This window comes from Ceratotherium simum, chromosome 19 (genome assembly GCF_057802395.1).
Source record: "Ceratotherium simum simum isolate JZ-2026a chromosome 19, ASM5780239v1, whole genome shotgun sequence".
Classification (NCBI taxonomy): Eukaryota; Metazoa; Chordata; class Mammalia; order Perissodactyla; family Rhinocerotidae; genus Ceratotherium; species Ceratotherium simum.
Window position 1 is genome coordinate 2249991 of NC_141918.1, and position 576716 is coordinate 2826706.

Below are 576716 nucleotides of genomic sequence, written 5' to 3' on the forward strand. Positions count from 1 at the left end.
GAACCTAGCAGAAAGGCTGGTAATACAGAAGTTCCCTGTGAGGTGGCACTCATGATGTTACAGTGGAACCAGTCTCCTCTGTTGGGTGACTTTCTTCAATGATGCTTACCTTCCTGTGTCCCAACAGGAAAGTTGGGTAATAGGGTTTACTCAGGGTGAGGGTTTTAGGACAGAGGAGCAGGGAAAGGACCCAGATGCAAGGGAGTTAAGCACATAATCAAGAAAGAATAAATGAAATAATGTATCCAAGAATCTCAACTAGGTGGGGAGAGAAGTAAAGATAAGAGAAAAATGGAGGAGTCAAGGTTTAGGGATCACAATGAGATTGAAAATAGTCATAGTGGTTGTGGTTGTAGATGGGATGTTTGAATTACTGAGTTTGGAAGAGAAGTAGGTCCAGGGTTCAACCTTGGGAGTAGGTGACCAGAGCAAGTGAGTAAAAAAGACATTGGGGAAGATACGGCATTAGAGTCAGAATTTTGGGTGGCAAGACTCTGTTTTGTTTTGCTTTTCTTTTTTTCCCAAATTTCCTTTAATGGAATAATTAGAAAAAATAGTTTATTATATCCACTGTAATTACCCATCCATTCAAATCTAAAGTAGTCTAACTTTTCTACATTATATTTATCTTTTATGCCAGAATTAAATTGTGTTTAATATGACAACTAAGCTGACATCTGAAAGGAATTTGCTCAATTTAAACAATAAAGACATGCTAGACTTTTTGTAAAAATTGAATGTATAACTCAAAGAATTGGTTTTGTAATTAGTCATATTTCTAATATTCAAAGGCATTCTCAGTAACATTCTTGAGCTTCAAATATATATATAAAGGGGCAGGCCCAGTGTCGTAGTGGTTAAGTTCATGCGCTCCTCTTTGGTAGCCTGGGGCTTGCAGGTTCAGATCCCATGGGCAGACCTACTGGCTCCTTATCAAGTGGCAGGCATCTCACATATAAAGTAGAGGAGGTTGGGCATGGATGTTAGCCCAGGGCCAATCTTCCTCAGCAAAAAGAGGAGGATTGGCAATAGATGTTCTAATCTTCCTCACCGAAAAAAAAAAAAATTACATATAAAGTGCTACTAATTGAGTATTTGTAAATATACTAAATACATATTTGTATATACACTATATAAATCTAAGTTTCAGGGACATGTCCTAAATCTGAAGTTTTCTAGGCCCTGAATCCTGGATAAATGGATACATGATACTATCAATTTTTAGTTGATCATATTCATATGAAGAACAGTGATTGCTGAAAATATCTTTAATCTTATACTTGAATATGCAAACTGATATTTCACTTGTAATTGCAGACTCATAGAATAAGAATAATTGAACTGGAAAGGAATTTAGAGATTGTTTAATCTAGTGGTTTTCATAGCGTGGGCCTCTGATCAGTAGCATCTGTATCACCTGGGAACTCTAAAAATGCAAATTCTCAGGCTGACTCCAGACCCACTGAATCAGAAATTCTAGGGGTGGGGTACAGCGATCCGTTTTAACGAGACTTTCCAGGTGATTTTATGCATGCTAAAGTTTGAGAACCATTGGTTTAATCCATAATTCTCTTTTAAAGTTGGGATTATGGAGTCCCATAGAGATTAGCTGAAATTAATAACACTTAAAAATAAAACAAGGGACTTTGTCTGAAAGATCCTAACTCAGATTGCTTAAAAGATATCTTTTATTTAACTGCACCTTGTTTCCCATTCCATGTGTATTAGTTCTCTATGGCTGCTGTAACAAATTACCATTAACTTAGCAATTTAACAAAGATTTATTATCTTACAGGTCTGTAAGGTCAAAATCTGTCTCATTGGGCTAAAATCAAGATGTCAGCTTTGCTTTCTAGAAGCTCTGGGGGAGAATCACTCTCCTTGCCTTTTCCAGCTTCCGCAGGCCACTCACATGCCTTGACTTCTGGCACCTTCTTTCATTTTCAAAGTCAGCATGTATGTATTTTAAAATCAGAGACTGTGTTTTAAAACTACATTTTGGAGTAGACTGTGTTTTAAAACTACATTTTGGAGTCTGTGCATGTGAGTCCAGTCACTCCCGCCTGCCTGTTATCTACACAGCTCAGCATTATACTGTCATTGGCACAGACCCTATGTCAGAGAGCATCACAATAGATCATTCAATATCCTCAAGCAACAAAAATGACAAACTGTAATAGATTATATTCATTATACTACTCTTACTAAATCAGGAAAGATTCCTGGTTCATTTTAGGAAAAAATGTTAAAAGAAGTTTTAAACAAAAAGGTTTTCTGCTTATGTCTAGGTAATAAAGCACACTAGTTAGAACAGTTCATTCCCCAAAGATTGCACTTAATCATAGTTTTTCTGCATCATTTTAATTGCTGTTGAATTTTCATTGATATATAGCATAGATTTTCGTTTTTTAAAGAGGGGTAGTGAGGAATTTAAGAAAAATGTTCCATTACAGGTCTACACACCTAAAAGTTGAATTTCGGTGGTGGGAGTCTGCATAGCTTCTTTCCTTTTCTGTATTTTCCAAATTTTCATTAGTGAACATGTCTTACTTTTATAATTTTAAAAAATGAAATGAAAGAGAAAGGAAAAGAAAAACGAACATGACCTAGTCACCTGCAATTATAAGGCCTGACTTGCAAGGCAGGGTATGGTCTTTGAAGTCTCGGGCACGGAAATGATTTTTTGTTTTACACTGTCATCCAAAGTGTACTGTAGAATCTTCCCTGATAAATTACTTTGAAAACTTCTTTCAAAATGAATGAAGGCCACAAATCATTTTCTAAACATGTGACTGCACTACCTCACTCTACCTTTTCTCTTCAGCTGGCTAGGGTTTAAATTCCAAGGCCGCCTAAAGAAAGGACCTGAGCATTTCTCAGGCCAGCGCGGTGCCCGGCGCCGGGAGTGGTGGCCGGCCCGCCGGAGGAGCGCTCGGGCCGGGTCCGCATGGGGCCGCGGGCGCCCCGGGGGCTGGACGACACCCGTGGAGGCCGAGCCGGCGCCGCCGAGGGCCGGCCCTCCGCGAGCCCGGGCTGCGGGCGCCACGCGGCGGGTCCGGCGGGCGCCGCGGCCCGCTCCGCCCGCGAGCCGAGCCCGGGCTCCTGAGGGCAGCCGCGCGGGGGGCGGGGGCGGGCGCCCGGCGGCAGCTCCGGCGCCCGTGGGGGAGGAGCGGCGGCGGCGGGGGCTGCTGTGGCGACGGACGCGAGGCGGCGGCGAGCAGACCCACCCAGTCCGCATGGACAGCCGCAGCGGCCTCCGCTGATGCATTCGCGCCGGCGCGGGGTGCGCGGGCGGCCGTAGCGGCGGCGCTGCACAGGGAGCGGAGGGCCCGGGGGCGCCTGACGGTCGCGGAGACTCGCCGCCCGGCGCGGCCATTTTACGGCCCGGGACGGAGGGAGGCGCGCTCGTGTGCTCTCCTCCAGCCTCTCTTCCGGGGGCCCGCGGGGGGAAGCTTCTCGACGGCCTGGGTGGGCGGTGGATGGGGAGTCGTGGGCCGAGAGGAGCCGGGCCCGGGAAGCGCCGCCGCCGCCGCCGCCGCTCGCGTTCCCCCGGAGGCGCCTGAGGAGAGGCCGGCCGCGGGCCTCGCCGCCCGCAAGCCCGCGGACAGGCCCGCGGACAGGCCCGGCAGCGCCCGGCCCGCTTTGTGTCGGCCCGTCCGGACGCGGGGCGCCGCCGCCTGACAGCCGAGGCCCCGACCCGCAGCCCTGCGGCGGCCCCCCGCGGGCGGCGCGGCCCCTCTTCCTGGCGAGCGCGGCGGCCGAGCGGGCCATGGATTAAGGAGGCGGCGGCGTGGGAGGAGGAAGATGGCGGCCGGCAAGAGCGGCGGCGGCGCCGGGGAGATTACTTTTCTGGAAGGTACATGTCTCTCAGCCCTTGCGAGGGGGTGGGGAGGCACCGGAGAATGTGGCCGGCCGACCCCCGGATACTCGGGCTTTCGCGCTGGGTGGGTTTGGGGGGCGGGGGATGGCGGGGAGGGAGTGCGACGAGCGCGCCGGGTTCGAGTCCGCCGGCGAGGGCCTGCGGGCGCGGGGCCGAGGGCGCCGGGGTCGGGCTGCGGGCCGGCGTCGGGGCGGCCTTGGGGAGTGCGCGCGCGCGCCTGTGACCTTTTTTATCTTTGTTGATGGCCTGGGGATGAGAGCCGATTGCATTCAGGTCTTCTTTGGTGTTCGTGGAAAGTTAAGGTTGGGTGAAATTGGGGGCCAGTCTAAGCAGGGAGGGGAGGAGTGGTTTTACTGAGTGTGTTTTATACTCCTCTGCTCTTGCTGTTTCGCGGAGCTTCAGACTTTCTTTTGCAGCCAGTATTCAGATTAGTCCTGGCCTTGTCCGATATTCTTACCAAATGTGTTTTGCTAAAGTATTTTAAAAAATAATTTATCCGAAAACAGAACGGTATTCACAACGGCAGTTTGGGGACAGTCACCACAGCTAGTAGACAAAGTTTGGGTGGTTCCATTTTTAATCACTCGTGAGGGAAAGTTAAACATTTGCTGTAGGTGGCTTAAGCAAGTCTTAGGAAAAAGCTATATGTTATTGTTGGGGATGGTGGTAATGGGTAACAACCTGGGCTCTTTGCCCATATACATAAGGATCGCCCTCCACACCTCGCCCCCAGCTAAATTCATTGTAGTGTGGACCAGGAACTTTAATGTTAGCATTGCTTAATCTGACTATGGGTTCAGTGATTATAGTGGTAATTGAGTTTACAAATACGATGTTTAGGAAAATGAGTCTATGTAATGTGCTATGATTGTTAAAAAGGATTAACTACTTTTTGGATAATTTTGCAAAGAAGATGATTTTCATATGCAGTATAAACAATACCTTTTAAAAATAACCAATTTGAAACATTTCTGAATTAAGAAAGTACAATTTAACTATGGTAACGTGTTCTGTGGAGGTTGTTGAGGGAATGGTATATTCCCTCATCTTGTTTACGGTTTTATTAACAGCGCCTAGAAGACAGTAGTACTCACTATTAGACTAATGAACGAATAAGGACTAACAGAGGGGAGTGGGAAAAGAAATCTTCATTTTCTTAATTAAGCTTTTAAATTTAGTTTCTTAAGTTTTTCTGGGTTCATTTCATATTACTTCCATTCCAGTTTGTGCAGAATAGGTACCTGTCAGAGGCTGAGTGGTGCAGCTTGTGTTACAGGTGGTGCTATGTGGGTTATTTTTTATTTTGATATTGGAACCTCAAAAGATGGCTTACTGATGCTTATTATATTCAATATGCATATGATTATATTTTTGTGCTGTGGTTTTAGGCTTCTATAGGCTTCTGATTCAGTTCAAGTTCTGACTAGATGAACATAGGAAGGATAGAAAGAGCATAAATAAAGCCAATAGATACAGGATTGATGTGAATTTCAAAACGGTTGCTTTTAGTTTATTCTGACTTAAGGGTCTATGAATATACTTCAGGTGTGATAAATTTGAATTTCACCATATCTCTTTCAGTCTTCTCATAAAGAATGCAAATGAGAACTTGTTTAGAATATGAGCATAAGGGAAAGCAAGGCTTTCAGTTTCTCATATCTGATTTTCATATACTGTTGTACTGAATCTTTCTAAATAAATGGAATCATTTAGTACTACTTGTATTTTTTGTGTTTAATTCTTTTGGTTCTTTACACTTTTAAGAATAAAAGAGGGCTGGCCCCCGTGGCTTAGCGGTTAAGTGCGCATGCTCCGCTGCTGGCGGCCTGGGTTCGGAACCCCTGGCGCGCACCCACGCACCGCTTCTCTGGCCATCCCACATACAGCAACTAGAAGGATGTGCAGCTATGACATACAACTATCTGCTGGGGCTTTGGGGGAAAAATAAATAAATAAAATTATAAGAATAAAATACTCCACTATAACTTGTCATACATTTAGTATTACCATGTTTATATGTTTTCAAAATGTTTCCCTGTAGGCCCTTAGGATTTACTATTTGAACATCTATATAGTGTACTTTCCTTCCTCTTCAGTAGAAAAACTGAAGTAGGTTTTCATTTACTCATCAGGTATTTGTAGCAACCTACTCTGTGCTAGGCACTGTACCAACGTGAGTATAGCAGTACATATGATAAAGTCCTTGGCTTCATAGAACTTATAGTTTAGTGGGAGGGACTTATGATAAATAAGTAAAAATTAATCCATTTGAAACAGTTGTACCCCATGTTTTCACACAGTTCCTTTCTTCACTTTATTCAGGTCTGCTCAGACCTGACAACCTATTTAAAATGTCATACTGCCACACACATGTACAAACACACGATATTCCCTTTTACTGTTTTATTTTTCATAATAGCCCTTATCACATGATAAATTTATGTTTTCATGTTTTTCAGTCCTCAGTTTTCCAGCTTAAAATATAGGGTCCATGAAAGCAATGGCTTAGTCTTTTCATCATCATATTCTTGCACCTGAGACATATTTGTTCTTAATGAAATAAACAAGATGGTAAAAGTAGGATAAAGGTGGAAGGAATATACAGAGCAGTGAAAGAATAGGAAAGCCATTTTATATAGTGTTAAAGTCAGGAAAGGCCTTCCTGAGGAGGTGACACCTGAGTTAGGGTAACACCTTATCTATGGGACACATCAGAGTGTGGCAGAAAGGATGAGGCCTGTAAAGTTTCAGAGATGATACGTAGTTCCATTTGTTAAACAAAAAGGGGGTCATTATGCCTGAAATGTAACGAGCAAGGGAGAGAGTGATATAAGAGAGAGGCAGCAGATCTATCATGCAAGATCGTGAATTTTTATTTCGTTCTGAGAAGTGGGAAGTCATGAAGAGTTTGAGGCAAAGGAGTGTCCTGATATGATTTATCTTTTTAAAAAATCACTAACTTCTGTGTGTGGAATGAATTAGAGAAGAGCAAGAGTAAAAGCAGGAACATGAGTTAGGAGAAATTTATCATGTGATGAGGGCCATTATGAAAAATAAAACAGTAAAAGGGAATACTGTGTGTACATTTTACTTTTTATTTATTTATTTTTTTGTGAGGAAGATCAGCCCTGAGCTAACATCCATGCCAGTCTTCCTCTTTTTTTTTTTTTCTGAGGAAGACGGGCCCTGGGCTAACATCTGTGCCGTTCTTCCTCCACTTTACGTGGGACGCCACCACAGCATGGCCTGACAAGCGGTGCGTCGGTGCGTGCCCGGGATCCGAACCCGCACTTAACCGCTACGCCACGGGGTCGGCCCCTGTGTGTTTGTACATTTTAAATAGGTTGTCAGGTCTGAGCAGACCTGACTATGGTAGTAGTCTAAAATAGAGGGTCTTGGATTAGAATGGTGGCAGTGGAGATTGGGGACGAGGGGTGGATAGGTTGAAGATATGTTTGGATGTAGAGTTTACAGGACTTGTTGATGGATTGTATATTGAGGCTCCGAGTAAGGGAGGAATTGAGGATGACATCTAGAGTTTTGGTTTGAGGTGTTGGGAGGGGGAATTCCATTTACTGACATGGAGTAAACTGGTGGAGGAACGAGAAGTAAGTTAATAGCTCTGCTTTCCTCAAATTAAGTTTGAGATGTCTGTTTGTCATCCGTGTTGTAAATTATGTTTTACATCCTTATAACTACTAAGTAAAATGCTAATTCCGTTTCCTTTTCTGGCTTCCTTAGGGAAAAGGAGATTTACTGGCTACTATTAAACTTTCTTTACTTCGTTCGTATATTATCACACTAAAATAGCTTGAATTTAATTAGGCCACAGCTTATATTGAATTGTTTTCTTTCTCCTCTTTGACTTGTTTCTTTCTTTTCTTTACTTTTCTTTTTGTGAGGAAGATCAGCCCTGAGCTAACATCCATGCTAATCCTCCTCTTTTTGCTGAGGAAGACCGGCTCTGAGCTATTGCCAGTCCTCCTCCTTTTTTTCCCCCAAAGCCCTAGTAGATAGTTGTATGTCATAGCTGCACATCCTTCTAGTTGCTGTATGTGGGACGCGGCCTCAGCATGGCCGGAGAAGTGGTGTGTCGGCCCGGGATCGGAACCCGGGCCGCCAGTAGCGGAGCACGTGCACTTAACTGCTAAGCCACGGGGCTGGCCCCGTTTCTTTCTTTTCTGTTCACTTAAGGTTGTCTTATACCCCTTTTCTACTTGTGATGGATAGTTTGGCAGGTTTCTCTTTGTTCGTTCATACATTCAACGGATATGTATCAAGCAACTGCAATGTTGGCACTGTGCTGAGAGGCACAGTGAGGAGGGGGAGTAAATGGTTTCTCTGTGGAGTTTCCAGTTCAGTGAGGAGAGTCAGTAATCAAATAATCACACTTGTAATATAGAAGTACAACTGTCAAGTGTAATAAAAGGGGATTATTCATAATAATGAGAATTTGATCTAACCAGCTCAGTTTGAAAGGTGAATAGGAAAAGGAAAGGTGGGGAGACAGAGCTTTCCAGGCAGAGGGAATAAAATAGAGGGAGCATGGTGTGTTCAGGGAACTAAAAGGAAGACAGTGTGGTGCTAGCGAGGAGAGTGGTACAAGATGACACTGGAGGTAACATCATCAGATTTGTTTCCAGAAAGGTCATTGGCCAGCAAACGGAGAAAGCTTTAGAGAGGGGCAGAAGATCGTCAGTGAGATCAGTTAGGTGTCTTTTGCAGTGCAGGGCAAAGATGGTGGTAACTAGCTTTTTATTGTAACCTTTCTTTTGATAGTCTCCCCTTTCTGTTCTCCTCCGTGGAACCTCTGAGAAGTCTATTTCCTCTCTCCTTTTTCTTTGTTATACTGCACTTGCTCATATCTAGTCTTTTTATCTAGCCTTTGCCTTTTTTCTTCTACCAAATAATTGCCTCACCAATATTTTCTCCCATTTTTTTCTGCCTTCCCTTTCATATATATATATATATATATATATGAAATATATATATATATGAAATATATATATATGAAATATATATATATATGAAATATATATATATGAAATATATATATATATGAAATATATATATATGAAATATATATATATGAAATATATATATATGAAATATATATATGAATATATATATATATATTACTACTTTGGTTTCCTTTTCATTCTGTGCACATCTCCCTTTGCGGACTTTGTCCACCAGATTGCAGACTGATGCTAAGCTATTGCAGTGTTGTCCTCTATACCAGCAAAATTGCTTATGTCTCCAGATGAAAAGTGTTTTCCATTTCCCCTTAGCCATACTTTTGTTGCACATAGAGATGCAGATCAGAGCCCAATCAGTTTGTTTCTTTTACTGGAGACAGTAAATACTTTGCAATACCTCTTGAACTTTATAAAGCACAATTTCTCCTAAGTGATTGGCATTCTGTGAAGATGAGCAGGTCTGTAGTTTCAGCCTGCTTGGGGGAACACAGCACAAAGTTCTTCATTTCTCCCTGCTCCTTTTTCTTTTGGATTGCACTGCTTTTAGAAACTACTTCATGGTGTCATTCCTTCCTTAAGTATATTTATTGTCTGATTTCATCCCAGTTGACTTGATAAATTCTACTTATCACTTGACTTCATGTATTCACGTGGAATAGTAGTATAGAACCTCACCTGGAATGGAAGCGATTTTCATTAGAAATGCGTTGAGAGTATGAACTCAGAAACCAGAATGCTGCGGTTCAGCATCTGACTCTACTACTTACTAGCTGTTTGACCTTGGGTAGATTACTTAACCTCTTTCTTTTTTGTATCTGTAAAACAAGGGTAATTGTAGTTACCTCATAAGGTTGCCGTGAAGGTTAAATGTATTAATATATATTAAATTCTTAGAACAATCCAATTCCAAGCACTGTGTGTTAATTGGTATTATTATATATTTTGTCTTAGCAGGTAGAGAAGAGAAAAAGAACTTCCTTTTCTTGCTTTCCTGCTCTTTCATCTTTCCTTCTCTTTTGTTTGAATTCTATTCTTATTGGTTTTTTTTCGCTTACTACCTTTCTTTTTCTACGTATTAGCTGATTGTTCTTGATATTCTAGGTTGACTGGTGTAGTGAGAGAGGAAAGAGAGAATGAATTATGTATTTCATATGTCTAGACCTCCATAAGTTGTTCCTGTTGCCATTACAAAAGTATGTTGAATGTTTGAGGAAATCAAGAAGTATATAGGGGTTGTGTGACCTAGAGCAAGTTAATGGGGAAATCAGAACTAAAGCTTGGAACTTGCCTTATTATAACCTTAACCTCCTTCAGTATGTCTTTCCTTCTTTCCTCCTTCCCTCCCGTCTTTATCCCTTTGTTTCCTCATTCTTCCTCTTACCTGCTTTCCTTTTGGGATGGAGGGCTGGACAAGAGAAGGAAAAATAATAGGGAATTATCATTTATTGATGAAGCAGCATTCTTAATAGGGCAAAAGCAGAAGCCACAGATCTCTTAAGGCTCAACTTCAGAAATTACAGTGTCACTTCTGCCATATTCTATTGGCGAAAAGGTCACAGAACCAGCCCAGTTTCAAGGGCAGGGGAAGTAGGCCCCACCATTCAGTGGGCAGAGTGGCAAAGAATTTGCAGCTATCGTTACTTTATGCAGCCGTCTTTGCTCTCCCATACCTACCTGTTTTGTTTTTTTTAATTCTTTCAACAAAGTCATAGTATTTCTTACACTAGGAAGTGACAGTTCTTATGAGATCCAAAAGTTTCTAATTTCTGGACAGTTTAGGAAGCTAAAGAAAGACAGAACAAAGTAGGCCACAATTTTTAATTTGTTTCAAAGATATGAATAGCAACATAAACAGTCATTGCTTTGACTTTTCTTTGATCAGACTGGAGAATTTCTGAAACCAGGCGGGCGTAAGTAAGAGGAAAAGAAGAAGAATGTTCGAAACTTTTCTTTCCTTTTTTCTTTCACTCATTAATGTCTGGGTTATGCTGCAGTTGTTAGTGTAATTTTCTCATTTCATTACCTAAACTCTTAGAAAACATGGTCACACTATTTACAATATTAAAAATTAACACTATCTCAATACAAAACACAACAGTTAAACTACAAAGTTAAAAACAGACTGTTAATGATCACAATTACAACCCACTTAAGTTGTACACTTAAGTCACATTACTTGGAGTGATGTAACAGTGGGTGATGATTCATTGTGAACTGCAAGTTATGGTTGCCAACATCGGCTAAAAAACAAGATAGTGAGTGCAGAAGGTGGATAATCTGTGCAGTATCCATTTGACACTAAAAATGGTGTTGCTTTCAGCCCCTGTTTTTTGGGCTACGTTAGGGTTTTATACTTCCCAGAACCTTCTGCATCTACCACCAAAAATTAGGACCTCTTGTCTCCTGAGGATACAGACTTTCAGTGCTAAAATTGGGACAGTCCTAGGCAAACTGGGGTATTTAGACGCTCTGCTTTGTCCGAAAGTTAACAGCAGCTACCTTGACGCCATCTGAAACTACAGGCTTGAGTAGTAAGACAAGAAGCCATATTCTTATCTTGCTTTTGGAGGTGTTTTTGCTATTCCAGATACATTTCGTGCTTGGTTTGAAATATGGAGGGTTTTTTTCTCCCAGTTTAACTTCATTACAATCTTTGAAATAGAGCAGGGAGAAAAAACAAACAGTGCTGGTGTCCAGTGTGTATGGTAAATTTGCTTTTCATTTTTACAAAGATTGAAGCCGTTTTTCAGGACACGAAGAGCTAGAAATTCCCTGAGACTTGTTTGTAGACCATGTAGTAACCTTGCTGTCTTTCCTATATTCAAAAATCTGCAAACTTTCTGCCATACAACCTCCTATGTATGAATCTGCCACTAAATCCTGGAGACATGGTGAAGACACTACCTCTTAACCTCTGTTGACTCTGCCTGCGTGGAAACCAGTATCTTCTCTGCCTCCGTAACTCCTATGGCCATGGTTTGGATGAAGTGGTATTCCAAATGTTTTGGCATTTAATATTCTTTCTTCAGTCCAGGTTGGTCTCCATTCTCTATTATCATCACAGGAAATATTACCAAAGAATGATTTATTTTTGTCATAATAGCAGTTAAGTCTGAGAATCTTCACCAGCATATCCTTCATGAGTTTGAGTATCAACTCTTGAGTCTCCTTTATCTTCATCATTTACAGGCTTTACCTCTTTCTCAAGTTTATCTTCTTTTAATTTAAATTTATTATGAAACTCTTGTCACTTTTCTCCTTGTTGAATTACCCATTTGCGCTTTCAGGATTTAAGTGTTTCCTTGGTCCATCTCACTGAATACTGAATTCCTCTGCCATCTTGATGGTCCTCTCCCCTTTCCTTGGAGCAGAAGGAACATTTAGAGCCACTTGTCTCTTGCAGCCATTTCTGAGTTGTTCATTTTCTGGTCTGGGAACTTGGTGTGCATCAGCTTTAGATAACTGTATTTTTAGAGATTGTGTATTCTGCATAAAGATAGAACTGACTGCGTTATTTTGGGATGAGGTACTACCACTTGATATTTCTGTTCCATATCAGACAGAGGAGTTTCTAGCTACGCTAACAGCACCAAACTGCTGCCTGATAATGGCCTTGGAGAGAACTAACTATATGCTGGCATCCTGCGAATAGGTCCATAGAAACCCACTGAATGGAATGAAGAAGTATGTAAACCCAGAGAACACTGAACAATAGCTGGATCCTGAGTCGAAGAATATTGTGGTTTTGATGGCTCACAGAAAAGTCTAATTTAATATTACTCCCAAGAATGTAATATATTCAGACTTCATCTTGAGGTAGTATTGGACAGTCAGTCTATTGGTCTGTCTTCTGTACCAAAGGATAAAGGTTAGGAATTTGAGGAAATCACCTTAGCTGGGTAATTTCGTTGCTTCCTGTAGCATCTGTGGGAGTTATTAGGTGGTGGCTTGGCTGGTCGGAGGTTCGCACATGGCTTCATTCAGATGTCTGACTCTGGCAGGTGTGGGTAGTTGGACCCTTCCCCCTGCATGAAGTCTGAAGGCCTCTTCACGTGGTGTCTGCAGCAGGGTATTCAGACTTCTAACGTGGTGGCCCAGGGCTCCAAGAGATGCCTTTGGAGAATCTTGACAGGTTCTTGAGAAAGATGGGCTGTAGCACTACAGAGCCACTTAAAATTGCTTTATTGATATTTCCTGATGTTTGCATTTAATTCTCTGTTTTCTTTTACTGCTTTGATGTTTCTAAGTTTCCGAAGTTAACTTCTGTCTCTGATCCTTTTTAAAAATTTTATCCCATTTCACATTATTGTAAAACGTTACCAATGATACTTTTAAAAATTACTAGGAAGTATTTCACATCTATGTGAAATATAAAGAGTAATATCAAAAACTTATGTTCTACTTCCTAGCCTAAAGAAAACATTTCCGATTCAGTTGAAGCTGGGGTGAACCCTTTTCTTTTTGCATGCTCCTACCTCCTCTCCACGGTTACCACCATCCTTAAGTTGGTAATTACCATTCCCATGCATTTCTTTGTACTTTACTCTTTATGTATGTGTTTCTGAACCATATGTGTGTGTGCATATAAATTGTTTTGTATGTTTTAAAATATTTTATAAATCATTTCATACCGTGTATGTTCTTCTCCAACTTGCCTTTCATTCTTATAGCATTGTTTGAGAGATTAATGTTGATAAGAATAGCTCTAGTGCTTTCATTTTCATTGTCATTTAGTATTTCATAGTATGAATATACTACAGTTTATCCATTCCCATTTGTGGAAATTTAGGTTGTATCCAACTTTTTACTTTTATATACATTGTTACTTTGAGTATCTTCCTATGTCTCATATTGCTACTACGAGCTTTTTAAAAATGTACATTTCCTTGTGCACATGTGTGTGTTTCTCTAGGGCAGAGATCAGCAAACGTTTTCTGTAAAGGGCCAGAAAGTAAATATCTTACACTTTGCAGTCCAAACAGTCCCTGCCAAAAGTATTCAGTGCTGCCATTTTAGCGAGAAGGTGGTCGTAGATAATGCATAAGCAAATGAGTGTGGCTGCGTGCCGGTAAAATTTTATGGACACTGAAATTTCAATTTCATATACTTTTCATGTGTCATGAAACCTTCTTCTTCTTTTGAGTTTTTCCCCAACCATTTAAAAATGTAAAAGCCATTCTTAGCTCATGTGCCTTATAAAAACAGGCCACAGGCCAGATTTGGTTGGGCCATTCTTTGCTGACACCTGATCCAGTGTATCCCTTGGCAATGGAATTATTGGATCATGTGCAATTTCAGCTTCACGTAGGTATTGCCAATTAGATCTCCAAAGTGTGTTCACTAGCAGTTTTTAAGTTTTCCTGTTTATACACATCATCACTCACTTGGTAATATCTGATGTTTTAGTTTTTGCCAGTCTGATGGAGTTATCAGATGGTGGTTTGAATTTATAATACTCTGGTTTATAGTGAGGTTGAGTATCTTTATTGCTGCATTTAAAAAATTATTCATTGTTTATTCAACAACAGAATTTTTAATGTAGTCATTTGTTGTTTTTATCTTAATGTCTTATGCTTTTTGTGATAGAAGAAATCCTTTGGTCTCAGTGGTCCATTGTATTATAACTTTACTTTTTTTGTTTTATTAATTACTGTTCATTTCTGTAGTTTTTGTAACAGCAGGAGAGTGCCAGTCAGCTTTACAGGCTGGGGTAACAGAATTTGAAAATCTATTTGTAGTGTATATTCCTTATGTTTTCTTTACATTAAAAAGATAATATTTGGGGCTGGCCCAGTGGCATAGTGGTTAGGTTGACTCACTCTGCTTCAGCGGCCCGGGGTTCGCAGGTTCAGATCCTGGGCGCGGACCCATGCACCACTTATCAAGCCATGCTGGGGCAGGCATCCCACATATAAAGTAGAGGAAGATGGGCACACATGTTGGTCCTGGGCCAGTCTTCCTCAGCAAAAAGAGGAGGATTGGCAACAGATGTTAGCTCAAGGCTGATCTTCCTCACCAAAAAAAATAATAATAATATTTTAAAGACTTTATTAAATATTTGCAAACCATCTATCTGATAAGGGGTTAATATCCAGAATGTATAAAGAACTTATACAACTCAATAGCAAAAAAATATCCGGTTAAAAAATGGGCAAAGGACCTGAATAGACTTTTTTTTTTAATTATTTTATTGAGGTCATATTGGCTTATAACATTGTGTAAATCAGGTGTACATTGTTATATATCAGTTTCTGTATAGACTGCCTTGTGTTCACCTCTAATAGTCTAGTCGGAATAGACATTTTTACAGAGAAGACATACAAATGGCCAACAGGTACATGAAAAGGTACTCAACATCGCTAATCATCAGGGAAATGCAAATCAAAACTACAATGAGATATCACTTCAGGCCTGTTAGAATACTATCATCAAAAAGACAAGAGATAACAAATGCTGGTGAGAATGTGGAGAAAGGGGAACCCTTGTGCACCGTTGGTGGGATTGTAAATTAGTACAGCCACTATGGAAAACAGTATGGAGGTTTCTCAAGAAATGAAAACTAGAACTACCATATGATCCAGCAATTCCACTTCTGGGAATACAACCAAAGGAAACAAAAGCACCATGTCAAGAGATATCTGCACCCTCATATTCATAGCAACATTATTTACAATGGCCAAGACATGGAAACAACCAAATTGTCCATCAGTGGATCAATGGATAAAGCAGTTGTGGTATATGTATAATGAAATATTATTCATATGAAGAAGGAAGGAAATCCTGCCATTTGCGACAACATGATGGATCTTGAGGGGATTATGCTAAATGAAATAAGTCAGGCAGAGAAGGACGAATACCGTATGATCTCACTTATATGTGGAATCTTAATAAACAAAAACGCAAAGACTCAGAAAAAGAGATCAGATTTGTGGTTACAGGAGGCAGGGGGTAGGGAGTGAGAGACTTGGATGAAGATGGTCAAAAGGTACCAACTTCAGTTATAAGATAAATAAGTACTGGGTATGTAATGTACAAAATGACTATAGTTAACATTCCGTATAGTATATTTGAAAGTTGTTAAGACAGTAAATCCTATGAGTTTTGATCACAAGGAAGAAACATGTAAAAAAAATTTTTTTTAATCTATATGAGATGATGGATGTTAACTGAACTTATTGTGGTAATCATTTCACAATACATGTAAGTCGTTATGTTGTATACCTTGAACTTATACAGTGCTGTATGTCAGTTGTATCTCAATAAAACTGGGGAACAAAGACTGTTTTTTTCCTAGCCGTGCAAAAGATTTTCTTATTTTTTTGAAGACTTTTCTTTTAAGAGCAGTTTTAGGTTCACAGCAAAGTTGAGAGGAATGTACAGAGATTTCCCATATACCTCCTACCCCACACATGGGTAGCCTCCACCATTAGCATCCCCCAACAGAGTGGTACATTTGTTATATTTTATATGCCTACATTGACACATCATAATCACCCAAAGTCCGTAGTTTACATTATGGTTCACTCTTGGTTTTGTATAGGCTGTGGGTTTGGACAACTGTATAATGACATGTATCCATCATTGTAGTATCATACAGAGTATTTTCACTGCAATAAAAATCTGTGCTCTACCTATTCATCCCTCAGCTCCCCCACCCCCACTCATCACTAGCAACTACTCATCTTTTTACTGTCTTCATAGTTTTGCCTTTTCCAGAATGTCAGATGGTTGAAATCAAACTGTATGTAGCCTTTTCAGATTGGCTTCTTTCACTTAGTAATATGCATTTAAGGTTCCTCCACATCTTTTCATGGCTTGCATAGCTCATTTCTTTTTAGTGCCAAATAATATTCCATTGTCTGGATGTACCACAATTTATTTATTCATTCACCTACTGAAAGACATCTTGGTTGCTTCTAAGTTTTAGCCATTATGAACAAAGCTGCTGTAAATATCTGTATGCAGGTTTCAATGTGGACATGTTTTTAACTCCATTGGGTAAATACCAAGGAGTGCTGTTGCTGGATAATGTGGTAACAGTATGTTTTAGTTTTGTAAGGAACTGGTAAACTGTACTATTTCGTATTCCCCTGAGCAGTGAATGTGAGTTCTTGTTGCTCCACATCCTGACCAGCATTCGATATTGTGCATTGTTCCAGATTTGGGCTTTTTAAATAGATGTGTAGTGGTATCTCATTGTTTTAATTTGCATTTCCCTAATGATATATGATGTGGAGCATCTTTTCATATGCTTATTTGCTGTCTCTGTATCTTTGGTGAGGTGTGTTAAGGTCTTTGGCCCATTTTTTAACTGGGTTGTTTGTTTTTTTATTATTGAGTTTCAAGAATTCTTGGTATATTTTGGATCAAGTCCCTAATCAGATGTGTCTTTTGCAAGTATTTTCTCCCAGTCTCTGGCTTGTTTTCTAACTTTCTTGACATTGTCTTTCACAGAAGTTTTTAATTTTAATAAAGGCAAGCTTATCAATTCTTGCTTTCATACTTCCAGTGCCTTGGGTGTTGTATCTAAAAAGTCATCGCCATACCCAAGGTCATCTAGGTTTTCTCCTCTCTTGTCTTCTAGGGGTTTTATAGTTTTGTGTTTTACGTTTAGGTTCTGTGATCCATTTTGAATTACTTTTTGTGAAGGGTGTGACGTCTGTGTCTAGGTTCATTTTTTTTTTTTTTTTTTTGCATGTTGGATGTCTAGTTGTTCCAGTACCATTTTTTGAGAAGACTGTCTTTTGCTCCATTGTATTGCCTTTGATCCTTTGTCAACAATCAGTTGACTGTCTTTATGTGGCTCTATTCTAGCCTCTGTATTCATCTTCAAGTCGGGTAGTGTCTGTCCTCCAAATTTGTTCTTCTCTTTAAATATTGTGTTGGCTATTCTGAGTCTTTGCCTCTCCATATAAACTTTAGAATCAGTTTCTCAGTATCCACAAAATAACTTCCTGAGATTTTAATTGCGATTGCATTGAATCTATAGATAAAGTTGGGAAGAACTGACATCTTGACAATATTGAGTCTTCCTATCCATGAACATGGAATATCTCTCCATTTATTTAGTTCTTTGATTTCATTCATCAGAGTTTTGTAGTTTTTCTCATATAGATCTTGTACATATTTTGTTAGCCTTAATGCTAAGTATTTTGTTTTAGGAGATGCTAATGTAAGTGGTATTGCATTTTTAATTTCAAATTCTGCTTGTTAATTATTGGTATATAGGAAAGCAATAGACCTTTTTGTATTAACTTTGTATCCTGCAGCCTTGCTATAGTTGCTTATTAGTTTCAGGAGGTTTTTTTGTTTTTGTTTTTGTGAGGAAGATCAGCCCTGTGCTAACATCTGCCAATCCTCCTCTTTTTTTGCTGAAGAAGATTGGCCCTGGGCTAACATCCATGCCCAACTTCCTCCACTTTATATGGGATGCTGCCACAGCATGGCTTGCCAAGCCGTGCGTCGGTGCGCACCTGGGATCCGAACCAGCGAACCCTGGGCCGCCACAGCAGAGTGTGCGCACCGAACCGCTTGCGCCACTGGGCCGGCCCCTGTTTTTGTTTTTCGATTGTTTAGGGTGTTCTGTGTAGACGATCATGACATTTGCGAACAAAGACAGTTTTATTTCTTCCTTCCCAATCTGTATCCCTCTTATTTCCTTTTCTTGTTTTATTGAATTAGCCAGAACTTCCAGTACAGTGCTGAAAAGGAGTAATGAGACGGGTCATTCCTGCCTCATACCTGATCTTAGTGGAAAAGTTCCAATTCCCCCCCCTTATGTATGATTTGGCTATAGGTTTTTGTAGATATTCTTTATTAAGTTAAGGAAGTTCCCTTGTATTCCTAGTTACTGAGTATTTTTTATCATGAATAGTAGTTGAATTTTATCAAGTGCTTTTTCTACATCTATTGGTATGATCATATGATTTTTCTTTTTTAGTCTATTGATGTAATGGATTACATTAACTGATTTTTGAATGTTGAGCCAGCCTTGCATAGCTGGGGACAATCTCACTTGGTCGTGTTGTGTAATACTTATACTTTGTTGGATTCAATTTGCTAATATTTTGTTGAGAATTTTTGCATCTGTGTTCATGAGAGATATTGGTCTGTAGTTTTCTTGTAATGTCTTTGTCTGATTTTGATATTAGGTTAACATTGGCCTCATAGAATGAGTTAGGAAGTATTTCATCTGCTTCTGTCTTCTGAAAGAGATTGTAGAGAATTTCTTCCTTAAAGGTTTGGTAGAATTCACCAGTGAACCCATCTGGGCCTGGTGCTTTCTGTTTTGGAAAGTAATTAATTATTGATTCATTTCTTTAATAGATATAGGCCTATTTAGATCGTTTCTCTTTCTGTGAGTTTTGGCAGCTTATATCTTTCAAGGAATTGGTCCATTTCATCTAGGTTATCAAATTTGAGCATAGAGTCATTCATAATATTCTTTTATTCTTTTAATGTCTGTGGGATCTATAGTCATGTCCCCTCTTCCATTTCTGATATTAGTAATTTGTGTCCTCCCCTTTTTTTTTCCTTAGCCTGGCTAGATAGAGGCTTATTGATTTTTTTCAGTCTTTTCAAAGATCCAGCTTTTGGTTTCGTTGATTTTTGTCTATTGATTTCCTGTTCATTGTCATTGATTTCCACTCTAATTTTTAGTATTTCTTTTCTTGTGCTTACTTTGGATTTAAATTGCTCTTTTTCTAGTTTTGTACAATAGAAGCTTAGATGATTTATTTTAGATCGTTTTTCTCTTCTAATATATGCATTCAATGCTGTAAATTTCCCTCTAAGCACTGCTTTCACATCTCACAAATCTGGTAAGTTGTATTTTCATTTAATTCAAAATATTTTTAATTTTACCTTGAGATTATTTCATTGACCCATTTGTGGTTTAGAAGTATGTTGTTTCACTTCCACGTATTTTGAGATTTTTCCGGTTAATCTTTCTGTTATTGATTTCTAGTTTAATTCTTTTATGGTCTGAGAGCAGACATTGTATGATTTCTGTTCCTATAAATTTGTTAAAGTGTGTTTTATGGCCCAGAATGTGGTCTGTTTTAGTGAATGTTCCATGTGAGCTTGAGAAAATGTGGATTCTTCTGTTGGATGAAGTAGTCTACACATGTCACTTATCTCCAGTTGATTGATGGTGTTATTGAGTTCACCTGTATCCTTAGTGATTTTCTGCCTGCTGGATCAGTCCATTTCTGATACAGGAGTGTTACAGTCTCCATCTATGATAGTGGATTCATCTGTTTCTCCTTGCAGTTCTATGTAGTTTGACACTGTTGTTAATTAAGTATATACATGTTAAGGATTGTTGTGTGTTCTTGGAGAATTGACTCCTTCAACATTATGTAATGCCCTTCTTTATTCCTAATACGTTTCCTTGCTTTGACATCTGCTTTGTCTGAAATTAATATAACTACTCGTGCTTTCTTTTGATTATTGTTAGCATGGCAGCTCTCCATTTCTGTACTTGTAATTCATATGTGTCTTTTTATTTAGAGTGGGTTTTGTGTGGACAGCTTATAGTTGGGTTTTGTTGTTCAAGCCACTCTGACAATCTCTGTCTTTTAATTGGTGTGTTTAGACCATTGACATTCAAAGTGATTATTGATATAGTTGAATTAATGTTTACGCTGTTATTATTTTTTATTTGTTGCCTTTCTTCCTGTTTTTTTTGGTGAGGAAAATTAGCCCTGAGCTAACGTCTGTTGCCAATCCTCCCCTTTTTGCGGAGGAAGATTGGCCCAGGACCGACATCCGTGCCCATCTTCCTCTACTTGCTACATGGGACACCTGCTACAGCATGGCTTGATAAACGGCGCATAGGTCTGCACCCGGGATCCAAACCTGTGTTCCCCGGGGCGCCAAAGCAGAGCATGGGAACTTAACCACTAGGCCACCAGGCCGGCCCCTGCCTTTTGTAGATTTAACTGAGTGTTTTATATTTTCCATTTTCTGTCCTTTTGTTGCAATTTCTGTTATATTTCATTTAAAAAAAGGTTTTAGGGGCCGGCCTGGTGGCGCTAGCGGTTAAGTGTGCGTGCTCCGCTGCGGCGGCCTGGCGTTCACCGGTTCGGATCCCGGGCGCACATTGATGCACCGCTTGGCAAGCCATGCTGTGGCGGCGTCCCATATAAAGTGGAGGAAGATGGGCACAGATGTTAGCCCAGGGCCAGTCTTCCTCAGCGAAAAGAGGAGGATTGGCAGATGTTAGCACAGGGCTGATCTCCTCACAATAAATAAATAAATAAATAAATTTTTTAGTGGTTCCCTTAGAGTTTGCAATATGTCTTTACAGCTAATCCAAATCCACTTTTAAATGACACAGTACCTCTTCATGAGTAGTATGAGAACCTTACAGTAACAAAATAATCCTAATTCCTCCCTCCTGTCCCTTGTATCATTGCTGTCATTCATTTCACTTTTATTTAAGCATGCATAATAAACATATATATACACACACAAGATATATACATAAGCATACATAATTGAATACATTGTTGCTGTTATTCTGAACAAACTCTTATCTGTTACTTTAAGAAGAAGAAAAATAATATGAAAAATAAAGGTTTTATTTTACCTTTATTTATTCCTTCTCTGAGGCTCTTTTCTTTATGTACATCCGAGTTTCTGACCTACACCGTTTTCCTTCTCAACATTTTTTGCAAGACAGGTCTGCTAGCAACAAATTCTCTCAATTTTTGTTTGTCTAAGAAAGTCTTATAATTTTGCAGGGTATAGAATTCCAGGGGTTTTTTTTCCCTCTTCAATTCTTTAAGTATTTCACTTCACTCTCCTTGCTTGCGTGATTTCTGAGAAGTCAGATGTAATTCTTGTCTTTGTTCCTTTATAGGTAAGTTGTTTTTTTTGTCTGGCTTCTTTCAGTATTCTTTTTACTTTTGATTTTCTGTAGTTTGAAAATGATATGCCTAGGTGTAGTTTTTTAGATTTATTCTGCTGGTGGTCTCTGAGCAGTCCTGGATCTGATCTTTGGTGTTTGACATTAATTTGGGGAAATTCTCAGTTGTTATTATTTCAAATATTTCATCTGTTCCTTTCTCTATTTTTCTGGTATTCCTATTATGCGTATGTTACAAGTTTTGTTATTTTCCCACAGTTCTTGGATATTCTTTCATTTTTTTCAGTCTTTGTTCTCTTTGCTGTTCAGTTTTGAAGGTTTCTATTGATAAATACTCAAGCGCAGAGATTCCTTAGCTGTGTCCAATCTAAGAAGTTCATCAAAAGCATTCTTCATTTCTGTTAGTGTTTTTGATCTCTAGCATTTATTTTTAGTTCTTGGAGGATTTTTATCTCTGTACTTACATGCCCATCTGTTCTTGCATGCTGTTTACTTTATCCATTAGAGCTCATAGAGTAATCACAGTTGTTCTGAATTCTCAGTCTGGTAATTCCATGCCATGTCTGGTTCTGATGCTTGCTTTGTCTCATCAAATTGTGTTTTTTGCCTTTTAGTGTGCCTTGTAGTTTTTTCTTGATAGCTAGAAATGATACACCAGGTAAAGGAACTGCTGTAAATAGGCTTTTAATCATGTGGTGGTAGGTGTGGGGGAGGGGAAGCATTCTGTAGTCCCGCGATCAGCTCTCAGTCTTTCAGTGAGCCTGTGCCTCTGAACTGTGAACTTCACAAGTGTTTCTCAGTATTCTTCTCTTCCCTTAGGTGGGACAGGATGGCTAGAATGGGCTGGAGTTAAATATTTCTTTTCTCCCACATGTAAGGCTAGAGCCAGCTGGAGTTGGGTATTTCCCTTCCCCCAGGTAGGGTTTGATAAAATTCCATTGGGTTATGCCCTGGTTAACTGCTTTCCCCAGAGGGCAGGCCTTGTTAAGAATGGAGTGCTGTGGTGTATTTCAAAATGATTCCTTTTTCCCTCTCCCTGATGGAAGCACGAGGGGATTTTTCTCCAGTGTTCACTGTGAGAACCTGGTCAAGCTCCCAAAGGTAAACCTCAAAAAAGTGAGGGGTTCCCTCCAATGACTGAGTCACCCTGGAGTTTTTAACTCTCAGACTTGTCTACGCTGAATCTCCAGCAATTCGTCAGTTTATAGTGTAGGTTTTCCTACCCCAGCACTGGATCTTATGGTAGTTTCCACTCATGAATCTCTGCTCCAATAAGCTGTGATTCTTTAAAGTTTTTACTTTTTATTTTGAAATAATTTTACATATAAGGAAGTTGTAAGACTAGTACAAAGAATTCCCGTATGCTCTTCACTTATATCACCAAATGTTAACATTTACCACAATTGCTTTATCATATTCTCTCTAACTGTATATATTTATATGCACATACACGTATTGTTTTTTTTCTGAACTGTTTGAAAGTAAATTTCAGGCATGCTGCCCATTTACCCCTAAATACTTCATTGTCCTACCTCCCCGTTTTTTTCCCATTTTATTGAGGTCATAATGGTTTATAACATTGTGTAATTTCAGGTGTACATTATTATTTATCAGTTTCTGTGTACGCTGCATCGTGCTCACTACCAGTAGTCTAGTTTTTATCCATCACCACATACCTTTACCCCTTTTGCCCACTCCCTCACTCCCTTCCCTTCTGGTAACCACTAATCTGTTCTCTTTATCTGTGTGTTTATCTTCCACATATGAGTGAAATCATGTGGTATTTGTCTTTCTCTGTCTGGCTTGTTTCGCTTAAGATCATACCCTAAAAGTCCATCCACGTTGTTGCAAATGGCACAATTTTGTCTTTTTTTATGGCTGAGTGCTATTCCACTGTGTATATATATATATATATATATATATACCACATCTTCTTTATCCATTCATCCGTTGGTGGGCACTTTGGGTTGCTTCTACATCTGGGCAAGTGTGAATAATGCTGCAATGAAAATAGGGGTGTATGAGTCTCTTTAATTGTTGATTTCAAGTTCTTTGGATAAATACCCAGTAGTGGGATAGCTGGGTCATATGGTTATTTCTATTTTTAATTTTTTGAGAAATCTCCATACTGTTTTCCATAGTGGCTGCACCAGTTTGCATTCCCATCAGCAGTGTGTGAGGGTTCCCTTTTCTCCACATCCTCTCCAACCTTTGTTATTTTTTTGTCTTGTTCATTAGAGCCATTCTGACAGGTATAAGGTGGTATCTCTTTGTACTTTTGAGTTGCATTTCCCTAATAATTAGTGATGTTGAACAACTTTTCATGTGCCTGTTGGCCATCTGTATATCTTCTTTGGAAAAATGTTGTTCATATCCTCTGCCCATTTTTTGATTGGGTTGTTTGTTTTTTTGTTGTTGAGTTGTGTGAGTTCCTTATATATTTTGGAAGTTAACGTCTTGGATATATGATTTGCAAATATTTTCTCCAGTTGGTGGATTGTCTTTTCATTTTGTTCGTGGTTTCCTTTGCCTTGCAGAAGCTTTTTAGTCTGATGTAGTCCCATTTGTTTTTTTCTTTTGTTTCCCTTGCCTGAGGAGACATGGTATTCGAAAAGATGCTGCTAAGACTGATGTCAAAGAGTGTACTGCCTATATTTTCTTCTAGGAGTTTTATGGTTTCAGGTCTCACATTCATGCCTTTAATCCATTTTGAGTTAATTTTTGTGTATGGTGTAAGATAATGGTCTGCTTTCATTCTTTTGCGTGTTGCTTTCCAGTTTTCCCAGCACCATTTACTGAAGAGACTTTCCTTTCTCCATCGTTTGTTCTTGGCTCCTTTGTCAAAGATTAGCTGTCCATAGATGTGTGGGTTTATTTCTGGGCTTTCAGTTCTGTTCCATTGATCTGTGTGTCTGTTTTTGTACCAGTACCATGCTGTTTTGGTTACTATAGCTTTGTAGTATATTTTGACGTCAGGGATTGTGATACCTCCAGCTTTGTTCTTTTTTCTCAGGATTGCTTTGGCTATTCGGGGTCTTTTGTTGTTCCATATAAATTTTAGGATTCTTTGTTCTGTTTCTGTGAAGAAGATCATTGGCATTCTGATTGGGATTGCATTGAATCTGTAGATTGCTTTAGGTAGTATGGACATTTTAACTGTGTTTATTCTTGCAGTCCATGAGCATGGAGTGTCTTTCTATTTCCTTATGTCTTCTTCGATTTCTTTCAATAATGTCTTATAGATTTCATTGTATAGATCTTTCACCTCCTTGGTTAAATTTATTCATAGATATTTTATTCTTTTTGTTGCGATTGTAAATGGGATTGTATTCTTGACTTCTCTTTCTGCTAGTTTGTTATTAGTGTGTAGAAATGCAGCTGATTTTTGTAAGTTGATTTTGTACCCTGCGACTTTGCTATAGTTGTTGATTATTTCTAATAGTTTCCTGGTGAATTCTTTAGGGTTTCCTTTTTTTTTTTTTAATTTTTTGTTTATTGCAGTAACATTGGTTTATAACATTGTATAGTAGGGTTTTCTATACATAGAATTATGTCATCTGCAAACAGCGAGAGTTTCACTTCTTCCTTTCCAATCTGGATACCTTTTATTCCTTTTTCTTGCCTAATTGCTGTGGCCAAAAGCTCCAGTACTTTGTTGAATAGGAGTGGCGAGAGTGGGCACCATTTTCTTGTTCCTGTTATCGGAGGGATGGCTTTCAGTTTTTCACCATTAAGTATAGTTATGGCTGTGGGTTTGTCATATATGGCCTATTATGTTGAGGTACTTGCCTTCTATCCCCATTTTATTGAGAGTTTTTATCATAAGTGGATGTTGGATCTTGTCAGATGCTTTCTCTGCATGTGTTAAGATGATCATGTGATTTTTATTCCTCATTTTTTTTAATGTGGTATATCAGATTGATTGATTTGAGGATGTTGTACCTGCATCCTTGGTATAAATCCCACTTGATCATGGTGTATGATCCTTTGAATGTATTGCTGTATTAAGTTTGCCAATATTTTGATCAGGATTTTTGTATGTATGTTCAGCAATATTGGCCTGTAGTTTTGCTTCTTTGTGTTGTCCTTGCCTGGTTTTGGGATCAGGGTAATGTTGGCCCCATAGAATGAGTTAGGAAGCATTCCGTCTTCTTCAATTTTTTGGAGTAGTTTGAGAAGGATAGGTATTAAATCTTCTTTGAATGTTTGGTAAAATTCTCCAGAGAAGCTGTCTGGTCCTGGACTTTTGTTTTTTGGAAGGTTTTTGATTACTGTTTCCATCTCTTTACTTGTGATTGGTCTATTCAGATTCTCTGTTTTCTCTTGATTCAGTTTTGGGAAGTTGTATGAGTCTAAGAATTTATCCATTTCTTTTAGCTTATCCAATTTGTTGGCATCTACTTCCTCTTTTTTTTAAGAAAGTATACATTCTCTTAAATTACTACAGTGCAGTATCAAAATCAGAAAGTTAACATTGGTATAATACTATTATCTAACCTATAGACTTTTTTTCAGTTTTTCCCAGTTGACCTGAAAATGTTCTTTATAGCAAAAGGAAAAAAAAATTCTGGTTCAGGGTCCAATCTAGGATCATTTATTAGTCATGTCTCATCTCCTTTGATCTGGAACAGTTTTTCAGTCTTTTTCTTTACCTTGACATCTTTGAAATATAGTGGACAGTTATTTTATAGTTTGAGTGTATGTGATGTTTCCTCATGATTAGATTCAGGTTATGCATTTTTATAAGGAATGCTGTAGAAGTGGTCTTTTGTCCCATTACTGGTGAAATTAATCTTTGGTCACTTAGTTAAGATGCTATTTGCCAGGTTTCTTCACTGAAAGGTACTATTTTTTCCCCTTGTAAATAATAAATATTTTGTGGGGAAATACTTTGAGACCATGTAAATATCCTATTTCTCATCAGATTTCACCCATTAGTTTTAGCTTCTCCTGTTTATTTATTAGATTTAGCTTTTGTTAATGATGCATGCCTGAATCAGTTATTACTGTAATGGTTCCCAAATGATGATTTTTCAATTTTATCCTTCCTTACACATTTATTAGTTCCATTCTACTAATATATATTCCTTTAAAAAACCGGTTTTCCTTCTTTGCTTCAGATATACCTAGTGCCCCTATGTTTGAGCCTTTCTAGGGTTCTGTACATAAGTTTGCTCTTGTTTGCTTTCCTCGCCCCTCATAGGCATTTTCTCTGCTTGCCTTACTATACCAGCTAGGACCTTCCACTGTATAATTGAATGGAACTATTTTTATAGCTTATTGCTGGGGAAAGTTATGATCTTTGCTGAAGGTTTTTTTAGTTACTCTTTTTTGGATTAAGGAAGTTCCCTTCTGTTCCTAGTTTGCTAAGAGTTTTTGTTTGTTTTGTGAATTACTCTCATAATTTTCAAGTGTTAACTCTTGCTTATGGAGTAAACCCTACTTGATTGTAATATATTATTCTTTATCACAGGGTTTGATTTGCTAATATTTTAGTTAGGATTTTATATCTGTTTTCATGAGAGAGTGGTAATTTTTCTTTCTTGAATGTCATTGTCAGGTTTGGGATCAGGTATTCTGACTTTATAAAATGGCTGCAAAGCGTTCCTTCTTTTTTCACTTGCTAGTAGAGTTTAGGTAAATTTGTTGCTATTTCGTAAAAGTTTGAAAGAAATTACTGGACAAGCTTTCTGGGTCTGAGTTTTTCTTTATGGAAAGATTTGTAATAATTCAATTTCTTTTATTGATACAGCAGTGTTCAAATCTTCTTTTTCTTGTGTCAATTTGGTAATATTTGTGCCCTCATAGACATTTAGGTTTGCTTTCTCTTAGTCAACTAAATCACTTCCTACCCATCCATCAAATTTTCATCTTTCTTCGATTTAGTTATCTTTCTCATCTTCCTTTATCTCCTTTCTGGGTTCTTTTTGTTCTTATGGGTTTCTACTTTTTCCCTTCCTTCCATTACTGTCATTTAAGTGGAGGTTATGGAGAAAAATGCATGTATTTAATTTGTGATACTTAACTGAGACCTCTCCTTAGCCTCTATCTTTCCTTCCTCTCAATTTTTTTTTTTTTTTGTGAGGAAGATCAGCCCTGAGCTAACATCCATGCTAATCCTCCTCTTTTTGTTGAGGAAGACCGGCTCTGAGCTAACATTTATTGCCAATCCTCCTCCTTTTTTTTCCCCAAAGCCCCAGTAGATAGTTGTATGTCATAGTTGCACGTCCTTCTAGTTGCTGTACGTGGGACGCGGCCTCAGCATGGCTGGAGAAGCGGGGCGTCGGTGTGCACCCAGGATCCGAACCTGGGCCACCAGTAGCAGAGCGCGCGCGCTTAATTGCTAAGCCACGGGGCCAGCCCCCTTCCTCTCAATTTTCTTAGTGGAGTATAGTGGACTTAATTTTCATTATTACGAATGTCAGCCATAGCAGGATATTGAAATGTGGTGATACTTGCAATGACTTTTGAAGATTTTAAGTTTTTGTCTGTATTCCAGGTTGCCTTAAACTTATGTTTTTAAAATTTGTTTGCATTTTAGAATTGATGTTTTCTCATTGGCAGTTGTTACTTTCATGAGGTTACTGTTCTTTCACTTATTAATTCATAGGTTCTAATCTGTTGTCAATTAGAAAATCACATGATTAGATTTGTTAGAATTGTGTGTACAGAGCTTCAGTTCCTTTAGTGCATAAATATAACATCTGTTGGCTTTTTATTGCTTAGTGGCCTTTTTGGTTAACTTGCCTAACTCTCAGTTGATAAATACTAGTTGCTGGATAAAGAGTTTTATTAGCCTAATAATCGTTGTAGTTTATTACCTTTTCTTTCTGGTGACATAACTTTCACCTAACCCTGTCTTTTTTTTAAACACAGGTTCATTTTACCTTCAGTTTTTAAAAACATTTTTGGGGGAATAATTTTAGATGTATAGAGAAATTTCAAAGATGTTATAGAGAGTTTCTATATACCATTTACTTATCTTCCTCTAATGTTACCACCTCATATAGTCATAGTACCTTTGTCAAAAACTAGGAAATTAACATGTGTATAATACTATTACCTAAACTACATACTTTATTTGAATTTCACTAGTTATTTCACTAATGTCCTTTTTCTGTTCAATTCAGGTACCCCATTGCATTTCGTTGTCATGTCTCCTTAGTCTCCTCTGATCTGCGAGTTTCTTAATCTCTCCTTGTTTTTCATAATCTTGACAGTTTTAAAGCATACTGGTCAGGTATTTTGTAGAATGTTCCTCAGTTTGAGTTTATTTGATGTTTTCTCATGATTAAACCGGGATTATGGGTTTTTGGGAACAAGACCACAGAGCTGAAGTGGCATTTTTATTACATCGTATTAACCAGTATATGCTATGAATATGACATCACTGTTGATGTTACCCTTGATCACTTGGCTGAGATAGTGCCTGTGAGGTTTCTCACTGTCAATTCACTTTTTTCCCCTTTCTATAGTCAGCTCTTTGGAAGTGAGTTACCAAGTCCAGCGTATACTGAAGGGAAGGGGAATTAAGGAAGGAGGGGAGAGTTTGTCATACAGCATTTGGAATTCTTCTGTAAGGAAGATGTGTCTCTTCTCCCTATTTATTTATTTATTTATTTAATCATTTATATTGGTATAGACTCATGAAAATTTATTTTATTTGGGAGGTTATAATCCAGTACTATTTTTATTTATTTTTGCTAAAATTGTTCCACCTTTGTTTGGCTATTGGGAGGTTCTTGCTCCTGTAACCTTTTGACATGCCCTTATCTTTTTTTTGAAAAAGCCACCCCCTGCTTTCTGGCACTACAAAATACTCCAGGCTTATCTTGTGTTTTTCCTACCTCATCCCTAGAATCAGTCATTTCTTCTAGGAGCCGTGGCTCCTTTTATTGGAGAAAGGTATTTAGAAATCAAGATCTGGTTGTGGGTATGCTTGTGGCGAATGGGTGTCACTGCTTCTAGACCTTCTCACAGGACAGAGCCTTAGCTCTGTATACTAACCCACGGTCCAGCACATATCTGTATTTGTTTCTGTATCTATCCATCAGTATATGTATTAAATAAATACGAGTTCGTACTGGTATCTCTTACTCTAATCTAACACTACTAGAATGGACAGAGTTCATTCTAGCTTTCCTCTCTTGCTTATTTGTAACTTCTTTCTCTGATAGGGAGAAACCTTGCTCCCATTATCTACTGTTTATTTACTTATTTGTCCAACGTGTAAGGTACATGTATAAAAAAGTTTCAGATTTGCTCATGATGACTTGTTTTCTCCTGTTTCATGATATTTTTGGTTGTGAACTCACATTCTTTGAAACTCATTTGAGGCTTGCATTGAAATTTTGTATTTTTTTAGAGAGAGGATTTATATGTGATTCTGTTAGTCGTTTAGAGGCTTTTTTTTTTTGCCTTCACAAACCGTTTTTTATTGTGGTAAGATATGCATAACATAAAATTTACCATTTTAACCATTTTTAAATGCACAGTTGTGGATTGGCATTAAGTGCGTTCATAATGTTGTGCAACCATCACCACTATCCGTTTCTAGAACTTTTTCATCATCCCGAACAAAAACTCTGTACCCATTAAACAATAACTCTCCATTCTCCTCTCCCTTCAGCCCCAGGTAACCTCCATTTTACTTTCTCTCTCTCTAAATTTGTCTATCCTAGGTACCTCATATAAGTGAAATCATACAATATTTATCCTTCTGTGTCTGGCTTATTTCACTCAGTGTCATGTTTTCAAGGTTCATCTGTGTTGTAGCGTGTATCAGAATTTCATTCCTGGGCCGGCCCCGTGGCTTAGCGGTTAAGTGTGCGAGCTCCGCTACTGGCGGCCCGGGTTCGGATCCCGGGCGCGCACCGACGCACCGATTCTCCGGCCATGCTGAGGCCACGTCCCACGTACAGCAACTAGAAGGATGTGCAGTTATGACATACAACTATCTACTGGGGCTTTGGCGGGGGGGGAAGGAGGAGGATTGGGAATAGATGTTAGCTCAGAGCCGGTCTTCCTCAGCAAAAAGAGGAGGATTAGCATGGATGTTAGCTCAGGGCTGATCTTCCTCACAAAAAAAAAAAAAAGAAAGGAAACAAAAGAATTTCATTCCTTTATGGCTGAATAATGTGTGTGTGTGTGTGCGCTCGTGTATATGCAGCACATTTCGTTTATCCATTCAACAAATGGATATTTGTTGATGGATATTTGGGTTGTTTCCACCTTTTGGCCATTGCCAATAATGCTGCTGTGAACATTGGTGTACAAGTATGAGAGTCCATCTCTCAGTTATTTTGGGTATATACCTAGAAGTGGGATTGCTGTATCATAGAGTAATTCTATGTTTAACTTTTTGAGGAACTGCCAAACTTTTTCCACAGTGGCTGCACCATTTTACATTCCCACCAGTGTTCCACTTTTTTCACATGCTTGCCAACACTTCTTATTTTCCACTTTTAGAAAAATAATAGCAATCTTAATGGGTGTGACGTAGGATCTCATTATAGTTTTGATTTGCGTTTCCCTGATGTCTAGTGATATTGAGCATCTTTTCTTGTGAGACTATTTTAATTATGGGCTTTTCCAGGCCATGTTGGTTATGAAAATTCTGGTCCTAAATCTGAGCAATTGTGAGCTTATGGTTAGGAATTCCCTAGCCATGGGGTGGATACACTTTATTTTTCTTCGGTTCAACCCAAAAACCCAGAGCCAAGCGCAAGACATCATCATTATTCCCACTGTCTCTTTCTTTAGTGAGTTTCTTTTTTTTTCCCTAGTTTACCCAGTTGGAGTCAACTGTCAGGTTTTCTGGTCTTCAATCTGACCTCTCATCTTAATGAGGCCCCAAACTTGATCTTCTTAAAGCACAGGCTCTAGGCCATCAGGTTTTTGTCATATGGCTCCAAGACAAATGGCAGCTTCAGAACTGCATTTGTCTCTCTGGGTTCCCACTTTCTAGTTGTTTATGGCTTCAGGGGATTTCAGCCATGCACTTATAGAATTTTTTTTAACTCGTAATTAGCACGTTTGGTGTTCTGATCTAGAGTTTTTTTTGACAGTAAGTTCACCATATTGCCAACACAGAAAACCTTGATTTGTTTTTCTTCTGTTAAAAGACAGAGATGATTGAGGTAAAGAAAATGCTAGCGGTCTGGATATGGTTCTCATAAATAAGGAAAGCAAACTAACAGGTACTAATTTCTAGAGCCAGTGATCAAATATGGATATACAGGGTTGATTTTTTATATATTTCATCCATCTTCATACAGTGTGCCCCCCCCCATTTTTATTATGTCTTAATAATTTGAGCTTCTTTCTGTAGCAGACTTACACATATGGATGACTATAAATTAACAAAAACAGATTGTAATGTGTTCTTTGTCTCTTTATAGGAAATAAGATGTTTATAAGGAATAGTCAAAAGGCAAGCAACTTAAAAGAAAATCTAGACTAAGCAAAGAGCTTGGGAAATGCTCAATTTTATTTTATATTGAATAGTTCTATTAATGAATACTTATCTCAGTTTGTTTTTATTTCAGCTTTGGCTAGATCGGAATCTAAGAAAGATGGAGGTTATAAAAATAATTGGAGCTTTGATCATGGAGAAGAAAGTGAAGGAGATACAGATAAAGAGTAAGAACTTTTTTTTTCCCCTCAGATATTTTATAAGAATGAAAGTTCCATTAGAAAAACAATTTATATTCCGTGGAAATATTTTTAAGAGTATGATATTCTTTACTTAAAATGTTGAACTCTTTTATAGTAGCATTAAGGAAAGGAAAAGCAATTCTTTATTGGTAAATAATTTTGCTGTTGTATTTCTCCACTTTTTGAAATGTATATATATATGCATATAATACATGTAACCTTACAATTAAAAATCAACCATACTACAGAGGATTTCCAATTAAAGAAATTGTTTTTTTTTTTTTTTTTCTTGTGAGGAAGATAGCTCTGAGCTAACATCCATGCCAATCCTCCTCTTTTTGCTGAGGAAGACCGGCCCTGAGCTAACATCTATTACCAATCCTCCTCCTTTTTTTTTTCCCTTTTTCTCCCCAAAGCCCCAGTAGGTAGTTGTATGTCATAGTTGCACATCCTTCTAGTTGCCGTATGTGGGACCTGCCTCAGCATGGCCGGGCAAGGGGTGTGTCGGTGCACGCCCAGGATCTGAACCCAGGCTTCCAGTAGCGGAGCGCACGCACTTAACCACTAAGCCACAGGGCTGGCCCCAGAAATTGTTCTTTTTTGAAAAAAAAATATGGCGTTCTGTTCAGACAGTGATTTGAAAAGCCACCGTTACCACGAGTAAGTGAACCTAGATTAAGACCCCTGAATTCTGTGTGAAAGTTTCAAGTCCTTTTCCCAGTTAACCCCCACCCATGCTACATCCATGTTAGATCATACTCCCACCAGAGAAAGCAGAAACGTGATAAATGATAAATACAGGTGTTGACCCAGACAGGAGTTAGGCAGAGTGTTCATTACACTTTGTTAATGTACTTGGAATGACTGCTGTGTAAAATTTTAAATAATGGTTTTAACAGAACCTTTTGCATGTTGTGAAATTTGTATTACAAATTCAGCGTAGCTATTAGTTTCTTGGTTTATTGATCTGGTTTTCTACTGGCCAGAAAAAACAGCAAATTCAGACACACACAAATATATACTCTAAGTTATACCAAAACTATGAATATTTTTAGAAATTTTATACAAGAAGTCATTCAGAGTATATTGGCTAAGTATTGTAGGTGCTTCCCTTCTGTCTGGGCAACAGCTCCATTCATCATTACCACTTTATGTGCCTTCACCTATGAGATGTTGAACTGAAGTGAAGTTTTATTTGAAGAAGAGCCTTGAACTGGTAAGTTTCTCATGTAAGATTGGTATTTTATGGTTTTCTTTCTTTCATTTCTTTTTTCTTTTTATTTCTGATTATTTTTTAATTTAAAACAATTTTTTGTTACAGATGTTTAGTATTTATGTAGTTTTGAAAAACTGGAATTAAATCTGAAATTTAGTTAGAAAGTATACCACACTTGAAACATTTTTATAAAATATTTGGAAGGAGAGAATTTTTAGCATTAAAAAAGTTGGGATGTATATAAACAGTAATAAAAAACATTACATTTTTATTATAAATAGCTAGGATCTTACTAAAAACAGCTTAGCAGAGTTGTCTTCAGAAGGGTGTATTTTGACTTTCTTTGTTAGAAGATTTGTCATGGTTATGTAAAAAATTTGTCATTTAAGATGTTAACCTGTCCTGTGTGTTTCATTTTTGAATTGTACTCTTGAGCTCATCATAAATGGATCCTCAGGGGCTTCAGCTTTTTGAACATGTTGAGATTAACATGAACTGTAAATGGATATATGAGTCTGGTCTTTTAGAATCTCAGGCCAGCGATTCTCAAGGAAGGGTTGATATTTCGAAGAGTGGTAGAGGTATAACTATTTTATTTGTGGTAATACTGTTGGGATTATTTTCTTTTCATTAGCTAAGATTTTCTTACCAGTTTGTTTCTTCTATTTTGTTTCTCTGTCCTTTTTTCCTAATTTTAAATTCAAAACAGAAAAGAAAAATGAGTGATTTTATGTATGAAATCCATAGTTAAGAAAACAAAAATTATGTATTCGTTTATGGCAGGGGTCAGTGAACGATGGTCCATGGATCCAGTTTGGCCCACTGTTGGTTTTATTAGTAGTTATATTGGAACACAGTCACACGTATAGTCTATGGCTGTTTCCATACTACAGTGGCAAAAATGATTAGTTGCTATAGAGACCATATGGCCTGCAAAGCCTAAAGTATTTACGCTCTGGGGCTTTAACAGAAAAAGCTTGCTGACCCCTGAATTAGGTGAGCAAAGAGGTTAAAACTTCTGAATTTAATGTATGGGTTGTAATTGTCACTTAAGGTTTTTTCCCTTTATTTTCTATGTAGTGAGGCAAATCTACTCAGTGTAGATGAAGATGAGGATACTGAAATCTCAAAAGGAAAAAAGGCAAGTGTTGCTTTTGTAAATTCTTTTTTAATTTTTAAGTTATACACCCGAAACTAATACTTTAAAAGAAGATTTTTATATTTTTTAATTGTAAGTCTCAACCAACCACTTCCCCATGCCAGAGGCAAATGGTGTTCCCAGTTTCTTGTTTATCCCATCAGAGATATTTTATGCATTACAAAGAAAATATATATTCTTGCCCCACCCCCTTATACTTACAAAGTTGGTAGCATACTGTACACACTCCTTCTAATCTTACTTTTAAAAATTAATATATCTTAGAGACCATCCATAAGAGGTCATTAAAAGCATTCTCACTCTTTTCATTTTTATTATGCAAGGGGAACATAATATTCCATTGTATGATGTACCATTTATATTATCCAGTACAACCATATTGAAGGATGTTTATGGCATTATCAACCTTTTTTCCCATTAAAATAATGTTGAATAAATTAGCCTTCTGTGTGGGTTATTTTGCACACATACAAGCATAAATGTAGGATGAATCCCTAGAGGTAGGGCTGCTATATCAGGACAGGTACATTTCTGATTTTGTTATACCTGATTTGCACTTCTTCCAGCAGTGTCTGAGCATGCCTGTTTCCCTACACTTTTGTCACGGTGTTATCAACCTTTTGATTTTTGCCAGTAAAAAATAGTATCTCGGTGTAGTCTTAATTTGCATTTCTTTTACTATGAATGAGGTTGAACCAGCCTTTTCATAACGTGTAGTCCATTTATTTCCTTTTTGGTAATTGTCAGTTAATATCCTTTGCCCATTTTTCTCTTTGGTCTTTAGAATATTATTGATTCATAAGAATTCTTTTTATATTGAGTCTGACACATTTTTTCACATTTTGACATCTCTGAAATCTATCTAGATACATCTTATAGTGATGACATGACATGGTTTAATTAAAAAATTTTTTGCACCTTATACATAACAATAATGATGCATCTTATAATGGTTTCTTAGGTTTAATGAAACTGGCTCATTGCCGTGATACTGGTTGCTAATATTTTAAGCCGGTTTTTTTCACTAGTCTCCTGTCTTCACTTTTGGTGGTTTTATTGCCTTGGAGAAAATGTATTTTCTTATGTTGTCAAATATATCAGTTTTTCTGTTTTTTAATGGCTTTTGGATTTAGTGTCTTGGTTCCTACTGATGTTAACTTACTTATTTGCTCTGTCCTATTAGATAGATTAAATAGTTTCACAATACTATACAGTAAAAATTTTTTCGTTCTGTTTTTGGTGTTTGGTGGCACCACCAGGTATATTCCACTAGGAATGTATATTTAAATCACTGTGCTTTAAAGTCACTTGAAATTATTTATTCCTGGTTGGTAATTTTACCAGCTGGATGAATTAAGTTTATTTATTTAAGTTTTTTTGCATAATTATAAAACAAATCAAATTTTTTTAAAAAAAGCATTTCCTCAAAATAACAAATATTTACGTGGTTCCAAAGTCAAACCTACAAAGAAGTTTTATTCAGAAAAATGTAGCTTTTGTCCTGATTCCCTCTATCCCTCTCTCCTTCACCTACAGGCAACCTCTTTTGAAAATTATATGGTTTGGCCTTCCATTGTTATTTTTTTTCCTGATATAAGAATATACTGCCCTTCTTGGGGAAACCATCCACACTGTTTGGCACCTTGATTTTTTTTTACTTAACAGTATAGTCTATAGATCACTCCACAGCAAAGTGTTTGAGATCTTTATCATCTGTTTTATTGCCACACAGTACTCCAGTGAATGGAGGTACTGTAGATATTCAGTTGATCCCCTCGTGATGAGCACGTTTTTCCCAGTCTTTTGCTATCATAAGTAGTGCTTTAATAAAGCCTTGTGCTTATATCTTTATAATATATTTGTGGAATAGATTCCTAGAATTGCAGTTGCTATTTCAGAGGGTAGATTTACATGTAATTTTGTCAGATATTGCCAAATGCCTCATTCATGGGAGTTAGCATTTGCTAATAATATGTGAGAGTTCCTATTTCCTTCGGGAGTATGGGGTCAGACTTGAATTTTTGCCGGTCTGACATAGGACTCTCTTCACGTATTTTCTGTAATTATAGTTGAATGGTATTTTAGAGACTTTTAAATTTACTTTTTTTTTTAAGATTTTATTTATTTATTTATTTTCCCCCCAAAGCCCCAGTAGATAGTTGTCTGTCATAGCTGCACATCCTTCTAGTTGATGTATGTGGGATGTGGCCTCAGCATGGCCGGAGAAGCGGTGCGTCGGTTTGCGCCCAGGATCCGAAGCCAGGCCGCCAGCAGCGGAGCGCGCGCACTTAACTGCTAAGCCACGGGGCCGGCCCTAAATTTACTTTTTTTCCTCTATCTTTGTGGATTTTTTTCCTTCCACAGCATCTCCATTTTGTCTTCATTTAGGGAATTTATAGAATTTAAAGTTTTTGTCTTAGTACTCTAAAGTTTTGTTTATAAAGTTACTCACACTGAAAAACTATAAGGTTTTTAACATTGCGGTTTTCTCTAGCTTTTATTTAACATCTCATTTCCTTAGAGTGCTGCAGTTATAGATGTACTGTAGGTCGATAAATAGTGAACTTTGTAGGGAAAAATAAAAAGTGTTTTCTGTCACTAACTTCTATGACATTGAAATTCAATTTTTGTGGGTTTTTTTTTTTTTTTGCTTGCACATGCCCCTAATTTTTAAAAAAATAAATGCCTTATTGCACGTGTTTTTCCTTGTTTTGCTGAGGAAGATTGGCCCTGAGCTAACATCGGCTGCCAATCTTCCTCTTTTTGCTGAGGAAGACTGGCCCTGGGCTAATATCTGTGCCCATCTTCCTCCAGTTTATATGGGACGCTGCCACAGCATGGCTTGACAAGCAGTGTGTTGGTGCGCACCCGGGATCCGAACCTGAGCTGCCAGCAGCGGAGCGTGCGCAGTTAACAGCTACGTCACGGGGCTGGCCCCCACCCTGTGCCTTTTAATGGCAGCCTTTAGTCCGTTGACTTTTAAAGTAGCAATTGACAAGTATGTACTTACTGCCATTTTTAAATTTTTTTTTCTCGGTGTTTTAGTAGTAGTTCTCTGTTCTTTTCTTCTTCTCGTGCTCTCTTCCCTTGTGGTTTGATGGCTTTCTTTAGTATTATGTTTGGGTTCCTTTCTCTTAGTTTTTTGTGTATTTATTATAGGTTTTGTGTATTATTATAGGTTTGTGATTACCGTGTGGTTCATATACAGTAACCTACATGTATAGCAATCTATATTAAGTTGATAGTCTCTTTAGTTTGACCTCTCTCTGAAAGCTCTACTCTTTAACTTCCCTCCTCCCACACTTTTTGTTTTTGATATCATATCTAACCTCTTTTTTGTGCGTTTGTATCCATTACCCTCTTATGTTGGAAGTAGATAATTTTTCCTATTTGTGGTCTTCTCTTTCCCCCTTAAAGAAGTCCCTTTAGCATTTCTTGTAGTACTAGTTTTCTTTCTTTCTTTTTTTTTTTGTGAAGAAGATCGGCCCTTAGCTAACATCTGCCAATCCTCCTTTTTTTTTTTTTTTTGCTGAGGAAGACTGGCCCTGGGCTAACATCCATGCCCATCTTCCTCTACTTTATATGGGACACTGCCACAGCATGGCTTGACAAGTGGTGCATCGGTGCGTGCCTGGGATCCGAACCAGTGAACCCTGGGCCGCTGCAACGGAGCGCGCACACTTAACCACTTGCGCCACCAGGCCGGCCCCAGTACTAGTTTCTTGGTAACAAACTCCTTTAAGTTTTGCATGTCTGGGAAACTTTTTATCTCTCCTTTCATTTTGAATGATAACCTTGCCGGGTAGAGTACTCCTGGCTGTAGGTTTTTTCCTTTTAGCACTTTAAATATATCATGCCACTCTCTTCTAGCCTGTGAGGCTTCTGCTGAGACGTCAGCTGATAGCCTTATGGGGTTTCCTTTGTACGTAACTTCTCTTTCTCTTGCGGCTTTTAGGATTCTTTCTTATATAATTCTGGACATTTTAATTATGGTGTGTCTTGGTGTGGGCCTCTTTGGGTTTATCTTGTTTGGTGCTCTCTGTGCTTCCTGTACCTGGATGTCTGTTTCCTTCCTTAGGTTAGGGAAGTTTTCAGCTATTATTTCTTCAAATAGATTCTCTGCCCCTTTGTCTCGCTCTTCTCCTTCTGGGACACCTATAACATGGATGTTAGTGCACTTGATGTTATCCCAGAGGTCCCTTAGACTGTCCTCACTCTTTTTAATTCTTTTTTTCTTTTATCTGTTCAACTTGGGTGATTTCCTGTAGTCTTTCGTCCAGTTTGCTGATCTGTTCTTCTGTATCCTCTACCCTGCTTTTGAGTCCCTCTAGTGAATTTTTCATTTCCAGTATTGTATTCTTCATTTCTGATTGGTTCTTTTTTATATCTTCCATTTCTTTGTTGACATTCTCACTGAGTTCATCTATTCTTCTCCCCAGATCAGTGAGCATCCTTAACACTCTTTGTTTGAATTCTCTGTCGGGTAGGTTGCTCATTTCTGTTTCACTTAGTTCCTTTTCTGGGGTTTTGCCGTGTTCCCTTACTTGGAATGTATTCCTTTGCCTCCTCATTTTGCCTCTTTCCCTGTGTTTGTGTATATGTATTAGGTAGGTCAGCTATGTCTCCTGATCTTGGGGAGGTGACCTCATATAAGTGATGCCTTATGAAGCCCAGCAGTGTGCTTCCCTCTTGCCACCAGTTCCAAATGTTCCAGGAGTGACCCCTGTGTGGGCTATGTGTGTCCTTCTGTTGTGGCAGGGTTCCTCTTCCTGTAGGTGCCCAGGGAGGCTGAGCTATGCCCCTGGCCAGCTGTTGTAATGCTCAGCTGCTTGTAGTTGTTGTGGGCCCTTCAGTCTCTTTATCAGGTGTTGGGAGCCACAGCGCAGTTGGCTGTAAAGTCTAATAGCACATTCCTGTTGCAGTATTGGTGTTAAGTGAGTATGCCCCCAGTGTGGCTGGTTGTTAGGCTCAGGGGCTTACAGTTGCTGTAAGCCCCTGGCCTTTAAGTCTCTTGTCAGCTCTCTGAGGATTGCAGCTGGGTGGGGCTGGCCTCAGCCACAGGAGCACCTAATTGTTTCAGGCTTTGGAAGGTGGGGCCAGACCCTTATGTGGCTCTGTGAGAAGCACAAATCTTCTACAGCTGACAAGCGCCACCACCCACAGGTCCACACACACAGTCAACACAGTCCTGCCCCGTGTGCGTGCCCCAACCTCCTGAAGTGGACCCAGTCTCTCCAAGGCAGGAGCACCACACAGTCCACCAACGCCCCACACTCTCCACCCGCTCCTTGCACACGCCCTGCCCTGCAGAGGTGGACCCACCCCCAGGCTGCAGAGAATCCAAGCAGTTCACTTAGCAGGCCCACAAGTTGCCCAAGGGCTTGTTGGTGGGTGGGGTCAGTCCCTAGGGTGGGCTGCCTTCCTCGGCTGAGCGGGATTAAATCAGCTCTAGTTAAAATTAAAGGGCTCTAGTGGGTGGGGCAGACCCTGGGCTAGCAAGCCAGGGGAAGAACTCCAGTGGCGTCTGTCAGTGTCTGTGTCAGCGCGCCCACACCAGGCCACAACAATGGCCACCGCCAATGTCCCAGTCCCTGGAGAGGTCTCACCTCTCACCAAGATGCACTCAGAGCCTGTCATGTGAGTCTCTTCACCAAAGCACTGTGCACCTTTCTTTCTGGTGATTTGCAGGTTGCTTTCTGAAACGGGTGAATTTGTGCATGGGCCCTTTAAGAGTTGGCTTTAATTTCTTTGTGGACCACCTCTTCTGGGGATGTTCCCCAATGTTATTAGTAGCAAGCAAAGTCAGATATTATGCGACTCGTCTCAGTTGTGCTGGGTCCAAAAAATGCCCAAGGTGGGAGCGCTCCCCAGCTCAGGGGCCCTGCTCCTCCAGGGAGGGCTGTGGACCTTTGGACTGCTCCTGGGCAGCCATGAAGTGTTGTGGCTTGTGAAGGTGGCGTTTTCCCTCTCCAGAAGGGAGTTTCTGCCTCTTCACCTCAGTTAGGATTGTCGTTTGTTGCAGGGGTTTCTCTTATCCCGTTTTCGGTTCTCTCTCAGGGGTAATTTTTCCAAGGATAGTTGTAAATTGGCTGTGTCCATAGGAGGAGGTGAGTTGAGAGTCTGCCTTTGCTGCCATCTTGACTTCTCTTTTTTTTTTTTTTTAAACTTTTGCTTTCTTTGAATTATTCTCACTTGATTTTCTCCTTGCAGTGCTTTTCTTGATAGTAATTGGAGTAGAAAATACAAAGTCATTAAATGCAAATTTTCATCACTTTTGCTTTTCCATTTTGCAATATATCTGAATTAAGAAAATCCTACTTTAGTTCACCTTTAATGGAAATATATGTAAAACAGGGAAAGATATGAGGCCCTACTTTTATATCATATGCCAAAAGAGATTCCAGATACCCATATTTCAAGTTGGTCCTTTCAGGAGGACTTTAGACTCTAATACAATAGGTGAGATTTATGTCTTTTGTAAAGTGGAAAAAGGTCTGTTGTGAAAGGGGAGATGAGAAAAAAGATATTATATGATGCCTTTTCTACAGGTGTGTTTTAAAGTAAATCATTTGTAAGAAAGAGTAAAAATGTGATTGAAGGTTCACGAGTTGATTTCCTTAAAACTATCCATGCCTGTTTGTCGTTTAGAAAGTCTGTGTAATCCAAGGGTTTACATATCCCTGGATTTTTAATGGCTTGTGGGTAATGTATAGGTCCATATAGATCATTGGTTTAAACTAATGTAGCCCCTTTTTTCCTTTTGAAAACGAGCATGGAATTAGGGGAAAGCCTTTATTTTGGTTCAGAGTGTCTTGGTATTCTTCCCCTTCTCTTTCACAGAATAATCTCTTTGCCTTGGAGCTTCTGCAGTTTCATTTATACCTCTTTAGATAAAGGATACATGTCTTTCATTAGTTCTGAAAAAATTGTAGCCATTATCTCTGGATATTGCCTTTCCACATTATTCTTTATGGAACTTTTATTAGATACAATAATATCATCATTTTTTTCATATCTTTTAAGTTTATATTTTATATATAAAAGAAAAAAAGAAAGAATAAAGGGCAAAGAAAAAATTCATCCCTGTACCATATCGTAAGTAATTTCCTCAGCTCTGTCTTCCAGTTCACTAAATTTTATCTTCAGCTGTCTCTAATCTGCTATTTAATCCATCTATTTTTTCTTTTTTAAAAAAATTTAAATGACATTTATCATTTGTAGAACTTCTCTTGATTCTCTTTCAAAATTTTGTGTTTTTTCCATAGTGTCTAGTTCTTTCTTTACTGTTTCTATTTCTGTTGTTTTTAAGAGTTTAAATACCTTTAATGTACATTTTCAATGTCTCTAATCATTTAATAGATTCTTTCAGTTTATTTTATTATCTGAAGTTCTTACGTGCTAGATTTCCTGAATACTTGTTTTTTAATTAAATTGACTATGTGACATGTGGTAAGTTTGGGTGGAAGATACCACATATTGATAATTTTTGTGCATTTAGCAGTCCCAATGAAATATTCATTCATGCAGCAAATATCTATTGAACAGTGTTTTAAATACTAGGGAGCAAAACAGACAAGTTTCTTGTTCCTGTGGAGCTTAAATTCTAATAACTGGCTTTGCTCATTAGTTCTTTCATGATTGATGTTATAACACAGGGGTTGGCAAACCAAGGCTCACAAGCCAAATCCAGCCCGCAACCTATGGTCTATGAACTAGAGCAGTTTTCACATTTTTTAAATGGTTGAAAGAAAAATCAATCATGACGTGAAAAGTATATGAAATTCAAGTTTGTTTCTGTAAATAAAGTTTTATTGGAAAACAGCTGTGCTCATTTGTTTGTGTATTGTCTGTGACCGCTTTCGTGCTACAACAGCAGATTTGAGTTATTTGGACAGAGTTGAATAGTTGCAGCAGAAACTGTATGACCCACAAAGGCTAAAATATTGCTATCAGTCCCTTCGCAGAAGAAGTTTGCTGATCCTTGTACTGTTGTTTATACTGTGTAAATGTGTTCTATATAGATTGATTCTGATTGAGAGAAACATATAGCTCTTTTGGATGGGTGGTATGTTAGAGTAGTTAATCAGCCCGAATATCAGATTCTAGGCCTGCTGATAACTGTCCACTTTATAGGATGGTTGTGAGAATTATGAGACTATGTAAGTGCATCACACTAGCAAGTCTTCCATAAATAGCTACATTATCATTATTAAATACAATGTTACTGAGCTTTTGTAAACTGGTTTTCCTTTGCAAATAATGATGTTTATAGTTGCTTATTTCACATCAGTAGGGCTCATGTTTATAGTTGGTTGTGTAATCATTTGATTGTTTTGTGTCCACAGTAGTTCTCCTGATGTGTTTGCATTAGCTAGAAAACTGTCTTAGGCTGCTAAATAGAGGGCAGAGGGGAAGAAAAATCAAAGTTTTTCAGGGACCTCCAGACTGAATATATCATCTTGACTTTAGTAATAGTATTGCTCTAATCTGTGAGGTAGTCTGCCATAAATGGCTCAATTTTTACTTATTTGCACCTTATTCCCCCCATTAATTTGATGTATGTATATTATCAGGTTAAGAGCACAAATAGGGGGCTGGCCCCGTGGCTTAGTGGTTAAGTGCGCGCGTTCTGCTACTGGCGGCCCCAGGTTCGGATCCTGGGCGCGCACCGACGCACTGCTTCTCTGGCCATGCTGAGGCCGCGTCTCACATACAGCAACTAGAAGGATGTGCAACTATGACATACAACTATCTACTGGGGCTTAGGTGGGGGAAAAAAAAAAAAAGAGCACAAATAGGGCTGGTCTGGTGGCACAAGCGGTTAAGTGTGCGTGCTCCGCAGCTGGCGGCCCGGGTTCGGATCCTGGGCGCGCACCGATGCACCACTTGTCAAGCCATGCTGTGGCGGCGTCCCATATAAAGTGGAGGAAGATGGGCATGGATGTTAGCCCAGGGCCAGTCTTCCTCAGCAAAAAAAGAGGAGCATTGGCAGATGTTAGCACAGGGCTGATCTCCTCACAAAAAAAAAAAAAAAACACAAATAAAATGAGGGAAAATAAAAATTATTAATTAGGCAGAGAGAAGTAGATGTGTCAGACATCTAAAATAATTTATATGTTGTATTTTAATTCAACAGTTATCTCTAAATTTTCTGGCAGCTGGAATTGTGTCCTGTAGGTTTGGAATTGTGTGATAAGAGAATCTTTTAGAAATCTTTTATGGGCCGGCCCCGTGGCTTGAAGGTTAAGTGCGTGCACTCCGCTGCTGGCGGCCCGGGTTCGGATCCTGGGCGCGCACCGACGCACCGCTTCTCCGGCCATGCTGAAGCCGCATCCCACATACAGCAACTAGAAGGATGTGCCACTGTGACATACAACTATCTACTGGGGCTTTGGGGGGAAAAATAAATAAAATAAAATCTTAAAAAAAAAAAAAAGAAATCTTTTACAACTTTATATCCTATGATTCTCCTATGGAGTGATTTTTTTTTTTTTTTTTCCTGGATCTACCTTCTAAATATAACAGATGGTAGGGAACCTTTCCTAAGGGAATTTGGCAATACAATGAATGTTTTTCATGAGAAAGCTAGAAGTACTGGTTGTCTTGTTGCTGACTGAAGTGTATATAGCTTTTGATAGTAACCTATAGGCAACAGAATTGGGAAATTTCAGAATTTGGCTTATATAGATCCTCTTGCTTTAATGATGGGCTTTGGATTGTCTCTTCCTATGCCCAAATGCTTTCTCAGAAAGAAAATTTGAAAATGTATAAGCGCTTAATCAGAAATATGAAGGAATAACTTCCTACATTTAAAGGAATTGTTAGTACAATTTTTTTGATTTTGAGATGTTCTGTATCCTAATGATTTTGAGTCTTTTTTGGAATAACATTGTTTGTATCTCTTTTTGTTAAGAATCAATGTTTATATTTGTACAAATTACACTATAAAAAGTCCTCATGCTGGGGCCGGCCTGGTGGTGCAAGCGGTTAAGTGCGTGCGCTCTGCTGCGGCGGCCCGGGGTTCACTGGTTTGGATCCCGGGCATGCACCGAGTCACCAGTTGTTAAGCCATGCTGTGGTGGCGTCCCATATAAAGTAGAGGAAGATGGGCACGGATGTTAGCTCAGGGCCAGTCTTCCTCAGCAAAAAAGAGGAGGATTGGTATTGGATGTTAGCTCAGGGCTGGTCTTTCTCACAAAAAAAAAAAAAAATTCATCATGCAGTGTAGTGTGGGAAGGCATAGGCTTTGGAATCAGACCACTCTTTATTCAAATCCATTTAACTAGTTTGGACAAGTTACTTTGCTTTTTAAGTTCAGTGATCTTTATAACATAGGGATAGAGTTTCAATAACATTTAAATGACATATAGTGGAGAGATTTTGTTGAAGAAAGAGAACTGAAGTGCGAAATTTGAGTGTATTAATCCTGTGTGTCAAGTAATTGGCCTGATGTTTTGGGTGCAATTGTTGAGTCCCAGTCTAAAGAACTACTGAAATGTATAAAATACAGAGATTAAATGAGATATTGAATATAAAGTAATTAGCATAATGCCCATTCATAGTTAGCATTCAGTAAATGTTAGTTGTTATAAATATCTATATGTAGAGGAATGAAATTATATGATCAATCTTTAATGGAAACTTTGCTTCTAAGATTCTTAATAGGGTATGTATCAAAATCACCTAGAGCAGTGGCTCTTCGTTAATGTGCATCAGAATCACCTGGAAGGTTGAGTAAACCAGATTGCTGGACCCCATTTCTAGGGTTTCTGATTTAGGAGATCTGGAGTGGGGCCTGATAATTTGCATTTTAAAGTGTTCCCATGTGATGCTCATGCTGCTGATCTAGTGACCACACTGAGAACCATCGATTTGGCATTTTTTTCAAAATAACATGACAACAGGTCTCAGTCACAGTGACTGGATAGGCATAATTTTTCTCAGCTGAATGCAGCTTAATGACAAATTATTTATCATAAAATAATTTATGGGCTTTCATATTGAAGATATCTGGGTTTCTAATTGAGTGGGAACTAATAGTTTTTGAATTCGTATCTATCTGCCCATTGTAGGGCTAGGCAATTTGTGTATATCTTTGTTACTGCATGAAATAACTCCATGATTACAAGGAAGGTTACCTGGCTAGAAGGAGAAAATAGGTCTATTTCATTCCTAAATTGTGATCTTTCCACAGTAACACTATATTTTCTGTGAAGAGGGTCACCAAATGCAGAAGTGATTGTATTCTCGTATTAACAGAAATGAGAGTGTGATAATCCCATTTTCTTTATCTCCTATAGTTCTGTTTGTTATCAATTGTTTCTCTTCGTTTTGATCACATTGTCTTATTTCTTTATGAGCCTGCTTATGAATGGTAGATATTGCATATGAAAAATCATAGAGATAAATTCATGCCTAGGATAATATTATCTTCCTCTAGAGGGGAGATACGTTTACTTCTGGCTGGTGACTAGGAGTATTAGCAATTGGAGATCTCCTTAATCCAACGGTTCTCCAAATGGTGGTCCTCTGATCAGCAGTATCAGCATCACCTGGGGACTTGTCAGAAATGCAAATTCTCAGGCCCACCCCAGACCTACTGAATCAAAATAAACTGTAAGGGTCAGACACAGCAGTTTGTTTTAACAAACCATCCAGGTAATTCTTATTTACTCTAAACTTTGAGAACTACCTCAGTTGAACTGGAGGTTGAAATGATTGGAAGCTGGATTTCAATCTATGTAAAATCAAACTATGTAAATTTATAGTTCTAATTCACTCTTATTCATAGGCTACGATCCTAATCCAAAGTGTGAGGTACTTACGAGGCTGTCCATACTTGGTGGATCTTGAGCCCCACTCCTTGTCTCCCCAGCTCGCTGGATCTGTTGAAGTTCAGCTTAGCTTCTCAGCCTCACAGGTGCCATCTTCTGGAGTCAACAGGGGCCTCAGGGAAATGCAAATCTGGGCTCAGATCTCTGAGTTTCTTGTTCCCGATCTTAATTCTTCACTGCCTTGGTAGCTCTCAAATGCTTCAAACAGATTTTTTTTTTTTTTTAATTTATATTTTGTCTGGCTTTTCTAGTTGTTTTCAGAGAGTAGAGGGAAGATTGATCTGTATTACCTAATTGGCCGTTATCAGAAGTGGACAAGTCTGAAGTACATGGCTGTAAAAGATGAGGAAGTAAAGAAATATCTCAAGGAGAAGAAAGTGATAAGCAGTTGTGTCAAAAATAAGTCTTTTTGGAACTTTGTAATGTAGATGTGTCTAAAGACAAGAATGGTGCTGGCACAATGAAGTATCTCCTCAGGAGGACATTTTTGTGGGCGATAATTTTTTAGGAAACTATTAGGTTTTGTAGAGATAATTGTGGGGAAAAAGCCAAGTTGCTATCTTCTTATGACTATATTTTCTTGTAAAAGTAAAAAAGAAAATAAAGTAATTAAACTGTTGTTTCAAAAATAAAGTTAAAGTAGATAAGAATGTTGTTTAAAATGTTTTGGGGAAATTATCACTAAGAACTGAGGACTTTTGTCTTGACGAGTCTGAAAGCAGCTTTTAAATGTTTTGTGCAATGAATGTAATGAAAGTGGGTTTCTTGGTTGAGAAGAGCATCCCAAGAAATGGGCCATCCTGTTGTCATACTGTGATCTCCCCAAAATGATTGTTATTGATATGTTTATGTTATCGTTTGCAACTATGAAAGTATGGAAACATTATTTCGGTTTTCTGAGTTTATATAGAAACTTTGATGCTAAAGACAAAGTCCTTATACAAATTGAAATGAAGACTTATTGCCATATTTAGCTGTACTGTCCTATGGACAGCAGCAAGGTCTGCTAAGCAGGGGAAATTTTTATTTTTTACTCTTGGGAAAGAGCTACCCTAAGATCCTCTACCCTCATGCCTTCTGCTTTTCTCTTTTAATTTTCTCAAATATCTTTGGAGATATTTAAATGAAAAAATATATGTCATAAACACCCATGTTTCTACATATTTGTGCTGTCCTTAGGGGAAAAAAATATTACAGTTGAATTACTCTTAGATTCGTGCCACTGCCGTCCCTCCCCTCCATTCCCAATAGCTGGTACATTTTCACTGCTTTTTAAATAAATTGGTTTTCAAATAGTTGTTATCATGGTGTTTATTGACGCTAACATTTATGGATCTTTTTACAGTTAAATCGTCAATCTGAAATTGTTGCTACTAGTTCTGTTGATCCGTGGAAGACATGTGCAAGACGAAACAAGACTGAAAGTTTAAAACCTTTGAAAGGCAACCCAATTGGACTTAACATGTTGAGCAACAATAAGAAATTGAGGTATAGGCACTTCACCAAACATTCCTACAGAAAAGATAAAGTGTTTGCCACCAAAAACTACCTCCCTCTGTGGCCAATTGGCCCAACCTATACCTTTTCTTTTCACTTTGTCAGTAGGGCCAAGAGGTAGAGTGGTCCCAGTATGTGAATTCTTTGCTTTGAATCTTGGGAGTTGAGTTGATTGCAGTGATTTCTTGGTTCTGAATAAAAATACTGCAAGAAAAATTTCAGTAGACTAGAATTTCCTAAGATGAGCTTGCTTTCATACAGTTGGTAAATTCTTGGTCATAATATTAGAAGTAGAAGGCACTATAGGGTGGGGTGGTCATGTCTCCTTTAGGGAATGCTTATCAGGATTATCTTAATAAGGGACTTTTTTTTTTTTTTTTTAAGATTTCTTATTCCTCTTCTTTATAGATATAACCCCTCTTTCCTAGTGGTTGTCACAGTGAACCACTGTTACTGATAAGATTGGGCTGTTATATCTCCCAGAAATAGGGTTAAAAATCACTGTTTCATTTCTCCTTTGTCAGTTTATAGATAAACAACTGAGGTACCTAAAGGCTAAGTAACTTTTGAGTCAGTGGCAGAATCAGAAGTAGGATTTAGGACTTCTGGGTTTTTTTATTTACAATTAATATATTTTATTTTTATTTTAGCATGTGAGAAAACTTGATGATACTCATAGTTTAAAAGCTTTTTTTATGGATAATCCCTGAATAGAGCATAAGGAGAGAAAATATATCTGAATTAATTTATAGGAAATCCTATAGTGCAAAACATTCTTTTAGGATCTTCCTGATTTCTGTTCTAGTGTTCTTCTGCTCTTTATCTTCTTTCATGAACTGGATTGGAAACATTTCAGAGACAAATTCAGAAAGTGGAAAACTCCTAATGGACAATTTAACATGGCCAATTGGGTTTATCTATAAATACATATATTTTTTAAAGTGGTGAAGGTTTTTTGTGCATGTGCTCAGATTTTAAAGGATTTATTTTGCATATGTGTATGTAATTTTCCCCCGTTCAAATTATTCTTTGTTTCTTGAATCTGCAGTGAAAATACACAAAATGCATCATTATGTTCTGGAACTGTAGTTCATGGTAGACGTTTTCAGCATGCTAATGCACAGAAATCAGTAGTAAAAACAGCAGCCCAAAGGTAAGGATTCTGATTGTCTTCGTTTAGTATATACATACCATCCTCTTTAATAGGAGTTTTTCACTTAAAAAAAATTTTTTTTTTTACTTTGTGGAACTTGACTGTGTTTCCATTGTCTATAAAGATATTCATGTCTCTGAAATAATTCATGTCCTAGAATTTTATTATTTTATATCTGCTTTTGAATAAATCACATTCTGTAAATAGAGACTTTTTAAACAAAAGCCATTCTATTTTGTTATAGTCCAGCTAAATTAAGCTGATTTTACAACATTGATCTTACAACATTTGACAGAGAGCTCTTCAGCTGGTAGTTTAGCTGAGGATTAAAACTACAGTCTATTACCTTACTTTCTTTTATAAGGTTTATTGGATTTCATAGTATCAAAATAAATCACATTATGAGTTTTAAATATTTGAGAAAATTTTGATTTGGTAGATTTGGATGTTCTCATTGATGGTAAAAGTACTGCTTGAACCTTCAAATAACAAAAGTAACAGTGGGGAAAGCTTGGTGTTTTAAATACTTTGACGTTTTTTTATAAACACTTTTGGATGGTTATGAAATTTCAATTAGATTTTAGTTCTGAGTCCGTTTCAGTTAACTTAAGAAATTCTTAGGCTCCAACAATTAAATAAATAATCTCTTTATTTCTTGTGTTATGGTTAGTTGTATAAAATTTTTTTATAGCTAGTAAAATGTGCTAGATGCTGTTCTTCATTTTTTAAAAATGTCATTCTAGACTGCTATTCATTCAGAAAATGTGTCCTGACTCTTAGAAACCCTTGCTGTATTTGATATTTACATAGATTTGCTATAACATAGATTTTGACTTATGAACATTAAATCTTTCTCATATTTTAGGATAATAAGAAAACCTTTCTTTTACTTAAATACATTATTTTATCATAGTTTTCACATAAGATATTTGAGAAATTCAACTAAAAAGACAGAAAGAGAAATTACTGCACATACCAAAAAATTGGCTTGCCTTACTGTAAAGTACACAAACAAATCAAGCCCTCTGACCTACATGTGGCACAAACATGAGGATAAATAATAAAAGGATAGTAATTGGAGTGAGGGAAGAAGGAGAGACACATAGTTTCTCACACACTGATCACATTGATAGAATTCATCCCTGATAAAGATCTGTCTTGATATTCTGAAACTGTGGTCTAAGTTGAAATACAAATTTATAATCAAGTGATACATTCTACAACCACAATTATTGCTTTTGAAGTTATCTATCAGTTTGGAATTATTTGCACTGTGACCTGTTCTCCCTGTCCCTCCTTTCCTCTTCGGTAATGTTGAAAAGCTGGTTCTGGTCTGGAAATTGGTTCGTGTTTTGTTTTATTCTAGGTCTTGGCACCTATTATACCTTGTGTGTGTATCACTGCACATCTGCATAAAAGATCAGATTCTATTAATAGCAAGTGGTATTTACTAGTAAAATAGTGTTTCTTTAAAAAAAAATACCTGAAGTCATTTGTACTTAAAGAAACAATCCTGAGTGAAAATACTTCACAAGAACAACTAAGAGCAGGAAGGAAAACCGTGAAGAGTCGAGTCCGCAGGACAGATTCTGTTTATGTTTCTCTTATTTGCAGAATAAACATTTCTTATTCCTATCGCAGCCTAACTGTCATTAAAAAGATTTTTAAGTTTGAAGACAGGTCATTGAGAGTTTTTCCAATTTTCCTCCTTCAAAACATTGTGATTTTATATTACGTACCAGGCATAGATGAGGTCGAGTAGTCAAAGGTGATTATGAGAGTCCCTGCCTTGAAGCTTAAGTTTGATTCGGGTAGAGGACAGAAAGAAGTCAACGAATGATTATGTGGGAAGTGCAGTAGTAGAGCTGTGCAAAGTATGTGTCATACTATTTACCGAGAAGGGAGCAGTGAAGAACTCACAGAGGAAGTATTAAAGAAGCTTTTGAAGAGAACATTCCATGCAGTAAGACCCACATCTTCAAAGGCATGAAGAAAGCCTTCACCTAAGGCTTTAGGTTGCTACCAAAGCTTTGGTTTGAATTAGTCTAGTATTGGCACAGTTGTCATGCCTCAGATGAGGGTAAGCACACTGGCTTTTACAGCCTCTCCTGATTTTTCTGATTTTCTCAACTCTTGATTTGAAATTAAAGGAAACACCACCAGTTGGTAATTCACACACACAAACTGTTCTTCTTGGGGTGAGTGATAAAACTTGTCTTATAAAAGCATTTTGAAAGATTTGTAGTTCTTTAGTAAGATATGGGAACAAGTATGTTATACCTTTTTAATCTAAAAGAAGTGAATGAAGATTGTTAATATATTATTAGCTGCTATTTGAGAGAATATTATGGTTCCAATCTATTTGTTACTGCTATTCCAAATGTTATTTTAACTCATATTTAAAAATAGAGTGTTTATATGCTAATAGTGGTGGAGAATGATAGTGTTAGTATGGAAAAAATGAAACACAGAAATTTAAAAATATATATAACCCTATGCCATCTCCACCCCTAACTTCAATCAGACTTGCTAAAAGAGTATACTTACTGCTTTATGTTTCATTTACATTATCACTTATTTTTGTTTTTTATTAAGGATAGGTGAAAAGATTTATAAGGATCATAGGGGAAAATGAATGTCTGCAAAAGCATTTATAATCCATAAATGGGAAAATGGGCTGCTGGAATAAGCAAGATTTAATTGTTAATTAAAAGCACCCCTTTGAAAGAATTTTTTAAGTCCTAAATCAGGTCATGGATACCAGAATCAATCAGTCAGTCTGTCTTTTTTCCTTCCTTTTTTTTTAAATTTTAAGAGCACTAGTACAGCACTAGTTCAAGAGTGAAATAGTCCAACAAGAATGTAAGTTGACAGTTTTACAAAGTCCTACATTACTAATAATGGCTCCCCTTCCCCATTTTTTTAAAAACTGCTTTTTTTTTTTGATATGTAAACTCCTCTAGGACAGGGCTTGATAATAAACACATATTGAGGAATCTTGTGGAAATGCCATGACTTATAAATTAGATATCATATCATAATAAATGCGTTTTTCTCAAGGATAAGAGAAATGAGCATGGGTGTATATGTATATATTTGTTTTGTTTTGTGTTTTGTGTTTTGTTTTCTTCTTAACTCCCTTGGTTTATTGGAAAGAACCAAACCTGTCTCTTCCACTGCTACTCTGTCTTCTACCTCTTTCCTTTACCGTGTACAGGTGAGTCTAAAAACAGAACAAAACAAGAGAGTGCTAACTCTTCTCACTTCTTGGGCACAATAGTATAGAGTTGGAAATGGCTAGATTACATAGTAATGCCTAACTTGTGGTTTTCATTTTACCTTTCCTGGAAACAAGACTCCATAAGAAATAAATGTGTAAGACTATATTTAAATTTTTATGTTTATATAAGTTTCACTTACTTTAATAGGGTATGATAAAATTCCCTTATTTTTCTGTCATTTATCCAACATAAATTTATTTTATACAGATTATCCTGTTTTTTTAATAGCAAAGGTAGAATTTCAAATATGGTATTCATGTAAGTTTATAATAATTCTTTTCCACATTACTGAAAATTTTTTTAAAAAATAAGCGTTTCTTCTCAGTTTATGTAAAACTAAGTCACTATATTTCTTTTTTCTTAATTTGCTAGGATTAAATTGATATTTTACTTGTGTGCTCCATACAAGAGTTAATATGGGGACTTGGGGATTTTGTAAACTGTGTTTTGCTTAGTGTTGTTTCTAAATATTTAGATCCTTTTATAATAAAGAAGAATAATTCTGGGATGTGAATCTTATTCTAAATTGAGAGGTTTTGTAATTTTACTCTTGAGTAATTGATGTTGATAGCTTTTTAGATTTTCCATGAACTGTGGAGAAGGGTGGACCTTTTATACATTGGACTTTTGATTAGAGGCCATGATTTTAAATCTCAGGCCTTTCCTTGTGTCCCAAACCATATACTGTATTTAAGCTAAGGCTTTTGTGCAAGAGTTTCAACCTTAAAAAATTTTTTTATTATTCAGAAGTAAATAATCATATCTGGCAACAGGATTGCAACAACTAAAACTTTTATAACTTTCAGGAAATTGTATTGTTCCTTGAAGACTATTTACATAACTACTCTAAAATAACATGTATACTCAAATGTTTGATGGTTATATAAAGCTCTTTCAAGAATTTTTCATATATTTGTACATCCTTTTTTATTCCTTAAATATTTTAGATATCTTATTTTCTGTATTGGCAAAATTTGAAAAACAATTTACGTATCTGACAAGATTCAAAACATGTGACATATGTAATGTGTTTAAAACAAATTAATCACATTAGAGTTTTGCCTTATTGACTGCAGTTGCTAAGACTACAATGATATATCAAAAATGAGGTCTTGCCTCTTACATTTTTTTTCTTTTTCATGTTTTAAGCAGTCTGGACCAAAAGGAAAGGTAAGCTTAATGTTGATGAAATTAGAGCATGGATATAACAGTAAAATATCAGATTGTTTATATGTTTTGAAAAATAGTCATTGAATTAAAAGCTTATTTATTATTTTAATAAAAGGAAACATTAATAGCACAACATGACATGTGACATATGTGGATAGTGTTTCCCCATAATTCTCAATACACATTTTTCCATGAATGATTATTATTTATTTATACTGATGGATGACTACTTTTCTTTTAAAAATAGAATTTTTCAATGCCTTAGTAGTAAAGTTGTTCAGTTACATCATTAAAATCTTTCTTGTTTTATTTTAGTGGTAATACTTTTGCTTTCACACTTCAGAAGAGTATGGGGGGAAATGGAATTAGAATACCTTAAGCTTGGAGTCAAAACTCTAAACATCAAATGTATATCTATTTTGACCCAAAAGTTTGTAATAGAATTTAATGTTCCATTTGTAGTAACACTGGCAGACACATCGTCCTTTAGCAGAAATGTTGAATGATGTAAATAACTTGGAAACAAGTTTTTAAGAACTCATTTCTTTGACTAGTGAAGTGATTATCATTGTTCTAAAGCAAGTGTCCATAAGAATAGCTTCTCTCCTCGTGTATGTATGTAGAATTTTTTGTGCATGTGCATAGCTTTTTTTCTTCCTTCTGTGAGAGTCTCAAAAGCCTTTTATGAACCCTCCCCACCAAAAAAACAGGTTAATGCCCTTGTATTAAACCAGTACTTTCATGTAATTGGTGAAGGTCAAAACAAGGGACATTCTATAATTTTGTTTAATTACATAAATTTAACTGTAATTTTGTTTAAAGCTGTAGAGGAGGCAAAGAAGACAACTTTGCAGCATTTTATAAAATGCATATATTTCATCTTCATGAACACCAAGTTTCTGAAATATAAATTTAAAGATGATCCTGTCGGCAAAAGGTTTAGGCATATTTTATAATTCTGAAATACTTCACAATTCCTACATGTTTTAAGTGAATGGGTTGTACAAATATTTTGCTACCTATCTCCTGAGAAAGAAAAATTATTTTTACATTGTGTCTATTTTTCTTTTTGAGTAAATCACTATTTCTTGTCAGATATAAATGAGTCATTTTATATCTTTTAAATTTTTAACTTGTAAGTGACTGTATATTTTTTGGGAGGCCATTAATAAGATGTTTTTAATAAAATTGCTAAAGGACATACATTAAATAACTCACATATATGAAACAGACTCTTGTTCTATAGGAATAAATTCTTTCCTGTATGCTATAGTAGGTAAAATATAGGTACTGTTATGTTATCAGAATAATATAAAGATCTTAGATTATTCTTTTTTTCACAGTACACCCTTGGAGAGTTTATACTGATTTCTTTCCCACTGTTTTGGCTTCTTATGCATATTTCTGTAGTGGAAATTTATTAATTGATACATCAAGCAAATATTTCAATGACTCTATGTGCCAGGCACTCTTCTAGGGGCAGACAGAAATCCCTCCCCTTTTGGAGCTTACATTCTTGTTGGAATAATACTAGACTAGTGGTCAGAAGATGTAGAATTAAGTAACCAGCTTTACCAGTAGGCACATAACTTACTCTAAAATGGGGACAATAATATTTGCCCAATTTTAAAAGAAATTTGTGAGGAACAGATGAGATAATTATTTAAAACTGACTTACACATTGTAAAATTAGAAAAATCTAATGGTCATAAATATTGAAAGTCTTTCAGTCTTTTGTACTGAGGTTACTACCGGAGACTAGATATGAAACAGCAACTGTTTATAAAATACCTTATCATGAATACACCTGAGTGCTTTCCTCAGCAACTTATTAGTGGTAGGTTGAATTTAGCCCATTAATCTTTACCTAAAATTATCTTGTATTATTCTTTGTCAAAGATAAACTGAGAAGAACTTTTGCGTCAGTAGATTTTACTTTGTAAATCTTTTCACATAAGCCTTCCCCCCCAACCTTCTTGTGAACACTAAGCCACATCTTTTTTTCTGATTTTTGAAGAGTAATAGAAGATTCTTTATTTTTATCCCTTAACACATGAGGCTATAAATCTCTAAACTAAATGATTGTTTATAAGAATGGTTTATCTAATGAACAAAAGTTAGGTGGTTGTGGAAGGTTAATCTTTTCCAGGTTTTTTCCACTTGTACTATATACTGGGTACAATGACATGTGTTTTAAAGTTAAAGCCAAGCTGGAATAAATATATATAAATAATAGTGTTAAGATCCAGAGCTTGCAAACTTAAAAAATTTGCTGCCATTTTTCTTTGTTGTGGGTGACTGACTCTATTTCCTTTCTGACTCATGGACAGATAGGTTGTGAATACATTGTATGTGGTAGCAGCAGCAATCTAGAATACTTATCTGGTATTAGAACTTGTTTTTTTTCCCCCTCCCTAGATAAAGAATCTGTTGACCCATTATGAAACTGAAACACATAGTGATGTTCAAATTTAAATTTTTTAAAAAGTATTTATTATTTTTTATTATAAAAGTTTATGTGTATTGTAGACAGTTTTGAAACAACAAAAAGGTACAAAAGTGAACAGAATACAATAAAAGAACCTATGTGAAATATTAGAAATGTTTACTTAAAGAGTGTGTTTGAAAAAATATTGTAATTAGAGATTTTATAATTTTTTTAAAAGCTCTCAAAATAGAAAATTACATTATTAGGATCTTGGAGCCATTCTTTCCAATTTTTTTTTTCTCTGCACTTTTTAATGTACCTAACTCATGTGGAGTCATAATAAAAATACAGCTGCATATTCTGAAGTGTCACCTAACAGTATGTCCTAGCATTTTCTTCTGTCATTAAGTTGGCTTCTAAAAATGATTTTTAATGATGGCATAATAGCTTGTCCTGCAGATATACATAATTTAATTACCCATTAGCTCATTTCTGGTTGTTTTTCACCGTTATATATGACACATTGATGAACAATTTTGTATATAAATCTCTAAATACATCTCTTAAGATAAATATCTGGGAAAGGATTCTATGGGCTAGGTTACAAATGTTTTTAATGCTCTTGATAAGTACTGTGAAATTGTTTTGCAGAGAGGGCAGTACCAATTTATGGTAGCATTATAAATTGCTCTCAAGTTACTTGAAAATAGAATTATATACAGATGATTCCTCTGTTCCTTAGAATTATAGGGGAGTCATTTGAAACCTTAGAAATAATAAAAGAGTTGAGCAAAATCATAGGCTACAAGACTAATAGTATTAATAATTGTTTCCTTCATTCACCTCTGATTGATAGAAGTATATATTGGAAAGACCAAAATTTCATTCATAGTAGCAACTAAAACTAAATATCCAGTGCTAGAATTAATGATGTGTAAATCTTCTATAAATGTATCTAAAGAACCTAATCAGGGGGATGGCCCCATGGCATAGTGGGTAAGTTTGGCTCGCTCTGTGTCAGTGGCCTGGGCTCACAGGTTTGTATCCTGGGTGTGGACCTACCCCACTCATCAGCCATGCTGTGGCAGTGACCCACATACAAAATGGAGGAAGATTAGCACAGATGTTAGCTCAGGGCTAATCCTTCTCAAGCCAAAAAAAAAAAGGCGAAGATTGGCAACAGATGTTCACTCAGGGCGAATTTTCCTCAACAACAACAAAAAAACCCTAATCTGAAACATATTGTATTCCTGGTTGATTATTTGGTACCAGTGCTTCTTAAAGTAAGTTTAATGCAATTTTAGTCAAAATCTCAGTGACTTTGTTGTTATTTTAAAAAATTTGACCAGTTGATTTTAAAGTTCATTTACAAGAGTAAATATTTGAGAAGAGTGACAGACTTTTTTATTTGTTTATTTATGTACATATGTATGTATGTAGTGTGTGTGTGAGAGAGGAAGATCAGCCCTGAGCTAACATCCATGCCAATCCTCTTCTTCCTGCTGAGGAAGACCGGCCCTGGGCTAACATCCGTGCCCATCTTCCTCTGCTTTATATGGGACATCGCCACAGCATGGCCTGGCAAGCGGTGCATGAGTGCGTGCCCGGAATCTGAACCTGGGCTGCCAGCAGCAGAGCGCGAGCGCACTTAACTGCTATACCACGGTGCCGGCTCCCAGACTTTTTTTTAAAAGAAGAATAATGAGGGAAAAGAAGAATGACTTGCTGCATGATAAAACATACTGTGAAGAGAACAGTGATTGAATATGGTAACACTAGAAAAAGACTAGGAAGTAAGACAGTAAACAAGTCCAGGTATGTTCAGTTTCCAACCAACCTGTCCAATCAATAAGTATAAACAAGTTTACAGTGCCCTTCAAATGCTTGAAGTATGATATTTGTACTTTGGCTCACAATTAATATTTTTAATTACTATATGGTAGCCAGTGATTCAGTTTTGACAACATTACCATCCTTGTACAGCAATATTTGTACAATTATTTGACCTGATAAATACAAATTTTAATTACATACTGCCTTTTAGTTATGCACATTGATTCATTCCAAGTATTCATCAAGTGCCTGCTATGTTCTAGGCATAGGATACATTGATGAACAAAACAGATAAGATCCCTGCACTCCTGTAGTTTACATTTTGATGGGCAAAGAGTGATAATGAACAAGTAAAACATGAATTAAGTTCTGTAAAGAAGTACAATTGGATGATGTGATAGAGAGTGACAGTATTGTTTCTTTAGATTGTGTGTTCAGAGAAACTCTGCTAGGAAGCTAACATTTAACCAAGGACTAGATGAACAGTTGGCCATGTCATGATCACAGAAATGGCTTTTCCAGATAGGGAAGATGTGGTGCTTCGATATTAATACAGGAATGAGTTTGGGATGTTCAAAGAACAGAAAGAAGAGCCACTATGGCTGGAGCTTGAGGAGCAAAGGCGAAAATGTTCTAAGGTGAATTTGGCGAGGTCACCTAGGCCCTAGATCAGAAAACGCTTGTAAGATGATCTAAATTTGGATTTTATATTAGTGCACTCACAAGAAGATTTCAGGGCATTTTAGGTAGGGAAGTGTTATTACCTGATAAATCTTTGAGATTAAAAAAAAATCTTTTGTATGTAATTTATAATTTGGCACAATTAAAAACTTAAGTCAGTGGCATTCAGTTAAGGCTAAGGATGTTCCAGTTTGCAAATAGAGATGTGCCACAAAGGAAAATCAATAATAATCTGTGACTAAATGTTCAAAACTATTTCAGCAAAATCTAGGAGTTGGGGAGGTAGAAAGGGAGAAGTAAAAAGAATCTTAAGGCCTTTTTGGGGGAGGGAGTTTGAGAGAGATAGGGTGAGGAAGTAAAAGGATTTTAAAGATCTCATCCCATTGGGGATGCACTAGAACATCTTCCTTGAGAAAATAGTTAGAATCTTGATAATGTGTTAATGAACAGAAATATGCAATTGGAATAAGGGTTGAGAGAAGGAAGGTAACTATTCATTTGTTAAATTAACTGGGGGTTGGGGGGTAACAAATGGAGGAAAAGAGGAAACAAAGTAAAATAACAAATACAGGTATAAACAACAAACAGCTAATGAAGTAAGATGAAAGGAAAATATGAAGTCTGCCAGCTGTTAAAACAGTTGTGATCAGGTTGAATATATTTAATAAAAGAAACTCGTTGGATTAAACCCAGCTATACGATGTTGTGTACAAGAATCAGACATTTTATAAAGTAACAGTTTGTCGGGCCGGCCCTGTGGCTTAGCGGTTAAGTGCGTGCTCTCTGATGCTGGCGGCCCGGTTTCGGATCCCGGGCGCACACCGACGCACCGCTTCTCCGGCCACGCTGAGGTCGCGTCCCGCATACGGCAACTAGAAAGCTGTGCAACTATGACATACAACTATCTACTGGGGCTTTGGGGCGAAAATAAATAAATAAATCTTTAAAAAAAAAATAAAGTAACAGTTTGTAAGTAGAGGAGTATTTCGAGTCACAAGAGATGCAAACAAAAAGAAAGCATGAGGCCGGCCCCCTGGCTTAGCGGTTAACTGCGCGCGCTCTGCTGCTGGCGGCCCGGGTTCGGATCCCAGGCGTTCACCGACGCACCGCTTCTCCGGCCATGCTGAGGCCGCGTCCCACGTACGGCAGCTAGAAGGATGTGCAGCTATGACATACAACTATCTACTGGGGCTTTGGGGGAAAAATAAATAAATAAATAAAATTATAAAAAACAAAAAACAAAAAAGAAAGCATGAGTAGAATTTTAGTAACAAATGAGATGGAATTAAAGGTTAGAGGCACTGAATAGAATAAAGGAGTACATCTTATAATGGGCACACTCTATAAGAGTGTAACAACTAAATGTATAAAACTCCTCTGAAATATTTAAAATGCAACAACTTCTTGGTTAGAGTACAACTGTGGGAGATTTTAATACAGCTCTTTGAAAATAGACTGATTTATGAGTTTAGAATAATGGATTTGAACTGTAAAATGAATACATTTGATTTATTTTATGGAAACTTACAGTTTTTGAGATCAGTTAAGAGCACTGGAAAGATTAGTAAAATGAGCTATCATCAAAACCAAACCAAAAAGAAGCCCAGTGTACCCAGGTCCTTGTTTGTAATACCACTTTCTAAAAAAAGGAGCATGGAGAAATGGCTGATTCTAGGGATGGGTTGGGGAGAAAACATAATGGGCGTGGAGCATCTTGTAGTGTTAGAAACCAAGCAAGTACTCAGAAAACAAAAGGATGCTTGCTTCAACAGCACATATACTAAAATTGGAACAATACAGAGACTTCCATGGCCCCTGTACAAGGACGACATGCAGATTATCGAAGCGTTCCATATTTTTGTAAATTTTATGTGTATTTTACTAGAATTAAAAAAGAAAAAAGGATGAGATTGCATCGAAGGGACACAGGAGCCATCTGAAAGAGCTCCCAGGAGCCAAAACTGAAACAATTGGATTATAGTCTGACGTATAAAATAAATATCCATGTGTCATACTGATATAAATGATTGAATAAATAAATCATTTGTTTATTGAACTATCCTAGGATTTTACAAGCTGCATAAAATGAATTGGGGGAAATGGATAGCTGTTTATTACAAAAGAATTCCGAATAATATGTATAGATAACTCCCCTTTTCAGGAAGTGGAGTTTAGCTACACCCCCCCCCCCATTTTGTGGGCTTGATTGACTGACTTGCTTCCAAATAGAGTGTGGAAAGGGAAAAATAGTAACTTTAGAGTGGAGAAACCTGGCAAACACTACCTTAGCCAAATAAGTTAACATCACTTGTTAAGTGATAAATCATATTGATAGCATGTACTCTCTGATGTGATACGATGAGAAGGGCTCTTCATCTCTGTGATATTCTTTACCCAGACCCACAACCTCAGTCTAATCATGAGGAAAACATCAGACAGACCCAGATTGAGGGGCATTCTACGAAATGACTGACCAGTTTGCTTCCAAAATGTCAAGGTCCTGAAAAACAATATAAGATTGGGAAACAGGAGATTAAGAAGACAGGACAACTAAATGCAGTGGATCCTGGATTGAGTTCTGGAGCAAAAAAAAAGGATATTATTGGAATAGCTGGTGAAATTCAGATGAAATCTAGCGTTTAGTTAATAGTAGTGTACCAGTGTTGGTTTCTTTTTTGACACGTGTATGATGGTAATGAAGGTGTTAACATGAGGAGAAACTGGGTGAGGATTATAAGGGAATTCTGAATGGTCTTTTCAGCTCTTCTACAAATCTAAAATTATTCCAGAATTAAGTTTATTTGAAAAAAAAGACTTTGACGGCTGAGGACTGTCTAACCTTGAATGAGCAGAGCATTCTGGTGTTATTGAAACACTGCACAGAGGGGAAAAAAACCTCTGCAATTCATTTTATGCAGCTTGAAAAGTGTTGAGTCCATGAGGTAAGGTTTTCTCTAAAATTTCTACAAAACACAAACCCTCAGAAGCAAGAACATCCTCCCACCTTGTAGACCACAGATGACAGGAGCTTCTCTGCTTCTGCTTGACTTGAGGTGGGAAAGGAATACCCACTGAGAAAGGAAATCCTAGACTTGAGCGTCACACCAGTTTGGAGTGTGAAATTTCAGTGTCTGTAGAGTGATGGAACTCTCAACCAAGATATTAACATAAAATTTGATTTTTGATCACCTAACAAAATTTTTTTAAAAACTAAACTAAATTTTAAAGAACACAAGATAGTTTACGGCTGGCAAGTTCTTTTAATTCTCTTGTCAAACTAATAATACCTTTATCCTGAAATTCTTGTATTCTTGTATTCAAGTATGCTTTAATTTCTGTAATTTATTCATTATAATAAATTTTTTAAAACAAAATTTAATTTGGCCTGTTTGTGTAGGGAAGCATGTAGCAAATATTGGGTACGGAGTGGCTGTAAGGTCTGGAAATGTTGGCAAATATACATAATTGTTATTACGTTACAGTACATGATAAGGTCATAGGCATTATATGATATGTTCAGTGTTGTGTTTGTTCCTCATTGTTAGCAATGCGTGGTTCAGTGCACTGTGTCAAATTGCAGAGAACACAGTGCCTTAATGCACTGTTTTCACCAATCCCTGCACATCTATATTTGTTGTCTCAGATGATTTATGTCAGTTATTACTGAATAAACCCGTGCTTATAGCGTACCCCAGAATAAGTAATCAAGCAGGTACAAACTGATAAAAATTCAAAATACCCGTGTTTCTGGATTTTGTGGCCACTTTCTGTCAGATAATTATTTTCCTTGCTGGTAATCCTTAGTTTTGAGACTATCTATTTGTGTTGTCTACTATTTTGAAAATATACAACTCACAGAGTTTTTGGAGTTTATCATAGTAGTATCATCGTATTTTGCTTCAGATTCATTGCCTCTGTTGCGTTTTAAAGTTGGTATCTTTATTTTTCCGAAGTGTAGAGTTATGAAAATTAGAAATTAAAAAATCAGGGCTAGCCCGGTGGCATAGCGGTTAAGTGCGTGCGCTTGGCTTTGGCGGCCCCAGGTCCGCACATTCGGATCCCAGGTGTGCACCGATGCACCGCTCCTCAAGCCATGCTGTGGCGGCATCCCATATAAAGTAGAGGAAGATGGGCACAAATGTTAGCCCAGGGCCAGTCTTCCTCAGCAAAAAGAGGAGGATTGGCAGATGTTAGCTCAGGGCTGATCTTCCTCTCTCTCTCTCTCTCTCTCACACACACACACACACACACACACACAAATCAATTATTTGATTTAAAGATAAGACTATTTAATGTGAAAGTGTATGGAGTATAAAAACGTGCTATTTTATTTTAAGGTTAATATAGTGAAATTAGGAGCTGAAAACCCACCTTTTTTTTTTTTTTTTCTTTGTGAGGAGGACTAGCCCCGAGCTAACATCTGATGCCAATCCTCCCTGAGCTAACAGCCGTGCACATCTTCCTCTACTTTATATGAGACGCGGCCACAGCATGGCTTGGCAAGTGGTGCGTGGGTGCGTGCCCAGGATCCGAACCCGAGAACCCTGGGCCGCTGAAGCGGAGTACGGGCACCCAACTGCTGCGCCACCGGGCCGGCCCATCACCTTCTTTTTTGTAGTGCTAGTACTACTATCTCTGAGGCAAATTCTGATCTTCACAACTCGTATCCTCACGAATCTTAAAATTTTGGCAGGGTAGAAGTTGCCCAGTTGTACCAAATGCTGCTCGACAATAATGAAGAAGACACCATTACTCATTAATATGGATGCAATTTGCAAAGATTCATATTCTGGCGTTGCTATTTAATTGTGTGTGATGTTAGTTGTGTGACCATGGGCAAGTTAATTAACCTCGTTGTGCCTCAGTTTTCTCATCTATAAAGTGCTAATAATAGTATATATTTTATAAAGTTATTGTGAGGATTAAAGGGATTAATACATACAGAGCACTTAGAACAGTACCTGGCACATGATGCTCACTGTTTGCTAACTGCTATTACAAGTACACTGCTATCACTGCTCTTACTGCTTTCTTCTTGTTCTTATATCATTTTCATATTTTGTTTTCAATTTAGGTACTCTGACTTTTCTAGTGTAAGAATATGAAATCCTAACAGGAAAATTCCTTTAGGATTTTTGTTTAGTTAATTTAATTACCTTACTTTGAAAGGTATCAGTCACTAATGTGAATGGATTTACAAATAATAGAATGACCTCTTATATTTTTAGTGCCCTGGTTAAATAAAATGGGAATATTTTTAGAAGCTTTTATTTTGGGAAAAGTGTCTAGTTATTGTAGCTCCCTGGTCTACTGCACTTTTTGCAAATCTCCTTGAATGCTTGTATCCCACAATTAGCTATCAGTTTTTTACTTTTCCCCCAAATTACCATATATTTGGACTTATATGGTATTTTAGGGTCCTTATTTACTAAGGATTATGTTCAAAATTCTTAAAATTGATATTGTGTATGAAGTCTGATGATGTAATTTAATATATTTTTTTAAAGTGTAATTATATTCCCTTAATATAGTCATATTACAAGACTAAAATATTGTTCCATGATTGCTGGTTTTGTGCGTAACAATTTTTGTACTGATTTTGGAATTATCCTTAAGTCCAATATCATATTCACCACTTATTCCTTTATTCATTGATTTGTTTTTAAAGAACTAAAAACATTTACAGCAAAATTGGGCAAATTGAGTATTATTGAGTGATTTTTTTTTTAATTCAAAAAATGTGTGACAATGAAGTATTATGAGTTTTTTTAAATGTGGTTTTTATAAACTGATTATGAAGGCAGTTCCAAAAGGAAAATTCTAAAGTTTTGTGCATTTGGAGAATAAATATATAACTTTCCAAAGTGACTACTTTGAAGAACAGTAATTTGGATTCATTTATTAAATATTTATTTGAAAGTCTGCCTGCTGTGAGCTCTGGTAGATGGACAGTCTAAATAAAATATAGTCACTGCCCTTAGGGATCTTATCATGTATTAAGCTTTAGTATATTTGTGTAATATAGTTTTATTATTTTATAGTACCACTTTTTATGTTGTAAAGAAGCTTTGATTTGCTTTTAATCATTCTGTAAATATTCCTTAAACTTTTCCATTTTGAAAAGTATTTTTTATGTTAGCATAAAACTATGTAAATTTCTTTTTCTAGGAAAGAATACCCACCTCATGTCCAAAAATTTGAAAATAATCCTATAAGATTAAGTCGGCCCCAAGGTGTTGGTAAGTGTGCAGTTTTATTGGTTACACCTGTTAAGGGTTTTGAGCAGTTGTATGAAAGGTAGAAATAGAGACATGGCACTGGCTTTACAGTATTCCCAGGTATTGCGGAAATATGTGGAAAACCATTTTTTATAACTGATTTGAGAATTGATTTAATTGTGACCTGAAAACATCAGGGAACGATTGCACATTCGACTGACTACAGCTTGAAATCTTTTTGATTATATTAGCATTTTTGTTAAATTCAAGATCCAAATATTGGCTGTAAAATGGGTTATAGCTTCAAAATTGTGTTTTGTTGAACTGTTATAATCTTGTATTATATAGATGTCTTGATTTAAATGGTTTTGCTCCTAAAATTTAAAATATATTATGCAACCATTCAGTTAAATAGACCATACCTGACACAACTGTGTTAATAATAGATATTGGAAAATAATTGTGAGTAGAAATTCATATTTTCATTGAAATAATTTTTAATATACTGATATTTTATTAATGTGAAAATAAAATGAGGGCAAATAACATTTTGAAAAATGTTTCACCACCAAATTGGTTTTCATTATTTAGAATAGTGATCCTTTTTTTTTTTTTTTGGTGAGGAAAATCAGCCCTGAGCTAACATCCATGCTAATCCTCCTCTTTTTGCTGAGGAAGACCGGCTCTGAGCTAACATGTATTACCAATTCTCCTCCTTTTTTTCCCCAAAGCCCCAGTAGATAGTTGTATGTCGTAGTTTCACATCCTTCTAGTTGCTGTATGCGGGACGCGGCCTCAGCATGGCCAGAGAAGCGGTGCGTCGGTGCGCGCCCGGGATCCGAACCCGGGCCGCCAGTAGCGGAGTGCGCGCACTTAACCGCTAAGCTACGGGGCTGGCCCAGAATAGTGATTCTTAATCTATGTGTCCATCTTATTTGTCCCAGCCTTTGCTTGTTTAAATAGCACTAGTGGCTCTTATCCAAAATCAAATGATTTTAAACAGCTAGGTTTTCCTCATAGCTAAGGGTTTGTTTTTTAAAGCATCTATATTCTTTTTCTACTTTAGATGAAAATCTTTGATACATATATTGAACATATCCCTATTTTATAAAGAGCATGTTACAAACTTAGCTTCATCCTTAGTAACTTTGTAGTTATTATGAGTATGAATTATTATACTTTGCAATGCATAGTTATACTGACTAAGTCCATGACTGCCCTCTTCAACATTCATATTGTTATACCTTAAATCTTTATGGAACTCTTACTGGTACTAGATGCTGAGTTACCTGCTTTACGTTCATTATTTACTTTTATCCTGGTTCCCTATCCAAGATCTCTGTAGGCTAAATTCAACTTGACCTACATTTTGTACAGAAGAGGAAACTGAGGCACAGAGGGATTACACAGCTTGCTCAAGGGCACAGAGCTGGTATTGGAATCCAGCTCTGTTTGATGACAAAGCCCATTGCTCTTAACCACTGTGCTCTACTATTTTCTTGCTAGCTCAGAAAGAAAGTTATTTCTCATCCTCTATTGTGAACTGCACAACAGGTATTATCATTCTCATTATACAAATACATTTGAGTAAGTTAAGTGATTTGACCCATTCATATGGTTTTAGATAGCAGTCAGCCCCAGGCTTGTCACAAATCATTTTTAATGTTTATTGAACAACATTCATTAAGTAGATAAGAATAATCTTTTTTTTTAACTTTTTATTTTGAAATCATTTTAGACTTAGAGAAAAGTAAATGTAGTAGAGAGAGTACCTATTTACTCTTTACCCAGCTTCCCTTAATGTTAACATCTTCCAGTCACAGTACGTTTATGAAAACTAAGAAATTGGCATTGTTATAAGATTCTTAACTAAGCTATAGACTTTGGTCGTTTTTCACCAATTTTTCACCGATATCCTTTTTCTGTTCCAAGATTTGGTTGCGGATCCCACATTGCATTTATTTTTCATGTCTCCTAAGTTTCCTTGACATTTTTGAAGAGTAATGGTTAGGTACTTCATAGAATGCCTCTCAGTTTGGGTTTGTATGATGTTGTCTTATGATTAGGTTGAGGCTGTGCATTTTTGGCAAAACTTCTAGAAAACTGATGTTGTGTCTTTTTCAACACATCATATCGGGTTATACGAAGTTGATATGTCTTACTACTGGTGATGTTAACTGTGATCTCTTGGTTAGGTAGTTTCTGCTGTGTTTCTCCACTGTAAAATAATTTTTTTTCCTTTTGTACTTAATAAAGATCTTGGGAGAGATACTGTGAGACTATGCAAGTGTCCTGTTTTTCCTCAAACTTTCACTCACTGGTTTTAGCGTCCATTGGTGGATCTTGCTGGCAACAGTCATTACTTGTGTTTATCTAATGGTAATTTTCTGTTTTCTTCATTTCTTTTACATTTATTAATTGGAATTCTTCTATAGGGAAGAGCTGTACCTTCTCTCTTATTTATTTATTCAATTATTTATATCTGTGGGCTCAGAGATAGTAAATGAAGTGTATTTATACACACATACACACATATACACATATATGGTTCATTTGAGCAAGTAATATTTGTAAACTTCAGGAGAGGGATATTGGTATATCTAACTTGTAAACTTGGTGCTTTTTTTGTGTTAGGTGGGTGCATGTATATTTGGGTATAGGATGAATAACAATGCTATAATAGTATTGCATATATTGTTACATAAAGGTTGCATTTTATTTTAGAATTTCCTTTGGAGATAGTTTTTAAAACATAGAGATTTCAAACCCCAAGATCACTAGTTATTGGCATAGCACCTGGAATAATTTTCTCCTAAAAAGGAATCATTGTCTTTTTATAGTTCTTAACACCTAAGGTGATTACCTTTTCCCCTTTTATTTTGCATTTGAGACACTTAATATAAATTTTGATAAGTTATAGTCATATATCAGCACTTATTAACATTGATAAGCAGTTCTCTAGGATAAAATTAAAGCTTGTAAACCATTAAGTATAGTTTTTGGTCAGATCACATATCCTGTTATTTTTTGTTTGCTGTTCTTTTTATATATTTTTTTAAACATGTAGAATAACAACTATATAACTATAAATTAAGATCTCTCATTTTTTCCCCTGCCTATTTTTTCCTTTATTTCTTAAACTTCTTTTTTGTTTTCCAACTTGTTCTTTGTATTGTTGTCAAAGAGAATTAATAGACTTATGCTGTCTTTGAATGAACATTTAATTACATTTTTAATGTCATTACATTATGATTACAATTTAAATCACCAGGTTTAGCACTGTTTAACTCATATACAGAAGAAAAATATCCACTTACTCTTAACCAGTCAGAATAGCATCGTAATAGATAAATACCCAGACTTTTTCTATGCATATATACCAATTTTTTTTTTTTTATAATTTATTTGTTTTTTCCCCCAAAGCCCCGGTAGATAGTTGTATGTCATAGCTGCACATCCCTCTAGTTGCTGTATGTGGGACACGGCCTCAGCATGGCCGGAGAAGTGGTGCATCGGTGCACGCCCGGGATCTGAACCTGGGCCACCAGCAGTGGAGCGCTTGCACTTAACCGCTAAGCCACGGGGCCGGCCCGACCCGTTTTTTTTTAATGCATTCATACTATGTATACTGTTCTGTAACTTGCTTTTTGACTTGGTTGTGATAGTATCTGTTTTCTATACTCGCATTAAAAGATGCAGGAGGGGCCGGCCCCATGGCCCAGTGGATAAGTTCAGTGCGCTGTGCTTCAGCGGCCCGGGTTCGGTTCCTGGGCAGGGACCTACACCACTAGTCGGCGGCCATGCTGTCTGGTGACCCACATACAAACTAGAGGAAGATTGGCACAGATGTTAGTTCAGGGGGAATCTTCCTCAGCAAAAAACAAAAAAAGATGCTGGAATATCAGAGGAAAACCAGCATGGAAAGCACAATTAGAGGAAGTATAAGAATCAAATGAATGAATTTATCTATGATGGACTTCTTTACAAGTTAATATATCTAAGTCTCTGTAGTCATTTTTTAATGAATGCATAGTGACCCGCTATAATTTGTTATTTTCAGTGTTTTGATATTATATATATGATGATTAGTAATCTAGTACATACATTTTGTGTATTTGATCTATTATTTCCTTAGATCAAATCCCTAGAAATAAAATTACAGGAACCAAGTTTATGCATATTTTAAAGACTTTTGATATATTACTGCCAAAATGCCTTCTGTAAAGCGTATCAGCTCTGAACAAACAGTATTTGAGTATGCCTGTTTTCTCATGCTCTTCAGCAATATTAGATATTATTCTTTTAGGCTTTGCCAGCCTGGCATGGAAATAGTATTTGTTTTTGCACTTTCTTCATTACTGTTCAGGCAGTTTATATGTTCAGTGGCCATTTGAATTTCTTCTTTTATTCATGTCTGCCTATATATCACTTATTTAGCATAGCCAAAAGTGATTTTTAAGGAGGCTCATTTTTTAAGGAGTTCTCATCTTTTTTTTTTTTTTTGTAAGGAGGACCAGCCCTAAGCTAACATCCATGCCAATCCTCGTCTTTTGCTGAGGAAGACTGGCCCTGGGCTAACATCCGTGCCCATCTTCCTCTACTTTATGTGGGACGCCGCCACAGCATGGCTTAACAAGCGGTGCGTTGGTGTGCGTCCGGGATCCGAACCGGCGAACCCCGGGCCGCGGCAGCGGATCGCGCGCGCTTAACCGCTTGCGCCACCGGGCCGGCCCCCAGGAGTTCTTCTTTTTAATGAGAACCTGACACATAACTTTAGTTTTATTTTATGTTGAAAATCAGTCATAGTAGTAGTTACATCATGGAGAAAACTGGTTTTCTAGTTTGTCTTTCTCTTTTGAAAGACTCTAAAAATAATTTAAAAGCAAATACATAACCAGAATAAAGGTAGTTGGTTGTGTTCTGTCACTGTTCTTAGAGTATGTGTGTTCTAGCGTATTAGTAATATCACAACTGAATTCTCAAACAAGAAAGCTAAGGGCCTTCCTTGCCTCAGCCCACCTCCAACTTCTAGTATGAAAATTTTCAAACATGCAGAAAAGTTGAAAGACTTTTACAGTAAATACACATATATCTACCACGTCTATTCTACAATTAACACTTTTCTGTACTTGCTTTATCACATACCTGTGTATTGACTCATCTATATATGAATTCGCCTTTTTTTTTCCTTGATGCATTTCAGAATAAATTATAGGCACTGGTACATTTTACTCCTAAACACTTCAGCAGGCATATCATTATCTAGAGTTTAATATTTGTTTATAGTTTTCTTTTTCTCTTTTGAAGTAAAATTTATATAGAATGAAATAGACCTTAAGGGTACTGTTGAATACATTTTGACAAGTACACACACCTTTCTAACCCAAACCCTTGGGAAGACATAGTACAAATAGTATCATCACCTCAGGAAATTCCCTCTTGTTCCTTCCCAGTTAGTCCTTACCCTTGCTCCATCAAAGGTAACCATTGTTGTAATTTTTTTCCAACATGGATTAATTTTACCTATTCTAGGATTTCATATAAGTGGAATAATACAATATGTACTCTTTTATGTAAGGCTTCTTTTCATTCAGGATAATTTTTTTTATATTCATCCATCTTGCATGCATTAGTAGTTTGATGTACCAGTTTGTTTGTCCATTCTGATGACGGACACGTGGGTTGTTTCCAGTTTTTGACTAGCGTGAAGAAAGCTGCTATGAACATTCCTTTTATGGAGGACCTTTTTTTTAAAACTTGGATTTTAAAATTTATTCTATATATCCAACCTGTTAATCACTTTTACTTATCTCAAAGTATCTTCCATATTCTCACCTGTTCTGCATATATGGAAATAATGTGGTATTAAAAAAACATTGAGCTAGAAAATCCAGCAAGGAAATATCCTAATCTTGATGTTCGTACTGTGTGGTCTTGGATGAACACCGTGTTCTCCTTCTCATTCCTAGAAGAGGAGTTCAGTGAGAGCAAGAATGTCACATACATTTCATCCCAGGTACTTCCTTGGAGTACTCTGTTGAGGCTGTCACAGCTTAGCAAAAGTGACTTCCTTGAGCAGTTAGCTAGTAAAACGTCCATGAGCACTTAAAGCATTTGTTGTTCCTGGACCAGTCATGTTTTGTCTTTTGCCATTTTATGTTTCTGGCTATAATTTGAGATTAGTTAATTTTCGCTTTAATTATCCTAATCTTCTCAAATGTTTTTCCCTTCTTTCCATGGAAGATAGAATCCTAAAGAAATTTCTTAATCTTGATATTAACTTTTTTGTGCTTATTATTTGCCTCCTTATAGATCTATTGTGGTTTCCTATGCACCGTCAGTCATTTGCCATACCTCCACATCACCTTAGTTTCAAAAGTTTCATCTTAAAATTCCTAATTTTGTCCTTTTTTGTCTTTTCTGTCTCTTCCCTTCAGAACCTTGTAGATAACCTTGATTTAGGGATCAAGATTTTAAAATCATGTTTCTTTTGTCTATTATGAATAAAAATCTTCAATTTCTCTCAAAGCTTGAGCCACTTGTTTCCCCCTTTATTAATTATGATAGGAGGTAGAGAAAATGTGATATAGACATCACGAGATAACTATGGTGGAGGGAAGAATGTGATTATATGATCAGGAATGAAGTGATAATGGTTTTTAAAATGTCAGTCTCTAAGTGGATTCTGGCAGAAGAGCAATATAGATACATGTTTCAGCAAAATGATGTGCAAAGATACTGTGGGCATTACAAAAATTTGTAAAACTGTGTTATAAGGAAAAAGCTCTCTTGTGTACATAAAAAATTTAATTAGGCCAAAAAAACATGGAGGGAAAAAAAACACATTTTAACACAGCTCTCTCTGTAAATTAAATTATGCCAATAATTGGTTGTATATTCCAGACAACTGTGTGTTTATGTTTTCTGAATTCCAAATCTTGTCTGCCTCTTTTTTTACTTAGTGCCACATTCTAGTTCTTTAATACTCACTTGTATAGAAACTGCTTTTTATATGTAACCAGTCTAACAAAGTAAGCTAGCTCTCATAGGAATAATAACTAAGACCTGGATCTCTGGACTGGCGTGGCTTCTCTGTAACTTCAGTGGCAGTTCTTGAAGCAGCTTTCAGTTCCTCTCCTTGTCTGGAGGCTGAGTCCTTATGTGTCTAGATCTGTGAGTGAATCAGTATCTCTGTTTGGCAAAGTTAAGCCATTTTCAGAGATGATCTAGTAGCAGCATCCCTTCCTTCTGCCCATGTAATTTCATCTTTTTTTAATGTGTCACATAGTTTTATCTTTTGTAATGTAATTCATTAATCTAGTAAATACTTTTCGAGCCCTTCCTTGTGCAGTTTCTAGACGCTGGGAAAATATGTTACTAAAACATGATTTCTTCTCTTTCAGAGCTGACAATATAATGGGAGGAAACAGATCAGTACAAATAATTACAATAAAATAAAATGAGTGCTAATAGAAGTATGTATAAAGTGCTGTGGAAACTCCGAGGACTGCTTAGTAGGGGACAGAGGCAGCTTCTTAACAAAGAATGGTTTGAATTTATTTTAAATAGGGAGAGCTTTGCTTGTGAAGAAAATGCCATATGTAAGAGAGTGAAAGAGAAAACACCTGGAGAAATGTACCTCTTTGGGGTACGGTTTGATTGGAAGTAAGACTGGAACATCAACACAAATTTTGGCTTGCCAAGGGGGGTTAGAATTTTTTCCTTAACTACTAGAATCTGAAAGATTTTAAACATTAGAATGATAGAGTCTCATTTTTGTGTTAGAAAGATCACTTTGGCAGTACTGGGGAAGGAACTGAAATAAGCAGAATTGGAGTGAAGGAAATCAATTTGGGCAAAAGATAAGCATCTGAAATGTAGTGAGTTTGAGAGGAAGGAGTGAATTTAAGAGCTATTAGTGGAATTCCCTTGAATGTGAGGAAGGAGGCACAAGGAGAAGTCTACAATTACTTAGATTTCTAGTTTTGGTGTCCAGGAAAAAAAAGGTGTTTGAACTGTGCAAAGACTGAGAAGGTGGAAATCACTTAGTAAAACTCGGTGATTACACTAAACAGGAGTAGTTATATTGGTTTCTTAAGAGAGTATTGTATATCAAACTCATAAGATTAGATAATGTTGATTTTTATGTGTAGGTAACTCCTTATTTAAAAAAATCAAAAGATAAGATATTAAAGATAGGAAAATGGAAGTATTTAACAAACTTGGGATTATGCAGGTAGAGCATTTTGGTTTGTAGATTCATTAACTTTTGTCTTTGGACCATGTGTTTGTTCTTGCATACTTAAATCTTTGCTGATGAAGTTGCATTGTAGTAAATTTTAATAATTTTATTTATTTATTTTTCCCCCAAAGTCCCAGTAGATAGTTGTATGTCATAGTTGCACATCCTTCTAGTTGCTGTATGTGGGACGCAGCCTCAGCATGGCCGGAGAAGCGGTGCATCGGTGCACGCCTGGGATCCGAACCCGGGCCACCAGCAGCGGAGCGTGCGCACCTAACCGCTAAGCCACAGGGCCGGCCCACGTAGTAAATTTTAAATTGTCCTGTTTTGGAGCTCATTAAATCATTTAAAAATTCTAATTATATCCTTAATGAAAATTATTACATTTACTTCAGAAATAACGAGGAAAATTCCCTTTTGTATTTCTTAAACTTAAAAAACCATTAGGTTGAGGATTAGTTTAGTTTGCTTTATCTAAACAGTTGTACCTAATGTTGGAATTCAGATTTTTCTCATTACTATTACAAGAAGAGTAACTAACTTAGAAAAGTGGGGGATGGGGGTTGTATTATGTGTGTGATTCAGTGCGGGAAGTGCTTCTGTTGCATTAGTAGCACAGAATAAGCTAAAGAGAATATTGGTACACTTGATTTAAGTGGCCCACAGTGTGGAGACCCTGGTGAAGAGTGAAAAGTACACAAGAGCAGCCAGGCGACGACTCCTGGCTCTGACTTAACAAAGTTCTGGTTATTCTTTATTGCATTACATGTTAAAGCATTAGTTTATTTTAACTAAAACATAATAATTTGATAATATAAATTAGTATTTTTTCATCGCAAAGATCATGAAGAATTTATAAAATTTAATTTCAGTACTTTTGTTTTTTTCCCGCTTCCTTCAGATCGTATAATGAAGAAAACAGAAGAGTCTGAATCGCACCTGGAATCTGAAATTAAAAGGAAAGTACCACAGAAACGTCACAGTAGTACCTATCACTGTACTCCTTCTCCTCTGTCTCCTGCTTCAAAAAAATGTTTAACTGATTTAGAGGTGGGTAGAGAAGTTATTCTTTGTTGCTAATCATATGGTATTTTTATTAATATTATTTTTAGTACTTATTAAATTCTAGGTGACCTTTTTTCATAAGACTAGAAGAGACCCAGGAAAGTTATGTAAGCAAACGTTTTTGTCTTCGTTAGATCATTTTTTAACTACGCAAAGTCTAGAATGTATCTTCTTCTGAAAAGGATATATCAGTGCCTCCCTGCAGCATACTGCAAGCAATTGCTCTCAACCAGAAATTTTTAAAAATAATTTTAAATTTACAGAAAAGTTGAAAAAATCGTTGAAAGGCTATCCACATATTCTGTCAGATTCCCCAGTTTTCCAGATTTGTTTTATTGTTCTCCCTCCCTCTGCCTTCCTTCCACTTTCCCCCCTCTATGTACTAGTGTGTGTGTAGTTTTCTGCACCATTTGAGTATAAATAACACGCATGATACCCATTTACCACTTAATACTTTCATGTGTGTTTGCTTTTAAAAAAAAAAGCAAAGGACATTCTCCTGTATAACCAGAATACAACTATCAAAATTAAAAAACTAACATAGATCCAAAATTACCATCTAATCCACAAACTTCATTCAAATTTCAACTAACTATGGGCCGGCCCCATGGCTTAACGGGGGTTCGGATCCCGGGCACGCACCGACGTGCCGCTTCTCTGGCCATGCTGAGGCCGCGTCCCACATACAGCAACTAGAAGGATGTGCAGCTATGACATACAACTATCTACTGGGGCTTTGGGGGGAAAAATAAATAAATAAAATCTTTTAAAAAAAAAATTTCAACTAAGTAATGTTCTTTATGGGTACAGGATCCAATTCAGAATCATATATTACATTTAACTGTCATGATCTTTAGTCTTCTTTAATCTGGAATAATTTGTTAGTCTTCCCTTGTCTTTTATAACCTTGATTTTTTTGAGAAGTGTAGGCCCCTTGCTTTGTACCTCAAGTTGGGTTTGTCTGATGTTTCTTTGTAGTTTATACATTTTTCAGGAATCCTCAGAAGTGATGCTGTAATCTTATTGCATCATATCAGGAGGCATATGATGTTCATTTTCACATTACTGATGATTTGAATTTTTCTAGATTTGTCCACTGTAAAGTTAATTAATAGATACATACTCATTTATTAATAAGCCTTTCACTGTAAGGTAGAGCTTTTCCTTATCTCACATTTACTTATGTATTCCTTTATTTACATCAGCATAGACATGTAGATTCTTTTTTTTTTTTTTTTTTTTAAAGATTTTATTTATTTTATTTTTTTCCCCCCAAAGCCCCAGTGGATAGTTGTATGTTGTAGCTGCACATCCTTCTAGTTGCTGTATGCGGGACTCGGCCTCAGGATGAACGGAGAAGTGGTGCCTCGATGCGCACCCGGGATCCGAACCCGGGCCACCAGCATCGCAGCGCGCGCACTTAACCACCAAGCCACAGGGCCGGCCCTAGACATGTAGATTCTTATTTTACTCAAAAAGGTTATACTCTATAAATATCATTATTTATTTTGATGCTCAAATTGTCCCAGACTTGGCCCATGGGAAGTTCTTCAGGCTGGCTCCTCTTTGTTTTTGACATATCCCTATCATTCTTTGAGTACTTTCTTACTTTTTGGTATAACCAGGTGATCTAGACTTGTTTGCACTTTGTCTGTCTCATCTGTAGTCATGCATTTCTCCAAAGAGCCATTGTTCCTTTAAGTGGAGGGAAGATATATGGGGACTAGTTATGCTTATTGCTACTGAGTGTCATCGGTGTAGGCCCTCTCAGTGCACAAAGCTAGGAAATATATGTGTGTGTATGTGTTAATATTTAATACGTATTAAAATCCATGAGTTCACACTGATAATTCCAATTCTAGTTCAAGATCACAGTGTTCTTCTTAGCCTTTCCCACTTTGCGTGTTTGTAATTCCCTTCTCTGACAGTGAGAAACCTGACTCCTGTCACCCTCAGTGCATTTACTTATTTGTTCAGTTACCTTTTATGGGACCAGTCTCCTGGTATGCCAGCCTAAGCTTGTTATAGGCCATACTGGCATCCCCCACTGCTTGGCACACTGTTTGACCCAGGTAAAGGCAAAGGAGAAAAGAGGAAATCTCCTTCCCAAACACACCATCCTTCCTCTAGTGGGCATGCCAATTGACAACCTCAAACATTTTTTTAATATCTAAGATAAATCTTCCTTCTTTTACTCTTTACTCCCATGCCAATTGTTCTTATTCTTAGTGGAGATAAAGAATAGATTATAGACACCGTCTGTGTAGTTATTAATTCTTGAACAAGATTAGTTGTTTTTCTTTTAGTGTGTCGTCTATGAAATTCCACACTGTGTACTGCTTGTCAGAAAACAAGGTCTTTGATGTTTAATGAGGTTATACATCTTTACGATGTTTACCAAAAATCACATTGTCTCATTCAAGACAGGCTTATTCTTAAGTATAATTGGTTATTATTTATGTGTAGAGACTGGCAGATAATATGTGATTTGGATTTATTTTATTTTGTAAAAGTCTTCCACTGACCAAAAGGGGGAAAATGAGACTTCAATTAATCTTTATTTTCCAAAAGAAATTATACTTAACATAAAATTGTTATGAAAATTTACTACTTTACACATACTTTACTAACAGTAATTGATCGATATTGAGATTTCTAGTTTTTAGATTTCTAGGTTTATAAAATTCTTAATCTTCAGTTTTTTAGCAAGAAATATTTAATATCATATTTGGTTCAGCTGGTCTGCATTTTGTTCCTAATTGTTGCAGACAATTCCATGATATGTTTCTTAGCTGATAGAAGGCATATGATAATAGCTCACAATATATTTCCTTCTATGTTTTAATACTGGAAATTTTAATAGTAGGGATATGCTTTTTCTGTTTCAGTATCAATTTTATGAAAGGAAACATATGGAAGTACCTCTTTTTCATGGAGTTCTTTTCATTGAAATAGGTCCTACTTATCTTTATTATAAACAAAAAAATTTTGGAGCCAGTCATTACCCAGCTTGATCATATCCTCAGATTCTTAAAAGACAGAGTTAGCTTATATATAGCTGACTCCCACTGTGGCACACAGGGCTCTATCTCCCACATAAATGAACATCTTTCAACTTCTTTGGGTGCATTAAACCTAGCTAGAGGTGAAAATATGTCTTTGTTCATCATGAAAATAGTGGGGTTTAGATTTTTCCTAGAGAATTAGATATTTCATCACAGAGTAGTATGTAGGTAGGGACTACTCCTTTGTTTGTAGGTTTCCCTTTCGGGTGCAATGGGGCATGGCCAACATTCACATTGTTTGTGTTTCATTTAAATTACTATTATTTCCTTTTCTTTTTGGCAATAGGCTAAAATATGAGAGTCAGATAATCTGTCCCATATTTGTATGTAACTAATTGTTTGCATAGTTACCTGTTACCTATTCTAAATACAAAGGGCCGTATTGAAAGTGCTGTGAGAAAAATAATTTCCTTTTATCTAGACTCCATGAATAGCATAACTGAATTCTCCTGTGTACTAGCAGAGAAAGAGACATGCTGTTTTTTTTATAATCCACATAGGCTCAGATAGTGAGCTGATGTTCTACCAAGGTCAGTTTTGCCCTGGTTAAAGCTTGGTTTTCATTCCTTTTTGTTTTCTGGGGTAGATCCTTGAATAGGTAACATGGTATAATAGAAGGGGTTTGTTATTTGTCATGTTGGGCAAGGTAAACAATTTGTCATTTTTTTCATCTTTAAAACGAGCTAAGACTAGAGCAATAGTCTTTAGACTTTTTTTGCTTTTATAAGTTCTACATATTTTTGAGTTATAAATTTACATGGAATAAAATGTATAGAACTTAAGCATTCAGTTAAATGAATTTTGAAATTTGTGTGTACACATCTAATCGTATATAACTGCCACCTACCAGTCTGTCCTCCTGCAGCCACTTGATGACTTCTGTCACCTAAAAGACCTCAAAGAATTGTAAACAACTAGGTATTCTCTTATGTTTTTCTACGTTAACATTGAACATTTTTCACCCAAGTTTAAGTGATCTCACAGGATGTAATAGTTGACACAGTGAAAGGAGTAATATTTTTAAATAGAATGGTTAAATCTCTCTCCTCATGTATAGATCTGGTAGTATCCACATACCATAGCAAATGATAATTACCATCTCATTCTGTGATTTCATGATCACAACAAATGCTTGTCCACTTATTTCCTGTGGTATAAGGCTCAAAGTGTTACAGAAATTTTCTTTTAGATTGAATTATTGGGCCGGCCCGGTGGCTTAGCAGTTAAGTGTGCACGCTCCGCTGCTGGCGGCCGGGGTTCGGATCCCAGGCGCGCACTGACGTACCGCTTCTTCGGCCATGCCGAGGCCACGTCCCACATACGGCAACTAGAAGGATGTGTAACTATGACATACGACTATCTACTGAGGCTTTGGGGGGAAAAATAAATAAATAAAAATTAAAAAAAAAAAATAGATTGAATTATTTCAGTTATTAGTAGTGCAGTATTGATTAAAACTATGTATTGTTACAAAGTTTGATAAATATTTGATATAAAAAGTAAAATTATTAGAAATACATCTTTTATTTTTTTTGCTGAGGAAGGTTCGCCCTGGGCTAACATCCGTGCCCATCTTCCTCTACTTTGTATGGGATGCCGCCCCAGCATGGCTTGACAAGCGGTGTGTTGGTGCACCCGGGATCCAGGCCCGCGAACCCCGGGCTGCTGCAGTGGAATGCGTGCACTTAACCTCTCGAGCCACTGGGCCAGCCCCCGGAAATACATCTTTTAAGTAAACATTGACTGTTTTTCTCAATTAGTTCATGTGTCCACTGATAGATATTATGTTACATACTGAGACAAAATTCAACATGTGTTCATATTTTTCCTTCTTATAGACGTAAGCGCTGAACAACCTTGTTCACGTAAATAAGTACATGAATATGGAAAGAGTTCTATTATAGTGATATCACTTAATACCTTGAACTCCTTCTAAGGTATATGCCCAAAGTCACATGATACTCTACTGTCAAAAAACATTTTTTAATGATCTCGCAAGTTGTGGTATTCTTTTTCCTAAGGATTTGCAAAGAAACTCAGATTAGGCCTTCCTTAAAATGTTTTTGAAGCACTGTCTTAGAAATCAGTTGTCTTGCAAAAGTTTTTGTTAACCAGTACTTAGAATCTGTTCATTTTTCCGACGTTTTAAAATGATCCTTTTGTTTAGTTTGTGGTTTTTATACCCCAAGGCAATGCACCATTGTAATACTTCAAATGGAAGGCAGGTTTAGTATTCTTTTTTTTTTCTGTAGGAGAAGAGCAGTTGAGGCAGGAGATGTCTTGACATCAAAAGTGTAATCAAATCAGTTTTGGGAAAGATTATATGGAAATTGAGGATCTAGATATTGATTCCTTTAAGATTATTTATGCCCTGGATGCCTTAGAAAATGTTTACATAGCCCTTGAGGAGTATACATCGTCCAATTTGAAGACTTGCTGGACTAGATGGTCTCAAAAATTCCTTCCAGCATTCTGATGGTAACTCCCAAGTGACATGATGTATTCAGGATTTTGGTACCCGTGCTGCTGGTGATGGGGAGGGAGCCTTAATTTTGAGATTTTTGTTATTGTTGTTTCATGATGTTGAAATAAAATGCCAAAATCTTTTGTCTCTTTTATTCTTTTGGGACTTAAGTTTTCTGAACAGTGTGATTATTGTCCAAAATGTGGGGAAAATAAAGAAAATCAGACCAAATGCCAAACTTGTGGTATTCTTTTTCCTAAGGATTTGCAAAGAAATTGCAGACAAGCTGTAACTTTGAATGAACCTACTGGACCGTTATTAAGAACGTCAATTCATCAGAATTCTGGAGGACAAAAATCACAAAACACAGCAGTACCCCCCAAGAAGTTTTATGGCAACAGTGTGGGAAAGATTCCAATGGATATTATTTTGAATTGTGATGATAATAGACAGAATTTACAGACTAACGGGAAAGTCATTTTATCTAGGTCAAAAGGAGTCAAAATCACAAGCCTGAAAGAAAGGAAAACAAGCCTGTCAGACCTAAATGATCCAAGTAAGTATTTGCTCCCTTTAGTATTGCCTATATCAATCCAGTATTTTTCACATATATTTTTAATTGTGAGTATGAGCATATTTGAGAAGTGTGGCATCCTCTTATGTCAGTTGTGTAACATGTTTTTTGGGTAGATGATTAAAACTATCCATGCAGTTGGAAAATAATAACTGACTTTATTCTCATCCTTTCCATCTTAAATAGTAAAAGCACAGACCGTGGCCCCAGACTTAGGTCAAATGCCAGTTGTCCCCAGCCTTCTAACTTTGGCCCAGTTAATTTAATCACTCTGAACTGTAAATGGGTATATTTCCTGCCCGATAATGTTTTTGAGGGAGTAAATAAAATAACATATAAAGTGCCTAGCATAGCCTACTGAAATATTTGACACATAGAAAGGGCTTAGTGAAAATTAATTCCCTTGCCACTTTTGTTTCTCCCCTTAGTCTTTTTCCTACGTTTAGACTCATGTGCATAGGTGTGTGTATATGGAATGTGGTCCTATTTATAATATATAGCAAAAGATTGGAAAGAATCAGGGACTAGTTGAATAAACTATAGCATATGTAGCTATAAGAGGGGAGAAAGAGCTGATTTAATATTGTGTAGAGTGATTTCCAAGGTCTTTAACCAACTGAATAAAACAAGGTGCAGATCAGAGTGTATAGTATGGTACCCTTTATTTATGAAGGATGGGAGAATGAATATAGGTTTTTTTAAAAAATGGAAATAAATACCAAAAACTGATTTAGAAAAGGTAGTTAGTTGGAAGGAGAAGAAAACAGTATAGGAGTTAGGGATAGATGCTCAATTTCTCCAAGTATATCTTGTTTTATGGATTTGACTTTAGAATCATGATTGCATAATTTGGGGCATTTTACATGATTATAAAACAAAATTAAATCAGAAATTTAAAAAACAAAAACAAAATGAAATAAGCCTCATTATATATCTAGTTAATGGCTTGAACACATAGAAAATTATTTCAAATGAATTTAAATTAAAATAACATTGTGCTGTACATCCCTAATGTGATATATTTTAAGGTCAAACAAACGGAAAGAAATCCTAAGTGTATTCAGTAATATTATTATTGATAATATTAGTATTGTTATTTTGGGGGCCAGCCCTGTGGTGTAGTGGTTAAGTTCACGCACTCTGCTTCGGCAGCCTGGGGTTTGCAGGTTCAGATCCTGGGCACAGACCAACGCACCGCTTGTCAAGCCGTGCTGTAGCAGCGTCCCATATAAAGTAGAGGAAGATGGGCACGATGTTAGTCCAGGGCTGATCTTCCTCAGAAAAAGAGGAGGATTGGCAACAGATGTTAGCTCAGGGCTAATCTTCCTCACACACAAATATATATATATATATATATATATATATTCTAAAAATAATAATATTAGTATTATTTTTAAACACATATATTGATAAAGCAAATAAGCAATTAGAGTCTCCAGAAACCAAGATTCTCAGTGTTAGAGAAAAAGAATACAAAAGTAAAATCAAAGAAGTAAAAATCCTGTAACTTTAAATTTGAACTAGAGATAATAGTTGAGCTTATTATATATTTTCTCTTAAATGGAAACTAAGTATTTTGTACCTTTAGCCACAGAAGATGTCTAGAAACAGTAAGCAACCCTAGTATAGAAGTGAACAAACCTAGTCCCCGTATTGGTGTTTTTGAATACTATTTCCCTAAAAGTAACTGGAGCTCCTCAGTGAAATGGCTGGCTCCTGGTCCGGAGCACAAATGTGTGAGATAAATCTAGATCATGTAGTCATGTCAGGAAGCATGGAAGCAATCAAAAACTATTATGGACATGTCAAAAGAACACAGGAGCTAAAATAAAAGGGCTCCCACTGACCAATGATGGGACTACCTGGGTCACAAAAGGAATCATAACTACTATTTATTGAAATATATCGAATATATTAAAATCAATTAGTTCATAATGATATCCTCATACTGCCCCCAAAAGAAAAAAGCTCTCCATTAGTTACCTTTCGAGTAGAGTTCCAAGAGTTCCAAATCATTACTCTGAAAAGTGGTAAATAAAGGGGATAAGATTAAAAATTTTTTTTAACCTTAGATATATGTCAAGTCCTGTTTTACTCAGTTCAGTATAAAAACCTTCACCTGTACCAGTACATTAGCTTATTTCTCAGAAATAACTCAGTTAAAAAAAAAGATAGCTATTGAGTCAACACTCTGTTAGGATGTTATGATGATACTGATATTTGATGAATATTTTATGATACATTAGTGTTACACCAATGCATATTAAATATTGTTAATATCATTCGAATCTTTCCTAATGGTGAGGTTTTTATACTTTAATTGTAAGATGAAGAAAACTTTCACTTATTAGGCAGTTACTGGGTATTATTACTGAGCCAAACTTTATATGGAAACTTAACATCCTGAGAAGGTTTGCAGGATGAGGGGAACTAGAAGTTAATAAGGCTAAGTCGATACATAAAAAAACAAAATAAATACCATGTCTACATCAACCATGTAGGTTGATAATATAAGGAAATAAGTTCATGTGGTTCTGAAGTACCTTAAGCAGTTTACTATTCAGAGCTTAACCTAGGATCATATCAGCCATGAATTAAAACCGTAAAGCATATATTTGTTCCCCTGCCCTGCTCAAAACAAAAAAAAATTAAAGACTAAGTATTTCCTGTTAAAGTATATGGAAAAATATGTTCTATTTTAAGAACATTTCAGATTAGTAATAAAGATACCATTTATTGCATGCTGTGTACCGTTTATGTGATAAAACTTTATACACTAACCAATTTAACTTAGTTTCACAATCATGCGAGGTAGGTACTTATACACTCCATTTTTATAAGTGAGGCAACCTAGGCTTAAGGAGATTGAGTAGCTTCTCAATATTATATACATACGGACTATTGGAGTTTAGATTTAAAAAAAGCAAATTTTTCTGGTTCCAAAGTCTCTTTTCTTTATATACTTAATCATTCTTAAATTTGTCTTCCTATTAAAATAGTTTATCATCATGAAGCTTTTATTCTGTCATGGGTAGCCAAATAATAAATAACATGTACAGTGTCTCAAGTAGTGATAATTTTATGTAGAAAAATGTATCAGGTCCAGGGAGTAGAGAGTGACGGTTGTCAGGTGCCAAGATGAGGAAGGGTGCTGTTTTAAATAGGGGGTGGAATAGGCACCTTTGGTAAAGTAACTTTGAACAGAGTCCAGAATGAAGTGGGGAAGAAAACATGCTGGTGTCTGTGGAAACAAGTTTGGAATGTAGGTACAAAGACCCTGTGTTAGTCTGCTCAGGCCGCCATAACAGAATACTACAGACTGAGTAGCTTAAACAGCAGAAATTTATTTTCTCACAGTTCTGGAGGCTGGAAGTCCAAGATTGAGGTGCCATCAAGATGCTGAGGGCTCTCTTCTTGGCTTGCAGATGGCTGCCTTTTCACTGTGTCCTCATCTGGCCTTCCTTCTGTGTGTGCACAGAGGAAGAGGGAGAGATCTCTGGCCTTCCTTCTGTGTGTGCACAGAGCAAGAGGGAGAGATCTCTGGCCTTCCTTCTGTGTGTGCACAGAGAAAGAGGGAGAGATCTCTGGCCTTCCTTCTGTGTGTGCACAGAGAAAGAGGGAGAGATCTCTGGCATCTTCTCTTCTTATGAGGTCACCAGTCCTATCAGATTCAAGTCTCACCTTTATGACCTCATTTAACCTTTATTACCTCCTTATGGGCCCTATCTCCAAATATAGTCACATTGGGTTTTAGGGGTTCGACATATGAATTTGGAGGGAACACGTTTCAGTCCATAGCAGGCCCTGATGCAGAATCTTAGATATTTATGTAGAATATAGTCTATATTTTATGTAGAATTAAAGCAGCTATGAGAACAGCTTTTTAACTGTATAATATCATCTTCGCACACTCTCCCCATTTGCTTTGCAATTATGGTGAAACTGAGCACAACCATCATTTATTTTAAGTTAATAAAATAACTACAATTCTACCTGTTGCAGCCTTGGTGCTTTATAGTAAGGTTTTGATATAGTAGCTGTAGAAGTTTTCATGTCTCTGAAGCAGCATAAAAATAATTGTAGTTAGAACACTAGGCTTCCCTTTTAGTATATATTTCTGTAGTTTTTCATCAACATAAACAGTTTGTGACCTTCTTTTAAAGCTTATGTATGTCAGGCACTGTGCTAAACCTTTTACATATTAAATCATGTTTTTGTGACTGTCTTTTGAAATAGATATCATTATTGTCCTCAGTTTCACAGACAGGAGAAATTGAGGCAGACAGCTAGTAAGTGGCAAAACCCTAACTTTCAAATATGTGTAAATCTGCTTAGGTCTTGTAATCTGGCCTGTTAGATTGTGTATTCATAAAATACCAGTTCTGAAAAAGGGCCGACTTGAGCATTTGCTCTTGAGACTAGGTAGCAAAATAAAAAAGACAAATGGAGTGATGCTGCGGATGCTGCCTTTCTGTGACATGTATATTACTCAAAAAATATTAACTAATGGCTGGCCTGGTGGCGCAGCAGTTGGGTGCGTGCACTCTGCTTTCGTGGCCGGGGGTTCGCAGGTTCAGATCCCCAGCGCACACCGACGCACCACTTGTCAAAGCCATGCCGTGGCAGCGCCCCATATGAAGTGGAGGAAGATGGGCACAGATGTTAGCCCAGGGGCAATCTTCCTCAGCAAAAAAGAGGAGGATTGGCATCGGATGTTGGCTCAGAGCTGGTCTTCCTCACACACACACAAAAATATATATTAACTAAGCATTTATGTGTGGGATACTAAAATAGAAAATTGCTCCTACAAGTTTATACATTCTTCAACACATGATTTTTGAATGCTTTTTCTGTGCCAGGCACTATTTTAGACTCTGGGAATATAGCAGTGAAACAGGCAGTGTCCTTGTTCTCTTATAGTTTATATCTAGTGGGAAAAGACAAGTAAACATGCACAACATGCACAACAGAAAATTTAAATCAGTTGATGTGAATAAGCGAGTACTTATGTGCTTACTTTAGATTGGGTAGTCAATCAAAAAGTAATATTTAAGCTAAAAATTGATGACAAAAATGCAAAGTGTTAGGGGAATTGCTGTCTAAACAGGAACAAGCTTGTTGTGTTTGAGGAACAAAATAAATGGCTAGTGTGCCTGGAGCATAAAGAGGGAAAAGTGGAGTAGTATGAGAAAGGTGGAGAAGTAGGCAAGGGCCAGATTGTGTACATTCATAAATCAGAGGAAGGAGTTAGGATTTGACTCAAGTGCAATGTGGGTGGCTCTGGGGAATTGTGATATAGAGGTAGGTTTGGCAAGATTTAATAGAGTACAAAGTATAAGAGCAAATTACCTTCATAATGCCTTTCCTTGCCCACTTTCATTTACTCAATAAGATTTATTGAGCATTAGGTCCAGGTTCTCCCAAGGACCGATTATGATTTTAGTGCTTTCCTGTGTGAGATAAAATTATTTGGTCACATGGAGTTTTGCACGCATTTAAAATGCATGCTATTTTGTGAACTATTTGTATGCAGATTATCTTCATACTTTACATTTTTTGGAACTCTGAAATAGACCTACTGATAAACCTGTAATTTTTGCTGTAACTTTTGTATGTTTCTGTGTGGGTGATGGTGATGGACTATGGAATCAATTTCATATTTGTATATTGTAAAAAAAAAAAGGAATATCAGTTCTTAGGCTTTCTTCATTTTTAATTGTTCTCTAAATTTAACTTTTTATCAGGCAGAATGAATTGTATCTTCACTTGTTTTTGTTAAGCTCAGATCTGGAGGAGATCCAAAGCAAATTTGGTATATTTCCCACTTTGGTAATCTATTTACGTTTTTAACTGACAGAAGTGAAATTCCTGAAGTATTTAACCTTTTCTTCATAGTCATTTTGTCCAGTGATGATGATGATGACGACAATGACAGGACTAACAGAAGAGAGAGCATATCTCCTCAACCTGCTGATTCAGCATGTTCTTCCCCAGCACCATCCACTGGAAAAGTAGAAGCAGCACTAAATGAAAATACCTGTAGAGTAGAGCATGAACCAAGAAGCATTCCAGCAGATTCAGAGTTAAATACAGTTACATTGCCAAGAAAAGCAAGAATGAAAGACCAGGTACTTTCCACATTTATTTACATTTATTTAGAGTAAGTCTCCTGTTTGGGATGTAAATTTTTTTTTTGGAGGGTAATTTGGCAGTGTCAATAGGAGAAAAAGATGGTTATTCATTAAGTGGGACTTAAAATACCACTTGGAAGATTATTTGGAAGAACATTAAAACACAAAAATAAATTTCAAATTAAAGGCTTAAAGCGTAAAAAATTCAACAAGAAGAAACAATATCAACTTTGCAGCGAAATATAAGTGTAAATAAGTATACTTGTATAATCTAGTGGACAGAGAGAAGTCATTTTAACTTGGGTAGATTTTACTGTAATATTGTTGTTTTACCATATAAAAAATTTCAAAATGTTCAGATGGCCGGCCCTGTGGCTTGGTGGTTAAGTGCGCGCGCTGCGATGCTGGTGGCCCGGGTTCGGATCCCGGGTGCGCATCGAGGCACCGCTTCTCCGTTCATCCTGAGGCCGAGTCCCACATACAGCAACTAGAAGGATGTGCAGCTACGACATACAACTATCCACTGGGGCTTTGGGGGGAAAAAAATAAAATAAATAAAATCTTTAAAAAAAAAAAAAAAAAAAAAAAACAAAATGTTCAGATGGCAAAAGATAAAAATTATATCAATAAACAATAGAGCTAGAGAGGAATGTTTGTAATGCGTATTACATATATTACTTTAATATCTATAATAGACTAAGAACTCTTAAAAGTTGGAGGGAAAAAAGATAGGAATAGTCAAAGGAGAAAATTCAGATAATAAACTACTACATGAAAAGTGCAAATTACTAAGGAAGTGCAAATTAAAGAAAATGAAATATAACTGTATACTTAACAGACTTTCAAAATTAATACAAGATCAATTAATATGTACTGCTGGCAAGAATCCAAGGGAAAAGTTACTTTCCTAAATTGCTGATGGAAGAGAAAGTTATGACCTTTTGGGAAAGCAATGTAAAAACATTTATTAAAAATTTTTAAATGGGGGCTGGCCTGGTGGCACAGCAGTGAAGTGTGCACGCTCCGCTTTGGCGGCCCAGGGTTCGCAGGTTCGGATTCCGGGTGCACACCGACACACTGCTTGTCAAGCCATGCTGTGGTGGCATCTCATATAAAGTAGAGGAAGATGGGCACGGATGTTAGCCCAGGGCCAGTCTTCCTCAGCAAAAAAGAGGAGGATTGGCATTGGATGTTAGCTCAAGGCTGATCTTCCTCACCAAAAAAAAAAAAAAAAAAAAAAATTTTTTTTAAATGTATACCAAATGACCAAATAATTCATTCCCTAGACTCAATCTCAAAGGCATCCCCCCCCCCCCAGTATGTAAGACTGTATGTATAAACATGATTACTGGCAAACAACTCCAAACAAAATCATTGCCCATTGGTATGGAAATGGTTGAAGAAATTACAGTATATCTGTACCATGGACTATTATACAGCTACTGACAATAAAAATTAGAGCTATATCAATGACTTTCAGCATTTCTACATGGTACTGTTGAATGGGAATACCAAGAGGCAGAAATAGGTGCATATTGTCTTATTTTTGTAAAAAGAACATTTGGGTTTTTTTTGACTGAGGAAGATTTGCCCTGAGCTAACATCTGTGCCAGTTTTCCTCTGTTTTGTATGTGGGTCGCCATGACAGCGTGGCCACTGAGGATTAGTGTGGGTCTGTGCCCAGGAACCAAACCCAGGCTGCTGAAGTGGAGCACATTGAACTTAACCACTAGGCCACAGGGCTGGCCCTAAAAGAACTTTTTTTAAAATAAAAAACTTGTGTTAAAAAATTGTGTGTGTGTGTGTGTACATATATATGACAGAGATTATAGGACTAATAAAAATATAGAAACATATGTACTTGGTTGCTCAGATGGGAACCATAACAAATAAAAAACAAAAAGTAACTATAAAGATAATAGAAAAAATATGGATTGATATTTTTAATATAATCTTGGGGAATGCCTTTCCAAAATTTCAGCACAGACAAAAATAGTAAATGAAACGATGAATAGATTTGATTAAATGAAAAGTATAGAACAGTGTACCAAAACATCATAAACAGAATTTGATATGTAAATGCAAATAGGGAAAAAATAGTGAACTGTATGACAAAATGTGAATTGGTCCTTTATATATTTGTAATTTCTTGAAAATCGAGAAATAGAAGTAAACCATAGAAAAATGAGTAAAGGAAATGAATAGAGTTCAAAAAAGGTAGTGAAGTACTGAAAATGAAGTTAAAAGGGGCCGGCCTGGTGGCATAGTGGTTAAGTTCGAGCACTCCACTTTGGCAGCCCAGGGTTCACCGGTTTGGATCCCGGGTGTGGACGTACACACCGCTCATCAAGCCATGCTGTGGTGGCGTCCCACATACAAAATGGAGGAAGATTGGCACTGATGTGAGCTCAGCAACAAAAAAAAGAGGAAGATTAGCAACAGGTGTTAGCTCAGGGCCAGTCTTCCTCACACACACACACAAAATACATTTTGTTAACTGTCATATTGCTGAAAATTTTTGAAGTATAATAGTATTTCATGTTGACTAGTGTTTGGAGAAATGGAATGTTGGGTGTGTAAATTGGTATAACTATGCTGGGGAGCATTTTGGCAATGGTTATATATACCAGGATTTAGCTGCAGAAATGCTTATTGGAGGATAGTGTGTTATGGGAAAAGGTCAGAAAGAACTCAGATGTCCAGCATAAGAGGGTTAGGTTAAATAATGGATTTCCATATGATGGAATTTGTGGGTGAGCAGTTTTCAAACTGGCACAGTGAACAGTAAGATTCTCCAGTGCTCTTTTAGAGTCTCCTGGGGAGAATGTGGACCACCCAGATTCTGGACTCAGTCCCTCTACTGGATTCAGCTCGACCAGCTCTTCAATTATCTATTTTATTTTTGAGCTAAATAGCATCTCATTTGAAGAGAGAATTCTAAAGCTGAAAAAAGTTTTTAAACGTCTCTGTTAGCTTTCTGTTATAATCTGGGAAAATACTCATGATAAATTCGTTGATAAGCCTGAAAAAGCAGTTTGCAGAAATACATATATATATGTTTATATATAATTTATATATATATAAATCACGTTCTGTTTTAATACGTATTTTTTCTGATGACATAGATCACAGAAATGTCTCTAGAAGGATAATGGGAATAGTGCCTGTCTCTGTGCAGTGGACAATTTTTTCCTCTTGTTTTCTGTCAAGATCATGTTTTATTCTTATGATAATAAAGTTTATAATGTGATAACTTTAATTACTTTTAGTTTAAATTATACATATAAAATACTGTGATTAATTTGCATTTGGAAGTGACTGTGAAATGTTAATTTAACAGATCAAGTACAGTCATGTGTCACTTAATGATGGGGATACATTCTGGGAAATGCACAGTTAGGTGATTTTGTCATTGTGCAAACATCAGAGTGTACCTACACGAACCTAGATGGTATAGCCTACTACACACCTAGGCTAGATGGTACTAATCTTATGAGACCACCGTTGTACATACAGTCCGTTGCACCATCGTTGACTGAAACGTTATGCGACGCATGACTAGTTTAAAATTGTTAAATATATAAAGAAGCGTCCTTTTGTAATGCAAATAACCATTCCCCTAAATTACCTGTTTCCTAACGAATTGCTGATGTAGTCCAAGTACAGTCATGTGCCACATAATGACATTTCAGTCAGCATTGGAACAGGTATGACAGTGGTCCCATAAGATTAGTACCATATAGCCTAGGTGTCTAGTAGGCTATACCATCAAGGTTTGTGTAAGCACACTCCATGATATTCGCACAATGGTAAAATCACCTAATGATGCGTTTCTCAGAACTGTTCCCCTCCTTACGCTACACGTGACTGTACTACAACCACTGTTACTAGCTAACTTTTATCCAACATTTTAGTGTGCATGAAGCATTGTGCTAACCTGCTTATATGCGTTAGCTTATTTGAATAGATATTCTGCATATTTTATAGTTTAGAAAACGAAAACTTAAGGAGTTATTAAGTTTTACAAGATCAGATCTGTAAAAGGTGATATAGCTGTGATTTGAACCCAGGCAGTCTGATTCCCAGAGTGCCATTCCTCATTGCCTGTGCTATTACTTGAATTTCAGGAAATAACTAGATAAAGTGTCAGCTAGATAAAATAGAAGGGGTTTACTATTATATAAAATCAATGTTTTTACTTCATCTAACACTGTTGAAGTAAAATCAATCTTACGTTTTGATAATTATATTTCTTATATTGGCTCTTCTTTGCATATGTGTACTTAGTTTGCAGCCTTGTTTTAGTAACTTATTAAGTGAAAATTTTCTTTTTCAGTTTGGTAATTCTATTATCAACACACCTCTAAAACGTCGCAAAGTGATTTCTCAAGAAACTTTAGTTGATCCTGTCTCTTTAAGCTGCCAAAGTTCTTTTGACAGTGTCATTTTAAACTGTCGAAGTATACGAGTAGGAACACTCTTCCGGCTTTTAATAGAGCCTGTTATTGTAAGTACATTCTTAATCACTTTACTGTATGTACCACATTATAAGATTCGAAATTACGTGGCTAAGACTAATATGTAATATTTTAAAATTTGTATGATAAAGTATTTAATAGAATATTAAATTATTTTAAGATTTCATATTGCTTTAAGAGTATATAAACAATTATAAATAGCTCCTCACCTTAAAAATCAGTGGATAAAAAATTTATTGTAATGTAATATTCAAGATAGGGACATATTCATCATAGGAAGATACTTAATATTCTCACTGAGTTAGAAAACCCTCCAATATGTTACTGTTTTATTCTCATGCCAGCTCAATGCATGAAAAGAGTATTTTAAAGAACTATAATGGGAGAAAGAAGAATGCAAAAACTTTGGGGTCAGCAGAAAAATGTTTTGCATCAAGATGCCTAGAAGTGGGTTTTTGGACTACAGTTGCCACCCAAGACACATTGTGCTTTTGGACTAGTTCAGTGTCCACCAAGTCCAAAGGACTTTCTATAGTCCCTTTATCTTCTCTGTCATTCCTGTCTACTTATTGTTCCCCTGCCACCAATCCCATTCAAATGTGTCTTTTCTATTTGAAATTTTAATGTAATCTCTTTAACCAGCCTTCTTAGTCGTCGTATTTCTTCTTTCTAATGTGTTTTACACATTGTTGGTAGCTTAATCTTCCTATAGCACTGCACTTATTTTGTAAGCCTTTATTTTTTAATGCCTTAACTTGTCCCTGACTGTTTTCCACTATTCTTTCAAACTCTGCCAGTGTTGTCTTTTATACATAAAGCAGTATTTTAAGAAAATACATTATATCACATCAAGAAAGTTAAAATATAGTTTTATTATTTAAATTATGGTGAATAATAACTATTTATTTTCTAGGATATAATATGATCAAAAGGAAAAAAAAAACGTTATAGGTTAGTTTATAGGAGAAAATGAAGTGTGGACCTGATTTCTTACCAGAGCAAAGGTGTATGGGAAACTAGCATTTTTTTCTTTTTCATCAAAAAACTCCAGTTTCTCACAATATAAAAACTTTAAGTACTCCAGAGATTTAAAGCAAATTATATATAGACTATCTATCCATTATTGCCCAATAACATTGTAACAATACGTCAAGGTTTTCGGGGATTTATTAAACTTCTGTTTTGTTACAAGCCTTCATAGTACAGATTATCTTTCCTGGTTTCTGTCAGTTAACTTAAAATGTGATTCTATGTCACTATACCTCAGAAATTTCCAGGTGTACCCTTTAGGTATTATGGCTTTCCCCTACATTAACACCATTATTCAGAACTTTTCAGTATGATTAAGGTTTTGCTGGTAATTTAGACATTTAGTTGGAAGTTGCATGTTTAGTCCCAAGGCTATCTAGCAAGAATTACATTAAAATTTGAATGAAATTTCTTTTACATGAAAGTTACAGGTTAGAATATATCTGATCTGGTGAAGAAAAAGTAACTTTGTGAGTTTACTTTAAGAAATAAAAGGCAGTATGTGTAATGTAAAATGTGTTGATACAGGTTTTCTTTAATTAAAATGCTTGGGCCAGCCCCGTGGCTTAGCGGTTAAGTGCGTGCTCTGCTACTGGCAGCCCGGGTTCGGATCCCGGGCACACACCGACGCACTGCTTCTCCGGCCATGCTGAGGCCGCGTCCCACGTACAGCAACTAGAAGGATGTGCAGCTATGACATACAACTATCTACTGGGGCTTTGGGGGAAAAATAAATAAATAAAATAAAAATAAAATAAAATGCTAAATGAAATATTTCAGCCAAAAAGTAGTTGTGCTTATAATGTGGTGAAAGTTTGCAGTCTCTGGTATTAACCTTCCTTGTGCCATGGGATTTTCCCAAAAAATGTCCTTTGATGAAGTATAGTGGATCTGTAATTTCTTTTCTTTTTTTTTTTTTTTTTATGATTTTATTTATTTATTTTTTTCCTCCAAAGCCCCAGTAGATAGTTGTATGTCATAGCTGCACATCCTTCTAGTTGGTATATGTGGGACGCGGCCTCAGCATGGCCGGAGAAGCGGTGCGTCTGTGCACGCCCAGGATCCGAACCCAGGCCGCCAATAGCGGAGCGCACGCACTTAACCGCTAAGCCACGGGGCCGGCCCTGTAATTTCTTTAGATAGTGTAGTAAAAAGACAATTTGACATTTTCTTCTTGAACATAACTTCCTTATGTTTTATAGTGAAATGGTTTATCTGCCATGTCATTATTAATCTAAGAAACAGATTTTAAATGTTTTCTCAAATTTCATAGTCATTTATTTAATTATTTTAAATTCACTCAGTGTTAGAATTGGCACTATCTAGAAGTGCCAATTTTATTTAACTGTAAATACTTTTATTTAAATATTTTATTTAAGGAAAATGGCTCACATTATTAGGAATACCATATATGTCCAAATATAGTGCAGTCCCTCATTTTTCCAGTGAAAAAATTGAGAAGATAGGAAGTAAAGGATTTTCGGCCAACTTAAATTTAGAAACTCTTGGGGATGTAGGTCAAATAGCCCAATGTCTACTTGCAATATTAATATTTGTGAGTAATTTACTTGCACACAAATTTTTGAATGACAAATATTTAGACATGCTTCTTTTTATTCCTACTTCTCATGCAACAGTTTTATTCAGATGCTTATGCATTAGTGTTTGTGATAGTTATTTACACTTTTTTTCTGACATACTTTTCTAAAGCATATAACTTCAGCTTCTGTGTATGTTGAAATGTTTCCCACGCTACAAGTACCCATTCTTGATCCCCAATTAATGTGTTACTTTCTAGTAAAACCAATTAACGTATTCCTTTGCAATACAATCTTTAGAAGGTGTGTTTAGTGACATTCTAGACTTTGCTATTGTTGTGGTAATTACTAAATTTATTTTGTATTTTCTTGCTTCCTTTTTTTACATTGTGAAAATTTTCAAATAGAAGAGTTGGAAGAATTTTACAGTGAACAATCATAAAACTCACAGCTAGCTTCTGCCATTAGCATTTTACTAAACTTGCTTTTCATGTATCTAGTCGTCCCTCTATATATCGATGCAACTTATTTTTTAATGCATTTTAAAGTTCTTGTCTCCCTTTTTGATTCTCTTAATTTACATAAACACACGTGATTATTAAGTCAGGGTGTTATCAGGCTTAATATGTCTTCTCCACATTAAAATACTTAGTTGGAAAATCACCTTTTTATAACCACCAGTAATAACCAATTCAGGCAGAAACCATTGGGAGAAAGGTTATTAGGGAACAGGATAGTCAGAAGCTTTCAGGTATCTCTCCACAGATTACTATTTAATTACAAAGGGAAAAATATATTTTTACAGTGGAAAAACCTCACACACTGCCTGCACCACGCTTGTATCAACAGTGGGACAGCCTGACATCAAGTGCCTTCTGTTGTGATGTAGTGGGAGGTATAAAACATCCCCTCTGTGCTGTGTTTGCTGGAAATGTGTGGCCTGAATTTAAAAAGGAGGGAATTCAAGTCCAGGATGTTGTTGGATTCTTCCAAGTCCATGTCAAGAAGAATAGAGAGAGGCAGGTTTCTGGTCTAGACAGGAGTAGACAGAAGAGACAAGTGTAATGTAACCGTGGCAGAATCATGGACAGGAAAAAGTTAAAACAGCAATAATGGACAATTTTGAACAGTTGAGGAAATTTGAGTATGAACTTATGTTGAATGAAGTTAATCTTGATTTTTTTAGATGAGGTAATGATGTTTTGGTTGTATAGGAAGATGCCCTAGTTCTTGGGAGATATATGCTGAAGGGCTTAGCGATTGAATGTCGTGATTTTCTCAGCCTGCTTTAAACCTGCTCAGCTGGTTTATCAAAAGAGAAGGGTGTATATACATAAAAAGAGTGACGGAGGTAGGTGTGGCAAGATGTTAATAGTTAGTGAATCCAGGTAAGGAGTATTTGGGTGTTCATTGTAGTATTCTGTCAACTTCTCTTTGAAGTTATAAGAAATAGGTCAGTAATATAAGAAATGTTCTAAGTACTTGAATAGAAAAAGTGAAGGCTGCCTTTCTGAGAGATAATTTGGGGGTGGAGTGGATATCTCATCTCATATTTAAGCACGTGATAGATGGTTCAGTTTTTCTGCCTTCTATAGTCTAGGTCCCAAATATGTCGTTCATGGTGTTTGTAGCAAAATCTTCAAAAATCTACGATTGGTACTAATTTATCTTATTTTTCAGTTTTGTTTAGATTTTATCAAGATACAGCTAGAAGGTAAGCTGTTTTATGTTTTTTTATTCACTAAGGCTTTGTTTACACTAAGCACTTTACAGGAATAAAAGACTAAATGATATTCATGGAATTCATTAAAGATGATTAGTTATTACATATATGTCCTTAACAAAGGGCATATATCTTGATGGTGTAATTTCATTCTGTAACATCACAAAACCTATCTTTAATTTTATAAATACACTTCATTAGAACCCTCTTTTCATAGGAAAAAAAATGTAGAAGCTTCTTTAAGATAGTTATAAAGATTTTTCTTCATTTCCCACTAGAGTTACTGTTTACAGAGCATAATAAATATATGTTTAACTTGAAACTTGTGTTTCCTCACAATTTTCTCCATTCATGCTTTTGCCCTCTTAGAATTGATTCCTTTTCCGTTTCCATTTGCTTTCCTCCAGAACCAGAAAACGATCCTGTAGGGATTACTTTAAATACCTCTGATCTAACTAAATGTGAATGGTGTAATGTCCGAAAATTACCAGTAGTGTTTCTTCAGACGATACCAGCAGTTTATCAAAAGCTGAGCATGCAACTGCAAATGAATATGGAGGATAAAGCTTGGAGTGATTGTAAAGGAATAAATAAGTTAACAAGTAAGTTATGTAGAACAGATTATAATAATACATACAACTCATTGAATAGCAGAAGGTGGGTGCACTCTGATAGAGGCCTTAGATGTATATTATCTATAGTCTTTACAGCGACCTTGTAAGATAGATATTACTTCCTCCATTTTACAGATGAGGAGAAACCCACAGAAAGTAGAAGGTCTGAAGATAAAACCTAGGTTTACCCATTTAGAAAGTTTTCAAAATGAGTTAAAACTCAAAAGATCTGCGTTCTTTATTTTAATACTACATTATCTGAGTAAAATGAATTTTCTTAATGCACTGATAGGTGCTAAGTGTAGATCAACCATATAAATGTGGAATCTTTGAAACTTAGCCTGAATAGGAAGCTTGCAAGTTCATGGAAGGTGCCTTCATCCTCCCCAGTAAATAGATGTGGTTCTCTAGGGTTTCCCTTCCATTCTACCACTTATGGCGTGGTGTGACTAGTTGTGAAATACATAGTTTTCAGCAATAATTGCTGCCTCAGCTTCATGTTGAGTAAATGATAGCTGCTGTTAAAGCTGCCAGAGCTGGCACATAAGTGAATAGCAGTGTTTGCAGTTAAATAAAACTCGAGAGGTAACAGCAGTTCACTTGGCAATTTCTTATTTGTGTTTGACAAAAATGTTGATTGTTATATATTTAAAACTATAAAAATATTTGGATCCTATTAGGTGAAGTAAATTAGTTACATCCATGAATAGATTTGTTCTTGAGCTGCTGCTAGAGTAATTTGTTCTAGTTCCTTTCTCTTAATAACTTAGGTGACATTGTCAGGTAACACTGTCACTGGTTTTATTTCAGTATTTATTGTATATCCACTGTATGCCAAACATTGTTTTGAACATTTATACCAAGATTTCTTGTGATATTCTTGGGAATAATTAGTTGTTACTCTTTTTCTAATATCTATTTACTTATTTTTTTCTTTTAGACTTATAGTTATATTGATTTCTTTTCAGATTTGGAAGAACAATATATAATTTTAATCTTTCAAAATGGCCTTGATCCTCAAGCAAATATGGTATTTGAAAATATCATTACTGACATTGGTATAAAGAATAAGGTGTCTAATTTTTTTGCGAAAATTCCCTTTGAAGAAGCCAATAGCAGACTTGTTGCCTGTACAAGAACCTATGAAGAGAACATCAAAGGAAGTTGTGTGCAAAAAGAAAACAAAATTAAAAATGTAATTATGTTTTTTACTTTTTTATTTATTTATTTATTTTTTAAATAATTTTATTTATTTATTTCCCCCAAAGCTCCAGTAGATAGTTGTATGTCATAGCTGCACATCCTTCTAGTTGCTGTATGTGGGATCCGAACCCCGGGCCGCCAGCAGTGGAGCGCATGCACTTAACCGCTAAGCCACGGGGCCAGCCCCATACTTTTTTAAATATAATTTTAAAATAATGGGTAGCTTTAAAGGGAAATATGTTTCATTATCATAATGTTTATTTCGAAGTTAGATCTTTTGAATTCCGTTTCAGAATTATTTGCTGTTATATATGATTTGTAAGCTGTCTTGTGTTAAAACATTAATGGTGGGTAAGTGACTTGTGACACAAATAGTTCTTGGTACAGGTCTCAGAAGCATTTTTAGTTCCTTTCCATACTCTATTCTTGTCTTTACTTTTTGTCTCCTTTTTTTTTTTCTTTCATCTTTTCTTCTTTTTCTCCCACCCTCAACATAGATACACTGCTACATTCAAATTGATTGTTACCTGGTTTCTTAAATTTGCTGGTGGTTCCCAGTGATGCCATTGGCTTCAATACAAATAAAGGAATTTTGTCCCTGATGTACGTTTAAATGTAAAATGTGCATACATGGTTGAAAACTTGGGAAGTGAAGAATACATACCATTTTATCCTGACTGTCAACATATGTATCCAATTCTAGAATAACTAATGATGTAGTAGGTAATTCTGAAGCCACCTGAACCAAAGGCCACAGTACTACTGTAACACAGTATAATGTTAAATAATACAAATGTAACTTAAATACTCTAAATTTGTCCCCTACCGCAGCAACTGAATTTTTCTGACTTAGTTTATTGGGAATACTTAAAATCTTTCAGCCTGGCTATAGCCTTGGAAATAGGGCCATCCAAGGCGCAATCTTGGTGAAGTTGAGCAAGGTCTCACCAGAGAAGAGCTATTCACACAGTTAGTGGGTTGAGGAAAAGAACAGAAGAAGGAAGGGGAATCATTCCCCTTCTTTTGCAGGATTGGCTATAGGAGATAATTCCAGAGGAAGAAAAGAGCAGCTGGAGCCTTAAGGCAGCTGTAATGGACTCAAATTTCAATGGAAGACTCTTCCTTTAAGGACTCCGTGATTCTAGAGGCCTCAAGCTCATTGGACTGTGTTCCCTGAGCCTCTGCTCCCATGTCCCGTGGATTGCCTAGCCACTGAACTTAGGTAGGCCTCCACTGCTAGAATGAAAAAATCACTATGTCTATTCTTTGGATTTTACTAACATAATCTAATTTACTAGGATAGTAGAGATCTTAGAGACAAGATACCAGAAAAACCGTTGTTACAAAAATGGGAAGAGTTTCACCGTGCTAGAAGCTACAAATAAAGTGGACCCTAGTTTGCCTGTTTATTTTATTTATTTGTTTTTTATTTTTTGCTGAGGAAGATTCGCCCTGAGCTAACACCTGTGCCAGTCTTCCTCTATTTTGTGTGTGGGTCGCCTCCACAGCATGGCCGTCGACGAGTGGTATAGGTCCACACCCGGGAACCAAACCTGGGCTGCCGAAGCAGAGCAGTCCACTAGGCCAGGGGGCTGGCCCTCGTCTTTATCTTTAATTGTTAAAAATTATGCATACTTTTTAGATTCATATTTTTAATTCTTTTTAATTAAAAAGCACTTTTGCCTTGTGCTTGCTCTTTTTATTGAAAATTTTACCAATTGACTTCGAAAATTTATAATTTTCCTTACCAGGTGTCCCTTGAATCTAAAATACAACTTAAAAACAAACAAGAATTCCAGTTTTTTGATGATGAGGAAGAAACTGGAGAGAGTCACACCATCTTCATGGGCCCTGTAGAAAAGTGAGAAAATTCCTTTACATTTGAAACAGTCTTAAATTTCTTCTTTGTTTTATTGCACTTCAATTATATATATATGTATGTATTTGTTTATTTGCTTGGTTTTTTATTTTGTTACAGATTGATAGTATATCCACCACCTCCAGCTAAGGGAGGCATCTCCGTTACTAATGAGGACCTGCACTGTCTAAGTGAAGGAGAATTTTTAAATGATGTTATTATAGACTTCTATTTGAAGTAAGTTGATTTTCTACTAACCTTTTAGCAAATCTTCAACATTTTATAATGTATGTCTTTGCTTTCTAGAGTCAAAATTGTTTGGGTTTTGAATTCCATCACTGCCACTTATTGTGTGACATTTGGAAAGTTATTTAATGTCTGTACTTTGTTTCCTCATTTTAAAAATGAGAAGAAGAATAATATCTAAAAGGGTTGTGAAAATTAAATAAGATAATACATGTCAAGTGCTAGGAAAAATACCTGACACATGCAAAGTGTTCATAAATGATAACTTATTATGTTGTTATTGTTATAGTGTCTTAAGCCTTTAAAAAATCGTTACTGCCCTAAGTTAGGTAATAATTTGTTGAGCAAGCACAGAAGTACGGTTTCACTCATTTCCTTCAATAAATGCTCACCAAGTGCCAGCTTTGTGCCAAGTACTATGTTAGAAGTTTATGGTCTTGTAGGGAACACAAATATGAGATTAAAGCAGAAGATGCAGAAAAAGAATGCTTCATTCTCTGTGGGGGCTTGGAAATATGAGGGACCAAGAAGCTTTCCTGGAAGAGCTTGCATCATGACCCAGTATACACATGCATATACATGTATGTGCAGTGTGTTTATACATGTATAAATTTGTATGTGTTTACTGGTTTGTGATATAAAATGGTTGTGTATATGAAACAAAACAACTATCAGTGTGATTAGTGCATTCCAATATTTTCTAGTTGTTCAAATATATTTTCTAGTTATTCAAATGTATTTTCTTAAACAATTTTTAAAAAAATCTGATTGTTGAAAGCTGCTGAATTGATTGTATAGCCTGCTAATGGTTGCAACCCACAGTTTGGGAAAGGAAAACATTGTTATAAAGAATGATAGGTTTTGGGGCCTGCCCCATGGCATTGTGGTTAAGTTCGCGTGCTCTGCTTCAGCGGCCAGGGTTCGCAGGTTCGGATCCTTGGCCCGGACCTGCACACCACTCATCAAGCCGTGCTGTGGCAGCGTCCCACATATAAAGTGGAGGAAAATTGGCACAGACGTGAGCTCAGGGACAATCTTCCTCACCAAAAAAAAAGAAAAGTTTTGATCAGAGCAGTGATATCATAATTGAGTTTCCTTAAGATCATTTGGCTAGCATGTTCATTGTGGATGTCTAGATGAGAGATGGTTTAAGAAAAGGTGATACAAGAAGCCTACTTAAGGCATTTTAGTTGGAGTGAATAGGAAATAATGAAATGTTTTAAGAGGTAGAATTGTTTAGCACGACTCCGGGACTGATTGAATGGATATTAAGAAGGAGAGAAATGGGTGCCAGTTAACTCCTACTGTTCTGACTATTTGAGACCTGCTAAATGATTTTGCCACTAACTGAAGCGATGAATGCAAAACAAGTTTGGGTGGGGGAGGGGAAGAGTTCCCTTTTAGATGTCTGTGATATAGCAAAAGGGACAGTACTAGTAAACAGTAAAATTTATGGTTCTGGTGGTCAGTTGAGTTCTGGCCTGGAGATATAGGAGGCTTTACTTTGAAAGTGGTAGTTTAATTGTGAGAATGGATGAAATTGCTTAGATAGGGATATAGAATGAGAAAAAGAGCTATGGCCGAACCTGGAGAGTAGATTTTGATAGGGAGGAAAGAGACTCCCATGAATAAATTCTTTTTTTTTTTTTTTTTTTTTTTAAATAAATTCTGAAAGTATTTGAGAGGTAAGGGAAGAAATCCAGAAAGAGTGATATCATGAAATTGAAGAGAGGTGAAAGCTTTAAAGAAAGATACATTCAGTGGTATCAATACAGCAGAGGTTAAGGCAAATAAGAGCTAAGAATAACAATTGGTTATTGTTATTGGTTAGGGTCACAGTGACCCTAAGCTAATTATGGTCGAGTATAGAGCCCGACTTGCACCCTGTTTCTTGGAGGATAATGAGGGAGCCTTCCACCTCTGTCTGTTGGTAACATGGAGCTCCCCCATGTTGATAGTGGCCTAGTAGAGAAGCTGAACTTCTGCCCCCACCTGACAGTAATGAGGGTAGCACCCATGTCACCCACTGGAGTGTGGTGCCAGAGGAGGCCTGCTAAAACACAAGAATTAAATAAGATCTGGAGTCTTATAACATAATACTCAAAATTTCCAGATTTCTGTTGGTAGTTACTTGTCTCACTAAGAACCAGAGAGATCTCAAACAGAATGAGAAAAAACAATCAGACAGTCAACACAGAGATGGCACAGATATTAGAATTATCTGACAAAGATTTTAAAGCATCCATCATAAAAATTCTTTAATGAACAGTTATGAACACATGAAATTTATGAAAAAACAGATATAAAGAAAGAAATGGAAATTTTAGAACTAAAACTACAGTAACAAAAGCAATGAGTAAGCTCTACAGTAGAATGGAGAGGACAGAGGAAAGAATTAGTGAACTAGAAGATAGAACATATTATTAACTACATTCAGTTCATATGCACTAAATATATCAATTAAAAGGCCAAGATTGGCAGAGTGGATTACACTATGTCCTGTCTACAAAAAACTTACTTCAGAGATAATGATATATGTAAGCTGAAAAGGATAAAAAAAGATATACCATGCAAATATTAGAAGAAAGCAGGAGTTACTGTATTAATATTAGATAAAGTAAACTTAAGAGCAAAAACAATTACCAGGGCTAGAGAGGACAATGATAAAGGAGTGAATCCACCAAGAAGACTTGGCAATCCTAAATGAGTATGTACCATACAACAGACCTACAAAATATGTGAAGCAGAAACTGATAGATCTAAAAGAAGAAACAGAAAAATCCACAAATATAGCTGGAGACTTCAATTCCCCTCTCTCAACAATTGAAAGAACTGAACAAAATCAGCAAGGATACAGAAGAACTCAACAACACCATCAACCAACAGGATCTACTTAATGTCGGGGTAATATTATATGCCTATTTATGTTAACTATACCACCTTTTCAAAGACACTGTTTTTCTATTTGAGGATTTAATGGTAATGGAATATGTTTCACTAAGTTATAAATGTGTCATAGATTTGCTGGCAAGAGAAACTGCCCTAGATTTTAGATGGCTGGCTTTGCAGATGTAGACCACTTTGAGACCTAACAGACACATTCAAGGACAAGTTCAAACAAAGTTCTTGATAGCTACATCAAAAGATGCTATCTCATACAAATGGCCAACAAGCTTATGCAAAGATCCTGGACATTATTAATCAGCAGAGAAATACAAATCAAAACCACAATGAGATATCACCTCATATGCATTAGGATGGCTACTATTAAAAAAAAAAGAAAGAAAGAAAGAAAATAACAAGTGTTGGTAAGAACGTAGACAAATTGGAACCGTTGTACACTGCAGGGTGGGTGTATAAAGTGGTACAGCTGATAGAGAAAACAGTATGGTAGTTCCTCAAAAAATTGAAAGTCGAGCTACCATATATAGGGTAATCCCACTTCTGAGTGTATATGCAAAAGAATTGAAAGTAGGGTCCCAAAGAGATATTTGCACACCATGTTCATAGTAGCATGATTCATAATAGCCAAGAGGTGGAAGCAACCCAGGTGTCCATTGGTGGATACATGGATAACCAAATGTGGTGTATACATAAATTAAATATTATTCACCTTGTAAAAAGAAGGAAACCTGTCACATGCTACAACATGGCTGAATCTGGAAGACATTATGCAAAGTGAAATAAGCCAGTCACAAAAAGACAAATACTGTATGATTCCAGTTATATGAGGTATCTGAAGTAGTCAGATTCATAGAAAAAGAAAGTAAATGGTGGTTACCAGGAGCTGAGGGGCAGGGGAAAAGAGATTGTTGTTTAATGGATATAGAGTTGCAGTTTTGCAAGATAAAAAAGTTCTGGATATCTGTTTCACAACAATGTGAATATACTTAACACTGCTGACTGAACTATACACTTAAAGGTGGTTAAGTTATAGATTTTATGTTATTCATTTTTTCCATAATTTTTTTAAAAAGATGTTATCTCTTAATCCTAATGCATGCTGCCTTAACAAACCAAGCTACTGAAAAGTCTTAAGTGAATGTGTAGAACAACACTGCTGTTGTTGGGTGAAGTGTTCTGTGAATGTCAATTAGGTCAAGTTGTTTGATAGTGCTGTTCAGGTCATCTCTTTCCTTACTGATTTTCTACCTACTTGTTTTGATCACTTATTTAGAAGGCTGTTGATCTCCAGCTATAATTATAGGTTTGTCTATTTCTCTTTTCAAATCTGTCAGTTTTTGCCTCATGTATTTTGAAGCTCTGTTGTTAGGCACATACATGTTTATGTCTTCTTGGAGAATTGACCCCTTTATTGTAATGTAATGTCCCTTTTTATCCTGGGTAATCTTCCTTGTTCTTAAGCCTACTTTGTTCAAAATGAATATAACTACTCTAGCTTTCTTTTGGTTTGTGTTTTCTTGGTATGTATTTTTTTACCCCTTTACTTTTAACCTATTTAAGTCTTTGTATTTAAAATGGTTTTTTGTTTGAAAGCATATAAGTGGATCTAAAAAATAAGTTGAACTGCCATATTTTCTTTACATTTTAGTTCATTCTATTTCATACTTAATCTGCACTTTTTACATTATAATAGAGATTTTATGGTCATTTGTTTATATTCTTGAAATGCTTTATATTTTCAGGAGGCCACTTGAGATTTTTTTTTTTTTTTTTGTGAGGAAGATCAGCCCTGAGCTAACATCCATGCTACTCCTCCTCTTTTTGCTGAGGAAGACCGGCTCTGAGCTAACATCTATTGCCAATCCTTCTCCTTTTTTTTCCCCAAAGCCCCAATAGATAGTTGTATGTCATAGTTGTACATCCTTCTAGCTGCTGTATGTGGGACGCGGCCTCAGCATGGCCGGAGAAGTGGTGCGTCGGTGCGTGCCTGGGATCCAAGCCCTGGGCCGCCAGTAGCGGAGTGCGTGCGCTTAACCGCTAAGCCATGGGGCTGGCCCCCACTTGAGATTTTATAGTTACACTTTAAATTCCCCCCCCGCAAAGCCCCAGTAGATAGTTGTATGTCATAGTTGCACATCCTTCTAGTTGCCGTATGTGGGACGTGGCCTCAGCATAGCCGGAGAAGCGGTGTGTCAGTGCAAGCCTGGGATCCGAACCCGGGCCGCCAGCAGCAGAGCATGCGCACTTAACCGCCAAGCCATGGGGCCGGCCCTATAGTTACACTTTAACACAAATTTCATACAGTAAACTTACATTATCTACAAGTTCTTCCCTTTCTGATGCAAATCAGTATTCCAAATAAAAAAGAGAACCTGACAAAATCCATGATTTTTTAGAAATCTGTGTTTATATTTGTCTAGTTGTCTCATGACATTCTTAGAAGTGAATTAAATAGAGGAGACTTTTTTTTAAACTTCACTATTAAAATAAGTAATTTGGCTGCTACCAGAGCTGCTCATTCTTTTCCATTTCTGACTCTTACAAATCAGAAACAAAGTTTGCCAGTATTACAAGAAGTAGAAGGGCATTGCATCTAGAGAATGTTAATCAAGTGCAGAGAAGAAAGGAATTATGTTAATAAAAGTTACTTCCAAAGTCACATAGAGTTGCAGATTAACCTTAGAATCATTTTTTAACTTCATCCTACCATTACAGAAGTCATGATGTGATTGGTAAATTGTCCATTTTATGAAATAGCAAGTGAACAGCTTCACCATGACGTTCGATATTTAAAGTTTTACGCTGAAAGAAAAAAATGCACCCAAGTGAAAGAAATTCCCACAAGTTTTTTGTAATAAACTTAAAGTTTCCCTTTAATTCTAAAATAAGAGACATGGCTGTTCTAACTAAAATTAATAGTTCTAAGACACATACATAAAAAAACTCAAAAATATGTAGTCACAGAAATTCTTTTGGATGTATATCAGATCAGAAAGACAAAACTGGTTACTTTAAAATGCACGGATTTGGGGCCGGCCCCGTGGCTTAGTGGTTAAGCGCAAGCGCTCTGCTGCTGGCGGCCTGGGTTCGGATCCCGGGCGCGCACCGATGCACCACTTCTCGGGCCATGCTGAGGCCGTGTCCCACATACAGCAACTAAAAGGATGTGCAGCTATGACATAAAACTATCTACTGGGGCTTTGGGGGGAAAAATAAATAAATAAATAAAATCTTTAAAAAAAAACAATGCATGGATTTGTTTACATATGAAGTAAAGAGTCAGTTTTCTTAAATAACAAATAACTTTTCTTTTTTAAGTTGAATTATCCCTTTGTTTATTCATTTCAGTTTTACAAAGTAGCCATTGTAATTTGGGCTGGTAAAAGCTGCATGGTTCACCCAGTATGGTATAGCCCCCAAACTCAAATATAGTTCACTTCATGCTCTGTTTTGAGTTTATTATTGTAGAATTCAGCAATTGATTTAAACTGTCATGAGCTAATTCACTGCCTTATAATATCTTTTGTAGGGGCACACTGAGTTGCCCTAAAGCAAGAAATTTGTTATGTCCTTTTCATCAGAATTTGAGCTTTAGAAATATCAAATATTGGGCCGGCACTGTGGCTTGGCGGTTAAGTGAGCGCACTCCGCTGCTGGTGGCCCGGGTTTGGATCCCTGGTGTGCACCAAGGCACCGCTTCTCTGGCCATGCTGAGGCCGAGTCCCACATACAGCAACTAGAAGGATGTGCAGCTATGACATACAACTATCTACTGGGGCTTTGGGGGGAAAAAAATAAATAAATAAAATCTTTAAAAAAAAAAAAAAAAAAGAAATATGAAATATTATGATAAAAGTGACAGGTCACAAAATGTGCTCTCTGGTACATTTTCTGTTTCTGTGTAAGATTTCACAAGGCTTTCAGACTATCCTCATTTTAATAAAATAAATATGGTCATAAGCTTGAATTTGCATAGCTTCTTTGAGGGATTTTGGAACCTAAACAATTAAATTTAATATATCATCATTTCCCTTTGTGATATAAAGGAACCATTGCTATTTCTTTTGATACAGACCTATAGAAAAAACAACTAAGGCAAGGAAAAATTAGAACCGATATAAGATCACTGTAAAGAGTTATTGTTACAACCTCACCACTGTACAGGTTCTTTCTATTTCTTTTCTGTTTTTATAAAAAGGAGTGTATGGCTGGGTCTTCATGGTTTATTAACGGAACTGTTTAAAACAAAATAAACAGTACGTAAAGATGATAGCTTTATTGAGATACAATGCACATACCATACAATTCACTCAAAGTGTACATTTCAGGGCTTTTAGTATATTCAGACAGTTGTGCAACCATCACCACAATCAATATTAGAACATTTTCATCCCCCAGAAGAACCCAAGTACCCATTAGCAGTGACTCCTCTTTTCTCTCCAACCCCACTCCCAGCTCTAGGCAATCATCATTCTCTTCTCTGTCCCTATGGATTTGCATTTTCTGAACATTTCATATACATGGAATCATAAAATAAGTGCTCCTTTGTGACTAGCTTCTTTCATTTAGCATAATGTTTCCAAGGTTCTTCTATGTTACTGTATCAGTACTTCATTTCTTTTTATTGCTGAATAATATTCCATTGTGTGAATATATCACATTTTATTTTTCCATTCATCGGTTGATGAGTATTTCTGTCATTTCCACTTTGTGGCTATTATAAATAATGTTACTGTGAACATTTGTGAATGTAACTTTAAAATATTAGATCTTTCAAATCAGTTTTACCTTTAATTATCCCTTTTCATTACTTGAGAATAATCTGGTAGTAATTGTCTAGAATATGAAGTAAACTTTGCTAATAACTTCTTTCAGTTGTAAGGAATAGTGATGGTGGCTAAGTAGATGGTTGATCACTGCTTGACTGTTTTTAGTATAAACTGTTAAATTCATTACATTGGAATTATTTTTTATAAAATAGATATTTGGTGCTTGAAAAACTGAAGAAAGAGGAAGCTGACCGGATTCATATATTCAGTTCTTTTTTCTATAAACGCCTTAATCAGAGAGAGAGGAGAAATCTTCATGAAACATCTAATCTATCGTAAGTCAAGCTCTTTGAAAATATGTAACAGATGTAGTAAGCCACTCATATTTAACTTAGTAAAAGATTTCTTATTTGTGTTGAGGAAACATCATTTAATTCTATTATCAATTAGCAAAATCAATATAGTCCATAATATTATAAAGCCTCCAGAATACCTGTAATTCATAAAGGTTTTAGGTGTAATATCTATCTAGATCAGTAGATATATGCCTGATAGTTAAAAAAAAAATTACTTGGTTACTTGTTAAATACAGATTGCTCTGTTTTACCCTAGATGTTCCATCCATAATATCTAAGAGAGGAACCTGTGAATCTGTACTTTTAATAAGTTCTTTGGATGATTCTTCTCAGACAAGTTAAGGAAGTACTGTTCTACATATTAGGCCTGAGTTATTTTGTTTATAATTCTTCTCCACATAGTGATGGCATTCAGCTCTAATACTTGCTGATAATTGGTCAGAAGATACACACAAAGAGTTGGTACATTTTTTGTCATAAGTGCTATTAAATGTCTTGAATTAATGGCTGCCGTGCATAGTATAAATAATGTTTTCTACTATTTCAGTGATTCCTAATTTTGCATATTAGAGTTGATGATAGTGATTGGTTTTGACCAAGGCTCATAGTCTGTCCTGCTTCATCTACTATTAGATAATGCTCGCTTTTCTTGCTCTCTTCTCCTCAGTTATCGTAGGTCATGGTGTGATACACTTCTCAATATAGCTGTTAGGACCAGTTCTGCAATAATAAAAATAGTAGTACTGGTCCACCTTACTATGTAGTAGCAGAAATTAAATATCTCTTCCTTCCAGATTCAATGATGGGCAGTTTCATGCCTTGCTAGCTCCATCTCAGATGTTCTGTTTTCTTTCTCCAACTTGTTAAATTATCTTATACAACTGTTTGATCTGTTAACATCTTAATCTTCATAATTTATATTGCTGCATATAAGCCAAAGCCCTAGAAACATTTCAGAAGCTTGATAGTTTATCTCTTGTCTTTCAGAATACAGCAGAAGCGACATGGGAGAGTAAAAACATGGACCCGGCATGTAGATATTTTTGAAAAGGATTTTATTTTTGTACCCCTTAATGAAGCGTGAGTAAAAATTTCCTTTATGTAAATATGATGGCAATTTTTAGAAAATGTGTTTATGATGATGAATTCATCCATTTTTAAACTTTTTCCTGAAATTTGTTGGATATATCTATAATTATACTACTTATTTTATGAAAATTCAGTTTTTCAGTGAATCATGTAAGATGAATTTTACGAGCACTAGACAAGAGATCCTTCTAATTTCATTGTATTGATAATTGTGGAGTTATGTCATTTTACAAAAATGATGCTTGTGGTCTAGCAGACATCCTATAGAAAATCATCTTTCATCCTACGGAAAGATGATTAGGTCACATAGAAGAATTTGAATCTTTAGTTTAAAACACACTTTGGCTCTTGACCAAAAAGAAGACAAGACGGCTGGATTTATGCCATTTGTTCAAATTGACAAGCATGCTGACTACTTGAAGCTATTTTCTGAGTAAATGAGGGTGGTGAAACATTTTGTGTTATTCTCTCCCCCAATGACTAGAGACGCGTTGATGTATAGGATAGCATTATTATACAATTTAGACACGAGAGTTTTTGTATTTCATTTTTTTCGTTGATGTCATAATACTTTATAACATTGTGAAATTTTAGTTGTACATTATTGTTTGTCAGTCACCATATAAATGTGTCCCTTCGCCTCTTGTGCCCACCGCCCCAACGCCGTTCCCCCTAGTAACCACCAAACTGTTCTCTCTGTCCTTGTGTTAGTTTATCTTCCACATATGAGTGAAGTCACGTGGTGTTTGTCTTTCTCTGTCTGGCTTATTTCACTTAGCATAATACCCTTCTGGTCCATCCCTTGTTGTTGCAAATGGGACGATTTTCTCTTTTTTTATGGCGGAGTAGTATTCCATTGTATATATATACCACATCTTGTTTATCTAATCATCAGTGGATGGACACTCGTGTTGCTTCCATGTCTTGGCTGTAGTGAATAATGCTGCAATGAACATAGGGTACATAAGCCTCTTTGGATTGTTTATTTCAAGTTCTTTGGATAAATACCCAGAAGTGGGATGGCTGGATCATAAGGTACTTCTATTTTTAATTTTTTGAGGAATCTCCATACTGTTTTCCATAGAGGCTGCACCAGTTCGCATTCCCACTAGCACTGAATTAGGATTCCCGTTTCTGCACAACCTCTCCAACATTTGTTATTTTTTCCTTTGGTGATTATAGCCATTCTAACGGGTGTAAGGTGATATCTCAGTGTAGTTTTGCTTTGCATTTCCCTGATGATTAGTCATGTTGAACATCTTTTCATGTGCCCATTGGCCATCTGTATATCTTCCTTGGAAAAATGTCTGTTCATATCCTCTGCCCATTTTTTGATCGGGTTGTTTTTTTGTTGTTCGGTTGTGTGAGTTCTTTATATATTATGGAGATTAATCCCTTGTTGGATATATGTTTTGCAAATATGTTCTCCCAGCTGGTGGGTTGTCTTTTCATTTTGATCCTGGTTTCATTTGCCTTGTAGAAGCTCTTTAGTCTAATGAGGTCCTATTTGTTTATTTTTTCTTTTGTTTCCCTCGTCTGAGTAGACATGGAATTTGAAAAGATACCTCTATGACTGATGTCAGAGACTGTTTTCTATGTTTTCTTCCAGGAGTTTTATAATTTCTTACGTTCAAGTTGTTGATCCATTTTGAGTTAATTTTTGTGTATGGCAAAAGGTAATGGTCTACTTTCATCCTTTTGCATGTGGCTGTCCAGTTTTCCCAGCACGATTTACTGAAGAGACTTTCCTTTCCGCATTTTATGTTCTTGGCTCCTTTGTCAAAGATCAACTGTCCGTAGATGTATGGTTTTATTTTTGGGCTTTCAGTTTTGTACCATTGATCTGTGTGTCTGTTTTTGTGCCAGTACCATGCTATTTTGGTTACTGTAGCTTTGTAGTGTATTTTTGAAGTCAGGGATTGTGATGCCTCCAGCTTTGTTCTTTTTCCTCAGGATTGCTTTAGCTCTTTGGAGTCTTTTGTTGCCCCATATAAATTTTAGTATTCTTTGTTCTATTTCTGTGAAGAATGTCGTTGGGATTCTGATTGAGATTGTATTGAATCTGTAGATTGCTTTGGGTAATATGGACATTTTAACTATGTTTATTCTTCCAATCCATGTGCGTGGGATATCTTTCCATTTCTTTATGTCATCATCGATTTCTTTCAATAATGTCTTATAGTTTTCCTTGTATAGTTCTTTCACCTCCTTGGTTAAATTTGTTTGTAGATATTTTATTCTTTTTGTTGCGATTATGTAAATAGGATTGTCTTCTTGAGTTCTCTTTCTGTTAGTTCGTTATTAGAGTATAGAAATACAACTGATTTTTGTAAGTTGATTTTCTACCCTGCAACTTTGCTGTAGTTGTTGATTATTTCTAATAGTTTTCCAATGGATTCTTTAAGGTTTTCTATGTATAAAATCATGTTGGGGGCTGGCCCTGGGGTGTAGCGGTTAAGTGCGAGTGCTCCACTGCTGGCAGCCCAGTTTCAGATCCCGGGCGCGCACCAATGCACCACTTGTCAAGCCATGCTGTGGCAGCGTCCCATATAAAGTGGAGGAAGATGGGCATGGATGTTAGCTCAGGACTGATCTTCCTCACAAAAAAAATAAATAAATAAAAAATAAAATTATGTCGTCTGCAAACAGTGAGAGTTGCACGTCTTCATTGCCTATTTGGATTCCTTTTATTCCTTTTTCTTGCCTAATTGCTCTGGCCAAAACCTCCAGTACTATGTTGAATAAGAATGGTGAGAGTGGGCACCTTTGTCTTGTCCCTGTTCTCAGAGGAATGGCTTTCAGTTTTTCCCCGTTGAGTGTGATTTTGACTGTGGGTTTGTCATATATAGCCTTTCTTATGTTGAGGTACTTTCCTTCTGTACCCGTTTTGTTGAGAATTTTGGTCATAAATGGATGTTGGACCTTGTCAAATGCTTTCTCCAATAATGTGCTTTTTATTCCTCGTTCTGTTAATGTGGTGTATCACATTGATTTGCAGATGTTGAACCATCCCTGCTTCCCTGGTATGAATCCCACTTGATCATGGTGTATGATCCTTTCAATGTATTGCTGTATTCAGTTTGCTAGTATTTTGTTGAGGATTTTTGCATCTATGTTTGTCAGTGATGTTGCCTTGTAATTTTTCTTCTTTGTGTTGTCTTTGTCTGGTTTTGGGATCAGGGTAATGTTGGCCTCATAGAGTGAATTAGGAAGCGTTTGGTCTTCTTCAGTTTTTTGGATTAGTTTGAGAAGGATGGGTATTAAATCTTCTTTGAATGTTTGGTAGAATTCTCCAGAGAAGCCATCCGGTCCTGGACTTTTTTTTGAGGGGAGGTTTTTGATTACTGTTTCAATCTCTTTACTTGTGTTTCGTCTATTCAGATTCTCTTATTTTTTCTTGATTTGGTTTTGGGAGGTTGTATGAATCTAAGAATTTATCCATTTCTTCTAGATTGTCCAGTTTGTTGGCATGTAGTTTTTCATAGTATTCTCTTATAATCCTTTGCATTTCTGTGGTATCCATTGTTATTTCTCCTCTTTCATTTCTAATTTTGTTTATTTGAGCCTTCTCTTTTTCTTAGTGAGTCTGGCTAGGAGTTTGTCAGTTATGTTTATCTTCTCAAAGAACCAGCTCTTTGTTTCACTGATCCTTTCTACTGTTTTTTTGGTTTCATTTTCATGTATTTCTGCCCTAATTTTTATTATTTCCCTCCTTCTGCTGACTTTGGACTTCGTTTGTTCTTCTATTTCTATTTCTATTTCTATTAAGTGTAGTTTAAGGTTGCTTATTTGGGATTTTTCTTGTTTGTTAAGGTGGGCCTGTATTGCTATGAGTTTCCCTCTTGGGACTGCTTTTGCTGCATCCCATGTGAGTTGGTATGGTGTATTTTCATTTTCATTTGTCTCTAGATATTTTTTGATTTCTCCTTTAATTTCTTTGGTGATCCATTGGTTGTTCAGTAGCATATTGCTTAGTCTTCACATCTTTGTCACTTTCCCAGTTTTTTTCTTGTAGTTGATTTCTAGTTGCGTAGCATTATGGTTGGAAAAGATACTTGTTATGATTTCAATCTTCTTAAATTTATAGAGGCTTGCGTTGTTTCCCAACATATGGTCTATCCTTGAGAATGTTCCATGCATGCTTGAGAAGAATGTGTAATCTGCAGTGTTTGGATGGAGTGCTCTCTCTATATATATGAAGCCCATCTTGTCTAGTTTTTCGTTAAAGTCCACTATTTCTGGGCCAGCCCGGTGGCTTGGAGGTTAAGTGCGTGCGCTCCGCTGCTGGCGGCCCGGGTTCGGATCCCGGGTGCGCGCCGACGCGCCGCTTCTCCGGCCATGCTGGGGCCGGGTCCCACATGCAGCGGCTGGAAGGATGTGCAGCTGTGACATACAGCTATCTACTGGGGCTTTGGGGGGAAAATAAATAAATAAAATCTTTAAAAAAAAAAAAAAAAGTCCACTATTTCCTTGTTGACTTTCTGTCTGGATGATCTATCCATTGATGTAAGTGGAGTGTTAAGATCCCCTACTATTGTTGTGTTGTTGTTAATGTCTCCTTTTAGGTTTGTTAATAGTTGCTTTATGTACTTTGGTGCTCCTGTGTTGGGTGCATATGTATTTATAAGTGATATGTCTTCTTGGTGAAGTGTCCCTTTTATCATTATATATTGCCCCTCTTTGTCTTTCATTACGTGTTTTATCTTGAAGTCAACTTTGTCAGATATATGGCAGCACCTGCTTTCTTCCTTGAAGTCAACTTTGTCTGAAGTATGGCAACACCTGCTTTCTTTTGTTTGCCGTTAACTTAGAGTATTGTCTTCCATCCTTTCACTCTGAGCCTGTCTTTGTCGTTAGAGCTGAGATGTGTTTCCTGGAGGTAGCGTGTTGTTGGATCTTGTTTTTTAATTCATCCCGACACTCTGTGTCTTTTGATTGGAGAATTCAGTCCATTCACATTTAGGGTGATTATTGATATATGACGGCTTAATGTTGCTATTTTATTGCTCATTTTCCGGTTCTTCTGCATTTCCTTTTTTTCTCATCCCATGTGTTTCAGACTACTAATTCAGTTTGGTAGTTCTGTTTGATGGTTTTCTTAGTTTTCTCTTTATTTATTGCATGTGTCTCTCTGTTCTGATTATTTGTTTAGTGGTTACCATGAGATTTGTATTAAAAATCTCGTATATGAGATAGTCCATTTTCTTATGGCCTCTTAGACTAAGTCCATTCCTTTCCTCTTTCCTCTTCCCCCTTTTAAGTTATTATTAGTCACAACTTATTCCATCTTGTGTTGTGAGTTTGTGTTTAAAGTGATGAGGTTATATTTATTTTTAGTGTTTTCTTTCCCTTAATCTTTGGTGTTATAATTAAGTGTTTGCTAACCTATTCTGATAGCTGCAATTTTTCTGATTTTGTTTACCTGTTTTTCTCCTTGCTCAAAGCTTTGTATCCGCTTTCACTCTCTTTTGTTTTTTCAGGCATGAGGGCCTTCTTGAGTATTTCTTGTAGTGGAGATCTTGTGGCAGTGAACTTCCCTTAGCTTTTGTTTATTTGGGATAGTTATTATTTCTCCATCATATCTGAGGGATATTTTCACTGGATAGAGTATTCTTGGCTGAAAGTTTTAATCTTTCAGAATTTTGAGTATATCATTCCACTCTCCTAGCCTATAAAGTTTCTGCTGAGAAATCGGCTGAGAGCCCGATAGAAATTCCTTTATACATTATTTTTTTTTTGTCTTGCTGACTTTAATATTTTTTCTTTATCATTGACTTTTGCCAGCTTTACTACTGTATGCCTTGTTATATTTAGGAGATCTATTGATTTCATTTACTTGTAATTCCAGGTCCTTCTCCAGGTTTGGGAAGTTCTCAGCTATTATTTCTTTGAACAAGTTCTTTGCTCCTTTTTCCCACTCTTCTCCCTCTGGAAGAAGGAGGGAATATAATCCTTATGTTGCATTTCCTAATTGAGTTGGATATTTCTTGGAGAATTTATTTCTTGTTAGTCTTAGTTCTCTCTTCTCCTTCTGGAGCATTTCTGCATTCCTATCCTCAATATTGCTAATTCTTTCCTCCATATTGTCAGCTCTGTTCTTTGAAGATTCCATATTTTTATCTCCTCCATTGTGTTTTTCATCTCAAACCTTTCTGATTGGTTTTTCTTTATATGGTTTTCCTTTTTCAGTCTCTCGTGAAGAATTTCCTGAGTTCGTTGAATTGTCTATCTGTATTTTCTTGTAGTTCCTTGAGCTTTTTTATGATAGCTATTTTGAATTCTGTGTCATTCAGGTTATAATTTCTGTGCCTTCAGGATTGATTTCTAGGTGCTTGTCATTTTCCTTCTGGAAGTTTCCATCTGGAGATTTAATATATTTTTGCATACTGCTTGAGGACATGGATTTATTTTTCCTCATTCTGGAAATAACTGGTTGCAGCTTCCACCTGCCACCACTTGGTGGGGGTCAAGAGCTGTGTATTCTGAGCCCACTGTGCTGCACAGGCGCTCTGGCCGACTGGCTGTGCTGGTGCTCTGGGCTAGGGCAGGGGCTTTTTCTTTCACCTACTGGATGCTGGGGACTTCTCCCTCCTTGCTTGCTATCTGCTCTCCTGGGGTGCTACCTTGATGAAGGCATCCCCGCAACAGTTCAGTGCCCTCTGTATCGGAATTTCCCACAGGCTGTGAGAGAACTTGGAGAGTGATGGTTTTCTCGTGAATGGCTGCCCCTCCCCCCTTTCTCTCTGAGGGCCGCGTGGTCCCAGAGTGAGGGTCCTCTTTCTTCCCCTGCCCGATCTCAGGGGCTTCTCATTCTTCCCTTGCTGTGTGCTCTCCTGGGGTGCTAGCTTGATGAAGGCACCCCTGCAACAGTTCAGTCCCCTCTGTATGGGAATTTCCCACAGGCTGTGAGAGAACTTGGAGAGAGACGGTTTTCCTGCAGAGGGCCACCCCTCCCGCCCCCCCTCAGAGAACCATGCAGTCCCAGTCCCAGGGTCACTGTCATTGGGGAAGGAGAGGAGTTCTCCTTACCTCCTTCCACTTTCTCCAGGGGTACCACACCTCCACCTTCAGACGTATGGCTGCATGGGTCTCTCAGACGTCTTTTGTGTTGTGTGAATGTCCTCTGTTGGTATATGAATGTCCGTTTTTTTTTTTTGGTGAGGAAGATCAACCCTGAGCTAACATCTATGCCAGTCCTCCTCTCTTTGGTGAGGAAGACTGGCCCTGGGCTAACATCTGTGCCCATCTTCCTCTACTTTATATGGAATGCCGCCACAACACATCGGTGTGCACCCGGGATCTGAACCCGGCCCACCAGCAGCGGAGCACCATGCGGCCGGCCCTGGAGTGTCCTTTTTGTTGTATCTTAGGGTTGGAGAGTCTAAGGGGGAGAGCTCATTCTGCCATGGTGCTGACATCACTCCTGTATTTCATTTTTTTTGTTTTCCTATGCCCTCCAGCCAAAGACCCCCAGGAATACACCTGTAGTTGGACAACTTGGGTTTGTTACTTGCATCAAGGGAGAATACGTACCATGGGCAACCATGGAGCCTCTCAGTAAAAGTGTGTTTGAAAGAGCCTATAACAGAATTTGGGCTTTGGTTTGGTGATTTGTGGGAAGGTCTAAGGAAGCTGTGGTTTGTTTGGGTAAAGTAGCGTTCCCTCGTTTAGCGAAAAAGGGGGGTGTTGGGTATTTTTTGGGTTGCATTGTGACCTTATGTTTGTGTCTGCTTAGACAAATTATGAAATGGCCTTGCTTTGTCTCATATAATCATGGTTGCAGAGTAACCTTGTCTGAGGTTGGTATTCTGTCAGATTCTTTATGTCTAATAAACCTAGCTGTGCCAGGCTAGTTTCTGATTGTGTTCTTTTTTTTCCTCTCCCTATGGAAAACAAATTCATTCTATACTATAATCCAACTCTATTTATTTAAAATCATGCTTTAATCATAAGACCTATACTCTCTAATTAGCCCAGCCAAAGATAGGTAGGCTAGGTCAAAACATTGGTTATGGCTATAAAGCCCAACTTCTTCAAAGCTGTGTAATTTTTTAAATCAAATATGGTATCATCATAAAATTTTTAAAACTAATCTTTAATTTCTTAATTCTCCTCAAAATAAGGTGTTTATTAGTGTTTCTTAACACTAATTTGTCGTATACACTAACGTGTTAGCTGCCTACTAGGTGAAAGGGAGGATATACATAGAAAGCCATTTGTTAGAAATGAATTATAAAAATGTAAAATAGAAATATAATTTGAGGTACACAGAATTCAGCAATGGAGGCACATCCCTCTTAGTCACTGTGTCTGATGTGGTTGGAAGCTCTGATCAGTGCTTCCAGCCATCTTGGTAAATGGTAGAGAATGAGCAAAGACATGGAATCAGTGAAGGATTCTGCAGGAGTACTATGCCTTTGTAGACGGAAGAATTGCCTCCACATCACGAGGGCTCTTTTGTTTTTGAGTAGGTAAATTCACAAATATTTATATACACTATGTTAGGCTGCTATATATTTATCATCTATTTTAATTTTTCTGATGGTGTTAATTTCTTTAAACTTAAAAATTTATAAGCTACTCGTTAAAAATTGTCACAGTAAGTGATAAGGAGCAGAAATTTGATATGTGTATCTAATCCAATTTAAGATAAGTGAAATTACCTATTTTAGCCTTTTCCCCTACTGGTGATTTAAGGTTAATGTAGCTGGTATTAAAAGGGATCATAACAGCAAAACTCTGGGTCTTAGAGGTGGAAAGTGACCTCTGGTGTATGTGATTCAGCTTTCTCCTTTCAACTAGGTGAAGAAAGAATTTTTCCTAGTTTTTAGATGAGGCAGTAGAAAATTTATGACTTATCCATATTGTCATAACTAAGAAATGTTAAAAACTGTGATAGAGTTAGTTCATAGCTTTAGATTGAGAATCACTGTATTATACCATATTTAATCAATTTTAAAGCACATTTTTTCAGGGTCCGGCCCCGTGGCTTAGTGGTTAAGTGCGCACGCTCCGCTGCTGGCGGCCCGGGTTCGGATCCCGGGCGCGCACCAAGGCACTGCTTCTCCGGCCATGCTGAGGCCGCGTCCCACATACAGCAACTAGAAGGATGTGCAACTATGACATACAACTATCTACTGGGGCTTTGGGGCGGGGGACAAAAGGAGGAGGATTGGCAATAGATGTTAGCTCAGAGCCTGTCTTCCTCAGCAAAAAGAGGAGGATTAGCATGGATGTTAGCTCAGGGCTGATCTTCCTCACAAAAAAAAAAAAAAATCATTTTTTCAGATTTTAACATTTCTAAAGTTGAGATGTGACTTACTTAAAATCCACTGTCTTAGAGTTGATGAAGTGAGGAAGTTGGTGTACTGCTCTTTCTACTACCCTAGCCTCACCCAAGTCCGTAGGGTACTGAGAATTAATAATTAAGAACAGGAGAGAAGCATTTCTCCATCTGACCTTTACAATACTGAGGATGACCAGGACCAGTACAATACCAGACTCTGTGACCTTTCTACTAATGCTGTCCGATGAAGAGAGAGTGCTGTTTCTTAGTATTACCTTAGGGTAATTTAACATTTTGCAGAAATGAGAATGTAGAATAACTTTTATCCATGTCAAGATATTCATTATTTCATTCAGCAAATATCTGTTGAATACCATACTATATGACAAATATTATGCTTAGCTAATAAATTCTCTGACATGTATAGCCTGTTCATTGCATCCCAGCACATAATGCTGTGCCTAGCAAATAGTAAGCGCTTAATAAAATTCTTCATTGGATTAATGAATATTAGCCAATATTAGCTATACAGCTTCTTACTCATAGCTTATATCCTACAGTCGGGAACTGGGATACCTGAATTCAGCTATATCATGAGCACCCACTTGAGAGCTGGAACTCTACTAATACTTGAAGTTTTGTAATAATGGTTAGATTAGATATGTTATTTCATTTTAGTGTATTTACATTTCAATATAGCATGAGACAAAGGATTATTTAATATTTTCAATATTAAGCAGTTCCTACCTTATTAATAAGAAAAACACAAACATAGTAAAAGTTTGTAAAAAGCTGTATATGTACAACATTTAGAAAATGTTTGAAATTATACAGTCTTAATTAGACTTCTGACAACATTTTAATCTTGAGGCTAGATAGTTTTCTGTCCTTTGACATAAGTAGGGCAAAGGGAAGGTAAATGGGAATGATGAATTGCAGTGATGCAATTAACATTTTGTTAAATTGCCTGAAAAAACAATGACTTTTTCATTCCACAAGCAAGAAAAGGTTCAAAGGATTGTTTGCGAAAGTGAATGCAGGCTATGTAATTCTAACAAAAATTGTTATTTTTGAATAGACATTGTATTCTGTTAGTGAATCAATGATCATATAAACATGTGGATTCGAGAATGGGAATTCTTAATAAATTTGTTCACAAAAGCTTTAGATAAAAACATTTCAATTGATATTTATTGCCAAATATAATAAACTTTTCTAATATATTCAGTAGTTTCATTTGTTTTTTACAGTGCACACTGGTTTTTGGCTGTTGTTTGTTTCCCTGGTTTGGAAAAACCAAAGTATGAACCTAATCCTCATTACCATGAAAATACAGTCATGCAAAAATGTTCAACTATAGAGGACAGTTGTATTTCTTCTCCTTCAGCCAGTGAAATGGACAGTTGTTCACAAAACTCTTCTGCCAAGCCTGTAATTAAGAAGATGCTAAACAAAAAGCATTGTGTAGCTGTAATTGACCCAAGTGCTGAACAGGAGGAAAGTGAGCCTCGTTGTCGGAGAAACATATGCAGTGTGAAATGTAGCCTGAAAAAAATAAATCATACTGCAAGTGAAAATGAAGAATCGAATAAAGGAGAATCTGCATGCCAGAAAGTTGTTGATAGGACTAAAAGTGAGAATGGCCTACAGAATGAATATTTAAGTTCTGTGCACCATACAGGTATGTCTCTTAATGTTTTGAAAGAATCGAGGAATTCAGAATAAATTGAATTTTTTATAAACAGGATTAAGATTTCAGGACGCACTTTTTTTTTTTTTTTTTTAAGTCAGGCTTATTCAGGTAAAATTTACTTACAATAACATTCACTTATTTTATAAGTTTGGCTCATTGAGCTTTGATAAATATATACGTCATGTAATCACTACAATAATCACAGTTTAGAACCTTCCCATCACTCCAAAAAATTCCTTTGTGCCCCCTTTGCAGTCATCTCCTTCCCTCACTCCTACAGAGAGTGCAGTTTTAAAATGGAGTACGAGGTCGACAGTTTCCATTTATAGGAACTTGGATTTATTTTTATTTCATAGAAAATTTACTGTATTCAGCATAAACAGAAGTTGCACAGTCTTAAATCTGTCAGGCCAATTTGTTCAGTTTTCTCAGCTTACAGATGGGCTTGAGATCAAGTGGCCAGCGGCAGAAATTAAAGCTTTCTCCTCCAAAATACTTGTTGATGTTCAAATTAAAGGTTAGTTCCTTATTCGTCACTCTCCTTCATTGTTTTCAATGGGAAGAAGGGCGTTGGTCCCGCCTCTTTTTATTTCTCTTCATTTCTAATAAATTCGTTTTTTTCCTTCAACCAGTTCCGTATTTCTAGCACTTGTTATAGAAATCTCAGGTTTCTGTTCAAATCCTTAAATTTCATATCAAATCAATTGTATAATTTCCTCTCAAACCCAAAAGTAAAATAGTCTGCTCCATAACATGCTATAGTTGTACCTCGCAAATGTACTTAACAGTGACTAGATCTAATACATTTTCTTTGGTGGAAAAAAGTCAATATAAAGCATAGAAGAAATTATGTGAATTCAGAAAGAATATATCAGAAATTGTGAATGCTGAACATACTCTTGGTACTCTACCAGCGTATATTATTTTACTGAGTCAGAAAGCTGTTGCTGAGTTCTTATAAAAATATTTTTTATTTGTTTTATCACAGAGCTGCATAAAGCTGACATTAGCCCTAGAATGTGCCCTTGGAAGGTATAAAATAAGAGGCAGAAAGGGGAAATTTAGCAGATATAGTAAAATAGTACTTCAAAAGCCTAGCAGATAAATACTGCCTTTTCTAGCTCACTGTCCAGTGTCTTTCATCAGGCAGGAAATGGAATGAAGAGAGGCAAAGTAGGTAACCACCAAGTACTGCCTGTAGTTTCTTTTCAGTTTTAGTATTTTAATATTTGTGTAGAGGGGCCGGCCCAGTGGCGCAAGTGGTTAAGTGCGTGCGCTCTGCTGCGGCGGCCTGGGGTTCACCGGTTCGGATCCTGGGCGCATACTGACGCACCGCTTGTCAAGCCATGCTGTGGCGGCATCCCATATAAAGTAGAGGAAGATCAGCATGGATGTTAGCCCAGGGCCAGTCTTCCTCAGGAAAAAGAGGAAGGTTGGCAGATGTTAGCTCAGGGCCGATCTTCCTCAAAAAAAAAAAAAAAATTTGCATAGAAAAAAATTAAAAGAGGCAGTGAATAGCCACATTGGAGATTAATTACCACTTTGGGTACTCTAAAGACTAAGCCTTCAAGGCAGTGTGCACTGTTTCTGATTCCCTTTAAAATAAAGTCCTGCCAGTCAGCACATGAGAAGATGCTGGACATCATTGATCATAAAGGAAATGTACATCAAAACCACAATGAGGGGCTGGCCCCGTGGCTTAGCGGTTAAGTGTGTGTGCTCTGCTATTGGCAGCCCAGGTTCGGATCCCAGGCGCACACTGACGCACCGCTTGTCCAGCCATGCTGAGGCTGCGTCCCACATACAGCAGCTAGAAGGATGTGCAACTATGACATACAACTATCGACTGGGGCTTTGGGGAGAAAAGGGAAAAAGAGGAGGAAAATTGGCAATAGATGTTAGCTCAGGGCCGGTCTTCCTCAGCAAAAAGAGGAGGATTGGCATGGATGTTAGCTCAGGGCTGATCTTCCTCACAAAAAAAAAAAAAAAAAAAACCACAATGAGATACCTTTTCATACCACACTAGCATGGCCAGAATCAAAAGTCAGATACTAACAAGTGTTAGCGAGGCTATGGAGAAATCAGAACCCTCAGATATTATTAGTGGGATGTAAAATGGTGCAGCTACTTTGGAACACAGTTTGACAGTTCCTTGAAAAGTTAAATATAGAGTTACCATAAGACCCAGCAATTCCACTGCTATATATATACCCAAGAAAACATGTCCACACAAAAACTTGGACATGAATGTTTATAGCATCATTATTCGTAATGGCCAAAAGGTAAAAACAACCCAAATGTTCATCAGCTGACAAATGGATAATCAAAGTGTGGTATATCCATCCAATGGAATATTATTAAGCCATAAAAAGAAATGAAGTACTGATACATGTACAACATAGATGAACCGTGAAAATATTATGCTAAGTGAAAGTAGTCACGAAAGACCACATATTATATGATTCCATTTGTATGAAATCTCCCAAACAGGAAAATCTGTAGAATTGATTAGTGGCTGCTTAGCCACTATGATAGGAGGACAGGAACATGGGGAGAGGGGTGATAGCTGAAGGGTACAGGGTTTCTTTTTGAAGTTTAAAACTTCTTTCAAAATGTTTTAAAATTGACTCTAGTGATGGTTGCACACGTGTAAATATACTAAAATCCACTGAATTGTACACTTTAAATGGATGAATTGTATGCTATGTGAATTATATCTCCATAGAACTATTTTTTTTTAAGTTCCCTTTATCTGTAATCGCATACACTTGAACTCAAATGAATTAAAGTGCATGATTTAAAACACAGCAATGGGACAAAGCCTGGGGCTTCATATACACAAACCCCAGAAATTCCTAGTGGCTCTCTCTTACAAATTAGTGTTCTAGTCAAGTAGTAGCCTGTTAAATTTGGGTAAATATCCTCACAAATCCCAGTGGAGGCCAAAGTAAAGAATAACCTGTTTCATGTAGTTTGCCTTTCTAATATCTATTTATTCTATTTATTCTTTTTTATTATAGTGTTGCTTTTGTTTTGTTTTTACTATGTGTGTAACCATATCACCCGCATCTTCCTTAAAGGAAGTTAATTTACCTTGACTCTGTGATGCACTATTTCCTGTTCTTTTTAATGCTCATCTTAATCCAAGGATGATAGTGTCCCATGGTTTAAAGAATGGTGCTCTATGGCAGGTCTGTGCATTGTTCAGGAATGAGGTCCCATAGCTTTCATCACGTGTTTCCCAGGGATCATTCACCCAAAATGACAGTAAAGAAGAGTGCTGTGTAGGAGTGCCTCCGCTACCTCAGAAAGGATCATCAAGCAGTCTATCCCATAGAAAATGATGGCATTAAAAACCAGGATAAGAAGAGCTTGTAGAAATTTTTGTGATATGATTAATATCTCAGTAATTGATTTCTGTTTGGTCTAGGACTATAGTTGACAGGATTTAAATGAAGCATTTTAGACAGTTTTAACATAATTTTTACCATCGAACACTTACAGTCACATGTTGACTACTGAGGGCAGATAACATGCTGTGGTAAATAAGGGGAATTGTATCTTATCACAGGGATTAGGTTTTTAAGGTCAACTGTAGGAAAATAACAATGTGTGGTATCACTGCTTCATTTGCTGCTTTTTCAGTTGGGCACCATATGAAATAGTTCTCTTGTATGGAGCGTGAAAACGTGTATGTTTAAGCTCTAGAATTACCCTCAGCATGTTCAGATGAGCTCACTGTAGGAAAAGCTCTCAAGAACTGGCACTAATTAAGCAAACAGCTGATTGAGTTATCAACTCAGTTTACACCTGGGCATTTGTTTACTGAATGAAATAATTGAAGGAATTGACTACACTATTTAAATTATTTTTCTCCAGTTTTGAAATGCACATACAGTTTAACTTGTATAAGCTTCATATTGATATGACACAGTTTCGGTAGATAGGAATAATTTGCTGCTAGAATAACTTGATTGTTATTGACTAATTCTGAATTGCCTAAGGATTTAAACAAATTTCATTCAAATATAGATGTTTTAGCTGCAAGCATAAAAATATAGATTTTTGAAAAAGATAAATAGAAAGGTTATTGTTTGCATCACAAAAGGATTTACCGTAGTGCTTTATTAGTTATTTTAAATAGTATGTTTCTGATCACAACATTTAGATTTATATATGTCTTTTAAGGAGCACATTTTATTTTTCTGTCTTCTCATCCCATCTTGCTTATATTAATATCCTTAATTCTTTTTTAATAACTTATGCCAAATAAATTTTATCCTGTCTAAAAATACCTTAAAGTCATGCTTTTTAAAACTTGGAAATGGTATGCTCTATAGTAAACAATATTAGCATATTTGGTATTGAAGTCCTTGACTCAGTTTTCATTATTTTCATGGAAATCTTCTGTGTCTTTGAAACATTTTATGTGATTTGCTTCTTTCAGCTAATAAATCAATTGAAAATAATTGATTTTTAAGGATTTAGATTTTTGAAACAGACCTTTAAAAGTATCCATTTCGAATTTTTCTTATGAGTCATTTATTTTCATCCTACCAGGACCTACATTTGGCTTGTGTTGTTTTATTTTATTGAAAAGTCTATGAACATAACCAAACGTGAAGGAAAAACATGCAGAGTTGGGGAACTCCTCCATAACTACTCTCCTAACATGATGATTACTGTACAACTTCCCATATGTTCACAGTTTTAATTTTTAAGATGTACAATAGTTTATGTTCTACAGTTTGCTAACTGTTCCTGTTATTGGACATTTAAGTTATTTTCAGACTATGTAGCTTCTGTTATTAAGGATATCTGGCATATCTAGCACAAATACATTTATTTATATACATACATATATGTATTTAAATATACATATATTTAATCAGATAATTAATACCTCATTTTTAAATTTTAATGAATTTTAGGGCCTGAGTAGTAGAAACAACTCTGTAATTGACATGTCATTCCAGGGTTATTAAAAGTAATTTATTTTATATTTGTGATACTACATGCTAAGGCAGATTTTGTATCTTTAATCACTACATCATTAATTGACTACTGGCATAACATCATATACTATAAGTTATATGCATGTTCTTTTTTTATTATATAATGTTTCTTATCAATACAGATGGCTTAAGCAAAATCAGACTAAACTATAGTGATGAGTCAGCTGAAGGTAGTAAAATGCTTGAAGATGAACTCATCGACTTCTCAGAAGATCAGGATAACCAGGTGAAACTTAATACTTAGCAAAAAGTTCTAATGTTTTATCTAATTAAAAATTTTTCTTTGGAGTCCTGTAGGCATTCCTTCAACCAGAACTCATGCCTTCTGGATCTGGGTCTGATCTCAAAACGTAAATTTAGTTTTCAGTTCAGAAGTTGCCAGGGTAAACGTATTAGGGCTGTCCTATTTTCTTTTCTATTTTTTTCATTGTGAACTAATATTACCCACATCAGAAAGCTTTAATATAAAATTAATTCTTCCACCCCAACCCAGCCACCACCCCTACCACTCCTTTCTCTTCCTCTTTTAAAGCATTTATGGGCTATACTTAACCTTTGTCTAACTTAAGATTTAAGAGGCAAATATTTAAATTTTCAATTATGTAGTGCATGAGCACAGCAAAATTATATTATTTTTCCACTTTTCCAATGATTCTTTTCTTTTGTCGAATTTAATGTATATGTATCATGGTAGGAGCAGATAATATTTAGTTAAAACTAATATAGGGGGCCAGCCCGGTGGCTTAGTGGTTAAGTGCGCGCACTCCGCTACTGGCAGCCTGGGTTCAGATCCCGGGCGCGCACCGACGCGCCGCTTGTCGGGCCATGCTGAGGCCGCGTCCCACATGCAGCAACTAGAAGGATGTGCAGCTATGACATACAACTATCCACTGGGGCTTTGGGGAAGGAAAAAAAAGGAGGAGGATTGGCAATAGATATTAGCTCAGAGCCTGTCTTCCTCAGCAAAAAGAGGAGGATTAGCACAGATGTTAGCTCAGGGCTGATCTCCCTCACAAAAAACAAAAAGATAAAAAAAAAAAAAAAAAAAAAACTGATATAGGTTAGGGCTGGCCTGGTGGTGTAGTGGTTAAGTTCGAGTGCTCCGCTTCGGCAGCCCGGGGTTTGCTGGTTCGGATCCTGGGCTTGGACCTACACACTGTTTGTCAAGCCATGCTGTGGCAGTGACCCACCTACAAAATAGAGGAAGATTGGCACAGATGTTAGCTCAGGGCCAATCTTTCTCACAAAAAAAAAAAAACCAAACCCTTATATAGGTCAATTCTAATGTTTTCTTAGTGTCTCTCTTGCTCTACTAAACCTTACTAACACCAAGAATAAAGTCTATTTTTGAAAATATTTTGTAACTTCAGTTAAAGAGGACCTTATATTGAGAGAAAAGTTTGTAAGAATCCTACAGCATACCATTTCTTTAATTCTCTGACCTTCTTTTAGTTGTTAGGACGAACTTGGAGTTTATCTAGTAGTGAAGATAGCTTTGTGCTGCACCGTTTTTCATTCTTGCTTAATCTTCTTGCGAACAAAAGCCGTTTTTTGTGATGTCCTTTGGTCTGCAATGTGTAGCTATGAAATACAGTTTTTCTCTCCAACATTTACAGACACAAATGTGGATTACATCCCAGGTTTATAACGAGCACTTATTCTTATATTTCTTTAGTCATAGCAGTTGTGTGAACTAGCCAATCTAACTGTGTCATATTACTATTATTATTATTCCTGCTATTAATTACTTCATTCATAATGTTGCCAGAAGCTTTCTCAAAGCACAAAAATAAACTTGTTTGTTTTACATTCAGGATGATCTACAGAATAAGACGCAATGTCATTATGCTGTCTTCTCTCAAGTGAAGTGGATATATGGTTTTATCAAGGAAAACAGTGTTTCCAGAAACCCTTTAAATATTTCTGATTTGAAAAAATTATGTATGAAAAAGAATAATAAAATAAGTCTTTTGTGTTCTGTTGTGAAAAGTGAATAACTTATCTTAGCCAACAAACTAAATGTTTGTAAAAATACCTAAAATCAGAGCAGTAGTATTTGACTGGAGAAGAATCAGTCATAATATATTCAGTCTTTAAAAATTTATTCTAGGCTGAAAAATAGCCATAACAATTTTTTGTAGACCTCTGATTGATAGTTTCTTTTCATTAAAATGTTCGTGTTGTAGCATTAGGTAATTCGACTCAAGTGACATACCGCATTTTCTAGTATCTGATCACCTATTAGAAAAAAACTTTTTTACATATTTGTTCCTCAATAGTGCTGTTTTGTCGGGTTATTAGTTATTTAGATTGTATATTTTCAATACTAACAGTAAGCTGTGTTTTATAGGATGATAGCAGTGACGATGGATTCCTTGCCGATGACAATTGCAATTCAGAAATAGGACAGTGGCATTTAAAGCCTACTATCTGTAAACAGTAAGCATTGACTGTATATCTTGCAAACTATATGATAATTTTTATTTACATACTTTCATAGAATAAAACACGACTAGACAGTTTTTATTTAAACAAGGGCTTAGGCAAAAGTCACAAAGGCTATCAGGGTCAGTGAGGAAAACTGGGTGTCATGCTCAATGTCCAGGGATAAGGTTGGGGAGAAAGGATAATCTTTTCAGTCCTCTGTTTGCCCATTTTCCATGTTTGTGTGTGCACATACATTTCCATAGAGAGCCACTATTCCTTTTGGATATATAGTGATTTGCAGCAGAAAAGGACAAAGAACTATCCTTGAGATCAGTAACATTTGAATTGGCATTTACACTGGTTCCATAGTTACTATGTGAAGACTGTGGAGTGACTGAAGGCAGTCCCCAGGAACATGTACCAGATGGGAACCCCAGATGAGAAGGAGTCTGTTTTGCTTCTCAGCAGTACAGGTTCTGAGGTCTTTCCAGGGGCTCCAAACTTCTTAGGTGATGAAGTATTTATTACCTAGTTCTAGATTTCACCTCTTTTGACTTTTTTGTAGAAAATGTTGGCTGCAACTCCCATTAACAGCTTTGAAAAGCAAACTTCGTTAAAAGAAAATATAGAGACCTAGAGCAGTTAAGAGATCTGCGCCAAATCCCATAAAATTGCAGCCAGGAAGAACTTAAATTTTTAACATTCCAAGACTTTTGCACTACGTTAGACTTCCTCACTTACTTGAGTTTACAACAAAATTTTCAAGGTTGAGTGTTATTTATGTTGAGTGTTCTCAAGTGGAATCTTGCAAAAAACACTGAATTTTAAACTAATTCTTGGACTGGCCCGGTGGTGTAGCAGTTAAGTGTGCACGCTCCACTTTGGTGTTCTGGGGTTTGCAGGCTCAAATCCCAGGCATGGACCTACACACCACTCATCAAGCCATGCTCTGGTGGCGTCCCACATAGAAAAAATAGAGGAAGATTGGCACAGATGTTAGCTCAGGGCCAATCCTCCTCACCAAAAAAAAAAATATATATTTAAAAAATAATAAACTAATTCTTGGGGCCAGCCTGGTGGCGCAAGCGGTTGGGTGCGTGCGTTCTGCGGTGGCCCGGGGTTCGCCAGTTCGGATCCTGGGCGCACTGATGCACTGCTTGGCAAGCCATGCTGTGGCAGTATCCCATATAAAGTGGAGGAAGATGGGCACAGATGTTAGCCCAGGGCCAGTCTTCCTCAACAAAAAAAAGAGGAGGATTGGCAGATATTAGCACAGGGCTGATCTCCTCACAGAAATTAATTAATTAATTAATTAAAAAGGAATAAAGTTAAAAAAATTAATTCTTTTACGTGATGATAACCTGTTCTGTTAACTGGTAATAATAGTAAGTTTTAGTTAAAAATGGGATTATTTTCTTCTACTTTTGCATGGTCTCACCTTTGGTTATTTTGGAATATAGGGATGTTCCAATTTTCAGTATTGTTTTGAATTTTTACTAAATTTTGAAGTATTTTTAGGAACCAACTATGGAACTTAAGTGAAATATATTCATAACTAAGATATGGTTAAATTAATATTCTATAATTCAGTATTTAATATACCCATAGATACTTAAGTGTTATTAGGATGTATGTGCCTATAACGTTTATTTTTTCCCCCTAAGTTTTACTGAGGCATATAAAGGGAATTTTGAAGGGTTTAAATTTTATTGTTAATATGCATCTTTTTATGCCTTTTTAACATTATAAAGTGTTAACATTCGGTCATTTCTACCCTGCAGACCTTGTATCCTACTGATGGACTCACTCAGAGGCCCTTCTCGGTCAAATGTTGTAAAAATTCTAAGAGAGTAAGTTCAAAACTTTGTACCTTGTACTTTGTATTCTGGTGCAAATGAGGGACTATGTATATGTATATTCTCACTATGTATGCATTATTGCAGGTATTTAGAGGTGGAATGGGAAGTTAAAAAAGGAAGCAAAAGAAGTTTTTCCAAAGATGTTATGAAAGGCTCTAATCCAAAAGTACCCCAGCAAAACAACTTCAGTGATTGTGGTGTGTACATATTGCAGTATGTAGAGAGTTTTTTTGAGGTGAGTTTCAGTTTGTTGGATCTGATATAATAAATAATAAAATACTGTATATGACCTTACATTAGTGTAAAAAGCACAATAAGCAAATATTTTAAAGAGTTTGAAAACTATCCTTTCAAAAATTATTTCAGGGAGCAAAAACTCCCAAATTGGAGAATTTTTAAGGGATAAAATGACTATTTATACTTCATCAAACCTAAGGCTTGTTGACTTCATTCCTCGTCGCTGATCAACTCTGCCTCTCCGCTGGCTTTCTCCATCTTAAGAAATCTCTCCCATGAACTCGGACCACCTCTTTTACTCTCTTTTCTCACCTTCACAGATATATTTCTGGAGAAGTATTTATATTCACTGTCTCCATTTCCACAAATCCTACCTGCTTCTCAAATCTCTATAATGTGGCTTCGTCTCACCCTTATGTTGAAATTGTTTCTGACCTCTCAGCATCACTTGACACCGCTGACCATTCCTTCCTCATAACACTCTCTGCCTTTGACTTCAGAGGTACAGTACCATGCATACCTCTCTTGGATATTCTTTACAGTTATCTTGACTCCTTCCTCTTCATCCACCATCCAGTGTACCACTAAGTCCTGTGAATTCTGTCACTTCCTGTCAGGTGTGTTCACTTCTTTATCCCGGCTGCCACTTTCTAAGTCCAGTACGCTAGCATTACTATTCTAAAGTGCTGCACCAATCTCTAACTAGGCCTCCTGCCTTCTATTTTTCACAGGTATTTTCCCAAAACCCAAATCGAACCATGTTACTTCCCTGCTTTAAATTTTATAGTAGCTTCCTGTTGCTGTTGGCTTAAAGACAGAAATCCTTCCCATGATCTGCATGATCCAGCTGCAGTCCAGGCTTCCAGCCTCATTTCCTCCCTTTCTCACCGCAGCGTTTTGTATACCAGCCACCTGAGTGTCATTCTGTTTCTCGTATTGTGTCATGTTCTTTCTTGTCTCTAGGCCTTCATACATATTTCCATACCTAGAATACTCTTCCCTGTTGCTTCTCCCATTTTTTTATTTAGCTAACTTCTACGTATTCTTCAGGTCTTAGCTTAAATATCACTTCTTCTTGGAATTGTGTTAAGCCCCCAGATATGTATTCTCATAGGACCCTGTGCTTCTCTGTCATAATACTTGTCATATTCATTGATTTAATTGTTGAGTTGTCTGTCTAGACCAAGGTCAGCAAACCTTTTTATAAAGGGCCAGATAGGAAATATTTTAGGCTTTGCGGCTATACGGTCTTTGTTCCTGTTCTCGGTTCTGCTTTTGTGGCATGAAAGCATCCACAGATAATATGTAAATGAGTTAGTGTGGCTGGTTCCAATAAGGCTTTACTTACAAAAACAGGCAGTAGGCAGAAGTTGGGCCACTAGCCACAGTTTGCTGACCCCTGATGTAGACTATAAGATCTGTAGGCAGAAACTGTCATAGCTTCAGTGCCTCACATAGTGCCTGGCATGTAACAGATAATTAGTAAATACATATTAAATGAGTTATTGATTTTTCATTTTTAACTCTCGAATGCTTTTGTGATTGGAACTAAAATATTATTTATTATAATTTTCTAATATGTATTTTAATATTTTTATTTTCAGAATCCAATTCTCAATTTTGAACTTCCTATGAATTTGGCAAACTGGTTCCCTCCCCCAAGAATGAGAACAAAAAGAGAAGAAATCCGAAACATAATTCTGAAGCTGCAGGAAGATCAGAGCAAAGAGAAGAAGAAGCATAAGGACACTTATTCGACAGAAACATCTTTAGGCGAAGGAACAGAACACTGTGTCAACAGCGTCTCAGATTGACCGTTTCTGACTTTCCCCTTTGGGTATAGACAGTAAAGAACTGAAGTACTCTCTACTCAGAGTGATTGGGAAATGTTAATGCTTGTATAAATGTCATATAATTAATTTCCAATGGAGTATGTATTAAGTAAAAGTCTGTAAATATGTTAATGAGGCCAATTTTTCCAGCATTTATAATTATTTTTTTCACTTGTTAGGAAGCTTTTGTTATGTATTTTCTGTTAATAGTACTTAAAACTGCAACTTCTAAACACAAAATAAATAAAAAGAAAATATTTATAGGAGGAAATGATTAATTTGATATTCTTTGTGAACTTGTATTAAATCCTCAGGGGGTGTGATATATTTCATGGGAATATTTGAATATCTATGATAATCTTTTGACCTTTTGCATTTGTTCTAAAATAACTTGAAATATGGAAATAAGATTAAATCTAAAGCATTTTGAACAAGAAAGACATCTTCATATGCTTGTATACCAGGAAAAAACAACAGCTTTTTAATTCAGACACTCCCTTGTGTTCCGAGAACCCCAAAAATGTAATAAATATTTATATTTTACACAAATATTTAAGAAGCAGTATTAAAAGCAATTCAAAGAAAAATAACCTAGAATTATACTACTAAATAACTATCCTTTATCATATATTATTGTCAAGAATATTTATGAAGACATCAGAGGCTCCAGTTAAAACTATTTTGGGAAGTGCAGCTTGAATTTCAAATATCCCTTGTTACTTTTCTATGTTAGAGCTTAAAGTATGCTACAATCTGTGTGATATAGTGAATTGAAAAACACTTTTAATCTGTGAGAACACAGGAATTTAAATAGGAGTTTACTATTTTTTATAATGGCTTTTGCTATTTTTTCATTGCTCATTTTGTTCTTGTTATTTTGATAAAGTATCAGACTTTCTGTGCTTGAGTTTCTTAGTGTAAATTTTTACATGTAAAAGTACTGTCTTTAATCACTTGCATGGTGCTGAAAAACTCTACCTTGAATTCCCCTTTAAAAATACTAAAGTGTGGTGTTTTTGATGACATTTACAGCTCATGTAGGGATCTTGCATATATCTGCTGAAACTATTATTTTCAGATGAAATGTTATACATTTCTTTCAAATTAACTGAGACTTGAAATATATATTTTAAAAGTCATTTTTTGTTAAATAATGAATTTTAAAATGCACATATAACAAAAGTAGTTGAAAACAAAAGTAGTTGAAAATAAAAGGTAGGCCATTTTTGTCATTAGCAGTTATGTTATTTTTAATCTAGCCATCTCTGACATTGCGACCAACATTTTAGGCTATTTTCTTAAATTTAACAAAGTCCTTAGGTGTGTTTTGGGTGGATGGGGGTGTTGTTAACAATAACAACAACAAAAAAATTGATTGAGACACACTCATTAAGGGAAACATTAAAATGTAAGCTTAAGGAAGATCACTATTAGTATCAATTACAGATTTGTTACTTGGAACTATCAGCATTTTTTATTTCTGATTACATTATTTTTTTAGGAATACTCTAGAGCTATAAGCTCCAATATGAAAAAACAAGAGTTTCATTTTATTATTTACTGAATATGGACAGAAAATGGAAATTGTTTTTTTAAAAAAGCTAATAGAAGTAAGCAAAATTGGCATATTTAATTTTTTTTAATGTACTGTGTTTTGTCAGAATTTGAAGGTACTGAAAAAACCATTTTTTTTTTTAAAGATTTTTATTTATTTATTTTTCCCCCCCAAAGCCCCAGTAGATAGTTGTATGTCATAGCTGCACATCCTTCTAGTTGCTGTATGTGGGACGCAGCCTCAGCATGGCCAGAGAAGCATTGCGTTGGTGCGCACCCGGGATCCGAACCCGGGCTGCCAGCAGCAGAGCACGCGCACTTAACTGCTAAGCCACGGGGCCGGCCCTGAAAAAACCATTCTAAAATGCTTATTTGTTTTTAATTCCTAATGGTTTTTTTTTTTTTTTCGTGAGGAGGACTAGCCCTGAGCTAACATCCAATGCCAATCCTCCTCTTTTTTGCTGAGGAAGATTGGCCCTGGGCTAACATCCCTGCCCGTCTTCCTCACTTTATATGGGACACCGCCACAGTATGGCTTAACAAGCAGTGCTTCGGTGTGCGCTGGGGATCCGAACCTGCGAACCCTGGGCCGCAAGAGCACCTAACCGCTTGCATCACCGGGCCAGCCCCCCTAATGGTTTCATTTTGCACTCTTAATATTTGGTAAGATAAAAAGATAATTTGTTCTTTGGGCCAACTCAAGTCAATCACGTTTTGACATGAAAAATATAGATTGATGTCTGTCAACTTTCTAGAGGTAGAGTATCCAGATATTTGATATTTCATTCACCCCATGTAAAATTCTATTTCTTAAAGTAATGCTAATGACTCAGATATATATATATAAAATCAATCTTTGGAGACTCAGGTTGAGCTCCAAAACTAGACTTGAGAATCTTCGGTATGTATGCACATTTACTTGGTAATTGTGTACACTGGTACTTCTATGTGTACTTTAAAGTGGATATCAACCTTTTACAGTGTGTTATTAGTACTTAGAAGTTGTGAAACAGAATTTTAAAGTTTAGAGGTTTGTTACTAGATACTGAAACTGCATGACGAGTATCTGGTGTCTTAACTAATTAGATAGATCTCTTGTATTTGTTTTCTTGTTGGATAGAATAACAGTTAATCATTTTTAGAAGAGTTTTAGATTACTTACCATAAAATTTGTATGTGTCTTAGCTCTTGGTAGTTTAGGAGCAAAGGTGGCATTTAGCTAGTCCTTTCCCTTTGATGTTGCTAAGACAGCTGAAAACAATGGTATTATTTCAAGTTCACATAAACCTAAATCAGTTAAGCATAGTAACCTGTGCTTAAACTATTAGTCAATTAATTGTAGGAGGTTTTATTTGAAAAGATAAAATAATTACCTAAATTATATCTTGTTTTAAATCACCAAAATGAATTCAGTAGTTTTTTCTTTAAAAAACTATGATCTCTGAAGACTGTAAGATATAAAAAGAATAATAGTTTTAATTTCCCAGAAATCAAAAATTGTACTTAAAGTCTCAGACAAGTCACTGACCAGGAATAATAATAAATATACTGTAATATATAAATATACGAGTAAGGTTGGTGGAGTAAAGCTGCTGGGATATAATGAGAGAAAGGATAACTTGGTTAGACAGAGAAGGCTCGGGAGATGAGGTAGTGCTGTGCTGCGTCTCTGGGGGAGTCACATAACCAGGGTGCTCTGCAGACCAGAGGCCACAAGGAGAGGGAGGGGCTTCTGGTGGGGGACGCTCAGACCGTCGGGCCAGGTGAAGAGGATAGTTCACCCGTAAGACAACCACCGCACAGAGGCAAGACCAGACTGTATCGGGAAATGTAAACTACTAAAGAATGTGCTGGAATACTCCAGCAGGACTTCCTGGTACGTTTGTTGTTTTCCTACTCCCAGGAAGAAGAAAAAGTGTTAGGAAAACTGCTCTTTGAAACTTAAATTTAACCACAGAGGAAGAATTGGTTGATCAAGTGGAAAAAATGTGTACCTTGGGAAAAAGTAGTCCTCTCATCTTAATTATGATAAGCCAGATCAAGGAATAATGGTAGAGTACCCTAAACTACTCTTAAGGAAGTGAAGTGCAGTATACTCAGGAGAATACCGGGCCTGAAGCAGTTAAAAGCTTAGAGGTCCTGACTGTTGATTGCAGACAACAGTTAAATTGTCCTTACTGCAGATGGTTACGGGGAGGAACGTGTTATTCCAAACAAGGAATTTTGACTAGAAATGTGCATCAAAATCACTTGGGGAGCTTTTCAAAATAATTTCTCAAGTAATTGTGGTATACGTCTCCTGTGTCAAGCCGCTGATTTGAAAAGATCAGTATGTTGCCAGACAGCTTTCAAGTTGCTGGTCGCAAAGGTCATAAGGTTCATCCGCTTCTCTTCTCAGATGCCTCAAGATACCACTTAAACCCCGTCTGCCCCAATGCTCATTACGAACTTGATAGACAAGGTTATTAAATTGCTTTTACTAAAGCCTTGAGGAATTATGAAAGAAATTATTAAGGTTTTCAAAGGTTAGAGACTGGCAGATATCCTGTTCTTCAGAAGGAAGGAAGGAGATTTTGCAAATTACAAGTTAGAACACACAAACTCTTGGTAAGATGCTAAACTGAATTATTAAATGGACGGTTTGTGAACTCTTAATGGGAACTCCTAGAACACCAGGAGTTATGGGACCACTACAATCAAGGTGGTTTTATACTTTTAATAGAATTCTGGACCAGTCCATCTGTAGAATGCAGCCAGACTAGCCGTTCCTCAAGTGCACTTGATAACTAGTTTTGAGGGATATTTATAAGTTACTTGGTCAAATAAGCTTGGAAAACATTTAAACCAAGTTAAGCACGTTATTTGGAGCTTTTAACATGCTAGCATGCAGAATGATTAAATGAGGAAAATATAGAACACAGCATGCTAGATATAGAATTTGGCCATATCCGGGCCGGCCCCGTGCCTTAGCGGTTAAGTGCGCACTCCACTGCTGGCGGTCCGGGTTCAGATCCCGGGCGCGCACCGATGCACCGCTTCTCCAGACATGCTGAGGCCACGTCCCACATACAGCAACTAGAAGGATGTGCAACTATGACATACAACTATCTACTGGGGCTTTGGGGGGAAAAAACAAAAAAGGAGGAGGATTGGCAATAGATGTTAGCTCAGAGCCTGTCTTTCTCAGCAAAAAGAGGAGGATTAGCATGGATGTTAGCTCAGGGCTGATCTTCCTCACAAAAAAAAAAAAAAAAAGAATTGGGCCATATCCTCTTTCTCCCCTTGATGAGTTCTCTAAACTTCCTTATAAATACTACCCATCAGAAGACAGATTAACTATTTGGAGGTATTTGTGAACTGAACTTTAAGAGAAGATGCTTTTGCAGCTTATCTGAGGTTGGTTGGTTTATTGCATTTTATTATACTAATAGTTGGGTATATGATTTGGAAACTTGAAAATAAGTGACTAATGTCTTGGAAATGAACTTTCAAAGAAGGATTTTTTTCTATAACTACTGTAATGAAAAATTATAAGTCTAATTCTTGTACACAGGTGGATTCTTCTAGAAAAAGAGCAGATTTGATAATACTGATCTTTTGTAAGGTCAAATCCCCTAAACTCATACGCAAGTAGAAATGGTGTAAAAATACGAAAGTGGGGGATGCTCAGCTCAGATCGTCGGGCCAGGTGAATAGGATAGGAAAGATTACCTGGAGGCTTTCCCTCTGTTTATATCTGAACCACTTAACTGCTAGTGTACACCTCTCTCGACTCCACTCCATCCTTGACTTTAGAATTAAACTGGAACAGACAAACTTTATGCCTAGAAGCATTTTTTCTTCTGAAGAAATCTGTGCAAAAAAACATTCTTTATTAACTTAATATACTTTAAATATTTTTAACCCTTCAAATAACTGAAAACAAGTTGTTTAAGCCTGTTATAAAACTTATTGTATTTATCATGATTAGCTTTATACACATTGACAGCAGAGGATTTCATCCAAAACAAATTAGATGAAAAGAAATTGATCTTCAAATATTGAATAAATGTTTTGAGTACCTACTTTGTACTAGGTAATTGGTATTTAAAACAGCGAGCTAAACATATCATCTTCTCCCCTCATGGAGCTTCCTTATAGTGTAATGGGAAGGACATCTATTAATCAGCCTCACAAGTTAATAATTTCAAATAAGTACCATGCAGGAAAAGCATAAAGTGTGTTAAGACCATATATAGCCTAATCTGGGAAGGCTGGGGACGTCTTCCCTGAAGATGTAACATTTGGATTATGGTAGACATACTGAACAGTCTGAGAGGGTAAAAGAATAGTGCTTGTAGGCTGTGCAAAGGCCCTGAGGTAAGGAGATGTGTGGCTTGTCCTAAATGATAATGGCCTAATTTATTAAGCATGTACTATATGCCAGACACTGTTATAAGCTTTTCAAATGTATGAATTCATTTATTCTTCACAATGACTGTATGTGATATGTACTATTATTACTCCCAATTTACAGAAGGACAAACTGAGGTTCACAGAAATAGTTTCTCCAGCAAGGCTGGGCTTTGAATGCACCATCTTACCCCAGAAGGTTAACCTGGCTAGATAAAAAATGAAAATAAATAAGATGTCCATATTTGTTTAGAGATGCAATATGGCCAAATCTTGATTATTATGGAAACTGGTTGTATGGGAGTTTGTTGAACTATGTTATCTTTTACTATGTTTAAATATTTTCATAATTTTTAAAATAAAAGAAGGCCTGTGTAACTGGAGCTCAGAGTAAGCTGGAAAGGTAGGCTGGGACCTGATCATGCAGGGCCTTGAAGCCATGTTCAAGATTCTGGTGTTACCCCACAAAGTCACTGAAGCTTTTCCCGTGGAGCAATAACACGATCGACTATGAATGTTGAAAAGATCACGATGGCAGTAATGAAAGCATTAGAGGGGACAAGTGTGAGTGCAAGCCGGTGCTGTAGTAATCACACTAACTAGGAATTACTACAGCTCGGGGGAAGGATACCGGGTGCCTGTGATCACAGGAATGCTGAAATAATAAGACAATGTGGATATTTCATTTGAAGTGTTCCTTTTAGAAACATGCAACGAGAACAGGAAAGAGTGTTCCTTTGTCCCAGTCAGCGCTTTGTTTTTTTTCTTCCTGAACAAACGATTATCAAAGATACTTGAATATACATGAAATATACAGCTGAAAAATAAACAGAAAATGATTAACGGAAGACATTGACAGAAAATTGATTTTAAAAACAAAAGTATTTATAAAGCATGTGAAACTACCAAAGCAAAAGCATTAAAATGTTTTAAACACGAAAGTGTTACATTTTTAAGATATAAACATAATAAAAAGTATAAAATTAGCATAAAATATCAACATTCCATTGTCTTCAGGGGAAAAGTACTTTATCAATGTAAAATGAAAACAATTATACTAGGTCAACTGTTGCCTGACCTTCCCAAACCCCCTGCCCGTTTGGGAAACGCCCCATAGCCCCTGTGACCGAGGGTCCTGTTTTGCGTCACTTCCTCTCTCCTGCCCGGTCGCCTCCTGTCAGCTAATTGGATTGAGGGTGGACAGCGGAGCTCAAGGCAAGTTTGTTTGTAGTGATATGACCTGGCAGATAAAAAATAAAGCCCATCAAATCTGACCATTGGAAATTTATATTGAAAGTAAGAAAAGAATTTGCAAATGGGAAGTAGCAGAGAGAGGACAGTGTGTTAAAATAAAATGACAGTCTAATAAGTTACCTTATTTCTAAGATGGGCTTTTTTTTGACATTTTAATCTCTGAATTAAGGCTATATCTTATCAAGTAAGGAACGAGTTTGCATCAGAATCACCTGAAAGACTTGATAAAATGTATTGCTGGCCCCTTCCTAGTTTCTGATTCAGGACTGTCTTCAGCGGGGCCTGCAAATTTGCATTTCTAACAAGTTCCCAAGGAAGGCCACACTTTGGGAATCACTGATGTATTTCTTCTTAATAGCATTTTCAGCCAGGTGTGTGAAAATCTCTTGATGCAGGGAAGACTAAGAAAGCACCAAGCATCAAAACATCTTGGATTCAATGACATACTGCATGAAATTATTTGATCGTATCTACTCAATATTTTATTTCTAATTACAATTAAACGTGAATAACTCTGAGGCATGTGATCACACCACACAGCTTTGCTTTTTTTTTTTTTAATTGTTATAGTCTGGATTTATCTTTCCTTTATGATCTTAACAACTTTATGTATTCTTTCATATGTTTCCCATATTTATATAATCTCTCTATATAGTAATATATGTATAAAGATGGGTTAATTTTTTTTCTCATAAAAACTGAGATAATATATAAACATTTTTCAGCATCTTTCTCTTGTCTCTCAGCAATATCTTGTGAAAATCAATCCAAGCCATTTGGTGTAATCAAAGTCAAAGTCAGTTATATGATGGACCATAATTTATTTAGCCATTCCCTACTCTATCAGTCTTGACAAGCTTGGTTGTGCTATAGTAACAATTCCAAAGTCTCAGCGGCTTACCCTCTCAAAAAAGTTTTCTTTCTTTGGCCATGCTACACGTCCAAAAGAGGAAGGCTTTTGGTTCTTCAGCTACCCAGACTGATGAAGCTCCAGGTTGATCCAAGCTTCCACAGCCACTGCAGAGTGGGAAGGGAACCTGGCATGTTGACTCTGGAAGCTACAAGCCAGAAGAGGCACATGGCTCCCACTCACACTGCACTGGCCCAAGCCTGTTAGGCGACACACCTCATTTCAAAAGGAACAAATAAATGCACTCTTACCATATTTTCAGGAGAGGAATTCTTTTAGCAGCTTAACTGACTACCGCGCTACTAATGGGCATTCACTTTGCTTCCAGTTTTTTGCAACCATGAGGATGTAATATAGTTTCCTGTTTGTATTTCTTTATACACTTGTAGTTTTATTTCTTTGGAATAGGTTCCCAGCTATTGCTGGATCAAAAATCATATGTATTTTTAATTTTTACAGATATTATCAGCTTGTTTTCCAAAAGGATGTAAGAATTTATATTTCTTCCAGGAATTTATTAAAATACAATTTTTCCTGCATTCCCAGCAGCAATAGCTATTATAGCTCTTTTTAATTTTGCAAGTCTTGAGCACATTAAGCTATTTTCATTGTTACTTTGATTTGAGCATTCTTTTTGTGATGGCTTTGCCTATCATATGTCCATTTTTCCATTGGATTAGTAGTTGTCTTTTTTTTTCTATTAATATTTAAGCCTTCTGCATATAACATTATCATTTATGTTATAAATGTATCTTTTCATAATCTATTATTTGTCTGTAGACTTTGTTTATAGTATATTTTCCATACAAAAATTTTTATTTTTATGTATTTTCTTAGTTTTCAATCTTGGTTAAGAAGCTCCTTCTTGACTCATGATAGTACATATAGTAACATTTCTTGCAAGATTTCTTTTCTAATTTAAGTAATAAAATTGTGTGGAATTTATTTCTGTGTATGGCAAAAGATATGAGTGTTATATTCTTAAGAATTTTATATTCTTCAAGATAGTCATTTGTGCCAACATCATTTATTAAAAATCCTTTTTGACATTAAAATGACTTTCCATCTTTGTCATATATTAAATGATTATGTTACTAATATTTATTTCTGAAATTTCAATTTGTTTTTTTTTTTGAGGAAGATCAGCCCTGAGCTAACATCTGCCAATCATCCTCTTTTTGCTAAGGAAGACTGGCCCTGGGCTAACATCCATGCCCATCTTCCTCTACTTTATATGGGACATCACCACAGCATGGCTTGACGAGCAGTGCATCAGTGCATGCCTGGGATCCGAACCCGGGCTGCTGCAGCAGAGCGCACACACTTAACCACTACACCACTGGGCTGGCCCCTCAATTTGTTTCTTTAATTGGTCTACGCATTACTTCATTATATCTGATAACTATAAGACATGGTGAAAGCTGTACTCAAAGGAAGTTTATAGACTTTAACACCTTCATTATTAAACCCAAAATGAAAAACAAAGGAATTAAAACCTCATTTTAAAAAATTAGGAACAGAACAATAAAATACATTTTTTTTTCAAAAAACTAGGAAGAGGAAATTAAGGAAGATAAACATTAATGAACTAAAACTTACTCTATCACATTACCCTACCCTGTCACAAAAAAACACACAAATCTGTTTTTTTTTTTTTGAAAACATAAACAAATCAGATAAACTCTTGAGCCTGATCAAGGAAAAAAGAGAAAAAGTAAAAAGGAAAATAACAGGGAGAAAGGAGACATCACAGATACAGAAAGGCTTTAAAAAGAGACTAACATTCAACCATTCCCAGCCATAAAAATGGGTGAAAATCTCACAGTTCATTTATAAGGCCAGCATACTGAAAAGAGATTTTCACATATTGAGCTATATGGGGTAGCTATTCTGGTTCAAAACCGATTTGGCTTGACCTAAAGAAGCCTGACTTATGGCCTATCAAACACACATAGTACATCTTCTTTAACCATTAAAGTAAAGAATGCATTAAACATTATCTCAAAGTAAAAGAATGCACTCCTCACGATAAGAATGCAGAGTCCCCTCAGACGCCCACCAGTATCAGGAATGCCTCTGTCAGCACTACTGAAGATGAGCTCCCTTTCCCGACATCAGGGTCATGTGGACCTGCTAATTTGCAACTGAATACATCTTTGAAACTTTGATGAATATGTGTCTTGGGCGTGTTTGATGTATGTTCTTTGTTCTAAAAATGTATAAAACTGTACTGAAAACCATGCTTCTCCAGAATGCTTTCTTCCTTTGAGGAAATTGCCTTCCCGGGTTATAATTCTCAGCTTGGATCAAGTAAAACTCACCTTATCTCTCTTATCTATAGAATGGTTATTGGTTATTTTGCATCAACAATACCTTTAATTAAAAAGTCTAGTAAATATGGTGTCAAAAAGGAAAACTAGGGGACCAGCCCCATGGCCTAGTGGTTACATTTGGCATGCTCCACTTCAGTGGCCCAGGTTTGGTTCCCAGGCACAGACATATACCACTTGTCGGTAGCAATGCTGTGGTGGAGACCCACATACAAAATAGAGGGAAATTGGCAACAGATGTTAGCTCAGGGTGAATCTTCCTCAGCAAAAAAATAAAATAAAATAATAAAAAAAAGGAAGACTAAGGTTATGTAATTTATGCTTCAAGACTGACAAAATCTAAATAAAATATTGGCAATTAGAATCCAGTAATAGCAAATAAATGATGCCCTATGATCAAGTTCAAGGGTGTTCAATATCAGAAACTATATCAACTTGTTATGTCAAAGATTAAATAAACATTCAATTATTCATAACACAATCTTTAAATGAGAATAGAGGACTCTGTTAAAATATAATGTAGACTATAACTTCCTAGTAACAAATAATACATTAAATGGCGAAATACTTAAAACCAGTTAAATTAATATCAAGAACTAGATGTTACAGAACCAGGTTTGTTTTGCCCGCTGCACGATTATGCCACTCACTGAGATGACGTATTTGCAGCAGAGAAACGATTCAATCACAAGGAAGCCAAGCAAGGAGACAGGAGAACCAATCTCAAATCCATCTCCCTAAAAAATGGGGATTAGGGATACTTATGGGATAAGGGCATAGGGTGGTCTGAACTGTGGGAATAGATGGAGGTGAGAAGAAGTGAGGTAATTGATGATCTGCACAAGTGTAGTCAAGCTTCATGGCTCTTCAGAGGACACATGTTCACAAAATGGCAGTTACCATGATCTGAGGGTGTTGTTTTTGGCTCCTTGACATCAAATGGTCACCTATCTGTCGTCCGAACAAGCCCAGTTGATGAGTCAGTGGTCTTAACCAGCCTGAACTGGATAAGGACTAGATTCTCAGTTCCTGAAAAAGTTAAGCACCTGTTACCATGGTGACCCAAGCATCAGAGATGTTATCTGTAGGGCGGGCTTTAGTAATGCATTATCAACTACTTTTGCAAACAGACAACTAAGTGAGTATAGTTAAAATTTGGCCCCCAGATTCATAGACAGGCTCACGTACTATTCAATATTGTTTTTGTACTCACAGCAGATGTACAAAGACAAGAAAATGAAATAACTAGTATAAACTTTGGGAAATAAGAGATAAAAGGAATTTTTTTGTTGAGTAGATGATTATATAACTAGAAAACTTAGGAAACTTGTTCTTTTTTAAAAAAAAGAAAATTTGGTACATTGTCTGGATACACAATGAGACTCTAGAAAAGAAATTGGGGGAAAAATTATTCACAAAAATGACCAAGTACTATAAAATACTTAGCAAGAAATTTAACAAGAAAAGGTCATTTAACAAATGACTTGAATGAGAAAACTACACAGTTTCATTGATGACCATAGAATAAGATCTGCAGGGGTCTGGCCCAGTGGCATAGTGGTTGGGTTCTCATGCTCTGCTTCAGCAGCCTGGGGTTTACAGGTTCGGATCCTGGGCATGGACCTACACACTGCTCGTCAAGCCATGCTGTGGCAGCCACCCGCATACAAAATAGAGGAAGACTGGCATAGATGTTAGCTCAGGGCCAGTCTTCCTCACATACACAAAAAAGATCTGCAGGAATGGCAAACCTAGATAATCATGTGCTTAGATGGGAAGGCATAATACTGTAAAAACGTCAATTCCTTCCTAATATTATACAACAGTAATTCAATTTTATACAATACCATTAGTGTTGTTTTAGATTAAACCATCTAAAAGCACATATAAAAGGAAAAATGGCTGAGAGGAGCCAGGAAAAGAGATATCAGAATGTATGAAAAAGCCATTGTAAACAAAACAATATGGAATCTGGGGAGGAAGACAGAACAAAAAATGAGGTGAGACAGAAGGACCACATGCAGAAGAGAAGCCAACAATGCAACAAGGGTGAGAACACAGGGAACCCTGAAGTCAGCCAGAATTCCAACTGTTCTTTGTTGTCACCCTCTACCTGCCGTGCATCTAGGTTGTGGGCTTTAGAATAAATTGCTGCTTGTCATCAGCAGTATTTGAAGTACTAATTAGCATACTATAATAACAGTCCATCAGTCGTTTTTATCCTTAAATCATTAAAGACTTGGCTCTAAATAGGATAAACACAGGGCTCCTGGGGAGAAATTGTTCTCTAGACACAACACTGGTCATGATTTCCTCAAGTTGCCAAGTAACCTAAAAGGCCCAGGGCAAGACTAGGTCAGGGACTGGAGACTCCACCCTTTCTGCAACAGGCAATGCCTGTCAGACTTTTCCCTTTTTTGTCAGTCTTTTGTTTTTGTTTGTTTGTTTTGTGAGGAAGATTAGCTCTGAGCTATCTTCTGTTGCCAATCCTCCTCTTTTTGCTGAGGAAGACTGGCCCTGGGCTAACATCCGTGCCCATCTTCCCATTTTATATGGGACACTGCCACAGCATGGCTTAATAAGCAGTGCGAAGGTCCCCGCTGGGGATCCAAACCTGCGAACCTCGGGCCACCCAAGTGGAGCGCACGAACCTAACCGCTACGCCACTGGGCAGGCCCCTCTTTGTCAGGCATTTTGACAGTGACATCACTGATAAATATATTTTAGATTTTGCCACTATCTAAAATCCAGTTCTCTATACAGCCTCCTCCCTCTCTATCTGCCCCTCCCTGCTTTCTCTTTCCCTCACACACACAACTGAAAAGATTCAGGAAACAGTTCTTACACTTTCCAAAGAGATGCATTCTGATAATTTCTGTTTTATTCTTTTTAAGGCACGCTTCTTAAAATCCACAACAATGACATTATCATCCACAGTTTGAATAACACTAAGGTTTTAATCTTACATGCTTCAAAACATTTAAATACACAGGAGTAAAATTTTATCTAATGACAACTTGGTTACATTGATATCCATGTTGCATAAATTATGAAAATTATTTTATTTATTTATTTATTTTGTGTGAGGAAGATCAGCCCTGAGCTAACATCCGCCAATCCTCCTCTTTTTGCTGAGGAAGACTGGCCCTGGGCTAACATCCATGCCCATCTTCCTCTACTTTATATGGGACGCCACCACAGCATGGCTTGACAAGCGGTGCCACGGTGCGTGCCCAGGATCCGAACCAGCGAACCCCGGACCACCGCAGTGGAGCGCGCGCACTTAACTGCTTGCGCCACCAGGCTGGCCCCATGAAAATTACTTTTAAAATTCTCAATTTTTGGTTAAAAAATGTATTACACCTATGTGAAGATAATATTGAACTTTGGAAACTTTGGGTGGTATATATTGAGCCAGATTGTTTTCTAATTCTGTTTATTGTGATTGTTACTGGCATGATCAATACATTTCTCTACAAACATTTGTTTTAAAATATCCAAAAGCAAAATTAAAAGTTTTGGTTGTACCCAGAAATGACCTTAGACATTTTTATGAATTTTCTTGAATTAATTAACTTAGCCTGGTTATCTTCATATTATTAATTAGTATGCAAATATAATATTTCATCTCAGGAATACATGTTATTTCTTTGGAAAGACACAAATTTTCTCACAGCAATTTCTTTTTTTTTTTTGTGAGGAAGATCAGCCCTGAGCTATTATCTATTGCCAATCCTCCTCCTTTTTTTCCCCAAAGCCCCAGTAGATAGTTGTATGTCATAGCTGCACATCCTTCTAGTTGCTGTATGTGGGACGCGGCCTCAGCATGGCCGGACAAGCGGTGCATTGGTGCGCGCCCAGGATCCGAACCCCGGGCCACCAGTAGCGGAGCGCGTGCACTTAACCGCTAAGCCAGAGGGCCGGCCCCAGAATGGTTTTTTTAAATAAAAGCTTCTATTTGAAGTATAACATACTTACAGGAAAAGTACACAGATCATGAATGATCATATAGCTCAATGATTCATCGCCAAGTGAACCTGCCTGTGTAACCACCGCCCAGGTAAAAAACAGAACGTTACCAGCATCTCAGAAGCCTTCCATGTGCCTCTTTTTAACCTGCCAACTCTTTTTAATATATTGTTTTGAATAACTAATAAGTGTGATAGATTAGATTATTTAGATTATTAGATGATCATTCAGCAAACGTTCACTCCTACAAATCCATGATAAGACTCTTCATCCTGCTGCACTGATGCTGGGCTAGGTCATCTGACTTGCTTTGACCAGTTGCAGGTGGACAGAAGTAGCAGTGTGCCCATTCTGAGCCTAGGCTTTAAGAGACAGCATGTTTCTGACCTCTGACACAAGGAGAAGAGACCCCAGGTAGCCGCTGGGCCTTCATCTTGAACCCCACAATAAGACACATAGAACAGGCCTGAATTTACCAGCAGCCTGAATTAGAGTTGCCCCAGGTGACCTATATTCTTGCTAGGGAGAAAAATGAAACACTTTTGCTATTATACTATTGAGATTTTGCTGGCTACACAGCAAAGGCTGACTAATAATCATTTGGTAAATCTCAATACAGCTTAAGTGAGTGAACTCAGGTTATTACTCTATGAGTAAGAATGCTTTGTTCACTTCAAATTTATGTTTATTATTAACTGTGGATAATATTTAACTCTGACACATTTAATTAGACACTTCCTGGTCATGATTACTTGATACTTCCTTGATCTATTTCAAGGTACTACCATTTTTAAGGCAAGGAATTCAGCCGCTACCAATCTTTTCATTTGTTTAACAAACATTTTTTCAAAGAATATTGTATACCACTGATTTGTTTAAATAGTACTCTCTACACCCAGTCTTTTTTTGTTTTTTAATATAATATACATAGTAATTTTTTTGTATTACATAGTATCGACTTTGAATATTTCATTCATAACCTTGAGAGAAGGTACAATTTATTTTCATTTTTATATTTTTTATAAGATAACAACATTACAGAATGTTTAACACACATGAAACTGAAGGATAATTGGTGAAAATAAAAATTAGAAGTATTGTAAAAAAATAAAAACAAAAATAAAATTATAAGTATTGTGAAAATTCATTTTTTAGAAAAATGAGATAAATATATATATATAAATTCTTTATAAATATTGAAGCACCTGTGGAATAGTGATTTAAATTTAAATTCCATGTTCTCATGGAGAATTGGGCAAAGCCCCTTCTCTTCTATAACAGAGTTCTAAAATGTTCTAGAAAAGTTCATCTCTGAAGGACCACCACTGTCAAGAGGAGGGACCTGCCAGAGCTCCAGTTCATTCAGCTCAGGTCCATCCCACAAAGGTGTGCTGGGTGCAGGCCTTCGCAGCCCCAGTGGGCTCTGGATGTCCAAAGACAGGTTAGATCTCAGGGAGCTCACATGTACATAAAACACTCACTCTAATAGGAAGTGAGCTGCACAGGATATTTCCTGTGGGCATTAAATCCTACCCGAGGGTTGAGTCATATTTATGATATTAATATCTAAATAAAGATCAACCAATCACTGAAAATGATTAATTTGTAATCAATTGGGGAATTTAAGTTATAAAAATATAATTTTGCAGATTTTACACACCAATAATTTTTTGGTTATTTTCTGGACTGTTTATGTAGCCTGTGGAGAAATGACCTTTCCAAACTGTGTTACTGAATTTTTTATGTTGGGCCAGCCCCGTGGCTTAGCAGTTAAGTGTGAGAGCTCCCATACTGGCAGCCCGGGTTCGGATCCCGGGCATGCACTGACGCACAGCTTCTCTGGCCATGCTGAGGCCACATCACACATACAGCAACTAGAAGGATGTGCAACTATGACATACAACTATCTACTGGGGCTTTGGGGAAAATAAAGGAGGAGGATTGGCAATAGATGTTAGCTCAGAGCTGGTCTTCCTCAGCAAAAAGAGGAGGATTAGCATGGATGTTAGCTCAGGGCTGATCTTCCTCACAAACAACAACAACAACAACAATTCTTTATGCAGATTATCTATTTATAGCAAATATACATTTATGGTTTCCTTTCTCAAAACTTACTTCAAGCTTGTATATCTACTTTCTCAAAGCTTCTTTAAACTGTACATTTTATTTTAAAAATTAAATAATATCCATAAATTCAACTGTAATCATTTATTCATAAAAATGTGATGGAAACAGATATTCAACGACTTTTCTCATTATATGCCTGCAAATGGTATACTATAGCAGAAAGGCTTCTCTAGACTAGGAAACATTTTTAGAAGTTGTATATTTTATATAAATTTCTATACATTTTTTAACATTCAGATTGCATCAAAACTGCACATAAAAGTAAATTCTATAATTGACTTCTTGTTTTAATCTCTATGTTTAAAACAAAGCTAATTTCAAGTAAGTTTTAGCACTGCTTTTATTTTTAAAGATTTACTTTTTCTTGCTCAAACATATTTACAAACTTTTCTATCTTTTTTTTTTTTTTTAAAGATTTTATTTATTTATTTATTTTTTTTTTTTAAAGATTTTATTTATTTATTTTTCCCCCCAAAGCCCCAGTAGATAGTTGTGTGTCATAGCTGCACATCCTTCTAGTTGCTGTATGTGGGACGCGGCCTCAGCATGGCCGGACAAGCAGCGCGTCGGTGCGCGCCCGGGATCCGAACCCGGGCCGCCAGCAGTGGAGCGCGCTCACTTAACCACCAAGCCACGGGGCCGGCCCACAAACTTTTCTAGCATGTGACAAGTTCAAGATTATATGTGAATGTATTCTTTTAAATGTATTTATTATTTGTTTACATTATCTATATATGGGACTGATAACATGCTGTTTATAGACCTCTTTTGAATTTGCAAAATGTTTTCATTTTTGCATTATCTTATTTAATCCTTTCCCTGTGGAGGAAGTAATGTTATCATGGCTATTTTATTGATGAGTAAATTGAGTCTCAGCGAGATTAGGTGATTTATACAGGTCACAGGCTTGGACAGCCAGACCTGGAAACTGGTTCCTTCTCACACTATTCACTTCATGTTAAATAAATTTTAATATAATTTTGCACCGTCACTCATTTGCTTTCTTTTAATTTCTACAACTTGGTTAGGTTACATTTGACCCATTTAAGTCTGAAAAAAATAATCAACTCTTCTCTGCTCTTCTTTAAATTACTACCTTTGAGCTGAAGATCACAGGATATAGCAAATTAGATGAAAGATTATTTTTAAGACATTTGACAGTTCAATTAAAGTGTCTGAGGTGATGATCTTTGGTTACACTTGTGCTATTGTTTCAGTTTTAATCATAATGCTGCTAGAACAATTCAGGAAAACCTAGCTGGGGGTTTAACAGAAACTGTAGTTCTAAAAATTTCCAGAAGCTAGAATGATAAGATGTGTGGTAATCTGGTTAAGGAATTTTTTTTAAAGTATCTATTGATAAGTGACATGTCAGCTTTAATTTTAGTCCTTTATATTAAAAATATTTCTAAAATATATTAGCCTACTTTCTTTCTAGAGTAAGTTCAGGTGGGTAAACATCATTCAATCTTTTTAAAGAAACGATTTAGGATTTTACAATGATTACATTAAATACTTTTTCATGATAAAGTACAGGAGATGCAGATGTTGATGGTGTATGAGGATGGGCTAAGATACACCATAAGGAAAAAATCATAAGACTATCTCTTTAGGAACCTGCTTATTTCCTGTAATTTATTTCCCTATAAATTCCAGACGATTACCACTAGCACAAACTTGCTAATAACTGAGGCAATGATCAACACTTCTTTTAGAAATTATAATGTTGTAAATATCTCATTTATTTATTCATTAAATAAACACTTGAGTACCTACTCATCCCTCTTTTGTAAGGTGGGGATAATGATAGAACTTCTCTGTATCAATTGGGGTGCTTCGCTGAAGGCAAAAGAAACAAACTCTGCCTAACTTATCCAGAGAAAGAATGTATATAGTGGAAGAATATCATGTAGCTCACAGAATCACTAGGGATGGTGCAGAACTAGGTGTGTAAAATGTGCAGGGCCGTCCATTTAGGATGTCTTTGTTGGCACTGTCATGACCAGACTCTGGTTGCCACAATACCTACCCCACTGTGAACTCTCTCTCCATCTCTGCATCTTTGCCTCACTTTGTCCAGATTCCAAGTTTCAGTGAGAGCATCCAATTCACTTAACCTAGGTCCCATGCCATTCCTATGCCCTAGTTGCCAGATAACGGGGAGAAGGACTTTGGCCAAACTCAGTTTCCTAATTATGAGGTAGTCCTTGCAATCCCCAAGATTCAAAATTAAGGATTCTCCACAAATAGGATGGGAGTTCAGAAGCTAGGCAGGCAAAAAGCTAATGCTCACCATATTACCTCCTAGGGCTGTGAAGATTTAATGGGATGGTCTATGTAAACTGCTCAGCACAGTGTTGGCACATAGTAAGCATTCAATAGATTTCAGCATTGTCATTATTATTAATTCAGTGAGGCAAGCAATGAGCTTGTCTCTAGGGATAAAAAAATAATAGGGTGGATTTTCTAATTAAAAAGCTCAATATTTTGGAGAGTTGTTACGGGGGAAACAAATATAGAAATATTATCATAAAACCACCTAATAAGTGCTACAATACAGATATACAGTGGGTGCCCTGGAAAACAGGGAAAAGAAAAACTAATTCTGCCAGGGTCAGGGCAGAGAAAATGATGGACTGAGTTTTGAAGATTGGAAGGAGCATCGTGAAAGGGCTTGGCACATTAGAACTCCGATGACAGGGCAGGTTCAGGATTGTTAAGGGCTCTGTACACCATGTAAATGGGTGTTAATGGATCTGAACGTCACCAGGAGTCGGTACAGGGGGTGACAGAATCGGATTGGGGGAGGGGTAACTCTCTAGGAGTGGTGAGAGAACAGACTGGAATGAGCAGAGGGAATGTCAAGAGTGCAGATGAAAGAAGATGATGGCTTGCACTAAGGGAAGATGGAGACAAAGACATCAACTTACAAGGAATTTATGACATAGAATGAACTGAATTCAGTTGACTCCAAAACCAGGGGTGAGGAAGGGAAGGAGTCCTGTGTAACTTAAAATCCACAACTTTTTGAGACCAGTGGCTGGTAGTATCATAATTATAATAGGGTCTATTGGCAAAGGAATCATTTGAGGCAGTGGGAGTGGAAAGAGACTGAGTTTCTGTGGGGTGTTCAGTCTGCCTTACCTTAGGAGTTGCAACACTGATGCAGTTGAAGCTGTCAAAGTGGATATCAGCCAGGGACGGTGCAGAGCCTCTTTAAACACCTAAGACGTTGATTCCCATAGAAATGAAGGAACAAAATCACAAAATCTTGCATATTGTTTCAGAGGCAGTACTTTGAGCCTCCATCTACGATAGCGGATCCATGGATCTCAGTTTGGGAATCTCTGAAGTAGCACAAGGAGACTTGGGGAAGAGTCTTACAAATATTTAATGGTGAGAGCAAAGTTGAAACACTTAACAAACATAAATATGGAATAAATTGTTAAGATGAGTTTTGGCAGCAAATATGACACAGTTTCTTCCACCGTGCTTAATGACAGTATACACAATTTCCTAGGATTGTCAACTGCCTTGCTGTTTGTTCTTCCATCTGTCCCAGTTATTCAACAACAATAATAATGAGGGGGCCGGCCGGTGGTGCAAGTGGTTAAGTGTGCGTGCTCGGCTGCGGCGGTCCAGGGTTCACGGGTTCGATCCCGGGTGCGCACCGACACATCGCTTGTTGGGCCATGCTGTGGCGGCGTCCCATATAAAGTGGAGGAAGATGGGCATGGGTGTTAGCCCAGGGCCAGTCTTCCTCAGAAAAAAGAGGAGGATTGGCAATGGATGTTAGCTCAGGGCTGATCTTCCTCACATAACAAAACAAAACAAAACAATAATAATGATAGGCACTGTTTAATGAGTAGCTACCATGTAAAAGCCACCAGGCTCCACACTAGGGACACGAAGGCAAACAAGGGCCCTTTTCTGCCCTCAAGGAGTTTACAGTCCGGTTGGGGAAGACAGGTAAGTAAATGAAAGTAGCGATAGTAAAACGAGTGTTGGAAGAGAGATGTGCAATAGGTGCTGAGAGAGACGGGAAAGAGCACCAAATTGCACCTGGGTTTTGGAATAAGGGGGTTAGCAAAAACTTGGAGGGTACAAATACGCTTTATTCTGAAGGATTAATTAGATTTAGGCTGGCCACACTCCAGTGTAATAAATAGCATAGCTGTCTGTTCTGGACACCAAGCACTTCAGAACTGCTTGAACATAAAGTGAAGAAATGGAGAAAGGCAATGGATAGAAATGAGACTGGACAGGTAAGCCGGGCTAGGACAGTGGTCCTAAATGGTTAAGTGATTCCAAAGACAGGCAGGAAACATTGTGTGAAGAAGCCTGGTTTAACAGAGCTTTATGGGGTTTAAGTCAGTGATGAACTGGGGAACAATGAGGAGGCATTCAAATTCAATTAAATGAAAAAATGAAAGAGATCTCCACTGTGCTAGACAAACAGACACAGTCCAAGGATCATAGAAGACATTTTAAGGAGTGTGGATTTTATACTAAGAGTAGTCAGGGCCACTACAGGAGTCTTAAAAGGGGAGTACATAATCAGACTTTTATTTTATACAATATAAACCTGGTAGCATCGCAGACACTGGATTAGAAGGGAGAAGATGCCACCTGGGAAACTGGTTCGGTGGCTAAAGCAGTACGCAAGACCTGAAATGACGGTGGCCTGAAGCAAGATGACGGCAGTGGCTCTGAAGAGGAATTCGATACACTGGAGAGATATGGAGCTAGAATCTAAGGGACTCAGGAATGACCTGGAAGTGGGGGCAGAGGAGAGAGAGAAAAACCACAAGTCCTCACTCACAATAAACTGTACTGGCTTCTATCGTTCTGCCAAAGCCTTTCAATCTTAAATCCAAAAAGAAGTCAAAGTCGTGAACTGAAATCATCCTCTTCTTCTCGCTCTTTTTTTTTTTTTGCAATTCCTTTTGAAATCTAGTTTTATATACTTAAGGTTTACCTCTGGGCAATCTGGAATTAAATTTCTGAGATTGCTGTAAATTAGTTCCTTTCTTGGTTTCTCTTCCTCTTTCTTACTTCCCTGTTTTATTCTTAATATTTTATTGTTTTAGTTGTATGCTAAAATATCTCATCATAACTTAGCTTTTCCACCAAAAGAACTGTGGAACATCTGAATATCTGAAACTTGTCTCCCATCAGAATCTTCTAGATTTCCTGAAGTTTCCTAGTTGCACTCAGAAATGTTGCGGGGAAAAAGTGTAATTCTCAGGTATAGGTACTTGAACTTTTTTTGGCGGAGACGTTGAGCATCATAGTCAATCACCATTTCATTTTCTTAAAAGAAGCTTCTTTTCTTCGTAAAGGCAATGTTTGTTTTTATCACATAATTCAATTTTGCATAGCTTCTTCACATTTAATTTTCTTTTTTTTTTTTTAAAGATTTTATTTATTTTTTTCCTCCCAAAGCCCCAGTAGATAGTTGTATGTCATAGCTGCACATCCTTCTAGTTGCTGTATGTGGGACGCGGCCTCAGCATGGCCGGACAAGCAGCGCGTCGGTGCGAGCCCGGGATCCGAACCCGGGCCGCCAGCAGTGGAGCGCGCTCACTTAACCACCAAGCCACGGGGTCGGCCCGAACATTTAATTTTCAAATATGACTCACAGGTATGTCACTTATAAAAACACTAAAATATAAACAACAGAGAGGATCGGGGCTCTGACGAGTAAAGGCGGCGGCAGGGCGGAGGCCAAAGAAATGCAAAACTCCCATCTCAGACCCTTGCTCCCAAAGCAGACTGGCAGGTTTGTCGCGCAGGAGGTCACTCCCTTCGGAGGGCAGCCCGGCAGCCGCCGCGCCCGGGGCCGTGGTTCTTCCCTGCCCAGCCCCTGCCGGGGCCCTGCCCGCCCTCGGAACACGCGCGGTCCGCGCCCCTCCCCGGACCACCCTCCCTCCGTGAGCCGAGTCTCGCTGGAGCCGGACTGCAGTCACCGCACCCAGGCCGGAGAGAACCGGCTCCCAGGGGTGCAAACCACAACAGCCGCCCAACACGCCGCTTCGCAGGGGCGGGAACGAGGAGGGAGCTCCGCGCCGCGCGCTGGCCGGGGGAGCCGCGGCAGCGACCGCGGGCCCAGACGCGGAGCGTCCCCCACCCGCCGCGCCCCTCTCCCTTCTCCGCCCGGTATCCCCGCCCCTCTCCTCCTCAGGCCAGTCGCCCCGTCCCGCCCTCCCCTCCCTCGCCACGCCCTCCCTCCCTCGCCACGCCCTCCCTCCCTCGCCACGCCCTCCCTCCCTCCATCGCCCCGCCCCTCTCCCTTCTCCGCCCGGTATCCCCGCCCCTCTCCTCCTCAGGCCAGTCGCCCCGTCCCGCCCTCCCCTCCCTCGCCACGCCCTCCCTCCCTCGCCACGCCCTCCCTCCCTCGCCACGCCCTCCCTCCCTCGCCACGCCCCCTCCCTCCATCGCCCCGCCCCTCTCCCGCCTCCGCCCGATCGCCCCGCCCCCCGCGCCCCGCCCCCTCAGGCGCTCCGTAGCCGTGACGTGCGCGGGCCCGGGGACTCCGCGGGGCGCCGGCCGGCGGGCGGAGACGGACCCGGCGACTGTCCGAGCAGGAAGCGAGCTCTGCCTGGTCCGTGCCGCCGCCCGTCCCTGTGCGCGTCCGCGTCGTCGCCCTCTGCGCGCACGCTCGTCACCTCCTGCCCCGCCCTCCAGTCTCACCGGCGACAGGTAGCCCTCCGCCGCACACCTGCCTTCGTGGTCCGCCCGGTGAGTGTCCGGAGCCCCGCGGGGGGCGTCGGCGCCGGCCTCGTTCCCCGCCGCCCGCCCTGCGTCGGGGGCTCCTCGGCCGCCCGGCCGGGGCGCGGGGCTCCTCCGAGGACGCGGGTGGGGAGCAGGTGAGGGCGGCGGCGGCGCCGGGCTGCTGCTCGTTTCCGCAGGACAATGGGCGTCCGCGTCCAGGGGCTTGTCATCTCCGGGATACCTTTGTGTCTGCGCTGGCTCCCGGGTGGAAGCAGGGCGCTCTGGTGTCCGCTCTGTCCGGGCCACTCCGTGGTGGCTTTATTTTCTCTTTCGTAAACAAGCTTCAAATCCAGCGCAGCAGTAGTGCCGTTTGTTCTGGGATGTGCGGATCACACATTAACCTAGTAGTTTAATCATGTAGGGGACCAGGTTGGGACTACCTAAAGCTCCATTTGTCGTCTTTAGATGGTCCAGTACTTTGAGTATGCTAATTTATATATCTGCTACTGAACAACAGGTTTTATGTTTGTTAATTTCCAAAAACTCTTTAAAACGATTAAAAGCTCCAATTCTAGGACTTTAATTAGGAAATAATTTGATAGGGTTATTATAAAACATGGGTGTCAGAAATACTTTCATACAGTTTCAGAAAACACATTGCATTTTATCTGACATGATGTTTGCGGTGGAGGAATGCTTAAATCCTAATCTACAGATATTAGTGAGAAACTGGGAAGACTGCCCCAAACTTAATAGACTGCTGTACGTGCTAAATAAAAGGTTCATTTGCACTTGTGCTCTGGTGGTGTAGATGCAGTGTATCTAAATGTAGTCAGGGTTTGAGAGTTTTAAAAAAATATTCTTAAGATTTAGCTCATGCTGTTAACACCATAAAATGTGACTCTTGAACTTGGGCTGGCAGTGGTCATGGTACAAAGGCTGGCAGCAAAATGGCATTTCTGTACAAATTAACTCCACTTCGTAGATGTCTTGGGCTGTGGTTTTCCTGTTGGAAATTGTTTAGTGAAAAAATTACCTTGGTGTCTTTTATCGTTAATTTTAGAAACAGCACAAATTGGGCTATAGCCAGATCTTGAAACAATGCAACTGTTCAGAATAACTCATTGACTTTTAAATATCCAGCTCATTTTGAGTATTTTGAGTTGGGCAGGAATTACATGCACATTTTAGTTGTAGGCAGATTTGCCCGTCGCATTTGTGTGTTCTGTGTGACATGCTATTGTTCTCCCAGCTTTTTGTTATATTTTTGATTTCAAAAACTAATTTTAAAAGGCAGTAACAGAAGTGATAAACAACTTTAAGATCATCATGATTAAAAACTAAATATGTAATATATAAAACTATATATAATATACGTATATTCTTCATTAGTACCCGGAAACATGAGCAAGAAAAATGTAATGAGCTATTGCACTATTTAATGTAAATTAATGCAAGGTATAAAAAACAGAGATCATAAATCATAACGCATGGGGCTTATCTGAAATAGGTTTTTTCCTCTGTTTATGTTTATGTGATCAGGTTTTAAAATAACAGTGGCCAGGAAATCTGAGAGAGGCTGAAGGCTCTTTTCTCATCCTGTTGTGACTTTGTCTGGAGACTGTGGTGTATCATGTAGCCCATTGTTTAGATAACTGGCCTGTCTCTGGGTTCTAAAATACAGCTTTCTTTAGAAAGTTTAAAAATTTTGACCATGTGAGGTTTGAAGAAATATAAACACCCTAAACATTTTTTTAAAAAAATGAAGCAATTTTCATTGTCTGTTGATTATTGAAGCTCCATCTTTGATATGTAAAATGTCAGTTTTAAAAAGATTTCTTTAAACTTTTTTTTTTTGGTGAGGAGGATCAGCCCTGAGCTAACATCCATGCTAATCCTTCTCTTTTTGCTGAGGAAGACCGGCTCTGAGCTAACATCTATTATCAATCCTCCTCCTTTTTTCTCCCCATAGCCCCAGTAGATAGTTGTATGTCATAGTTGCACATCCTTCTAGTTGCTGTATGTGGGATGCGGCCTCAGCATGGCTGGAGAAGCGGTGCGTCGGTGCGCGCCCGGGATCTGAACCCGGGCAGCCAGTAGCGGAGTGTGCGCACTTAACCGCTAAGCCACGGGGCCGGCCCTAAAAAGATTTCTAACCTCTGTGAAATTTTCATTTCTACATATTAAAATATTTTGAGTAAAAGATTGAAAAAAATATTACAACTTTAATGAATCTCATACAGTTTAATTGTGAGCCCCATAGGAAGAGACTTCGTAATAATTTGTGAACTGGCCCTTTAGTATTATAAGATTGTCACCCATTTATCAGGCATCTGCCATAATCAGAACACTAACTGAGGGACTTGATCAACAAAATATTATCAAAGCTGGTGGTCTTGTCTTTTTACACATGAGGAAATTTAGGCTCTGAGAATTAAATATTTGCTCAAGGTCATGTAGCTCCAGAGGGACAAAGTCTGGATTCACACCCAAGTCATCTGACCACGAGACCCCGTCCTTTCCACCAGACCAGGGTGCCTTGATCTCAGTTCATTTAGTAGACTGTTCAGTAAACCTGCAGAACTGGTATTGTGTTCCAGAATGTAACTTGAGGTTTGAAGAAGGCACACAGGAGTGAGGATAAGATAGGCCGTGAATATGGTTCTGGAATGAATTTTGATTTCTCTGTCTTTTTTCATTCTTTTTTTTTTTTTAAAGATTTTATTTATTTATTTATTTTCCCCCAAAGCCCCAGTAGATAGTTGTATGTCATAGCTGCACATCCTTCCAGTTGCTGTATGTGGGACACGGCCTCAGCATGGCCAGAGAAGCGGTGCGTCAGTGTGCACCCGGGATCCGAACCCGGGCCACCAGCAGCAGAGCGCGCGCACTTAACCGCTAAGCCACGGGGCCGGCCCATCTTTTTTCATTTTTAAGTTGACAGCCTTGAATGGTGATATGATGTTGCTTTATCATTTCTGGTGTAAATTCTAGAATGTTATACATATTGTGCACTGTTTAATTTAATAGGTTTATAGGAACTAGAATTAGGCTGTAACACTGGTTTTCATTGTAGCTAAAATGAATAGTATAATCTTTCTAGTTAGGATAAAACTTTAAAATTTTCCTCAAATGAGATAGGTTGTTGCCCATAAATGCACTAGTTGTCTTTTAGATATTACATAATTAACTCTGAAATCCTGGGGTGGGGGACTTGTTTTTAGATTATGATTAAATTGTCATCTCTACTTTTAGGACAATTTTTTTTTATGGCCTCTGTTTATTTCAGGAATATCCCTTGAGCTGTAATAGATATAAAGGACAAAAATGAGCACACAAAGTCCATCCTTTGTAACAAAGTAGGAGTCATTTCAGCAGTAGAATGTAGTTGGGTAAATGAGCAGAAAATGATAGGAAGGCTGAGTTGGGTGACTGCTTTTACAGGTGTTTCGGTATTTGATTTGATCTATTAGGAATTTTGCATCTCAAGGATACTCATATTCAACTGTAAACACAAAACCATCATCCAAGGGCTTAATATAAATTGTTAATGGATGATCTGTAACACATCTGCTTTTGTGTATGTAGATAATCAAGAACTAAGTTAAATAAGCTTAAATTTTATTTTTGAGGCATTATATAATGTTCAGAGGAACTAGGATGTTTTGCATTTAAAACAGTTATGCTTTTATATGACAAATTTAGTGGACTGCTAATAATCTTAAAATATAAGTATTAGAATCTTTTTATTTATGGTTTTCAAAAATAAACTTGTTTTCCTATTTAGTAGAATAAGAATGACATAATGGTTTGAGAAATGACCAGAAATTCACCAGAAGTGCTCCTTGTGAGTACTGAAGCATAGGAAGTAAAACCGGAAGCGAATCTGGCATCTTTAGAAACCTTGCTAGTATTAAAGGGAGAGGAAGTCCTTTTCTATGCAGAAAGAATGTCTCCAGTGAAACCAGAATACGGAAGCACATTCCTTGGGTGATACTCACATAGGTGAAGATTCAGGTCCACGCTGAGTAATGTGCACAAAGGAAGACGGTGTTCCTGGCGAAACCACAGGCATCTTTAATGAACGTTACGTCACTTGTTTTTTTATTTGGAAGTAACCTCCTGTTTAACCTTACGAGGTAAGGTATTGCATATAGCAGAATTTTAAAATTTCTGTTATATGTGGATGAGCATCTTTTTCAACAATATTTACTGAGGGCCTACTGTGTTTGAAATGTGACTATAGATGGGGAGTGGTGCTTCCCTGTCCTGGCAGATCTTTGGATCTAGGAAATAGGAAGAGTGGCAGAGATGTAAAAAGAAAGATAAGTAGAAACATCCCTTTAAAATCTGAAGATGTTGATGTCAAAAGTTAACATCTTGCATTTGTATGGCAATTGTTTTGGAAATCACTTTATGTACATTTGGTCCTTAAAATAACTTGATAAAGTAGACGTGATACTTATTCTTATTCCAAAGATGAGAAAATGGAGACAAAAAAATTAAGTGCCTTGTTCAGGATTGCATATGTGGCTGCTTAGAATCATAGCTGAGAATAAAACTTCTGTTCGTGTATTCCCTTAGTAGATCTGCCTCCCCAGTTCTCTATCTGCTAGATGTTAGAGTTAACGTCTTAGCTGTGACTTGTTTCATTTTATGGCTTTAATTTTGATGGTTAAGGAAATTCTGAAAAGTCAGGGTCACTAAAGTGATAATTGTTAAATAGTTACAAGTTTTTTTTTTTCTTCTGAGGAAGATCGCCCTGTGCTAACATCTGTTGCCAGTCCTCCTCCTTTTGCTGAGAAAGATTGGCTCTGAGCTAACATCTGTGCCTATCTTCCTCTATTTTGTATGGGGGACACCGCCACAGCATGGCTTGAGCGGTGTGTTGGTCCATGCCCGGGATTTGAACCTGTGAACCCCAGGCCTCTGAAGTGGAGCACGTGAACTTAACCACTATGCTGCTGGGCTGGCCCTACAAGTTTTTTTTTTTTTAATGTAAGGTGGAAGATGAGCGTGATGCATTACTATTGAACTACTTGAAGATTTTTAATAGATTAAGGGAACCGAGGTTGGTAATTAACTTTTCTAGTTGGAGAGTTTTTAAAGAAAAGCCAACAATTAATTAAAGAAAGGAGAAAAATATTCTGGGGGAATTCTAGAAAGAAATTTTTTTGTGTGTGTGAGGAAGACTGGCTCTGAGCTAACATCTGATGCCAATCCTCCTCTTTTCACTGAGGAATATTGGCCCTGAGCTAACATCTGTGCCCATCTTCCTCTGTTTTGTATATTGGACGCTGCCACAGCATGGCTTGATGAGCAGTGCATAGGTCTGCGCCCAGATCTGAACCTGTGAACCCCGGGCCGCCAAAGCGGAGCATTCGAACTTAACCACTACGCCACCCGGCCAGCCCCTGAAAATAACTTTTATTACTTGGCACATTGGTATTGATCTGATGATTATACCTGTTTTTGTAAAGGCTACTCATGAGCTAAGGTGTGTCTGTGTTGATACCTTTATGCCTTCATTCATTTAACAATTATTTGAGTGTCTACCATGGGCGAGGCACTAAGTGCTGACGATTCAGTGATAAATTAAGACCAAGTTGCTGTACTGACATTTTATTGTTGTTTTGAATTGAGTTAATTATAGGCTCCTCATACTAGTATGTTATCAACAGGGCTGACCCTAAAGTTGGGAAATAGTTGTCAAAGTGGTGTAATTTGAGGGCTACTGAAAGACTCATTTGCTGTAAAATATTCTACCCCTGGCCTTCAGTCCACTGAGGTACAGTGCTGTACCTGCTCCTGATAAATAAGAGTATGTTCTATCATTCATCACAGTCTTGGGAAACATGGCTGAGAGAAAATAAATGGGCCCTGGGACTGATAACGTCGAATTTTCTGAGAGAAGTGGTTGGCAAAGTATAATTTTGATAGCAGCTATTGTTTATTGAGCTCTGCTCTGTGTCAGGTACTGCGTCAAGGGAGTACTTTATGTACATCAGCTCAGTTAATCACGAGGTCACTTTGGTGCGCTTGGCATTATGACCCGCATTTGACAGATTAGGAACCCGAGGCACAGAGAGGTTCGGTTTGCTCGCGCTTGCAGCCAGTACGTGGGGGAGCTGGAATTTGGATCCCTATAGTACTTAGCGTAGAGGAGGTACTCATGTGGAAACAGTGCTGATACACATACAGACTTGTGACTGCACCAGTGTGTGATGGCACACCATGGAGGAGGAAGGCCTTGGTGAGTGAGCGATGGGTGGGGAGAGTCTAGAGAGCTTGTGAGATGAGTGGTGGGGGTAGGGGAGGGAGAGGACAGGGGCCTTATTGCCTGCCTAATTGCTTGGCCCTCAGGCTTAACCCTCCTTGTGACAGCCCCAGGCTCCTGAGTTGGCATTTATGCACAAGTGCTTGTTTGTCCAGCTCCTGGGTAAGAGGTCAGGTGACCTGAGGCCATCCTGATTTTGCCACTCATTACCTTGGTCACATTCCTTAGTTTCCCTGGGCTTCAGTTTTCCAGTCTGTAAAATGGAGGCAACAATATTTCCTACCTGGTGTGGTTCTTGTGGGGACGGAGTCAGACAGTAAGACTTGCAAAGCACACATCACACTGGCGCATAGTTAGTGTGCATTGTGATTGTTACTATATTGGGTTTTTTAATGGGAGGGGGGCGTGTTTAATGTGGAATGTTCATCCAAAAGCAAAAAGGCAATGTATTGGAGATTTGGGTGGAATCTTGAAGTTACCAGTTTTAAGTAGTTCTGAAATTTAGGTGTGCATGAGAATTATCTGGGGAACTAGTTAGTAAAAACAGATGTCAGGGAGGTATGGGTGGGGTCTGGGCATTAGCATTTTAAGGAGCTTCTGGGTTGATTTACTTGCACACCAAAATTTGAGGACCACTGATTTAAACCTTTTCTTTAGCCTATGCTTAGGGAGGGCTTCAACAATAACAACAAAACACTGCTTGGATTAACCAGGCAGTATATAGTAGAAGGAAGTGAAATATTGGTTACAAGAATCTCTGCATTGATTTTTTTTTTTCCTTTTAAGCTTATTTGGGGCTTATAGCATTTATCTTGAGAGATCAATGAGGGGTTAAATTTCACACTTAAGTTTAATTGTAATGAGTATTTCAGCTTGTTAACTAGCTTCATTTGGAAGTGAGCTAGTTATATTTAATTTTTAAACAATTATACAAATAGAAAAAATATATAAATAATGCTCGTATAGATCTTAAGATCTTTTTAAACTTTGTAATTGGATTTCTTTAGATATTGTACTGTTTTTGAATAACCAGACTTGGTGTTGTTAGCTGTATCAGGCAAGGTCCCAGCAGAAAAGAGATTTCATCCTTGATGAAGAGACTACAGAGCTTAGGGAACAAACAAGGGGTGGTGAATCACCCAGGGAATAGCAACAGCGAGGAGCCCTTCATTCTTCAGAGATTACCAGAGCAGAGACCTGGCGTTGCGGAGGCTCGCCCATGGGAGCTGTGGCTTTGAGGCAGGTGGGCAGGGAGAGGATGTTCCCTGACCTCTCCTCCCTCTGTCTTCAGGTCTCCACCAGTGACTTCCATTGCTAGAACCCAGTGGGAAGCCTCGGTGATGATCTATGCAGGCCCCCCCTCCCCGGGCAGGAGCAGAGCAGAGAAGGGATTGGGGGTGCAGTGGAGCAAGTGGAAGAGAACTAGTGCGTTGATTAGAACCTTTGGGACTTTGTAGCATTTCCTTGGTGCATTTTATTTATTTATTTATTTATTTATTTATTTATTTATTTATTTATCCCCCCAAAGCCCCAGTAGATAGTTGTATGTCATAGTTGCACATCCTTCTAGTTGCTGTATGTGAGACGTGGCCTCAGCATGGCCGGAGAAGCTGTGCGTCAGTGTGCGCCCGGGATCCGAACCTGGGCCGCCAGCAGCGGAGCGCGAGCACCTAACCGCTAAGCTGCGGGGCCGGCCCCCTTGGTGCATTTTAAATAACTTTTAGCATTGTGATACATCTGCAAAATGCTTGAGACTACTTGTTTTATACATGCTTTTAGAAAATGGTTTATTCACGTTCTCATTTAATCGAACAATTATTGTAGGAACTTTTGGTGATCCATATAACCCAATGAGAAACGTAATCTAGATCTGTTAACATAAAGCACTTTTATTAATATATTGTTATGCCTTAATGAGGTTTTCTGAAATTTTCTTCATTAGGTAGTCTTGGTTTGATAGAAGAAATGTTTTTCATTACAAAATTTTTTTAATAACTAAGTTTAGAAAATTTTGACAAGAAAAGTCCTTTGCTTCCTGGAATTGATACTTCTTACTCACCAGGACTCTTGATAGAAAAAAACACCAGAATACAGGCTTGGTGTAGTAACAGTTCATAGAAGTAAGACTGTTAATGAAATAATTGTTCTTCCTCCCCAAGTCCTTTTAAAGACACATTAGGGCCGGCCCTGTGGCGCAAGCGGTTAAGTGCGTGAGCTCCGCTACTGGTGGCCCGGGTTCGGACTCCCGGCGTGCACTGACGCACCGCTTCTCCGGACACGCTGAGGCCGCGTCCCACATACAGCAACTAGAAGGATGTGCAACTATGACATACAACTATCTACTGGGGCTTTGGGGGAAAAGAGGAGGAGGATTGGCAATAGATGTTAGCTCAGAGCCGGTCTTCCTCAGCAAAAAGAGGAGGATTAGCACGGATGTTAGCTCAGGGCTGATCTTCCTCACAAAAAAAAAAAAAAATAAATAAATGTTAAAAAAAAAAAACGACATTAAATTTCTGTATAAGTCTGTAGCAATTTGCTGTTTTTCAGTTGTCTTCTGCTAATGCTAATTTTACCTGGTTAATCTGAATTCTCGCTAAAAGTCTAAATCCTTCCTCTTTATTTTGGACAGATTCCTGAGGATTACTAAAGAAAGGCGTTTCTCTCTTTATAGAAATGGTATGAAGGTGCTAGTATATGAGCAGTACTCCCCCTAAAACAGTTAGATTATAGTTTATATTTTGTTTCTTCTCTTGAGGGTTCCAGGGAAAAAGAAGTATAAGATTTTACTCAGATTAAGCAGTAGCTAGACAGGATCTTATTCACAGCTTCCAGAAAAGGAAGAACCGTATTGCCTAGGGCTGAGCAATTAAATCAAATAACACACACTTGACTATGAGACTTTCACATAGAAGTAAAGGAGACTTCTGGATGTAAATATTATAACTGGGTCATTTTTTTTTTTTTGAACAAATTTGTTTCTCAGTTTGTCTTTAAAAGAGTACAGTGAAAAAAAAGAAACAGATTTGAAGTAAACCAAATAGCACTTGTTCTGGAAATCATACATTTAGATATTTTCTCTGTGAGTAGGCTTTTTTCTAAAAGAGAGATTTCAAACTTTTGTGAGATCTTCTAAAAACGTATTTATTTTGATTTGACACTGATCGAATTAGCATCCCACAGGGGAGAATTGGGGCTGTTGGTTTTTCCATGTTCTGCTCTTTGAATTTCCCTGATTTGAGGATTGAGTTGCTCCAGAGAGAACTTTTCTTTGGTTCTTTGTTATTTTTTTTCTAAAATTAGATGAAACAGCTGTGTTTTGGTTTGTGGGCATGATTTGCTGTGTGTTATCCTTTTGGTATTTTGGGAAAGAACAAAGTATGCATGTGTATGTGTTTTGAAGAGGAGTGTATTCGTTTCTCTACTTGTCCTGTCCGTCACAGAGTTGAAGATGAGAAGAGCAAGATGATGTATGTGTCTGTTGTTCTCGTGCTAGAGGTTTCAGACAAAACTATGGCTTGTGTCGGCCATTGAGGGGATGGAGAAAACAGATGAGTGGAAAGTGTAAAAGTAGTCATCATGTATTAATGGCTAATTGAGGAGGTTGATGTTAGTTTAAGAAAGATTTTCTGTCAGGTGTGGTGGGGAGGGGAGAGGAGGAAGGAGATTGGAGGAACTTGAATGTGTGACCAGATTTCATTACAAATGTTTTAGAAACCAGAAAAATATGTCTGTTTCAGTCAGAATTTTGTTTTTCATAGAGATACAACTACTGATAAGTTTGCTTTTTTGAAGGGGGGAAGGGTACAGCATAAATTAGGAATTTATAAACCTGTTGTTTAATTTGGTGATTTTAGTGAGTTATTAGCAAAAATGGAGATAGCCTGACGGCTGCATACAGAAATGTTAGTGTGTCAGAAAATGGGATATTACTAAAGGTGTGCTTCTGGAACTGGTCCGAAATCTCATGGACTTTGGTCCTGTTCTTGAGGATCCTGCTGTTTGGCTTACAACACTGACATAGATTAGTATTTTCAGGACATAGAGACAGCTGAGTAGGTCAGCGTGGTTGAATGGTGAAAGGTTTATGTCATGGGTTGTGAGGTGGCAGTGAAGCCGGGTATCTGAGGGGCACTGTAGATATTAAACCAATTTGCTGTTTTTCCTGTTTAACTTGAGGAGTGACTCAGGGGTCTCAAGGATTTGTGAGCCTGTTTTGCAGGAGAAAGAGAATGCCTTTGGGGAGGCTGTGGTCACCGGATGGCCGGCCCTCAGCAGCTGTTGAAGCCCAGAAGTCAGATTGCCCAGAGGCTTACTGGGAGTGACCCCTTTGCCTGAAGCCCCTCCTGCCAAGCCCCTTAGCTCTATAAAACCCTCCTGCTTTCTGTTCTAGGGGAGGTGGATTTGAGCGAACCCAGGCTCCCGCCTACTCGTTTTGTCCAATTCGAATCAATCTTTCTCATCTCCAAGCACAGATGTCTCAGTGTTTGGCTTGCTGAGCATTGGGCACACGAATTTGAGATTAAGAGGCTCCGTATCAGCAGTATTTTATAATGATAGATTCAATGAGTGATCCAAAATGGCCCTGGAACAGAACAAGTCTAATAATTCTTGAGGGCCAATAATATGCCACCACTTTGAGTGTTTTATCGTCGTTTTCTTATTTAATTCTAATGACCCTATCAGGTGGCTCTTCTTATCCCATTTTACAGCAGAGCGAGCTGAGGTCTAAGTAACTTGCTAAGGTGATACAAGTAGTGAGGGGCAGAGCTAAGAGATGTCTTCAGGTGGTCTGGAACCAGAGCCTCTGCCCCATTTAGAATTCTAAGTTACCTTTTTCTGTGTGTTCTTTTAAAGACTCAGAGCTTTGAAAACTCCTTCAGGACTGGTCTCTTCTGTCTTTCTGTATCTAAACAAGGGATGGTAACATGATGATATTGATTGCAGCTATTGCCTCTCTCACGCCGGAGGTGATAGCTCCTCTGTGACACCACTTTGTCCTCACCTCAGATTCTTGCTCTGCATGGTGTTCCTGGTTCCCCTGCCAGCTGATGAGAAAGGGGAGACCTGGACAGGCAGAGTCTGAACCATTCCTTATGGTTTTTTTTTTTTTTTTTTTTGTGAGGAAGATCAGCCCTGAGCTAACATCCATGCTAATCCTCCTCTTTTTGCTGAGGAAGACTGGCTCTGAGCTAACATCTATTGCCAATCCTCCTCCTTTTTTCCCCCAAAGCCCCAGTAGATAGTTGTATGTCATAGCTGCACATCCTTCTAGTTGCTGTATGTGGGACGCGGCCTCAGCATGGCTGGAGAAGTGGTGTGTCGGTGCGCGCCCGGGATCCGAACCCGGGCCACCAGCAGCAGAGCGTGCGCACTTAACTGCTAAGCCACGGGGCTGGCCCCATCCTTATGGTTTTTAAACCCCTTAACAACTGCCCATTTTACTTACATCATGAGTTTGCTTTAAACAAATGTGTTCCTGTAAAGTTTTATGTAAATTAAATAAAGAATTAAATTGTAATTTTTTATTATCCTGGGAAAGCTTATTTATTTAAAGGATCCCCATAGTGATTTCTTTTGTAATGGGAGGAGTCTTTCTGTAAAAGAAATGATTGTGGTCTAGATTATACTAATAAATATGGATCTTTCACATTATTACCTTTGCATAAATATAGATATGACCATATACACATTTCATATAAATATACCTAAATTAATTTTGGTCTCATATTGTACTTGATATTACTAATAAAAAGGGATTGCATAATAGGTTTTTTTTCTTAAATAAATACTATTTGTTGGATTTGCACTAAAACATACTTTAGTTAGGCTTATCTACACTAATAAATATTCTTTTAAGCAGTAGGTTGAGGTTCAATATACATATAGCACAATAGTAAATTCTTTCTGCATCATAAAATTTATTACGTAAATGCTAGTGTTCTGTGTTTAAATGCTAAATTCGGTGTTTTACGTGACTCTGAAATTAATTTTCTGAAAGTAACATAGATTTTAGAGAGTTTCATTAAAAGTTTTGTTGTTGAAAAGCAGAAAGCTATTGTTTGAAAAATATGTTTTCATGTAGCCCTGGGTAAAATATTTATTTCCTCTACCTAATACTATGCTAATGAAGCCGTGAAGCCGGATTCCCTGTGGTCTGTGTTCTGTCTTAAAACGCTCCACAGAGACTCCTCCGTAACCTCCTATAACTGGCCTCATTTAGATCGTTTTTCTTTTCCAGCCTCTTCAGCTATTGACCAACTAGCCCTTTTGAGCTCGTCCCTCTCAGCTTCTGTGGTCTTGCGCCCTCGCAGGTCTCTGACTTTTCCTATCTTGTTTTTACTGATAATTGTCTCTGCCCATGCCTTTACTGTTCATGTCTCATAAAACCCTGTACCTTGACACTTTGCTCTACTCACTCTGTTCTTATTTTTGTTAATTATATCAGCTCCATGGTTCCAACTCTTATTTTTGTGCAGATTTTACCCAAAATTTCTTTCTGTATCATCTTGACCAGCATTTTCAAACTGATGCTCTACAGATATCTTAAAATTTCACATTTCCCCATCAAGTCCACCTCCTTTCAAAAACTTGTACCTTCTCTTTCCCTCACGATACCCCGATTACCCCCCTTGTTCATGCTCAGAACTTTCACTCACTTTTTCCCTCTTCACTTTCATATTGTCGGTTGCCAAACCGTGTTCTGCTTCTGGAAGGTCGGACTTCACTTTCTACCCTCTCTGAGTCAGACCTCATTACCTTTCCTTCCAGACACATCTCCCTGTATTTGTCCCTTTTCCTGCATGTGTGGTCTATCCTGTGCATTGCCATTAGGTATGTTATATTTCTTTTTTTTTTTTTTTAGATTTTATTTATTTATTTTTTTCCTCCCAAAGCCCCAGTAGATAGTTGTATGTCATAGCTGCACATGCTTCTAGTTGCTGTATGTGGGACACGGCCTCAGCATGGCCGGAGAAGCAGTGCGTCGGTGCGTGGCCGGGATCCGAACCCGGGCCGCCAGCAGCGGAGCGCACGTACCTAACTGCTAAGCCACGGGGCTGGCCCAGGTATGTTATATTTCAAAGTAGAAATCTGATTGTAATATTCTGCTCAATAAGAATCCCTATTAGCTCTTCATGAATACATTTTAGAGTCCCAACTTTTATTGTGGTATTTGAAACCCTTTGTGGTCTTGTCTCTTGGCCCACTTTTCCACCTCAGCACTCGTCACACTTCTGCCACTGTCCCGTGCTCTAGCCCCATTGACCTGTTCCCCAAACATGGCCCCATTCTCCCATCTGCCTACTTTGTTCAGAGACTTTGTCTGGAATGCACTTTGCTTTAGTCAGTGTTATCCGTCTTTCAGGACCTGCTTGAATTAAATCTTTCATAGTAGCTTTCCCTGATTTACTATTTGGAATTACACCTGTATTATAATATTCAGCAAAGGTTATGTAATATATGTGATCTTCTTTCATTCTCCCCTACTCTCACCAGGTTGTGAATGACTAGAGAGTGTGCACTGCCCAGCAAAAGATGTGGTAAGATTGTATGTAGATCAGCGGGTCTCAGGTCTTTAACACTCCTTTACACTCTTTTTTTTTTTTTTTTTTTTTTGTGAGGAAGATCAGCCCTGAGCTAACATCCATGCCAATCCTCCTCTTTTTGCTGAGGAAGACCGGCCCTGAGCTAACATCTATTGCCAATCCTCCTCCTTTTTTTTTCCCCTCAAAGCCCCAGTAGATAGTTGTATGTCATAGTTGCACATCCTTCTAGTTCCTGTATGTGGGATGCGGCCTCAGCATGGCTGGACAAGCGGTGAGTCGGTGCGCGCCCGGATCCGAACCCGGGCCGCCAGTAGCGGAGCGTGCGCACTTAACCGCTAAGCCACGGGGCCGGCCCCCCTTTACACTCTTGGTTATTGAGGACTCTGTAAAGATTTTGTTCATCTGTTTGGTTATATCTAATCAATATTTACTGTATTAGAAATTAAAATCTAGAAACTTAAAAATTAATCCATTTAAAATAACAGTAATAAATAAATGCATGTTAACAGAAATGACATATGTTATGAAAAAATAACTATTTTCCAAAACAAAACTTAGTGAAAAGAGTGGCACTATTTTACATTTTTGTAAATTTCATTAATGTCTAACTTAATAGAAGACAGCTGGGGGGTCATACCTGCCTATGCCTTCAGTTTGTTGCATTATGCTGTTTTGGTTGAACTGTATGTGAAGAAAATCTGGCCTCACACAGACAGATCATTGAGAAAGGAAGTATTAATTTAAACTTTTCAGGTAGTTGTGTATATTCTTCTTTGATCCCTCACCAAAGCTCAGCAAATGGTAATTTCTTAGAGTTCCAAAGTGGGATCTTAAACTGTATCAGTGAACTTTTCGTACTTTGTTACCTTACAATCCATCGGTCTGTTTTGCACTTTGAATGGATCTTTTACCCATGCATGAATTTATAACATGATGCAGTAGTCATTTGGAGCATACTATTTCACTGAGTTATGCAGATACTTGGAATTTATTGTAATATCAAACAAAAATCATATTTTTATCTCATCAGAAAAGTCTTTTAAGTATTTAAACTTAAACAGCATAAGCTATTATGCTCAAGGTGGTAGATACAAGTTTTCCCAGGTTCTCCTTTTCATCTGCATTTTATCATTGTCAGTAAATACTGTCAGTTGCTTTCCTTGAGGTGACAGTCTTCACTCAAAAAACAAACAAAAAAACCCAAGTCGGCCAAAAACCCAAGTTTGAATAACCAAAGTTTGTTAGTCATTCTTTCCAGTAAAAATGGTGTTTCAGGGAAAAAAAGGTCAGTTCCTGAAGATCGCAACTCAGACACTCACACAGCTTTTCCCTGAGGCGCCGCCATTCTCTGTTTTACAACAGAAGTGCTCTGTACCATTCCTGTTCATCATATCGAATATTACAAAGATGTGTATTTGGGGATCAACATGTAATAAAATGAATACATTTTACTGCTTCATCAAAGGTATTCTGAAGTAAAACGGCATGGCATTCTTTTTACTGTGGGTGCAGTGACCACTCGTACAGTTTGGTGCCACTGCCTTGATTCTGGCTAACGTGGTAGAAGTTTTACCCATCATTGGTTCTGCATTATTAGGGCAAATGTACCTGCAGTGAAAAAGGCAAGTGTCTTAGTAATGTTATGAAACTCATTTGATCTTGTTGGCCCTCTGAAAGGGTCTCAGGGATCTCCAGGGCTCCACTGACCACACTTGGAGAACTGCTGGTCTAGATAGGGGTCTGCTTGAGTTGTGAATGTGCACAGGTTTCCTGTAGAACAGACGTGTAGAATCCTAGAGAGTTAGAATTGGACATTACACCGGAGTTAATTTAATTCCACTTCCTTACTAAGAAGTTGAGGAAACTGAGGTTTAGAGAGGTTAAGAGACTTGATGAAAGTCATATCGCTAAATTAATGGCAGAACTGAAAAGATAATTCATATTGCTCTTAATTCAGAGTTCATTTTTTTCTATCAATATTGTGCAGTTAAAAAACGTAGAGATCGGGCCGGCCCGTGGCTTAGCAGTTAAGTGCGCGTGCTCCGCTACTCGCGGCCCGGGTTCGGATCCCGGGCGCGCACTGACGCACCGCTTCTCTGGCTATGCTGCGGCTGTGTCCCACATACAGCAACTAGAAGGATGTGCAACTACGACATACAGCTATCTAGTGGGGCTTTGGGGAAATAAAGGAGGAGGATTGGCAATAGATGTTAGCTCAGAGCCGGTCTTCCTCAGCAAAAAAAAAAAAAATGTAGAGATAATTTCAGACAGTTTTCATATAAAGATATGACTAGAAAATAAGCATTCTTTTTATGCTATAATATGGATACTGTCAAATAGAATTCTATAGGAGATAGATTTTTAAACTCTGTGACCCAGAACTATAGGATCAGCTTTCATCTATTTTTTTCACCTCTTTTTTTCATCTAGTTGAATATGAAATTGCTTGGTCAGATGGAAGATTAAGTGAGAAATTGAGATAATTCAGCAATTAATGTACAATCATTGCTAAGAAAAACCTCGTAATACACCCTGGTAAAAATCAGTATCATCAGTTTGGCATTTAAGAGAGCAGAGTATGATTACACATAAAAGTAAAAAATAATTGAACATCTTTTAGAGAGTATTTCTTTTAAAAATCATTTTATTGTGGAAAGTTTTAAGCATATTCAGAAAAGAAGAGAAGAGCGTATGAACCAGTTAGTTACCTATCAGCCAGATTCAACAGTTAGCAACTCATGGCTAACTTATTTTACCTTTTTTTTATAATTATTCCTTGTCTTCCTGCACTACTTTGAGTCAAATGCCAGATATCATATAATTTCATCATCTGTAAACATTTCAGTTTGTAGGCGAGAGTATTTCTTAAACTTGTAATTGGGCATTATAATGAAGTCAGGATTTAATATTTAAAATAAAATTGAAATTAACTTCTCAGAAGTCTTTTCTAGCCTAGCCAACACAAAACAGAAACAAATGAATAGCTCCTCCTTTTGATCCTGCTGCCCTCCTTGTTCTTTGGCCTTATTTCTCTTTCCCTTACTCCAAACTTCTTGAAAGAGAAGGCTCTATTAGCTGTTTTTATTTTTTCTCAGTTCACTCTTACTGCAGTGTAATTTCTGCCTCCACTACTCTCTTGAAACTGTTCAGAGATTACTAGTGCCCCTCCCGTTTTCAAATCTTTTATTGGCTCATTTTCAGTTGTTATCAGCCTCTTCTGAACCGTTTGATGATATTGACAATCCCTTCTGTTGAGACTTCTTTCTCCTTTGGCATAGTACTCTCTCCCAAGGTACTTTCTACTTTTCTGTCTATTTTTTCTCCATTGTTCCTCATTCTTCCTTTAATATGTTTGGTTTCTGGCTTCAGTTCTATTCTCTTTTACTGTTTTTTTTTCTTTTTTTTTAGTAGTATAATTGACATACAACATTATATTAGTTTCAAGTGTACAACATAATGATTTGATATTTGTATATATTGCAAAATAATCACAATAAGTCTAGTTGACATCCGTCACCATACATAGTTACAGAATTTTTTGTTATAATTTACTTTTTTTGAGGTCATATTGGTTTATACCATTGTGTAAATTTCAAATGTACATTATAATATTTCAGCTTCTGTATAGACTGCATCATGTTCACCATCAGTAGTCTAGTTTTCGTCCATCACCATACATACGTACCCTTTTACCCCTTTCGCTGTCGCGCACTCCCTTCCCCTCTGGTAACCACCAATCTGTTCTCCTTATTTATATGTTTGTTTACCTTCCACATATGAGTGAAATTGTGTGGTATTTGTCTTTTTCTGGCTGACTTATTTTGCTTAACATAATGCTCTCAAGGTTCATCTATGTTGTAGCAAATGGCATGATTTTGTGTTTTTTAATGGCTAAGTAGTATTCCATTGTATGTATATATACCACATTTTCTTTATCCATTCATCTGTTGATGGGCGCTTGGGTTGCTTCCAAATCTTGGCCATTGTGAATAATGCTGTGATTAACATAGGAGTCTGTATATCTTTTTGAATTACTGTTTTCATGTTTGTTGGATAAATGCCCAGAAGTGGAATAGCTAGATCATATTGTATTTCTATTTTTAATTATTTGAGAAATCTCCGTACTGTTTTCCATAGTGGCTGCACCAGTTTGCATTCCCACCAGCAGTCTATAGAGGTTCCCTTTTCACCACATCCTCTCCAACTCTTTTTATTTCTTGTTAATTATAGCCATTCTGACAGGTGTGAGGTGATAGCTCATTGTAGTTTTGATTTGCATTTCCCTAATCATTAGTGATGTTTAACATCTTTTCTCGTGTCTGTTGACCATCTGTATATCTTTGGAAAAATGTGTGTTCATATCGTCTGCCCGTTTTTTGATCAGGTTGTTTGTTTTTTTGTTGTTGAGTTGTGTGAGTTCTTTATATATTATGGAGATTAACCCCTTCTCGGATATATGATTTGCAAATGATTTGCGGAGTAGCATTGCTTTGGCTATTGGGGGTCTTTTGTTGTTCCGTATAAATTTTATGATTCTTTGTTCTACTTCCATGAAGAGTGTCCTTGGGATTTTGATTGAGATTGCATTGAATTTGTAGATTGCTTTAGGTAATATGGACATTTTAACTGTGTTTAGTCTTCCAATCTGTGAACGTGGAGTATCTTTCTATTTCTTTATGTCTTCTTCAATTTCTTTCAATAATGTTTTATAGTTTTCAGTGGATAGGTCTTTTACCTCCTTGGTTAAATTTATTCATAGATGTTTTATTCTTTTTATTGTGATTGTAAATGGGATTGTGTTCTTGCCTTCTTTTTCTGCTCGTTTGCTATTAGTGTATAGAAATGCAACTGATTTTTTTGTGTGTGTGTGTGAGGAAGACTGGCTCTGAGCTAACATCTGATGCCAATCCTCCTCTTTGCTGAGGAAGATTAGCCCTGAGCTAACATCTGTGCCCATCTTCCTCAATTTTGCATATGGGATGCCGCCACGCATGACTTCAGAAGCAGTGTGTAGGTCTGTGCCCGAGATTTGAACCTATGCTGAAGCGGAGTGTGTAAACCTAACCACTACGCCACTGGGCCAGCCCCTGAAGTGCGACTGAGTTGTGTAAGTTGATTTTATACCCTACAACTTTGCTGTAGGTGTTGATTATTTCTAATAGCTTTCTGGTGGATTCTTTAAGGTTTTCTATATATAAAATCATGTTGTCCACAAACAGTGAGAGTTTCACTTCTTACTTTCCAATTTGAATACCTTTGATTTCTTTTTTTTTGCGTAATTGCTCTGGTCAAAATCTCCAGTTCTGTGTTGAATAGAAGTGGCAAGGGTGGGCGCCCTTGTCTTGTTCCAGTTCTCAGAGGGATGGCTTTCAGTTTTTCACCATTAAGTATGATGTTGGCTGTGGGTTTGTCATCTATGGTCTTTATTATGTTGAGGTACTTTCCTTCTATCCCCATTTTATTGAGAGTTTTTATCATAAATGGGTGTTGGATCTCGTCAGATCCTTTCTCTGTGTCTATTGGGATGATCATGTGGTTTTTATTCTTCATTTTATTAATGTGGTATATCACATTGATTGATTTGCAGATGTTGAGCCATCCTTGCTTCCCTGGTATAAATCCCACTTGATCATGGTACATGATCTTTTTAATCTATTTGGTTTGCCAGTATTTTGTTGAGGATTTTTGCATCTATATTTGTCATTGATATTGGCCTGTAATTGTCCTTCTTTGTGTTGTCCTTGTCTGGTTTTGGGATCAGGGTGACATTGGCCTCATAGAATGAATTAGGAAGTGTTTGGTTTTCAATTTTTTGGATTAGTTTAAGAAGGATGGGTATTAAATCTTCTTTGAATGTTTGGTAGAATTCTCCAGAGAAACCATCTGGTCCTGGACTGTTTTTTGAGGGGAGGTTTTTGATTGCTGTTTCAATCTCTTTACTTGTGATTGGTCTATTCAGATTCTCTCTTTCTTTTTGATTCAGTTTTAGGAGGTTGTATGAGTCTAAGAATTTATCCATTTCTTCTAGATTGTCCAATTTGTTGGCATGCAGTTTTTCATAGTATTCTCTTACAATTCTTTGTATTTCTGTGGTATCCGTTGTTATTTCTTCTCTTTCATTTCTAATTTTATTTATTTGAGCCTTCTCTCTTTTTTTCTTAGTGAGTCTGGCCAAGAGTTTGTCAATTTTGTTTATCTCTTCAGAGAACCAACTCGTAGTTTCATTGATCCTTTCTATTTTTTTTCAGTATGTATTTCATTTATTTGTTCTCTAATTTCCCTCCCTCCACTGACTTTGCTCTTTTTTGTGAGGAAGATCAGCTCTGAGCTAACATCCATGCCAATTCTCCTCTTTTTGCTGAGGAAGACTGGTCCTGGGCTAACATCTGTGCCCATCTTCCTCCACTTTATATGGGACGCTGCCACAGCATGACCTGACAAGCGGTGCATCGGTGTGTGCCCGGGGTCCGAACCCGGGCCGTCAGCAACGGAGCGTGCGCACTTAACCACTATGCCACGGGGCCGGCCCTGACTTTGCGCTTTGTGTGTTCATCTTTTTCTAGTTCTCTTAGGTGTAGTTTAAGATTACTTATTTGGGAATTTTCTTCTTTGTTGAGGTAGGCGTGTATTGCTCTGAATTTCCCTCTTGGGACCGCTTTTGCTGCATCCCATAAGAGTTGGTATGATATATTTTCATTTTCATCTGTCTCCAGGTATTTTTTGATTTCCTTTGATTTCTTCATTGATCCAGTGATTGTTCAGCATGTTGTTTAGTCGCCACATATTTGTGACTTTCCCAGCCTTTTTCTTGTAGTTGACTTCTAGTTTCGTATTGTGGTCAGAAAAGATGCTTGATATGATTTCAGTCTTCTTCAGTTTATTGAGGCTTGTCTTGTTTCCCAGCATATGGTGTATCTTTGAGAATGTTCCGTGTGCACTTGAGAAGAATGTGTATTCTGCTATTTTTGGATGGAATGTTCTCTATATAGCTATTAAGTCCATCTGGTCTAGTGTTTCATTTAAGGCCACTGTTTCCTTGTTGACTTTCTGTCAGGATGATCTATCCATTGACGTAATTGGGGTGTTGAGGACCCCTACTTTATTGTGTTGCTGTCAATTTCTGCCTTTAGGTCTTTTACGGTTGGTGCTTCTGTGTTAGGTGCATATATATACATAAGTTTTATGTCTTCCTGGTGGAATGTACCTTTTATTATTATATATTGCTTCTCTGTGTCTCTCATTGTCTTTTTTTTTTTTTTTTTGGTGAGGAATATTAACTCTGAGCTAACATCTGTTGCCAATCTTCTCTTTTGCTGAGGAAGATTGGCCCTGAGCTAACATCTGTGCCCATCTTCCTCTACTTTCTATGTTGGCTGCTTGCCACAGCATGTCTTGATAAGTGGTGCATGGGTCTACGCCTGAGATCCGAATCTGCAAACCCTGGGCTGCTGAAGCGCAGCACATGAACTTAACCACAGCACCACTAGGCTAGCCTCTCTCTCACATTCTTTTTTATCTTGAAGTCTGCTTTGTCTGATATAAGTATGGCAACACCTGTTTTCTTTTGCTTGCTGTTTGCTTGGAGTATTGTCTTCAATCCCTTCACTCTGACCCTGTGTTTTTCTTTAGAGCTGAGACGTGTTTCCTGGAGGCAGTATGTTGTTGGGTCTTGTCTTTTAATGAATCCAGGTACTCTTTGTTTTTTGATTGGAGAATTCATTCCGTTTCCATTTAGAGTAATTATTGATATATGAGGACTTAATACTGCCATATTATCTCGTGTTTTCTGGTTGTTCTATATTTCCATTGTTTCTTTTCCCTTATATTTCTGTCTGCCATTTCAGTTTGGTGGTTTTCTGTGATGGTTTTCTCACTTTTCTCTTTTTTTACTATTTGAGGCTCTGCTCTGATTTTTTGTTCAGTGGTTACCATGAGGTTTGTAGAAAAGATCTCATAGATGAGATAGTCCTTTTTCTGATAGCCTCTTATCTCCATTACCCTAAGCAGATTCCATCATTTTCCTCTTCCCCTTCTGAGTTGTTATTGTCACGAATTATTCTTTTCTGTGTTGTGACTTTGTGACTAAATTGAAGTGTTTATATTTATTTGGGGGCTTTCCTTCCCTTTGTCTTTTATGCTATAATTGTTTACTGACCTGTTATGATATAGAGCTGCAATTTTCTGATTTTGTCTGTCTGTTTATTTCCTTGCTCAAGGTTTTGTGAACCTTTGCCTTTTTGTTACAGGTAGGAGGACTTCTTTCATCATTTCTTGTAAGGGAGGTCTAGTGGTGATGAACTCCCTCAGCTTTTGTTTATCTGAGAAAGCTTTTATTTCTTCATCGTTTCTGAACGATAGTTTTCCTGGATAGAGTATTCTTGGCTGCAAGTTTTTTTCTTTCAGTATTTTGAGTATATCACTCCATTCTCTCCTAGCCTGTAAGGTTTCTGCTGAGAAATCCACTGAAAGCGTGATAGAGTTTCCCTTGTATGTTATTTTGTTCTGCCTTGCTGCCCTTAGTATTTTTTCTTTGTCATTGACTTTTGCCAGTTTTAATAGTATATGCCTTGGAGAAGGTCTTTTGGCATTCATGTAATTAGGAGTTCTGTTGGCTTCATGTACTTGTAAGTCCAATTCCTTCCCCAGGTCTGGGAATTTCTCAGCTATTATTTCTTTGAACATGCTCTCTGCTCCTTTCTCTTTCTTCTCCCTCTGGAATACCTATAATCAGTATGTTGCTTTTCCTAATCGAGTCAGATGTTTCTTGAAGAATTTCTTCAGTTTTAAAAAATCTTTGTTCTCTCTCCTACTCCACCTGAAGCATTTCTATATTTGTATCCTCTAAACCACTAATTTTGTTCTCCATAACGTCAACTGTATATTTTTTTAAGGATTCTAGATTATTTTTTATCTCATTGTGTTCTTCATATCCAGAATTTGTTTTTTTTAGAGTTTCAGTCTCTTCTGTGAAGTAGTCCTTCTGCTTGTTTATTTTATTCCTGAGCTGATTGAACTGTGTTTCTGAGTTTTCTTGTAGCTCGTTGTTTCATTTTTTTTTTTCCTTTAGTGAGGAAGATTAGCCTTGAGCTAACATCCAATGCCAATCCTCCTCTTTTTGCTGAGGAAGATTGGCCCTGGGCTAACATCCATGCCTGTCCCATATGTGGGACGCCTGCCACAGCATGGCTTGATAAGTGGTGCGTAGGTCTGCGCCTGGGATCTAAACCTGTGAACCCCAGGCCTCCAAAACGGAGCATGTGAACTTAACCACTATGCCACTGGGCCGGCCCTTTGTTGAGTTTCTTTATGATAACTGTTTTGAATTCTTTGTCATTTAGATTATAGATTTCTGGGAGTTCAGGATTGGTTGCTGGAGTCTTGTCATTTTATTTTTGCTCTTTAGTGTTGATGTAGTTTTTCATGGTTTTTGATGAAGTGATCCCTTGCCAGCGCATTTGTGGTAGTATCAGGTCACACATTCCACTTGCCACTGCCGGACTGGAGCAGGATCTGTGTTTTCTGATCCTGCCCCGTCTGCTGGATGTTGTGCTGGCAGGGCTTCTCTGCGTTTGTGCGCTGGCCGCAGCCACTTGTCAGGTTACTCATGCATGCGCATGCGGGGCTTCTATGCTCTGCTGGCGGGTCACTCTGGTGCAGGACCACTGCGACTGGGACTGGGGACTAGCCGAGCTTGTGCGCTAGGTGGGATGAGAGGGGTGCCTTCTTTTGTGCATGTGGGCCAGCTTTGTGCTCGTGGGCAGCTCAGCTGAGCTGCACTTGGTGGGGGCTCCTTTGTGAGGGCTGAGCTGTGTCGCTTAGTAGGCGCTCCCATGGGCCAGGCTACAACTTTGTTTTTTTTTTTGTGTGTGTGTGTGTGTGAGGAAGATCAGCCCTGAGCTAACATCCGTGCTAATCCTCCTCCTTTTGCTGAGGAAGACTGGCTCTGAGCTAACATCTATTGCCAATCCTCCTCCTTTTTTCTTCCCCAAAGCTCCAGTAGATAGTTGTATGTCACAGTTGCACATCCTTCTAGTTGCTGTATGTGGGACGTGGCCTCAGCATGGCCGGAGAAGCGGTGTGTCGGTGTGCGCCCGGGATCAGAACCCGGGCCGCCAGTAGCGGAGTGCGCGCACTTAACCGCTAAGCCATGGGGCCGGCCCTTGGGCTACAACTTTGAAAGTGTTTGCTCGGGTGGGCTGCCCCCGCCTCCTCTTACACTCATGCTGGCTGCTGTGTGACGACCTGTGACCTAGATTGCTGCTACCGGGGGGTGTGCCCAGCTAGTTCCACTGCCTCCTGGAGATCCAGGCCACCCACTTTCAGATGCACAGCTGTGTGGATCTCGCAGATGTCTTTTGTGCTGTGCAGGGAATGAATCCTGTGCTGGTTAATGAGTATCCATTTAGTTGTAAGTTAAAGGAGAGAGACAAAGGGAACAATTCATTCTGCTATGGTGCCGATGTCACTGTCTTGGTTACAGTTATGTTTGATGCTTTCTTTCCTTTTATTCTTTATGTTATAATGAAGTGTTTACTAACCTATTCTGAAATAGAGGTGCAGTTTTCTGATTCTATCACCTGACTCAAAGCTTTGTAAACTTTTGCCTTTTTGTTTCAGGTAGGAGGGCTCCTTTCAACATTTCTTGTAAGGCAGGGCTAGTGGAGATGAACTCTCTAAGCTTTTGTTTGTCTGGGAAAGCTTTTATTTCTCCTTTATATCTGAAGAGTAATTTTGCTACATAGAGTATTCTTGGCCAATAGTTTTTGTCTTTCAGTGTTTTGAATGTATCATTACACTTTCTCCTAGCCTGTGGGGTTTCTGCTGAGAAATCTGCTGAAAGTCTGCTGGGGATTCTTTTGTAGGTCATTTTCTTCTGACTTGTGGTTAATATTTTTTCCTTGTCATTGAGTTTTGACAGTTTTAACATTATATGCCTTGGAGAAGGTCTTTTTGCATTGAGATAATTAGGAGTTCTGTTAACTTTGTGTACTTGTATATCCAGTTCCTTCCCCAGGTTTGGGAAGTTCTCAGTTATTACTTCTTTGCGTAAGCTCTCTGCTTCTTTCTTCCCCTTTTCTGCTTCTGGGTTTCCTGTTATCTTTATGTTACTTTTCCTAATTGATCAGATATTTCTTGAAAAATTTCTTCACTTTTAAGAAAGTCTTAGTTGTCTCTCCTCCTCCACCTGAATCATTTCTAGATTTCTGTCTTTGAGCTCAGTAATTCTCTTTTTCATATGGTCTGCTCTATTTTTAATGCTTTCTACTTTATGTTTTATGTTAATTGTGTTCATTTCCAGTATTTCTGTTTGGGTTTTTTGTTTTCTTTTTTTTACGGTTTCATTCTCTTTGATGAAGTAGTGCTTCTGTTTATTAACTTTATTCCTGAGCTCAGTGAACTGCCTTTTTGAGTTTTCTTGTAACTCACTGAATTTCTTCATGACAGCTATTTTGAATTCTCTGTCAGTTAGATGGTAATCTTCTGTGATTTCAATTTTCGTTTGTGGAGAGTTTTCATTCTTCTTTTGTTCCGCTGTCTTACTGTAGTTCTTCATGGTGTTTGATGAAGTGATTCTCTGAGGGCACATTTGTAGTGGTAACCACCTTCTTATTTGGTTAAGCCTTTGATTACTTCGGTTCTGAGCTGCTTCTGGTTGTATTTGAGAGTCTGCGCTTTCCACCCTCCACTGCCTCTTCCAGAGGTATTGTCATTCCCTGCTTGTACTGCTTGTGCCTCTGGGGTTGCTGGTGCCTTGCTGCGTGTGATGTTGCTGCACTTTCAGGTGTCCCCACCAGAGTCACCAGGCTTTGAGCGCTTCTGCTGCTTCCAGGGTCACCTGGGTCTCGTGTTCCTCCACTGGCTCTCCATGGGCTTGGATGCTGCTGCCCCATGCACAACCTGCACTGCTTCTTCTGGGTTGTCTGGGGGTGTTGGCTGCACTGCTGCCAGGGGCACTGGGTTCATGGATGTCGCTGTCACTGCTGGGGGCCCAGGGACCTGAGGACTTGTATGCATCCCCTGCTGCTGGTAGAGCTAGTGTTGGGGGTGCCACCACTGGGAGCTGGGTTACCAGTTCTGCTGTGGTTCCTGAAGCCTCTGGTTGCAGGTTCCACCCACCACTCCTGGGGGCGGGGGCAGACAGGGCTAAGCAGGAAGAGATTGTTGCTGCTTGCTCGTGCAGCCTCTAGTTTCTTACACTAGCTGGTGCGTTTTGAAAACTCAGGTCAGGGCCCTCTGCCCCAGTCAGGAAAATCCAAGTTTTGTATATTGTTCCCGCTGTTGGAAAGACCTGGCCACTGCTGGGGGAAGTGGGGGACTGGATCACCAGCTCCACTTTGTGTCCTGAATTCTTGGAGTGTGTGTGCCACCGACCAGTGCTGTGTCAGGGGGACAGCAACTAAGCTGCACCTGCCATTTCTGCCCCAGCAGCCTTTGTTCACAGGCCTGCACACCAGATCTGCTGGGGGGCAGGCAGAGCCTAAGCCATTTCTGCCCCTGCAGCCTTTGTTCACAGGCCTGCACACCAGATCCGCTGGGGGACGGGCAGAGCCTAAGCCATTTCTGCCCCCGCAGCTTTTGTTCACAGGCCTGCACACCAGATCCGCTGGGGGACGGGCAGAGCCTAAGCCATTTCTGCCCCTGCAGCCTTTGTTCACAGGCCTGCACACCAGATCCGCTGGGGGACGGGCAGAGCCTAAGCCATTTCTGCCCCGCAGCCTTTGTTCACAGGCACATGTTCTGGTGTGAGGATCTGTGCCTCGGATTGCCACTGCTGGGGGAGCCCGTGGGGGCTGCTCCCCTAGTTCACTGCCTCCTGGGGGTCCAGTCCACCCTCCTTCAGATGTATAGATGCATGGGTCTCTTAGGCATCCTGTCGTGCTGTGTTGGGAGTCCTTTTTAGTCCATGGATGTCCGATTGGTTGTAACTTAGAGCAGAGAACAAAGGGAACAGCTCACTCCGCCGTGATGCTGCTGTCACTCCTCTTTTACTCTTAAACCAGTAATTCTGTTTTATGTCAGACTTGGTGCTTCTTTTCAAAACAATTGTTTTGTAACACTCCATTTACTATACTGAAATGAAATTAATGGACAGTATAATCTACACGTACGTGTGTGCGTATATAACACTAAAAGTTAATATAGTGACCTAACATAAAAGCAAGTAATTATTAAATTATGTAATTTATTACAGTGATTAAATATAATATTTGTATTAATAAAATTAATGTAATGTTTATAAGTATACCAATTTACTTATATTATTATATATATGCATTTCAGTATGTGAATTACATATTAGTATATGTATGTCAGTATGTGAAGGCTTAGGTACTCCTGTGCTATAAGACAGAGTAAAGTAATCAGATACTCATATCCGTATGTAGTGAACACAGCTGCTTAAGTTAAACTAGCGTATAGAAATTGGGAACTCAAATACCATGATCAGCAGTGCTCTGTAATATGATATTTTCCAGAATGATGAACACTTTTTGGTAAAGTTCCTGATAAAGGATAGTCTTCTTTCAGTTTATGTGGTATTGTATATCTGGAAAGCTCAGTGTATATTAAAACAGAGGAAAAATATTTTTGAATATATGTATACATATATTGGATTAGATTGTGAGCTCACCTGTCGTCTCCTCTGATTTGCTATTTATTTACCTTCTATATATCAGTAATAGCATCAGAGTAATTTGAGATAAGACGTAAAAAGCTTTTATGCCCCTTCCCACAGGAGCTGTATCAATTTGGACTGTCTTTCTAGACATTTGTTTTGGCTGCAATGGTTTTATTGAGTCGTCTTCTTCAGTTCATTCTTGAGTATTGTAGGACTGTATTCAAATGAGACACTGAAGCTTTTCATTTCTGAGTAGAAAAGACAAAGAATTAGTGAAATAATAAAACTATTTAACTGATGTAAATTAGAAACTATAATAGTTATAAATAGTATATAGTTCTTTTCTTAAATAACGCATGATTCACAGATTCCACTCAAACAATTAAATTAATGGCAATTCATTGCATTTTTTAATGAATTCACTACAGAAATCATATTTTACCTCCCCAAACATTTTACTCTCAGCATTTTTAAGGCCATATCTGTTGCAGAATACATAAATATCTTTTTTACCTGTAGTTTCGGAATATCAAGGTGCCAATAATCTGGTCTATTTTCGATCTGAATTTAAACACAAGAATTTTTTTTCATTTTACAAGAGAGACTTTTGCCCTGGAGGTAGATGATCTATTTTTTACCTTCAAAGGGATTCTAAGTGAGAATGAACAAAGGTTAGAAGTAAATTATTACCATAAAATAATTATTAATTTAAAGAGATACCATGGAGAGGTTGCCATAAAGGTACATAAAGAGGTTCTGTAAAGAGATACCTATTTGAAAACGTGGCCAGAAATAATTTTCTTGTATTGTTTATTAGTCTAGAGTTAAGTATCTGTTGTTCTTTATTTAGTATTTGAACTTCTAAACTACTCCCCTTTATACCTTTAGTTTTATACATGTTTTCCAATGACTATTGTGTAATTGAAAGCTAGATGTCTTTTAATTGATTTATCTTTCCTGACTTTCTTTGATGTCAAATTGACAATTTAGCTGAACCTTGGTGGATAACAATATAATTAAAGAATCTTAATGTTGTCAACAAGGATAGTGTTGATGGCTGTGCCCAAGAAATATATAAAAATGTAAACTTATAAGACACATATATAGTTATCAGTCTTTTCCTTACAAAAATTTCCTTTGTGAAAGGATTCAGCAAAGGACCCTTTTACTGGCCCTTGCTAAAGTGTGTCTATATCTCCAAGAAATTGATTAATGGACAAAACTGAAAGAAATGAATTAATGTATGTTTTAACTCAAGATACATTTATCTATATTTGTTCCTCGTCAGAGCTGCAGTATTTATATTTGGACACCAGATGCTAAATGTATTTCTGTGTAAATAAAATTTAAGGGAAAGAAAATCAGCTAATCCAAGTTTCAACCTGAGCATTAAAAACTCCCACAAGTTGTATAAGACAATACGAAATCTTTCCCTTATTCCTCTCTGCAATCTAAATGAGAATTTGGGGTGACTTTCCAAATAATTACTGTATCAACATGAAAAGTGATTGAATTTCCAGTTGTTACTATTAGAAGTGAAAGAATAAATTCTGCGATTGTTCTTAAAATCCTGATGCCTAGGCCACAGCCTAGACCCATCAAATTCCAGGTCTTGGAGGATGAGACCAAGAGGAGAGTACTTTTTCAGAGGTCCCCAGGTGATTCCAGTGTGCAATTCAGTTGGTTCTCTTTTTTTAATATTAAATCTGTTTAAATAAAACTTTCTGTCAAATACTGAGGAAACTTGTGACCAAAATGTTTTAAAAATTCAGTTTTGTACACTAATTATTAAAATGTTCAGTGTCTCATGGAGGAGTTAAAAAATAGATCACATTCTATGGTGGAGATTTAAGAATTATTGAAAATTATTAAAATGGGATACTCGTGGCTCGTTAGAAAATTTGGAAGTAGAAGTTAATTTTATTGAATTTAGATTTTTGTTTCCTGGCAGACCATATTTAAACTACTCAAGATAGGTCATTCCCTGTTTTATCTTTATCTTAAAGAGCTCCCGAGATGAAGTTTCTGTAACTTCTTTTTGTCTCCTGTTCATCATGAAAATTCATGTCTGACCTAAACTCTGCTCTATCTTATACTTTACCTTCTGGAGATCTAGGCGATTTGATCATTGGTGCATGTGTGTATATACACATACTCCTATGTAAACACATTTTTAATCCATATCATTCACATACTTGAAGACTGAAATTATTATTTCTTTTAGTCTAAATAGCCTAAATTAGGTAAATTTTCTTCGTAGTTCAATTAGAAAATTCTCCGTTTTGGGCTGGCCAGGTCGCTTAGTGATTAAGTGGGTGCGCTCTGCTTCGGTGGCCTGGGGTTCGCAGGTTCAGATCCCAGGTGTACCCTGACACACCGCTTGTCAAGCCAAGCTGTAGTGGCATCCCATATAAAGTAGAGGAAGATGGGCACGGATATTAGCCCAGGGCCTATCTTCCTCTGTAAAGAGAGGAGGATTGGCAATGGATGTTAGCTCAGGGCTGATGTTCCTCACCAAAAAAAAAAAAAAGAAAAGAAAATTCTCCGTTTTGACTGCTATCTTAGCTCTTAATATAAAGGGAACATTTTACATTAGGAATCATTATTTTATTAGTCTTGCTGATACAGAGAAGATAGTGGTGAGAAAATGACTAAAACCGGTTCAGAGACAGCATGGAGCACCCACAGTCAGGGAGGGCTGGGACAGCTGGTATCTAGAGCACAGGTGGAATGATCAGCTCTGAAACGAGCTGGGGCGTGTTCAGGTGTGGGTAAAGTTACAGATGTGTTTCCAGTTGGAGAGGCACAATATTGAGGGATTTTATACCTTATTGCGTTTATTTTTATGTCACGTAGACAGGAAAAATTTTTACGGGATGGAGGTAATATTGGGGCTTTACTGGAGTGCTCAAGTTTGGAGACAATATATGAACTGTGTTAATGATCTTGGAATTTTAGTAAATAGACTGATTATTAAAGTAAATTGTTCACTTACCCTGTTCAAAGATTTGGATTTTAAATATATTTACTTGCCTTTTCAGAAGACATTTAGATTGATTCTGTGAGGTAGAAAAGCAACTATAAGTTTATCTATATGTGTTTTTGATAGTCACTTAAAAACAGATTAAGTAATTGTCATAATTATGGCATAGAATCTGTAAGAAGTGAAGTGATACAGTTGGTGCAAAGACTATGCTAATGATAATGGTGAATGGTGAAAATGAAACAGTCTTAGCAACTTGAAATTTCATAGTCTTGGAGGGCAGGCTGTTTACATATAAGGGTGTTGTAAATACTTGATTAAATTTGTCCAAATTTTATATAAAATTATGAATATTCCTCTAATTATAATAAGTAGTAAATAAGAATTGGAATGTTTAGCTTAATACTGAACTTCACAACTGAACTGTTGTGGAGATACTAGGCTTCAGAATAAGAGCCACATAGTTGGAGAAAATTTTAGGGAACTGGAATTGATTAAATTGAAACAAAAAACAACACTAATGAGGTGATTCTGACATGTTTTTGAATACAGAAAGTAGTGATCATATATTGATTAGCCTTTTTTAGTGGAAACATAGGAAAACTTGATCTTTAGCTGCATTCTGAGGTATTTAGACCAGTTTGTTCATTCATTCCTTTAAAACCATTTGCCTACTCTGTAGAGGCACTCTGTCAAGTTCTAGAGATGCATTTGTGATCCGTACAGACATGGTCCCACCATCATCAAACATGCACTAGCGGGGAGTCAGACATTACACAACTGTTTGTCATATGGCTGTACTTCATAGAAGTTCCATGGGTGCCGTGAGAACGTGTGACAAGGAAAGACGTGAGGAGGAAGAGAGTAAGGTGGTGGTAGAACATTGGGATGGTCATGGAATACCTTTGTGGACTAATCAATCCTCCCTCCCCTACAAAATCAACTCATCATTTGTTCATTGTGGAAAACCTACATAACCAAAATGAAGTGATCAAAATATTTGATATTTTTATTACATAGAGATAATCAGTATAGTTGGCATTTTGGTGGATGATATTTTACTATTTTGTGTGTGTGTGTATGTGTGTGCCTATATGTTTTTCACAAAAATGAAATTAAAGTAAAATAACTCCTCCCCTTTTTTGAAGGCCCTAAAAATTAAATGCATTTTCATCTTTGTAAGGCGATTTGGGAAATTTAGTTGTTTTTTTTTTTTTTTTTTTTTTTTTTTGTGAGGAAGATCAGCCCTGAGCTAACATCTGCCAATCCTCCTCTTTTTTGCTGAGGAAGACTGGCCCTGGGCTCACATCCGTGCCCATCTTCCTCCACTTTATATGGGACGCCGCCACAGCATGGCTTAGCAAGCGGTGCGTCGGCGTGCGCCCGGGATCCAAACCGGCGAACCCTGGGCTGCTGCAGCAGAGCGCGCGCACTTAACCACTTGCACCACTGGGCCAGCCCCGGGAAATTTCATTTCTACACCTGGAATGTATGATGCTTGGTTCTCTGACAATTGCTGCTGTATAAAGAAAAGTAATTATCCTTAGATACTGCCATAACACTTTGCTATAGCCCACCTTAGTAACTGCTTCATGACTTACGTAGATGAATGTCCGTTTATAGTCCAAAGCAAATATGTTTTTATTGAGGTGTTGTATATAACATAAATACTTTTGTTTTTAAAATTTTTGTATAATAAAATTGTTATGAATTATGTATTTATTTTCTAAGAATATTATTTAAAAGCATGATATTCAGTATTTTTCACCAAATATGATTAATGAATTTATATTATAGCTTTATACAAATTTAAAGGATTGATGTATTCCTCTCCCATAACCCAATAGTTTGAATAAACATTTATTTTTGACGTGTTCTTTTTGTTATGTTCGTGTGTCTTTCTATCACTAAGTTGCTTGTATCCCTTTGTATTCTGTTTGATCTTTTTGCCACTGTTAGACAATGAATGTAATTTAGTGTTTGGTGTGACTGTCGGGATCTTTAAACATTGAAACATACTGAAGCAACATGGATAGTTTTACTTTTCATGTAACAGCTATCTTCTACCTTTTTAAAAATGGCTTCTTGGGGCCAGCCCCGTGGCTTAGCGGTTAAGTGCCCACAGTCTGCTACTGGCAGCCCGGGTTCTGATCCTGGGCGCGCACCGATGCACCGCTTCTCCGGCCATGCTGAGGCCGCGTCCCACATACAGCAACTAGAAGGATGTGCAGCTATGACATACAACTATCTACTGGGGCTTTGGGGGGAAAAAAAAAGGAGGAGGATTGGCGATAGATGTTAGCTTAGAGCCGGTCTTCCTCAGCAAAAAGAGGAGGATTAGCACGGATGTTAGCTCAGGGCTGATCTTCCTCACACACACAAAAAAATGGCTTCTTCAGTAATAGTTACAATTTTATGGTGTGTTTCTTTTTTTTTTTTTTTAATTTTATTTATTTATTTTTCCCCCCAAAGCCCCAGTAGATAGTTGTATGTCATAGCTGCACATCCTTCCAGTTGCTGTATGTGGGACGCGGCCCCAGCGTGGCCGGAGAAGCGGTGTGCGCCCGGGATCCGAACCCGGGCTGCCAGCAGCAGAGTGCGTGCACTTAACCGCTAAGCCATGGGGCCGGCCCTATGGTGTGTTTCTTTTTTTTTTTTTTTCAAAGCCCCAGCAGATAGTTGTATGTCATAGGTTCACATCCTTCTAGTTGCTGTATGTGGGACTCGGCCTCGCGCTGGACGGAGAAGTGGTGCCTCGGGGCGCACCCGGGATCCGAACCCGGGCCGCCAGCATCAGAGCGCGCGCACTTAACCGCTAAGCCACAGAGCCGGCCCTATGGTGTGTTTCTTAGAGATTTTTTTTTAGTGAGGAAAATCAAGGAAACTGAGTTTTCCCCTTAGCTTTTAATTCTCCCCTTCTCCGACTTTAGTGAGGTGGTGCCTAAAAACTTGGGTAGTTTAGATGGGGGATTATTTTATTGTGATGTAGCAAGATTATGCTTTGATTTTCTCGTTTATACATTGTAATGAAGGTGCTGTTTTTGCAATACTTAGTTATGTCGCACTAGACCAATGTGCTCTGTCCAGTAAGTATGATCCTCCTATGACTTGGAATTTGCAGTTGCTGCATTACCAGTGGTAAGGTTAGAGTCTGCGTAGTAACTGGGCTGAGCAAATTCTTGTTCGGCTATTAGCAGGTGTGGAAGAACGTGTGCAGGTCACCTCTGGGTCAGGAATACGTACAGAAGGTACTGTTGTCTTGGCTCTTGGCATGGGGGCTGGGCTGACCCTGGCCCCGGATACTGTGAATGAGACGTGTTGGCAGCTGTCCAGATTGGAAATATACCTTCTCAGGTTCCAGGCCTACGTTGGCTCATCTGAGGGCAGTGTATGGGTGTAGCATCACCCCAGGTAGACACCTGGCTTTGCCAAAGATCAGCCTCTTACCTTGAGAGCTCTGCTGCTTATCTGTTGGCAGCCTGGGAGCAGATTGCCAGATACAGGTCAGGAGGTGTATGTGACGTTTAGTAAAAGAGTCTTCTCCTTTTCCATTTAGTCTGTTCAAGGCTTGAGCTTTATTTTGTTGTTATTTGTTTAATGTTGTTTTGTTATTAGTTACCAATTTTGATGTCTGGTCAAAGTTTAGTAATACATTTGTTTGAGGGAATATGGTCTGTGTCAGAAATTCATAGTGCTACTACCCTTGTAAGGGGGTGGAAAGTGGCTTGTCAATGGAGTTGACTAATGCATTCGTAGTAACAGTAATTAGTAACATTTACAAGGTAGTGTGAATCCTGATATGTAGAGCACATCGGTGTTTTGTTTTGTTTTCCTGGAAGGTATAGCATCTCACTGCTTTAAGATTTCATTCTACTCATCTTTTTAATGCTCCGTTCAAAACAGATCTCCTTTGTCCTGGTCCTTGTCCCTCACTGCTCCCTTCCCCCTCAGTCCCCATGCCTGTGAAAACTTTGTGTCAGCACTTTTAAGTGTGGCTCAACAACACAGTTTACTTGTCTTTCTGCTTCAGTGAGTTGTAAGCACTCTGGTTTTATTCTTGTGTGTTCTTCTTGCTCTCTTATTATAGATGTTCAGTAAGTGTCTATTCAGTGAATAATTTTGTCGATTATTTGAACTGTGGATATATTGTCTGTCTTTTAAAAAATATTTTCTCCAAATATAAATTCTAGGTCATCTCATCAACATAAAATGTCTCAGAGGTGATGAGATCAGGATAGTCAAAGCTTAATGAGTCTGGGTACCTAGGATATTGCTAAAAAAATTCCCTAAAACTAGTAGCAACGGTGACAAAGAATTTTTTAGGGAAGATGAAACTGTAGCTGAAAGTATTTCTCTTAAGAACCCTTTCTTTAATAATTTGGGAAGACATAGTATAGCATACATAGCTGAGACGAGGTCATTCCTGCATGTGAAAAAAATTTAAGCTCTGCTTCTTTGCGTAACTGTTAGGGTTAGATCAATCATTTTGAAAAGTTAGAAAGTCAAATTTAGTAATTTGTGCACATTCCCCTTTTTTAACCTCCATCCTGAGGTTTTCTGTACTATTTTTTCGGGCCTTAGGGTTGAACAAATCTGTGTAAGAAAGACTGTTACACTTGCAAACACGTATACACTTGTAGCACCAATTTGAGTTTTCATAGAATTTATTATATTTTTGAAGGAAAGTAACTTTAAACATAACACTTTATTTTCTGATTATAAAAGCAATAGCTAGCCTTTGGAAAATTTGAAAAACATAAAATGTGTAAAGGAGAAAAGAAAAATCATTTGTAATGCCACTGCTTAGAAATAATATGTTAATATTTTTATATATCCTTTGTTTTTACAAACTTATTAATTCTTATGCCAAATCAGATAAATATTATGCTCTCCTTTCTTCAAGGTTTTTTCTTTTTTCCTAATTAACTGTAATTTACCTGGAATTTATTTTGGAGCATGTTGGAAAGTTATTTTAAAATTGTAATTTTTAATTACTTTTCTTTTACAACTGAGAAAGAAAAATCTGATATTTTGGTTTGTTATTAGAGAAATTTTTTTTTAATCCTTCATATTCCTTTTTTTTAAAATTTTTATTTATTTATTTATTTTTTTTCCCCAAAGCCCCAGTAGATAGTTGTATGTCATAGCTGCACATCCTTCTAGTTGCTGTACGTGGGACGCGGCCTCAGCATGGCCGGAGAAGCGGTGCGTCGGTGCGCGCCCAGGATCCGAACCTGGGCCGCCAGCAGCGGAGCTCGAGCACTTAACTACTAAGCCACGGGGCCGGCCCCCTTCATATTCTTTATTAAAGCCCCATACAGTTTTTTTCAGTAATATCTTTTACATTGTGTTCACTGTGAATTAATCACCTAATAAGTGAATGTGTTCTTTTGCCAACAGCAAATCAAAACAATGCAGAGAGAGTTGACATTCTCCAGACTACCACCTGGGTTATTCTCTCCATCTAGAAACCAAGCACTGTTTTCATTTTGGTGTGAATACTTCTGTATCTTTCACTGTTATTTACAGTTTTAGGCTTGTAGAAATATGTAGTTTTGTGTGTTTTTGGACATGAGAGTACTCTACAAAATGTTTTGCAACTTCATTTTTTCGTGTAACAACAGGCCTAGACTTCCGTGTTGAAAGGTAAAGATCCACTTTACTGCTTTTAATTGCTGCATGGCTTTCTGTAGTCCAGATATTACATAGTTTATTAAACCTATAAAATCAGTTTTCTTTACTGATAGACATTTATATTGTTTGCAGTTTTTCTTTTTTACAGTGCTACGGTAAATATCCTTGGTGTGTACTCAGTCTATAGTCTCACTAACAGAACAACTTGATGTTATCAGTTTTTAATTTTTATCACTGTGGTGGGTGAAAACAGTATCTCATTGTTTTAATTATATAACTAATATCTTTCTTAAGGGGAAAGATCAGAATTTAATGATGAAGATGGATAAAATATGGTTTTCTGGCATAATTCTTTACAGAGACATGGTCGGCGGTTTCAAACAGATTTTGTATTTAAAAGGTAAAAAAAAAAAGTTGAATTTGTGATTTTATAGAAAGAAGACAACTCTCTCCTGGCAAATCATTTTAGCTGGTTTAGTTTTCATTTGACTCGAGCTGTAACACAGGGAAAAAAGTATTCTTTGCTTTTCATTTTCTAGACTCAGATGTTTTAAAGTCTAAGACCTTGGGAAACATTCTCAAACTTGAGAAAACATAGTTTTTTAAATAAAATATGGAACCAAGATACCTTATTATATTCTGATTTAGTGGAATGGAGAAATAAAAATAAATTTTAAAGTGTTTTGGGAAATAGGCAAGTAATGGATTAATTAGAATTCAAATATTATACTTAAGAGTAGCTTTTGCAGTGTTAAATTTATGTATTTTGTATATGCATCAATGGTTTTTGGTTAGTAGTGGCATGGTCTGTATGATAAACAAACTGAAACAAATAAGAGTATGGTATTAAAAGGAAATGATCGTAAAATACTCAGCTAAGGTTGTAAATAGTTCCCTCTGACATAAATTTTGCTTTTGTTAGTTCTTTCCTATCTCCGTTGTGATTATAAGTTACTTATAATGTTCAAAGTCTAAAGCAGCTGACAAATGTTGTACAATGTAGTATATTTTCTTCTGTATTTTATGGTTTCTTGAGAATTGAGCAGCAAATGAACAGTTTTGTTGAATTGTTTTTATAGTATTTAGTTTTATATGTCTTATGTTGGTATAGTGAAAGTAAGTAATAGGAATAGCTCTGCCTTCACTTTTCTTATTTCCTGGAGGGGAAAAAACTGCTTTAAAAGTGAACCAGAATATAAGATAATCATTCCCCTAACTCTCCCTATTGCCATGTAACTTTGTTAATTAAATTCTTAATAAAAAATGCTTTTTTATGCAAAAATTATATTTTTAAGACAGTATATTTAAATGTTTTAATTCACAAAGTAGCCTTTCATTTGTGATACTTTATTGTAATGTGTCAGTTTTACTTTAGGAACTATGTGTTGTGTTTATTAACATTTTTGGGCAATGGGAAAAATCATCGTTAAAATAGGACACTTTAGATATGTGATGTTAAAATTCTACTTAAGCATATAATGAATTTTTCTTCTTTAGAGACAAGGTAAAGTATGTGCTGGATTTGAAATTTTGTAGAGATGAACTAATAATGGTATGCATCTGCTTCCTTGGAAACTTTATTAGCATCTGACACTATGTTATTTGTACAGGTTCTAACGTACAGCAGGTTCTAAACCTAACCTGTACAGCCTTGTTTAGCCATTTGGGTTGAAGAATGCCTTCGTTACACATCTGTTCAGTCAACAGATATTGGTAGTGTATGGATAAGCAGGACATAATTGTTCTTAAACTCTAAGGAGAGATTAAGATTTAACAACAAAGTACAACACAAAGCAGAGAGAAACTAATGCTATATGAAGTTAAAATCAGGAGTAGAGGAAGGAGCACCTCATTCTGAGAAGGGTTATGGCAGGAGACTTGAGGGAGGGGAGGTTTGCTTACTGTTTGAAGCAGTGAGTAGAAATGCAGTAAGTGAAGAATAGGGGAGAAGCCTTTCTGGCAGGAGGAGTGCAAATTGTGTGTGTAATGGTGACTCTTCAGTGTGCTTGGGGCACAGAATGCGTGCTAAGTGCAGAAGATACCCTTGGAGAAATTGACCCATTCAGTCTAGTGAGAGGGATACTGTCTGAGTGCCTCCATGTCCAAAATGGAGTTGACATGTTGATCTGCGCTGGGTGATAACTCAACTTTCCAGGTTTTAAAGATTGCATGTGTTTCCTCTAGTGTCACTTGGAGAAACTGTTTCTATTCAAAACAAGATAAGACGAAGGGACGAGAGGAGTTCGGTATCACCTAAACCGCATGTGGACAGATGAGGAGCTGTGCTGGGGTTCAGAGCGAGACTAATTATCCTGAGTGACCTTACTCCAAATATTGAAGTGAGGCTAGTCTTGTAAAGTGCAGGCAGGATAATGAAGAGAACTTTGGAAGGGGTTTCACAGTTCTTTGGCTTGATGGAATTTTCACAAACACATTTCCTTTGCATGTTGAATCTGAATTTGTGCTGGGCCTTTTGTTGGAAGTTTGTGATAGGTTGAAATGTAATTAATATTCATTAATTACCTTAATTCATATCAGTTTAAAATAGCTTTATGTTGTGGATTTATCTTGGTTTCTGTTCCTTTTTTACCCTTTATATTCAAGATTATGGTATCTTATTGCTGCTGCTTCCACAGAATCTTGCTTTTTATCTTTTCTCTAGAGCTGGTTAAAGAGAAAATTGGAAAGAAGACTTATGATTTAGTCATTTAATATGATGATAATTCTAAATCTTTCATTTCCCCTTTGCCTTTTCATTTAGTTTGATGTGCTAAATGAGTGCTGTTTTCTTAGCCAGTTTGTTGCTGGGATTGGTACACTTCCCATCCTTGCTCTGACATCCCATCCCTAGATTCATTCATGTTTCCTTGCTCTTCATTCCCTTTTCTCTTTCAAGCCTGTTTTCCATCTTTCCTTGTTTCCTTGCCCCATATCTATTATTTTTGTGCTTACTGTCTCTTAAACTGAAAACAGATTCTCTGTTTGTCTGCCCAACGATTCTGGCTGTTTTCATGAACCTCTTTCAAATCTACTTGTTGCAAATTGAGCTTTTCACAAAAGAACAAGCGATAGTCTTGGATAGCCCTAGATAGCTTTTTAGTCTCTCTTTCCTCAAAGTACCTCTAGTTTTCTCCCAAAGCTTTAGTTTTCTCTGTCCTTTGTGAGATAGCCTTCTGGCATAAGGTCCTGTTTTGATTTCGAATGAGAAATGTTGCATGGATTACATGGTTGGGTTTACTGAACCGGTAACCCCACTTCTGAAATTAGGATATCAAAATAGCCTTGTTAAATGGGCTTTCAGCACTCCTCCCTTGGTCTCATCCTGTATCTTGGTGACAGTGCACAGGGTAGAGCTCTGTTTTAATAATGGAATATTTTACAGAGGAGGTAGTTTCCACCTCTGAGATGGCATTTGATTTCTCATTTGTTATTGCCATTTTCAATGTCCTACTTGCCTCGGTAATAGACACATGCCAAAATTAGACAAGGCCTTGGGCTGTGGCAAGAGGTCAATAAAATTGATTATTTTGACAATAATGGCAAGGCTCTTCTACTAACATCTAGGATCCACCTGTCTGTGGTCATTTTTATTATCATTTAGTGTTTGCTAGCAGTTTTGAAAGAGTTGGAAATTTATCATCTAGCTTGAAACACAGTTACATGAACTTTACTTATATTTGTGAATATTCTGAGTCAGGGAGAGCAAAAAAAGCATGCTGTGTTTTAGGGAGAGGTCAGATTTCTGCCTTAAGGTGAAGGGATGGAGGGGAAAAGATGGAATGTAGTTCTTGTTCATCAGAGTGTGCCATCAGTAGGACCATGGTGGAAGGACCTTTTGTAGGAGTGGATTAAGAGATCCTGAATGGGGATGACTTTATTTGAGGGGCTGGGGGTTGAGAGGGAAGTTTGAAAGCACAGATTGGGCACAGAGAATGGAGGTGAATTTGAAAGCCAGAATTAGGAGTGTAATAAAATCAGGCTGGGGAAAACTAGCAGACTGTAGGATGTGGCAGTAAGGAGCAGAGCAGAGTGGAGGGAAGTTTCTACTTCAAAGAGACAAAGAAAAAGAGGAGATGGAGCAAGAGGAATCAAGTACCAACCTGCTTGAGATGGACGAGTGTTGCTGTGGTTTGAAACTGTTACAGAAAAACTGAAAGCTGTTTGTTGTTTGATTTGTTAATCCTTGGAACTGGTAGAGGAGGCACAGTGTAATGATGTAAGGAGTTGCTTTGTAATTCGTTATTAGTATTCAGTGCATACCTTTATTCTTCAAATATGGATTTGTCATATATATAACATTTTTCATTAAGTAAATGTAAACTTTCGTTTATTTATCTAGTCACTTATTCTGTGACTATTTTATTGAGTGCCAACTATATGCCAGGCTATTATAGCTCAGGAAAAGGGAGAGAGAAATGTGAATAAGTATAATCTATTCTGTGGCTGGGTAAAAAAAGGAATGAGTTCAGTATAATGTGGAAGTTGCATTGGTTCATATGCAATTTTTCCGAACAAGTTAATTGTTTAAAGCACAGAGTAGCTGGGCTGGCCCTGTGGCTTAGCAGTTAAGTACACGCACTCCGCTGCTGGCGGCCCGGGTTCGGATCCTGGGCACACAGCGACGCACCACTTCTCCAGCCATGGTGAGGCCGCATCCCACATACAGCAACTAGAAGGATGTGCAGCTATGACATACAACTATCTACTGGGGCTTTGGGGGAAAAAATAAATAAATAAAATTAAAAAAAAAAAAAAGCACAGAGTAGCAACCTTTCTCATATTGAGGAAGAAAGACATAGCAACGTGTAAGCCATAGGAAAAGTTGAAAATTCTGCTAAATTGCCTTCTTTGGGGGAAGTAGTATAGTGTAGTAATTAAGAACACAAATTCTTAGTCAGATTTATGCATCTTTTTCTTTGTGGTTAATTTTTTTCCCTGTTTTAAGTTCTTCCATGTTCTGAGGACGTGAGGATAATTCTTCCGTGTGAACTTTTAAAAGCTTTAATTAGTTTTCCTTTCACATGTAGATTTATAACCCACCTGTGTATAATTTTTGTGCATGATGTGAGGTAAGTCTCGAATTTCTTTTTTTCCCCAAATGTTGGTCCAGTTTTCCTAGTGGCATTTATTGAAAAGTTAATCTTTCCATTGCATTGTTATTTTTATTCTGTATTGCTACTTTTGTTGTAAATCAGGTGTTCATATATATTTCATATATGTATGAATCTTTGTTCCATTTCATTTGTCTATTTGTCAACTCATGCACCATTACCACACTGTCATATTGTAGCTTTATGGTAAATCTTATCTTCTCATGTAGTTCTTCTTTGAGAATGTCTTGGCTATTCTTGGCCCTTACATTTCTGTATAAATTTTAGAATCAGTTTGTAGAGTTCTAAAAAAAATCTGTTGGAATTTTGAGATTGTATTGAACCTAGAGATCACTTTTGGAGAGACTACTGTGTACAGTATTGAGTCTTCTTATCTAGGATCATAGTGTATTGCTTAATTTATTAGGTCTTTGTAAATTTCTCCTAACAATTGTTTCATGGTTTTCTCTGTAGTAGTCTTACATATTTTTTTCTTTTTTTAACTTTGCTCTAATTTCAGACTTTCAGAAAAGTTGCAAGAACAGTACTCTACTAAAATTGCTGCATACATTTCACCTAGATTCCTTAAATGAACACCTTAGCACATCTTCATCCTTTTCTCTCTTTATATATATATATATATACACACACACACACACACACACACCTCACACTTAGAATTTTTTGAATATAAGTTGCAAACTTAAACCTGCTCCTTTACTCCTAAACACTTCAGTGTATATTTACTAATAACAAAATCATGCTCCTACATGACCACAAGTAATGCTTATCAATACTGTGATTTAAAATCTGCAGACCTTTTTCAGAATTCATGAATTGTCCCAAATATGTCACTCATAGCAAAAGTAAATCCCAGATGTGTGTTACATTTAGTCGTTGTGTTGCTTTAGTCTCCTGTCATCTGGAACAATTCCTCATCTTCCTTTGTGTTTCATGACCTTGAAATTTTTGAGTAATTCAAGCTAGTTATTTTGTATAAAGCCACTTAATTTGCATTTGTCTGATAGTTCCTCATGATGAGATTTAGGTTATACGTTTTTGGCTGAAATACGACAGAAGTGGTATGATGGACTGAGCAGAACTAGGATCATTTGGTTAAGACGGTGTCTGCCACCTTAAATATAAAGTTAGTATTTTCTCCTTTCTAATTAAGTATCTTTGGGGAGATGCACATATTTAAATTAGACTTATTCCTAGGTATTTGATGTTGTTTGATGCTATTGTAAATGATATCCTTTAAAAACTTTATTTTTTAGCTCTTTATTGTTGGTATACAGAAAAGCAATTCATTTCTGTACATTGATCTTGTATTCTACAAATTTGCTCAACTCACCTATTATTACTATAATTTATCTGTAGATTTAAAAAATGTTTTCTTTGTGTACAATCACATCTGCAAATAAGACAGTTTTGTTACTTCCTTTCCAATCCGTGTATCTTTTTCTGCTTTCTCTTGCCTCACTGTACCGACTACGACCTCATGTAGAATGTTGAATAGAAGTGGTGGTAGCAGGCAACCTCACCTAGTTCCTGTTTTTAAAGGAGAAGTTTTCTGTGCTTTATCGATAAGTATGATTTTTCATATTTCCATAGACATTTAAATCAGATTAAGGAATTTACCTTTTCTTCCTAGTTTTCTGAGAGTCTTTTCTTAAAAATCACAATTGGCTGTTGAATGTTATCAGACATTTGTACTGTTAATGTTGTGAATTCTAATGATTGATTTTTTTTTAAAGCCAGGTTTATGGAAGCATAATTTACATACAATAAAATTCACTTTTTTAGGAGTACAGTTCGAGATTTAGAATAGTTCCATTTTCCCCAAAAGTTCCCTTGTTTCTCTTTGTAGTCAGTTTCACTCCCCCTTCTCAGCTCCTGACCACCCTTATCTGATTTCTCTTATTTTAGATTAGTTTTGCATGTTTTCACATTTCGTATAAATGGAATCTTGCACTATATATTCCTGGTGTCTTGTGTCCTTCCCTTAACATAATGCTTTGGAGATTTATCCATGTTGTGGCTGTCAGTAGTTCAGTCCTGTTTATTGCTGAGTAGTTTTCCATTGTACGGATATTTATTCTATCTGTTCATCTGTTGATGGATATTGGAATTGTTTCCAGTTTGGGGCAGTTATGAAGAAAGCTGCTATAAACATTTGGATATAGGTCTTTGTGTGGATATTTCTGTTGGGTAAATAACTAGGAGTAGAAATTCAGGTGGTATGGTAAGCAATATGTGAGAGACGCAGTTGTTCTGCATCCTTGCTAACATTTGGTATTGTCAGTTTTTTAAATTTTAGCCTTTCTAGTAGATGTGTAGTGGCATCTCATTGTTGTTTTAATGTGCATTTCTCTAATGATTATATTGTCAAGCATCTTTTCCTGTGCTTCTTTGCCATCCATAATAACTTCGAGGATCTTTTTCACTGATTTTTTTTGAATGTTAAAACAAAATTGCATTCCTGGAGTAAACCAAATAGATTGTGGTATATTGTACTTTTTATTTATTACTAGATTTGGTTTGTTAATATTTTGTTTAGGATTTTTGTATCTATATTTATGAATTTTATTACCAAGGTTACTCTGCCCTCAGGATGAGTTGTGGAATTCTTTGCAAGAGGGCTGTGTAAGTTATATGTCACATTAATTCCTTGACCATTTTCTTTTGAGAAGTTATTGGGTAAATGAAATATACAAGAAAAGTTGAACTATGTTCATATTTTGTGGTATAAAGATTTAGGACTAAAAATGTGTGTCTGATGCCTATTTGAATATTTTTGGAGTTTCTAGGATACAGTTAGTTCTGCAGGTTGTCTGTGGTGCACCTTAAACCACTCCCCGTATGCAGCGTTTATGCAAGGTTTATTATGTCCTTGACTTGAGGATACATATGTGAATCAGATGTGATCTCCATCATCAGGGTGCTTCAGTTTAGTGGGAAGAACATAAATAAATACTAGTAATAACATTTTCTCATGCTCTGTTGGAAGAGTATATGTGGGATAAAGTGGGAACAAAGATGAGAAAGAGTGGTGGAAAGAGACTGGGCTGAAGCAGGAGAAGCCTCGGAGAAAGGTGATGCCAAAACTTGGTTCTGGAATGATTTTGTCAGAGGAAGCCGTTTGAGCAAATCTGTGGAGATCCGATCAGCCTGGAGTCCTTGGGGAACCTGGAGTAGTTGAGAATTGCTGGAGAGTGTGGACCTGAAAAAGGAGGTGAGAGAAAGTAGTTACCTAAAGAAGTAAGCATTTGCCATGCTGTTAAACAAATGAAATAAAATAAAGGCAACATGATATTCCTTCCTATGCTGTGTACACTTTAACTAAAAACAATAATGAGAGTGACTCTGTATGTTACAAGTATGTACAACTGATGAACTGAGGGAAGATGCTGCGAGGTCTAGAAACTCACTTGCTACCTAGATGTCTAGTTTCAGGTCACTAATCTCAAAGTATAGTATGCCTTTCAAATTTGTACTAGGCTCTTCAATCCATTACCAGGTTTCATTGATTCTAAATTCTCTTCTAGTAACCATCAATTCAAAGGTGCAGAATTATTTTATGTACTGCTGAAAAAGGAAAAAAACACTGCCAATTAAGTAACGACACACCATTAGTTGCTAAATGCATCTTAGTTTTAAACATGTTAGCACATGAAAAAAGTGCATATTAAAATTGAGATATATGGTGTTTCATTTAATCCTCACAATAACAGTTTTAGGTAGGTATTGCCCCCTTATAAATCACTACGTATATGTCAAGACTTTGCAGAGTAGCTCTTATTGAATAATCAAACCTGTGGTTGTTGACTCCTCAAATGTTGAATTACACCGTACAACCTCTGAGTGATTAAAATCTAGACCAACTAGTCAAAATGCTACATCACTTATTGATCCAAATAGTATACTCTGATTTAGTACTATAAATTAGTTACCCTTTATTATTAACCATTTAGCTTAATTCCAAGTTTTTTTGTTTGTTTTCTTCTCCTTCTCTTTCTTTTCCTTCTTCCTCTCTTTTTTTTTGTAAGTACCACTTCAGAGAATATCTTTATAGATAAACTTCTGATTATTTTCTTAAGTATAGATGCCTAGAAATAAGAATACTAAATCAAAAAGTCTAAACATTCTTAAGACCCTTGATATTTGCAAATAGCCATTTTGCTTTTCAAAACTATAGTACAGGGGCTGGCCTGGTGGTGTAGCGGTTAAGTTCGAGTGTTTCGTTTTGGTGGCCCGGCGTTCACCGGTTTGGATCCTGGGCACAGACCTACTCACTGCTCATCAAGCCGTGCTGAGGCAATGTCCCACATAGAGGAACTAGAAGGACCTACAACTTGGATACACAACTATGAACTGGGGCTTTGGGCAGAAAAAAGAAAAAGAGGAAGATTGGCAATAGATGTTAGCGCAGGGCCAATCTTCCTCAAAGAAAGAAAAAAGAAACAGAAGAAACTTTAAAAAAAAAACAAACAAGAAACTATAGTACACACCAGTTTACATTTTTCACAGCAATGCTTAATTAAAGATGTAAGTTCCACTGTAACTTCTTTAGCATTGGTTGCTACGATAAAGATTTTTTTCTAATTCTGTAGGCAAAAATGGTATCTCATTTTAATTTGCATTTTTTGGATTACTAGATTGAATACTTGATCACATTAATTTTTTAGGAGCTTATTTTTGGTATATAAGTTTCAGGCATTTTTTTGTGGTTATAAGTAAATTATAAATTAAGTAAAGATATAATTATACAGCTGTCATGACATTTTTAATTACTAGATTTATTTTTTCACTACAGTAGCATAATAGCTAGATTTTTAATTGTAAAAATAATTGATGCAATTAGAAAATTTTGGAGTCCTGTTGAATTTCTTATTTTGATCTGTTGCTCAGTTGTGGATTTTCTACGTCAGAGTTCATGTTTTAAAGAGTTAATGAACTTAATACGTATAATGTTAATGACGCTGTTAATGCTGAGATAAAATTGTAATTGCTGTGAAACCTGAATTTATCTGAAAATTATTGAAATTATAATAGTATATGCTTAAAATGTAATAAGATCTGCTATATACTAAGTGGTAAAAAGAAAAAATTGGGACTTAAGTGACAAAGCAAAGATCCTGCTACCGTCCTTTCCTCTTGAGTTTATTCCATTAGTAGAAAGTGCTTCATCAAGGAGATTTTGATTTTTCTCTGATTTAAGAATGAATAAACAATTATTCCACCCTGAGTTTTTATAAGGATCTGTTCGAATACTTGTGAAGCAGAAGCATTTGGGTTGAACATTTAAAAGATTTCTTTTGAACCACACTAACTGCTAACTGTTTCTAAATGGCTTTCAGCAATATCTATTGCAGTGCATACTTGAATCCTTTTCTTTTGGACCAAAAAGTTGGATGTTAAGTAATATATATTAAAATGCAGAATTTTCCTGTGGCAAAATATTTCTACCAGTGGGCTCTGATAGAAACTGTTTTTTGAAAGGAAGTGAAGGGCTTGGCACAGTTTTAATTGAAAGCAAATGGATGGACAAAGGGGATCCTTGTCCTAGTGCCCTGTCTATGTTGTGACTATGGATGAGTCACTTAACTTTTCTCTGCCTTTGTTTTTGTGTTTGGAAATGAACACAATAATGTGGGTCATTGATTGTTCATATTGTAAAAACAGTCGAATTCTGATATTCTGCTGAAGAACTGGTGTATCAGTCACTGTGGTTGTTTGGTTTTAAGTTTTTAAATTTTGGGTTAAGCACGTTTTAAATGATTTTGCTTTATTGATATTAATGAGGTATCCTAGATGATGATATGGATTATCAGTATCTTGTTAACAAAAGAAGCTGTTAGATTATTCTTTAGAAGATAGGTTGGACTGTATAATTATTTTCTACAAAGTTAAAAAAGAATTTGTGCCATAGACATTAAGATCCCAAACATGTATTTTTGTCATTATGCCGAAAAATAACGAGTGTTTTCTCTCAAGCTTATTCAGAGTGGTGAAGCTTCTTGGAAGTTTCTCGAATATTTCTACATCTGTTTTTATCCAGCTGTAGACTCTTCATTTAGAATGTAGCATTTGAGAATATTGAAATAAAGCAAAAATACTAAAGTCGTAGGCCTTTTGTGGGATTGCTACCATGTGGTGGGTGCAACATGTGAAGAATGATGAGCAATTATAATGGTTCTGCTAGTTTTGGGTACTTATATTTTTCCTTTATTGTGCTTTTTCATTGGGTAGAGGAATGTTATCTGACTTGTAAGTGCAGGAATCCATATTCTAAGTTCTTGCTGCAGGGAAAACCAACAAGAAGGGATCAGATCAAACTGAAGAATACCTGAAAGGCTTGGGGTTGGAGGTTTTAGTTACTACAGAAGGTGAGGGTGAAGACAGGGTGGAAGACAGCGGAGTTGTTTGAAAGGCTGGATGTGAAGAGGTCACTCCTGCCTGTCCTTAACTGTCTCGCTAGAGACCAGAGGCCTTATTCTCTGGAAAACTGAACTTCACTAGAGGAACATGAGCAGATACTAACAATGGGAACATCCCCACAAAAAAATTGAGTACTGCCCGCTTAAAATGAAGTCTACCAGGTGATAGTCTCAGTCTTTTTAGAGATTAGAGGACTTCTTCTTCTAAGAAGATTGAGACTGTCACCTGGTAGACTTCATTCTTCACATGTTGCACCCACCACATGGTAGCATGATTGTAGAAATAAAATTTTCTGTAGAAGAATTAGCAAGTCAAGTGGAGACATTTCCAAGAAGGTGGAATAAAGAAAGAAAGAAATGGATAATAGAAAAGAGGAGAAAATGAGAGAAGCAATCTCATAGAGGTACAACGTCAAATTATAGAACTTTCAGAAAGAACAGAAAACAAGGGAAGACATTTTGAAAGAAACAGAAATAATATCAGAACATTGCTCAGCTCTGTATGACTTGTGCCTTCAGACTGAATGTGTCCTCACAGTGTGTAGTGCCTGAATTCAAGCCATGTCAGCATAGAAGTGTAGAGTACCCATTACTGAAAGATCCTTTAAGTTGCAGCTTAGGGGGAAGAAACAAAGAGGAGTATAAAATGATTAGGAACCTGAAAGACATGGCAGTTTTGGATGCTAAAAATACTTGTTATACCTTTAAAATCCTGAAGAAAAATGACTTTCAGCCTAGAATTCAATTGTGTGTGTGCATGTTTTCAATCTGTCATTTAAGTATGAAGGTAGAATACAGACCTTTTTGGACATGAGAGAACTCCAATATATACCTAGGAGAGAGCAGGGTAGAGAAGGGCCAGATGACAGCTGGGCAGCAGGCCTAGGGAGCACCCATGGGGGGGTGAAGGTGCAGGGGAAGGCAGAGCCTTGTCATCGGTTATATAAGCCTTTTTAAATGTTGTAGTTGGCTTGAAAAAAATCCTGCTTTTTTTTTATCACTTTAATAAAAAATTTAATATAAAAATATGTCTTCATGAAGCATTGTCAGTACTGAATGGGACTTGTGAGAAGATTGTGATTAATACGACTTTAATGTGAACAACTAAACTGAAGGAGAAAAGCAGGCTCAAACCATGAATGTGAAGAAATTCTTCGTTCATGGAGTACTCAGTAGTTCTAATGGATTCTATTCTAGGATGGAGATTCTTGTGAATTGAGACATTATGTAGCTGAGTTGAATTTTAATTGTTGAATAATTAATCACTGTTTAATTAAGTCCAGAAAATGAATGAGATTATAAAAATAGTAACTAAGTACTTGAACTACTCTGTCTTAAAGTTTTTGGACTCAATTGACCTTAATAACTAGGGACTTTATAAAGTTCGTAGTGTAAAAACTCAGGTTTGGGTGTTGGTGTGAGTGGAAGGCAGCAGCTTTGAAGGAAACCATTCACAGCTAGCTTGGTGGTTAGGAGTGAAGGGCAGGAGTGAAGGCAAAATGCCCGAAGTGCAGTAGAGGAGAGGTTTTCACTGTGAGATCTACTTAAACAACAAAACAAAACCGTTTGCTTACTTTTAACTCTGTTCAGGGAAACTGAAGCCCTTTAACCCACCCTATAAATAGGACTCCTTTGAGATGTTGTCATGTTTTATGAATTGGGAAGATATATGAAGGTTTGGATCGTACAATCACTGTCTTACATTTTTGAGTAATTATTTTTGTTTGTGAAAAGTTAACTATTTGATTAACTTCTTAAGTGCCTTGAAGAAGTGCATTGTGGTTTCATAAAACACTTTTTATGAGGGATCATAATAACACATAAATTGTGTATGTCTCAATTCTTGCTCTGAAAAAATCAAAAGTCCAGGCAGATTTTTCTACTCGGAGAAATCACCATTATAGTGTTTGATTTGTTTGGCTATTTGTAAATCTACCTTTTACTGAAATCTACTTTAAAAAAATCTAACTCTCGGGGCTGGCCCAGTGGCACAAGCAGCGGTTAAGTGCGCACGCTCCACTGCGGTGGCCCGGGGTTTGCCGGTTCGGATCCTGGGCACGCACCGACGCACTGCTTGGCAAGCCATGCTGTGGCGGCGTCCAGTATAAAGTAGAGGAAGATGGGCACGGATGTTAGCCCAGGGCCAGTCTTCCTCAGCAAAAAAAAAAAAAAAAAAAAAAAATGAGGGGTATTGGCAGATGTTAGCACAGGGCTGATCTCCTCACCAAAAAAAAAAAAAAAAAAAGAATAAAACAATCTAACTCTCACCTAAAAGTTTGGCAACTGTTTGGTAAAACTTTGTTTTTATCCACGTTTAGAGAATGTATTACGTTACTCTATTTCCTTAATTTTGTTTATCCCACACATTTGTGTGAAATGCTAAATTGGATGACAAGCAATGAATATGTCTGATTTGAGGGACATTTACAGTCCACCAGACTGTAACAGTCAGAAAAATCTAGTTGCTGAACAAGATGATGGCCATATTGAATTTGCTATATATTGGATTTATGAGACAAAATCATAAAATTAATGAGCAATTAACAATCTTTATACATAAGGGATTGCATTTCTCATATAGTGTCAATTTTTCTTTTAATTTTGTTTGAAATGCCCACTCAGTTACAGATGTATTCAGCTTGTTTGTTTGTTTGTTCATGCATTCACTAATTATCTGCTGCTATCTGGGATCTATCCCATTCTGTCATTCTGTCTGATACTGCCCTAATTTTGATGTGTTGTGTTTTTCCTCATCATATTGGATTGTTACAGACAATCTCTTCTACCAGAACACGGTGATCTTTCGAATGTGCACACCCGATTAGATGGCTCTCCGCTGCCTGTGGAATAATTAGAGTGAAGGCCCTTTGCACTTTGGCATGGATCTGCCTTTCCAACTTCGTCTTCCACTGAGCTTCTTTTTTCTTCTTCTTCTTCTCAGTACACCGTCCAGTTTCAGTTTCACATTTTTTAATTTCTGCTTTTGATGTTTCCTTTGTCTAGAATATACCCCTACCCTGCCCTAATTCTCTGTTAAAATCCTTGGGCCTTCAGGATCAGCTTAAATTGCTCTAATGCCTGGGTCGCCCTCGGTTGACTTTAATCAGGCAATCAAAGTAATCCTGTCTTTTTTTTTTTTTTTTTTGGTGAGGAAGATTAGCCCTGAGCTAACATCTGTGCCCATCTTCCTCTGTTTTGTATATAGGACACCACCACAGCATGGCTTGATGAGCGGTGCTTAGGTCTGTACCTGGGATCTGAACCTGCAGCCCCCTGGCTGCTGCAGCAGAGCATGCGAACTTAACCACTACGCCGCCGGGCCAGCCCCAAAGTAGTCCTGTCTTGAAGCTCCCATGAGAGTATTTTACTTTGGGCCGTTATCCTCGTGGAACACTCTGGCCAGGGAAGAACAGGTGTTTGTAGGTGAGAGAGGGACAAGGACGCTAGGTCAGGAAAAAGCAATGTGAACATAGTGGATATCGTCAGTGTTTGAAATTTTCAAGTTAATATTTTAAAAAAGTATTAGCCCTAGAGAGTTAATAAGGCAAGCAAGTGTAGACTTGCTTATAAAGCAAGAAAACATTTGCTCTGTTTTCCTCCAACTTTACTTAACCAGTAGGTAAGGTTTGTGTAGCTTGGCATTTGAATCTTTATCTTAAGGAATTAAGATAACCCTTATGTATTGATTTTTGCCTGTTTTTTGGGCCTAAGTTAGTGTTCTCAGATGGGGAAAAGACAGGAAGGAGAAGGTGGTGTCGACTAACTTCACCCAATTTACAGTGCTTAGGGACAGTGGCACAGCAGTGGTTTTCTAACTGCTCCCTGCCGCTGCCCCTAAAGTAAAATTATCACTTTAGTTATTTCCTCCTCCCTTTCCTCCCTGATATAGTTTGAATTCTTTTAATGGCAATGGGAGATAACTTTGTAATTTTAGGAGTTTTTAGGATCTTATTTCTACATGTGCTTTTCTTTTTTTAAAAAATGTGCTTTTTTTTTTGTTTAGGATGAGAAATACTAATTTTTTTTTTTCTGTTGCGGTGCCTGACATGTAATAGGAATTCAATAAATGTTTGTAGAATGCATTGGTAATAATGCTACTTCGTGATTCAAAGCCCCCTTCAGACTCCACTCTCCCCAAACAGTCCCCCCATAAGTGTGTGTTGTTTAGTACTGAAAAGATTAAAAATATGTCTTCCACAAAATGTAAAGTACTTAGAGTCTCATCATCCTATTGCTACTTGAAATAGTTCTTAATATTTACAATCACAAGATAAGTGTAGTTCCTCCAATTATACAAGTGAGAAGAAATGAAATTACGTGAATCACTCAATATTTTCTATAGGATCTATTTCAGAATGGATTTGTCTTAGCATTTTCATGAAACTTATGTTAAGAGACTTAACATTTTCATGCTCTGATAGTTGCCTGGCCTGCTGGTGGTTGGTAGTTGAGAAAGAAAAATTGTTCCTCAAGTCCATAAATATTTTCCAGTTTGTCCTTCCAAAGCTAGTGAAATTACTGGTACCCACAGAGGTTGGGAATATTATTAAACAATATATGGTTGACTCTTAGGACACTTGGTTGGGAAAAAGATTTGTTGATTCTCTTACACTTGCTTTGTTTTTAAACTCAAGTGTCTGGAGGAATCAAGTACAATATTTATTCTATGGCTTTAATTACCAGTTAAAAACAAAATTTATGCCTTGTTGAAAAACTGCTTCCTGAACGTCTCTCTAGTTATTAAGAACTTTGTATCAGAGATCTACCTCAGTAAGTAATGAGCTTTTGGAGAGTTCTCCTGTGAAGTGGAATGCCTCGCTAACAATGAACATTTACCTTCTTTTTCTTGAATTCTTGTTTGCTTTATATTGAGTCATGTGAGACATATGACATCAGCCGTTACTTGAACCAAAGAAAATTCAGAACTGGTATAAGGCTGAACAAATGTGAATGGATCAGCACTACTGTTCAAAAACACATACCATGAGGTTTGTTCCCTAACAAAATCAAGAGGAGCCAGAACCTAGGAGCTACTGAAAAGTACTGAGGTTCCCATCTCAAGGGCCTTCAGGTACAAATGGATCTCCTTAATCTATTTTCAGTATTTCAGAAAGCCTGATGGAAGGTTTATATTTGCTGTGATGGAGCTGGAGTAGGCTGACTAAAGTGTCAAGTTTCTTTACTTTTGGTTTCTTATCTCACTGCAGTAACACTAGCTGTTTTATAGTTGACAGGACTATAAAATTAATTTGTCAATTTAACAGATACCTATTTTTTGCCAAGCACTGTTCTGGGCTTCTAGATTCTTAGCCATAAATAAAACAAAGTCCCTGGATTGAAGAAGCTTATATTCTAAATAAGTAAAATGGGGCTTTCTCTAGAATGGTCTACACTTTGGCCAGGTAATCTTAGTATAGATTGTCTACATATATTATTTGAAGTATGTCTAAATTCACATCTGTTTTGTGATAGTAATTTATGCTGGAGTTTATATTTGAAATATAGTTTATGATTTCTTCTCTGAAAATGTGTAAGAAAATCATACAACCAATTCTCACAATTCAGGTTGTATATATTTGTAGTAATTTGCATGGTAGTATCAGTTTCCAAATCATGTTATATTTTTAAATATTTAATAACCACATAATAAACTTATTAATAAAATATTTGCTTTTATTTTTTACCCTTTTTTTTGTTAGCAAGTTAATCTTAGCTATTCCAGTTAAGTTGGACTTAGCCTTGGTGTTCTGAGGCTATTTTAAGAATCGAGTGGTAATGGACTTAGCTTTAAAACGTTGATGATACATTGGGCTTTCTGAGCTTTTGTTTGGAAGTACCGTATAACGTTTGTAAAAATGGTCAGTCATCAGGACCATGGCTCTGGTCAGCTGGACCTTCTACTGTTAAAATCAGAAGGCGAGCCATGGCTGGCCTACACATTTCTCTTTTTTGATGTCTCAGACTGAAAAATATTAGAGCTCTATTTTCTCATCATTATCTAAGCCTGAAGCAGTGGCTGGTACGTAGTAGGTACTCAATAAATATTAAGTGAAAAAACTGAGTGAGTGGATATCGAAATTGCTTCTTAATTAAATTAAGGTAGTCAATTTTTAGATCTTGTTATCTTGAGATGTTTTCTTATTTTGTTTCTTTGTCATGAGTTTGGACTTAGTGGTAGGTATTTTCTCCATATTCTTTTTTTTTTGCTGAGGAAGATTCGCCCTGAGCTAACATCTGCTGCCAGTCTTCCTCTTTTTTTTTTGTATGTAAGCTGCCAGCATAGCATGGCAACTGACAGACAAGTGTGTAGGTCCACGCTCGGGAACTGAAACAGAGTGTGTGAACTTAACCACTAGGCCACTGGGGCTGGCCCTTCTCCCTATTCTTTTTTTTTTGTGAGGAAGATCAGCCCTGAGCTAGCATCCATGCTAATCCTCCTCTTTTTGCTGAGGAAGACCGGCTCTGAGCTAACATCTATTGCCAATCCTGCTCTTCCCCCCCGCCCCAAAGCCCCAGTAGATAGTTGTATGTCATAGTTGCACATCCCTCTAGTTGCTGTATGTGGGATGCTGCCTCAGCATGGCCAGAGAAGCAGTGCATCGGTGCGTGCCTGGGATCCAAACCCAGGCTGCCAGTAGCGGAGCATGCACACTTAACCGCTGAGCCACGGGGCCGGCCCCTCTCCCTATTCTTAAAAACGTTTATTGCTGATAAAACCAAGCTATTCACAATAAATTTAAATTTCAATACTAATGTTTAATGAATGCATAATACAACATTATAGCAATTAAATAATTCACATACTTTGTCCAACTAGCTAAACAAGATTAACTTGGAAATGTTTTCTAGGAAGGCCTCACAAGGGTAATTTAGTGACTAAAGGGAACCCTGCTAAAATATTTTTGAGAATTTTGATGTACAAATAAGTTCTTATGGAACTGAAATCCTCAGTAAATGATTGTGCAGGGTACACACAAAACGCATCAGCCCTGGCTTGCTGTTACCTGGTGCCCTGTTTCTCACAGTATCTGCACAGCAGGGAAGCTAATAGCCTCAGGATATGCTGATACAGATGGGAGAAGGTGCCAGTTTAAATCTTGTGTGCCACAGGTGCACAGAACATTCTTTTGATCAGCAAGGCCGGGGCCTGGCCAGGTGAAAGAGTAGTCTTTTAAAAGATGAATTTGATACTTCTGCACTACCCCCAACTAGAATTTAAGATCCTGGAGGGCAGGGATTTTTGCCAGTTTGTTTACTGCTTTATTCCGGGTGATTGTTTTCCTTTTAGAAAGCTACGTGAGGCCAGAGCATGTCTGTTTTTGCTCATCCTGTCCCCGGCACCTAGCAGTATGTGGTACACGATAGGTGGCTGAAGTGAAGAATAGCAGAATGAATGTGGGAAGCAGTCTTGTAAGCGTTCTGCTTACTCAGTTTAGTGCTTCTTTCTTCCTTTTTGGTATCTTATTCCAGCTCTTTCAACCCAACTCTAAATTACCCTTAACTAGTGCTCAATGTCTAATACCTTAGCTAATAAAAATAAAATATGAAATAAAATATAAAGTTGTTATATATCACATCTATAATTCTTAAAGTGTAATCTTTGAAGGTCGTGGTGATGTAGCAGGTGATGGCTCATGTTTTGTGGTAAGGATCTACCTGTTCTTCTCGTGGCACGTGGTCGTTATTGGGATCATCACTGGAGTTGCAGAGAAAAAAGAATATGGATATGTATGTATTTGTCGCTCTAGCCTCCAATACGTTTGCTTCCCGGGGAGCCTCCTTATGTATGCTTTGTACCTTCCAACAAAGAGTAAATGAAAAGTTAGCATAGTACCTCTGAAAAGCTACAGATTACCTTCTATAGATTACTTAGTGCTTCTATAGATTACTTCTGTAGATTACTGTAGTGCTTACTTTAAAAATATCAGTTGTCAATTAAGTACTAAAACTGAGATAATTTTTAGTTGATGATGGGATATTGTAGAGCATTGCCTGTCTTCTTGAATAACATAGGGAATATCAAGAATTTTAAATTTGCTTCACTAAATCCAGTGATTCCTACAGTTTTTCACTTTGTATTCCTGCAGTGCATATGTACTCAGCCTTTAATATGTGTAAAGTTTCCAGTATAGTAGCACTGGGAATTGAGACTGTCTTTTTTTTTTTTTTTTTGGTGAGGAAGATTAGCCCTGAGCTAACATCCATTGCCAGTCCTCCTCTTTTTCTGAGGAAGATTGGCCCTGAGCTAACATCTGTGCCCATCGTCCTCTACTTTATATGTGGGATGCCTACCACATCATGGCTTGATAAGCGGTGTGTAGGTCCCTGCCTGTGGATCTGAACCTGTGAACCCTGGGCCGCCGAAGCGGAGTGCATGAACTTAACCACTACGCCACTGGACCAGCCCCAAGCCTGTCTTTTTTAAATTCCCTTCGCAGTGTCTTTTTAAGTGCTCTTCATATGCAAACATGCTTAGTAAGTATGAATGTTGATTGCATGGGTTTTCTGAATGATTTTCTGGGAACAAATAGTCACATGTCTAAAAGAATTTTGTCAGATGAATAAATCAGACTTCATTAATGAAGGATAATTTATGTTAAAAATATTTAGGATTCCAAAAACAATTAAATGAATCCTTATTAAAAAAGAGGTGTATCCTAGTGAAAGTCTTGGCACTCGGTAGAAAATAATATGTAATTTAGTAGAGGAGGGAGTGAGTGTCCAGGCTTGGCCAGGCACAAGTACGTCATCAGCACAGAGTTGGAGTAAGACGAGTTCAGATGAGAATCTGGGCAGGAGTCACCTGGGCTGAGGGCAGTGACATCTTGAATGGTAGCGCTCACCGTGGCTGTCTCTTGCGTCGTGCTGCTCCAGTTTGGACTGGTGGTTTGCCTGAGTGTGGAGTTCTGGGTTGGTGGAAATCCTTTTCCTTCAAGTGTTAAAGGCGTTGCTTTATTGACTTCCCACTTTCGGTGTTGTGGAGGCAATTTTGATTCATGATCCTTTGGATGTGACCTGTGTTTTTTTCTCTCATTTCTCTGGAAATGTATAGCATCTTCTCTTTGTCTCTAGTGTTCTGAAATTTGACATGGTGTCCTTTTGTGTTTGTGCCTTTTTTCCAGTTACTGTGTTGAGGACTTAATGGGCATTTTGGCTAGACTCTAGAAAATATGCCTTTCAGTTGTGGTGAATTTTCTTGGTATATTTCTAAGCTTACTCCTCTCTATTTTTGGGGAGAGGCAAGATGTCTATCTTTCCTGGCATTTTGATGCTGAATCTTTTTACTTCATTTTCATATCTTTTTTTTTCCTTCTACTTTCTCTTCTTCTTACTTTCTATTTTTCTTTTTTCTTGGCTTTCTGAAAAATTGCCTCAACTTTATCTTCTGTACCTTCTAGTGAATATTTCATGTCTGCTGTTATGTCGTTAAAGAAAACTTATTCTGACACATATTAAAACAACAAGGAAGACTTTATTCAGGATTGTTGCAGTAGGGGTGTATCAGTCTGCTTGGGCTGCCGTAGCAAAAGACTGTAGACTGGGCGCTTAGACAACAGAAGTTTATTTCCTCACAGTTCTGGAGGCTGGAAGTCTGAGCTCAGGGTGCCAGCATGGCCGGGTTCTGGTGAGGATTCTCTTTCTGACTCTCAGATGGCATACAGCTGCCTTGCTGTATGCGCATAGGGCCTTTCCTTAGTATGTATGTGGGGGATGGGGAGCAGGTAGATAGATTTCTCTCTCTTTTTTTGGAAGGCTACCAATCCTATTGGATTAGGACCACACCCTTATGAACTCATTTAACCTTAGTTACTTCCTAAAAGCCCTATCTCCAAATATAGTCAGAATTGGGGGTTAGGCCTGCAACATATGAATTTTTAGGGGGACAAAATTCAGTCCATAGCAGACACATAAATTCAGTCTATAACAAAGGATATTACAATAGGGGAGAGAGATCAGGCTCAACTTCAAATACAGAAAAGACAGCTGGGGATTTATAGCCAACGAGCAGAGTGAGGGGTTTGGTGGATGCACAGTTATTACTAGGAGGAAACAGCAAGGGTGGGGGATTCTTGCTGAAGGCAGGTCAAGGATTTATACATCAAAAGCGCGGGATGAAGAACTCCATCAAATGTCAAGGGTGAGGGAATTTTTCAAAGCTAACATAGCAGGATTCTTGCTAAAACTGGCCTCTACAGGCTCAGTAAGGACAGAACATACATGGAAGGCCTGGTCTTGAGGCCTAGTCAAGAAGAGGGCACAGAGGAGCCTAACTAAACTTGGGTCAAAGAGAGAGTCTCTGTCAGCATGTGGCAATTTTTGTATGCATACCCTTAATTGTTCCTAGCCTTTTTCATTCCAGAGACCCTCTCCCTTCCCTTGAGAATAACCTCTAGGCTTCTCTCGGGGGTGGTATGGGAGTTGGGAGGCATTTCCCAGCAATAAGGACTGTGTGTGTGGTTGGTGTTAGGAAATCTCTTCTTCAAACAACTTCACCTCATCTTCTTTATTTTAGACCCCTTCTTTTCACCCTTGGTTTTAGAAGTATCTTGCACTATAGTTCTTATGTCTTTTGAGATTGAGTGGTATAATTTGGGTTGTTTTGATCTTTCCCTCTTCCTTACTTGGGATTTGGCTCTCTCGGTGTGGCTGAGTCAGTTGCTTCTCAACCATTTGCTCTCCAGCTTCCAAGTGTTGTTGCCGTTGTCTCTTTGGTTCTTCTCTTCCATGTAAACTGATGTCTTTTCACAGAATCCCTTTCTGGTAGATTTAGGGGTTTGATGAAGGAGCAACATTAGATGTGTGCCTTTAAATCTATTATCTTAACTGGGAAGCTGCAGCAGAGGGTTCAAAGTGGAAAAGAAATTTGACTAGTTCAAGGGAATTTGCCATTCTGTTTTTGACTTCGGGGGTTTTGCTTTGCTGTGTTTTTTTTTTTTTCCAGATACTTAATTATTCCTAAATGATCCCTCATGACTAGGCTGTAATATCTCTTTATGTTTAGAACTATCACAAGACCATTTTCTTGAAATTTACTGGTGGCTTCAAACAAGGGGTATGGGGGGAAGAGGTGTTACTGGCATCTATTGGGTGCCAGTAGAATGCTAATCTCAATTTTATGTCACTTAATTCTCATAGCAATTCTGTAAGGTAAGTGATGTTATCATTTATATGTAAGGATAAAGGTAATCATCAGAGAGGTTAAGTAACTTGCTTAAGAGCTAGTCAGACGGTGGTGGAGCTTAGTTTCAAGCCTAGGTTTTAAGACCTTTCAACTCTTTCTAGTCTGCCATCTCCTTTTACTCTTCCCAAATTGCGTGAACATTTCATTCGTTCACTCAGTGAATATTGAGTTGCCTGCTCTGTGCTAGGCCTTGGGGACACCGAGAGGACTAGTCCATGCCTTTATGGAACAGGAATCACGTGACCAGATTTACTTTCCAATAGAATTTCTGGTGATCTGTGCAGAGTGGCAAGAGTAGGAGTAGGCAGCTAGGTTAATTATAGAAGTCCTGGTAAAAGGCCATGTTGGTTTTGACTAGGATGGCAGAGGAGATACAGAGAAGTGGGAGGATTTGGAATACCTTTTGGAGGTAAAGCTGACAGGATTAGGGAGGTGATATGGATTTGGAAGGAGCTGGAGGAATTGAGGATGACTCCAGGTTTGATTTGAACTGAATGTTGTTGGTGCCTTACTGATATGAAGAAGAACAGGCTGGGGTGATGGAACGGAGTAATACTATAATAACAACACTGTTACATCTATTAGATATATCCATGAGGGGTTGTCCAGCAGGCAAGTAAACATCTGGGAACTCAGTGAGGTTCTGGCCTGGAGAAATAAATTTGGGCATCCCTCACATATAGATGGTATTTAAAGCCATGGGAATAGATATGATTATCTAGGCAAAATGTGTAGATGTAGGTTTGGTACTGTAAGCCTGAAGCAGTATGATTGACTTCTATGGAGAATCGTCATTTAATTTCTTAACTCAGAATAACACTTAAACCTAATAGCATTTGCTAGATTGGGAAAGCAAATCCTACCGCGTAGGCAGTGCGTGGAAGACATTAACCAACAAGCCATTGCAAACATGCCAATAGTTAGCAGCTTTTTGATTGAACTGTGTACTAAACATCCTTGACTTTCACGAGAGTCTAGTCCTGAGAGCATCCACGTGGGGAATGCCACACTTGAGAACGCCGCATGAGAGGTGCGTTACGGCGCGTGCGTCATCTCTTCAAGTGTACATAAGTCGTGAAAATGAGTTCCCACTGAGATGCTGAAACTAGAACATCTGAGATCATGCACTAGCTGATTCACTATTACCCATTGGTCTCATAGCATCCACATTCATTAAAATTCAATTTTTTACATGTCTCGGACCTTTTGGGATATTCTCAATAGACGGAACTGTAAATGTTAAATCTGAGAATGCTATGTGTGAAAGAAGCTTTATAGGAACACTTGAAAAATTGGATTAGAATTCACAGTAGGCAAAAACTAGACAGAATCCAGATGTCCCTCAGCAGGACTACAGGTAAACAATTGTGGTATAGTCATTCAGTGGGCCTAGTATACACAACAACTTGACTATCAGAAACATTTTGTTGACTGAAAGAAGCCAGACACAAAAGCATACATACTGTGATTTCATTTATGTAAAGTTAAACTGCAGGCAGGAACTAATCTATGATGATAAAAACCAGAACAGGGGATGCCTGTGGGGGATAGGGATTGACAAGAGGAGGCACGAGGGTACTTGCTGGGTGATGGAAATGTTCTATATATTGATTGGGGTGTTTGTTAAATGGGTATATCTATTTGTTGAAACTCATCAACTGTGTACTTAGGATTTCACTGTATATGTGTTTTACCTCAATAAAAAAAAAACCCAACAAAAACAGTATGCTGCTTGCTTCTGTGAGAATGTATATCGGGAGCACATGGTGAGGTGTCCCTGTAGCCTGGGATTGTCAGGGAAAAAAGTTTCCCAGAGGAAGTAATCGCTCACATTTCTCACCTTTATCCCTGGAGGTCTAAAATGACTTACTGTTCAACTCTTAGCCAACTCCACACAATAACATCTATTTCTAGGACGACTGTTTAATTTACTGTGCAAACCAAATACTTTAAGTAGTAAAAGGGAGTGCTGTCGTAAATTACTCTGGGACAACAGGTACGAACTGTGACCGTTTCTCTCTGTTTCTGTACTGCTCACAATGTCTCGACTGCGTTCACAACTGAAGGGTGGCAGTGGCAGAGCAAGTGTTACCTGAGGGTGGGGCAGCTTCTGTTTGGTCCTTATCTAAAGGTGGGTAAAGGGTGGCAGGGTGCAGCAGGATGGGAGGGGGTGGGGATTACCTGTAGTGGGGGTAGATGTGTTTCTATGAGTTGTGATTTACATGTTAACTTTAAAAAAAATGTTCTTTTTTATTTCCAAAGTTATTCATGTTGCTTTATTTGTTCCTTTGGAACAGGAGATAGTGGATAACTCCCTTCAAAAATGGAGGATGGAAAGCCCGTTTGGGCTCCACACCCTACAGATGGATTTCAGATGGGCAATATTGTGGATATTGGCCCTGATAGCTTAACAATTGAACCCTTGAACCAAAAAGGCAAGGTGAGTTGCTCCGAAAGATTTCAGAGTTGGATTTTTTTTCCTATAGATGTCTCCCTTCTTAATAAACTAGATATTCCTAACACAGTATAGGGGAAAGCAATTTTCTGGTAAGTGAATCTTCGTTTTCTACTGAGTTATTATTTGGTTAAATCAGAAGTACATACCCTAGGAAAAAATGGTGTTCTGTGATAAAATCAAACAGAAATTTAGTGAGCCTTTCATTATCACATTCTTAAGAAGAACAACTATATGATAAAATGTAAACAATAACAACATTTTTATTCTTTATAGAATATTACTAAAGTTACTAGTATACCTGTGATGTACTCAGCATGTTACAAAGTAAGAACATTTATGTTATCAAATTTCGCTTTAGCTTTTAGGTAATTTTTTAAGCTTTTTATTTACTTAAATGTATTAGCATAGGATTAGAGTATGTATTGGAAATATATTTCTATTAAGTAAAGGTAACTTAAGTCTTAAACATACCCATCTATTATTATTTTTGTTATAATGATAGTTTTTAAAACATAAAAGCATACTTTAATTCTGTAGACATGCTGTTTCTTTTTATGCTTAGACATAGACTAGACAGTATTACAAAATGGGAGTTTGGGGAAAAAGTGACCTGGAGTCTCTTTCAGTCTTCATGGGAACTGTAGGGTCTGTTTTTGTGGAAGAGCTTCATAATTTTCAGTTTAATAAATATTCCTGTTAAACAGGTTTTCTGACTAAATTAAATTTGTTAGTATTGTTTCTGTTTACTTTAGGCTCTCCTAATGTTCATGAATAATTTATATTCTACTGATACATGGTTAACTAATGCCATATGACTGCCATCCTTCTGGGAACCTTAGAAAAACAAAGTGGATCTCTCATGAGGTCTTTTCACAGAGAAAACTATTCTGTTACTGTAAACAACCCGGGAGCCCAAATGCATAATATATAATGTGCCATGTTAGAGGAGGCCAATTAAAGATACCCTCAGGAAAGGAAAGGCAAAGTGTTTCTTGTTTTTCCTCTTATTAACAAGTACCTATTTATACTTAAAATGCAGTACATTTTAAAAAATGAAAGAATTAAAAAAAATAAGCTCAATTATTTTTATATATTTGAAGTTGTAGAGGAGGAAAAATTGTACCCTACCATTTTGGGTCTCTGGCTGGACCTGAGAATTAAACTGTGACATAAGACAGATTCACAGTAGAAAAGCATACAAGTTTTACTAAATTTTTACATGTACATGGGAACCTTCACAAGAGAATGAAGACACGAAGAAGTGACCAAAGCAGAAAGCCTTTCTATCTTTTAGACAAAGAAACAATTCATTTGTGAAGAATGATAAAACAAAGGGGTTTGGGCTAGGGGCAGTGGAGAAGTGAGTAGGAAGATAAGGGTGCATTGAACAAGGTTCGTCTGTACAGATTTCTCGGCCTCGACTCCCCGTCTCTGGTGATAAGAGTGTCTTCCTTCCTCTGGCACAGGGAGGGCACCTTTCGTAGGGGACTTGCATCTCCTGCTTTCAGATATAAAAAGGAGGGTCAGAGTGCCCTTCTTGTGTCTGCTGTTTCTCAAGTGCCTTTAACTCAAAATAATCAATGTGCTAAAGGAGCACATTTTGGGATGACATGCTCTGAACTCCTTCAAAGTCTGTTTTCATTTTTGTTTAACTTATAAGTGCAGTAAATCAAAAGGCCAAAATGAAATGAAAAATATATTTCCTAGGTGTATTTGGTTATATCCACAGATGACAAAATAATTCACTTCAAGCACAGAAGAAACTTGATTTATGGGTGTGTACTTTTAATATTTTAAATATTTTGGTATGCTTTCAACTGTGCCTTGTTAGTATTAATCAGGTACACACATAGAACCAATAAAAAGACTTAAAATTTAAATTGTGAAGTCATGAAAATTTTATGGATCTGTAGATAATTCTATAAACTAAAGTTAAAATGTCTTTTCACAAATATCTTTTTTTGAGAGTTAACAAATTCTCAAGGATTATTTTTTAGTTTTTCCTCCACTTTTCTCATCGGAGTCTTAATAAATTTGTAGTGTCATAATAACCATATGATTAAAAAGATCCATAAGAGAAGCAGTCTTTTGCCTAGATAATTCATGATCTGGAGATCCCCAGCTTTTAAATATTCAGGAGTTAAGTTCATAAGGTGGTGGGTGGGTCAAGTAGACCTGTATGCTGATACAGTTGAAGCACAGAAGAGGGAATGATTAGCTCTGGTGAGGAACATGCCTTTGATGATAGCAGGGGCTTTTAAAGTTTTTAGATTGTGACCTATAGTAAGAAATAGATTTTCCATTGCATTAGGTATGTGTATTGTGCATGTGTGTGTGTGTGTATTCATAAATGAAACAGAGTTGGTCAAATGAGACATCCTTACTACATGCTATGCATTTGAATATTTTCTGATATCTTTTATTCTGCTAAAAATGCTGTCTTGAACCTCCAGATTGATTTCACATTCCATATTTGCAGCAGACTGGCCTTCAGGCTTAAGCCCTAAATATAGCAAACAAGGGTCTACGTTTTCTTTTCCCCATCTGCTTTACTTATCTTTTATCACCTGGCAGTCTTCCCTCATACTCTTGCCAATGCTTGTTCTTGTCTGTTTCTCCTTCTCCCATCCTTCCCTTCCAGTGTTTATTAAGCCCACACCATGAGTCAGGTCGTGTTGGGTGCTTTGCCTCGTTGCTCACAGTACTCCTTTTACCTGGAATGCCACTCTCCATAGCCCTTTGCTTAGCAAATCTTTCTCTCTCAAGACTCTGATTGAGGTCACCTTCTTTATGAAGTTTTTCCACAGATACCCAATCTCTCCCTCCTCCTCCCAGGCAATAGAATTTACTGTTGATTACTCCTTCTTTCGAGGGTGGTATAAATACTTAAGTCTCCTGAAATGCTTTATTGGGGATGTTTATGTTTCTCTCCCCCTGTCTACTAGACTGTAATCTTCTCAAGTGCAGGGACTATTTTATTTGTTTGTTTTGTCACTGGAGCTTGATGTGCTGTGTTTGCTGTGTGGTAGATGTTTACTGCTGGTGATCAACGTGTGCTTTGTGATGTGATCTTTTGATAGGAGAAAAAGCCTCCTCCCTCTAGGAGAAGACAGTTGCCTTAATGAAACAAATTTTCTCTTTCTCGTTGAGCAGGTGGTAAGGCAGAGAAGAAGATGGGGGCTGGTGATCATTTGGGGGATGAAGAAGGAGGGAGAGAAACTATCTTTTAGGACTCATTACTGGCTTTTCAGCGTAGCTCTTAACCTTCCCTTTCTAGGAACTGTTTGTCCTCCACCTCTCCCTGTTTTCTGACCTCCTGGAGCCTCTGATGTCACATGGCTTTCACCAAGATAGACCCGGCCCCTGGGGTCTGGGGAGTCTTGCCCCTCTTGCCACGGCTGTGAAAGTGGGCATCTCGTCTAGGATGTCCATAGTTACTCTGAAGGCATTTCCCTATAGAATCACTATTATAGATTATGGATTGGTTCACATTACCATTAATATACTTAATGTACATCATGGATTCATTCCGATTTTGTAATCTGTCCTCTAAACCTTTCCACATTTGTAACTGTAAGAACATGTGTACTAGGTCCCAAATAATTAACTTGCAGAGTTTTTAGGGCATAAGTTTTCTGTGTCGGCTGTGACTTTGAATTGAGGTAGTGCCAGCAGGCTGGAGTTTACTCTGTGAATTATAGCAGTAGCCTTGTCTTATACTCTTGCATATATATGCATATACAGACCTGCGAATAGTATTTTAAAATAATTGAACAGTGTTTCCTTAGATTTTTTAATATGGATGGAAACTTTAACCACAAGAGTAATTGTAATTGTTTGGGAAGTATAAATTTATAGATAACTGTTAGAATGACATGGATAAAATTTAATTCTCTTTAAATGTAGTTGGATATCATTTCTTTCTTACAAGATACTATCTTAATTCTAGAGTTTCTACCATAGCATTTAAGTGATATAATAAATACAAACTTAGTCATGATACCTGTTATTTTATGGACCAAATGGCTTTGGGTACTGTTTGTATTTCTGACACATTTCTGTACAAGAATTTGTGTCTAATATGTTTTACTCAAACAGTAGCATTAATTACATAATAGTCTGTTCTGTTGGTATATATGATTGATTGAATGTTACTTTCGCTGTATGTATAACATTAAAATTTCTATTTTTTAATAAGTTGTTAAATAGCATACCTATGTAAGTTTAATATACTTCTTGTTTTGTCCCATTCTCGGTGTTAGAGCATATAATGTTTTTTTATTGATTTCCATTATTGATTTCATGTTCATGGTGATAGTGAATAATATATTTGAGTAAAATTATTATCCTGTTTTTGGGTTAGTGACTCGTTAAATAGTGGGATCTTGTATTATATTTTAATGAAGAGCATATTGTGCCATTATTACAATGTGTGCAACCAATTAGGCTCCTTTATTTTTCTTACTATTTATAAATAAGCCTCTAGTTTAATGAGCTTTTGTTTTGCTTGTTAGACATTTTTGGCTCTCATAAACCAAGTGTTCCCTGCAGAAGAGGACAATAAAAAAGATGTGGAAGATAACTGTAAGTATCAAGTTAAAAAACAGTTCTCAGCGCAGAAAAGGAAACTGTTCCTCCAAAAAATAAATTAGCAGTTACATTACTAGGTACACTATACTGGTTCAGAAGAAGTGTAGCCTTTTGACATGAAGGTTCATGTGAATGGAGGAGCTCAAAGTCCTAAATTCATTATTATCTCACATTTGCACTTTGGTGAAAGAGTCCATTGAATGTCCTCTTAATGTTTTCTCAGCTGTGTAAATGTGGGGAATGATAATAATTTACTATGAAGCCTGAACTAAAGATCTCCTGCTGACAGTTTTGAAAGAGTTATCTTTAAGAGTCTCATCTAGAATCAGGTGATTTTGACAGCAGTATTATATGGTTCAGTAATTTGGAAGTTGAGTCAAGAGGAGCCATTTAATATCACTGTTTGAAGGAAACAAACATAAAAAACCTACTTTGTAATAAGTACTAATTGAAAGATTGATTTCAGGACATTATATTACAGTGGAATATTAATTAATGCTATCTTAGCATGTATGGTGAAAAAAGACTTTATCCAGTGAATAGGCCATGTTTATTCTGACATTTTCAAGATTAAGTGGTAATCGTATTTCCTTTTTTATTTGGCAATATTTAAGAATCATGTCCATTTGTCATGGGTTTCATGACGTTAAAAACTCTCCATTTAAAGAAAAAAGGTAAGAGAAAGGAATATATTTGTCCTTGTTGATTTTCTCTGGAGTTTATATTTGAGTCAGCCTGTAAGATCCCCGTTGGTAAATGGGGGCAGCGTGGAATAGTGGAGTAATGGGAGAGCTGTGGGCTCAGGGAGAGCCTGAGTTCAGATTCTGACTGTGCTGTTAGGAAGCTGTGTGCCTGTGGGCAGTTTGTGTCTCCTCTTTGGGCTTCTAATCTGTAAAGTGGGAGTAATGTGTGTGTTAACATGCTTAGAGATGATATATTCAAAATGCTTGCCGTAGTGCCTGACCTCTAACTCTCTTTCAATAAATGGTAGCTGTTATTAGTAGGTGTAGAGAGATATAGAGATTGAGAAATTCCTTTCCAAAATTGCTGGAGAATTTGTCTGATGGGATAATATTTTTCTGAACGGTAATCAGAACAGAATTAAAAAAAAAACCAAAGGAATGAAATTCTACCATATCCAAAATAAGAGAGAGAAATGTTTTCTGTGAAAACTTGCTAGGGTATTCAGAACTAGGAATTAATCCTTTCCATATACTAAAATAACGTTTTATGGTTTGTATATCTACATGTAGCTAAACAAAATAAATTATTTTAAATTATTTTTAATCCATTTCTTAAATTAATATTTTAAAATGTTATCCCTCTGGTTGTTTCATCTTGATATACTTGTCCGACCTTTCAGTTTTCCTAGGCTTCGTGTGGATTTGCCGCCTCTTGCAGGTGTCTTCTTTGGTGATGCCAGACAGCAGAAATGTTAACCTGGGGATGTTAACCATCCTCATCATACAGTAGCGCAGCCTACTTGAAGTCTCTTTTCTGAAACTACATCATTAACACAGCTTTGGTTGTTGAATTTAGAATGTAGGTTTTCCAGCTAAACCGGTTCCATCACTTATTAGTTCTTTTGCATGAGGCTTCCCACCGTACCACTGTGATCTGCCAGATGACACATAGGCATTGTTTCTTAGGGACTCGCGTGCATATTTTGAAAATCCCTTCCTCTTCTCTATTTCGTGGTAATAATGTGATGGTTGAAAGCCTGATGTCTCTAGAACATTCTGAACTCCGTGATAAAGGTTCTGTTGAAACAGAGACATGAGTTGTCTTTTGATGGTGCCCTAAAAAATATAGCAAACCTATTTGTAGCTGTAGGTTTTCTCTGTGAATGGTTTTATGTGTGGAGATTAGTATATTAATTTTGCCTTTTTACTTGGCTCTTGGGTATTAATACCAGAATAGGAAAAAAATTCAAGGATATGAAGTCAGTAGTTAAAATACCAGCATTGTTTCGTGCTGATTTTAAGCTACTGTTACTTACACAGCGTATAATATTCTGCATGAATTATCACCGTTAGAAGTCGAGAATAGTATAGACTACAATACTGGAAAGAATCCCCAAAGTTGCCTGCTTCTGTCTCTTTTTCAGTAATGGGACCTCTCCAACAATATAATTGTAGAATTGACTGACTTCTTCTACTGTGTTGAAGTTGTTTCTGGGTTCCTGTTTTTCTTTTGGTGAATTAGAACTGTAATGAATAAGCAAGATCTTAAATGCTCAGATAACTCCCAAGTCAGATCCCTAAATTTAATAATTAAGTCATACCCAGTCTTCATTAGAAAATTTTAGTATGTTTGGTATATATTTATTACACCAAAATGCTGCTTAGGTAGTTTATAAAGAAACAAATGTGTTTATTCTTTTATTCTATATCTTGTTTTTAACATTTTAATATTGAGTATAGTTAAATCTATGAATAATTAGGCATAAAAGGCAAACAGTTTACATGAAGGCCTGCATTGTAAGTAGTCAAACCAAGTAGTCTTAGAGCTGGCTGCTAGGAGAGGGGAGCAGGAGGGAATTAGGTGGAGCAAGAAGTTATTTCTGAGACCGTTGTGAACATCCCTAGGTCGTACCTTTAGGGATGCGTAAGCAATTGGGACGTACCGTTTCCCATTCTGGCATACTGAGAATTGTGAATATTTTCCTCTGTCTTTCCCTTTCCATGTCTTCATGAAAATAGGATAGCCTGAGTAGCATGATTGAGGAGGAAGACCCTCCTGTCCATATTGTCCATATTTTTATTGTCACTGGCAGATATTTCACCAGTTAGGGATTTATTTGGTTTAGTTAACAGATATCGCTGAGAAGGTAGGTGGTAAGTGTGGAAGGAGGTAAAGAAATGAGAGCAAGCAGTCATTCACACGTCAGTATAGGTTTATATGATTAACTTTTCCAGGGGAACTGTATTGTGGGATTAGGAATCTTACTTAAGGGAAGCGGAGAGAAGATCATGCAACCAGCTAGTTCAGAGGAAGGGGAGAGATGAGGGAGTGGTTATCATTGTGCTTTGGATAAGAAAAGGCAGCATGTAGACCAGGTTCCTGGTGGATGAGGGTGGAAGAAGAGCCAGGGATATAGAAAGATGGCGACCCCAAACCCAAACTAGATATCCCTCTGCTTCCTACCCTCTCCAAATCTTTCCTCAATTCAAAGGATAGCTGCCATTCAACTTTTAGGATGCTCTACCTACTTCTTACTCTGTTTTATTCTGCTGTAAGTGACATTGAAAACCAGTGAGGCGTGTGTCCTTGGAATGTGAAGTGGCTGCATTATATGAGTGTAGAAGCATGGCAGTCTTTGTTGAGATCAGTATAGCCAGAGGCTTTTGTCTGACAGAATTGGTTAGATGTCAAATTGTATGTTAGACATACATACGGTGTAGGTGTGTACATTCACAACTTCAATAAGAGATCAAGCAAATGAATCAAGCAGGGTCCTGCCCTCAAGGATCTGGTTTAGTAGCCAAAACCAAATATACAAAATTCTAATCACAATACTGGTTGTCTATGGTAAGCTCCATAAAGAACGTACAAAGAAGAAAGTTCTAGTGGTGGTGGTGGTGGTGGTGAGAATGAGGAAGTAGCACCTGTGAGATCATCTTTGAGCTGACCTTAAAGGATGGGTAGCTTTTTGACACTAGAGTTGTAGAGGGGGTTGCTAATGCATGAATGATATTTGGATTTAACAAATAGTTCAGTCTGCCTGAAAGTTTAGATCATATTAAAGGGAGTTGTGAAAAATTATATGAAGTAGCCAGCTGAATGCAGGTTTAATAAGGGCCTTGAATATCAGACTTGAATATGGACTTTAGTAGTTGATGGAGACCCTCTAATATTTTTTGAGGAGGAGAGAGATTTCTTTAGGGCTCTATTTTAGCTAAATTTTAATGTGCTGAGCAGTCTGGATTAGAGAAGAGAGAGATTGAGGGTGATAGACAATGACTATGATTACAAAAGAAGTAATGAGACCTAAATTGGGATGGGGTAGTAGAGATGGGAAGAAAAGAGAGACATTTCAGAGATTCAGATTATGGTAATTTTTTAGTGCGTGCGATGAGTCTGGTACTGTGCTATACTTTATTACATGGTATAAAGACTTGGAAACTGGTTTAGAGCAAGGAGAAAGAGAGAAGATGGTCCTAGTATCCACTAAGGTTTGCAGTCTGGAGGACTGAAAAAATGGTGGTGCTAATGACAGGAACAAAGTGGTTGGGAAGAGGAGTAGTTTTGTCTACTCTAGCGTTTGGTGGAAGTGTGGAAATGGAGCTCAGGAGACTGGGGGCTGGGACAATAGAGTATGTCAGAGTGTGATGTATACTCTGACATATTAGAGCAGACGTTGGAGAGACAGGATGTCTACCCTGATCCTGCCATCACTCAGCTGCATGTCCTGGGTTAAGACAGATATAATTTCTTCTTCTTGAATCGTATCAGTTGTGAGGCACTGACTGAATGATCTCATGGTCCTTTCCCATTCTAAAATTTTATCTTTAGTTTTTTTTTTTATAAAATTCTGAGAGACTAGATTAGTGTCATCACTTTGTTGTGTCAAAAGTGTGTTAAGATCAGCACTATCTAAAGTAGTACTTTCTGGGCCGTCCCCGTGGCTTAGCGGTTAAGTGCGCGCGCTCCACTGCTGGCGGCCCAGGTTCGGATCTCGGGCGTGCACCGACGCACCGCTTCTCCGGCCATGCTGAGGCCGTGTCCCACATACAGCAACTAGAAGGATGTGCAAGTGTGACATACAACTATCTACTGGGGCTTTGGGGGGAAAAAAGGAGGAGGATTGGCAATAGATGTTAGTTCAGGGCCGGTCTTCCTCAGCAAAAAGAGGAGGATTAGCATGGATGTTAGCTCAGGGCTGATCTTCCTCACACACACACACACAAAAAAGTAGTACTTTCTTTCTGTTTGAATTGTACTTGACTTGTTAACCAACCTTCATCAGAATGTGCTCACCTGGTACTCACCTGGTTGGAAATTCATTGTTTAAAAATATCACTGTAACACATATGTTAACTAGATATATTTTAAATGGGCCTTTGGGGTTTACATATAAATAAATCTAACCTAAGTGGTGAGTTTTAGTTTGGATCAAAGTGATTCCGATTAAGACAATATTGTTTTACTTTACTTTTTTACTTCAAATATCTAATGACTTATAAATTTTATGTCTCAGGTTCACTAATGTATTTAAATGAAGCCACGCTCCTCCATAATATCAAAGTTCGATACAGTAAAGACAGAATTTATGTAAGTATTTTACCTATGGTTTACGTTTTTGTAGGGATAATTATTTTACATGCTGCTGTTGGATTTGGTCGAGCTTGAAATTTTCTACCAGGAAATCATACTTGATCTGAGCCTATTGAATAGAGTGTGAGCTCCATGAGGATAAGAGTTGTTTTCTTGGGGCTGGCCTCGTGGCTTAGTGGTTGGGTGTGCGTGCTCCACTACTGGCGGCCTGGGTTCGGGTCCCGGGCGCGCACCGATGCAGTGCTTGTCGGGCCATGCTGGGGCGGCATCCCACATACAGCAACTAGAAGGATGTGCAACTATGACGTACAACTATCTGCTGGGGCTTTGGGGAGATAAAGGGGAAAAAAAAAAAGGAGGAGGATTGGCAATAAATGTTAGCTCAGGGCCGGTCTTCCTCAGCAAAAAGAGGAGGATTGGCATGGATGTTAGCTCAGGCCTGATCTTCCTCACAAAAAAAAGAACTTTTTTCTAATTTTCAGCTCTAACTCCAGGGCTTAGAACATACATGGTGTATAGTAGGCACTTAATAAATATTTGTGGAATGAAACAATGAATTCAGAGCATCGTCTGATATTTTTCAGACTTAAAAATGTCCAATTTGACTATTTAAAAAAAACACTGTTTTGGGTTTTGATTTCTTATTTTTGCTATATGTCTGCAGATCTGTTTAATTAATTCACTTTCCACATTGTTCTGCAAAGAGTTTAAGGCAGCCTATAAGGAATATATATTGAAATTAAGAACTTGGATGAGAAAAAAGTTGAATTAGGATAGAGGACAGTATCTGAGGAAGTATCAAGAGCACCGAAACGCTGACCGTCACGCGTAAAGAGCTGCAGTACTGCATTAAGCCCTAGACTGATACCTGCCTTAAAAGCCAGAATATTAAAGAATGAAAGACAATGCTTTTAATGTAAATAGGGTTTGCACCAAATCATTCAGATGGACATGCACGTACGAGGTTTTATTCTAATATGACCTACTTGTAGATTCCTTGTTGGCTGGAGATAAATTACCCTACTGTAGTTCTCCTGTAATAAAGATGGGACTGTTCATTATTTTTGAACGAAGAAAACACATGGCTTCTTTGACACTTCCTAGATCAGATGACAGTCTTAATCTTTTATATCACTATCAGTTTGCCTAATTGTACTTACTGGATTCTGACTAAATTACCTTTAGTCTTTGCCATCTGTCTAAGTAGTGACAGCTGGGAAATAGAACTGGTCTTTTCCAAAAGAGGTCACTTGCCATCTTTTGGTTCTATACAGTATTAAGTCTTACTTTCCTCCTTGATTTTTTTCAAAATCAACTAAATAAAGAGTATATTTAGGTTGAAATAGTGCTCTTCTTGATTAGAAATATATTTAGAAGCAAAATTCTCTCAGTCAGCAGGATTGAGCATTTGATATGTGCTAAATGCTGTTTTAGGTACTGAAATAATACAAATTTTAAAAATTGGTTTGTTAAAGCAGTTTAACTTGTAATAAGTCAATAAAAGTTGATTTGGATATAACCAGGAAACATCATCTTTCAAGTAGAACTGGCCACTATTTTTTCTTTATGTGTCTTGTATCTCTTGGTAGTGGTGGAACAATCTTATTTAATTGATCAAATTTAATATCTTTTGTTTTTGTGAGGAAGATCAGCCCTGAGCTAACATCCATGCTAATCCTCCTTTTTTTTGCTGAGGAAGACCGGCTCTGAGCTAACATCTATTGCCAATCCTCCTCCTCTTTTTCCCCAAAGCCCCAGTAGATAGTTGTATTTCATAGGTGCATATCCTTCTAGTTGCTGTATGTGGGACGCGGCCTCAGCACGGCTGGAGAAGCAGTGCGTCGGTGCACGCCCAGGATCCGAACCTGGGCCGCCAGTAGTGGAGCGCGCGCACTTAACCGCTAAGCCACGGGGCCAGCCCCTAATATCTTTTTCTTGAAGTTTGTCAAGTAATGAAAAATTTTCGGAGTAATCATACTTTTAAAAAATTGAGGTACTTTGTTTTTATTTGGGATGTTTATACAAAAGCTTGACACCCATGGGATTGTCATGGTCTTTTAATACTTGCTATGTTACAGTGGTGCTACACTTGACAGCTACACTTGACAACTGGCTATTAATAACGGCAAGTTTACAAGCAGTGTTCATTGTACTTTCAAAAAAATTAGTTGTCTTTGTTTTTCACATTGAGTTTGGTTGACCTTTAAGTCTTTGCTAAATTGCATGATTGATAGAAAAAAGTGAAATTTAAGCTTTTGTTTCCCATGTATACTGTGTACATCACTCTGGAAAATTGAGTGCTTAGGGTTATTCCTAGCTTTTTTGATCCTTCTTTTCCTAAGGTATGTATGCAGTTGGGCAAATGACCTCTGTTAGATAGTGGCTGTTTGGCATCGTCAGCTCCTGTTTGGAGAACCAGTATTTTCAAAGTTAACTGAAGCCATGATTGGTATGTTTTTTCCTAGCCAATTATGCCTTTTACTTATAAAACCATTAAAAATCAGCAATACGTAAATGGTGTCATTATTATTATAATATATGTAAGAGAGGGAAGCAATTTGGAATAAGAGTTTAAATTTGATATTTTTATATTTCTCACCTACCAGAACTATCTGTTCTCCCTTAGATTTGAGTAGAACAATAGCTAACTCACATTTAGCATTCTTTGGTTACTAAAATCTGTTACTTTTTTTTTGTCTCCCATAGAAAGATTGTTATCTGGAAATTCTTATTTTTTACCCCACTCCAGGAAACATTTTTGGGAGCTTTCCCTGAATTTTAGATTAGTAGTCTGAGAGTTTAGGGTTTCCACATCATTTCCCTTCCACAACTAGAAGCAGAAAAGAGAAAAATATGGTCCTGCATGCCCTAGTTTGGCCAGTAAACCACAACTAATTGCTAAACCACAACTCTCTTTCTGCCCACAAGGAATTTTGTAAATCCTGTTGGTGCATTTTCCTGATCTTTGAAAGCCACAGTTAAATTCCAAATTTAAAAGCAAGCTTCAGTTGCTCGTTGAACATTTAACCTGTCAATATTCTTGGCAATGGTTAGCATATTTTATTTGCAAAATCTGGGACCAAGTGGTCATTACAGAGCTAAATTAATCCTTGGCATTCAATGATGGGGATAGGCTTGAAGGATATTAGGCGCTTTGTTCAACTCTTCGGTAGCAGGGTGAATAAAGTAGTCTAGGCGAGGAATAAAAATAACCAAAACTTGGGTGGTAGGAATAGAACTAGGAGAGTAGATTGCTTAAGTAGAGTCCACAGAGAGCCAGCCGATTGAGATAGAGGCTTAGAGACTCAGCTCTCTGCAATGATTTGGTGGTGATGCCATGAACATGGGAGAGCATATGGGAGGAGAATATTTCCTTTGAGGCAGTGGGTGGTCAAGAGAGATAATCTTGACTTTGAACATGGTGAGTTTGAGATGCCTATGGGATGAGAAGATATAAATATTTATTAAGGGCTGGAAAAATGTGGGTCCTGTAGAGCAGGGAATGTTTCGGGCAGAAATGCAGATTTAGGAGTGCTAGTTATATAGAGAATCAAAGGTATCTATTTGCTATATTTTATTTCTCCTATGAGCCTTGTTTTAAATGAAAACAGTAATTGGAAAATTTTATGTTTATGCTTTTCCTATTTAGACATATGTCGCCAACATTCTGATTGCAGTGAACCCATACTTTGACATACCTAAAATATATTCTTCAGAAACAATCAAGTCGTATCAAGGAAAATCTCTTGGGACGATGCCACCTCATGTCTTTGCAATTGGTAAGTAATTTAATTGTATCTTAATTTTTGTTTTCCTTATATTGTACAAATTTAGTCAGTTTTCTTTTGGATTAATAAAAGATACCAGGAATTGAATATATATTTTGGTACGTTTGAATGCATTTTGAACGTGTCACCATTGTTAGGAGCGTGTATCTTACACAGGATGGGGAAGAATACTTTTGCAGCCAACTCAGAGGGCAGTTGTACATCATTATCTTTGTTAAATGCCTGTGTCCTTTTAAGTGTGTCTACCCAGTTGAATATAGGACATAATAAAAGCCAACTTAATGATTCTTTTTAACTCCTCAACACAAATCAACTCCATCTTAAAAGTGTCCTCCTTCATAGCTTTGAGGCCCAGGCCTTGCGCTAGAACCAAGTCATCACTTGGGAGTGTGTTACTTGGGCTAGAGATGAGCTGTAAGAGCAGACTTCTTCTGTGCCTTATTTTGCATCAGGGCTTTATAAAATTTAAAGGATTGAAAATGGTGTATACTTCACATCTCTGGGGAATCTGTGTGGGCAGACAACAGTATCTGTCTTTGCCTTTCTCAGACTGTCTCTCATCTTGAAGCAGTCTAGCTCTGAGGAACAGAGAGATGGAGTTCTTTGGCACACATCCTTGGTGACTGCAAGTACAGAGATGTTAGCTAACTCATTGGTTCCAGACATAACCAGCAGTTAAATGATGACATGTTTTGCTGCTGGTTCTTAGGTGCAGTCTGTTTCTCTTTGGGCTTTCTCTTCATGCCTATGTTTTGGCCTGACCAGGCTTCCCTTCTGGATTTGGCTGACTTGTATACTGTGTACTACTAGGCAGAGTAAATATGTCAGCCAAGTCCAATGCAACAGCAGACTGACTTTTGGGTTTTTTTTTTTTTTTTGAGGAAGATTGGCCCTATGCTAACATCTGTTGCCAATCTGCCTCTTTTTCTTTCTTCTCCTCAAAGCCCCAGTACATAGTTGTGTGTCATAGTTGTAGAGTTGTAGCTTTTCTATGTGGGACGCCACCCACATGGCTTGATGAGCAATGAGTAGGTCTGTGCCTAGGACCTGAACCGATGAACCCTGGGCCGCCGAAGTGGAATGCGTGAACTTAACTACTATGCCACCAGGCTGGCCCCTGACTTTTGGTTTAAGATGCTCTGATGGGCCTTGGTGTATTTTCTATCAGCTGGCAAAATGTTGCAGAATGCTTAGAACCTGAATGTGAGCAAGCTCTCCACTAGGGAGAAGTTACCTTTAAATAAATTAATATTTGTTTATGTAAATTGGCTTTTATTTTTCGTTGTTTACCGCCAAAAAAGTGTTTACAATGGTTCCACAAAAGTAGGTGGAACAGGTTGCTGATAAATTGGTCAAGTGGATGGGTGTACTATTACATGTGGTTTGCATTTGGTTCTTAGAGTAAAAGCCGTTTGTAAAGCCTTTTCCATTGGTATGGTGGTACATGTCTGAGGTGAGAAATATTTTTGTCGTATAGGGCCAAATTGGTCAGAACCTAATTTTGAATTAAAATTGTTTTAATTCGACACCTCTTTAACAGCATTAAATTGTGTTCAGCTTGTCTGTGTAGTCTTAAAGTTTAAGACACTTTGTAGCCTAAATTGTTGGAGTATAATGAAGATAGTTAAAAATCATATATGTAAACAATCACAAATCTAAAAAATTTAAAGCAGTTGATTCTATCTTTGAAATGCTGATAAATTCTACAAGATGTTTAAATTTAATAGTAGTACTGCAGGAAAAAATACACAGATTTATTTTGCAGTTATGTATTTTTTTTTTCCAGCAGAATTTTTGGTTGCCAGATTTCTTAATTGGTAGCTCATTACTTATTGCTTTTCTTTGGGGACTTCATTAGTTATACATAGTGAGCATTTTTTGTACCTCTGCAGATCTGCTCTGGTGTTATTAGGAAGAGCTGAGCCACAGCTCATAACACGGAGACATTCCAGTACAAACATAAGAATTGTTTATTTGGATTTCATATTACTTAGCTGTCAGGATTATAGAACATTTAAAGTAAATACTTTTAGAGATGTTTTGAACACTTTTGAATGATTTTATTTTTAAAGTTTGCTAACTATTAACAAACATTTATAATTTCTTTAGGAGCAAGTGCTCTTTGGTAGTAAATGAACTTTGGACATTTAATGAATTTGTATTTAATACATTGTTCATTGTCAATGTGTTATTTTGACCCTAGCTGATAAGGCTTTTCGAGACATGAAGGTGCTCAAGATGAGTCAGTCTATCATTGTATCTGGAGAGTCAGGAGCTGGCAAAACGGAAAATACAAAATTTGTTCTAAGGTGAGGAGTATTTAGCTAACCCGGACTGTTTTGAACAGGTTGTTTTTTTTTTTTTTTTGGTAGTAAAAAATGTATAACATAAAATTAGCCATCTTAACCATTTCTAAGTGTACTTTTCAGTAACGTTAAGTATATTCACATTGTTGTTCAACCAATCTGCAGAACTTTTCATTTTGTAAAACTGAAACTCCACACTCATTAAACAACTCCCCTACCCCAGCCCCTGGTAACCCCCATTCTGCTTTCTGCTTCTATGGTTTTGACGACTAAATATTTCATATAAGTGAATCATACAGTATTTGTCTTCCTGTTACTGACTTATTTCACTTAGTATAATGTCCTCAAGTTTCTTCTGTGTTGTAGCTTGTGTTAGCCTTCCTTTCTAAGGATGAATAATATTCCGTTGTATCTGTTCACCATATTTTGTTTACCTATTCATTTGTCATTGGGCACTTGCCCAAAGAGGTGGGTTGCTTCCACCTCTAGGCTATTGTGAATAGTGCTGCTGTGAACGAAGAGATGCAAATATCTCTTTGAGATTTGAATACGTGGACTTAGAATACTTTTGCATGCTTTATGACCTAGTTTGAAATTGTGAACTCTATCCCTTTTAAAAAACAGAGCCTTCTGTGGAAGCTAAGCTGTAGATTGTTGGAAGCCAGCTCTGACACGTTATTCTCATGAGGATCCTGGAGGAGACCAGTGCTGATTAGGCAAAGGGATATCTAGGAGTGTTCCTCCAAAATCTAGCCTTTACATTCTGGTCTCAAAATTCCTGCTATTAAAGCCATTTTTTATCTTAAGCTTATGACAGTTGGCTTTATTTCTGCCTCTCCACAGCCTTCCTCCTAATGTATCCCCTTTGCTGCCATCAGATTAAACTGTACACTTTGTTTAGAATATGGAAGGAGCGTTTAAATATGGAAGCAACCGTAGTACTCATTGTAGTTAGTTCTTTCAATTTACATAGCCAGTGATGTTAAATCTAGTCGTGTAGCTACTGCTAGGACCAACACATTCTGAATTCTCACCAGTATTGTTCCCACTGTATTGTCGTTCTTAGTTGGTTGCTGCGTGGTGGGTCCCATTTTGAAATTTTGCTCTTGTTATGCAAATGTATATGCTATTTAGAGTTATTTGTATAAAACCAATTTAGGAGTTTGTTATTGGCTATTATATATATATATGCAATTCTGCTTAAATGAGTACTTCCCAATACTCTTGGAATTCTAAGTGGTTCAATTTCTTATTCTTTCTCTCCTGTATGTAATAGTCATATGATGAGTCTATGGTTAATATACACCTTTGAAAATGAACAAATAATAAAGAAACTGTAAACTTATAAATTAAAGATAACTCTTTGTTTTGAAATGTGCTAGGCAAATAGTTGTTGCATCATGTTGTATCTTTCACCGTAGCAACTTGAAGAGCGGGAACTTCCTAGTTGTTCATTGGCAGATTACCTTATTTTCTTTAGCCATAAAGATTGAATTAATAGGTATTGCAGAAGACTTTGGAATCTCATGTAGAATATGAATATTCCTGTGTGAAATGTGTGGCATATTTAAAACCAAATAATTGGTTACAGTCAGATTATTCCTGAAAACAATTTTAAAAAATAATGCTGATTTAGGGGCCGGCCCAGTGGCGTAACGGTTAAGATTGTGTGCTCCGCTTCAGCGGCCCCGGGTTCGCAGGTTTGGATCCTGGGCGAGGACTGATGCACTGCTTGTCAAGCCATGCTGTGGCGGTGTCCCATATAAAGTAGAGGAAGATCGGCACAGATGTTAGCCCAGGGCCAATTTTCCTCGGCAAAAAGAAGAGGATTGGCATCGGATGTTAGCTAAGGGCTGATCCTTCTCACACACACACAAAAAATAATACTGATTTAGATGTTAAAGGCAATCTAAATAGAATTTTAAATGTTTAAAAAGCTACAACAGAATAGTTACATTTAAACATAAATTTGTAATTTTTTAATAAACAGTTATAATGATGATCCAGGTTTAAGTTTTACATGTATTAAATAATATTAAAATTATCAATATATGTAGTATTGTCATCTAAATATTTTTTTTCCAATATTTTAAACAGGTATCTGACTGAATCCTATGGAACAGGTCAAGATATTGATGATAGAATTGTTGAAGGTATTGTTAATTTTTAAAATTCTTATTTTGTATATTGTTAAGTATGTATTGAAATTAATTTGCAAGAATTCTCTCAGTGGTCTGGACAACTCTTCCAGAATTCTCAAAGACTCTTCCCATCTCCTACAAATCTTTGCTTGGCTACCGTCTTCTCACTTACTTAATGTCTGTTGTCTTCCCCCTACCCCATGTAAGTGCTAAGAGGGCAGAGATTTTTATATGTTCCAAACCCCTGGAATAGTGCCTGATAAATAGCATATGCTCCATAAATATCTGTTGGATGAATGACAGAAATATAGGAAGCTCTCTGGCCTCCTGTTTGTTTTGTTGACCTTGTTTTTTGTAAAGGAGGGAGGGAGGGTATTATTGGAATTGAGGTGCTTTTTTGGGGAAATCACAAACGAGAGAGTACACTTGGAAAGCCAGAGTCCATAAGTTGATTTCCTTAAGCTGTCAATGCTTGCATACCCTTAGATAGTCATCTTGTACCCGGTTTGGAGACGATTGGTCAAGGCTACCATCATGTTAAATCTGCACCATCCGCCTGCACCATAGATTCCTCTCTGTTCTTCCCACTTATATGCTTACTTCCCTTTAATCCATTCTCTATGTGGGAGTTGGAACGATCTCTTTTGCTTTAAACCCTTTAACAGTCTCATATTGCTCTCAGATAAAGCCTCAGATCTGTAATGTAACATCACCTCCAGTGCTCTGTGTGGTCTGGCCTCTGCCTGCTCGGGTCTGATCTTGAGTCATGTTTCCTCTGTCTCCTTATGCGTTAGTCGTGTTGGTCTCCTTGTAGTTCTTTGAGGTATTTTAGGCCTCTCTGGACACTCTTTCTCTATCCCCCTTCCTCACTTTCCCCTACTAGGCACTCAGTAAGTGTTTTAATAATAATGGTAATATCAACATATGTGGGGTGTATTTTGCTTTGTCTGATTTGCTTAAAATCTGTTACTAATTTAAATCCTCACTAAATCCGCCTAAATGAGGTAGGTACTATATTACAGATACTGAGATAAAAAGAGTTTAAATAACTTGCCGAAGAGTGTATCGGTTCCATCAGTTGTGGAAGTGGCATGTAAACCTAGGCATCTTAACTGTATGCTATATTAAGTACGTATTTTAACACTCTTGACATTTTAAAGAAATTGAACAAAAATTTATTAGGGGCCTTCTATGTTTATGCATTTTGCTAGATCGTAGCTAGCAAATGTTAGGTACTTTTTTCACAATTACGTAAAATGTGCATGTAGATGAATCTAAATACAGCTCTAATAAACATTTTTAAAGTTGTGCATCAATAAAGTTTTTTATGTTTCTTGAGGTAAAATTTTCTAATTTTACTTACAGTTCTCACTGTGATATTATGACACACTCAGGTGTAAAGATCTCATAAGTAATGCTTTATTCACAGTACAGTACCTTACTTTAGTGAGGGAATCACTCTATAAAATTGAATGAATAGATAGTTAATTCAATAAAAGACTGATTAGTATTCTAATTTGTTTACTTGAGGTGCACACTCACTTGAGAACTGGATATAAGCCCAGTTTCTTCCATAAGAATGTGCTATGCATATATAGTATGTTATAGTCGAGGAAAGTTGGAAAGTATTATCCAGATCTTTCTCGATCCCCTTACTGGAGAACAGTAGATGTTAACGGGCAGAATGTAGAAATCTTTTGATGCCATCCATGATCGAAGATTGGTTGTTGGTTTTGGAATGAGTTTATCGTTAATAGCATTTATATAATTTTCTGATACAGAGGCTCTTATTCTATTTTGTGATATTTTATTTAATATATTGAATTCTTCAGCAAAAACTAATAGATCATCAGTGATCCACAGGTCAGTTGAACTTGTTGGGCCTCAGTTTTCTTTCTTTCTTTCTTTTTTTTTTTTTTTGTTAGTACTTATTCTTATTTCAAGAATAGTGTTTTTATTTTTAAAGTAATACATGCACAACATAAAAATTGTTCCCCCCCCAAATACAAAAGCGTAAATTTACACTAAAAAATAAGTCTCTCTGCCACCTTGCCCCAAGCCCCAAATGTCCCTGCTTAGAGGCAACTACAGCTAGGTTCTTGTGGATCCTTCCAAAGAGAATCTTTGCATTTACAATCAGTGCACAACTTGAAGATGAGAATTGGGTCCTTTTCCTGTATCACGGCCTCAGTTTTCTTGCCCATCTGAAGACGACATATAAATGCTGACATTTCTTTTAGTTTTAAAACTTTCTTATTTTGGAAAGTGAAACTACTGGGGAGTGATCTTTAAAGGGTTTGGGGACTAGTTACGTTTTCTTCTGTGGATAGAATAAGAGAAATGGACTTTAAAAGACTTCATAAGAAATATTCTAGCAGTAAACATTGTGAAGCAATTTATAAGGGTGTTGATGGAGAAGATGTGAGTAAGAATGACACTAATCTGCTGTTTATAGTTGAGACTCTAGCGAGTACAAGAATAGACCCTAGTAACCCCTTTCCAGTCATGTGATGTGTGTGTGTGTGTGTGTGTGTGTGTGTGTGGTTATAAAATAACAACAATGAAAATTTTACATTTGTTCATTGGGATTTTAAAAACTCTTATTCTGAGAACCTTTCTTAGGTACTTCTATAAGCTCTTAATTTGTTAGATGTTGTTGAATGCGCATGTGAAAATGTTAAATCTGGAGGTTATGTTACTATATAAAATATTTTAGAAACGTAAGTCAACTAATAACTTTCTTGCCTGTATTTTGTCACAAGAGATTTGCTGTTTTATGTATTATAATCACTATTCTTCTAGGGCTGACGTACTTGTGAAAACCTTAAATTTCTTAGGGAGTAATTTTTAAACTTGAGTTATCAATTTTATAACCTAGTGGCTTTTTAAAATTTAGCCTGTCCCATAACATTTACATTTTCTTTTTATATATTTTGAGTAATTTTTCCATCTCCTGCATTTTAATAGGGCCTGAACATAGTGGTAGTCAATAAATATTTGTGGGATTTGACATTATATGTGAATTTCTTCCTGTTATATTTTTGAAGATTTTTTCTAGCATGTGTATTTATTAATAAATGGAAACATACTATGCATACTATTTTGTGATTTTCCTTCATGCTAATTTTTTGATGGAATATTTTCATTTCTTTTTCAATAGCTAACCCACTCTTAGAAGCCTTTGGAAATGCAAAGACTGTTCGCAACAATAATAGCAGTCGATTTGGAAAATTTGTAGAAATACATTTCAATGAGAAGGTAAATGAGAGTGAGTTTTGGGATGATATGGTTGGGGAGTGTTTCTGAAAAACACAGGAGTCTTGATAGAATTGGTGCTGTACTTGAACTCATGGTAAATCCATTTAAATTTCTCTGTGTCACTTTAGATATTTGGGAGAATATATATGTTCACTGTAACCTCTGTGTATATTCTAGCTTACAATTAGTTATCTGTTTTTTTCCCTTTATTTGATAAATATTACAACCTCTTTGATAGACAGATGTTTATTAGAAAAGATAAATAATGTAACATACTGGTAAATTATACGTTAATTGCAAAAAAAAAAAAAAAAAAAATTTTTTTTCTCTCTGTTTTGTTTTTTAGAGTTCAGTTGTTGGAGGATTTGTTTCACATTATCTTCTAGAGAAATCTAGGATCTGTGTTCAAGGCAAAGAGGAAAGGAATTATCATATCTTTTATAGGTTGTGTGCTGGTGCTTCTGAAGATATTAGGGGAAAACTTCATTTGAGCTCCCCAGATAATTTTCGGGTAGGTTGGATGAAAAGAAATTTCATGTGATTTTTGCAAATTAAATTGCCTTCAATTCTAAAACTTACTTCGGTGGATTTTGGTATTAAGCTGAATGTAGCTTACGTTGAACTCAGTGTAATGTGATAGAAGGACTTCTGTACTAAGTAGATCTCTATTCAGGTTTATTGCTGAGTTTATAAAATAATACTATATGACGGAGTACATAATGGGATAGGTACAAAGGTAGATGTTAAACCCCGTATCAATTTAAACTTAGTAAGAAATTGATAATGGTTCTATACTGCCAACTTTAAAGTTACCTTTCACTTATTTGTAAAAAAAAATTTTGACCACTGAATTAATAAAGGACCCATGATTGTCTTCCTTAATTCAGTTCAACAACCAATATTTATTGCTTGTCCATTGGGTGCTGGGCATTGTGCCAGGTTTAAAAAGATAGATGAGACACAGGTCCTGCTCTTGAGCGCCTTAGAATCTGATGGGAAGCACATACACAGTCTGACTGGTATGTTGAATGATAAGAGAGAGATATGCAAAGGATGCTGTGGCAGCCTGGGGATTTTGGAAAGGCTTACTGGAAAAGTTGATGCTTGAGTAGAAACCTGAGTGATTTTCAAGAGTTAGCTAGAGGAAGAAAAATGCAAAGGATATTCCTGGTAGATGCAAAAAGATGAAGAAACAAAGACAAGAAACAGCTTAAAGGGTAAGGCAGGAAGGGGTGGAGGTGAGGCTAGAGAGTTTGGTCTTACTTCCATAGTTGATAAGGGGCTATTGAAAGGCTTTAAGTAGAAAGTTAGATATCAGGTCTATACTTACCTCTGACTTCAATACGGAGGATGGCTTTAAGGGGTTAGAAGAGGGGATGGATAGAAATTGAAACCATGGGTAGATTAGTTGGCAACTGAAGTAAGAGTTACTCAGTGCCTGAATTTGGTTTAGCAATGGCAGTGTTAGAGAGAAGGGGATATGTGAAACATTAGGAGGTAAAATTGATAGGACTTGGAAAGAGAAGGAGGAGTCTGGAATAATTTTCCAAAACATGACTAGGGTACCTGGGTGGATATGTAAATACCATTATTGGGGCCAGATGGAAAGTTTATGGCGTATAGAATGAGTTCAGTTTTGGAGCCTATGGAACATCTAAGTGGAAGACAGGTACACTAAGCTGAAGATCAGTGCTAGAGTGACAGGTTTGGGAGATGTCAGTATTCTGGTGGTGGTTAAAACTATAACAATGAGTAGATGAGATTGTCCAGGGAGATTGCATAATATAGAGAAGCATGTGCCAGGGTCCAGCCTCTGGAGGAGAAGGGATGAGCAGATGAAGAGTTGCACAAGAGAGAAAGCACCAGTGAAGTTGTGAGAGAAGTACAAGGAACATCAGGAGCGCATGAATCACAAGCCAGTGGAGTTTCAAGAAGTGGTGACTGGGGAAGGTTAGCATAATTTACAGATTCTCAGCTAGAAAATAGTGTCCCTGTGTGGGATGTATGGGAATTATGAGATGGGGGTAAGGAATGTAGTTTGTTTGAAGTTCTGCAGGTGATCCTTTTTTTTTTTTGTGAGGGGGATCAGCCCTGAGCTAATATCCGTGCTAATCCTCCTCTTTTTTTGCTGAGGAAGACCGGCTTTGAGCTAACATCTATTGCCAATCCTCCTCCTTTTTTTTTTTTTCTTCCCCAAAGCCCCAGTAGATAGTTGTATGTCATAGCTGCACATCCTTCTAGTTGCTGTATGTGGGACGCGGCCTCAGCATGGCCGGAGAAGCGGTGCGTCGGTGTGCGCCCGGGATCCGAGCCCGGGCCGCCAGTAGCGGAGCGCGCGCACTTAACCGCTGAGCCACCGGGCCGGCCCTCTGCAGGTGATTCTAATAGTCCTCTTTGGGCAGGAGTCCTTCTTTGGGAATCATGACATACATATTCTATTTAATTATTGTTCTCTGTATGTGTGTGTGTATGTGTTATTTAGTTTTTGCAGCCCAGCTTCTCTTATTACTTCAAGCAGTTTCTTTTAATGTATATTTGGAAATTTTAAAACTTTGTTTTAAAATGCTTCATAACTGTATCTATTTATATACTTCTAAAATGTCCAGCCTTCTCTAGAACTCACCAAATTAATTGGAATTTGAAGTTAGTTGCCCACATTATCTTCATGAAAGTAGAAGAGACATTTCTGTACAATGATTTTTCAAAAAGGAATGTAAATTACTATGCATCGTATGAAATTTAACAATGGTAATGTGGCTTTGTCAACACTGAGTTAATAAGTGATGTGACTATTCTTGTCTTAATCGAGCATTTCTTTCTGCTTGGAGGTTTGGGAGCATGGTTTTATGTGTCTCAGAATGTATATCCTTTTCTGGCACAGTGGCAGGCATCCTAAGAGGGCAGCTACTGAAACTCTTTAGTAGGTTGTAGAGTTTCCTGCTTCTACAGTGTGAACTGGGAGGCATGATTTCTTCTCTTACAAGAGAGTCCTTTTGGTGGTAGGAGGAGAGGAGGGGAACAGCATTACCTTTCACCCAGATACATCTGCCGTCTTGGATCTTCCTCTCACACATGCATACACACACTGCTATATCCCTTCCCCCACACGAGTCTGCCTGTAAGTGATTTGAAAGTGTGTTTGTAATTTCATCGGGTTTTTCTGTGATTTGGTGTAGGCCTCCAGTTATAACTCATGGATAAGGTTGTAAAGACAAGCGAGAACCCTACAGTAGGGTGAACACTTCCAAAAATTTAGTATGTAAAGAATAGTAGAGATGCACCTGTTCGAAAACATTTATATTAACTACGCATGAATTTTAGAAGATAGAGGTTTAAGATCTTGCATTATTCAAATTTTCAAATATTTTTACACGTTTTATGAAAGCATTCGTTATAGTCATGCAAAAATCCTTGAATATACATAAAGCTTGGATAGAATGAGAATGGATGGCAAGAATAGTTATAGCTTTCTATTAGAAAAGTTGGAAGAAACAAGTATTTTTCCAAGATTTTACTGTTAAATCCATCTGTCCAAACGTCAAGTGTTTAATGAAACAGTTGGAGTGGGAGGGTAAGCCTCTTGCTAGCAAAGAAAACATTTGTTTTGGTTCTATATGTTTAAGCTACTAGTGTCTTACTAAATAAAAGAACTCTTTTTTTAAATAGTCAGTTGAAAATGCTTACCAGTATTATCCTCCTCCCTTCTGTTTTATTTTTTTTCCCCAAAGATTCTAGGGTAGAAAGAAAAACTCACTGCATGTCATTTTTTGGTTTTAACTAATGGAGGGGGAAAGACAGATGCATTGATCATCTAAAATATTAATTTATGCCCAAATCATTCAGAGTTTACTATAAATATTTTCTTGAAATCTATATGGTGTGGTGTATTTAATCTTGGAATTCATGCCATGATACAGTGGAATCATAGTGACTTGATTTAATAGAAGATGAGATGTTTTAAAAATTTTCCCATCCTGTTCCCTGTGTTCTTCCTTCCTGACCCCTTTCCCCCTTAAATGTGGGTAACTGATTCTCTTTGAAACCAGTATATTATTTGCTTCTCAACTGCTTCTGTGTTCTGTTTGGAAAGCACTTAGTCTTTAAAAGGCTTCTGGGCAGCAAAGTAAAGCATTGAGACAAAAGCTGAAATTGTTACTTGAATACCTATGAAGGCCTCGTAAAGCAAGTATTATAATTTATGTATAAGCGGTGTTAACTTTCAGTAAATATGAAACGGAGGTTTTGAAGAACTGACTCTAAAAATCAGAAATTAAGAAACTCAAGGATAATATTTGTTAATTATTCAGAATTTAAAATATTACTTAACATATTAAACCACAATGTGTGGGTCCTTATTTGAGACTCTTTACGTATTTTGTAGGGAGATGATTTTCATTATTATCTGTAGTACTTATCTTATGAACTATATTTTTAATAAGATATTTAACACTGAGAAGATTTAAAATTGCTGCCCTTAAAAAATAGGAAAGCTTTATAATATTGATTTTTATATTAATCAGTTAATTTAATCTGCTTTCAGGAATTAGGATTTTCAGTATCCCTAGATAGTATTACTAGTCTGATGATTAGTAAGAGTGACATGTTTGTAATTTTATAGAAGGATCGATTTTTTTTTTTTTGCTGAGGAAGACTGACTCTGAGCTAATATCTATTGCCAATCCTCTTCCTTTTTTTCCCCAAAGCCCTAGTAGATAGTTGTATGTCATAGTTGCACATCCTTCTAGTTGCTGTATGTGGGACACAGCCTCAGCATGGCCGGACAAGCGGTGCATTGGTGCACGCCCAGGATCCGACCCTGGGCCACCAGTAGCGGAGCACATGCACTTAACCGCTAAGCCACGGGGCCGGCCTGAGAAGGATCGATTTTAATTGAGAGATTAAATGATACTCTGGTTATGTTTAGAAATTCTTTTTTTTTTTTAAATTTTGTTTATTTTTCCCCCAAAGCCCCAGTAGATAGTTGTATGTCATAGTTGCACATCCTTCTAGTTGCTGTATGTGGGACACGGCCTCAGCATGGCCAGAGAAGCGGTGAGTCGGTGCGCGCCTGGGTTCCGAACCCGGGCCGCCAGCAGCGGAGTGTGCGCACTTAACCGCTAAGCCACGGGGCCGGCCCGAGAAGGATCGATTTTAATTGAGAGATTAAATGATACTCTGGTTATGTTTAGAAATTCTTTATGACTCACAGTATTTGATAAGTTGTGTTGTCTTCTGTATTATTTTCCTATGAATCATATTTGTTAATTTTATTTTAAATTTCTTTGTCATAGTATTTAAACCGAGGCTGCACTAGATACTTTGCTAACAAAGAAACTGACAAACAGATTTTACAGAACCGAAAAAGTCCTGAGGTATAGTAGACTATTTTTTTAAATTAAAATCTTTAATACGAAAAAATCATGCTGAAAGATATTTTTTATTTTGGAGCTCAAATAAGATTTCTTACTTTTAGGCTTATACTTTAAAAACTAAATCCTCATCCGTCTCTCTCTCACAGTGCAATGCTTCATGCCTCTGTTGTTCCTCTTGGGTAGGCCTCAACCTGCTGCTCTCCTCTTGTTCTTTTTCCCAGCATGAGGGTATTAAACTGCGTGAAAATTATCCTTTGCTAACATTTTAGAAACTCACTCTCATATTATCCACTTGAGATTAAGTATGAAATATATTCTTTATAATTTATTGTCTACTTCAAGGCTGAAATAAGCATTGAAGTAGACAGTAGACAGTAAATCAGTAAGCATTCTTGTGAACTAATGCTTGTATATTATTGTATTTCTCTTTAAAACATCGTATTTCTGTAATGTATTACAAGAAGTTTTATATATAGGTCTTACTAAATTATTATATTTCTTTTTCTTTTATTTGTGAGGAAGATCAGCCCTGAGCTAACATCTATTGCCAATCCTCCTCCTTTTTATTTTTCACCCCCGAAGCCCCAGTAGATAGTTGTGTCATAGCTGCACATCCTTCTAGTTGCTGTATATGGGACGCGGCCTCAGCATGGCCGGAGAAGTGGTGTGTTGGTGCGTACCTGGGATCCGAACCCTGGCCGCCAGTAGCGGAGTGCGCACTTAACCGCTAAGCCCTGGGGCCGGCCCCTAAATTATTATATTTCTAAGAGTAATTATATATAATTATACCAGTAAGTATTATTTTAAAAACATTAAATCCTTAATCTAAAAATCCCTTATAAATTTTAATATGCATTGTTTAAGTAATAAGTGGTATTAAGTTATATCTGCTCAAGGAGCTTAAATTATGAAATAGTAAGTCAAGATTATAGGTACTAGTTCATATTGTCTTTATTAATTTTATTAAAAGATTTGTATTGAGTATTTAATTGAACAAGTTTTTATTATACTCAGTCTTAATGCTCCTGTATTTGTGAGTCAAATATTTTTGACTCCTTTCAAAATGAGTGAGATGCATTATATCTTTAATATATTCATAGAAAAGAACAGAAAGCAAATAAAAATTCCCATTATTTCAAATTCTAAGCAGATGAGTCTGCAATTAAGTTTTGTTTAAGTTGACATGTTATTTATTATCATAGACACAGATGTCTGAATTATAAATCATAAACTTTAGTTAATGTTACAACCATGGTTGGAACTTTAAGAACTGACATTAGTATTTATTGTGGTATCTTCTTTTGTCATAATAGCCTATATTTTTATAAGGCATCATCAAAATACAGAAATTGTGTTTTTCCACTAAGGTAATGGAGACATTTCCTAGTGGGACATAGCAGCTATTTTTCTTAAAGGAAAAAAAAAAAGAAAAAAAAATATATATATATATAAAAATTTGATCTTTTGGCATGGAAAAAACTGAGTAGAAAGGAAAGAAAATTGGATTTTACTTTCCAAAGAGTAACATGTGCTCTTTGTTCTCTTCTAAGAAAAAAATATCCTCTTTCGTATTCTAGAGTAAGCATACTTTGTCAGGAATCTTATTCATGTTATTGAGTGTATATATAAAAATATATAAGTGAGCAATGGATTAATATATTTACTTTTTATGTCTTCTTTATCAGGAGGATGAGGTGATCATTTTGACTAATTAGAATCCTTTGCCTAGTTCCATTTGAGTGTCTTTAAGCTGTGTGCAATTTTTAAGAGAATGCAGTATTTTTAGTCTGCCATAATAGCAATATGTTCATTAAAGTTTATTTGGAAACAGTTATTAAATGAAATAACCATTTAATTGCAAGACTAAAAATTCTGCATATGTGTTTTCTGTTAACTTTGGCTGCATGTGATTGTTTCCTTTGCTTCTTTTAAGAATAAAATTACATTTCTTTATCTAGACATTTTCCAGAAATTTCACACAAGCATAATTAAACATTTTAAAGAATTTTATGGAAAGACAATTACAACTTTAGCTGGGAAGCAATTGGCAACTGGGAGGGAAAAAACATCTCCTAGAGGTATCTTTAATGGCCAGCTAATTCTGATGCTGTTACCTAATGTCTAATTTTACTTATTAATTCTCAAGTTCTGGAAAATTCCTAGTCCAGTCTTAATGTGTCCAGTAAGTTTTATTTTTCTCCTTCTAGTTTCTGCAGGCCTGACTTTCTTCATCCCTTTTTCTGAGTTTTTTTTAGGTTCTAACAAATGAATACTTGAGATGCAAATTCTTTTAGGAAAGAAACCAAATTTTGTCTTCATTTTTTCTGAAATGTTTTCAGTCATTGCATAAATTCTTAGAGTAAGCATAATGCTTACTAATACACTTTACTCATATATATTTATATAGAAAGGTTTAAAAAATAATTCTCAGGCCACAAAAATTGTTATTAGCCTGTCCACTGTTTACTGCTGTTGAGTGTTGGTGCAGTTGATGGCAGTTGACATGAAAGAGTATAATGCTTTAAATTTAAATTTTTATTACATATTTAAACTTTTATTACAGTTTTTTACCTTAGTTCTTTTTGATCTATCGATTCATTTCAACCACTGATATTCCCCTTTTTCACTCAATTTATATTTTTATCTAATATCCTAGTATTATAATGCTTTAGAGTTAAAATTGTAATTTAATTGGAAAACATCTCATTCCATTTTTGATGGAAATTTTTTTTTTTTGTGAGGAAGATCAGCCCTGAGCTAACATCCATGCCAATCCTCCTCTTTTTGCTGAGGAAGACCCGCCCTGAGCTAACATCTATTGCCAGTCCTCCTCCTTTTTTGCCCCTTTTTCTCCCCAAAGCCCCAGTAGATAGTTGTATGTCATAGTTGCACATCCTTCTAGTTGGTGTATGTGGGACGTGGCCTCAGCATGGCCGGACAAGTGGTGCGTTGGTGTGCGCCCGGGATCCGAACCCGGGCCACCAGTAGCGGAGCACGTGCACTTAACCGCTAAGCCACGATTGAAATTTTTATTGAGATAATTGTAGATTCATATGCAGTTGAGAGAAATAATACAGAGAGACCCTGTTGTGCACTTTACCCATTCAGTTTTTGAATATGTTAGAATACTAAAGTTTTTCCATTGATACATTTTATTTTGCATGTTATATAATGCATTAATAGACCTTGTGCAGTTGGTTTAGTATACTTAAGTAATATAAAGAGCAGTTTATTGATGTCTTATTGTTTTGTAGTATCTTAAGGCAGGTTCCTTGAAAGACCCTCTGTTAGATGACCATGGAGACTTTATTAGAATGTGCACGGCCATGAAGAAGATTGGTCTGGGTGATGAAGAAAAGCTGGATCTGTTCCGGGTGGTAGCTGGTGTCCTGCACCTTGGAAATATTGATTTTGAGGAAGCCGGCAGCACTTCAGGTTTTTTTGTTTATGGTTTTTTGCTTTGTTTTGTTTTTTTTAAAGAGGAGTAACATTAGAAGTTCTGTGATTTCTTTGTCATAAGTAAGTTGAATCTGTTTTTGTGCAGGTTTGTTAATACCCTGAAATTTCTAGAATATACTGTGTTACATGGTGAATCTTGCAAATGAAGGATGCTGCATTATTAGTCATTATGAGCTCGGTTTTGAACAAATCAGTGATACTGATGAGGAATAAACTTCTCATTTTATGAAGAATAAGTATCTCTGACTACCGGGGTCATATTTAGTTAAATTTTTCAACTGATATTATACTTTTCTAAATAAGTGAACAGAATAATTCTCTGCTATCTATTAAGGTATTTTGACAGTTTTCTGGTTCATTGATCTAAAGTTGGATCAGTTAATTAGGGCAATTGAATACATAAAAGCCCATATACTTTATTACTGGGAAATGAAAATAAGTTAACTTTATGCAAATTGGAAAGAGCATTTAAATGCTTGGATGATAGTAACTTTTCAACCCTCGTGTTTCAGTCTCTGCGTAAACAGTAAGGCTTTTTGTATAATCTTAAGTTTGATCCATGAATACAGGGTTGGCAGACTGTGGCCCATGGCCAAATCTGACCAGCTGCCTGTTTTTGTAAGTATCACAGCACACCTATTCTTTCATGTCTTGTCTATGCCATCTTTCATGCTCAGTGGCAGAGTTGAGTAGTTGTGACAGAGACTGTACAGCCCGCAAAGCCTAAAATCTGACACTTTAGAGAAAAACATGTTGACTCCTGCATAAATAAGTTATTTAAAAATTTTATATCAAGAATGAGTTAAAAAAAAATTGAAAATACCATTTAATATCACAGTCAATAACATGGGCTTTAGTATCAGATTCGAGAAGCTCTCTGAGTGTTGTTTTTTTCATTTGTAGAATAATGAAAAAATTATCCATGTGAAGTGCTTTTAAAGTATAGTACTTAGCTGTAGTATGCATAGAGGGAAAGGGCACAAGAAGAAGGAAAAAGAACATTTAAAAAAAATGTCTGCTATGTACTAGATTCTTCATATACTGTATTTCATCGTAAACAGCGTAATCATAATCTAAACTTCATGAAGATGATGAGGTAGAGGGTGTTATCTCCATTTTACAGAAGTGGAGCCTGTGCAGAAGTGAAGTGATATGGTTATTAATGAAGTTGTAGATGTGGGAGGCGGGTTCTACCCATTTCCAGCTGTCTCAGGTACTTGTGATAATTGGCCCTCACTGCCCCTGTCACTGCACAGTCCCAAGCTGTGAGTGAGCAGACTGAAATAGACCGTCTTAATGACGTTCAGCTTCAGCGTCTTGTGATGCTGTGAAGTCAGCAACCTCAGAGGCAACCTAGTGTAGTATTTAAGAGCACGTGCTCTTGAGCCAGACTGTTGACTCCGTATGACCTGCCTGTGTGACCTTGGGCCAGGACTTGACCTCTCCATGTCTCAGTTTCTTCACCTGTATACTAGAGATAATCACAGTCCCTACTTCATGTTTTAAAGAGGAATAAATGAGTTAAATATTTGTAAAATGATGCAAATACTTATGTCTGGCACATACTGTAAGTGTTTTAATGAATAAGTAAAATAAAAATAAAGATTACTCCCAGTTTAAAATAAAAAGAAAACCAAGCAAAATCAGGTATGTTCTTAATATGCATTAAAATTTTTTATTAGTTTTTTTGAGGGATTTGAAAATTTGTTTTGAAAATCTGATGTATGTTAGAATATGTTTCATTTGCTCTGTAGCGTTGTTATGCCTGGCAGCACGTGGGAGTTCTAAGTAATACAAAAAAGTTCAAAATAATTAATGCACACTTTGGAAGTGTTGTTAGAAGAGATAGTGGCATTTTCCTGCCTCATATTATTACCCTGTGTTAGAACTTGCAGGTATACAGAGGATCATAAACATGGCATGTTCTAGTTAGTTGAAAAGCACTTAAACAGTCAAAAGGCACATAGCACATATTTACGTTATCTTTTATTTTTCTTCTCAAACTTCTTTCGGTTGAAGGGAAAATAAACAGAAAGCAGAGAAGACTGGCATGAGGCAATCATCAGGAGAATTAATAAACTAGGTTATTTTTATTTTAATAACTAAGATTTTATTATATTAATCTTCATTCTTCCTATGACCCGTCCTATAGATCCAAATGGTTTAGAATTGATTTTTTCCCCCTAGAGAGCTCGATTTTGTCATGTCCTCACAATTTGAAAAAGCTCTAGATATTTTTGTAACTATTTTATCAGAAAATTTATTCTCCAATAAATGTTTAGAAGACACTTACTATTATTAAGAATTTTTTCATGATGGAAATGTGAAAAATACCTATTGGGACTTCCTATTTTTTAAATTCCACATAGCAAAAATATACATATAAGAACAAATTTTAAAAATGTTTAAATAAGTTCTTTTTTGGAAAGGAAGTGACATGAAACCCTTGAATTATTTTACAGTACTTTGTTTAAAACTTTAAAATCAATTTTTTCTTATGTAAGCATTACATAATTCCTGGAAATGTGTGAGAAACTTTGCAAAATTGTAAGAAAGAAGTATTTAAATGAATTAATGAATTATTGGTGGTCAATTTTTTGAGAATTATATGATTTTAGATAATGTGTATGTGTGTAGAAACTAGAAATTAGTAGTAAGCTTACTTTCATAGAATTAAAGGTTTAATATATCTTCTAAGTATTCTTCTCCCCTTATTTTTTTTGGTAACAGCTTTGTTGAAATATAATTCATATACCATACAACTCACTCATTTAAAGTGTACAACTCAGGGGTTTTTAGTATATTTAGAGTTGTGCAACCATCACCACAATCAGTATTAGAACATTTTCATCACCCCAAAAAGAAACACCATACCTGTCAGCAGTCACCCCTTGTTCCCTCCCAAATCTCTCAGCCTTAGGCAATCACTATTCTACTTTCTCTCTCTATAAATTTGCCTATTATTGGCATTTCATATACATGGAATCATACAATATGTGGTCTTTTGTGACTGGCTTCTTTAGCATAATGTTTTCAAGGTTCATCCATGTTGTAGCATGTATCAAAACTTCATTTCTTTTTATTGTTGAGTAATAGTCCATTTTATGGATATACCACATATTGTTTGTCTGTTCGTCATCTGATGAACATTTGGGTTGTTTCCATCTTTGGCTATTATAAATAATGCTGCTATAAACATTCGTGTAAAAGTTTTTGTGTGGACATGTGTTTTCATTTCTCTTGGGTATATTCCTAGGAGTGGAATTGCTGAGTCATGTAGTAACTCTTTGTTTAACTCTTTGAGAAACTGTCGGACCATTTTCCAAAGTAGGTGTACCATTTTGCTTTCTCATCAACAGTGTATGAAGGTTCCTGTTTCTCCACGTACTCACCAACACTGTCTGTCTGTCTGATTATAGCCATCCTAGTGCATGTGAAGTGATATCTCACTGTGGTTTTTATTTGCATTTCCCTGATGGCTCATGACATTGAGCATCTTTTCATGTCTTTATTGGCCATTTGTATATCTTTTTTGGTGAAATGTCTGTTCATATCCATTGCCCATTCATTAATTGGATTGTCTTTTTATTATCAAGTTGTAAGTTTTTTTATATATTCTAGATACAAGTTTCTTATTAGATATATAATTTACAAATATTTTCTCTCATTCTGTGGGTTATTTTCTCAATTTTTGAATAGTGTTCTTTGAAACACAAAAGTTTTTCATTTTTATGAAGCCCGATTTGTCTATTTTTTCCTTTTTTGTGCTTTTGGTGCCATATCTAAGAAACCATGACCTACTCCAAGATCACGAAGATTTATGTTTGTGTATTCTTCTAAGAGTTTAATAGTTTTAGCTCTTACATTTAGGTCTTTGATTAATTTTGAGTTAATTTCTGTGTATGGTGTGAAGTAGGGGTCCAACTTCATTATTTTGCATGTGGATATCCAGTTGTCTCAGAGCCATTTGTTGAAAAAGCTGTTCTTTCCCCAATAAATTGTCTTGACAACCCCTTATTCGTATAAGGTCTCATGTCTGTTTCTCCTCAGATGAGTCTATTAAATACTTTATTAATTTGTCATGATAGAATGATTTTTACACATTCTTTGTAGTTTTGAAATTAGTCTTGAAATGAATCATTTATAATTAAACCTTAAAAATATTAGTAAAATGTTTATTTTTAATATTAGTAGTAATAATAAAGATAATAATAGTCAACCTTTATATAGTGCTTACTCTGCCCTAGGCACTATTCCAGGCACTTCACGTGTCACCTTATTATTCTTCATAACAACCTTATTAGGTAAGTACAGTTATTGTCCTCATTCTATGGATAAGGAAAAGGCACAGAGAGAATAAGCAACTTGTTCAAGGTCACATAGCTAATAAGTTATAGAGCCATATTAGCCCAGAGTCTAAAGCACTGTAGTATACTGTCTTTCTATATAATACTTTTTAAAACAGCCTCCATGGATAGAAATCTCTAGATATGATATACAGGTAATAGCTGTTCCCTCCTCACCCGCTTCCTCTGTCCTCAAGTAACATGAGCATGTGCAAATGAACACACACACACACACACACACACACACACACACAGACACCCACATTGACCTACTAAAGTGCCTTACAACATTTGCCTCTAAAATTGCTCTTGGAAGTTTTCTGGAGTCATATGAGTTTTAATGTTAAGGCACTATATTTCTTCAGAGATTTAATATATTAACGAGGATTGTAATCCATCATTAATATATTTCACTTGCAGGGTCATAAAAAAATGAAACAGTGGCAGGTTAATATTGATGGGCTGAAAGGATTTATCATGGGCTCCCTCAGGTGAGGGTCTCCTGTTGACCTTGGCAGTATGAGTGTCTGACAAGGGTGGTGAAAAAGTGGAGTGAAATTAAAAGTCACAAATAAGCCTTCTCTATTCCATAGTTTTATGTAAGTCAAGTGTACTTCTAAGAAGTGGATCTTGGAAATCTGGTTTACATAATGTTTGTTAATTTTAAAATATATTTTCGTTAGGTGGTTGTAATCTGAAGAATAAATCTACTCAGTCATTGGAATGTTGTGCTGAATTACTGGGTTTGGATCAAGATGATCTTCGTGTAAGTCTAACTACAAGAGTCATGCTAACAACAGCAGGGGGCACCAAAGGGACAGTTATAAAGTAAGTTCCTTAACTCATTACTTGGTAAAAATCCTGCCTTGAGGTTTGTCAAGGCAGAATCATTTTTTGAGAACACTGAGATTTAAAGTTGATCTTTATGCGTGATTCATTCTTTTCATTATAATGTTCTAAAACGTGCTTGATACCTCAAACTTCCGTGCATCTCAGTGCAGTAATCCACCATGTAAATGCACACTGACTTCCATAGCTCTTCAAGTGATTCCTTACACACGTGCTGCAGGGCACAGATTTGGAGTTGATAAGGTAAGAGAGAGGTTTACTTTTGTATAACTACAAAAATAGTTGATTATGTTAATCATTATTTGACTTTTAGGTAACATTTTTTTTTCTTCAATTTTTCAGAATAGTGTATTTTTTTGAGATATAATTCAGTTAAAAAAAAGTGTACCATTTAGTGGTTTATAGTATATTTATGAGGTTGTGCAACATTACCATTATTTAGTTTCAGAAGGTGACAGATTTTACTTTAAAAGTGATTTTCCTTGCAAATGGCTTGTACTAAAATTTGTAAGTAGAACTCACTTGAGTAAAACACTCAGCAAATAGAATTTCTCCTTACCTTTAAGATTCTTCATTTGGAGGAAATTGCAGATGGTAAGACAAAAGGAGCCTAGCCAAGATTTTTTAGATCAGTAACAAGTACCTGTAGGTGGTGTCTGGGTCTGTGTACACTCTTGGCTCAGTCTTGTATGTTTTATGCATTTTTGTTTCTGGTACTGTAAAAATTGAAGTTCAGTCATCATTTTGAGGCACTGTAAGATCTTCATTTGTGGGGGAAAAAGTCAGATCCTCTGTCCCTTGCTAAGTAAGGCAGGCAGTGAGTTCTAGTGACATATTTCAGAAAAATTTTCAACAAATTAAAACAAAAAGGATTAAAAAAAAAACCAAACTTTTAGCCACTCAGAAAATTTGGTAGCTCTTACGCTTTGCGACATATGAGCAAGGTTTGCTTAGCCTGATTCTTTGCTAAGCTAATTCCAAATTATTCTTATTATAAAGAAAACCTTGGTGAGGAGGATGTATAGTAGTGCCTTTTGGCCACTTGGTTCCTTGGAGAGATTTCTGAGGCCCAAGAAGAGGCCAGTAGAAGCACAGGTGGGTGGTCCTCAGGTGTCATCTCTGTTTCCCCTTTATCCTACAGCAGTTCTTTCATGTGTTTTATGTATGGAGTATTCACATAAGATTCTCTTTAGGAAAGGGTTCCATTGCAGGAAATAGAAGTTGGAAAACCACTGTTTCGAAGGGATTCAGGTATCAGTCTGATCTGAATGACTTTTAATGTTACTTCCAAATTGGTTATTTTTTTCTGGTGCTCCCATGGTTCCCCGTGCCTACATTTATGACAGCATTTAGCATGGTGTTTGGAAATTCTCTTTTATGGCAATCTCTCTTCATCAGACTGTAATTTTCTTGAGGGCATGGGTTGTGTGTCTGTGTCTGTAACATCTAATACCGTGTAGTTACTTATATTAAATAATAGAGTTGGGCACTTCTAATTTTAAGATGTAAACATTTTTTCCTACACAATGTTAAACAAGTTACTGAACTTGAAAGTTATCCTGAATTAAACACAATTTCTTTTGCATTTAAGGAAAGTCAAAAGGAAGATTATTCCTCTGAACAGTTTTTTATATATTTGGCATGTACAGTGAAGTATAAATTAAGGTTAAAAAGATGTTTTGAGCCTGAAGCTCTTTTACTCAATAGTAGATTTTTTTTTTTGTGAGGAAGATTAGCCCTGACATAACATCCGATGCCAATCCTCCTCTTTTTGCTGAGGAAGATTGGCCCTGGGCTAACATCCGTGCCCATCCTCCTCTACTTTATATGGGACGCCACCACAGCATGGCTTGACAAGTGGTGCGTAGGTCTGCGCCCGGGATCCGAACCTGCGAACCCGGGGCCACCGAAGCAGAGCACGCGAACTTAACTGCTGCTGAGGCCGGCCCCTCAATAATAAATTTTTAATCTAATTCTAAGTAATTCCTTTAGTTCTTCTCTTGTAGTGTTATACTTAGCCCCATTTGTCTGTGGCCATTCACAAAGGACCTTTTGTAACTGTTTATTTTGTTCTTCACAGTGCAGATGCTTAGATGTCCTTTGATCTTGGGTATCTGGCATTGTTTTCACAATATGTTACTGTCAAGGATTTTCATTGGTATAGTCTTCTTTTATAGAGTACCCCTGAAAGTGGAGCAGGCAAACAACGCTCGAGATGCCTTGGCAAAGACTGTCTACAGCCATCTTTTTGATCATGTGGTAAACAGAGTAAATGAATGTTTTCCTTTTGAAACATCATCCTATTTTATTGGAGTCCTAGATATTGCTGGTTTTGGTAAGTATAATTTTGTTTGTGAGTTTGATATTTTTCATTCAGGTTTTCACACATTTAAAACAAAAAAAAATAACCTTTTTTCCCTTGTAATACCTTTCACTTGATGAATTTTCAGTCATATGTCCCTACCTACGTTTCATAATATGATTTAAATAGGAAGTTGATGCTTCCAAAAAAAAAAAAAAAGAATGACTCATGGGTTATGGTCACACTAATGCTAAAGTTAAAACATGTTGATTGAAACCACTGTAGTTAGGAGATGTCTCTATACTCTTAAATGAATGCAGCTAAGTAAAGGTAAGTCTTGAGTGCTACTGATAGAGAGAATTAAGTTATTAAAACCATTGACTGCAGTGTAGAGCTGGGGTACAGAATGACCTAGCATATGGGCCATACTTGTTACTATGTGTAAAAATTCTTTATTAGTGTTAACTGTCAACAGATAGCTATTTCCAGTTAATTTCCACTAAATGAATAAAATATCAAGATAAATATTTGAGAACAACTGCAGATATGAATCTGCAATCAGATATGAAATGAGTCACCAACATCTAAATGCCACTTTGGTCTGAAGGACCGTGTTGTAAACATCTGAGTAAATCTGACCGTTTTTATATTGGGCTTTTATCAGTGTGGGCATACCTTCTGGCTGTGTTGGATGGAGTCTTCTTCCTTTGTAGTTTGTTAGCCTTTGCCAAGGGAAAGTATGACTGTTTACATTTTGGGAAAGGCAGAGTTTTTTTTTTTAAAGAATGCCCTTCTATTTTATTTATTTACTTATTTTTTTGCTGAGGAAAATTCATCCTGAGCTAACATCTGCTGCCATTCTTCCTCTTTTTGTATGTGAGCCGCCACCACAGCATGGCCACTGACTGATGAGTGGTGTAGGTCCCTGCCCAGGAACTGAACCCAGGCCGCCCAAGCAGATTGCACCGAACTTAACCACTAGGTCACTAGGGCTGGCCCAGAGATTTTTGTTTTTTAAATTTTATTATTATTATTATTATTTTTTGGTGAGGAATATTGTCCCTGAGCTAACATCTGTGCTCATCTTCCTCTGTTTTTTATGTGGGATGCTGCCACAGCATGGCTTGATGAGCGGTGTGTAGGGCCGCACCCAGGATCGGAACCCGCAAACCCCAGGCCACCGAAGTGAAGCTCGTGAACTTAACCTTTAGGCCACCAGGCCCGCCCCTGAGTTTTGTTTTTGATGTGATATATATTTTAAAACTTATAACAAATCATTACCTTTTGTTCAAAAGTAGAGAAACACTCATCACTGTTTTAAGATTTCATGGTCTTCAGACATCGCTTCCTGGTCTGCACCAGTTTTAGCATCACACATGCATACATAGAATCATAACACAGCTGCGGGGATCTTAGAGAGCATATAATACAGTCTCTCAGTTTTAGAAATGAGTTAGTATCCATCACATTTCTTAATAACTGTAATTGTACAGGTGAAACAGGAAAATCTGAAGCACTTGCATTTTAAGCCATTTTTGTTCTTTAGTTTAGATTGCTTTATTACCTGTGCTTAAAAAATTCTGTTGAAAGTGGCTTATGTTTTGTATCTTTACTATATGAGATTTATCTTATCTGACAAACACCTTTTTTTGTCAAGTGAAGCAAGGTATTTTTAATACTTAATTTTAAAGCCTAACAAAATTTAAGTCTTGAACTAAGTGCACTTGGGGAATATAGAACAATTATATATATTTTTTTACCTAATATTAAATTAAGCATTGATACAATAAAATTTTATCATAAGATAAACTTATTAATATGAAGTTGATATAATGATGACTCTTGATTCTGGTTTTATGTTTTCAGAGTACTTTGAACATAACAGTTTTGAACAGTTTTGCATCAACTATTGCAATGAAAAACTTCAACAATTTTTTAATGAAAGGATTCTGAAGGAGGTAATTGCCATTACAATTTAAATTTAAGAACTGCATGAAGCTATTTTAAATTTCAAGGAACAGAGACATGCCACAGTCACCCTGGTTGGTGAGGTGTCATGTACGGTGGCCCAGGGAATCAAAGATGCCCCGTGTAGCCCCCTGTGGCTCAGTTGTTATTCAGGCACATCAGAAGTTCTAACGGTGCAGTCGAAGCTTAGAGACCCGATGGAAACTAACAGACACCTCCTCAGAAGTGAACAGCTACTGCTTCTTACTAGTGGCTCACTAGACTTGAAATTCTGCTTATTTCTTTTCTGCTTCTGTTGTCTCTGCTCCAGCCACAGCCAAACAATTCTCTTCCTCTCATCCCCGACGTTGGCATCGCCCACCCTTCCTCTGGGTCTGTCTTCTTCTTCGCACTCTGCTACATGCTCGTCTTCTCTCTGTGTGGCAGGAAAGCCACCAAGTCAGGAGATTCAATGAGTGCATGGGCCTGGAGTGCCTGGGCAGTGCTTTCCCTGCCATGCTCCCCTGTGCACCGCCAGTCGCCTGCGAAGAGCGGACACCACCTCTGGTCCAGTGAGCAATTTCCGCCACTGCCCTTGGTGAATAACTGTGGGCGTGGCTGACACTCACAGTCCCAAGTCTAGGAAGGTTGCTTTGTAGTTCTTTAGAGTGCAGAGCAAGTAAAGGTAGCTTTGGATCTGTTGATTTGTGTTTCGCTCACCATTTTGAATTCCCTTGTATTTGAATTCTCCAGTATTTTCTTACCAATACTCTTGACTTTCCCTCCTTTGTGCTACTTGAGATACATTTTACTGAATGAAGATAGTGGAGTGAAAGGGAACTCAGAAGTAATGTAGTTCCGCCCTTTATTTTACAGATGAAGAAAATAATTCCCAGAGTAGTCCAGTGACTCCTGCAGGTCTGAATCCGCCTTCCTGGCGGCTGCCCCACAGCACTGTGTTCTCTTCACGTTAGCACTGCTGGTTTCTAAGTTCCATCCTCCACTGTATCTGGGCTTGAAATGGGAAATACTTGCTTTCCTCTTCCCACCCCATCCATCTTTTCCCACATTTTTAATTATGTTTTTGTCTTTGAGTTTCCCAGCACATTCTTCCTTTTGTACATTTTACTTATATACTATAGTTAAACCAATTCTGGCATAAATAAACAGGTGAAACAAGTACTTATCAGTTAAGATAGTTTCTCTGAAAATATTTTATCCAGCTACATTAGTTCCTCCATTACTATGTGAAGTTTTACATGTATGCTTATCACTTAACATACCCTAATTCTTCCCTTCCCCTCACTTTAAAATTGCTAAAAAATATTTCAAAGCCCTGATCTTTCCTTGGGTTTGAATGGTTATAAACAAATCTCTATTTGTGCATAGCTGCTCTGTGTATTTCAAGAACAGTGTCCTTAATCTGCAGGAGGGAACATTTCCACATATGAATCTTCTGTTGGCCATTTGGTTTTTGATTTCACATTGCTTTAGTGGCAAGGATTTTTCTTCCCTAATGTTTTGTAAGACTCCTCGGCCCCTGAACTAGTTGTTATGAACCTTTGTACTTGACTAATCAATAAATGTTATAATCAGAAATGGCACAGAACATTCAATCCATTTTATATCGTACAGTATTTCTCCATCTAGGATTATGATTATTTCATTTTAGGAACAAGAACTCTATCAAAAAGAAGGTTTAGGTGTTAATGAAGTACCTTATGTGGATAATCAGGACTGTATAGGTATGTATATTTTTTGCTCCACTTTTGGGAAATGTGGGAAGATAGAGTGAATGCTTTTACTAGTAATTTTCTATGCTCTGTGATTGATATTACTGGTTATGAGACTTGAAACTGTGGTATTTGAGAGAGGTTTTACTTCTCTAGTATTTTAGGAAGTTATTTTTCCTACCAAGGCATCAAATTCAGCTATGTCGAGAGTTTTCCTAAAATTTCTTCTATTTACTGTGATGAGTATTTTCTTACTTAAACAACTAACATGTGAATAAGGTAAGAAAGTAACTAAGTTGCTTAAGCAGTGGAGGGATTTATCATCTCACGTGAGGAAGTCCATAGTTTAGCCCGGCTCCAGGGAGGTTGGTCAGGGTTTGATTTGGCCCTGTGGTTCTGTGCTTCTCCTGCTTCTCTTCTCCTCTGGGCGTCGGCAGCCCCCTCTGGCCGGTTGCAGATTGGCTTCGGAAGTTCCACGTGTAATATCTGGATAATTGCAGCAGCAGAACAGGATCTCTGTTTTTCTTGTTCATTATTATCACTAAAGAAACCTTTCCTGTGGCCACCTAGCTAGTGCTCAGTGTTCTTTTTCTTTCCCATCTCATCTCTAAAATCGACTGTTGGGCAAGCCTTGTTTTGAAATCCAATTTGACAATCAAGTCAGTAACTCATGTGCTAGATTTGGACAAGATACTATTATATGACATTAGTATAACTTTTCATTAGTATGACTTTACATTAGCATAACTTTTCAAAGCACTTGCACATCCTACCTGGTCCACTCAGCATTCCCTTCGCACACCATATCCTTTCTCAGTCCCGTGTGCCATAGCCTGTATGGTTTGATATCTTGGTTGGCTGGAACTTCTCCCCTTCCATTTATCTTTCAGCCAACTTCCACATACTTCTACACCTTTCAGAATACTCTCATTTATAGCTTAGTTCAGCATGCCCGCCCCTTTACTGCCACTAATTGCCCAAGAAGCATCATTCTCTGACCAATGCAGTCAGAATCTTGATGTCTCTTCATATGTCCTGTGACTTTTAGAGTCTGTCCCATTTAACAGTTCTTATATATTGTATTTAAGCAGCTTACATTTTACAGTTATTTTGTAAAGGCAGGAAATTTGAACAACATGAATGGAAGGAGCATAAAAATGTGCTATTACTGAAAGGTTTTGGTGGAAAACACGTAAATTGATATCTATAAGTGGTATTAAAAAGCAGTGCATACAAAAGCTTCTGTAGTTTTACTTCATTTTGAATATAGATATCATCTGGAAGAGGAGGAATTTCTTTTCCCTTAGCCTCTTATCCTGGCTTACAATTGGAATGGTTTATATTAGTCACTTTCTTTATGGAGTTTTCTAAAACCTATATTAAATGTATTACTTCCTAATAAATTACCAGATTTGAAATAAAATCCATCTGTTCTCTATAGCTTTTGAGAGAATACTTATAGAATCATCTGTTATGTTGTTTCTGGGCAGTCCTTGAAATTTATGATCAGTAAATTGTTCACATATCTTCAAGATGTTCTATTTTTTACCCTATAGTATTTTGATTTTTTGAAATAGATTTAATTGAAGCAAAATTGGTGGGAATACTGGATATTCTGGATGAAGAAAATCGCCTTCCTCAGCCGAGTGATCAGCACTTCACATCTGCAGTTCACCAGAAGCACAAAGACCACTTCCGCCTCACTGTGAGTTTGCCATTCCGAATTGAGACCCTGGTGGAAGAGAGACCTTGAAGAAGATGCATTAGGTGTTAGATACTAGATAATTAGAAATTAGAATCATAAGTTATGTAGGGATTAGAGAAACTATAATTTATCAAGCCATCATCTTCTGTAGATGGGCATTTAATTTTATATATATATAATTTATATATATATATTTTTTTTATGATGATCTGTCTAATCAAGGCTCTTTTAGCTGGATAGAAAGTACATTTCAGCTATCTAAAATGTAGAGAAAGATTTACCTCCTGTTTTTATGTTCTCCCTTCTGAGCAAAGTGGCCATCGGTTGCTTTGTTTGTTTTATGTAAGCTTGTTCACATTCCGGGTTAGCACCTGGAGTCACAAGCAGCCGTCTGTCTGTGCATTGTAAGAGCAGCACTGAAGGCTATGGCCTGACTGGTGGAAGCAGCCCATATTAGATGGTGATCAGCCAGTTCATTTTGATGCCCTTTCCTAAGGTTTTTTAAATGAAGAATACACTAAGAGGGACATAGAAGCTGAAACAATGGAAGAATTAGCTAAAGGGAAAAACAGACACAAAGAGCAGTAGAAATAAATAAGTGCACTTCTCAAGAGGCCAGAAGACATGTTTCCCTGAACTGCCGTTGGGTCATAGAGCTGTGCTTGATCCTTGCAGTGATGAACAGTAGAGCCATTCTCCAGGAGGCTGGACTGTGCGGCTGTTGAGATGTTTCTTGTGTTCACCTAATTCTGTTTATCTTTACATGCAACCGTCATCACCTGAGTAACACAAGCACAGCTCCGACCTTGTCCCCAGAGAGAGCCTGACTAGCACAGAGAAATATGGGTGTTAATTTCATCCATGAAAATAAGTACTGCCTCATCCTACAGAGAACAACAAAGGAAGGAAGAAGGAAGAAGGAAAAGAAAAGAAAAGCTGCTTAGAGTTGCAAGTGCCTCGCATTCTTTTTATGTTTTGAGATTTTAGTGTAGTGTAACAGTTGTTGCTTTGATGGATCCAGGAGCTTAAGTTAATGACAAGTGTTCTTGTTTCCATACATCGTTAACGAAATCAAGAATATTCCTGAAAAGCTGATGTAATTTTGTTAACTCTCTCTGGGGACTGGATCCCACAAACACCTGCTCCATTGACTTGGCGTTCCTCTGTATCCCTAAATATTTCTTGTAATGTGGAGCCTGTTTCTCATACTTCAGTGGAGATAGAAGTAAAACAATACGTGTCCTCAACAAAACTTTTGCTAAGACTGCTAAGTCCTATTTATTTGCTGCTCATCGGTCTTTGTTATGACCAGCCTGTGGATGCCTGGTTACCTTTTCCATGAGTACTGATTGCTAGTGAACAAAATTGTGACCAGGGTCTCAGAGACCTGTAAGTCTAAGGACAGCAAAATAAAGCATCAGGAATGGGCTTCGGTTGCTTTTCTCAAGGAGAACAAGAGCAAAACACTAAATCCTAATTTGTATAGACCATAACTTTTCTTGTATTTCTTTGGAAATAAAACAGATAATCTTTATTGAACACTTAGCATGTACCAGGCACTGTTGTAAGGTTTTTAATTGAATTGTTTTATTTAATCCTCACAACAGTCCTCTGGGGGTAGATCGTATTAGTATCCCCATGCCAGAAATGAGGAAACATGCATGGAGAGGTTCAGTGACCTGCTGTGTATAGCACAGTAAGGAAGAGGTGGCTTTGGGGATCAGGCCAGGCAGTCAGACCCCAGGCGCTCACTCTGCTTCATGCTGGTCGTTGCCTCTCATAGAGAAGAGGCTTTGTGGTGTGCTCACTCTCTGGTCTGGAGACAGCCTGGTAAGGGTCCCGAGTCTTAGCTTTTTCATTTCATTTCACTTTTAAATTTTGAGTGGATTCTTTTTTTTTTTTTTTTAAAGATTTTATTTATTTATTTTTCCCCCCAAAGCCCCAGTAGATAGTTGTATGTCATAGCTGCACATCCTTCTAGTTGCTGTATGTGGGACTCGGCCTCAGGATGGACGGAGAAGTGGTGCCTCGGTGCGCGTCCGGGATCCGAACCCGGGCCACCAGCATCAGAGCACGCGCACTTAACCACCAAGCCACGGGGCCGGCCCGTTGAGTGGATTCTTAACCTTAGGTTATTTTGAGGGTCAGATGTGATCTTTTACGTGAAAGTATTTTGGAAACTTTTAAATATGATATAAATATGAGATATTATAATTAGATAGTGCAACCCTAAAATGATTTAGTTTCCTTCAGATGGATTCAGGCTCATGTGTCAACATGTTAGGATGTATGGTTTAAAACGGTGGGAGAGTCCTATGCTGATGCCAGGTGTGTTTTTAGAACAATGCTTCTCAACCTTGGCTGCACCTAGGAATCACCTGATGTAAATGGTCTGGGCTTTGGGAGGTTTACAAGTTCTCCAGGTGATTCTAATAGAGCAGCCAAGGTCGAGAACCAGTACTTCAGGTGTAGGCAGTTAACTATAACATGCCCACTATGTTTTGCATGTGCTTCTAAATAGTATTATTTTTTTTGTCTTACTCCTTTTTTCTTTCCTAAGAGATTATAACCAAATATTTGCTTGATTTCACTGGCGCTTTAAGGCTCACTAGATGTTTAAAGAGCACCATGATTTTGAAAAATGTGAAAATTTCCTTTATAATTTTAAGTAATTTACATCCCAAATGTTTTCTAAAGGAAATTATGTAATATTTTTCTGATACTTTATTAACTGATGTTTGTATTATTTTTCAGATTCCTAGAAAATCTAAGCTGGCAGTTCATAGGAACATCAGAGATGATGAAGGCTTCATTATTAGGCATTTTGCAGGGGCAGTGTGCTATGAAACAGTGAGTATAACTTTTACCAGGAGAAAACCAGTTGATTAAAGCTGTGCTGTACAATATGGTAACCTATAGCCATGTCTGACTATTTAAATGTATATTAAATAAAATTTAAAATTCAGTGCCTCAGTGCACTAGCCGCACTTCACTGTATGGTACTGACCGTCCACCTTGGCTGGTGGTGCCTGTGTTGGACAGCAGTGTTAAGGGATATTATCATGAGATGGACCGAATCATTCCTGTTTGCTTTATTTTTCAGACCCAGTTTGTGGAGAAGAATAATGATGCTTTACATATGTCTCTTGAATCCTTAATATGTGAATCCAGGGATAAGTTTGTGCGGGAATTATTTGAATCATCCACAAATAACAACAAAGATACTAAACAAAAAGCAGGAAAACTTAGCTTCATCAGTGTGGGGAACAAGTTTAAGGTATTTGTGTTAAATATATTACTTGAATTTTTTTTTACTGCATTTTAAAATAGAATATATTGCTTTATACTCTACAGTGGATAATGCAGATCACTGTCAGAAATCCCATGAGCTCATGAGTGAGGTTCAAGAGCAGACCCTGCATTGTTGATAGTTGTATGCAGAAATAACATAAAATAGACATAGAATTAAACATACAGAAGTTCTTGTAATTTTATGACTGTGTTATTTCCTGATGCTTAACATATCTGATTGCTTCTCCTAATGTTCTTGCTTCTGGCTTACTGTCTGGTTGACCTTCAGACCTTCTCTTTCCCACATGTTTTCTGTTTCCTTCCTCATTCAGCAGTTTTGTTTTAGCTGGAGTAGTCCAGCTCGGGATGGCTAGAGAGGACTAGTTGAGTTGAGAGAGGAAAAGCAGGCACAGCCAGGGGCTTCAGGTAAATGATCACCTTCGTGGACTCCTATTTATAGCTTGGCTGCCATGTTAAAAAGAGCCTGTCTCAAGTTAATGATTCAGTTTGTAATTCATTTTCAACGTGTTTTCTCTCACAGTGCATTATGGATGTGCATATTACACTAAAATTTGGTTAAAGCTTTTAATTACTTCTGCAAAAGATAAGTGCTCTGTGTGGCAGATCCTTCAAATTGCTTATTTAACATTGAAGAACATTTCATTTATTTTATTAATTTTGGATCATAAATTTATTCTTTGAGGTCTGACAAGGAATTGTCACTTGATGTGTCTTAGAAATGGAACACTACTAATTGATTCTTATTGTTGAGTGTTTAGCATAGAGAAAGATAATTTAAAAACTTATGTCACAAGTTTAAGGAATACAAAGTTATAATAAATAGAATTAATTTCTCTCTTACACATTTCCACAAAACGTTGTTGTTGTACTTACAAGAAAACTCTACTTATACTTTTCATTATATATACTTTAAATATTAAAAAAGATGTAATTAGAAACAATATTTAAGTATCATAATACTATGATACTAATAATATAAGCCTTTTGAAATCCCTTGTGGATTGAAATGGGCTCTAAATAACTAACTTGATAAAATCATGTTTATAAAGCTAGGTTTTTAAATTAAATTAAATTTAATTTTATATTTATCTATTTATTTATTTATTTATTTTTGTGTGTGAGGAAGGTCAGCCCTGAGCTAACACCTGCCAATCCTTTTCTTTTTGCTGAGGAAGACTGGCCCTGAGCTAACATCCGTGCCCATCTTCCTCCACTTTATGTGGGACGCTGCCACAGCATGGCCCAACAAGTGGTGCGTCAGTGCACGCCTGGGATCCGAACCCGGGCCGCCAGCAGTGGAGTGCGCGCACTTAACCGCTACGCCACGGGGCTGGCCCCCAGCTAGATTTTTTTAAAGCTTAAACATAAATATAGGAGAAAGCTTATACGACATTTTCAGGTAACTGAATAGAAAGGCTTTAACTTTGTTATAAGTTATATTCATTAATTGAGTTCCTAATTCTCTTGAGCAATATTTTTTCTCTTATTTGGATAGTCTTAAATTCCTGGATAGACATGATAACAGATTGGTTTAAAATAGTACGATAGCCTCTATGAAATGGATATCAGTCATTAATTTTCCTGCTGCAATATTAGAGTAGTATTGCTGGCAAGAACGTACTTGAAATGTTAGACAATATAAATAACAACAAAAACATTCTTTGGGGCGGGCCAGGTGGCATAGTGGTTAAGTTTTCACGCTCTGCTTTGGCGGCCCGGGGTTTGCCGGTTCAGATCCTGGGACCTATGCATCGTTCATCAAGCCATGCTGAGGCAACGTGCCACATAGAGCAACTAGAAGGATGTACAACTGTGACATACAACTATATACTGGGGCTTTGGGGAGAAAAAGGGAAAAAAGGAGGCAGGTTGGCAACAGATGTTAGCTCAGGGCCAATCTTGTTAAAAAAAAAATTCTTAAAATTCTTTGAATCAAAGTATTCTTTTATATTGAGACTTGAAATGTCTTAAAATTGCTTATATGCAATAAGATGTGTTTTGCACATTAAACTACTGAAAGCTATAACTGAGTGACATTATTAATAAAATTGCAAATATGTTTTTTATGAGATACTTTGAAATGAAATATTAACAGTAATTCTTAATTTTAAATATAGTAGAATAGTTCGTTAAATTCAATTCAGGTCATGTGAAGCAATAAAACAAAGCAGGCTAGCATTTACAATGATACTTCAACTATCCAGCATCACTGAGAACCAGGGGTTTTCTACTGAAGAGTGACATTTTTCAGGTTATTGAAACATAACCCGTTTACTGTTAGTGTTTTAGAAAAAGTAATCCTTTTTGATGAGAATCTTTTCTGTCATTATCTACCTGAATATTTGTATGCTTTGAAATAAACATAAAGTACACATACAGTGAGTCGCCAAGGCTGTTTGCCCGTGGGCCTTATGGTCCTTGACTGCTGCTCGTTGATAACTGACATTCTTCCTGGGTCTCTCGGATGCTGTTAGTTCATTTTTGCTGCTTCTACTTTTCTGACTTACTTTATCTCCATTTTTTTGGAGAATACTGTGCTTAGTCTGTGGATTAAGAAGCATGGACTTTGTGACAGTTTTCTTTCCAAATTAGTAGCTCTTCTACTTACTTTTCATTTGTGTGGTGGTCCAGATTGATTAAGGTTGTCAGAACTCTGTCAACTAGATAAGTGGGTATGACTGTATTTTTTTAATCCAATGACAAATTCGCTTCGTCTTTGTCACTTAAGCCTATGATGTCTGAAGTATGCTGCAGTATCGCGAGTGAAAGAGTGAAGTTTGGTGTTAGGCCTGTGTTGGAATCTTGGCTTTGCCATTACTGGCTCCATGATCTTGGGCAAGTAATGTTTCTCTTTGGGCCTCAATGCTTTCAATTGTAAAATGAGGCTAATAATGTATCTTTAGTTAGAATTGTTGTGTGGATTAAACATGATAATGCCCTTGAAAAGTTTTGAGCAGTGCCTGACTCACAGAAAGCATTCAGTGAAGTATACCAATTACTAGTATTATTAAATATAGCTATGATTAATCTAATATGTTAATTTAAGAATTAACACCCTAATTTATCTTTTGTAAGTAGTACAATAACTATCGTAGTATAAAATTGGTATAAGCATTTTACATAATTTACTTTGCAGAGAACTAAAACAAATGCATGATTTTAATATACTGAACCAGAGTAAATGATAGTAACTTAATATTATTAAAAACAGGAAAAGCATAGTAACTTGTAATGTTCATTGTCAAATTCTTTTTGAGAAAATTTTCCAAGCTTTTAAAAATAATTGAAACATTTTAAAATAGTAAAGGAGGTTTCTACAGCTAGGCAGGACAATTTCGTTTATGATAAGTGTTATATAAAACAATCCTAATATATACCACTAGTGTATATTTTAAACATGTCTTCATTCTTAATGGAGTGTGACACAAACTACACCCAGCTTGCCACATACTCAAATACTGCTCCGTTGATCTCTCATTGATGCATCCCCTGCATTTTCATTTACTTCCTTCATTGCCTGTACCTTTTTTCCCTCATTCACCCCACCTGCAAGTGTGCATGTATGTTTTTTAGTATCGCTAATTTTCAGTCTTTTAATTAGGTAAGTTCTATATAAGTAAAATAAGTTATTGTCCTTGGCATTATATTAGCCATACGTTTTGCATGTTATTGTCTGTTAAAAGAGTTTGTGGACTAGAAGTTGTTAAATTGTAATGTGTTATGTGTGGATGTTATTGAATGTTATTTTATTCTAATATTGGAGAGCTAATAGTAACTTATGACATTGTGTACTTTTGCTTTTTGAAATAATAAAGTGATTTCCTTTCTTCTACAGACACAGTTAAATTTGCTTCTGGATAAACTTCGAAGTACTGTGAGTATACTTTAAAAAAAAACACCCGAGTTTTTAAATGGTCCTCTTAAACTATTACTAGTAATCATTCAAATAAGCAGGGTAAACCTGGAATAATTCGAAATTCATTTGAAACCAAATTCCTTCATTGAAAAAAATTAGTTTTTAAAATGGTTGTTGTTTTGGTTAGGTTTATTCTGAAGAAAGGTCAAATTTTCTGTGAAGTCCAATTATTTTATAAATGTATAGCATTCTCTGAATGTTATTAAATTAAGATTATCCTGTGGTTTCAGGAAAGTGAAAGTAATTAATTATTATGGAGAAGGAAAATGTATTTTTTTAAGATTAAAGATATGTGTGTAATTTATTTTCATTTTATTACTCTAGTAGTAACATTGTCCAACATGTTACTACTATCAACAATGTTGATATGGGAAAAATGGACATAATATTTTTATGCCTTGTTATAGAAGCAGTATTTCCAAAGAGACTTTTCCTTAACTGGACATTTTAGTGATTCACTCTGTTATTTAATGAAAAATTTACCATAGAAAGAAATTTGATATGAGGGTTGTATAAATAGGGCATGATTCCAGGATGAGACTTATTCTTTAAAAAAACCACAGAACTTAACTGAGTACTCTTCTTTTTCAACTAGTCATTTTGAAAAGCCAAATATTTAATCTGTTGGTGCTATTATTGCTTAATTTATCGTTAGACTTACTTTTGGAACCATTAAGAAATTCTTTTAAATATCCTCATTGTTTACAAATATTTTTCTCTTAAGGACCAAACATCTTTTAAAACCAAGTCTGATGAGGAACGTATTTTATTTTTATCATCCAAATGTATCTTTACTGTAAAATGATGAGATTACTTTCGTGATTTAAAAAAAGAAGGCATTTCTAAAAAGTGTTCTAGAAGTGTTTGCATGAGCATCATTGCTGAACTGAGTATTCAGTTTTGCAAGGTGACTGCTGTGAAGGAAACAATTATTTGGATGTGTATTAGCTCCTAGTACATCAGCGTCAGTACCCAGCAGTTTCATTGTATACGTATCAGTGTTCTTCCTGCCTCATTCAACATAATCTGAGAACTGATTCCAAATGACTGCCTTTAAGCTTTTTAAAACATTGTTTAACAAACAAAACTTTAAAATGTGCAGTGGTGCAGCTTAGGGACTTACTGTATATCTTGAAAGTAGTATGATGAAAAAGGTTGATTTTTTTTTTTTTTTTTTTTTTTACACTTTGGCCTAAATTTTAAGAGGTATAGTTTTATTTAGTCCTCTTGTCATAGGGCAATTTTCTTATCACAAAAACATAGCATATAAATACACTTAAATGTAGAATAAAATCATATGTATGTTAGCCTGCAAAATGTGTTGTTTAAATATATTAAAATATTTTACATTTAAAGACTTTTCTTTTTATAATAACACTATTTTGGGCACTCAAATCTAAAATGTAGTGTTTTTCTAATACTATTAGTATATAATGCAGAAATTCATTCCCAGCTTTAAATTATAAAAGTATGCTAAGAAAGTTTTAAAGTTCCGTAGTGTTTATATTTTACAAGAGGTTCACATGTTAATGGCAATATTTTCTGAAAGTTGCTGGTTTTTGTAGAAATAAGAATGCTCTATGTATTGTCTTTAAAAGTACCTTTATTCCCCTAGGGAGCAAGCTTTATTCGTTGTATCAAACCTAATTTAAAGATGACAAGCCACAACTTTGAAGGTGCTCAAATTTTGTCTCAACTTCAATGTTCAGGTATTTCCATATTTTTATAATCTGTATCAGTGTGTGTCAGGAGTCTTAGCTCATCTACAATTTAATATGTACAGTGTTTTCAAATAATTCACAATTATCTTGATTATTATTTTTTTAAGAGAGATTGTATTTATTTATTTATTTATTTTTTGCTCGAGGAAGATTCGCCCTGAGCTAACATCTGCGCCAGTCTTCCTCTATTTTGTATGTGGGTTGCTGCCACAGCACGGCCGCTGACAAGTGGTGTAGATCTGCGCCTGGAAATCGAACCCGGGCTCCTGAAGGGGAGTGCACCGAACTTAACCATTAGGCCACAGGGCCGGCCCCTATCTTGATTGTTTTTTTTTCTTTTTTTGTGAGGAATATCAGCCCTGAGCTAACGTCTGCCAATCCTCTTTTTGCTGAGGAAGACTGGCCTTGGGCTAACATCTGTGCCCATCTTCCTCCACTTTATATGGCACGCTGCCACAGCATGTCTTGACAAGCGGTGCGTCAGTGCGCGCCCGGGATCCGAACCGGCGAACCCCGGGCTGCTGCAGCGGAGCGCGCGCACTTAACCACTTGCGCCACCCGGCTGGCCCCTATCTTGATTATTTTTAAGTGCAATAAGATTTTTATCTTATATTTTCTTTAATTATAAGAAAAGCGTGGCTGGCAAGTTATTTGAGCAATATTGGGGTATAGTACATCATCAAAATAAAATTTATAAAAACCCCAGCTGCAAACCCAGGTCTCCCTTAAGTGGAGTGCTTTCCTATGGCCTGCTCAGTCCAGCAGTTCATTTCTCATTCCCCACATAACTGGGTCATGAGGTAGGTTCTGGTGTCCTTGCTTCCCACTCCACCACTTGTGAAAAATGAAAACAGCACAATGCCCTCGGCTTCTGTGGACCTCTCATGCGTTTGGTTAAACTGTCACTTCCTGCCTCTCAGCCTGCCACCTTCCAGCCTTGCTCAGTCACAGAAGTCTTCGGCACCAGGCTCTCTGTTTTCCCTTTCCTCCACTCCTGCCCATACTACCCCTCCTTCTCTCAGGGCTTCAGTCCTCTCGCCTCTTGATCTAGCTGAGGCGTGTGACACTTTACCTTAAATTCTCCTGCCTCTCTGACTTCTTACTTTGCTCCTCTCAGAGGTGGATTTATTATAAAGCTAAGGTCGCTGAAGCTTCAGGGTCCCTCATTTAAACAAGCTGCTTCCAAAGCTCTGCTCCTGATTTTGTCTTCTTTTGTAATTTTGTACTTTTTTTCTTAAGGAGCCCTCCCCCAATTATATAAGCTTCAGACCCCCGCTTCTAAATCTGGATCTACCCTTGACCCCTCTCACAAAACTTTAGCTGTTGATGAATCTAATTCTGTCCTTTCTCCTCATCTGCACAGATAAGGTAGGTGAGACAGATTGGCCCCTTATAAATTTAGAATCACTAACCTTTAAGGGCTCTCCGACCAGCCCTGCCAGGTTTCCCCGGTCAGCGTGTGCTGTTTCTCCACGGAGACCAGTCAGACTCACCCTGCTCTCCTCAGATCTCCCAGCCTCTGCCAGCAGACAGCCTCACCTCTTTACTGAAAAACCAAAAGCTTCACCTGTCTGCTGCCAAACACTTCTGCCTACTGGCCCAAGCTTCCCTGCCATGAAGAAAGTGGGAGGCGCCTCTCTTACTAGTGGAGACTCTAGTTCTTTGGAATCCATCTGTTCCTGCCTTCTCATGAATCTTCAGTATTGATTATGTATATTGAACCATTCCCGTTGAAATGGCTCTCTCCCATTACTATTTAAACATGCTAAAACCTTGTCTTAATTCCCTCCGACCCACCTGACCCACATTCCCTTCCAGCTTACCTCCCCCTCTTGCCTCACTTTTTGTTCTCCAGTTTTTCCTTTTCTGTCCAGGAACAGTCTATTCTTGCTTTTTCAGTTTCCTGCCTTCCACTTGCTCTTTAACCCAAGAGACTTCAGCTTCCATCTTGATCAGTCCAACAAAATAATTCTTGATAAGGTCACCAGGGATTTCCTGGATCCTAAATCAGCGTTCCTTTTGCAGTGCTTATCTTAGTGGACTTCAGAGCGCATTTGACTCTGACCAGTCCCTTCAACATGTCTTTTCCTTGGCTCCTGAAACAGCATATGTCCCTGCTTTTCCTTTGAATTCTCTGGCCATTCCTGACTCCTCTACGGGGTCTTCTTCTTCTACCTGGATATTATTTGTTAGAGTTTTTCAGGTTTTAGGTTAGGCCTATTTTCCTTCTCATTCTTTATCAATGCTGTCCAATATAACTTTCCATGGTGATGGAAATATTCTGTATCTGTGTTGTCCAATATGGTAGCCACTGGATTCTTGTGGCTTTTGAGCACCTGAAATGTGGCTGGTATGTCTTAGGTACTGAATTTTAAATTTTATTTAAATTTTTTAAAATTTAAATTTAAATAATCACATGTGGCAAGTGCAACTACAGAGCATGTGGCTAGTGGCTGCCATATTGGACAGCATAGCTATATGTTCTATATCTAAGTCTCCCCAAGTCCCTTTGATGTGACCTCCTAAACAGTGTATCTTACCCCAGATTTATTGAGATATAATTGACATATAATGTTGTGTAAGTGCAAGGTGTACAATGTGTTGGTTTGATACACTTATATATATTGCAGAATAATTACCACCGTAGCATTAGCTAACACTCCCATCAGGTCACATAGTTACCATTTCTTTTTTGTGGTAAGAATATTTAAGATTTACTCTCTTAGCAAACAGTGAGTTTTAGTACTCCCTAATTGAAGCTGTCGCCATCTTTCACCTGGCTTTTTGCTGTAGCTTCCTAAGTATTCTCCTTGCATCTGCTCAGTCTGTTCTTCACATACACCCAGAATTATTGCTTTACCACTCAGATCTGATCATGGCCTTTTACTGCTTAAAATGCTGTAATGGCTTCTGATTATTATTAGGGTAAAGAGCAAAATCCTAGTAGCTTATGAGGCCCCTCATAGGCCGGCCCCACGTGTCCCTGGCCCTGTCTCTTCCCACTCCCCCTTCTATCTGTGCCCCAGCCACACTGGCCTTTGTTTAGTTCTTTAAACGCTCCATATTCTCTCCTATCCCAGGGCCTGTGCACATGCTGCTTCCTCTGTTTGAGAAGCGCTTGCCTCACCTTTGTCTTCATCTTTCACATCTCAGCTTGGTTGTCATTTCCTTATGAAAGCCTTTATTTGATATCCCTAAACAGGAAGGGGGCTTGAGTAAAGGGTGCCGAGCATCTTCATTTCACAGTCATATATTTTATATATATTTGTATAATTATTTAATTTTTCCTTCCTCTAATCTGTAAACCTCTTTTTTTTTTTTTTTTAATTTTTTGTTTATTGCAGTAACATTGGTTTATAACATTGTAAAAATTTCAGGTGTACATCATTATACTTCTATTTCTGCATAGATTACATCATGTTCACCACCAAAATACTAATTACAACCCATCACCACACATATGTACCGAATTATCCCTTTCACCCTCCTCCCTCCCCCCTTCCCCTCTGGTAACCACCAATCCAATCTCTGTCCCTATGTGTTTGTTTATTGTTGTTATTATCTACTACTTAATGAAGGAAATCATACGGTATTTGACCTTCTCCCTCTGACTTATTTCACTTTGCATTATACCCTCAATGTCCATCCACGTTGTCACAAATGGCTGGATTTCATCGTTTCTTATGGCTGAGTAGTATTCCATTGTGTATATATACCACATCTTCTTTATCCATTCGTCCCTTGATGGGCACTTAGGTTGCTTCCAAGTCTTGGCTATTGTGAATAACGCTGCAATGAACACAGGGGTGCATGTACCTTTGCAAATTGGTGTTTTCAAGTTCTTTGGATAAATACCCAACAGTGGAATAGCTGGATCATATGGTAGTTCTATCCTTGGTTTTGAGGACTCCCCATACTGTTTTCCATAGTGGCTGCACCAGTTTGCACTCCCACCAGCAGTGTATGAGAGTTCCCTTCTCTCTACATCCTCTCCAACACATGTTGTTTCCTGTCTTGTTAATTATAGCCATTCTGACGGGGGTGAGGTGATATCTCATTGTAGTTTTGATTTGCATTTCCCTGATAGTTAGTGATTTTGAACATCTTTTCATGTGTCTGTTGGCCATCTGTATATCTTCTTTGGAGAAATGTCTGTTCAGGTCTTTTGCCCATTTTTTAATTGGGTTGTTAGTTTTGTTGTTGTTGAGATGCATGAGTTCTTTATATATTTTGGAGATTAAGCCCTTATCAGATGTATGGTTTGCAAATATCTTCTCCCAATTGTTAGGTTGTCTTTTCGTTTTGTTGATGGTTTCCTTTGCTGTGCAGAAGCTTTTTAGTTTGATGTAGTCCCATTTGTTTATTTTTTCTATTGTTTCTCTTGCCCGGTCAGATGTGGTGTTTGAAAAGATGTTGCTAAGACCGATGTCGAAGAGCGTACTACCTATGTTTTCTTCTAGAAGTTTCATAGTTTCAGGTCTTACATTCAAGTCTTTAATCCATTTGGAGTTAATTTTTGTGTATGGTGTAAGGTAAGGGTCTACTTTCATTTTTTTGCATGTGGCTATCCAGTTTTCCCAACACCATTTGTTGAAGAGACTTTCTTTTCCCCATTGTATGTTCTTGGCTCTTTTGTCAAAGTTTAGCTGTCCATAGATGTGTGGGTTTATTTCTGGGCTTTCGATTCTATTCCATTGATCTGTCTGTCTGTTTTTGTGCCAGTACCATGCTGTTTTGGTTACTATAGCTTTGTAGTATATTTTGAAATCAGGGAGTGTGATACCTCCAGCTTTGTTCTTTTTTCTCAGGATTCCTTTAGCTATTTGGGGTCTTTTGTTGTTCCCTATAAATTTTAGGATTCTTTGTTCTATTTCTGTGAAAAATGTTGTTGGAACTTTGATAGGGATTGCATTGAATCTATAGATGGCTTTAGGAAGTATGGACATCTTAACTATGTCAATTCTTCCAATCCAAGAGCACGGAATATCTTTCCATTTCTTTGTGTCTTCTTCAATTTCTTTCAGAAATGTTTTATAGTTTTCGGTGTACAGATCTTTCACCTCTTTGGTTAAGTTTATTCCTAGGTATTTTATTCTTTTTGTTGCAATTGTAAATGGGATGGTATTCTTAATTTCTCTTTCTTCTACTTCGTTGTTAGCGTACAGAAATGCAACTGATTTCTGTATGTTGATTTTGTATCCTGCAACTTTACCATATTCGTTTATTACTTCTAAAAGTTTTCTGGTGGATTCTTTAGGGTTTTCTATATATGAAATCATGTCATCTGCAAATAGTGACAGTTTCACTTCTTCCTTTCCAATTTGGATCCCTTTTATTTCTTTCTCTTGCCTGATTGCTCTGGCTAGGACTTCCAATACTATGTTAAATAGGAGTGGTGACAGTGGGCATCCTTGTCTGGTTCCTGTTCTTAGAGGGATACTGTTCAGTTTTTCACCATTGAGGATGATATTAGCTGTGGGTTTCTCATATATGGTCTTTATTATGTTGAGGTACTTTCCTTCTATACCCATTTTATTCAGAGTTTTTATCATAAATGGATGCTGGATCTTGTCAAATGCTTTCTCTGCATCTATTGAGATGATCATGTGATTTTTGTTCTTCATTTTATTAATGTGGTGTATTACGTTGATTGATTTGCGAATGTTAAACCATCCCTGCATCCCTGGAATAAATCCCACTTTATCATGGTGTATAATCTTTTAACGTATTGTTGTATGCGATTTGCTAGTATTTTGTTGAGGATTTTCGCATCGATGTTCATCAGTGATATTGGCCTGTACTTTTCTTTTTTTGTTTTGTCCTTGTCTGGTTTTGGTATCAGGGTAATGTCAGCTTCGTAGAATGAGTTAGGAGCTTCCCCTCCTCAATTTTTGGAAGAGTTTGAGAAGGATAGGTATTAAGTCTTCTTTGAATGTTTGGTAGAATTCACCAGGGAAGCCGTCTGGTCCTGGACTTTTATTTTTGGGGAGGTTTTTGATTACTGTTTCGATCTCCTTACTGGTGATTGGTCTATTCAAATTCTCTACTTCTTCTTGATCCAGTTTTGGAAGGTTGTATGATTCTAAGAATTTATCCATTTCTTCCAGATTGTCGAATTGGTTGGCATATAGCTTTTCATAGTATTGTCTTATAATCTTTTGTATTTCTGAGGTGTCTGTTGTAACCTCTCCTCTTTCATTTCTGATTTTACTTATTTGTGCCTTCTCTCTTTTTTTCTTGGTGAGTCTAGCTAGTTTGTCAATTTTGTTGATCTTTTCAAAGAACCAGCTCTTGGTTTTATTAATTTTTTCTATTGTTTTTTTGGTCTCTATTTCATTAATTTCGGCTCTGATTTTTATTATTTCCCTTCTTCTACTGATTTTGGGCTTTGTTTGTTCTTCTTTTTCCAGTTCCTTTAGGTGCATTGTTAGATTGTTTATTTGAGATTTTTCTTTTTTGTTGAGATAGGCCTGTATCGCTATAAACTTCCCTCTTAGAACCGCTTTTGCTGTATCCCATAAATTCTGGCATGTCGTATTTTCATTTTCATTTGTCTCCAGGTATTTTTTGATTTCTTCTTTGATTTCTTCGTTAACCCAGTCGTTGTTCAGTAGCCTTTTGTTTAATCTCCATGTATTTGTGGCTTTTCTGATTTTCTTCCTATAGTTGATTTCTAGTTTCATACCTTTGTGGTCAGAAAAGATGCTTGGTATTATTTCAATCTTCTTAAATTTATGGAGACTTGTTTTGTGGCCTAATATGTGATCAATCCTGGAGAATGTTCCATGTGCATTTGAAAAGAACGTGTATTCTTCGGTTTTTGGATGGAATGCTCTGTATATATCTACTAGGTCCATCTGTTCTAGTGTGTCGTTTAAGGCCAATGTTTCCTTATTGATGTTCTGTTGGAATGATCTATCCGTTGGTGTAAGTGGAGTGTTAAAGTCCCCTACTATTATTGTTACTGTCTATTTCTGTTTTTATGTCTGTTAATAATTGCTGTATATATTTAGGTGCACCTACATTGGGTGCGTAGATATTTACAAGTGTTATATCCTCTTGTTGGATTGTTCCCTTGATCATTATTTAATGCCCTTCTTTGTCTCTTTTTACAGTTTTTGTTTTAAAGTCTATTTTGTCTGATATGAGTACTGCTACCCCAGCTTTCTTTTCATTGCCATTTGCGTGGAGTATCTTTTTCCATCCCTTCACTTTCAGTTTGTGAGTGTCTTTAGGTCTGAAGTGTGTCTCTTGTATGCAGCATATATATGGGTCTTGTTTTTTTATCCAGTCAGCCACCCTTTGCCTTTTAATTGGAGCATTTAGTCCATTGACATTTAAAGTAGCTATTGATAGGTATGTACTTACTGCCATTTTTTAACTTTTTTTTTTTTTTTCCCTCAGTGTTGTAGTAGTCCTTCTCTGTTCCTTACTTCTTCTATACAGAATTGATGGTCACTTTAGTTTGACCTCTGTCTGAAAGCTGTACTCTTTAACTCCCCTCCTCCCTCCTTTTATGTTTTTGATATCATATCTAACCTCTTTTTTGTGCATTTGTATCCATTTCCCTCTTATCATGGAAATAGATAATTTTTCCTATTTGTGGTCTTCTCTTTTCCCCTTAAATCAGTCCCTTTAACATTTCTTGTAGCACTGGTTTCTTGGTGACAAACTCCTTTAATTTTTGCTTATCTGGGAAAATTTTGATCTCTCCTTCCATTTTGAATGATAACCTTGCTGGGTAGAGTATTCTTGGCTGTAAGTTTTTTTCTTTTAGCACTTTAAATATATCGTGCCATTCTCTTCTAGCCTGTAAGGTTTCTGCTGAGAAGTCAGCTGATAGCCTTATGGGGTTTCCTTTGTATGTAACTTGACATTCTCTTGCGGCTTTTAGGATTCTCTCTTTATCTTTAATTCTGGACATTTTGATTATGATGTGTCTTGGTGTGGGCCTCTTTGGGTTTATCTTGTTTGGGGCTCTCTGTGCCTCCTGTACCTGGATGTCTGTTTCCTTCCTTAGGTTAGGGAAGTTTTCATCTATTATTTCTTGAAATAGATTCTCTGCCCCCTTGTCTCGCTCTTCTCCTTCCGGGACACCTATAACACGGATGTTAGTGCGCTTGATGTTGTCCCAGAGGTCCCTTAGACTGTCCTCACTCTTTTGAATTCTTTTCTCTTTTACCTGTTCACCTTGGGTAATTTCTTCTAGTCTTTCTTCCAGCTCACAGATCCGTTCTTCTGTATCCTCTACTCTGCTTTTGAGTCCCTCTAATGAATTTTTCATTTCCAGTATTGTATTCTTCATTTCTGATTGGTTCTTTTTATATCTTCCATTTCTTTGTTGACATTCTCACTGAGTTCATCTATTCTTCTCCCCAGATCAGTGAGCATCCTTAACACTCTTAGTTTGAACTCTCTGTCAGGTAGGTTGCTCATTTCTGTTTCACTTAGTTCCTTTTCTGGGGTTTTGTCCTGTTCCCTTACTTGGAATGTATTCTTTTGCCTCCTCATTTTGCCTCTTTCCCTGTGCTTGTGTCTACGTATTAGGTAGGTCAGCTACGTCTCCTGCTCTTGGATAGGTGACCTTATGTAAGTGATGCCTTAGGAGGTTTCCAGTGTGCTTCTCTCAGTTCTCAATGTTCCAGGGGTGACCCCTACGTGGGCTACATGTGTCCTTCTATTGTGGCCTGTTAGCTCTCCCTATAGGCGCCCAGGGAGGCTGAGTTATGCTCCTGGCCAGCTGTTGTAATGCTCAGCTGTTTGTAGTTGTTGTGGGCCCTTCAGTCTCTTTATCAGGTGTGGGGAGCCCCAGCACAGTTGGCTGTAAGTTCTAATACCACATTTGTGTTGCAGTATTTCTTTTAAGTGAGTAGGCCCCCAGCGTGGCAGGTTGTTAGGCTCAGGACCTTACAATTGCTGTAAGCCTCTAGCCTATTAGGTCTCTTGTCAGCTCTCTGAGGATTGCAGCTGGGTGGGGCTGGCCTCAGGCACGGGAGCACCCAATTGTTTCAGGCTTTGGAAGGTGGGGCAAACCTCCTATGTGGGTCTTTGAGAAGCACAAGTCTTCTGCAGCTGACAAGCCCTGTTGCCCACAGGTCCACACACACAGTCAACACAGTCCTGCCCCGTGTGAGCGCCCCGACCCCCAAGCGGACCCAGTCTCTCCACGGCGGGAGCCCCACACACCCCGCCACCACCCCACACTCTCCGCCCGCTCCTTGTGCACACCGTGCCCCACTCAAGTCGGCTCAGTTGCCAGGCTGCAGAGAATCCAGTCACCAATCTATGCAGGCCCACACGTTGCCTGAGGGCTTGTTGTTGGGTGGGGCCAGTCTCTAGGGTGGGCTGCCTGCCCTGGCTGAGCTGGATTAAATCGGTGCTCTAGTGGGTGGAGCAGACCCTGGGCCAGCAGGCCTCAGGGAGAACTCCAATGGCGTCTGTGTCAGCACGCTCACACCAGGCCACAACAATGGCCGCTGCCAATGTCCCAGTCCCTGGAGAGGTCTCACCCCTCACCGAGATGCACTCAGGGCCTATTAGGTGAGTCTCTTTTCACCCCAGCACTGTACACCTTTCTTTCTGGTGATTTTAGGATGCTTTCTGGAATGGGTGAGTTTGTGCGCGGGCCCTTTAAGAGCCAGTTTTAGTTTCTTTGTGAACCGGGTTTTCTGGGGGTGCTACCCAATGCTTTAGTAGCAGGCAAAGTCAGATATTATGCCACTGGTGTCGATTGTGCTGGGTCCACAAAATGCCCACAGCGAGGGCGCTCCCGGCTCAGGGCCCCGCGCCTCCAGGGAGGCTGCGTACCTGTGAGCTGCTCCCGGTGGCCGTGAAGCTGGCGGCTTGTGAAGGCGGCGTTTTTCCTCTCCGGAAGGGAGTCTCTGCCTCTTCCACCCCAGTTAGGATTGTCCGTTGTCGCAGGAGTTCCTCTTATCCAGTTTTCAGTTCTGTCTCAGGGGTAATTTTTCCACGAGTAGTTGTAAATTGGCTGTGTCCGCGGGAGGAGGTGAGTTCAGAGTCTGCCTACGCCGCCATCTTGACTCCTGATTCCTAATCTGTAAACCTCTTGAGGGCAGACACTGGGTCTGCACATATATCCCTGCACCCTAGCAGTGCAAGGCGTATACTAGACTCAGTAAATATTTGTTGAATGACGTGCACAGTCTAGCAAATCGGAAGATTTGTTTGTGAGTAATTTTAACAAATACTGGAAAGTTAGATAATTCATGTCTGCTGTATTCCTACATACAGTATAGATGTATTTTTATAATATTTTCTTCAGATTGCTTTTACTTCATGTTACTTTGTCTTTTTTTTTTCTTTTAAATTTCTCTTTAGGATTTGTTTAGCCTAATAGAACAGAGCATTTGTTTCCTAAGTGAGCGTTTAGTGTCCTGGAAAGCCAGGCATGTGCTGGTTAAGCTGTGCGCACTGTTAGAGTAGCGGGTACGGGCTTCCTGACGCTTCAGCCAGGACTCCCCTTTAGGTGAGCAGTGCACTTCAGCATGTAAGATGCATTGGCACTTTAATAGATGAAACTGATGCATAACAGTTTGATTCTTCTTAAGTACTAATGATAGTGAAGTGGTATAGAATTGGTTCTAGTCTTGTGGCTAGGTAATAAGAAAAAGCAGAAAATACCAATAACTGGTAGAAATAAAAATATTTATGAAGGGCCGGCCCCGTGGCTTAGCGGTTAAGTGAGCGCGCGCCACTGCTGGTGGCCCGGGTTCGGTCCTGGGTGCGCACCCACACACCACTTCTCCGGTCGTGCTGAGGCCGCGTCCCACGTACAGCAACTAGAAGGATGTGCAGCTATGACATACAACTATCTACTGGGGCTTTGGGGGGAAAAATATTTATGAAGCTTTCTAAAATAAAGACAATTAAGATTTCAATTCTACTTTGCCTGTCCATTTCCATTATTTTTTTCCAGTTTAAGGAGAATTAATTAATTTAGGACATCTTTTACTAAAATTACTATCTTCTGATCAGCCAACACCAGGGTAAAGTAGTGGAAGGTGAAAGAAGGCAGGTCTTCTTCCTCTTTGACCTTGGGGCTGGCTGCCTGTCTGGTAGCAAAGAGGGATTCTGGCTATAACCAGCCAGGACTGCACCACGAAGCCCCTCACCAAACTCCCAGAGGCAGAGCCAGGTCATGGGAATTTCTAGAAGGAAGAGTGCTGGGTTTGGTGATTTTTATTTTTTAGCCATCAAAAGATCTTGAGAGTAAATGAGCTTCAAGAGCTGAGAAAGCAGCCATAGACTTGGTAATTTGTAAAGCTTTATGAAATTATTAATGAACTTCTGGGAGCCAGTTCAAATGTTGTGTTCAGCTACAGGGCAAGCAAGGGCCTCAGAAGGGGCCAATGCATATATTTCCAAGGGTACTTTATTTGATATAAATGGGCAAAAATTGTGCTAGTACCAACCAGACCTTACTTTTAACTTCTCCAAGCAGAGCCTAGAACTAAATATAGTTCTGGAGATTCTTTCTGTAGGAACAATTACCTTTATGTGTTTCATTAATTAGTATTAAAAATTATAATAGTTATATATGTTCACTGTAACAAAAATGAAATAGTACAGAATAATATAAATAAAAAGTCTCACTCACTTTTCAAGGGTGACCGCTTAACTCTATGTCTTGGATATACTTTTTATACTGGTTAGATAAAGCTCTGTACTATTCTTTTAAATTAAAACATCATATTCTGTCATATGGCTGTAACGTAATTAATTGATATTTAAGTTACGTCGGGTTTTTTCCTATTCTAAACAATAACTCAGTGGACATATGGATGTTCTCTATGCATATCTTTGCCCACATGTGTGACAGGTTGTGGGATGGATTCATAGAAGTAGAAAGTACTGAGTCAAAGGGATAAATATTTCTAAGTTGCCATCCAAACTTGCCGCACTGGTTTACTCTCCCACTAAGAGTAGATATGTGTGTTTTCCTGTACTGTCATCAAGCTTGAGGACTATTGGTGTTTTACACCTTAGCCAGTTAGATAGGTTAAAATTCAATCTGACTGCCCAGAAAGACTATCTTTCCTATGAGATTATTTTAAAATAAAAATCCACTCAGTTTTTTATATTTTAGAGTTTCATATTGCTAATTTAAATTTTTGACTAGCAGGAATTTATTTTGGTATAAGGAGTGATGTAAGGATCCAATGTTATTTTTGTTTTCTAAGTGGCTAACCATTTGTCCTGACACTTTTTATTGAATAATCTTATTTTCTCTGTTGATCTGAATAGTGCGAGAGACTGCAATCCAGGTCTTTTGTAAACAAAAGTTCTGGCATTTTTATAGTTACTGAGCCTTTCCCTGACTATTTTACACTTTTCCTGATGTGAAAATCTCACATTGACTCAAGGCTCAAGTTAACCACTTTGTAATAATGAGTTATACTGAAGTTGGATGTTCATCCTATAGACTCTACCCCAGTAGACTAATTTCTTTGAGAGGTAGATGAAAAGGGGATCTTCATAGTGAAATAGTGAGCTCTCCTTTATTTTCCAATTGCTTTGTTAATCACTGGTGAGAACTTGGGAATGTGTTTGACTACTTCTTGGGGACTCTGTCAGGAATCTTACTCTAAAATTAACTTCAGGACTTGGAAAGTGGCCTCCTGCAGGCCTTTGCCTTATATACTGTGATTGTCACACAGAGGTTTCAAGCAGAAAAAAAGACACAAACTAGATTTGAACTTTCTAGAGACCGGTAGTTTGTCTCTAGAAAATGGTTAGTCAAACTAGGTTTAGATGAAGTTTGGCCACAGTAGTTTTGGGGGGTGGTGGCGGTTAAGTTGGGACATATTGAATATAAATATGATATTTCCTGTGTAATATTTCATTGCTGATGATTTCTGTACATGAACTTGTAAAGTTGTTTGATCATTTGCGAGTTCCTTTTGGGCTCTGCAGTGACTGCAGTAACGTGTGTTTTTGTGCATCCAGGCATGGTGTCTGTCTTGGACCTGATGCAGGGTGGTTTTCCGTCACGAGCTTCCTTTCATGAACTCTATAACATGTATAAGAAGTATATGCCAGACAAACTTGCAAGATTAGATCCAAGGCTATTTTGTAAGGTACAAATACCACCTAAGTAGAAATTTCTCAACAATAAACTGTCTTTCTTATTAATTACTAGTTGGCATTTAACTTTTTAACTTTTATTTTTCAGGCTCTTTTTAAAGCCTTGGGCTTAAATGAAATTGACTACAAGTTTGGGTTAACAAAAGTATTTTTTAGACCTGGCAAGGTAAATACGTTTTTGTTTTAAACTTGAACATGATAGTTATGAATAATTGGGGTCAGTGAATATTTTTAAGTGTTTAGTGATTTGTATTATTCTTCAATTATATGATCACTGACAGCATGCATGTATGTGTGTGTGTGTGCATGTGCACACACAGTTTCCCCACTTGTGAGAAGTTTGCCATGTGTAATGCTCTATACAGTTTTTACATTTTTTTTCAACTTTGGAAGTATTGGAATCAGACCATTGTTTAATTGGATTTTTTTGCTTAAATAAGGGTTAAATAGAAAAATACTTCTGTTTTAAAAAAGTTGAAAGCTTTTCTAAAACACATTAATTCAGTCTTAAATAATTAAAAATTTCATAGTGCTTTTGAGTCTTCGTGGTGAGAACAAGTTCAATTAGAGTATGATAGATGTGTAAGGTATAGGAAATTGGACTGGGGTTCGTGCTGACTTCTGTTAAACCCTAGAATGAATAAATGTATAAATACTTTTGTATGTAACATAATTTTCTTAGGCTAACCCCTAGGTTAGTATTTACAGGTTCTTTTACTAGGTTCTTGTACAAGACTGAGTTATAGAATATTTCATAACTAAATATATACAATACAGAAATACCTATATGCTAGTTACAATCTGTTTGTAATATTTTCACCATTCCTAACTTCTTTAATATTGATTGAATAATTAATTGCATCTTCATAATTTTAAACACAATTGTTATTATATAATACCAACCGTACTTGTTTGATTTAGCAAAATCATTAATAAATATCTCTAGTGCCTTGAATTCTAAGTTAATCATAATAAATGGATCTGATTTCACATTTTGTGGCATGAGATGAAATCTATGTAATGCGTTACTGATGTATGCACTTCCCTGTGAATATTTTTACTGCAGAGGACCCATATCTATAAAAGAAAAAAAACTAAGAGAAAATGAATATATAAATATTCATAATTGGCTTAGCTGTAATCATACATGTCTATCATAAACTCGACATTTATTTCACAACTATAGTAATTATTCTAGAATTAATAGCCTGATAGAGAAAGCACTTGGTCTTCTTTGCCTCCAGAAAAATTAATCAGAAGGATATGTTGAAAGCACAAGACAGATTATCTTTAATCTCATTGTTACCTTTAATTTAATTTTTATTATAAGAGGCCGTTATGTTGGTAGGTGTGTGACATCCTCAATATGTTGTAGTGAGATATTTGTAAAGGAGAGAAATCATTATGTAATTTGGTGGTAGATTGTGAAAATAATGCATTTTATTCATTAATAACCTAATAGCTCTTTTATTTGTTACCTGCCTCTTAGTAGCAATTTTTGATCTCTGACCAAAATAGGGATGGGGATTGGGAGAGACAGATAGTTTTGGTGGTACCTGATAGTATATTGCTGCCCTTCACTTGTCAGGAGACACACACAGCCATCTGAGAATGTGATTGAGCCAATTTAGAGATGTATTAGCCCTTTTTTCATTCTTTTTTCAATAAAACCTTTTTTGGCTAACCATCTGTAATTGTCAGTTAAGATTTCTTTTCTACTTTTATTATTGAATCTGCTAACTAGCAATGAGTAACCCACCCCCGTAACCCTCCAAAAGAGATCCTGAAGGAAGGAAGAGAAAGGCAGCAAAATGTATTCCCTGCTGGGACATGTTTGTGTAATTGGCTTATGACCGTTTCCAGAAAGTTCGATTTCGGATTTGAGTTCTAGTTATTTTGTATCTGTCTGTGTGTTTCTACGCATTTATCTTTTGATACTGATATTAAATTATTTTATTTCCTAGTTTGCAGAATTTGATCAGATTATGAAGTCTGACCCTGACCATTTAGCAGAGTTGGTTAAAAGAGTCAATCACTGGCTTGTCTGCAGTCGATGGAAGAAAGTTCAGTGGTGCTCACTCTCAGTCATCAAATGTAGGTGTTTTCTTTCACACCATGATCTGTAGTTATTTTGGAAATGAGCTGGTTTGTGGAGTGTTCTAAAGTCTGTCTCAGTGCTGAGTGCTGAGCAACAGGGCCTATGTCTGGTTTCTCAACACCTCACATGTAGTATGTGATAAATTAGTATTTGTGGACTTTTAAAATTCTTTTGAATGTATAATACTTATCTTCTTTATCTGAATGTGTTCTAGGAGAGTTAATTTCATCATGTCCTAAACGAAACAGAACTCACTTTCTTGATTCTTTCCTCTCTCTCTCCTCCATTGCCCATGCCATCCCCCGATCTCAGACTTAAGCCAGAACTTTTCTCTTTTCCCTGCATGACGTCACTAGTACACATGTGAAAAATTTCAAGATTGTGTTTGTCTCTCCTTTCTTGTCCCTTCAAATGTTGTCGGTTGGCAAACCCTGTTGGTTCCTCCTCCAGATTACTGCACACTCTTTCCTCTTTATCGCCAGAGCTTAGTGGAGCCCCTCTTCTTAATTGACGTAGTAGCTTCAGTCGCTCCCAAATGGCTTTTCCTGGCCTTTCAGAGCTGTCTTCCCAGAGTTTTCTCTCTAAACTAAGAGGCTTCTATTAAGGCTGTCCTTTAATAAGGGCGAAGTCTGAAGTCTAAGAATGTCTTTCAAGACCCCGTGGAGTGGGGTTTCAGCTTCCCTTTCCAGCCTTTTCTCCTGCCACTGCTGTTTTACACCCTGTTCTCTGACACACTAGGGTGAGCTCTTTTGTGTGTGTTTCTGCCAGGTTGTAGCAACTACTTATCTCTGACCCAGAACAGGGGTGAGGGGCAGAATATTTTTGGGTTACCTGAGGGTCTATGGCAAACCTTTAATTGTAGGGAACTATTGTCAGTAACTTGATTAAATTTATAATCCACCCCCCCCATACTCTCCAGAATACCTGGAGCAGTGAAGGACATGAAGAGGATTCAGTAAATTGTTCCTTATTAATATAAAAATAAAATTTCGTTGACCTAATGAAAAGGAACCATACAAACAAAGATTATTATTGAGATCTTTTGTTAGACCACTGTGACTATGGATAAAAAGAAAACTATAATAAAGAAAAAAAGATAGCAGAAGCTCATTTTCCCAGTAAAATATACACGTATTTGTCACCGTAGTTCAGTTCTTTCAGCTTTATACCTTGCGTTATGATAGAAAACACGTTATATTAAAATTATACTGTACCACTCGTTTGTGCGCTGTGCTGTGCCGTGCTGAAGTCAGTAACCAGACAGGATCTTTGCAGGGTGTTAGTAGGGAAGCTCTGAAAACAGTGTCTCGAGGTTGGATCAGTCTAGGACATTCTGGATAACTGAAGTTAAATAGGTTCCTTTACTGTAGGATTCTCAGAGGCCTTCCTCAGTATGTTCATTGTGAATCTCCTAGAGGAGGTACAGCATATAGCATTTCCTAAATTCATTTGACAGGTGGATCTTCTTTTCAAGACACACCTGTTAACATTTCATAGACCAGTATTGCCTAGGGCAGTTTGGGAAGCAGTAGTGTAGCATAATAAGGAAATAATACATTTAAAATGTAAACCTAGCCATATACGTAATCTGCTTTTTATTTTAAGAAGTGTAAGGAATTAAAGAAATGTTAAACTTAGTGATTTTGATGTCTGGTATAATATGTTCATCAAGATTTCATGTTTCTTGAAAATTGCTTTGTGGAAATGAATGGTTTTTAAAAATATTATATGTCTGATTTAACCGAATAATTTTCTGTTATTCTCCTCTTACACATAGTGAAAAACAAAATAAAATATCGAGCTGCAGCCTGCATTAAAATGCAAAAAACTATTCGAATGTGGCTTTGCAAAAGGAGACACAAACCTCGGTAAGATGAATAGTGCCTAAAGAATCCTACAAAGCCTATTGCCCTTATTGTGCAATGGCTTTGAAGTCATAATGAAGAGCACTTTGCATATTCACAGAGTTTTCTGTTTTCTTTTGTAAAAAGATATGTTAGTCTGTTATTTGTAATATTTATTTGAAATTAATTAATTACTTGCCTCATTCTAAAAAAGAAATTGAAGTAGCTTACAAAAATGTAAATGCTATAAAAAGTTGAAATAAGCTCTTTTGTTCTGATTATTTTCATGACTTGAGTTTCTTGATAAGTGTCAAATTAACATTGTTTTTAAAAACATCTCAATAATATTTTCACGATTATCTGTAGGGATTATATTGTCTCACTGTAAATTTAGTCTTTATTTCTTGTTTCAGTCTTTTATTATTAATTTAGACTCTTTAAACTGGGAGGTCTAAGTAATTGTTAATCCTTAACATCTTTTCAAAGAAATTAGATGACTTTGTTTTCCATTTATTTTATTGAGGTCATATTGGTTTATAACATTGTGTGATTTCAGATGTACATTATTATGTATCAGTTTCTGTGTAGACTGCATCGTGCTCAATAGTCTAATTTTCATCCATCACCATGCATATGTGCCCTTTACCCCTTTCGCACCCCCCCCCACCTCTGGTAACCACTAATCTGTTCTCTTTGTCCATGTATTTGCTTATCTTCCACATATGAATGAAATCATATGGTATTTGTCTTTCTCTGTCTGGCTTATTTCGCTTAACATAATACCCTCAAGGTCCATCCATGTTGTTGCAAATAGCTCGAATTTGTCCTTTTTTTTTTTTTTTTTGTGAGGAGATCAGCCCTGTGCTAACATCTGCCAATCCTCCTCTTTTTTTGCTGAGGAAGACGGCCCTGGGCTAACATCTGTGCCCATCTTCCTCCACTTTATATGGGACGCCGCCACAGCATGGCCTGCCAAGCAGTGTGTTGGTGCGCGCCCGGGATCCGAACCAGCGAACCCCGGGCCGCCGCAGCGGAGCGCGCACACTTAACCGCTTGCGCCACTGGGCCGGCCCCTCGAATTTGTCCTTTTTAATGACTGAATACTATTCCATTGTATATATACCACATCTTCTTTATCCATTCATCAGTTGATGGGCCTTGGGTTGCTTCCACATCTGGGCTATTGTGAATAATGCTGCAATGAACATAGGGGTGCATAAATCTCTTTAATCGTTGATTTCATATTCTTTGGATAAATACCCAGCATTGGGATAGCTGGATCATACGGTATTTCTATTTTCAATTTTTTGTGAAGTCTCCATACTGTTTTCCATAGTGGCTGCACCAGATGGCACTTCCACCAGCAGAGTATAAGGGCTCCCTTTTCTCCACATCCTCTCCAACATTTGTTATTTTTTGTCGTGGTGATTATAGCCATTCTGACAGGTGTAAGGTGATATCTCATTATAGTTTTGATTTGCAGTTTCCTAATAATTAGTGATGTTGAACATCTTTTCATGTGCCTGTTGGCCATCTGTATATCTTCTTTGGAAAAATGTCTGTTCATATCCTCTGCCCATTTTTTGATCGGGTTATTTGTTTTTTTGTTGTTGTATGAGTTCTTTATATATTTTGGAAATTAACCCCTTGTCGGATATGTGATTTGCAAATATTTTCTCTCAGTTAGTGGGTTGTCTTTTTCTTTTGTTCATGGTTTCCTTTGCCTTGCAGAAGCTTTTTAGTCTGATGTAATCCCATTTGTTTATTTTTTGTTTTGTTTCCCTTAACTGAGGAGACATGGTATTCAAAAAGATGCTGCTAAGACTGATGTCAAAGACTGTACTACCTATATTTTCTTCTAGGAGTCTTATGGTTTCAGGTCTCACATTCAAGTCTTTAATCCATTTTGAGTTAATTTTTGTGTATGGTGTAACATAACGGTCTACTTTCATTCTTTTGCACGTGGCAGTCCGGTTTTCCCAGCACCATTTATTGAAGAGACTTTCCTTTCTCCACTGTATGTTCTTGGCTCCTTTGTCAAAGATTAGCTGTCCATAGATGTGTGGTTTTATTTCTGGGCTTTCCATTCTGTTCCATTGATCTGTGTGTCTGTTTTTGTGTCAGTACCATGCTGTTTTGATTACTATAGCTTTGTAGTATATTTTGAAGTGAGAGATTGTAATACCTCCAGCTTTGTTCTTTTTTCTCAGGATTGCTTTAGCTGTTTGGGGTTTTTTCTTGTTCCATATAAATTTTAGGATTCTTTGTTCTGTTTCCGTGAAGAATGTCATTGGGATTTTGATTGAGATTGCATTGAATCTGTAGATTGGTTTAGGTAATATGGACATTTTAACCATGTTTATTTTTCCAATCCGTGAGCATGGACTATCTTTCCATTTCTTTATGTCATCTTTGATTTCTTTCAATAATGTGTTATAGTTTTCAGTGTATAGATCTTTCACCTCTTTGGTTAAATTTATTCCTAGATATTTTATTCTTTTTGTTGCAATTGTAAATGGGATTGTATTCTTGAGTTCTCTTTCTGTTAGTTTGTTATTAGTGTATAGAAATGCAACTGATTTTTATAAGTTTATTTTGTACCCTGCAACTTTGCTGTAGTTGTTGATTATTTCTAGTAGTTTTCTGGTGGATTCTTTAGAATTTTCTATGTGTAGAATCATGTCATCCGCAAACAGCAAGAGTTTCACTTCTTCCTTTCCAATTTGGATCCCTTTTATTTCTTTTTCTTGCCTAATTGCTCTGGCCAAAACCTCCAGTACTGTGTTGAAAAGGAATGGTGAGAGTGGGCACCCTTGTCTTGTCCCTGTTCTCAGAGGGATGGCTTTCAGTTTTTCACTGTTAGGTATGATGTTGGCTGTGGGTTTGTCATATATGACCTCTGTTATGTTGAGGTACTTTCCTTCTATACCCATTTTGTTGAAAGTTATTATCATAAATGGGTGTTGGATCTTGTCAAATGCTCTCTCTGCATCTATTGAGATGATCATGTGATTTTTATCATTCATTTTGTTGATGTGGTGTATCACATTGATTAATTTATGGATGTTGAACCATCCCTGCATCCCTGGTATAAATCCCTCTTGATCATGGTGTATGATCCTTTAACTGTACTGCTGTATTCAGTTTGCCAATATTTTGTTGAGGATTTTTGCATCTATGTTCATCAGTGGTATTGGCCTGTAATTTTGTGTGTGTGTGTTATCCTTGTCTGGTTTTGGTATCAGGGTAATGTTGGCCTCATAGAATGAGTTAGGAAGTGTTCTGCCTTCTTCAGTTTTTTGGAATAGTTTGAGAAGGACAGGAATTAAATCTGCTTTGAATGTTTGGTTGAAATCTCCAGAGAAGCCATCTGGTCCTGGACTTTTGTTTTTTTGGGAAGTTTTTGATTACTGTTTCAATCTCTTTACTTGTGATTAGTCTGTACAGATTCTCTATTTCTTCTTGATTCAGTGTTGGGAGGTTGTATGAGTCTAAGAATTTATCCATTTCTTCTAGGTTATCCAATGTGTTGGCATATAATTTTTCATAATATTTTCTTATAATCCTTTGTATTTCTGTGGTGCCTGTTGTAATTTCTCCCCTTTCATTTTTAATTTTATGCATTTGAGGCTTCTGTCTTTTTTTCTTAATCTGGCTAAGAGTTTGTCAGTTTTGTTTATCTTCTCAGAGAACCAGCTCTTAGTTTCATTGATCCTTTCTATTGTTTTTTTTAGTCTCTATTTCATTTATTTCTGCTCTAATTTTTATTGTTTCCCTTCTTCTACTGACTTGAGGCTTTGTTTGTTCTTCTTTTTCTAGTTCTGTTAGGTGTAGTTTAAGATTACTTATTTGAGATTTTTCTTTGTTGAGGTGGACCTGTATTGCTATAAATTTCCCTCTTAGCACTGCTTTTGCTGCATCCCATAAGAGTCGGTATGTTGTGTTTTCATTTTCATTTGTCTCCAGGTATTTTTTGATTTCTCCTTTGATTTCTTCATTGATCCAGTGGTTATTCAGTAGTTTGTTGTTTAGTCTCCATTTTCGTGACTTTCCCAGCTTTTTTCTTGTTTATTTCTAGTTTCATAGCATTGTGATTGGAAAAGATACTTGATATGATTTCAGTCTTCTTAAATTTATTGAGGCTTGCCTTGTTTCCCAGCATATGGTCTATTTTTGAGAATGTTCCATGTGCACTTGAGAAGAATGTGTATTCTGCTGTTTTTGGATGGAATGTTCTATGTATATTTGTTAAGTCCATCTCGTCCAGTGTTTCATTTAAGGCCACTGTTTCCTTGTTGACTTTCTGTCTGGATGATCTATCCATTGAAATAAGTGGGGTGTTGAGGTCCCCTACTATTATTGTGTTGCTGTCGATTTCTCACTTTACGTCTGTTAATAGTTGTTTTATATACTTTGGTGCGACTGTGTTAGGTACATATGTATTTATAAGTGTTATGTCCTCTTGGTGGAATTATATGCTGCCCGTCCTTGTAGGTGACATCTTTTAAGTTCTTCTTTACTTTGAATTTTCAGTGTAAATATAGAAGTCTTAAATCCTATTGACATTAATGTTGTTATCACTCATATTTGATTATTTGTTACCTTCAACAAGAGATCTAAAAAGAGAATACTGAATAATATGAAAACAGAAGTGAAATATCCTTTTAGCATATATTTTAGCTAAACATAATATGTTTAGCATTTTATTAAAATGAAAAATCTATAGCATTAAACGGTGAAATTAAGTTCTGATGGAGCATTATTTTTGCAGCATTGATGGCCTGGTTAAGGTGGGCACACTGAAAAAACGACTTGATAAATTTAACGAAGTAGTAAGTGCACTGAAAGATGGAAAACCAGAGATGAATAAACAGATCAAGGACCTTGAAATTTCTATTGATGCTTTAATGGCCAAAATTAAGGTATGTAATTTTAACCCTAAGGACTTGGACATGTTTTATAATTTAATATCTTTTATTATTGGTATTGAAATTGCATAGAAAAATGTCCTTTTTTTTTTTTTTTTTTTGGTGAGCTAACATCCTAAGCCAATCCTCCTCTTTTTGCTGAGGATGATTGGCCCTGGGCTAACATCCTTGCCCATCTTCCTCTACTTTATATGTGGGACGGGACGCCACCACAGCACAGCTTGAGGAGTGGTGCATAGGTCTGCGCTTGGGGTCCAAACCTGCAAATCCGGGGCCGCCAAGGTGGAGCGTGGACTTAACCACTGTGCCTCTGGGCTGGCCCCCTGTCCTTATTTAAAATGTTACAAATGTTGAGTTTCAGTGATGGCAAGTGATGCTCCTTATATTATTCTCTCTCTGTTTGGAAATTTTAATAGCAAAAAAGTAAAAAAGATAATTTTTATTCAATTTCATCTGTTACTAGGAAGAGAAGATCCCCCCCCCCCAAATATTGACTAAAAGACTATACTCTATTAGTAAGGTTTTGCATAATCACTACTGAGAGAGGATTAATGCAAGTTATTTTAATTTGTTTCCTTTTTTCTACTTTCAGAAACCAATTTTTAAATTATGAAAGTGGTATTATTGAAAATTTGGAGAAAACCACCAAAAACCCTTAACCCCCCACACTGACATGTTCAACTACTATACTATTGCATATTCCCCTTCAAGTCTTACTTTATATGCATGTCTTTTTGGCATGGTGCTTACAATGTACATGTAATTTTGTATCCCCATTATATTGTATGCCTTGTCCCTTTTATTGCATTGTTTTTGCATTGTCTTCATATAGCTTTATCATAAATTACTTAACTGTTATGAAAATAGCAATTAATTTCCCCCAAATTTTGTAGGAAAAGAAATAGAGCCTCTTTTTTTTTTGTCTTGATTTTTCATTTATTTGATTACCACTGGAATTGAAATTTTTTTCTATATGCTTGTTTGTTAGTTATATTTTATCTATCTATTCATACCCTTTCTGTTAAAATTTAGAATCTTAATGTTTTTCTCATCTGGTTTCATAAGTCAGTGTAATTATGTGAGATATAATACCTTCAAGTGAGCCTTTTATCATATTTTCTGCAGATATTTTTTGTAGACAGTGTTAAATCTTGGTGCTAGAATGGAGAAAGAAGATCAAGAATGAGAGTGTTTTGGATAAACTTAGCTGATTTTGTAAATCTGTCAAGAGCCATCTCTGTTTATGTGGTATTATCAGTTAACATCAACCCAGCTGTGTTTTTTGAAGACTCAGGAAAATAATCCAACAATTTTGGATGTATTTAATAATTTCTTAAATATTCCTTTTGTACTATTTCACATTATTGTTAAAGAGTAGTAAACTCTGGCAAAATCATTCCTTAAAAAATAATTTTTAACTACAATATGTAACTTTGCCCACACCCTTGGATGTTTGATTACTTGATTGATAGGACATAGACTCAAATATCTGCGTGCAGAGATAACTTTTAAAATTTTTTGAATTTTATTTAATGTACAAACAATATAACAAAGATAACGGGCTTATTGCTTGCATGCTTTCCAGTCTTTGCTGTATATGTGCATATTAGTTTTTATTTATTTATTTATTTATTTATTTATTTTTGTGAGGAAGATCAGCTCTGAGCTAACATCCGTGCTCATCCTCCTCTTTTTGTTGAGGAAGACCCGCCCTGAGCCAACATCTATTGCCAATCTTCCTCCTCCCCCCCCGCCCCCAAAGCCCCAGTAGATAGCTGTACGTCATAGTTGCACATCCTTCTAGTTGCTGTATGTGGGACGCGGCCTCAGCATGGCCGGAGAAGCGGTGCGTCAGTGCACACCTGGGATCCGAACCCAGGCCGCCAGTAGCAGAGCGTGCACCCTTAACCGCTAAGCCACGGGCCGGCCCAATATTAGTATTTTTTTATTGTGGTAAAAGCACATAACATTAAATTTACCATCTCAACCATTTTTAAATGTACAGTTCAGTAGTGTTTGGTATACTCACATTGTTGGGCAACAAAAGTTAACTTTTTAAGTACATGTTTATCATTTTGTTTTTTAAGTCCACTATGATGACAAGGGAACAAATACAGAAAGAATATGATGCACTGGTTAAAAGCTCAGAGGAACTCCTCAGTGCATTACAGAAAAAAAAAAAGCAAGAAGAAGAAGCAGAAAGGCTGAGGCGTATTCAAGAAGAAATGGAAAAAGAAAGGAAAAGACGTGAAGAAGATGAACGACGTCGAAGAAAGGAAGAGGAGGAAAGGCGGATGTGAGGCGTTTATGTTGTTTTGAATTAGAAGCTAACAGAGTAGTGACTTCTTGGTACTGATGGTGGTTAATGACTATTGTTTTTTTTTAAGGTCATATTCTTATTTTAAAATACTAATTTTAGAATAAACTTGAAAATGGAGAAAATAAGCTCATTTTGTAATAACATGAAATGATTTTAACTATAATCTGAATTTTGGTTAGACTCTTACACCTGAGGATTTCTTAATTTCTTTTTAAAGCTATGACTTGCATATTATTTTATAAGCTGGAAAAAAGGCACTTCTAGTTTTCTGCAGTTTTAAAACTGATAGCATTTTGGAAGATTGCCGTAATAGGGTAGACAGAAGGAAGATAAGAGTTGTTTATTGGAGGGGTAGAGGGAAGCACATGTAGCCAGGACCTTACAACTATAACCAAGTTAGTCTATTAAATTTTATAACCAAGTTAATCTAGAGATGTTAAAGGTTATAGAATATAATCGTATTTGTTTTGTTGTAGAAGAATTACTGTTGGTAGAGTTAGATTTTATTTTTTTCAAAATAAGTTGATAATGTATATGGCCAGGAGGTTAATTTGAGTTCCCATTCTGTAACCTTTCTTTATGAATAATTAAATTGTCTTCTGAAAGATTCATTCTTTTTTATTAAATTTTTGAAGAGTTTTCTATTTTTTTGTTAGGAAACTTGAGATGGAAGCCAAGAGAAAACAAGAAGAAGAAGAGCGAAAGAAAAGGGAAGATGATGAAAAACGGATTCATGTATGTACTTATTAGACAAACTGAATTTCTATGAAAATAGAATCTACAAAATTACAAAACAAAAGAAATGAGAACAAGATCTTGATTTCTCGATAAGGTGTCAGTGGTTTATTCCAGAGATAAAAGGCAGTGTCTGAAGCGAGTATGGGAAAGGGACTTTGGATCTGGGGAAATGAGTTCAAGTCCAAGCTCTGTCACGGACAGAAATCGTGACCTTGCACAGGTCACTCTGAATGACTGTGGCTGCAGTTTTCTCTCTGTGGAATGGGGATAAGTAATAGCTGTGAGCATTAAACGAGTTAACGCCTGTTAAAGCATTTAGAACAGGGCCCAGTTCAATAAGTGTTAGTTTGTTGTTATTGTTATTATTAGACCTAGGGGAAAGTCAGATGAACATTCACTTAAAACATTATAGTGTTTTAAAATACTATTTTATACCCTTGTAGATATTAGTATTAGTAGGTTAGGATTAAGATACTCTCCCCACCCCCATTTTTTAAAAAGTCCGTGTCTGAGAATAGTTGATCATGAATTTGAGGTTCAGTTTGTCTTGGCTTTCGTAATTTATCCTGAGCACAGCCAGCACTCTCAGTTCCTGGCATCTGCTGTCTGGGTGTTGGTGTTAACGTGATACCTGGGATGCTCTGGTGATGTGTGGCTGCTCATACTGTAGTGATAGAATGGTGGAACTGTGGTTCCTCTGCTTCTCTTGGATTGGGAAAGAGAGGAAGCATTAATCAGAATACAGAAGAGAGGAGAGACTGAAGAGATTTCTGCTTAAACAATATATATTCCTTAGTAAAGAGCTTGTGTGGGAGAATTTTAAGTAGTACTGGAAACAATCAAGTGAACAACTGGGGAGACCTTGTTGAAGTGGCCTTCTGTCTGTGGCAGGCTGAAGTGGAGGCACAGCTGGCCCGACAGCGCGAGGAGGAGTCCCAGCAGCAGGCGGTCCTGGAGCAGGAGCGCCGCGACCGGGAGCTGGCCCTGCGGATCGCCCGGAGTGAAGCGGAACTCATCAGCGACGAGGCCCAGGCTGACCTTGCGCTCCGGAGGTACTGGGCTCGGGATGGGGCGGGGCGAGGCACTGTCTCCACTGTCTTTCCTCTTCTACTTCTCATTCAGTGTGAAGGGAATAGGAGGAAGTCATGTTCCTTAGGTCCTGATACATTTTTTTTTTTGAATTTTTTATTTATTTTTTATTCCCCCAGAGCCCCAGTAGGTAGTTGTATGTCATAGTTGCACATCCTTCTAGTTGCTGTATGTGGGACGCGGCCTCAGCATGGCTGGAGAAGCAGTGCGTCGGTGCGCACCCGGGATCCAAACCTGGGCCGCCAGCAGCGGAGCGCGCGCACTTAACCGCTAAGCCATGGGGCTGGCCCTGATCCTGATACATTTTAACTAAAATCATTTTAAAATTATTTGTATCCACTTTTATACCCAAGTGAATGAAACATTTGATTTCATCAAATTGTTCAACTTTTGAAAAATAAAACTCATATTTCAGTTCATGAGTACTTTGTTAAGAAAACATCTCAAGTTTTACTCTGAAATTGTCTAGAGTATTGTATAAAAGGTAGACATCTAATTTCTAAATACCTGCCATTAAATACCGGCGTAGAAATCAGTGCATATATTATAATCCAGTTTAATATATTTGAGGTTGGGATTTATTATTTTCCTAATGCAGTTTTTTTTTTCAGTATATCGTACCCCTAACACTTGGAATGAGGAGAAATTTTACACATCACTCCCCACCCCGAGCACCCTGTGTTTTAGAATAAATAGATTTTCTCTTTCCAAGAAAGAAAGTTAATCACATTGAAATATTTTGGCTCCTCGGGTTTCTGGATTGTCTCTAAATACTTTATTTTATTGGAGTGTGGAGGAATATGGAAGTTCTCATTAAAAGTTCAGGAAGGTTTTAATATAACAGATTCATTTTTTAGCAATTTAGGGGCCGGCCCAGTGGCGCAGCGGTTAAGTGCACGCTCCACTTCAGCAGCCTGGGGTTCGCAGGTTTGGATCCTGGCGTGCACCGATGCACTGCTTTTCAAGCCATGCTCTGGCGGCGTCCCATATAAAGTAGTGGAAGATGGGCATGGATGTTAGCCCAGGGCCAATCTTCCTCATCAAAAAAGAGGAAGATTGGCATCGGCTGTTAGCTCAGGGCTGATCTTCCTTGCAAAAAAAAAAAAAAAATTGAGAATGCAAACATTTGTTATTTTGAGTATTTTTAAAAAGAAAGCAAAACTAGTCTGTGGGGTTCCTTTTTTGTAGGTAAATATGTGGTATGTGTATTGAGAGGCATATAGATATACATAACCATGCTTTTCAGAATGTCAGAGCACTGTTTGTGACAAAATATAATTAAAACACAACCACTAGATGTTGCTATTTCCTTGTGAAAGGAAAAGAGTGAGTTCAAATTGCAAGGCAGTGATTAGATTTTATTTAGCTGAAAACAAAGATAGGGAAGGAAAAGGGTGTGTTAAGTTGCCTTCACACTTTTTCATGTAAGTAATTAGGGGAGGTCTGGGGTCTGAATCATATATGAAAGTATATTATATTAAAATAAATGAAATAGGCCTATCAAACACAAAGTATTATAATAATTGTTAAGCTTTTGGCTTTGAATCCTATATTTGGGCCTTTTGTTGACTTTTCACTATAATTAGAATATTTTCGCCTGGCTGTGGCTTTTGTAACTGCAGACTCAGCTCAGCTGCAGCTGTCCGTCCCTTCCACCTGCATTACGTTGGGACGACTGGGAGCCTTTATGCATGGCCGACTAGTGGCTGGGCCAGGCTCCTGAGCGAACAGGCTCTTAGAGCTGCTGTCCCTGATGTATGTGAAGAAGTACTGTAGTGGACAGAGCTGGCTTGATTATGGCTGAAGTTCATTTCTAAGGGACTCATTAATGGAGTCATTATTGGTATTCATGGCCAAGGTTTATGTTTAAGCATTGGAAATACCAAGCTATATCCAGTGTCATTCTGTATAATATGTGTAAGATACTGGCTCATATATGGACTCTTTCCTGTCCTTAGAAATGTGCACTTCCAAGGTGAGTGGACCATTTTAGGACTTTCAACATAAATGACAAGTTACCTGTGATTTTAAGTTAAGCAGAATTAAGTAGGTAATAGGACCACTACTGAGTAATTAGGAGATATTCAAGCACTTATGACTTGAAAGGCAGAGAGTTGGTTTTAGTTCTCCTGTGGGACATCCCTAGGGTGATGTCCCCTTCTCTGGAATGCCCCTTTAAGTCCTGTCTGTCAGCTGTCTTCCGGGACCCTCAGGTCCTTGAGAGCTCCTTCCCTTCTGAACCTCCTGGTTATTTTACACTCTGTACTATAAGCATTAGCACTTCACTGTGGATGATGTTCTATATAGATTTTCCATGTTTGATAATTTTATCTTACTCCATGGGCTGTAACTAAATGTTTTTGAATGTTTATTTTACCTTTGTTAGCGCTGAATTCTTGCTAACAAATTTATGAGTAAGAACTCTCTAAGTAACCCTGTTCTTAATATATAAGCATGAAAATGTTGTTTTTGGGTTCTGTGATGCATTAAAAATATGTGTAGATGGATTCTGCTGCAATAAACAATTTCAAGTCACTTTTCCAGCTTGGATTCCCATCCAGTAACTTCTAAGTAAGAATTGTTTTTCTACATATGTAGTATATTTTAAAATATGATCTCAATCAATTACACATATGATCCTTGATGCAAAGTGGTGATTTCACATTACCTAAAATTATAAAATAATATCCAAATTCTATTAAAAACCAGCAAATCTCACAATATATGAGTTTTCTAATCTAGATGTAATATATTTGCTCTTTAACTTTCATTGAATGCCTTTAATTTATTCTTTTCTAATTATTTTTAATAAAGATTTAAAAACATTAAAATTCTGAGTGATCTTATACATCGATTAAATAAAGATAATGGAGTTTTTTAAATCAATGAATAAAATCATTGAAACACAGATTTGGCACAATCCAGATTTTCACAATTCAGAATTGGTTATGATATTAATTAGAATATATTTTTTTCACAGCATTGATGGAGCAAGACCCAAAATGACACCGTATGTCATTTCCCATTTTAGAACTTGATTTCGTTATGTGACCTTTTTAAACATAGCTTGTGGATACTTTTGGGAGAAGTAGTTTCCTCATTGAAGCAAACTTTACATTATTTCCTTTTATTAGAAAGAATGAGATAACTCATTCTTTTTTCTTTCTTTTTTTTTGCCCGGGAAAAATGTTTAGTGCTCCTCTTTGGCACTTGATCACAGTGGTTTGATTTGGTTTTCTTCTTTGTGTTTTCTAACTTTGTTTCAACTTTAACTCCGATTTTGTTTTATGTAGTTTTAATTATCTCTTACTTATGTCTTTATAGAAGCAGATGTATAAATAAGATATTTAAAGTATTTGAGTCGTAGCAGATAGCTTAGTTTTCAGTATATATGATAGTTCATTCTACTAATAGCTAAAATAGCTCATAATCTGAGGTTATAGATGTAATGCTAATTTTGGAGCTACTGTATCTTTTTATTATGAAAACCTCTCCACAGAGAAATAATCTAAGTAACATTTGGGTATACATATAAAATATATTTGTATGTATATATACAATTATTTTATATATATAGTATACATATATATATAGTATACATATAAAGTATATGTATAGAGTACCAATATGTATACTTTATATATATTCAATTTTGGAATATATATAAAATCTGAATTTTAGCAGCTTTTAGGACCCAAACTATAACCTTTATAGTAATGGTTCTCAACTCTGTCCAACTCTAGTACCAATAACAAACGTTTTATAAATGATGCAATCTACATAAATAATTCTCTCCAAACAATACATGTAAAAGAAATAAAAGGACAATAATTTATAATAAAATACTATTTATTTTAATATGAAAGTGCTTGCTCACAACTATAGGAAAATATAATCAAGTACTTAGATGTTTTACTTGTACGTAGAATCACCGTTGAATGCGACAGCTACAAATGCAAATTGGTATAAGCATGTTATATCAGTCAGTTAAATATGCAATTGTGAACAGTATCTTGTAAAGTTCTCAACAGAGCTAAGTACAGTCTCCTCTCAAATATACAGTAGTTGGTATTCCTAGAAAAATTCTGTGAATATGGAAACCGTGCATAAAAAAAGTTGTTTTACATGTACACAAAGTTACATGTAAAACATCTCTGTATATGTGCATCTCACCTCTGTGTGTCTGGTGGACATGTTAAAGTCACGTGGGGCCTGGGGGAAGTTCTTCCTTGTGCAGGATGTCTGCACCCCTGACCCCTCACCTCGTCAAGTGCCATCAATGCACTCTTACAACATCGTTGTCACCACAATGCACCAAAAAATCTGAAAATGTCTCTGACCGGGAGCTATTGCCCTCCATTAGAACAGCTGCCTTATGGTTACCATTTGAGCTTGAATTTAAATAAGCCCTTCCACCTATGTCTAAGGTGAAATTGTGAGAATTTGCATATAGTTTGGGAAAATTAGAGGGAAAAAAGTACCTGGATGCAGGCACTATTTCTATTCAGTATGTTTGGTGTAGGTCCTGGAGCAGTAACATGGGGTCAGGTGGGATACTGAGTCAGTAGGGATTGACGGCCAGGATAGTGGCGGGGCATACAGAGAAATGTCTATATGATCAACAGACCATGTAGTAAAGAGCTTTGAAAGGCCGTGAATTCCCTTGAAGCCTACTGTGGGGAGAAGAAATGGAGGAAGCTTTAGGAGAAAGAGATGGTAATAGAAGTTTGAGGTAGGGTGATAATACAATTAAAAATATTTATCAAAATCATGCTGAGTTTGAAAGTTGGAAAATTCTGACTAGCCTAAAGAGAGATTGATAAATGTATTGCTCAAAAGATAATTTTTATTAGATTATATTTGTGGTTTTTACTTTGTGTTTATTGTCCTTGATCATCAGTTTTGAAAGATGACTTTTTCTCTGACTGTCTTGCCGGGCGGGACTCTGTCAGTATGGAATCTCAGCCCGTGTTCATCACGAGAGAAATGCAGGAGTCCTCTGCTCCTTCATCATCAGGGCCCCAGCTCTTGGCAAGCATCCAGGAAACTGTGCCCTGAAGCAAATATACCCATCTTCTCTTCCTATGATTTTTACTGATTTGTAAGATTTTGAGGTTACCAGAGTCTGATGAATAGAATGAGTGAGAAAATGATTAATTATGAAGGAAGAGAGCAAAGGACAGGAAAATAAAATAATGAAATTAACTAAGTGTTGATGAATACGATGAAATGTCCATCCCATTTCACAGAATTAAACAAATATTGAGAAAAGTTACACTCTCCTGGGTAATAAAAGAAATCTAAGTTTTTGCTTTTGGGAGATGTTTACCCTTGGAAGGTCACAACACTTCTGATCTTTAATTTAACAAGTACTTGGTGTATTTCAATTCTTTTTTTTTAAAGCATGCTCCGATTTAGACTTTTAGAGCTTCGAATACATCAGACTCTTATTCAAACTCTGACGCTGTAAAATAGATGAGCTTGGTTTACCACCATTATGCCTTATCTAATTAATATTTACTAAGCAACCCCAGTGCAAAAATCTTTGTATAGGTCTATATCCTGCCAAGTTTCCTTTATGTATTTAAAACATGCTGATTATGTTCTATACATGAAAAAATACCACAGAAGCATGGCTCTGATGAGATTTTATCTAAATTTTCTGCTGCAAAAATGGAGATGGTTTCACATAACTTGAACTGGATTTAAACAAAAATTTTGATGTATTTTATGGCTATGTATGTTGAAAAGTGTATCATAGACTTTTATAAAGATAGTGAATTATTAATAAATCAATAATATTATTGAAAATAGAAGTTTTTAATTATACTTTCAGATCTTTTAAGTAATTTATATAGTTGTCTTTTATATAACTATGTTGTGTTATCGTTTTTCTTGTAGGGAACAAATGGCGAAAGAAATTTCAGAATTTTTGAGTAGGTTAGTGTGGTGTAATTTTGGGAAATGTCACCTCAAAATCATATTTTTAAATTACTTTTCATTATTTGGACCAGAACCTGTTATGGGAATAGCCTACTCTTTGCATGTAAATTTTCTGTATAGGAAATGTCACTTAGCCCTCACGCCACTCTAACATAGAAAAAGATGAAAAACAGTGTTCCTCTAAATTGGTGTTTCTTCCCGGGGATACCGTTGCCATTTTTGATGTGACTTTTCCTTGCTGGTAGTACTGCCCTTCTTATCACTGGCCTCCACCAACTCGGTCTCAGTAGGGGAGCCTTGCCTCTCATTGTGACAAAATAATATTTTGAAACTCCTCCTGGGGGTGATGTTGCCTCCTGGTGGAGCCACTGTATCTGGTGGAAGGGGAGGTAGAGGAAGAGTGTGGCTCCTGAGCTCCTCGCACCATAGCACCATATAGAAACCACTGATGTAAAGATTGAGCCACCAGAGAATATAACTTTCAGCAGGATCTGGTCCATTACCTTCATAAGTGAATATGCATCAGTAGTATTTTATCTGTCAATTTCGAAGTTACAGAGTTAATTGAAAGTGTTAAAATTAATGTATTTTTTAAAATCAAAAGTCATATTTGCTACTGCCTTACTGTATTGTTTACGTGATTGTCTTTATAACAAGTCTAAATAATCAGTACATCACACCTTTATTTTACCATTTTAATAATTCCAGAGTTGGAGGGAAAAAGCATTTAAATGCATTTCAATTGTGTACTACTTAGGACGCTGAATATGTTTTTTAGCAGGTGTATTTTTGTTTAAGGTAATATGAATGAAAAGTTAGTGATATTAAAACCATATTTTAAGCAATAATAATTTGAATTCAGTGGTGTTATTTTGTAAAAGTATCAAAACACACCTTATGTATGTTGACACTTCATGTATATTCTGACAATCTGTGAAACTGTATGTTATGTCAATTCACTTTGTCTTTCAAAAAGAAAAGAAAACAACAGAAAACCCATAAGAATTTTGGGCTACTCTCCTAGAAAAGACTCTTAGAAGAGCTAGGAAAAAAGACCTTTTTTCTTTGGTTTATTGAATGGTAGTTTAGGGATGTAGAAAAGAAAAAAGGAATATTTGAATAAATGCTAAAACATAATATATTGTTAAGGGCAGTAGATGAGACCTTGCTGACACACAGCTGGCTCTTTCTGAGCAAAGCAGTTAAGGAGAAAAAGCTACATGGAAAATTGCCACTCACACAGCTTATGAAAAGTATAGATTCTGCAATAAACCTGTAAAAGATTTTAGCCATAAAAACGCAGGAAGGACCAAATGGCCACACATTATTCTTTAGCCAGGCTTATTTGTGATTAACAGTCATCCTGTCTCACAGTTTTTAAGTATGTAGGGTAGTATTTTTTATTCTTTAAAATGAAAGCATAGACAGGCCTTTACAGAGGCAGAAGTACCTTGTTTATTTCATTGTTCCACTTAATGTTGAAGGAATAACTTCTCTTGTTTCAGGAAGAAGGATGCGTGTTTTCACACATCATTTGTCAGTAACGTCAGTCTCATTAAGTGTTTGTGTCTTGACTGTTTGCTGAGATTGCTTTTACCCTTCAGAATATAAAACGATGAGAAAATAAGAGCTCATTTTCGGGTATTATACCTTGATTGTCCCTCTTGGAAATATTTCCCAAGTAGTGGATGATAAGGCAAAATTCCTTGTATGATACTTGAGAAGCCATGTTTTAGTTCTTTTGTATTTAGTTCTTCTAAGATGTGCACTGTTTTCTTTTCATGTCTTGAGATGTGATGTGTTTAAATTCTTCCTTTGTTACATTGAGCTTACAAGTCCACTTGCAGCTTATTCTGGGTGTCTGCTATGTGGCAGGTGTAACCTTTCACCGAAAAAATAATGTTCATTATTACAGAAAATAAATTGTTCCCATATTTTCTGAATAATTATTTCAAATTATGTGTATAGAAACAGGTCTTAAGCCCTGAGTAGCACTGCTATGAAAAAGTTGAATTTATCCTATTTTATTATTTATTATTTTATTTTTTATATTTTATATATATATATTTTAATTTTTATTTCTTTCCTCTTTCCCCACTCAAATGTTCCTACTACAATGGGCCAGATACAGCATTGTGCCTTTTGAAATCTCTGTTATCTGCCTCATGACCTAAAACCTCTTCGTTTAATTTACTGGTTGTCATATTATTGCTCACTAAATATGAAGGCGTGATTTTGTCTGGTTATAGAACTTTTCTAGGTGTTCTTTAACAGTGAGCTAGATAGTCCCAGGAGCTTTCAGGCTCCAGCAGCTCTTCTAGCCTGCCCTTACTGTTTGTTGTGGTGTGTTACGTTGGCCACTCACTTGTGGACCCTGTAAACGTCCAGATGCCCAGGAGATTCTGAGCCATAGGTATGGCTAGGGGTGGCCATCTGTAGTTTCCAGTAGTCTGCAGCTGATTGCACTGTGCAGCTAATGGCTCATAAACAAACCCTTAGTGTGCTTCTGATGATCTTTCAAGTATGTTGAAGATTTCTTTTTTGATTTTGAGGAATATATATCAATGAATTTTTTAACTTTAGTTGTTCATCTATCTGTCAGTTAGAACATTTAAACTGAAGTCAAGGAAAAGTCTGTGGTACCAGAATATTGGAATCAGAAGTTCTGATTGAAAACCTAATATAGCTATCAAATGGCACACTAAAAAATTTTGATTTACCTGGGCATCCTATACTACACCATTCTTAATCTCATCTGTCAAAGATACAAAAATTATTACATACGTTTTTCTATTAGTTGTTTCCAGTTCTCAAACTTATGCTCACCTTTTTGCCTGTTTAGTCAACATTTCGTTCATGTTTCTAGTTTAAATATGCAAAAATATGTAATAATTACAGAGGTCCTGCTGTACAAGCCACCAAGGCAGCTGCTGGTACCAAGAAGCATGATCTTAGTAAATGGAAATATGCAGAACTGCGTGACACCATCAATACGTCTTGCGGTGAGTGTGTGGAGAGAATGAGAAATAGGAGGGCTCCATAGCTGACAGGTAATAAAGTAAACACCTAGGCTGGGATGGGATTTTTTTTGCATATAAATTAGTTTAAGCCATTCTCTTTGTTACTCTCACCTTACAATGAAGACCTAGTTTACTCACAAAAGTAAAAGAAAAACACACTTAATAAATTAAATTCATTTAGCCTATCTCTTATCTAGGTCGGAGAGAAAAAACAGAGAGAAATTATGCTTTGGAGTATGTTAATGACTGACGCCTCTAATGTTATTCATAAGAGTTAAATACTTATATATCAGAATCTTCTGGTCCATGAATGTAAAGTAAAAAATGGCAGTGCAGTCCTTTTTTAAAGCTATTTTTATTCCAACAGAACAGAGTAAAATACTATACCCAGAGGATCCAGAGTTGTGTTTTTGTTTACACTACAGTGTTTGAATTCAGGACACTGTGACCAGGAACTATATTGTCATAATTCTATAAAACTCCTCACCGTGTTCTTTGCCTCCCCAGTGAGCTTTATCTGCATATCACAAACAAAAAATGTGTTGCATGTAAATCTAGCTTGCATCTGAACACAGTGACTTTTGATTCTATTGTTGTGGCCTGTGACAAGTGACTTAACCTCTCTGATTCAAGTTCTTAATCTATAAAAAACCTATTTAGTCCAGGGGTCTTGTGTGGAGAAAATGATATAAGATACTAATAGTGCATAAGAAAATGCTCTGTCAATATAAAAGATAATATTACCATAACATGCTCATCTTTTAATGATTATCTTACTTTTGATTTTGTACTATTAATTTAACAATGAAAACTTTATGTATATAAATATATATATGTTTATGCCATAGAATCATTATGTTAGATAACTAAATTAGGGATGTTAATTTTTTTTTCTTTTTTGGGTCTTTCTATATAATCGATAGATATTGAGCTCCTGGCAGCTTGCAGAGAAGAATTTCATCGGCGACTTAAAGTGTATCATGCTTGGAAATCCAAGAACAAGAAGAGAAATACTGAAACAGAGCAGCGTGCCCCCAAGTCTGTTACTGATTATGGTAAAAACCAATCTGTACTTTTGAATGTTCTGAAGTATATGTTTATGAATACATGTAACTATACATAAGACATTTGGGTAAAATGTCCAGTATAAATTTTCTCCTACTGTGGAACTGTGATCCACTGAACCTAACACAACCATGGTAGCTTGTGTTTCCTAGCATTATTTCCATTAAATACATCTTTAAAGTCATATTTGTTAAGATGTATTGAATTTACTTGTTAAGATAAATTCTAGAGGTAAGAATATTCTTGTCTATACTGAAGAGGTTGTGCAATAAGGTTATAAAGACGTATTTGTTCCACATACCGCCATGCATTGTTTAATGATGGGAATACGTTCTAGAAATGTGTTGTTAGGTGATTTCATCGTTGTGTGAACATCGTAGAGTGTACTTACACAAACCTAGATGGCAGAGCCTACTTCACACCTAGGCTATGTGGTACTAATCTGTGGGACCACCATCATATATATTGTCCACTGTTGACCTAAATGGCCTCATGCAGCACAGGACTGTACACATACACACACATACATAAAGATTACGTGTAGAAATGTCAAGAGTACTATGAAAAAAAAGAAGAATGTTTACTGCAAACATTATTTTACAATACTATGAAAATAGAAGATGAGAATTAGTACCTTGGTTTAGACCAGAGTTTTACCTAGACCAGGATTTGATTTTTTTGACTGAGACCCTAAAAATGAATTTTGTTATGCAAAAGGCAAAGTTGTATGCTTGAAATTGGAAAAATAAAGCAGGATAGATGTAACCTAGTAAAAAGCATATACTGGCTTTAACATTAATTGAGAATACCTGTGATATAGGAGTTGTAATTTCAGTCTTAAAAGCAATAATTAGAATTTCATTTGTTCAATTTGCTGCTTTTGAACTGGCACACTTCGTTAGCTGAATTCTGGTTAACGTCACGGTGACAGCTTATTTAATGTCTTTCTTTTTTCCGCAACACTTGATAGTATATTTAGCAATGCATGACCCAAGTTGACTTAGAAAATTTTTGAGCTCTTGGTTACATTTTGCCTCCCTCACCACCTTCCTAGCAAATAAAAGCAATGTTTGATTCAGGTCAGTTAAATGGTGGAATTTTAGTGTTTCTACGTTGTTGCAAAGAATAGATTGAGTGAGGGAAGTATTATTAGTAAGGGAGATGTTAGTGCTAATGATTGCTCCAGGGGTGCTGTCAGTTAGGATCTGACTCTGGAATGGCAGTGAGAGATCACCCGGAACTAAGAAATGGCTGGTCGAAGGCCTTCTAAACATCGTTCTTCTTGTGGCCACCACTGTCTTCTCTAGCTTACAAATTAGTCTTTGGGAATTGAAGATGACAGGATGATTCCATCATCTGCTGTTCCCTGTCTGTGCCAAGTGTCTAACCACAGTTACCTTTGTTTTGTAAAAATGACAATAGGTTATCCTTTTTAGCTGTAATGTTCTAATCATGACCTTTAGGTGATAGGTTTTCATTATGTTTTATTTCAAAAGTTACACATCTGAATGCTTGCACTTCTTAAACAGAAATTAATGTTGTAGTATTTGGCACACACATTTTTAATGAATAAACAAATATTTCTTGTATTTTAAACCAAACTTGGATACTTTACTCATCCAACTTTGCCCCAAAAGGAGCAAATAATACATGGCTTACCTTGCTGGTTCTTATTCTGTTTCCATTCATAATATACTATTTGGAAGAATAAAAGCATAGGTTAAAATTTTCCGAGAGTCCCATCCAGGTATATGAACAAATTGAGGAGTTTTTTGTGAACACACTCCACATATACGTGGCCTTCAAAGAATTTGATTATGGGCCATTTTCAGGATAAAATGTAACTTCTGCTTTGAAAAGTTCTTTCTTATTTTTCTCTTTATTTTTTCTTCATGTAAAATTCATTCTGACCCAGGAATACAGTTAAAAGGAAAGGTGAAGGGCACCAAGATGCTTAACAGCTCAATTGAGAAAATTCTGTACTTTGATGGTTTCCTAATGGGGCAGCTAATCAACCTTTAAAAGGAACTGCTCTGTAGGTTAATATTTAGAAGGATTAGAATTCATTAATTTGAGAAAAAATGATGACAACTTATGATTAACAAAAGTATAACTCGATATTATTGCCTTTAAGAGTAATATATTGACACATTGTGGTGAATCCCTGTAATTAGGAGTCGGGAGCCTCAGGCCCTCTAACTCTGTGCTGTTCTAGATGACCACAGTCACATCACATTTACTATACAGAAAGACATTTTCAGAAATAATTTTTGGGGCAGTGGCAAATTACCCAGTAAAGATTTATAATATGTAGTTGCTTAAAACAGTGATTTTGGAGAGTGGTTTTATTTTATAGTTCCTAAAATAAAAATGGCATGAGTTTAAGACTTAGACAATTTGAAGAATTTAAAACTGAGTGTATGTAAACGTGGCAATGCTTTTTCTCTAATGCGTATAATTTTTTGGTGAATTTAGAAGTTATTCTCTTTTTTTCTACAAAAGATTCTAGTAATGCTTTAAAGGTACTACAATGTTTATTATTAAGTCATCGTTTTGGATTTTTGTTTGGATATAACTGTATCTCAAAATTACAAATGAAATACAATTTTTAAATTTTGGTCCTCTTTATATGTCCAGTAAGAAGAATTTTCTAAAACATAATCAAAATAGCTTTTTTTTTTTTTTTTAAAGAGAATCAGAAAGCAGCATCTACTTGTAGGTAATTCTAGTAGTATTTGGCTATGGATAAGATATGTACCTGTTAGTCACCACCTCAAATGATGGGAAGGCTTTACAAATTAGAAGAATGCTCATTTAACAGTTTTGGCATTTTATCTTTTCTTCAACATAAAATATTTGTTCACAGATTTTGCACCATTTTTGAACAATTCACGTAAGTCAATGGGTGGTAACTCATGAGCTAACTGGAAGATGGGTTAAAAATACTTTATAAAAGTACTAACTCCTGTTAAACATTGTTTTGCTACGATTTTAAATGGAATTGTAGTACATTAATGTTGGTTTATCTGTACTGAGGTATTTAATTTGAGATGATGCTTTCATTTGGATCACTCCAAAATATATATGCAAAACAAAATTTAATTTATTGTTTTATCAAATTAATTCCTTAAAAAAAAAATAACTAGAGGGGCCCGCCTGGTGGCGTAGTGGTTAGGTTCGCACACTCCACTTTGGTGGCCCAGGGTTCACAGGTTCAGATCCCGGGCATGGACCTATGCACTGCTTATCAAGCCATGCTGTGGCAGGTGTCCCACATATAAAGTAGAGGAAGATGGGCACAGATGTTGGCCCAGGGCCAGTCTTCCTCAGCAAAAAGAGGAGGATTGGTGGCAGATGTTAGTTCTGGGCTAACCTTCCTCACCAAAAAAAAACCCAGAAAAAACCCACTAGCATTTTAAACTGTGCGTATACACAATTCGTATTGTAGCAAAACTCTATCTTAATAAGCAGCTGATCTTTTAGAATAAATACTAACTTTAGGTGCTGGTTTTGAACACTGTGATGGTATAAGCATTTCTCCAAAAAGATTTGAATTTTGTATGGGAATGTTCAGAGGTTTCATAGGAAAAGGAGATTACTCTGTTACTTTATCACTTCCTATGATGCACGTTTTTAAATAATTTAAAAGCTTTGAGTTATCTTAGTGTACAGTAAATTTCTTCTAGAATCAGTTAAACAATAATGATTTGGATATAATGCCATATTTATTTGCCAACTGGTTGGACTTGATTTTTTTTTTTAAGTGCTTTTAGTAATTTATAAGGTTACATTTGAAACTTATTTCACAGTTTTGGAGATAACACAGTTGGATGTGAAACAAAGTTGTTTAGAAGATTAGTCTCAAGCTTTTAACATCTGTATCTTTGTACTTTTCCAGATGGATATTCATTTCCAGGCTTCCCTAATACAATTTCAGTTCTCACATTAGTAGAGAAAGCTATCAAAGACTTTCCATTGGGTTTCTTAATTTTACCCAATATATTAAGTTACAGGAGACTGTTACTTCAAAAGCAAAAAGTAGGTTAATTTAATAGGTAGCCATCAGTATGGTAGTAAGTTTCCTATCAAGTGGTCATTGAATTCTAATTCACTGCTTCAGATGGAGGGGAGGGTTTTTTATCCTTTTAAAATGTCTTAGTGTGGAGTTAGTGTATTTTTTGTCAAGTAGGTAATTTTTAAACTTAAAATGGAAACACTGAACTGTAAGTAGTTTTGGGGGAACAAGAACAGGAGAATAAAGAAGCTTGTCTCTGTTAACATGCTAAAGGGATACACTTTCTAGGTCACTAACAGAGCGGCCTCTCCATCCTTTCACAGGCGTATGTGGCTTTGCTAACTGCTCTTTGCTTCCTCTGGTTTGCACGGAAATAAATTCAGCTGCTATAAAGCTTTTGCTGTTGGTGTAAAAAGTAGAATAAGAGTATTTCATCCTTTCAGTATTTGGAAATTCTTACAAAGGCTGCGGGACTGTTCTTGACTTATACATATTATATAATATTTCTGTGACATACTTAGCTTTTTAGTGAGATTCTTAATTGAGTTGCAATAAATGGTTGGTCCACTTTTAATGTTGTGAGTATAAAGCATATTCAACAGACTTACCAAAATTATGCTGCTGAAGATGTCAAGTCATTGCCCCATAGAAAGGTTTATATTTGCATATATAATAAAAATCTAACTGTTTAGTAATGAAAATAGAGCAAGGGAGGAAAGATTGATAGGAGTGCAATGCCCAGTATTAGCAGAAAAGCAAGAATTTTTCTTTTCTGTTGGCAAAGAGAACCAGATATTATACACTTTCCACTTATTTCAGTGGATTTTATTCCAAGAGAAATCTGATTTCAGAGTAAGTCAATATCTCTGAGGGAAAGTTCATGCTTACTGTTACAGTTTTTTTGTTGTCATGAGGCTGTCTAAATATTATTAGTAAAATATCTGTGCTGTCTTGGCCATTTGAAATTCCAGAATCAGTTGGCAAAGAGAAAACTTATATGTGGTTCACTTTTTTGAACTTTTTTGAGGAAATTGTGATTAAATTGACAGATATCTATAATCCTTTAGATTTGTGAAATTACTATTTGCTGTATCATAAATTGTCCCATTAAAGTTATTCTGCAGCCTTCGTTTGAACTCTTTGGAGGAAAAATATAATCTAGTCAATAATACTAGTTTGCTTTCCTGCCATGTGAGTTTATTTTAGGTTACTGATACAGTCATTTGGAGGAATCTGCCAGGGGTTGGTGCTTGGTGGTGGTGGTTTGTGTATGTGTGCGTGTTTGCAATGCCAAGGAACATCTTCAGGGGGAGAAAATTCTCAGACGTCACACTCTGAATTGTATTCATTTATAGGCAATTAATATTTACATTTTGTTGTAAATTTTCTCTTAGGAACCTCTTTTCTTCTTCTTTTTTTCTTTCTTTACATTTGTGGTGCATTTTAGGGTTAAGGGCTGTTTTTTGTCATCCCCTGGGCTGCTGGTGTGACTTTGCTTGCTCTGTGTGACAGCTCAGCAGAACCCAGCGGCGCAGCTTCCTGCCAGGCAGCAGGAGATCGAAATGAACCGGCGGCAGCGCTTCTTCCGCATCCCGTTCATCCGCCCCGCTGACCAGTACAAAGACCCACAGAGTAAGAAGAAAGGCTGGTGGTATGCCCATTTCGATGGACCGTGGATTGCCCGGCAAATGGAACTCCATCCTGACAAGCCACCCATCCTTCTTGTGGCTGGTGTGTATGATTCACATGAAAAAAAATTTATAAAGCAAACAAAGGATTATAAACCCTCTGAGTGAAACAATCTAATATAGAGTGTAATAATTCATGAAATTTCAGGGTTGAGGGATGGAGTTTTGCAGTTAAATCACATTTCCAATTAATTGAGAATTAACTTATTTACAATGTGAAATTGCTTGGATTAATTATGTCCTTGTAAAGCACACAGAAATTTGTCTGTGTCCTAAGAACCTTCCATTGGTGTTTAATTATATCAGTTGATTTGCAGTGGTGTTAGGAAATGCAGCATTTTCATTAACCCTGATAACTTCTTTCATCAACTGCGGTGTTAATACATTTTGGAAGGATCCTTGGTGGAGGATAAATTTAAGTTGTTTCTGGTGAATTTATTAAGAAGATCTCAATCTTAGAGGAAGAAAATAGAGTTTTAAAAGTTCTCAAATCTATGGGAATTGATAGATATTTCACAAATAAAGTTTATAATAAATGGTTCTGAAAAGAGATATGGTAATTCTCTGATGTCTCTTCTGTCAGGTAAGGATGACATGGAGATGTGTGAGCTGAATCTTGAAGAGACAGGCCTGACTCGAAAGCGTGGTGCTGAGATTTTGCCAAGACAGTTTGAAGAAATTTGGGAACGCTGTGGAGGCATCCAGTACCTTCAGAATGCAATGGAGAGCAGACAGGCTCGGCCCACGTCTGCAACGGCCATGCTTCAGAGTCTGCTGAAGTAGCTATCCACACTGACCACGCAGCCAGGAGCCCCGCCGTGACGCTGGGGCGGGTGTGCCCCAGAGACGTGACCGCTCCACGGTCGTCTTAGAGTTACCTTTGCAAAGGAGCAGATTGTATTCATCAATGGCTTTTTGTTAATCTAAGGTTAATTATGGTAGTGAATTTGGGATCTAAAATTATTTTCCTGTATCCAGCTGTAACTGGTAAACCTCTTACTACTCTAATACGTGTTCCACTTGGACAGATTCTGATATTTCTCATCCTTTGCCAACAGACTACCTTAAATCCATCATAATTGTTTAAAAATTCAAAATACTTGCTACTTAAGATGACACAGTACCATATAATTGGAATAATGAAACCTTAGCTAAAATTTTCTTAAAAAAATTAAGGCACTTAAAATGATCAAGGTACTGATGTTTTGATCTGAAAAGCTGTGTACTTTTTTTACTCACTTTTCCAGAAATTCATGGAAATTCCCTCAAAGGTGGAAATTTTTATCCCCCCCCCCCCAGCTTTGCAGCGTGTCTTAGTTTGAGTAAAGGAGTTTGCCTGAAGTTCTAGAATTCTAGAAAGAGTCTTAATGTATGTGATGTACTCCATGATAAGGAAGGGACCCACAGTATCCTGCATGGATTCATTTTTCTTTTCTATCACATTGTGTTGCTAAAAGACTGTTTTTCTTATATTTCATGGACAAATAAAGGAAATTCAGACCATTTAAATGCATAAATGTTTTCAGATAATGTTTGTTTCATTTAGAAAAGGAAATAGGTTTTAGGTGGCTCTGTGGCTTAACTGGACTGAATTCAAACATTCTTTCAGCTTCATCTCAATTGCAATTTTTGTATCAGAATCTTGTCTAAGTTGTTTCATATGATTTAAGTTAGTGTTCTGCTTCAAAACATCTTCGTTTTTAAAAAATTCCGAGTGTCCTTTTTGGCCTTTGAGATTTTGCTAATTGTAGAACTGTTTTATCAGCTTTGTAATTTAAAAGCCCTTGTACTTAGTAATTACTTGTTTCATGTAACTGATGATTTAAAAAAAATAGTTTGCTTTGTGTGCTGTTGGTTTTGACCCAGTGTCAGCAGTTTCAAGCCTAATGTCTGTGACTTCTGTATTAGGGATTTGGAGACGAGAATACATCAAGGAGTTATGTTGACATAATCCTAAGGAGTCTTGTTTGTATTTTAGAATAAAATTAGAAAATAAAATTATTCTCTGTACTTTTTTTTCCTGATTTTTAAAGACCCTAACCTTTGAAATAAATTTCCAGTGATTTTTTTTCTAGAAAGAGTACCTCAGGAAAATATTTCCCAGCTGATTAGATTAGTGTTTGTGAGCCACAGACACTGTTTTCAGAATTGCCTCTCTCATAATATGTGTCTTAGTACAGAAATATTTATTATGATACTGTGCGAATGATTGTCTTCTGTTAAATTAAATGGGTCCTGTCTATGCTATTGAGAATGCGAACGTGATTGCCTTTTGAAGGCTGTGTTACTGCATAGACTCCCCCACCCTTGGGTCATTTGGTCCCTGTGATTGTTGACCGAAGGTCTGGTTACTGAAATAAATGACTGTTCTCTCTCTCTTCTCATCACTTGCCTTTAATTGGTGTTTTTATTTGTATAGGATAATGAAAGATAAGCTTTCTTAACTAGTAACAAGTAAAGTCCTTGGAGAAAATAGAGTAACCAAATAGATTTTTAATGACTTGTCCCTTTAGTACTGTTTCTAGAAACAGTTTTATGTATCTCTTAAGTACGTATAGGCACTAGATGGAAAACTAATCAAACAGGTTGAAATTATTGTAGTGAGAGAACTTAACATTTTGAAGAATTTGTAGAAATATATCACAGCAAAGCATTGGTGTAAGTCTTTAGTTTTTTTTTTTTTTTTTTTTTTAAAGATTTTATTTATTTATTTTTTCCCCCCAAAGCCCCAGTAGACAGTTGTGTGTCACAGCTGCACATCCTTCCAGCTGCTGTATGTGGGACGCGGCCTCAGCATGGCCGGAGAAGCAGCGCGCCGGTGGGAGCCCGGGATCCGAACCCGGGTCGCCAGCAGTGGAGCGCGCTCACTTAACCACCAAGCCACGGGGCCGGCCCAGTCTTTAGTTTTTTACTTGAATAGCTCATAAATATAGTCTTAAGCCCTGTTGTTGCTAATTATGTCACACAGCTGTCCTAGAACTTATCTGTTTAAAGTAGTCTCCAGAGTTAATTTTGGCTCCTAGGAGAACTGCCCTGATTCAGATAGACATAAGTAACCCACATACAATAGATGCGCGTACGTACAGAAGCCCCTTTGCTGAAGCACTTAGGACGCTGTCAGCCTTTAAGAGAAATAGCAGAAACAGTGTTCTAAAAGATATTGATGGGCCTGCTTTACATGTTCACAATCAAACCCGTAAACTGGATGAAAACTGTAGGACTCAAAAGTAAATTCATATTTTAATCAGTCATTGTAATTGAGATTTAAACTTAGAAGTAAACCAGCAGATTGTATGGTAAGAACTAATCTCAGTCCACACCAGCTCCTTCCTTAGTGTATGCTTTGCAAAGGTGGATGTATATAAAATAAAAATGAGAAGACAAAATGTTTTCACATTCAATGCAATTATAATGTAATTCCTAATTCCACTAATACATCTGTATTATGAGCTGTGGGTATGCTCCGAGAGAAAGTTTCTCTGACACACATGTGTCAGGAGAACACGGAGTTTTCTTAGTTGTGAAGATGAGTAGAAGGCACCTTCTCAGAGGATTATGAGGAAGAAATAAAATAATGCACGTAGGAGCACAAGCCCACACAAAAGACAGTCTGTCGTGCCTCGCCTGCTGTTAATACTGACTTTTCATAGGTCCTTCTGTCCCAAAACATCGTGAGCCCTTTTGTTTTGCAAGCAACCAAGAAAAGATCATCTTAAGTGGAAAATGGGTGGTGTTTGTGGAAGCTTAGATAAAGAATAGAACCCACAGGCAAGAAGATTAATAAGGGTTTATTGTTTGTACAGTTTTATTAGTTGGATTCTTTAAAAAGATGTTTTCATTCACAAGTTATTATTATGGTTCTCAGGGTATCCAAATATGTAGAACTTTGGTTTCTGTACCTGAAATACGGTAAGAGTTCTTGGATCAATAGAGTAAATATTTATTGAATGGATCCACAAGTGAATTAATACAATGTTGGTGGTAGACCTACCTCCTTTTAAACATGAGATAACAGAGATCCAGAGAGGTCAAGTAATCTAGTTCTGGACCGTGGAAGAGATGTAAATGCCTTTGCTTCAATCATGCGGAGCAAAAAGAATTGAAACTAACTTTTTTGAGTAGCCCCCTGAGGGTTTACAAGGGTTGCCTCTCTGTCATTCCATATCTTCAGGTGTGACAGATTTTCTCTATCATTCTCTATCACAACAAGTATTGAGAGTTTTAATTTCTCTCAGAAGATAAACTAACAAGGGGAGGGCAGAAGATGTCAAAAAATTAGAATAAGGACAAGTCAAGGGGAAAAGTTATAACAATAAGGAAAGAGAAGAGCCGTGATGGAAAAGAAAGAAAATGGGTGGGGGGCCCGGTGGTGTAGTGGTTAAGTTCGCACACTCTGCTTCGGCGGTCTGGGGTTCACAGGTTCGGATCCCGGGTGTGGACCTGTGCACCACTTACCAAGCCATGCTGTGGCAGGCATCTCACACACAAAGTAGAGGAAGATGGGCACCGATGTTAGCCCAGGGCCAACCTTCCTCAGCAGAAAGAGGAGAATTGGCAACAGATGTTAGCCCAGGGCTAATCTTCCTCACCAAAAAGAAAAAAAAGAAAAGGGGTGTGCCCTCAAGACTCTATACCCCCAGGTTGAAAAACACTGACACATTTTAGGGAACAAAGCACTGCTAGATCTTCAGGAAGTTTTAGAATGAATTGTATGTAATGTAAGAGCAGAACCTATGGTTATTAAAACTTGGATCAAGATAGAGCTGATGTGTAAATCCTTAGCATATAGAAATGGCACTGTCGCACTGGAGAAGGCCAGCGAGAAGTCGACCTTCTGTGCATCAGCCTTGCGGAGGGCAGAGCGGAGACACTTGCAGAGGTAGAGCCTACACTGCAGGGCCCCGATCTTTGAGTACAGTTAAGGTCAATGCAAATCAATATAGTCTTACTTCCCCATCACTAAGTTAATATATGAAGTAAGTTTGGTTAGTTTTGAAGAGATAATCAGGAAAGAAATGCACATCAAAAAGAGAATCTTTAGTCCTAATTTGTACCTGTGCAGAATCTCACCTTCAAACCTCAAATAGGCTTATTGAATGGCCATTTTCTTTTCACTTTTGAGAATTTGTCTAATTGCAACTGTTACTAAATTTTCCCTCATTTCCTTAAAAATGTATCCTTTCTAAAATAATGATGTACTGGAAATACAAATAGTAAATGCTTTCTATGTAGAACTTCCTCTTGCATCTTGTACTTTTAATACAGTTACAGGGTATTATAAACAAAAACAGTTGTAAATGTTGCGCTTGTGGCCCCATGTCTCAGATGGAACAGTTGGAGAAGTTTGGGATCCTGAAACTTCCCCTAATCACCAGGGCTGGAAGCGCTGTCCAGGTGGCGGTAGGAAGAGGCGAGGATGCAGGTGATTGAAACTTCTTGAACTTTGGCCACAAACTCCTGAGGGACTTCCGTCCAGGGAGCAAGCAAGACTGCATGTGAGCTGCGACTACTCTCTTTGCCTAGATTAGAGAAAAACCACATCTTGGCTGCCTTTCCTCAGGCCCGATCTGTTTGTGAGAAGACATAGGATGTAAAGACTGGGGACCCAAAGAGAGTCCTTCTCCCTAAGGCTTGGAATACAGCTGGCCTAGTGAGTCTACCTCATGCCCCTCATCTGGAACCTGCCGTGATCCTGGTGGGTCTTCTGAGAGTGCAGAGACTCGGGCTGTGTTACCTCAACAGCTCTTCTCTGGCTGGTTGGAAAAGACCAACCCCAAAAGTGGGTGATTGAAAGAATGAGAGGCACCTGCTTCAGAAGGGGACCTTCCCCACAGGAGATAGAGTGTCTGCCTACCGCTCTTTCTCCATCAAAAGCTACATTTTTGGAGCCAGCCCAGTGGTGCAGCGAAGTGCACGCGCTCCACTGCGGCGGCCCGGGGTTCACAGGTTCGGATCCCTGGCGTGCGCCAACGCACTGCTTGTCAAGCCATGCTGTGGCGGCGTCCCATATAAAGTAGAGAAGGATGGGCACAGATGTTAGCCCAGGGCCAGTCGTCCTCAGCAAAAAGAGGAGGGTTGGCATCAGATGTTAGCTCAGGGCTAGTCTTCCTCACAAAAAACAAAACAAAAACTACATGTTCTGCAGCTGTCAGAGCACAGCTGAAACACAGAGGGTGGAGGGCACATTATGGGAGGTGATTGCTTTAGATTTTCATTCTCTCTCATGATGGAATTTTTTTCATGGGCTTTTGGTTGGCCTATCATGCTTCCAACAAGTCTGTCTTCCTTTGGGAAGTTCCAGGGATATGGAAGTGAGTAGGTACATCTCTTGCCACCATTGTTTGCTCTGTGGCACTTTATCACCATGTCCCAGTTTGAATCCTTGTCCCATATCAGCTCCTCACTTTAGGGGAGGATTGGAGTGGGAATAGGGATGAGTGCTATGCATTCGCAAGACCACGTGAATGAATTTTCAAGGGTTTGTAACCAGAGGGAAGTTGCTTCCCAAACATTTTGTTGTTTTTATTTTTGAAGCTTACTGTTTAAATGTTGCTGTCCATGTTTAATATTTTGCTATCTTTGGGCAGCATTAAAATCATGCTTGAAATCATTTATCATAATCCATAAAGCAAATCCAGGGAATATTTAGTAAAACACAGACCCATTTTTATTATAAATCTATGAATACAGTGCTTATATTTTATTGAAATTAAGGTTTTACAGCAGATTTGATAATGGAACATTTGAAAGAGATACAGAGGGATTCATTTTTCTCTAAGTAGCGCACTAACAACTGGCTGAGCTGGATTAACTTGATGCCAATCTCCCTATACTATACATATCAAATTTGCGTAAAGTAGTCAACGAAGTTATTAAACTATAGGAAGACATAGTTCATCTGTGGTGGAAAACAGGAATTGGTCATGTCATGTAGTACAGCCTCACTGTTTTTCCAATATGATATCTTCCTTTAAAATAGCTTTATGCAGCAATAAGAAAAGTAAGATTTTCCATGGTATGTACATCTGAACCCCAGTTCCTTCTTCTTTTAAAGGAACGATTCAGAAATTATTGGCAACAAAACGATCTACTGTGTAAGCAGTACTTTCTTATAATGTGCCTAAGAACTGAAGGAGTGTGCGTGTTACAGACGCCGAGGTGTGGAGCATGCATTCACACCACAGTGTGTATATCCCGTAACACTCATGCATCTAGAGAGGCCCACATTCTTTGCATAATCAATCAACCTTCATGTACATTCTAACATACGACGAGCTTTGCTTCCCAAGATATTGTTCAGCCCCTCCCCCCAAAACAATAAGTAAATTACACATGTTGTAAATGATCTGTGAGCAATATTTTAAGGGCAGCTGGAAGCAAACCTGGTTTACTATCACCTTGATTATCATCCAGGAATAGCCAAATATGTTTCACTGATTGTGTTTTAGATTTTGATTACATAAGCATCTTTTTCTCCAGAATTTACCAGTCATCAAGCACCCAACTCTTCTCTATTTGAAATGTGGCGTGTGCTGGTTCTCAATGTTGACTGTATGCCTGGATTCCCATGACTAGTGAATATGCCTGCCTAGGTTTTCAGAATTTTGACAGAGTGGATACAATATTCCTTGAGAAAGCAAGCCATCTCTCTTGAGATAGATTAAATGATAATTTGTACATTTTCAGTTTTTAATTTCCATCCCAATCTTAATGGTTAAATTCTTCATATCCTACAGTCAATAATTCAGAATTTCTTTTCCTAGTTACCTGGAAGAAAAATAGTTTTAAGCGTTTAAAAAATGCTACCCAAGGTCAAACCAATGGTTCATTGCAATATTACTTCTGCTGGGGGATGCAAGAACATGCCTGCCACTTAGGATCTCTTCTTTGAAAGGTTGGAGATGACCCCCAAAATATTCTTAACTTTACAACCTACTCGGAACGTATTCTATTGCTTCCTAAACCTATTTAGATTCCCAGGCTGAAGCATCTCTTGAAGAAGGGGTGGCAAATGTTTTGTGAATCAAAGTCGCCATGTTCCCTTCCAACCACAGCAGACATTGTTATTCCCTGCTGCTGCTGCATTTGAAATGTGGTCCTTAATTCTACCTGGCACTTCAGGATGTAGTTGGTGTTTCCTGCATCCTGGGCATTTTGTTGATCCTGTGTCCCATCGTCATTTTATGCCCTGAGTCTGAACTTTTTCTGTCTTTTCAATTTTCTTTGTTTCAGGAAATCAAAATGGCACACATTATTCCCAATGAGCACTTGGATACAAGAAGTTATGATTAGCATTTGGTGTGATTGCCTCAGTATCCTTCTTGATTGCATATTGACTGTAATATAATTGTATATTGACTTGTTTCAAGTGCCAGCTTTGATGTATTTGTTTCCATCTTTCACTCTAGATCTCAGGTAGAGTGGACACTGGCTGATTGTCACCCACTTTTTACCATTAAAATTTTTAGGTGTAGTTTTTGAAACTAGGTAATTTTAGGCTAAAAATTGTCTAAGATATTTTCCCAAAAGTTATTTAAAAATCTATCTGTAGGCTACATTTAACCTGGTTCTAGATAAGTTATTTTCCTTTGTAAAATAAAATTATTGTAGTAAAATAGGGTAAAATTAATATTTTAAAAGAGACATCTAAGACACTAGAAGGAACATTTATCTGAGGATGAACTTTTAGGAATTTTTGAAGTTACTCATTATTCACAAATCACGTTTCTTCTACATATTTTTGCTTTTGAAATCCAAAGAAGATATTTTACAAGAATATATGTAAAATTATTCAGTTCCAGGAATATAAATTGTTAGTATGAAAATTTCAATGTTGTTGAAATGCATTTGATAAACTGCATGTATATTTTTACAAGAAAAGGTTAGGAATATTATAAAATACTTGGATTGTTTCTGTTATTTTGTTGTCTTGTCTATATGTTTCAGTCAATGCCAGACTTCTGTCTCAATCTTTTTTGCAGCAGGAAACTCCCTTTTCTCTCTCAAAATACTAAATTAAAAAGCCTGGCAAATGAGGGAAAAGTGTTTTTACTTATCTCTATTTAAAACAAGAGTCAGGCCCAGAAATGTTTTTAAGTTCCTTCAAAATTCAAACTCAGTAATTAAAACCAACATATAAAAATATGGTTTTTACCTTGTTATTTTGCTCATGTTGGAACTTTTTAGCACTAGTTTCATTATGCTTGAGTTTTAGAGTGAGCTGGTGACCTAAAAAGAAAGCAAAAACAAGATATCCTGTTTCCTGGGCTTATCAACATTAATAGCAACTACAACTTTCTACTATTTTAGTTTTAAAATTATTAAGACAAGTGAAAATGGACAGTGTTTTTGAAAAAAGGCGTCTTCTGTTGGAGCTGGAGGAAGCATGCTCTCTGCGCCCCCCGAATTTCGCCTTCCTGTTGGCTGTTTCCTAGGCAGTGGGCTCAGGAGGACTGAACAAAGTCCCTGGTTTGAAAGAGAAGTGATCAGTTCATCTTGCAAGAAGTGGGGTTATTTTTCAGAGTCAAGTTCTGAGTTGTGGTTGCTGAAAAACAACTCTAATCACATTTTTTCATAGAATTTAAAAATAAAATTTATTTTAAAATCTGATGTATTTAATTCTAGACTTTTCTAAATACATATTATATAATTTCTGATGATAGTGTATACACATTTTACACCTCACTTTTTTCCTCTTTTCATTATAAAATGGATATAATATTTGGAAGATACTTTTCCAATATATGTTCCCTTATCAGTAAACTGTTTTTTTTCTTTCAACATTCGGTCTGTTATAATTTCAGGGAAAGGGGGAAGGAGGGTATCACTATAGGAAGGAGGGAAAATAACATCCTGGTCTCAGTGCTTGATGGGAAGGAGGCAGAAGAGAGAGGAGAGAGATGTAGTTTGCCGAGGTTGAGTAGTAAGTTCCTTGTCCTCCTACCCCCAGCTAAGGGAACATTTTTGGTTCCTGCTTGCCCTGGCTGGGTGATTTGGAGGCTCTGAGAATACTAGGGTTCGGGCAGATGCCTGGAGTCAGAACTACAAGATCACAGCTGAGGGGAATGTGGGAATGGAAACTTTCCAAAGGACCTGGTGAGACAAGGAAAGCCACCTCCCTCACTGCCTGGACATCTAGACACCACCTTGGGGAAGAGAAGGGACGGGAGAGAGGATCTCTGAGGCTGACTACATATTCCAAGGGAACTGAGTTGCCTAAAGTGATTGCTTAAACTATTAGATAAATTTTAAAACTGGGTTTTAAAACCCTCCCCTCTTCTGGCCCCCCCACTATCCAGTGGAGAAAGGGCTCAAAAAGGAGTGAGGAGCAGCTTCTAGAGGAACAAAATGGACCCCCCCATCTGAGGTGTAGCCCGAGAGTAAAACTGCAATCTTGCTCTGGTTAACACAAGTACTTCCATATTATTAAAATGCCTCATAAACATCACTTTGTACCATCATTTACTTAATGTGGCCCATGTATTTGAAAACAATTTTCATTATTATAAATAATGTCACAGAGAACACATTAGGCCTATTAAAGGACAAAATGAAAATTTTTAGATCTGAGGAGGAAAAGTCATGAAAATTTACTCTGCTAGATCTAGATTTGCATTTTCTGTGTATGTATAATGATAATTGTGATTAATAAAAATCAAACTCATTAAGCCAAAAAAAGGACCTTTGAAAACGAAAATTTTGTTTATTCTTGGGAGAATTTTGCCAAGTGAGTTCCTAGTAAGCTGATTCTATGTACAGAACACATAAAATTGAGGGAAATGAAAAATGTATGGAGTTTATTCATAAATACTGAATGGAGGAAAAAAATAGAAGGAAAAATAAAGGTGAAAATACGATGAATGGCAAGGACTTGGCAGTAGAACAAGGAACTGAGCAATTAACAATGCCCGTGGTGCGTCAGGGCGCTCGCCGTCTCAGTGAGGCGCTGCCCTCCACAGAGCTCTCCTGTCTCTTCATTTTCAGGTAGAAAAGATGGGCCAGTTGTGCTGAATAACAGAGAGGCGGCCGAGTTTACAGCTCTGTAGAGAATGCTGCTTTAGAGTTACAGCACTTAGCTGATTTGCGTGAGTTTGACGTCAGGGCCAGGGAGGGAACCTCAGGCTTCCTTACACCGCTGCCCCGTCCTGCTTATCAGAACCCTCTGCTCACGCTGCTGAGCAGTCTACAATGAGGCCCGACCTAAAGCCATGTCCTGATTCCTATGATCCTCATTATATCGATGAGAAATTTGAGGCTTAGAGGGGGGAAATGTTGCTCCAGGTCACAACTAGTTAGGGATAGAGCTCGAATTTGAACTTGGGTCTAATTTAAAGCCGCTAATCTTAATCACTGTGTTAATCTATGGTTGATAAGGTCTTAATTTGTCATCTGATCATCATGTAAGTAAATCGTCAGAGTCACACAGATGAGGGCATCGTGTGAGGACAGAAATAGCTGATGGGAGGGGTTGCAGCCCTCACAGATCCATGAGGGACTTGCACCACTACGCGCTCAGGGTTCTCCTCCACTGAGGGGCTGTCTGAAGCAGCTCATGCGGGCAGCAGGGTCTGTCCTCATGCCGAGGACATCGGGGCTTAATATTTAACACTTAAAAACAATCTTTAATCAATGAATTAAAAAGGGCAGAACTGAGGTGGTGTGGGGATTTTTCTCTTCTTCCCAAAAAAGAAATTGAGTATCTTTCTCTCCTTCATTTTTTCCTTCTTCCTTCCTATCTATGGCCCAGCATCTAACATGGTGACTCAAAACGTCTGTTGAACTGAACTGGTATGAGGAGTGCCTGATTCCCGTGTATTTGAACACCACCAGTCCATCCTTTCCCCCAGAGGCAGGCAGAGGTGGAGGGACTAGAACACCCAAACCTTTGCGGGAGCTGTTCTTTTCCAGATCTCCCTGTGCCTTGCTCTGATGGCAACCTAGAATTAAAGCAGTCTTCTTCCTCAAGAAAGAGAGATGTTTAAAATGACAAATTGTACAGTTATCTGAAACAGCAAATACGGCTGATTAAAATAAAAACTGCACACTGTACATTACTGTTCATAAAAGCCACACGCAACCCCCTTCTCCTCACGCGTCTTATCAAGGCCTTGCTCCCTGACTCTTTCTTCCTCCCATGCCCCCTTTTCTTTTAAATTACACAGGTGATACATAAACATATTGTCATTATTAAAAAACTTGGACCCATTCTGCTTCTTTCATAGACAGGATCTATTATCCTGCAATTCGTTTTTCTCCTTGAGTGAAGTGTCTTGGCTTTTTTCTGTGGCAGCTCCAGCAGAGCTGTGGGCCTGCTCTCTGCACCTGCTGTGTTCCAGTGACTAACACACCGCACACCTCCCTGCAGATGGGCTGCACACTTGTTTCACAATTCAAACATATACCCATACACACACACACCCACACACACATTAAGGTAGTAGACCATGTGGTATTCTGTCTTAAAGCTCACGCAGGCTCTTTTTTCTTCCCTATTGGTCTTAAGTAAATACTGCAGAAAGACTTAGAGCAGTGGTTCCCAAAGTGTGGTCCTTGGACCAGCAGCATCAGCCTTACCTGTGTGCTACCCAGACCTACAGAATCAGCAACAGAGCCTAGCAGGGCCCAGCCATGTGTGTTTTAATAAGCGCTTTTCCGGGAGATTCTCATGCTCACTGAAGTTTGAGAACCGTGGTTTAAAGGCCCCGTTTGAATTCATTCTAGCGATAGTTTCTCAGAAGCACGAGTAACAAATTCTTGGGTCTATAGAGTTAGCGAGTCTGACCTACCTGCAGGGAGCTCCTGTTCCCTGGCCGAGCTCACATTCCTCTCCAGGGGCACAGAGGCCTGGGACCCCGTGGTCCAGGCGCCCCTGGCTCTCATAGCCAGGTCTGCAGCGACACTCTGCTTCCTTGGTCCACTCATTCTTTACACACTGGGCGAGTTTGCCACAGGCCAGGAATTGGCAGGGATCTGCTTGATCGGCTGTAAGAGACGGAGCAGACTGTGATCACTGATGATGCCTGAGTAGCGGAACCGGCCGACGACGTCAGAGGTGAGACCCCAGATATGTTTGCCATCACCCCCTTTTGGAGGGGGTTGTACAGTAGTGTAACAGGCTGGAGTGAAAAGAGAACCACACATTTCTGTGTCTTTGAAAAATGAGTTTATTGACACAGGTGATAACATATTTAGCTCCACATATAATTATGCACAGACTTTGTTGTGCCTCAGAATCATTTAGAGGCCTTGTTAAAACACAGATTACTGGCCCCAGCCTCTGAGTTTCTGATGCAGGAGGTTTGGGATGGGTACTGAAGATTTTATTTCTAAGGAGGTCCCAGGTGGTGCTGATGCATCTGATCTGGAGAGCACATTTTGAGAACCAGTGCACTAGAGAATTAAGATTTTGTTTGGTTAAGGCAGACATTTTTTGCAGAGATGAGTTGTCAACATATATATTTAAGATCAGAGGTGCCTTATAAAGTAGTAAAGTAGGCACTCATTTACGTGGACAGTTCTGAGAACTCAAGATGATTTCCTGATTTAAAAAATATTTTTCTCTTAGTCCCTTGCTAATCCCTAAGGCCCTGATGTTAGAGATTCTTTCCTTTGGAAAATTCAAATAGACCTCTGGTGTCTGTTCTTTTTTAGTCATTAATTGTTCTCTTTTACTCTACTCTTAATTCTGTAGGATTGTCTCAAATTCCTTGTAAAGTGGATTATAAATCAAGAGCATCTCAGACTATTGAGCTGTGGAAGCCCAGGCCCCTGCCGCCCTTCCCTGTCCCCACAGAACAGAGCACACTGAGCCCTCAGGCAGGGAAGCCAGTGGCCTGGTGCCCACGGGCCGATGGCAGGACCAGAATAGGCCTCTGGTCTTCAGACCAATGTTCTTTCTGCTCTGGAAGGGTTTCCTGTTGAATCACATCAGCCATTTATCCCTCAGATTATGGTTTCAATAAGCACCTATTATGTGCAAGGAACTAGGGACAGGCAACCACGTAGAAAGCAGTTCTTCCAAGAAGCCTGGGGGAGGTAAGAAATATATTTAGATTCTTCTGTACAAGCAGCCCAGTACCTTGTCTGCTATAAGAGCTTTAAATACGCGCTCTAAATATAAGTTAGAGCAGAGATCACCACGGAGGGGATTGTCTGAACTGAGTGTGTCAAGTGTGTTGCGTTTGTATGAGCAAAGACCACGAAAGGCATGCCGACTGGACCCAGCAGCATGAGTGGAGGCACGGAGGTGGGGACGCAGCAGACACGTGAAGAGAGGGCAGGGGAAGCCACGTTTGGAGGGAGCAGAGACTCATGGACGGGAAGGAAGGGAACTGAGCCTGGAAAGGTAAGTTAACCCCAGACTTTGGTAGGTCTTGAATGCTATGCTAAGGAATTCGCACTTTTCAGGCAGGTGGGAGCCATGGAGGATTTTGGGGCAAGGGAGGGGTATTATCCAAATTGTGCTTCAGAAGGTATGTAAATAGAACACAGAATTTTCAGAATTAGGATGATTTTGGTAATCATCTGATCCAGTATTTCCCAAGTGGGAACACTTGCAGACCTCTAATTCATCAGGACTTAATAAGTCTAATAATAAAAAGAGGTTTGGTGGCTAAATAAGTTTAAAAGAAATGCGGGTAAAATCAACATAGCAAGGTTCTTTCCTCGCCCCTTGTTCTTTCCCAGTCTCTCTCCTGCCAAACTCACTGCTTCTCCTTTCACTTTTAAACCTCTTAGGGTCATTAATGGGCTAATGTCTGTTGTGAATCTTCAAGCGGAGAACACAGTCAGCTGCTTTGTCAAAGTTATGACCACAGGAGCTCTGTGTGTGGGTCTTTGGGGGTCAGCTCGTGGGTGAGGATTCCAATGACCCTCATGTTCGCTGTCCCCACCCCTCGCCTCCTTGTGCTGGAGGAAGCAAGAGTGAGGGAGATGACAGAGACCAGCCCAGGCTGTGGGCCAGAGCAGGTCCTTGAAAACATGTCTTTGGGTCTCCCGACAAGGTAGACTTGCCAAAAGACTTCACGTGAGGTTGTACATCTCTGCAGCTTGAGGGGCCCTTCTGGACAACCAGGCCTGGCTAACGGGAATCCACTTTCCCTGCCTCGAGCCCCTGAAGCTGGACGTGTCAAGGGATCCTTGTCCTGCTTAGAAGATAACTCAGATTTCCCCCGACCACCCAGGTGGCTCACATCCAGGGCCTGGTTTAATAAACAACAGCTGTCAGCAGGTTTACACTCGGGACTGTGGTCTCGAAACCAGAAGCCAGGAGGGAGGCGTCAGCGAGCGGCTCGATGTCCCTCGGCCTGCAGGGAGAAACCTGTCTCCCTGGGAAAGCGGACTGGATGCACTGATCTGCCCCTCGGAAGATGAACAGGGAATCAGTGATAACCAAATGAGTTTCCCGTTGAAGAAATATTTCTGTTTTACCACAATTTCCTTCAGCCCAGCCAGGCATAGTCTGAACAGAACACAATAAGGCAACATTGGAGAAATGAATTTATCCAAATTTGGGTATATTTGAAGAGCAAACGCACCTAGTTCACAGATTCCGTGCTTTCCCCACGTTATTTATTCAGGACCAGTCTAGAGAGAAGAAGTGGGCCACTTCACACCTCCGAGCTTAGCTTCTGCTTGCTGTGTAACCAGTTTCCTGGGTGCTAAGACAACACCCATTCATTCTGCAAATATCCACTTGGCCCTTCAAAATCTCCAGCACTAAGAATTTCAGACCAACTAATTGCTTTAGATTTCTATTTTATCCATATTTGGAATTTTACATTGTAGATGGCATTGTAGAGCTGGAAGGTATTTAGAGACCTCCTCGGCTGCTGTGCTCACGTCACACACGAGGAAGCCGAGCCTTGGGGAAGCGGAGTGTTGCCTGTTCGTGCTCACGTCCTCTAACTCCCTGCACTGTCCCTTCGTGGACGTGCGAGGAGAGGTTCAGGGAAGGAAAGAGCCCCGGGATGCTGTTGGGCCAGGCGTGCAAAGACTGCAGGTAACTCGAGTCCCAACAGGAGAGACCATATTTACATTAGTTTGTGAAGCAGTTCATACTGCTTCCACTCTGGTACCGTACAAACGTTTTCCCTAGGTATGTTGGTGACCCTCTTTACTTACACATCATACCTACAACTTTGGGCTTTAGGTAAAGACTGAGAACCGGCTGTGAGCCAATTCTGGGGAGGAAGCGCCTTGGAAGAGAAGAGATTGGCTCTATGAGGAGTGAAAGTTTACTAGTAGAAATTCCTCAAGCAAAGCTTTCCCTATGTTGTTATCATTTTCTTTCTTTGTCATATCCCAAAGAAGTTTCTCCTTAGAATGATGGACTCATTCAGGGGTAAGCCATACAACTATTTGCCTCTTCCTTAACACAGCCAGACATTTGCACAAAACAAATTAGTCTGAACTTCCCACTCTTTGCCCTTGATTTGGTCACTATTAATAATGTAAACATTATGTAGCAACAACCTAAAACGCTGTGTTCTAAACACGGTCTGTAGCTCGACAAGAGGGAGGACAAGGAGACTTGAGATCAACAGTCAATTAGGAAGAGAACAATTAGATGCCATTTTCTAGAAGAATATTTTCAAGTCATAATCAAGACGAGTGTGGATTTGAGGAAGTGAAGTCCTGATGATTGGTGTGTAGACTAAGTGGTCTATAATTACCTTATTTTCCTGGATTTGCTTAAATACCGTTTAAGTAGATTATTTTTATGGCGGGCACTATAGAAAGGTTTCTCCATGAGCCTGTACTGTACCCACCAACACCTAGTCTGGTTTGGGGCATCCTCTGGGCTTACTATAATTGCCTGCTGGCAAAATGGCTTAATTTTCTGTCCTTGACCCATGTGGGTAGCTCTTCTGCAGAGCAAATTTGACAGTCTCTGCGTAGAGGCAGCCCAGGCCACTTGGCCTTAGTGAGTCCAGCAGTGTCAGTAGCTGCTAGTTGGCAGCTGGTGGGCAAGATCCAGGTTCATCCTGGCACCCAGAGGTCCTGGCCTAGTCCTCAGCTCCCCATGTGGATTCTGGCCATAGTCAGAGTACTGATGTCATTCTGTTTTAGGCCTTGTCCCTGACGTGGCCCCAGGGATCATGATCCTGAACCTCCAGCTTCACCAGGAGCCAATGACAATTATTTATACAAACAGGGAGGTCACATTTACCGAGGGCCATTGTTGTGTTTGGTATGTGCAGGGCCCTTTAAACATGTCTTCATTAGTACTCACAACAAGCTTCCAAAGTCGATGTTGCTGACGTCATCATCCTAGTGAGAAAATGAAAGCCCACTTTAGCCAGTGGAAGGATGAATATCTGCATGTCTGTTTACAGTGTTCGCTTTTGACAGCGTCCTGCTGGTTTGCAAGTATGGGGCTTCCAGGAGACACCGCGGGGCTCCCAGGCGCCAATAGGGGATGCGGGAGAGTGCGTGGGAGGCCGCCCGCGCCAGCATCTCCCCTCTCACGGGTTTACGTATCAGACTTCCAGGAATGCTTTCCTTTGAATAAAGGCTCTCAACTAAACAAAAGCTCAAAACCATCGTGTGCCGTCGCTGCTTCAGAAGGCAGAACGCTTCCTTGTAGCAAGTAGAGGCTGACACGACAGGGCTCCACATTTGTTTCTGTTGTTCAAACGTGACGGCAATGCACGTGGCTTGAAGTAAGTGAGCTGCCACGCGGGGCTTGGAAATACTTGTATCGTTCTGATATTTCCAGTGTAAGCGCATTTTCCGTTTCAGTTTCTCCCCTGGATTTGCTTACGTGTCTTGGGTGTGCATTTCAAAGGTCCTCGGAAGCACTCCCAACCTGCCGAGTGAGGAAAGCTGTAAGGCTGTCTCTCGCTCTCCATCATGTGATCAAAAGCATTTAAATGAATGTCTCCTGCCTGCAGGGTACACTTTGAGGCATTTTACAGTTACAGTTAAGAAGATTATGGTCCTGATCACAAGAAGTTTATAAATTCACGGAGATCATAGATCCCTGATGGTCCCAGACTGTCTTTTTCAAACCTCCTGTTTCTGGTCCCCAGGGCACTCACGCTTGTCAGGCCTGAGAACAGGCTCTCCCTGTCTGCCAGGCCTGGGAGGGTCTCAGGTCTGCATTTCACCAACTCCAGTTCATTACGCCACCCCCTCCCTTCCCCTCCAGATGGTCCTGTCACTTGCCCCACATCCTTGGGGCTGTATATTGATTGCTTTTTTGCCCTATTCTTTATCATTTCTTTGTCATTCTTAGTCACCTCACTATCCCCTTCTCTGGTGCTGTCTCAGCACCCACGTGTTGGACAGGAAGTGAAGCACCTCTTGTGACTGGGTCCTGTCCTAGGGCGGGACTTCTGCTCAGTTTGGCTGGAACTCAGGCTTCACCTGGCCGGGCCGGGGCTGAGGGCCCATTGCGTCTCTGCGGAAGTTTTTCCTTTCAACGCTATGAAAGCTAGTGTTCACTAGATGGCGCTCAAAAGCAAAAGAAGTAGGAAGGGATCTCGGGAATGACATTTTAGGAGCCCAAACTGATTTGGGGACAGTTGGAAGTTTGGGACTTTTATTTCTGAGAGTGAACTTTTTTTTTTGCATTCTAAGAATATGACAGAATATTGTAGGGAATTTCACTTGGTGACATGTAGAGCCTAACAATTCATTTAGGATTAATTAAACTGAAGGATGTTGTCACTTTTTCTAAATAAACAGTCTCTGTTTACCCACTAGGAGGGCTGATAAGACTCCTCTTTAGAAAGAGGCTGTGGGGTAGAGGGGAAGGAAGGACACCGCTGCCGTTGAATCCCAGCTACAGCACTCGGTGACTGTGACCAGTACAGTAGGTTAGTCACGCTTCTCTGAGACACAGTTTCTCCAACTGTGTAACGGGGGAAGGAGTATCTACTGTGGGCAGTTATGTATAAAGATTAAAAATAGTGTCAACTAAGAGTAGCTATTATTTTTTTATTGTCATTATTGTGATGAATGACTTCTATCACCTTTTCAGAGCTGGCAACTAAATGGGAGTCTTACAAATTATGCACTTTCCAAAGAAAATGAGGTTGTTGGTCCACATTCTAGCTGGAAGTGTCCTGGATGCCAGACTGTAATTGAGCCTGTTTACCATTTATCAGCCTTGAGGTCTGCCCAATTTTGAGGAGGCTTCTTAGGAATTCAAGGAAAGAATAATTTAGAATAAGTTATATGTAGTTTTGCATTTTTGAAATCTTCAACCTGCACAGCTAACTGGCATAAAAGCCCCACATGCTTCTGAAGAATTTTCATAGCAGCCAAAATGAAAGACGCCTCTAGTTGTCGGGGATGCTGGCAGAATACTGAGCAAGCGTGATTTATTTGGTTTTTCAGTTGATAAATCACAGATAGTTCTAACATTGTTTTATGCTTTTCATATCACAGATTCATTTATTCAGGGAGTTTTCAAAAGGTGAATGGCAAACCACACTCAGTGGTCACAGTGCCGCTTCTCCCCGTGCTGCGCCTCTGCAGGTGTCATGAGCCCTCCAGGGGTGCAGATGCTGATCTGAGTGTGGAATGGCGCTCACCTAGAACTCCTAAGAATTTTCAAATTCTCTCGTCTCCTCTTTAGTCCAAAAGTAGTCATGGAATGGTATTCTCCCCTCCCAGCATTACTACCACAAACTACTTTTCCACCCTGATATTAGGCCAAAAAAAAGAAATGAAAAAGACTTGATTGGGTTTTGTTTCAAATTTTGCAAATGGAACTAAATAATTGGTCTGGCTGGGCACTGCCTGTGAATATAATAAAACTGGGGCCTAGAAAAGAAATGCTAAGTCCTCTGACGGAGACCACCCCTCAGCTTGACTAAGCTTTACACAGGCTTTTCCTGACTCTAGGCCCCTGTCTTCCCCTTTCTTGGAGCAGTTAAGTTTAGAAAACTTGTAATTGTAAATTCATTCTCTGTCCCTTTCAGATGTCAATCTTCTTGAAAGCTTCTTGCCAGTGTTACAACTCAGGACTGTTTTTCTCGAGGACCTGGGAGCCATCCTTTGAAATGTACCCATGGAGGAAGATAGCGCCTCCTATCTCCCAGTCTCTGTGGGAGGGATGGAGCCTTGCCCCCAGCTCTGAGACAGGAGGTGGACAGGCGTGTTGACTGCCTCACTTTACATTTCACCCGCCCTCACTAACATCTGGCTGCTGCTCTCGCCGCTCCACTAGATTTTGCAAAGGGTTCTAATGACCTCTGAACTGTCCCCTTAAATGACCTCCAACCACTGTTCACTCACAGCAGCTGAGACTGCTGCCCTGTCTCTCCTGCTCTTCTCTTTCCCAGGTTCTGCAGCCTCCTCCTCCCCTGGCTCCCTGCACTGACGATCCCTCTAGTTCCCCATTGAGCGCTGGGGTTTCTCCTCTTGCATTCCCAGCTCTCTTTTCCTCCTGCCCTACACATTGCCCAGGGCCCTTTTTGCCGTGTTCTCTGGCTTCAGCCGAGGTTTCCCAAATGTAGACATTCGGCACCAGCCTCGTCCTGGCTTCTAGACACCCATTGCATAGGCCGGAGGGCGACTCACCCAATGCCCATTTCCGTAAAACTGGTTTCCCCAAAACCTTTTTTTGGAGCATTTTTATATCCTTAAAATAGCTTATTAATTTTTTGCATTAAAAATTTTTAAATGAATTAATCTATGTACCCTTTGTAACTATATGTTTTTACTAAGTATTTTCCAAATTTGCAGTATTTCATGAATGATAAACTGTACGTTTTTATTTTATAATCTTGAGAATACTTTAAGGACTGTTTAGTACTTAGTTTGAAGACTTTGAGTTTTACAAAATTGTATTAAAGTTTAACTCTGAAGACCACAAGTCATTAAAAAAAAAGGGAAAGAAAAGAAAAGTAGGACACTGAAGTGGATGCAAATAGCTTGAACAGAGGCTCTCAGACAAACGGGCTCTAAAAGAGCTGGCTCAGCAGGGCCTCCCCTCCCTTCCAGGTTGAGCTCCCTTCGCTCCCTACTTTGTATCCAAAGCTGCTATGGCAGTGGAATAAGTACCCGGACCCTCCCAGAAATGCCTGCCTCTAACTCCTGCCCTGTCTGGAACAGCCCCTCCCTCCCTCCTCTGCCTGGGCCTACCGCCATCATACACTAAGGCATCATATACTCAATGTCACCCTCTAGCTGGGAAGCCTGCCACGGCATCCCCTCGCCTCTAGAATGACTTGCTCTCTCCTCTATGCTCCATAACATTTCTGTGCATATCCTGATTATAGTATTTGGCAGACTCATTATAGCGTTTTGTACACGCGTCTCTTTATCCTGGTAGGCACTTAGCTCCCTGAGTGCAGAGACGGGCTCGATTGACTTTTGGGTCCTGGTGCCTATAGTCGTGCCTGACTGGTGGCAGATAATCCCTAAGTGTTTACTGAGTGTATGAATGAACAAAGACCCAAATCATGGTTGCAGTATCATCTACTTGTCTAACGGTTCTGTAACAGCAAAGATGAGGGCTAGAAGGAGTAAGACGCTGGGAAATCTTCAATGGCTTAAGAAAAATATTCAACATTTGGACATATCGAGGAAAGCTGACCGCATGGTCTTCCACGCACGCTAGAGCACTTACAGTCCCACCTCGAACACGGGGATGTCCTGTGGGCCAATCCGGCCAGCCGCCTGCTTTTTGTGTGTGAGGAGGACTAGCTCTGAGCTAACATCCGATGCCAATCCTCCCCTTTTTTCTTGAGGAAGACTGGCCCTGGGCTAACATCCGTGCCCATCCTCCTCTACTTTATATGGGACGCCGCCACAGCATGGCTTGACAAGTGGTGCGTCAGTGTGCGCCCGGGATCCGAACCTGCGAACCCCGGACCACCGCAGTGGAGTGCGCGCACTCAACTGCTGCGCCACCGGGCCGGCCCCAGCCGCCTGTTTTTTACAGCCTGAGATGGTTTTTAGGTTTTTAAATGGTTACATAAGCACCTACATTATATCCTCGATTTTACCTTTTGGCTTGCAAAGCAGAAAATATTTACTATCCGGCCTTTAAGAAACACTTTGCTGACCCCTAGGAGGCAATAATTTTGTTTGACTTACCATTTACTATTGATTATGGCATTTTATAACTCGATAAAATTACAAGTTGTCCTATAGAAATGGATAAGATACAGTGATTGTGTTTTCTGTTTTGTATTTAGCTTAACAATCTTATTTCTGGCTATATAAAATCTTTGTTTCCATATCCTCTTTAAACCAGATTTGTCATTCTAACGATTCCCATATTAATGAGTTAAATAAAACTTTGACGTATGCTCGCTATTTGTCAATTATGACAATTGACAATTTGACAATTATGTTTTTCATATTTTGAGGGTTATGCTTTGATAAGGGCTGCGGGAGGTGACGGGGTGGGGGTGGGGTAGGGGGGTAGGTCTGGTGGCTCCCAGCCTTGGGGAAGGCGGGCCGTGAGGCAGGAGACCCTCCAGTGTTGTGTGGCCTTGTTCTGAGCTCCTGTGTTTCCTCAGAAGGTGGGAAAGGGGTAAGACACCCAGGAACTCAGTTTTGCTATATTTGGCCATCCTGGCTGGGCAAAGGTTAAAATGATAGGAGGCCTTCTCCATTGTCCAAGGATAGATCCTTGGGGTTCTCACCCAGAGACAAGCTGGTGTTTATTCCTGACATACAGCATTTCCAGCAGTTGCCCCTTTTCTTTCTAAAGATTTCCCCTTTTGATTCCTTTTGAGGGAGAGTTTTCTTGACAAATTGGACCAGCACCAATGAGTTCAAGCAAATATTCACAAGATCAAACCTGAATCTGGGAGGTTTCTTGTACTTGCTAAGGTGACCTTCTGATATTATCTGGCATTTTGATTATCCATGCCCCTCGGACCTCTCTTACTACCTGCTGAGGAGTGGGCACAATTGTGTGTCAGCCCAAGCCTTAGACACTAGACAAGTCCACGCCAGCAAGAGTGCCAGGGGCTGTGTAAATTGGAAGTTGAGTCCCTATTCTGCAGGAACCTGAAGGGATTATCTTCATTTGGGGTCCGGGACCTGAGAGGCAGCTCAATCGGTTGGTTGGTTGTACTAGGAGAATGTTATAATCAGCTCGTCTGTCAATCATCATGACAACTTACACTCAAATATACCACCAAAAGAAGAAAATCTGGATCAGCCAGTCACGCTGAAAAACTAGGAACAAAATAGCTGTCATATTCTAGATTAAAAGGAAGACAACTATTGAAAATCATCTGCATATTTTCCCTTAATTTGTTTTAAAATCTAGACACCCATTTCTTCTATAATCAAAGTACTAATTTTGTACATATTTCCCCAGACTAATATTGTACAGGAGAACTGATGCTAGAAACACATTACTGTAACTGTACAGGTTTTTTTTTAGAACAGCGTTTTAAATTTCAGGTCCAAGAGTTTTAGAAGATATGCAAATTCATAGAAGTAAGAACTTGACTGTGTTCCGAAGCAATGGTTGTGAGTGTTTTGGGTTTTGGGATTGTCTCTGCCTGGACTGGAACAGGCTGTGAACAGGGACGAGGAGCTGTGAATAATGTGAGAATGAGGGTGGGTCTGTCTGAGTGGGTCCCTGACCTCGGCAGGTTCTCGGGTGGCTGCCTCCCTCTCCTCAGCAGCCACCACCCTCCGTGGTAGCTCTGTCTACTGCCGCTGACACCCGCGAGGCTAGTGTCCTGCCCCTCCAGCTCTGGTGCCTACAGAGATTCCTTCCTTGACCAAACTCTACTCAGGCTCCTCTGAAATGTTCAGCTCGGCCTCGACTCTTGGACTTCCATGTTCGTCTCTTCTTTGTCCAATTTTAGCAAGAATCCTGCTAAGTTGGTTTAGTTAGAATCCCCCATCCTCCATATCTGATCACCCTCGATATCTAACCGGGTTCCTCATTCCCTCCCACCCCAGGTGATATCTGATTGCCCTGACCTGCCTTCCAAAAGAATCCCGTGAGGTCAGTTTAGCCAGAATCCCCCTGACTCCTGATGTTTCCTCTTAGTAATTTTCACCCCCGAGACCCCCACTCTGCTGCGTGGCTAGGAACTTCCACTTGCCCCTGCTGTATTTGGGTGGAGTTCACTCTCTTCCCCGCTGCACCCATGGAGCTGGTCCCCTTGGATAAAGTCTTCCTTGCTGTCTCTAACAAGGCTCATGAATAATTGTTTCTTCAGCAGTGCTGGTTGTCTCTGTGGCTGCTGCAGGCTGTTCAGCCCCCATGCCACCAACCACCACAGGCCGTCTCACTGCCCAAGACCAGCCCCAGCGGGGCTAGAATTCCCTGCAGTAATCTCTCCTGCGACGTTCTCTCTTCTGTTCAGGCACCAGGACTCAATGAAATGGGATTTCAAGGAAAACTCAGTGCTGTCTTCAATATGGGGTCATTCCTTAGTGATTCCCAGACTCACAGGAATTTGCAACTAAGTGTGGCGTATCAGAAAGTGCTCGTGAGAAAGTCTTTCTGAATGGAAAAGGCGTAGCTCTCATCCCAGCATTGCTCTAAGATGTCCCTCTTTGGCCACACTGCAGGTTCCTTTGGGCAGGGACCGGCTTCCATACATGGACGTGTTACGCGGTGCTGGATGGATGCTTGTTGTTTTGGATTAAGCATGTAGAAGATGGTCAAGGTCCGATCATCAACCACTTGCTGTTACAAGTGGGTGAATCCACCCTTTGTCTTTGGTGGAATAACTGAAGCCGGACCCCTAGCTATGCGTGAGGGAGCCCCCTCCACTCCTCGTCTGTTCCTCCCTGCCTGCTCATACTGTCTCCCCCCGACCCCATTGATTGGAAGAAACGCTTTTGGGGACAGGCTGGCACAGTGACTTCTCACTATAAATAGAACTCTTTTTTGATATTGGATTTATCCATTTTGAATGATATAGAGGAATTCATAAAGTTCATTGTTGCTTAGTTTTAACTTTTTAAAAATCCATATGTGGCTTTCTAACTCTGCTGTCCTCAAACCCTTTGCTTCAGGCATCACTCATGTCCTAGCTGGCTCACTATAGCCATTTCTTGGCTGACCTCTCCCATTCATTCATTCATTCATTTATTCATTCTTCTATGAGTTTTCAAAGCATTAAAAATTCAGATTTTTTCCCTTTCCAAGTATCTAGTAAGAAATCAAGTAAGGTAATTTCCCAGGTTGTCCCGTGCACTCCGGCATTTGCTGACTGTTCTACCATTAAAGGTATAACTTGGACATGTCCCCCACAGCACACTAGGTGGCCTGCAGGCATTTCTTGGACAGCTTGGTATAAATTTGGCTCCAGTAGGGACTGAAACTGATGTTAGAATCATCTCATTTCTATTGCTATTGGCTTCTTAGAGGAAAAGCTACACAGCCGAACTGTTCACAAAAAATTAGTGAAAGTAATTTCAGTTCCAACCTCCACACAAATACCTCAATACCTCGTCATGGTACTTTTCATTATTCTCACTGGTCGCCTACCAGGTCACAAGTTATTAGTCAAGTTAATAATGACGATGTTGCAATATTAAATACTAGCATTTATTAGTCACTGTGCCAAGTGTCATGCTAAGTGTTGTAAACATTCTTTTAGTTAATCCTCGCACCTGTTCCTATCTCTGTTTTCCAGCTGTGGAAACTGAGTGCCGTGTTAGCACACAGGACTGACATTCAGAACTCTGGCCTTCCAAGGTCATCGCTATGCTGTGCTTCCTTCCAGCATCACCAGAGTCCCTTATGCTCCCGTACAATGCACTGCCGGTTTCCTGCCCTCTTTCTAAGGCACTGCTTAAGTGGCATCAACGTTGAGAAGCCTGTATCCACAGCAGCAGACCCGAGGTCTCCCTGCCTCAACTTGGCTCCCTACACTTACCTTCTCCTATTGTTGGATGGGTCTCTAAGTAGACTGTCCACTCCCTGGGGGAGGAAGGAAGGGAGTGGACTGGGCCCTCACCTCCCTTATGTTTTCCAAGTTCTCCCTATACACATCCCTGTGTTGTTTTCAACGGCCTGAAGAAATCCACCTCCTGATCTTAACCGGCAGGCCCCCATTCCTTCTCAGAGCTGAGGTAGTTTTCAGGGGAAGAGGTAGTATCTTAACAGCATTTAGGAGGTCTCTGACTTCTTAGGGGTCCAGAGGGCTTCCTGAGCAGCCCCTTCAGAGGTCAGCGCTCCAGGCTCAGTGCCTAAGGGCGCTCTGTCTTTTTAATGATCTTGTTTACTAAGGTAGGAGGCAATTTTCTTCAAGTTGCTTAAAGTCCTCCTCTGTCAAGGATAAGTGTCTCCCAACTGAGCCGTTTTTGTTTGCATTTTGCCCAAGGCCTTTTCCCTCTGCCTTCATTGTGAGTCCACAGAAGCCAAAGAGGATGTTCAAGATTCACCCTGATAATTCATAGCCAATTAGGAGGCTTTGTTTTGAGCCTGACTGGAAGGTAGTTGGCAGTAGACTTGGAGCCTTGCCCCCTTGAACTCCAGGGAATTAAAAAAACTTCCTTCAGTTGGTTAGAAAACAGAATTTTGAAACTAATAGTGGAAACGGTTCCCAATTTGGGCATAGCTGGTTACAACGGTACATACACTAGGCTTTATTAGCAGCACAAACGTTGGCTTTCTGTTATGTAACCTTTGGCTAAGCCCCCATATCTCGAAGAGTTTTCTTCACATCTAACTCTGCTTTGCTTTAATCTGCACATGGAAGTTGATCTAAGGTATACAAACGGAAGGGACATTATTTTCTTCTTTCTTTGGTGATGGTGAAGTGGCTTTTGCCCAAGCTTGCATTTTGGTCTAATGATTATTTTTCTTTCCTCAGGTCGTTGTCCGTTTCATCCTGAATTGTCTTCTGAAGCGTGATTCGATAGTTAACTATGACTGGAAGGTTTGTTAGGTAGAAACCTTCTGGGTTGTTGCAATTCACTGAGAAAGTGCTTTTGACTTTTAGGAGAATGTAAATTAGCACGGCTGTGGGCACCATTAAAAAAACACAACTCTTAAGCACAGAGAAAGATTTGTTCTGAGGGACATTAGAGCTCCCAGATGGTGAGCCAAGAGGTCTGCTGGTTCTTTGCTGTTGGATGGAGGAAAACTTGCGCCTGCCTGCCTCAGGACTCGGCCTTTCTCATGGGCTGATCTATAGCTTCCAAAAGCTTATTTTATCAAGTGTGATTTTAATCTGACTTTTGTTGAACTGCACACTTAAACAAACAAACAAACAAACAAACAAAACACTCCCACAAGCTCTCGGTTGGATTCTTTCACCTGGTTCAATGTCGAGCGAGTAGCTGTCTATTTCCAGATCAAGCTGTCGTGCTGCCGCCAAGCGAAAATCCTCCAAGACCCCGTGCACAGCCTTGGTGAGGTTATAGGGCACCGACCTGGCGAACCTCACTCTGCTGTTCACGATCACACTCCCGTTTCTGAAGTTCAGTATTTCGAGTTGCTTAAATCCCGTAAGATTGGATCGTAGATATGGAACCAGCTGCAAAATCAAAGATGGTTTACTCTTAACTCTGTTCTAAGTGCTCAGCTGCTGCTAACCCATTTATACTCACTTTTCATTATCTGAAGCATAAATTTCAGTTCCTCTTTTATTGCTTTTATTTTTGTGTTTGGATTTAACGTGAGACCAGAAGACCACTAGTTAATGATCTCTTTGCAGTGATTAGGTCCCATATTTCCACCTTTCTATCTCTGTATTGAGATGGATGGGCAGTGGTTTTCTTCATGATGAATTGTGAGAACAGAGGATTTTTACAAATCCAGGCCAATGCTATCAGCAAAGCAGGAATGCCAGGTTCAGTTATTAAAAAAAAAAATCCAAGCAAATAAAAACATGTTCCAAGCATGGCATAGCAGTTACGTGTGTGCTCTCAGCTGCTGGCGGCCCGGGTTTGGATCCCAGGCGCGCACCAATGCACTGCTTGTCAGGCCATGCTGTGGCGGCGTCCCATATAAAGTGGAGGCAGATGGGCACGGATGTTAGCCCAGGGCCAGTCTTCATCAGCGAAAAAAGATGAGGATTGGCACAGATGTTAGCTCAGGGCTGATCCTCCCCCCCCCAAAAAAAGTTAAAAAAACAAAAAACAAAAAAACAAAACATGTTCCAAACTGAGCCCCAGAGCGGACTGACCTATGCCGGTGTAAATGGGACATCTATTTGGAAGCAACCAATCTGAAATGACCTATCGAAATACACAGCAGCCTGAACATGATCTTGTTTGTCTACGCAGGATACGTTTCACAGTCAACACAAATGTGGAGCCGTGGAAATAGCAGGGAACTGGCAGTCAGGAGACTTGGGTGTCAGTCCCAGAACTGTCCCTAACTAGCTGAGGGACATTCCTCAAGCCACTTAACCACTATGTTGTACCTCAGTGCTTATTTGAATCGTGAGGGAGAAAAAAAGTGGTTCCCTAAGGACCTTTTCCAAACTATACTTTAATAATCTCGAAAGTATGCCCCAGGGCAGCTTCCCACAGCTGCCTCTTGGGAGCCACAGCCATCCTTGAGACCATTGTCGGGAAGTGTTTGACACTCGGTGATGTCTGTCTTGTTCCTGGCCGTGAAAATGAGCCCCTCCTTCATGAACCAACACCTGCGAAGCCAGAAAGCACACAGGTGCAAACTGCAATCTCCCAGGCTGGGCAGACCTGCTTGTTCTTTGTCTTTGTCCCCCCCTCACCAGAATTTTGACTCTGACCCTGACCCACATTCTGATACCCTGATACCTGATACCACTCTGATAAAATTTTACGCAAAGTGTGGAACTTTTTTTTCCATCTGCTCTCTCCAGATTTCTCTCACTTACTTTGGCTGGGCTCATTCTTCGTGTCTTAGCATTGCTTGGCCTCTGGTGGGATTTCCATGTCTTCACCTAGTGTGCAGATGACTAGCTCCTCCCTTCTCCCAAATCCATTCTCCTTTTCCCCATGGGAAAGAGGCTGTCTAGCTGGAGACCACATTTCCCAGCCTCCCTTGCAGCAAAGTGTGGTCATGTGACCGATGGAATATGAGTGGAAGAGATGGGGGCAACTTTGATATCACTTGCCTACGAAATTGCTTTTCCTGGGCTCCCCTCTTTCCTCTTCTCACAAGTGGAAACAGAGATGTACCAGTGACCCAGCTTTCACTATATGAATGAGGAAACACCCTTGGGGTTGGCAGAGTTACAAGAGAGAAGGCATGTGAGTCTCTGGATGACATTGTAGAGCAAAGCTGTTCGACCCACCAAGAGAAAGAGACATAAACTTGTTTCTTACTTAAGTTACTGTGTTTTTGATCTCTTCATTATGGCAGCTTAGCGTGTACCCTAATTAATACACCTGGGCAAGGTGCACTGGGACTCTGTCCCTGACATTGTCCCAGTATCTACTTACCTCATTGTGGAGTGGGGGGGGCGGGGGGCGGGTGGTGGTGGTGGTGGTGGAAAGATGGCATAAAGTCTTCCTTTAAAGTTCACTTGAAGAATTGGTTTTTATGTGGTTTTAATTTGCATAATAATTTAATTTATATGAAGCTTACAAATATTTTTTCAGTTATTTTCAGAAGTTTTGCAATCTGTGTGATATATATTGGGTACTTGACTTTCATTGGCTGGGAGAAGTATCACACAGTTCAGTATTTCTTATTGTACATGTAGAAACAAAATAAATGTGAGTTTTCAGGATGTTTTTGTGTATAATCAAAGATATATGCCATCATGATCATCTTCTCACTTTCTTTATTAGGGATCAGGAATGATAAGCCATTTAGCCACTTTTTAGGTTTACAGGAACTTAAGGGAAACTAAAAAAAGGAGCCCTTACCCCTGAGCTCTCAGCCCACTCTGTGCTGGACCATTCTAGCTTTGTACCCTTTGTCAGATGGCTGGAAAATAGCTTGTGGCATTATAACTTAGTGGAATTACAAAATTCCACTCATATTGCTTTTAAATTTCAAGTTCAGTACTTGAGTGGCTATGTATTATTCCTGGGAAAACTAATTTAGGAAGAACTATAATGAAAAGATCTTAAGGATAAATTTGTTCCCATGAGGCTGGGCAGCAGTGTCTGTTGGACTCACAACTCACTTGCTTATTGGATCTGAATCCATCTCAACACTCTAGCTGAATGCCTTCAGCAACAGTTATCTCAGAGGCTTGTCTCTTCCAACCTGCGTTGCTCAAGATAGCCAGTGATTATATTATAAAGTAACAACAAAACAAGAAAGAAGAGACACAGAGAATTGGAAGCAGTGCCCACTCACCAGCTGTGTGAATCGTTTCTCCAGAGCTTGATACTCTGGAGAGCTCTTGTTGAATAGATCACTAGAGAAGGGCATGTTAGCGACGCGCAGACTGAAGAACACTACCAGCTCCTGGCCCCGGGTGGCGACGGTCATAGAGCTAGTGGTGATGTACTGTAGAGTTGGAATGGGAGTGGTATTCTCCAAGAAGTGAGCCGGGGTGGAAACGTATCCACTGAGTTCTGGTGCCTTGGCGGAGGCAGGCGAGTGCGACAGTTCCATTCCATCTAAGTCTCTGGCTGTATCTTGGCTGAGTGCACTTACCCTGCTGTCTTCTGAGGAAGCAGGTGATCGTGAACTTTCCAGAGCCGATTGGCTGATGGCAGAATAATGTTCCGTGGGGAGGGTCAGCCCGGGGATTTGTACTGTCTGGCTAATGGACGTTATGTCTGTGGCACTTGGATCAGCCAGAGAGAAGATGCTCGAAGCAGTAAAGAAGGGCAGAGTTTCTGATAGGGAGGTGGAGGCCACAGCAGGTGGAGACCAAGAGCCGTCTGCAGAGGAAGCTCCTGAGACGGATTCATTATGTCCACATATTTCCCCAAAGAATAGAGAGCAATAAAGAAAATCCAAAGTTAAACTTAACTTAAAAAATGCATTTTCATTGATTATTTTAATATCATCTTTTAAAAAACAAGAAATTGGTACAGAAAGGGCAAGCAGCCCTGTGTCCAAACCTAGGCAGACCGCCTGGGTCCCTGGACTCATTTTCCTCAGGCCCAGTACTTCTGGGTAGATGAGGCTTAAAGAACAACAGTGACCCAGAATTTCTGGAATTACTACCCAGCCGCATACAGCACACCTAGGGACCAGTTGGTAAGAACAGACTATGTCACAGGTGGTGCCAAATCACAGACGGCATTGGGATAGTTTTGGACTCCACATCTCCAGTCGGAACTCCCAGCCAATTAGCTGTGCAGTTTTGGCCCTGAGATTTTACTCATCTTCCAATCTTGCAAGCCTGAATTTTATGCAATTGGATTTTTTGAATCCCAGTTATCACATTCTGCTGGTTTTACCAATTAAAATTTAAATTACGCTTTCCCAAAATTGGATAATCTGACTGAATATCTTGTGAATTTGCAAAATGATATTGAGAGAGTAAAAGTGTGAACTTCACATTGACCATACAACTTGCTAAATATTTGATAATATTTAAAGATTTTTGTCGCTTTTGCATGATTATACCTCAATAACTTCTGCCACTGCTTTGCGTTGCTCTCCTGGGTAAGGAGGCATTGATCTACTGCAGTCCACTCCTTTTTCAGTGCAAAATTAAAATCAATAAGTATTTATGAACTAAGAAAGTGGTTATATGAAACTTTCAGATAAAGAGATTGGTGGGTTATTAAAATACTCCAATAAACCTAAATCCAGAGCCACTGACAATATTTAAGGCATTAGGTAGATCAAAACAGGGAGCTTTCTGTGATTACTTCAGTGGCATTTTGGCAAATCTATGGGAAAGCTGTGCTGAGATCCAAAGGCTGAGCATGATGAATGGACTGTCTGGGTGCAGATATCATCTTTGGTCTCTCAGTCAGCTAATTTACTGGAGTGCAATCACCCGACTGAAACTGCAAGTGATAACAGCTCTGAAAGGTGGAATCATATTAGTTTTATTAGTTTCTTAAAATAAAACCTGCCTGTTGGTGAATTGTACTCAGATTTCAAAGAAGTGCCCTCTTTTCTCTCACCTGGGGAGGTTCCTATGTGTGTCTACCTATAATTCACTCAACTGTCAGAATGATGTTTCCTAACACCCAAGATCTCTCTGGATATACACTTGTAGTTTTATTCAAATCTCCATTGCTGTGGACTGAATGTTTGTATCCACCCCAAATTCATGTATTGAAGCCCTAATCTCCTATGTGACAGTATTTGTAGGTGGGGTCTTTGGGAGGTGATTAGGTCATGAGGGTGGAGCCCTTATGAATGAGATTAGTGCTTTTATAACAAAAGACACAAGAGAGATGATCTCTTTCTCTGCCATGGGAGGATACAGCAAGAAGGCATCTGTCCACAAACCAGAAAGAGGGACCTCACCAGGAACGGAATCAGCCTGCAACTCAATCTTGGACTTCCCAGCCTCTAGAACCGTGAGAAATAAATTTCTGTTGTTTAAGCCACCCAGTCTATGATATTTTGTTATAGCAGCTTAAGCTGACTAAGACAGCCATGGAAGGAGCTGGGATGAGTAAATTGAAAGGCTTCAAGTGCTCTCAGTGGTTTGATCTGACTTCTTTGTGCCATGGGGGAAATGCATCTGAATCTGTTCCTATGATGTGATCTCTGTGCTCCTCCAGAAAAGCGTTGGGAAAGAAGCATAAAGATGGACGTCTTCATCCTGCTCCTGGGCAGCATCTCATTAACCACACCTTTCTCACCATACAGACTAGCCAGAGTGAAATAGTCTGCTGCATTATGTCATGAACCGATAAAAATGAATTTCTAACTCTTTGCCTTTGTGACATCTTAACATTAATCATTCACATTCACAATAAACCTAACCAAGTTAGTTCACTGACGGAACAGTTGGCTATTTAAATGTAGGGTTGCTAGATGAAATACAGGATTCCCATGAGAATATAATGACACTAAAAAATTATTTGTTGTTTATCTGAAATTCAAATTTAACTAGTCATCTTGTATTTTTCTTTGCTGAATCTAGGAGCCCTATTTAAGTGTGATTTTTAAAAGACTCCTTCTACTCTCTCTTGGCTTGATATTGAAACTACTAAGGCTATAGTCAATTCCTTTGAAATAAAAATATCATCCAAACCTCACCACCACCTATAAATGTACTTTAAGTAATTATGTTTTCATCAGTTTCTTATGTGAAAATTAGACATGGCAGTGACCCAGGCCATTCCAAACTTTTTTACACTGCAGTGGATAAGACAAGCACTAAAAGCCAGGGCCATTCATTTTATCACACGGTATGCAAAATAAACAGACCCAAAAAACTGTGACCTTTAGCTGTTGTGATAGAGTGTGTGTGGGGTTCCCGTGAGAGTGCGAGGTATGCTTATACGGACGTGGGCATGGTGGGGGTGCTGGTCAGAAGCCCAGCTGCTGGGTGTAGAGTAAAAGGCTACTTTGGTCACTTTCTGGGCAGGAGACCTGTCCAAAAGCAAAGGCCATAGATGAAATGGTCCAACCCAAACTAGATGAACTCAGGGCTAGCTGAAGCCCAAAGTGAGATAAGCTGGTAAAGGGTGAAGATGGGTGCGGCTGGGGCAGCCAGAGGCCCCACCTGTAGCCAGAGAAAGGCAAAGCAGAAGATGAGTGAGGAGTGAGGGACAAGCGCAGAGGAAAGGCTATTTCAAATGCTGCTGGGAAGGGTCACATATATACATATACACACTAAATCATAAACATCAAGTGGTCGCCTATTTTATGTTTAAAAATCTAAAAAGAAAAGATTCAATAATCTCCTTTAGATCTTCAGGTGGCATGACCAGCAAGTTCTTCATTCTATATTAAACAAATCCATTCTTATTTATCATAAGAAAATTATCTTCCTTTTTGTCATATTATAGATATAGAACATAAATGCTTATTATTCATTCATTCATTCAACAAATAGGGATTGACAGCCTACTATGTGCCTGGCACCATTCCAGGTGCTGGGATGCATCAGTGAACAAAACAGATAAAAGTTTCTGGCCCCGAGGAGCTCATCATCTAGTGGAGGAAGATAGAAAATAAATAAAATAAACACAGAGAAATATATAGTATCCCAGGTGGTGATAAGTGCTCAGGAAGTAAAATGAAGCAGGAATGGGGGTGGGAAGGCTGGGTTTGCAATTTTATATAGGGTGGTGGCTGAAAATATAATATTTGAGCAAGTCCTGAAAGAAGTGAGAGGGTCTAGCCATGCAGCAAATGCAAATGAGAAAACAAAAGGAAGAAGGATATTTTTCATGTTCCAGAAACAGCTAGCTGGGAAGGCAGCATGGCTAGAACGGAGACCTATACTATCAATCAAGTGTGAGGGCGACTAAAGATATTTTCAAACACACAAAGTCTCAAAAAATTCCTCCCAGGCATCCATTCTTAGGATGTGTTTACCTGAAATGATGGGGTTAACCAAGAAATAGGAAGAAATGGGATATTGGAAAAAAGTTAGGGAAATCCCCAGGAAGACGGTGAAGGGGTCTCTCAGGGAGATAGGTACCACAGGTGTAAAAGGCAACCAGGGAAGATTGGATTAATCTCAAGAGACAGGTATATGGAAGGTTTGTATCACCAAGCCCTCTGCCATTGTACCAAATATTTTAACTTGGCAAAACTGCTGAAGGATGTGCTCCACAAAACGAGAGAGTAAGCCCCGAGAGAGAAGGCCTGAGATCTAGGGATCAGGGAACCAACGCAGGAGAAAGGCCAAGGAAATTCTAAGGAGGATAGCAAAGGGAAGTCCCAGGTGACAGTTGTCCAAAAGGCCTAGAGAGTAGCAGTCCAGAAAGAAAGAGAAGGAGGTCTCAGAAAATTGGAAGTGATGAGGTACCTGATGTGGAAAATTATACTGGAAATTTCAATGGAAAATTTGAGAAGAATTGGCAATAAGTACATAGAAAGACAACTACGCAAATGAAAAAAAAATCAAAGAAAACATTATCTCCAGGAAAACAGAAAGGAAACATAGAACAAATAGGTCAGCTGTGAATATATAATGTAAACTCTGAATATTGATTAAATGATAGTTATCACCATATTGAGGGGATTGTATTGTAAGAAACTGAAATCTTCATTTACAATAATAGAAAGTCAAAAAATAATGTATAAAACTGATGACTCAAAAGACACATATTATTGAAAAATATAGAAAGAGTAAATGCCAGAAGAAATAGTTACCTGAGTTAAAAGGGAGTACTTTTGGCAAGTGGAACTGCACAGTGGGGAGGTGTGACAGAGCAAAATGCTGTATTTGTCAGAAAACTTTAATATGATTTGACTTTTAAAAAAATTAAACTTTTTGTTTTAAGACAATCGCATCTTCAAACGCAGTTCTAAGAAATAACAGCGAACGGCATCAGTGAAAACGGCAGTGACAAACTCCCAAGTCAAGTTGCCCTCCACATTTGAAAGCTACAAGCAGCGAGAGGCTGTGATGTAATAAGAAATATATATTTGGTGTCAGCCTCCAGTTCCTGACAGCTCCTCAATTTCCAACACTTGGCCAGCAGCCGGGAAGGTGTGCAGTCAAACGAGTTCCTGGGAGAAACTGCGAGGTCTCTGCCTTCTCCCTCTGTGCTGAGCCCAAGGGGAGGGACGCAGGAAGTGCCCGCCAGTCCGTTTAGAACTGCCTCGTTGTTTTCTGGGGCTCCAGGGGACTTGAGAATGCTGAGCCCCATTGGCTCGCGGAGCTGGGCGATTTGAGAGCCACTCCCTCATGTGGCAGCCAGGAAAGTTGGGAACCCCTATTTATAGCTGGTTGATCAGAAGTACGAATGACAGGCTGGGACTTGCAACTGGCATCTGGAGTAGGGGGCAGTCTTGTGGAGCTGAGCTCCTTAACTGTGGGGTCTGCAGCATTTCCAGGTAGTTAGTGTCATAATTGAATTGTAGGACACCCAGTTGATGTGGAAAAACCCCTACATATTTGATAGCAGAAGTGCTGTGAATAGAGAGAGTTTTCCTTTTAGTAGCCAAGCCCTCCGGAGTCTTGGCATCCATAAGCCCTTCTTGAAACAATTATCTGATGATACATTCCGGACAACCAAAAGATAAATTCAAACAGAAAACTCAGGACTGTAGAAGCTGTGGTAGAAGGTTGAGAATGAGTCCATGTAAACCCATTTAAATATGGAAATCTGTCCAAGCAGCCAAGAGACTTGTGGTTGCAGGACGAATTTTAAATTTATAAACCATGACAATGGTAAAATACTCACCTAATTAACAAAACTTAGGATGTGGGAGAGTGAAGATGTCTGGAGTGTGAATATTGTGAAGATTTTATCTTTCATAGCAGTACATCAAAAATGCTGCCTAATGTTGATACATATAGTGCAAATGATAATGACGCCACATTAATATTTTAGGTAAATCTTTCTTCTTAGCCTTCAGGGATCTTTTAAGAATGAATATCTCATGAAGGAAGGAATATTTATCTGAAATTCAGCAATTTCTTGAGCGTCATTTAAGTTTCTTTTTCTTCTGTTAAAATCAAGTAAAATTAAATGTAGTCCATTTTATTAGAATGGCATTACAGAAAAATTCCATGTTTGTAAAAGTACTCCTATCTAGCCTATCATTTAAAATGTGTTGAGAGATATCTGGAATGATAGATATCATTTAGTTATTTCTCAGTAGCAAAATTTTAGCATCATTATTTTATTTTCCTTTTTTTGTAATTTTCTCCATCCTTTAACATTTTAAGTAATGAGCATGTATCACCTAAAAAAAATAAGGGTAAGTACTATTTTTAAAAAGCCTATTGTATAGTCACTCAACATAAATACACTTTTTTTTTTTTGGTGAAGTTTGAGATCTCCGAAATCTCTAATGTTATCTCTTCTGCTCCGTGGAATACATAAATACACATTACATAAATATACATTTACATAAATATACATTTTTAAAAGTTTTTCTCATAGATGTTATTGTTAGATTTTTGTAAACTTCAGATAAAAAAATAGCTCCTTGGGGGCCGGCCCCATGGCTTAGCGGTTAAGTGCGTGAGCTCCACTACTGACAGCCCGGGTTCGGATCCCGGGCACACACCAACGCACTGCTTCTCCGGCCATGCTGAGGCTGCGTCCCACATACAGCAACTAGAAGGATGTGCAACTATGACATACAACTATCTACTGGGGCTTTGGGGGGGACAAAAAAAGGAGGAGGATTGGCTCAGAGCCAGTCTTCCTCAGCAAAAAGAAAAGGATTAGCATGGATGTTAGCTCAGGGCTGATCTTCCTCACACACACACACACACAAAAAAGCTCCTTGGTTATCTGGGGTAAATGTGAAATTTCAAATGTGTTTACATAATTAAGTAAAAGTCTTAGAGACATCATAAAAACAAAAATATTTTACCACCAAATCTTTATTATTAATAACATTAAAATAACATCTGGATTAAAACTGAAACTGGTAGAAACTTAATTCCTAAACCCTGGAGGACTTCACTGGGCTTTCTTACTACTTTAGTTAGATGTTTCCAGGAGGTTATAGCCTCAAAATCTAGTCTTAGAATCTTGAGAGCAGGATTGAGGATGCAACGGGAAGAAACGAATACTTATTTGGCACCTGTTATGTTCTTGGTACTGTACAAGGGATATTTAAAAATTCTCCATTTACTTTAAGCCATTTTATAAGCTTCCAACTGATTCTACACCCTGCACTTGCTACTTGATGTGAATGATCGGAGTCTCTGAAGCATCTGTCTACTTACATCTTCTTAAGTGACTCAAAGGGTAATGAAGAGAGTTAGCCCAGGGCTGCAAAGATGAGCGTCCCCCTCGACCGGTGGGCCTCAGTGGAATGAAATGTGCATGTGTGTCTCTCTACATGTTAACATGGAGCATTCCTCTTCTCAAATCATCAAGCAAAGGCATATTTTTTTCTAGTTTAGTTTGTTACACTTTTCCCTCACTAAACAAAAATGCTGAATCCGTGAAATCGTAGACTTAAACCCTGCCTCATATAACATAAAAACGACAGAGCTCCGAGCTGCATCACACCTGACTACTTTCTCTCTTCGTCGTGAGTAACATGATCTCTAACAGCTTTCAATTTAGGGTCAGCCCTATATAAGGAAATGGTGAATGTGCATTTGGAAAAAGAGCCCGTCTATGTCTTTCCCTGGTTTGTTAGTGGCCTTAATAAAATTTGTATTGTCTTCTCTGAAGAAATGAACATTTTGGGACAAATGAAGTAATTGTCACATGGACTTGACATACAATGATGTTATAGCTTTTAATAGCATGGTCATAGTTCAATTCTGAATGGCTTATGAATTATTTATTCCAAGATTACTGAAAAGGTGGTGTTTTTCCAGTTTTGACTTGCAAAGTGAAATAATCAATATATTTTCTCTCTATTAATAACTTCATATGTATCTGAGGAAATAATAATGATTACAATTAAATAAAATGTGAATTTGGGACTGTGGAAGGCATACAAAACATTACATGGTATGGCAGTCAGCCTCTAAGATGGTTATCAATGATCCTTCCTGTTATTCATCCTCCTGTAGAGTCCCCTCACACTGCTTAGGGCTGCCTTCCATAGAATGCTATGGAAGTGATGATGTGTGATTCTGAGGCTAGGTCATAAAAGATATTACTTCTTCCAACTTGCTCTCTTGAATCAATTGTTCTGGAGGGAATCAGCTGCCATGTTGTGAGGACACTCAAACAGCAATGTGGAGAGGCTCTTATGAGGAAGAACTCAGGCCTCCTTATGCCCAATTTGCCAGATAAGTGAGTAAGTCAAGTCTTAAGAGGACTGTAGCCTCAGCTGACATCTTGACTGCAACCTCATGAGACACACTGAGCCTGAACCACCAGCTAAGTCATTCCTGGATTTCTGACCAGCAGAAACTGGGAAGGATAGTAAATGTTTATTGTTGCTTTCAGCCACTAAGTTGTAGAGTCATTTCATATGCAGCAATAGACAACCAATACACAAAGAAACCCTTACAGACCTGGCGCTGCAGGATTTGACTCTTGCTTTCATCAGAATGCCACAAAGAATCTGGCTTTTGGTTTAAGATAGTTATTTTAAGATATATCTTTCTTATTATGCAGGAATGCATCACAATTTACATAAAATATGCTGAAAGGTTTTATCAGTATTCTGATCTGCAATGGGAACATTACATGCCAACCTATTTACAGGGAAGCTTTCTGAACAGGGTGTTTTTATTTAAGGAAGGAAGAAGGGGAACAGTGAGCAGAAAGAAGGACAGAGAGACAGACAAAGATTGTACATTCAGGAACATGGTCTCTAATTCTGGTTTTGCCTCTCTGAACTGCATTTACTTAATCTAGGCTGCAGTAGTACCTTCATGCCAGGTGCTCTCAACCCAGTCAACTGACTACCTCCTTTTTCTACTGAATATTTCTAATACCCCCTTTATGATCCTGAAATTAGCTTAATCAAGAATATAACCAAGCTAACACACACTTTCCAAAAAGTTGATGCATTGTTCAAACTGTACCTTAAAGGAGAAATAAAAGGAAAATAATTTATTATAACATAATATGTATTTCAAAAGGCATTACAGTTAGATGCTTGTACTTATATGTAAATATCCATAAATATCACTGTGGATTCCACAGCTACAGAGGCAGACTGATTCAGATGTATTGGCCACATAAATACCATGGTCAGCACTGTCATCAGAGAAGTAAGTGATTTTCTGAAATGGTGGTTAACACTTCAGTAAAGTTCAAACAAAACAAAATACAATCTCTCCTTAATTTACACATTAGTTGCATTCCCAGAAAACTTGGGTTAAATTAAAATTTTGAAAAATATACTTTGCAAATTATTCTTATATGAAAAAAGAAGTGTCAGGAAAAAATGAGGAAGACTAAATGTCTTATCTCGTGCACCTTCCAGGTCATCTGACTCCCAGGGGCCTTTTATTGTCTGTGCAATCTGTTAGCTGTAGTGTACGTACAGTAATGCAAGCTATTATTGTCCACAGAAAGGCAAAGGACTCTCATCAGATGGAATATAATTGAGCATTTCCCAGTGGATATTGACCAGTGTTGCATATATTTGTAAATTTGTTTCCTCATTTCTAGTTGCTGATTGTGTGTTGTTTGGATTTTCCTTCAAACTGGTCATCATATCTTACTTGTTCCGTCATTAGTTAATTTGTTAAACACAATATTTGACACATGTTCATCTTATAATTTTATGAGTCATGATTTTACCTTTTAATAAAGTTTTACTTTAACAGGAGTTAAAGTCTAGGCTTAGAAGTTTATAGTCTTTTTTTTCACATACATGAATGTCTGGCAAGATATACAAAAATCTTGTTGGAAGCAGATGAATTCTTTGTTGTATAGTATTGTCCCGTGTGTTACAGGATTTCTCTTCCCACTAAGCATCAGCAGTGCCCTCGCATTATTGTAGTGACCAAAAAGTGCCCCTCGCCCAAATTTGCCAGGCATATCCTACAGGGCCATATGGCCCCCTGAGAATTACTGCCGACAAGGTTGAACCTGACCTGAGCGTCACCAGAGAATAGCTATGGTTGAGAACTGCCACTCACCTCAACCCATTGCTTTCTGAAATCTCCCCGCCCTTTTTTCTTCTGGGAAAGGGCTAACTGCAAAGAATCACCCTTCCTCATAAGACTTAGATTCTAAGCCTCGCTGTCCACTCTTTCTCCTGACTCCTGCAGGACTCACAGACGACTCCCTTGCTGAGCTGCCAGCTTCTTTTCTTTGAGACATTTCTCACTAATGAACGTTCTCTCTATTGTAATAGTCTGATTAAAATTGTGTCCTTAGTTGTCTGGTACATTTTGTTTTACACACTGCTCTAACTTTACCGAATTATATGTATGTACGCATTCTTCATTCATTCTCCAAATCAATCATCCCTCAAACATTTATTGAACAATTACTATGTACCAGCATAAGACGGTCATTTAAATAAATTGCTAGAGATGCATTTATGGTTCTTCTAAAGGTATGTTGGCTTAAAATCAAGGACAAGAGACTCAAACCCAGAGAAGAGAAATTTTTCAGTTAATCCAATGATCATTTTTATAGAGAATTAGTGAAATCATTGTTCAATAGTTTGCTGGAATTCTACTTTTTTCTAAAATTAAACTTTCTGTACATTCAAGAAAGCATGGAAGAAGAGTAAAAAAGCATTGGACTTGGACCATTTGATTCAATTCTGCTTTTACTTCACTCAATCATTCATTCATTTAACAAATATTTATTGCATTTTGATTTGTGCCAGGCATTTTACTAGGTCATAATAACAGCTCTCTCTATCTTTTATTTTTTAAGGAAGATCAGCTCTGAGCCAACATCTGATGCCAATCCTCCTCTTTTTGCTGAGGAAGACTGGCCCTGGGCTAACATCCCATGCCCATCTTCCTCTACTTTATGTGGGACGCCGCCACAGCATGGCTTGAGGAGTGGTGCCTAGGTCCGCGCCGGGATACAAATCTGCGAACTTGCCTCCATAGTGGAGCACACTAACTTAACCGCCACGCCACCGGGCCAGCCCTAACCAGCTCTCATTTTTTAATTACTTTGTATATACCAGGCACAGTTCTAAGCATTGTGCATATTAACTAAATCTACAAGAACACCCTGAGATAAGTACTATTAAGACCATTTCACAGATGGAAAACTGAGGCACAGACAGAGGTTAAGTAACTTGCCCACTGCTGCAAGTGGTCGAGCTGCGGTTTGGGCGCACACAACCAGACTCCAGAACCCACTGCACTGCACTGCTGGCGCAAGTGGGGAACTCAACAGACCACGCCTTTGTCTTCAGGGAACTTTCGGTCTTCAAGCATTGGCCATATAATCACAAGTGTGCCAAGTGCTGTGAAAGAGGACAACCAGGGTGCTTTGGGAGGCACAAGAGGGAGACTCAACTTTCATTAGCTGATAGGTCCGTGTTTGTGAAATGAGGCTACTAAGACCTGCCCTGCTGGCTTTAGGGAAGTGGTGAAAAGCAAAGCCAAACGTGATATAAGAAAGCAAATTTTAGCGAGTGCAATTCTTTGAACCACAAGCTGTGATCAGTTAGTGTACAAACTGATGTACATTGGAGATGCCAGTCTGGCTTCAGCAGAGAGTCTCTTCAGAGAACGACCTTAAGCAATCTTATTTGTGAACTGCTAAGATCAAAGTAACTGTTATTTTTAAAATAATGCAAACATTTCAGTGCAAATTTGGAAAATTGTTTATTTCACAAGAAGTTTTCATAAGAACATCATAAAAACACTGAAGGTACTTTTAATGAGGATTTTCTTAACTGTAATAAATATTCAACAGTTTAAATGAAAACAAAGTTGATTTAAAAATCAAACATGCATGCTAAAGGATGATCAGAGACTTGGTTTTTATGTGGAGTTGCTTTTCTACCAATAAATGAAAGAAATGCAGCATGGATAAGAATTTTAGAGGAATGCTGCTTTTTCTTTTGGGAAAGTAGGAAGCTATAAAATCACAAGTGAATTGGATCTAAAATGGAGCATCTCGACTGGCTTAGAAATGCTGGTGCCAGGAACATATCCTGCCTGAGGGCAGACCCAGGGCCTTCCATTTGGGAGCCCACTGCATAGGGGTCTGCACATGCCCAAGAACGACTTGTGTTTGGTCTGTGAATGAGAAGCTGACAAGCAGGGGTCAGGCAGCAGTGGTCGTCACTTGTGTGCGCCAAGCTCCTAGAGCAGGCAGAGAAGATGTGTTATAAAACAGGGGTCTGGCCAGGTCCTAACCACATCTGGAATAACATGAGTTCTGTTCAGAGTGTTCGAGACATCTCTGATGTCTTGAAAAAGTTAATGTATTTTAGTTTGTGTTGGGAAAAATTGTGAAAGATTGTGAATGGGTTTAAAAGATCACTGGGTGTCTTTTCCAGGGAACGCTGAGCTTCGGCTAGCAGAACTTTGGGGGTTATCTAATTTTAGAGAGTTCTATGCTTTTTGTTGTCTTTGACTGGGCTATTTTACAACCCGTAAACTATAGAAAACTAATGGTAAGGCAAATAATTCTAGCTCACAGAGATGCAAGCAAATCGTGTCTGATGGAGAGGCCATTGATCTCCCTCCTGTGGAAGACACGATTCCAAACATTCTATTTTAATGCTGGGTGGATTTTGATCAGTTTTGCATCAATTTGCAAATTTGTGTCAGCATTCCTGACTGCTCGTATCAGTGGTTGGCAAACTTTTTCTGAAAAGGGCCAAATATTAAATATTTCAGGCTGTATAGTTTGCATGGTCTCTATTGCAACTACTCAGCTATGCTGTTGTGGCTGTAAAGTAGCCATAGTAAGCCAATGGGCACGGCTGTGTGTATGAGTGCTGAAATTGAATTTCATGTAATTTTCGTGTCACAAGATTTTTTTTTTTGACTTTTTTCAACGATTTAGAAATATAAAAACCATACTTAGCTTGTGGGCTGTACAAAAACAAGTTGTAGGCTGGATTTGGCTGTAGTTTGCTTACATGTGGCTTATATTTTGTCTGTCTTTGGATTCGCCTTTGAACTAGCTGTAACATCTTATTGGTTCCCTCATTAACTAATGAGTTAAATAAAATCTTCGACGTGTTCATTTTACATTTGAATGAGAGTCATGATTTTACCCCTTTAAAAAAAATTATACTTTAACATTTGGCAAAGGCAGTTAATGGAATTCTGTTGAGATGTTTGGACATGAATCAACAGGCTGAGAAAGTCTCTGCCCCGAGTGTATATTAGAATCCTGGGGAGTTTTCAGAACTGTACCAATATCCGGGCCCTTCTGCAAAGGAATTCAATTAGACAATTAGGCCCTGCACTGGTATGTTGGAAGACATACTTCAGGTCATTCTAATGAGCAGTCAGCATTGAGAACCAGTACATCTGAGGATGTGGTATCTAAAATAATTTCTTGGTATACCAAAGGCAAGTCGTTACGTTAAGATATACAACATACAATAAATAATGGATAGAGCTCCTGTGATATTAATAATGTGTATTATGCTTTCAGTTTAACATATAATAGAAAGATCCAATTATATGAAAGAGAAGATTATAAATTGATTTAATCAATCTTTTCTTAAAGTTTTTCTAATTGTTTGGAAATTGGCAAATTAAGATTATTGCCAAAGACTTAAGCATAAATTTTATTTACTTAAATCTCACTTGATTCCATAAAGAATTCCAGGTGTGCTAAAGACCTAGCAGCACCAGTAACAATCTGTGCAGTGTTAGGAATTTCTGCTCTATCTCAGAGTGTTCTTAGTTTTTTGAATGGGAAGACTTGGAGCTCTTTTTAAAGCAGGAACTCTAAATTCTCCAAATCTCAAAGTTTTGAGTGACTTCATGGTGCACTCACTAATTGTGATGATTTAGCTACAAAATACCAAGTAATTTTATTCCATTGACATTTTATACCTTGCAAAGTATTTCTACATATTTTATCCAAAATGATTCTGAGGTTTTAATAAACATTATAAAAGGTAATTATATTGCATACAAATTTGTAATTTATTTGCCATACCAAACCAAAGCTTTCCCCGTTGTTTGATCCAACCTCAGTTACTTAAATACTCCGTGAACACAAACCCTCCGGCGGCCTTTTGTCCTGCTGTCTGTCCTGTCTTCCTGTGCTGTCTGGGCCTGCCCCCTCCAGACTCGCACACTCACAGGCTGGGCAGCTCATCTGCGGCTGTGGGGAGTCTTTGCATCCAAGATGAGGCCTCTGTGTGCTTCCTCCGTGTTTTCTTTTATTTATTTATTTTCTATTTTTATTGTTTTGGTGTGAGGAAGATCGGCCCTGAGCTAACATCTGCCACTCCTCCCCTTTTTGCTGAGGAAGACGGGCGCTGGGCTAACAGCCGTGCCCATCTTCCTCCACTTTATATGGGGCGTGGCCACAGCATGGCTTGACAAGCGGCGCGTTGGTGCGCGCCCGGGATCCGAACCTTCGAAGCCCAGGCTGCCCCAGCGGAGCGTGCATACTTAACTACTTGCGCCACGGGGCCAGCCCCGTGTTTCCTTTTAATGGCTCCCAACATACTCTTTCACTGCTGGCACATTTTGTTATTGTTTTCTTTTCCCTAGCCTCGTTCTTTATTTCACTTATGTCTATTAATGCCTCTTTGAGAAGTGTTTATCCCCATCTACAGATAAAGAATCTGAGGCTGAGAAAACTTAAAAGTCCTACTCAGAATGAACTTACGACAGGCTCAGCACTAAAGCTCAATTTTATTTATTTATTTATTCATTTAATTATATTTTTGGTGAGGAAGCTTCACCCTAAGCTGACATCCGTGCCAGTCTTCCTCTGTTTTGTCTGTGGGACGCCGCCACAGCATGGCTGCTGAGCACTGTCCACGCTCATCAAGGACACCTAATCAAGGATTAGGTCCATGCCTGGAGAACCGAACCCGCGAACCCTCAGCCGCCAAAGCAGAGCGTGTGAACTTAACCACTACACCACCAGGCTGGCCCCTAAAGCTCAATTTTCTTAACATATCCATTTTATTTCCACAAAAAAAGCCAAAAGTTGTTGATGTTTTCCTCTTTGCCAGGGCTTCATTCATTCAAGTATGCATGCTCGACTATCTACTGTCTGCCAACGACCTGTAAGGCACCAGGGCAGTAGCAATTGACAAGATAAACCCAGTCCCTTGTCAGGTGTTTCCAGTAGCTGAGGATACGGCAATGGCTCTAATCGGCAGAGCACCTCTGTGTGTGTTCTCACACCTAGAGGTCACATCTAAGTTATGAGGTGCTGTCATCTTCACTGTGCAGATAAAGAAACTGAGGCACAGAAAGATTAATACACTCTCAGTATAATATCAGTGGTGAGGTACTTAGCGCTACAATATAGCCATGGTCTCAAAGAACAACAGTAGCTTAGCAAGGTGCTAGACCTAACATATGCTGTAGGGAGTTGGATGGACAAGGGGTGGGTAGTGGGGACACCCAGTGAAGTGGCACTGCTGAATCTTTGTGGATTATGCGCTACTTATAGCACAGAACAATGACCTTGCCAATCAGGGGCACGTGGGCTCCCTAACATGATATAAAAATAAAGATCAGCTTTTTACTTTTCAATAATGAATCTCTAGACCACTTAAATCTTATTTTCCAGGTGATGTAATGGTCTTTAAGTGCTGGGAGGAGCAGGTCTACTAACAATGACCCCCCCGTCCCCATTTTGGTTAGGGAGAGTCTGGAAGCTGAGATTCAAGCAATCTCTAAGCAAAGAGTCCAGAGAAACATTTTTACAATAAAAACACAGACTGTAGAAATTCAAGTGAAGGAAAATTACATCAAGTGCATTTTAACAATTGTGAGTCTGACAATTTATACAAAAGCCTTGTCTATATTTCTCATAAAATTTCACAATAGATGAGTAATTGCATTTATTAGCAAAAAACTTTTTCTCAGAAGAGCAGCTCACTCTGTTAAACCCCAGGCCTTGGTGAGGCTAGTGCTGAAATTAATGAGCCGAAGGGAAAAATGGAAAGACTGAAGGGTAGAAGCACTTGTGATAAGAAAAAGCAGGTGGAATCAGGTCTGAGAAATGGGAGTCTGATTCCACGCTGGATCGGGGGTTGGCTACTCGGGCTCCCACCTGAAGGGGACGTCTCGCCAGCTGTGCCTCGTGTGTTCCAAGCAAGACAGTTTCAGACACAATCACATGCTTGTGGAATGGTGAATTTTTAAAAAGATGTACCACAAAATGAGCAAACTTAAAGGAGAAATTGGGATCATTGAAATACTAAAAAGAGGACAAAATATACTAGATATGTATAAAAGGTTAACTCATCCTATTTCATATTATATGTCAAACCTGATGAAACATTTTTCTAGAAAAACTTAACCATGAGTAGTAAGGTTATCAGGAAGAGCGAAAATGTGCAAGGACACAGGAGTGGAGGAGAGCAAGACACCCACAAGACAGGGAGAAAAGTCAGCATAGGTTGGATGGGTGGCTGGATGGAAAGTGAGAGGAGGGAGTCTGGGTGACCTGGAGGTTTCCAGTGTGGGCGCTCCCACTGGTGGTGGCTATACTCATTGAGACAGGGAACACAGGGGGAGAAGCCCCAGGGCTTCTTATTTATAATCTGGAAAACGGAGAGAATAGCTATTCCATGCATCTTATGGGGTGGCTTAGAAATACATCAATTGAATAAAAAGGCATGGAACAGCTGTGAAAATGTTAAAGCCCAAATGTCAGCTATAGTCACAGCCGTCACAGCGGAGCAGTGGCTTTCTAAGCGTGCTCGAGGCCCCAGCTGCAGCAGAGTTCCCCTAGAACTGGTCAGAAGTGCACATTTGCCCCACACAGACCACCTGAATCAGAAACTCTGAGGGAAGGGCCCAGCAATCTGTGTTTTACAAGCCCTCCAGGGATTCTGATTCATGGAAACATTTGAGAACACAGGTAGAGAAAAGGTTCTACAATTTGTTCTGGGAAAACCCAGTGACGGAAGCACAGTGAGGATCTGCCCAGTGGGGATCTGCCCGCGCAGAGGACGTAAAACATTCTGCCCTCTGTCCTCCTAGTTCCTACTTCACCCAGAGGAGTCACTGTATTGCATTTTGCTGGTCAAGACTCGGATCAAGAACAGCTACATGAACATTTACCTTTAATACCAAAACCTGTGAAGTCCACAAAAAGGGAACTCTTTAGAATTAATTTAATTAAAAGCAAGGAAATTCAACTTTAGGCAGTAGTGGGTTTGAACTCTGAAGAGTATCAAATCCATAAAGTGACCACATTGAAGTTCCTTTAGAAACATTCTTCCATTTGATATTTAAAATGCCTTTTATATCAATGAATATCATTTTGGAAAAAAAATGACATTTCCTGCTGTATATCTATAGAACTTGTTAAAAAGCAAATACATGTTAATGTCTTTTTTTGCTACTTCCTAATGGAAAAAATCCCCCACAGAAGAGAACTGGTGTGATAGTGTTTAGTGGTTTTGGCCAAGTTAGAGATATAGAAGATATTTGTATTTCAGCCACTTCCAACAATCACTTCCTGCCTCAATGCATTCTGTATGTTGGTTCTGTGAACACATATTTTGAAGATATTCCTAAAGTACATCACATTCTATTAGTTAGTGGGAATTGTAATGTGCAAAGAAGGGAAGAATGCAAGAGACTGGTTCTAAATTTCTGTTTTTAAAAGATAAGTTAGAAGCATAAACTTTTTTTGAATACTTTAATAGTTCTAGTTGGAGCTATTTCAAACTCAAATTTCTAAGCATTACCCATCACCAAGTGACCCACCAAAAGCACTTACACTGCCTGCAGTGCGATAGATGCCTGGTTAATTTCACACCCTTGGTATTGACAATTGTACCTAAAATATGATATTTCATCGGCTTTTATTTTACAGCAGAGTTTGAAGAATTTGCAAGATCTATTAAGAGCAATGAACTGTATATGAAGAAATCACATCCTAATCATATATTAACTTTAAGTCATAAAAAAAATTCAACTCCATAGGACATTGTAGGTGGTGTGTGTGGGGTGGGAAGGATTATAGTATTCTGTAAAGGCTGAATGCATAGGGAATGTGAATGTGAAGAAGAAAATCTGAATAATTCAGGCAATAATTCAGTTTATTATTTACTATCTGAATAAAGAAAATATATTCAGACTCTCCTCACCTGCAGTGAAGAATGCCTGAATCATTACTATCTTTCTGAGCAAACCATCCTCTTCTACTTTTACTTTAACATTTTTACTATGGTTTGAAGATAAAGTGTTACATTGATGAGGTTCACATTTTGCATCTATGACCCTGCATCATCCATGGCACTTTATGATTCCCACTGCCACCAAAAGAAAGGCTGGGAGCATCCCCATATTGAAAATCCAGGGACATGATCATTATCATTAACATCTATCCATCTTCTATCACCCATTCCTCCATCCATTTATCCATCCACTTGTCTAGAGAGTGTCCCTGGGGCATGGGAAAACAAGATAATGGTAAGAGTATAAAAAGATAGAGAGAGATTGCTTCAATTCGAGGGCAGCTAAAAGGGATAATTACATCAAGAAGCTGTCAGCACTAAATGGGAACTCTCCCGGGTGATTATGCTGTTTATTGCTTTATTGAAACTGATAGATTTGGGTACATAAGGAGATATTTCCGTGGCGAAAATAAGCAATTCTGTAGCAACTTTAAAATTACTTAATACAGGGGCTGGCCTGGTGGAGCAGTGGTTAAGTTTGTGAGTTCTGCTTTGGCGGTCCGGGGTTCGCTGGTTCGGATCCTGGGCACGGACCTACTCACCGCTCACAAGTCTTGCTGAGGTGGCATCCCACATAGAAGAGCTACAACTCTCCGACTATGATACACAACAATGTACTGGGGCTTTGGAGAGAAAAAAGAAAAAAGAGGAAGATTGGCAACAGATGTTAGCGCAGGGCCAATCTTCCTCAAAAAAAAGAAAAAGAAAAAGAAAAAAAATTACTTAATACATAGGGAGAGAGCCTCCTGTTTTTAATTACATGCAAATAGTAAAGGGACAGTTTTGAAGCACAATGACCTATGTGTTCCCACAATATTGGAAATGCAGAGATTGGACTGCGAGAGCTCTGGATTGATGCCAGCTGAGCAATGTTTCATGATGCTACTACAACTGCTGTGTTGGTACTCGATGATGGGACCCCTTACGACTTGGGCTCTGAGCTGCCCCTGGGCCTGGTTTCCCTCAGTCCTTCCCCTCTGCTCTCTGTCAGGGGTGGTGGGGGCGGGCTGCTGAGCCCTGCAGGTTGCATTTCAGAGGCCTCTGTACCATGTGGTTTCTGGCTGGGTTTGGCCAACGTGGGCATCGGTGGGCAGGGGTAGGAAAAAGCAGGGGCTATTTCTCCTCCTCCCTGTGTGCCTCAAGTCACTGCTCCGGCAACAATTCTCTCTCCTCTGTGTCTCCAGCTCGCACTGGACAGGCGCTCCAGGCTTCCACCTGCCCTCAGGTGAGCTGGCCCCTGGATTCTGGTAATACCACCTCCAGCGTTTGTCTCTCCAGCCTTGGTGGGTAGAAGAACTTGCTCTTCCCAATCTCTGGGTAACCTCTCCCCTCTGCCCAAACCACTCTTCACCATCCGCCCTAATTTTTATTTTTGCCTTCCTGTCATTTAGATCTCAGTTTAAACATTACTTCCTTAGGAGAATCAATTGGCCCTAATTTTTATTTTTGCCTTCCTGTCATTTAGATCTCAGTTTAAACATTACTTCCTCAGGAGAATCAATTGGCTATATAGAACTGATAATAAAAAATATTTACATTTTATTAGTTGTAAATTGTGTGTTACATACCCTTTGTACCACCACAATTTTATAATAAACTTCCGTATGCATATATATCCCATTATTTTTTTAGACTGTTTGTTAAACATCTCCCAGCACACCATTGACAAGCTCCAGCAGTCACATGCCAACTGGCTGCACTGGTCTCCTTCTCTTCCCTGTTTCAGCCCCCATTCCTTTACCAGGTTTCTGGGGATAACCTGTGAAACAAACTCCTTGTAAGTGAATCCTGTCTCAGGGTCTGTTTTAGAGAAATTCAAACCACTACAGTCATGGAGTGTATCTGCTTTGTCTACCATTTATCCCCTAATAAGCACAACATAAATATTTGTTGAATGAATAAATGAATGAGCACAGCATCCCAGAGAGCCACTACTAATTAAGTGAATTTGTTGAAATCTTTGCTGTGTGGTTTACTAGCATATGAAGAATTTGCTTGAGTCTGTGGCCTACAGTGCCCCTGGAATTCACCTGTGATGGGAGACCCGTCTCCCATCTAAAGATGTGCAGAGAAGCTATATGGGGCCCTTGGGGAAATCAATGTGCACTAGTGCCATATGAGGTAAAACCAGAGAATGGACTTACATGATATGGAGGAGGAGAAAGAGAGCTCCCCTTAGGAAGGAGGAAAGAAGGAGAAACAGCGGCATTAGGTGAGATGAAGTTGTCAAGAGTTACTGAAAACTGCTTGGTACGTATTGTCATCTGAATATGTACGTGAGTGTGTTCATGTGAAGGACTGTCAGCGTGGAAGGAAGAGAATGACATAATTTCCAATGACAACCCCTTCTACCTGCTTTTGCTCTTGTACAAGTGGCAGAATTTATCTTAGAAACAAGTGGTGTCTGTTCAGTAAAATGTAGGAAAGGGATTAAACAGACCACTACTCTGCATAAAAATCGGATCATAGTTTGGGGAGGGAATTGGTAAGAGCCTGGAGAAAGGGTGGTCATGAGGAGAGTTTGAAGGAATGAGGGCTTAACAGCACAGAGCAGGAGGGCAGTGTTGGCCAGTGAGAAGTTTCTGGTGGAGGGTGTGACTGATATTTTAAAACAGGGAGGTTGAGTATCTAACTTGAGGTTGCTTGATGGGTGGTACTGCATTGTGACCTTCTCCTGTCCTCACCACCTCAACCTGCAATGAAGTCGGATCTACTCATCTCTGAACGGTGACGAGCGATAGTCACAGAAATCTAGACCACGAATCTAGACCCAAAGGGGAGGGAGAGAGAGGAGAGAACAGATTCAGGCAGGGAGATGGAGTAATATCAGTTTAGTAGGGAGCAGAAAGTCAGAACAAGACTTTTCTTGGAAACTGACAAAATTTGGAGCAAGGCATTGAATTCCCCAAATTTAAATTCTGAAGGACAGTACTGTCTCACCTGACATCCAGGTTAAATCTAGAATTACCAAATCTGAGAACTGGATGGACTTCAGTTTACTTTTCATCTTTCTCTGGGCATTATGCAGATTGGATCCAGAGATGGAGTGTAATTGCAAATCTTTGCTGAATGGCCATCCTTTCTTCCTTCAGATGACATTTTCCTCGTGGATCATTCTGAACAATTTTTATAAACAGCATACCCCTGTTAGGAAAACTTACTGTTTGGTCCTTGATTTAGAAGGACAAGGAAGAAAAGGCAAAAATATTGACCACTGTGGCTTAAAGTTCCACTGAGGTTTTCTTACAAACCTCTCTGAGTCTTACTCTTATCCTTTCATCCTAGAATGGAGCAATTTTCATCCTAAGATGATTAGCAACATCTTTGCCAGGTGTTTCTGGTCGAGAGTTAAGATACGTAAATCTTTTGGCTAGGAAAGTGGCTTCTTGCGTGTTTTTTTCACTTTATGCCTACACATCAATCGGTGTGGTAGTTAATACATTACGTGGAGCTGCTTCAAGTTCTTCAGTACTCTCACTTGGGCAGAAGCGTTTACCAATACGGAATGCCGCCCTACGTGGGGGCGTCTCCCGAGCAGCGTGAGGACGGACACGGAGGGGCACACCCTCCAGGAGTTTACTGTCTGAGACTGGAAACACTGACAGGCCAAGGAGGTCGAGGACAGTCACGACAGTTATGAAACCCCAGTCGTGTGCCAGACACTGAGCTCAGTGCAGGGGTTGAAAGAAAAGGACCAAGCACACATTCTCTCACTTCAGGAATTCAGTCCTGAAAGGGTCCCAGACATGCACACTCATGATTTCAATACTGAGTGGTGAATGTTTGATGGCGTCACATACACTTTCTGCTATGGAGTCAGGGAACAGACGGTAATTACGAGTTTTTTCAGGGAGCAGTTAGGGAAAGCTCATAGAGGGTGTGGCATGTTAGCTGGAGCTTAAAGTATGAGTAGGAGGTCATCAGACTAGAAGAAAGCAAGGACATTGCAGGCATGAGAGAAAATAATTTGTGCAAAGGCACAAAAGCATGAATATGGATGATGTATTTTGGCAATGGTGAGTGGTGTGACCAGAATAGATAGCTGACTACTGTGTTAGGACCACTTAATTGGCTTCTCTGAGCTTCTTAGCAGGTAGAGCAAAAAGGGAAATAATCAAATTATTCCCATAAACTCTGACTTTCATGGAGGTATTATGATACAAATTCATTCATTAATTCCTTCAATTCACCCAACATATATTAATTGCCTATCTAGTTAGTGCCAGGCATCTGGCTGGACACTGATGACACAGCAATGAACAGAGACAGACCAAATCTTTAACCTCATGGAACATTAGCAGCTGGGTTCTCTGTTGAGTTCATTCAACTTAGCTCATCTCATTGATTCCTTTCAAGGGAGTCAAAGGCTGAGGTGAGGTTAAGAGAAATTGGAAACGTGTGGTGATTTTAGCATATTACCTAGACGGGAGATGTAATAGCTCATTTTATGTGTCAACTTGACTGGGCCATGGGGTGTCCAGATATTTGTTTAAACATTATTCTGAATGTGTCTGTGAGGCTGTTTCTGGCTGAGGTTAACATTTAAATTGGTATAATGAGTAAAGCAGATGGCTCTTTCTAATGTGGGTGGGCCTCATCCAATCTGTTGAAGGCCTCAATAGGACAAAAAGGCTAAGTAAGGAAGAATCCACTCTCTGCCTGATTATCTTTGAACTGCGACATTGGTATTCCTGCCTTGTAACTTAAGCTCGGACTCAGAGTGGAAGGTACACCATTGGCTTTCTAGGGTCTCCAACTTGCTGACTGCAGATCTTGGGACTTCTCAGCCTCCATAACCACATGAGCCAACTCCTTATATTAAATCTCTTTATACATATATAAAATCTCCTATTGGTTCTGTTTCTCTGGAGAACCCAGACTGGAACAGGGAAATAAAAGACAAATGTCCAATAGCAGAATAACTCTGCCTAAAGTTTGCTTTTTTACCACTTAAAATATTACAATTTATTAAGAGATCTGGCTTTCATCTCAAAAGGAATGTCTAGCAAGTGAAAAAGTCTGTAATTTGGGAGGGAGAACACTAAAGAGCTTCTCAGATGCTCATTTTAATGAGCAAAAAGAAAAATGTATTGCTGCCTATACACACCTAAAACAAACCAAACCAAAACACGAAGAATTTCTATCCTAATGATTTGATACTATTTGTGAACGAGTTGCAGCACGTTATGTGGAAGACAGAATGTTGAGTTTCTCCAACATGATTATGACTCTCATTTTTATGAAATAGGAGTGATCTTAGATAATTGGCTCTGCAGGAAGGAGTGGCTTGGGATCAACTATTCTAAAAAAAATTAGTAATAGAAGATCTCAGAATTCTATACAAGATACCAATTCATTTAGTGTTCTAGAGGCATACTTTGCAAGTACTTTATCTCATGGGATTAACTACTAAATTAAACTGCTTAAGCTGAGAGATTTGTGAGTGCTTTATTGAGATTTTAATGGCCTCGTGGGTATTTGGTGACACTAACCTTAAAAATTTTCCAGGCTAAAATTATCTCAGTAATACCATGGTGTAGAACTTCAGAGTCCTAGTTGTCATTTTCCCCGTGCATGGGAGAGACCCAGAACTGTTATGAGGGAGGGAAGCCATGGTTTTGTCTAGAGTGCCCCTTTTTTCTCATTTCCATGTATATAAGTGGAATGCCTTTTTATCAGGATATTTCCTAGTTAGGGTCTTCATTTTTCACTAAGACACATCATTTCTATCCCAGTTGAGCTGATTATGAAAGCATATGGATCTGCCTTTAATTGGCAACATAGACTATTTGCACTCTAGGCCCATGCCCGCAAATATGGTGTTTCTTGGTCAATACTAACCAAAGGTCAGTTATGAGATATAATTTTTATTTATGGAGCATTGACTGAAAGTTATGTAGCACATTCATTCCTCTAGATACTCTAAAATCAATCCTTGAATTAAGGCAGACTATCAGAACCTAGCCGCTCATAGAACTGCTGTAATGACCTGGGCTCTGGCATTTCTTATGCATCTCCAGTGAGGGCCTTAAGGCAACACCTGGCACTGATTTTATACAGTAGGGAGATGCAGACAGGACATGGTTCACCATAACCCAGACTCTCTCCATTATGAGGTCCCACAGGAGAAATTTTTCCTCCTAAGCAATTACCATGCTGTAAGCACACAAACTCTAAATCACACGAGTGGTTGTGTTTTCTTCACTGCACTTTTGCTAAGACGCTCAGAGCCAAATTCATGAGCCACCTAAAGCAAGCTTAAAGAAATTTATGATGTTTATTTTATATACAATTTTCCCTACAGAGTCATCCTATTTTTAAAAAAAATTATTGAGATAAAACATAGCATAAAATTAGTTGTTTTAAAGTGAATGATTTAGCAATTATGAATTAGTCAATTCACAATGTTTTGCAACCACCACCTCTATCCAGTTCCAGAACATTTTCGTTACTCCAGGAATAATCTGCCTTATCTTTGTTTTACCTTTTCTTCCATTTTGCTTTCAATTCTTTAAAATAAAATCTTATTGTATTTCATGCATGTCTGTAAATCAACATAAATTTTTTTTTGAGTGAGGTAGGATTTTAATAAACAAATTATAAAACATCTACTAACAAGCCCCAGTGCAGGGGAATGAGGTGTAGCAGTCAGAGAATATGAGAGGAACCAAGAAGGAGTCATTTTGTTGAAGCCAAAGGAAGAAGGAGTTTCAAGAAGGGAGGTGTCAGCCAGAGCGACACGCCAGAAATATCGGGGAAAAGGAAGGTCGAAATGAGACTGCTACGTGGATCAATTAGGAAGTCATCTGTGATTTTGTGAAGTTGTGTCCCTGTGATACGTGGTTAGAGGTGAATTCTTGTGAAATTTTGTGGTGATTAGGAGGTAAAATAGTGAAGACCCAGACGGCTAGACTATTTAAAAAAAATTGACAGTGTAGTGAAATAGAGAGAGAAGAGGTTGCGGTTTGAGGGCAAAGCAAGTGTGAGGGAATAGTTTTTTTTAAATGATGGGGCTACTAAAGCCAAACAGTGTAACAGATGGAGGAAACTTGAGTGATGGTCCTGGCTTTGTGACCAGCTGTGCTGTGACCTAGAGCAAGGCACTTCACATCTCTAGCGTTGGTTTTTCTTATCTGTGAAACACAGTAGCTTAACCACAATATGTCTAAGATTCCTTCCAGCTTTAGTGTTCTTAGACTATAATCATGGACGGAAGGAATATGTAAATAAAATGAGAACAGTAAAGGAATTTTGAAAATACAATGACTTTTATCATAGATATACTATCATTTTTATTAATCTACCTGAAATGGTGATCTTATAATAAGGTTTTATGATATTATAATGAAAGAAAGGAATCCAGTGAGCATTTAATATCAGTCATTTCACCATTAAGGTTTGTTTTGTTTTATCCAACCAACTTTTACATGATTTGGAGGTCAAAATAGTGGTTGGTGTGGATTGTGATTGATACTTCTCCTGTCAAGAGAGAAGGTCTGTGTCTCCTCTTCGTGAATCAAGACGGGCTCTGTGGCTGCCTAGCCGCTAGCATGTGAGAAACTGACGCTGCTTCTCAGCCCTTCAGAGATGGGCAGCTTCCACTGTCCGTCTCCTGCAATCCTTGCTCTTTGAACCCTGCTGCCATGCTGTGAGGAAGCCCCAGCGGGCCCATGGAGAGACCAAACAGGTCTGCAGCCAACAGCTCAGGTCGAGCACTGATTTGCCAGCCATGTGAGCGAACCATCCTGGAAAAAGACCTTCAACACCAGCTGAGATACTCTGACACAACATGCAGCAGAGAAGAGCTGTCCCCAGTTATTCCTGCCCAAATTTAAGATACATGGGTAAAATAAATGCTTGCTGTTTTAAGCAGCTAACTTTAGGGGTGGTTTGTAATGCAGAAGTAAATAACTATATCATGCAGTTAACATTTATTCACTGGTAATCATATAAACCAAATATAATTTGCTATCATGCCATACATGTATTTGTGAAAAACCTTGTATTCCATAAAACTGCATACTAATTGTGCATAGGGTTTATGAGGAAAATAGGATTGAGGTGGACCACTCAAAACCTGTAGAATTTTGTAAAGAGAGCCCTAAATAAAACAGTAACAATCCTATTAAAAATATCAGATATAATAAATCTCCACTGGCATTTGCACTTAGAATCACAGTGCATCCTTATCAGCCTTGCATCCTGGGGTTCATGTTTCCTTAAAATATTTTACTTACAGTTTCACCCGAGAGCTGTATAAAGTGGAAAGCAGGGGCCGGCTCGGTGGCGCAAGTGGTTAAGTGCACGCGCTCTGCTGTGGTGGCCCGGGGTTCCCCGGTTCGGATCCCGGGCGCGCACCGATGCACTGCTTGGCAAGCCATGCTGTGACGGCAACCCATATAAAAAGTGGAGGAAGAAGGGCACGGATGTTAGCCCAGGGCCAGTCTTCCTCAGCAAAAAAAGAGGAGGATTGGCAGATGTTAGCACAGGGCTGATCTCCTCACAAAAAAAAAAAAAAAAGTGGAAAGCACAGTGGTTCTTGAAGCCATTAAATCAGCTGCTTCTTGCACTAAAAAAAAGGCTCTTCTGTAGAATTTTCAGGGTTTTTTTTGTAAGGTCTTCCTATATTACTAAAGATTTCTCTTTAACTGTGAGCAAGTTTGACCCAATTGCCTCAAAATGGACATTCTTGGACATTTGAAAGTGAACCAAAAGGCCTTCAGTGTTTCCTGACTTCCTTATTGATCAATTACACAGGAGCTAATGGGCACCAAAGAAACACACAAAGCAGGACAGACAGTATCAATGGTTAGCCTGTGCATGGCATACAGGAACACATATACCGACTGTGAGGGCCCAGACCCCTGTGGCCACGTCCCCTGGTCATGGACTTGGGCCTGATGACCTACCTTGTCCTGATGGACTCTCAGTTTCGAAGCCCAGAAGAGACAGCTGTTCCGTGTGGGCCACAGCAGGTGCTGCTTTGCCCTCAGCTTCTCTCACCAGGTCCATCAGGGAAGGGCTGTCAGTGCTCTCTGTGGGACTGGGGACTAGAGCTGAGAGGAGAGTGCTGACGGTGTCCTCTTCTTCAGAAGAGGGTGGCTCAGTGGACTGCTTTGCTGTTGGAAATGCTGGTGTGAGCAAACCTTCTCCTGGGTCAAGGATGACTCTGTCACTGGTCTTTGGGGTAGTGTCATGGATGGATTCCTCAAAGAGTATGCTGTCATCTAACATGGACTTTGTGGGAAGAAACTCACCAGGTAGACTGTGTCCAGCTCTGTCCACTGTCTCAAGCCTGGGTTGACCAAGAGGAAGTTCTGGACTCAAAGTAGCATCCTAAAGAACGAAGTTAGAAAGACAGATGTTGAGAAGGCACGTTTCTTTGAATATGAGAAGGGCTATACTCTCTATTTTTTTCTGTTCATTTAAATTTAGGCAAATCATTTTGTAGTTGACTTGAATCTACTATGGAGGAAGGTTTTGATATAGAAATATGTCCTGAGAGGAAAACATGTTTCGATATAGTGGTAAAATATGATCTATCGGCTTCTTCAATAACTGAGTCTGCCTATGTAGGCTTAACTAATAACTGGAATATTTTGAATTATGTCAATCACGTTTGAATTTATGAATTCTTTCATTTAAAGAGAGGATAGAGCTTAGTCGGCACTTCCATTTATGAACACCCTGGTAACAATTTCTGGCGTAAATTAAATGAACATAGCTTGAAATATAAAAATTACTAATGAATTTATCATTTTTACTGACATTAATTTGTACTTATGAAACCCCCATAAATAAATATATAGATAAGATCTTAAGACTTAAGAGCAACTTTATAAAGTATGTTTATGTTTATATTTATTCCTGAAAGTTAAAGTTAATATATTCTGCTTTAAGTATTCTTTTCAGTTCATGAACATGTGTTTGTTTTATCAAAAACAGAGCAAATCCTGACTCTAATTGAAACAAAGATCTAACTAAATTGAAGGAAACTTTGAGTTTTAGGATATTTGAAATGCAAGTTGTTTCATATTTTATTAATACAGGTACTGGAAGTGGGCAACAAAGTACTGCCTGTAAAAAACAGAAAAGAATTATAATTAGAATTTCAAAGGGGATTTTGCTCTGTTCAGTCCTTAAGCTGATTTTTTTGATGGAAGGTCTTGAGGCTTTGTTCCTGTTGGAAGCACAAAAGGACAACAACTCACTTACCTTTGTGATATCCGCAAGGAGCATCGGCAGCCCTGATTGGGCATCAGGATCGGGGCCTAGCAATGACCCAACAATTTCTGTGGGTGAAAAATCACAAGGTTTGAGTGTTTCTTTCTTTCTCTTTTGTGGTTTGGGCAGCAAAAAGGGCTATAAAATGTGGCAATAGTCAGTTCTTAAGGAGTGCTACAACCAATGATTAAGAAATCAGTGTCATGGGCCAGCCTGTGGCCCAGTGGCTAAGCTTGACGAGCTCCACTTCAGCATCCTGGCTTTGGTTCCTGGGCGCAGACCTATACCACTTGTTGGTGGCCATATTGTAGCAGCGACCCACATACAAAATAGAGGAAGGTTGGCACAGATGTTAGCGCGAATCTTCCTTAAGCAAAAAGGGAAAGATTGGCAACAGATGTAAGCTCAGGGCAAATCTTCCTCAGGAAAAAGAAAAAGAAATCAGTGTCACATAAACTAATGGTCATTGATCTGAATGATGTGTTGAAGGATAGATGCAAGGGGGGCATCTTGCACGTTTATATGATAAGAATAGTTAATAAAGTGGATTTTTTAGGATGTAAGTTTTATTGTACAGATTTGGATCAAGCAGACAGGCTGATTGGCTAGGCCAGTGGGGAGGAAAATATAAGTAAGCTGACAAAGAAAGAAATGCCTAGAATAAATACTGGAACCAAGGACTATTCGTGGAGTCCTACTTCCACCCTGAAGCCTGATTCTCAGAACATTGCAGCAGGTTCAATAAAGAGACAAACCCAGAGGACCAGACGGTCTCTGAGATGAGTCTCAAGTCCACCTTTCCTTGCCTAGGAGAGTCCCTTGTCTTGCCTCTTGTCCCAAGAGACCTTTGTAGAGTTTTCCAGTGTTGAGTTTGACTATCTAAACCAGAAAACAGAACTGGCAGAGGATACCAGTTTCATGCCATGTTATTCTAAAATGGCATTTCCAGTGTCCATCTGTTATGCTGGGAGTACTGGGCCTACTGAGGATTCCAGGCTCCTTCCAGGCACCCTCTGAGGATACTGAATGTGTCTGATTATCTTGTTAACACCTTCAGATCCATTCTTCTCTCCTCTCCTTGCTACTCTCTGCGCCAGGAGTCTGACTTATATAGACTATATCAACGGTTCCTTGCCCTCTGTCTTTGGGATGGCTTAAATCATGAGGCAACCCTTCACACCTAGAGGTAGTAATGGGGCCTTGCTGCTTCTAGCCCCAGGGAACTGTCCTATTCCTTTGGGCATTAGGGAAATCTTTATAAATAGTCCCTTTATCATACGTTCCTCATGTTACCTTAACTTGAATGTGCCATCTGTTTTCTTCTGGGACCCTATCAATTTACTAGATAAGGGAATCTGGGTTGAGCCGGTTAAACAGAACTGTCCATGGTTCTTCTCTCCACCTGGACTCCACTGGATGACAGTGGTTGAGCTGGACTGAACCAAAACTCTTGACTTCTCCTGGAGCTATTCTTGGTTTGAAGTGGTCACCAAAGGCTCATCAAATGAGTCACAGGAGGGAGTGAGAAAAGATGGAAATGATACCATACGTGATGTGCCTGTCACAGAAATGGTTGACTTTACAAAACTCAAGGTAGAATGATAGTGACCATGAGACATTCACACCTCCTAGTCTCTCTATCAGAACGAGGATAAATCCAGAACTATGAAATCACCAACTGACCATCAGTGAACTGAACTGTCCCCACATCCAGGGATTGATCTTCCTCTAGTGCTCTGCTGATCAGCTTTTTGAGGTCTAAAGCTGTGAGATAGATTTCTATTTGCTTGTCCTCCTTCATCGTTCCATGAGGGACTCCTTCATTTTCAATTTTGTTGGAATCAAAAGAGAGGAGGTCACTTGCAGAACTTTTTGCTTCTGCATTGTCTCTCTTAAAGATGGCCGTAAGTCGCATCTCTATGGAGCTTGAACTGTAGACAACAGAGGACAATGGCACCCACAATCATCGTTACACGCCATGTAAAGAGAGTCACTATGTTGCTACAAAGCTTCAGGACAGCTTCAACCTCTTTCCTGATGGGTTTTTAAAGAATATCCCACTTCAAAACTAATTTCAATGTTTATCAGAAATCTGAAACGTGAATTAACATATATTTTAGTTCTGAAATAGAAAGTCAGGATGGGAATTAAGTCCAGCTTGAAGAGGGACTACTAACGGAATCAAGTGACCATAGATTTTTATTCTAGATCTTTATGAAAAAATGTTAATTGTCAAGAGTTGCTGTTATTGACCAGTGGTTTTGATGGTCTTATAAGTAAAGTCATGCAGTGCCAATCAGCAAGAAGGATGAATTGTCCTTTTTTCTACACATAGCCTCCTTTAAGAAGGTCTATGAAATAGCAAGGTAGGATATAGCAGTGGTACAATAGTATGTACATGTTGTAACCAAGACAAAGCTTCAGTTCTTAAGATTATTTCTCTTCTACTTTTTTCAAGAAATATTTTTTAATTAAATAACAAAACTTTAAATTAAACATACTCTTTTCCCTCAAGCTGCTTTTAAAATAATATCTTAGAGGAAAGGTGTGAGAAAAGAGAAAGGGAAGTAGCATAAGATTAACTGTATTTATTATCATACTTAGTAATTCAACGCCTTTTTGCATGTAAAAATGGAATCAGAGTCTCTATAGCTCTGTCCTCTAGGATCAGGTTTTGCCTTTCAGTTCATGCCATAAATCCACACAGTGGGTTGCAAAAGTATTTTAAAGGCAGCAGGAACTGACAGCAGCAGTGTGTTATTTCATGAGTCAATTATAGGAGCCAAAGTGGATCCTAACTACTGAGTTCTCCAAGTACCGTTGGCCCTGGGAAGGGCCCAAGGAACAAACTAGTTTCTCTGCTTTATTTCAGACTTAGGTTGGTTGCATATATGACTGTGCATTCAGACAGACAACTTCTGACACGACATTTATGAAATTGTTAATGCATGTTTATATCACAGATACATTTTTATGTTTTTCTAATTAGATTTTGAGTTTTAGAATACTCTTCTGCAGATGAAGTCATTGTTGACTTGCTTATCTCACGTAGTGATTTGCTTCAAGATTTTTCTCCCACCGAGTAATTGATCAACTACTCTCATTTAATTAAGAAACCATTAAAAAGTCATTGACTTATCTCAGACTTATATGTAAAAATTATTTGTAAAAGATCAGCATATAAATTTGTGGGGGAAAATGTACTATATTTCAAAACATCAAAAAAAAAAAAGTCTTGGGCTGGCCCAGTGGCTTAGTGGTTAAGTGTGTGCGCTCCGCTGCTGGCGGCCTGGGTTCGGATCCCGGTCATGCACCGACGCACCGCTTCTCCGGCCATGCTGAGGCCGCGTCCCACGTACAGCAACTAGAAGGATGTGCATCTATGACACACAACTATCTACTGGGGCTTTGGGGGGAAAAAAAGTCTAAATTACCCATCTCTTTCTTTCTTTGGTCTTCATTTCATCATGCACAATGGGAACATGCAAGGGAAAAAAATTTTATGAAATTTATTTAGACATTCAATGAATCATTTCACATACCAAAAAAAAGTTTTCATTCCATTGTCTCCAATGTTTGCCTAGAGCTTTGAAGGAAACAAACTGCCATCAGAATGTGGACAGAAATTTTGAGAATCATATGAATCTCAGGAAGTAAACATCATATGATGTTTCTGATTAGGATTTGAGCCTTAGATCAAAGATTATTTGTACTTTTGGTCTTCTTAAACTCTTTGAGTTCCTCATATTCCTCCCAAAGAGGCTGCAAATATATCCTATACAGCCTACATTTTGGGTGGTGCTGGTACCAGGAAGTTTTTAAAAAAAGTATATTATAAATGGATTTCTCACCCCCTGAATAGCATTAAATGATTAGTTTACTCCTGAAGGTAATTTATCTGAGACCAGACCCTGGAACTGGTGTTTTGTTGACTGACTGTTTTTCCAATTGCCTTAATCAGTAAGCCTTGAGGGTATGGTACCATTCACCACGGAATAGGTTGCAAGTAAAGCAAACAATGTGGATGGGTGGTCTGCGCCAGGCAGTTTGCATGCATCCTCATTTAATCTTTTCAACAACACAGCCCCCATTTTATAGATAAGGGAATGCGCAGAGAGAGGGAAAGTTGTCAGCTGGCAAGTGGCAGAGCCAGAATTCAAACCCTAGGCTGCCTGACCTCAAGCCTGGGCTCATTTTGCCAGGCCACCACCTGCTTCTGCCTGAAAAAAGGCTGTTTGGTCACCAAACTGACACACACATTTTGGAGTCCTCTGGGCGTATATATGAACTTAGTTTAGAAGCTATATTCAGTTTTTTCCCTTTACATTTCAAATGATAGTTGCCAACACAGATACTCTACACATGTCATATGGTTCATGCTGCTGCCCTTTCTGCCTGGACCACGAGTTCACCTAACTCTCACCCCTGATGTGATATGACTGCTGTGGACTCTGCTACCACTTCCCTCTGTGGAGGCAGGGAGACTCTGTGACTGTCTCACTGGGGCTGCTCTGCCCGAGGGACTTCCTTCTGTTCCCACTGGACACTCATCCAGGCCTGCCTCTTGCTTGTATTCCTCAATAGCTTGTCATCCATGAAGCTCCAGAGAGAGGCCAGGCTTCCTGGGTCAAGACCCTAGTCCTGCTAATTTTAAAAAATTGCTTTATTGAAGTATAATTGTCATGAAACAAACTGCACATGTTGAAGGTATACAATATGATAAGTTTGACACTATATACCTGTGGAGCCCTCACCACAATCAAGATGGTACGCATCTTCATCACTCCCAAAGGTTGACTCACGCCCTTCATTATCCTTCCCTCTCATCCCTCTCTGCCTGACCCTCCCCAAGCAACCACTCATCTGTTTTCTGTCACTGTGGATTAGTCTGCATTTTCTAGAGTTAACTATAAAAGGAATAATTCACTGCCTTTTATCTGGCGTCTTTTACTCAGCATAATTGTTTTGAGATGAATTCATGTTGTTGTGCATTCCAGTAGTTCATTCCTTCGCTGAGTAGTTGTCTATGATAAGAATATGCCACAATTTTTTATCTGTTGCTCTATTGATGGACTTTTGGGTTGTTTTCAGTTCTTGGCTAGTACAAATAAAGCTGCTATAGGTATTTGTGTACAGGTCTTTAAGGAATAAACCCTCCAACTAGATTGAATGATTCTTAATAGTTTTCTATATTTGCTCTAAGAGATAAACCAATATTTAAAGTGGATCTTTTACTGTTCATCCTTATAATTGTGTCACTAATACGTGTCCTAACTACTTCCTGGTTGTTTTGAGAGAATCAAATGAGGTCACTGATACAAAAGCATTTGTTAAATTGTAGATCAGGTTCTATACAAATGAGCTGAAAGAAAGATACCAGGAGACTCATAGGGTTTTGGGTCTTCTGTGAGGATCTGGCTCCAAGAAAAAGCAATTTCCTTCATAATAAGTTTACTTCACAACATTCTGACCATTGCTATTTATTTATTTATTTTTTAATTTATTTAGTTTTTTATTGCAGTAACATCGGTTTATAACGTTGTATAAATTCAAGCATACATCATTATACCTCTATTTCTGCATAGATTACACCATACTCACCACCCAAATACTAATTACAATCCACCACGACACACATTTGCCTAATCATCCCTTTCACTCTCCTCCCTCCCCTTCCCCTCTCTGGTAACCAGCAATCCAATCTCTGTCTCTATGTGTTTGTTTGTTGTTGTTTTTATTTTCTACTTATGGGTGAGATCATACAGTATTTGACCTTCTCCTTCTGACTTATTTTGCTTAGCATAATACCCTCAGTGTCCATCCAGGTTGTCACAAATGGCTGGATTTCATCGCTTCTTATGGCTGAGTAGTATTCCATTGTGTATATATACCACATCTTCTTTATCCATTCGTCCCTTGATGGGCACTTAGGTTGCTTCCAAATCTTGGCTATTGTGAATAATGCTGCAATGAACACAGAGGTGCATGTATCTTTACCCATTGGTGTTTTCATGTTCTTTGGATAAATATCCAGCAGTGGAATAGCTGGATCAGATGGTAGTTCTATGCTAAATTTTGTGAGGAATCTGCATACTGCTTTCCATAGTGGCTGCACCAGTTTGCACTCCCACCAGCAGTGTATGAAGATTCCCTTCTCTCCACATCCTCTCCAACACTTGTTGTTTCCTGTCTTGTTAATTATAGCCATTCTGACGGGCGTGAGGTGATATCTCATTGCAGTTTTGATTTACATTTCCCTGCTAGTTAATGATGTTGAACATCTTTTCATGTGCCTGTTGGCCATCTGTATATCTTCTTTGGAGAAATGTCTGTTCAAGTCTTTTGCCCATTTTTTAATTGGGTTGTTAGTTTTTTTTTGTTGTTGTTGAGATGTATGAGTTCTTTATATATTTTGGAGATTAACCTTATCAGATAATGGTTTGTAAATATCTTCTCCCAATTGTTAGGTTGTCTTTTCGTTTTGTTGATGGTTTCCTTTGCTGTGCAGAAGCTTTTTAGTTTGATGTAGTCTCATTTGTTTATTTTTTCTATTGTTTCTCTTGCCTGGTCAGACATGGTGCTTGAAAATATGTTGCTAACACTGATGTTGAAGAGCGTACTTCCTATGATTTCTTCTAGAAGTTTCTTGGTTTGAGGTCTTACATTCAAGTCTTTAATCTATTTTGAGTTAATTTTTGTGTATGGTATAAGATGATGATCTACTTTCATTTTTTTTGCATGTGGCTGTCTGGTTTTCCCAACACCATTTGTTGAAGAGACTTTCCTTTCTCCATTGTATGTTCTTGGCTCCTTTGTCGAAAATTAGCTGTCCATAGACATGTGGGTTTATTTCTGGGCTCTCGATTCTGTTCCATTGATCTGTGTGTCTGTTTTTGTGCCAGTACCATGCTGTTTTGGTTACTATAGCTTTGTAGTATATTTAGAATTCAGAGAGTGTGATACCTCCCACTTTGTTCTTTTTTTCTCAGCATTCCTTTGGCTATTCGTGGTCTTTTGTTGTTCCATATAAATTTTAGGATTCTTTGTTCTATTTCTGTGAAATATGTTGTTGGAACTTTGATAGGGATTGCATTGAATCTATAGATTGCTTTAGGAAGCACGGACATCTTAACTATGTTAATTCCTCCAATCCAAGAGCAGGGAATATCTTTCCATTTCTTTGTGTTTTCTTCAATTTCTTTCAGCAATGTTTTATAGTTTTCAGTGTACAGATCTGTCACCTCTTTGGTTAAGCTTATTCCTAGGTACCTTATTCTTTTTTTTTTTGCAATTGTAAATGGGACTGTATTCTTAATTTCTCTTTCTGCTGCTTCATTATCAGTGTATAGAAATGCAACTGATTTTTGTACCTTGATTTTGTATCCTGCAACTTTACCATACTCATTTATTATTTCTAAAAGATTTTTGGTGGATTCTTTAGAGTTTTCTATATATAAAATCATGTCATCTGTAAATAGTGACAGTTTCACTTCTTCCTTTCCAATTTGGATCCCTTTTATTTCTTTTTCTTGCCTGATTGCTCTGGCTAGGACTTCCAAAACTATGTGAAATAGGAGTGATGAGAGTGGGCATCTTTGTCTGGTTCCTGTTCTTAGAGGGATAGTTTTCAGTTTTTCACTATTGAGGATGATATTAGCTGTGGGTTTGTCATAAATAGATTTTATTATTTAGGTACTTTCCTTCCACACCCATTTTATTCAGAGTTTTTATCATAAATGGATGCTGTATCTTGTCAAATGCTTTCTTTGCGTCTATTGAGATGATCATGTGATTTTTATTCTTCATTTTATTAATGTGGTATATCACTGATTGATTTGCACATGTTGAACCATCCCTGCATCCCTGGAATAAATCCCACCTGATCATGGTGTATAATCTTTTTAATGTATTGTCGTATGCAACTTGCTAGTATTTTGTTGAGGATTTTTGCATTGATGTTCATCAGTGATATTGGCCTGTACTTTTCTTTTTTTGTGTTGTCCTTGTCTGGTTTTGGTATCAGGGTAATGTTGGATTCATAGAAAGAGTTAGGGGTCTTCCCCTCTTCTTCGATTTTTTGGAAGAGTTTAAGAAGGATAGGTATCAAGTCTTTGAATGTTTGGTAGAATTCACCAGGGAAGCCATCTGGTCCTGGACTTTTATTTTTGGGGAGGTTTTTGATTACTGTTTTGATCTCCTTACTGGTGATTGGTCTATTCAAATTCTCTATTTCTTCTTGATTCAGTTTTGGAAGGTTGTATGATTCTAAGAATTTTCACATTTCTTCTAGGTTATCCAATTTGTTGGCATATAGCGTTTCGTAGTATTCTCTTATAATCTTTTGTATTTCTGAGGTGTCTGTTGTAATTTCTCCTCTTTCATTTCTGATTTCATTTCTTTGAGCCTTCTCTCTTTTTTTCTTGGTGAGTCTAACTAAAGGTTTGTCAATTTTGTTTATCTTTTCAAAGAACCAGCTCTTGGCTTTATTACCTTTTTATTGTTTTTTTTAGTCTCTATTTCATTTATTTCTGCTCTAATTTTTATTATTTCCCTTCTTCTACTGATTTTGGACTTCGTTTGTTCTTCTTTTTCCAGTTCCTTTAGGTGCATTGTTAGATTGTTTATTTGAGATTTTTCTTGTTTGTTGAGATAGGCCTGCATTGCTATAAACTTCTCTCTTAGAACAGCTTTTGCTGTATCCCATAAATTCTGGTATGTCGTATTTTCATTTTCATTTGTCTCCAGGTATCTTTTGATTTCTCCTTTGATTTATTCATTGACCTAATCGTTGTTCAGTAGCATTTTGTTTAATCTCCATATATTTGTGGGTTTTCTGTTTTTCTTCCTATAGTTGATTTCTAGTTTCATACTGTTGTGGTCAGAAAAGATGCTTGGTATTATTTCAATCTCCTTAAATTTATGGAGACTTGTTTTGTGGCCTAATATGTGATCGATCCTGGAGAATGTTCCATGTGCATTTGAAAAGAATGTGTATTCTTTGAGTTTTGGATGGAATGTTCTGTATATATCTACTAGGTCCATCTGTTCTAGTTTGTCATATAAGGCCAATGTTTTCTTATTGATCTTCTGTTTGGATCATCTATCCATTGGTGTAAGTGGAGTGTTCAAGCCCCCTACTATTATTGTGTTACTGTCTATTTCTCCTTTTAAGTTTGTTAATAATTGCTTTATATATTTAGGTGTTCCTAGGTTGGGTGCATAGATATTTACAAGTGTTATATCCTCTTGTTTGATTGTTCCCTTGATCACTATGTAGCGCTCTTCTTTGTCTCTTGTTACAGTTTTTGTTTTAAAGTCTATTTTGTCTGATATGAGTATTGCTACCCCAGCTTTCTTTTCACTGCCATTTGCATGGAGTATCTTTTTCCATCCCTTCACGTTCAGTCTGTGAGTGTCTTTAGATCTGAAGTGTGTCTCTTGTATGCAGCATATATATGGGTCTTGTTTTTTTATCCAATCAGCCACCCTATGCCTTTTAATTGGAGCATTTAGTCCATTGACATTTAAAGTAGCTATTGGTGGGCCGGCCCTGTGGCTTAGCGGTTAAGTGCGCGCACTCCGCTGCTGGTGGCCCGGGTTCGGATCCCGGGCGTGCACCGACGCACCGCTTGTCTGGCCATGCTGAGGCCGTGTCCCACATACAGCAACTAGAAGGATGTGCAACTATGACATACAACTACCTACTGGGGCTTTGGGGGGAAAAAAAAATAAAGTAGCTATTGGTAAATATGTACTTCCGTCTTTCAACCTTTTTTTTCTTGGTGTTTTAGTATTTCTTCTCTGTTCCTTTCTTCTTTGCTTGCTCTCTTCCCTTGTGGTTTGACGACTTTCTTTAGTATTATGTTTGGGTTCCTTTCTCTTGGTTTCTCTTGTTTTTTGTGTATTTATTATAGGTTTCTGGTTTGTGATTACCATGGGGTTCATATACGGTTACCTACGTATATAGCAATCTATATTATATTGATGGTCTCTTTAGTTTGACCTCTGTCTGAAAGCTCTACTCTTTAACTCCCCTCCTCTCACATTTTATGATTTTGATATCATATCTAACCTCTTTTTTGTGCATTTGTAACTGATACCTTCTTATCATGGCAATAGATAATTTTTCCTATTTGTGGTCTTCTTTCTTCCTTAAATAAGTCCCTTTAGCATTTCTTGTAGAACTGGTTTCTTGGTGACAAACTCCTTTAATTTTTGCTTGTCTAAGAAACTTTTTATCTCTCCTTCCATTTTGAATGATAACCTTGCTGGTTAGAGTAGTCTTGGCTGTATGTTTTTCCCTTTTAGCACTTTAAATATATCGTGCCACTCTCTTCTAGCCTGTAAATTTTCTGCTGAGAAGTCAGCTGATAGCCTTATGGGGTTTCCTTTGTATGTAACTTGTCTTTCTCTTGTGGCTTTTAGGATTCTCTCTTTATCTTTAATTCTGCACATTTTAATTATGATGTGTCTTGGTGTGGGCCTCTTTGGGTTTATCTTGTTTTGTGCTCTCTGTGCTTCCTGTACCTGGAGGTGTGTTTCCTTCCTTAGGTTAGGGAAGTTTTCAGCTATTATTTCTTCAAATAGATTCTCTGCCCCTTTGTCTCTCTCTTCTCCTTCTGGGACACCCATAACGTGGATGTTAGTGCACTTGATGTTGTCCCAGAGGTCCTTAGACTGTCCTCACTCTTTTTAAATTCTTTTTTCTTTTATCTGTTCAGCTTGGGTGATTTCCTCTAGTCTTTTGTCCAGCTCACTGATCCGTTCTTCTGTATCCTTTACTCTGCTTTTGAGTCCCTCTAGTGAATTTTTCATTTCCAGTATTGTATTCTTCATTTCTGATTGGTTCTTTTTTATATCTTCCATTTCTTGGTTGACGTTCTCACTGAGTTCATCCATTCTTCTCCCAAGATCAGTGAGCATCCTTAACACTCTTTGTTTGCACTCTCTGTTGGGTAGGTTGCTCATTTCTGTTTCACTTAGTTCCTTTTCTGGGGTTTTGTCCTGTTCCCTCACTTGGAATGTATTCTTTTGCCTCCTCATTTTGCCTCTTTCACTGTGCTTGTGTCTAAGTATTAGGTAGGTCAGCTGTGTCTCCTGATCTTGGAGAGATGACCTTATGTAAGTGATGTCTTATGATGCCCAGCAGCATGCTTCCCTCTCGTTAGCAGTTCAAAATGTTCCAGGAGTGACCCCTGTGTGGGCTACATGTGTTCTTCTGTTGTGGTGGGGTTGCTCTTCCCATAGGTGTCCAGCGAGGCTGAGCTGTCCCCCTGTCCGGCTGGTTGTAATGTTCATCTTTGTGTAATTGTTGTGGGCCCTTTGGGCACCTTAGCAGGTGCGGGGGCGGGGTGACGGTGGTGGTGGTGGTGGTGGGGGGGGTGGGCCAGCATAGTTGGCTGCAAGGTCTAATAGCACATTCCTATTGCAGTTTTCTTATTAAGGGAATAGGCCCCCAGCGTGGCTGGTTGTTAAGCTCATGGGCTTACCATTGCTATAAGCCTCTGGCCTATGAGGCTCTTGTCAGCTCTCTGAGAATTGCAGCTGGGTGGGGCTGGCCTCAGGCATGGGAGCACTCAATTGTTTCAGGCTTTGGAAGGTAGGGCCAATCTCCTATGAGGGTCTTTGAGAAGCACAAGTCTTCTGCAGCTGACAAGCCCCGCCGCCCACAAGTCCACACACACAGTCAACACAGTCCTGCCCTGCGTGTGCACCCCGACCCCCTGAAGTGGACCCAGTCTCTCCAAGGCAGGAGCCCCACACACTCCAACGCCCTGCACTCTCCACTGGCTCCTTGTGTGAGCCCTGCCACGCAGAGGTGGACCCAGTCACCAGGCTGCAGAGAATCCAGTCACCAATCTATGCAGGCCCACAAGTTGCCCAAGGGCTTATTGTTGGGTGGGGCCAGTCCCTAGGGTGGGCTGCCTGGCCTGGCTGAGCTGGATTAAATCAGTGCTCTAGTGGGTGGGGCAGACTCTGGGCTAACAGGCCTCAGGGAGAACTCCAATGGTGTCTGCCAGCGTCTGTTTCAGCAGGCACACACCAGGCCACGACAATGGCCAGCACCAATAGCTCAGTCTCTGGAGAGGTGTCACCTCTCACTGAGACGAATTCAGAGCCTATCAGGTGAATCTCTTTTCACCAAAGGACTGTGCATCTTTCTTTCTGGTGATTTTAGGTTGCTTTCTCAGATGGGTGAATTTGCCCATGGGCCCTTTAAGAGCCGGCTTTGATTTCTTTGTGAAGCAGCTTTTCTGGGGGTACTCCCCAATGTTGTTAGTAGAGAGCAAAGTCAGATATTATGCCACTTGTCTCGGTCGTGCTGGGTCCAAAAAATGCCTACAGTGGGGGTGCTCCTGGCTCAGGGCCCCACTCCTCCAGGGAGGGCTGCGGACCTGTGGGCTGTTCCCGGGTAGCCGTGAGCCACTGCGGCTCTTGAAGGTGGTGTTTTTTCTCTCCACAGAAAGGCAGAAGGGAGTTTCTGCCTCTTCCACCTCAGTCAGGACTGTTGTTTGTTGCAGGGGTTCCTCTTACCCAGTTTTTAGTTCTCCCTCAGGGGTAATTGTTCCAAGAGTAGTTGTACATTGGCTGTGTCCGTGGGAGGAGGTGAGTTCAGAGCCTGCCTATGCCACCATCTTGACTTCTCCTCTGAGCATTGTTATTAATGATTAAAACTTTGGGGGCTGGCCTGGTGGCCGAGCAGTTAAGTTCTCACAATCCACTTTGCGGGCCGGGGTTCGCTGGCTTGGATCCTGGGCGCAGACCTACTCACTGCTCATCAAGCCATGCTGAGGTGATCCCCCACATAGAGGAGCTACAACTCTACAGCTATGATACACAACTATGTACTGGGGCTTTGGAGAGAAAAAAGAAAAAAGAGGAAGATTGGCAACAGATGGTAGCACAGGGCCAATCTTCCTCAAAACAAAAAATTCTAAAAAAAAAAAAAGAACATGCAGGTCTTGCTTAAAAAAAGAACTTTGCAGGGCCGGCCCAGTGGCGCAAGCGGTTAAGTGCATGTGCTCTGCTGCAGCGGCCCGGGTTCGCTGGTTCGGATCCCGGGGGCACACCGACGCACCGCTTGTTAAGCCATGCTGTGGCAGCGTCCCATATAAAGTAGAGGAAGATGGGCATGGATGTTAGCCCAGGGCCAGTCTTCCTCAGCAAAAAAGAGGAGGATTGGCATTGGATGTCAGCTCAGGGCTGATCCTCCTCACACACACAAAAAAAACTTTGCCACACTCATACGTACATCATTTATTGTATTCAGGGGTCAAAATGTTTTCTGGAAGACTAAGTCTTCATTACACAATGAAAACCATAGGGAAACGTGATCAGATTTACTTTATAAGCATCTTGGCAGAAATAATAAATACAGAGATAAACATATGGGAAAAATGCAGCTTCAAGGGATATATCTTTAAAATTTTTACCTTGCGAAATTTTATCACCTAACATTTTGATTTTCTTCCGGAACAGACTTTTTTTTATTATTAGTTTTTCATTTATTTGAAGGGTGGGGAGGATGAGCATTTGAACATTCACCAAGAGAACTGCTCCTATCATTTCCTTCAGCTTTAAATGAAAAATGTGTTCTTTAACTGCAGTGGTTCATCCAGAAGACCTTGCCATCTATGCAGAGTATTCTCCTATCACCTTTTATTTCTCTCTAATCCATCTGATTTCATGTGGAATACTGCAGAGCAGCATCTTGAAATAAAGAAAAATGAGGCTGCTTTGGTAAATATTAAGGGTTTCATCTTTTATAACTTTCACTTTTCAATATTTCCTTCCTCTGGAGTTATATAAATCAGAGGGGCCTGAGAGCTTAAGAGAAATAAGCTGGTGGGGCCCCCCAGAGGCTGTTCTTTGTGAGCGTGGGAGCCCTCCTCTGTGCACCTTCTTGGTGTGAGACAATAGAGAGTGAAGGGCCAGAAAGGACTTCACGTGAAGCCTGCTCTCCCGACTCTACAGATCCCCCCAGGGCATGGAATCTCATTCTGTTACACCACGGTTGATATATACCCTGCGGCACAGTTAAAAAAAAAAAAAAAAAAAAAAAAAAAAACCATATTATGACCCCACCTGCAGATGTTTTGAATAATAAGAACTTAACAAATCAGGCTGACTCTAGGGAGATAGGTGAAACTAATAAACAGCGGTACCATAGGGGTAAGTGAGCTGGGTGGACAGGCACGGGCGTGCAAGCAAGACTTCCCAAAAGATATCTTTATATCATTTTGATGTTTGAACCACAGTAATGTATTACCAGGCAAAAATTATTAAATTAAAATTTTAAATACATAAAAGAAATGAAATAATAAAATAGTGCCACACTGAAGCAGGGTTCTATCATGTTCCCACGACTTTTCCACAAGCAGGCCTATACCCATTAGCATCTCAACACTCTAGAGTGGGTTTATGATTTTTGCATCTTTCTTTTTAGACAATGATGATATTTGCATTCGATAGGAAACCAGGCAATCAGACACAAGGTAATTAATTGCTACTTTTTTGATTTGTCTCTGCTGAGGTGTTTTCCTAAGAGGTTCGTTAGTAACATTGCCAAGGACAGCAGGTGAGCTCTCTGCAGAGAGCCGTGTTTCTGATCCGGAGGGAGGAAGGAACGCAGCTCCTGTGGTACCCTTGACAAAAACCACCTAGACTCATGTTCTAATTAGACAATTCCTTTGTCTGAAATGTATTCAGTTTCTAGGATTTGGCAGGGCTATACGACGGGGGGACAAGGGACCTTATAATCCTCATGACATTGCTTTTAAAGGAGGACAGGGAGAAAGTAATTTAAAAAGTGAGAAGAGTCCGATTCTCTTACCTAAATCCTAACACACGGATTTCTTTGAATCCCGGAAGTTTCTTAAATACCTTTTGCATCTGCAGAGAGAAAGAAATTTATGAAATATTCTTTGGTTCTACTGGGTTAGATCTTACCTAATTGAAAAAGCCTAAGCACTTTTGATGAGTAGGGAAAAAAAAGAAAATGGAAAATTGAAGCAACGATTGAGGCCAAACTCTTTGTTCTCAGTTACTTCTGAAACCCAGAGGAAAGTGTTTTGCTATTTATTTAAAAGCTATAATTGGGTAGTTCTGACCTGCTTTCACAGTTACTTTACATAAAATATGAAATAACTTTAAGGTGGTACTTGAAAGAAACTTTTTTGGCTGCAGTATTTTTATTTATACATACAGTAACTATATAATATTTTCTGAATTGAATTATATGACTTAGAAAATATCTATTATGTTAAAGGGATTATTAAAGTCTAAATGGCTGCTGTATCTAAATAAAATGGTAGAAGTAGAATCTAACAGATTAGATTCGCTCTCAGATTTATGTGGACTCTACAATAAATGCTGTTAATTAATTTGACCTTGCTAATGAGGCATATGATGAGAATATTTTACCATTGCTATACTCAGTTACTCCCCGACCCACCACAGCCTGGCTTCTGCCTCTGCATTCCCGCAGGAGGGAGGGTTCTTTCCAGGCCGTTGTCTCTTGGCTCTCTCTAAATCTAGTGGCATTTTCTGTCCCTCCTCCATGATGTCTCTGCTTTTTTCTGGTTCTTTTTCCATCTCTCTGGACACTTGCTCAGTCTTTTTTACTCCATCCTATTCCTGCCTTCACTCTCTACTTTAAATATAAGGATTCTGCAAGTTTTTGTCCTCAGCCTCCTCATCTCACTGTCTCTCCCATTTATTCAGTAAGCTTGATTGCAGGCGCTGTGCTAGATTTTGGGAGCGCATTGTCACCTAGACAGTCACTGCCCCACCCACCTTACTCCTACGAAGGCCGGGAGGCAAGAGAGACCAAGAGGAGGGGATAGCAGTTAGTAGTGAAGCTTGGGAGGGAAAGCAGGGTGAAAGGTGAGGCTGAGGAGGTGACTGTGGACTCGGTTCTGTCCTCCTTCCCTGTGCCCACTCCCCTCTGCCTCTCGTTGGGAGATCTCGCTTTCTCCCATGGCTTCAATGAGACACAGCTTTGAGTTCTCCACATGAATATCCCAACTTTGCCACTAACTAAATATGCCCAAACCAGAGTCATTCTCTTTCTTCCAAATCTGCCTTTCCGCTAGGGCTCTTAGTCAGGGCCATGAATAGCCATTGTCTTCCATGCCAGAAAGCCCAGCATCCCTAGATACCTTCCCTCTGTGCCCCTCCCACGCAGTCACCAACTCCTGCTGGTTCCAATCTCACATGCCTTTTGTTTCCACTGTGTTCTTCTTATTCCCCTGGCTGGCACACCCTTCCTATCTCCCCTTCTGTACTGCTGAAATGGTTTTTTGGGTGTGTGTGGAGGAAGGGAGGAGATGTCTCCTTGACTACAATTTTTTTCCAAGTTAATCATTCCATACCTGCTGCTCTTCACTAAAAATCCCTTGATGGGCTGCACTCCCTAGTGAATAAGGTCCAATTCTTTAGAATGGCATTTAAGCCTCTCTACAATCTACCCCCTCCACTCCCCAGCTGCCTTACCATTTGCACTTCCTGCCTCCTTGACCAATTTTGTGTCCTCTAGTCACACTAAACTAACCCATCTCTCCCCAAATACAACATGTACTTCCTCCAGACTTCCATGAATTTTTTCCCTTTAGCCCAAGATGCAACTTCTCCTACCTTCTGCTCGTTGACTGCTCCCCTCCCCCCATCTTTCAAAGCCAGCTCAAGCATCTTTTCTATTGAAAAGCATTGGTAAAGCCCCAAAGTCAATCTCAATTTCCTTCTTCCTACTACTCTAGAACTTATTACCGTATGTCCCATAAAACAGTCCACGAGGTGCATGTTGTCTCCCTCACTGAGATGATGCTCCTTGGGCTCAGGGATCATGTTTTATTTATTCATCTTTATCTTCCTCACTCCCAGTACCTGGTAGATTGTCATCCACATAGTAGGGACTCAGCAAATTTTGTTTAATCGAGTTGAGTGCATCTCTTCATTCTCAAACGCATCAACACGCCACTGCATTGTCACTGTACCTAAAATTACTGCCATCTCCACATTATCTTTGCCAAGGACTAGAGCAGTGATGCACAGAGAATCCCCAAATCACTTACACTGGGCTTTAGAGTGCATCATGGATTTTTTTTTCCCCAGCAGGCTGATTTACCTTCTAAATTACATTTTCTTGTGCCAATATTAAAAATAGTTTTCATTCCCTGAGTGTATGGTGACTGCAGTGATGAAGGTAGCTCAGCTTTTGGGTGATAAAGAGATAGCTGTATAGGCCTGAGTTTAAATATTGGTTCTGATACTTTCTAGCTGTAAGACCTTGAGTTTATTGCTTAATCTCTCTGAATCTCAGTTTCCTTAGCCAAAATGGGATAACAATACCTATATGGCAAGGTTGCTGTAAGGAATGACTAATAAGTGCCTGACACACAGTGGGCAGAGAGTCAGTGATATTGTATTATTTATTTACTCAGTCTCTCTCTCTCCTACTGAATTACTGGCTCCTTGATAGCTCGATTTTCTTTCACTTCCTTAATGGCCACATAGCACGGAGCCTGGCAAGGGCAGAGCAAGCCTTCAGTTGTTGTTTTTGAAAGAATCAGTGGAGGGAAGGACAGGATGAGGGTCCCCATAGGGGCCATGGTCAGGGGGCCTGGGTAATAAGTTTCTGTGCCTCCACTCCCACCTCACCATGGGCTTAACAGAGGAGAGCTAGGAGGCTGGGTTCTGCAGAGTTGGCCTTTATTACGGGGGCAGGTGGGAAAGAGCTGTGTACGTGCTTCAGGTCTGCTCTAACCTCCTGTGGCAAGTAGCCTGGGGGCCACAGGCACTTGTCCTGCCATTCCAGGAACAGCACCTGGGACTGAACGTTTAAGTGTGAGCTGCAGCTTCTGGAGCAGAAGATTCAGACCCTGACTCATCCCTCTTTCTAGTCCAGGATTCCAGAGCTGCTGGTGCATGTGGGAAAACAATCACTCCAGCGCAGAACTGCTTCCTTAGAAGCTGTAGCTGCAGTGTGGGCAGCAGGCAGCACCGCCGGGCAGAGCCGTCCTCCCCTCCAGGATGCTCCACGGCGCCGGCTCCGGCGGAGAGGATTTATTGCTTGTGTCCATGCCCTCTGTGTGAACCCATCTGCGATTGATTAAGAATCAGCTTTGGTTAGTGGGGTGCAGAAGGCGTCTAGAGAGGCGATGACAGAGGCCTTCAGTTAATTCTGCTAAATAATCTTCTGGGGACCTTCCAATCATGGAGCACTAACCACAAAATTGCTAATTAAGTGCCAGTTAACCTTATTAATAATAGTAGGTATACAGGGCCCTCCCTGATTCTGCTGGAATGTATGTTAACGGGGCTATAAAAAGGCGGCCGTGTTGAGTTCTCATGAATGTTTGCACAGGAGAAAGCATTTAGAAAACAACTAAGCACTCTTTTTGACATTTGTATTAAATTGCTCATTAGGTTTATTGTGGAAATTAAATTACTGCAAAGCACTGTCCATTAATTCCTGATTAGGCCTGAATGGCTGTGCTAATGCAAGCGTTGGGCTGTGGTGGGGCTGGTTGGTTATCTAATGGCAGGCTGCTAAGCAGTCCAGGCTGTTCAGGAGCCTGGAAGGGGAACAGAAGCTCTAAGCAGAGGGGCTCCATCTTAGAGAAGCCGGTGACCATGGAAACGGAACCAGCAAGACTGATGGGATGGGTCTCTGGAACAAGACTGAGCAAGACATACCCTTCTTTAATAAGTTTTTCAGAGGCTAGAAGGGGCATGCTTATATGATGATGATACAAATACTCTTTCCCTATAAATACTTGTTTGGGAAAAATAGGAAATGTAGCGTAGTGGTTAAGAGCAGGGGATCTGGTGCCAGGGTTTGAATCTTGTCTCTGCCAGTCAATAGGTGTGATGTTCTTGGGCATATTAATTAATTTCCTTTTGCCTCGGTATCCTCACTTGCAAAAAAAGGGAAATAATATTTTTTAACTTATAGGATTGTGTGAAAAATGGAACGAGTTAATACATATAAAACATTAAGAACAGTGCTATTATTTCTTTACACAGTGTTTTAGACTTAGAAAGGGACTTTGAGGTCATCTTTAATTTCTAAATGAGAAATCTAAAGTCAGGGAAGTGACCCCCAAATTCTCATGCAAATTCTTGGCAGAAATAAGACTAGAGCTCAGATTTAAAAAAATTATGATTTATTTGCATTATTCTAAATCAGATTGTTTTAGGTGCTTAGAAAATTAACCACAGGTCAGTGAAGACGGTCTACGGCCAATTATTCAATTTTGAAGATACTCTGGCTATCCTAAGGATTAGTTGAAAAGAGTGTTTCAAAGAACAAATAGAAAAGTTAACAGAGATTATTCTTTAACTCATTCTATCAAATGAATAATCTGTGTCTAAGTACTTCTCTGATTCATAAACACCCCATGCTGAAGCTTTCTCTTTGAAATTTGTAGAAATGTTCCGTTTTATTGACTGCATGCTGATGCAGGGAGAGGCGGGAGGTTAAGCATGTTTCACTTATTCATCTCCTCTCCAGTTAAGAGGAGGTAGCATTGAATTCTCCAGGTATGAGAAGTAGGGACCCGTTTGTTCCCTGGCCAGGCTGGGTAAGTCGCTTGGGCACACAGGCTGCCAATAAACGTAGTTCCTGGTTGTGTAATCTCATGGATGCTTCCATTTTCAGTTGCATTTCTACAAATAATTACCGAGTAGCAAGCTGCATCTCAAGTCTGTATTAGGAGGTAAGACTCCAGAGATGAAAGATACAGTCCCTGCCTGCCAGGGGAAGATCATAGCTTGGTGGTAGTGAGGGGGGCAGGTGAGGGGGAGGGAATGGAGACAACAAAGCCAAAGACATGTAAACAAACCATCTCAAGATAGGGTGACAAGTATTGTGACAACAGTGGGCACCAGGTGTTAGCCCAGAGGAGAGGCACTGAACCCAGAAGGGTAGAGAAAACTTTCTACGATGGAGTTCGTAAAATGAAACTCAAGGAAGAGTATTCCAGACAGAAGAGGCGGCCTGTGTAAAGGCTAAAGGTAAGAAAACATTTGCAGGGGCCAGCCCCGTGGCTTAGCGGTTAAGTGCGTGCGCTCCGCTGCTGGCGGCCTGGGTTCGGATCCCGGGCGCACACCGACACACTGCTTCTCCGGCCATGCTAAGGCCTCATCCCACATACAGCAACTAGAAGGATGTGCAGCTATGACATGCAACTATCTACTGGGGCTTTGGGGAAAATAAATAAATAAATAAAATTATAAAAAAAAAAAAAAGAAAAGAAAACATTTGCAAGCAGTTTGTATTTCTGGAAAGTAGAGTGCAAAGGAGAGGGATGGCAGGGAACTGATGCTAAGATGAGGCTGACAAGGAAGGCAGGGGTCTTGTCATGGTGCACAGATGCCACGTTCAGCATAGTAATTTTGCTCTATCCTGCAGGGAATGAAGAGCCTTGTAATTTAATCAGGGACAGGCAGATATGATGGTCAGAGATGCAAGAGATATCTTGGGACATCTCCTCAGTTTGGTGGATGATATGGACAACACAACTGCCTTTCACTTGTCACCCATGAAAAATGTCATGTCTTTAAATTGCGTCAAACTGCAAAAGTGGAAATATTATGTAAGACAAAGCATTATGGATTAAAAACTCATGTTTCAACCCAGTACATTCCCTAGTTCATGCCTACATGGACGCTTTAGACATACAGAATATCTGCTTAGGGCTTTCAGTTAAATGAGATTTAAAAACCTAGTAATATTTAAAGAAAATCTAAGTGTAAACGACTTTTAAGATGGAAAAGCTGGAGTGGAAAACTTTCCTGGAGATCCATTTGTCCTAACATTTTGCGACCCATTGCAGTTTCTGATTTCTTTTTAATGGTTAAAAAGAGATGCCTGGTCACAAGAAGGTGGAACTATTAGCAAAAGGGTTTATGTCCTGTTGGCTCCCAGATTCCGAGTCATTACTGGGGCTGTGGTTGTGTGGGGTGGGTTCACTCACCTGAAGCTGAGACTTGGCTGCCAGCTCCCGGTAATCCGGGGCCTGGGAGTCAGCCAGCTCTGCCTGGAACTTCTGGTTCTCCAGAGAGATGCTCAGCTCCACTTTCTGCTCCAGCGGGCCCTCGGCTGCCTCACTGAAGTCTATGTCTCTTTCCTGGGTTAAAAAGGTCTTCTATTAATATAAACCACAGACAAATGGTTGTATTATATAATACATATTGATACTGTCTCCAGAAGTGGATTATGAAGGCTCAAGTGCTTTTAGAATAAAAGTCCTATTGACTGGAAGTGGCCTCTGCATTTCATTGACAAAGTACCAAAGCCCCAATGAGTTAACTATCTAGAATCCTTGAGAACACTGTCATTTGATGACTGTGCGCTCTTCATGAAAGCATTTACAGACACACCACACACACACACAATTCATATATGTTGCTGGAGCATCACTAGGATTGTGCCACATCCTTGTGTAACTTTATAAATACTCTTTGATGAGAACTGGATTAGACAAAATAATCTATGGATACTGAGATATTATTTAATATAATCTTTTTTGGAGAAGAATCTGGACTGGTTTAATCAGACCATGTGTGCTTAAACTTCATATTAAAACTAGTTAGCAAGCACTGTCAGGTTGAGGAAGGCTGCTTTGAAATCTCTCTCAGAAGGAAAGGCATACTTGGGCCACCTTTGGAAGCGTGTGGCTGAGCACAGAAGCTCTACTCCAAGGATCCAGATTTGGCCTCTATTACAAAGGGCCAGGGGTCGTCCTTTTTGCCCTCTGGTCTGGGAACAAACTGGAGTCTCTCATTGTTCTGAACTCACATGGGCTCCCAGGGCACAGAGCAAGCCCGGAGCTGGGTTTCAAACCTGGAGTTTGACAGATTTTCAGCCTTGGGTACCCAGACGATTCTGAAATCTGCACAGCTTTCTCAAAAAGAGTAAAATATATGTGTGTGGAAAATTGAATGTCTCTGGTAGTATACAAGGTCTCTTGTAGTGAATTAGAGCTGTGGAAGCTGAAAGAAGAGAACAACCGAGAAAATGCTGTGAGGGGCAGAACCCAACTGGGTGGCCGCTGATGTAGTTTCTCCTTATTTCTTATCACAAACTCTCCTCTTCCATGGACAGTGGACAGCAGCACAGCCTCTAATTTAATAAGGCACTGGTGAACGTGGATTCACACTTACCAGACTACTGACGTTTGTTTAACAACAAGGTTTTCATTCATTCGTTCACTCATTCAAATAATGCACATTGAGCATCTGTATGGGTGTAGCACAGTGCTAGGATCTATGGGAAGTTAAAAGGAAAGTGTGGCAGACAGTGTAATCCTCTAGAAGCACCATTTCATTAGGCAGATTTGAAGTTCACATGCGACATTTAAATAAACTCCATTGATATATTGGTGAGAAATCTCCTAACTTACCATCAGCCGCTGGGTGAATTTTCCATGCCTCTCACCCAGCACCCTCAGTGATACATGATCATCTAGGGGATAGAACCAAAACTGTCTTTCCTGACATTCAAGGCTCTCCACAGTCCGATACCAACCTGTGTGAACAATTTCAGTCTCTCGCTCTTCTCCCTCCCCTGACCACCAGACGGCTCTGACCACCATTGCTGAGACATCACATTGCTTGTGCTCGTCTCCTGACTGGAGACCCTCCTCAGTGCTCCCCATGCCCACCTCCAGCAAATACATACACACACTTTTTTTACTTCTTACTAATATCCTGTGGTTCATTTAAAAGACTATCTCCTCTGACCATCTAGGGCAGAAATCTTTGCCTCCTCTAAGCTCCTGTAGCAGTGAATAGCATCTGAATCACTTATTTAGTACCTGTGATACATACTCTCCCAGAGTCTTCCTATTATATGCTAATCTTGTCACCCCACATAATCTCCTTGAATCCAGCATGATTCTCAAACTTCAATGAATTTTCTAAAGTAAAATATATGAGGCCATTCAGGTACAAACTCTCAGTGAATATACACGAATAGGGGTCACATCCTTTGCAACTGGTTCTGGCCTGTCATTTTGTCCCAGTCTATACATCTGCCATCTTCAGTCATAGCACGAAGACTGTTTTGTTGTTCTTATCTGCATTATAAATTTCTTGAAGCCAGGGACTGTGTCTTGTTCATCTTATTGTCTTCAGTGTTAGCCCAATGCCTGGCACATCAGTGGATTTTAGTAAAAGCTTTGCTGAAGGAAGAGTAAGTGGTAGATGCAGGTGGTAAAAAGAACGTTAAGAGGAGGAGGCAGGGGCCGGCCCCGTGGCGTAGTGGTTAAGAGCATGCGCTCCACTGCTGGCGGCCCAGGTTCGGATCTCGGGTGCGCACTGGTGCACTGCTTGTCAGGCCATGCTGTGGCAGCGTCCTACATAAAGTGGAGGAAGATGGGCACAGATGTTAGCTCAAGGCCAGTCTTCCTCAGCAAAAAGAGGAGGATTGGCATGGATGTTAGCTTGGGGCTGATCTTCCTCACAAAAAAAAAAAAAAGAGGAGGATGCAGTGGATGTGACGTGAAAGATTCAGGGGATATTTACTGCAGAAGGAGGGACCTACTATATTAGATTTTGAAGAAGATGGGACATAGGTAATGTGAGAAAAGAGAGAAGGCAAACTGGAGTTGTCAGAAATTTTATAGCTAATATGTTTAAACTCAATAATTTTTTCCAATAGCACTTTTCACTGTTGATGGGATAGGATTTTGAGAAAAGTAAAACATTTTTACTTTTGTTCACAGCAATAGTTCCACCAAATCTGCAGCCACCTGGTGCAAAGGCCAGAGAGCATGGCCAGCAGGGTTCTCCTCTCTGAATTTTCGTGTGGAGCTGGTGAGACTGAACTTCCCACCCTCACTGTCTGGCTTTGACCTGCGCCTTGGAGGGAGGTTCACAGGAAGAGACGTGGGCTGGAGAAGTCCCCCAGACCACAGCGAAAGGTAGGTCTGGTTGCAGCGATGGTGTCAGGATGAGAAGACTCGGTTCCGATTTGTTCCCCTACTCTTCTGCCCCCTGCTGAGCCTGCTGCCCACCTGGCACTGCCACAGCCCTGCCCCTGAGAAGGAAAGAGGGCAGGTTTCCCCGCTTCAGCACTGAGGGTCTGAAGGGGTTTTGGAGGGGTTACAAATGTCCCCCTTTTTGGATAACCAACATTAAACTCTGTGACAATCCTCTCATCCTGCATGCCTTTTCACTCAAAGAGAGCTGTGGCCAGTGCTCCTCTTTGCTTGTGAACACTTTTTATTTTTCCCCATTTGACATGCAAGATTTTGATCATCTTGATATTTATCTGACCTATTCATGCTGGACATGACTGAGAACAAAACTTCTACCCTGTTGTCAGCATGAGATCACTCTTCAGTGGAGAAAGAACTTGACGGGTTGACTGACAGAATCATTCATTCTAATGTGGGTGAGCACCTGCTGTCTAGAAGGTTCTGTGAGGTACCAGGGAAAAAGGGCCCCTGCTCTCCTGGAGTTTATAATTAAGTTGCTCCTTGCAATTCTTTCCAGCTTATCCCGGTTTTCAATCTATTTGTCCCCTCAGTCCATAGGAAGAAGTGAGAATGCTGAGTAGAACGGTCACTGATTCTTACTCAGAGTGACAAAAATGCAGCACTAATAATATGGAATGGACCCTTTGTCCCTTCTCTTTTCCTGTCTTACTAATAAAACAAACACAGGCACGTGAAGAGCTGGATGGGCTCTCAGAATGGCTTACTATAGGCATCTTGGTGTCGTTGAGGAGTGTGTCATCAGGAGGGAGTGGCAAGGGCCCGAGGGAGACGCTGGCAACATCTGTGGAAATTAAAAAAATTACAGGCACAAAGATGAGACTGGAGAAGTTTACATCAGAACAAGGTCAAAATTTGATACGCTTTCTCTGTCATTCTGGAATTTACAGATATTAGGTGCATTCTGAACTCATTTTTTTTTTTAAGATAAGTATGTTTTTGGGAAAAATAAATCTCATACCCTTGATCTCACTTGGATTCTTTATTCTTCCGTCCTGGGACCGAATTTTGGTGTTCTCCTAGATGCATTATAGTTAAATGGTTCTGCCTCATGAGATCTGCTTAATTTTTCTTTTTGTGACTATACAAAGGACGTGTAGACAGATATTTATCTTGAATTTGTTTGTTTGAAATTATTAGTAATGATTGCCTCCAAGGATAACGGGCAATTTGGTTTTACCTTTATTCTTTTCTGGATTTTCCAAGTTTTTTTCTTTTTTTGTTGGGGAAACTTGGCCCTGAGCTAACATCTGTTGCCAATCTTCCTCTTTTTTTGCTGAGGAAGATTGGCCCTGGGCTAACATTTGTACCCATCTTCCTCTATTTTTTTGTATGTGGGATGCCACCACAGCATGGCTTGATGAGTGGTGCCTCGGTCTGCGCTTGGGATTTGAACTTGCATTCCCGGGGCTGCTGAAGTGGAGTGTGCGAACTTAACCACTACACCACCGGGCTGGCCCCTACATTTTCCAAGTTTCACACAGTGAATTTAAATTATTTTATAGGGTTAGAAATACAAGCTAGTTTTGAAAAAGCACATTATAAACTTTGCCAATTCAATTAAGGATCACTTTTTAAATAACATGCCTTCAGGACGATTTGAATTACAGTTCAGAAGAAGAAAAAATGAGATCTGAGCTTACCTGTGGAAAACGGAAGGGTTTCACCAGGCTCTCCTACTGTCTCCTCTGTGGAAATTTCATCTTTTCTGTTAGACAATAGGAAAGAAAGGATAGGTGGCGAAAAGGAGCTTGAAGACAATAGGGGAAATGTATTTAAATTTCCTATGCTCAAGAAACCTAAAAATTAGGGGAAAACTATACTTTAAAACTGGATCTACCTAATTTTCATAGCAGAAGTGATCTTCATATATATTTTCATTGAAGAAAAATTCAAACAACCCCCAAAATTGTTCTGTTTGACTCCGGGGTTTTCCATAAGCATCTTGGTTTTGTGTGGTCCTGGGGAGTTTTTCCAGAGGAGGCAAAGCTGGTCTTCGGAGCCTGATGTTTTACAGTCCCATTGTGCTTACACTTGACATCAACTGATAATTGATGACATGATTTATGACTGAAATATTCCTGCTAAAATATCAGACCCTCAAACCTGCAAATCCAGAGTCACTAAGTTTATCTAATAAAATAACTCTTGTGGTTACAGTAACAGGAGAGAGAGAGAGAGATCTCTGGATAGGACAGGTGTATGAAATCCCTATTCTGAACACAACCATTGTCTGCAGTGCTAACCAGCCAGGGAGTTGTGGTAGGTTCGCAGAGCCAGGCAGTGGTAGTGTGGAAGATATCTACGGGCAGGTTGTAGATATCTATCTATCTAAGATCACGGTTGTAGAGCTGTCTGCGTGTAATGTTGGCCCATTCTAGCAAGCTTTACTTAGAAAGGAGTAGCATTAGTGACATCTTTTGAAGCTCACTGAAAGATATGTTATTGTAAGCTATTAGGTCCCAAAGGATTATGTCTGTGTTAGCACAAAATAGTCATAGTTGACCTATATATTTGACCCTATTTTCTGTGGCTCATGATGATGGGAAGACCAAGGGGAGTGGCTAGGTGCTCTGTTGTTGCAGAGTCATCCAGATTGGCCATAGCCAAAGGGACCATCCACACGTTTCTACCACACCCAACTCTGCCAAAGTGCTAATAGGGGTGATAGACACAACATTATCAGTCAGCCTGGCATGCACTCAGACCAGTCAGAATGGGTGTCTGTTGTATACATGGAAGACTATTGGTGCACACAGGCCAAATATAAATTCAGACTGTACAGTGGAATTTGGAATTAGGTATTCTTCTTTATTTTTGCTGGTATTATGCTATGTGCTGACAAGAAATTTTCACATATTGAGGTATATGGAGTAGATATTCTGGCCTGAACTACAGCCTGACTTATGGCCTATCAAACACACATTGTATATCCTTTAACCATTAAAGGAAAGAATGAATTAAACATTATCTCAAAGCAACAGAATGCGCTCTGTGAAGATAAGAATGCATACCTCCCCTCCTCCAACACCAGGCCAGTGTCGGTAATGCCGGTATCAGTGTTCCTGAACGTAAATTCCCTTTCCCAACATCAGGGTCAGGTTGACCTGCTAATTTGCAACTGAATACCTCTTTGAAACTTTGATGAATATGTATCCTGGGCCTATTTAATGCACATTCTTTGTTCTAAAAACGTATAAAACTGTACTGAAAACCATGCTTTCCCAGAATGCTTTCTTCCCTGGTGGAGATAATGCTTCTGGTCTATAGTCCTCAGACTGGTTGTATAGTTAACTCACCTCATTTTTAATCTATAGATTGATTTTTGGTTATTTATGTTGACAGTGCTTAATAAATAGTTTTTATGGAGATCATATTTAGTAAACCCTCATTATATGAAACATTAGAGCATTTGTAATTTAGACAATTTTCTTTCTTTCTTTTTCTTCCCTTTATAGATCTTTGTTTATAGTAAAGTCTCCTTCCTCCTATTGTAACTTTGGTATCCTTGTTTTACTTCGCTGTAAAAAAGAAAATAGCCAAGAAGAGTAGTGATTAAAATGCTGGCTATTGCATTAGTTACAAGTCAACAGCCCACTTTGTGTGGGACCCTGTGTCAGACGCTAGTTCCTTGTCCTGTGCCATTAGGTGAGATCCTGCCATTGCACCTGCAGTCTAGACCACCACTGAGGAGCTGCAATTGGGAAGCTGGGCCTCTGGGTTCTTCCACTGGCTTTTACTTTAAAGTCATTTGAAACTGGCAGATTTATGGACTAGCCAGGTGAGAAAATTTTCTGTTTTGTTTTCTTGGAAAAGTTTTAAGTAAAAGAGAGTGTTTTTTTTCTTTTCTTTTCTTTCTTTTTTTTTTTTTAACAACTTGGTAATCATAGCTAATGTAAGATGTTTGTGTCTTGCTCCTTCATTCTTTCTAGCAATGCTGGCAGGCACAGGAGTGCATGGAATGATTCTATTTCTTTCTCTTTCTGTCTTGGGTAATTGTTTCCTATAATTTCTAATGTTTATCAAGTCTTGGTACATGTGGTTAATTTTTTTTCTTATGGATGGCCTCTGCTTTGCTTTCTTTTTCTTTTTTTTGAAAATACAAAAGTAAGTAAATATCATCCTATATTTAAATCAGAAGAGTGAACATCTCTGTCTTGTGAACAAAGTTAACTCTCTAGTACTAGGATTTTCCTAAATTACTTATTTCATCTGGCAATAACATTTTAAAATTCATTGACAAGTGGCTCAATAGACATATCAATTAACAAAATACATGAGGACTTTGCTCAGTTCTTGGAGAAACATGAAACTGTTCCTGCCCTTGAGGAGTTTACATTCTCGCAGGGAAATAGGATAAAGCAAGGAAGTGTTCAATGAAAATCTAAGTGCTGAACAGAGTACAAAGGTCAAAGCAGAGAGAGATTGCTGTGGGCTCAAATGTGCTGTTAGGATTCACAGGGGGCTGGGACTCCACTTGGAGCTTAAAAAGAGAGGAGTTTGGGTAGGTGGATCGGAGAAGGCAGGGTCTTCTGGGTAAGGGTGAAAGGCTAGGGGTCAGAGTCCAGGATGAGTAGGGTGTGGTCTGTGGCAGTGAGGAAGTGCAGGGTGGCAGCACTGGGATCGTGGGTAACAGGAGGCAGAGTTGGAAAGGTCAGGGGTTGAAGGGCCTTGATTCATTAGTTCGGCCTCCACCTCAGTGAAGGTCCTGGTGGAAAACAGATGGCTCACTCATAGTGGGGTAATTTGAGCTAAGTTTAAAAAAGGGGTTACTTACTAAGTTGTGGAAGCGTGCAACAGTAATCACAAGGGTGAGTGCAGTACCTCAGGGTTGGTAACAATGGGGTGCTAAAGCCTCCCCTAGTCCAGGAGGGGTAAAGGGGTGGTGCAGTCACCATGAATAGAGACAGAGAAGGCTCTGTGGGAAGGGCTGCTTGACAGGAGCCGAGCTGAAGTGGAAGGAGGCCAATAGCCCTCAAAGACTTTGCAGGTTGGGGTGAGGGGAGGTGATAAGTTCACTCAACTCATTTTCCTCCCTTCCTCTGATCCCCTGCTCCCCATTGGCTGGCCCTACCCAGAAGCCAGAGGGCAAGAGATACCACTGATTCAGTCCTTCCCGCTCAGCCTTCTGCACACAGAGTGGGTGGGGAGGGTGGGAGGGGGTATTCAGAAGGGCAAGAGGAAGATATGGGAATCTTTCCAAACGACTGAACAGGGCTCAATGCAAAAAAAGGACTACTGCAGACTTGCTAATCCAGCAGCAGTTATGCAGGTTAAGGAGGGGAAGAGGTTAGAGGCAGGGAAATCTGTTAGTGAGATCAGGTTTGACATTTTTCACAGTGTAAATTAATAAGGTCCAGGACCATGTTGTTGGCAAAGGGAATAGAAATGAAGGAACAAATGTGAAAGGCATTATAAAGAATTGTCAGTAATTCATGCACCCAAATTGGTGTCTCTCTTTGTAGTGTTATTATCTTCAGATTTAGATTTCTAAATGTTATAAAACATATGTAATTTGTGAGTTTAGAGTTTGGCAACAACATCTCTCTTCTTTAATCATTTTCTCTAATGTACTTTTCCTTCCTTTTTTTTTGCATTTTGATTTTCTTATTTGATTCAGTTCTTGTTGAGGGTATGGCTCAGAGCTTCAGTAATTTAGTTTGAGAAATACTAACACTTTACAGAATACTAAAGGAGAGTTCAAAATTCAGGTTGCTCTCTAATTGTATTAAATATTTTCCTGATGTAACTAATAGTTTATCATAAATTCTAAAAATCAAACTATTTTAATTGTTCTATATCTTATAAGTGAAAACACACATTAGATACTTATCACATCATAATGAGTTCATTCTATCTGCAAACATAGTGCAAACGTCTATCTCAGTCTGTAAGGTTGATCCATCTCCCTCTTATATACTCATTTCTCTTCAGCACAATATATGCATAAATTTTCTGTCAGAATAACCTGTTCAGATCTCAGTGGATGATGTAATATCAGAAAGACCCAATAGCTCAGTCTCCCTCTATTCTATGATCTTTTCGAAAGTCAAGAGCATGCAGCTCTCTATTATGGGTACTTACCTCTCAATGAAGTTTCTCTGTTTTATTCTCTGCAGAAAGATAAAAAGTAATTTTACCAGGAGATAATGCCAACTGAAGAGCTACAGTCTATTTTCATTCCCTTTTCCCTTTAACTTCACTTCAACTACCTGTACAGCGTTATTTTGCAAGAATAAAATTCCTGTTGGCTTTATCAGACGTCCCCAGGCATTTCTTCAACTAACCCTAATGCTGTGGAAACCGCTTCACGAGGGGCAGGGGCTGGAGGCTGGGAGCTCTCCAGGCAGGTTCCAATCAGTCAGCATTTGGGCTCACCTGATGCAGGAGATCCAGGTGCTCCTGGGAGTTGCTGAAATTCTTCCCAATGTCGAAGAGGCAGAAGGTCTCTTGCTGGCAGATACTGACCCAGTCCTGGTATTCCCCTGTGTCAGGGATGCGGTCCAGAAAGATCCGATACGCTTCCCACACTGCTTCCTGACACACTGCAATGCAGCGCCATTGGGGTGGAAAAGAGATCCTAAGAAGATGCCCTTCTCCCAACCCAAGCACAATCTTAGAACATGGAAAGCTCTTTCATGGTGGCTTAAGTCAACACACTAGTTTATAGCCCACAGAAACTAATTCATTTAACAAATATTTATTGAGCACCTACATGTGCTATGGAGAAAAATAAAAGAAGGAAGTTAGGGAATATGAGTGTGTGTGTGTGTGTGTGTGTGTGTGTGTGTGTAAGACTGCAAAATAGGGTGGTGGAGGAAGGCCTCGCTGTAAAGGTGACTTTTGAGCCATTTGGGAAAAGCCCCCAAAGCTGCAGAATGCCAGAGGCACTGAAGGAACAGCAAGGAGGTCAATGTGGCCAGAGCAAGGTCGAGAGTAAGAGGATGAAGAGAGAGCGATGCGGTCCAGGGAACACAGGTTGTGTGGGGCCTTGTGGCCAGCAGTCTTCCAACTGGGCATAGGCACCTGGCTGTATGTGAAGACTTTCCAAGGGATTACCAGGCATACAGACAGGTTAAAAGAGAGTCAATTTCTAGGTCTCAGCTCCCCTAATATGCTTTCTTAAAATTGGGCTGCCCAAGGACACCTGTTTCCTTCTTCATGTTCCCTTTGGTCATCATCCTTCCCCCTTCATCCTCCCCTAATCTTATTGCGCACAGTACCTCAAGGTTGCCACACAAAGGGATGATTTGAAACAACAGTGTTGAGGTTAAGAAAGTAAGTGAACTTAGTTGAGGGGCAACACGCATTTTTGCAACTAGGGTGGTTTCTGATTCTTTGCTTTCAACAGATTAGGAGTCTTAATGGAGTCGACAGCTGATAGATCATTAAAAATAATGATGACAGATCATGATGTGATTGTTAGCCTATAACGCCAAAGGAACTCAAAGAATAGGATATTGCTATAACAAAACTCCATCTGTTCCCCTCTGCTTATGTAACAAGTCTTCTCAGCATTTTAGTGAAACTAAATGAAAGAATAGGGATAAAATTGATGCTAAAATCTGTCTCCTTTTATCAATACACAGTTTAAATAATATGTAGCGGCACATGAACTAATAGAGGAACAAAATCAAAGCAACCCATCTGCCCAGAGGCGGAAGCTAATGAAGCTTAAGCCCCACGCCCTTCGTTAAAACTGGCCCCTTCCAAAGCCCTGCTCCTAATTCTGGATTTATAAACATCAGTACCCACAAAACCTGTGTCTGACCATATATCCAGCTGTCAACAAAAACTTACTTAAAATTTTTGTCAAATTTATAGTATATCTGTTTTAACCAATTATATATTAAAAATAACTATAAACGCAACTGAATCCAGAAGAAATTTCCTCGTACACATAAAGCCTATAGTAACAGGAAATAAATAAAAATGTAATTTCAATTTATATACATATTTTTGTTACTGAGAAGTATTTTAGAGTAACCAGTAAAAGGCTTTCAAGCATAAAATAAATGGCATTAAGACTCTGACGTGGGAAGTGGAATGGAAATGTGGGTACGTGGAGATAAGGAACCATGGGACATTTCCTCCTTTAAGGAAAGTCCCTTCACGTGTTTGTTAAGAGTATTTGATGTAAGTATTGAGTGGCTGTGGTAGATCCCACTGGATACACATGAAGGCTCTAATTCTTATTTTATTTTCAATATCAATATAAACAACTCACCAAAAGTTACATCCTATCTAATTAATTAAACTTATGATGAAAAACCTTAGAGGTCAACTGAAAAGCATATAGGGGGTACATAGTTTAAAAATTATTTTCGGGGGTAAAATGAGGAAAAAAGGTGAGATGACTTTTGTTATAAGCGATTACAGTCTGTTGGTTTTACGTCCAGAGGAACTGGGAGCGATTGGAGGCTCTGGGGCAGAAGCTGACATCATTGAACTTTCTAGAGAAACTCTGATTACTGTGCTAAGAAGAGGGTTTAGGGGAGGAACAAGGTGAGAGAAGACCAGCTTGGAGACTCTTACTGCCATGCTTTATCCTCTCTTACTCTCCATGATTCTGTCTGGATTTTCCTTAGCTTTCTATTTTAAGAGGAAAGAGGATTCCAGACCAACAGAAGCTCAGGTCATTTACCAGCAGCCACCTGACTAGAACCCACAAAGTCAGGAGTGGGTGCAGTCTCACCACCTCAAATGGGCCATGGAGTTTGCCTTATTTGGGGAAGTCACAGGGGTCAGCCCTCCTGGAAAGCAATGGAACAGCCTCGCCGTGGAGAACCCACTTCTGCCAGCATGGTCTGTCTCCTGCCAGGCAAGGACCAGAGAGGTTTAATGTCTTCCCAGAATCAATCATCACACAATATTCTGCCCTTCATCTCTCATCAAGAGTCTACAGGGGGCCGGCCCCATGGCTTAGTGGTTAAGTGTGCATGCTCCGCTGCTGGCAGCCCAGGTTTGGATCCCGGGCACGCACCCACGCACTGCTTCTCCAGCCATGCTGAGGCCGTGTCCCACATACAGCAACTAGAGGGATGTGCAGCTATGACATACAACTATCTACTGGGGCTTTGGGGGGGAAAATAAATAAATAAATAAAATCTTAAAAAAAAAAAAAAAAAAGAGTCTACAGACCATGCGAGAAGGAAATCACACTTGGGTGTTTAGATTTGTCCAAACCCTCAGAGTTGTGTGTCCAGTCCAAGCAAACTGGCTGCACTTGCTGTCCTTCTACCAACACACTCTACCCCGCTCTGGGGATGTTATTTTCGCCTACCATCTTTCCCCAGGGGACCTGCTAGTTTCTTTCAAAACCCACTAAGTGCCAGAGATACAACAATACATAGACTCAACTACCACTGCCTTTGAGGGCTTCATGTCGGCGACCCTCACCGACAACATCCAAGTGTGAAACACCTGGGAGGACAAAATGTGATAATCCTTCTGTTTAACACTTAGACACACCCTCCGGTGTGTTGCTTTTGGCCTCAGATTAAGTTTTCCTTTTATCTCAGCCCAACTGAAGGCTTGTTTTTGGTGCCCGCCTCTTCCCAGCTCTCCTCCTTTCCCAGCGGCCCTTTCTCCCATCTCAGGGACACAGAACACCCCGTCCCCATTAAGACCTGCTTTTTACAAAGGCTCTGCGAGAACTTTCTCTCTGAATCATGAATGGCTGAAGCCGCTTGAAGTATTATCTCCCTGGGGCATTGTAGTTTACAGGGATCAAAATGTTAAGGATGAGACAGGGACCAGTAGATTCTCTTTAGACTCTTTTAGAGGGGCAGGTTTTTTTGGTGGCTCCTCTAATGTCATTTTTCTGGCCTCCTGGAAGCTTAAGACAAACCAGGGCACAGAATCCTTCTGTGATTGGGAGAACAGGAGCATGGGCCCATGACCCCCCAGGATAGTCCCCCATCCTTACCCAGGGAGCTTCAAAAGAGCCCTTGAAAATTGAGGCATCAAAGGATCTCAGGGCTGGAGGAGTCTGAAAACTTCTGAAAGTTGGATTCTTCTAACCCCTTGATTTACCTGTTCTGCACCATCCTTCTCTGAATCTACTGAGAAGGACTGGCACACGCATTCTAGAGAAATCCAGAGCCTTGCCTCCCCAGTCTTTCCACAGTTGCTGGCCAATGCCTGAAATCTGACCACAGAGCCTCAGCTTTTCTGCTGAATGTCATACCCTAGACTGTGTGACGACGTAGGAAGAACTCCAGGGAACACATGTCCTGGAGGCCAGGCATGGCCCAGGATAGTTATTCATATTTGGAAGGATTAGGTTAGACCAATGGTATGTGAAAATGCCCACCACAGGGTTGGGTACACATTAGATGGAGAGAGAACACTGGAGTGGGAGTCAGGATGCTGGGTTCTAACCCTGCTCTGCCACCAATGTGGCCCTGACTGAGCATGCCATCTCACTTTTCCTAACTGCACAACAAGGTTGTTGCTAGATGTTCTCTAGACCAGTGCTTCTAGAACTTTAAAGTATAAAAAGATTACCTGGGGATATTATTAAAATGTAGATTCTGAAAGTAGGTCTGGTGTGGGATCTGAGTGCGTTTTCAACAAGTCCCCAGGTGATGGTGATGCTGCTGGTCTGGGGACCACACTTGGAGTAGCAAGAACTAGGATTCCCTGCATCTTTAAGTGTCTCTAAGTCACACATTAATGTGAAAGAAAGATCTAGCTTTCGGTATTGAGGTTGGGGGCAAGAGAGAGAAGGAGAGAGACAGAGGAAGGGAGAGAGAGAGAGAGAAGGAGAGAGAGAGGGAGGGAGGGAGAGAGGTGAGGAGGGGTGGAGGTTGGAGGGGAGGTGGTCACAAAGCACGGAGTTTGCCTGGGTAGGAGCACAGGGTTCCGCCTGGGCGATGACCAGAAACAAACTTGGCCTCTCTTGCATCTGTGCTTTGGGATGAACATGTTTATGATTCTACCATGAAGCTCAGAACATTTTCACTTAAAAGAAACAGCTCAATATTTCATTTGATTTGAAGAATTTGGGAGCTTTCCCCCCTAAGTTTGAAAGATGTGAACAGATAATTTTATAAAAGTAGCAACAAGACCAATAAGGGTTACTCTGTCAAAGGAACACTGCTTTGTAGCTGTCTTATTTCTTGTTTCTTTGTGAACCAATTTGTTAGACTTAAGAAATCCATGTTGATGAATAGTAAAATTTCATGTCACCCAGGGGCAGCCATAAAGATAATGGACTGTCATTGGAGTGGGGAGAAAAACAGAGGCTTGTTTCATCCAGGGAAGCAAGAATCAAAGAGGCAATCCTAATCAAGAATACAGAGCTAAGCACAAAATTCAGAGCTAAAAATTTGGTTGCAGCAATAAACAGTCTATTCTACAAATATCTGTGATGATTTCTATTTGTGACTGTCATAAAGAATTAGAAGTTACATGAAAATAGTTAGCATTAGTTGTGTTCGTATTCATTGTGATGCATATATTATATATTTATACTTCTATCTGTGAACAAATAACATGGAATTTACCAGTGTCACTATCTGATCAAAGATAGGCACATTCAAAGTGAATAATTTACACATCACTGTCTTTTCTTTGCATTCTCAATGGCCTCTTTACCTCCTGTATTCATCAACAAGCGATTACTGAGAACCTGCTATGCAGAGGTGCTGTGCTAGGACCTCAGAATATTAATGTAGTGCACTTGATTTTCTATAATTAGAGTCCTCCTTCTGACCATGATCCAGGACTTGTCATTTCTCTGTGGGTGTGGCTTCTGTCAGAAAGCAAATATCACTTCACTTCTACATAAAATGAGGCATATGAGGAACATAAGGCTTAATATTTTTGAGACTTAGTTGATTATGCCTCCAAAACCCAGTAAGAACTCCCCAGATGAATTCAACCCTTGCACATCTTAAGATGTAAATGCTCAAGAACTTTGTAAGGTGTTAGTGTCATGAAATGGGTTCTCAGTTGTCATAATGTGCAACACATCACAAGTGAGAACTGAACTGGCTTGCTCTAGTCAATGGGCTTGAAGTAGGGCAGGGTGGCCGTGCTTTTTGGAATGGAAGCAAACATCTAATGTGATAAAGGTGGAAACTGGTAAACCTCCTCAACTTTCACCTGTAAGATGAATCGAGTGTAGGCTTCAGGTAGACAAGATACTTTCCATTATTTGGTGCTACCTGGAGAAGTTAATAGCAGCTACCAAAGATCCTTTGTTTTTTCGTTTGAAGAAGCAGCCATGGAAATTTTTTCATCCGTGGCAAGTGGATGACAAGGACAGCCACTGATGGCTCTGATGTGACTGAATTCCATAATGATTTCTGGGAAAGCTATCAGAATCCTGTGATGCTGTCTTGGGTAAAAATTGCACTCGGGCAACTCTGCTGGGAATCATAGTAATTGTGCTGGAAATCTTGTTAACAGCCCTGCATTACATCTCGGTAACTGCTGTTAATTTGTGACTCCTCTGCCCCCGGACGTCCCTCCAAGTTTCCAAGCTTCAGAAATTTTTGCTGGATCAGCAATAAACAACTTAAACTTATCAAGAAGGGAGAGAGGATCTGGATTGTAATGTTGCGTTTGAAAAATGCAATATTAAATCATAAATCAACTTGCTCAGATTCTTGATGTTGCAATCATTCTGTGCTTCTTACTTCACAATAACAACATTAAAATTCAACATTGGGCTTTAGCAAAAATTAAAAAAAGAGGTAAAACCCAGATGCCAAGCCTTTCTGGTGACTTGTTAAACGTCCTAATGATTGTATGTTGCATAGGACATTATTTTAAAACATAAGAGCAGATATCTACCACAGTTTTGAATGTTTATTATTCATTACTCTCAGATTAGTTGGATGATTTTTATAAGTCTTGTGACTAAATGAGAGATTCTGGAAGTTTTGGGCTGAAGATAACCTATGGATGGATTTTCCATCAGTAGGGAAGGGATGAAAAGAACCAAAGTCTAACCAGGTGTCATATCTTTCCTTACCTCTCAATCTATAATAAGCTTGAAGACTGGCTAAAATCTGTTTCATGGGTTCCTGTGGACAGACTTTAACTCCAGCTGGGAAAAGTGCCGATCTTTTTGTTCGATGCTTTGCCAGATCGAATATTCGTCTCATGGTCGACACTTTGTACATTTTTGCAGTACTCCCAGTTGTTTCGATTCTTGGGGCATTATCTATATCTTTAGTTTCAGAATGGTATATTTTAATGGAGAGATCTGTAAAAGAAAGATCGATTTCCTGGTAAATACATACATTTATGTGATATATGTGACACACATGACAAATGAATGGAATAAACTAAAAATTGTCATCCACTGGTTTATGAAAGTTCTGCTTGGGTGCAACTACCAAATGTAACATTCCAATGACAAGGCATTTTCAGAAATAAGGGAATAGTGTAATGAGCTGATCAAGTGTATTTTTTTTAAAAAAACCAATGTCTCAAATCATCTTGCCTTTAGGAACTGCCAAGTATTCAAACCATTTCCTACACATCTCTCTAAAAATCACTCCCTATTTAGCACTCAAGCCTCCCGAGAGATGCCTCTTTTATAGACATTATAATCCAAGTGGGGGATGATACAGCACTGCGGCACCCAGAGGTGTACTCTTGATGAGGAAACGGAGTGCTTCTAAAAACCTAAGGAAAAATGTGACAAAACCACCTCCCGGTCAGTTACTGGCAGCCCTAGGATGTCTATATGGGCGAGGCTCAGAGGGTGGCAATCTGGTTGAAAGTGAGGTGGGGCAAGGACATGTCTTCGAGTTGCATTTACAGAGCAAGCTTGCTATTTTATGGGGGTAGTGAGAAGAAAGACGAAAGAGAGGGCAAAGAGACAAGGTCGAAGAGGATTTAACTCCCAAGCCAGGTCATCCTGTTGGCACTGCTGTGTCTGTTAGGATCAGCTCTAGATTTCATTTTTAACTCTCTAGATCTCTCATTGTAATAACTTACATTCTTGGAGCACTTTTTTATTTTGATTTTTTTGTCATATGTAAATCATCTCATATCACAAAAGCTCTATCACATAGATGAAACAGACTGTTCTTCTCTGTTTACCACGCAGTAGGGTACTGAGGCTTAGAGGTGGTAGAGCATGTTAACAGTGAGGTCAGATCTCCATTTCTCCTCTCCCACTCCATCTCTTTCCTTTTATCCATCTACCATTTGAGAAAGGAATTGTTGACGAACAGTTGGGACCACTCACTATGGCTCCTTGAGACCACAGGCAAGTGGTTTACAGAGATTTACATTTCCATTATACTAAAGAGGCTCTCAAACTCATATCTTCTGAAATGTTGTACAGACAAAGGAATCAAGCAGAAATCCAAGTGGGGTAGCTGCAGAGAAACTCAAATCTTGCTGCAAAGCATAAGAGTCCCTCCTTCATTATGGGGGGTGGACAGAGTCCTGATGGGAACACATATTCTCTGTCACTCTGAGGAGTCTCAGAGTATTCTGTTGGTTTTGGGCAGTGATAAATTCTTAGGAATCTCCAGAAAGGAAGGGAGCTGAGAGATTAATTTGCTCACCCAGCCACACACCAGACTAATAAATCATTATCTCTGAGTGGAACACAGGCATCAGCAACTTTTGAAGGTCTCCAGGTGATTCTAATATGCAGACAGGTTTGGGAACCACTGTTTTATGGATCTGTAAGAATACTTTTAGCTGAAGAGTCAAGATAACCCACCTTAAACTGGCTTAAACAATAAGGAAGTTATTATTGCACACAAGAGGAATGCCTGGTGAAAAGGAAGCCTCGGCTCTGCCTTTCTCCCCTTCTCCCGTTCTCTTTACTCAGTCTCCTCATGTGGTGACCTTATCCGTAGGCTGGCTTCCACCAAATTAAACGTGCTTGCCTTTGTTCATGTTGAAACACACGGCCTTTCTATAAAGTATGGCTGACTGATGCCGTGTGCCTGGACCAAGGCCAGTTGCCAAGGGATGTGCAGTGCTGTTGACCTGAGCCAAGTGATCACAGGGAAGGGGACTGGGCTCACCCTGAGGGGTACATTCTAACTGTGGAGTGGGGTCAGTTTTCCCTGAGTCAGGTTGGCAGGGCAAAGCAGAAGGTGCCTGTCCAACATTGGGGCAAAGTACAAGAGGGGGATAGGAGCTGAGTATGCAGGCACGAGTGCCCAATGCAGTTAGTAAAGTGGGATTTTAGTTTAGGAATGTTAATTTTTAATAACCCTTTCAAATGCTTATAGATTAGAGTGCGGTAAGTTGTAGTAAAGTTTTTGTAATTATAGTTCAGTTGCCACTAAAAATGGAGGGAAAAATGTGCATCATTGGATAATCCTAGGCCTGTGTGGTGTGGTGAGCACAGACTGTACTTAGGGAAACCGCGCTCCGCATGCACCTTGCACTTCTTGTTCTTCCCACAGCACCTGCCCACAATGTGAGGGGGTCCTGCTATTAGGCTGGTCCTGTTCTCCACTTTGTCACCTCCACAATCTTCTGTCCTTTGGGGTTGGTCTTGTTCTTACTTTTTTATACTACGCTCTGATATAACTCTCTGTATAACTTGGTTTGGGAATAGTATTTCCTCCACCCTGGCTCTGGGAACAATGCCCCTGTCCTGGAATTTTTTCCACTTGGATCCTCCTGGATCTTAACACTTTGCTCATATCCAGGCTTGCTCACATAGATCCTGCCTGATCTGGGTCTTTGGACCTTTTCCTATCAGGGTGGGAATAGAAGGGAAGTGAGAAGGTCACAGATTTGCCCTGTTCTCAGCATTCCCACAAGCTCTGCCCTGTTCCCTTTCTCCTCCTAGGGTCAGTCTTTCCCTGTTCTCCACATGTCAAGTCTACACAGCTGATGGTCAACAACAAGGGTGAATTAGGATGACAGGAGATTTGGTTTGCTGGGGAGAGCCTAGTTTGTTGCTGCTATTCTTTCATTCTCAAATGTGCCCTTGTTTGGAAAATAAATTATACAGTCACCCAGTATTTAGTATCTCCCTGCTGGAGGAGACCCAAGACAAACATTCAACAAATGGCTGCCCCCCTCCTCTAGGAAGCACCTTGTTCCATTTTTGAATATCTCTATTTAAATAATTCTTTCCTTTGAACTGAAAATTACCTTCCAGTAGCTTCCACACATTAGTCCTATTTCTGCCCTCTGGTAAATCAAAGACCAAGTTACAGATACTTCCATAAATAGTTCCTCATATTTTCCCTACTTTAGGCACTTCTTTACAGTAGGCTAAACATCTTCCACCTTTCTCTGGTTTCCTTTATACTCAAGTATCAGACATGTCAGCCTGTGTTCCTTTAGATTACCTAGACCAACCACAGGGGACCCTGTGATGATACTGTCACTTGGGCAGGGATCAGAATCCTCTGTGCCTCCACTCCAAGTCATCGCTAGACAAGAGGTGGGCAAGGTCTCTGAGAACAAGGGCTTAGGGTTACCTGGGTCCAAGGATTTTTATAGGCCAGGCCACACTGACAAAGTATGTGTCTTTCCCAAGGATTTTAAATAAAATAAACCAAAGATTTTAAAGAATTGAAACCTGGAATGTTACAAAGTTCAGTGAGGGAAAAAGAGCTAATACTTGCTGGAGCTAATGAAAGCACTCTTGTGTAAAGCAATTAGATCCCATTAGATGCCGTGCTCAGTGCTGCACAAATTGTAACGTTGATATTGAACTGAACTTGCACAGATTCTTTGGATGCATTTTCATGGGTTTGATATTTTTAGTTTATATAAGTATTTGGAAAGAGTAGGTAAAAGTTTAACAAGACTGAATTGATAATTGAAAGAACCGCTATAAAAAGGGAGCATATTTAATAGAGGAAGGGAAAATTTTTTGAAGCAGAAAATATTTCTCTAAGATGATGACAAAACATGAGCATAACCTGTGTGATGATGAATTGGCTGCCATCAACAACTGTCTCTGGATGAAGTTCAAAGTTACAAAGAGAAGAGAAGGGCACAGTGATTTCAGAACAACAAAAAAGCCCCATCTTTCCCATAGTATAAGAATATTAGAAAAATTTAATTAAATATATTATGAACTTGGAGAAAAACAAATGCAATTGTATTATTTTATATTGCAGATTAAACTCCAGCAAAACAACCCTTAAGCCAATAGTTTTAGGCAATAATCATATCATTGAATGAGGAAAAGAGGAAAATGGAAATTAATATATTTGAATATTCAGAACTTCAAGATACAGAAGAGAAACAGCTAATATGCTTACTTTCTAAATTTAACTTAAATACGTTCATTATTTGTGAAAGAAAACTGTAGTAGCAACACAAATCATAGGTCATTCAATGATTCAAAATGTTTTAATAGTACCAATGGTACCCAGGGCACTGGCTCTGTGACTTACCAGCTCTATAACTTGGACGTCCTTGACTTGACCTCTCTGGGCCTGAGCTTCCTCCCCTGTGAAATGGGGAATAACACTGCCTCCCTTAAAGGTTTTCTGTGCTATCAAATGAGTTCCTGCGTGGGCAGCACTTAAAACAGAGCTGGGCACAGCTAAGCGCTGAGTAGGCGCTCCTGGATCCGACCATCCCTGCACTTCACTTCCGGGCAGCGCGGCTCTTTCGGGTACCGCGCCTCTGTCCGCAGCGCAGACAGTGCGCATGCCCGAGGTCTGCTGCGCTTCCGCGCGCTCCTGTCGTTCATGCATACCGGGAGCGCTCTTTCCTTCCCTCTTTGTTAGGCTCCTGCTTTTCCTTCGAGGGCAGCTTCTAAGCTTTCTGTCTTAAGCTTTGTCAGATCCCACGTTCAGAATTCCTTCATTGCTCCCTCCTGTTCCTCTAGTGTGGCTCCTGTCTCCACTGCATTTACTGGTTCATCAGTATTCATTAAGTGCCTACTACGTTTCAGGCCGAGTATGGTATGCAGTGGCAAATTAGATGAACAGATGTCGTGGAACTCGTGTTGTAGTGCTTGCTTTGTCGTGCCTTGTGCAATAGTTTGTTGTAAATATATGAGTTTCCCCCTTTAGGTTGCAAAGACCTTTGTATTGGCAAATATCTACACTCTTAGACTGCAAATACCTGGGCATTGTAATCTTGTCCTCTCCCCAAGTCACATTGGTGTTTACCTAGTACAATGTTTTGTACACAACAGACATGCAGTACATATTCATTTAGTGAATTAATGGAAAATTCCTGTGGAAATAGTAATGGGTCTTTTGCAATATATGTTTTCGAGATTTGTTTTATAAACCATTAGACCATGAAAAACAGTTTCATATGTCCTGTCCACCTACGTTATTGCACCTCCCTTCTAACTTTCTTCTCCCTTCTACAGTGTCCAGTATCAGAGGCTTTGGACACAGTCATCTTATTAAAGGTAATATCCTAAGTGAAAAGACAAATAAAAAATTCGTTTGTGAATGAAAACCGAAAGAACAGACAGGAGAGGGTTTATGCATAAAAAATGTTTTAGTAAAGTCAGCATTCCCAGGCACTTTCAATTTATCCAGGAGTAAATAAATAAATGATAAATGGAACCAATTAAAAACATGGGAAAGAATATTAATATTGCCTGGCTCTTTAGGATAACAAGCCCTCCATTCCCTTGCCCCTCAATGGTTATACTTGATAGGCAAAACCATAACCATGGTTAAACCCCACCCTCTGCCTGCTCCTCACCTGCACCCTTGTAGCTGAATATGGCTGGAGAAAAACAACCGTTTGGACTCACTTTAAATTTATGATCCTTAAGTAGTATTACACTATAATTTCCGGGTCCATTGAGTTCCTCACTCTCCTGGAGACCTACACAAAACTTGTCTCAGATTTCCTGCACTTCTTGCCAATTCTCACTCCCAGCTGATGACCTTGCTGCACATTTTATCGAGAACAAGAGGAGCCAGAAGAGACTTTACAAATTTCCAGCACCACCTCTGCTCACTGGCTGCATTGGTGCTCATGTACTCTGCTTTCCCTCCTGTGACTATTTGATGGGCGGTCTGTGCTCCTGTCCAAGGCCAACTCCTTTATTTATGCACTTGATCCTTTTTCACCTGTTAAGGATGTTCTTTCAGAAACCCTGCTTTTATTCGCCTACATCGTTATTCTCCTTCTTTCTACTGGATTATTCTTATCAGCCTACACACATGCTATTATTCTTCCCTTCTATTTAAGATGCTCTCTTGATACCACTTCCCCTCCAGCTACTGACCCATTTCTCTGTTCACACTTACAGTAAAACTCTTTGAAACATCTGTCTTTACCTCCTTTCCAAAAACAAAGCAAGGTCCTATATGAGTGAGGATTCCTCTGATACCACGCGTCAAGCTACCAATATTTTCCACCTTCATTCTCTCCTCTTTTTCCCTTCTCTCTCTCTCCTGCCCCTGGCCATTGCGGTGTGCTCGTAGAGCCTGGTATGTTCAACATGCTGTTGTGACACTTCACCAGACGGTGTCGCTATCTAACACATAATATACTGAAAACTGAACATTGGAAAATATAACTCCAATGATCACTTCTATGAGTTTAGAATTGTATATGTTAGAGTATTGACATTTGTTGATGGGGGTGGTGATTTTGCAGCAAAACAGACCATTTGAGAAAAGGCTGCGATGATGGATTCCCATTGGGTTGGGAGGTTCTCATGAAAGGCCAGCAGGTGGGAAATATTAGGTGGGCAGGAAGGAGGATGTGTCATGGGCAGGGCAACTGCAAATAGCCTAAGGAAAGTGGTTGATACTGAAGGTTTAAATTTGGGGTTAAATTAAATTTCTTTAGCCATTCTACCCTGGAGCTGACCCAAATCCTGCAACCCAGTGTAGCTATGGCACGTTTGGAAATTTCCAAATATATAGAAAGGGCAATTAATGAAACAACCACTGGATTCAAACACTGAAATCAAACATTACTTTATCCTAAGAAAAAGTCAAATCTAGCCAAGGGTAGAGTGGCAGCTCTGAAATATTGGGTTGTTGATCCTTTGTTTACTGTTTTTGAATTAGATTGCCTAAGCACTGCCTAAGCATACCTACCAGCTAATGTGGAGGTAGCTTCTCAGTCAAAAGTATCTTTTCCACTCTAGGTTCTAGTCTGGTGGCTACGTGGGCTTCATGTTGACTGGCATCCTGGAAGCCATTACAGTTCACATCATCTCCCTGTCATATCTCTGAAGAGTTTATTTTTTTCCTTTCTATACCAAAGTTGGCCTCTAGTCATAGACTGCTCACAAAATTTCCCTTTTAGGGCTAAGCTTTGCCCGTGAATCTATCTCTTGGTTGTGTATTCAAATGGATCTTTACCAACATGTTTGGACCACTCATCGCCAAACTCTCTCTTGTAGAGGAATAGTTTCTAGCCATCTAACCCTACAGGTTTAGAATACAGGATTACCGTACACATGGAGTGACAGTAAAAGACAACAGGAAAAGGAGAATGGGGCACTCACGGAAGCATTGTTATGAAAGCACCAGCCACTGGTATAAGCACTTAGCGAGCCCATTATGTTTTCCTGAGGGAGAAGGCCGCAATGTCTTAATGAATGAATTAACAGGAGTAGAGACAAAAGTTACTGGAATTCCTACAGAATAAAACCCTCCATTTGAAGAACAGAACTCCATAGAGAGAAAGTGGATAACATTTCAGGACCAAATCAATGACTGGAAGTTATTAAAAATAATAATTTAATCTTGCATAAACTTTCCTGACCTTACCAAAAAAGAGTGAAAGGTTGTGGCCTTTATGCAAATGCTCAGCTTGTTTGTGATCTATTATATCCTGGCCTGCCCCCTACTTTAGTAGAAATGCTCAATTACACACCTGAAAAAATTTTCTCCAAAGAGCAAGGGCAGCTAAATGTACACCATGCTTAACATACCTGAATATGTCTCAACAAATTATGCAGATACACTGAATACCTTGTTCAATGCTGTTTCAGAAAATTGCATGGATTATAGGCACACTATTTTCTGCACAATCAAGTGGAGAACACAGGAGCTTCTGTGCACTGCTTTCTCTCCCCCGTTCCTACGTGCAGTTCCCAGCAAACTTCCATAATGCCAACCCCAGTCTGTGGCCTGAGAGTCAAAGCTTGTTGGAAAAATGATACGAAAGAGGATCATAGAAATTAAGGAAGCTTCCAGTGATTTTCCTTACTGACCTATGAAGTAAATAAACTCGCACAATAGTCAGCATGCAGACTGATTATCAGCGATGCATGGGTAGACGCCACACCATCTCCCTCTGTGAGGCTTTTGAAACCTGGATGCCATGGCAGCCTCCCTTACCTCCCAGACTGGCATGTGCTGAGCAGCACAACTCTCTACTGGGGATGAAATCATGCTCCCTTCTCTCAGAAAGTTAGAGCAGTTGCAGTATCTTTCTTCTCATTGGAAAAATCAGATTTAGTCATTACCCTTGATCTGTCAAAAGGAAAAGGGTTAGGACCTTGGAAAACCATTACAAGAAATGAAGATTGCTACACATATGTATTGAGCCCTTCTTCTATCTCACTGCATTTAAAAAAAGAGGAAGAACCAAATCTATAGGTGAGACGCTGAGGTACAAAACGGCGCTTCTCGTTGAGGGCATATGCAGCTGGGTGAGTGGGCAGGATCAGAACCGAGGTGGAAGAGAGAGATAGAAAAGAGAAAGGGGGTTGTCTCTTTTGTGCCCAGGGGGGCGACGTTCTGAACAGGCGGAGTTGTGAATTCTTCAGGTCTGCTAAAGGTCAGGGAGTGAAGAGGCAGGGGGCCAGCAGGGCTGTGTCCTCAACTACCCAGAAAAGAAAGTCCTCAACTACCCCTTGTGGGGAGAGAGAGGAGGGCATATTGAGAAGGGTAGGAGTGTTCTCAGAGATGGCTGGCCTCCTGAGTCCTGGAAGAGGAGAGAAACACAACTAAGGTCCTTGTCATGAGGTGGCTTGAAGGTCTTATACACGGCTGCCTTCAGCTAAGGCATGGAATCACTTCTAATGCTGCCTCTTGGCTGAGGTCCACTCACAGCCGCCGCCAGTTCCAGCGGTGCTGTTTCCACTGCATCTCCAGAACAGTAGGAATGCCCTGACTCTCAAGTGCCCTCAGGTTGCAGTATTGTGTCAGAGGTTGTAGAAACCACGGGATCAACACATTGCTTCTTCATGGAGCACTAAATTTACTTGAGAATTTTAGCAGGAAAGTTTAAAATGGTAAGGATTGTAAATGATTTTCACATGAATATATAAGCAAAATCAGCAAAATCCTTTCTACTCCAAATAAGCCAGTCTTGAAAGTTAGAAGAGTAGGATATTCCTATAAGCTGTGATTAACTGTAAAGTATATTACTATGAAAACATGGTGAGTGGAGTTGGTTTGGGGCTGAGATCAGGTTGAAGTAAATAGGCTGGAACTGAGGTGAGAACAATTGTGTTCAAGTTGCTGGCTGGCCTACCTACGGCTTTTTTTCAGGAGCTAACAAAGAAGAAACCAGTGCTTTTTCTAGTAGCTGGATTTTTTAGTAGCCCACAAATCATCCTGTGTGGGCAGCTACCTTCTCTGTATACATGTAGGAACAACCCCATTAAGCCACTTTTAATCATCTCATCCTTACATTAACTTAAATTCTACTAACCGATTTCCTTGCTTCTGCTTCCCAATTTTTAATCCATCATGTATATTTTTTTGGTCCTATCTCCATAGGTTTCAGAATGTGGAGTTTAAATAAATACACAGATTATGGATAAGAGAATCAGATAGAATTTTACAAGAAAATCTGAGATATGTGGATGATGAGTTGCAATTGTACCTCACAGATGTATGGACCTTATAGTTTTCAGAGCATTTTTGTAGCCTGGCTTGACACAAAGCTTGAATGATATGGAAACCAAAGGGGTATGCTGGAATAGTACCAGGTCATTCACAAGCTGGAAGCAGATCAGTCCAGGATCTGCTTGGAAGTGGGTGGGGAAGACAAGTAGCAGGAATTCACAGAGACCTACCAAGAGCCTATAAAAACAATTCCTCCAAATTCAAGAGGAAGCTAACTTCAGAAGCTAGGAGTGCACTAAGGAAATATCAGGTGGCAGGAATGTGGATTTGCTTATGGGACACATGAATGACATGTGCCAAATACCCACTTCCCTTCTGGTTCCAGCTGTGCTGGGTTGCCAGGACATGGGGTATCTTTCTCCCTGTGATTCCTAGGGGTGCTACATATTTGGGCATATTTATCTCAGTAGATTCTTACCATGTCTGAAGTACTCATATCAGAATCAGTTCTAATTTAGCCCAGCATCTCTGTTTTCTGAACCTTTTTGTTGCTCATGATTCTAGTATTGCAAACCATGAAACACACTGCTCTAGTTTTAGTGCTTTCATGTAAACCTTAATCTTGGAGTACGTTGGAAATTCTGAGTGAAGAGAAGTACATGTACGGCATTGGTGCATATATTGCCACAAATGAACGATATTTTAACTACTGAAGGAGAGCAGAATTGGAGCAGATTAAACAGAAACAGCTGTAAATCTTTCTGATGCATAAGGACCTATCACAGTTTATGCAGAGAAGAAAGGTAAACCTCATTTTGAGTACCTATGGGGCTGAAGTTACAGTAAGACAGCTCTGCCTTCCTGAGCCACTTCCTGAACTGGGGCAAATAATCTCTATATGCTTCCTGTTTTTAATGTAAAAAGAGTATAACAATAATTCCAACACCATAGTTTTGGATTAATGTTTGCATATTATATAGTTTTGTTTTGAAGATTAAATGAGAAAATAGATATAAAGAGTTTGGCAGAAGGCCTGGCACATTTACAATGTGCTTACAGCTGTTACTATGATCTGGTACCATTCTATTCTGAGGTTTAGGGCTAGGAATAGGATAGGAATAGGATTGCCTGATGTAGCAAATAAAATATAGAACACAGTCAAATTCGAATTTCAGATAAATAACTAATAATTTTTTAGTACAAGTATTTTCCATGCAGTGTTTGGGACACATTGAATGTAATGTATGAAATGCTCCTATTGAAAGGCAGAGATTGTCAGACTGCATATAAAAAGGATCCTACTATATGTTGTTTTAAGAGACACATCTAATGAAAAGATATAGAGAAGCTGAAATTAAAAGGATGGAAAAAAGTTATAATATGCCAACACTAACCAAAGGAAAACTGGTATAGCTAAACTAATATTAAATGAAGTCAGAGCTATGCTGGTAAGTGTTTAATATAACCAGCTTTTAGGGATGGATGAGAAAGCCTGATTTGTAGCATTTGCCAATTTCAAGTGTTAATATGCCCCCATGGCTGATGTCAAGCCAGCAATGTGATATTACCGAACACCGAGTTGGGAAGAGATGTGTGCATCTGGCTCCTATAAGTTAGTATGCGCCAGTTCCAGCACACCAGGGAACAAAATTCCTTACTTGGCAGAAAGCATGACAGAGACGAAGACAGTCTCATAATGAAAGAAGTTTGAGAGTCTTCAAAAAGCTGTAACAAGTTATATTTTTACACACTTAATATAACTTCAAAATATATAAAGCAAAAGTTAACCGAACAATAAAGTAAATCAACAATAATAGCAGGTGGATTTTAGAGATCTCTCTTGGTAATTAATAGAACAAGCATATAAAAATCAATATAGATACAGAAGATTGAAAATATGATTAAACTTAACCTAATGGATATATTTGGAACATTATAAAATAAAAAATATATAATATATTATATAAACTCACCAAAAAAAGAGAGAAGGCTCAAATAAATAAAATCAGAAATGAAAGAGGAGAAATTACAATGGACACCTGAGAAATACAAAAGATTATAAGAGAATACTATGAAAAGCTATACGCCAACAAATTGGGTAATCTAGAAGAAATGGATAAATTCTTAGAATCATACAACCTTGCAAAAGTGAATCAAGAAGAAATAGAGAATTTGAATAGACCAATCACCAGTAAGGAGATCAAAACAGTAATCAAAAACCTTTCAAAAAATAAAAATCCAGGACCAGATGGCTTCCATGGTGAATTCTACCAAACATTCAAAGAAGACTTAATACCTATGCCTCTCAAACTCTTCCAAAAAAGTGAAGAGGAGGGGAAGCTTCCTAGCTCATTCTATGAAGCCAACAGTACCTTGATACCAAAACCAGACAAGGACAACACAAAAGAAGAAAATTACAGGCCAATATCACTGATGAACAATGCAAAAATCCTCAACAAAATACTAGCAAGTCGAATACAACAATCCATTGAAAAGATCATACACCACGATCAGGTGGGATTTATTCCAGGGATGCAGGGATGGTTCAGCATCTGCAAATCAATCAACGTGGTATATCACATTAACAAAATGAAGAATAAAAATCACATGATCATCTCAACAGATGCAGAGAAAGCATTTGACAAGATGGAGTATCCATTTATAATAAAAACTCTGAATAAAATGGGTATAGATGGAAAGTACCTAAGCATAAGAAAGGCCATATATGACATACCCAGAGCTAATGTCATTCTCAATGGAGAAAAAGTGAAAGCTACCCCTCTAAGAACAGGAACCAGAGAAGGATGCCCACTTTCACCACTTTTATTTAACATAGTGTTGTAAGTCCTATCCAGAGAATCGGGAAGAAAAAGAAAGAAAAGGGATCCAAATTGGAAAGGAAGAAGTGAAACTGTCACTAATTGCAGATGACATGATTTTATATACAGAAAACTCTAAAGAATTCACCAAAAAACTTTTAGAAATAGTAAGTGAATATGGTAAAGTTTCAGGATACAAAATCAACATCCAAAAATCAGTTGTGTTTTTATACACTAACAACGAAGTAGCAGAAAGAGAAATTAAGAATACAATCCCATTTATAATTGCAACAAAAAGAATAAAATAGCTAGGAATAAACTTAACCAAAGAGGTGAAAGATCTATACACTGAAAACTATAAAACGTTGTTGAAAGAAGTTGAAGAAGACACAAAGAAATGGAAAGATATTCTATGCTCTTGGATTGGAGGAATTAACATAGCTAAGATGTCCATGCTTCCTAAAGCAATCTATAGATTCACTGCAATCCCTATCAAAGTTCCAACAACATATTTCACAGAAATAGAACAAAGAATCCTAAAATTTACATGGAACAACAAAAGACCCCAAATAGCCAAAGGAACCCTGAGAAAAAAGAAGAAAGCTGGAGGTATCACACTCCCTGATTTCAAAATATACTACAAAGCTTAGTAACCAAAACAGCATGGTACTGGCACAAAAACAGACACACAGATCACTGGGAGAGAATTGAGAGCCCAGAAATAAACCTACACATCTATGGTCAGCTAATTTTTGACAAGGGAGTCAAGAACATGCAATGGAGAAAGGAAAGTCTCTTCAATAAATGGTGTTGGGAAAACTGGACAGCCACATGCAAAAAAATGAAAGTAGACCATCATCTTACACCATACACAAAAATTAACACAAAATGGATTAAAGACTTGAATGTAAGACCTGAAATCATAAAACTCCTAGAAGAAAAAAAAGGCAATATGCTCTTCAATGTTGGCCTTAGCAGCATATTTTCAAATATCATGTCTGACTGGGCAAGGGAAACAATAGAAAAAATAATCAAATGGGACTACTTCAAACTAAAAAGCTCTGCATAGCAAAGGAAACCCTCAACAAAATGAAAAAACAATCTAACAATTGGGAGAATGCGTTTGCAAACCCTATATCTGATAAGGGGTTAATATCCAAAATATATAAAGATCTCATACATCCAACAACCAAAAAAACAAACAACTCAATTAAAAAATGGGCAAAAGATCTGAACGGACATTTTTCCAAAGAAGATATACAGATGGCCAACAAGCACGTGAAAAGATGTTCAACATCATTAGCTATCAGGGAAATGCAAATCAAAACTACAATGAGATATCACTTCATGCCCATCAGAATGGCTATAATTAACAAGACAGGAAACAACATGTGTTGGAGAGGATGTGGAGAGAAGGGAACTCTCATACACTGCTGGTGGGAGTGCAAACTGGTGCAGCCACTATGGAAAACAGTATGGAGATTCCTCAAAAAATTAAGAATACAACTACCAGATGATCCAGCTATTCCACTGCTGGGTATTTATCCAAAGAACGTGAAAATACCAATGCGTAAAGATACATGCACCCCTGTGTTCATTGCAGCATTATTCACAATAGCCAAGACTTGGAAGCAACCTAAGTGCCCATCAAGGGACAAATGGATAAAGAAGATGTAGTCTATATACACAACAGAATACTACTCAGCCATAATAAAAGATGAAGTCTTGCCATTCGTGACAACATGGATGGACCTTGAGGGTATTATGCTAAGTGAAATAAGTCAGATGGAGAAAGTCAAATACCATATGACCTCACTCATAAATAGAATATAAAAACTACAACAACAACAAGAAACACATAGATACAGAGATTGGATTGGTGGTTACCAGAGGGGAAGGGGGGAGGCAGGAGGGATAAAGGGGTGACTAGGCACACGTGTAAGGTGATGGATGGTAATTAGTCTTTGGGTGGTGAACATGATGTAATCTACACAGAAATTGAAATATAATGATGTACACCTGAAGTTTACATAATGTTATAAGCCAGTGTTACCTCAATTAAGATAAAAAGAAATGGCACAGAGATGGAAGGAAAAATATATTATACATATTTATATTATATATAAAATATAAAATATACCTTCTTTTCAAGCACAAGGAGAACTTATACAAATATTGACTATATATTGAAGTTTAATGCGTATACATTGTGTTCTCAGACCAATACGAAAGTAAGCTAAAAATCAGTTTTAAAAAACAACTGAAAAATCACCACTTGTTTGGAAATTTAAAAAAATGTTCTTATGAATAACCCCTAAGTCAATGAAGAAATCATGCTGAATATTATAAATATTTTTATCAAAAGATAAAAATACTATATAATAAAACATAGGCTATAGCTAAATCAGTACTTGAAAGATAAATTTATCTCATTAAAATTCCTATTTTAGAAAAAGAAAAAAAACTAAATGTCAATGAACTAAGCATCCATCTCAAGAGGTTTGCAAAAGAGAACAAAATAAACTCAAAGAAAATACAAGAAAAAATAATAAAGGTAAGAGTAAAGATTAATAAAATGTAAAAGAGAAGAAAAATATAAAAGGAAGAAAAAGAAATATAATTGCCAAATATTTTTCCTTTGAAAATGCTAATAACAAAAACAAAAAACAAGACTGATCAAGTAAGAAAGACACAATTAACTGCTGCCAGGATTGAAAAAGGAGGACATCATTATATCTTCTACAGACAAGAAAAATACAACAAAAGGATATTATGAACAATGTTTTGTCGATAAATTTGAAATTTTATGTGAAATGGATAAATTTCTAGAAAAATACAAGCTACCAAAACCAGTGTAAGAAGAGAAAGGAAGCCTAATTATCATTATAATCTTTTAAAAAATTGAGTCAGTCATGAAATATCTTTTCATAAATATCATTCTCTGCTTCACCAGAGAGTTCTATCAAACATTCAAGGAAAAACTAACTCCATTTTCATACAGAGTAGTACAAAATCCCACAAGGAAAATATGAGAAAAAAATATCACAGTCCAGTCTTACTTATGAATATGAAAGTAACAATTTGAAATAAAGTATTAGCAAATGGAATCCAGCAAAGTGTAAAAAAAGGTCACGACCAAGTTGGATTTATCTCAGAAATGTAGCATTGGTTTAATATTTAAAAATTGATTAATTTATCACATTAATGAATTAAAAGAGAAAAACCATTTGGTAATCTCAATAGATATAGAAGAAGTACACAATAAATTTTTAGATGTGTTATTGATTAATACTCTCAGGAATAGAAAGGAACTTTTTAAAAAAAACCTGATATAGAGCATTTACAAAATCAAACAAACATAAAAGCTGAAACTGGCGTCATACTTAATGGTGAATCATGAAAGCATTCCCTTCAAGATCAGTAACAAGGTAAGCATGCGTGCAATCACCATCTCTCTTTAACATTATACTGGATGCCCTATGAAGGGCAGTAAAAAAATATAAACAAATAAAAGATACAAAAACTGAAAAGGAAGAACTGAAATTTTCTTTATTCACAAATGATATAATTTTTAAGTAGGGGGCCGGCCTAATGGCTTAGCGGTGAAGTGTGCGAACTCCGCTACTGGCGGCCCGGGTTCGGATCCCGGGTGCACACCGACGCAATGCTTCTCCGGCCATGCTGAGGCCGCGTCCCACATACAGCAACTAGAAGGATGTGCAACTATGGCATACAAATATCTACTGGGGCTTTGGGGAAAAAGAAAGAGGAGGATTGGCAATAGATGTTAGCTCAGAGCCAGTCTTCCTCAGCAAAAGAGGAGGATTAGTATGGATGTTAGCTCAGGGCTGATCTTCCTCACAAAAAAAAAAATTTTTTTTTAAGTAGAAAACTCCAAAGAATTACTAGTGAATTTTCAGAATTAAGATTGTTCAGCAAAACTATGGGATATAAAACCAATTACTTTTCTATATAGAAAATGTAATAAGAATGCCATTTACATGATCACAATTAATATAAAGTAGCTAGGGATAAGATCAAGACATGGAAGCCCTTTATTAAAATAATTATGCAACTTTATTGTAAGGTATTAATAAAAGGAGAAATATTCAATGTTCTTGGATAGGAAGACTTAACATTATAAAGGTATCAGTTCTCCCCAGATTGATTTATAGATTCAAAACAATTCCAATTCGACCTCAATAAAGTGTCTTGTGGAATTCGGTGAGCTAATTTTAGAATATATTATGGAAGAGTAGAAGGTTAAGAATAGCTCAGATACTCCTGCAGAAAGGGAAGAAAGCCAGAGAAACACGGTTACGAGATATCAAGTATAGCATAAATTTCTAATAGTTAAAGCAATGTGGTATTGGATCAGTGATAATAAAATGGACAAAGCCATGTTTGGGACAGAAGGGACATCACAGAGCAGAGAGGAGGGGAGAGCCTAGCCAGTGACGGGTGCTGAGACAATTGATCATCCACATTAAAGAAGAGAAATTATTTTTCTACTTCACGTCACTCCCTCCCCACGCACACTCAATTCTAGTGGCTATAATATAGAAGGCAAAAGTATAAAACTTTTATAAGACAATATAGGAGAATATTTTCTTGACTTTAAGAGAGGAAAGGATTTTTTAAGTAAGACAACCCCCCCAATCATGAAGTTAGAGGCTGATAAATTCAACTACATTAAAATTAAGAATGTCTGTTTATCAAAGGATACCATTAAGAGATTAAGATGATAAGTTACAAACTAGGAGGAGATATTTGAAAGGTACGTAACTCAAAAGGATTGGCATCTACAACTTTTAAAGAACTGCTCTGAATTGATAAGAAAAGACCAACATCCCAATGAAACCACTGGCAAAATATTTGCATGTGTATTTTCTAGAAGAAGAAACACAAAGGACTCAAAATATATGAAAAGATACTCCATCTCATTAGAAATCAGAGAAATACAAAATAAAACCACAATGAGATACTATCTCACTTCCCCCAGACTAGGGAAAAAAAAAAAAGTCAGGCAATACCGAGTGTGGACGAGGATTTGGAACAAAAGGAACCCTCACTCAAAATGGCACAAATACATAGGAAAACAATTTGGTGTTACCCAGTAAAACTGAAAATATGCACACCTCATGACACAGTGATCTCGCTCCAACTCAGGGGAGAGACGGAGAGAGACTCTTCGACTCGGGAGAGACTCCGGCCTGGTGTGCACAGCGCAGGACACATACAAGGGTGTCTGCAGCAGTGTTGTATGTAATAACCAAGTCCACCCACAGAAGAATGAATTCATGGTGGTGTGCCCACACCAGGCAGTAGTGATCTCAGATGCCTCTCCAGCACCATCTCAGACCCTCTCAGCCTCACTTCTTTCTCAGACTAGCTCTTCATAAGCTCTGACCCACTACAGGAGACACAAGCGCACAGCTCCTCACCTCGTTGCTGTGTCATGGTGTCTGTTTTCTCCTGCCCAGGACTCTTTCTGTTGTTGCTGAGGTGTGAGAAGCATCGGGACCCACCATAGACGAGCACACTGGAAGTGCAGGGAAGTTAATGTCCTTTGAGGCAAACCTTTGAAGAGATCTCTTAGGAACTCTTCTTCATTTACCCCCAGGCTCCCACCCTATGGACAGTCCTGAGATGTTGCAGTCCTGTGTCTCTGAAGAGGGTCTTCTGAGATCAGTAATTGGGTGCACTTGACACCAAGTGGTGGCCAGTTTGGCAAGGCATCTTTATGTTGGTTCTCCCTCTTCCACTGCCGCACTTCTCATTTTCCTTTCCTTCTGGTTCCCTGAAAACGCACTCTCTAGTGAAGAGTAACAGGTAGGCTTTTGCTTCAGGGTCTGCTATATGCAACAATGTGGGTGAATCTTAAGAACATAATGTTGAGCCGAAAAACTAACCCATAAGAGAACACATACAGCATGATATTATTTATATAAAAATCACAAACAAAACTAAGAAATATATTATTTAGAGAATACATCTATAGGTGGAAACACTGATGGCAGGCAATGACATCGTTAACACAAAATTCATGACACTGGCTAGCTTTGGCACAGAGCAGACGGGAAGAGACCCTGCAGAGCAGATGGGGGGCTTCTAAGATACTATTAGTGTTTTATTATTTAATCTGGGAAGTGAGCATTTTATTATTATTCTCTAAATACCACAGATATGTTCTGTACACTCTTGATGTACATTCCCCATGTAAGGACTTCTACAGGAAGCAGTGAGTCTGGCTCACCGTAGGGACTCAAGTGGTCTCTACACGTAAGCTGGAAAGGAAGGTGGAGACCAGAGCATAAGGATCCTCAAATGAAATTATTGGACTTGATTCTGAAGGCATTGGGGAGGCTTTGGAAGTTCTTTTCTTTCCTTTTTTTTTTTTCAAGCAGGGAAATGTGGTGTACAATGGGTAACAAAGCTGGTTAAAGCTAGAAAAATACAGGGATATTTCCGAGATAGTATTGACAAGATTTGCCACTGACTGACTAGTTCTCATGGGTGTAGGAAATGGAGAAGTCAAAGGTCGGAACCGGAGAGGAGAGTTATACATGGTTCCATGGCAGTGGGGAGGGAAAGGGCAAGCTGGTTAAAGAAGCATTTGTGCCCTGAATTGATAAAGCAGTGGTGTGCTGAGACAGGCTCACATCACTGGCTCCTGCGAGCAGACTGCACATCCGCATTAGAGGATGGCGTGGTGGTAGTTTGAACTACCAACCATGTAGGAGTATGGCTACGGCGGGAGTACTTACATAGGGAGTACTTACATGTAAGTACTTACATAGTATTATAACTGCGATGGATGTTGGCAAACACTATGAATAGGGATTTTTACCCTCTGAAGAGAGAGTTGCTCAATATTTGTCAGCACACCACTTGATGGGATCTGGTGACACATTAGATATGAAGAAGAGGAAGATGTCTTAGATGATACCAGGATTCCTGACTTTAGAGATGTGGATAGAAGATGACAGCAGGAAATGAGACTTAGAATGCAGGAAGTCCAGTGGTTTATGCCAGAAAGGGGGTGCTGATGACATTACAGAGAACAACATGGACATGGTTGCTGCCCTCATGAAGCACTTAATTGGTTTTTATTTATTTATTTATTTTTTGTGAGGAAGATCAGCCCTGAGCTAACATCCATGCTAATCCTCCTCTTTTTGCTGAGGAAGACTGGCTCTGAGCTAACATCTATGGCCAATCCTCCTCCTTTTTTCCCCAAAGCCCCAGTAGATAGTTGTATGTCATAGTTGCACATCCTTCTAGTTGCTGTATGTGGGACGTGGCCTCAGCATGGCTGGAGAAGCGGTGCGTCGGTGAGCGCCCGGGATCCGAACCCGGGGCCGCCAGTAGGGGAGTTCGCGCACTTAACCGCTAAGCCATGGGGCTGGCCCCGCATTTAATTGCAGTGTGTATTAGCAGTGTGTACTAGAATACTCTGTGCAGCTTTTTCAAAATACATATTCCTGTAACTTACCTGTGCCCTAAGATATTAAGTGCTGTTTTATACAGAATGGTTAAAAAAATGAAACAACATAATGAAGGGAATGCTTATACAAATCATTCTATCAACCCTATTAAACAATGAGATGACTCCTTCCAAACTGGAAATACATTTATGATATATTTACTAAAAAAAGAAGATTAAAACAAATCCTCCTGTGGCTTATTATATAATGACCCACATATCATATCTTTCCAGAAGGGCAATAAATCCTGCTTCTTAAAGCAGGAGTGGAGTAGAATCACCTGGATAGCAGTCACTCCAGCCGGGGTCCCCCAGACAAACTGAACCAGAGTCTGCACAGCTGCAGCCTCCGTGCTGGTGTTATCACCAGTGTTGAGAAATGTTGCATTCACGTCTCGAGGCCGGGAAAGTGAAGTGAATGGAAAAGGAGACTGGAAGAGGAAGGTCTGGGGAGTTGATTGTAAATGGGGTTCAAGTCATAGGTAGATAGAAACAACATTGGCAAAGACATGAAATCTTTTTATTCTCTCTGAAACAAGAGAGAATGAGAAGAGTTTGGATAAAGATTCAGAGAAAGTTTGAAGTGGAAAGTAAGAGGAATCATAATGGAAGTCGTCATCCTAGTCATCTCAGGAGCTAGCATTTATTGAACAGTTTTGTAGTAAATACCTCACTTAGAGTTTAAAAACACTATTTCACTTATCTTCATTATAGCCCTATGAGAAAGACATTGCTATTATTATTCCTATCTTATAGACGAGAAACCATAAGATGAAGATATGTATGAGATTGAGCTATTCGCCAGAGCTAGTAAGTGATAGAGCTGTTCTGTGTAACTGTGTTCTGTGTTGAAGGAAGTCCTGTGCAAGCCTTAAAGCCTTTGCTCTGAACTGAGCTGTTATGTGAATGAGGGAGAATCAGGCTGCAGGCTCCAGGAGGGAGGGAATGTTTGGAAATTGGACTAGGGGATTAAGTCAGGGAGTCAGAGATGAGGATGACTGTGGAATAGCTTGGAGGACCTGATTAAAGTTATAGTGCATGAACTTGTTTCATGGAAGCACTTTGTTTATTTGAGATTCTTTAATTACATCTGGCAGCTCAAGAATGAGAATGGAAAGAGTGAAAGCTAGGTTTACCCACAGTGGAATTAACCAAGCCACTGAGGCAGAAGGTCCAAGACTAAGGTTTCTGTTGTACTAACAAGAAGCCTGTTGAGAGAGTTTTGGGAGTGGACCACAGGAACCAGGATTAATGTGTAGGACTGAGGCTTGGAGAGGCTGAAGAATTGGAGAAACCAGGAGAGGCTGTGGGACTGGTGTGTTTTGATGAGAGTAAAAATCAGATTCCATAGAAGAAAGGAAGAGAAATTATTAGAAAGGAATGTTTCAGAATCGTATATCTCCAGAGCCTGAAACTTGGAGATGAAATTTCAGTGTTTTGATAGTGAGGTATTTTTGGTTCCCACTGTGCCAAAGCATGCCCATTAGGCCAGGTCCTGCCTTTAGATAGATAACACTAATCTTAAACAAGCCACTTGCCACTAAACTTAGACTTCATTGGTGGACATTTAAAATGATAGCATGAATAAATGACTCTACTTCTCTGAGGACTTCAAAATGTCACAGTTCTTTCTTAATGAGTATTATAACTTCTAAAATTGATGCTTCCATTTTTAGGATAGAGCTGAAGGATATGGCCGGCTATCCTGAGATCAGCCATGCCGACAGATGTTAGAAATGGCCCAGAACCAGCAATCATCTGCTGTTGTTAGCAGAGGAAAGTTGGCTTTTGAATTAATAGTAAAAACCATATTAACTGCACTCATCATATTATATTGGACTGATTAATAGACTACATAGACATACGATAGGACTGGATACAGCTCAAATCCCAGTTTTGGTTCTAACTTTTCCACCTCAAATGATTTAGGAACATTACTTAGCATTCTCTGCCTTAGGTTCCCAACCAGAAATGAGCACATTGTCTACCAACCAGTGAAATATTAAGAAGTAAGATTAATTAAAATTTGCTCGAGGGCCGGCCCTGTGGCTTAGCGGTTAAGTGCGCACGCTCCGCTACTGGTGGCCTGGGTTCGGATCCCGGGTGCACACCGACCACCGCTTCTCCAGCTATGCTGAGGCTGCGTCCCACATACAGCAACTAGAAGGATGTGCAACTATGACATACAACTATCTACTGGGGCTTTGGGGAAAAAACAAAAAAAAAAGGAGGAGGATTGGCAATAGATGTTAGCTCAGAGCTGGTCTTCCTCAGCAAAAAGAGGAGGATTAGCACAGATGTTAGCTCAGGGCTGATCTTCCTCACACACACACACACAAAATTTGCTTGAGCTTTTATAAGAAAAAATACGATATTAACCTAAAGGATTGTTAATGTGATTGCTACCTACAAAGTGTTTTGATCAGGTCTGAACTGACTACAATGGGTTAGTAATAGGGCCCTTGGGTTTCATAGTTGGGTTTAAATGTAACTTCTGTTTGTTCATAAATGCAGCAGGGACCTTAAGACAGACAAATTAGCCCTACATATGTTATTTTCTGTGTGAAGTTAAAGTATCTCTGAAGTGGAAATTTTCATTAATTTTGAGAGTCTGACTTTTCTCCACAAAATTCGTTTTGGTTTAGTTTCCTTTAACCCTTCTACTGGGGGAGCAATTATGAAAATAGAAGCCAGCTATGGTGGGTGAGGGGCCTACAGGTGGCTGAATGAAGAAAACCAAATTAGAGTGAATTAAGGTGACTTTACAAAAGCACACAGAAAGATGTTTCCTCAAGAATGACTGAATGTAAATGGGAGAATATTAATCTACTGAATGTGACCCTATGCTTAGATGCATTTATCACTGCTCTGTAGCTCTCTCATTTCTTCCCACATTCACTGTGGCCAGAAGACAGGTGCAGCAGTGGGATTACATTCCCAATAAATAGAGTGATGCATGCTGTAGTGCAGACTTGACAGTGGCTTTTTCATACATGGAGTCTCATTACCATAGGGGTTTGCCAGTCAACCATACCAACTTGTGGGATAAGCTTTGGCATGCAGGTTGCCTTGGACCCAGAGCACAAAGTGTACCTCCTCCCTTATTACAATGGTTCCATCTGACTTGTTGCTCTTGATTTATGAGGCTGAAATCCCAGTGACACTGTCTCTGACTCTCAGACAGTGAGCTCAGACCCAATGGTTGCTAAAACTGTCCTCTTTGAAAGGTTAAAACTCACATTGTGGTCAGAGGCTTTCCTTCCTTTCAACAAGCTGCTTTGTGGTATTCCAAGTGTTGGCACAACCGGTTCTCTCCCCACAGCTGCAGAAGTGAAGCAGGAAGAGGTGGTGTGGATGGAGACCTCAGTCATCCTGGAGTCCGATCCATCACAATCCGGGGATGCGGTCAGGACTTGCATCGTGGTCATAACCACACGCATACTGAATTATAATATAAACCTAAAGACTATTGTGAAAAACAAGCTTTGCTGCCTCAGATGAATTATTTTAAAACAGCATAAAATCTGGAACATGATTATGACACCAAAGGTATACAGGTATTCCAGAGAGGATTAGCATGCAAATACAGCTGAGGTTTAAGGTGGCTGTATGTTCATGACTGACAGAAATGGCCAAGAAAGCAGTAGGTCATGTCAGCACTGCCTAATTAGCTCACACATATAATCATTCTTTAGGGTGATTAGCGAAACAAGCATAGGGGGGCCACAAGGCAGCATCTGCTTTTTATTTTTAAAGCAAGTGTCTAATCTAATAAGTGGGTTCAGGTGTGCCACCACAGTTTGTTCAGTTGGACACAAAGCTTCGATTTCAAGGACATCTTCTCAGAAATAATTGAACAAAAATATCTGCCTTGAACCTTTTGAATTACACTGTCCTGTGACTGTAGCAGAGATGAACAAAGTGTGGGAGTTGCAAAGTTACTGCGATGCCGTGGGGCAGCTATCTAGGTACAAATGAAGCCACGTTCTCTGTTAATGGAGCCACAGTGAGGGGAAGTACCTTCCTGGGTAATTTTACGACATGAGAACATATCCCAGCAGTAAAGGGTTAGCAAGAAGTGGAGTGTATTCAAATGCAAATTTCCTGACATTTCACAGCTATGAAAATAATTACCCTACCTTGGTGAACTAATAATAACTTAAAGGTTTCATTTAGTATAACCAAATATAATGCAAAAAGCACATACTCTGATAAACACTGTTTCCGTTTTAGGGCTTGCTAAGGGTGGATTTTCTCTCTTCTCTTTCTCCCGCTCATCGGAATGTCACAAGCAATTAGATGAAATTATTTATGTGAAATGGAAAGGTAAGAGCATAAAGCTGTGCTGTGCACATCAGATGTAAGTGGCCTCTCCATTATGAATACCAAAGAGAGGAGCGTTGGTATCTTGATGAAGTAATTGTTCTTTGAGACTATCGAACTGTTTTTTGTTGTGCTAAACAATTTTATTTAATGAACGTTTTGAAATCAAAACCATTTCACTTGTATGTATCAATGGAAAAACTACATTCAGAATCTGCAAAGCTTAGGGCCGGCCCCGTGGCATAGTGGTTAAATGCTCGAGCTCTGCTGCTAGCAGCCTGGGTTCGGATCCTGGGCGCGCACCGATGCACTGCTTGTCAGGCCATGCTCTGGCAGCATCCCACATAAAGTGGAGGAAGATGGGCACGGACATTAGCTCAGGGCCAGTCTTCCTCAGCAAAAAGAGGAGGATTGGCATGGATGTTAGCTCAGGGCTGATCTTCCTCACACACACACAAAAAAGAATCTGCAAAGCTTAAAGGAAACCTTTTGAAGTATTGGCATGTCTTTGAATCTCTTAATATTCTGTGTCTAGCACCATATTGGGTACGTGGTAAGCACTTTGTGGAATCAAATTGGGAAAAATCACCTTAGGGCATGGGAAATCTTTTGAGAAGCAATTTGGCAACGTGAATCAAATACCATAAAACAGTTTATATTGCTTTGACTCAATAATTTTACTTTAGTGAATTTATGCTATGGATCTTAAATATGTACTGAGAGAGGCTTATATGCAAAGATGTTCATTGTAATGTTATTCATAATAACAAAATAAGTAGAAACAATTATTTCTCTTTTGTTGAGTATTTAGGTAAAGCAAATCATGACATGTCAACTGAAAGGAACATTGTGCAGCCAGTAAAATGATGCTTGTTAAAACTAGATGGCAACGTAGAACATTCATATGATGTCACAGAAGGGCAAAAAGCCTGATATAAAAGTGTGTGTGCAGGAGAACTGGAATAATGTGGAAATTAAATAAGCATACACAGAAAAAAGACTGAGGAAATATACAAATGTGCTAGCATGGGGTGTGTTTGGATAGAAGAACTATGGGTAATTATTTCATATCTTTTTGATTATTCAAATAATCTATAATTTAAAAAAAAGAAATTCTTGAATTTAAACACCCAATTGTTATGCTTAACGGCTAGCTGTATTGAATTGAACTCTTCTTTCTTCCCAAACCATTTTCTATGGAAATACACTCATGATAGTTAATCAGTCACAAATGGGAAACCAGACTGGCTGAAGTACATAAACTTCAATTAATGTAGACCTCACAAATTGAAGATTCACAGAAATTCACAGATCTGACACTCTCATGGAATAAAAAGCCCCAAACAAGTAACATGTTAGGATTTTTTATTATGCAGATATAATACTTTGTTTCATAGAAATAAGCATATAATAAATTATAGTTTTTTGGTGAGCTTATTTCATTTAAGTTTCTTTGTAAAATTACGTAATTGTCTGTAATGGCAGATATATATAATATATGAAAATAGAAAAAAATAGTTAAATTATTAACATAATTAAACAAGAAAGAGCTGATTTGCCTGGTCAAGTTTGTGAAACAGAAATTGTTTTGCTTTAGCAGATTAAGCTCAGAATGCACTGGAATCCCATCATTTGTTTCTAATTAAAATGTTTTTATAAATGTAAACATTTATATATAATTGACAATTGAAAGGAAAAGTAAGTAAACTTTTGCTTCATCTACTATTATTTATAGTTAGCAAAACATAAACGGAATTTTTATATAATCTTTTCTAGAAATCTTTTTCTCCTTCCAAATGCAACCACTAAAAAGTTACATATAAAATAACTAGTGGAATCAGTTATTTTGTGACTTACAAATGCAACCAATTATTTGTTTTACTTTTCTCTGGACATTTTCAAATGCTTCAATTAAAACATTAATTGTCTGAAGCTATGTCATCTTTAAAGAAGGACGAACATCATTGATCTCAAATGTGTTAAAAAGATTGAGTATGTTATAATGATCAGGCTTATTCTTAAAAAAAAAAAGGAAGCTTTCTTCAACAAGTTTTTTAAAATACATTATTCTTCTTAAATATGCCTGTTTTGTGGCTTGCTTTAATTTTAGATTCATTTGAAGATTTGCCGTAAGAACATGCAGTGCCTAATTCTTTCCTGCACACAACTTCAAAAACAACGAAGTTTCTGCATTGGCCTCATCATGAACTCGGAAGATGAAGCACACTTGCTATTTTCTAGGGAAAAGCAACTCATTATTTAACTATGAGAAGGTATAAAACACATATTTTGTCTGATCATAAATGACAAAATATTAATTTCATTTTTTAGATTTTTTTGTCAGTTTTAAGGGGTAAATGGAATTGGTTTCATAGACCTACTAGTGTTATTGACATTAATGATATGAATTTAAATTCAATGTTTTATAAAAGCAAATAAGATGCTTTCATCTCTCCTATTTTGTTAACATAAATTGCATTTAAGTCTATGTAGTAAATATTCAATCAAGTGAAAACCATTTCTGATAATCATTGAGTCAATCATTCAATCAGTATTTATTCCAGGCCTACCAGACACTAGCCCTCTGACATACAGTTGTGACCTTGTTGATTTTGAATGTTCACTTCTATAAATAGATTTTATAGATAAGCATGTTTAGAAATAAATACCTAAATAACTTACCTTTGGTCCCTTGAACTTGGAAAAAAATCCAAAAAACAAAAATAGCTCTTCTAGTTTCCAAATACATTCTGGCTGTTGTGCATTGGTAGTTCTGGTAACAATCACGGAATAACCCCAGATGTCATTTAAAAAAAATAAAATGACAGAAATATGAAAAATAATTAAATACTGATGCCAGTTGAGTGAGAATAACCTTCTTGGTTTACCTTTATGAGGGTGCTAATCTATGAAGAACACGAAGCAATGTCTGTTTTTGGAATAATCTGCTTATCTTCCCCTCAGGTGTAATCTCTGCTTAAGGTCCAGCTGGAGGAACTTTTATCTCATTAACCTTCTGGAGGAGCATCTGTCAGCCTAGCCCCAGGACCCTGAATGCCATTATAAACAAGCGTCCACAGACAGAAGGGATGCTTTTTTCTTAGTTAGTCACCTGTTACAGTGACACAGAGAGCCGGGGGGAGTCCTGCCAAACACAGAAGAAGGCTGACAGGGTCAAGTGTCTTCCAAAATGACATGCACAAGGAACATCCATTGAAAGCCCTTAACTGCTCTCCCTGAAAAGTGTGTGGTTATTCAATATACGTCAGTCTCCAGAGACAGCAATGCGGTCTCCATTCTTGTAGAAATGCACTGCTTTGTAAATTGCTTTCTTTCTGGCATTACGTACAGATGATTTTTTTGGTTTTTTTAAGTCTCGTTTTAATTTTTTAAATTTGCTATTCATGCACAGAGTTTGGAGAGTCAGTTCTACAAGGTTGTGAAAAATAATGGTGTCATACTTCTATTCAAAGGCAACCACTTTTAATTCTTTAGGCTAATTCTTCTAGTATTCTCATTCGTATTTCTAAACAGTAATGCTTCTATTACTATTTTTTGGTTTTTCACTTTTCGGCATTATCAAATAATGGCTATTGAGAGGATCTTCCCGTCCACACACACCCTCCCCACTCTCCATAAACATGTACCTCTCCCATCCTTCCACCCGCCTCGGTATTACTGTATTCTCAGTTTATTCAATTTGATATTACTGTTACTCTCTAAGAGCTGCACGTAGCCGAGCCATGGTGTATACTGTTGATTACTACAGGTAGCGAGTTCCTGGGTTGTGATAGGCGCTGTCCTGAGGGTTTCCATAGATCATCTGTATATTCCTCCATACAACATTGTGAGGTAGGTTCTGTCATTGTTATCTCTGTTTTATATTCGAGAATACTAAGGTACATGTGGCAGAGCCAGGATTTGAACCCAAAGAGTCTGGTTCAGGAGCCTATTCTCTTAACAACCACCGTCATGCTTTTTGCAGTTGTCATATATTTTTCCCTTAGTTTTCTACATACAAAACTAGAAATTATCCCCAAATGTTACCCCATATGTGTAAATTTCCTCCTCATCTGGTTAAACACTTCAGGCGGTCTGTCTTTCCTAGGGTGTCCGAACACCCTCCAGGCTGTATTGTCTCATTTCTTGTTCTTGTTCACAGCAGTCATCTGGGGATCTCCCTTCCCAATCATCCTGGGGATTCCTTTCACCTTTCTTGTGTTGGATCTCATGTTTTCCAGATCCTTTGTTGCCTTCTTTCTTAATCTAATCTCTTGTTTTAGCAGAGCACCTGCTCCAGTAGATTACTCAAAGTTCACGGTAGCTAAATTTGAGACCCTATATGTTAGAAAATGGCTTCCATCTAACCTCATACTTGATTGATAGTTTGACCACTGCTATAGACTGAAAGTTTGTGTCCTCCCAAAATTCATATGTTGAAAACCAACCCCCAATGTGATGGTATTTGGAGGTGGGACCTTTGGGAGGTGATTGGATTATGAGGGAGAAGCCTGCACGAATGGGATTAGTTTCCTTATATAAAAGAGGTACCACAGCTGGCCTGATGGCGTAGCGGTTAAGTTCATGCATTCTGCTTAGGCAGCCCGGGGTTTGCAGGTTCAGATCCTGGGCATGGACCTGCTCTCCACTTGTCAAGCCATGCTGAGGTGGTGTTCCACACAGAAGAACTAGAAGGACCTACAACTACGTACCGGGGCTTTGGGGAGAAAAAAGGAAAACAAAAAAAGAGGAAGATTGGCAATAGATGTTAGCTCAGGGCCAATCTTCCTCAAAATAAAATAAAATAAAATAAAAGAGGTAACAATTCGAATAAACTTTTCTCCATCTCCAAACACCAGAAGTCTCAGTGTTTGGCTTATTGAGCATCAGGCACATGAACTTGAGATGCAGAGGTTCAGTGTCACAGACTGACTCCCAATGTATCAGTACATGAGCTGAGAAAGAGTTTCGGGGCCTGGGTCTTATTATTCTTATGTATATTTTAATTGAATCTTTCTGTTTTCAGAGAAGCACCCTCATTCTCAAATCTGCCAAATATTTAATAGTCCAGAGACTGTTTTACTCTGTCCAGAAAATAAACCTTCAGCCTTCCATTGGGTGGCCATGAGGCAATTACACAAATGAATGGAATGGGGAAGGGGATTTGGAGCTCTAGCTATTAGATATTTCAATTTATCCTTCTATTTTTAACTCACTCCTTCCATTAATTTACCCCCATTTCCAGACGTAACTGGTATGTCTTGTTTATATATATGTAGAAATTTTTATATATATGTAGATTTAAACAATATCCCCTGTAAAGCTTCTGAGCTGTCTCTACTGCCAGTTTACGATTTATCCTTCTAGGTCTGCTACCATTCATCCATGTTTTAAAACTTTGCTTAAACCTACATGTTCAGCTTAATAAAATTATTATGAAGCGAACCCTCTGGTAACATACAGGTAAAAACAGAGTACACTAAGAGCACCCCAGAAGGATTCATGGTTCCACTCACAAACACAGACCTTTCCTCTCCATTAAATATAATCACTGTTCTGATTTCTATGGTAATCAGTTATGTGCTTTTCTTAATTCTTTTACTGCTTAACTACACATCTGTAACCACTGTGGTTTACTTTTGCCTGTCCCACTACTATTTATTGAAAAGATCATCCTTTTCCCTCTCTTCTGAAGTTCCACCTTTGTCATAAAATCTGTGTATCTCATGTACTCATGTTTTCCCAATCCTTTTCTTCTGACCTATTTCATTATATTGACTCATCTTTTATTTTGCTATTTTCTCTTCAGCTGGATATAAGTTATTGTTCTTAATTTTACTTATTGTATCTTTCAGTTGTGGGATTTTTCTTATTTATGCCAGACATTATATTTTAAGAGTTGTCCTACAGTAAGCAAGACAGTACGGTATTGGTGAAAGAGTACACACAACGATCGGCAGAGGAGAAAAAAGAGCCCAGGAGTTGGCCCACACAAATACAGTCAATTGAGTTTTGACAAAGATGGAAAAGCAATTCAATGGACAAAGGATTGTCTTTTCAATAAATGGTGTCTTATGCCAAAAAAAAAAAAATACAAAAAACAAAAAAACCAACCCACAACAAACAAATAAACAAAAAATGGACCTAGACACAGACATTACACCTTACACAGAAAAGAAGTAAAAATGGATCATACATGTAAATGTAAAATGCATGTAAAAATTTTAGAAGAAAATATAGAAGCAAATCTATGTGACCTTAAGCTTGGTGATAATATTTTAGATACAATATAAGAGCATGATCCACAAAAGAAAAAAATGATGAGTTGGATTTTATTGAAATGAAAAACTTCTGTTCTGCTAAGGAGACTGTAAACAAAATTAAAAGATAAACCATAAACTGAGAAAAAATATTTGCATTTCTGACAAAGGACTTATACTCAAAATATAGAAAGAAAACTTAAAACTCAACAATAAGAAAACCTAATGATTCAGTTAAAAATGAGCCACAGAGCTGAGCAAGACACCTCACGAAGAAGATATACATAAGGCAAATAAGCATATGAAAAGACGCTCAACATCATTTGTCATTAGGAAATGTAAATTGAAACATCAATGAGATACCACTACACACCTATTAGAATGACTAAAAAAAAATCGACACTACTAATTGTTGGCAAAGATTCAAAGAAACAGGAACTCTCATTCCTTGCGGGTGCAAATGCAAATTGGCACAGGCACTTTATAAGACAGTTCGACAGTTTTTTACAAAGCTAAACGTAGTCTTACCATCCCATCCAGCAATCACACTCCCAGGTGTTTACTCAACTGACTTGAAGAGTTATGTCCACACAAAAACCTGCACTCAAATGTTTATAGTAGCTTTGTTCATAACTGCCGACCCCAGAACAACCAAGATGTTCTTCAGTAGGTGGATTAAAAACAAACTGCATACCCATGCAATGGAATACTATCAGCAATAAGAAGGCATGAACTATCATCCCATGCAAAGACATGGGTGAATCTTAAGTGCACACTGCTGGATTAAAGAAGCCAGTCCGGAAAGGCTACATGCTATATCATTCCATTTACATGACACTCTGGCAAAGGCAAAACATTAGTAGATGCAGGAGTTTTGGGGGGTGTGCGTTCAGAGTAGGTGAAGCGTAGGGGATTAGGGCAGTGAATCTATTTTGTATAATACTGTAATGCATGACTCTGCGTTTTTCAAAACCCGTAGAGCTTTATAGCGGAGGAGTGAATCTTACAGCATGCAAATTAAAAAAAAATCGTTTAGGTAGCACCTAACTACGCTAATTGTGACAGTGCAGGCTGAGACAAAAGAGTCTAAACTGTATTAAAAACGTGTGAAACGATCTCACTGAAGAGGGTGGGGGAAAGTTGACCTAAGTAACTTTGGAAATGAATGGAGTCTGTGAGACTAAAGACAAAAGGAACTGTACATTAGCAGTGTACTCTAGTTGAAAAAAATAGTTTCCCACTGAAGTATGAGCTAATTCTGAAACAACTATAACATGCATACTGGAAGTGAACAGTTAAGTAAACGGAGAGTGGGTGGAGGGAGCCAGGCTTCTCACCATTGAAGTGGGAGGTTACAGACAAGCAAGGAGAAGAGGCAAAAATAATACATATGGTAATGGAGTAGAGTAGGAGACAGCAGTATACACTCATGTTTAGTTTAACGTAGATAGAGATGGATATATATATATTAATTATATGTGTTATATATATATGGATATGTGTATATGTACTGGTTAGTATACACACATTGCCTTTCTCCATCAGCTAAGAGAGCCTAGAAGCAATGATACCCCAGTAGCAAGGAGCACACTTAGCACCAGATCTTGGTTCTTGCCATTCTTCAGTAAAATAAACCAGGACTCCTTAGAGAAATGGCTGGTTCTAAAACTGCGGCAGGACATATACAACATGAACCTGGAGTGTCTTATAGTCCTTGAAAGTAAAGAAGCGCTCGAACGAAACCAAACCAAACACAAAAACTCCACAGTTATGGGGGCATGTCAAAGGGACACAGGAGCCAACTGAAAAGGCTCTCAATGGCCAAACTGAAGCAATTTGAGGAAAAAAGCAATGTAATATTGGATTATAATACCAAGTGTAAAATAAATATGCATGAGTCCATACTGATAGAGATAAATTATTGAATAAATAAATAAATGAGAGAGAATAGACAAATATCCCGTGCAGAACAATTCCAAATCATTTATGTAGATACTCCACTCTCCAGGAGGTAGAGCATAACTCCCACTCCTTATGTGCAACCTGCGTACAGTGACTTCCTTCTAAAATGTACAATATGGAAAGAGGAAGAAAAGAGCAACTTTACAGTGGAGAATCCTGACAAATATAAATAACCTTGATCAAGGTCATCATCAACAAGGAAGTCATGTTGATGACTTGCATGCTCCCTTCATCTAGTGTGATGAGAATGGCACATCACCTCTGTGCTCTTCCTTCAAAACACCGTAACACCCAGTCTAACCATGAGAAAAATATCAGACAAATCCCAATTGAGGGACATTCGATAAAATACCTGATTGGTACTCCTCAAAACTGTCAAGGTCATCAAAAACAAGGAAAATCTGAGAAACAGTCACAGCCAAGATTTGCTTAAGGATACATGGAGACTAAACGTAATGCGGTGTCCTGGATGGGATCCTGGAACAGAAAAAAGACATTAGGTTAGGGAAAAAACCTAAGAAAATATGAATAATGTATGGGCTTCAGTTAATGATAATGTATTAATATTGGTTCATTAAATGTAACAAACGTACCATAATAATGGAAGATGTTAATACTAGGGGAAACTGTAGGGAGGGTATGTGGGAACCCTGTACTAGCTTCACAATTTTTGTGTATGTCTAAATCTATTCTAAAATAAAAAGTTTATTAAAAATATAAAAAATATGTTCATAGAAAGAATTCGGAGTCTAGGATATCTCCTTCCAGAGAGGATTTTCCTTTGCTTCTTCCAAGCATGGGGGATTACTAGCATTCCAAGATCAACTGAATACCATTTGTGAGGTGGAGATTTTCTAGACTACACAGACGATTCTGGGCTGAGTTGCACTTGGTAGAGGCCTGGTTCACTCTGAGCTCGCCTTTGTTTCCAGGGTGTAGCCCTGAGCAGTTTACCAGGGCTTTGCCATGGCCTGGACTCCAACTTCTGTCTCCTTCCTACTAAGACATTTTCAAAAGCACTGTTCAGTCTCTGATTTTCTTTCAGAGGAGAAAATGCTCTGGGGCAAAAGTGGCTCCCAAAGCTAGGCTCGTTTGTCTTCATTCTGCCCTCTTGTAAATCTCTATTTTAGTAATGCTTCGCTATTTTGTTTGCTCTCCATTTCTTTCCATTGGATGATTTTATATTTCACCGGGCTTTCCTACATTTCCTCAGCAGAAGGATTGGTCAAAATGACCTAGTCGTTCTATCTGCAGCAGAAATTCTAAAACTTGATTACCATCTCTTTTCTTGTTCTGTTTATTGTTCTGGCTTCATACTTAAAAAAATTCTTTTAATCTTATTTTCTTGGGGTATCCAGAGGTAGCATAGAGTAACGGGTTTTCAGCTCTCATCTTTAACTGCAGATTATTTTGGTGATATCTAAAGAAAATTAGAATCATCAAATTGGTGTAGAATCCTACTTAGAGCAGTGTATCTGAAAATGAGAAATGAACTAGATGAAAGATCAATTTACTTTTAAATAACCACATCGAGGAAAAATGATATGAGGACTTAAAATAGATACATACTTATACATAAATACGTATATAAATATTTCTAACACTTCAGAAATATGGGCTGGAAAGTGGGTAAGGGCTAACAAAATACTTTCTGTCTCCATTTGCTGTGTCTCTCCATGTCATACTTATGTTCCTAACCCTGTTGTGAAACGTCAGTGTTCTCTCTTTAGGAGAGAAAGCAACAATTTCAAGTTATGAAAAACATTTCCTCTTAATAGTCTCCTTAAGAAAAAACGTTGCTTAAAGGAAAATGTAGTATAGACTACTTTGAGTTCCTAAGAATATCCTATATCATATGTATGATTATAAAGGTATTGAATTTATATTAAAATAAATATTTAAAAATTTCTCTTGACAGCAGTACCTTATTAATTTTCCCATTTTTAATTAAAAATCTGGGTAACTAATGTTGATAACTGCCATTTAGGAGGCAAACAAGAATGATAACCATTCAATACACACACATGCTGCATAACGACGTTTCAGTCAATGACAGACAGCGAGTGCGAGTGCGATGGTGGTCTCATGAGATTAGTATTATACAGCCTAGGTTAGGCTGTACCATCTAGGTTTCTGTAAGTACACTCTATGATGTTTGCACAACGAAATTGCCTAAGGATGCATTTCTCAGAACATATCCCTGTTATTAAGCCACACATGACTATTCCTGAAACAATGCTTTCTGGGACCATTGAGTCTTTCTCTAAGTACTGTCATGTTTAATTATGGGTCACTGTTAACTAATCCAGAAGGGCTTCTTCAAGCTGGTTGACTGTCAACAATAATGATACATTCTTAAAGAGGTAAGCATTCCTCTTTATTTTCTGGCAGAATTTCAGTGGTGCATTTAAAATGTACAAGGTAGGGTGGAAAGGGCAGTATGTCTTTGAAGATGTCTTCCTTCATCTGAAATCAGTAGAAATGAGAAATGGTTGCCAAAATGAATCAGTTAATGTCATAAAGAAACTATTCCATTTGTTAATCAAAATAGATACAATTTTTTAGTTCCTACTAAATGCCAGGCTCTCCATTAGGTGCTTTATATGCATAGATGACATCTTTCCAGCACCCCTATGAAGTAAGTACTATTTTTATTTCTGCTTTACAGGTGAGGAAATTGAGACTTGGAGATGGAAGTATATTTCCCAACTACACAACTGGTAAGGGTGAAGCAGGCTTTTCAACCCAGATCTCTCTGATTCCAAAGCCTCTGTCGTCTTGATTGCTCCTCACTATGTTCCTTCCATAGGGAAATTGGATACTGTTACGGAACTAAGCGGGCCCGCCTCCTGGAGAGTTAAATAAGACTCTACACCAGTGGAAGTTGTCTCACAAAGTAAAATGTATTTGCAGCAAATAGGAGGCCATGAGGAATCATTTCCAAAGTCATGATATCCCTGAACAAAGAGAAGGAGGAACTTTTACTTGGTTAGGGAATGAATAATCAAAAGGGAGAAGTGGGTACACTGCAGATTATGATAATGAGGCTTAATCTCCTCTTGAAGAGATCTTTGAATTAAAAATAAGGCAAGGTCATGGGTGCAGCTCTTGTAGGGAGGCTTGGTTAGCTTCAGGGTGGCTACGGTTGTCTCCTTAACATAACAACAGTTAAATGCTTTCAAACCCACGCTTGAGTTCCTCGGGGCACTAGTTGGTGACAATACTAAGAAAGTAACTGACATCATCAGACAAATTAACAACTAATGGGTTCCAGTGCCAATTACAGTGGATGTGGCGGCAGGGGGTGGGGTGGGGTGAGGAGGGTGGGGAGTGGGGGTGGGGTGGGGGGGTGGTATGTTTCCCCGACACTAACAAACAATTCTCAGATACCGGTTGGCTGTCCTACAGTTCAACTCAATTCTGACACTGTTTACCTGGAGATAGCATCATATACCACAGGTTAAGGGCTCTGTCCCACAACAGTGCCCCCTCCCCCTCAGATGTCGGTCCCAAGTCCAGGTTGTCACTTAGGCTTCTGACCAATTGGCTACAGATCAGAGGTTCCAATGACCCCCTCCTTGGGTTTGATTAATTTGCTAGAGCGGCTCACAGAATTCACAGAAACATTTTGAAGCCAGGTACCTGAGGGTTACTGTAAATATTCAATAAGAATGTGTGGGGCCGGCCCGTGGCGCAAGTGGTTAAGTGCGCGCACTCTACTGCAGTGACCTGGGGTTCGCTGGTTTGGATCCTGGGGGCGTGCACAGACACACTGCTTGGCAAGCCATGCTGTGGCGGCATCCCATATAAAGTGGAGGAAGATGGGCACGAATGTTAGCCCAGGGCCAGTCTTCCTCAGCAAAAAAAGAGGAGGATTGGCAGATGTTAGCACAGGGGTGATCTCCTCACAAAAAAAGAAAAAAAAAAAAAAAAAGAATGTGATTACCCTTTTATCTTGTTCCCAATACAGACACAGATGAAAAGAAGATTAACATTAATTTTCTGTTTTCTTGTTTAACCTGAGGGATGACTCAAGGGTCACAAGGATTTATGAGCTTATTTTGCAGAAGAAAAAGAATGACTTCAAGGAAGTTATGATCACCAGATAACCAGCCCCCAGCTGACTTTGACACCCCAAAGTCAGATTGCCCAAAGGCCTATCTGGTGTGAAAGAAACATGGATTTCCCCTTTGTTTCTCTGAAACTCCTCTTGCCAAGCCCCTTAGCTCTATAAAACCCCCTCCTTTCTTCCTTTGTTGAGGTGGATTTGAGAGAACCTATCCTCCTGGATTCTCATTTTGGTCAATTCGAATAACTTTCTCTATCTCCAAGCACCAATGTCTCAGTGATTGGCTTATTGCACATTGGGCACACAAAGTTGAGACTGAGAGGTGCAGTATCAATTTTACTTACCACATTACTGGTTTATTGTAAAAGGATATAACTCAGGAACAGCCAGATGGAAGAGATACACAGGGTATGGTATGGGGAAAGGACATGGAGCTTCCATGCTCTCTCGGAGTGTGCCACTCTCCCCAAATCTGCAGGTGTTCACCAACACAGAAGCTCTCTGAACCTTGTCCTTTTTGGCTTGGACAATCAAATGGAGGCTTCATTACACAGGCATGATTGATTAAATCATTGGCCCTTGGCTACTGATGGGAGAAGAGAGAGAATCTCCCTCTGCCCTTTCCCTTAAGGTTCTTCTGGCTGGCCCAATAATCAACAAGACAGGTTAGCAGGAGAAAATAATACCAAGTTTAATAACATGTATACATGGGAGAAAGCAAGGACATTGCGTTTCTCAACACAATAGCAGAAATTCTCATCTTAAATATCATTTTCAGCCAATGACAAAGGAGGATTTTGGGGGTGGGGGGAATCAGTTACAGGAGATTACCACTAAAGCACAGTAAACAAGAGTAAGGTTTATTATGTAGCTCAAGGCCTCACCTTCCACATTGATAAGTCACTAGAAATGAGCTCATCCCCCTCTCTTCTCCAAACAGAGAGGGAGATACCTTTACAAATGGAGATTTCCCTTATAAATGTAAATGATTGTCTGGCAACTCTTCGTAGGGTCATCCAGAGAATGTGGCCAGAGAGACAGAACTTCTGATAAGAGGGGCTTGTTGGTGCCTTTCCTATTGTAACATTTACCCTACGTTATCTTTACAGCCATCATGATAGATCTGTTCCAGGAAGGAGCTACCATGTCAAATTCTTTAGGCAGTTAGTGGGGGAGGTCAAATGTCCCTAGAGAAAACAACCAAGGTAAAGAGATAGATTTCAGGGTGGCCAAATCTTGATCTTCCACACTACCGAACTCAATCTCTAGCCCCTCTCCCCTCCCTGAGGTCAAGGGGGTGAGACTGAATGTTCCAACCCTCTAATCACATGGTTGGCTCCCCTGGCAACCAGCCCCCATCCTTAGGTGGGATCCTAAGTAATTCCAAGGGTTTAGGAGTTCTGTGGCAGAAATGGGGACAAAGACCAAATATATATATTTCTTATTATAAATCACAATATCACAACAATGTCGGGGAGAACGAAAATTTCCTTTTTACCCTTCTTGTGTTCTTATGGCTGGACTAATAATAAAATTGACACATGATCAAATTCACAGCAGAAAAACCCGATATAATTCTGTGTGCCCGGGAGAATCATGAAAATGATGCTCAGAGAGTGAACAAAGCAGGTGGTATATGTATCTTTTACAAAAAGAAACAATAAATTTGTGAGGAATTGACAAAACAAAGAAACTTAGGTTTAGGGTATGTAATTAGTGAGGAATTTAAACAGAGTTTGAGTTAGTAAATTAACAAGGTTTGGTTATGCAGGCTTCTGGGCCCAGAATTCCCTCACTCTGGGTGAGCACCCTTCATGTGGGAGATTTATCTCCTGCTTTCAGAAGGAATGGAGACAGGAGAGTCAGCATGCCCTTTTTCTTAAGTGACTTCAATTCAAAATCAGTATGTCATTGTGGGATATTTTTTGTGGGGTGAGGGTAGCTGCCTTGGGCCCCAACAACAACATTGAGTGAAAAGAGAAGCCAGTGAAAATGCAGGGTCACATCCCAAGTTCACTGGCTGCAGTGGTCTTTTCCTTCACGTTTCGTTAACTGACTTGGACACTGTGGGTAAGGTGGCTGCATAGGAATTTGCAAAGTCTTCATCTCTGGAATCAAGTACTCTTTTCTTTGGTAGACATGTCACGGACTAGGGGCCTCGAAAACCTCAAAGGTGGATTTGGAAGCAATTAACTGTTTTTCCAGGTTGTTTCTTTTCCTTTTGTATGTTAAGGAGATGTAACCATCAGCCATCCTGAAACTGACCAAGCCTCATCACAAGAGCTTCGCCCATGACCTTTGCTTTATTTTTAATGCAAAGATCTCTCCAGGAGGAGCTTAGGCCTCATTATGTGGAAGCATGTTCTCCAACTGAGCCCGTGCAAACGAACATGCGCCTCTCCCTTTTGAATATTCATTCCCCAACCAAATAAAAGTTCCTGCTTCCCTTTGTTGGGGGACGCCATGACTTTGAAAATGATTCCTCATGGCCTCCTATTTGTTGCAAATACACTTTACTTTGTGAGACAGCTTCCACTGGTGTAGAGTCTTATTTAACTCACCAGGAGGCAAGCCCATTTGGTTAGGTAACAGATAGACTACTGTCTGCTTAGTGTTCTCAGATTCCTTTTGCTCACACGGTTGATTTGTTTCTGCATTTCAGGCAGGCAAAGGGGATTCTTGAGGAATTTCCATCACCATAAAAACGAGTGACTAACCAGGAGTGGCTGAACCACACCTAGAAGGAACCAGTCCTGGGAGGGGCAGGTAGGCAGTGCCATGAGTATTAGACCCTTGATCTGGGGAGAATAGGTTCTGTTACCTCTGATAAGAGCCCAGTGTCCTTGTCTATACTTCTGGGTGTCTGGAACAAGTGCCTTTCTTGTTAGCACAAGATTCAGCCTGTGTGGCTCAGAGAGTTTCCCTGCATTATTATCCTCACCTTAGGAAGGAGGGATGTAATGCCCAGAAAGAAACATAAGGCTGACACTGATTGGAATGTCATCTAAGTGCGGTTCCCATCTTCTGCATTTACCCTCTGGATCATCTCATTTTGGAAGTCGGCTAAAGACTACAGGATTAGACGACAAGGGCTGCCTCAGGTGTAGTGAGGGGAGCAGCAGATGGAATACACAAAAGCTGACTGCATAAGGGCAGGAATGGAGGGAGGCAATTGCAGGGCTGTGGGATGACAGTATAATGAGGATATGAATGACAGCAACCTGGGCACTGAGGCCTGGCATCCTCATCCACCTTCATTATTTTCTCTGAGAACTTTCTGATGAATCCTGGTGTGGGAAGACTTGAATGATTCCATCCTCTTATGGAGACAAAGCAGGTCAGCCTTCCTCCCAGGGCTCTTAGGACAAAGCTCTTCCCTCTCTCTTCTCCTTGCCCCTATCCAGGTCCTTGGTAATAGATGCAGTAACGCAGAATAAACTGAACTAGTCCCTCCTTGGGAAAAATAATTATAAGCTAAACACTAGAAAAGCAGGTAACTTATTTTTATCTTTAAAGGTGTCAATATGCATGCATTTTATTTTTTTCACAGTCTGTCCACCTTTTATTTCAATCAGGAAGTAATCAAACTTATACAGTCTAAAAACAGTAGAAAAGGTGAGTACAAAGGCCCATGGTCCATCTACGGTGGGGACAAAGGGTGGCCATGTGAGCACTGTACCTGGCACCTAGAGAGAGATGGCTGGGCATTGTCCTGGCAGCAATGATGACAGGACCAAGCAGAGGGAGGCTTTATGGATGTAGGGCAGGGAGGGCACTGCCTGGCTGGCTGAGCCTGCCCCCTGTCCCCACAGGGCAGGCAGAGACCCCGAGACCACTGTGTGGACAATCTGGCTTAGGCAGGCCTCGGCAGGGGAAGCTAAGACCTGGCCTGAATTCTCAGTGAAGGTCCAAACCTTCACAGCACTGTCCATAGTCCCTGAGAAGAGCCGCCTCCAGGTCACGGCCAGCCCAGTAAGGCTGCCCTGGTGATGCAGCATGGGCTGCACCTAGATCGTGTTGTCCATACTCCAGACTTTGAGGGACTGGTCATGGGACGCGCTGAAGACTTTGGTCTGGTCTGGTGTCGAGATGACGGCCAGGGCATACATGGTCCATCAGGGTGCATACCTGCTACTTGGACTTGATATCCCGCACTTGGATGAGGCTGTCCTAGGTACCACAGACACTGTGGTGATTCATCATGGTGACAGGGTAGATGCTACCACTGATGTCTGCTGGACTTTGATGCAGTTGAGAGTCTGGATGTCCCAGACCTTGATTGTCTGGTAGGAGCTGCTGTACATGTAGCTCTGGGTGGCCGCCAATGCCTGCACCCAGTGGTTAAGGCTCAGGAGCTCCTTCTTTGATTTTAGCTCAGTGCGCTTGATGTCTCAGACCTTGATGACCTTCAGGGAACTGCTGAACAGCATGTTGTGCTAGGAGACCAGCAAGCACACTGGTTGTCTGAGCCTGGATCATGTTCACCTTCTGCAGGTTCTGGATGTCGTAAATGGTGATGGTGCAGTCTGCTGAGCCACTGTAGAGCCTACACCCTTGAATGCAGAGCACCAGCACAACGCCATCATGGCCCTCCAGCATCTTCTGGAACTTGTGAGTGGTACAGATGTCCTACACCTTGATGGCCTTTTTAGAGGAGCTGCTGAAGAGCAGGTCACCCATGGAGTAGATGCCAGGGCCCTGGTGGCCCATGCAGTTTCCTTTGCACCTGAAGATCTGTTGAGAGTCATAGGATCCTAGGATGCCCATGTTCAGCCACGTGCTGATATGAGACAGCTCCTCATTCAACATGGTGGCAGTCTCTCTGCAACTCCAAGAGGTCCTCTCGAGCTTGCTCTGGTTTTCATCCAGGACCTCAAACTTAGGCTCGAGTTTCTTCTCCAGCTGGTCAATCCTCTGGAGAGCTTGCCCAGCATGGAACTTGGGAAAGTGATCTCCTAGTCCTGGGCCAGCACCACGTGCATCTGGTAGAAGCTGTAGTCTGTCTGCTACATGAACTCCTTCAGGCCCTGGAAGTGGCACATCTGCAGGTGCATCTCATATGTGTCCTGGTTCCCAATGAACGTGCACCGTACTTGGAGCGAGGACACTTGATGTGCTTGTGCTCCTTGAGATGGGCTTCCGGGTTCATCTAAAGGAGGGACAGGCAGCTGGAGTTGTTGGGGCATTGCACAGGCCTGGAGTCACAGCCATGTGCTGAGCTTGATGACACCCTCAGGAATTCACCTCAAAGACAGTGGGCTTCTCACCCTGCCACCTGACAGCTGTGCCTGCAGTAGATAAAGAGCTCCTGAATTGGCTCAGCCACCTCAATGTTTTTCACCAGCAAGGTCAGCTTGGTGTTGTCCACAGACACTTCTCTGACTTCATGGTGCATCTTCCACAGAACATGTGCCCACATGCGGTGATCACAAGGTCCTTAAACACGCTGCAGCAGAGCTGGCCAAGGAGCTTCACCGAGGGCTGCTCGGCAAACATCAGTGGCTCCTGCTCCTCCTCGTCCTTGGGCGGCAAGAATGTGGAGTGCAGGGACAAGCTGGACTCGGAGTGCAGGGAAGAGCCAGAGAAGGCTGAGTTGGAGCAGTGAGGGTGTTGGTGGGGGGCGTGCTGTCCTTCTCATCCCTTGAGGAGTAGGTGAGGGTGCTGGAGGAGGAGGGAATCCTGTGGTGCTGTTTGTAGTACTGGTCCCATCAGCTTTCCTGATGGTGATGACTGCCAAAAAAGGCAGGCCCGAAGGTCATCTCCACTCTGCTTGCAGGGGCAACCTCTAGGTGGGAAGTCTGGGAGGCTCCTGGAGACCCGGTTGTAGCAGGCGCTCTGACCTCAGCTCACGTTCTAGAGAGACATCCAGGGGCCTCGGGTAGCGTCCCTTGCCTGTGGCAGCCCGGGAGTGGCAGTGCCACCCTCCTGCTTCACTGTGTCCCCTTGGCTGCCAGCCAGGAAAGGGACCTGCATCCATTTTAAAATACAGCATTTTCAGAATAATTATTAGCCACATCTACTAAGAGGATAAATAAGGTATGTTTGGTGTCAGCAAGTTACATATAATCCCTTCTATATACGGTCATGATAAATGTTGCACATTCTAAGAGCACAGGCACTTTCATCAGTGACTTGAATTTTACAGATGCTAAACCCAGTTTAAATGATGCTGTTGAAAGATCTTCAAGGTCTGAATTCCTCCAGCGCTCATTGCCTGAGCACTTAGACACACAGCAATGAAGAGCGAATGGTCAGCAGGGTCAAGGGCTGCAAAGAGAATCAATAAGATGCGCGCTGAGGAGGCGATGCTGGATCTGTGATAGGGAGGAATCCGTGACCTTTGGGAGAGCGTCTCAGTAGCACAGTGGACAAGGAAGTCAGCCCGCAGTGCATCACAGAGTAACTGGATAGTGGAAAGACAGTGAGTGAGACTCCTCTTATATAGTCTAGCAGTGAAGAGGAGAGAGAATTGGCTTGACAAGCTAGCTGGGCCAAAGTGCAATTTTTTTTTTAAAAAAAAAGATTGTTTATAGGCAGAGCAGGAGGCACGGGTGAGATGTGCCTTTGCAGCAGAATTCAGAATTCAGAGATGGAGAGAGAAAGAGAAAGAAAGAGAGCAAGAGAGACTGACTTGCTACACAAGATTCCCAATAGCAGGTGCTCCGTGGGCCTAATAAGCACTTACCCTGAAAGGAAGTTTCCAGAATGGCCTCAGTTTTGTAGGACTCAAAGGAGTTTTAGAGCATGAAACACACAGACATGTGCCCTGGAGGAGGTTACAATCTAGAAGTGATACAATGCACTCAGAAACAATATAATGGAGTTACCTGTTCAGCACCTTTCAAAATGATACCAGCCAAAAGATGTTAGCCCAAACACTCTAACTATAATAACAAACAGTGGATGACTTTGTTCAGTGTGTTCACATGTTACCCACATTAGGTAGGTACTATTATCATTTTGCATATGAGGAAACTGAAGCTTATGCAGGCCACAGGCTAAGGAAGTTCTTAATGTCTCATGGCTAATCAATGATTGAAGTCCAGTCTCTGATTGTAAGCTGGGATCCCACTCCTAGCGGTTGTCAGTAGAAATACTGAGTGAAGCTTGTGACCTCAAACCTCAAATGAGAATTCAACAACGTCTGTATCTTACTTTATGTACAGTATAGTCTGTATCTTACTTTATGTACAGTATAGTCTGTATCTTACTTTATGTACAGTATAGTCTGTATCTTACTTTATGTACAGTATAGTCTGTATCTTACTTTAAAATACTTTGGCTTTGGCGCACATACGTGCACACTTGTTTGTATGTTTGCCGGTGTGAGCCTGAGCTACACTGTAGGTGTGGCCAATTGCCTGGTTGTAGTACATACTCTAAGAGGAGGTAGGGAATGGTCAACACAATAAAAAAGGCCAGATTCTAGAGGTAGCGACTATAATATTCAATAATCTTTAATTTCAATTAACATCAGATTTTAAAATATTAGCATAATGAAGGATAGAGAAGGATGTTCATTGGTTAAATTAGATAATGGACATTAGAAGTGGGTATTCATTAGTGAAATTAGTGATAGTTAAAATTTGTGAATTGACTAAAATATTCTAGAAACACTCCCTGCCTTGGCATGAGTCCAGTAAGTTACCCTTCATTGTTAGAATAAAGTTGGAAGCCAATCCCCAACAGTCCTGTGCCCAGCCATCTCTTTGGAGGATTCTAATTGACTGATGATGACCATAAGGCTAACTGAAGCCTGCCGCTAGGACGTTCTCATCTGTCCCAAAGAAACCTTTCATGTGAGGTGTGGTTGGAGCACCAAAAAGGGCCTTACAGCACAGGCTATATGGCCTATTTGGGGGCTGCTTACTAATAAATGTTAATTTAATAATGGTCTATATGTGTGGAAGATTTTTGTCTGATTCTTTCTTTTACTAAAACCTGGTAATAAGGTTGTAGGGGAGGAGCAAACTCTCACCCACTTTCAACCACTGGTGCCCACTATTATCTACTAAAATTAACCTTTTTGTGTTTAAACAAATTGGCTTAGATCAGTTGGACATTTATTTCTGTGAGGTTCCTCTAATCCCCCTTCCCCACGCTAAGAAAAACTAGTCCTCACCTTCTTGGTATTTTCACCCTGATGGATTCTTCCCCGGCCTCTGCCTGTCCATCCTCCAGTTCTACTGAGAAAACAGTCAGATGGGCAGTCCTGAGCTCCCCTCGGCTTCCATCTTCCATCATCACATCTTCCAACCCGCCTGGGGCTGCCCCTACCTTTTCTTCCACCTCATTACAAGGGAGAGAGTGTGGCTTTGTTTGTGAAAAGTGAGCCTTTCCACTCCTGCTTTACCGCTTAAGGACTCCATTCCTGTGGTTTACCTACTCTCTTTTGAATCTATTTCTCTCTTTTGGCTAGATTATTCACACCAGCAACAAAAAACCTTATGTTTACCCTTTCAACCAACCACTCCATTTCTCTGTCCCTTCATAGTAAAACTACTCGAGTTGTCTATATTGATCATTTTCACTTCCTCATCTTTCATTCTCTCTTTTTATTTTTATTTTTTTATTTTTTTGGTGAGGAAGAGTGGCCCTGAGCTAACACCTGTTGACAATCTTCCTCTTTTTGCTTGAGGAAGATTGGTCCTGAGCTAACACCTGTTGACAATCTTCCTCTTTTTGCTTGAGGAAGATTGTCCCTGAGCTAACATCTGTGCTCATCTTCCTCTATTTTATATGTGGGATGCTGCCACAGCATGGCTTGATGAGAGGTGCATAGGTCCGTGCCCAAGATCCGAACCTGTGAACCCCAGGCCACTCAAGCAGAGTGTGCAAACTTAACCACTATGTCACTGGGCTGGCCCCCATTATCTCTTTTTAAATTATGAAATAATTCAGACACAGAGAACAGTTAGGGAATAATATCATACATACTTAGGAACATACACAGCCGCTATCCAGCTTTACAAAGTCTTGTTGTTTTTCTATATTTCGTTTAACTTTTTAAGAGAAATGTTACAGACACAACTGAAACCCTCCTCAAACGCATTCTCTCCCATTCCCAAAGGTAACCGTTAACCTGAATTTGATGTTTATCATGCCTATACATTTTTGTATATGTTACTGCACAAGTATATATCCACAACTCATATATAGTATTTGTTTTGACAAGTTTTCAAATGTTATATAAGTAGTATATTGGACTACAATATACTACAAATATATACAATATATTTTACAACTTACATCTTTGGTCAACATTATCTTCTTGAGATTTATTCATATTAATATATTAATTTATTCATTTCAATTCTGTATAGTATTCCATTTAATAGCTACTGTATACTTGATTCTCTCCTGATGGATGTTATACCAGTTTCTGTCCTTACCAACAGTAAACGAGAAATTTCTATTTCTTCATATTCACGCCAACAGTCTGAATTGTCAGACTTTTTAATTTTGCCAAACTGATGAGTTTGAACTAGTATCTCACTGTGATTTTAATTTGCAGTTCCCTGACATCTAGTAAAATAGAACATCTTTTCATACGCCTATTGGCCATTGTTGTTTCTTCTTTTTGAATTGCCTGTTCATACCTTTTCACATTTGTCTTAGCATCCTGAATGAATAGCCCATCATTTCTCCACTGTTTTGCAATGCCACCTCTGTCTTAAAGTGTTTCCCGGATCTCTATGTTGGTTCATTGATTCATTGGTTTGTTTGTGTAATTCTGCATCAAGAACACATGATCTTATTTACTGTAGCTTTATAATAAATCTTGCTGTCTGGTAGAGCATATCCCCCAGTATGTCCTTCAAAAGCGTTCAGACATTTTTACCTCTTTGTACTTTCATATGAATTTTAGGACCTTTATGTCAAGATCATGAAATCCTGGGGCAATTTTCATTGGAATTTGTTTGAAATTTATGGACAAAATTGAAATATTTTTATGTTGAGTTTTCTTATCCCTAACCTTGCATGTATCTCATTTCTCTCTAATGAACTCTAATCAGTATTCTTTCCCCAACACTCCACTGGCTCTAGTTTGGTTGTCAAGATCATGAACAACTTCCCACTTGTCAAATCCAATGGCCCCTTCTCGACTTTACTCTTTGGTGAAGGCCCTTGCACCAGCTCAGTCTCCCTAGTCTCAGTTTAGATGTCACCTTCTCAGAAAGTTCTTCCTTCATTATCCAATTTAAAGAGTCATACAGAAACTTCTTTCACGTCACTTTATTTTAATTCTCTACATAGCCCTTATCTCTAATATGACCTCTGCCAACCTCCTTGACTTACACCACTTTCCTCCTTGCTAATTATACTTTCTCCGATTCCTTGAACACATTAAGCTATTTCTTACATAAGGGACTTCATTCTTCTTTTTCCCTCTATCTAGAGCTCTCTCCTCTTAAGGATATTTGCACAACTCTCTTTTCTCATCATTGAAGTTCCCACTCAACTGTCACCTCCAAAGAGGACTTCCCGGATGACCCAATCTGAAGTTACTCCCCAGTCATCATCACACCATCCCATGTATTGTCTTAAAAGTTTGGCTTCTGATCGAAAATGATCCTATGTATTTATGTGTTTGCTTATTTATAGTTATCTCCCCCAACCCCACCCACTCCCTAGAATATATGTTACTCGAGAGCAGTAACCGTGTTTGTTTTGTATATGTTAATACCAGAACACAGCCTGGTACAGAGTTGGTGTTCAATAAATATTTGATGAATAAAATTAGCCACTGTATATCCTAAGACTTATAAAATGCACAATCGTTTATGAAATTAAAATACCATTACCTGTGAATTGACATAAAGAATGGATGTAGGTCTCAGGTCTAACAAAATAAATTATTAGAGTTGACATATGGTCTTGATAAGTTAACAAATAATTATTTACAAATATTATTTGGATGAATTAAATATAAATCACTATATATAGATATCAAATAATTTTAAAATAAAATGTAATATGTGAATATGTATACACACATATACACACAAGTAAGTTTTATGTCTACTATTTATAAAAATAAGCAAGAAGATTAGAAAAGAACAAAATTTAGGTAAGAAAAGATTAACCTGCAATGAAGTTAGTACTCAATTTTCATGTAAAATGGTTGAAAAATTTATTTCTAAATATTTCAACAGTCATTCCAAAGGCAAACTTTGATCAGTTATATGATTCATGTTGTCCATGAGATAAAACAGGATGGTACATCAGGAGAGGCCTGAGTATTCTTGTAACTCAGCCTGGAGAGACTTCTCCCATGGGTTGTCATAAAATAGTCTTCATCATTTATATTTGTGTAGCTAATACGATGTGGCATGCCATGGAGCTCTTCCTTATAATGTTCTTCAATATGTGCCAAAGACATAATGCCCAAGGGCGGTTGAGGAAATTGTTGCTGTGAAATAAAACAATCACATGGCCTGGTTCTTTAATGATCCAGCTTAGCAGAGAGTCTAGCAAGAGGGATGGATGGCAAATTCTTCAGGCAACCCTCTGTGAGTGTCATTTTAACAAATGATCATATGATAGGTACTGGCCAGAGAGCTGTCTCCAGAGAAGGAAAGGTCAAGGTTCCTCTCACAAAGCAGTCCTGGTTCTATTCTGACACAGAATGAATGGTTAACCTGGTCCCAGAGTTCTGTACCACAGGCATGCCTATATGTGGGAATCCTAGTTCCTGTATGCAGTCTTCACTGGGATCCTGAAGCTAAGCTACACATCAGGCTTCTTCACAGACTTAACCAGTTTCAGAGATCTCAGCTCTAGTTAGCTCCATGAGCCCCTGGCTCCCCGCCCAGGTGCCCCATCCCGGAGACAGGCCTTCCTCAGCAAGCGCAGCTGCTTCTGGCTTCTACAGGGTCAGAAGACTTTCTTTCCCTCAAAGACTCCTTGACTACCATCTGGGCTACATGTTGGTTTCTCTAGCTATTACTGTTTAACACTGGCTTCTTCACTCACTCAAGAAATATTTACTTATTCTTCTGAAAGTATCACATCTGGAGGCACAAGGCGGATAGGTTAATTTTGAGATTCCCATTAGACAATCAAGTGGTATCGTGGTAGACGCAGTTGCCTAGACAAGCATGAGGTTCTGAGGACAGGTCAGGCCCGAGATTTAGGTCTATATGTTTAAAGCCATGAGGTTACTCAGGAAATGAGAATAGATAGGTAGGTAGAATGATATTACTACCAAATTCCCATTTTTCTTTGACCAAATTTGGGTGCTTGGCATTAGCAATGGGCCCCTCGTTGGCTTCTGCCTCTCCACCCACGCAGACTGTCAACTACTTCTCTGCCCTAGCAGCCACTTTCCTGACTAAAACAGGCCTCCAAAATCCCTAGAAATAAGTCACACTAACCTTCTACCTTAGGTTAATTCTTTTACTTGCTCTAGTTAATACTTGCTTAACATAGGAGAAGAAAGAGGACAAAATCAGTACTACAAAGTTTTTAAAACCCCACTTCAAATCAATCATGTTATATACGCATTCCTTTAGTTCACACAGTATGATTTTCCATGATCGGTTCCCTATTAGGACTTTTAAAGAAGGAAACAAGACTCATCAGGAGTCCTTCTGGGCTGTGGTTGTCTTGAGTTTTCTACCTTTTTAACCTCTCTTCTTATCAGTTGATGAGTGGTGGAAGAAAGCCTGCTAATTGTTTTCCTATTTGTCAGTGGTGGGAGAAATACCAGCTTTTTAAGGCATGTAGTTCATTGACCCTCACGTTCTGCTCTAATCTTGGGCACGAGTCCCTGTAAAACAGTATGGGTTTTGCTGGCACCAGTAGGGTGTGAGAATGTGCTGTGGAGGCAAGGTGAACATGGTAGGAGACACTACAGGGAAGTGGCAAGAGTTAGCCAACAGTTATCACTTGAGCATGAACCACATGGCAGCCACTGCTCCATGTGCTTTCTGCATCATTTAATCCAGCGGTCCTCCTCCGGGTGCTAGCACTCCCTGGGGCATTGTGGAAATTTAAGGAAGGGGTTTTTGTTGTCACAATGATTTGTAACAGGGCCAGGGATGCTAGACTGTCCCACATAGTAGAGAATTAACCACTCAATTGTCACATAAGTGTCTCTAATGTCCTATGGCCATTCCTATGGGTGAAATCCTGTTTGTATAATTTTTTAAGCTTCAAACCTTCTTTTGTTTTGCATATAAAGAAAAAGTAAATTTTGAATTTTTAAGATACTGACATTTCCAAGAGCGTATCTATCATGTAAATTGAAGGATCAGAAGATGGCACTTTGTTTCGTTTGGAAGCTTATCAACGTTTTTTCATTATTTGGGACACTGTGTCCCTGCCTGCAGCCTATGGCTTGTGGTGGTTGCAGCTGCTGCATTAATGGTGACTCCATGTTTATGTGCAAGGATGGGGCAATTTATTATGTCCTCTAGAATAATCATGTCTGAGCATTTACTTATTGAAGCACATATTATTATATTACAAATTATTTTTCTGTTTTCTTTATATTACAGTTAAAGCACTACATTATTTTTAAAAAATATCCTGGTAGATAGCATTATCCACGAATTTCATTTCAAGATGTTTAAGAGGATGTTACTAAATATTTGTAATAGAAAGAGGGTGTTGGATTGAGAACTACTGATTTATCCTCATGACAGCCCAATGATGCAGGTGACTATAGTCTTCTCTATTTTCAGATCAAAAAACAGGGATAGACTAGTTAATTAGCTAGCCCAGGCCACATAGCTGGTAAGCCAGTGGCCAGGTTTGCACCCGACATCCTGTATACCAGAGCTACACTCTGAACCACTGTTTTCCTGCTTCCTATCATAAGAAGCCAATAGAAACATCAGGCAAATGAGGGCAGAATTCTGGACAGGCCTTGAGAGGTAGGGAGTGTGTGGCTCTGAAAACGTAGACCAGTGCAGAGTCTCCATGCAGAGTGGCTTGTACCAGGTCCAGTGAGGGCGACTGAGAGACCTGCTGGCTGCCTGATGGGTTTCAGGTGAAGGCAAGATTGTCTCTTGATGTCCATTCTGAGTAGTAGGAGTAGAGCTGGGTGGACTGCTATGGATAGTTCCCCCGAGGTTCCATGGTGTCCCCATTCCCCCAGCAAAAAAAGGATGGATAACGCACTGATAGTTCTGAACTCACAGCAGTGTTCCTGCTACACGCCTAGCGGAGTGTCTGATATTATTTTCTGGCACATTCAACACTCAACTTTTATTAAGCATGTAGCATGGCCCCTTGCTAGACTTCAGAGAGGTTAAAGAGAAACTTGGACCAAGTTTCCTCACACTTTCTTAAGCATGCATTTAAAAAGGAGATCAGTAAGACTGCTAATTAAGACCAGCCTTGGGCCAGCCCCGTGGCTTAGCGGTTAAGTGCACGTGCTCTGCTGCTGGCGGCCAGGGTTCAGATCCCGGGCGTGCACCGACGTACTGCTTCTCCGGCCATGCTGAGGCCGCGTCCCACATACAGCAACTAGAAGGATGTGCAGCTATGACATACAACTATCTATTGGGGCTTTGGGGGGAAAAATGAATAAATAAAATTATTAAAAAAAAAAAGTATTAAAAAAAAAAATCAGCCTTGATTTTCTTCTCAGTCTGAGTTTATCCACAGATTTTTTTCCACATGCTAATATCGATATGCTGAATTTCTTCTTAGTTGGTTGGAATTTCTCTCTGATTTAAAATTGATTGATTACTGAATATTGAAGATTAAGGAATATTTTCATGTATGAATACATACACTTTTAACACCTTTTTTTTTTTTTTTTTTTTACCGTGGGCCAAAAATGCTCGGTGTGGCCTTTGTCAGTGAAGATTAACAGCAACAGATTAAAAAAATCTGCCTGTCTGGATTTATTTTGTGTTGGTCTCAATTGCCCTGCTTAACTTTCCATTTTTCCAGGAGCTTCTTAAGATGGTGATGAGCACAGTTCTAATGAGCTGGAACCTTCTTCCTCAGCTACTGTTTTGACAGGTTGTTTGTGACTAGCTTGAAGAGACCATTAATTGAGGTTAAATAGAAGACATACGGTATCTAGAGAAATCTGTAGATTAGTATATTAAAATGTATTTGCCTCTTCTGTTTTAAAATAACTGTTCATGGCAGTTCTTGGCCCATTTGTTGACAGATCACTCCAGAATGACTTAGACAGGAGGCAACAGCATGCTCTTGCACCAAAAACTTGATCAAAAACTTTTCATTGGCTCATTATTGTAGCCCAACATTGCTATAATTCTCCTGTTAACGCATTTGACTTTGTAGGCATATTAAAAACCATGAAAAACATATGCTAAATGAAAACATTTTTATGTATCTGTAGGGTTACAAAGCAGAGAGAAATAGGTAGGAGTGGATTTCATATTGAGGCAGTGGAGCAAGCAGTGACAAGTTTATTTGAGGCATTTTTGCCTTTTGCCTATATAGAGAAGACTAGCCAGGCATTTCGATTACTTGTTTATAATATGTTTGGTCAGGTGGTGTGTCCCGGCGCTCATGCAAGGGTTGGTGAAGATTATTAACTTTTATGCATGAGGGATAACCAAAGATTCATCTTACTTTAAAATTGGAGGGACTAAAACCCTCTTAAAGTCTTTTCCCAGTGTACAGATGGCTTGTATTTCCTATGATAATTCTTAAGTTAGCTACTTGGAAGTTGGAAATCAGTTCTTTATAATGTTGTGTGATTTTTTTTCTCATAGTAGTCTAAAAAACACCTGTGATATACACCAAGGGTCGAGGAAGTTCTTCTGTAAAGGAACAGACAGTCAATAACTTAGGCTTGAGTGCCATATGTCTCTGCAGCAAGTGCTCAGGCCATGGCGGGAAAGCAGCCACAGGCAGTACCTAAAGAAACGGGCGTGACTGTGTTCCAGTAAGATTGCATTTAGGGACGTTGCAGTTGAAATGTAATATAATTTTCACATGTCATGAAATATTATTCTTCTTTTAATTTTTCAAACTGTTTAAAATTGTAGAAGTCATTTTTAGCTGGCTGGCCGTACCAAAACAGGCAGCAGGCCGTATTCGACCCCTGAGCAGCAGTTGGCAGACCCCTGACATGCACAGAAATGTACTGTACTTACACTATAGAACATAACTGTGTGTATGTTAAAATACTTGAGAAATGAGGTTTCCATAGGAAAAAGCATTTTGTGTCTGATTGGAAATGTCAGAGACACATCTCTTACAAAACGATCTAGGCCAAGTTGGCTGTGCGTACTCAGTGGATAGCTTCTTATTGGTAGATTGAGAGCCATTATTATTTGGATGTAGGTGATGTCTCCCCAACCCACCTCCACATCCACTAGGCAGGTTACAGGGAAAGCAAGTCTCACAGCCGATTCTGCATATACATTGACATCAAGTAGGCAGTGGCACAAATGCAGGTAGGCACCCTGTCTTTGCAGTCTCAGTGCAGTCCCACTCTCAGGCACCTGATACCTTGCATGAAATGTACACTGGAGAAAGATGACGTTCTACAGGCAGGACTCAGATAACCCAGGTTCGGGTGACAGAATTCTCTGTTAATGACAAAACCCAGGACATAAGAGAACCCTAGGCCAAGAATTCACTCCAAGAGTATAATCTGTGGGGTGACCACATTTATACACAGGTAATTGCTGAAGTACCATGATATTTTTAGTGAATCTAAATGTCTTGAATACCTCTCTTTTCACCAATAAAAATTCATTTCTAAGATCTCTTATGCTAATTAACAAACCCTTTAGTGCAGACAGGAGATTAAAATAGTTAAAAATGCTTGTGGTATCTGCCTGTGGAATATGGGCTTCCAATTAGCATCATTCAAATACTAACCAACCACCCACGGAGTGAGCTTGATTAGGGACCATCAAATGTGAGTTAATATTTAGGTGTAGATTAAAACTAACGTACATACACACCACAGGTTCTATGCTAAAGTATTTTAAAATAAACTACCGACAATGTAATATTCTTCTAGGGGACACTACCACAGCAAAGTTAGTGATTCTGTTACTGAACCAAGTGGGCTCAAATCCTGGTGGGTTAAATTAGATTCTACACCAGTGGAAGCTGTCTCACAAAGTAAAGTGTATTTGCAGCAAATAGGAACCATGAAGAATCATTTCCAAAGTCATGATGTCCCTGAACAAAGAGAAGGAGGAACTTTTATTTGGTTGGGGAATGAATATTCAAAAGGGAGAGGTGGGTATTCACTTGCACGGGCTCAGTTGGAGAACATGCTTCCACATAGTGACGCCTAAGCTCCTCCTGCAGGGATCTTCTTATCAAAAATAAGGCAAAGGTCATGGGCGTAGCTCTTGTGGTGAGGCTTGGTCAGTTTCAGGATGGTTGGTGGTTACACCTCAACATACAAAAGGAAAAGAAACAACTTGGAAAATCAGTTAATTGCTTCCAAACCCATCTGGAGTTTCCCGAGGCACCCAGTCGGTGACAATTCCTTTTCCCCTTCCTAGTCTCTCCACTGCAAACTGAGAAGAGGGGCTCTTTCCACATGGTTGGTTGCCCATGGGAGGGGACAAGGAAAGGATCAGGTAGGAGGGAGAACTTCAGTTTTAAGGAATTGGAGCTGTGAAATCTTTGAGGACAGGGGACTTCTGTAAGTAGAAACCTGTGGAGACCATTCAAGATGGCGACGTAAGACGATCTTGCCCTCACCTCCTCCCAGGGACACACTGAATCTACAGCTACATATGGAACAACTTCCTCTGCAAAAAACCTAAAAACTGGCTGAGAACTGCTACACATTGGGTGAACAAAAGACAGCCACATCAAGGCAGGCAGGAGAGGCTGGGTTGCAATCTCGCCATCAACACCCCCAGCCCGCCTCCCCCTCCACCCCCTCACTGTGCTACCAGTGAGGAGGGCACTCAAAACTCGGAGCGTCTCCCTGAGGAGCGAAGGATGGGAGCCCTACATGGGGCACCCCAACTTTTAAGACCTGCACCTGAGAGACAAACCCCTTAAACATGTAGCTTTGAAAACTAATGGGGCTCATGTCCACAAGGCTACGAGGAACTGAGAACCGGCTCTTAAAGGGCCCTCCTGCTTGGACCCACCTGCGCCAGGGCCCAGCGCGGAAGCCTGGTGACGGGGTGCCCGGACTGGGTGCGGGAGAGGCTCCTTTGCTTGTCTTGGAGCCTCGGCCTGAGGGGCAGGCTTCTGGTGTGACACACTTTCCGAGTCCTGCTGGGTGGTCCCAGCCACGCCTCCCTTCAGCAGGTGGAGGCCTTTTTTTTTTTTAATTCTAGCTTTTTTTTCCTTTCTCTTTTTTTCCATTTAAACTCTAGGCTTTTTTTTCCCCCCTCTTTCTTTTTTCTTCTTTCCGGTGGGCACCCTCTGTCACTCTCCCCCTGCTGTGCTCCTGGGGGCGGGTATCTCCCAGAGGAGAGCTTTCACAGGTCTGATGCCCTGATTTTACATCTGGTACCCCAGTTTTTGCTGGTAGTGCCAAGGGACACCTCTCAATCGCCTGACTCTGGTGGCCAGTGGGGCTTACACTCGTGGGTCCCGCAGGACTGTAATCAATGGACAAAACACCAAATGGACTAACATTCACATTATAGGGGCTTTGCTTTATATCTGTCTTTCCATGGAGTAGAACACAGTTTTACACATTTTTCTCTCCTTTGCTGATCCTGAAAGCCTCTTGAGGTTTTAAAAAAAACTTTTTAAATCTTGGTAAAGTGGAAAAGAGACAGTGGATGAAAATAACAAACAAAAGTATTATCGCTAATCCCGAATCACAATAAAATGGACTCTGTGATGGAATTGTGAGTGATGCTTTCTCCCTTTCTATGTTTTTCAAGTTTTTTTTTTTTTTTTTAGGAAGATTGGCTCTGAGCTAACATCTGTTGCCAATCTTCCTCCTTTTTTCCTTTTTTCTCCCCAAAGCCCCAGTAGATAGTTGTATGTCATAGTTGTACATCCTTCTAGTTCCTGCATGTGGGACGCCGCCTCAGTGTGGCTTGATGAGCGGTGGGCAGGTCCGTGCCCAGGATCTGAACGGGTGAACCCTGGGCTGCTGGAGCAGAGTACACGAACTTAGTCTTTATGCCACTGGGCTGGCCCCTAAAGTTTTTTTTTCCCCCCGCAGTATGGCATTAATTAGAATGTTATCAGGCCATGATCCTTCTTAGTTCTTCCTTTCTCTATAACCATGTATTTACAATTTTATTTTTATTTTTATTTTTTATTTATTTATTTTTTTTGTGAGGAAGATCAGCCCTGAGCTAACAGCCATGCTAATCCTCCTCTTTTTGCTGAGGAAGACAGGCTCTGAGCTAACATCTATTGCCAATCCTCCTCCTTTTTTTCTCCCCAAAGCCCCAGTAGATAGTTGTATGTCATAGTTGCACATCCTTCTCTTTGCTGTATGTGGGACGTGGCCTCAGCATGGCCGGAGAAGCGGTGCGTCGGTGCATGCCCGGGATCCGAACCCAGGCCGCCAGTAGCAGAGCACACGCACTTAATCGCTGAGCCACGGGGCCAGCCCCTACAATTTTATTTTTTAAATTATGGAATGTGTGAAAGATTTCCAAAAATAGAATGTATTTCATGGCTAATCTTGTTTTAGCTATGTCCCCACCTCCTTGCCCCACTCTCGTATTATTTTGAAGGAAATCTCATATGTTTTTTCATCTATAAATATTTTAGTTTGTATCTCTAGAATATATGGGCTCATTTAAAAAATAACCATAATTCCAATATCACACCAAAAAAATTAACAATAATTCTGTGATATCATTATATATCCAGTCAATGTTCATATTTCTAATTATGTCATAAGATCCACAAATTGCCACTGGTTGATGTGTCGTTTTGGTCTCTTTTAATCTATAACATCTCTCCTTTCCTCTTTTCTCTCTCTTCTTTGCAATTTACTAAGTGAAGATACTTTTGTATTTCTAGGAATTTTCCCATAATCTGGGTTTTGCTGATTCATGTTTGATTTTGAAATTTTTCCTTTACTCCTTTTTTCTTAATGTTTTCATTATATACTGAATGAATGTTGAATGTTATTTTACATATAGAGCAGTATAGAAAGAAACATTTTAGTTCCTCTTCCACTGTTAGGATAGTCCTGCCACTAGACCTATTCCAATTGTTGGGCTAGTGCTCTTGAGGTCTCTTCTTAGGAATAAAACTGTGTCCCAACGAATATCTTCCCTCTTCTCCCCTCTATTGTTCATTAAACCAGTGGTTCTTGGTGGGAGAGTACTGTCCCCAGGAGTTGTTTTAGAAGTCTGTTGTGTAGGTGTCCTGCAATATGGGGCACAGTCCTTCGCAGGGAAGCATTGTCTCACATTTTCCACTGCTTTTGAATGTTATCCTCAAATTCATGTAGGTGAAAAATTGTTTATAATTATCTGAGACTGGGCTTCAGTTCTGTTTTACCCATAACCACGAAGTAATTTTTCCATGGTTTTTACTATACACTGAATTTTCTACAAATACGGTTACTGGGAAATTTGGTGGAAGATGGAAATCTATTTTGTTTGGATCTTTCCATTTCAGAAAACTACTAGTTGCATTGCCACTCACAGTATTTGAGTTGCCAACACAACACGCCTGTTGTAGTGTGACTTTGGCTGTTGCCGTTGCAAGGCTGCCTCTCAGTACAAGTACACGGTGATGACTTTGTTATGTCTTCTCATCCAGTGCAGTGCCGCCCACACTTTAAAGTGGATGCCATAGTAGTCGGCCCACGCATTTATGTTGTGAAATAATGCTATTTTATTATAATTTTTTATATCTCCTACTTATAATAGTTGGGGCAGTATATGAATTATTTTGAAATAATGTCCACAGGTAGGTTATATTATCAGCAGATTTTATTTCAGGGTGGTAGTTGTGGGACTACAAGATATTTGATATTTTATTTTATTTTTTTTGTGAGGAAGATCAGCCCTGAGCTAACATCCATGCCAATCCTCCTCTTTTTGCTGAAGAAGACTGGCCCTGGGCTAACATCTGTGCCCACCTTCCTCCACTTTATATGGGACACCGCCGCAGCATGGCTTGCCAAGCGGTCTGTTGGTGCGCGCCTGGGATCCGAACCCGGGCTGCCAGCAGCAGAGCACGTGCATTTAACTGCTACACCACGGGGCCGGCCCCAAGATATTTGTTATTAAAGGCGGGCTTGGGTCTGAGGGATTGAGCCCCACAGACTCAGGCTGTTGGGGGGAGTCAGGGCTGCACGGACCATCAGGGATCGTTGACTATGTGAAACACTTTAACAGAGGAGTCTGCGTAGTAAGACCTGACACTTCATGCAGTGCTTGCTTAGTATGCCAGGGACTCTTCTTTCTAAGTGCTTTACCTAAATCAACTTCTTTAATGCTCACAACAGCCCCAGGATGTCAGTAGGAGCTATCACTCCCCCTCTCAGGAATGAGAAAAGAGGCACCCAGAGGTGGAGTAATTTATCCAAGGTCACATATCTATGAAGTGCCAGAGCTGAGATTCAAATGCTGGCAATGAGGCCACAAAGTCTATTCTCTTAACCACGGCATTCAATTGCTTTTCTTTTGAAGCGTAATTCACTGAGCACAAAGGAAGGAAAATCAAGCATAGTGGCAGAAAATACACAGGTGATAGTTTTAAAGGGAAAACAGACACGCACATTATACTTTTTGGAGACCAGCTGAGCTGAGTTGGTGGCAGGGTGAAAAGTAAACACTGAAAGTGCACACTAGGCCCCTGGAGGGCTCAGTAAATACCTGTTGAGGGAGTGCATGAAGTACTTTCTAGGGCTGGCTGTGGTCACCTTAGAGTGTGGAGGATAAAATTATGGAAGAGTCTCAAAGGGAACAAAGAAAGCCAGACAAAACTTGAGCATCTCTACTACACAAGGGACTATACCAGGTGCTGTTGTGAAGTGCAGCACACCTAGTCAGGAGGCCTTAACAAGAGGAATGCCACAGAGGAGTCCTCCATTTGCCCACCCAGGACCAAAGAATTTTAACTACAATTGTTAATTAGGATACACCTGGTTCGAATATTCATCTTGATGCTATCTGAGCAGGGCTAAGGTGGAAGGGGTATGTTTTTTAACAGAAAAATTTAAGTAAGTTGACAGAATTCACATTATATAATGAACCAGATACATTATACTGAAGAGTTAAATTAAATACGGAAACAGATTTACTCCAATTCCTCCTGAACAAGGAGTTGGCAGAACTGTTATTTAGGAACATCTTGAGGAATCATCTTTTTCCTGGTCTTATTGGGAGTCCTCTTTGGTTCCCCTTTATCCTCTGCAGTGTCCTTCACAAGTCTGGGTCCCATGCCAGCCCGATCTGAATGACCATTTCCCTTTGCCTGCTTCTGTCTGTAACTGGCCAATGTTTCAAAGTTCAGACTTTAATTATAGATTTGCATCAGTTGTATTTCTATAGCTCTTGCTATTGCATAGACTGGTGTAAGGGAGGAACTTTGGGAGGTTTACTTCCTTCATTTTCCTTGTGTTTTCAATGCAATGCATTCTTAGGTCAGCAAATATGCTTAATACCTTAGTCAGCTTTGGTCTCAGTGTGATATGGTGCAAATAGAAGATTTTGACATTTGGCCATGTCATTGGGATTCCACTTCTAAGCCACAGAATAAAGAAAATAATATGAGAGATCATGATCATTCTCAATTCTGGCAAGGATGGTATATTAACAAATAACATTTTAGATATAAAGGAGAGACATTAATTTATTACAACAGTAATGACTTAGGAGGGCACTAGAGTTTAGTTGTCTCGTGGACCTTGTTGAGGGAGGCTCTAAAAGCCCACCCTTGGCCAGCAATTTCACTGAGCTGCTTACTAAACAGCCTTCTTAGATGTTGCTCCATGGTTATTATGGAACTGGTTTTAGAACTGCACCATTGGGACCGTTTGAATATCACTTCATCTCTCAGTCTTCTTATGGCTGACGTGGACTTGTTCCCCAGCACTTGATCTGCCAACACAACTACTTTGATGTCGTTTTTAGTTAGCTTCCTGCTTTTGACTGTTGGCTTCATTTTTTATTGCCAGTAAACCCTTTTGACATTTGAGGTTAATAATGAGTAGTGATCTGCCTCTTTGACGTGTCTCTGAACCCTTCTATAATTATGTACTAAAACTTGTGGGAAACTTGTGCCAGGTGTGGCTCTGACCTAGGGTTGATCTTACCTAGAAAAGTCTTCTCAATGTAGGCAAAGGCTATGGCTCTAAGTTACTTCCTATAAAAGATGGCTGCCTAGTTTGCTTTTAGAAAATTTTTTCTTTCTAGTCTTTATAAATCCCTTTTGGTTCTTTTCAAATGCACATGGAACATTCTCCAGGATTGATCACATATTAGGCCACAAAACAAGTCTCCATAAATTTAAGAAGATTGAAATAATACCAACCATCTTTTCTGACCACAACGGTATGAAACTACAAATCAACTATAGGAAGAAAATCAGAAAAGCCACAAATACATGGAGATTAAACAAAATGCTACTGAACAACGATTGGGTTAACGAAGAAATCAAAGAAGAAATCAAAAAATACCTGGAGACAAATGAAAATGAAAATACGACATGCCAGAATTTATGGGATACAGCAAAAGCGGTTCTAAGAGGGAAGTTTATAGCAATACAGGCCTATCTCAACAAACAAGAAAAATCTCAAATAAACAATCTAACAATGCACCTAAAGGAACTGGAAAAAGAAGAACAAACAAAGCCCAAAATCAGTAGAAGAAGGGAAATAATAAAAATCAGAGCAGAAATAAATGAAATAGAGACCAAAAAACAATAGAAAAAATTAATAAAACCAAGAGCTGGTTCTTTGAAGAGATAAACAAAATTGACAAACCTTTAGCTAGACTCACCAAGAAAAAAGAGAGAAGGCACAAATAAGTAAAATCAGAAATGAAAGAGGAGAGGTTACAACAGACACCTCAGAAATACAAAAGATTATAAGAGAATACTATGAAAAACTATATGCCAACCAATTCGACAATCTGGAAGAAATGGATAAATTCTTAGAATCATACAACCTTCCAAAACTGGATCAAGAAGAAGTAGAGAATTTGAATAGACCAATCACCAGTAAGGAGATCGAAACAGTAATCAAAAACCTCCCCAAAAATAAAAGTCCAGGACCAGATGGCTTCCCTGGTGAATTCTACCAAACATTCAAAGAAGAGTTAATACCTATCCTTCTCAAACTCTTCCAAACAATTGAGGAGGGGGAAGCTCCTAACTCATTCTACGAAGCTGACATTACCCTGATACCAAAACCAGACAAGGACAACACAAAAAAGAAAATTACAGGCCAATATCACTGATGAACATCGATGCGAAAATCCTCAACAAAATACTAGCAAATCGCATACAACAATACGTTAAAAGATTATACACCATGATCAAGTGGGATTTATTCCAGGTATGCAGGGATGGTTTAACATTCGCAAATCAATCAACGTAATACACCACATTAATAAAATGAAGAATAAAAATCACATGATCATCTCAATAGATGCAGAGAAAGCATTTGACAAGATACAGCATCCATTTATGATAAAAACTCTGAATAAAATGGGTATAGAAGGAAAGTACCTCAACATAATAAAGACCATATATGAGAAACCCACAGCTAATATCATCCTCAATGGTGAAAAACTGAAAGCTATCCCTCTAAGAACAGGAACCAGACAAGGATGCCCACTGTCACCACTCCTATTTAACATAGTATTGGAAGTCCTAGCCAGAGCAATCAGGCAAGAGAAAGAAATAAAAGGGATCCAAATTGGAAAGGAAGAAGTGAAACTGTCACTATTTGCAGATGACATGATTTTATATATAGAAAACCCTAAAGAATCCACCAGAAAACTTTTAGAAGTAATAAACGACTATGGTAAAGTTGCAGGATACAAAATCAACATACAAAAATCAGTTGCATTTCTGTACACTAACAACGAAGTAGCAGAAAGAGAAATTAAGAATACCATCCCATTTACAATTGCAACAAAAAGAATAAAATACCTAGGAATAAACTTAACCAAAGAGGTGAAAGAACTGTACCACGAAAACTATAAAAGATTGCTGAAAGAAATTGAAGAGGACACAAAGAAATGGAAAGATATTCCGTGCTCTTGGATTGGAAGAATTAACATAGTTAAGATGTCCATACTTCCTAAAGCCATCTATAGATTCAATGCAATCCCTATCAAAGTTCCAACAACATTTTTCACAGAAATAGAACAAAGAATCCTAAAATTTATATGGAACAACAAAAGACCCCGAATAGCTAAAGGAATCCTGAGAAAAAAGAACAAAGCTGGAGGTATCACACTCCCTGATTTCAAAATATACTACAAAGCTATAGTAACCAAAACAGCATGGTACTGGCACAAAAACAGACACACAGATCAATGGAATAGAATCGAAAGCCCAGAAATAACCCCACACATCTATGGACAGCTAATCTTCGACAAAGGAGCCAAGAACATACAATGGGGAAAAGAAAGTCTCTTCAACAAATGGTGTTGGGAAAACTGGATAGCCACATGCAAAAAAATGAAAGTAGACCCTTACCTTACACCATACACAAAAATTAACTCCAAATGGATTAAAGACTTGAATGTAAGACCTGAAACTGTGAAACTTCTAGAAGAAAACATAGGCAGTACGCTCTTCCACATCAGTCTTAGCAACATCTTTTCAAACACCACATCTGACCAGGCAAGAGAAACAATAGAAAAATAAACAAATGGGACTACATCAAACTAAAAAGCTTCTGCACAGCAAAGGAAACCATCAACAAAACGAAAAGACAACCTAACAATTGGGAGAAGATATTTGCAAACCATACATCTGATAAGGGCTTAATCTCCAAAATATATAAAGAACTCATGCATCTCAACAACAAAAACTACCAACCCAATTAAAAAATGGGCAAAAGACCTGAACAGACATTTCTCCAAAGAAGATATACAGATGGCCAACAGACACATGAAAAGATGTTCAAAATCACTAACTATCAGGGAAATGCAAATCAAAACTACAATGAGATATCACCTCACGCCTGTCAGAATGGCTATAATTAACAAGACAGGAAACAACATGTGTTGGAGAGGTTGTGGAGAGAAGGGAACTCTCATACACTGCTGGTGGGAGTGCAAACTGGTGCAGCCACTATGGAAAACAGTATGGAGATTCCTCAAAAATCAACGATAGAACTACCATATGATCCAGCTATTCCACTGTTGGGTATTTATCCAAAGAACTTGAAAACACCAATTTGCAAAGGTACATGCACCCCTGTGTTCATTGCAGCCTTATTCACGATAGCCAAGACTTGGAAGCAACCTAAGTGCCCATCAAGGGACGAATGGATAAAGAAGCTGTGGTATATATACACAATGGAATACTACTCAGCCATAAGAAACGACGAAATCCAGCCATTTGTGACAACATGGATGGACATTGAGGGTATAATGCAAAGTGAAATAAGTCAGAGGGAGAAGGTCAAATACCGTATGATTTCCTTCATTAAGTAGTAGATAATAACAACAATAAACAAACACATAGGGACAGAGATTGGATTGGTGGTTACCAGAGGGGAAGGGGGGAGGGAGGAGGGTGAAAGGGATAATTCGGTACATGTGTGTGGTGATGGGTTGTAATTAGTATTTGGGTGGTGAACATGATGTAGTCCATGCAGAAATAGAAGTACAACGATGTACACCTGAAATTTTTACAATGTTATAAACCAATGTTACTGCAATAAACAAAAATTAAAAAAAAAAAAAAAAAAATAAATCCCTTTTGGTTAGGTGTTCACTTTTACATGCATCATACCCTTCATTCTCACAAAATATTGTAAGGGAGAAAATATCAGCTCCTTTTTAAAGAAGAGGAAACCAAATCTCCATGGTTAAGAAGCATTAAGTCATTTTTCGTAGACCTTCAGCTTTCCCATGTAATTTGTCCTCATTTCCTGTCAACTCTGCCTTTACAGTGATTCTCCATTTTATCCCTTCATTTCTATTCTCACTGCAAAGGCCCTAGAGTAGCACCTCATTAAGTCTCACCTGGAGGACTTGAACAGCTTCCTAACTGGCTTCACAACTCTAGTCTCTCTGTCTTCCTATTCCTTCTACATCCTGTGGCCAGAGGTATTCTTCTCAAATACAGAATTCATCATGCCAATTTACTGCTCTAAAGCCTCATCCCCCTCCCAACATTGACCACAGAATCAAGTTTCAGAAACCTTAGTGTGTGATTCAGGGCCTTCACCGACCAGGTCTAAACCTACCTTTCTAGGCTTTTTCTCACATCACATCTTCAGGCATTTTACGCCACAGTTGAACCACACTCCTACTGTTTCTAGAACAAGTCCTCTGACTTCCAGGCTCTGTACTTTCCTGTGGTTTCTCTTGCCTGGTAGGTCCTTCCCTCCTTTTTCTTACATCTCTGCCTATGCAGACTACATCAATCCTCAATATCTACCCAGTACTTTGAAAACTTTGTGGACTCTTGCTGAGCTGAGTAATCTATCCCCTGCCTTCACACTCTCTCAGTATTTATACTTTTCATGACATTTCCCACCTTCATTGACCCTTCATTGTAGTCATCTGTGTGTTTTCCTGTCCCTTCATTAGAATGCTAATAGAATCCTAACACCCATGGTTAAGAATGATGTCTTATACCTTTCAATGTCCTGTAGCACCTAAGGCAGTTCTTTGAATATATCAGGTAATCAACAAAGGTTGGTTGAGTTTAAAAGCATCCTCTTTTAAAATGAACCTATGCTTAGAAATGTTTAGAGAAAAGCACTTGAGCATTCATACCTCTGTTTAGTAGTTCTCAGCTGGGGGTTCCCAGGAGTCTGTGAAGATGGCAAGTGTGGCCCTTGAGCTACTTTCTGTATTTTAATAAGCCTAATGGAAATCATACCTTTACCTGTAGTGAGGCTGGGAGGCTAACTAAAATGTCAAGTTTCTTTATTTTAGTTTGTAATTAAATTAACTCTGTAAAAATAGTATTAATTTCTTAGTCTAGGATTGTTTGGTAGCAAGTAACAGAATACACTCAAATTAGTTTAAGGAAAAGGGGAAATTTTTAATATAATGATTTAGGTGTATCTCATACAAGCCAAAAGTAGGAAGTATAGCTAGGTCTCACAAAAGATTGAAACCAAAGAGAGGGAAATTACCGAAAAGGAAGGCAGCTATCTTGAGAGATCTCCCCCTGGGGCCTCAAGTGTCCCGTCCCTTTTCTGCTTCCTTGTTGGCATCAGTTTCACCTTCCTCTCTACAGACTGGGTGCTTGGGCTCTGCTAGCACCTGGCTGTTATAATGTCTTATTTATTTTAAACACTTCAGTGAAGATAGTATGTGTGATATCTATTTATCCATAAATGTCTATCTACACACATATACATATACCCACATGCATTTATGTGTGTACATGTATACATACACCTCTATATACGTGGTTGACTATTACCTGTGGGGCCATTAGTTAAATTTTGAAGTACTCAGGTACTCCTTCTGGGGAAGAGGTAGTTGGCAACGTACACTAGTTAGTTAGCATTTGAAAGAGCTTAACCAGAAATCCACACTCCAAAGACAGTTACTACAAGTTCGAGACATATTTACCTCAGCTCTGCTCTAGACGGTTTTAAAATTAGCACAAAGGGCGTTAGAAATGACTGTGTTAGTGAAATGTGTGGTGTTCAAGATATGATGATTGGCGAGAAATATTGTATGTGCAACTCTTCTTAGTATGAGCAGGGGTAAGATTACATTTTTGGAGGGGCATTTCTTGCCTTAGGACTCAGTTTGGCTCTGTTTCTGCATTCTGACATCCAGTTGTGGCAAGAAGTTTAGCTCAATCCTGATGCCAAAATATTATTACCTCTACCTTCAGTGAAAGAATTTAATGTTGTAAATGGCCAGCTTATTTTAGGCCACTTTGCAATGAGGACGTGTCATCAATACTCTAAAACTGATCCTGCCTCAGCTTTTAGGTCTACAGAAGCTCAAAGGCCCTTACACTCCAGATGACTGGACTCTCTCAGGTCTATTTCCAGCTTCTCTGGAAAGAGAATTGATTGGCTCTTTTTGGGTAAGGCATCTCGGCCCAATCAGCAGCTGCCAAGGAAGTCTATGGGTTGTGTGGTTGTCAACAGTGCTAAAGAAAGCCTCTCACCGGGAGCTGTGGGTGTGCACCCTCTGAAAAGAGGTCCAGGCTGGGTTGTGGGTGAAGGGTAGATTTCCTAGAAAGGGGTATTGACAACATAAGTGCCTTGAGACCTCATGTTGATGAGATTCAAAGCTATACATATCTTTGATCCAAAAAAGGATATAAAATTCTTAAAAATTCAGCAGACATTTTTTAAGTAGGTTAAATTTTACAGATAACAGGGTTGATTAGTAAAATAACAAAAGGATCCTTGATATGCAATCCTTTTCCTTTTAATAGCTGTATTAATGGTGTCCATTCTCCAGTGAAATGAGGACTGGTTCTTGGAAGAAGGTGGCACTTCCACGGAAGGCAGGGAAATAGACCACTTGCTCATGGAACAAGCGGCCCACATGGGATAGAAGAAGAGAAAAGGGTAAGAAAAGCAGCGAGCAAGACCTCGCTGACAAGCTTAGACTATTTTCATATTTATATCTAAGGCTAGCTCTGCCTGCTTACAATGCAAACAACCAACAATACCCAATTAAATTTTTTTCCTCCACAGAGAATGACTCTGACATGGAGTGTGATTGTGACAAGGCCATGGAACAGAATAAGTGCTTGTTGTGCAAAATTCATTTTGAGTAGATCATCAAGCTGTTTCTATGGGCCATCTGCCGGGCCATACAGCTGTTAGTTAGAATCCTTGTTTACCCTGCATCTATAAAAAAGGAGGTGCCAAGTAAATTAATAGAGTGAACAGGGACGTGTCATGCTGACTGAGAGTATATGCCTTCACTGAAACATTTGCATTCAGACAATGGATGTACTAATTATAAGTATGTTATCAAAGTGCCTTCACAGCTTGCCTTCTTGTGGCAGTGGTTTCATTGCTTTGACCTGGAATGTTTTGAAACTCAGTTTTTTTAAGAAAAGTTCTCTTCCTCAAAATTTCCATTAAGTTCAATGACCTTTTTTTCTCCCACTTATGATAAATTACAGGGATTTTACTATATTCAAAAACCTTGAATCCAAATGTCAGCAAGTTTCAGAGAATCAATATGGTGGCTGGAGGGAAGGGAGCAGAAAGGCTAAGGGAGGAGGAGGTGAAGGAAGGGCCTCGGCAAAGGGGCTCGAAGTTGGGGAGAGAGAAGGGTGGAGAGAGGGAGGAGAACGTTAGAAAAAATAATGAGCAGAAAGAAAGTGGGGTAAAGAGAAGCAAGAAGCAAGAACTGCAGAAATGGGAAGGAGAAGGGAGAGGAAGAAAGGGTAGACCTAGAAGAAAGGGAGCCGTGCCAGGGCATGTGGGTTTGTTGAAAATGATTGGCTTATAATGTTTGTTAATCATATGGAGGTTAAGTTGAAACAGAACTAGCAGTGAACTCAGAAGGAAGAAATATCTTTCAAACTTGGCTTTCTCTGTTATGAAAGACAGGTATCTGCATAAAGGCTACCCTTTGCTCTGTTCTTCCCAGCTAATTGGGTTGACTATCTCTACTGAGACCTAGGGCCCCAGCACAGACCAGGCTTCCTGTGGGCAAGGTGGTTGGTGCTGGCTGATCTGGACAGTAAAGAAAATGATAGAACCTTGGGTAAAGGGTGCACATTTGGGAGCTGTCTCTCCGTATGCCATTCCCTCATTCCCTCTGCTGCTTGTCTCTTTCTGTCTCTCTGACTTCCTCCCTCTTTGTCTCTCTTTGTCTCTCTCTGTTACACACACACACACACACACACACACACACTACAATGGATGCAGAGTACAGAGTTGCTTTGGGGAGGGATGTGCTTGGTGGGAATAGGATGTCCCTGTAGTTCTACAGATTATCCACATTACTGAAAAAACTCTCTCTTAGACTCAATCAAGAACATTGCATATTCCGTAGGCGGTGCCATATCTGTGCACTTCTTGGTGGCTGTAGCATAAATACGAGACGTTATTTTCCTCTTAAAGTAACTGTGGTTTGAGAGTCAAAGGCAGATTTCATGACACTTTTTCCAACCTGTGTCTACCTGGGGCAATTCCTGCCCTAAAGCTGAGTTCTAGGCAGATGGCGAGTTATCTCTGTCCACTGAGATTGATTTCCTGGTTGTAAGTTTTCCAGGGAAACTTCTACGCTTGAAGGGGTCATTTAGAAGCAGGAAATTAATGACAGCCCCTCCTATTTTTCTTGGCAACTCTGCGAGACCAGGCTTTTTGGTGGATTGGGGCTATATTAGCGGCTCCTTTTATTTTTATTTATTTATTTATTTAATTTGTGAGGAAGATCAGCCCTGAGCTAACATCCACGCTAATCCTCTTTTTGCTGAGGAAGACCGGCTCTGAGCTAACATCTATTGCCAATCCTCCTCCTTTTTTTTCCCCCCAAAGCCCCGGTAGATAGTTGTATGTCACAGTTGCACATCCTTCTAGTTGCTGTATGTGGGACGCGGCCTCAGCATGGCCGGAGAAGCCGTGCGTCAGTGAGCACCTGGGATCCGAACCCCGGGCCGCCAGCAGCAGAGCACGCGTACTCAACCGCTAAGCCACGGGGCCAGCCCCTAGTGGCTCCTTTTAAATCTACTCTACATTCTGCACTCATCACATAGTACCTGGACTCTGGGACCCATTATGCTAATGGATGCTTATTTTCTCACTTAATTTCCCTGTCAAAGATTTTGCCTGAAGCTGGTTTCATTATAGTTTAAAAAATACCATCTGTCTGTCTAAGAGTTTTCCCCTCTTTTGGACAGATTTGTATCTAATTTCACATGGTTCTATTGAACTTCTCCAGGTGCAGAGTAGCCACTGTACAGCTCTGGTCCAAAGTCATCTTTTTTCACGTTATTGCTGTGCAACTGTTGGGGGAGTTTGTTACTATTAACCTTGGGCTTTTGTTGCAGTGATTAAGCTCCTTTATTGGTTTATCCAGCATGACACCAACATAATTTAAATCACATCCTCGTCTATGTACAGTTCATTGCTTTCACCCCTTTATGTGCAGCACAGCTTATGAGTTCTTTTTCTCCTCATAGTGCCTTAGACCGATGTGCTTGGCTCCTTTTGTATTTTGCACCTGTACGTTTTTCTGCCTGTGGTATTCTTCTTTTCTCGTGCATTACGTGCACTCCAATGACCTATGTACTATTGTGTTGGTTCTGCCAATGCTCCCAGTGGCTTCCGACGTATTGTTTAATTGCTTTTTCAGCTATTAACATTTTTGGTAGAGACATCTTGGAAATGAAAGAAAAAATGTGGCAGTTTTCTGGGTGACCACTTTTATTCTGGTTTTCTTCAGTTATTTTCTATGAAGATTTCCCCTTGCCTGCAGTCTTTTTAAAAAATACACTTTGTTTCCTTCTGATAATTTCAATCATTCCCATATCCTTCATTCTTCCCACTTTTCCCATAATTTTCAACTCACATATAAAGTGTGTTTTTGTGGGATGTTTTTATATTTCTTTTTTTGTGAAGATAAAAAGCACATATATTAGCTTTTGTTTGTCTTCTTGCGCTGCTCTTTAATTATTCTGATTTTGGGAGTCAGAATATTTGTAGCCCAATGACTTTTAGACAGACCCATTTCTTTCCATGCTTTAAACAAAGCAAAGTCAATACCACTAATATTCATGCATGGATGACTATCCAGAGGTCATAACGGAGAAGATAAATTACCATCATTCACTCATCAAAATTTTTTTAGATTGCCTTTTATATCCTTAGCATTTGTTGTAGGAAATAAAATCCACAAAACTCATAATTAAGACTTCTCTGTTGATACACCTGCATTGCAGGAAGGAGGGGGCTCACCAGCCAGTGGCTGGGGGCCATCACACCATTTCCTTAACACGACAAAATGACGGGCTTCCTTTGGTACCTGCAGATAGCCAATACCACCTCTAAGATTTGCTTTATGGTCAGCAGGGGAGAAGTTGTCTTCACAACCCTTAGGTAGGGAAGATGATGTATCAAGATGCTCAGCAGCGTGGGTAAAGTGGACCTTGTAGTCCTACCAGGCTTCAAAAAGGCTCTTTGAAAGTATTTGATGGCAACATTGGAAAAGGTTACAGTATTTGTCCAGTAAGATAATTAGGATCTGCAAAGAGGTTAAAGCATTTGTTAAAGGGAGTGAGACATGAAATCTTGTTATTTGAGATCTTTACTGTTAGAAGATATGATATGAGGTTCTCTTATTATCGAGGGTATTGATTTCTCATCAAATTGTACTTGTTAAAAATTTCAAGACAGTGATAGCAGAGCATTGAGCCAAGCACAAGGCCCTGTGAACTGCACAGGTCATACACCCATGAAGTCGGCTCTCTCTCAGGCCTGAGTGTATTTGACCAGTTCACTCTTTATTAGTAGAATTTATCTTTCTCATAGTTTGAAGCTCTAAATCAATTCATACATTAAATATATTTATTTTATTAAGTTCCTAAATCCATAATTGAGCTGCTGAATCACCTTATGATTTAGGTGAAAATTTTAGACTCCGTAGGTGATTGCAAGAGATTGTAAAGTCTTAGAGGGCAGCCCTCAAGTTGACTACATCTTTGAAATTCCAATAGCAGGTTCAACATTTCACATGATAATGCAAAATAAATATTTGTGGCCGGGCATTAACCTTGAACATCTTTCTGGGCTCCACACTGGTGTAGTAGGGGCTTCTAGAGGAAATCACCTGGAGATATTGAGTATCTATTAAAGACTTTTGACTGAAAGAAGCCATCTCAACTGAGGGATAAGGTCTGGGGAGACTAGAGGGATACATAGGTGCATACTCCAGATGCTGTCCAGTGGGCAGAGCAGTGACAGGGTTTGGACACTGTGGTCAGGGGCAGGGGAGGGGCAGGGAGGAACACCCGAGGCTCAAGCTGAGAGGGCATCTGGGGTGACTGCTGAGAAGAGAGGTGGGATTCAGGAATGGAGACAAGGGACTTGGATGAGCTGTCAGCCCAAGGGGTTGTCAAATTAATAAACAGAAGCCTCATTAAATTGGAGTGGGAGGGGGCCGGCCCTGTGGCTTGGTGGTTAAGTGCACGCGCTGCAATGCTGGTGGCCCGGGTTCGGATCCCGGGTGCGCATCGAGGCACCACTTCTCCGTCCATCCTGAGGCCGAGTCCCACATACAGCAACTAGAAGGATGTGCAGCTATGACATACAACTATCTACTGGGGCTTTGGGGGGAAAAAATAAAATAAATAAAAATCTTAAAAAAAAAAAAAAATTGGAGTGGGAGGACAAAAGGGGAGCTCTCACACCCTACATCAATAGGAAGAAAGACTTCCTCTTCTTGACTGGCAAGAAGCTCAACCAGTGAGAGACTGTCACAACTCAGCCCATGAAAAGCCACTACACCTCCAAGTCTCAATTCCTCCAGTGGACTCTGTTTACAGTCCTCCCAGCTTCCTCTTTCTCTCAGTTTCTCCTCCCTTTGTTGCTGGGGGACTTGCATGTGGCGCACCACGGATGCAGACCCCAAATTGCAATTCTTTACTGATCCCAAATAAACCTATTTTTGCTGGAGAAATGACTGGCTATCTATTTGTTTAAGGTCAACAGTGTTGAGTGATCTTGGAAGGACAAGGTGGAAGGTTCTGTGACAACAAAATCATGCTGCCGTTAATTTTATTTATGGATGAGGAACGAGAAGTGTATGTGTGAGGGGCACAGATAGGACTGAGCTCACTTGCCTCAAAGAATATATATGTGGAGGGTGTTTTTATTCCTGCTAACCCATCCTAGAACTCATTGCTATCACTGAGACTGATACCCCCATTTTGATCTACACTGGTATGACCAGTGTTCCTCCAGCATCAAGGCTCAGTAGAGTCACAAAACCAGCTCAGCCGCACCGGATTCCTGGAAGTCCAGTTCTCCATCAGTACTTTCTGCTCCCAAGAAGATCTGGAAAGGACACACCCACACTCTCTTGGAGGTGATGCGTCTCCCTTGCTTGGCTGCTCCTCTGCTGCTTGGGCCTGAGTGCTGCTGCTCCCTCTGCTGGTATTGCCCCCATGGGAAATATAACTAATATTGCTCCCAGTGTGATTTCCACTCTTACAGCTACCGCCATTGCCATCTACGGAGTCATCACCACTACCTTTATGCCTGGGTTCCAGATCTTTCACCAGCCTGGGCCCTGTACCGTGGCAGCTGTGCTTGAGGTGCTGCAAATGGATTTGTGCTCACCTGGGCCTGGGCAGAGGGATGATGCCCTGCTCTGTCCTCACGCGGCTGGGGACTATTGTGTGTGGTTTTACTCTCTCAGGCAGCTGGGATTATTGGAGTCTGAGAAGTTCTAGGTCTGTTTTTTTTCTTTTTAAAATCCTTATTATTAAGATTCCTGGCATCTCATTGGCCCAGGGAGTGAGGAGAATCCTCTTCTGCCTCCCCATCTACTGGCCCTGTGGCAGGAAGTTTCCCTGAGCCTCTGCATTCTGTCCTTCATCCCTCAGAGGCCTCCTGCCCTAGAACCCCATCTCAAAAGTGGGGATGGCCATGTAGATGGCAAAGGCAGTGGCATTAAAAGTGGAAACGGCAGATTTAGACACCCATGTCTTTGGCTTTTTCTACACAGGATATTTAGGAGGGCCAATGGCCAAATTAACTCTGCAGGGGAGCTGCAAGTCTAACCTCAAAGATGATTCAAATGAATTGGAACAATGCTGTTATCTTATTTCCAAGACAATTTGGAACCTCTGTAGGTGATTTGTGCTCTGAAATCCAGGGTTGTTGACTGTGGCCAGTTATACTGAGTGCTCTGTATCACAGACAGAGAAGGAAATAATTGTGACACTTTACCTGGGGAGGGATCAATAATTCAATTTCCTAAGACTGTGCTGGAGAACATCCAGGTGGCTTTGAATCTTCCTCCAAAACTTTTTTGAGAAGGTCATAATCATTGAAACCTTTTATTATATTGACCTAGTTCCAGGAAAAACTTAAGCAAATTGATTTTCCTCTCTTCAAAGCACAGATTCAAAAATTTCCTCATGTTTTTATATAGTCAGCTGTCTTGCAATTATGTAACACTCATCCCAGTTTATTTTATTGTTATTTTGTTTTATCTTTCCTAGCACAATGAAAGCTTCACGAAGGCATGGATTATATTGGTCTCTTTCACCGCTGCATCCCTAGCATTTTGTAGAGTCTCTGGTAAACAGGTACTCAATAGTCTTTGTTGAATGAAATAAATGAATGAATTGTGGTAACCTGGCAGTGCCTTGGATTCAGACATGATGAGACATGTCTATAGGACTAGGGGGACAGGTCTACCTTATTCACCGTAGGGAAGGAGAAACCTGTTTGGAGGGAACTCAATCCAAGGAAAGAGAACCTTCAGACAAAAACTTTGCTAAGAGGACTGTGTGTGTGGTGTGTGTCTTAAAGGAGGAGGGATTTTGATGATGACGAATGTTGTCATTCAGGTCGTACCCTGATGCAGCCTCCTTGGGCTGAGCTCTGGAGTAAGAGACATCCAGTTAAACTCGAGTGAAAACCAAAGGAACTATAAATAAAATATCAGCTGCATTGAGGCCAGTAGCTTTTACAGTCACAGCAGATAGCACTGGAGTGTCTGCAGGGACAGCAGACAGCACTGCTGTGACACAGCACAGTCAGCAGTTTCACAGTCAGCACCTGGGGCGGGCAGCATCTGCTGGGGTGTCGAGGGCACCAACAGTTTGCAGCCCTGCCTTTGGTGCAGAGTAGCAGAGGTGCCTCCAGTAACATGATTCTGAGGCAGGCAGCCCGCTTTAAGAGAAGAAGATAGGGAGGATGCTGTGGACAGCTGAGGGGATGCCCCACCCTCCGCCCTGAAATACCTGTTGAGACCACTGGGACTGCTCAGAAATGTGGATGGAGAATTTGAGGGGGACTGAGTTCTTGTAAGTCACCTCTGGGGAGAGGGGGGAATTGTGATTTCAGACGGCTATTTCCCTCTCTGCCCGTCCCCCCCCCCCTTTCTCCGGGATTGGTATGTCCTGGAAAACATGAATACTAACTGATTAGGGCTGGAGTTATCTCCATCTGGAGTTTCATCACAAGGAGATTTGTACCCCAATTCTGGGATCCACAATGCCTTGAGATCAGGGAACCTAATTTACTCCCTCACTCCAGAAAAAGACAGCCTTTATTGAAAAAAAAAATCCTCAGTTTATCACAACTAGTGAAAGAAGTCCTCCTTCAGACCTCCCTCATTTACCTGGAGAGAACTGAACAGCTTTTCGATTAGGCTCGAGATACCTCAGAGCGAAGCGTGTAATGTTGGGACCCTACACTCTAGCAGGAAATCATTTCCACTGATAAGCTGCTCACAGCCTTAATCTCCCAACTTCTCTGCTGCTTGAAGTCATTAGGGTTCTAATATGTAGAGACCTCGTACCGCCCCCATGACTGAGATTCTCCTCAGGTGACTTCCCTCACGTCTGCCACACTGCCCACGTGTACCTGAATGTGATCCCTTTACAAGTGCTCGCTTCATGTCCCAGAGCCCAAAGTTGACATCCAGCTTCCTTCTCATCAGCTCTGGTGTTCTCAGCCTGCAGAGGGGGCTGGCTTCTCCCTGCAGCCCTTGTTCATGGGCGTGGTAACTGAAAAAGTCTATCGATTCTCTCACCTTACGAAATTGGCCAGGTGCACTGTATTCACCAGGCTTGTCAAACCCTGTCCAAGTTAGCAAATCAGGAACTGTACACATTCAACTCTAAGTTACAAACGGCAAACCACTGCGCATCCCTGATCCTGTCAGCTCTGAATGTGTCTGGAAACAAAGAAGAATTTTATCTTGAAATTTGGCAGGGCAAGGAAGTAAACACCGGTTGTCACCTGAACTGCCCTCCTCTTCCCAGGGGAGTTAACGTGCTCTGCCCACAAGTGACCTACATTTTAAAGAATAAATTACCTTCTGTTCAATGTCTTAGGTTTCTCCTCCATTTTTTTCCATCAGATAATGAAGCCAATGACTCAAGGGGATCAGTATTATTGTTTGTTATACTGACACTCTAGATCACTGGTGGAAAGGGATTGCTTCTTCTTTAATCCCAATATGTCCCCCTCACTACTACCCTCTTTGGATCGGCAGCACACAGAGCTGGAAGGGTGTGATGAGGAGGTTCAGGAAGCTCAGAGAAAGTGAAAGCCTTTCATTCTGTCAACCATCGTCTTATAGTCCAAGGAACAGACGATGGCTTGCTATGGCTGCTCTTGGTATGACACTTCTTCATTTTTTACCCGCCCCCAAATTAAGCACAGCCTTACATCAGAAAGGGGTGTGTATGTGTGGGTGTGTGTGTGTGATCATTAAATTTGGTTCTTGAAATTTCATCATGTGATAAAGTTACTGATAGGGGAATGGTGTATGCTGGGTGACTAAACAGGTCGTTCTGTGTTTTTAAAGCTGGATCAGATGTGTGCTGAGGTTAGGATGGGCCAGAATGTTAAAGTGGCTCTGTCACTCTGATTAGACCATGAAGGATGTGCTAAACTAAAAAATATAGAATGAGCTGAATATGATGAAGTGTAGGTTTGTCTGTATCAGCTGATGGGTCTGTGGCCCTGTCCTCTAGGGGAGAACTTACAACAGCCCTCCCTAGCAGCTTATGCATCCTGGATGGCAGGGCTGTGGAAAAATCACTGAGGTGTCGGACTCCAGAGGAGGGATGGGAGGCCTGTGGTCAGCGAGTTCTACAAACTGGCCTCTGATTTTCCTTCTAGCCATATATTCTTCTAGTCACGTGTATGGGTAAGGAGTACTAGCTGCTTAACAAGTAACTTCCAAATGTATAACCTCAGACATGCTGGAAGTTTATTTCTTGCTCCAAAGTGGCTGACTCTCAAGTGGTAGTTGTGCTCTCCTAAGCAGAGACTCGAGACCCAGGCACTGTCTAGAGATGGGGCCCAGGTCATTGTAGCTTGAAAAGCTCCACAGATGATTCTGGTTTTCAACCCCAGCTGGCTAACAGCAAGGCCAACAACACGTCCAGGGAAGAGCATTTTATGTAAGAGCTTGTGGAGCTGTTTTCTTACTGTGAGTTCCAATTCTCGCGATATCAGTTATTCTAATTCACTTCTCCAGTACAGTCTCCACAGGAGGAATACCAAGTACGGTCTCTTTTGTCTTCAGAAATGCTCATCACCCACCTCCAACATCAACGTGTACATTATGATTATTCTGAACAGCTTCTCAGAGCTTCACAGCAACTTTTTCTGAGTTTGGCATCAGTTTTATAATTTATTTTCTGGCCTGAGAAACCGGCAGGATTTTGGCTTAACTGTTCCATAATTGATCACAGTTTTAGTGTTCTGTTTTTCCTGAATAATTATACTTTTTATACCTTTTACTGACTTGTTATTGATCTTTGATTCCACAGACAAAAATTGTTTCTGGACTAAATTACATGATCTTTATACACACAAAGGTTTTTCCAGATTCTTTCAGAGAGTCTCGATTGCAAAAATATTTCTAGAGTCAAATCAGGAAGGAATAATCTTCTGTTAGGGAAAATTATCCTCAAAGAGCTTATCTTTGAGAAAAAGCTTAAACCCCACTTGTGGGTACTTCTATGGTCTTCTAGATCTATTACTGGTCAAGACTATAAGTCAGACCCAGCAACGGCTCTAGTAAAGCATCTTTGTTATATACGCCCCAGCTGTCCAAAACCAAGGGATGTTCTTTGAATCAACACTGTAGAATTCCTACTCTTCAGGAATCATTCATTTCTACAATTCTTATCATCTAATATCAACTCTTCTCAAAAACCTGGTGAGATAATTATCTTTGAGAGGGATAGTAAGGGATAAGTTAAGCAGTCATCCTGCAAGCTTCTTTGAAATTTATCTATGTATTAAGTCAAATCACCAGAATGCTACATACCTAGCTTTTATCACCATGCCCTGCCCTTCATTTGAATTTCTTTTAAATAACAAAAATTTTACCTTCCATCCACAGCTTTCTCAAAGGTCTGGTATAAGAAGTTCTTTGTAACATTTTTTGTTAAATGGCTTTGGAAAATGTGTCCATTCTACCACTCATGGTCTCTTATATAAATATTCTTGTGACAAAGTCTTCTTGGGAATTGATGAACAGCTATTCATTCTTCTATGTAACTACATTGAGGGTATTATGCAAAGTGAAATAAGTCAGAGGGAGAAGGTCAAATACCGTATGATCTCACTCATTAAGTAGTAGATAATAACAACAAACAAACACATTGAGACAGAGATTGGATTGGTGGTTACCAGAGGGGAAGGGAGGAGGGAGGAGGGTGACGGGGATAATTAGGCACATGTGTGTGGTGATGGATTGTAATTAGTATCTGGGTGGTGAACATGAGAACATGATGTAATCCATGCAGAAATAGAAGTATAATGATGTACACCTGAAATTTATACAATGTTGTGGACCAATGTTACCACAATAAAAAAAAAAAAAAGAAAAAGAAACTATGCCTCTATTAAACTAATTTTTATAAAATCTTTACTTTGGCTTCTGGGAATTTCAGTTTTTAGCCAATTCTTGCAGCTTTCCTTAGTCAAGCTCTTCATTATTGTATTGTTGACTTCTTTTTGCATTTCTCAGATTTTTTTGATTTACTATTTTTTGCTTTTATGTTATTTGTTGATTAGTTCAACTGTTGAATTTGGTAACATTTTTTGTTTTTGTGATTTATTATTCATTAATTCAACAAATGCTTTTTGAGTTTCTCCTATGTTCCAGGATCAGTGCTAGGCTTGTTGCGGGGGGAGAGGTATTAGAGAATTGAACAAGAAGACATTTCTTGTGTCTTAAACACTTAAAGAGTTTTTGATCTTTATTTTTATCTTGAACTACCTCAAAATATTTTGGGAGAATTTAAATTTAAATCTGTATGCCGTCTCTCCCTGTCATTGTGACACCTCTAGCTTTCCTCTTTCCTGCAAAAATCTCTTCAGTTAGATCTCAAAGTCTGCAGAGCATGTCAGATGATTCCATCAGGGTGTATGCTCTCAGGTCCTGGCGTCTTCTGTCATTTTTTCCTCCTCTGCCTTCTTTTTCATGCTGCTCTTCAGAGCCTCTTGAAGGCACCTCTCTGCTGCTGTTGCTTCCTGTTTGTGGCTGCTCCCTTCTCCAAACTATCCCACACCAAGACTACCTTGAGCAAAAGTGCTCTGCCAACATGGGTGGAATCTTTTTCTCTCTTTTCCCCCACTCCTCAACTCATTCTGCCATGAGAAACCCCCAAATGTTGCCTTGCTTGACCAATGTTGTTGGAGGAGGTCATCGAGAGGACACGATCGCCTGTTGACCCACCAGCTGGACCCAGGCAATCAGAGGCTCCTCACCTCCTCTCCTTCCTTGGATTATACATTCTGCCCACTGTTCCCACAGTGGGAGCTGGTTTCAAGGGCGCAGCCTTGAGAGAGCAATATACTGTTGAGACCATCCGCACGGTATACAACTGAACTCAGTTAAGACCTCCATCTACACTTTTAAGATTCTGGTGGGTGGGTGCCGAGATCTACTCATCTTGTGGCTGCCCAAGGCAAGCCTTATAAGTTCTCTTGCCTATCAAACCTGCCATCTACCAATCTGGAGTGGCCTGCCACTTTCTTTGGTCTCTCCTTGCCCTTTGTATATGAGGCCAGTTTCAGATTTTACCTGGGACGCTCCCAAGGTTTTGAACCAACAGTTGTATAGAGATTTCTATGAGTGAACCACTCCTTTAGTTTTTTTTTTTTTTTGCAGCTCATTCTCTGGGATTCTGACTTGAGCCCTTGCTTCTGGCTATCCAAATCCTGCAGAGCTCTTAGTCCATCCTGGGTTTGTGTTTTATGTTGATGTACCCACTACAATTAACTAAATGTGTTGAATGAGTATAGGCTGACGTGGGATTTCAGAACTTTCTCTCTGCTGTTGTCAAAAAGTCTTTCTATTAGCTTTATCCCCATTGGTCAGCACTTCAAATAGCTTGGATGATGACATTTTCTATCACAGTTACTGAAACCATAGAGGAAAACTACACTTAATGGTTTAGTGACTCATAGAAAAGAACACATGATTATCTTTCTGAAGCGCTTATTTCTTTTTTTTTTTGCACGCATTTCTTATATCAGAAAGGTAACCTCTGATTTTTATTGATGAGTTGGCTTTTGCTGAATCTATGTTATTCTTTCCGGTAACTATCATGACAGCACAAAAAAAGATAGTTAATACTCTGTTTCCAATACACAGTCAATGGGACAAAATTACCTGCAAGCAAGTTGAGAGGACTTGTGATGTTAGCAGTTTAGCACAGGGAATTAAGCATTATACCAGGGAAGGGAGAAAAATTCAATGAACCTGAGCAATGAGAGAAAGAAATGTTTTCTAGAAAGAGAGAAGGCATTTCAAATTATCTTTTGGTTATCTATTTGGTCATCCACTTGATGCTCCTAGGACCTGCCAGAACCATTTTACTGAATCATTTATTAATTTAATGTCAGAAGTGTAACTAGACTTTGAATTTTGTAGCCAGATCAGAGCACTGTGCTGATAATCAAGAGAGGAATAGGTCGAGAGATGGATAGGTCTTAGACATGAAGGATGCCTAAGACCTATCTAAACCACGCCTAAGAAGTGATTTAGTACAGCATGTGGCAGCTCTTTCCAGGATTCTGAAACAGCTTGTTTTTGGAAATAGCAAAGGGACTCCTTGTTACATTTATTGGTCAGAATAGTAGGGACACTTTGAGTTTATGAGTTAAGAGATTTCTGTAACAGGATCTAGACCATGCATGATTGTTGGGGTACCGAGAAGTGAAGGTCTGCAAGGGAGGATTAAGGAGGTGTTGCTAACCAGCTGCCTGATGGGCCAGCATGAGTGGATAAATCAGAACTTGCAGGGAAATCCACAAAGCAAGCACATCGAGCTGCTGAAGTGGGACCATGAAGGGGAAGCTCAGGGGGTGGCTCATAGGAAGCAGCTGCCTCTGTGTAATTACTGCCTTCATGCAACCAAACGTTAGGTGGCCAGTAGGACCAACAACTGGGAAGACAAGCTGGATGTAGAGTGAAGGGGAGTTGAGACCCATCAGGCACTTCTTCGTCTGTCCATGAGTATCTTCGTACAAAGACTTCTGAGAGTAATAGTTCTGCTTCACTTCTGCTTTCCAGTCTTGTGTGAGTTCCTCTTTTGGCCAACTGTAACTCAGAAATATACAGAGAGCTGTACGATGGATCCAAGAGAGAACTAGCAATCAGTCTGAACAAATGATAAAAAACAGATTAATGTAAACAGCAATTTACTTCTGTGATCTAATAGACAAAACAGAAGTGAATCAACTTGTGTTTACTTTGAAAATACTTACAATTTATACATCATTGAGAATGTAATAAGTGTTCATTGTAGATAAATTTAACAATACACAAGCATAAAATATCCTGATTCTAGTCCCTGGATCTGACTATGTTATTATCTTGTGGTAGCTCATTCTACTCTGGACCCTGTTTAGTGATAGATACTCACATACACAAGACACATGCATATTTTCCAGCAACTCTTGTTGTGGGTACTGTATGAAATGTTTGTTTCTTTTAAAATAATTAGATAACTGAGGAAAAATGGTCTAAGTACCAACTGAGGACATGGCTCTGTGTCTAACCTACTATCCTGCCTTCAAATGAGGACCCATATTTTTAACCATTTTATTCAACTAGAATTTAAAAAATTTAACATCAGTGTTGAAATTTGAGCCCTTGATGCTACATGCCTTCTGAGGCAGGGATGGTTAGCTGTCTAACCAAAGATTCCTGCTTCTGGTGAAGCAGCTGCCCAGACCAGGACTACATTTCTCAGTCTCTCTCCCATCTAAGGCAGAATCAACTATGAAAGGTTCTTACCAACAGAAGATAAGCAGAAGTGATGTGTGTTGCTTTTGATCTAATGCAATTGAGAAGTGAGTTTACTTTCTCTACCTTTTCTTTTCTGTCTGGGCACTAAGGGATGGTAGAGCCGTGGATGGAAGGTGCCTGGGTCCTGAATCATCACATGGAGGAGAGCTTTTGGAAGACCAATAACACATGCATTAGACTTACATAAGTGAGACATAAATTTCTACTGGGTTAAGCCGCTGGAATTAGCATTATCTTAATACACATCCCAAGCCCACAGTGAGTGTGCTTGCTTTATCCTCCCCTTTTCCTCAATCTCTCCCTTGTACTGTTGATTTTTATATTTTCTACAGCTCCTACCACACAGTGTCTTGTACTCAGCAGGCACTTAATTAATGTTAATTAAAATTAGACATGGTTCCTGGAATAATATAGATCCTTAAAATGAGCTTGAAACTGTTTCAAGGCAGTATATGGGAAAATGCAATATTCTTATGATGTAGTATGGACTGAGTAGAAGAAAACTTTGATTATAACTAGGAAAAGATTCATATAAAATAAGCTCAAATGGAAGATTTATTCTCTATTTCTAGAGACACTTAAAACAGAAGAGTGAGAAAGGTGGCATTTATTTGTGGAAGGGCAGGTCTTAAATAAAATTGAGATTGTTTTCTCTTCTGTTTTCATTATCTTTCTTACTGACCCTTTTCTTTCTTGCATTTCTGCAAACTTTTTATTCCTTTTTAAGTAGGAGAACACCAGAGAGCTCTCTTCAATTAACGCAAGTGCATTTGACAGCTGTCTTCCCAGGGGCCTGTTCCTGTGTTTGACATTAACTACAGTGGTGAGTAACTCAGACCTGGGGGCAGGCCTGTCATGCCCGGCCAATGTGGCAGCATTTGTCAGCTGACGGGCCTGCTGGCATCTCTCACATCACTCCGAGGAGGCATCTCCCCTGTGAATATGCAAATATTGCACACCTGACATAAAGTATCATATCCAACTCAATCACGCTGCAAATCTCGGAGGGGAGCTTCTGTCAGAATTAATCGTAATTTTGAAACTGACCCTCAACAAGAGGAGAAACTGTGTGTTCTGTTTTACTTTCTTTCAATAGCTTTAGTTCTAATATTTTATACTTAATTCATTAATGACTTCAAATAAGAAAATCCAAATAGTTGTTGGATTGGACTGATGGCATAAAGAGCATTGCTAGAAAACACAATCAATATGACGTCACTTCATACAACATTTTATTACATGATGATCATCTAAATAGCACTTTTTTTTAATTGATGTTTTAATAGTTTTTAACATTGTGAGATTTTGGGTTGTACATTTTTGTTTGTCCATCACCATATATACGACTCCCTTCACCCCTTGTGCCCACCCCTCACCCCCATTGCCCCTGGTAACCACAATACAGTTTTCTCTGTCCATGTGTTGGTTTATATTCCACATATGAGTGAGATCATACAGTGTTTGTCTTTCTCCTTCTGGCTTATTTCACTTAACATAATACCCTCCAGGCCCATCCATGTTGTTGCAAATGGGACGATTTTGTCTTTTTTTATGGCTGAGTAGTATTCCATTGTATATATATACCACATTTTCTTGATCCAATCGTCAGTCGAGGGACACTCAGGTTCCTTCCACTTCTTGGCTATGGTGAATAATGCTGCAATGAACACAGGGGTGCATAAGCCTCTTTGGATTGTTGATTTCAGGTTCGTTGGATAGATTCCCAGTAGTGGGATGGCTGGATCATAGGGCATCTCTATTTTTAATTCTTTGAAGAATCTCCATACCATTTTCCATAGAGGCTGCACCAGTTTGCATTCCCACCAGTTGTGTGTGAGGGTTCCTTAAACCGCACTTTTAAAAATTTAGATCCAAGATCATCTCAGAACGTTTTCCTGCCCAATGAAGTTCTACAGACTCAAAGGAGCTTGGAAATAATGATTGCTAATTATGTATTCTGTAAAAACTGCAGTTTTCCTTTGTGTATCTTTCACCTGTCTAATGGTTTTGCTAAGGTGAAGAAAAGTTCAGGATATCACCACCAGGTGTACAGCTAAATGCCTAAGACAGAAAAACAAAGGCTGGTTCCTGTGTGCAGGGAACTCTGAGCAATTGTGTAGAACCAGGAAGACAATGTTTCAAAAAAGTTTTCTAATAGCTTTACAATATTTTACTTTCTTGAGGCATGACAGCATATGTATATTTGTCTTTCAGGGCACGAATCATGCCTTCTTCAACTCTCTATCTCCAGTGTTTAGTAGCACAGTTAGAAAATAGTAGGGGTACTTCCACAAATGTCTGCTAAATAAAGAACTTGGATTCAGAAATCTTACAAAATATTCTGACTTTGAATAGTTTGCTTTTGGATTCTAATTTACTAAACTTTGTCTCCCTTCATACAATAAAACCATTGAGCCAATAATATTTGGACTTCACTTCTCTGAACTAGTGCAAAAAATAATAAGCTAGGGATAAATAATCAACTACTTCTAATAGATCAATCTGAGAGGAGATAAAGCAGTGAAAAGGAGATCTGCTTCTGATTATTGGGAGTGAGAAACACTCACAGGACAAAGCCCAGGAATAAGATGGAGTGACACATCCTTCCTGTTCAGACAATGGCCCACAACCTGACCCAATCCTTGAAACCATCTGAGTGTGGAGGAGAGCCTGAGCAGAGGCCTCTCACAGCCCATTCGTGATTTCAGGAGGAGCCACATCCATCCCAAGAAAGCAGCCATAAACTGTGGGAGTGTCTTGTCTTGAGACAGGAGAGGAAGATATTGATTGATACTGTGGGAGATCAAGATTTGGCCATCCTAAAATATATCTTTTTACCTTGATTGTTTTCTCTGAGGGACATTTGACCTCCCTCACTAACTGCCTAAAGAATTTGACATGGTGGCTCCTTCCTGGGACAGATCTTCTATCATGATGGCTGCAAAGATAATGTAGGATAAAGGTTACAATAGCAAAGGCACCAAGCCCATTTTATCAAAAACTCTGTCTCTCCCTGACCACATTATCTATAGATGACCCCGAAAAGAATTGTCCTCCTGCCCTCTGAAGTCCCAGGCCACTACCCGCCCCCAACACGCTCCTCGCCTTTAGCTGCAATACTTAAGCAAGCAGCTTAGACAGAGGGACGAGTTGCTCATTTCTGAGTTTCTCCCATGTATACATGTTATTAAACTTGGTATTATTTTCTCCTGCTAATCTGTCTTGTTAATTATTTGGCCAGCCATAAGAACCTTAAGGAAAAGGGCAGAGGAAGATTCTCCCTCTTCCCCCGACAATACCACTTATTTCTTTGTCCTCTCCACCTAATAAACTGGTTCTTAGCTCACCTTTTAAAAAAAATATAGGCATCAGAGAGCTCATTTTGACAGCTACCTGTAGGTAATTTTGGAGAAAAGTAAAATAAATCACTTTCTCCTGCGTTAGTTACCTTGGTTCACTTAGAGACCTTCTAGAACAATTTTCTAGGGAAATGAATTTTTTTTTTTTTTTTTTTTTTTAAAGATTTTATTTATTTTATTTTTTCCCCCCAAAGCCCCAGTGGGTAGTTGTACGTCGTAGCTGCACATCCTTCTAGTTGCTGTATGTGGGACTCGGCCTCAGGATGAACGGAGAAGTGGTGCCTCGATGCGCACCCGGGATCCGAACCCGGGCCACCAGCATCGCAGCGCGCGCGCTTAACCACCAAGCCACAGGGCCGGCCCAAGGGAAATGAATTTTTAAAATGAGAATAAATCAAGTCAAATTCAGCATTACTACTAGGAAAACAGCCCAAAGCTAGTGTCTCACTTACAGATGAATGGTTAATTGCATTGTTGTGAGAATTAAATGACTTTATCCACATAAAGTACTTAGAGAAATAAGTGCATAATAAACGTGAGCTGTCAGCGTTGATAATACTGGTTAACATTGCTGTCACATCTTATAGGATTCTCCAAGCTCGTCATCTCATCCAATCTTCACAGTAACCTGTAGAGATAACTAATACTTTCTACATTTTATGAATTAAAAAAAAAACAGTCTTGCCAGGTTAAGTAACATAAATTCTATCATCTATCCCCACACACTTTAAATTGTTTCATCTTTCATCTTTAGGATAAAATTCAGTCCCTTGACCATGGCATAAAAGGCATTCCATGGTCTGATATCTTAATTTCTCCAAGGTAACTCCTGCTATGGCCCCACACACACCCTTCACAATGTCATGTCCCTTTCCTCCAATATACCAACCTCATTCCTTTGCATAGGTGGTTTCTTCTTCATGAAACACCTTCCCTCTAGTCTAACTCCTGTCCACCTGGCAGACTCCCACTCATTTATCAAGACTCAGTTCAAGCCTCATCTCTCCTAACAGAAACTATCCTTGGTTATTCCTTCCCCTCCTTCTCTAGAGACTGGTTATCTCCTTCTGTGCTCACTCTTTCACAAATTTTATCACATGGCATTAAGCTTGCTCTGCCCTTTACCCCTCCATTTAGATGTGGAGGGAGCACCAATAACGATTTCTCACTCATCTCTATATTCCCAGCATTTTGCACAATATCTGACACAGGATAGATGCTCCATATATGGTGGTAGAATGAAAGGAAGAATAAAAGAATGAATGAATGAAAGAATGTACACAAGTGATAAGCAGTAGATAGAAACTTAAACCCAAGATTTCTGAATCCAAGTTCTTTATTTAGCAGACATTTGTGGAAGTACCCCTACTATTTTCTAACTTTGCTACTAAACACTGGAGATAGAGAGTTGAAGAAGGGGTGATTCGTGCCCTGAAAGACAAATATACATATGCTGTCATGCCTCAAGAAAGTAAAATATTGTACAGCTATTAGACACCTTTTTTGCGACATTGTCTTCCTGGCTCTATACAATTGCTCAGAGTTCCCTGCACACGGAAGCCAACCTTTATCTTTCTGTCTTAGGCATTTAGCTGTACACCTGGTGGTGGTATCCTGAACTTTTCTTGACGTTAGCAAAACCATTAGACAGGTGAAAAATACACAAAGGAGAATTACAGTTTTTACAGACTACATAATTAGCAATCATTTTCCTTTTTCCCAAGCTGGGATAATTATAACAATATTCCCACAATTTATAAAAATTCTGCAAGGAGCAACAGCATTTTCTAAGTAACCACTTTTGTTTAGGTACTATCTGTGCATCAGATACAAACCTTTACTCAGGGTGATGCTTATTAACACTTATGGGAATCAAACTTTTAATCTTAGCTCCAATAGCACAAAACAAAAACAGTAACACAAAGGACTTTCAAAACCTGGATTAATGAATCAGTTAATTAAATAATTAAGAAAGAAAAAGAGTACTGAAGACAAATTTTCTTTTATCATAGAAAACCTGCCCAGATCTCAGTGTCCTCAAATAACGAAGAGCACACTACCTAACTTAATCCTCAAAAAAAAAAAAAAAAAAAAAAAAAAATGTGGTCAATTAACTTTTGTGGCATTCTGAATGATGGTAATTATTTGTTAATGACATCCATAGTCTATATACAGCCTATGAAAGGACATAAAGATTTTAAAGCAAAGTCATAATTTTTAGTTGCTTTTGGTATAAGTAAGTGGCAACTCAAAAGGTTCCTACATACTGTGGGTCTTCGATAAAAATTTTTTAATGATAGAATTAAATTTTCAACAAAAACTGTTATTGGTTGTGGCTTTCTATTGATGGTGCTCAGGGCAAGCTACCCCAGGAGGCACCACTCTGGTACGCGGATTATTTCGAGCTGAAGACAATAAGGACTCAGAGAACTCAGGAAGAATATTTGAGTTTCTCCTCCCAAACTGCCTAAAGAATTTAAAACAAAAGATCTGTTTCAGGAAGGAGTTATTATCATGATGGCTGTAAAGATAATATAGGATAGAGGTTACAATAGGAAAGGCACCAAGCCCCTTTTATCAAAAACTCTGTCTCTCCCTGACCACATTATCTATAGATGACCCTAAAAAGAACTGTCTTCCTGGCCTCTGAAGTCCCAGACCACTACCCACCCCAACACGTTCCTCGCCTTTAGCTGCAATACTTAAGCAAGCAGCTTAGACAGAGGGACGAGTTGCTCATTTCTGAGTTTCTCCCATGTATACATGTTATTAAACTTGGTATTATTTTCTCCTGCTGACCTGTCTTGTTGATTATTTGGCCAGCCATAAGAACTTTAAGGAAAAGGGCAGAGGGAGATTCTCCCTCTCTCCCGACACTATATAAAGAGGTTAGGAAGCAGAATGCTTACTCTGCAGTTTGCTACTGTCTTTCTAAGTCACTACTGAAGTGCTCCTGGTCACTTAGAAATTTCTGGGCTTTATTGGTTCAATGGTAAATACAGACATCTATTGTGCTTTTCCATTTCCAGCAGTATAATGAAGTTTGATTATATTTCTTTTTCAATATCCACTGAAATTTTTACAATTTCAAGGTAATAGAATTGACAGTAACTTTCTTTGCTCTTTTTCTGTGGTCAAAAGCAGATATCCACTATACATGCTTTGAAATTTTTCACCCAAGGTTTTGAAATAGAAACTGCTTAATGGAGGTTATAAATTTGCATATAACAGTATAAAATAAACTTTTGATGAAGAGAAATGGATGGCGCGTAAAAGTCTAGTCAAGGACTGGCTTCATTGCTGCATCTGCAAACCTCGTTGAACAAGAGTATTCTTCAAACCATGAATAATTATGTAGGCCATTTATCTCAGCAATGCCTCAGGGAAACAAAAAGTAAAGCAACAAAGCCTTTTGAAGTGTGGACCATCTGAACCACTAATCTGTTTACGACATACAGCCCCAGTGCAAATACGTGTCCAACAATGTTTCAACACTTCAGCGACAGCTAATTTGCAGCAGAAATACAAACTTGCTGGCTCTATTAATAGGTGAGTTTTTGAAGGTGAACAAGCAAAGCAAGGCTTGGTGTTTATACATTCAGTATGTAGTTATGTGTTTTTTTTCTCTGAGTATTATGGGCAGTAAAGTTGCATCCTGGATTTACCTCTCCCCTGAAATCCAGCACACTTTTTGAAACTTACCTTAACACTCTTTTTCAAGTTAATACAAGCACATTTTAATATTAGCCCAACTGAATCAATTCAGAAAAGTGAATCTATTAAAAATCAGAGTTTATATTCCGGCTGTTCACACCCTTGCATTGCTTCATTGGAACAGATAATCAAAAGTTTACTATAATCATGAGCATCATTCCTAAACAAGGAAGACAGAATTGTATACAGTCGAGTAAGCCTAAATCCATGTGAAATGACCCAATGGATTTTAGAGAAAAAACTGAAAATTTCCCTACAGAGTGTTTAGAAGCATATAGGAAAATGAAGTCATATTTTACCAGGTCCAAAGTGCTAATTTGAATTCATTAATTAATTTATGTGTGCATCCACCATTTTCTGAGCATCTGCTATGTGGGGTTGAGTGCTGTTTAGGCCTTACAAAAATAAAAATAATCTTTTATTTAAGAGACTTTCAGTTCATTATTAGTTTTACAGGTTTAGATATTATACCCTAGGAAGAGGTTCTATTAAAGCAATATGATAAAAAGAAAAGGTAAAAATTATTTTTGAGCTAGATGGTTCTAGAAATGTGAGCTTTATTGAGAAAGGAGTGACATAAAATCAAAAAGAAATAAGCACTTTTATCAGTGAGATACAAAGAGCATGATCAATATCAGACAAAATTCCGTCTTATAGGACACCACAAAAATAAAGAGTTGAAAAAAGCAGCTTAATTTTTTTTATGAAGCTAATTCATCAGTTGTCCTGATTTTTCTTATTGAATTTCCCGATTGTGTAGAAATCTGCCCCATTCCTGATTAGAAAGTGTGTGTTTGTAGGTCAAGGGCTACAGATGAAACCTTTGTCGAGGCTTGTTTGGGAGCTCAGAATATCACAGTCATTTTGGCTTCTTGTAGACACACAAAAACTGTTGCAAAGGATGTGGAGAGAAGGGAACTCTCATACACTGCTGGTGGGAGTGCAAACTGGTGCAGCCACTATGGAAAACAGTATGGAGACTCCTCAAAAAAGCAAGGATAGAACTACCATATGATCCAGTATTCCACTGCTGGGTATTTATCCAAAGAACTTGAAAACACCAATTTGCAAAGGTACATGCACCCCTGTGTTCATTGCAGCATTATTCACAATAGCCAAGACTTGGAAGCAACCTAAGTGCCCATCAAGGGACGAATGGATAAAGAAGATGTGATATATATACACAATGGAATACTACTCAGCCATAAGAAACGATGAAATCCAGCCATTTGTGACAACGTGGATGGACATTGAGAGTATAATGCAAAGTGAAATAAGTCAGAGGGAGAAGGTCAAATACCGTATGATTTCCTTCATTAAGTAGTAGATAATAACAACAATAAACAAACACATAGGGACAGAGATTGGATTGGTGGTTACCAGAGGGGAAGGGGGGAGGGAGGAGGGTGAAAGGGATAATTCAGTACATGTGTGTGGTGATGGGTTGTAATTAGTATTTTGGTGGTGAACATGATGTAATCTATGCAGAAATAGAAGTACAATGATGTACACCTGAAAATTTTACAATGTTATAAACCAATGTTACTGCAATAAACAAAAAATTAAAAAAAAAAAGAAGAAAATAGTTTGATTTTTAAATAGGTTCAAAGTATAGAACACAGCTAAAAAAAATTCTTGCCTAGAAAGAGGCAGCAGAAGCAGTTTTTCTAATTTATATGAAAATCTAAGGTGTCTTAACGGCCCTATCTGTGAGAATTCAAATTACCTCTGCAAAGTGATAAACCATTCATTTAGATTATAATCAGAAGGAACATAAAGGCAGACTGAGAATAAGAAATGTTTTGGGAACTGCATAAGGTTCTAAAACTTCAAAACCTCGCTTTTGAATGTGTGGATGATGCAGTTTGACAACTAAAGCGATGGGGGTAAAATAGACAGGGATATTACTTGCTTTCCTGACTTTCTGTGGTTGAAGCTTTGAATTTTCTGAGATGTGAAGGGTAATAAGTAAATGTGCCTGTGTTTTAGTGCATGTGTAACTTGTGTAGCACAACTGTGCAGAAACATGCGTCTGGCTAAGCAGAGTTTCCACAGCTGGGTCAGTGCCTGGTTGTCCACTCGGATGGCTTATCTGGGCTCTGACTGCAGAAGTCAGGAAGGATCTCTTCATTTCAGCTCTCTATCTGTGGCTATATTTGGAGGGATATTTTTAACTGAGAAGTTTATGGGGACAATAGATAGCCTAGTGGAGAATGCCTGAATCCTCACTGTTGCAGGACAACTGTGCTTGTGTAATTAATTGAAGCACAGCTTTCCACCGCAGTGTGATTCCCAGCTCCCCTTCCTAAGGAACTGTTAAGCAACCAAAATCACCCAGCTTTTAGCCAATTTATTCATCAGTTTCTGATTATTTTTTTCTTGCACTGCCAAGCTGTTCTGAATTTTTCCTATGTCTGACACGTGCCATTCTGAACCAAGTTGCTACTATCTTATATCAGAGACCTTTTGTGGAAGTTGTGAAAAATGTGTAAAAGTTCCTGATGTGTAATTGCTCACCGTTTTTCTTCCAGCCCACCCGCCCTCCCTTCCTCCCTTCCTTCCTCCCTCCCTCCCTTCCCTCTTCTTTCTTTGTCTCTCTCTCTCTCTTTCTTCCTGTTTAAAAATGTTTTATTTCATATTTCTCAGAAGTTTATAAGACTCAAAGGAAATAGAAAGGCAGCTTTCAATCACAAATGAATGAGACACTAGTAATTCAAATTCTATTATGGAAGCATATTTAATACACATTCTTCAATGTTATGTATAAATAATTTTAACTATGCAGTCCAGCTTCTGGGTTTCTTAAAAAAAATAGATCTGCATATATAAGACACTTGTGGTCACATTTTAAGACTGGTAAAGCCAATTTCAAGCTACTTATATTTTGAGTACAGGTTCACCATTACAAATATATGATGTTAACTAACAAAATAGTAATCCTCAAAGATCTTCTCTTTGTCCTATGCTCGCATATTTGTGAAGTCCATTTGCTAATTTCTCTTCTTGTAGTTACTCTTCAAATTACAGTGGTTCTGCATTGACTTCCCTGTGCATTTCACTCATCTTCTTTATCTCAGCCTTCCCATATTTTGGTTTTTTTCTTTCTGGAAAAAACCAGCACAATGACTCCAGGGATAATTGCTATTGCCACAGCCACAATGATATCAATAACACTTGGTCTTAGACCTTGCATTGAAAATTCAGGTGCTTTTTCACTAACATAGTAAATTAAAGTTTGACCAGGATCCAGATCTCTGTTTACTTTAAATCCCTTGTCTTTATATGTGGTGTTTGTAAGAAAGCATTTTCTAAAATGTCTGCTATTAATTACTAATGGCCTCTGTTCTTTCTTTCTTTGCTACAACAGTATTTTTCAAACATTTTTCATTGTGATTCACACTAAGAACCACATTTTATATTGTGATCTATTACACAAATATATGTACATAAATTAATGAAACAAAAAAGTGAGTTCATGAGATAGTATTTTCATTATAATGCACAATGCACTCATTTATTTGTCTATTCTATTTTATTAGGAAACATGGTTTGGACCCACAAAACTGATTTCATGACCTGCTTATAGATCAAAACCTCAGCTGATAAGCAAGTGCTTAGAAACACATCTTTGCCTTCTCTGACTGCTCTCACCTGTCCTGAGGAAAGGAGTCCCACGACTTCCTTCCTTTTGGCAGGAAGAGTGATTTCCAGAGCTGAGTCTGTGTTGCATAGTTTTCACTCTTGGTTAGAACCACAGACACCATGGCACCTGCTGTGAAATTCGCCAAGTATCCCTCCTGGGGATGTTGTAATATTCTCAGCAGCTCCAAGTTCACTCTGAGCCGTGTCACTGTAATGGGCTTTACAGAGACCCTGGTATACTCTCCCCTTTTCTGATAACGGTCCTGCGATGCTTGTGTTGAGTCAGGGATGTACGTGGGGCAAAGTGGGCTGATGTGCTCTAGATTCCATTCTGACTTTTAAACTATAAGCTAGGATAGATGATGCCAGGGAGAAGATATTTCCTTTTCTCCCCTGAGGTTTACTGAGATATTATTGACATATAACATATGGAAGTTATATGTTATTTAACAACATCATGATTTGATACACATACGTATTGTGAAATAATTACAACCATAAGGTTAGTTAACACCACCATCTCTCCACATAATTACTCCTTTTTTTGTGGTGATAACATTTAAGATTTACTCTGTTAACAACTTTCTAGTATATAATGCAGTATTGTTAATTATAGTCACTATGATGTACTTCAGATATTCAGAACTTACTAATCTTGATACACCTGATAATCTAGCTGCAAGTTTGTACCCTTTGACCAACATTTTTCCATTTCCCCCACCCCTAGACCCAGCAATCTACTCTCGGCATTCTGTTATCTATTTCTATGAATTTGGCCTTTTTATACTCCATATATAAGTGAGATCAGACAGTGTTTTTCTCTGTCTAATATTTCATATAGCATAGTGCCCTTAGGGTCCATCCATATTATTGTAAATGGAAGGATTTCTTTTTTTTAATGAAATAATAATGGAATAATATTCCATTGTGTGTGTGTATGTATATATATATAGATAGATATCTCCCTCTCTCTATATATAACTATATATATATATATCACATTTTTTTAATCCATTCATCCGTTGACGGACACTTAGGTTGTTTCCATGTCTTGTTCCATAAACAAGGGGGTGCAGATATCTCTTCAAGACAGTGATTTCATTTCCTTCAGATATATACCCAGAATGGGATTGCTGGGTCATATGGTAGTTCTATTTTTAATTTTTTGCGGGAACTCCATACTGTTTTCCATAGTAGCTGCACCAATTTACATTCTCACCAACAGAGCACGAGAGTTCCCTTCTCTCCACATCCTTGACAACACTTGTTATCTCTTGCTTTTTGGTAATTACCATTCTAAGAGGTGTGATGTGATATCTCATTGTGTCTTTGATTTGTGTTTCCCTGATATTTAGTGACGTTGAATCACTTTTCACGTACCTATCGGCCATTTGTATGTCTTCCTTGGAAAAAAGTCTATTCAAGAACTTGACCATTTTAAATTGGATTGTTTCTTTCCTTGCTATTGAGTTGTATGAGTTTCTTATATATTTTGGATATTAATCCCTTATCAGATATATTGTTTGCAAATATTTTCTCCCATTCTGTAAGTTGTCTGTTCATTTTGTTGATTGTTTCTTTTCCTCTGCAGAAACTTTTTAGTTTGATGTAGTCCCATTTATTAATTTTTGCCTTTGTTGCTTGTGCTTTTGGTTCCAATCCAAAAAATTGCCACAAACAGTATCAAGGAGCTTTTTTCCTTTGCTTTCTTCTAGTAGTTTTAAGGTTTTGGGTCTTAAATTTAAGTCTTTAATCCATTTCAAGTTAATTTTTGTGAATGCTATAAGATAGCAGTCCAGTTTCATTCTTTTGCATGTGAATATCCAGTTTTCCTAATACTATTACTTGAAGAGACTTTTCTTTCCCCACTGAGTATTCTTGGCTACATTGTCAAATATTAATTGACTATATATGCTTAGGTTTATTTCTGGGCTCTCGATTCTGTTCCATTTGTCTATATGTCTGTTTTTATGCCAATACTATACAGTTTTGATTACTTTAGCTTTGTAATAAAATCTGAAAATAGGAAGTGTGATGCCTCCAACTTGATTCTTCTTTCTCAGGATTGCTTTAGCTATTCAGAGTCTTTCGTCGTTCCATATGAGTTTTAGGATTGCTTTTTCTATTTCTGTGAAAATGCCATTGCAGTCTTGGTGGAGATTGCATTGAATCTGTAAATCACTTTGAATAGTATGGACATTTTAACAATATTAATTCTTCTGATCCATAAACATGGGATATATTTCCATTTATTTATGTCTTCAATTTCTTTCATCAATGTCTTGTAATCTTTACCGTGTGGATCTTTCAACTCCTTAGTTAAATTTATTCTTAGGTATTTTATTATTTTTAATGTTGTAAATGAGACTTTTCTTTATTTCTTTGTCAAATAGTTGTTATTGTATAGAAATTCTTCTGATTTTTTATGTTGATTTTGTGTCCTACAACTTGACTAAATTTATTTTTTATTTCTAACAGTTTTTTGGTGAAGTTTTTAGGATTTTCTCTATATAAGATCATATCATCTGCAGAGACAATTTTACTTCTTTTCCAGTTTGGATGCCTTTTATTTCTTTTTCTTGTCTGCTTGCTCTGGCTAGGACTTACTATGTTGGGTAGGAGTGGTGAGAGTGGGCACCCTTGTCTTGTTTCTGATCTTAGTGGGAAAGCACAACCTTTCACCACTGAGTAAGGTGTTAGTTTTGGGTTTGTCATATGTGGCCTCTACTATGTTGAGGTACATTCCTCTATACTCAATTTGTTGAGAGATTCTAATCATGAAAGGATATTGTATTTTGGCAAATGCTTTTTTAGGTGCCGGCCCCATGGCTTAGTGGTTAAGTGAGCGCGCTCCGCTACTGGCGGCCCGGGTTTGGATCCCGGGTGCACACCGACACACTGCTTGTCCAGCCATGCTGAGATGGCATCCTGCATACAGCAACTAGAGGGATGTGCAACTATGACGTACAACTATCTACTGGGGCTTTGGGGAGAAAAGGGAGAATAAAAAAGGAGGAGGACTGGCAATAGATGTTAGCTCAGGGCTGATCTTCCTCAAAAAAAAAAAAAAACAAATGATTTTTTAGCATCTATTATTATGGTCATATGATTTTTATCTTTCATTTTATCAGTGTGGTGTATCACATTTATTGATTTGCATATGTTGAACCATGCTTGCATCCCAGGGACAAATCCCACTTGATCATGGTATATAATTCTTTTAATGTGCAATTGAATTTACTTTTGCTAGTATTTTGTTGAGATTTATATTCATCAAAGTTATTGGCCTCTTGTTTCTTTTATTATAGTAGCCTTATCTGGCTTTGGTATTAGGGTAATGCTTTCTTCATAAGATGAGTTTTGGAGTGTTCCTTCTTCTTCAATTTTTTGGAAGAGTTTGAAAAGGTTTGGCATTAATTCTTCTTTAAATGTTTGGTAGAACTCATCAGTGAAACCATCCAGTCCTGGGCTTTTCTTCGTGGTAAGGTTTTTGATCGCTGATTCAATCTCCTTACTTATGATCGATCTATTTAAATTTTCTGTTCTTCATGATTCAATCTTGGTAGGTTTCATATTCCTAGAAATTTATCCATTTCTCCTAGGTTATCCAATTGGTTGGCATATAAATGTTCATAGTAGTCTCTTATGATCCTTTGTATTATTGTTGAATCAGTTGTAATGTTTCCTTTTTCATTTCTAATCTTATTTGTCTTTTCTTTGTTTTCTTCGAAGTCTAGCTAAAGGTTTGTCAATTTCATTTATTTATTTTTTTTTAAAAACAAACTCTTGGTTTCATTGACCTTTCTTGTCAATGTCAATTGTTTTTGTGGTCTCAATTTTGCTTATTTCTGCTCTAATATTTATTTCCTACCTTGTGCTTTCGGCTTAGTTCTTCTTTTTCTAGTTCCTTGAAGTGTAAAGTTAATTTATTTGTCATCTTTTTCTTAATTTAGACATTTATTGCTATAAAATTCCCTCTTAGAACTGCTTTTACAGCATCCCTTAAGTTTTGGTATTTTGTTTGCTTCAATATATTTTTTGATTTTTTCTTTGATTTATTGGTTGTTCAGGAGCATGTTATTTAGTCTCTACATATTTGTGAGTTTTCCAGTTTTCTCATTGGAATTGATTTCTAGTTTCTGACAATTGTTATTGAAAAAGGTGCTTGATATGATTTCAGTCATTTTACATTTGCTAAAGCCTGCTTTGTGACCTAATATATGATCTATCCTAGAGAATGTTTCATGTACAATTGAGAAAAGTGTGTATTCTGTTGCTGTTGGGTGGAATGTTCTGAACACGTCTATAAAACTCATTTGGTCTATGGTATAGTTTATATCAAATGTTTTCTTACTAGTTTTCTGTCTGGATGATCTATCCATTGTTGAAAGTGGGGTGTTGAAGTCTCCTACTATTTTTGTATTTTGTCTGTTTCTCTCTTCAGATTTGTTAGTATTTGCATAATATATTTAGGTGCTCTGATGTTGGGTGTGTATGTATTTACTATTGTTATATCCTTTTGATGAATTGACCCCTTTATCGTTATATAATGATGTCCCTTGTCTCTTGTTTCAGTTTTTGACTTAAAGCCCATTTTGTTTTATGTAAGTGTAGCTACCCCTGCTCTCTATTGGTTTCCTGTAGTAGTTAGCCTGGCCAGGAGCCTGGATTTGCATTGCCCACCTGGAGCCTGAGTTCTTGAAGGCTGATGGAGAACTTGGGGCCACAGGAGTTGGCCTGGTCTGCAGGACTTAGCCAGAGTGGGGATTTGTGAGATTTGTGTAGCCCGGGTTAGGGGGAGCCTGCCAGGAGTCTGGTGACATGGAAGCCACCAGCACCAGAAAGGGCCAGGAGCCTGAGTCTGTGGGAACCTACTGGGGGCCCAAGGCAACAGGAATCCGCCAGTGATGGTGTGGTCTTGGAGCTTGGTTCTGTAGGAATTGCTGAGGCCATGGGAGCTGGTAGGAGCTGGGATGGGCTGAGGGCCTGAATTCCTGGGAGCCTGTCAGGATCCTGGTGCCTTGAAAGCCACCTGGGGCTGCAGCAGTCTCATGGGGCTGGAGCCAGTTGTCATACTTTTCTTAAAACTAGCATAGTCTAGTGCTCACCTTTAGAATTCCTTGTTCAGCTCACAATGACTCTGATTTCTCCCAGTCCACAGTGACATCTCCTCATATCCACTATAAACATTAAGATCCAGCTCCTCTCTTCCTTCCCTCATCTCCACCAGTCATGTGGTGGGCATCTGATCCAATGTTGGAGTTGCAAGAATGTTTGGAATTGGTGCTGGGAGAGAGCAAAAAGAATTTGGAAAGACTACAAAATGACTAGTGTGGCTGGAGTGTATAAAGTGTGGAGAGTAAGTGTCAGATAAAGTTGGAGAGAGAGGCAAGAGTAAACACTGCAATGACAGGCGTTGTTAAGAATTTTAATTTTTATTGATAGTTATGGAAAGCCATTGAGGATTTTAAGCAGATAAAGCTGGAGTGGGGAGGGTGATATCATCAGTTTTGCATGGTGAAAAAGTCAATTGGGCTTCACTGTGCAAGCTATTGGAAGAGGCCCGAGTATGTGGTAGTAGGGCATGCAGAAGGTGATTTCAGAAGTCCAGGCAAGCAGTGATGACAGTTAGGATTAGGGAGGTGGTGGTGGAAATGGAGAGAAATGGATGTATCGACAGATTAAAAAAAAATCAATATCATCATTATCATAAACTTCCCTGCATTGCTTGAAGTGTTTTTTTTTCTTTTCTTTTCTTTTCTGGAAAGGCTTGTTAACACTTAGGCTGGAGAAATTCTCCCAATATAAGACAATGTTTAAGTTCAACCCAATAATTTTGACTAAGACAACTAAAGTGAATATTTAATCTACAATATAGAAGCTGAGCCTCCTTTTGCCATAAAGATGATTAACTTATCGGTATATTTATATTTAACAGACTAGAGTCAGACAGAGGAAGTAAAAAGAATTTATTTTAACAACAGTGAGGTCATTTAGAGACTGGAGCAGCAATATATTAATAAAAAGTAAGCCCAAGAATATATATATTTTTTAAAATTAAAGATTCACTTGATACTCTTTGATAGGTCCTAAGATGTCCAAATACATATTTTGTCTGCTTTGTGGTATTGGTATTTGCAGTATCAATAGAATAAATATCATATAAAATAAATATATGATACACACATACATTTAACCAGAATGATCACTGTTAAATAGTTTTTGAGATAGAGTTGTCTACTCTGATACTTATTCTCACTTTCAATATATAAAGGAATAGATTTTATTTCCTTAGTGGAGGGAAGGCTTTCTGGGAAAAAATCCAAAAGTCTCCATGGAAATCTATATCACAAGAAAACATCTTACTCAGGGTTTGTTCTGTTCTTATCAGAAAAAGATCCTGGAGTATTTAAGAGAAACTTCTATAATTAGCAGATTTATCTTTTTCTTCTCACCCAAGTTTAATGACTGGCTTCACTGATGGATCTTTGTACCTTTCACTGCCCAAACTTTAGTGATCATTTTGTTGTTGTTGTTATTAATGGAAGTGATCAAATGGAACAATTCATTATAAGTCTTTCTGTGGCATTTAAGCCATTCCATCAAATATTCTAAAAATTTCCATTTTACCTGATAGTGGACATTAGAAAAATAACTTTCTTGAGGAACAAAAACTCGGAGCCCTATATTATACCATCTCTATGCTTAGCTCATCACTTTACAAGAAATTATGTCTTTGGAAACTGCCAGCAACTACTTTTAGAGAGAACAATATGTCCTTATCCATGGTGGTTAATAGAAAAATGGATAAGTGAAATTGTGCTATAGAGAATAAAAAATACTTCTTAACATTTAATTTAATTAGAGTTACTTCTGGTGTCCCATACTCATTTTCAGTTCTGATGAAAAAATTTTAGACTTTTTTTCACACTTAAATTTGTGAAAAGTTGGCATAAGTGGAGCAATTTTAAAATAGAGCCAGAACAGCCATTTCAGAGGAACTGCCTACACATCTTACTCCTTGAAACTTTGGACTGTTGAACTGAGCCAGACTTTTGGACTGGGCCAAACCAGCATTGTCTTCCACATCACTATTTGTAAAGTTAGCAGGAAGGCAGACATCCTGACCACAAAGACTGATGATTATGGACTTTCTTTCTGAAGATACAATCAATAACCAGCCATGTATAGCTAAAGAATAACGTAGCTTATTAACACCTATAGAAGACTTTTTTCCTCTCCCTCTTCTTTTCATGTATTTACCCCTTTTCTTTCCCCATAAAATCCCTCCTCTTTCACCCTGTAATTGGAACACTATTGCTATTTGGGTTTCTACCTGAATCTGTGCTCCCCGAATTGCAATTTTTTGATCCTGAATAAATGCTTTGATTCTTAAACTGGTTTCTGTTTTTGGAGGTTGACACATGGTGTTAGAAAGTGGGACGTGAACTGATCTCACCCTTGTGAATTGAAGTCCCCTGAAAATGGGTATGGCTTATGTAGGTAAGCCCCTTGTGCTCATTGTTTCCACAGATCACTGCCTTCTCCAATTGTTAATCCTCTCAGCTTCTGACCTCCCTTCCTTTTGGTTAAGGTCATTGTCTTTCTTTGGAATTCTGGGGGCAATAGACCAATCTGGGGTCAATTGACTGAGAGACAATTGTCTCAGTTGACTGGCTCATGCTATTGCTGTCTGGAAGGGTTTATTTCCTATCTGGTGAGTACTCAATTCTGTCTTTTGTATTGGTCCAAATAGCTATAGCCAGTGGGTCAGAAGCACAGGTAACAACCTGGGGCTTGTAACTGGCATCTCTTTTTCTCTTTGCCCAGCTGTGCTTTAACATGAGAATTTCATCTTCTAAAAGCTCCCAAGAAGTTACTTCCTTGGGAACTCCAGCTGGGTTTATATTCAAGAACTGTGCTCCTTCTGTCACTGACTAGGTGCCCTGAGGAACTCAAGGGTGGGTTTGGAAGCATTTAACTGTTTTTCCAAATTGTTTTTTTCCCTTTTTGTTATGCTAAGGAGATGCAACCACCAACCACCCTGAACCAAACCAAGTCTAACCGCAAGAGCTACACCCATGACCTTTGCCTTAGCATTTTTAATGCTAAGATCTCTTCAGGAGGAGCTAGGCCTTATCACCATAACCCGCAGTGTATATGGAAGCATGTTTTCCAGCTGAGCCTGTGCAAGCGAATACCTACCTCTCCCTTTTGAATATTCATTCCCCATTCAAAATAAAAGGTCTTTGCATCCCTTTGTTCGGGGATGCCATGATTTTGGAAACAATTCCTCGTGGTCTCCTATTTGCTGCAAATACACTTTACTTTGTGAGACAACTTCCACTTGTGTAGAGTCTTATTTAACTTGCCAGGAGGTGAACCCACTTGGTTTGGTAACACTTCCTCTAGTAAATTTTTGTCCCAGTGGACTGATAATACTAAAGATGATTTTAAGTCACAGTAGCCACTTGGGGGCTATTTTAAGCCTCCAAAGCTTGTCTTTTTGCATTGTAGGCTTGAGAACTGCAGTTTTAAGACTAGAAACAAGATCTTTAGTTTCTGAAGAGTTAAGCATGCCACCTTCCAGCACACCTGCTTAAAAACTGTGGTCCCAGAAGCTGTACATATTTACAAAGAATGGCAAAATCTTACAAGGCTTGTTTCATGTCCTGAGAGCTTAGCTTGGTAACTAGCAGGTTGGGGCCCAAACTATGGTTGGACAGAAATGTGGGTTGTAAACCATTTGCAGCAAGACATGGCTGGGCAAAAATAGAGTTTGAACTCCATTTGTGGCTGTAAGTGAACATAAGTAAGGCCATCTTGTAAGTGAACATAAGTGAGGCCATCTTGTTATACTAAATAACCCTTTCTTAGTTGAAACCTCTCTAGCATATGATCATTATAAATTGCTACAGCCTCTCATGATTCTCTGGCCCTGGACCTGTGCACACACCCCTGCTGAGGTACACTGATAGCTTTGTTCTTAACAGTTTTAATGAAGTTTCCCAGGGAATGAGAAGGCCTCCAGGAAGAAAGAGCACCTGTAGAATATTCACAATCATCAACAGAAGAAACGAACAATGAGAGATCCTGGAGCCCGTCATGTACATCTCTGAACCGCTTCCTTACTGCCCATTTTTCCTAAATAACTACTTCAAAATTCTGTAATCTTTGAAGATGGGTTTTTGAGACATTAGTCACCTGTCTTCTGATTTGCTGGCTAATCTAATTAAACTTCGTTTCTTGATCTCTAACTTATGGTGGATAGTTGGCTCAGATTGTGGCAAGCAGAGTGAGCCCGTTGCTCAGTATCATGGCTAGGGTCCTACCAAACTGCTGCCAGCCCTCCGGGAAATAACAATGGCTATAAGAGGACTATTACAATTGATAAAATTATTTAAGAAGTCCACTTAAAATCAAAGCCTTCCAATTTCCAAAATAGTCTTATTGAAAGTTCTGTTGCAAAAACACTTGAAAAATTATTGATATAAGAAGTTCCTAAAAGAAAAGACTGTATGACAGCACACAAAATCCACTTCTGATAGGAATTTTTTTTAGGCTTTCCTCCCTAAGCTAAAATCAAATTATGTATCCAGAGGGAAAGACACAAATTGAGGATAATGTTGGTGGATGAGTGGATCTACTTATGATGTCATTTTAGTTATATCTTACAAATCTTTGCAAAACTGGAAATGCAGCTCTAGAGGCAATTTCCACCATTTCTTTTCACCATTTCGATTTCCACCATTTCTTTTCACCACTTCCAAAACCTCCCCAACTTATCTTGAAAAGCTTGTAAGTATTCTGGCCTTAAGAAGACAAAGTCCATCTTCGAGGCATTTGCATTCCTTCTTTGTGCCTTTGAGATGTAAAAGTTTTACTGGTTCTCCTCCCAAGAACTCTTATCTAGAGCCTTCCCAGATTCCTAAGACTAAAAAAAGCAAAAAAAAGGGAATAGTAGCTGTTCTAAAAAAAATTACAAGCTGCTAGAAAAGCTCTCTTGCCCAAAGATTAGTTGTCTGGAGCAAATATAAATCTTAAAAGTCTGCTCCACAAATGTTACCACCCAAAGGGGGGGTGTCATCTGCCAGCCACAAGACATGCCAATAGTCAAGAGGCAAGGAGGTAGGAAAGAAAGAGTTTTATTACAGCTTGCTAGCAAAGGGGAAGATGGCCGACTAATGTCCAAAAGAACCATCTTACAGAACAAAGACTACAGGCCAGTTGTACAGGGGGTTTGTGTCTGTGTTGGGGAGGCATCTTGTCTTTGGGTGGGGGCATCCATCTGATCTCTGGGTGGGAGCAGACATCTGGTCTTAGTTCCTGATAGTCTTTTTTTTTTACTGGGTGTGTATCAGAGACTGGAGCAACGCCCTATACCCTGATCTTTTAGGTGTCATTGATGATGGCTATCAGCATAGACTCTCTGCCTGGGGGTCATCACATTCTTAAGGAACTCAGAAGAACAAAGTTATCAACTTATAGCAGCTTGGAGGGGCCATAAAATCCACAGAGCATGTCTGGGTTAGTCAATCAGAGGTCATTCAAAGTTACAATAGGGTTTCTTTTCTACAGTATGTCTTCCATTATGTCAACCTTGTGTTGAGCCAGTATCAATTATAGTAAAAAGCTTAGCCATCTCAGAAGATAAACTTAATTTTTTCCAACTGCCAAAACAGATTTTGGATCCAAGTATTTTCTCATAACTAGTGAGTTTTTTATTACTGTACCTAATTCATGGCAGTAATTTTAAAACAGTAGCTTTGGAGTCTCTGTGTGTGTGTCTCTATATATGTATTGTATGTTGTATATGCCTGAAATTTTTCTACCTCCAGATGGCATTATCAAAATTAATTTTTAGAGAGCTCTATTTAATTGCCTTAAAAACAATCACTATATGAATTGAGTATACTCTCAAAAGTATAATAGAAACTAACCCAAATGAATTTCAGGATCATATGATCTAGGAAAATACTTGGTATTAAAGCTAATTTAAGTTTGTTGAATTAATTAAAATAGGCATATCTTTAGAGTTATCAGCATTACTGAACCCAGGCCACTGAAGTGGAGTGTGCAAACTTAACCACTAGGCCACTGGGGCTGGCCTTTTAGGTAAACTTTTAAGCACTAATTATGTATTATGGTATAAGTACTTAAAAATAACTTCAAAACCTTTTGGTAACTTAAAACCTTAGAGTTTTGCTAAATTAAGAAAAATGACAAAAATTTATTCAGTACCTAGATTATTGCCAAATAAAATAAAATATTAGACACTAATTATTAAACATAGTGTAACCACAGGATCAATTCAAACTGGCCCTATACAGAATGTCAAAATTATTTTGCAGGGGCAGTGAGTGAGCCAAAACTGAAAATCACGTAGCTGAAGCATACACAGAGGAGAAAATTTTGACTGGAAGTAACACCTGGATGCCAAGCTTCCCTCACCACCCATGGAACCAAAGGATCAAGACATGACTGGAACTCGAAAGCCAGAATCTTTTCAGAAACGAGGGAGCTGGTTGTCCAGGAAGACACAGTGTTAAAGCCCCTTTTCATACCTTACCATAAATGGTCTTGTTTAAAGTCCTTCCAATCAAAACCTTTCCTGCCAGTGCTTCTGCACGTCAGCCTGCCTTCCCTAACACTTTAAATTTTACTCCAAACCCTGGATCAAGGAGACAGATTTGAGAGCCTTGCCTCCTATCTCTGCCAATTGACCTTATGATAAAGGCTTTTCTTTTCTCAAAGAAAAGTATTGGATTCTATGCGTATTGGGCAGCAAGCCCTTGCTCGATAACAATAGGTTTATCTACTTTTGGCTTCTTATTACAGGAAAAACTAAAAGATGTTTGGATCTGTTAGTAAACATGTCTTGTGCCACATAAGAAAAATTATGCTATAAGAAAATGTATCTTTTCAGTAAAAGAAGGTATAAGGAATGGAGATACTTTTGTGAAGAAAGTAAATTTTTCGTAAAATAAAACTGGTCATAGGAAAGAGGAAAGGACAAGTAAAAAAGAAATTTATAGAAGGTTTGTGGAAAAGGAACCCTGAGAAAAGAGTTTTGTGCATGGTTAATCTGGCTAAGATTGGAATAAATTTAATTAAGTAAATGAGTTTTAATATCAAAAGTAAGCTGGTGCAAAATTAGAACTTGGTTTTCTCTCCATTATAAGGACAAAGTTTCTTGGACTTCTAGTCTGCTCTTGATAAAGCGATTATGAAAGGTTTTTCTTTACCTTTCAATAAGTCTACCTAAAAGGCAGGGATTTTATGTTTTATGAAAACAATTTCCTTTGTTGTTTTTTTGTCAGGTCTTTAATTACAAGAGTTAAGGTTACAACCATTTAACTTTCTATATTTGCCTGAAAGTCTTTAATTGTCACCATAGTTAAATGGATAACTAAGTATTGTTTCACAGTGACCTATGATTCTACTTGACTGTTTTAAATTTTTAAAATATTTTTGACAAACTTCCCCAAATTCAAATCCTAAATATATATATATATATTTTTACCTGAAAGTAACTTTGAGAATTTCCAGAGGCCCCCTGGGACATCTTAAAGAATTTATTATCTCTTCCTACAAAAAGGGATATATTAAACTAACTAGGTTTATTTGGCACGTTAAATTGCATAAGAAACATTGTCAAATATATGATGATAAACCTTCTTAGGTTGTATTGGTGGGTGAATGTTATTAGGTTAAGTGTTCTACAAATTGTATGAAATTCCTAAAAATCTGATATATCCTGGTATATCATTATCACTCATAATTCTAGTTTTAATTTAAAATGTTGCATGTCACAGACATAACCAAATTTCCTTGTCAATTTCATTGAAATCAGATCTTTAACCATGCCATTTGAAATCTTTTGTCTTTTATAGACAGTTATTGTTTTACTTTGATGCTTTTGCAAATATGTTTCATCTTCAGAGATATTCATGGAAAAGACTCTGACACTTACTCTAGCATTTAGGTTTCTTTTTTTTTTTTTAACTTCTTTATGATTGTTGTTATTAATATTGTTGTTATTTTTTTTAAATTTTTTGTTTATTGCAGTAGCATTGGTTTATAACATTGTAAAAATTTCAGGTGTACATCGTTATACTTCTAATTCTGCATAGATTACATCATGTTCACCACCCAAATACTAATTACAACCCATCACCACACACATGTGCTGAATTATCCCTTTCGCCCTTCTCCCTCCCCCCTTCCCCTCTGGTAACCACCAATCCAATCTCTGTCTCTATGTGTTTGTTTATTGTTGTTATTATCTACTACTTAATGAAGGAAATCATACGGTATTTGACCTTTTCCCTCTGACTTATTTCACTTTGCATAATACCCTCAATGTCCATCCATGTCCATCGTTTCTTATGGCTGAGTAGTATTCCGTTGTGTATATTACCACATCTTCTTTATCCATTCATCCCTTGATGGGCACTTAGGTTGCTTCCAAGTCTTGGCTATTGTGAATAACGCTGCAATGAACACAGGGGTGCATGTATCTTTACACACTGGTGTTTTCAAGTTCTTTGGATAAATACCCAGCAGTGGAATAGCTGGATCATATGGTAGTTCTATCCTTGATTTTTTGAGGAATCTCCATACTGTTTTGCATGGTGGCTGCACCAGTTTGCACTCCCACCAGCAGTGTATGAGAGTTCTCTTCTCTCTACATCCTCTCCAACACATGTTGTTTCCTGTCTTGTGAATTATAGCCATTCTGATGGGCATGAGGTGATATCTCATTGTAGTTTTGATTTGCATTTCCCTGATAGTTAATGATTTTGAACATCTTTTCATGTGCCTGTTGCCCATCTGTATATCTTCTTTGGAGAAATATCTGTTCAGATCTTTTGCCCATTTTTTAATTGGGTTGTTAGTTTTTTTGTTGTTGAGATGAATGAGTGCTTTATATATTTTAGAGATTAACCCCTTATTAAATGTATGGTTTGCAAATATCTTCTCCCAATTGTTAGGTTGTCTTTTCGTGCTTTGTTCTTTTTTCTCAGGGTTCCTTTGGCTATTTGGGGTCTTTTGTTGTTCCATATAAATTTTAGGATTCTTTGTTCTATTTCTGTGAAAAATGTTGTTGGAACTTTGATAAGGATTGCATTGAACCTATAGATTGCTTTAGGAAGTATGGACATCTTAACTATGTTAATTCTTCCAATCCAAGAGCACGGAATATCTTTCCATTTCTTTGTGTCTTCTTCAATTTCTTTCAGCAATGTTTTATAGTTTTCCGTGTACAGATCTTTCACCTCTTTGGTTAAGTTTATTTCTAGGTATTTTATTCTTTTTGTTGCAATTGTAAATGGGATGGTATTCTTAATTTCTCTTTCTGCTTCTTCGTTGTTAGTGTATAGAGCATTTAGGTTTCTGATAAACTTGCAGATCATAAACGGAACTGGGAAAGAAATTATAGAAATCTGACAGGGAAACTGATGGCTTCATGAAACTGCTAATAAAAGATTAAGAACAAATATTAATTACATGAGACTACATGAACTGAGGAGGATGCTCTAATGTTTTCTTTTCCAAATTTAAAGAAATCTTTTCTCTTAAGCTATCAGCAGTTTGGTAAGACATACCTTTGTGAACAAAGATGAAACATTTACTTTTTCTCCCTACCTGATCCCTCCAGATTTAGAAAATTTCAGTATTGTTATTCACTTAATCAGGCCAAATTTTTAATATAAAAAAATTAGTTGTACTGTGATTATCTTTTTTTTACCGTATTAAAAAAAATTAGGGTAATTGTAGAGAAAAAAATTATGTTAGCACCTTTGTAGATATTAGATTCTAGTCCTGTTAATTGTCTTTCAGGTTTTGTTATATACCTGTAGACTGGACTCCGCTGGCCTAAAGTATTGCCTTTGGTCTCACTGACTGTTCACAGTACCTCTTTGGAAAACATAAGCTCACTCCACATGAGATAATTATCAGGAGACCAATGTCTATTTATTAGTACACAACCTTCTGCTGATCCCTTGTTGTCTTATGCCAGTATGACCAACTACTGTAAGTTTCTAATGTCTTATCACCAGCAGGTTAAAGTAGCTTTCCCAGATTCCAATTTAAGGCATTCTGTTGGTCACAGTCTAGAGCCTGGTGACTGGGTATCCTGGTAGTGTATGAGAGGAAGACAGCCCTTGACCCCCATTGGAAAGGACCTTACCAAGTGCTCCTGACCCATGACTCTGCTGTGGAACTAGAGACACTGAACTTTGGAGACACATCTCACAGCAAAAGAAGGCTCCACCTGACATCTGGTCCTGTACAAATGCTGGAAACCTCCAAATCAAATTGACTAAGAAGAGAAGCAGCTGACATCTGAGGCAAAAAGTTTTCCAAAGATGGCCAGACCAGGGGCCAGCCCAGTGGCGCAAGCAGTTAAGTGCGCACACTCCACTGTGGTGGCCCAGGGTTCACAGGTTCCGAACCCGGGCGTGCACCAACGCACTGCTTGTTAAGCCATGCTGTGGCGGCATCCCATATAAAGTAGAGGAAGATGACCACGGCTGCTAGCTCAGGGCCAATCTTCCTCAAGAAAAAAGGGGAGGATTGGCATCAGATGTTAGCTCAGGGCTAGTCCTCCTCACAGAAAAAAAAAAAAAAAGATGGCCAGACCAGTAAATATTTTTTGTCCATCTCCCAATCTATTACAGAAAGAGGGAAATCTTTCTGACTGTTGGGTTTGTCATCAGAAGCCTCATTCTGTACATGAATCCAGAGATCCTTTAGTACATTTAATTACCACTGTCTCTGCCATTTCTCCCCTAATTCCTTGTGCTAAGTGTCTAGAACTCTTTGCCTCATCAGTATAACCTCCAAAGACTTAAGAGGTAATATTTGTAACTGCCGTAAATACCTCTTGTTGAAGTCGGTTAAACACCTCTGGCAAGGTAAAGGCGGAACTAGACGGAATTTGAGCATAAGCCAAATGGTTAAATGCAGTGCACACTGACATCCTGTGGTTCTTTGATCTCTTCAGCTGGCTGTCCTTAGCCATTGCCTCCTTGTTCAGGTCTATTCTCCAATTTGGACTTAGCATTTTGTTTGTTATTATAGTAATTCTTGCTATTGTGAAATTTTGTCTCCTCTGCATAGCTCGATGTTATAAAAATATCTCTTGGATAATTGTCACTCAGCACTTTGAAGTGATTAGTAAGGCTTATGAAACTTCACATGAGAAACTTCAAGAAACTGCAGAAAATGCTTGCCCTTAAAGGAGCATGATGGTAAGGCTTTCCTCTCTTCTGGTACTCTTGTTGCTCAAGTGTGTTCTGAGGCTCCTAAGGAAACCACTTTCCCTCCTATGTGGGACATGACATATGGGGAATGAGCCTTCCTGGTGATAAGGGACATGATGTACCAGGAATGAGCCTTCCTGGTGACAAAAGATCAACAATACTTTTAATAAATGACCAGCATTGCTTACCAATGATTGATCAATGGTGTTTACAAGGAAAGATCATGATCAAAAGGGGAAAATGTGAAAAGCTGGCATAAGTGGAGCCATTTAAAAATAGAGCCAGAGCAGCCATTCCAGAGGAACTGCCCACACATCTTACTCTTTTAACCTTTGGACTGTTTGAACGAGGATGGATCTTTGGACTGGGCCAAACCAACATTGTCTTCAAAGAACTACTTGTAAAGCTAACAGGAAGGCGGATATCCTGACCACAAAGGCTGATGATCATGGGCTCTCTTCCTGAAGACAGAATTGATAACCAGCCTTGTACAGCTAAGGAATAACCTAGCTTATAAACAGCTATAAAAGATTTTTTTCCTCTTTCTTTTCTTTTCATGTAACTACCCCTTTCCTTTCCTCATAAAAACCCTTCTCTTTCACCCTGTAACTGGAACAATATTTGTGTTTCTACCTAAATCTGTGGTCCCTGAATTGCAATTCTTTGATCCCAAATAAATGCTTTACCTCTTAAACTGGTTTTTGTTTTTTGAAGGTTGACACTTTAAGAACAAAACAATAAAAACTTTTTTGATAACATTCATGCAACAATTGTGTTTTCTTGATTCCTTTCTATCTAATGTCTCAACTTGTTTTTTTTTTCTTTAAGGAATAAATGCCATATCTGCACTTTAAATGCATTTATGGCCTAATGTCTATTTAGTAGCCGAGACGTAACCAAAATTGGTGATATTAGTCCAAATTTCAGAGGGAAATAGCCTATATCATGAAGAGTGCACCTTTGAATCATTTAATATTGAACTTGATTTTAATTGAGGAGATAATGATTAAACAGTGATTGTAACTCCAGATGGACAAACAATCATTGTTATGCTACAGGCTTGCATGGGGTATGATGGGAACAGTAGGAGGGAAAGCAAATCTGGGTTGACGGGTGTGTAGGCGGAACATGGGCTAAGAAAACCATATTGGAGGACTTCATGCCTGACCCAAGGGTTGGAGGTTGTGTGGAGTCCAGGCAGAATGCATATGAGGTAAGAGGGGACTTGAGGCAGTACCCCACAGTCGGCACAAAGAGCAGAGTGTGGAAAGCTGAGAGAGTGCACTGAAGAGGAAGAGGTGGCTAGATCACGACCAGTCTTACATGCCATACTAAGAAATGAGAACTTCACCTTGAAAGATTTAGGGAGGTTTGACTAAATTTCCACTTTAGAAAGATGTATTTCCACACTGCAGGAGTCATGATCATCATCATCATAGCAGGGACTCTTTTATTGAGTACTTGCTATGTCCCAGACATTGTTATTTTATGTAACCCTTAAGGCAGCGTTACTCATTTTACAGCCTAGAAAATAGGTTAAGCTACTTGCCTAGGGGTGTATAAGTTGGCAGTGGCCGAGCTTGGTTATAGATCCAGATATAGCTGAGTAATTTGATCTCCCTAAACACTATGCAGTCTGCCTTCCATAGATCCTAAAGGAACCAAAAGTTAAATAGATCAAAATAAATGAATTTTCATAAACTCTCAAACATATTCATTTTGAGATGTTGTCTCATTTGCCATCATTTTCTGTTAGACTTGACCAATTACATGCATTTTTAAAGTAAATTTTTCTGAGAAAAACTCCAGAATATCATGGAAAATCCAAAGTTTATTGACAAGTTGAAAGCCAGTTCAATGACACACTGTCAACTTGCAGGAGGAAGAGAAGATTAGTGGTAAAAGAATAAGAACGATGTATGCTTGGGGACAGAGAGACCTGCGGTGGACCCAAGAACCAACTAAATTTTTGCATGAGACCTTGGTGGAGGGAGGAACATAAATTTTTGATGCTCCATTTTATAATTGGTAACAGAAATAATAATAGCTACCTTTCAATGTTATTACATAGATTAAAATAAATAATGTATGTAAACCCCCTAGTTTAGTGCTTGAATAGATTATTACTATCTCTGATCCATGGATTTTGATTTGGAAAAGCACCTCTGTATATTTGGGGAACATACAGGTGTTATAACAGTTGAGTCTATTCCAGAACTTTGATAATTGTGTTGAAAACTTTCGGAAGCTGTGATAATTATACATACACAACTTTATGTTACCCAATAGTTCAAAGATAATAGACACTTGAGTGATTTTTTATTGTGTTATGTCCATGAAGATTAAGATATTTATCATTTTGAGGCATAGAAAGAACTATGAGAGAAATAACCATAGAAATAACCATGAGAGAGGTTATCTATTGCAGAATGAAAGAATAAAAGGAAGAGATGCCATATAAAGTAATTACAAATGTAAAACTGATAGAACCAAGAGGAAGAGAATAGCAAGCTGTGGAGTTATCAGAGCTTAACTATGGGTTAACAATGTGGTAGAAGAAACCATGGAAAAGAACTCCAGACAAGAACACGGCTCTAATATTCCATGGTAGTTAATGTGCAGTCCTGTATTTTATTGTAAGGGGTGTTGCTTAATTGATACAATCCATCAACCAGGGCGAGAAAAGGGTTTTGCTAGGCATGCAATTCCTTTTGGTTGGTGTTTGTTGTAGGGACCTTTGGTGGTATTCAACTAAAATCATTTTTAGCTCTGGGGATTAGAATTGGTATATTTAGATCAATCAATGCTTTTTCCGAAGCATGATGCTATAATAGCTTCATGGGGAACCAAAGGAAGCCAGATGGACAGAAGAAGTGGGCAGATGAATCACCACATGGGCAGACTGCGAGCATGGCCCAAGGTCCTGTGTGACCAAGAGGATGGGCTTCAGTGGAGAGCTCACAACACAGACTGCCTCTAGGGGGAATCATTCAGTCTGGGGGAGGACACTCATTTCAGGTATGCCACAAATATTAAACTGCAAAAAACTATTGGTTCTTTAGGGACAAACTGGAAATTAGGATTGTATTTGCAGGTTTTAAAGAAAGCATTGGATATGAATTTTGGTTATCAAAGTGACAAAAGTCAGAGTTGTCCATTGTATTCCAATTCTTATGGATGAATGACTCCATCTCTATTGCTCTCATTCTCTGAACACAACTGTTATCTTATTCAACCATGTGGAAATTAACCATTTACTGCATTATAGCCCATTATGGGTTGTTTCTCAACTTATTTTTGGTTTAGATAAATATTCAAGAAACATTGATTGACTGTTATGTTTGCTTTCCTTGTTTTGCCAAATATGTCATGAGCTCTCTGGGGCAAGAACTGGATCTTATTGCTCTTTGACACTCCAAGTCTCCTAGCACTGTGTCCTGCAGTGCTTCATGGTTGTTGGTTAATTGAAAATTAGGGTGGTTCTTAACCACCTCAACTCAAATACAAGCAAGCAAAAAATTTCATACAAGTCAAAATCTAAATGATTAAAAATGATAAAATAACATAAATTCTCAGTAGCATTTTTTTGAATAGACAATGATATTTTAATTGAATTCCACTGAATAAACACAATATATAATAAAATAAAACATAAACCAGACTAGAGTGTATAGTGGTTTTGGTGCAGACCTGGGTTATTAAGAATACTTTAGGTTTTTTTAATGGCCTTTATTTTTTATACCAGTTTTAGGTTCATCGCAAAATTGAGGCAAAGGAACAGAAATTTTCCCTTATATCCCCTGTTCCCACACATGCATAGCCTCCTCCATTATCAACACCCCCTACCAAAGTGCTACAATTGTTACAATTGATGAACCTACTTGACACATCATCGCCCAGAGTCACAGTTTACATTAGGGTTCACTCTTGGTGTTGTACATTCTGTGAGTTTGGACAAATATATAGTGATATGTATCCATCATTACAGTGTCCTACAGTGTAGTTTGACAGCCCTAAAAATCCTCTATGCTCCACCTATTCATCCCTCTCCTACCCCTCAACCCCTGGAAACCACTGATCTTTTCACTGTCTCCATAGTTTTTCCTTTTCCGGAATGTCATATGGTTGGAATCATACAGTATGTAGCCATTTCAGATTGGCTTCTTTCACTTAGTAATATGCATTCAAGTTTCCTACAAGTCTTCTCATGGCTTGATAGTTCATTTCCTTTTTGTGCCAAATGATATTCTGTTGTCTAGATGTACCACAGTTTATGTATCCATTCACCTTCTGAAGGACATTTTGATTGCTTCCAAGTTTTGGCAATTATGAGTAAAGCTGCAGTTTTGTGTGGACATAAGTTTTCAACTCCTTTGGGTAAATATTGAGGAGTGGAATTGTTGGCTCATATAGTAAGAGTATGTTTAGTTTTATAAAAAACTACAGATCTGCCTTCCAAAGTGGCTGTACCATCTTACCTTTTCATCAGCGATGAATGAGAGTTCCTGTTGCTCCACATCCTCACCAGCATTTGGTGTTGTCAGTGTTCTGGATTTGGCCTTTCTAAGCAGTGTGTAGTGGGATCTCATTGTTGTTTTAATTTGCACTTCCCTGATGACATATGACGTGGAGCATTTTTTCATGTGCTTATTTGCCATTTGCATATCTTCTTTGCTGAGGTGTCTGTTAAGGTTTTTGGCCCCTCTTTTAATCTGGTTGTTCATTTGTCTTACTTTGTGTTTTAAGAGTTCATTGTATATTTGGGATAACAGTCCTTTATCTGATATGTCTTTTGCAAGTATTTTCTCCCAGTCTGTGCCTTGTCTTCTAATTCTCTCGACATTGTCTTTCACGGGCAGAAATTTTTAATTTTAATGAAGTGCAATTTATTGATTCTTTCTTTCATGGATCGTGTCTTTGGTGTTGTATCTAAAAAGTCATTGCCATATGCAAGGTCATCTAGGTTTTCTTTTACGTTGTCTTCTAGGAGTTTTATAGTTTTGCATTTTACATTTAGGTTTGTGATCCATTTTGAATTAATTTTTGTGACGTGTGTAAGATCTGTGTCTAGCTTCATTTTTTTTTGCACGTGGATGTCCAATTGTTCCAGCGCCATTTGTTAAAAAGACTATCTTTTCTTCATTGTATTGTATTTATTCCCTTGTCAAAGATGAGTTGACTATATTTGTGTGGGTCAGTTGCATTTCTTAGAGAGATATGAAAGTTCTGAATTAGCCGTCACAGTTTATATTCATTTATCATCATGCTAACCAACAGCATTAGGTGCAAGGCACTCTGATGAGACTTCAAATTGTTCCTAAACGGGGTTCCTGTTTTCATGCAATATAAGGCAGATTATGGAAATCCTTGCTGGGTTTCTTTTTTTAAATCAGTCCTTGTTGAATTGTCTCCAGTGGTTGAGCAAGTTTTTGATCTTTTGAATGAAAGAATTTAACTAGAACAACATCTCTTTGGGTTTCCTGTACTATGGTGGTGTTCTAGGGAAGGGAGTGTTGGAGATGGAGGGAGTACCATAAGCTTACCTTCAACAACAGAAACTCAGTACTATACAGTGACATCTTAGAGGTAATGTAAAATACTATCTCTAACAGAAAAATGAGTTCTGCAGGAGAAAAAAATGTCTCCCTTGCTTTGGAACAGGAGTCCCTTTCTGCATTTCTCCAGGGTTAGCAGTTGTGCTTTGGCCCAGAGCAGCATGGAATATCAGTACCTTCTAACTATTGTTACTGACTAGAGGAGAGCAACGATGCATGATCGAAGTACCGTCTTCGTCCATCAGCACTGCCTGGTCTTTTACAACAGCCTTTTAATTGGTGCCCTTGCCTCTCTTTCACAACACTCAAATTCATTCTCTACGTGTCAGGTAGAGTGTTCTTTCTAGGGGGTAAATTCCGCTTAATTGTTTTACTTTTCTGCTTACAATACATGGGTAGCAGCACCTTAGCTGCATCCCTGAGCTCATCGTTTGCTGTGCTCTCCCACACTTTATGTTCCAGCAATCCTAAACTACTTGCGGCAACCTGTTATATGCCACAATGGTGTTGTATGCTCTTGCCTCTCCTGATGCTGTGCCATTTTCCCTTTCTTTTCCTGTTGAATTTATTTCAAAACAATGCTTATATATATAGGTTAAATGTCAATAAAATTTTTACTTAAATAAACCCATTGCTCAAGTGTTATTTCTTTTCAGAAGCTTTCTTGACCTCCACAGAGAGATGTAATTACTCCGGGGCTCTCTACTTCTGTTTTTTGTATATACTGTGCCCCCCTTTTAAAAATCATTTACAGTGTCATATTGCATTTCAATCACCTATTCATATGTTCTGTTTCAGACTATGAGAAATCTGAGGGCTGAAATCACTTTGGCCTCTGTTGGTGGTGGGGTTATAGGATTCTATAGAAGCTAATCAGACTGAACTGCATATCAACAAACCATGGACTAGTAGAATTGAAAAGGACTTGAGTTGGAGCAATGAGAAAACTGGGGTCTAGGTAGGCTGAGGGCAAATTATAAGCTTTTTTTCCGGCAGTAGATTTATCTTTCTCATCATTTGTGATTTGTATTATTTTAAAATTACCCTGACTTTCCTAATGGCACTAAATAATGATGTAAGGAAATGACCCAAAGACATGCCGGTATATGTGACTGACTGTTAAACTTTAACAATTTGATCCAACAAAAATAACTAGGAGGATAATCAAAGGCTAATAATTACAATGTAACTATGGACCCACTGAGAGAGATTTTGCTTAACAAATAGGTGTGTGATACCTCCTGGTGCCAGGTACTTTGGGAGATGCTGAGGATAGGAAAGACACAGAGCCTGACATTGGTCCCTGACTTCCTGAAGTGCCCTGGCCAGCAGGGTTTCCAGACAGGAAACAGGAACCTAGGATGTGCTGAGAAGGGAGCTGTGATACAGGAGGTGCAGATTTTTATATAATGGAAGTATGTATGGGGATGTTCCCTGCAGACTTGGGGGTCAGGGTAAGCTTTTCTGAGGGAATACAGAGACCCAAAGATGACGTCAGGCAAGACTTGGGGGTGTGGCATAGGGAAAGTGATGGGAGGACATTTATCTCTCTCATGACCTGCATCATACATATTTGTTTAAATTTCTACTTGGTATATGTTCTGTTGGAGAAATTATTTTAAGGTTCACTATATACTTGGTGTCTTACTCTAAGTAAACATCATTTGTAGTGTATCTATGCACTTAAAGGTGGTAAATGGATTTACACCATCCATAATTTGGATACCTCATTCAAACAATTTTCAAAGTAGATTTTCCTTCATGAATATTTTAATAAATAATAAATCATAATTTAAATGATAAAAATGCTAATTGATTTTTTCCCTCTCCTGTCACAAGACATTAAGGATAGCCTAGAGGAAGTGGGTTAGTTACTGTCATGGTCATTTACTACGTGAAATTGAAATTAGAAAGATTCATTGTGGAACACTCAGGATCAGAATTTTTCTTCTTTTTTCCCTAGTTAGTTTCTTGTCTCTTACACATACAGGGATCATCAATTGACACTAATTTTAATATTATAGTCACGTTCCAGCTGTAAACCATGCTAAAATATTTTAAATTATTCTATAATATAATAAATGATTCATTGACCAAGATTTCTCCTGATGCATTTTACATGAAGAAAATAAAAAGTAAAGCTGGAAAAAGAATGGTCATGCCAGCTTCAGAATGGACCTGAGGAGGCACAGTTTGTACAGGTCTATCTTTCTGTGGTCAGCTTCTCTCCTGCTCCAGTTAGCTAGGGTTTCTCTTTCCCCAGCCACGATATTACTAGCCACAATATTACAACAGAAAGTTGTGTTGGCCTATTTGGCTATTGTGGTTAAATTATGCTTGTGGCTGCTAACTGCCAAATTCATGGTAATACAAATTACATATTTAACCTAACCTAGCCTTGGTGTGTGCTCTTGTCTTAAAGGGATTTAAAGACCTCTATTACCAGTTTTCCTTATAACTACGTGTCGACATTCAACTACTCCTTGCAGCCTGACTTCTAAGTCCACTTTGCAATCATGTTGCCGTCACAGGTGGCTCATTTAGGATGTGAGATGGCACCTGGATCTGCATGCAAGTGCCATTAAGGGAGAGAGAGGAGAAAGTCCTAGATGATTGCTGGTTCATAGAGTGGGCTTGCTCAGGACCCATTGTCTTCTGTTTCTTCAGCACTTTGAAGAGCTGTGCACCACAACAGCTCTGCAGCGTTGACACCTTTCATAAGAGGAACATTTTAACCCTCTGAATTTTTTAATTTCTGTCCCAAAGAGTGCTAATATTTTTTAAAATTTATGCTATCAAGCATAACTCACCTGAGAAACAAGTTGATGCAAGAATGTGTTGCTGTTTGGCTTTTCTCCAAATGCCAGTTCCCTCTGTCCTCGTTCTTCTAGAAATATGACAAGGAGCCAACATTACTTCCCTTAATATTTCTCTAGAAGCTCTCATTGGTGCAGTGAGTGTACTTATAAATTATCCAGAGAATAATCTCTTAATGTGAGCAGTGAGAAGCAGCAATTCTTCTCGCTGGATGACTTTGGATATTAAACGAAGATTAATTCTTATTTCTCAAAACTATATCAATTATGTAGAAAAAAATCAAGAACCTAGAATAAAATGAAAGAAATATTTTTCTCCAGTCCCCACCTAAATTCTCTCATAAAAGTCCAATTCTGCCAGTTCCCTGGTGTCAGGTTTGACTTCCTTTTTGTGGGCATGGTTCTATTAAGGTAGAGGGGGCCTCCTGCTCTGAGGATCTAGATAATCCCCACTACTCTTCATCTGTGACGCCCAGAGCAAGAGCACAGATGAACGCTCGTGTACCATTTGTCTAATCAAAATTATTTAAATAAAGCTGGTTTTTAAATTAATTAAAAATATTTCATTAAATTTTATTTAATATTGTATCAGACTATTTGCAATTCTAGTCAATGTCCATTTAGTTGGCAATGGAAAAAATTAGTATATCATTTTATGAAGGCCAGGTTAGAAATCTCAGAATTCATGAAAAGGATATGCAGCTTAGTGACACCATGTCCCTCACTGTAAAGGATGAACAAACGCTTTGAAAAATATTTCATGCTAGGAAAGGTAAAGTAGTAGTATTGTGTATGTTTATGAAATCTGAAAGCTCATGTCTGACTATAGGAAGTTAATCACGTGATTCCAAAGTTTAGCTCAAACTATCTTGAATTTAATAGCATAGTTCTCTAATATTATAATTGTAAATTTATAGAGCTTATGGAGATCAAGCAAAATTTTTTGTTCACATAAATCATCTCATGATTGTAACTTAAATTTTAACTCAAACATAGCTGTAACTATCGATGAAAGGATTCAACTTTTCTGTATTTGGCATGAGAATGGAAAAGAAAAACAAGAAAATATTGACATAAAGATTGTATCTTCAGGTTAGACCTTGAGACAAGGATTTGAGTGTAGGTAGTTTTATTTGGGAGATGATCCCAGAGAGTACTGTTAGGGAGGGAAGGAAGCCAATAGGTCTATTAGAAGCAGATCGCCATTGTGGGCAAGTGGAGCTCAATGCTGTGTAGACCTCTGGATGCTGTGTAGAACACACCTGGGTTGTCCCACTAGAGGGACAAGCAAGCCTGGAGTATTTACCCACTAACTCCTGTCCATCACTGGTTAAGGGCTGCTCCAAAAGGCCTTAACTTCCCAGCATTTCTGACCTTCCCATAGAAACATGCTTCTTCGGGCAGAGATATTTCTCAGGCAGAGTTATAGGTGTTTGCAATAAGAAGCTCTTGGCCTGAATGGGAATGACAAAAGCTGAGGGATATGGGTGGGGCAGAATGTTTGCTACAGAGTGAAGCTTATGGGAGAGGAGAATTTCTAGAACATAGAGAATGAAAAGAAGATATGAAAACTGGAAAATAACAGAGACTTTTATCAGATTTGACCAAAGATTTCCATCTTCTTGCTACTTAGATTAGACCCACATAGACGAGGGATCAGAATGCTCATATTGGAGGCAGTGAGAGACTGATGAGAAAACATGACCACTTGATACTGTAGATTTGGTGCATCCACACTGGGCTTATGTAAAAGAATTATGATAAAATATAGGAATTGATTTATAGGTCAAATTTTAGTGAATTCCCTTATATTCTCAGTTTGTAATAGGCAATGAGTTTAATGGAGGAGAACATTAGCTACAAAACAGTTATGAAAATTTAAATGTGAAAGATGTAGAAATTGGGATATGTGATGCCATCCAATAAATCAGTATATTAGCACTTTCTTCTTGAGCATTGGTAGGGCTTTGGCAGTTTAACAAATAAATAAGTCAAATTAGCTTCATGCAGTGAAGAGAAACCAATAATAAGTGGTTTTGGAAAGCCAAAATGATTCTTTTCCAGATAAATTCACCTGGATTGACTCTCATGATATTATAATTCATTGTCAGACGTATCGGTTGTTCAGCATTAGCTGTTATTAGAAGAGAGGTCAGTGACTCTGCTTGTAGAAAGAAACAGAGCAGAATTTTTGAAAAGTAATTGCTTTATTTTATGAGGTTAGTTTCTTTATTATTTATCGAAGTCTGGATTGTCTGTGATAACCTAATTATTGACCATGAACCAAGGTAGGTCAAGTATGCATTTTGAATGCTATATTCTTGGTTTTGGAAAAGTTATAGTGGTGTTTCAATTTGAACAGTATTTTTTGAGAGGGATATCATTTCAATGACAGAATACAATTCCTGCTACTTAGGGCAAAGTTTTGGCTTTTTTTTTTAACTGCAGAGATCTGAGTATGGCTTAAGAAAAGGACACATCTGCATGATGAGAGTTAGCAGTGCCATTAAAATGCTGCAAGGCTGCTAAGCAGTATTTTCCCTTTCACTGTTGAACTTTTCTAATAAAAGATATTCAAAGAAAATGATAAAGATGATTAAAGACAAAAAATATGACCTATGAGGGCAAAGATAAAAGAACAGACATTAGTTGGCCTTAAGACTAAATGTCATTTTCTTTCTTTATTTTTTTTTAATGTTTTCTCTCTTTATTTCCAATATCAACTTTTTTTTTTTCCTCGAGGAAGATCAAGCCCTGAGCTAACATCCATACCAATGCTCCTCTTTTTTTTTTTTGCTGAGGAAGACCGGCTCTGAGCTAACATCTATTGCCAGTCCTCTTCCTCTTTTTTTTTTTCCCCTAAAGCCCCAGTAGATAGTTGTATGTCATAGTTGCACATCCTTCTAGTTGTGGTATGTAGGACGCGGCCTCAGCATGGCTGGATAAGCGGCGCATCAGTGCGCGCCCGGGATCCGAACCCGGGCCGCCAGTAGCAGAGCGCGTGCGCTTAACCGCTAAGCCACGGGGCCGGCCCCTAAAGGTCATTTTCATAATTGTCTTCACTTACTTGTACAGCATTGACCCAAAGTATGGAATCCACATGTATACTTCACTAAGGAAAAGCAAGAGAAGATGAGCTAAAATTGTAGTGTAATGAATTTAATTAGATTGTAAGGAAGAATTTTGGGAGGAATAGTAAAGGACCTTAAAAATTACAATGATCACCTATCAGAAGCTGTGGGTCTTCTATTGAGGGCTTTAAAATATAGGAGAGAACTGCATTTGATATTGTCTTAGGGAAGAGGAATGAATAGAATGAATTCTTATGGCTCTATCCATTTTTGCAACTCCTAAAACCTCTCTGACCATTTTCAATCTAAACCTTCATTTCAGTGTTCGCATTGCATGCTTTTGGGTACATTTTCCTGTTTGTTTCCAGTCATTTTGTTCTATTATTTTTTAAAATTTATTTTTATTTTTTAGATTTTAAGTTATCTTAGAATAATTTTAGATTTACAGAAAAGTTGCAAAGAGAGTACAGGGAGTTCCCATATATGCCACACTCAGTGTCTCCTAGTGGGAAACTTTAAGTATGTACATTACTTTACATTAATATGGTACATTTGACCCAACTAATGAACCAATATTGATACAATATGATTGACTGAAGTCCATATTTTATTCAGATTTCCTTATTTTTTTTTTACCAAATGTCCTTTTTCTGTTCTAGGGTCCCACCCAGTATACCACATTACATTTAGAGGTTACGTCTCCTTAGACATCTCTTAGTAGTGACAGTTTCTCAGACTTTCCTTGTTTTTGATGATCCTAACAGTGTTGAGGAGTACTGTTCAGATATTTTGTAAAAAATGATTAAACAGTTAAAAATATGACCCATAAAGGAAAAGGTAAAGAAAACCCCAGGTATGATTTGGCCTCAAGACTAAAGATCATGTAGTTCTTTAGTCCCTCAGTAGGGATTTGCCTGATGTTTTTTTTATGGTTAGACTGTGGTTATGGGTATTTTGGGAGGAAGACCACAGAGGTAAACTGCCATTGTCATTACATCATATGAAGGGTGTGGGGTATGAACATGACTTTACTGTTGATGTTGACCCTGATCCCCTGGCTGAAGTAGTTTTTGTCAGGTTTCTCCACTGTATAGTTGCTCTTTTTTCCCTCCTTTCCATTTTGTACTCTTTGGAAGTAAGTCACTAGGCACAGCCCACACTTAAAGAGTTAAGAGGTATGCTCTACCTCCTTGAGGCTGGATTATTTACATAAATTATTTGGAACTCTTCTGCATGGGATATTTGACTAATTAGTTAATTAATTCAATCATTTATTTATATCTGTATGGATTCATGGGCATTTATTTTACCACATGGAGGATTGTAGCCTTCTCCCCTTGCTTGTTTGTAACCTCCCACTCCGACAATGAGAAACCTGGCTCCACCATCCACCATCCATTTACTTAAATGTTAATTTAAGTACAGTAGTCCCCCCTTACCTGCCATTTTGCCTTTCGTGGTTTCAGTTACCGCAGTCAACTCTGGTCAGAAAACAGATGATCCTCCTGTTGACATATCGTCAGAAGGTCAATAGTAGCCTAATGCTGCGTCACAGTGCCTATGTCATTCACGTCACTTCTCATCCCGTAGCCATTTTATCATCTCATGTCATCATCATCGTAAGAAGGAGGAGTACAATATGATAAGATACTTTGAGAGAGACCACATTCACATAACTTTTATTACAGTATATTGTTATAATTGTTCTATTTTGTTATTAGTTATTGTTGTTAATCTCTTACTGTGCTTAATTTATAAATTAAACTTTACCATAGGTATGTATGTATAGGAAAAACATAGTATATATAGGGTTTGGTACTATCTGTGGGTTTCAGGCATCCATTAAATATGGGGGTTTTGGAACATATCCCCCTTGGATAAGGGGGCACCACTGTATACCTAATCCTTCCTCTCCAAAATTTAGCCCAGATGGCTTTACAAAGGAGTTTGCACCAAATTTTCATGGTGTGGTTGATTTCTGTTTTATTTTTTAGATGTTATTCCAGAAAATAGTAAAGAGCAAAAGATTCCCATTTTATTACATGGAGCTAGCACAATCTTTATAGCAAAACCAGATATGGGCAACACAAGAAAAGAATATTTACTTATAAATATAGTTGCAAATATCTTAAATAAAGTACTAGCTAACCAAATCCATAGTGTATTTTAAAAGTTGTATACCAATATTAAGTAAGGTTTATCCTGTAAAGGCAAGGGATGGCTCAACACAAAAAATTATTGATATAATTTATAATTATTAAACTTAAGAAAAATTATAGGATTATCTCAATTGGTACAAAAGAGTCATTTGATAAGGTTCAATATCTATTTATTATAAAAATTCTTAGCAAATGAGGGCGAGAAAGGAACTCCTTTACTTTGTAAAGATTAGATGACAAACATATTTAATAGAGAAACTTTGCATGCATTTATTTTAGTACCAAAGTCTTGAAAATTACCTTAGAAAATAAGAGAGATATAAGCATTGAAAAGGAAGTTATATTATGCATAATCATCTGCCTAGAAAAACCAACCAAATCAATAATCTCTTAGAATTAATAAAAGATGTCAGAAAGGTTACTGGATATGAAATAAATCTACAAAAATCAGTAGCATTTTTCTCACCAGCAATAACCATTCTCAATAACAGAAACTGTAAAGTATTTGGGAATTAATCTAACCAAGACTTCCATGGAGAAAAGATTAAAATGTTGGCTAAATTCGGAGGTGGTAGACATAGAAGAGAATCTAAATAAATGATTGAACTTTAAATGATCTTTGATAAGATTACTTAACATTACAAAGGTATCAATTTTCCTAAAATTAATATATAATTCAATCCAATCTCAATTGATATCTGTCATACTTTTTTAAATAACCCACTAAAATCATTCTAAAATGCGTTTGGAGGAATAAAAGCCTATAAACAGCTAAATCAATCTTTTAAAAATAAGACTTTAGGGGCCAGCCTGGTGGCATAGTAGTTAAATTTGCACATTCTGCTTCAGTGGCCTGGGGTTTGCTGGTTCAGATCCTGGGTGCGGACGTACTCACTGCTCATCAGGCCATGCTGTGGTGGTGTCCCACATAGAAGAACTAGAAGGACCTACAACTAGGATATACAACTGTGTACTGGAGCCTTGGGGATAAAAAAGAAAAAAGAGGAAGATTGGCAAGAGATGTGAGCTCAGGGCCAGTCTTCCTCAAAAAAAAAAAAGATAAGAAAAGAGTTTAGATGGAGCCTTGGGAAACTTTTGCTCTGGTAACATGGAGTAACATGGACAGAATTTATTCTCTTTCTATTCCCTTCATATTTTATTTACTAACTTAAACAAAATATGAAAATCAACATTCAAGACATCAGAGATTGGGCAATGAAGGACAGTGGTCCTTGAGTGACAAGAAATAAACAAAGTGAAACCTAAAATTCCGTCAGTTTACTGCCTTGAGAGACTTTCAACAGTAGAAATAAACTAGAAATCAATAACTGAAAGATATCTGGGAAGTTCCCAAATAGTAGGAAACTAAAATACACACCGCTAAATAATGTATGGGTCAAATAATACATAGAAAAAGAAATTCATATATTTTTAACTAAATAAAAATAATAGCAAAACATATCAAAATTTGGGAGATGCAGCTAATGCAGTACTTAGAAGGAAACTTATAGCACTAAAGACTCTATTGTGGAAGAAGAAAGGTCATAAATCAATGACCTCAGCTTCTACCTTAAGAATCTAGAAAAATAAGAGAAAACGGAATAAAAAAAATTAAGCACAAGAAAGAAAATGATCAAGAAATAATAAAGTTCAGGGTGGAAATCAAAGGAATGTAAAACAAAATTAATAGATAAAATCAGTGAATTAAGAAGCTAATTCTTTGAGAAGATTAATCAAATTGATAAACCTCTAGTCAGAGTGATCAGGAAAGAGAGAGAGAAGACACAATTACTAATGTCAGGAATGACAAAAGGGACATTACTACAGATTCTCTAGCTAATACAAAGATAACAGGGAAATATGGACAACTTCATTCTACTGAATTAAACGACTTTGATGAAATGGACAAATTCTTTGAAAAATGCAAACTATCAAAGCTCACTCCAGAAGAAATAGGTAATCTTAAAAGCCCCTATATCTATTAAAGAAATTGAATTTGTAGTTAAAATCTTTCATAGATACAGACACACAGACACGCAGACACAGACACACACACATATGCACATCACAAAAATGGCTTCACTGGTGAATTCTACTGAATATTTCATGAAGAATTAAAACCAATTCTATAAAGCTCTTTCAGAAAGTTAAAAAGGAGGTGTAATTCCAACTCATTTTATAAGGCCAGCATTACCCTTATACCAAAACCAGACAAAGATGTTATAAGAACAGAAAACTATGGACCAATATCTCTCGTGAACATAGACATAAAAATTCTGATTTTTTTTTTAGTAAATAAAAGAAACACTATGTAAAAAGGAAAATACACCATGATCAAGCAGGGTTTATCCTGGAATAGTTTAACATTTGGAAGTTAATAGATATAATTCACCCTATAAATAGATTAAAAAAGAATAATCATATGATCATCTCCATACATGATGAAAATGCATTTGTAAAATCTAACATTCATTCCTAAAAAAATTTTCAGCAAAGTTGAAATAAAAGAGAACTCACTCAACACAATAAAGAGCATTTCTGAGAAGCCTGCAATAATATCACACTGAATGCTGACAGACTGAATACTTTCCCCCTAAAGAACGGGAATAAGACATCTACTATCACCACTTCCACTCAACAGTGCACTGGAGGTTTTAGCTAGGGAAGTAAGATAAATAAAAGACATACAGATTTGAAAGGAAAAAGTGTTGAAAGGAAAAAGTGTAACTGTCTTCACGCATAGGGATACCTTCATGCAACAGGATAACCCATGTAGAAAATCCTAATGTGTCTACAAAAAAAGCTGCCAGGACCAATATGCGAGTTTAGCAAGTTTGCAAAATACACAGTCAACATATAAAAATCAATTGTAGTTATAAATACTAAAAATGAACAATTAGAACTTGAAATGAAAATATCATCTACAATAATATAAAATAGAAATACTTAGGTATAAATCTGAGAAATTTGTAAATGTCTGTAGACAGCAACTATAGATATTGCTGAGTGAATGAAGAACTAAATAAATAGATACATTGAGAAGACGCAGTGGTGTGAAGATGTCAAGTCTCCCTAACTGCTCTGTGGATTCAGTGCAGTCCTATCAAGATCCTGGCAGGATCTTTCTTTTCCCTCCTGTGGAAATTGACAAGCTGATGCTAAAACTCACACAAAAACGAAAGGGGTCTAGAATAGCCAAGTCAACGTTCATAAAAAACAAAGTTAGATGACTTATACTACCTGATTTCTAGACTTATTATAAGGCTATAACAATCAAGACGCAGTAGTATTGGTATAAATATAAGCAGACAGGTCAAGGAAATGGAATAGAGGGCTCCTAAGTAGACCCACACATGTACAGACAATTGATTTTTGACAAAGTTTAAAAGCTAGTTCAGTGGAGAAAAGATAGTCTCTTTAACAAATTAACTGAATTATTGTATATTTATATGCAAGAAAAGGACTTTCATCACGCTACCTCATATAAGTGGAATCATACTGTATTTGTCTTTTTGTGATTGGCTTATTTCACTTAGCATGATATCCTCCAGGATCATCTATGATATAGTGCGTGTCGGAATTTACTTCCTTTTGAAGATTGAATAACATTTCATTGTATGTATATACCACATTTTGTTTATCCATTCATCCACTGATGGACATTTGGATTGCTTCCACGTTTTAGTGTGAATAATGCTGCTATGAACATGGTTGTACAAATATCTCTTCAAGACCTTGCTTTCAATTCTTTTGGATATACACCTGGAAGTGCAATTGCTAGATCATATGGTAATTCTATTTATAATGTTTTGAAGAATTGCCATACTGTTTTCCATAGCAGCTGCACCATTTTACATTACCACTAACTGTACACAAGGGTTCCAATTTCTCCGTATCCTTGCCAGCATTTGCTATTTTCTGTTTTGTTGTTGTTCTAGCCATCCTAATGGATGTGAGGTGGTATCTCATTGTGGTTTTGATTTGGATTTCTTTAATTGTTAGTAATGTCGAGCATCTTTTCATATGCTTGTTGGCCATTTGCGTATCTTCTTTAGAGAAATGTCTATTCATGTCCTTTGCTTATTTTTAATCAGCAATTTTGTTTTCTGTTGTTGAGTTCTAAGAGTTCTTTATATATTCTGGATATTAACCCCTTATTAGATATATGATTTTCAAACATTTTCTCCTATTTTAGGTTGCCTTTTCACTCTGCTGATTGTGTCCTTTGAAGCACAGAAATTATAAATTTTGATGTAGTCCAATTTATTTTTACTTTTGTTCCCTGTACTTTTGGTGTCATATGCAAGAAATCACTGTCAAATCCAAAGTCATAAGCTATTCTTTATGTTTCCTTCAAAGAATTTTATAGTTTTAGGTCTTATATTTAGGTCTTTGATCCATTTTGAGTTTATTTTTGTAGATTATGTAAGGTAAGGGTCCAACTTCATTCTTTTCCATGAGGATATACAGTTTTCCCAACATCACTTGTTGAAAAAACTGTCCTTTTCCCATTGAATGATTTTGGTATCCTTCTCAAAAATCATTTGACTATATATGTGATGTTATTTCTGAGCTCTCTATTCTATTCCATTGGTCTATATGTTTGTCTGGAGGTACATTTCAAAATACATTTTAAAATACATTTTATGTTTGAAATATCAAAACTAGCTAATAGTTTGGCTGGGTATAAACGTAATTTTCTTTCATAATCTGAAGGCCTTGCTCCACTAAATTCTAGCTTCTGGTGTTACTGTTTAAAGCCATAATGCTGGGCATTTAGTGTCAGATTTCAAGCTGGAAACTCATATTCTTTTGTTCTGTTCAACTTTCTTGTAATATTTCTAAGATGATTTCCTTCTCTCTACTTTTTCTTTCTGTTTTGAACATATATTATCTCGTTGCTGAACTTCATGGACTAATCCTCTCCCTTCTCTTTTCATTTCTTTATGGTTTCCATTTCTTTATCTTATTGCTGACTTTATGGAATATTTGTTCACTTTTGTCTTTCAATCCTTCTTTGATATTTTTTCATTTCTGCTATCATGAATTTTATTTCCAAGAGCTGTTTTATTGTATTCTCTATATTTTCAAAGAATCAGTATCTTCTTTCATCTCTTCAAGGACATAAATAATATATTTTTGAAGTTTTAGTCTCCTCCATGGCCTCAGTATTTTTGATGCTGTTTTCTTATCCTCCACATTAGAAGTTTTCCTCATATGTCTAATAATTCTTGGCTGCCTGCTCATGATTAAGAATGAGAAACAAGAAGTTTACTGGAAAATTTGAATGCATTGTCAGGACTTGTCAACTTTGAGCTTTTCTCTAGAGTAGCGTTTCTCAACCTCAGCACTACTGACATTTTGGGCTAGATAATTCTTTGTGATGGGGGCTGTCCTGTGCCTTGTAGGACATATAGCAGCATCCCTGGCATCCATCCAGTAGATGCTAGTAGCACTCTCTCTAGTTAAGACACAAAAAATGCCTCCAGATATGGACAGATTTCCCATGGAGGTGGAAACATTGCCCCCAGCTGAGCACTACTGCTTTAGGGAAGTCCATTTTTTAGGGAAACTCCCTATGACCCCTCCAATCCTATTGGGCTGGTCAAATGATCAGGAACGGGTCTTCTTTTTATTTATTTATTTTTATTGCAGTAACATTGGTTTAAAACATTATATAAATTTCAGGTGTACATCATTATATTTCAATTTCTGTATAGATTACATCATGTTCACCAACCAAACTCTAATTACAATCCATCACCACACACGTGCCTAATCATCCCTTTTGATCCCCTCCCTCCTCCCTTCCCCTCTGGTAACCACCAATTCAATCTCTGTTTCTGTATGTTTGTTTATTGTTGTTTTTATCTTCTATTTATGAGTGAGATCATATGGTAGTTGACTTTCTCCCTCTGACTTATTTCACTTAGCATAATACCCTCAAGATCCATCTATGTTGTCACAAATGGTGGGATTTCGTGATTTCTTATGGCTGAGTAGTATTCCATTGTGTATATTTACCACATCTTCTTTATCCATTCATCCCTTGATGGGCACCTAGGTTCCTTCTGTTCTTAGCTATTGTGAATAACGCTGCAGTGAACATAGGGGTGCACGTATCTTTACGCATTTGATTTTTCTTGTTCTTTGGATAAATACCCAGCTTTTTTGAGGACTCTCCATACTGTTTTCCATAGTGGCTGCACCAGTTTGCACTCCCACCAGCAGTGTATGAATATTCCCTTCTCTCCACATCCTCTCCAACTCTTGTTGTTTCCTGTCTTGTTAATTATAGCCGTTCTGATGGGCATGAGGTGATATTTCATGGTAGTTTTGGTTTACATTTCCCTGATAGTTAATGATGTTGAACGTCTTTTCATGTGCCTGTTGGCCATCTGTATATCTTCTTTGGAGAAATGTCTGTTCAGGTACTTTGCCCATTTTTTAATTGGGTTGTTAGTTTTTTTGTCGTTGAGATGTATGGGTTCCTAATATATTTTGGATATTAACCCCTTATTAGATATATGGTTTGCAGATATCTTCTCCCAATTGTCAGGTTATCTTTTTGTGCTGTGCAGAAGCTTTTTAGGTTGATGTAGTCACACTTGTTTATTTTTTCTATTGTTTTGCTTACCTGGTCAGACATGGTACTTGAAAATATACTGCTATGACCAAGGTCGAAGAGTGTACTGCCTATATTTTCTTCTAGAAGTTTCATGTCTTACATTCAAGTCTTTAATCCATTTTGAGTTAATTTTTGTGTATGGCTTAAGATAATGGTCTATTTTCACTCTTTTGCATGGGGCTGTCCAGTTTTCCCAACACCATTTCTTGAACAGACTTTCCTTTCTCCATTGCATGTTCTTGGCTCCCTTGTCAAAAATTAGCTATCCATAGATGTGTAGGTTTAATTCTGTGCTCTCAATTCTCTCCCATTGATCTGTGTGTCTGTTTTTGTGCCAGTACCATGCTGTTTTGGTTACTATAGCTTTGTAGTATATTTTGAAATCAGGGAGTGTGATACCTCCAGCTTTGTTCTTTTTTCTCAGGATTCCTTTGGCTATTTGGGGTCTTTTGTTGATCCATATAAATTTTAGGATTCTCTGTTCTATTTCTGTGAAAGATGTTGGTGGAACTTTGATAGGGATTGCGTTGAATCTATACATTGCTTTAGGAAGTATGGGCATCTTAACTATGTTAATTCTTCCAATCCTAGAGCACAGAATATCGTTCCATTTCTTTGTGTATTCTTCAATTTCTGTCAACAATGTTGTATAGTTTTCAGTGTACCGATCTTTCACCTCTTTGGTTAAGTTTTTCTAGGTATCTTACTCTTTCGTTGCAATTGTAAATGGGATTGTATTCTTAATTGCTCTTTCTGTTACTTCACTGTTAGTGTATAGAAACACAACTGATTTTTGGATGTTGATTTTGTATCCTGCAACTTTACTATATTCATTTACTATTTCTAAAAGTTTTTTTGGCAGATTTTTTAGGGTTTTCTATATATAAAATCATGTCATCTGCAAATAGAGACAGTTTCACGTTTTCCTTTCCAATTTGGATCCGTTTTATTTTTTTCTTGCCTGATGGCTCTGGATAGGACTTCCAATACTATGTTAAATAAGAGTGGTGAAAGTGGGCATTCTTATCTGGTTCCTGTTCTTAGACGGATAGCTTTCAGTTTTTCTCCATTGAGAATGATAGTAGTTGTGTGTTTGTCATATATGGCCTTTATTATGTTGAGATGCTTTCATTCTATACCTATTTTATTCAGAGTTTTTATCATAAATGGAAGCTGTGATTTCTCAAATGCTTTCTCTGCATCAATTGAGATGATTATCTGATTTTTATTCTTCATTTTGTTCATGTGATGTATCATGTTGATTGATTGTGGATGTTAAACCATCCCTGCATCCCCAGAATAAATCCCACTTGGTCATGGTGTATGATCTTTTAATGTATTGTAGTATTCAATTTGCTAGTATTTTGTTGAGGACTTTTGCATTGATGTTCATCAATGATATTCACCTGTAATTCTCTTTTTTGTGTTGCCCTTGTCTGGTTTTGGTATCAGGGTAATGTTGGCTTCATAGAATGAGTTAGGAAGCTTCACCTCCTCTTCAATTTTTCAGAAGAGTTTGAGACGGATAGGTATTAAGTCTTCTTTGAATGTTTGGTAAAATTCACCAGGGAAGCCACCTGGTCCTGGACTTTTATTTTTTGGGAGGTTTTTGATTACTGTTTCAGTCTCTTTACTGGTGTTTGGTCTATTCAAATTCTCTATTTCTTCTTGATTTGGTTTTGGCAGGTTGTATGATTCCAGGAATTTTTCCATTTCTTCTAGATTGTCCAATTTGTTCGCATATAGCTTTTCATAGTATTCTCTTACATTCTTTTGTATTTCTGAGGTGTCTGTTGTAATTTCTCGTCTTTCATTTCTGATTTTATTTATTTGAGTCTTCTTTCTTTTTTTCTTGGCCAGTATAGCTAAAGGCTTGTCAATTTTGTTTATCCTTTCAAAGAACCAGCTCTTAGTTTCACTAATTTTTTTCAAGTCTCTACTTCATTTATTTCTGCTCTGATTTTTATTATTTCCTTCCTTCTACTGTTTTTGGCCTTTGTTTGTTCTTCTTTTGCCAGTTTCTTCAGGTGCACTGTTAGATTATTTGAGATTTTTCTTGTTTGTTGAGGTAGGCCTGCATTGCTATAAACTTCCCCCTTAGAACTGCTTTTGCTGTATCCCATACATTCTGGCATGCCATATTTTCATTTTCATTTGTCTCCAGGTATTTTTTTGATTTCTCCTTTGATTTCTTCATTGACCCAATCATTGTTCAGTAGCGTTTTGTTTAATCTCCACATATTTGTGGGTTTTCCGATTTTCTTCCTGTAGTCGACTTCTAGTTTCATACCGTTGTGGTCAGAAAAGATGCTTGGTATTATTTCAATCTTCTTAAATTTATGGAGACTTGTTTTGTGGCCTAATATGTGATCTATCCTGGAGAATGTTCCATGGGCATTTGAAAAGAATGTGTATTCTGTGGTTTTTGGATGGAATGTTCTGTATATATCTACTAAGTCCATCTGGTCTAATGTGCCATTTAAGGCCAATGTTTCCCTATTGATCTTCTGTTTGGTTGATCTATCCATTGGTGTAAGTGGAATGTTAAAGTCCCCTACTGTTATTGTGTTACTGTCTATTTCTCCTTTTATGTCTGTTAATAATTACTTTATATATTTAGGTGCTTCTATGTTGGGTGCATAGATTTGTTTTTTGTTTTGTGTGTGTGTGTGTGAAGAAGATCAGCCCTGAGCTAACATCCATGCTAATCCTCCTCTTTTTGCTGAGGAAGACTGGCTCTGAGCTAACATCTATTGCCAATCCTCCTCCTTTTGTATCCCCAAAGCCCCAGTAGATAGTTGTATGTCATAGTTGCACATCCTTCTAGCTGCTGTATGTGGGACATGGCCTCAGCATGGCCGGAGAAGCGGTACATCGGTGTGCGCCCGGGATCTGAACCCAGGCCACCAGTAGCGGAGCGCGTGCACTTACCCGCTAAGCCACGGGGCCGGACCGGGTGCATAGATTTTTACAAGTGTTATATCCTGTTGTTGGATTATACCCTTTATCATTATATAGTGCCCTTCTTTGTCTCTTGTTACAGTTTTTGTTTTAAAGTCTATTTTGTCTGATATGAGTATTACTACCCCAGCTTTCTTTTCATTGCCATTTGCATGGAGTATCTTTTTCCATCCCTTCACTTTCAGTTTGTGAGTGTCTTTAGGTCTGAAGTGTGTTTCTTGTATGCAGCATATATATGGCTCTTGTTTTTTTATCCAATCGGCCACCCTATGCCTTTTGATTGGAGCATTTAGTCCATTGACATTTAAAGTAGCTATTGATAAGTATGTACTTATTGCCATTTTGTTACTTTTTTTCTGGGTGTTTTAGTAGTTCTTCTCTGTTCCTTTCTTCTTCTCTTGCTCTCTTCCCTTGTGGTTTGATGGTGTTCTTTAGTATTATGTTTGGTTTCCTTTCTCTTAGCTTTTTATGTATTTATTATAGGTTTCTGGTTTGTGATTACCATGAGGTTCATATATAATAACCTATGTATACAGCAATCTATATTAAGTTGATGGTCTCTTTAGTTTGACCTATTTCTAAAAGCTCTACTCTTTTACTCTCCTCCTCCCACATTTTATGTTTTTGATATCATATCTAACCTCTGTGTGTGTGTGTGCGTGTGTGTGTATCCATTACCCTCTTATCCTCTTATCATGGAAATAGATAATTTTAGTACTTTTGTCTTTTGACCTTCATATTATCTTCATAGGTGGTTGATCTGCTACCTTTACTATATTTTTTCCTTTACCAGTAATTTTAGTGCTTTTTTTTTTTTGATAATTTTCTTATTCCTATTTGTGGTCTTCTCTTTCCCCTTGAAGAAGTCCCATTAGCACTGCTTGTAAGACTCGTTTCTTGGTGATAAACTCTTTTAATTTTTGCTTGTCTGGGAAACTCTTTATCTCTCCTTCCATTCTGAATGATAACCTGCCGGATAGAGTATTCTTGGCTGTAGGTTTTTCCCTTTCAGCACTTTAAATATATTGTGCCACTCCCTTCTAGTCTGTAAGGTTTCTGCTGAGAAGTCAGCTGATAGACTTGTGGGGTTTCCTTTGTATGTAACTTGTTGCCTTTCTCTTGCAGCTTTTAGGATTCTCTCTTTATCTTTAATTCTTGATGTTTTAACTATGATGTGTCTTGGTGTGGGCCTCTATGGGCTTGTCTTGTTTGGTGCTGTCTGTGCTTCCTGTACCTGGATGTCTGTTTCCTTCCTTAGGTTAGGGACACTTTCAGCTATTATTTTTTCAATAGATTCTCTGCTCCTTTGTCTCTCTCTTCTCCTTCTGGGGCACCTATAACACAGATGTTAGTGCACTTGATATTGTCCCACAGTTCCCTTAGACTGTCCTTGTTCTTTTAAATTCTTTTTTCTTTTATCTGTTCAGCTTGGGTGATTTCCTCTTGGTCTTTTGTCCAGCTCACTGATCCGTTCTGGATCATCTACTCTGCTTTTGAGTCTCTCAAGTGAACTTTTCATTTCCAGTGTTGTATTCTTCATTTCTGGTTGGTTCTTTTTTATATTTTCCAGTTCTTTTTTGACATTCTCACTGAGTTCATCCGTTCTTCTCACAGGATCAGTGAGCATCCTTATGACTATTAGTTTGTACTCTTTGTCAGGTAGATTGTTTATCTCTGTTGCGTTTAGTTCTTTTTCTGGGGTTTTGTCCTGTTCCTTTACTTGGAATGTATTCCTTTGTCTCCTCATTTTGCCTCTTTCTCTGTGCTTATATCTATGTATTAGGTAGGTCAGCTATGTCTCCCGATCTTGGAGAGGTGGCCTTATGTAAGAGATGCCTTATGAGGCCCAGCAGTGTGCTTCCCTCTCGTCACCAGTTCCAAATGTTTCAGGAATGACCGCTTTGTGGACTACATGTGTCCTTCTGTTATGGGAGGGTTGCTCTTTCTGCAGGTGCATGGGGAGGCTGGGCTGTCCCCCTGGCCAGCTGGTTGTAATGCTCAGCTGTGTGTGGCTGCTATGGACCCTTCAGTCACTTTATCGGGTGTGGGGAGCCCCAGCACAGTTGGCTGCAGGGTCTAATAGCACATTCCTTTGCAGTTTTTCTGTCAAGTGAGTAGGCCCCTAGCATGGCTGGTTGCTAGGCTCAGGGGCTTATAATTGCTGTAGGCTTCTGGCCTACAAGGCCTTTGTCACTTCTCTCAGGATTGCAGCTGAGTGGGGCTGGCCCCAGGCATGGGAATACCCACTTGTTTCAGGTTTTGGAAGGTAGGGCCAATCCCCTATGTGGCTATTTGAGAAGCACAAGTCTTCTGCAGCTAACAGGCCCCAGCGCCGACAGGGCCACACACCCCATCAACACAGCCCTGCCCCATGCGCACACCCTGACCCCCTGAAGTAGATCCAGTTGCCCCACTGCAGAGGCCCTACACCCTCTACCAGTGCCCTACACACTCACCTGGTGCTTGCATATGCCCTGCCATGCTGAGGTGGACCCACTCTCCTGGCTGCAGAGGTTCCAGACACCCAGCCTATGCAGGCCCATACGTTGCCTGAAGTCCTGCTGTTGGGTGGGGCCAGTCCCTCAGGTGGGCTGTCTCCCCTGGCTGAGCTGGATTCAATCAGTGCTCTAGTGGGTCAGGCAGACCCTTTGCTAATGGACCAGGGGAAGAACTCCAACTGCGTCTGCCAGTTTCTGTGTCAGCATGCCTGTACTAGGTCACAATAATGGCTGTCGCCAATGTCTCAGTCCCTGAAGAGGTCTCACGTCTCACTGAGATGCACCCAGAGACTATCATCTGAGTCTCTTTTCTCCAAAGGACAGTGCACCTTTCTGTCTGGTGATTTTAGGTTGCTTTCTGAAACGGGTTAACTTGTGTGTGGGGCCTTTAAGAGCTGGATTTTTTTTGCCTTTAAGATCTGGCTTTTTCCCCTTTATGTCTGATAGCTTTTCTGGAGGTATTCCCCATTGTTGTTAGTAGCCATCAAAGCCAGATGTTATGACACTTGACTTCATTGTGCTGAATCCAAAGCATGCTTACAGCAGTAACGCTTCCCTACTCAGGTCCCCCATTCCTCCAGGGAAGGCTACATATCTTTGGATTGCTCCTGGGTGGTCATGAAGCACTGCGGCTTGTGAAGGTGGCTTTTTTTCTCTCCAGAAAGGAATTTCTGCCTCTTCCACCTCAGTCAGGACGGTTTCTTGTTTTGGGGGTTCTTTTTATCCAGTTTTCGGTTCTCTCAGGGGTAATTGTTCCAAGAGTAGTTGTAAATTTGTTGTGTCCATGGGAGGAGGTGAGTTCAGAGCCCACCTATGCCACCATCTTGACCTCACCCTCAGGAATGAGTCTTCTAACCACTTGTCTGGAGGGTAAAGGTGTGGCTGAGAGCTCAATGGAAAAGGCTGTTGGGACTCTTTGCTTTCATATTGGTGTGCCTGGTCCATTATTCCTCCTTGTGTAGATATGATAACTAAGCCCTCTGTGTTCCAGTATCCCTCCAGTTCAGAGACTCTCTGTTTTCTCTCTCTAAAAATAACTTTCTGTCTGGATTGGGATAGGGGCAGCAGGTTTAGAAATATAAATGTCCTTTTAAGACTGAATCTTCCTTATTTGGCCCTCCACCTCCACCCCTACCATTAAGCCACTCTACCAGAAATGCCTGGTGCTGCCTGTTCCTGAACCTCTTGGACATTCTGTGCTGTAAATTGTGTTGAGTCTTAGCTTTGCCTGTTGCTAGATGGGGATCTACCTTTCGTGACTCTAAGGCTTTTTAGCTTCCAAAACTCTGTTGCTGTGCTCTGTTCTATATTTGTGGATGTTGTCTTAGTCAGTTCAGGCTGCTATACCAAAGTACCATAGACTAGGTGGCTTATAGACAACAGAAATTTATTTCACACATCTCTGGAGGCTGGAAGTCTGAGATCAGGTGTATTTCTTTGTTAAAAAAATCCTTTTACTATGGGTTTTAGTAATGTTTCAGAAGGAGAAAGTTTAGATGTATGTTTTCACATTTTAATGCAAAAGGTTCTATTTTTAGTTTTTAAAGATTTTTTAAATATGTAATAAAATTTTGTCCATTAAAACAATGTTTGACTTAGACTTACAAGAGTGAAGTTCTAAGAAAAATTTATTTGTTCAATTTGTAAGTTTGCCTTTTTGAGTTAACATATTTGAGAGTCAGGTACATTGAGTGGGTAGTTATAATTTGAATTGTCTAAGGAAATCTGATTAATTTTGTATGTAAATGGTATTTAATGTTTTAAAAGGATATAATCTGTTAAACTTATGAGTTATTATACATTATTCAAAGAACAAGTGAAATTGAATTTTCTATTTTTAGCCAAAATTTCAGAGCTAAAATAAGATATTTCAATTTATCTTGTAGTGTTAAGTAAAGCTATATTTTAAAATATATAAATTTAATAAATTAAATATTAATCAAAATATAGAAAATATCAGAGAGAATTTCTTTCCATGCATGAAAGTCTACCCTTTCACCTCCAGATGTTAAAAGAGCACTGACGAATATCTCCCACAGATGGCATTCAATATTGTACTGCAATAATTAAGAGATGGAAAAAAGAACTATAAACATTAAAAAGTAAAAAGCAAATCATATTGTTTGAGAACAATTTGATTGCCTACATGGAAACACAAGAAAATCAAAATAAAAGCTATTGGAACAGAGACAATACAATTAGGATACGATAGTTAAGACAGGGCAGACTAATTCTGAGGATTTGCAGTAGTTCAGATGAGAGATGAGGTTGGAATGGACTGAAATGTAGGCAGAAGCCATGGAGAAAAGCAGACAGAGGAAACATTTTGAGGAGAATAGTCAGTCCTGGGGTACAGGCAAGATATGGGCCATAGGCAAAAGGAACTTTCATGTATAGCCCCACGTTTCTGGCATAAGAAAATTTGGGGATGGCAATGCGGTTTGGTGAGACTAGGAAAATTAGAGGAAGACTAGATTGACTGTGGGTGAGATCTAGCCATTTAGAGCTAAGTTGTAAAAATAATTTTTTGAGATACCCGTTGGGCATATAAATGGAAATATTGAGTAGGATGTTATAGATATGGAGCTCAGAAAAATGGTCTGAGCTGGCAATAGATGTTATTTCAGATCTTGTGGGGAGATGAGTTTGTCAGCTCAATCAGGGAAAGAGAAAAGTAAAGTGAGAAGAAAAGGAAGCCTATATATGGTTTGTCTCACATAATGGCAAATTAATGAGTAGGCTGTAAAACCCATAGAAGTGTTAAATCATATAGGATGGATTTAAACTACATTTTAAATGTATCTTAACTTATTAGGCAACACATATTATTTTTATGTGTAGGAAACTTTTTTTTTTTAATTTAGAGGCCATGTATTCAGGCAGTTGTGAGCATGGCACTGTGCCATTATATGTGCTGTATAAATTAATTTAAACAAGCACAGTCTGTACCTTCTGTCAGATTTAAAACACTCTCCCTCCTCCTCTACACACAAGGCCAGAAGGGACCTCACATCCATGTAATCTGAGCCCTTGTCTCATGCCTAGATCTCTTGTGTAATATTTCTGACAAGTGGTAGTTGACCTTTTGCTTGGACACCTGCAGTGAGAAGGAACACTCACATTCATAAGAAAGTGCATGCAATTTTATATACCTTTAATCATTTCATATAGATTTCCTTATACTGAACTGAAACATTCTTCTCTGTATCTTCCAACTATGATTCTTATTTTGCTTTAAGGGGCCATCTAGAATATAAATCTTTCAAACATTTGGTGATCGTTAGTGTGAGTCTTCTGATACATTGTCATAACTTCAATGTGCAATGTGGCAGATTTCTGAGTTCTGTCCAGTATTTTGTTCCCTCTGTCACCATTTCTCTTAAATGTGACTCTCTGAGTGAACTTCAGTACTCTGGATGTGATCTGACCAGTGCAAATTTGATCCCACTATGGTCCATCTTGTTTGGACACTGAATTTCTATTAAGGTAGCTCAAGATTATTTTGATTTTTTTTTTGACAGTAGCTACATTACAGTATTACTTAATTCTGGAGCTTGAAATCTATTAAAATCCTTTTATACACCGGCTGCTAACCATGTCTGTTCCCTTCAGAACTGGTACATTTGATTTTTTAAACTTAATTGTAGGGCCTCCTGGCTGTTATCCTGTGAAATTCATCTTGTTAATTTGGCCAAGACTTTCAACTTGTCAAGAATTTTTTAGAGACTGATTTTGTCCTTTAGTACATTCGTTGGTATTACCTGAAATATTGTAAGCAAAGCTGACATTTTTGTTCAAGGCATTTTCGGCTGACATTTTTGTTCAAGGCATTTTCATATATATTTCTTCACCTAGTGCTTACAATTCCAGGCACAGTGTTTATGACAGATCTTTCCAATCCCTGGAGGCAATGTAGCACACAATGAAGAGGAAAGGGGGGTGTGAATTCTGGGCAAGTTCCATAACTCTCTATGCCTCTGTTTTCTTATATGTAAACAGGGATAGTAATAAGTGCCTTGAATATTTGTTGTGAGGAGAAAGTGGAATAATTCCCATAAACCACTTAGCACAGCTCATGAGCAAAGTATGTCTTCAATAAGTGTTAGCTTTTGGTTTTAGTAATTCCTTTTCAGTGGAGGGCCTGAGTCTGGCAGGTTTAACTCACTTTCCCAAGGTCACAAACCAGTCAAAGAATGAAGCAGGGCTTAGTCTACAGGTGCTAGAGTCGGCAATCACTGGATTCTAACTTTGGGCTTGCCATTTGCTAATTACACAACCTTGGATCAGTTACTTAATCCCACTTACCTTCAGTTTTATCAATTATAAAGTGGAGAATTTAGTACCTCCATCAAAGATTGTTAGGAGATTTCAATGAGTAACACGAACAAAACCTGTACATTCTGGCTCCACAAATGATAATCCCTCTTCCTATCTTTCTAAATCTACTTCTTCCTTCCCAAACCCATGGGGTTTAAATTAGATAAGATATGAAAAGCACTTAGTCCACAGTATGGCATGTAGAATGCATTCACTGAATAAGGGCTAATTTTACAGCATTTTATATCTGTGGGATTTGAGGAAATCAGAAAATATTTGGGTGCTTTCCTTACTGTTATTTAGTACAAAGACACAATTTCAACATGATTTAATTTTCATTTTTGTTGTTTTAACATTTAAATGTTTTAAATTTAAAAATATGCAACTGGGGATGTCGGTGTCAAGATGGCAGTGTAGGTGGACTCCAAACTCACCTCCCCCTATGGACACAACAAATTTACAACTACTCTAGGAACAATTACCCCTGAGAGAGAACTGAAAACTGGGTAAAAAGAATCCCTGCAATGAAAGACAGTGCTGATGGAGGTGGAAGAGGCAGAAATTTCTTCCTGGAGTGAAAAAAAGCCACCTTGCAGCTGTGGTTTTAAAGGGCCCACACACAACTTCACCCATTTTGGAAAGGTACGTAAAATCACCAGAGAGAAAGATACACAGTGCTTTGCTGAAAAAAGACTCATTTAACAGGCTCTGGGCACATCTCAGTGACAGGTGAGGCCTCCCCAGGCTAGGACCAACTCTCCAGGGACTGGGACATTGGTGGCAGCCATTACTGTGACCGAGTACAGGCATGCTGACTCAGACACTGGCAGACGCAGTTGGAGTTCTTTCCTTGGTCTATTAGCATAGGGATCGCCCCATCCACTAGAACCTTGACTTAATCCAGCTCAGCCAGAGCAAGCAGCCTGTCCTAGGGACTGACCCACTCAACAGCAAGCCCTTGGGCAACTTCTGGGCCCACATAAGCTGGGTGCTTGGAACCTCTGAAGCCAGGTGACTGGGTCGGCTTCTGTGGGGCAGGGTATGAGAGTGTGTTCACATGCCCACCTGTGGGGCAGGTAGAGTGTGTTCACTGTGCACTATGTTCACTGCAGCGTTATTCACAATAGCTAAGATCAGAAGCAACCTAGGTGCCTATCAAGGGATGAATGGATAAAGAAGATGTGGTAAATATACACAATGGAATACTACTCAGCCATAAGAAATCACGAAATCCCACCATTTGTGACAACATAGATGGATCTTGAGGGTATTATGCTAAGCGAAATAAGTCTGAGGCAGAAAGTCAACTACCATATGATCTCACTCATAAATAGAAGATAAAAACAACAACAAACAAACACACAGAGACAGAGATTGGATTGGTGGTTACCAGAGGGGAAGGGAGGAAGGAGGGGGTCGAAAGGGATGATTAGGCACATGTGTGGTGATGGATTGTAATTAGTCTTTGGGTGGTGAACATGATGCAATCTACACAGAAATCAAAATATAACAAGATACACCTGAAATTTATATAATGTTATAAATGAACGTTACCACAATAAAAAGATAAAGTGAAATAATTAAAAAAAATATGCAACAATCTGGGACAGCAGAATCAAGTGATATTCAGATTATGTAGGTCCTATAGAAGTTGAGGACAGTGAAGTGGCAAAGTTGAAAAGATTTATAATGGAAGTTCCACTTGGGATGGGCTGTAAAAGATGGGTGAGATTTGAAAAATTACACCACAAGCAGAACCTACATAGAGCAAGAAAATCGCTTTGCCTCAGACATGTAGAGAACATTGCCAAATTATGAACGGGTTTGTGGGGAGAAACCGATCTGACAGAGAATTTGAACTTTTATTGATTAAATATGTACCTGAAAAAGACTGATTTAAATGGACTTTAACTAAAATATAAAATAAAGTTACATTCCTGCACATGTTCATTTGTGTATGACTTTTCAACCATGTTTCAGTTTGAAATTTACTAGGGCAAAGTGGTTCAAGCAGACGTCTCCAGCTCCTTTCTCAGGCATTCAGCTCCTGTGGAGACAGGCGTGGAATGAGTAGCATCACCTACACTGTATTTAATGAATGTTTAGCAGGTACCAGACTCCATCCTGTGTGTACATTTAATCCTCACAAGAACTCTATGAGGAAGGTACAGTTATTATTTCCATTTCACACGTGAGGAAACTGAGGCTCGGAGAGATTAAATAATTTACTGGAGGCCACATCATGAGTCAATGATGGGGCTGAGATTGACTGACACCTTCAGGTTGAAGAGACTCCACTCTCTGATGTGTGGAGGTATAGGAGAGACTCCTACCTGAGCCAGAGAGAAGAGGTCACGGAGATAAGACAAGGTTTGAGAGACTGTGGGGGCTGACCGAAGGTGGGTCTCGGACCAGTTCTGGGTTTGGTCCTAGTCTTTAATCCAAGAGTGATGGTCTAATTCCTTCAGTATTGAGTGGCTCTTTGGGATTTTTGCCAGCTCTCATCTATCTGCTGTGTCCATTTCTGTACAGTGGTTCAGATGGGAGAGAGAACAGACAGTTACAGAGCACAGTTGTGCTGCCTTTTTGTGCAGGATTCTCAAAGCTTTTCTATTTGTGCCTTAATCCCCTGTAAGATGTTATTCAGTCTTCTCATTTTTTTGACATTTCTTGAGATTTTTTATTTCTGTGCTAATTTCCCTGCCTTCGGTTTCTGCCCTGCTGAGCCTCGGGCAGCATGGTGAGCGCTGGAGTCAGCACTGTGTGCTAGTCAGCTGCTCATGGACAGACTGTCATTAGATGCCTTGAAAACTGCCCCTTAGGGATGCAAAAGTCTCTTTAGGTATACATTGTGTTGCCTAGTACCAGGTGTAATCAGGGTTTAAAAAGAAATAGTCAAGGGAAAGGCGAACTTCTCCCTTGAACCAATTTCACTGCTTACTAAAGGCCACATGGCACCTGTCTTCAGGTGGAGGCAGGACTACAGACTGCCTTCCACTTCATGCCATGTGAGGTAAAGTGGAAACCAACACAACCAGACAAAACAAAGCAAAAGGCAAGCAAGCAAGCAAAACACCTGTCTCTTCTCTACACTGTATTGAAGAGATACTGTGAAGGACGGTAACTATCATCAACCCATATGAATAAAAACATAAAGATTAAACTTTCCTGAGAAGATGAGCATTTGGGTTTGGAGTAGTGCCTTGCTGCCTCTTGTAGTGTTGTTCTGCACTGGTCTTCGTGATGGGAAGGTGTGCCTAAAGTAACTGGACAAAAATGGCATACTAATTTTATTGGTCCATGAAAATCTGGGAAAATTAATGAGTTTATAATGAATTGCTAAGTTATAACACCTTAAAATTTTTACAAAAAACCAGATTATTAATGATCATGTACTAATGTAGATAGTAATGGTTTCTTCTGGGCACTGAATTATTCTAAAAAAGTATTAGTTTTACAACCTACTGTCATTGATAATTAATTAAGGTAACAACTAAAGCTGTGAAGACGTGTTTGTAGAGTTTTCTCAGCTGAGATGCTCATTATCTGCTGGGGCAAGATTTTCATGAAATAGCTGATATTTAAGCAATAATTTGCCTGGGAAATAATCTATCTACATATGATAAAAAGGTCTCACATATAATTCTTATAAAGGATTCATAGCTTTTGTGTAGTCAGAGTACAAAGAGCAAAAACAGCAAGTAAATGGTATACATTTTAAGAGCATGCATTGACAGTAAAATGTATTTTATAACAATGGTGTATGTTCATTGGAGAAATTTTCAAAAAATACAGAAAGCCTAATGAAAATAAAAATCACTAATAATTCCACCACTCAGCAATAAACTTTAGGGGCCAGCCCTGTGGCTTAGTGGTTAAGTGCGTGGGCTCTGCTACCGGCGGCCCGGTTTGGATATGGGCATGCACCGACGCACCACTTGTCCAGCCATGCTGAGGCGGCATCCCACATACGGCAACTAGAAGGATGTGCAACTATGACATACAACTATCTACTGGGGCTTTTGGGGAGAAAAAGGGAAAAAAAGGAGGAGGATTGGCAATAGATGTTAGCTCAGGGCTGATCTTCCTCACCAAAAAAAAAAAAAAAAAAAGGAAATAAGCTTTGTTATTTTTGTGATTTTTAAATAATCTTTTTATAATATCTTTTTTAATTTTTATTTTTCCTCCAGCTTTATTGAGGTGTAGTTGACAAATAAAATTGTATATATTTAAAGTATACAATGTGATGATTTGACATATATATACATTGTGAAATTTTTACCATAATTAAGTTAATTAACACATCCATCACCTCACATAGTTACCTTTCTTTTGTGAGTGGTGATCTACTCTCTTAGCAAATTTCGAGTATACAATAAAGTATTATTAACCATAGTCACCTAGCCATACATTGGATCCTCAGAACTTATTCATCTTATAAGTTAAAGTCATCCTTTGACCAACACCTGCCCATTTCCTGCACCACTCGCACCTGTCAACACCATTCTACTCTTTGTTTCTATGAGTTTAACTTTTTTTTAGATTCCACATGTAAGTGAGATCATACAGTATTTTTCTTTCTTTGTATGACTTATCTCGCTTAGCATAATGCCCTCAAGTTTCATCCATGTTGTTGCAAATGGCAGGATTTCCTCATTTTTTATGGCTGAATAATATTCCATTGTATCTATATACCACATTTTCTTTATCCCTTCATCTTTTGACAGACACTTAGGTTGTTCCCATATTTTGGCTATTGTGAATAATTCTGCAATGAACACGGGGGTGCAGATATCTTTTTAAGATACGGATTTCATTTTCTTTGCATATATACCTAGAAGTCGAATTGCTGGATCATATGGTAGTTCTATTTTTAATTTTTGAGCAACCTCCATAATATTTTCCATATGACTCTACCAATTCACATTTTCACGAACAGTGTACAAGGGTTCCCTTTTCTCCATACCCTCACCAACACTTGTTATTTCTTGTCTTTTTGATAATAGCCTTTCCAACAGGTGTGAGGTGATATCACATTGTGGTTTTGATTTGCATTTCCCTGATGATTAGTGATGTTGAGCACCTTTTCACGTACCTGTTGGCCATTTGTATGTCTTCTTTGGAAAAATCTCTATTCAGGTGCTTTGTCCATTATTTAATTGGATTATTTGTTTTTTTTTGCTATTTAGTTGGTGATGAGTGCCTTATATATTTTGGAAATTAACTCTATATCAGATACCTCATTTGCAAATATTTTCTCCCATTGCATAGATTGCCTCTTCACTCTATTGATTGTTTCCTTTGCTGTGCAGAGCTTTTTATTTTGTTGCTCTCCAAATTGTCTATTTGTGCTTTTGTTGCCTGTGCTTTTGGCATCAAATACAAAAAATCATTGCCAAGACTAATATCAAGGAGTTTTTCCCTACGTTTTTTTCTAGGAACTTTACACTGTCAGGTCTTACATTTAAGTCTTTAATTCATCTAACCATCAGGGAACTTTGAGGAACAAGATGTATTGCTCACAGTTCCTGGAGAGTTCATGGTATGCCCAAGGGCCACACAACGAGGTCCCATGAAGACAGAGAAAGAGAGAGAGAGAGGACCTGGGGCCCTGCCATTGTTAGGGTGTGAGTGTGGGGTATCTAGGGTTTCATGGGTTCACTCTTTATTGGCTAATTTAAAGCATGAGAGAGGAATTATGGTGCAAGAAGAAAGAAGAGGGGTCACTCAAGTGGTCTGTCTCTAGGTTACTCAGGGCTTTCTGAAAGAGGGACCTTCATGGATGGGGGCTGCATAGCTTCTTGTCCGGTTGTTTTGCTAGTAGCTGTGTCATACAGCTGGTAATATGTTTATTTAAGATGGATATCTTTTGGAATGGGTGCCTGGGCATCAAAAGCTTACTGTCAGGCACTTAGACTACAGTGTATCAGCATTTCTTTATTAGTGCCACGTCGTACACTATAGTATGAATATACCACACAATTTTAATTTTAATAATTCTACTGTTGATGGACTTTTGGATTGTTTCTAGTTTATGGTTATTATGAATAGAACTGCTATGAACATTTTTGTGTGTGTTTTTTGGTGGATACATGAATTTATTACCCTAGAATATGCACCTAGAAGTAGAATTGGTATGTTGTAGAGAAGGACTATGTTTAGCTTTAGTAAACACTGCCAAATAGTTTTCCAAAGTGGCGGCACAGATTTACAGTCCCAGCAGCAGCATATGAGAGTTCCAGTCGTACCTTACCCTCCTCAACTCTTGGAATTTTCAGTGTCTTTAATTTCAACCATTGTCATGAGGACTTTGGTCTCAATTTCCTTTTCTTTGATGAATAATGACATTGAGCATTTTTTAATTAGCTTATTGGCCACTGGATATACTTTTTTGAAGATTTTATTTATTTTATTTTTTCCCCCCAAAGCCCCAGTGGATAGTTGTATGTCGTAGCTGCACATCCTTCTAGTTGCTGTATGCGGGACTCGGCCTCAGGATGAACGGAGAAGTGGTGCCTCGATGCGCACCCGGGATCCGAACCCGGGCCACCAGCATCGCAGCGCGTGCACTTAACCACCAGGCCACAGGGCCGGCCCTGGATATACTTTTTTGAAATGCCTATTAAATTTTTTGCTCATTTAAAAACTGGATTGTCTTTTTCTTATTGCTTGTAACAGTCTTTCTATATTTTCAATATCACTCTTTTGGCAGATGCATATGTTATGAATATTTCCCAGTCTGTGGCTTGCTTTTTCACTCTCTTAATGATATCTTTTGATTATATTATGATTCTTTAATGACTGTACAACTGCCTGATATAAAAATATAGCGTAGTTTTAAAAATAAAATAACTACCACGATTTGGATATGGGTTATCATTTTATGAAGTAAAACAGTACAAAATATTTTTTTTTCTAGGACTTGTTACTATTTTCAGGTTAGGTGTCTTCACAACTCCCTGTTAACATTGTTGTCTCTAGATAGAAATTTTAAGTAGATGAGTTTTAGTTCTGGCTTATTTCCTACTCCTTTTGATACCTCTGATGCATGTTTTATGAATCACCTCTTCATTTCCTGAGGTCCTAACTCCGAGGTAATATATCCATGGATAAACACTGGGTACTTCTGGAGTGATTCTAGAGGCAAAGCTACTGCATTTGTTGTTTATGTGAGATGAACTCTGGAAAATAATCCTAAAAATTACATTTAGAGTCTCCTTAGTCAGCACAGACACACAAATATCTACTGAGACCACTTTCCTCCATAAAAAAAAACAAAACATATTCTCTGTCTGGAGAGTTACCACTGATCTCCATTAGAAACAAAACCTGGGAGTCGTGCTCCTTACTGTGGGCTTCACTGCACTGCCTAGTCTGTCCCTTGTCTGTCTCTCCAATTTGTCTGGTACCACTTTCCCCCTTGCTTGCCACTCTCCAACCACACGGGTTCTTTCCGTTCCTCCATCAAGCCCCCTCTCACCTCAAAGCCTCTGCATTTGAAAATGCTTTCACCAGAACAAAGGAATCCTTTCTTGGCCACATTGTCTAAAAGCCCTCCCTCTATAGCAGTTATCACTGTCAGAAGTATTCATGTTTATTAATCGGTTTAATGGTTCTTTATGCGTTCCTCAATTCTAAAGTGTAACTCTAGGGACCACATCTGTCTCTTTCACTGCTGGGTGCTCGTTGCTTACAACAGTGATTGACATGCAGTAGGTTCTAGTAATTTTATTTGACTGAATAAACTATGAGTACAACAAGATCAACAAATAGAAAAAGCTGCTTACATAAAATTCTAAATTGCTAATTTAGAATTTTGTAATTGATGATTTCTTTGAATTGATATTATTTATGATTTCATATGGGTGAGTTTTATCTCTGCAATAGGGTTTAAGCTCCCATGTCACATGCTCCTTTGGAATCATTCAGGGTGCTGAGCCCTGTATAGTTTTCCTTCACCCCTCACAATAGTGCTAGTTGCTTCCTCTTTTGGACTCTCAATATATTTTGCATTCAACTTTATTAAAATATTCAAGATATTGTAATTATTTGTTTGTGCGTCTGTCTCCTCCTTCCGCTTCTCCCCAATTTCTCCTTCTCCCCCACTAACCTCCTCAGGAAGTTCCTGTGAAAGGAAAGACTTTTGATTCATTCTTGTTTAAATCTTCAGTCTCTGGCACAGAATCCAGCACAGTCTAGAAGTTCAACCAGTGTTTGTGAATAAATAAATAATAATTTGTTTTCAGTAAATATTTATTGAATTGAATTGTCAACATACTTTTTTGATTACTAAACATTTGAAAAAGAAAGCTTATCAATCTTTTTTAATGAACATAATAGACTTCTTGGCTTTTAATACAGAAGAAAAGTCTTTTGTTTTATTGTAAACCTCTTACTTGACAGTGGAGTTCTTTTGGGGGTGGGAGGAGTGCCTAGAGCTATATTCTTCTGCAGCCCACCTACGGGGAGCCAGGTGCTTTTACTTTAATGGTATTCTTTTAGGTAGAAGTCTACAAAAAGGTGCTTTTTATTTTTTATTGTCAGGAAGATTAGCCCTGAGCTAACATCTGTTGCCAATTCTCCTCTTTTTGCTGAGAAAGATTGGCCCTGGGCTAACATCCATGCCCATCTTCCTCTACTTTATATGGGACACCGCCACAGCATGACCTGCTGAGTGGTGTGTAGGTCCGTGCACAGGATCCGAACCCGCGAACCCTGGGCCACTGAAGCGGAGTGTGCAAATTTAACCACTACACCACTGGGCCGGCCCCAAAAGGTGCTTTTTAAAAACCAGTTTTACTCATTCTTTTCAGTTGCCAATCTTCCTATTTTTGCTTGAGGAAGATTTGCCCTGAGCTAACATCTGTGCCAATCTTCCTCTATTTTGTATGTGGGTCGCCTCCACAGCATGGCTGCCAATGAGTGGTGTAGGTCCGTGCCCGGAAACTGAACCCAGGCTGCGGAAATGGAGCATGCCAAACTTAACCAGAGGCCACAGGGCCAGCCCCAATATAATTTTTGAAAATAGAATAACCACATGACATTGAATTTGCTCCTTAAGAAATTATTAATTATCTTTAGGAGAGAAAGTGTTGTCCAAATGGAAGGTAAATATTCCTCTAATGTTTAATTTAGTCCACAAACTTTCTGCTGTAGTGGACAGTCACCAATTGTTAATGATGACTTTTGGGGGGGTCTTAGAGCTATATTTGGGGCTATGAAGAGGACACAAAGGGAAAAATAAGACAAGGGCTCCAGCTCCAAGACTCCCCTTAGTAGAGACCATGAATCAGGTTGTACTGTCTGTACTGACACCTTGCTTTATCAAGGTCTGATTTAATTCCCATGGTGTGTAAATGTCACATGGTGTATCAATGTAACTGTTCCCAGAAAGCAAGTTATTTTGGAAAAGTGGACAGTATGGTTAGTCTCTTTTCTTAATTATTTTACCTTATCCTACAGCTAGTGCTTCTGGTGCTTTCTAGGGTTGCTTGTAAAAGGCCATACTTTCCATACTTTCTAAGAACAAGACTGCCTCTCAAAAGTAGACAGAGTATTAGTAGCCTTGATTAGACCATTTTCCCCAAACTATGAGCAAGTGTGGACCTGGCGTACATGTATTCTCAAGATTGGAAAGATATATTGAATGGTTCCACAATAACAGTTATATTAAAAATGCATATGATAAAGAACGAAGTTGGAGAACTAACATTACTTGATGTCAAGATTACAAAGCTACAGTAATCAAGACCATATTGAGTTGACATCAAGAAGGACATCAATAGATCAATGGAACAGAAGAGTCCAGGAATAGATCCACAAATATATTGACAACTAATTTTCTACAAAGGTGCAAAGACAATTCAATGTTTTCAACAAATGGTGCTGGAACAATTGGACAGCTATGTGCAAAAAAAAAAAATTGATCTGTATTTGAATAATTTACAAATATTAACACAAAACGGATAATAAAAGTAAATATGAAACCTAAAACTATAAAACTTCTAGAAGAAAATATAGATGAGAAATTTTGTGACCTTGAGTTAGGCCAATAATTCTTAGATATGACACTAAAAGCATGATCTATAAAAGTACCAATTGATAAATTGGACTTCATCAAAATTAAGAACTTCTGCTCTTTAAAAGACATTCTTAACAGAATGCCATGGCAAACCACATGCTGGAAGACAATATTTGCAAATCTTATATCTGATAAGGACTTGTATCCAGAAAATATAATGAACTTTCAAAATTCAATAATAAGAAAACAAAAAACTTAACTAAAAGAAAGAAAACAGATTTGAAAAGATACTTCACCAAAGAAGATAAACAGTTGGCAAATAAACACACAAAAAGATGCTCAACATCATTAATCATTAGGGAAATGCAAATTAAACTACAACAAGATATCACGTATATCTATTAGAATACATACAGTTAAAATGAACCATACCAAGTGTTGGCCCATAAAATTATTTGTTAAATCTCTTCCAAATAATTCATTAATTATGAAGGAACTGGAAATCTTATTCACTGCTAGTGGAAAGGTAAAATGGCACAACTACTTTGGAAAACAGTTTGGCAGTTTCTTAAAGTTTAACATATACACACTATATGATCAATCCATTCCACTCCTAGGTTTTTAACCAAGAAAAATGCAAACACATGTCCATACGAAGACTTGAAGATGAATGTTTATAGCAGCTTTATTTATAATACCCAAACACTGAAAACAACTCAAATGTCCATGAAGAAATGAATGGATAAGGAAACTGTGTTATATGTATATGACGTAATACTCCCCAGCAATATAAAGGAACAGATTTTGAAACATACTGTACAATGAAAGAATCTGAAAGTAATTATGCTGAACAAAGGAAGCCAGAAAAAAAGAGCATATACTGTACGATTCCATTTACATATAATTCTAGAAAATGCAAACTAAGCTAGAATGACAGACAGCAGTTATGTGTTGGCCTGGAGATGGGGCAGGGACAGGGCAGGAAGGGACAGGAGGGAGGGCTTCAAAGGAGATGAAGAAACTTTTGGAGATGGTTGATAGGTTCATTATCCTCATTGCGCTGATGGCTTCACAGATGTACACATATGTCAAAGCTTATCGAGTTGCACACTTCAAATATGTTCATTTTATTGTATGCCAATTATATTTCAATACAGTTATTAAAAGAAAAATTAAAAATTAAAATAAATTTATTCAAGATAAAAATATGTAAGGTAAAAAAAGGATCCAGTAGTGGTGTTTTAAAAAAAAACAGGTAAAACACTGTCACGGGAGACGTTCATTATCTTATGGTACACTAACTGTTGGGCATAGGAAGTAAAAAAGAGGTAGAGAATCTGACTAAATTCCCCTGGGAGTTTAAATATATTGGTAAATTAGCACATGCCCATTTACGGCAGCCCTGGCCAGAGAATCCGGAGAGCTAACCTCCAGAAGTCAGGAGAGTTAAGGTTGTCATGAAAATTAAATTAGGTCACAGGCAATGCCTCAGTACTATTTATGAAACATAGTGGTTGTTCATAAAATTATTTGTCAAATCCCCTCAAAATAACTCATTGTTTGGAGACTTTTTTCAACCAAGTTGAGTAACATGATGGATATTCTTTATGTTTCAAAGGAGTGTGTACCTCCTCCCATTGAAGTAATAGATTGTGGAACAAAGGTCCTGTTCATCAAGGCCATTCTGAGTCAGAACTCACAGGCCATACTTAAGTTCTGTTTTTTTTTTGTTTTTGCTTTTTGTGAGGAAGACAGGCCCTGAGCTAACAACTGCCAATACTCCTCTTTTTGCTGAGGAAGACTGGCCCTGGGCTAACATCCATGACCATCTTCCTCTACTTTATATGGGACGCCGCCACAGCATGGCTTTGACAAGCGGTGCGTCGGTGCGCGCCCGGGATCAGAACTGGCGAACCCTGGGCCGCTGCAGAGGAGCGGGCGCACCCAACCGCTTGCGCCACCGGGCCGGCCCCCTCAAGTTCTGTTTTGTTGCTAAAATTAATGAATGAAGAAAGTTAGTGTTTGGTCACCTATTTAAAATAAGTACCTCTCTCCTGAACAATCTTGTTCTAGTTACTTGACTCTAAATATAATGCAGAATCATCATTATCCATGAAACAAAGGGGCCAGTGGCCAGTGAGATAACCAGAGGGAAAAATCATTTTTTGCAGGAGTGATGTAATTTCAGCTGCTACTGACCATGGTTCACACATCTTAACTAAAACATTAACATCTGGATGACAAATGAGAAGTCGTTTGGACGAGTTGTTCAGAATGCAGATCCAAAAGGGCAATGGAGAGCTTGTTTTTGCATAGTTTGTGACTTTGAATACGCTGATCTTCAGTATTGGGAAATTTAATTTCCATGTGTGGAAAAAACAGTATTAGTTAGGATATGTATCCCGTTTACAAACTGGAAGGAGTGAATGACAGTTTGTAAGCCGCTTTTGCTTCTCTGTCGCCGCCTCGGAGTTTATCTTGTCCTTGTAGAACAATACTGTCTACAACTGAAGGACTCGGGTTAACGTTAAGTGGAATAAGAATATAGTAAAGACTTCCTGAGATAATTTAAAAATATTTGAGGAAGTCTAATTTATAGGAATAATTTAAGTGTAGATTTTTTTCTTTAAACCTTATACCTTTGACAAGAGGCATAAATAAGTAAGCTATGAGATAAGTGGCTCTTGTGTATAGATAAACACTGCAAATAAAACACACAGACACACACACACTCTAGAATGTAGCTCCTTCTCCCACTCTTCCCATTCTTCTTGTTTTTATTGCTGAAATAAGGTCTTGGTGTAAATTTTAAAAATCATGGGGTTGGAGTTTGTAGTGTAAATTCAGAACAAGAATAAATTTAATCTTTCCCAGAACCCATTTTTATCTTGCCTTTTGCTAAATTATAGTCAGAAAACAAACTCTTTTGGATAAAATTTCAGGAAAAGTGACAAAAATTATATATCCACTACTCGAAAAAAATCTCTTCCCTAAAGTTAAATTATGGTACAAAAGAAGAACTTCACATATGCTATTCATGTTTTTGCACGACGTATCTAGAAGTTATTGCGTTACTTCTAATTACTATTTACAGGATTGCAAGGTGCATTTTGGCAGTAAAGAGTTATATTTGCAAAAATAGACTCAGTCGGTCTCATTACCTGAAAAGATACTTATTCTGATTATGCTAATCTTTTCTAACATAAGTTCCAACATGAAATTTCTTTAGACAGGAACAGGATTATGCCTTGAAATATGAACATCAGGGATATATACGTGTACATATAAAATTAAAACAACAATTTACAGCATTGTACGAGGATCAACGAGAATCTTTTCCAGGTTTCTCTCTTCCCATTCCTTAAGTAGAATAGCTGATGCGTCTACACCTGGCTGCTCATCAGCACGCCTTGACTCACGGCCTTCTAGAGCAACCCAAACCACGCCTCCAGCGTTCCTTCCCACAGGCCTCTTGTCCTTCTCCTCAGTGACATCTCTAGCTTCGCCAGATGGCTGCCCTACTCCCCTTATAACCCCTTCTGCTGCCCTAGCTTCTCTCCACCCAAACGCGCTGCCCTTCTCCTCAGGTCAAAGTCATACCTCTCTTGTAAAGCTACCCCAGTGATTTCTTTGTTCTCTTCACTTGATAAAACACATCATTTGTATCATAATCTTGGCACTGGATTTAATGTGGTGTAAATGCTTTTTGTTACTGGACTCCTAGTGTGCAAGAACCTCAAGGCATCTGGACACAATATAGTGTATATAGTATCATTTCAACCATGGATAGAAAAAGGCATAACAAAGGGATTTTAGGAAAGGATTATGATTGATTTAATTTTGTGTGTGTATATATATGTGTGTGTGTGTATTTGTATGTATATATATATGTATGTATACAGTTTTCTATGACGAGCATATATATTCAGAGGGGAAAAGGGAAAAATCCCTGAAAGAACTCTAAAGGGGACAAAAGAGTGCCATTGCCAAGGTCTGCTCACGAAGCTGTGCTGTTATAAAACAGTCAGGAGTAGGCAGAATATTGTTTTTAAAACTTAATTTAATGCAAAAATGAAATATTGTTTATGAACTTGCACGAAAGCAGGTTGGATATTTTCATTAACACTGTTTCGTGTAAGTGCAATTAGGAAGTATAATTTCCACACAGATCATTCTAGCTACTTGAAAGAGAAAACGTTTTTCTATAACCGTGAGGAGTTGGGTAGAAAGCAGGCGATTTTACTCCTACGCTGACGATGTGCAGAGACTCAAGGGGAAGGGGAGCCGGGGATCCAGCGTCTGCTGGCTCCTCTCTGCTGGAAGGCCTTTGTCAGAGCGTGTTAATGAATCTTTGGGCATGTAAGGGCAGCTCTGGAAAAGAGTCGGAGGTGGAACACAATTATTTTGCAAAATGAAGTGGGAAGGTGGAGCTTCTGGAAGGGAATCCAGAAAATAGGCTGGAGGCTCATTGCTTTGACACATTTTTATTGAGAGCCTAATATGGGCAGGCACTGTTCAGGGTGCTGCAGATTTGTTGGTACACAAAACAGATAAAAGTCTCTAGTGGTGTTTACATTCTACTGGGCAGGAGGCTGAAGCCCGAGAGGTTTTTTGGGGGAAGTGGGGGTGCTAGAGGACTTTTAAGAAAAGGATGTTTACTGTTCAGTGTTGTTTTCTGCATTGCTGCCATATTGCCCCCAAATTTCCAGCAAAGGTACAATCTTTACAATGCTGTGTGAACGAGATTTAGGTTTATATTTGGGCTTGAGACAAACCAGAGAAAAGAGATCAGGCTCCAGCACGCGCTGCCGCCGAGTCCGCGCAGCCCTTGAGCTCATGCGCACCAGGACCTCCCACGGCGCCCCACGCTCCCCTGCTGTGGGGATGCGCTGAGTCTTTCAGGAGCCGAGGGTGCAGGGACCATGTGTATCATAAAGCAGGAAAAGGACAGCCCTTCTCCTTTTGTGTTCTAATCTATTGGAGAGTTACCCAAACCACCTTGCCTATGCAATGATATTTTGTAGGGTTTACCAAAAATAGTCGTTTCAATTTTAATTTAGGTCTCTGCTCCTTTATGTCCTGTTTAAAACCTTTCAATGGCTTCCCATTACCCTCAGGACATGGGCCCATATCCTTAAAAACAAGATACGAGAGCCACACAATCCAATGCCCACCGACCCCCACTTCGTCCTCACTGGAGTTGAGTTCTTCAAATGGATTCTTAGGGGCTTTGCACAATTTAATCTTTCCATCTCTTGCCCCTGGCCCCTGCCTGGTTAAACCTCAGTTTAATTGTCTGTTCCCTAGAGACGCTTCCTTTGACTTCCCTGGGTTGGGTCTCCCTGTGAAGTGCTCTGAGAGGACCCTGCAGCTCCTTGCACGTTGATCCCACTTGTGGAAGCTAGCTGTGTAGCCCCCAGTTTCTGTGCTAGGTTGTAGGTTTCAGTTATTTGCTGACCAGCTCCACCTGTTCGGCTGGTAACCTCAGAGCTCAGCCCAGTGCAGAGTGGGAGTTCAACAGAGCAGGCAGGAGGCCCTGGGGATCCGGAGACCAGCTGGAGTCACAGACTCCACACTGTCTTCAGAACGTACCTCCTTTCCCATGACCAAAGAGCTTTGTGCCTGGCAAGGTGTTCTCTCCTGGGATGGGTACACTGCCAGGAGACTCCTTACTGCTCCAATGTTGTATGTTTCTATCTGACTTGTTTGGGCTCAGGATGGGAGCTTGGGTGCAATCTGTTCGTAAATGTTCAGCACAAAAAAACACAGGATGTCCACATAGAGATAAAAGTGACTTTTATCTCTGCAAGAGCAGCCAATAGTGCCACACACTAACTGACTTGTTTTTACTGTTCTCAGGGCAGGGAAAGCAAATGTTTGCCTGATAACTCCTATAACTTTGGCCTTGGACTCCTGGATTGTTAGTGTGTGGGCAAAATTACTGGTATTCTGGTAAGGCCCTGAGCTGTGTAACCTATGCAGTTTCCTTCACCTACTGTAGCTTCCCAAATTACAGCACGCAGTTTGACACGCGCTGTTCTCTGTGCTCCTTACAGAACTGACTTCAAGGGTGTCAACGCTTCTGCTGCTTCTCACAATTCATAATGCTCCTCCCCCTGGTTTCTGTACCTTCTCTTCCCCTTGTCTATCACCTCTGCCTCTCCACCAGGAGTCAGTGATGTGCCCCTGGCTTTCATTTTTATTTTACATTTATTCACTTCCGTCAGCCCACATTCTTACAGAGAGCTTGTTGCCATTTTTATATAGACCCTGGCCTTGACACTTATCTGTTTTCCTATCACAGGCTCTGGAATCCTGGGGGATCTAAGAGGCAGAGTGGGGAGAAACCAGCTGTGGGAAAAGCTACTTCAGCTACCTAGTGAGGGTCCCTTGTCTGGGTTCCCAGCGAGCTCTCCACATCAATCTCTCTTCAATTCTACTTGCACCCGCTGGCAGCCATGCTGTGCTCTAATTTTGAGGGCAATATGTGCTGATAGATAGAAAAACACATCTACATCAAATCCTTCCTTCTTACCACCCCATAAATTTTAACAAACTGGGCAAAACTGGGCCATGGTTACCAGAGGGAAATTTGGGTTGGTCTGTTTTTACTAAACACTAACATCAGAGGTTGCCTCAATTCTTTTTTATACATAGTGTCAGGCCATATGACATATGCCAATTGAGCTTACAAAAATTAAACTTGACTTGAATTATTTTATCTTGTACAGAGATAGTTTCCTAGAGCCATTAAGCTATAAGAGAAAAAAATATTGGGAAAGTTGCACATTTCTTTCTCTTCCTTTGAAACGGATCACAAAATCTTATTTGAATAACAACTTTAAGAAATTACATGCTGTTCCTACTTGATGTTATACAAAAGCTTTGCCTCCTCTCCTTGTTGGCCACCTCCGTTGTCATGGCAACGGTTGTGATTTCACAGATGCAGCAGTGCATTCGCTGAACAGGAAGATAAGACCATTGTTTATGAGAATAATTATTTAAGAACAGGTGTCATTAACATAAGACTCATTGTCAAACCTCTCAGAAAAAGGACAAAATAGAATATTGCTATCATATGAGATCAGGAAAATGTTAGAAGAAAAATAGCATAAAAATATATGATACCTGAGTGTATAGAGTTTTTTTTGGTGGGCTAATTCAGTATAAATATAAAAATGCATGGAACATGAACGTAGGGTCATTGAAATTTAGCCCTGGAAGGGATCTGAGAACAAATCTAGTATAACCTCTTAACTTGTACTAAAGCAAAAAAAAAAAAAAAAATAGCACTATTCTTCAGCAAACTACACATATCATTTCTTGTGGGAAATCAATGAACACTAGAAATTTATGTTGGTATCAGGAGAAATGCAGGGCTAATCTAAGCGGACATCATAAGATTTGAAATTCACCTCCTTATTAATGAAATACATATATTTTCTCATGATATCCGAGAAGCTTCAGTTTGGAGTACACGTTTTTATGGTAATGAGCCATTACATCTAGGGAGGTAATCTCAATTGAGCAAAGTAATTGAGTTTTTAATACAATTTTTTCTTGCATATGTGAGATTAATTATTTTTCACTGAAAATGAAGGTTAAGTTGAGCCAAATTATGTTATTCTTGAGGATATAGAGAATGACTCTGAGCGAAAGAGCAGTTGATGATAGCCCTCTAAACTCCCTTATTCATCCTTAAAAATCATCTAGTAACATTCTTCTTTTGGAATTACTTGAAAAGAAATGGGCAGGGTAAGAGCCTTTCAATTTCAAGAGAGCTCAGGATTTAGGTGAAACGCTAATGAATAGTTTGTGAGCCAACAGTGAGTCTGGTCACAGCTTTGATGATGTCCCTGAAGTCCTGGGGCACCTCTCTTCTCACAACGTGATGATGATAAGCTTCCACTCTCAGTGACTTCCCCCAGGCCTGAGCCTTTCCTTCTCTAACATTTATACAACATTTTCAACATACCAGGCACTATCAGATTTTCCAGTTTCAGAAAGTAAGTGATATTTGCCAGTCAATTACTGTTGTGGAATTCTGTCAGCTGTGTCTTGGCATTATTTCTAAGAAGACTTTTTCATTCTAAATGTGTAAATTTTCCACTTACTGATAAAGATGGGGACAAAATTGACATATGGATTGTATAGGACCAGAGCCATTGTTCCATATTAAATCATAGGGTCCAATTTTTAGATATAGAAACCAACAGGAAGATGTGGGCTTAGGGATTTGCTATATTATTTTGGATTAAAGGTAACACTTAAAAGGAATTTTTTCAGTATGTAGAGCCATTGGCACTAACTGAAATTTCATTGCAGAGAGTGGAGATGTGCGAGGCAAGGGAGATTTTGGACCAATGTATAACTGTATAATGAAGGAGTTTGCAAATATTTAATATTTTGGCAATTTTGATACCAAATATTTAGTTGATGGGTGAATTAAAATCTCAATTTATCATAAATTCTCAAAAGGCCATCAATTTAAATAACCTATGGCTCCACATCAGTTATGAGCATGCCAATAATTATTATGGGTAGCTCAGCACACAGTTCTGAAGGTTTTAAGCTGGTGAAAAGAAACAGTTGTGTGTGTGTCTGAGTGCGTGAGAGCCATGTATGCACAAGAGGCAATAAATATAGTGGTTAAAAGAATGAACTTTGGAGTCAGAAAGAGGGTCCTAATCCAAGCTTGGATTGTTACATGTTCTGAAACTTTAGGTAAGTTAAAGTCCCGAGGCCTCTCCGTTTTGCAGCTATAAAATAGGAATAATAATTTCTAACTCATCAATGTGATAAAAAGTACCTTGCATATAAATAGATGCTGAACAGTAATAATAATGATTACTATTTTGATAGCTATGATGAATCTCTGTATGGTGGAGGTAAAATATCATTACCCATTTCATTTTAATAAAAAATTCTTTTGTTCCAGGAAATAAACACAGAAGAAATTAACTAAGATATTGAAATTTTCAAAATAGACTTTTGGATTACTCTACAGAGGCTTATTGCAACCTTTATAAAACATGTGCATTATATGCTTTACTGTCTAACTGAACTTAATGTGCCTGTTATAAAGTTACCTGGACAATGGGCAATAAAGAATTTTGAGTTTTCTGCTAGGGAGTTAGTAAACGTGAGTATTATATATGATTATTTTTGTCATAAGTCAAACACTCAAGAAAGATGAACCTGCTACAGTATGGTGCCATTTCTTTGAAGGAGTTGCTGTCCAGGCTCCTAGATGGGAATGCTCAAGTGCGGATGGCTGACTGTGCCGCTCTGCCTGCAGCCACCGGTGTGCAGGTAAACGGGCTCTCTCAGCAGCAACAGCAACTGTGACATAAATGACAGTGACGATGAAAGCCCACACTTGTGGCGTTTGCCAATTTTTATGGTGTAAATACTCCCCCCTGGTAATTTCAACTGTAATTCTCAATTATATAATAATCAACTCTCCTGTAGGAGCCAGCTCCCGCACATTGCCGCGCACGTTCTAGTCTGCTTCTCCCAGATACAGATTTCCTGACGACCGCTCCTGTGAGCCCATTCCTGTCAGTCACTGAAAACTTGTTGTCCCCACCGTGCCTGGGAGGGGGTGCGAGACAAACACTGTGCCATAATGTGTCTCAATTTGAGAAGCAAATTTGATCTTTAGCTCCAAATTTAAGGTCGATGGAGGGAATTAATATTTCCCTTATTGGAATTTTTTTCTTTTTTTGTGAGGAGGATCAGCCCTGAGCTAACATCCATGCCAATCCTCCTCTTTTTGCTGAGGAAGGCCGGCCCTGAGCTAACATCTATTGCCAATCCTCCTCCTTCATTTTTTCCCCCTTTTCTCCCCAAAGCCCCAGTAGATTGGGGCTTAGTAGTTGTATGTCATAGCTGCACATCCTTCTTAGTTGCTGTATGTGGACGCAGCCTCAGCATGGCAGGAGAAGCGGTGCGGCGGTGCACACCCAGGATCGAACCCCGGCGGCCAGCAGCGGAGCGCGCGCACTTAACCGCTAAGCCACGGGGCCGGCGCCCCGTATTGGAATGTTAAAGTGGGCACAAATGCTTGGGCACGAGGGAAAAAGTCAGTCAGTTACTTTTCTGGACCCTCCATGCTCATGGACACTCATGGAAATTCAAAAGACAAAGATGTGACGATATACAAAAGGTTTTTCTCTGGGTATTTGTGATTCTGAGGGTCGAGCAATTTATGCACATGCATAGACAACACAGATATACACACATGCAAACACCCTATATATCTATAAAATTCCATGATGTCCTTGATAATATTGGATTAGCTATAAGGACAGAAATTTACCTGTCAGATATGTTTATAATTCTTATATTTGTAAATACTATTAAATAATTTGTGAATGTATTTTATTTTTTTAGTTAAAGTATTATAATTGATGCTATTTTGGGGAGCAAATTAACACTAAATTGAAGATTTCTGATGTAAAAGAATGTTCATTTTGTAAAGAGATTTAATTGAAATAATTGAACCTTTCATTATAGTTGAATTTTCCTCGTCTCTTTCTTTCTAGCAGTAATGATAGATTACAGAATTAATTTCTTTTATATTTTGTGGTTTGATTAAATGGCCTTAAATATTTTAGAGAGCGAATGAAAAACAAAGCCCACCCAGTTTCTTTAAAGTGCTGGCATTGACTTTCTGACAGGGCTTTCTTCCTAGGTCAGCTTGGGAAAAGGTAGGGGGATGGATTTAAATTGCCATTAAAGGAAAAAACTTAGTCTCTCTACTCTTCTTGCAGGCACAGTGTCAGGAGTCATTTAATCCTCATTCACAAACCTGTATGAAATGCCTCATTATGCAGAGCAGGGCCTAGGAATTCGGCGTGGGTGTCAGCACAGCGGTCAGGGCTTTCCTCCCCGTCGAGAAGCCTTGAGCTATACAGAATAGATGCACACATGGATTCGTGGCTGTTATATTGTAATCCCAGATACTGTTGGAGACCATATGTCAGGTCTTCCTTCCTCTGCTAGTTTTAGCTATGCCAAGTTATTTTAAGAAACCGATCAGTGATTAAAAGCAGAACTGTTTGGAGAGTCTTTAGGAAGAAAAACTCCATGTCCAGGCATTTGTCCCAGGTCCGCATATGAGACAGAGGAAGCCGGAACTGACCTCGGGTGCCCAGAGGTCTCAGTATCCCACCTGTGTTACAAGTTCCCTCTCTCCGTAATAATGCAAAGAATCTTCAGCTTTAAAGAAGGAAGATGAGAGTTAGAAACCTACAGCATCAAACAGCCAGAACACAGTCAGGACTTCAAGATAAATTCAGGTTAATCTCCCCTGGGAAAGAGAAGTTTGCATGCTTGGCGCCGGTCTCAGTGTCAGTTGAAGAAATGAAACATTGCAAAAGAAGGAGAGAGAATCATTGGTTTTGCCGGGCTGTTAACAGCCATGGCAAATGAGTTTCCTTTGAAGCAAGAGTCTCTTCCACAGGACAGAAGGGCAGCGTCTTTGAAAATAGAGGTGAGAGGGATCCAAGAAGAAAAAGAAGAAAGCGAAGATTCTAGGGTATTTTATTTTATTATTATTATTTTTTGCTGAGGAAGACTGGCCCTGGGCTAACATCCATTCCCATCTTCCTCCACTTTATATGGGATGCCGCCACAGCATGGCTTGACAAGCAGTGCGTTGGTGCGCGCCCGGGGTCCAAACCGGCGAACCCCGGGCCGCCGCAGCCAAGCGTGAGCACTTAACCGCTTGCGCCACGGGTCGGCCCCTCTAGGGTATTTTAAATTTGATCTTTGGATGTCTGGATATGTGTAATTCTTGCACATATAGCTGTAGTTAAATAATAGGAAAGTAAAACAGGGAAAGAAACTGAAAGTCTATTATTAAACCCTTTTCAAATATTAAGTTATTTTTTCCTACAGCATCATTTTTTGGTCTATAGATTTTCAGTCTTTTTTTGCCGTTAAATTCCAGAACAAAGCTATGTATGGATTATAAGGCAATATCCTGGCCCTGAACTTCAAACTGCAGATGAATTTTAAAGCAAGGTGAGTTATTTTAACTAATACATCCCAGATTTAAACTCAGATGTGGTAATTCACAAGGAAAAAAAATACTCATGACATCCAGGCCTCTATGCAAGGCAGAGGAGCCAATGCACGCCCCCTCAGGTCATTTACTGAGATATTTTCAAGGCCAACGATCTAGTCTAGGGAAGGGAGCTAATGCTTACTGAGTACTTACTAGATGCTAAATACTGTGGTGAGTACTAATGTTTCTGAACAGCAACTATGAAGATGGTTGTGAAATCATAGCTACAGAGAGAGGGAGTGAAACGTTTGTAGAAGGGAAGCTGTGTGTGACAGATTGCACAGCTAATAATGGCAGATCCATACGGGCTTTGCCACAAATGCCAGTGCTGCCTGCTGGAGACCGCTGCCCTTCTAGCAGGTGTGCAGCTGTAAGTTAGTGGGGTTGACAAGCATCTTTTACACACATTATTTCGTTAGGTTCCCGGAGGTAGGTACTGTTATTTTTATGTATGAATGAGGAAACTAAAGCTGGGTGTGATTATGTAACTCGCTGTACACTCCCAGCAGCAGAGCCAGGTGCTTGGCTCATACCCTCTAGCTCTGGGCCACCGCCATCTGTGTGGATTTACAGGTGCTGCTGAACAGCACCGGTCATCAAAAGCTAATAGCACAAGGTTTTTGGCTCATTAAAGTCTTAGGGTCAATCGATTTCCTAAATTGGTTCCATCTCCTCCTATCTCTCCCCTTTCCTTTTCTTCTCACAGTCCCCCAGGGATTTGACCGATTTGGCTTTCTTTTAAGCCACCACTATGATTCATTTGTTGCAAGAGCCACTATGGAGCTAAACACAAGTTTTCTAGATTTTCCTTGCTTTCAAAATGAACACTCAAATGTCTTTTAATCTCTACAGAATTTTTACTATTAGCATCCTAGAGATGAAAGGAAACACTGGTCAATTTTAAATTACCAAGCACTGAGGAAGCTGTAAGGTTCAAGCCATCTTAAAAAATAGAAGCCTAGTTATGATTGGCCTTAGTTCTCTGTAAAATGTGACTATTTCTGTGTCTATTGTCCTGACCCCTTCTGTGGTTCTCTTTCTGGACAGTCCCCTAGAACTCTCCATCTGCTCCTTCTTTCCTGATTTGCCTTTTCCCTCATTGTGGGCCCTCTGCACTCAGTGTCACCCTTTGATTCAGGGTTTGTAGTTATCCCAGGGGGCCTGTCAGTCCCCGGACATTAGGAACTCCGTTCATGAGGGCAGGCAAGTACTGCGGGGCACTAAACCTTGGCTAAATTTCAGCCAGGTCCTTGAGTGGAACTGCAGAAAGGGAAGGTGGCTGATGATTTTTAGAAACAGAGAAAGAGCATAAAAAGTGGTGACACCATGGGAATGGAGAGAATTATTTTGATCATCCCAACCCCTTCCTCTAAAGCGGTGGCTGACATCAAAGGCATGAAGTTGTGGGCAAATGAAGGGTGAGTTTTGGAGAAGCCAAAGAAAAACATTTAGCAGAATTCCTGGAGAACGAGAACTGGGATCATGACAAATATATTCTAGAAATCAGATACTTTAGAATGGGGGAACTGGAACAGAAAATCTCCCCATCCCTCTAGTCACTAAGTGTTATGGATAGAAAGTTAAGCATGATCTTTTACAGGATTTAGTTTGTCTTTGCAATAATCAGGCTTAATAGTTATTTGTTCTATATTCTTGTTTATAAGCCAGTTGTCAGCTGTGACCTCTCCAACTCAAGATGTATAAACTTGACTTGAACTATTAATACCATGGCTTGTGGAAGCCCCAGACATCAGCAGAGAGTCAGTCTTTGCAGAGATTCTCACCCTCTGACTTAAAGGATTTTCTCAACAAAAGTGAGTTTCTGCTTAAGGGGATTTCTTGTACCAGCTGCTAGATGAATACTATTTTCTCCACGTTTTAATAAAGTTGGATGACTTTCTGAATCTCATCTTTAGGAACTATGGGTGGGAATGGTCCTTTTTTCTCAGGCAATAGTGACGTCTATTACTTTTCCCCATAGTAAAGGCTTGATGTGGGCATGTTTGTCACGACCCAGGAAAAGGCTCCATGAATACTGGAAAACTTTTTAACTCTCTTCCCCAAAAAGAGGGTTATGGTAGCTGTAGATTTGCACAGAAAAGACTTTAGAACAGAAGCTAGTATAATTTAGCAGGACACACAGTCCCCTCATTTCTCTGTTACATATTTACAAATATCACCACCCCCCATCCCGCCCCGTCAGTCTGTAGTGTTGCAGCCGTCCCCCTTCCAGCAGGAGCCAGCACACCTGGAGGAGAGTTCTATAAACCAGCTTTGAATTTTTTCCTGAGACAATTCTTCATAGGGTACTCCAATGATGGTCCCATGTATATGACTTCCACTTGATGTTGGAGGGCTAATGATTTTCCCTGATTTTATGGGTTGTTGGATCAAACAATACCAAATTCATGAAGGGCTCTCAAGTTCCATGGATCCTGATTTCCCACAGTTAGGCACTCAGTATCTACATGAGCCAATAGCAAGCCCAGGACTATTTCTCAAAAGAAGAATAGTTACTTGCTGAAGAGGGCCTCTCCTGTGAGTCTTCTGCCAGGGCTTAGCACAGGATTTGTACAGTGTCTCGACCTGCCACAGAAACTATAACCCACTGTATCTCTGGGAACCAATTGGCAGAAAGAATTCCACAGAAGGCTAGACCAGCTAGAAAATCATCTTTTGCTCTCTGAACCTGAGAAATCTTATGGTTTACTCATTAATGCCCAACTAAAGAGGTCTGTCAAGCGCTGTGTCCTAACCTAGTGGTAGGCTGCCTTTATTTTACCTTGGAGAAGACGTATTGATACACTCCATAGGACTGAACCTCCAGGAATGTCCGTGAGCCCAGAGTCTTGGATTTTGTGGAAATTTTGCGTCTCTTTCTGGCAAACACATTTTCCTAGGGCATCTTGAGAACCTTCTCCTTCCTACTCACCAGGTCCTGCCAGGATGATGCAGCAATATAGTGGAACTGGATAGTGAGGTCCTCTGGGATGGTGAGAGGACTAACGGGCATGAAAACAAATTATGGCACCGAGACGGAGAGCATATATAGCCATGCCAAGTAACAGCAAACTGATCTTGTATTTTCTGTCCATTGCAAAGAAAAAAGAAAGGATATACCAGATCAGTAGTTATACACCTTGTTTCAGAGGCTACATAGGTTTGTTTTAGTATAGGAACCACTTCTGATACTGCAGCTGAAACCGAAGCAGTTATTAAACACTCAACAAAATTTGTTGTTCTTCAAAGCCCATCTGTCTTTTGTACCAAAAAGACGAATTAACTGGGGATGTGATAGGGATCATCATTCGTGTATTTTTCAGGTCTTGATGCTGGCCCTATACTTATGATTTCCCCAGGGATATGGTATTGCTTTTGGTTCAGCACTTTGGTAGAAAGTGAGGGAGGAGCAACGGGGGCTTCCACTGGTCCCTCCAACTGTAATTGCTCTTGTCAACAGGTCAGGGACCAATGTGGGAATCACTTTCAATTGTCCTCTCAGGAAGTGGGGAAATAACACAGTTTGCGCTCACAGACCCAATGGGCATTGCATGAGGAGGACTCAAGCCAGTGCTCTATTTATCAGCTGATCTCCATGGTCTCCCCTTGACTAGATGCTTCAGAGGTGTTTTAGGTCTGCAGGGATTAGCATTAACTTAGAAGCAGTGTCTGAGAATTTATCAGAGATGTGGGTATTTATCTTCCTCCAATACTGAATTACCCTGGTAAACGTCAGCAGGTATCTTTAGAGAAGAAAGATTTACAATATGTGTCTGTGATTCTATCATAGGGTCTCTCATCAAGTTATCCATCCTTCCCTGTAACCAACTGGCTCTGGAAACTGACTCAGGTCTGGGAAATGGGTTAAGAGCCATGACTATTGTGGTCACTCAAATCTGGCCTCATTCACCAGATCTAATTTTTTTCTAATAATGATCAAGTAGGATATTAACTACCCATTTATTTTGCTCCTAGACCTCATGGTCATTATGCTAGTACCAAAGATTTCTATATGACAAGCCATTTATGTTGCACACTGGCCTTGCTGCCCATCACACTAACCACATGCACCTCTCTGTGCTTATGCGGCACCTTTTTGGCCTCTGCTGCCTCAGGATCCCATCATACCTGTTGAGATCAAGAAGCTCATTTCAAACGCAGCATGTTTCATCCTTCTTGACCTACCAAGGACAGGCAAGACTGCAATTTTCAGGGATACTATTGCTTTTCTCATCCACATATTCCAGAAATTCTCTGAATCTTTGACCATGCCTGGAGCTGAGAATTTAAAATCTTTATCTTATTACTCAATTTTTAAAGTCCTGTGCATTTAGAAGTAACTGGCCTGATTTCCAGTTCCTGTGTCTTTTGTGCCCCTCTTAATGATTTTTCAGAGAAGCCATTTGGTCTGCCGAATACTTGCCTTCAGTAGTCAGTTTATCCCAGGTTACCACAGTGCTATTTTAGGTAATATTTGCCACTGCATCCCGTGCCAAGGATTAGTGGTGTACCATCCTCTGATGTTAACTATATCTTTATCACCTTCAAACCCAACTAGGGAAGACAGTCAATCTCATTTCCCTGAGGGTCTTTCACCTTTAGGTACAAACAACACATAGACCTGGTTTTTAAGTTGTTGACAACAGAATCCGCTCTCGTAATTTAAGCATATTTATTAAGGGACATAGAAACTTCAAGAAGAATAAACAGACTATAGGCTGTGTGATGGTTATTCCCTACTAGCTTCCTACCTGGTCCCACGCCCACTCCATTCTTTGCCCAGCTGTACCCCAGGAGATGGACCTCCAAGGACCACATTAGCTGGGCTCTTTGAACCCTAGCTTCCAGTTGGGTCCAGCCAATAGGAGCATCAAGCAGATTAGAGTTCAGAAGAAAGAGGTTAGGTGTTTACTCCTCCTTAACTTTCTTTGCTATGTGGTAGTCTGGCAGTGGCTGAATTTCTCTAAGGCTATATCTTCTGTCAGGTGGCCTCTCCTCCCTCGCCATGCCTTTCCCCAGGCTCCAGTAACACCACTACCTTTCTTGTCCCTTTAGACTTAACAGTAGTTAGTCCCTCTCTGCTTAACCATCCTTTTTGGTTCCCTTAAATTCTCACATACCTCTGCATTAGTCCTTCCATTAAATTCTCTTCAGCTAAACATTTCTGAGTATATCAACTGTTTCTTGTTGGGAGCCTGACTGATACAGGGTGAGCTTCTGAGACTGACAGCACCATCTACCACCTCTGCAAAGACCAGAGAGCTTGCAGTTATGAAGGTGCCACTCACTCCACCTGCCAGAAGCATGCCATGCCTCCCACGATCAGTGAGATGCTGAATCCGGAGCTTCTTTCATAGCTGGGCACTCCAGACACTGACACGGCTGTTATGAGAGGTTCGGGGATTCGATTGGAGACATAAAAGACACTTTCCACTCCAAACAAATGGACCAAAGATATGTTTTATTATATAGAGGAGAGTAAATGTGATAGTCCGCAAACAGATCCGAATAGGTCAAATAATAAGAGGGAAAAAACACCAGCTCGACTGGAAAGGGAAAACATCCACATCGGCTGAGATAGCAGCAGATCCGAATAGGTCATATAATAAGAGGGAAAAACATCAGATCGATCGGAAAGGGAAACACCAGATCGACTGAAGGGAAATGACACAAATCAACCGGAAAGAGAAACACCAGGTTGACCGAAAAGAGAACATATCAAATCAGTTATTTTACAGTAAATCAATTACTCACAACATCCACGCCCCACTGCTGGGAGAGTCCTGTCAATCGACACGGCTGGGCAAGGATCACACGTCCTGGGCAAGGCTTCCCTTCCACAGGTGGAACTCTCACCGGGTCTCAGTCTCCAGCAGTTTATATAAGCAGTTACAGAGTTTACAGAGAAAGCATTCAGTGTTCCCATGCACAAATGGTTATCAGTGGCGTACGTGCACTGAGCCCCAACCCCTAGCTATTGTCCCAGCCCAGTAGTTGTGTACGTGCATTGTTTACTCTGCTTATCGTCCCAGCCTGGTACAGATGACCAGTCTGCCCCAGGCTGTTGCGCCCGAAGGGCCTGGAAATTTTTACACATTGCAACTATCTCCATGGGAGAAGGGCCAGTTCCCACCACGCAGAAAGCAGCTTTTGTATTTCTTTTTGTGCTGGTGGCTGTAGGTCAATGGAGCGGCCAAACATGGCTGTACTCATGTCAAGACAATGGCTCTGATCCACATTTATGACAACCTCTGTTCCTATCTCTTCTTGTAATTCAGTTCTGAATTAAAGTCTTGTGAAGGTCCACCTGATGGTGGGATTTAAATCACCTATTATCATTTATGAAGCAAGCTAGGATGGAAAAAAATTTTTTGGATATTTATGTTTAGGGGAAAGATTTATAGATATTTCCAAATGGGGAGAGGTGTTCAGAAAATTTGGGACATGTGTGAATGACAGATTTTACTTCTTGTTGTCTCTCTCATTCTATTGTCCTTTAATTACCATATTCATTCAATGGATTCCACTTATGTTTAACCTTAAGTTTCCCCATTTTTTATTTCCTGATTTCCCTTTATTTGGTCCTATTGCTCATCCTTCAGTACTTTGCTTTTGCTGACAAATAGTCTCTAGCAACCACCATGTGAAAACTCCTTTTCAAGCTGGAGCTAGAACACCACTGTGGTTGAGGCTTGGTCTCTTCCCCCATTGAGGACTCAGGACTGCTCTTCCTTGGTCAAGAGAAGCTTGGATCCCTTCAAAGACACAAGTGTAAAGACCTAAATCCAAGGCTCAAGGATTGTTTGGAGCAGAGGTTCTCAAAGCATGGTTGGGGGACTCCTGAAAGTCACTGAGATCCTCTCAGGAGGTTCCTAAGATTCTTTCCTTTTCACCTACGTATTTCCACAAAGCTGAATTTTCTTCATCTACTTCAATGAAAATAATGTATCACAGCAGGTAGAAGGCAGAAGCTGAAATGAGAATTCAGCTGCCTTCTGTTAAACCAGATATTAAAGAGTTTTGAAAAAACATACAACGTCATTCTTCTCATAATTTTTTTTGTTTTGGAAAATATAGCTATTTCTGTATTTGTTATTTTAAATAAGTAAACATTTAATAACAATTTGTTTTATATAATATTAAATAATAAATAATAATATATAGTTAAATAAATATTTAAAAATTTCTCAGTTTTACTTTCTAATGCAGTGTATACTAATAGATAGAATCCACATAAACAAAAGCTCTTTGGGGTCTTCAATTTTTAAGAGTTGGAAGGGCTCTTAAGACCAAACATTTGAGAATCTCTGATGTAGAGTGTTGTTTCTCTAGACTGACTTGGATACAAACTAGAGCACAGCTGATAAGACAAAATAGGCCTTGCTACAACTATTGAATTTTGGAGGTCCATCAATACTTTAAAACCCAATTTCATTTTCATCAGTAACCCTTGTAGTCTAATTTTTATCTCATTTATTTGTCCTCCAAATCCTCAAAAGATAAAAGCAACCAGTTGAGAACATCAGAAATCTCAAATTCCCCAATTAATCAAATCAAATCAAATCTATCATTAAAAGCAGTCAGGAAAAATATGCCAGACCTTCATTTTAACTGTTTAATTGGACAATTTCTATAAGTCCATGTAACCTTCATAATAATACTTATGCCTCTACAAATTAGATCACAAATCCCAGTTAAAATCAAATCTAAAATCCATTGCATGGGCGTAGCTTTAATTTACTTGGTATGTCTCCTCTGTTGCTGAGTAAAGTGTACCTAGCTGCTATTCCAGTTATTACCCAATACCCTTACAAGTGAGTCCAGTAATTCTTGACAAAATTTCAGAATATTTTGCATATAGTAAATTTACAGTAGCACTCTTTTATTCTTTCTTTATAAACTTTGCTGCAGACCAAGTACGATGTCCCTAAACTTTTGCATGGATTAACCAGCTATGTTGGTGTCACTAACTTTATATCCTGTGATGTTGTATACCCCAGATGACCAGACAATGATGAAGGAAGGGAGGGGGTCTTAAAATTCTAAAATAATAAACAAATTGACCCAAACAGTATTGTGGTAGAGGCTACCAATTGTGGCTGGGCACATGGCTGCCCAGCAAGAGATCATATGTATTAGCCTCCATTGCAGTTATGCACGCTTGTGTGACTCAGCTATCAGCAATGGAATGTGAATTAAAGAGCTATTAGAATCCCTAAGGATGCAGGGTCTACTGCACCAGTTTGATCCCCTGAATAACTGTGTAGCAGAGTCCGTCTATCTGCTCTCAATTACTACATGAAGAAGAAGTAAACTTGTATCTTGGTTGAACCATTGCATTTCTGTATTTCTTTGTTAAGTTCGGCATGTTCTGCTTTGGCAGCCCAGGTTCACGGGTTCAGATCCCAGGCGTGGACCTACACCACTCCTCAGCCATGCTGTGGCAGCGACCCACATATAAAGTAGAGGAAGATTGGCACAGATGTTAGCTCAAGGCTAATCTTCCTCAGAAAAAAAAAGTTTATTCTTTTATCTTCCAGTAGGATTTAATAATTAAAAGTATTAGTAATTGTAAACATGTCTATTCCAGAGCTATACAGAAATAGTTTAGTTCTCCAGGTTCTAGCAATACCTGAGTGCATTATAACCTGCTTAAATTGAATTTAATTCTCTACAGCTGCTTTGCAGGCTTATTTTAACTCACCTTGGAAAGAAAACCTTAGTGAAATTTTCGTAAAACTTCCCTACACCTTCCTTACTCCAACACATACACAAAGATGGAACTGCTGTTTTTCATCCCTCACACTGGATGAGTCTTCATTCTGCTTGTGGCTCCTTGCTCCTGGGATTAATCTGGCTTGTTGAGCTTCAGTCTACCTACAGAAGGAGAACCTCCAGGAAAACAGGCTCATGGTAGAGAAGTTTTCTGTTCCTGGAAATACACAAGGACGAGGGGATAGAGTCCCTGACAGGGAGGCCCCGTAGTAGCTAGGACAGAGGCCCTCAACATTTTAACCTGTAGGACATGATATTCTCATGTCTGACACTCCCATGGGCCCACTTATTAAGGCCATTACCAATTTGCTAGTCATAACCTCATCTCTTTCTCATGAAAGCGTATCAGAATGTGAGTGGGTGAGAATAATCTTGTTATATTGGTAATCCTACATATGCTATAATTTATTGCAAAACTAAAATATTTAAACTTTAGTTATGATCAGCTACAAATTTATTTTTGTGGTTTCCAATAATTGACATAACCCTAACGTTGCCAAATTCTGTGACTAAGAGTTCCAGACAAGGTAGATTTTAGGGCTTTAAAAATAGAGTCAAGGGGGCTGGCCCCGTGGCTTAGCGGTTAAGTGTGCATGCTCCGCTACTGGTGGCCCGGGTTCGGATCCCGGGTGCACACTGACGCACCGCTTCTCCGGCCATGCTGAGGCTGCGTCCCACATACAGCAACTAGAAGGATGTGCAGCTACGACATACAACTATCTACTGGGGCTTTGGGGGAAAAAAAGGAGGAGGATTGGCAATAGATGTTAGCTCAGAGCCGGTTTTCCTCAGCAAAAAGAGGAGGGTTAGCACGGATGCTAGCTCAGGCTGATCTTCCTCACAAAAAAAAAAAAGAAAAAAAATAGAGTCAAGGAATTTTCAATTAATTCATTCTCAATATTAGCATTATCAAAATTATAGTTTTTAGATCTCAAAACTCATTATAAATAAAAATATAATACTAAGCCTGCCATAATATACAATGTACAAAATAAATTTATATTGTTTGCACATAAAAAATGTATAAATTTATGTATATAAAATGTTAAGCTTCAGAAAACAATACTAGTGAGAGAATTCAAATGTTGAACAAGAGATTGTGTTCAATGAATTTCCAAATCCTAATAATACATAATTTTTATAAATTACTTCAGTTCTCTGTGCTATCTGATTTTAAAATGTCATCCTTTAAAAAATGGCATTATAATTTAACCTCAAATAAAAATGAACTTGTATCAATCTTCTGTAAATAAGAGCCCGTGAATCCACTGACTAGGGTAGGGCTAGTCAGGTTAGACTCTCCTATTTTGTACTCCCCACAGCACCTTATACTAATGCTCATCACAACCATCATAATGCTGAAGCCTCCCCCCGACCATGCCCCCGCCTTCGGCCCAGGGAACGGTAACTGTGTTGGTCTGGCTCATTCTTGTGTTCCCAGCATTTAGCACAATGGCTGCCACACAGCTAATTCCCAGTAAACACTTAATTGGAATAAATTGAACTGATCAGAATTGGGTCCTCAGTAAATACCTCTTGAATGATTAAAACTCAATTATCTGAGAGAGAGCTCATAATTTAATAAAAGCAACATAAAACTCAGATTCAAAACAGTAATTTCAATGATGCCCTAGTTGGGGGATTAGCTGCCTTCTTTCTTTGACCTTCATGGACCAGGGCCTCAGGCCCTCATCTTCTCTGCCCTGTCCCCCTATAGACTGGTGCTAGCTGGGAAAAAAATCTAGATTTTTATTTGTGTCTGATAAACTGGATATTTAGAACCATAGAATTTAGTTAAGTTAATCATTAAGCTTTTCTGCATTTCAATTTCCCTTCTCTAAAATTAGGGAATTGTGTGGCGTCTGGTTGTCATTTGTGTAGGAGGAATTGTTGGCCACAGAGCTTTCACTGCTCCGTCTCCGTGGACATCCACCCAGCAGGGGAAGGTGCTCCATAGAGAGTTCCTCTGGGTTCTAGTCTCTCCATTTTCAAATGTAATAAGTTTAAAACTGAGAGTTACAACTCTGATGTGCAGACACATAGCTTTATTTCTCTGCAAGTGAACCCAACCTGTCCCTGAGTCCCGTTTCGTGTGGCATAGGTGATTAGTCTTGCTCTTTTAAGATAAGAGGCTTCTGGTTTCCTCAGTCATGTCCAGATTATGTCAGCCTCTTTTGAGGAAAGACTCAAGCTTTCAGGGCTTCTCTCCCCCTCCTTTTCCATCTCTCCTCCTGCTGAATCTGGGTTCAGGGTGCCCTGGCTCAACATCACATTTTTATTTAGCTTCATAGCATTAGGGGAGGAGTCTCTGGCCCGTTTGCTGTCCTCAGACCCTTGCTGACCTCTGCTGAGGGGTCTCATCTTGCTTGGCCTGTGCACATCCGCCTCTGCCCTTGCTGGATCTGACATTGCCGTGAGGCTGCTACAGCCAGAGGTTTGCCCTCTCCCCACTGGGTGCACAGCGCCTCCTTCCCGCTGGCTTTCCCTCGCAGATCTGCCTGAGATCTGTGAATCCTGTTCAGCCCCCAGTGCGGGAAGCTCACTTCCCCTGCTGCGGGGGTCACTTCCCCTGTGGGGACAATCCTAGGGATCTCACCAGGTTACCCTTTGAGTCACGTCACGGAGACGGAGAGAAACTCCAGGTACTTTGGTAGTATCCTAGGCCCTCTCCCTATCTCCCTACCTACACCCGCCCTGCCACCATTTCTACTCTACTGCGGCCTTCTCATGTTGGCTCGGGGCTTATGGGAAGACTGCCTCAGAATAAAAAATAAGCTATAAAATGAATGCAAGGTGGTGAAATAGTGACAACGAGTGTAGACAACTAGATAAAATCGGTTTTAAGGGAGGGTAGAGAGGTAAGGTATTGTGTGAGGGAGATTCTGTCAAGAGAGTCTGGCTTGCTATTGGGATGGAGAGTGTGAACATGCTGTCTCTGACATCTCTCACTCACTGTGGGTCTTGTTTTGTATTGTCTTGGAACACTTTTCTGGGACTGTGTTGGTTTGCATTTCATTTATTCATTCGACAAATATTTATTGTAACCCTACCATGTGCCAGGTTTAAATCTCCCATATTTCCACAGTTTTTCATATTTAACTTGTTTTGATAAGTGTAAAATTGATCATTTAACAAATGATCCCCCGCCGCCCCAGTATAGTGTTGGTTTGTACTTGGGTCACAAGAATTGTTTTTTTCTACCCCCGCTGACACAGTGCAGCCACTGCCCCTGAGGTGTGTCCTCTCTCACTGGCTGTGCACAGCAGCTCCTTCCCAATGGTCACACAGCTATGATTTAACTGGAATATAACTGGAAACTGTGTGGGAAGAGATGGATCCAAATGATGTCCAGGTATAAAGAAAATGAAGAGGGCCGGCCCCGTGGCTTAGCGGTTAAGTGCGTGCATTCAGCTGCTGGCAGCCTGGGTTCGGATCCCGGGTGCGCACCGA

General features: G+C 38.7%; 3 protein-coding genes, 1 non-coding gene and 2 pseudogenes across 12 annotated transcripts; 3 read left to right on the forward strand and 3 right to left on the reverse strand.

Annotated features, from left to right (window-relative positions):
* The first annotated feature begins 3532 nt into the window (after positions 1 to 3532).
* SENP6 (SUMO specific peptidase 6) lies at positions 3533 to 130836 on the forward strand. Of its 6 annotated transcripts, none has more exons than XM_014781070.2 (24): positions 3533 to 3856; positions 32278 to 32371; positions 34683 to 34743; positions 47941 to 48083; positions 49141 to 49245; positions 53676 to 53696; positions 64807 to 64877; positions 74000 to 74148; positions 79954 to 80248; positions 86162 to 86394; positions 90734 to 90904; positions 95123 to 95156; positions 95573 to 95767; positions 96748 to 96974; positions 98734 to 98843; positions 98961 to 99077; positions 106972 to 107094; positions 108103 to 108195; positions 118741 to 119171; positions 124321 to 124424; positions 126549 to 126637; positions 128407 to 128475; positions 128569 to 128719; positions 130326 to 130836. In XM_014781070.2, exons 1-24 carry the CDS (start codon positions 3805 to 3807, stop codon positions 130533 to 130535), a joined length of 3348 nt encoding a protein of 1115 aa, XP_014636556.1. In that variant the 5' UTR covers positions 3533 to 3804; the 3' UTR covers positions 130536 to 130836. The 6 variants fall into 6 exon arrangements, with proteins under 6 accessions (XP_014636556.1, XP_087299913.1, XP_014636557.1 ...); XM_087443787.1 differs by having other exon boundaries at positions 53679 to 53696; XM_014781071.2 differs by lacking the exon at positions 53676 to 53696.
* Positions 11584 to 12719, reverse strand: LOC147914487 (protein LSM14 homolog A pseudogene; annotated as a pseudogene).
* On the forward strand, positions 60395 to 60498 carry LOC147914488 (U6 spliceosomal RNA). Its single transcript, XR_015555288.1, has one exon. It is a non-coding gene; the product is annotated as a U6 spliceosomal RNA (small nuclear RNA).
* Positions 130837 to 153644: 22808 nt separating the features above from the next.
* Positions 153645 to 311287, forward strand: MYO6 (myosin VI). 4 transcript variants are annotated; one of them, XM_087443791.1, is made up of 34 exons: positions 153645 to 153830; positions 214869 to 215011; positions 219544 to 219613; positions 224820 to 224893; positions 228546 to 228675; positions 230888 to 230993; positions 233088 to 233143; positions 236292 to 236389; positions 236736 to 236900; positions 241681 to 241761; positions 245016 to 245196; positions 250250 to 250394; positions 252593 to 252750; positions 254584 to 254675; positions 256337 to 256409; positions 257975 to 258102; positions 260857 to 260952; positions 261206 to 261379; positions 265250 to 265288; positions 266946 to 267039; positions 280018 to 280148; positions 280244 to 280321; positions 282120 to 282249; positions 284031 to 284121; positions 288869 to 289019; positions 291113 to 291321; positions 292002 to 292080; positions 292975 to 293135; positions 299074 to 299112; positions 302014 to 302117; positions 303059 to 303190; positions 306067 to 306093; positions 308728 to 308946; positions 309487 to 311287. In XM_087443791.1, exons 2-34 carry the CDS (start codon positions 214895 to 214897, stop codon positions 309684 to 309686), a joined length of 3828 nt encoding a protein of 1275 aa, XP_087299917.1. In that variant the 5' UTR covers positions 153645 to 153830; positions 214869 to 214894; the 3' UTR covers positions 309687 to 311287. The 4 variants fall into 4 exon arrangements, with proteins under 4 accessions (XP_087299917.1, XP_087299918.1, XP_087299919.1 ...); XM_087443792.1 differs by lacking the exon at positions 306067 to 306093; XM_087443793.1 differs by lacking the exon at positions 299074 to 299112 and having other exon boundaries at positions 153646 to 153830.
* A 5305-nt stretch (positions 311288 to 316592) lies between these two features.
* IMPG1 (interphotoreceptor matrix proteoglycan 1) lies at positions 316593 to 431858 on the reverse strand. Its single transcript, XM_004422049.3, is given in 18 exon segments — positions 316593 to 316670; positions 318058 to 318102; positions 318104 to 318131; positions 321689 to 321884; positions 336112 to 336331; positions 339097 to 339629; positions 366816 to 366894; positions 367774 to 367850; positions 369466 to 369713; positions 371217 to 371237; positions 382616 to 382674; positions 388761 to 388928; positions 392492 to 392568; positions 393428 to 393492; positions 397869 to 397897; positions 398163 to 398329; positions 404770 to 405003; positions 431792 to 431858. Coding segments are annotated over 18 exon segments (2391 nt in total).
* Positions 431859 to 445086: 13228 nt separating this feature from the next.
* LOC101391978 (E3 ubiquitin-protein ligase TRAF7 pseudogene) lies at positions 445087 to 449641 on the reverse strand (annotated as a pseudogene).
* Positions 449642 to 576716: the final 127075 nt, after the last annotated feature.

What these genes read in the sequence shown, in the direction of transcription:
- SENP6 (XM_014781070.2), top strand. Translation starts at nt 3,805, where the DNA reads ATGGCGGCCGGCAAGAGCGGCGGCGGCGCCGGGGAGATTACTTTTCTG. An exon ending in GTAAAAACAGCAGCCCAAAG is followed by an intron (nt 49,246 to 53,675) that starts GTAAGGATTCTG and finishes TCATGTTTTAAG; the next exon opens with CAGTCTGGACCAAAAGGAAA. An exon ending in TATCAAGATACAGCTAGAAG is followed by an intron (nt 95,157 to 95,572) that starts GTAAGCTGTTTT and finishes GCTTTCCTCCAG; the next exon opens with AACCAGAAAACGATCCTGTA.
- MYO6 (XM_087443791.1), top strand. Translation starts at nt 214,895, where the DNA reads ATGGAGGATGGAAAGCCCGTTTGGGCTCCACACCCTACAGATGGATTT. An exon ending in ACAGTAAAGACAGAATTTAT is followed by an intron (nt 224,894 to 228,545) that starts GTAAGTATTTTA and finishes TTTCCTATTTAG; the next exon opens with ACATATGTCGCCAACATTCT. An exon ending in TATTTTTTAGACCTGGCAAG is followed by an intron (nt 280,322 to 282,119) that starts GTAAATACGTTT and finishes TTTATTTCCTAG; the next exon opens with TTTGCAGAATTTGATCAGAT.